General features: G+C 43.5%; 6 protein-coding genes and 1 long non-coding RNA gene across 18 annotated transcripts; 2 read left to right on the forward strand and 5 right to left on the reverse strand.

Annotated features, from left to right (window-relative positions):
* Positions 1-873: 873 nt before the first annotated feature.
* REPS2 (RALBP1 associated Eps domain containing 2) lies at positions 874-143,409 on the reverse strand. 7 transcript variants are annotated; one of them, XM_006113357.5, is made up of 19 exons: positions 142,703-143,409; positions 95,833-95,956; positions 91,744-91,889; positions 84,911-85,034; positions 82,412-82,509; positions 78,056-78,191; positions 71,695-71,758; positions 69,785-69,927; positions 62,022-62,116; positions 56,762-56,839; positions 55,062-55,131; positions 51,743-51,817; positions 47,640-47,682; positions 45,051-45,187; positions 29,468-29,529; positions 14,122-14,205; positions 8,605-8,750; positions 5,359-5,464; positions 874-3,406 (listed from the first exon to the last, which is right to left on the reverse strand). In XM_006113357.5, the coding sequence occupies exons 1-19, from the start codon at positions 142,901-142,903 to the stop codon at positions 3,338-3,340; spliced, it is 2,001 nt and encodes a 666-aa protein (XP_006113419.3). In that variant the 5' UTR covers positions 142,904-143,409; the 3' UTR covers positions 874-3,337. The 7 variants fall into 7 exon arrangements, with proteins under 7 accessions (XP_006113419.3, XP_006113418.3, XP_006113417.3 ...); XM_006113356.5 differs by having other exon boundaries at positions 5,359-5,467; positions 55,062-55,128; positions 142,703-143,405; XM_006113355.5 differs by having other exon boundaries at positions 5,359-5,467; positions 142,703-143,405.
* Positions 143,410-203,969: 60,560 nt separating this feature from the next.
* RBBP7 (RB binding protein 7, chromatin remodeling factor) lies at positions 203,970-220,309 on the forward strand. The gene is made up of 12 exons (XM_075914130.2): positions 203,970-204,148; positions 204,347-204,491; positions 205,414-205,559; positions 209,255-209,428; positions 210,322-210,437; positions 211,266-211,426; positions 214,082-214,208; positions 214,405-214,482; positions 215,682-215,758; positions 216,561-216,618; positions 218,323-218,433; positions 219,797-220,309. The coding sequence occupies exons 1-12, from the start codon at positions 204,133-204,135 to the stop codon at positions 219,863-219,865; spliced, it is 1,278 nt and encodes a 425-aa protein (XP_075770245.1). The 5' UTR covers positions 203,970-204,132; the 3' UTR covers positions 219,866-220,309.
* Positions 220,310-226,570: 6,261 nt separating this feature from the next.
* Positions 226,571-255,534, reverse strand: TXLNG (taxilin gamma). 2 transcript variants are annotated; one of them, XM_006122840.5, is made up of 10 exons: positions 255,337-255,534; positions 249,274-249,583; positions 247,457-247,548; positions 240,867-241,037; positions 239,630-239,824; positions 236,468-236,587; positions 233,668-233,742; positions 229,851-229,943; positions 229,174-229,269; positions 226,571-228,548 (listed from the first exon to the last, which is right to left on the reverse strand). In XM_006122840.5, the coding sequence occupies exons 1-10, from the start codon at positions 255,466-255,468 to the stop codon at positions 228,231-228,233; spliced, it is 1,602 nt and encodes a 533-aa protein (XP_006122902.3). In that variant the 5' UTR covers positions 255,469-255,534; the 3' UTR covers positions 226,571-228,230. The 2 variants fall into 2 exon arrangements, with proteins under 2 accessions (XP_006122902.3, XP_006122903.3); XM_006122841.5 differs by lacking the exon at positions 255,337-255,534 and adding an exon at positions 255,130-255,299.
* Positions 255,535-269,334: 13,800 nt separating this feature from the next.
* SYAP1 (synapse associated protein 1) lies at positions 269,335-300,960 on the reverse strand. Its single transcript, XM_075914210.2, has 9 exons — positions 300,613-300,960; positions 295,831-295,949; positions 287,360-287,426; positions 285,231-285,304; positions 284,736-284,875; positions 279,541-279,686; positions 273,289-273,347; positions 272,064-272,211; positions 269,335-270,362 (listed from the first exon to the last, which is right to left on the reverse strand). Exons 1-9 carry the CDS (start codon positions 300,809-300,811, stop codon positions 270,235-270,237), a joined length of 1,080 nt encoding a protein of 359 aa, XP_075770325.1. The 5' UTR covers positions 300,812-300,960; the 3' UTR covers positions 269,335-270,234.
* A 1,421-nt stretch (positions 300,961-302,381) lies between these two features.
* Positions 302,382-467,744, forward strand: CTPS2 (CTP synthase 2). Of its 5 annotated transcripts, XM_075914146.2 has the most exons (21): positions 302,382-302,730; positions 306,462-306,646; positions 309,065-309,103; positions 313,197-313,259; positions 314,513-314,718; positions 323,658-323,828; positions 325,518-325,618; positions 336,068-336,184; positions 337,329-337,412; positions 344,328-344,408; positions 349,314-349,465; positions 349,727-349,859; positions 369,962-370,050; positions 372,175-372,269; positions 372,955-373,017; positions 374,163-374,206; positions 437,740-437,836; positions 444,370-444,425; positions 447,409-447,505; positions 453,719-453,863; positions 467,633-467,744. In XM_075914146.2, the coding sequence occupies exons 4-21, from the start codon at positions 313,216-313,218 to the stop codon at positions 467,700-467,702; spliced, it is 1,845 nt and encodes a 614-aa protein (XP_075770261.2). In that variant the 5' UTR covers positions 302,382-302,730; positions 306,462-306,646; positions 309,065-309,103; positions 313,197-313,215; the 3' UTR covers positions 467,703-467,744. The 5 variants fall into 5 exon arrangements, with proteins under 5 accessions (XP_075770261.2, XP_075770269.2, XP_075770301.2 ...); XM_075914154.2 differs by lacking the exon at positions 309,065-309,103; XM_075914186.2 differs by lacking the exon at positions 313,197-313,259 and having other exon boundaries at positions 302,385-302,730.
* On the reverse strand, positions 388,682-392,468 carry S100G (S100 calcium binding protein G). The gene is made up of 3 exons (XM_089775034.1): positions 392,312-392,468; positions 391,753-391,907; positions 388,682-388,828 (listed from the first exon to the last, which is right to left on the reverse strand). Exons 2-3 carry the CDS (start codon positions 391,882-391,884, stop codon positions 388,715-388,717), a joined length of 246 nt encoding a protein of 81 aa, XP_089631160.1. The 5' UTR covers positions 391,885-391,907; positions 392,312-392,468; the 3' UTR covers positions 388,682-388,714.
* Positions 421,317-429,357, reverse strand: LOC112545742 (uncharacterized). The gene is made up of 3 exons (XR_003089288.3): positions 429,275-429,357; positions 424,300-424,534; positions 421,317-421,592 (listed from the first exon to the last, which is right to left on the reverse strand). It is a non-coding gene; the product is annotated as an uncharacterized LOC112545742 (long non-coding RNA).
* Positions 467,745-576,716: the final 108,972 nt, after the last annotated feature.

The following is a 576,716-nucleotide window of genomic DNA, read 5'->3' on the forward strand; positions in this document are numbered from 1 at the left end:
CTGTGTCATGATCTGGGAATTAAACTTGTCAGAAGCACCTTCTACAACAGGGAGAGATAATTTCCATATTAAGGTTATCCAGAAGCTACTTGTGAAGAGTTCCAAATCAGAACCACCTAATAGGATTAGTTTTGTAATTGCAAACAATTGTTATCCAGTGTTGTTAGGGCTGAAGTAGGGTTTGAGATATTGCTAATTTTAGGCTAGGTACCACCTCAATAAAATTGTCAACCATGCTTGTATGGACAAGTGCAATATATGAAATGACAAGATATGCTTTGAGACTCTTGAGTACAATAGAAAGCTTGAAATATTTAGAAGAAAGCTGAAAAAGTTCCTCTTACTGAAGTGACTGAAGTGTTCACTGCATTAAAACCATCTCCCATCCTGTACAACTGTGCTTGGAAATAATGTTTCAAGTGAAAACTGACATTTCTGAACTCAACAGGGCTGAACTTGCTAATGATTGATGTTTTTAATCCAACAATATGGGAGCCACATGAAAAGATGATATATACATTTTCATGGTATCCTAAAACAGGAGAATGTTAATCTTTAATATTTCAACAATGGTCTGTGTTTGTATAGTTTGTCTTTAAACATATCCCCATAACTTGTTCATTGTGTCTGATGTTCTGTATTTAGAATGGAAATAAACTGGCCTGATTTCCAAACAATTCCTAGCATTTAACTCCCATTGACTTCAACAGGATTTGTAGATGTTGAGCACGTTTGAAAATCAGACCATTACAAGTGCTTAATTTTACACACCCATGATTGCCAAGTTTAGCTTAAGGCTAAAACTTAGAAATTGCCTGTGTGATATAGGAACCAAAGTCACATTTTCAAGAGTAGGAAGCTCAGGAGTCTAGATCTTTTGACATTTTTCCCTTGTGTCTCACTGAAAGTTAATGGGGACTTAGGCTTTGAAAGAACTAGGTCACTTTTGAAAATAGGACTTAGCACACTTTTGAAAATGTTAGCCCTGATTTTTGAAGGGGCTGAGCAGTAGTAACTCTCATTACAATTCCTCCTCCCCTCCTCCCGCCCCAAAATAACAGAAGGAGGTTTGACATCTTCAAAAACAAAACAAAACAAAAAAAAACCCTAGAAAGATGTTTCAGGCTAATATGGATAGTGCTGCCCAACTCTGTCCTTTAAAATTGTCATTTTGTTAAGTAAAAACCAACAAAACAAGAATTAATAAAAATTAACTCATAAAAATCAAACCATTCAATTTTGTAAATGAAAAGAATGATTTGCATATGCAGTGCTGGTCGCAGGATATGAGAGAGACATGGGGGATGAGGAAATACCTTTTATTGGAACAACTTCTGCTGGCGAGAGAGATCAGCTTTTGGGCTACAAAACTTGTTCTCTCCCCACAGAAGGAGGTCCAATTTATTTTATTTCGCATGGGCATAGTTGTCTAGATAAGCGATGGTTTGTCCAGTGGCATGATGCAATTCTAAAAGATATTACCACACCCTTCACTTAGTTACAATCCATAGTCACCACTCTGATTCTAACTGCAGAGCATTAACACAGAAGTCAGAAATTCAAAAATTCATGAACAGTGGTTAGCTAGCTAAGGAATAACATTAACCAACTTTCAGTTAGCACAGTTTTACAAATGTGAAGATTTCCCTCCCCCCATTGGAATAATGTTTTATAAATTTCGAATCCATATAAACTTCAGTCAAGGGAGTCTGTTCCGTCACCAAGTCAACTTTAAACATTTACATTGATGTCATTCTTGTTTGACATGTTGATGAAACTTCTGGCTGCCCTGCTATTCCACTACAGCTTTTTCACATTTATTCATTTCACACCATATCCTGACAGGAGACTGGGTAGTTATTTCTAACCCACCCTTAGGGAACATTCCAAAACTGGATGGATAAAGCATCACAAATAATAGAGGAAAATATGTATGCAGAACGTTTGCAAACTTAATGCAGATGGTTAGTTTACATCACTGAGAAAAGACTATAATGCATCACTTGTGGGGTTGTGAGAGGGGAAGGAAAGAAAGAGGACAGTATGCATGCTATGTTTTTATCAATGAGGCATATGTCAAAGGGAAGAGGCTGATTTCATTTCTTCTAAAACTATGCATTATAAGAGTTTTGGCCCCAAAACTAAAAGGTTCATTAGAAAGCTTTCATTTTCAGAAAGTCTCAGAGGACTTAATCCAATGTTCACTGAAGTCAATGGAAAGATGTCCATCAATTTCAATTGGCCCCAGATCAGACCCAGACAGAGGACTATTAACTTTGACTTTCCCTTTCGCAAAAGGAAAGATCCTAGGTGTCTCTCCTGTAAGGAGCATCTCCTGCACAGTATTAAGGCCACTCAATGGACAGCCGCTTGTAGGATCCATGTCTTTGCATCATAGCCAGTTAGAAATGCTACCTAGAGCATATACATACATTTATTTTATTTGGAAATCAAACATCTAGTTCAGATTCTTTACAAATGCAATAGCTAGTGAAACAGGAATATAGACCAATGCAAACAAATATGAAAAAAAACCTGATGTCTCCAAAGACAAGCAGAACATACGCTTAACAAGTACACATTAATTACATACAGAAAAGTGTGTCCATTTCTAATTTTCCCTGCAGATATAGCTTAAAAACAAGTTTTAAAAATGTCTAAAATCAGCAAGCTTAAATGGTTTTTAGTTCTCAACACTCCATTTTCACGTGATTTTTAACTTATAACACACAAACCCTGTAATATTTGACATAAATGATGAATAATCATAAATGGTGCTAAAGAGACAATTAAGTGACATGATTGTGAATATAGACCATCCGTACAATTATTTTTATTCTTTTGTGTCTTAAAACTACAGTCACTATCTCCTGGTATAAACCTATGTGAAATCGGAAACATCCAAGAAACAGCGTTAGAATAGGGATTTTACATATAAAGAAGAATTCCGAATGCCTGTAACTTATAATAATTGATTTTCAAGAAAGTACACATATCAGGAATTCTTTAAATAAATAGACTTTTAAAACTATTAACAATTTCAGATTTAGACTACAATTAATTTTGGTAGTTAACTGCATTTTGTAATATCCTGAAGAACAAGTAGGAAATAGCTTTCATTTCTTAGATATAACCTATGGTTTGACATTTATCTCCTCTACCTCTTCATCTGCAAGGGAAAATGTGCAAGGTGGTGTGCAAAGAAACCCAATGTAGATTCCACTTTTTCCAGTGCCTCTGCCTCAGTGAAAACTATACACAGATTTGCTGTGCTAATACAGTCAAAAAATTGTTGGCACGTGTGTCCATTTATCGCCATTAAATAATGTACTGAAGGTCACAAGACAGTTACAGGACGAAGCTGTTCCAACTGCATCTCCAATGCAATTCGTTCTTTGTGAACTTCCTGGATTACAGAAAAAAAAAGGAATGCTTTAACTTTTTGTTGCACGCACACATACAATGCTGCATTATTAAAGAGTAGTTCAGTAACAGCTGGCATCTACAACAGATCTCAAGCTCGTACAACTTATACTCTGCTTTATTTGTACGGTGCTTTGAAAGTATATTGGACAATCCGCCCTCACAACAACCTACTGAGATTAATAGAATCATTCTTTTTTTATAGATGGGGAAACTGGAGCACAGAGTGATTAGTGAGTTCACCATAAAGAGATTTCATTGTAGTACTTGTATGAGGTGAACTGGAAAATACTATTTATTTTGTTTATAATTTTTACACGGCAATTATTTTTAATAATATAAAGTGAGCGAGCACTGTACACTTAGCATCCTGTTGTAACTGAAATCAATATATTTTGAAATGTAGAAAAACATCCAAAATATTTAATAATTTTCAATTGGTATTCTATTGCCTAACAGTGTTATGAAAACTGTGATGAATTATTTGAATTATGATTTTTTTTGAGTTAATCATGCGACTTAATTGTGATTAATCAAAAGTACTGGCCGGGAGAGTCTGCCTTGCACTACTTCTGAGAAATCCTTCTGGACAATTTGGGAATAATGGTAATGGTAAATTCTTACATGGAACCGTACTTCAGTTCTGCTCTAAGGAAAGTGGTTGAGTGACTGGAATGGGATGTGATTGCTACAGAATGGGGATTTTTCATGCAGACTCTGACAGATGCAGAGGAACACTAAAGGAAGGAAAGAAAGTCAAGGCAGGCAAACGCAGTGGCAATCCACTGTGCTATTAGGTAAGACATCATGTTTCAGTTTCTGGTCATATAGTCTCACCTTTAGAGATGGAAATGCTGCAGAAAGTAGCATTTTCAACCTCTTAGGGAAAAGCAACAGCAGATTACGCTGACAGACTAGCAAGCAACATTGATGGTCTCTGAAAGGATCTCAGGCTACACTACAAGAGCATCCACACTACAAGCGAGTTTTTGCACAAGTAAAAGTACAGCAGTTTGTCAAAAGACTGGGCTTTTTGCACAAGAGTTATTACTCTTTCTATAAGGAATAAGCCTTTTTGCGCAAGAGCTCTTGCGCAAAAAGGCGTGTGTGGACGGACACCAGGGGTTTCTTGGGCAAGAAACCCCTATCGCAAAAAGCACACGTACTCTGATGACCATTCTGTGAATGGCCATCAGAGATTACTTGCGTAAGAGTGTCCATGGCAGTGTGGACACTCTCTTGTACAAAAACACATTTCTTACACAAACGCACATGGCAGTGTGGATGTGCTCTTGTGCAAGAACTTTTTGGGGACGATCTCTTCCCCAAAAAGTTCTTGCACAAGAAGCCTGAAGAATAGACATAGCCTCGGTTCAGACCTTCTTACGTAAAAGTACGATAATCTATATAAGTGACATGAAGCGCCAGTAGAAGGAGTTTATTGACTTTGTTTGGAAAATTAAAAAGAATAGAATTTATTTTTATCAGGAAGTTACCAATTTAAAAGCTCTCAAATAAAGCTCTCAAATACCTTGCAAGGGACAGTGTCATGAAGTCACTCTTAGAGGCTCATCTAAGGCAAGTAGACTTTGTATAATGAAGGACCGAATGTAAGAAGCTAAATAACAACCGATCAGACAAAGAAAGCTATGTCTGAGCTCCTCTCATGCATGAAGAGACAGCATTAAATGCTCTACCAGCATTCAAAATACAAGAATTATCTTTTAAACTCAATTCAATCAACAACATTGCACTTAGGTTACACGTTTTCTTAAATAGACTACTCAGCCCTAAAGTTACAGCATAGCTTCAAAAAAAGAGTCTGGAAACAAAGCAGTAGATTTCATCTATATAGAGGCACTAGATCCTTAGCCAATGGCAAAAATATCTGATAGCATCAAGCCTTGTAGTTGTGATAGTCTGTGTGTCCCTTACCTTCAGTTGCTGCTGGAGTTCGCTGTTCAACCTGGCTAGCACTGCATTGGCTTCTTTATTTTTACGAATTGCAGTCTGAATAGCCCTCTTCTGCTTGGAAGACTGTCTGCTGGAGAGTTAAATACAAAACATTTCAATGAAAAGAGCCTCAACAGTGACTGTCCCCAGGAGGCCAGACATCCACTTTATGTACATGTGTACAAAACCTTGATCAAAAGAAAAAGATACACTTTCCCCAGAAAATGTTGCGTACATGTAAGTGAGAGGACTCAATCAGATGGCTATTCAAAAGCAAAATGGTATCATTTGTTAATCTGAACCATAGTCTTATTTTAGGCCCTTTTCAACTATTTTATTGTCAATGTACTTGTATGTGCTGCAATATTCTTGCTATTATTTTTTTCAAACACTTCATAGGTTTTAAAATGTCAACTAATGTCTAATGGAAATCATACAGAACATTCTATTCAGAAACAATTTTACTTAGCTTCAGTATCTTTTTATTATTAAGGACAGCCGCATGAAAATAAAATCTTTGTTTTTTCTAGAATGTAACTGCTTCTGCTCCTTTTCTATACTTGAAATACTAAGCTTCCACTTTCAAACCAGTCATTTCCACCACAACTGATTGTGATGTCACACACAATGAGACTGCAGATTGATGAATTATGAACCTTATTTGTCTGTCCATGACTCTTAAAGAAACTAAGATTTGTTTAAATACAAATCTTGTTAGTGATAAAAAAAACACAGAAAGGGACATATGATAAATATAGGTTAGAGAAGCATAACTGTTGCACATGAGGTGTCAGCAGCTTTTAAATGACATCATAAGCTAAGACAGATGCATATCTAAACAGAACACATAGAAGCAAGTCTTTAGGAAAAGCCCAAGTTAACTCTTTCACTAAACAGAGTGAACAACAGTGATCTTTGAAAAAGAATCTCTGCATTTTTCTTAAAATTGTTTGGCCCTTTTGCTATTATTTTTCACCTTTCCATCAATTTGTTTATCTACAGTTTGTCCCCTAACCATTTTTATAATAAAATAAAATAAATCAAAGGGTACATGTATCTCTACATGGCCACAAACCTTTTAGAGACAGTTTAAGTATGTGCATCATAGAGAGAGGATTAGAGATGTTAGTAGGTGTTGCAGTTTTCCTTGGGCCTCCTACAAAGCTGGGTCTCCAAAAGCAGAAGAGCCCTATTTTTTATTTTAATCTTCCAAGTCAAGTAGCACAGATTCAGACTCTCGGTGAAGAGCTTCATTGTAAAGTATTGTGAAGCACCGACTGGATGACTCAGCTGACCTGATTTTGGCTCAGATTGCCTGGTCCCAAAACATAGAATCAGAGGGTTAGAAAGGACCTCAAGAGTCATTTAGTCTAACCCCCTGCCAAGATGCAGGATTTGTTGTGTCTAACCATTCAGTACAGGTGGCTATCCAACCTCTTTCTGAAAACCTCCAGTAAAGGAACTTCCACAACCTCCCTAGCCAGTCTGTTGATGAGATACAGAGGATTAGGGCTAAGCTCAGCCCTGTTTTTTGCATACAACTTCATCTGAAAGAGATGTGCAAACCCCAAGAAAGAGTCAACTGCACTCACCTCGAATAGGAATCCTGGGATAAAATAAATTTGACTCAACACCACTCTTTTCACACCCCATCACTTGTGCCTGTTTTACTGTTGGACTTATTGAAATCATAAAACTCTTTAGTCTTGGTGACTTCAATATCTATGCTTTCAATATGCATGCTGGCAACAGCTGCAACATAGTGACTCTAGATCTCATAGATATCATGGCAATCGTAAGATTATCCCAGGTGGTTTATAGCTCAACTCTTATGGGCATTATACTCTTCTCTTTGGGATGGATCCAGAAATGAGTATTAAACATGTAGGCTGTGTCTAGACTGCATCCCTTTTCCGTAAAAGGGATGCAAATTAGACACATCGCAATTGCAAATGAAGCGGGGATTTAAATCCCCCCCACTTCATTTGCATAAACATGGCTGCCGCTTTTTTCCGGCTCGGGGCTTTGCCGGAACAAAGCGCCAGTCTAGACGGGGATCTTTCGGAAAATAAAGCCTTTTCTGAAAGATCCCTTATTCCTTTTTTTAAGAGGAATAAGGGATCTTTCGGAAAAGGCTTTATTTTCTGAAAGATCCACGTCTAGACTGGCACTTTTTGCCGACAAAGCTCCGAGCCGGAAAAAAGCAGCAGCCATGTTTATGCAAATTAAGTCGGGGGGATTTAAATCCCCGCTTCATTTGCAATTGCGATGTGTCTAATTTGCATCCCTTTTACGGAAAAGGGATGCAGTCTAGACACAAGCGTATTGTAATCATGCTCTGATCCACATCTCCCCTAGGCCAAGGGCAAAGCCCTTCTCAAGACTCCTGTCAACTTGGTAGATCTGTTTCTATAGTTCATTATCTTGAAACTGTTGGCTCCTATGGGGCTCCAGAATAAATTTGGGAAATATTGCTTTTCAGTGTTTGGGCCTCTCTTTGCTGGATTGGAAGATGACAACTATCTATTGCTCAACATCAGCGAAGACACACAGCAAGAGTAACATTGTCGTATGCTTGGAACTGAACAGAAGTGCTTAGTATAATCAGTTGTACCAGAGAATTTTTTGCACTTCTACACTATGGCTGAAGTGATAGTTAAATACTGTTGTTGGCCTCAGCTACAGCATTTGCAAACACCTGACCAGTGGGGGCTGGTCAGTGTTCTGAAAGCCTGTGTAACTGAGATTGTGTTTGAAGTTTAGTTCCTTGCTGTGGAGAACTGCCCATCTTATTTCAATGACAAAACTGAAGGGATTTGGAGTCATCTCCCCCATCCTCATCTCCTGATTGGTTAACAAGCTACAACTGTCAAAATACGTGAGCACAACTTAAGCAACAGCAGGCAGGCTTCAAACACCTGCTATTACGGTTATCACAAGATCCCTGCCACCTTATTACATGGGCTAGTTGAGTGGTAGGTTTTATGATGTGGGCACATATTTGCCGACTCAATTAATCAAATGCATTTCAAATAGGCCACTGTTCAGCTATCAGATGTTAACAATTTTTGATCACTACTGCTGGCCTGCATTTGAACTGAACAATTCAAATCTGTATATCATTACCAATGCCCTATGTCAATCAATCATTAAATATGGGAATGAGGAAAAAAACAACCCAATCAATTTTGATGCAACGTGGTGTAGTTTTTTAGGTGTGTGTTTTACTTTTGAGCTGGAAGATGGGGTTTGATGGCAGACAAGGAAGAGGTCACGCTGATCGTGGGAGTGAGCTCCTGGGTTTCCAACATCTGATTTTCGGAGCGGAATTTCCTACGGATTGGTTTGGAGGGTGGCTGAGTAAGCAGTATCTCCTTTGGAGAAAAAAAACCAACCAAAGATTAAGTTAGTCCTTACATAAGTCAGAATCCAAAGACATGCTAAAATGATGACTTAAGGAAAGAAAAGGCTATGATGAGGGAATGTTTTTGGACAAAAATTGCTGAAGTATGGCCTCAGCTTTGTGCTGTCTCAGTTTTAACTAAATTCAGTAATATTAGATTAGTATTAAAACAACATAATGTGGTTTTTAAAAAGCAGACTATCTAGTTGAGAGAGTTTGTCTTTTTGTTTGTCTGTTTTCCCAAGAACTCCTCCTAAACGGTAAGAGCTAGGACCACCACATTTGATGTGCAGCTTCCTCTTATCGTAAGTTAAACCAAGGTCAGGGTTTGGTTGTACCAGGAAAATGGGAAGTGCCCAGAATGGGATTGCTTTCCAGAAAACCATACAGAAGAGAGACAGAATCACCAGGAAGGTGAAAGGGGCTGGCTGGGGGTATTGTCCCCCCATCCAGGACTGCCCCACACCTGAGCCTCCCAACCCCCAAGTATCTTGTAGAGAAGGCAGGAGGGCTGAAGCAACACTCCCCTCCTCCCCCGATTCATATGAGAACATTGCTGGCTGTTCCCCTTTGCCAGGGATGAGGGGAAAGTGCACTGTTTGCTCCATTCCTCACTCTAGCTGGGGAGCACAGGGAGCAGATGAACCTGGACCTGCCACCACCAGGGGATGTGCGCCTGTCCCTCAGCTATGTCTGCTCCAGCAGCCATGGAAAGGCACTTCTCACCTTGCCCCATAGTACAGCTGAGATGCAGGGTGTGAGAGGGACCGACTTGCACAAGGTCACACAAGAATTGAACCCAGATCTCCTGTGTTTGAGGCATTTGCCTGGGACACAAGTCAGGCTTCCTGCAGCCTATGATGTTTGTCCCAGAAATACCTTCTCTTTGGGTATGTCTACACTACCCCGCTATTTCGAACTAGCGGGGTAATGTAGGCATACCGCACTTGCAAATGAAGCCCGGGATTTGAATTTCCCGGGCTTCATTTGCATAAGCCGGGCGCCACCATTTTTAAATCCCGGCTGGTTTGAACCCCGTGCCGCGCGGCTACACGCGGCACGAACTAGGTCGTTCGAACTAGGCTTCCTAGTTCGAACTACCGTTACTCCTCATTCCACGAGGAGTAAAGGTAGTTCGAACTAGGAAGCCTAGTTCGAACTACCTAGTTCGTGCCGCGTGTAGCCGCGCGGCACGGGGTTCGAACCAGCTGAGATTTAAAAATGGCGGCGCCTGGCTTATGCAAATGAAGCCCGGGAAATTCAAATCCCGGGCTTCATTTGCAAGTGCGGTATGCCTACATTACCCCGCTATTTCGAAATAGGAGGGTAGTGTAGACATACCCTTTTAGAGGCAGCTCAGGAACTGGGTTACAGAGACATATATGTAAACTATAACTGCAGAATGAGTGCATATAAGGGTAGTGATTTGTCATGGATAAGTACATGAAAAAACATGGTCTGGCTCTAGTAAAAAAGACAAAGGCATTAGCATTTAATGAACAATGCCAGAAATGTTTTCATTAGTTTAATCAAAATAGTCCTTATTTCCCTTAACCCCAGGAAAGAAACAAAACAAAACAAAGCTTGAAAACAACTGCAGTATCAGGCTGTCATAATAATAAATTATTATTATAAAATGTAGCTCTCTTAGCACATTTCATTGGTAAATCTCCAAGTGCTTTAACAAAGAGAGCAAATAGTGTTATCACCCTCATTTCATAAAGCACGAAGCTGAGGCACCAAATGTTAAAGTGAGTTGCCAAAGGTTGCATAGTAAGACATTGGCAGAGCCAGGACTAGACCCCAGCTTTCATTATACAAACTAGTGGCATATTCACTGGACAAGGCTACCTTCCTTTTTATGCATAGGAACCAATTAATACCAATTAATATATTGTATTACAAATACAAATAAATTAAACAAAGTAATACACCTTTAAATGAACCACTGAAATGCCCACAAGGCTGCAATATGTAGTCAGGAGAGGGCTATTGCAGGTGTTTTGCATTAAAAGTTAAATTTAAGGCCATGAACAGAGTTAACATTATGAGAAGGTAGAGTCTCTAACAGTGCAAAATTCTACAGAGTTCAATGGCCACTTAAAAAATCTAAAAACAAACAAATCAAACTTAAAACAGGATCTGTTGTACACAAACCAGCATGGCAAACCACTTGCCTTAAACATGTGAAATACCACACAAAAGAATCACATGACATTGTATAAGTAATGCATTTGCTTACTGCTTTTAAAAAAATACATACCCGGGGTGAGAGCGATTACATCTACATACCAGATTTTCACAATATTTGTTGCTAAAAATAGCAGACATTTTCAGCCTATATACTGTTCTGCATTTTTTCAAAATGGAGATGGGTCCCTTAGTGTTCATTAATTAAAGTGAGTGAATGTGGTCCTTGTGTAAGTCATTGGTTTAACAGCATTAGTGTCTGAGTTCCCCACTGACATAGCAAATGGCTGCAGCATGAGTCATTGCAATGTAAACTCTCCCACCCTGTCTCACGCTCAAATCTATAAAGGGTAACCCCACCACTAGGGCCAGAAAGTAGTTCAGGCTCTATGCTCATTCAGCCCTTGGCCTCCTATGAAGCTGCCACAGAGGTGATGTGGGGTTCGCCAATGTGGATGCCGGGCTGCTAGAATTTGAAATAAGACCAAGAACTCATTCCCAAAACCTCACTGAATAGCCATGAAATAGTAATAGATGTCAGTCTCTATTGATGAGCTTGATTTCAACTATTAATCTTTAGGAGAAAGACTCGGAATCTCGTTTCCAAAACTCTGTCCTCTGGTTCGCCTTCCCTCCACCCCCCCCCCCCAAATTTTAATAGTACCTATGTTTACCATTTAATTGAACAGGGAAGCAGATGAGTGTAACTATTGTATGATCTTTCACAAATCACACTGTGGCTTCACACTTGGCAGGGTTGACTATCTCTCTCTGCAAATGTCATGTGAGATGACTAGGGAACCTGTGTGTGATTTCTATATGTCCAAAAGGGTGAAAGCTGGGGAAATACAAAATACACAATCTCTGTTTTCGTTAGTATGGCAAAAAGAGCCATAACCGTCTGTCAAAAAGCCCCATTTTCAAGAGTGCTCTATGTGAAGGGATGGTCCACTATAAAGCCATTAGAAGTGAAAACACAAGAGAACATTACTTAGGAAGATGGTGGGGAAGTCAGTTTGAGGCTACGTCTACACTGCAGGCTTCTTGCGCAAGAAACTTTTTGCAGAAGAGATCTTCCGCAAAAACTTTTTGCGCAAGAGCACACCCACACTGCTGTGGACTGCATAGACACTCTCTCAAAAGAAAGCTCTGATTGCTATTCATAGAATAGCCACCAGAGCACCTGTGCTTTTTTGGATTGGCTCTTTTTGCACAAAAATCCCCTATTGCCTGTCCACATACACCTTTTTGCGCAAGAACTCTTGCACAAAAAAGAGTTATTCCTCACAGAAAGAGGAATACCTACACAGCAAAAAACCCCTCTGTTCTTTTGATTTTCTGTAAATTTACCTGCGCAAAAACGCACTTGAGATGTGGATGCTCCATGGATTTTTGTGCAAAAACACCTATTTTTGTGCAAAAACCCTGTAGTGTAGACGTAGCCTGAGAGGAAAAGAAATCTGACTTTCACAAAGCAACCTTAAACCAGTTCTTCTACCCTGTAGTTTGTTTTGGGCTGAGACAATACCACTATTTCTAATTGAGCTTGGAAACTAGCCTGTAAGAAGTTTGTTACTTAACAAAAGACAGACAACACACTAAGCTTGCCAGAAGATGCCAGGCAGATAAATGGTGAGCATCTGGTTAGAAACACACCTGGGTAAGACACCGATGCCAAAACTAGCATTTTAAGATACAAGTTAGATGGACTTTTCAGCTATGTCCTAGACAACATCCTATAACTGTAATGAAGTGGCTCACTTTCCTAGTGGCTAGGAGAAGTCTCAGGGGCCTCTCTAACTGTTGATTTTTCTATTATGTTTTTCTTGGAAGTATGCTTTCACTTGAAAATTGACATCAGAAGGCCATTTTACCACCTGTGGGCGTGTTTCAACAGCTCCCTCATCCACCAGACATCAATCAAACTCTCTCTACAGGCCACCTGTGTAGACTCTTGCCCCCAGCCACGTATCATCACAGCCATTTCTCAGGTCAGAGCAGCTCCTTCCCTATCAAGAACACCCCTCCATGGCACCTCCTGGTACCACACTGTGTCATACACCAGTCCTACATAGATACTATGTAATGTCTGTGTGCACTAGTACCTGGTGAAGTATTATTGGAGATCTTAGGCCTCTAACTCCTAAAAAAAACCAACGGCCCACACTACTGATCTTGGAAAGGACTGAGGCTTAGAATGCTGGCTCAAAAACAAAGGTGTGATTCCAAAAGGTAGTAGTCGGAAAGTGAAATAAGACGGTCCTGTGGAGTCACTCTCTCTCGGTCTGCAATAGCCAGAATGTGTTGATCTTCCTGGCATGCTGCAAAGCCCATCTTTTCAGGAAGATAATCAAAGAAGCAACTGTTGTTAGGGGAAGATACTCAGGGGAGAAGAAAGTTGAGGGCTGGTTTATTTGTATGTGCTGCCTAATTATTTAGTACACATTGGGGGGTATTTTCTATTCCCAGCATTTGTCAGAAGCACCTACAGTAAGAAGAGAGATGCCTCTTGTTGTTTCACAAGTCTAAAGACGGGAAACCTGAAAGGGAAACCTAAAAGAGGATGGGTGAAATCATAGACCAGTTGAAGTCAAATTCCCAAAGATGTCAATGGGACCAGGTTGTTTCAATCCTAGAAAATGCAAAGTTGTAGTTACACTGTATCTATTTTATATGCCTGCAAGCATATAAAACCTTTAATTCATGTTTTAAACTAAGTCCTACAATTCTATGCATATTATACAAGAAATTCTGAGCACTAATAAAGTAGTGAAAGATGCTGGACCCTTAATATCAGATTTTTAAAATGTTTCATGTTAGAAGGTCTGGAAGGAAATGAGGACCAGACTTCATTGATCACTTCTCCCCATTTCTTTAAGGGCCCATGTGTTTATATTGTAAACAAATGGCAAGTTGTTTTTTTTCTTAATGCACATGCACTGATGTGTGGATTGAAAGCTTTCTTAAAGATTTAGCTGAGCTGATAGTGAATGTCCCCAGTGTCCTGACCTCCACAAAAAATAAACATGTAAAAATGTAACCCTATGCCTCCATTTAATTGCTTTAAAACTTAAAACAACTAAGGTTAGTTGATGAAGGCAAAAAGATAAAGGCAGAGCATTTGACAACAGCATTAGACATATTGGCCTTACCTTTTTCGTTGGACTACTTTCTTCTGTCTGCAATGGGGCTCTATTCATCTGAGGATGTAATTCAATCTCAGATACTTGTTCTGTCTGTAACAACAAATCAGTCACTGCTACACCCAGAAAATGACTAGCAGTCATGTACAATAAAGACAATGAAAGCAAATACTACACACAAAAGGAGAGTTACTTCAGCAATTTAACTCTGAGGGGGAAAGTTAGGGTGACAGCTAAGTGAATGACATGCATCTTTTCTATATTTTTAATTAAATCATTGAAAAATCTTACTATGATAAGAAAACGAGAAATTTTTTTGCAAAACACTAGAAATGTCACTAGGAAACGCGACCACTGAGAGCTGTGGGAATCCATGCCTGAGGACAGTTAATGTAAACAAAATGTCCCAAAGGCCACCAGCGGATTACCCTGATGGGCCATGCGCCAAGGATTGCCGACCTCTGGACTAGACTGAAAATTAAAACGAGGCTAATTATTTTTCTGTTCCCTCTGTAGAAGCTGTAACACCTCCATCCTCCAAAAACTCCTGGATTAAATGGCTCATTTAAATGCTGCAATCATCATCCTAGGAGTTCCCTTCAATAGGACAAAGATTCAGCTTCATACCACCATACAAGAGGACTATGGTTTGGAAGCAACGTTGGAGCTCACTGAATGAGAGTATAGAACATATTCTATGGTTCTATGGAGAGAGTGCCACCTTTTCAAATGGAGCTGAGGATACTCTGCACCTCACAGTTTAGCTCCCCTGAATTCTCTTCCATCCCAATTGCTGCCAGCTGAGCATACAGCAAAATGGACAAAGGCCTCAAAGGAAAAGAGGCATGCTGCCATCTTGGTTAAAGAATTACAGGTCGGACCTCCCTTGTTCAGGACCAATCAGGTCCCCTAGGTCTCCTAACCCAGGGTATGTCTAAACTAGTTATTCCTCCTGCAAGGCGGTTTAACAGTAGTTCGAATTAGAAGCTTTAATTTGAACTACCTAGTCCATGCCGCGTGTAGCCGCGGGCAGGTAGTTCGAACTACGGGCATTTAAAAATGGCACCTTCCTGGGAACATTCAAATGAAGCCCGGGATATTTAAATCCCGGGCTTCATTTGCAAGTTTGAATGCCTACATTAGCCACCGTAGTTCGTACTAGGGCGGCAGTGTAGACATACCCTAAGAAAGGATGGAGGGAACATAGAAAGGAACAGTGGAATGGACTGGAAAGAAAAAGGGGAGTCATTATTTGGCACACACACGCAGGTTCCTATATTCCCCCACTCTTTTGCCACAGAAAAACCGTCATGGTTTCTGGGTGTAAGAGAGACCCTTTCTGGGAATATTTTGAAGAAATTTGTTCCCTCAGTAAAAAAAGAAAATGTTTCAAGTGTAAGCAGTGCAAGAAGATGATGCAGGGATTCATTGCAAGACTGAAACATCTTAAGGAAAACTGCTTATTGGAAGAAAATGATGTGAAGGAAGATGCGGATATGTATGAAGTACGATGTGGATCAACTTTGCAATGCATCGTTCTTCAAGACTCTCTCTGTGCCTTTTAGTATTAATGTCATTTAACAAGTAAATTTCTAAGCTATTTGTTATGATGGATGTTGCTAGAAAAAAAAGTTTAGCTTAGCTAATCCTTAAGGTTTGTTTAATTAGTTAACTAGGTTTAGAATCTATCACCCAAGTATACAATACAGAAAGCTGCAGTAAGTTGCAGAAAGCTGCTACAGAAAGCTGCTCGAGTTGCCAGTAGTCATTTTCTTATTTTATTTTACATAGTACATGCTCCTTATTTTGGAACATCTTTGTCTCAGGCCATAATGATGATGCCATAAGTCTATTCCCTATTTTATTTCAGCATAACTCAGCTTTCCCAAAGGAACCCCATTCTATACTTGTTTTCAATGAGGCTTACTCCAAAATTAAGAGCACTCTAAGCACAGTCTTTGCTTTTTTGGTAACTTGGAATCAGATCTTCATCAAAATGACAGCAGGAGAAGGGAAGATGAGAACTACTTGTGGAAGTTTTGAAGACACTGAACATTTAACGTTCCGAGGAGTTGTCTGTTAGAGTTAATTAAATTTGAACTTTTGTTAAAAAAAGAGTTTAAGGACAGCCATCAGCTGGCAACTCAGGAGACTGCTGCAAATGCAAGTGTGAAACATTTCTGTAACATTCAAGATTTAGTTTAATAAATATGAGTGCTAATGTATTTGTGTGTATGTTTTAGTTCTTACCATTCCTAGTGTACTGCTGCTGCATCTGCAGCTTGATACAAGTAATGAGTATTATGTACTTTCCCATAAATTAATAAAAATCAAGTTATCTAAAAAAAAATTACACAATATATACCATCTTAGGGTATGTCTACACTACCACCCTACTTCGAACTAGGGTGGTTAATGTAGTCATACGAACTTGCAAATGAAGCCCGGGATTTGAATTTCCCGGGCTTCATTTGCATGTTGCTGGGCGCCGCCATTTTTAAATGTCCGCTAGTGCGGACTCCGTGCCCGCGGCTACACGCGGCACGAACTAGATAGTTCGGACTAGGCTTCCTATTCCGAACTATCTAGTTCATGCCGCGTGTAGCCGCGGGCACGGAGTCCGCACTAGCGGACATTTAAAAATGGCGGCGCCCGGCAACATGCAAATGAAGCCCGGGAAATTCAAATCCCGGGCTTCATTTGCAAGTTCGTATGACTACATTAACCACCCTAGTTCGAACTAAGGTGGTAGTGTAGACATACCCTTAGATATTATAACATGCTGCCCTTAGGTGTAAATTAACATGTTTTAGTGATCAGATTTGTACCATTGTCTGAAGAAATATGTGAAAAAATACCAGAGGGAAACTTAATTGAAATCATTGATTTAAACTTCAATGTCTCTGGTTAAGCACAAACCATAAATCACACAATGTCAGAATTAGATATAGATTATAATGTTTTTAGAAAGGGACTTGATCATACCACTTCTACCCCCCTTACGAAAGGAGCACTATGGAAGCTTGTGAGGAGAGGAACCTCTGTCAGGTTTGCTCTACAAATGTAAGGGGGTAAAACTAATTCTAGGCGAGAGATTTATGATCTTCCTTTAAATGCATATGTAATTCCCCTCTGTCTCAAGGAACATAAAATTCCATGGCTGACAACACTTCCCTTTTCCTCCTTCAAGTATGGTATATTTGTACTGCAAACCAATGCTAAAAAGACAACTATTCTAATTTGCCAAGGGGCTAATATGTGGTATTAACATTTTGATTTAGAAAACTTTCCAGGGATTACTAGGCTGAGATGATAACTGAAGGCTCCTGAAAGGGAGAGGAATGAAAGGGGAAGGGACACTCTTTGCTGAATCCCTGAAATCAAGGATTTAATTTTTATAATACAAACCTGTCTCTGATATCCAGTGATACAAACAATAGACTTCTTATTTTCCAGAACCATTTATGTAACCGAAAGAAAGTCAGAAGCAAAATACAGGCGTCAGTGGATTGGCAGAGCATACTGGGCAGGCACTCCAAGAATATGCATGATAATGAAGGCTCTTAGGACAGCAGAGCTCAAAAAGCATCATGGAGGCAATGAATTTGGACATGAGGGATGTGTGAAGAAAATCTCCACTCTCACCCACCTTCCTTTGGTAAAGGGTTGATTCATAGAGAAAAATGATGATCTCTCCCCATTCCCCCCCCCAGGAGGAGTCATTTGGTATATCTGCCTGCTCTAAAGAAATGTACAGAAGAGGACCACATGTAACTGAGAGAAAAAGGAAGAAACAAAATTAAAAAGTAAATCATTCTAGAAGGGTAGCTTGGGATGGAAGGAAGAGATAACCAGAGAAGCTCTATCTGTCTCTGTCTACTGATTAGATTTTGGCAAGTGCAAAAAAGGATCACACTTCAGTTGCAAAGCTACCATGCTTCACTCCCCTAATTTCCCTGCCACTGACAGCCTTCAGCCAATAGAAAGGCCTCACAGTTATTTATAATAAAGTGCATAAAAGGAAAGAAAAAAAGCACAAGTTTTGGACACTATCGGATGCAAATATTGAGCCAAGTGTTGTTGCCAGTGCTGAAAGATAAGATTTCAGAATTTCTTGCAGTATCTGATGATACAGAATTTTTTATGTTTATAGGCTATTTGAGTGACTTGGACATGAGGCAGTCATTAGAACAACAGCTTCAGGGATTGCAGGGCTACATTTCTATTCTACCATTCGCTACTGTCAAAAGCCATTGGTGATGGTACTGCTCTGCCTATTCATTTGTGATCATGAGGATCATACCCAAGTGTGCAATGCAAATCTCACAATACAATTGTGCATGGCTAACTAGAGAGGACAGATGGTTAAATGCATATACAGATTTTATAAAAGAAAGGAATCAGTTCTGGTATAGGAGCTCATGTAAAATGAATACAGCAACTGGTTGTCATGTCCTTAAAGTGCCACCTAGTGGCAATCAGAACAGGTCATTATGGAAAAGTCTCAGACAGGGTAGCCATGTTAGTAGTCTGTAACTTTAAAAACATTGAGTAGTCCTATGGCACCTTAGAGACTAAGAAATATGTATATCATCATGAGCTTTGGTGGGCAATATCCACTTCTTCAGAGGAGATTGTTTCTCAGAACACAGTGAACACAAGAGATACATGCATATTCATTGCCTAGAGACTGATTCGGTGGTTCTGAATTCATTCACACACCAGGCAGACAACAGGCTACACTGGAGACCATGTGTATGAACTCTACTGACCTTTCCACTTCCTCTTGTAAAAAAGGAGCTCTATTTTGTATCTTTCTAAAGCCTGGTTTATACCTAAAAGTTTTTCTTCAATAGCTACGTTAGATGCATAAAAAATGGGCCCCTAACCAACATAGTTATGCCTAGTGTAGAAACAATTATACCTTTAATAAAGTCCTTTCACAAGTAACACTTATCTTGTTACTAACAAATGCATTTCCCATCACTGGTCCCACTCAGATTTTAAAGTAATAGTCATGCAGCCAAAAGGTATGTTACTTTTTCATGAGCTGCCTCTGCTGCAGAGGATACGCCACAAAAAACAGCTACAAGTATTCCCACATGGGAATGATCTGGCCTAAAGTTATTTAGGAAACAGTATGGCATTTATAATGCCAGCTTTTTTCTTTTGGCAGGGAATTTTTTCTTGGATTTTTCTCCCCATTCATTTCACTTACCTACTTTGGGGCCATGCATACCAGCACCTGTCTCTCTCGCTGTGGGCTGAATGCAAGTTTCTCCAGAGTATGTAACAATGCCACTCAGAGCAGCTCCATGGAGCATGGGAAGTAGGTACTATTCCATTTTAGCTCTTTCTTCGACCATGCTCATCAGTGAATGCTCATCCCACCTTCTTAATCTGGGAGCTGATCAACATGTTGCTTGCTTTCCATGCAATTTTACATGGTGTGAGGAACTCTTCTTTGATGCTAAAGACTCCAGTTTTCTACTGGGGAGACTAAGTCTCCAGCATGTAAGCACTATTTTACAACTTGAAAAGGAATGCAAGGTCCTGTCTACACAGGATAGTAGCACCCCTTCAACGACACTGGTATAAGGAAAGCACTGAAACCTACTGAATGCAAATGCAGTAAGATGTATATATAAACTCAATTTATATAAGGCATCTTTATACTTACATAACTGTGTCCAAACAAGGAGTGGTACCACTATAACTATTTTTTTAAAAAATCATACCTATAACTGAAAAAGCCATGAGGAATCCTGTGGCAACTTAAAGACTAACAGATGTATCTGGGCATAAGCTTTCATGGGTAAAAATCACTTCATCAGATGCATGGGTTCCCTCTGAAACTGGACTCCTAACTGACGCAGAACTAAACAAAAAACTAACAGCACCATATTCTTCTATTGCAAAAGTCTTCAAAAGCCTCACTGCTTCCCAGGCCAACTTATAGCAATTCATATTCGAAAGAGATGTTCTTCTTATGTTCCTCAGCTGCACCTCATATTTCTATTTTCTAGGCACCTATTTATCCCCCAAGCAGGAGTTTAAATCTAACTCTTCCATTCCAGAGGAACGTGATAGCAAGACTGAGATCTTCAATCTCCTGTTGAGCAATCAAACTTGTAGCTCAGCCGCCAATATTAAGACTGAGAAGAGGATAGTGTCAGTGACCCTGGTTTTTATTTAGACACTTACTACCTCTTTGTGTGACCCTGAGCCATAACAGTTCTATTGTTACCAGTAACAATATCTATCGGATGGGGGAATGCAAGTCTTGCTTACTTATGTAGTACTTTGAAGCCCTCAGATGACAGAGTTAGATAAATGCAAAAAGTAAATTATTTTACATTTAATTTTTGTTTTTAGATTCCAGTCCTCCCTGCTCAAGCAAAGCAAGATTATACACAGATTCTATCCCCACTTTGCTAGAAAGAAGTTCGTAATTGACCTTCCAAAGTAAAATAGAAACACTTCATATTTCATTTATACTGAAACATTGCTGCTGGAGTCAAATACATACGGAGGATCTGCTCTCAACAGTACTTAAAGGAGTGCTGAGACAATGTGTATACTGGCAGGTTGCTGAGAGCCACTGAACCAAACTGTAAACCCTCGTAACTGTGTTATGATGGAAATCACTTCAAGCAAGGGGGTGTGGCAGCATAGCATCTATGAATACTTCTGCACTGGAATAACGTTGCCCATAGTAGCCCATCTGATGTCAACAGAACTGTTCAAGTGAAAAGTTACCTATATATGCAAAAACGTTCACAGGATCCTTGATGCTGATTACGTGTAGTGACACTTCATTAACTTACAAAGAGGGGAGTGCCAAAGAGCTTATCTGTAAGGTGAGGTGGACTATTAAACATGCCTTACACTTTACAGGATACTATTACATCCTTCTGTTACCTATGAGTAGGTTAATTTTGAGGGACAGGTGTTTCTCCTTTCTAAATGTTCACATCCTCATGTTTCAACCCATTTTTTTCTGCTTAGAGGCTAGTTCCAAGAAAACCAAGCCATCCCCCTTCTGTTTCTGTGAGCCTGATATATATCACATTTAACTGTCAATTTTTCTACAGCTTGTTACAAAAACTGTAAGTGATAAGGCAGAAAGAAAACCTATAGGGATGCAAATGCAACAAGCTGCCAAGACCTTAGAGTGCTGATGGTTTTCTCAGCACTGTGCAATCATGAAATTTTGATAAGCACTTTTTTAAAAAGCTGTCTGAGGACTGGTGATAAGGCTTTGGGAAAAGGCCGTAAATACACACACAGTTACTCACAATGTTCAGCCCAACTACAAGTAATGAATAGGACCCAGATGGAAACATTAGCAATCTGCTTTAATACTCCACTTTCACAGAACCAGATTAATTTAAGCTGGAAGGCGGCATGTACACTGTTAGAGAGACTGCCATACGATTCTCATTTTTAAAAATATTTCCAGGAAAATACTTCAAAAAGTTTTCATTGCACCTATCACAGAGCCCCAAAATAAATGATTAAATGTGCTGGTCTCTATGATTTGTAAACCCTTGTTGTTGGGGGTAGGGAGTGGTGGTAGGGAAAACAGGGGGCGGGAATCTGGCTATTCTGGATGTAAGATATTATTTTCCCTGATAGAGGAGAATAATCCACTTGTCTTGTATGCAAAGTGACAGATGGCAAAATACTTCATACTACAGATGATTTATAGTTTTATTACAGTCACAGTCTTCTTTAGCATCTAACACTTTGATTATACACCATATGTTAATCTGCAGCACATGGGATGGACTATATCAATCCTATAAAAACAATTACTTTTTTTCATACAATGTTTGTGTATACCAGCTTTAAAAAGGTTCACCGTGACTTAACAATGTAAGAAAAGGCTGGCTTTATTTGTCCCACTCTGTATGAAAGGGCTAGGTTGCCATAACCTCAATACATTATTTCCTTTTGATTTCTAAAACAAAAAGGTGCCCATTTAGAGCTCTAGATGTCCTGCCAGCACTTAAAATCACATGCACAAATGTCAGCAAGATTCAATGCAAGAAAGCACTCCAGTTAGCCTAATGTTTTATCAAAAACATAGCCACAACAGAATAACAGAAACAAATCAATATACTTTGTTCCCTTCACTCTATGCCTTTACCTTCCCTGAATGCCTGCACAAATAGATGGGTCATGCCAGGTGCCCTAAAGGTCAAAAAACTTGGGCTATTTAGAACCAAAGGGGTTGTAGGATGAGAGGAAATTCCACACTCAAGGGACCTTCACAGAGCTTATCCATTTGGCAGCTCTGTTTTTAATTCTGGTCTAGTATTAAAATGGAATGAATTTTCTTATTTATCACACATGAAGGGCTTGGTTCCAGAGACTAACACATTTAGCAGATAGACTCTTCTTGATTTCAATGGTATTTGGATAGTTGATTAATAAATAAATATTAAGATTCAAGGCAGTACTGAAATCTGTGTATAAGGATGCTTTTTCAAACGGAAAGGTGTGAAAAGTTTAAGAAATCATCCAGTACCAGATTAGCACGTTTAGATCTAAAAATGTACAAGTTGCAAAAATAATAATATCTCTGTTTTCAAATGCAATATCTGAAAAAAGCAGTATATTCTTCTCTGGCTCTTCCTGACAAGCCTTATGTTCAGGGTTCCACATTTACACTACAACAGCACCGAGAAAACAGCAACGCTGCTCCCCCCCCCCCGAAGGAGCACTACTCAGACAGTCCCTAGGGTCAGCTGCCCAGGGATGCTAGAGCAGAGGCCAGTGTGGCAGGCCTGGAGCTAGGACCAGAACCGCTCTGTGACTTCTGCAACCTCTGTGACTTCTGCAGTGGCCAGTGTAGCTGTCCCTGGGGCCACCTGAGCACCTAGCCCTGGAACCAACTACTTGGCCAGTTCTGGGGTCAGCCACACTGGCCACTGCAGAAGTCACAGAGGTTGCAGGAAGTCCCAGAATCCACGACCTCTGTGACAGACATGGAGCCCCGGTTATGAGCAGATCCAAGGGATACATGGCCCACGGAACTCAGCCGTAAAATCAGAAAGGGGTTTTTTTGTTTTTGTTTTTAACAGATCACAAATACAAGACTGTGAGCGCTCTTGGTCTATGTTGTACAGTCCCTGCTGCAATGGGGCCCCAAACCTGATGGTGGTCTTCACAGTCTGATTCAATATCCACTGAAAGTAACAGAAAGACACACAATGATTCCCACCTGCTTGGATCAGGCCTTTAGAAAACAACAACAATTTATACTTTCAAGGCTAGATTGTGTTACCTTACTCACACTGGTAAGAAGGTAGTGATATAATAATCAAATTAACCTAATTGAGTAAATGCTTCCCAAGGTGACGATGGCTAACAAACATTTATGTCCTCCAGAGCCATCCCATCATAGGATGATTCAAGGCAGCTGCTTAGGTCCTGTGCCCTGGGGGGCTCCGCAGTGGCCCCATCAACTGTCCTATGGACGGGATTGTACCCCAGACTAAGCTTAGCCTGCAGGGCCCAGGGGATTACCTGGGGGGCCTAGCACAGGGCAGCAGCAGAGGTCACCCTCCCCGCCCCCACATTCACTGCAGTGGCAGGAGCAATGGAAAGCGGAGTAGCCAACCAGCCTTCACCACTCCACCGTCCTCTCCCAGCTGGGTCTCTCGCAGCGGTGAGAAAGGAAGCGCTCTGGTTCTGACCCACTCGACTCCCCTGAGCAACTCAGGCTTAGGGGGAGCAGAGTGGAATGACATCAGCTGGCACCATGATTCTCCAATTCCACTGCCACCATGAAATGGAATGACCTGGAGACGGGAGGGGTGGAGCAAGATGCTGGGCTGCTCAGTTTTACGCGGTACCCATTGCTGCAGTGTATGTGTGTGTGTGGAGGGGAGGTAATTCCCAGCTTACATCTCTCAGGGAAGCGGGCTTTGGGAAAGAGGTGCAGTGGGGACGGAACGGGATGTAGCAGGGGCAAGGCTTGGGGGAAGGGACAGATTGGGGGCGGGGTGGAGCAGGAAAAGGTGGGATTTGTGGAAAGGGGAGTGTCCCCAGCCCCATGTCTCCCTAGGGTCAGGACCATGGTGCACAATCTAACCTTCAGTTTATAGAATATCCTATTAAAGGCTTAAGATTTAACCTTTTAAGACTCTCCAGTTCACCAGTTCTTAATGATTTCTTAACTATCCCATTTATTTTAAAGAATTTGCCAGATGTTGAGAACAAGTGACAGGGGATGAATCACTTGATGGTTACCTGTTCTGTTCCATCCATCAGAAGCACCTGGCATTGGCCACTGTCAGAAGACAGGATACTGGCCTAGGTGGATCTTTGGTCTGACCTAGTATGACCATGCTATGCTTCTTATTTGCTTGTGTGAGTGTATAATTTTTAATCAATGTGAGCCAAAATTTCCAGTATAGACATAAAAATAGTAATCAAGTTTTCAAAAAACAGTGACAGAAGAATTAGCATTAATTTACAAAACCAACAATCTAGTACACTGAAGAGAAAATAGGTATTCTGGGTTTTATCAGCTAAATATATTCAGCATATATCACACTTAAATTAGCACTTCTTACTTAAATTACACTATTTGGGTATCTTCCACTGTTTAAATCATTATACTTCTCAAGGTCAGCTTATACTACATGAAGGGAAACTTGAAATGTATTTCAGCCAAATATTTTGGCTGAAAAACAGATTATTCCTAGCCTGCTCTCATATATTCTGATTACAGTGAGAATTCCTATTACAATTATTGTACTAATAATCCCACATTCTATGCAGCTGTTGGAGCCAGCTCTTATAGACCCGAAAGCCAAATATAATAAGATATTATTTGTTTTTACATAAAAGTATATGAGCCTTAGCTAAGCTTTAGATGCATGTGCTCAGTTAATTTCAATTAGAATTTCATTCATATGTATTCAAAGTCAATTCTAGTTGTAAATATAACTTTGTGTGATTGATTAATAATTTTAGTCCTGGCTCTCCACCATTACTGATCAGCCTGGATCCCTGCTGTCACTAGATAAAATGTATTTTGTTTGTATACACTGGCCTGAGTGTCTCTCCAATCTTCTATTATTAACTGTTTGTATCACTGTAGCACTCACGAATCCCAGTGATGGACCAGAACACTAATGTATGTCACATTGTATAAACAAAGAACAAACAAAACAGTCCCAGATTTAGACAGTAGGTACTGGAAAGTCCAGTCAGACCAATTCCATCCCTCCTTAATTACCGATCCTTCAAGTTATCAGTTGTAGGCACAAGAAGCAGGAAAATTTGCAAAGCATGTTTATTCCTACAATCAAGAAAATGCTACAGGCTGAGCATGTGCAAAAATCACCACTGGATATCAGATAAGAAAGCAGTGGAACTACATATCCCCAATAAGAGAAAGAAACACACTTGATCTATAAATGGAAAATACTTCCAAATAACGTATTAGCCAAAACAGAAGACCAGCCTTTGTGTAAATCTATTTCTCTTAAAAAGTCTTTTTAGCAGCTTTTCAGTGTGACTTGGGCAAACTTGGATTGCCTTTTTCAGAAGTACAGAAACACAGTATTAGTGGATGAAGGAAATGCAGCTGATGTGATATATTTTGATTTTGGTGAAGAATTTTATACAGTGTTTCACAAACTCTTATAGGAAAAATTAATTCAAATGGCTTACACAGGAACTTCGAGGTGTGGACTGTAAACTGGATAAAGAGAGAGAATTAAACAGCAGCTTATTACCTAGATATCTGTCTGCTCTACATTATCTAAGCACTGATGAAAGCCACATTTATGTATTGCAGTTATCACAGGAACACAGATTAACTTCATAGCATTAGGAAGAATTCTGGGAAAATTATATTGAAATGGCTTCACTTTGTGAATTGGTACAGATGAGATTTGGACTCAGTGCAGATTGTGACAACAGATAAGATCACAGAGGACATAGGCTACAACAATTCCTCAGGGAAAGCCAAAAAGTAAATGCATTATCAACTAACCAAATCCTAAAGTCCTATTGATAGTTGACAAGGATGCATGCACACCCACGTTTTATCTGTGGAGTCTGGAGAAGCCATTTCCCTAAGAACTGTCTCACTTGAAGACAATATTGCCACTTCGTTAAGTCCCAAAAGAGGGGCTGGGGAACAGGGCCAGCTTACGGCAATCCAGTGCCCTAAACAATAGCTCTGGCAAAAATCTCCAGAGCTCTCCCCTAATTGCTCTGTGCCCAACCACATCCCTTGCCATTTGAAGTGGCAGTAACAGAACCCTTCTTCCTCTCCCACGCAGGGACAATGGTATGAAGTTCCTGTCTATCCTGTCTATTCCACAACAGAAGCAAGATGGGCCCACTCTTCCTTCACAGAGGCAGGAGTCCCCCTCCCCCCCCACCTCTGGTATTTAAACCCAATAACCAGGATGCAACTGCTTTGGCTGGTGGGAAAGGCCTGTGGCATTCTTCTACTACATGCAGAGTCCTCTGCTGGGCTGGGTTCATCAGGAGCACCCAGAGCAGCAAATCTTAGAGTCAATAGCCCATTCTGAGGCATGGGAAAATTCTCATCACTATTGCTTCAAACTGTCTGTAGACTCAGGCAAACATCTCTGCATTAATTACATTTGGGAGGCACAACCCATACAATTTCAAAACTTTCTTTACAACTGTAGCCCACGATCTAGTGTGCTTCAACAGCAGCCCTGGGAACTACAAGTTGTGGACTACAAACTGCGGCATGTTGGGAGAACTTCCTGGTTCTAGCCAGGATGTACCCTCTGCCCCCAACAGGGTCTCAGCAAGGACTGAGATGGAAGCAGTATGCAGGCTGCATGCAGAGAGCAGCGGCTGCTGGACTGTGATCCTGCTCTATGTTTTTTTACAGAATAAAGCCTGTTCCTGGTGGTTTGTCTGAGTGGGTCTGGTCTGAGATGCACACATACTAATACACAATGCAGAGCACACCAAGAAGCCTCAGGCCTAGCCTCCCACAGTTGTGTAAGAAGTCACAAGGCTTCCCCATGCTGAATAACTTCACACTGGGCTAGTGAATAGGAGGGGTTACACAACTATGAAATCTAACAACTTATCTTTAAAAACATGAGACCTGACATTGAGATGTAATCACAAGACACCAAGAGTCAGAGGCGTAGGCCTATGGGTGCCTATGCCTTAATCTAACTATACTGAGTTTTATTTAATAGAAAACTGGGTAACTTGTCTGGAAAGCTGGACCAGAGTTGAAAATACCCATGTCACACATTTTATTAAGTATGCTATAGCCATCCAATGGCCCAATCCTTCTTATTCCCTATACATCAATTAATGTGATGGGTAGGATGCAGGCACAGTGCAATGAATTTGTGATACAACTAGAAGAGTTTGATGCTATGAATAACTGTGTTGTTTCAATAACATAATGAGGTTAACTGTCTATGAAGTACTGGCAGGAAGAATGAAGTCTAATAAAAACGCTGAAATGATTTCTGAAAATTACAAAAGTACAGGACCAAAATTAAAGTACAGGACCATTTCTACATTGTTACTGACTAGACTTATATTGGGGATTCTGGCTAATTAAAATATAATTGCTAAACTTCTATCCCACTATAACTTGCTGACACACAACCCCTTAATTTCATTCTATGAATAAGTCTTAACTGCCCAGTTAATCTGGGCTCTGACTAAATTTTGGCCCTCATTCCCCCACCATTTACATAGGAAAAACTACAACCCAGTCTGAGGTATCTTTAGGTCCAGGCTAGGTTACACAGCTCTCAGGCAGATTAAAACCTAAACTCCACTTTCACTTGGGTTGGAATCCATTCCCTTTGCAGTGAGGATGTACTGATAATCCTCCAACCCTTCCCATGATGCCTCCTAAAAGTCAAAACTCTCCCAAAATTGACATGTGACTGGGAAAGAATCCTAGAAAGTCTCAGAACAAAGAACCATGTGCTACACCTTCAGACACACATGGGTGGAGAAAATAAACAATTAGCAAAAGCATTACCCACAGCACTTGTTTGCTCCTCAAGAAAAGACTTTTGTTTTGCTTTTTTATTTATTTTCCAGGCAGGAGTGACTGTAAGACTTGTAAGTGTCAAAGGGTACAGTGGAGGTGGAGTGGTTGACAATGGCTATGATGTAACGGAGGCAGAAGCAATAAATTAGAGTAGAAGGAGGGAGCGGTGATGACTCTGCTTACAGGAGATAAAGGTAAAGCAAGGCTTTGATGGATGCACTAAAGGTGCACAACTAAGGTTGTATCTGGATCAAAGAAGGTTAAGTCAGCAGTCTACACAATCCTCCAAATGAAACATTTAGTAAACTCCAAAGATAATTTAAGGGAAAAGGGGATTGGAAGAGATTTATTGTTTGTGACACAGCAGATGGCAGAACAAATGCTCCTGCATACCATTAGGGGCCACTATGCTGCTAGAGATTCTGACTCTTATATGAGACCTAGAACTGAAGTCCTGACTGCTGGTGATCTCAAATATGCCAATGCACTTTTTATGGGGGAGTAGGAATGTTAGCTCCACAGTGATCAGGGACTTAATTCTACTTCTCATCCAAAAGACTGACATATAAAACTGCCATGTAAGGCCTATTGGAACCAATAGTACAAATGAGTAAAACATCTGGATAGACATTTTTATAGAAGAGGATTAAGAGAGACAGCAAACAGGGCGGTAAAGATGCAATCACTATGACAGGTCTTGTTGAGCTAAATGGCCTTTACTTTTCCATCATTCCTTAGGAACTGAAGAACCTACACACAGTACATTCCTAGGGATGACTGTTCATGATTAGATCCATTTGCTTTACACAATGGCTGTGTGACACTGATTAAATAAATATGTCAGTAAATCACAGCATACCACGCAATAATGTAGCTAATGTGGGACTTATTTCCTTTTAGCTTGACTTTTCGCACTGATATGTTAAGGTAGCATGTACTGTGATATAAATATGCTTCCTGCATTGCCACCTTGACAGCACTTACAGCTTAAGAAGCAAGAAATAGGCTGGGAATCAAACCTGTGCCTTCCAGACATCATGCTGGCCTTATGACACAGCCTATAAATTACAATATTTTCTCTTAGGCATACCCAGCTCTATAACAACGAGCTGGAAGGAGTCAATAATATGACATCATGGACTGAATAAACATAATCCATACACAATAAGCATGACATTATAAAGCATTCTGTAGGTGAGTATTAGTTTTATAATGAGAATGGTTAGAGAGCCTCCCTGTATTTATTGCTACAGTATAAAACCAACCAACCCACACAAATGTATACCAATTATCCCCATACTGAAATTCTGTACATACTTGTGATACAAAAGGCCTTGGGGGCAGGGCAGGTGGTGGTGGTAACCAGCCTGATTTCATAGCTGAAATGAGAGAGAAATAAAATTAACCAATAAAACTGAAAACTAGACCAGTGGCTTGCAAACTTGTTGAGTTGAGCTGCCCACTTGGTTACAATTTTTGGAAGGCCCCGCCTTCTCTCCCCCCCAACCACAACCCAAACAAAAGTAGATACATGCAAAAGTGTGCTTGACAGCCTACTCCGAACCCTAACAGAGACCCTGACACTACTTTAATTAACTTATCTACACTGGTCCATTTCAGTACACAGACACCAATGGCACAGACATCGCTTCCTCAGCAGCGGGCTGCTTCTACCTTGCTGACAGGCTGCACTACTGGGGAGGGTCAATACCTGTCACTCTTTCCTTCCCCCCTCAGGTTTGCAGAGTTGGGGAAGGTGTGTGTCACATATATGGGGGTAAAGCCAACACTAGGTGTGGAGGCATAGCTATAGCAGATGTTTACACTGACCCGTAGACTAAGTGGCCCACAGAGGTGACTCAGGGGGTTGAGATGGCACACTGGCTCAGGTCCCGCCACAAGGCACCTGGCATCACCGCTCCCCTCCCACTCCAAACATTTCTCCTACCCCTCAAGGAGGCGTGCCCTCCAGTTTGTTGGAATTAGACTATTTTCTCTGATGACTGGCTGTGAGGAGATTGATTTTCATTATTAAAAACATTGAAAACTAACTGGGTCCTTACTAAAAACAATTCTGAGCAAACACGGTTTGAAAGCTCTTTCTGTTACAGTATGACCTCTAAAAAAGACCAGAGATTTAAATGATATAAAAAGCTTCATGTTGAAGTAAAAGGTAAAAATATAGTCAAGCAGCTACAAGGATATATAATCAGCTGAATACAGCTAGAACAATTTGACTGTAGTTAAATTGCAGAGATAGGGTGAACATCTACTTTTTCTCAGAACTCTGTTCTTTGTCATTAACATTATTGCCTTTTTAAAAAATAATCCAATGTAATAATGTAGACATTTGGGTTTGCTCAAGATAAAGTACGCTGACAAGTGACAAAACCCAGTCAGAGAAGAAAACATCCCCATTGGAACTAGAATAATGGTTGCTTAAATGAAGCATAAAGAGATCAGTTTTAACTTTGATTTGTTTTTGTTTTTTGATGGGGAAAAAGATATGAACAGTCAATTTTGGTCCCCTTTGGTAATGTAACAAAGCTACACAATGCAATCTTTCCTTCTGAGCCAGTGAACTGAGATGGTAACAACCATGTGGGTCATGCATTATAATTCTCAATCTGGCTCTTGTTAAATCCATGAAACCCATCTGAGGGCAGAACAGCAGGGAAGATGAAGCTTTGTAAAGGCAGCTGTGATGAGGAGGACTAGATCAACACACAGATATCAAGTGAGTTTGATGAGAGTCTTGAGTGATTTTCCCTTCTAGAGGCCCCTGAGCCGCACAGCCTCCCCACCACTTGCCTTTGAAAAAATACAAGTCCGCTTATCTCAGATTTGTGTTTATTTGCAAAGACTAAAATGAAGCACTAAACCAATTGTTAAAATAAAATAGCCCTTTTACTTTAGCAGTGCTAAACAAGGGGGTTTATATACACATTTATTTTAGTTGTATCCATTTTCTAAAAGACTATGTAGATCATTACAAGTTTTGTTACAGCATAGCCATTTATTAAAATGTATTCCATCTACATTTTTCCATGTGTTTTCCCTAATGCAAACCTGTTAATTTCCTTTAACCCTCCCCCCCCCCAACTAAAGTACTAAGGACCAGATTTTTAAAGCTATTTAGAAATTGTTACATTCAGTGCTGCAGTGGATCTACTTTAAGTGGCTAAACCCCTTCTGAAAAACTAGACTGAAGTTCCTACATCAGTTAGGCATTTCAGTGCTGAGTGCAACGACACCTAGATTACTTTAAAATCTGGAGCCAAGTACACAGAGATGTTAGCGTAACAATGTATGAATAAAATATTGAACACAACTGTATTAGCCAATGATATCTCCAAAGAGGTATGTCAGACACAAGATGGAAAAAAACAAAGAAGTGCCAAACAGGGATGCAGAAACCTAGTGTAGGTTACCGATGGAAGCTACTTATAGGCTGCAGATGTAAAAGACAAACCATATCCAAACAGACACAGATTAAATTACTATTACTCTTCACCATGTTTAGTTAGATTTTTAAAAGGACACTATACAACTCTGATGTTTCCAGCTGTCATCACCCATCTCATCCAACTAATCTCTGGGTGGTAAGGGAGGGCTGAGAAATTTTCCTGACTCCAGATTCCTTTAGGGCTGATGGTGTGACTGGTAATTACAGACTAATAGCTCATACTGAAAGCAGAACCTAGTTCATGCAGAAAAGCTCCCTTGGACAATCAAATAAATTCTATGTGCATGATGATTGCATAGGCTCAATGTAATGAGCTTATCTGGGGTGAATCTTGTAAGATTCATTTTTTGGAATTAAGCTGAAAAATGTGAATATATTTTACATGGCCTGATGTAGGAGAATTATAAGAATACTATAATTTATAGTTTTCCATGGACTTCAAAACGTTAAGCAAAGGAAAGGAAGTATAATTATAACCATTTCACATATGGAAAAAAATTGAGATTGGGCTGCCCAAGGTCACCCAGCAAGTCAGTGGCAGGGCCAGCTAAAGAACTCAGGTTATCTGATTCCCAGGGAATCTCTCAGTTAGACTAATATCATGATATGCACCATTCAATGACAAGGTAGTAAAATCACTGTAGGTCAGTCCCTTCCAGTTGCTATTGTTTCTTACAATTATGCTGTGGGAGCCAGAACCCAAAGCCATGGAAGATATTACAGTAATGAATGGCAGGACTGGAAAGGTATGAGTAAAATATTGTATGAGTAAAATATTGTATGAGTAAAACAATGTATGAGTAAAATGCAAACACATGCAAAACAGACAGTGATGGAGTACGGTACTCATAGCCAGCAGTCACTGGGTACTGCCTACTGTATTAGGTTGTTCCTTTGACTTTCTGATTAATTTGGCCCACTTTTACTGCATGCTAATGTTCTGTTTAACTCTGATATGCCCCATAGTCATTTGTACAAAAGTCACTGCTCGCCTCCAAGCCAGAGCTGTCTTTCATGGGAGCCAACTCTGTGGGTACTCCAGGACTAGAGCACCCATCTAAAAAAAATTAGTGGCTGCTTAGTGCTCACCGGCAACCAGCTCCTTCACCTCCCGCCTCCATCTGTTTGTGGCCCCACTGATCAACTCCTCCCCCAACCTCCCACTGCCTCCCGCCTGCTGCGATCAGTTGTTCCACAGGGTGCAGGAGGCACTAAGGAAAAGGTAGAAATGGGGATGGGGCACAGGGGGTGGGGGGCGCAACTAAGTAGGGAAGAGGTGGGGCCCTGGGGGAAAGGGTGGAGTGGGAGTAGGGTCTGGGGCTGAGCACCACTAGGTAAAGGAGCAAGCTGGCACTTGTGCAGTCTTTAGTCTAAAAAATGCTCCAGAAGGTACAACAGCTGGTGTACATTCTGTGTCCCTAACACCCACCATGCTATCCCAGTGACCCACAGAGAAACTATGAGATTCTAGAGCGAAGAAATGAGTTTGCATGTTCTGAAGTTTCTCCCAAACCCAGAACTCATACTTGCCCCATTGTTCCCCACAACTGCCCCATTGTTCCCCACAACTGTTCTTATTAAAATTATTTTATTCTTAAGTAGTCAAGTAGAACACAGCACAGCTTATTTCAGTTTTTAAAATATGCCACATCTGAGAGTTTGGTCATTTAAGCTAGTGAGATACTTAGCCATGTGAATTTGACCCAGTTTCCTCTTTTTTTTAATCCTACAAATTCTAACTTAAGCTAGTCATGAAATATTCATAAAATCCCTGCTGTTTCAGAACATCCATGGCCTGTTGTTAGAAGGAAATCATGCTTATGTTAGCACAGTTGCCAAAGAAGATTTGGAGTCAGCTGACTTTTGCGAAGTAATAAATTATAAAAATCCATGCCCTGTTTTTTCTTCCAAAAGGGGAATGAAAAGTATAAACTAGCACAGCAAACAGTTCTTTCCAAGGTGAACACAAATATCATGATAAACTTAAAAAACAACCAATGGTCTGCTAGCACTTTAAAGACTAACAAAATATGTAGATGGTATCATGCACTTTCATGGGCACAGCCCTCTTCTTCAGGCTTCTTTAATAGGAAACAGCGGCAAATAACTGGAAAAAATGAGGTTACTTACCTGCAACTAAATGTTCTTTGAGATATGTGGTCCCTATCTGTATTCCACTGCGGTTATGCACATGCATCATACACCCAGAGCTGGAGAATTTGAAAGTAGCATCCACTGGTCCATGAGTGCACCCTGACTCACCTTGTGCTTCCGGCCGAGGAGCCAAAGGGTGAGGCAAAGTAACATCTCCAGTTTCATTTCCACTGTGAATCTAACAGATCCAAAATAGGGGGAAAAGAAAGAAGTGGAATACGGAGATGGACCACACATCTCGAAGAACTTCTACTTACAGGTGCATAATCTCCTCCTTGTCGTTGAGTGATAATCCATATTACAATCTATTGTGGATGACTGTCAACCAGTATTTAAATTGGAGGAGGGTGCAAGAGGGAAAATGGAAGGGTACTGCAGAGAACTGACATGCCCAAGGAGGCGTGCACTGTTGAATCCTGTACCAAGCTATATGTGTTGCAAACATGGGGATAGAACTCGATGTGCCTATGAGAGGCACACAATGTGGTCAATGCTTCCGCTCTAGTGGAGTGAAGCTGTATCCTTGTGATGGATGGTAAATTCAACAGCTGGTAGCAGAGTTTAATGCAGCCAGAAATCCATTTGCGGATTCTCTGGATGGCTACAGCCTGCCTCAATTCTCTCTGCTACTATAATAAAAGTGATTGTTTTTGTTCTCTGCAGGTGAAAGGCCCAGCCTTGTTGGACATAGGAGGAATGGAGTCTACATTCTTTTGAAGAAGTATGCAATTTCTAGAAGAACCCAAGTAAGTGAATGGATTGGTTAATATGAAACTGAAAATCACCTCTGGTAAAAATTTTAGGTGTGAGTGTAAGGAGACCTTATCCTTGTGAAATACTGCAAACAGTGTAGCCACTCTCACAGGCTGGAGTTCCCCACTCCTTTTTATTGAAGTGATAGGGAAAAAAAGCAAGTTTCATGGAGAGAAGGGACATGAATCAAGACACCCTTGGTTCAAAGGGGGTGGTTGTTAATTCTAGGAGTACCAGATTTCGGTCCCATTGAGGTGCAATCATCTAGAGGGGTGGAAAGATTCTTAGGAGGCCTTTCCAACACCTTGTGGTTGACAGCTGTGTAAAAACAAAGCAACCCTCCAAAAGAAGATGGAATGTGCTGATTGCCAGTCAGAGGACTCTCAAAATGCTGAGGGCAAGCCCTGATGTCTTTAAAGATAGAATGTAAACCAGGATTAAGGGAATCTCCACTGGTTCTGGTAAAACCCCTTTGTGTTGTGTTCAAGATGAAAGGTGTCTTCACTTAGCCCACAAACAAGCTCTAGTGGAATCCTTGCTGTTGTTAGAGAGAATGTCTTGTATTTTCTAGGAACATTTGATACCCGTCCAAATACTATACTTTGAGGGGGAGCAAATCTGGTTTGGGATGCTTGATCTTGCCATTGTACTGGGTCAGAAGATTGGGAGAGTAATCAGTGGATGTGGGAACATGCACAAGAGATTGGAGAACCAGAACTGTCTGTGCCAGAAGTGAGAAAATCAGAACGACTGCTGACTTGTCTCATCAGATTTTGTGTAGCACTTGAGCTAAGACTGATAGTGGGAAGGAGTAGTTGAACTGGTTTGACCAACAGAGAAGTAGAGCATCACTCTAAGGGTATGTCTACACTACAAAGTTAGTTCGAACTAATGGACGTTAGTTCGAACTAACTTTCATAGGCGCTACACTAGCGCTCCGTTAGTTCGAATTTAATTCGAACTAACGGAGCGCTTAATTCGAACTAGGTAATCCTCATTCCACGAGGATTAAGCCTAGTTCGAACTTACTAGTTTGAATTAAGGGCTGTGTAGACCCTTAATTCGAACTACTGGGAGGCTAGCCCTCCCCAGGTTTCCCTGGTGGCCACTCTGGCCAACACCAGGGAAACTCGTCTGCCCCCCTCCCGGCCCCGGCCCCCTTAAAGGGGCACGGGCTGGCTACAGTGCCCGTGCCAGGTGCAAGCCTGCCAGCACCCAGCCAGCAGACCCTGCACCTGGCACGGATCGAGCCATCCACCCGATGCCCCCCAGCCCTTCCCCTCTTCCCGGGACCAGGCTGGCGGCTCCCGCGAGTTTGCCCGGGACCGCAAGAGGCGGGCACCCTCCTGGGCTAGTGTGGACATCGTGGACCTTGTCCACGACCTCCGCACTAGGCACAGGAAAGTGGCCATCTAGGGCAGGAGAGCTGCCAGCCTGGCCACCCAGGAGCAGGTGTGCATGAAAATCAAGGTGGTCCACTGAGACCCCCGACCCTGAGTCCTGAGCTTCCAATGGCCGTCCTGGGTCAGACCAAAGGTCCATCTAGCCCAGTATCCTGTCTGCCAACAGCGGCCAACCCTAGGAACCCTGGAGGGGATGGACCGAAGACAGTGACCAAGCCATTTGTCTCGTGCCATCCCTCTCCAGCCTTCCACAAACCTTGGGCAGGGACACCACTCCTACCCGCTGGCTAATAGCACTCCATGGACCCAACCTCCATGACTTGATCTCACTTCTCTTTAAACTCTGTTCTAGTTCTAGCCTTCACAGCCTCCTGCAGCAAGGAGTTCCACAGGTTGACTCTTTGCTTTGTGAAGAACAACTTTCTGTTACTAGTTTGAAGCCTGCTACCCATTCCTTTCCTTTGGTGTCTTCTAGTCCTTCTTTATGGGAACTAATGAAGAACTTTTCTGTATGCACCCTCTCCACCCAACTCCTGCTTTTAGAGACCTCTATCCTGTCCCCCTCAGTCTCCTCTTTTCTAAGCTGAAAAGTCCCAGTCTCTTTAGCCTCTCTTCATATGGGACCTGTTCCCAACCCCTGATCATTTTAGTTGCCCTCCCCTCTCCCAGCCTCTCTCTTCCCCTCTCCCACCTCCTTTTCCCAGTCTCCCCGAGTTTTGTTTAATAAAGGCAGATTCCATTTTGGAAGACACATTATCTTTATTTTGTACATCAAGAAGAGGGGCTAGGCAAGGGTAAGTGGAAGGAGGTGAGGGAGGAATGGGGCACGAGCCCCCGATTGGGAGGACTGGGCTGGCTCTGCGGGCTTCTGGGGGTGGAAGCTCTCCTGCAGCCCCCCAATTGCCCTCTCTCCCCAGATGGCAGCCTGCGGCAAGTGCAGCCGGGCTGATGGCCAAGTGCTGTGATGTGCCCAGTGTGGGTAGTCCGGGCAATCCAAGCCAGGACTGCTTTGCAAGCGGGGCACCCCTGAGAACTGTCTGTCCGGGGTGGGGGTCGGGACCCTTTAAGCACAGCCCTCGGCTAGCCTGAGACAGCATCTCCACGCTCTAAGTCCTCCTCTGATGCCCTGCCGGCACTGCTTCCGGCCATCCTTAAGCCTGGTTCAGGGTCCACTTAATGTGGACATGCTAGTTCGAATTAGCAAAACGCTAATTCGAACTAGTTTTTCAGTCTGGATCCATTAGTTCGAATTAGCTTAGTTCGAATTAACTAATTCGAACTAAGTTAGTTCGAATTAACGTTGTAGTGTAGACGTACCCTAAGAGTGGTAACTGAGGTTTCCCTGGAGTAATATGTGGCACATTTGCTGTTTGTCTGAGACAGGTGTGTGGTCGACTACCCAATAAGCAAATGCCCATCAGGTAGTCAAGTAGGAACTCAACTAGTCGCTGCCCTTCCCACTTGCTGCCTTTATAAGAAAGAGGCCAACAAGGGGGGAGCAGGAGCTGGTGTTGGGGGAAGCCGGCTTAAAAACCGGTTTCCCCTTGCACCGTCTCTGCAGAGGGCAGGGAAGGCAGAGGGCAGCGTGGAAATGGCACGAGTGGGAACTGAAACAGTTCCACTCGCAAAGGTCCCAACTTCTGCTCCTCTCCCTTTGAAATGTGCAAGAGCTGTACATTTCAAAGGAAGATGCAGAGGAGAACTCGTGCCAGTTGGGACTGCTTCGGTCCCTGCTGGTGCGGGTTCCCGCTGCCTCTCTCCCTTTGAAATGTACAGGAGCTGCAAGCAGGATAGTGAGTGCCCCCCTTATCGACTAATTGAATAGTTGATGGAAATTCCGCCAACTACTCAATTAGCTGATTAATTGAAATTTAATATCCCTAGTCTGAGAAACAAATAGGTCTCTGTCTGGGGTCCCCCACTGTGCAAAGATGTAGTGTGACTCATTACTGTGTAGTTCCCACACATGATTGACTGCAAAACATTTGCTGAAGGAGGGTATGTCTACACTGCAGTTTTTCCTGAAAAATGTCCGTTTTTCCAGAAAAACTACACTTACGTCCATGTTGCAATTGCATTCATTCGAAAGAATGAAGGGAGTTTTCCGACAGCGGTAAACCTCTTTCTACGAGGAAGAAGCCTTTTTCCGAAAGAGCTCTTTCAGAAAAAGGCATGTGTGGATGGGAAATGGATTTTTTTCGAAAGAAGAGGCCTCCAGGGAAAAGCACAGGTGTCCTGGTGACCACTCCATCCATAGTAATCACACCTAAATGTGAAATAGTGTCCAATGTGGATGCTATCTTTTGAAAAAGCATATTGCTTTTTCAATGCACTTTTGCTGTGTGGACGCTCTCTTTCGAAAAAAGTTTTTCCAGAATTTCTCTTCTGGAAAAGCTTCTACCAAAAGAAGCCTACTGTCTAGACATAGCCTGAGTCTGAGAGCACATTCTGCATTCCTGGAGGACAGGGAAATCTGACTGTTAATACACCAGTTCCAGAGACTGACTGAGTCTGTGGCAGATTTAGTTATCCCTTGTTCGTTGACATAGAAAATAGTGGTAGTATTGTCTGACATGATCAGACTATGAGGACAGCGAATGAGTGGAAGAATTCACACACCTTCCTTACTACTTGAAACTCCAGGATACTGCTGTGCATCCTGTATTCTCGTGATGTCTGTCCTTTGTGTTGCGCAGTTGTCCATATTGGCTCCCCAGCCAAACAGAGATGTATTGGTGATGACAATTTTGTTCAAGGAAAAGGGATGGAAGGGGACTTCCATGTGTATGTGATGTGGGTCTGTCCACCATAGGTGGGATGATGATATCTTGGCCAGGACTATCAGCATGAAGTTCACAGAATGACAGCTCTGTAAGTATATGGACTGAAGCCAAGTCTTAAGGCAACAAAGCTGAAGTCTTGTGAAAGAGATCACATAAGCACACAAGGCCATGCAGCCAAGTAAAAACAGGCTAATCTGCCTAGTACACAAGGGTTGTTCAGAATGTGAGTTATGATTACATTCATTATCTGAAATTTGTCTATGTGCAGCCATGCTGTGAGAGAGTTTAGGGTAGCCCTGATATAGTCCAATGATTGCAGGGAGTTGTGGATTGACTTTTTCATGTTGACACTGACTCCCAGTGAAAAAAGGAGGCTGGAGTAACAGAGGTTCACATGTGGACTACCTGGAAGCCAGGAGCCAGTAATCAAGGTATGGAAAAAACAAGCAAACTATAATGCCTGATGCTAGTGGCTACCATGGAAAATACTTTGGTAGAGACTCTTGGAGTGGTAGATATCTGAGGGGTAGTACTCTGTATCGGAAACAGTCAGAGCCCACCATAAATCTGAGAAAATTTCTGAATATTGACATGGAAGGAAGCATCCTTCATATGAAGAACTGTGAACCATGTGTCTTTTTCTAAGTATGGAATTCTCACTGCCAGCATGACCATGTGAGTTTGTGGATGAAGTGACTGAGATGGCAGAGCTAGAGGATCGGTTTCCAACTGCCTTTTTTCTTGGATATCACTAAGTAAATTGAGTAGAATCCTGTTCCTTGATATTGTAGAGTAATACATTTTATTGTGCCTTACTGTAAGAAGGTGTTCAGCTCTTGGGTGAGAATACAGTCATGAGAGTGGTCCCCAAAGGGGAATGAGGCATGGCATTTTGGAGGAAGTAGTATTACAAACTCAATCGTGTATCCATGGTGGATGATATTCAGGACTCAATGTCCCTTGTTACTGCACTTCAAATGTGGAAAAACAGCGCTGAATAACTGCAAAAAGAGGGCCATGATCTTAGGCTCAGTGGTTGGCAGCTCTTGAGCTTGCATCAAAAATGCTGGCTAGGCTGGGTTGGGTTTGGTTTGAGACACTGAAGCCTGAGGGGTGGGGGCAGGGAAAGGAGATCTTTGGAGCTACTGTCACTTGCATGGAGGTTCATAGGTCTGTGTTGGTAAAACTGTAGAGACTTGTGCTTCTATGTGGATGACAGGCAGTAGAACTTTCATTTCCAGACAGAAATGTAAATATCCAATGAGCGAAGGGTAGAGTCTTTTAGAGTATACAAAAACTCATCTGTCTTCTGGGTGAATAGAGGGTATTCATCAAAAAGGGGGTCCTCGTCTGTGTTCTGGACCTGCCTAGAAAAACCAGAAGAATGGAACCAAGACTCTACACAATTCAATGGTGGGGAAACTGGAGGGAGGCGGCCTCTCCCACGGCCACACAGGACCCCAGGGTCTGACCAGCCCCGGCAGGACACACACGGCCTGCTGACTCCAGTGGGATTCACTTGCCTCTTGCAGGGGGAGGACTGGTCGCTGGGCAGCCTCCTTGCCAACCCTCTTCGCTAGCTTCCTGACTGTAGCATGGCCCTGGAGAAAGCATCAGCATCATCCACTGTGGATTTGTAGGGCAATTCTGGCTATGAGTTTCCATCCCTTGCCAAGTGCCTGAAAGCAGGTAATGTCTTCCTGTAGAGACTATTACAAAAGCCTTTGTATTTAGCAACATTCAGAAAGTCATATTTAGCTTACAATGCTTGACAATCGGCATTAAAAGTGCAGCAGCCCACATGATTGCTGCACTCTCCTCTCCCAGTCCCACGAGTTGTGGTGGGCTAATATGGAACACAATTGTGAGGGATGAGACAGATGCAGAGAGATCCTGGAATTATGCCTGAGGAGCAGAGGCACCCAAGTTTTGCTTCATGCAGATCTGCTGGAGTCCACAGATCTTCCTCCCAGAGGACATAGGAGTAAATTCCGGAATACAGGGTCCTTGGTATCCTAAGCTCTTTCTACCACAGTTTGCACTGAATTTGCCTCACAATTTTCAGTGACTTTGCAACACTGATATTAGAATTGTAAGCAGCATACTTCAAATCTTAAATATTGTGAACAAAGTAGCTCATGGTTATCAATGAAAGAAGAGTAAGTGCATCACGTTTCCATGTGTGTATTTTAGCATCCATATACAATACTACATTCAGGGCGAAAGCATTTTCTTGCATTGGTTTGCTCCCACAAAGAGAGCAATAGTGCTTCCACTACAAAAATCATTACTCTTCACTTAGCACGTACGTTCTTCATGGTGAAATACCATCCTGGCACCCTTCCAAGGCCATTTCTCAGCCTTATTCCGGCAATCAGAAAAGCCTATTAATGCTGACAGGACCCTAAGTGAGATAAAAACAGGTGCACCAACCTGAAGACTAGATTAAGGCTTAAAAATAAACTTCAGAATTTAATTCTACATCCTGAGACTTGGCTATTACATAAGTCCTGTATGGTCTCTTATCTCTTTTCCTAGGGAAAACAAACACTACACTACATAATAAAGGGAATTCAAAATTGTGCAACCACAGCACTTTCATTATTTGCAGCCAAAAGCAACACACACACACACACACACTAATCCCATCCCTGTTTTATTTTCCATTTGTCAACAAGAGATCAGGTCACTCATTCTGACATTTCCTAAACAGAGATTGTTTTCTATGTTATCAGTTCTGTGTTCACAACTATGACAGTGATCCACCAGGCTCACTAGAGGCATTCTCCCCCATCTGGATGGACATAGTCATTCAGTAGGATGACAGGGGATAAGATGCAAAGGTTGAGACCAATCACAACGGACAGCCCAAGACCCAGATCTCTTACTTGATGTATTTGATCTAAGAAGAGTGACAGTCCAGAGGAGGAGGTGACCTCACCTAACCCAGGAAAATTGGGGCCTTTAGTTCTTCACCAGCTACAGCAGAAGCTGTAGTGCAGATGGGGCTGGATTTACCAGATTCTTTGAGACTTGAGGAAAACAGAGATCATAGACCAGGTTTATTTTTTAGGTATTATAACAATTCTTATCCCTACCAGTATCTCATACAAGAATTATACCCAAAAACTTCATATTGCAAAGCTAACTGTTAAAGACAAAGCGGCGTGACACTAACCATGCTATTTTCAAACTGGGAGGAAAAACAACCTGTAATTGTGAAGCTTCCATTAAACTCAGTGGGAGCTGTATGCTAAACCCTACTTTTTTTTTTTTTAAATTTAGGGCTCATCCTTCTAAACTACTACAGGTTGTATCTCCAAACACTGGCACTCTCTCATCTGGCAATATCCCTTGTCCGGCAGGACCAGAGATGCTCCTGAACCAGAGAGCCCGGGAGCCTAAGGGCTGGAGGGACAGCCGGGCCAGGGCAACAGGGTCAGCAGCCCAGCTGGGGGCAGCACAGGACCAAGGCCAGAAACCTGGGGCAGCCTTCAGCCAGGCTGGAGTCTCCCAGCAGCATGGGTCGGTTCAGGGCTGAAGTTTCCTGCCAGCCCCCCCCCCCCCCCCCCAAGAGTGCAGGGCCAGGGAAACAAGGCAGTCCCTGGGAGTGCAGGGCTGAGGCTGGAGCCCCACGGTAGGAGCTGGAGCCTGTGCTGCCCAGGGAGCCAGCAGCAACTGGACAAGAAGCCCAGTCATGTGGAGGAGGGGGGAAGGGACAAGGCAGAGTGCTTGCTGGGGCTGCCTGCCAGTGGCAGACGATGGGGTTGGGGCTGGTGGCAGGAGACCATTCCTGGTCCAGCAAACTCTCTCCCATCCAGGTCCTGATGGTGCTGGGCCAGAGAAGTCCAACCTTTATAAGAAAAATCACGTGTCATCTTGCTTGACCCCACGCCTATCCCCCAAAATGTACGCACACACGCAAGCATACATGCACACACCCCTCTCAAAACATTTTGTAATACTCCACAAGGTCAACCAGAGAATACATCTTCATTCCCAGATACATGGGGATATAACAAATTTAGACAGAAGACATAAGGAAATAACTAATTTGCAATAAACCATTTAAAAGATTTCATCAATAGCAGTTCCTTTTTCAAATTTAAATAAAATTACTAAAGACAAAATCAAAAGGAAACTGGGAGCAGGAGAAAAAGGGGAATATAACCATTATCCCAAATTATTTTTACAATAAAGACTGCTTTAATTTTATTTGTACTGTATCAAGAAATCAAGCTTGCATAAACTTTACATTCACGAGCATGGAGTAGAATGAGACAATATCTTAGATATTATTCATGGTGAAGAGCTGAAATGCCTAAATAGTGGGATGGGGGAAGGAGTCTTCTTTTTTAAAATCACTGTGCTATTTAACATCAGAATGATGTAAAGGATCTGGGGGCACAGATGGTGTTCTCTATGATCCTTCTTGTCAAGAGTAAGGGCCCTAACAGACAGATACATCCTGGAGGTGAATGCTTGGCTGCCAGGATGGTTTCATCTTCCTTGACTATGGGATGGTGTTCTGAGAAGGACTGCTAAGGCAGAGATGAGGTCGACCCTTGAACATTTACATAGAATAAGGGCTTTTTTTTTTTTTTTTTTTTGCAAAAACATTGACGAAAAAAATTCCCAGCATTTGACCAGCAACAATAAAATAAATTGTAGGTTGTGATCTGGCCCTCAAACCTACGTAAGTTGAAATAAAATAAAAATAAAAGCTCAAAAATACCTTCACCAGAGGTCAGAAAGCAGGAAAATACCTCATTCACTGCCCCTTACCCCAATTGGTCAGATGAAGACCACTACTAAAGACTCCAAAAATATCCCAAAGATAAGCATATCTCTTCCAGGATGTTCCTCTCTCTCCTGTGGATATGTGAAGCAAAGACTCCATGGGACAGAGCAACAGGTCACCTCTGAAATACCCTCTCTCCAGGCCCATATTATGTATAACCTTGGGGAAAAAATGGGCATATCTTATCTAAGTAAGGGTATAAAGAAGAGAAAGAAGTTGCTAATTAATTTATGTATTTAAGTGTCATTTTGTCAAACATGCCATTATGTTTCCAGGAATGAATAAAACTCAACTATACATATAAATGGGAACATGCACACCAAGACTCTGTGTACCAAGGGTTATATATTCAGCAAAAATAATACATGGTGATCCTAGCAGTGAGGATTAATTTTGTCAACCAAGACTCTGTGTACCAAGGGTTATATATTCAGCAAAAATAATACACGGTGATCCTAGCAGTGAGGATTAATTTTGTCAACTGCTAAATCAAAGACAATGTGGTAAGTAAGGTGCTAGTAATCTCGTTTAGCCCCCGCCCCCCCCCCCGCCCCAGGAAGTCTTACATTGGTACTATTGAACCAAAGCAAGATCCTATGGTATACAAACTATAAAAACTATGCAGGAATGTATATATTTTCTCCTGAGTAAATACACTAATGGCATATACAAATTATACTGACCAGAAAACTACCAAGGGATATCTTGCTCAATCAGTTTTGGAAAACCCCTGCTTCATGACACTAAAACTGTTTCTGCAGCTCTCTTTCATTGCAAAAACTGCTTGCACTATGTTTGAAAAATGAGTTATAGGAGCTTAGTCATAAGTGAACAGTTACATAAGAAGAAACGATTGTATGCACAGTATTGTATACATTTACTACACGCTGACACTAATACTGAACTTTTCATTTTTAATAACATGAAATAATGCTCTACTACCATAAATGTTTGACGACAACAACATTTTAGCTATGAAGCTGTTTTTAAGGCCACACTTCAGGAAAACACTTACATACATGCTTAACCACCTCCCTAGTTAGGGAAAACACTTAGGTTATGTCTACACTACCAGATTATTTTGAAATACGTTATTATTTCAAAATAAGCTTATTCCTCTTCACAAGCTGGAGCTATTATTTCGAAATAACAAGCCCATTATTTCAAAACAACAGGCTTGGTAGTGTGGACGCTTGTCTTGTTATTTCAAAATAAGGGGAGTTATTTCGAAATAACTCCCCAGTGTAGACATGCTCTTAAGGGTGTGCTTAAATACCTTTGACTTCCATGGGACTTAAGCATATGATTACCTGCTTTCCTGAATAGGAATCCTTTCCTGAATCATGGGTTCAGTGAACAAAGTATATATTATATATAGCTATACAGATCATCTTCTCAACATCTTCTGCAGAAACAGGCTGATAACATTAACAGTTGTACATGTAAATATCAATTTGGGATAGCTAGCTATTTAGAACAGTTGTATTTCTGAAGCACCCATCACAGTAGCATCTGAGTGACAAGCAGTAACAATGATTACCTTGTGTGTTTTGCTGGAAAATTTTATTTAGGTCCAAAGAGGAGGCTCTGGAATGTGATTTCTGCGGCCTTGGTGGGGGTGTAGGGGGCTCTTCCCCCTTTTTCATTGCATCTTCAATAGATGTGCTAGAATAGGACCTAGAGGAAAATAAAAGAGTCTCAAAGGAAAATAAAATCAACTAGTATTTTTAGACCACTCACTTATACTAATGTAGTAAATACTGACTGGAATTGAGCTTTACATTGGAAAATTATTGTCACAGATTGAAAGAGCGGCTGAGGGTGGCATGTAATATTAGATGGCACAGAGAGAGGTTGTTATTGCTCTAGAGAGTGAAAGGGTAAGTTTTCCACCTCCTACACAGCTGTACTCATATTTTCTGTGGATCGGGCACAGAGGGGACCATGTAAACACATAGGCTATGTCCAGACTAGCCAGTTTTTCCGGAAAATCAGCCGCTTTTCTGGAAAAACTTGCCAGCTGTCTACACTGGCCGCTTGAATTTCCGCAAAAGCACTGACGATCTCATGTAAGATTGTCAGTGTTCTTGCGGAAATACTATGCTGTTCCCGTTCGGGCAAAAAGGCCAGTGTAGACAGCTCAGATTTGTTTTCCACAAAAAAGCCCCGATCGCGAAAATAGCGATCGGGGCTTTTTTGCGGAAAAGCGCGTCTAGATTGGCACAGACGCTTTTCTGCAAAAATTGCTTTTGCGGAAAAGCACCCATGCCAATCTAGATGCTCTGTTCCGAAAATGCTTTTAACGGAAAACTTTTCTGTTAAAAGCATTTCCGGAAAAGCATGCCAGTCTAGACGTAGCCAGGCTATGTCTACAAAGCAGCATTATTTCGAAATAACTGATGTTATGCTGAAATAGCAGTCTGCATCTACACAGCAAGCAGTTATTTTGACATCGTGTTGAAATAATGCCGAGCTGGAAGACTTCTTACTCCGACTCCTGTAACCCTCACGAGGAGTAAAGGAAGTTGGAGGAAGAGTACTCTTAACTTGGACTTCCTGCTGTGTAGACAGAGCCAAAAGCTGAAATGAGCTATTTTGACTTAAGTTATGCAATTGACGTAGCTCGAGTTGCATAACCTATTTCGGCTTCAACTCTGCTGTTTGGACGTGCCCATATAGTCCAGTGACTTATGCAGTACATGGTAGGTAAGGGTTCTGAAGTTAAAAAAAAAAAAAGAACTTAGTCCATACTTTTCAAAGTAATTTAAGACACTCCCACTCACGATTTTGTGATTTTTAAAACACAGCTAAGTTGTGGCTTGAGTTAGGCACAAAGCATGCAAATTTTGTCTAGTTATATAGTAATAATGTCATGTGGCTAACAGCTGGGATTGAGAACACCAACAAATCATATTTTCTTATGCAAAATAAACTCAGCTCTCCAAAAGTAAATATTTCCTTACCACATTATATCAACCTTGAATTAGTCAGAGATAAGGAATGCATTTCTAGTTTTAATATACCTGTCCCAAGTGTATTCCTTGTTTTATTTTCTACTACTGACTTTACTATCCTATTAGATACTGTTCATATTCTTCCCCACAATACTTTTTTTCCAACCTTGAAGTACCTCAAACCTCCATCCTGCAAATACTGTATACCTGTAGCACCAAGTGTACTCCTTTGCTGAAGTAGGCCAGTTAAACGCTTTTTCCTCCCTCACCTCAATTTACTGCCGCTTTGGGAGCAAAACTACATCTGTGGCATAGAAGTCTGCTTAGTATTTTTACAACTCCTGGTTTTAGAGGATGCATCTATAACCCTTGAAACATACTCTAAATAGGCAAGAATATAATTTTGTTCTATATGTAGTTTAATTTCAGAGTGTTTATTTCTTTTCGTTTCTCCCATTTTTTTGGTTTATCCTCCTTTGCCAGGGTCTTTTTTTCCTCTGTCACCTTTTTTTCCCCATTCAATTAATTATAAACCTTATAAGGAAGAGACTTATGATTATATATTCATTACAGTAGGTGGTTCATTTCTTTCTCTAAGTAGTTAATCTGATTGGCTGAAATTGACAACCTAAAGTAAAATACAAGATGTGGGCATGCCAGAATGCTGATCAGGCAAAAACAATGCTGAACTCGGTTACTGTAGTTTTGTTTACACAGTATTTTCGCATATGAGTTGCTTTTTTCATTCCCTGCAAGAATCCAACTTCAGCAACTTTAATTTTTAATCCATGTTCCTGTATGAACCATACACCATGTTCCTTCACACACACACACACACACACACCAAGTGATTACTGTTAGATGTGATAGTACACATATTCCAATGACAGGACACACTCAGCCACATCAGATGCTGCTCTTTGTTGGTGTTCTCTAGGTTGTCCAATGCAACTATCTATATGTAGCATGCAACCTTCCATTAGATGAAGTCTTAAGACTGTTCCTGAAATGAGATGACGACAGATTGCCCTACATGGCATTGGGCTGGCCTCTTATGTCCACCACAGTTAATAAAATGCAACACTAACATCTTCATTCCTAAGGAATTTGAGGTTAACGCAGCTGAAGATCTTATCAGGTGGGAATATTTCTTTGACAGAAATAGAAACACATACCTGGATCTTGGTCTTGCCTTGAGTGTGTTTGATTCCTGAACAACTGAAACCCACAGATTATTTGTTAAAAACATTCTTTACAAAATATAAGAGGTTTCTTTATCTGCAGAATCATAGCTAATCAGAATTAATCATTGCAAACAAATGGAGGATAGTAGAGTGATACTTATCCCTGCATAATTATGAGGATTTTAATTGTTTTCATTCCTTACTCCCCATCTGTAACAGTGGATGTTCTCTTTATTCACATAAATATCTAGGCCTTTTTTTACTCCCATTGAGACTGACTATCCCAACACTTGGCTTCAGTTATATATTGCACCAATAAGCTCCACAGATTCAGAGTTGTTTAAAAAGTATTTCCTTTATTTATTTTAAAGTTTTGGCTTTATTCAGTTTAACTTTTCTTGTTTTGTTATGCAAGAAAAACAGCAGTGCATGGTTTTCCTTCCCAGAGCCATATCCCTTTCTAATAGCGTCCTCCCTAAACAAAGAATAATCTTGAGAAATACAACTTTATGATTTCTCCAAGTTATGTTTTTGGGGTAGGACACCAGTGTAATTAATTTTAAAGGCCTAAGATAGAAGAGTTCCTTCTTTAATTGTTAGCCTAGATACAATGCTAAAGAGAATCCAGAGGAATGGTACTGGAGAGAGATTTTCAGTGTTATATGTTACCTTCAGAAAAATTAGCATTTTGCCAATAATTACAACACTCCAATATCTATCTTATCTTACCATAGATTTTCCTACACAGGAGCTATCTGTGTTAGCAGTTGGCAAATGTTGACTTTGTAATGGCTTGTATTATTCCCTTGTGTGCACAAACCAATTAGGGAATTTACAGATGTGTAAAACAAATGAAATAGCAGGCAACACAATGTAGACGCACAAATACACACTTTTTCCTCATAAGAAAAGTTGTTTGCATGAGCTGTGCACTATTGCCTGAGGTTCTGCATGAAGGATATACAGATGCAACTGACAGTGATTAATGCTCAGTTAGAAAATCACTTATAAATGAATCTCTCAGTAGATTACAAACTGACTCTGTCATTCTAGATAACACTGTAACCAACTTTTACTAGCAACTAAAAGAAGAAAGGAGAGGGAATTACCCTCAACAAGTAATAATGATAATCTTTTTTAGGTTTGAAATACTCACAGAATACAATTTTAGCAACATATTCCTACAGTAATATGACCCAATTTTGACCATACTGAAATAATATTAAATTATTTGTATAATTTTTGAAAGATTTGCCTTCTCATTGTATATCCTTCTAGGTGAACCATATTTTTAGAATATTTATGTTTTCTTTACACTACTCTCAAAACAACAGAGTCCTGCAATGACACCTCTGTGATCAGCCTCTCACTTATAACTGCCTCATTTGAACCTGGGACCCCTGGAGCTTAGTGTAGGAGCCTCTACAGCTTAAGCTATACAGCCAACTAGCTCCCAGCTTAGGCCGTAGAGCTCACTCATTTTCATCTCTCGCTGTAAGTGGTCTAAGTGCCACTTCATAGGACAGTGAACCACACTCACTAGGTGTGCGGGTTACACTTTGGTTGAGGTGAACACAGGGACATAGAGGGAAAAATGTATGGGAGGGGCTAGAATTGGCCATGGCTTAGGGACAAGTATGAGCAATGACAGTTTTTCTGAGCTGTACTGCTAGGCATGCTGCTAAACTGCGATACAGAAATCCCATGGGAGTTCAAAGAGAGAAAAATAAAGATTCTGCCACTAACGCTCCCTCCTAGTGGAAAGTACACATGTGAGAGACCGAGCAATCAGTCAAGAACATGAGCTGAAGATAGGGAATCTGGCAGTTACCAAGTGTTTGGGAGGGAGCCAGGAAAAAAAGAGTTGGAAATGAGGCACTCAGCTGTTGAGAGGCCATTAATAAACTTGAATTTTAAGGCACAACTTGCTAGGACAGGCCCTTGGGGTCAGTTTGCTTAATCAAGGATATCTTCATGATTAAAAGGACCAGAAACTTCATTCTTTTTAAAGGGCAAACCCAGATTGCACTAATACCTGAGTGGTTAGCCACTAAGGTTTATAAACTGTACCAGACTCAATGGAGTTTTCAAATATTCAGAGCTTTGCAAAGACTATTTTTAGGAATGCTGGGTGGTTAATTTTTAAGGCACCACTTCTCACTGCGGTTAAATGAACAGAATAAGTATGAAGCAAGCAATTTTTTACACATGCCGTTCCAGAAATAAAACTTCTAAGATGACAGAGGTGGGGAAGGGAATCAATAGCTGAAGGAAAGAAAAACTAGTTACAGCCTGAACTATGGAGTGTAGCCAGACAGACTAACCCCCCATCTCATCCATCTTATTTGCCTCTCTGAAGCATACAGGGCAGAGAAGGAGCAGTAAAATCAGCATAGTCTATGCTAGCTCATCTGATCCTGAGAAGCTGAAAACATAGATATGAGGAGAGAGTGATTAAGACAATAAGCTGGCTTCGAGGCTGCGAGAACTGCCCCGACTGGCACCCATGTTGATTCGAACACACACACAGTCCCTGGGAGAGGAATTTCCCACTGAGAAAAGAATCCCCCAGTAATTCCAATTTAGTTATCTCTCTTACAAGTGTAAATTAAGTTCACAACTCCCTTGTAAGAACTGGTCTCACAAAAGACAGACCAGCATCATTTGGCATTACAGATAAGAAAGAGAAAATACGTGACCCAATGGGTATATAAGATAGGTCCAGCACACACTCACTTTGAGTGTCATTCTACCCTCTACCTGCTGGTCGGGTTCGGTATTTGACCTCCCGAGGTTCTATGGGGACGCCCACCTCGTATTTTCGTCTTTCCTAGGAATTGAGGGACCGGCCCTGGCCTGACATGCTGGAGTTGAGAGGCACAGAAGGGGGTAAAAATTGTACCTGGATGTGGTCCTCTGTCTTAAGTGTACACATAGAAAGAGTAAGCTGTTACTTGGTACCATTATTTCTATTTTTCTATCTTTATCTTCTTTGTAACCATTTTTAAGATCTATATTTTGCTAGTAGTTAAGAAATAGAGCAATAGCCATTGCAACCATATGATTTATAAGCTTCCTCAATAAACCTGTAACTGTTTAAGCTTTAACCTGACTCCTTCAGTTGCTGTAACAGAACCAAGCACAATTTAAAAGAACTTCAGCCGGTCATTAGGGACAGATATAGGGAGAGCTTGGGCGTTTGGATTTGTGTCACACCCAGGTGGCACAATCCACTGGGGCACTTTTCAGTCTTTCCCCAAGGCTGCACGCTGCGAAGGAATTACGAATTCTAGCAGCTGAAATCTAAGGTGTAATAAGCTCTTCCTATAAACTCGGGGCGTCTGAGAGCCTGTTGGCTGCCCTCTGCGACGGGACCCTGGTCCTAGCAGTAAAGTCACAGACGTTAAACTATTTTTCGGGGCACCCTCCAGCCTCCTAGGCTGCCCACTGCAACGAGACTTTGTGTCTCAGCAGTTGAAGACTTGGGTGTAACACACACGCACACACTGCCCTGACCGTCGGCTGACATGGAGTCAGTGCGATAGCACCGTAATTTTTCAAAATTGTTAAGCACCCACAATCCACATTGACTTCTACAAGAATTATGGATACTCAGCTCTTGTGAAAATCAGAACTATTCAGAAACATTACTGGCAAGACATAATATTTACTCTGTGTCTGCGAAGAGTTTCCATCAATAGTTATATCATTAATGCTTTTCTATCAATCTACTGTATAGAAAATACTGAACTTTACAATATGCCAAATCACAAAATGTCCTTTGTGCTTAAGAAATTAATACAAAAAAATGAATTCGCTTAAAAAATAAAACAAGAAGAAAGGCAGTAAACCTTTTTTTGACAAGTTCAAATCCTGATTAGAATAAACGTTACAAATAATGGTCATTAACCCATGGATTATTTTTTAAAGTAATTTTATTATTAAAAATTATCATTAGAGCAAAAGGGACATTTCCAGTGAAATGAAATAATAAAACAAATGTAGGCTCATTTTGATAAGAATATTGTTTGGCTGACACATTCTTTAAAAAAGTCTGTTTTTAATAAAAAGAAGTGAAATTTTTCTCCTCTTACCTGTTTTGGCAGATAAGTGTTGAGATGGTTTAAAATCCTTTGGTATTGTTTTTGCAGTAGTGCTTGTGTTCACAGCTTAATTAAAAATAAACAAAGTTATTTTAAATTAATTATGCACTTGAACAAAGCAATCTATAGCTCTCAACTTTGATTAATGCCCTATTAATACTACTACTAACATGCTGAAAAGGAATGTACACACATTAGGTAAATTATTCCTCAACACCAGTGTGAAGTCAATATTATATTTATTTAATAAAAATATGAGGTACAGAGCATTCTCAGCCCAAGTTGTCAAATCCACATATTTTGAGTGCCTTAGTTTTCAGGTGTTCAACATGAGAGACCAAGCATATAACTTTCATGGGTGCTGAATACTTGCAACTCCAGTTAATGGAAATTGGGCACATTCAACAGTCAATAACTCTGAAAGTTGGGTTCTAACTGTCTCATGTTAGAAACTTAAACACGAAGGCCGTGTCCAGACTCAGGGTTTTTTTCGGGAAAAGTAGCCTTTTCCCGAAAAAACTTCCCCTGTGTCCAGACTCAAGCCACGTTCTTTCGAAATTATTTCAAAAGAACGCGGCTTTTCTTTCGATGGCGGTAAACCTCAATTTACGAGGAAGAACGCCTTCCTTCGAAAGTTCCTCTTTCGAAGGAAGGCGTTCTTCAATGTAAAGAGGCCGTCTTCGAAAGAGAGCATCCAGACTCGCTGGGTGCTCTCTTTCGAAAAAGTGGATTTCTCTTTCGAAAGATCCGCCTGCAGTCTAGACGCGATCTTTCGAAAGAGGCTCTTTCGAAAGATGCTTTCGAAAGAGCCTCTTTCGAAAGAAGCCTGCAGTCTAGACATAGCCGAAGACATTCAAAATCCTTTGATAACTTGAGTCTATGTGACTTGCCCAAAGACACACAGTGAGTCAGCAACTGAGCCAAGATCAGAACCCAGAAGCTTCCAATGCTCTGTGGTTACTCCTCTATCAAAGGTTTACATCACAATATCCCTTTTCCACCAACACCTAAAACATGCCACATCAGCAAAACCAACCAACCAACCAAAAAAGCTGTACTCATTTTGCCAAGAACTGTATTCTATGGGATCACTATGAATGAAACTCACTTCACTGAAATATATCCTGAGTAAATGGACTTTATGTGGATGAAATCTGCTTCCTCAGTCACATCTCCTTTTCCACTATTATATACGTTTAAATATATAATTAACTGACAGCACATATTATTAATTTACCTGTGAGATTATGGAATTGCATGAGAATTTTTTTTTCATCTTGAGCTGCGGAATCCACACTGCAGAATCCACACTCCTCAAGAGTAAAGTTAAGCAAATAATTAATTTTTTCAGTTCACGGGCTGAACCAAAAAAATTCTGGGGAAAAAAATCTATTTCAATTTTAACAAAGCATTGTGTTTAACCTCAAAAAAATGAAAAACAACACCCTTACACACACTTTTTTCAGTTTTTAGTTTAGTTTGACCCACAAATAATTTTTTTCCTGTTCATTGTGGGGTGTTTTGCAGTACCCAAGTCTCAAAATGATACGTCATTTCAAAATAAAAAAAAAATTAAAACCAAGAAGCAGAAACAAAACATTTTAATTCCCCCCCTAAAACTATTAAGTAAATCCATAAACAGTTTCAGTGCCTCAAAGATGCATTTTTGGTGACTTCACTATTCAACAAAAAGGTCACTTGATTCTATCTAAGCAGGGGTGGGCAATTTTTCATAGGAGGCCACTCCAATAGGCTGGTAAGGTGGTCAAGGGCCACACTTCTGTGGAGGAGGCATGGGGTCTAGAACGGCAGGCAGGGTGTAGAAGGGAACACGGGCTAAAGGACTAGATTGCAGGAGTGGGTGTGGGGTCTGAGAGGGAGTTTGGATAATGGAGGGGGTTCTGATACGGGGCAGGGCCTTGGGGTGTAGGGTCAAGGAGGTGAAATGGGTGCAAGAGAGGATTCTGCCCTGAGAGTGGGGTATGGGAAAGGGTGCAGGGTCTGGGAGGGAGTTGTGACCTGAGAGAAGGAGGAAAAAGGTGTAGTACCTGGGGTAGGAGAATGAGGTGCAGGGTATGGGTGCAGGAGGTGATTCTGGGGGATGGGTGTAGGAGGAGGTGCAGGGTCTGTGAAGGAGTTGTGACCTAGAGGAAGTGGGGAGAGGGGAAATAGAGGGTTTGGGAAGTGACTTGGGGCAGGAAGAGATGGTGGCTGGGGGTAGAAAGTTAGGGGGGGGAGAGGAGGTGGGGTGCCAGAGGCAGGCACTGGCTGGGAAGCGCTTATCCCAGCCAGCAGCCCTGCAGGAACCTGAGACAGGCTCCAGACATGTCTGATGGACTAGCTGCTCCACGTGGCTCTGCTCCCGCACAGCGGGGAGGGAGTGAGGGAGAGAAGAGGCTTTGCTTATGGCCCAGCTCCAGCAAAATTTCTCAGTTCCTATTGGCTGGAAACTGGCCAATGGGAACTCAGGAATTTTGCTAGGGGTTAAGGACAGTGTGCAAAGTTTCCCCATCCCTCCCTAATGTCCAGAGCAATTAGCAGCCAGTGGCATGAACTCCTGTGTAGTAAGGGTGTTGAAGAAGTGGCCACAGGCATGATCCATCCCGGTTGCCGCCTCTTGCCCACCCCAGTATTTGAGAGTTCTTCAGGGCAGCACTCTGAGGGAGTATTTTTTCCTTCTTTTCTGACATCCCATATAGATTAATAACTTGAAGAATAAGACCAAGTATACCTTCCAGGCCCACAACTATGCTTTGGCTAAAAAAATAAGATATCTTTCCATAACCATATAAAAAACTATTCATAAATATGCATAAAGCAAAACTTCATCCTTATGGGACCATTACACACCAAAAGACTTTCTGTGTTGCCTAAGTATGTCAGCTATAGAGAATGAAGCAGATCTGAGGCAGACTTAAAAGAATTCATAACTGGTCATTTTATTACCTTTAAGGTCCAGATCCTGCATTCTTTACTCAAGCAAAATTATTGTTGAAGTCGCAGGCAAAAAGTATGGTGTTTTGCCCTATTTGGGCCAACATACATTTAGAAGTTTGGGTTTTAAAGGTTATGAAAATATGAAGGATTCCTTTTAAAATAACTATCCACATATTTGTTTTTCTTCAGTTCTGTTGCTGCCAGGAAGTCCTTTCATCGGTTACTATTACAAGTCTTTATCTCAGATTTGCATTAATGCATAACTGATTCAGCAGCTAGATTTGCATAGATTCGGTTAGCAAAAATAATTGTATAAAACACCTATTTACATCTGATAAATGAAGCAAAAAGACAAGACACTTTACTTTCATACCTTGATTGTCATCACTATTTGCATCTTGGGTCAGGGCAGATTTATCAGGAACCTCCTCAACCGACGTCTTCTTACAGAAGAGAAAAGGTTGGCTTATTATACATAATGTTACAGCAAATAGGCACAAGTACTTCCATAGGTCAATGTTTCAGCACAGGGACTAACAGAATTACAGACCCATATTCCCTCCTGCACCAGATACACTTGAAGAAGTGAAGAAGGCCATTATGAGGACAATTATAGCCTCCGGCTTCTCAAGCTACCTCAGTTGCAGTGCTGATGTTAGAAAGAGCAGCCAGGGGGCAGCTGTAACTTGCAACAGCTGGCGACAGTGCCTAAGGGACTGTATGCCAGATGAGAATTTTCATAGCGGAGTAGAGTTCTGCTCAGTCGCTTTCTTTCTGCTAATCATAGAATCATAGAATCATAGAATAATAGGACTGAAAGGGACCTCAAGAGGTCATTGAATCCAGCCCCCCGCCCTCAAGGCAGGACCAAGCTCCGTCTACACCATCCCTGACAGATGTCTATCCAACCTGTTCTTAAATATCTCCAGAGAGGGAGATTCCACCACCTCCCTTGGCAATTTATTCCAGTATTTGACCACCCTGACAGTTAGGAATTTTTTCTTAATGTCCAATCTAAACCTCCCCTGCTGCACTTTAAGCCCATTACTCCTTGTCCTGTCCTCAGAAACCAAGAGGAACACATTTTCTCCTTCCTCCTTGTGACACCCTTTTAGATATTTGAAAACCGCTATCATGTCCCCCCTTAATCTTCTTTTTTCCAAACTAAACAAGCCCAGTTCATGAAGCCTGGCTTCATAGGTCATGTTCTCTAAACCTTTAATCATTCTTGTCGCTCTTCTCTGTACCCTTTCCAATTTCTCCACATCTTTCATGTACCCCCTGAGCTAGATGTGGGGAGCAGGACTGAAAATTGCCCTCCACCAGAAACAGTGCACCACCCAGAATCACTTTTTTTACTCAAAGTTGAGGCCTGAATGCTTCTTGTGCTTGAGGACGTCTTCTAGGTGAATTAATTGACCTTTGGCCTACCCTTTCCTCTTACTGAATTCATTTGAAGTGGGGAAGCCTGAGGTCTATAGGGCACAATTTCCATAATCCCAATTCAGGCCTCTGTGGCAGAGACCAAGACTCTCAACCCAGTTCTGACACATGAGGTCAACTTTGATTACATTAGTAACCCATAATGTGGGCATTTGCTGCTCCTAGACTATCTGCTGATTACCTGACTAAAAAGGGAGCTGTTCTGCTACTTGTCTCAGTAAGAGCAGTGCCTGGGATGCAGTGGGCAGAGCAATACCAGAAATGGGTCGAGGTTGGTACACTTTGTACTTTACAGTTTACTGATGCTGTTATTAATAGACAGGCCCATGCAAACAGGTTTCAATCCATTAGGCCCAGAATGGTGAGTTCACAAATGTCAACTGAATTCACGGTTAGGAATTAGAGAGCTATTTTACGAAGTAGCATGTGGGGGTTTTAGCAGCATAGTCCCTGTTGATTTCAATAAAGTAACATTCAAACCCACTGCCTCAGTGTTTTGAAAAAAAAAACAAAAAAACAAACAAACAAAAAAAACCAAACGTCAGTCTCTATATTAACCATGACTGTCTACCTGCACTAGAAAGTATTAGAGTTGCAATAATATGGTAGAATAAAAAAAGGGTCACCGACTGGCTCAACAACTGAAGTCACTGCACCAAAGAGAATCAACGGCTCTGAGTTGATTGGATCTTCATGGACAGTTTCAAGCTGATTTTTTTAAAGCAAAAGCAATGGAGAGGAAAAGAGAAAAATCTATTTTATTAACAGTGTTATAGCTTCAGTTTTCACCATCACCAAAATCTAGAATGAATTTCAGATTAATGTTGAGATACTAGAGACAAATCCAATATCCATTGGCTACAGGCAATGCAGTAGACACACCCAGACTCCAGACTGGCTTTTCTCTCACCTCCTGAATCAAGGACTCAAAGGACAGAGGAAGAGGGTAAAGCCCTTTGAAGCGAATGGAAACTCTTTAATTGATTTCAGTAGATTTCAGGTCAAGTGCTGCTTCAAGGAGGAACTTAAAGCAACTGCTGGCAGCTTCATGGATCTTCTGAGCAATCTTCTGTCTTGTCTCCAAACAATTTGCTGCAAGAAAGTATGCACTGGTGTGTAGAGGAGAGGGAGCAGACAGGGACAAAGTCTGTCAGAGGAAAAAAAGAATAAAAGAGCCGAAGGTCTCCGAATACCAGCTAAAGAGGAAAATATGGACAGATATTACTCCTTGATGTTAAAAACGAAAATGAACTGCTCCTTTACAAAACATACCAAAGTTGTTAATTGATATTTCAAGGTTATTAAAAACCTGCTTTCCAAAAAGCCTATTTTCCACATGGCCCATCTCCTACCATAATCCTCTACATACATAAATCCATTTCGGCAATTACAAATAAAGATGCTTCTTAAACTACCTGAATCTACAATAGATGGAAAGGGAAGAAGACAGGAAGAAAATATAATAATTGATGGCTTTGGTAATAAAATATTTTCAGTCTATTATGTTCACATGTACAAACTCCATTTCCCAAATAGCCAAGCCACAAATTAAATTAGACAAGTGAATCACAGCACTCGCCAGAGACAAAGATGAATTACTCTCTTTCTGAATCCTATTTTCAAAGCAAGTTACTTTTTAAAAATAAAAACATCAGTTATGGAAAAAGCCCTAACACTTCAACCAAAATCATTTCAGGTCGGTTTTGAGGCAACTGTCTATAATTATCCATAATCATGGATAATTGGGCATATCTAAACTCAGCAGCCACTGGCTGCATAGCTCAGTGTAAATACTGTAAGTGGAATATTGGGATGGGAAGATAGAGACAAGAAGAAAAGGTCTGAGCCTGCTGTCAGATGGTCCAATCAACTGCAATATGTCAGAAAATACTATCCTCTCTCACCCAATGGCTAGGCCTCCATACATTCATTTTTTCCCCAAATGAACCAATTAGTAGAGAAAAAGTGTTTCTTGGCACATTTCCACAGGGGCACTGGACTTTGTGACCCCAGATACCAGAGGAGTGAGGAAGAGAAGCAGAATTCCCAGCTTTTTGTGAGTGTGTGACCTAATACCAAATAAACAGCTCACAAGGTTAGAATGGAGCTATTTGGTGGTTGTGGGGAGCAGTATGTTTGACAGGGTGGGAGGAGCAAACCCTAGTAAATTACAGGCAGAGGTGCTCAAAAATTTAACTTAAAAATTAAATTACAATATGGCCTTTTGAAAGTCTTCTGCTGTATCCCCCACTGCTAACAATTGCCCAGTGGGGGATTTCTGTTCTGACAAAAAACAGATATATTTTATTACTACTATTCTACTTCTAGTATTAGTGTTATGATGGTGGCAAATGCTGTGTGTTATGGAAACAGTAGTGTCCTCAGATTATAGACACAGAGACTGAGGTAGCAAGAATAATTAAGAGGCAGGGCCAGGAAAAGAGCTCAGAAGCTCCCGACTCCCAGCTGCTGTGCTTACTCCTTTTAGGCCACACTGTTTCATCGCCCAACGGAGCAGAACCAGAAATGGTGGCAGCAAAGAACAGTCATGCACAAACAATTGATCACAAAAATTATAATTTATTAGATAAATTTATAAAGATCAGTGTGGAAAAATCAGACATCATACTTTAGTAAATAAAAGAAAAGACAAAAATAACTATGTAAAATATTTTTAAATGTTGTGTTGGGCTGATATAATACTGATACGCAATTAATATTGTATTAAACTCTTGTAGTGGAACTGCATGTAATATACATGCTGATATGATAAGTATGCGTTTTCAGCACAACTTCTGCTTAAGTTGCAAATTAATAAATATATATGCTAATAAAGTCAAACTGTCAAGGGAATGATTAGTTTTCTAACACTACCACAGTGAAAAAGTTCTAGTGAAGCATTGGCCTTGGCAGAATGTGGCATCCAACTGTTAATCAACTCACAGCATATGAACACAGTAATAGGGCCAGACAAGCGTGCTTCAGTAGAAGACCTGCCTGCACTTCGAAAATAAAAGAACCATTTTCAAAAATCAATAATAGTGCTATTCTGAATCAAACTCATGTAGCCAGAGCATTGCCCTATGAGCAGAAAGGGCACTGATAAGATCATATATAAGTAGTCCCACTAGATAAACATGATGATCATACCATACTAAGTTACAATAAAACTCACAATTTTATGAAATCCTATCTATCCCTATTGCATGGTGGTGATATCACACAGTTGCATTTGACAAGATAAGAGCTGTGTTTTGACTATGGGGTTTTCCATATAAAGGGGGGGAGGATAAAGTAATTGGGGAACACACCTACATGAGCTCCGGGCCTGAGCTTGTATAAAGTACCATTATATTTTAATTTGGATGCAGAGTTTGAAGGGCCTTCTACAAGCAATGAATGCCAATTTTCTGAGGCCTAATAATTCTCAGACATGAATTGTCATTTGATTCACTATCCTAACAAGCTAAGCCCTGCAAATGCCACAGCTTACAAACTCTGAATTGATACAGGCACAATGGAGCGGCAATAACCATGAGGCAGGTAAAACTATTCCAGGTTTTAGGCTTGCACTGCTATAAAAGAGAACAGCTCTGTTCAGTTGGGGCTGGCAGCCAGAGGGAGAGGACGTGCCTGGCCAGCTCCCTGCAAGCCCCAGCCACGGCCCAAACGCCAAGACGTCACCACGCAGGTCAGAGACCCGACGCATCTAGAGACCAGGCTGGATTCAGAAGCAGATGGACGTAGCCAGACCCCAGAGGAAGGAGAGAAGATGGAGATCCATCAATGCACGGAGACACTGGAAGCAGGAAGCAGCTCAGGGACTTTGACAGACTTCAGATTGAGTGAGCTGCTGTCAGAGTCAACATGCGGGAATTACCCCCCTGACTCAGTGGCTAGAGTGAGCCACTAACAAGGCCCTGGGCTGGGGTCTAGTGGAGTGGGAAGATCTGGACCCTCTTGCTGGGGATGTAAAACTTTCCCCTATTTATTACACCTTAAAACAGACTTTGACCATTGGGTCATATTAGAACTATGGACTTGTGCTGCCCTGCTAATAGAGGTGAGTTATATACCTTGGCCATTGAGTCACATTGAGACTATTGAACTGTGCTGCTCTGCTGATCGGGGCAATTTACAGCCTTTGACCATTGGGTCGTATTAGGACTATGGACTTGTGCTGCCCTGCTAATAAGGATGAGATATAGGGTATGTCTACACTACATCCCTTTTTTGATAAAGGGATGTAATTTACACATACTGAAAGTGCAAATGAAGCCGGGACTTGAATTTCCTGCACTTCATTTGCATAATAGCAGCCGCCGCTTTTTTCCGCAACAGGGCTTTTCGAAAAAAATGGCAGTTTAGACAGGGCATTTTCAACAGAAATGCCCCATTTCAAAAGATCCTGTACTCCTTGGAAAAGCCCCATTTCAAAAAAAAGCAGTGGCCGCCATTATGCAAATGAAGAGTGGGAAATTCAAATCCCAGCTTCATTTGCACTTTTGATATATCTATTTTACATCTCTTTATCGAAAAAGGGATGTAGTTAAGACATCCCCATAGATTGGGACCCGGAAGCTAGAGGAGAGGAGTAATCTGACTTGGACGTGTGAGATTGGAGGCACCAGCTGGGGAAAAAAGGGGCCAATACAGTATGACAGGATGAGGCGGATACCCCCACTTCACCCTCTCCAAGGTCCTCACCTCAGCCGTGTGACAGGGTCCATCAGGCCTGGTTTAGTCTAGGGCTGGGTCCTAAACATAGGGAGGTGCCCAGATCTTTCAAAAGTTAGATGTGCTGATCCACTACTAGTACCTCAGTAGAAAGTAGCATCAGGACCAGCAGTGGGGGCAGGTAGCACAGGTAACATTGCTGCTGATGACATTAGCAGGACCCTCATTGAAATCTATTTCCACAGTGAAACCAGAAGGAACTAGGGGAAAAGACTTTTGGAAGTATTCAGTATCCAAGCAGCTCTCATTGTTCTTTGGTTTTCCGTGGAAGCTACTAGGTGCTGAGAACTTTTGAATACCTGCCTGCTTCATTTAGAATGGAGGCTAAGCATTTTTAAAAATCTGTCCACCGGAGTAGAAAAGCGGAGAGCAGTAACTCCCTCCATTACAGGTCATGCCACAGACTAAAGATAATCAGGGGAAAGAGGATGCCGCAGGCAGCATATGCTTACTTAGGCCTGTAGACCCAAACTGTTAAATATTGCACCAAATCTGGCATAGCAAACAGGCACCAGAGATGCAGGGGGAAAAGACCAGAACAGCTGATAAGGGTACGTTTTTATTCCCTTTCAGTTTGATTTGTGGGAATAAGGTCAGAACTTAGGGCTCTGAAAAAGGAAGAAAGTGTATGAGGAGGAGTGTGCTGCCTAAGGGACAGGACAGAAGAATCTGTAAGGAGACGCTAACTTGAATGAAGTTTGTGCCTGGCAACACCCAACATTTTGGTCAATTCAATCCCATCCCCAATAGCATTATATGCCCCTGACTATCTGGAATCCTCTGATCAATTGCCTTCCATAGCAGCATATACTTTTCCCATTGTTTGCTCTAACCTCAGCAAGAAAAGAGCTTGACGGGAAAAGAATGTTCAACTTTCTCCTTTCAACTTGTCTCAGATTTCCCACTTTTGACAGCCTAGCATTTTTAGGAGGAGGATGTAGACTTGGTTACTCATGCACACCTGTTGAAAAGAGGCCAATCTAACTTCTCTGGTCACTGAATGAATTGCTAAGAAAGGAACAGCAAGATGGGCAAAAGACAAGCTTAAAAAGAGATGGTCCACTTGGAAATTCCATATATATGTATGACGTGTTATACATAAATTACTAGGTAGTCTACTATGTAAATCCTCCTAATGTAACGATAGTCTTACCTCCGTTCGATTAAAGTCTCTGGTCTGTTGACTGACTGGTAATGACTCAGAATAAGAATCCAATAAAGCAGAGTCATGTTTAGGCTTAAGGGAAGCTGGAGGGAAAGAAAAGATACATGTCTTTGATAATATGCATATTTTACATGTACTAGGTTGTTACTTCTTCCTCCCATAGGGTATGTCTACACTTGCCCCATACCGAAGTTGCTAATGAAGTGCGGGATTTAAATATCCTGCGCTTGATTAGCATATTTGAGGCCGGTCGCCATTTTAAAAAGCCGGTTGCCCAAATTAACTCACCACATGTAGACACGGTAGTCCGATCCAAAACCCTTCCCTCGAAAACTGTTACTCTTCATTAGCAACTCCTCATTGCACGAAGAGTAACAGTTAATTCGAGGTAAGGGTTTTGGATCGAACTACCGCATCTACACGTGGTGAGTTAATTAGGGCTACCGGCTTTTTAAAATGGCAACCGGCCGCAAATATGTTAATCAAGCGCAAGAAATTTAAATCCCGCACTTCATTAGCAACTTTGGTATGCTTCATTTGCCTCCCTAGTTCAAACTAGGAGGCAAGTGTAGACATACCCATACTGCAATTGACCTGGTTAACAAAGTGATAAGTACTATAGAGACAATAACTTTTTTCTTGCATTAATTGTAAGTAATAAAAGTAACAGCATGTAGAGATGTACAAATGTAATACACTGCAGAAACAATTTGGGTGGAATTGAGGACAGACTTTGATTCTATTATGAATGGAGTTTATTTGTGCTTTTATTCTATGTGATCTAGAGTCAATATAGTAGGCTTTACAAATTATAGACTGGAGTGCTAGAACTATAAAACATATTTGACAGCAGTGTTCCCTCTAAGCAGCATGGCAGCACAGTTTCATTGGGTGATTAATCAGCCCCGCCCAGTCAGCAGCATGGAGCTGACTGATTGGGCAGGGTGATTAATCACCTGTGAAGCTGTGCTGCCATGCTGCATAGAGGGAACACTATTTGACAGGCCTGAAACTCCGTTTTTTTGTTTTGTTTTGTTTTTTTAATCTAGAAAAGGGAATTGTATTAGAACTCACACTATGCAAAAAACCTAAATGCTAGTGAAAACCATGAAGACTAATCATGACACTTGATCCAGTCTGTGTCATCTTTACTATATTTCAACCAGAAGAAATGAACCCTGCAATTTGTTACAGTAATACAGGTTGAATCTCTCAAGTCTGGCACTCTCTGGTCCAGCAACATCTGTGGACCGGCATGATTTTAGTTAGCCAGATGTCCACATTTCCTGTGGTGCCATAAAGTTTGTTTATAGCCACCAGTCCTGACTCTCAGTGTTCTGTGCTGTTATTTAACTCTAATTTACTCCTAAATGTCATCTAAGAGCCTAGTGAACAGTGAAAGTATTAGTAATGCTGCTAGACAATATTGACCTTCGTGTTTTGGCAAATTCTCTGGTTCAGCATCAGTCAGGTCCCAAGAGTGCTGGACTAGAGAGATTATTTACAACACTCATGTTTCTGTTCTACATACATAGAGCCTTCTGCTAACACTCTACAGGATTAGTCCCTTTAAATAATTAAGCATTTTGGTAGCTAGAAAACCTACTATTCTTAAGATTAATTTGTTGAGAAGCAGAATAACCAACTCACAAGGCCAATTTCTAGCTTCTGGTTAGCATCTGGCCCCTCCAAATAAACTAAGCTTTTACTAATCTGTATTAATGTTAAATACAGTTAGGTTACTAAACAGGGCAATCAGCTTTAGGGTTTTTTTAATTTTAATTCAAGAAAAACTTTCAAAGCAAAATACAGTGGGTCAAATTCTTAATGGAATTACCTCAGCACAGGATTTAGACCTGAACTTGTAGTTTATAAAACAAGCCATAAAAAGTAGCAAAATTAATTCATTCTTAAATTCTTGTTTTTAAGCTGCAATCACTTTTTTATTTTAAACTTCAACATTTTAATCAAATGTAAAAGAACTCTGCATGAGCCATATGACTAAAGGACCCAACATAACACATACTGGACTTAATACAACAGACTAATGAGAAATGCTATTAAATAGACTTACATTCCCTAAGGGTGTGTCTAGACTACTGAGTTTTGTCGACAAAAGTGGACTTTTGTCGATAAAACTATACCTGCGTCTACACTACCGCTGAGTTCTGTCGACATAACGTTGGCAGAACTCAGCAGTTTTGTCGACACTGGTAAACCTAATTTTACGAGGCATAACACCTTCTGTCGACAGAGTTCTGTCGACAGAAGGTGTTATTGCCTGTAGGGTTGCGTCTAGACTACAGGGTTTTGTCGACAAAGCAGCTTGCTTTGTCGACAGAACTGAATGTGTCTAGACGCTCTATGTCGACAGAAGTTTTGTCGACAGTATCTGTCGACAAAACTTCCGTCGACAAAACCCTGTAGTCTAGACGTACCCCCTATGACCAAGTAAAACCTTAATTTCATAGATATCAAAATATGTTACAGGACTTCTCCCATAAAAAAGTTCCACCCCAAAGTGCCAAATTCTAGTGTTGTACTTGAAAGTAGGAGTAAAAATGTCTAAATATATAAGGAAGTATACCATACTGCTTTTTTATTAATTTATTTTTATTTATATTCCAAAAGTTGTTGGTTCAGAAGCCTGTACTATATGTGATTCACTGTGCAAGTTTTTTTTCTGTATACATTTCTTCTTTCATAAACTCCATCTTTATTTAAGAAGAGTGGTAAGTATTAGCTAAATGGTAAAACCATCAACTACTCTGCCAGTTCCACTGGTTCAAGATCACCAATGTCAACGCCAAAATTAATGGTTAGCCTTGAAAACCTTAAAAGAAACAAAACAGCTTATTTAGGAAAATAACAGAAGGCTACAATGCAAATAGGAGAGATCAGAACCAGATGCAAATAAGAGGAAAAAAAGTAATCGGAAAAAGCCTCCTAAGTAACTGTCTGCCCTACTTTTAAAATGTTAATGTTTGGAGTTATGTGAGTGGGACTACATGACAGATGGCTACAGGGGCATTCTGATTTCAGTTATTAATAATTATATATTGTAGCATTGCCGGAAGGCCAGCACCACGTTGGTCTAAGCACTGTACAAATATGTAATAATGGGAGAGTCCCTGCCACAATGAGCTTACAATCTAACATAAAACTATAGCCAACAGCTGGATAAAACAAACAGATAAGGAAGCAGAAGGTGAGATGATACCAGTCAGGACGATAGGCAACTGTTATCTGCCGTTGTTTCTCCTTATGTGTCTTTTTTCATTACAATTAAATAGCTATTAAAAGTGATAAACTGCCCTCATGAAAACTACAGTCCTCTAACAACAGATTAGATATTAGACAGACAGCAATAATTCAAGCCTCCCCCCATCATCCTGTCAACCTGCTTCAACCCTAACCTGGAAGAAACACCTCAAAGGCTGGAAAAAAAGCAGATGCTCACGATCCACGCTCATTCAGTCCTTCCTCTATTTTCAAACTGCCAGTAACAGGTGCTATTCAGTCCAAACTGTGGTGATGACTTTTCTTTTGTAACATTGATATCTGTTTCCTAGGCAGGAATTATACACACCAATAAATTTATTTCATGTAGCTCACCAGACTCTCAGGCCAGTTTTACACTACAGACCTATAGTGTGTAATCATGTTGCCGACGGGTGTGAAAAATCCATACCTTTGAGTGATGTAGTTACACAGACCTAAACCACCACATGGACTGTGCTAGGTCAGCAGGAAAGCTGCCATGATCCATCTCCCTGAGAGGTGGCAGCAAACTATGCCAACAGGAGAAGCTCTCCTGTCAGCACAGGAGCATCTTTACTGAAGTGCTACAGTGGAAAGTTGCAACTATGCCATTGTTAGCACTGAATGTGAAGAAAAACCCTCAGTCACTGGCTGCACAAACTAGACCAGGACTACTCCACTTTGGAAGCCCCAGGGGCCACAATGATACACACAGCACATGCCGAGGGCCGCAACTTAAGTGTGGTTGCATATAAATGCAATATATATGCAAGTAACTTTTCACACTGATGGGCATGAATACAAAGCACTTCCCATAATGCCCTGGCACTCCCGGCACTTCCTCCGTCTGTACACCCAGCCAGCCCATCCGCTTGCGTCTTTCAATGCTCACCCCGCCTGGGAGATGTCTTGCCATTGTGGAGCATGCTTCCAGTGGAGGCCATGTTCAAAGGATCCCACCTGTGTTGAGCCCCACGTAAGCCCAAACGGCAACGCAGTTCACAAACAAACAGGCCATGGGCTGCATGTGGCTCCACGTGTTGAGTAGCCCTGAACTAGATGCTAGCTAAAAAAAAATAAAAAACGAGTGGTCCTGTGGCACCTTAAAGGCTAACAAAAAACTGTATATAGTATCATGAGCTTCAGCTGAGTGGAGAAGTGGGTTGTGCCCATAAAGTTCATGATATTATATAAAAAAATTTTGTTAGTCTCTAAGGTGCTACAGGACCATTCATTGTTTTGTAAGTGTTTTTTAAGTTATAGAATAACATGGCTACCCTTTGAGACTTTTAGACTCTCGCTAGTGACCTAAAAGTGTCAGACATTGTATTTCAGCCATCCATTCCCAGGTGACCTTCTAGAAAAGTCCCAAACAATTTAATAGGGATGAAATCATTAGTTTTCACTGAAATTTTCTTCTGAAGTGATTCTAAAATCCTACAGTTTTACAAATGATACTAATTCTAGAGGTTTCGTTTGTTTTAAATTATCCTACGAAGTTCTGTTGTAAGGATATGTAACTAACTATTAAATTCTATGAAATGGCTTCCGAGTGTTAAGAAAGGTCCTTATTATCTATTAAATACTATAGTACTTGTTGATAAGTTTTTTTAATATTAATTATTAGTAGGATGACTAGCAGCACGATGCAATAGCAAGAAAGAAACCTGTTTACAATTTAGCCTTTAGTTCTCAAATTTGCAGAGGAAATGCCTTTAATTAGTAAAAGCCTGGTTGATATTTATGAACAGCTGGATGCAGTTCAAGTAGTTGGTTTTAATTCAAGACAAGAGCAGGCTCAGAGAAAAACTCAAGACATGGAGATGAGGAAGGATAGCGTAGAAAACACACAACTTGATTAATGCCAGGTGAAAGGTTCATAGTATGGACAGAGAAACACCTTATTATTAGTACTAATTATTTCTACTACAGTAGCACACAGAGGCCCTAATCATGACCTGCTCAAGGTTCTGTATTACAAAACACAGTACCACTAACATCGAAAGACAAGATCCCTGCCTTGAACAGCTTACAGTCCAATTTAAAATGAGACTAGAAGTAAGCCTAAGAAACCAGGAGGACCTGAGGGATGGAAGTGAAAGTGATAAGGACAATTATGCAGACTAATACTGTGACCATCTTGAAGGCTGATGTTTCATAAATAGTTTATACCCTTAGATATGAAGATGTGGACTACTAAGAACAGGAATCTGACAGAAATTACTTAAGTGAATTGACACATGGGAGGACATTCAATTTTCTAACTGCAACTTGGCTTGCTCTTTTCCTCTCCTTCTTACTCTCAAGCCAGCAAAATTAATGGAGGTTGTATTAGCTCATATATTATCCATTACCACTGTAACTATTATCAGTGATTAATCCTCCTCACCTTAGAAAGCTATGCACATCATTTAATTGAAGTGTATGTACCTCAGTGTTAAAGTAGAATGAAAATTGACAAGATATTTCTCAACTGTACCTCAGTAATGAGATACATTGTACATTGTAGACTCATTTATCCCCATTCCACACACACTGGTGCAATCTTTCTGTTAAGTAAAATATTAAAAACAGTAGGAATGGCAGATCAGGAAAATGAGTTATAAACAAATTTGAGCTTTGCTAAAATCAGTAATCACACACTACATTCAAATAATCTGTAAAGCAGGTCAATAATATTCCATCATCTTGAATACGCTCCAAGGCTACGTCTACACTCCAGGCTTCTAGCACAAGACTGTTTTGCGCAAGAGTTCTTGCACAAAAGGTCTTGTGCAAGAGCACGTCCACACTGCCATGTACTTTTGCACAAGAGATGTGCTTTTGTGCAAGAGTGTCCATGGCAGTGTGGATGCTCTTTTGCACAAGAAAGCTCTGATGGCCATTTTAGCCATAGGGGTTTCTTGCGTAAGAAACCCGTTGCCTGTCCACACTGCCTTCTTGCATAAGATTTCTTGCGTAAAAGGGCCTATTCCTTGTGGGGAGAGCAATTACTCTTGCGCAAGAAGCCCTCTGTTCCGACGCTTTACTATGAATTTACTTACGCAAGAACGCGCGTGCAGTGTAGACACTTTGCAAGTTTTTGTGCAAAAACAGGTGTTCTTGCGCAAAAAACCTGCAGTGTAAATGTAGCCCAAGAGTTATCAGAGCAACACAGCACGTAGAATCAGAGGGCTGGAAGAGAACTCAGGAGGACAAGTCCAAATGCCTGCCCAAAGCAGGACCAATCCCAACTACATCATCCCAGCCAGGGCTTTGTCAAGCCGAGACTAAAAAACCTCTAGGTATGGAGATTCCATCACCTTCCTAGGTAACCCATTCCAGTACTTCACCACCCTCCTAGTGAAATAGTTTTTCCTAATATCCAACCTAGACCTCCCACACCGCAACCTGAGACCATTGCTCCTCATTATGTCATTTGTCACCACTGAAATAGCCTCTCTCCATGCTCTTTGGAACCCCTCTTCAGGTAGTTGAAGGCCGTTATCAAATCTCTCACTCTTCTCTTGTTTTGTGTACAGAAGCCCAAATCCCTCAGCCTCTCTTATGTAAGCCAAAATCATCTACTTCATATGTAAAGTCTTGTGACATCCAGATCTGCGACATATAACCATCTGCCAATGCCAGCTCTGCCTCATGTTAGTAGAATCGAGACAGTAGATTCTATTAGACTCTAAAATTCTATTAGACTCTAGTATATCAATAGAGCATGGAAACCCCCCCAAAAGAGTAGACAGTATGGGAGGTGAAGGGTGCCCTTCAGTTCCTTTCAAACCCCACTTCAGATCCCTGTTCTGTCTTTTTATCCTGCTGACAGATGCCCAAGGGATTCAGAGAGCAAACAATAAAAAAAAAAAGTCCTTTCCTCTCTTTCTTCCCTTATTGGAGAGAGGAGTCCATGGAAAATTGAAAAGCAGTATGGGTGACTCAGAACTTAGGCAGTCCTGGGTCAGTCCTTAGAGCTTAATTTACATGGGGTCCATCTCCAACCCTACCTCATGGGATGTGCTGCTCTAAGACTAGATCGTGCAGCTTACTGCGGTCTCCCTCTCTGCAGACCTGTCTCAGCCACCTGAGACAGGGTAACCCTTCCACCTGGTTTTTGTTCTGTCTCTTCCCACCCCCTCACATGCACACACACCTGTTTGTTTTCATGTGGCAGGTTTTCCCTTTTGAACCTCCCTGCTCCAGATAGAACCAGCCTTGCAAGCATGCCTTGCTGGTGTTGAACAGGCCCAGAGGAATTTGTTATTCCCCTTTTGGTCAGTGTGAGGGAACTCCCTTCACAGAGACCTGCTGCTGTTGCTTTATTTAAAAAAAATGATTCTCCTTTAGTATTTTCCTTTTAAGCATAACTAAAAATAATGTTTTATCAAGATACTTTGAGAAGTACTACTCGGCTTCTAGCTAAATCTCTGTCTCTTGTGGAAAAAAAGGCTGTTGGATGAATGACCAGCTTCTGAAACGGTACAGGAAGATCATAACCCCACCTGGTTGAAGGAAATCTGGTAGCAAGGTCTCCGGCAGCATATCTGGCAACAGATAACCATTCTTCCTAGCAACAATGAGGTGAAATGCGGCACAGAATTCCGGCAGCGTCAGTGCTCCATCACAGTCTACATCGCTTAGCTCCCTGTGAACATGGTATTCACACATTTCCTGAGGCAGTGCAGGAATGAAACATATACCCACAAACATACACACAGCATATGGGAATGTCACTTTGGGTAATGAATAGTCATACTTAATTTTAATAGGCATTTTTTTAAAAATCCCATATTTTATCATTTATCCTTTATGTAAATGTAATAATTCTCAGGTAAATGGGATTTTTTGCATACTGTTTATTTTGAGAAAGTGGAACAACTTGCCATTCCAATACTGAGGAAAATGTTATATGGAAAAAAGTGCTCCCTTTGTAGACCATATATAATATTTTATATCTAGTACTGAAAAACTAAAATTTGTCAAGAATTTGGTGTACACAAATTCAATTTCTCTTTACAAAATGGTGTGAACAATTGTTTGGTTGGTCTATTCTAGTGCTTGAGCCCTTTTCAGTATCCTCTTAAGCAGACCCATTCCATATGAATAGTTTTCAGAAAGCACTCAATTACCAAGTGTGTACTGGTGTATATTGGCCATAAGACCCGCACAGCTGGATTAACTAATGCTGGTGGCAGTTTGGAATGTTAGCATTGTATTGCCGTTAGCACTGTTGTCCATTTAATTTTAATGTTAGCATGAAACAATGGCAGAGGATTTCAGAAGCACACAAACACAGTTTCATAAACTACACCCTATGGAAATAAATTAGAATTAATTTAGTATTAATATAATGGCTAAAATTGAGTGATAGTTACTTCATTATTGTTTGAAAGTGAAGGGGTAATGTTTCAAGCAATCAAGATTACAGTGAGTAGGATTGTTTTCAGCATAGCAGCGTGGCCTGATGCATTATATCATGCAACATTTCAAATTGCTCCTAGAAAGGAACATTATCTTTAATACTGGTAACAAATAACATGTTTTTGGTTATCATGGTGGATTAGCCAGTTTTTTCTTAAATAACCTTTAAATTAAATTCCAGTGCTCATTCCCCCCTAGAGAATGCTGCTTTAACCTTCCTCCCCTTCTGCCCCTCCATAATTCACAATTAGATTTGAAACTATTCCAGGCAAATTCTCTGAACCCAGCAGATGTTTGGGCTTTTGCAAGCTTTTATTAAAATCTATCTTCATAAAAGTAGATAGAAATAGTGACATAAAAGTTCTCATTATCAGCATTTTTGGTGAATGTTTAGAACAGTTTGTTCCTCATACTAATATAGGACGATCATACTGAACCACAAGCACCAGCATGGTTATGGAAATATAAGACCCTTATACATTTTATTGTATACAGTGCTATCTGCAATGCTCTCTAAACAAACTCATTAAAAGCAAGAGTGCTGTCTCATTAATGAAGCACTGATGAATTATGCAGATATACTTATTAAAATTGGGTATTAATTAGGCCTCATCTGACAAATCATAGCCAAAAACATAAAGCTAACTAAATGCATCTAAAATATTCCAAATATATTTTTCTTCTAAACCATTTCATGAAATATGTCTGTTCATTGAGTTAATGATGCTTCTTATAATATTCTTAAGACCGGCTGTCATTTCTATTGCTATTCAAATATCTCTAAGTCCCGCTGAGTAGAAGAGAAGCACTAAAAAGATAACAAGCATGCCAGGAAGATCAACATGCACCCTGCTGCTTGGACCTGAAAGTGATTTTGATAAGTGCAATAATTATAATTACTCTGAAGACACTTTTTTAATATAACAAGAATTCTTCAACTAAAATATTTTAAAAACAGAATCCATATTCTGGGTTACACTACGGTACTTACCATATGTGAGAAAGCTCTGGGATGGGAAGCTTGGATTTTGTGAAGAAATTCTTAGCAACGGAACCTGTCAAGAACCACAACGTCTCAAATAATGAAACAGGAATTTGAAATTCATCTTCAAATCTGATTTTGCTTATGTTTTGTGTAACAGCAGCTAGTTATTTCACATTTAACAGATACTCTGATTGTTGGGTACTACAGGTTGAACCTCTCTAGTCCGGCATCCTTGGGACCTGACCAGTGCCAAACTACAGAATTGATGAACCATGATAGGTAGCAAGTGGGTGTCTCTTTAGCTTTATTTCAACAAGGCAAATAAACAGAACAACATACCAATGCACCCATTTCCATCTTCTGCAACAGTTCCAACTTTTTCTGTATCGATACTGTAATGACGAGCTTATGCCTAGCCGCATTACCAACACTTCCTCTGGTTGCTGGTCTCTTAGAAAACATACTTAGGGCTAAATAATAGTACAGAACATGAGAGCCAGAACTGGTGGCTATAACAAACATTGCCAGACCATGGGAAATTCAGCCCCACCCATGATAAGCAGACATTCTGCTAATTAAAAACATGCTGGACCATTGACATTGCTGGATCAGTGAGTATCAGACTAGAGAGACTCACCCTATAATACTCTTGCTTGGCCATTTGTCTCATGGTGAGTAACTGACAGGCCAGATAGAGTGGCTGACCTCATTTTTCCTCTCCATGTGGAAAACATATTAATGGATGAAAACATGCCTCAGTATTATTACTGTTATCCTCAGCAGCATGCCCTTATGAATATAGCAAAAGGAAAACAGAAATAAATGTCTTCCTTTCCAGAAATATTTCTGAGACATGAGCCAAGTATGTGGCAGCAAAAGGCTCTGCACCGTCTATGCTACACCTTCAGTGGCTTTCTTTTCTTGCAGGCCGGCTGCAGCCCCACCATCGTGAAAGAAAAACTAAAGGAACCAACTAATCAGCCTGCTACAGGCTTCACTATCAGTTGGGAACATGCTCCTTAGCCCTCCCACAGCAAGCAATCTGATTCCCCTCCCCACCAAAAAACCCCTGCTGAGCCCTCTGCAGTAATAAACATCTCACCACACATCCAGCTACCAATCACTGAATCATGCAAATAGGCTAGGAGTGGGAGTGGCAAACTTTGTCTTAGATCCTTGCACATTGTATTTCACATAGACCTGCAAAACATAAGGCCAACCCTGTTCAGAGGCAGGGGCGGATATAGGGCAGGGCGAGCGGGGCGGCTGCCCCGGGCCCCTCGCTTCAAAAAGCCCCGCGCATGCACCATGGCGCCACCGCGCATGTACCATGGCGCCACTGCGCATGCGCGTGGTGTCACCGCGCATGCGCCGTGGCAAAGGGGGGCCCCGCGAAATTATGCTGCCCTGGGTCCCGCAAAACGGTCATCTGCCCCTGTTCAGAGGTATTATATACAGATCTATACTCTGACTCCCATTACAGTTATCTTAATAGTAGCTCTGGGCGTGCTGGAATGTCAAGTGTGACCCAATGAGACTCTCAAAACAGAGCAAACAACATGCATACTCCAAAGAGTGCATTCTGCTATAAACAAAGTTTATTATATGCAGCTTTCTGGGAAATCCACCATGTGCTGAACTTCGATTTTCTTTTCCCTCCTACTTGGAAGGTCAGTTGAAGAAGATTTAACCAAGGGAAGGGGACAGATTAAGGGATCATTTTTTAATTGACTGAGCAATTAAAAAAAATTTTTTGTTTGCAGTTAGAATTTCTGAATCCTAACATACTGGATTGCAATAATATAGTCTCACAGGACACAATCAAATGCCTTAATTAAAATCTGGTTTTTCCTTGCCAGACTTTAAAGTACCTAGAATCATTCCTCTCACAAAGCAGTCTGGTCAGAGTGAAAATCTAATTTTGAAGATCAGTTACATTACTGCTACCATGTGTGTGCTATGCAGAGTTTACACTGAAATGCCTAAAGGCCAACAACTTTCCCTTACAGAGTGCTGAGCACCCTAATATGATCCTGTAGAACAGGGGTTGGGAACCACAGGCCTGAGGCCCAGCTGCAACCCCCGGCTTGCCTGGATCCAGCCCCCAAGGCTCATGGTCCCAGCCCTGCTCCCCCAGCACTGGGGAGCCTGCACTGGTGCTCCAGCCTCCCCCGGCCCTACAACAGGGCTAGAGCACCCAACTCTACTAAGCTGGCCTCACCTAGGCTATAGTGTGCAATGGGAATATGGGGAATGACTTTCTCCTTCTCAGTCAGGGGCCACGTCATGAGGGAGTGGCTTTTCCCCCCTTCTCACTTGTGTATGGCCCCCAACTGATTTTTCTTCTCACTTTTGTGTAGCCCCTGACCCAAAAAGGTTCTCTGCTCTTGCTGTAGAACAGGAGTGGCCAACCCCCGGCTCTCGAGCCACATGCGGCTCTTTGATTAAAGAAATGCGGCTCCTGCTGGTTCTGAGCCGCACGCCCGGATTCCTCACAGCCGGCTGTTCTGCGCATGCGCCCCAGAGCTTGCTCACAGCCAGCTGCTCTGCGTATGCGCCACCACACCTGCTCACGGCCAGCCGCTCTGAACATGTGCCCCAGCTCCTGAAGAGAGAAGCATGTGGCGGCAGCTCCGGGTCCCAGGCATTAGGTTAAGAGTGTGGGGAGAGGTGCCTGGCTCTGGGGGAGATGAGGAGGATTGGGTTAGAGCAAGGGACCGAGGGTGCCTGGCTCTGGGGGAGGAGTGGCTGAGGGTACCTGGCTCTGGGTTAGAGCAAGGGGACTGAAGCAACTTAAACTCAAAGTCTTCATGGATGCAGAATAAAGCAGCCAACACACAGATGTCATATTTAAATTCCCGGGCAAAAAAAAAGAATCAGTATGTACCTGATTCAAAGGATATTGTTTGCCAGGCTGAAGCAATTATTCCGAGATATAGGTCTCTCTCTTATTGTTTTTGAACCTCTCATATTTGCAGTCAGGGACAGACTTAAATTTTAAGAACTATAAAAAAGCCATAATCTTCATAAGTTTAAAAAAAAAAAAAAGGAAACCATACCAGAGATCAACAAGCTGGAGTGAAACAGGCACTTCAAATTGTGCTAATTTACTTTTCAGTTGAGTTTAATTTTAAAAAACTCACCGGACATAATAGGTTAGTAGTGTTACATTTAAAATACATGGTGGGGATGCTTTTTTTTTTTTAAGTGTATTTTTAAAGGTTTTTTTTGTAAATTTGATGTTTGTTCCTTGTCAAGTTCTCTGAAGATCTATGGACTGGCCGTGAATTCTTTACATGACTAGAGACTTTTTTATTGATTTTTGTCCAAAATGTCCAGTAATGTTATTTTTATCGCTACATTTTGTGCACTATATCTATCTTTCTATATATAGATATATAAATATAAATATATAATACTTGGCTCTTTTCACTCTCTCCACCACTATTTTGGCTCTTCCTCTCTAAGGGTATGTCTAGACTACATAGCTTCGTCGACGGAGCCATATAGATTAGGTTTCCAGACATAAGGAAATGAAACAGCGATTTAAATAATCGCCACTCCATTTACATAAAAATGGCTGCCGTACTGTGCCGATCAGCTGTTGGCAGCACAGCGCAGTACTCTAGACGCTCTGTGGTCATCAAGGGAAGCCCTTGTCGACCGCCCCATTATGCCTTGTGGAATGAGGTTTACTGGGGCAGTCGACAAGGGCTCCCCTGTCGACCGCAGAGCGTCCAAACTACCGCACTGTGCTACCAAACAGCTGATCGGCACAGCACAGCAACCATTTCGATGTAAATGAAGCGGCGATTATTTAAATTGCTGCTTCATTTCCCTATGTCTAGAAACCTAATCTACATGGCTCCATTGACGGAGCCATGTAGTCTTGATGTACAGGCAGTCCCCGAGTTACGTGGATCCGACTTATGTCGGATCCGCAGTTACGAACGGGGCACTTCCTCTCCCTGGTCTCGAGCAGACCAGGGAGAGGAAGCAAAGCGGCGGCGGAACGTCTGGGCTGTCAGCTGGCCGCGCGTTCTGCCACTCTGCTCTGCTCCGCTCTGCTCCCCCTCCCCCTGGTCTGCAGACCAGGGGGAGGGGGAGCAGAGCGGAGCACGCGGCCAGCTGACAGCCCAGACGCGTCTGGGCTGTCAGCTGGCCGCGCGTTCCACCGCTCTGCTGTGCTCCGCTCTGCTCCCCCTCCCCCTGATCTGCAGGGTGGGGGGGGAGCAGAGCGGAGCACGAGGCCAGCTGACAGCCCAGATGCGTCTGGGCTGTCAGCTGGCCGCGCGTTCTGCCGCTCTGCTCTGCTCCGCTCTGCTCCCCCTCCCCCTGGTCTGCAAACCATGGCGGGGGGGGGGAAGCAGAGCGGAGCACGCGACCAGCTGACAGCCCAGACGCGTCTGGGCTGTCAGCTGGCCGCGGGTTCCTCCGCTCTGCTCTACTCTGCTCCCCCTCCCCCTGGTCTGCAGACCTGGGGGACGGGGAGCAGAGCAGAGCAAAGCCGCGGAGCCCGAGGGCAGCAGGATAGCCACGGCGCGTCTGGGCTGTCCCGCTGCCCGTGTGTTCCGCCGCTTTGCTCCCCGTCCCCCTGGTCTGTAGACCAGGGGGATGGGGAGCAAAGCAGAGCAAAGCCACGGAGCCCGAGGGCAGCAGGATAGCCACGGCGCATCTGGGCTGTCCCGCTGCCCCCGTGCTCCGCGGCTTTGCTCCGGACGCCTGTGGTACAGCAGCTGGGGCGCTGCCAGTTGGTCCCGTAGCGCCGCTCTGGGTGCCACTGGACCAACCCAGCAGCACCCCAGCTGCTCTGCCCCAGGTGTCCCCTAGTCAGCAGCTGCTGAAAATGACCAGTGGCTGACTACAGGAAGCCCCTGCCCCGGACTTCCTGGAATCAGCCGCTGATCAGTTTCAGCAGCAGCTGACTTGGGGATGCCTGGGGTTCTTAAGTTGAATCTGTATGTAAGTCGGAACTGGCGTCCAGATTCAGCCACTGTTGAAACTGATCAGTTTCAGCAGCGGCTGAATCTGGACGCCAGTTCCGACTTACATACAGATTCAACTTAAGAACAAACCTACAGTCCCTATCTTGTACGTAACCCGGGGACTGCCTGTACTTGAACTGGTTGGCCACCCCTGCTGTAGAACAATTGAACAGATAGTTAACTTTAAGAACCTAAACAGTCCCACTGACTTTCATAAGAAAGTAGTGAAGTACATACTTGTGTTTTTATGGATCAGGACAGAGCTTGGCACTTTGCAAGGACTGACTCCCAAATGCTGTCTTCAGATTCAAACAATTTATTTTAACTTTTTGTCCTATAACTGCATATACTTTCCCGAAGTCTCCACTGAATTTTTAAAGTGTTTCTACTCTGAAAATCAGTATGCAAAACTCACACATTCTCCCTCCCAGTGAGTGCTTGGAAACATATCTACACATTTTAGGGACAAATATATATTTCTTCAATTTTTTTATTCCTCTTAGTCCTGCAGCCATCACAGCTGAGAGAAAGTTATCTAAATTCTAGTTCTTCTTGTGCATCATGAATAGGGATTTTTTTTGGCTAAATTCCAATATATAAGCCCTCTGAAGACAGTGGGGTTGCAGAGTTGTAAGTGGGGATAGCATTTGACCTGTATAATGTTTATTTCTGATGATGACATACAAGAAACTCAGATCCCAGGGTGTGTGTGCAGAGCTGGCAATTAGGAAAAAATATTTTACTTGTAAACAGAGAGCATTTGATATTAAAATACACAAGTAACCTATACCCCATTTTAGAATCATCTTTAAGAATAGAACCACTCGTTAAAGAATTTTTAAAAAGTCTTTAAAGAACCTTTGTTACCCACTATATTTAATGCTTTAATTCCACGGGTCACAGGAAGCAAATAAGTGCACCGCAGGCCTAGTGCAGAGTGGAGGCCCTAGGAAAGAGAAAGATCTGGAGAGCAAGGCATTTGAGTATGTTGTGTTGTGACCTGGTGTGATAGGGTCAGGGTTTCAGTGTTGGGTGAGGGCACCAATGAAGCTGGTTGCTCCCCCCTCGATGGGGCAAGGAGACAGCAAAGGAGACAAACACTGGCCTACATTTTGGAGGCACCCCCATGAATCTAAACCCTGGATGGGTTGCAAAACAGAGACAAAAGGCAGAGGGCGGGCTGTGTTACTAAAAAGGTTGGGAACCACTGCTTTAGCAGTTACATTGTTTAAAGAGTAAAGTAAATCAACCCTGTCTAGGGCACAACCCTGATCTAAAGATAATTAAATAAGCTTTCACTTTATTTACAGTATTTGCTTTAATTTTTAAACCTTTCCATCTGGCTGTTCTGCTGCACATACATATTATTTAGTAAATGTTACCTGAAATGAAAGAGTTCAGGTCAGGCTGTAGGGATTTGAACTGGTTGATGTAATATTCTCGCTGTTCCTCCGTTATTCTCCAGGGGTCATCTGGGTAATTACTGCTTTCCTGTGGCTCCCTTTCTACTGAAAGAGACTTCAAAAACAGGGCCAAAAAGTCACTAGGAGAAGTGCAGGGGAAAGCAGCACAGAGACATTTTAAGAAGTCAGTATCAGTCTGCACTTCCAGCAGGTCCATTTTTTAAAGAAATGAGAGCAGAAAGTCTCAAGCTGATTAATATCTGTTCTAGTTAAGTCTTGAGTGCAGGAATTTCAAGTCAAGTAATGCAGTATGGGTTCCTATGTACGTGTACAACACTGTAGAAGCATATGAAAAGCCCATTTGGCTCAGAACTACAAGACGTTTCCAACGAATGAAGCTAAAATAAAAAAACAAACCCAGCTACTGTTGAAGGTAGAAAGATCACTCCAACTAGTTATGCATGTAAATCTATCTCCCCACCAACCCATCTGAATGCCTTCCATATAAAATGGATAGCAATAGTGAGTTAGTCACGAGTGAACTCAATAGAGGAATGGCTCTGTTTTGGGGGTAAAAACTGCTTTGATTAGCTTTTTGTTTTTAACTGTATTTATTTTATGTAAAACGGATTTGTTTGAGGTTGTTTGCATACAAGGGAGTGTCATTGTTGTGAAAGTCACATTTATGGTGGAAAGAACCAAACATTTAAAATGGTTTGACCAGAATGACAAAATATTTTAGCGATGGAATATAAGAAAGAATAAGCTACATACTCCAGCAAAGTTTAAGATCACTCCTCTGGCCTGGCTATCAACATACTCAAATTCAAATATATGATTTTGTTTTTAAAAATGTGTTAAAAGATCCCTAAAACTGGAAACATCAAAAACAGTACTTTGCACTAATTTGAAATGATGTGAGATCTATTGGTATAAACTACATGGTATTTTAGATACATTCTTCCCCAAGATTCAACTGATATTTTGCCATGGCCAAAAGAAAAAAAAAAGCAAGTTAAACATTGATTAAAAAAAGAAATTGAGGTTATATTATTTCAAGAAGAAATCTACAGTTCAATAAATATTTTAAAAACTATTTAGTACTAATGAAACCATTGTTTAGAACAGCTTAAACCTTGGTCATTCTTTCACAGAGCAAAGTTCTAAGTTTGTAAAAATTCATGGAGTAATTTTGCTCAGTAGTAGAAAGACCAGGGGAACAAAAAACATGATTTATTCTTTTTAATCCAACTTTAACAGTCATGGGGCTTTATTTTTATTTGCCCTAAGGCCCTTTTACGAAGTGCTGACACGTAAATGTTTAATTCATACCCACTTTCAGACACCTTTACACTCCACACCCATGTAACAGGGCCTTTTTGTAAATAAGAATCAGGCTCATAGTCTTTATCAAACTTACTGCCTCGTTAACTCACAATGGCTTTGTCTACACTAGGCTTTATTTTTTTCCTAAAATTATTATCCACAATTGCTTCCTCCAGTGATGTGCAAATATGGACAGGCCACTTGGCACTTTAACCATCATATCATCTAGATTTGCTCTTAGTATGATTAGAAAACTTAAAAATGTAAGTGGTCAATCTGGTCTATACAGATTCCCCTACTGCTGGTTCTAATGGTGAAGCTGCACCATTGGTGGCCACAGTGAGAAATCTGAATTGATTTATCTAATGTATATCTTACACAGCCAACAAGTTAAACAGGGTGAGCAAAAGCCAACTCAAAAATGCTCAGAAGAACCAGGAGTCAAAAATGACTATTTTATCAGAGTCATTATGCACTGAAGAGGAGTTTAAATAAAAAATATTTGACTAAATTTAGCCATTAATCTTGCTAACACTATTTAAGATCCAACATAGAAAGGTTTTAGATAAACAGATGATCATTATCCAGGCCAACAACAGGCCACAAAGGTATTTTATTTCTCTCCTACATGTTTAATCTGAATTCTCCAAACACACCAGGCAGGATTTCCTTATGAATGCTGCTTCCTTTTGTATTTTCTGCAGCAGCTGAACTGCAGAAAAAGAGTAATTGCCTTAAACTGAGGCAGAGCAACTGCTAAAGGAAAGAGGCAGAAGAGGAAAAGAAGCTGATAGGTCAAAGGTCAGCCCTGTCTATCTTCATTGGTGTCTTTGATTCCCCTCAATATCTCATGAGTACTACTTTAGATGAATAGCTACATTATTTTGTGTAATTTCTACATAATCCTAGAAAATATGGTGTCAGTACTGAAACAATCAAAACTATTGGCTTTATTCAAACCATCTGAAAGCATAGTCCCAATTCTTCAAGGAGGTTTAAAACAATGTAAGTAGCCGAACAAAGCCGAAAGGGACTACTACAGTCAACCTACTCTGCTTCAGTTTGGAATGCACTGTATTCATAACTTCTGTCTATAAAATATAGCTATATTTGACAAGCTTTAAACAAAAAGAAGCATTTAGAATTATCCCCTAGCTATTATGTGATGGACTTCAGGATAGTTATGTAGAATTCCTTTGGTGCAGAATTATTGAAATGCATAAATGGAACATTAACAAACAACACAGGGGTAGCTGCGGTAGTCTGTATCTGCAAAAACAATTAATAGTCCACTTCAGATGAATCAGATCAAGTGGTTTTTGCCTACGAAAGCTTATACCCAAATAATTCTGTTAGTCTTTTAAGGTGCGACAGGACTCCTCGTGTTAACAAATAAGCTTTACACAGTGCACCATATTTGCCTGTACAAGTAAAAATACTAACACAATTTAATCAATATAGCAAGATATAAAAGATTAATAATTCTCATGAGAGCTGCAGTCCATGGAGTATTAAATAGATATGGGCCATAGGAAGGGGAAAACTAACCCTGCTTGAAAAACCCATTTGATCCCATATCCCATGTTGTTCTTATGTTATGGGGTAGAGAGAGTGAGAGAACATAATAAAAAAAACCCAGTCACTTTCATTTAAATAAAAGCAGTTCTGCTGGTAAACGTGGCAAGATTTTACTTTACACCAGAAATCAGTTGCCATAATAGGAAATTTACAATTGACAAACTGTGAAGATTTCAGAGTTATGGTTTGAAGCCAACAGGGAAACAATGGACCAGTTTAAGTAAGGCCAAAAAAAAAATTCCATCTAACATTTATTGGAATTGGGATGATTGAAACAGTAAACTGAGTTTACAAATTTGAATGATTTCCTAGACTGAAGCTGGACATGAGGTCATGGCAGTGTGTCTGTGTGTATCAGGGATAAAACACATACGTTAAAAGAAACCTGTTTTTCTTGTTTCTTTAATACCTTAAAATTCTTTACTTCTAATCATCTAAGAACTTCAGTCTAATTTTTCAATATTTATGTTTGCTTACATTGGAATTTAATTCAGATTAAACAATGAAAATAAACTACTCATTTTCAACTTGCTTTCCACTCAGTTTTGCTTTATATTCCTCATACACTAACAGATGCACAAATCAATGAGCTGCAAATACCAGAATGGGAGTGTTCTTACTGAAGCAACAAAAATCAATGGAAGGACTTTTATATTTAAATTTCTGAAAAACATTTCTGTTCATGTTAAGTTCTGTAAAATGCAGTTTATACAAAATCTACATTTAGGCTTAACTGAACCTCATAGTCTTCCTTTCTGTTCTTGTATTTGCCTGGCAGTAGTGATGAAGAGAAATAAAATGATAATATAGTCTTCATTATTTTTGCTTCATACTTTACTTAACTAAAACTGCCGGGAGATTTCATTCCTGATTTATTCAAAATGGAACTTGTTTAGGTTATTGGGACTAATGTCCTGTTTATTTAAAAAACCACCACTAGAATATCAGAACCTAAGTTTTGTGGGTCAGTGAGAAGCAGTGTCCAAAATAGGGATGTAAATGACTAGTTGACTATCCAATGACTATCCAACACGAGCTTATCGGATAGTCAACCAGTCCCTCAACTAGCTGCTTCCCTGCCCTCCGCTTGCTGACTCTATCAGAGAGAGGCAGCAGGGGGGAGGGGAGCAGGAGCTGGTGCTGGGGGGAGCTGGCTTGAAAGCCGGTTCTCCCAAGCACCATCTCTGTAGGGGGCAAGGGAGTCGGGGTAGCAGGGACCGGGCGCAAGCCAGAAATCAGCTAATTCCTGGCTCGCGCCCAGTGCCAGAATGGGCTTTTAAAATGTTTTAAGAGCCTGCCTAAAACACTAGTCAATTAGTTGATTAAATTAAATTTAATATCCCTTCCTAAGCGAAGTCACTTTGACAAGAACTAGAACTTCATGCATTTCTTTTTACGATTTATTTATTTAAGCCCCACGCAATTCATTACCCGACTAAGAGAGGAATGTACAAGTGCAGATTTGGATCCATAATTTCCCACTGCTGATCCATCTTGTTGGTGTGTAGAATGTCTTGCTTCATAAGTCGCTATGAAATTTAAAAAAATATAATCCTAGAATCAATAAGGTTCCATAAGCATGAAGTGAAAATTAAACATTACAACACAAAGATTTGTGAAGCTTAATAATATTGTATGACAGTTTATTCTGTCCCCTACCCAAATGCCTAACTTTGTGCTCGCTTCCTATATCATAGTTTATCTTCTTTAATATTTAGGCATTAACAACAGAAGTTGTTATTTCATCTTATCAAATTGGCATTAATTGCTTTAATAGCTGTTAAAATACATATGTACATGACAACTTGCAGCAGCCATAAAATAATCTCTTAAATTAATTAGCTGAATAATTAATGTGAATTCTTAACTATCATTTTCAAGAGATTAGGTTTTTTCCTTTTTTATTTTTAAATCTAATTGTATTTAAAGAGGACATTGTCAAGGAAGAGCATTAGACATGGACTTTGATCTGTTACAAAACTGTTGAAATTTTGACCATGGAAAATTCTCTGGATACTAAATACCTGAGGTTTTTCATTGTTAATCATTCACTTGAAAATAAAAACAAAAAGCTTCCTGTTTTTAGAGCCTTTGAAAATCCAAAGTTTTTGTTTCCTACTATCTATACAGCAATTACACTCTTTTCTCAGAGATATGCTGACATCAAGAATGATTTTCTCATTCAAAACCAAATGCTTTGCAGAGAAAAGTTACTTCAGGTCAAAATTACTTTTAAACAAAATTATCCCATAAATTCCAGATCAACTCGGCATATGCTGAATGGAAACAGAAATGGGCTCTAATGGGAAACATTTACAGTGTCCTAAGTATGTACTGCAAAATACAGATAAGAAAATGATAAACAGAGCTATACAAAATATGCATTTGGCAATGTCTAAATGTTCCACCCTTTAACTTTATCTTATGTCACTGTTTCTCAAAGTGGTCTGCAGAACCACTCTGAGGCTACATCTAAGCTACAAAGATTTTTCGAAAGAGGATATGCAAATTCCTGTGGAATTCCATGGGAATTTGCATATCATCTTGCATATGATCGCATTTTCAAAAGAGGATCTTTTGAAAATGAAATTAGTCTGGATGCAGTTTTTTCAGAAAAAAATCCTTTTTCAAAAAAAACTGCTCTTACTAAAAAAAGGAGATTTACGCTGTAAGTAAACAAACCAGAGTGGCCCAGTAGCAGTTTTCTCAGAGTGGGTCCATGGACCATTTTGAGAAACACTGTCTTATGTACATTAAGAGGCAGAAGAGTTATTAGTACACCAAATACAGCAGCAGAATAATATGACAACCAATTGAAATGGCGGGTACTAGAACTGTTAATTTCCTCATACACACACACAATCAATCATCACTTATTGATCTGAGACATATTTGATTGACAAATTCCAAACATGAGGTTTTATTTGCAGGCCAGCAACAGGCTACTAACCTTGAATATTTGTTTTAATTTTTAAAACCCAAATTTGCATTTCAAAACAGAGAAGGGCTCATCCTGATGGTATTGCAAGTATTCAGCACCTCTCAGGATTTGAAATAGAGTTAGCAAAAAAAGCAACAATATGTTCAATTTTACTAAGTGAAAATATTTCCATTTCACCTGCATAACTTAAGAACAATCCTGTTTTAATAAAGATAGTGTTATTGTTGTAATGCTATTCAGCATCACTTATACAAAACGTTAGTGTCTCCTGAAAAAGAAAAATCAAGGAAACTCAAGATGTTAGTAAGGTTACAAAGCAGCTTGCTTTTTGAAATTATGTTTCTACTGTTATCTATTCTTATCCTCTGCTGGCATCTAGTTTTATCCCTTACAAATGTGTTTCCGTGTCAGAAAGATGACAGGAAGGAAATTGTGAAATACACTACAGTACTTGTAGGCTGAACATGGAGCTCTGTTACTATGTGGTTACTAGCAACAGAACTTCCAAAACTAACAAGAAAATAAAACACATTAATTTGGGGAAGAGGGGAAATTTTTCTTTCTTGCAAACAAAGCCTCACTATAAATCTGAAACTAGTACAGCAATTACTGAAAACAGAAGTAGGTTTTTTTCTCAATATTAAAAAACCATGCTTAGACCTTAAAATATCATAGTGCTCAATCATTAACCTATATTGCAAAAAGGCTTGCCAAAATGTGGTATTAGCATTAATCTGTGAACAGTTGCACACAAATCTACGCATGATAATTAATTTACTGGGAAGCAAACAGGAATAGAGGATTAAATAATCAGGAAACAGAGCTTTTGCATAAAATAAAATAAAAAGGTTGGCTCATTTACTACAAGACAGATGTAATTAAATCCAGACATAATTAGGATTATTCTTTAATTGCATTTGAGATTTGGAGGCACTGGAAAAGAAAAAAACAACCGCGTATGACCCTGTGAATCCCAGATTTTATCCTACCTCCATGTGGCTGTTCAAATCCACTCCTTGACTTCCCATAGCCATAACTCAAGGGTATTCTCTGGTAACTAGATGGAGAAGCAGGAGGTGAACATATAGGTGACTTGGGGGGAGACTTGGTTTCCTGGTTTAGAAACAACAAAATGCAATTCTGAGGTGACTACAGAAGTAGGTGGAGTAATTCTGCATTCCAGTTCAATCATATATATATAGCCTGATGTTCAAGGCATAATAATAACTGAAAAATCCCCATGCCCTTATTTCCAAAAAAAACCATGATTATAAATGGAAGATGGCAAAGTGATTCTTTGGTGTTGAGCCTTATTCTGGGGGTAGAATATAACTGTTCATCACAAAGGGGTTAGAATGAACTCAAAGACATTTTACTCAAATATGTGTCTGCAGTAATATTTTTGTTAAATCTTATTATTACAGTACTGAGTATCTTTGGTTTTACATATTACATTTAGGTGTTTGAATGCATACTTCATTTAAGAAAATACTTTTTATTTCAGAAGGCGGCAAAAAATGAAACACAATTAAAAGCACCAATTCAAAGATTTATTTGAAATATTCTGAGAACTGCCTTTATGGGAAAAACATTTGTAGATGTTGTCAGATCTAACTTGGAGTTTGTTCCCTTTTTGTTTAAGAACTGAGCTTTGGTAGAACTCTACTCAATGGATAGTGATCAATGGCTTGATGTCTGGTTGGCGGTCGGTATCAAGCAGAGTGCTCCATGGGTCAGTTATGTTCAACGTCTTTATTAATGACCTGGATGAGGGGATAAATTGCACCCCCAGCAAGTTCACAGATGACATGAAGCTAGGGGGAGAGGCAGAGCCGCTAAAGGTTAGATATAGGGTCCAGAGTGACCTAAACAAATTGGAGGACTAGGCCAAAAGAAATCTGATGTGGTTTAACAAGGACAAGTGCAGAGTCCTGCACTTCAGACGGAAGAATCTCAAACACTGTTACAGGGACCAACTGGCTAAGCAGCAGTTCAGTAGAAAAGACCTGCGGATTGTAGTGGATGAGAAGCTGGATTTGAGACAACAGTGTGCCCTTGTAGCCAAGGACTAACCAAGAAGGCCAACTGTATATTAGGTTGCATTAGGACAAGCATTGCCGGCAGATCTAGAGAAGTGATTATTACCCTTTATTCTGTACTAGTGAGGCCACATCTGGCGTACTGCATCCAATTCTGGGGCCCCCATTACAGAAAGGATGTGGATGCATTGGAGAAAGACCAGTGGAGGGTAAAAAAAATGATTAGGGTCTGGAACACATGACTTACAAGGAAAGGCTGAGGAATTTTGGCTTGTTTAGTCCACAGAAGAGTGAGGGGGGATTTGATGCAGTCTTTAACTACGTGAAAGGAGGTTCCAAAGAGGATGGAGAGAGGCTGCTCTCAGTAGTGACAGACGGCAGAATAAGGAGCAATGGTCTCAAGATGCAGTGGGAGAGGTCTAGGTTGGATATTAGGAAAAATTATTCGGTGAAGCACTGGAATGGGTTACCTAGGGAGGTGGCAGAATCTCCATCCCTAGAGGTTTTTAAGTCCCAACTTGACAAAGGCCGGGCTGGGATGATTTAGTTGGGGTTGGTCCTGCTTTGGGCAGGGGGATGGACTCAATGACCTCCTGAGGTCTCTTCCAATCCTCTGATTCTATGATTCTGGAGGACACAATCCTGAAATAATTTACTATATAAGCAGAAACAAATATTACTTCACAATGCAATGCTAAGATAATAAAAGTCACCAAGAAAGTTATAGATTTGGCAGCAATGCTCTATTACAGTGAAATGATTCACAGAAAAGAGATATTTGCAACCTTATTTCCAATTTCATGTGTGTCTGGCACATTAACTCAGTAATAATTGTTAGTCTTAGGCCAAGTTTGTCATAACTAACACTGGTAATTCCATACGTGTGCAGGGGCTCCACAGATATATACAAAGACTGCCCCAAGCAGCTTGCAGCACAAAACACGCTACATATTGGACCTCAATAATCCAGATTTCCTTTGTCTGTGAACATTCATGGTCCAGCATCCATAAGTGCTCTGGGTCGGCGCACTTACTGGAGAGGGGGGAGAAGCCAGGGGCTCCATTCACAGCAACTTCTCCCTATCTCCTCAGAGCTTTCGGGGAACTGCATATAACTGATTTGCAGCGTTCAAACTCAAGGAAAAGGAGATGAAGGGAAGGAGGGGAAGGAGTGGGGATGGGGGTTGCAGCAGGAATCATTATCAGAAGGATATTTTCCTGATGGTAAATTTTTAGAACATTAACTTAGTATAACACCTCATAGGAGATTAGAGGGGGAAAAACACGGTACGCAAAAACAACCCAAAAACAAAGAGTTGTGATGATAGCAGACCAGTTGCCAACTCATGCCCGGTTCTAAGCCTCAACTGGAGACTGACAAATACATAATTGGAAGCTGTCTAACTCACCTGTGTGTTAGTATTGTTAAAATAGGTATTAGAGTTAAGTATGTGGTTAGTGATTAGACATTGTGGAATGCTTGTAAACTGCTGCATGCATTAATCTCCCTTGTTATATCTGTATCCAATTGTCATAGGGTATTATTTAAGTGTTTGCTCTGTAACTGTAAATGACCAGTTAAGAGAGAAGCATTGCCCAGTACTACAGTGGGTATAAACATCAAACACACCATAGGGAAAAGATTTTGTTGATTGTTCCTCTCCCACCATGAATAAGAGATATAGAACTGAATTTCTCCCAGAAGCTGAACTTGCAACTAGAAAGGACAAGGAATAAAAGGATCAAACAAGGAGATCTATGTTATTAGGACTTGCAGAGAGCAAGATTTCTAAGCAAAGGAACCAAGCTGCTTGGTCTAGGTTAATCCTAAAGGACATACAGAATCTGCACATAACAGCATCTTCTATCAGCTTTCAGAATCTAAAACTGTAACTCATTTGTGTACAGGCAGTCCCCGGGTTACATGGATCCGACTTACATCAGACCCCTACTTACAAACGGGGTGAGGCAACCCCGCACTAGCTGCTTCCCCCCAGCAGATCAGGGAGACGCAAAGCTAGCGCCCACTCCCCCCCCCAGCAGACCAGGGAGACGTGGAGCGGCTTTTCTCAGCAGACACCTCAGCTTGAGAATAAAGGACTGAGGAAGTGAGGTGTGGGAGAATAAAACTGAGCTCTGGAGAAATGTTTGGCTAGAGTTTCCCCTACAATATGTACCAGTTCCGACTTACATACAAATTCAACTTAAGAACAAACCTACAGTCCCTATCTTGTACGTAACCCGGGGACTGCCTGTATATATGTTTATGTGCTTTAAACCTTGTAAATAACTCTCTTATGTCCTTTTCCTAGTGTGACAGATGCAGACTAGCTGTCTGCCACTCACTCGTGGAGGAGATACATGCTGGAGTTTAGGTGAACAGCTTTCTCTTTCCTGAGTACATGAAAGGCCAGGCCTAAGTCCAGCATAATCAGGCAGGCATCAACTGGAACTTGCTAGAAGCTACAGGCTGACTAAAGACCTGCAGCCAATTAAGGTCTATGGTGCTGCTTTAAAAGGGCTTCCCCCAGGCAAGGAAGGAGGAATTGCTGTGTACAGGAGCTGTGTGGGTGTGCGCTTAGGACTGACAAGCAGGTACTAAAGGAAAGGTGCAGGGGGGATTGTTTTGGGAAAAGCTACCAGAGTGAGAGTGGCAGTAACCCTGCCTGTTGCCACTGTCTTAGGGTGCCTGGGCCAGACCCTGGAGTAATGGGAGGGCCCGGGTTCCCTCCAACCTCCCCAGGACATCACAAAGATCTGCCTCGAGAAGGGAGATCAGGATTCAAGAGGGGATTTTCCCCAAATTTCTGAAGTAGCCTGTGATGAGTATGGCTCAGTAGGCTGTGGACCCTGCCTCTAGTAGAGAGAAAGAGGACATGTGGAGGGCCACAGCGAGCCTCTGAGGCTAACACTATCCACCAATAGTGCAAGACCCATGGGGACTAGCTGGAGCTTTGCCACACTAGTTAATGATTCTTTAGATTGTTTATTATAGAACTGATTACAGGTATTGTCATTTGTGTAAGATCTAAAGTTCAATGACCTAAGGTAAGCAACTGGACCTTTGAAAAGAGAACTAATCTGAATACTGCTGTGATCTTTGATGGTCTAACTCGATCTATTCGTGGGACCGTCTATCATGATCTTGATATCAAGACAGGTGGGAATCCCTTTGGATAACTCCACGATAAAGCTGTTATAGAGCCCGAGGAGTTCATGCTTGATAACTAGTTGGTGAAATCTAAGTACAGAACTCACAACTGGTTGCGGGGCATAGATCAGCATTAACATCAAGCTCCCTGGCAATACCCGCCCTGGGCTCAGAAATAGTGTTTCCTGTAAGCTGAGCACTGAGGCAGCCACCCAGGAGAGATTCAGATGCTTCCCCACTGATTAGCAGAGCACCCACAGCTGGCAGCATGTATTCTACTGGTGGGCATACATTAAAAAATGCCTCCATGCACATAAACTTGATTCTGCACATGGATTGAAAAAACTAGAGGAACATTGCTGGAGAAGTTAATGATTCAACCAGTGGACTACATTTGGTGATGAATCCTGGTCACACACTGTCTGAGGCTCATGCATAAAAACACAACCAATCTGGGCTTTATGCCCGGCTTCTTAACAGTCTGCTCTGAGGTTAGTACTCACAATATTGAGCCACTCCAGACAGCTTGACAGGAGTCAGGAAGGGCTGTCTGCTCCCTTAGCCTTCCAGCATCTTCCTTAATTATGTAGTCACTAGGGACTGTACTTATGATAGAGATTCATTAGTTCTGCTGCTTTTTACACCAAAGTTGTCTATTCTTCCCCTCTGCATCATTCTCTTCCTCCTTCCAAAACAACAACTTTGAACTACATAAACAAAGTATAACATTTGAGCATGAACATGTACAAAGTAGGGATGTTAGATATCAGTTATTTGAGTAATCGTGTAGCTGCAACAAGTTTTAGCAGTTATACAGTTACTAAAATGCTCCCTCCCCGCTCCTGGCCCTACTCCCAGGGGAACCCTCTGCCACCCTTATTGCAGCCCTTGCTCCGGGGAGGCCCAACCTCCCCACGGACAGAGGCTGCTCTGGCATCCTGCCTGCCCCCCTGCACTAGTATCTCTGATACAGAGGCAGCAGCGGGCAGGGGTGGGGAGACAGGCAACTCCACAGAGCTGGTTTTGGAATCTGTCTAATGGGGAGCCAGCTTTTAAGCACAGGAAGCTCCACGGAGCCAGCATGTGCTGAGAGCAGGCTTAAAAGCCGGCTCCCCACACATATCGGCTCCCGACTGCTGCCCCCGTGCTGCTGCCTCTGAGAGAGGCAGCAGTGCAGGGGGGCAGGTGGCTCCCCGGGAGCTGATAAGCCAGTTTCCCCACATGTACCAGCTCCCTCCACGTTGCTGCGCCTCTATCAGAGGCAGCAGTGCTGGGCTGGAGGGAGGTGGGGGACAGGCGGCTCCCCCTGAGCTGCTGTCTCTGTAGGAGGTAGCAGGAGGGCAGAGGGTTCCGTGGGGGAAGGGGCTGAGTGTAGTTGTATGGCTTAACCAATAAGCCCAGGCTTACTGGTTAACTGTTTAAATGACTATACACTAATGTCGCTAATACAAAGGACATTATACCTCTAACAAGCGATAACCCACAGTGATGACTTTACAGCAAATATGGGTAGACGGAGAAAGAATGTGTGTATTTTTGCTGGGCAAGTTGTATTGATTTGTGTGTGAAACAAATTCACACACAAGCCATGCAGTCTCTCTCACATAATCAATGTAACCGTTGCGTGCAAATTTGCTATAAAGAAACGGTGATGACAGGACTACTCAACTTTAGAAACCTCGGGGGCCACAATGATACTCACAGCACATGCCAAGGGCTGCAACTTAAGTGGGGTTGCATATAAATGCAAATATATATGCAAATAGCTTATTTCACACTGACGGGCATGAATACAAAGATTAAGGCAAGACTACACAACACACAGGCCCCATTTAAGTCAATTCTGCTGATATTAATAAAATGCAGGTTACCCGATTTCCACCCATATTACAGCATTTTTAATGAGCAATGACAGTCCAGGTATTTAACTACTAAAATGTACTTCAACAGAAGACCATTATATTGACTACTTTTTTGTTTTGGTTCCACCTGCGGGCCCCATGTTGAGCCCCGTGTAAATCCAAACTGCACCGTGAGCAGCAAAAAAAGGGGCCGCGTGCCGCAAACAAACAGGCCGCAAGCCGCATGTTGAGTAGCCCTGGATTAAGTTACCTCTGATATCACAATGGCATAGAATTCTTAGTATGACACAGGTTTTCAGCTATACTAAGGAATGTGTCTATGTCACAATGTAAATAAATGGCTGAGAACTTAAGAATTGGATGGTAATAGATCAAGAATCCCACGGATGATGGAACCTGGTCATACTCTAAACAAAAATAGCTTTCAAATATCCTTGTAGCAATTTCCATCACATCACACTGATGTAACAGACATTCTAGACTTCAGATTGGCAGAGTTACGGTCCTGCAATTTTATAGATAGATAATATGCAAAAAACACAATTTTATAGAAGTTCTTATAAATAAAATCCTCTGGCATTCAATTGGTACAAAAGAATATCAAATTAAAAGCAAAATCCTGCCAACAATTATTCACATGAATAGAATTAACCTTGCATGAGTCCCATTGAACTAATGGAATAAGAATGTATGAGTATTACTGTTCGCTGAACTGGACCCTAAAGTTACACTACAGACTAATATATTTGCCTTAAACAGAGCCTCGTTACCTGTTTATCCCCTTCATCTGCTCTTTTGAAGGAGTTTTTTTCCAAGGTAGCATGTGGCACCTGAAATTTAATTCCGTGTATTTCTGCTGCATTTCCATATCTCATTTCATCATTCTTCAGTGCCATAAAACGAGGAAGAGGCAATTCTTTATTTACAGAAAGAAAGAGAAGTTCAAATGAAACTAAAGTATATTAAAATTCTGTAAAGCAGTATCACAGTACAAAACCATTGAAAAATTAAACTATAAAATAAGAAATAGCACAAAGAATTACCCCAAAAAAGCACTTGTGGAATTCTTGGAATTATTTGTGTGTTTTATAGCAAATATTATGGCAATTAAAATGTACGTCTCTAACTTTGCACATACTTTATTACTGTAAAGACAAAGAGGTGCTTCATTTGCAGTATGAATTCAACTCTCAAACTCATTTCTTATTTTACCCCTAGCCAGCACTGTTGTGTGTTGTTCTTTGATATCTACAAATATTTTCCAGGAGAAACTATGGGAGCAATCAATTTATGATTGCAAGATCATTGTATCCTCTATGCTGTTATTAGAAAAGAAAAAATGCCAAGTCAGACTGATTCAAAGCCCTGTAGCACTGTTGTGTCAGAAATACTACCATTTGCCATAGCTCAAACTAAAGAGCAACATTTAAAACTTCATGCATCATCCAAAAATTCAACAAGTTCTAAGGAATTTTATCATCTGATTGTTGGAAATTTCCACTTCTCCACATAGTAAGTTGTAAGATCTATACAACAAAATAAACAGAATAAAGGTTCCTGGAATCAAACAAAACACTAAAGCATCTTTATAACCACTTAGATGTACAGCTGTTGCTATGAAATCAGTCTACTTTTACTGTACATTAACCATTCATTCCAACAGCTTTACTGTGTTTCTGAGGATAGTATAATTAGTGTTATTGATGCCTGGAAACATTTCAACAAGTGGGACATCAATCCAAAGACAGAAAATACCCTTGTTCAAGCAAATCTGTGTAGTAATTCCAGCTGCTGTACTTGTGAAACATACATATTGAATCTTACTTGATTCAGATTGCTGAAGTAATCAATTTCTCCACTAACTTTAATGCTCTAAAAATATCCTTAGGATAGACATAGCAGGAATCTGACCCAAAATCCCTATTTAATAATGTCCTCTTGACAGATTTATGGTTTATTGTTGGTTTAGAGTTTTTTTTTTTTTTGTGGTGTTTTGTTTTTAAATGCAATCCTTCAAAACAAAGTCAGAAACTATATGAAAATCCCAGCACTTAGGCTTGATGATCAAACAATGTATTAAGGAGCCTAGTCTTTTAGAAGTGCTTTAGACAAGATTCTTGACAATTTAATTTTCACTTCCCTGCTAGCTCATAATGATGAAACAACAAAGATAACAGGGAGAACAGGGTCCAAAATACATACACACATCAGCAGTCTCAACAAATGAAGTGCTCTGGATATACAGAGGGATGATCAAAGTCTAGGAACTGGGATCTCTTTCAAAACAGTGGTGAAAGTATAAATGCAAATTAAAACATAAACCCACACATGTGCACAGTCACGGGGATAATTTTAAAAAATTAGTTTAATTTGGAAGTAAAAAGGGCAAACTGAGGGCCCTAGCAGTGATTCTGTTACAAAACATATTTACAGTACGATTTTCAAATGGGGCACTACCATGTTGCATTCTTCCCAGGCTAGAGATGTAACCGGTTAGCATCACCCTTACCTGGTAATGCTTACCTGTAATGAGCTGCCCCATTGGATGGACCTGGCTCTAGCAAAAAGAAGGCAGGATAAGGGACGTCCTAAAGGTAGGGAGGTGGGGTGAGTTCTGCTGTGGCCTAGGGGATAGGCAACAGCCTGGGGAGCCCTATGCAGGTGGGGTGGAGGGACAGTTCCAGCCCAGTAAGGCTGGTTGTGCCATGGACCAGAGCAGGTCTCTGCCCAGCCCAAACAGTCCATGGTTCATCGGGCCCAGGTGGACTGGAGCAGCCCCCCACCCACGGGATCATGGTTAAGAGGTTAATTGATTAAATGAGATTGTACATCCCTATCTCAGGTTCAGGCTTACTTCTGCAATCAGTCAGTCAGTCAGTATATATACTAGCCAATTAGCCCGTCATAAGACGGGATTTTCAGGTCTCTCCTCCATGTCAGTCTTCTCTCCTGAGCCTCCAGTCTCTCTCTCTCTCTCTCTTCTCCTCCTACTGCCTCCCCCTCTCCTCTCTCTCTCAGCTCTCCTACGCCTCCTGCCTCTCTCTCTCTGTCTCTCTTTCTCTTCTCCTCCTCCTCCTGCCTCTCACTCAGGGGACCACGGTGCCCAAATGGCCTTTTGGGCTCTGCGCTCCTCGTGCTGCATGGGGAGCGTGGAGCCCAAACGGTCGCTTGCACCACTTGCTCCCACGCGGCGGCCTGGCTGAGCAGCGCAGAAGTCAGCCGAGTACCATGGCGGGAGGCAAAGGAGGCGGTGACATTCACGGCCAGGGGGCGAGGCCTGGAGCCGCTGTCACGCCGCACATCACCGCCCCGCCCCCCTTCCCCTCCCGCTGTGGCACTCGGCTGACTTCTGCACCGCTTAGCCAGGGCCATCACGGAGGAGCAAGTGGCCGTTTGGGCCCCACCCTCCCCATGCAACACGGGCCACCCAGAGGGAACAGCTAGCATTTCAGGCAACAGCGCCCCCCAGAGGGAACAGCCAGCATTTTAGCGTTACAGACTCTCAGACATTGGGCTACTATATATATGATAATATATAATATACACACACACGCACACTTTGATACCTGTATTTCAACTGAAAACCTACCCTAATTAATAATGCCTTAATTCTGATTGACACCCAAGTGAGTACTTTTCAAAGATTTCAATAATCAGGTATCAGTCAATAGAAGAATCAAGAATGACAAAATGGGACAAGAGAGCTGTGGAAGTGAGAGCTTAGACTTCTTCTTTTACCTGAAGCAGTTTACATTAAGAGATAGGATAGCTCAGTGGCTTGAGCATTGGCCTGCTAAACCCAGGGCTGAGAATTCAATCCTTGCAGAGGCCATTTGGGGCAAAAATTTGTCAGGGATAATACTTGGTCCTGCTGTGAAGGCAGGCAACTGAACTCAATGACCTTTCCCTTCCAGATCTAGGAGACAGACAATTTACATTTTAGCACTAAAACAAATGCCTTTGAATGGATTCCTGGTTAGTAGGAGTGTAGCAGAAGTTGTTCTAATCCGGATTGTCACTGCACAGATTTTGTGTCAAAATGATACAACAGACCCAGGAAAGGATCAGAATTTTAGCTGCCCACTTTGAAGTTTAAATCCTTTGCTCAGGGGCTGGTGGTGCAGGTGGCGCCAGGGAAGCAACATCTAATTACTTCCAGTTATTAGCCAGTAAAAATGTTCTTCCATCCCATCCACTTGGGATTTTTTTTTAAATCTCGTTTAAAAAATATTTTTTTCTGCAGAGAAGCTGTACTTAATAATTTAAACAAGAAATGTGTTTGAAATCATCTTTAAAGCACCCTCTAACATTTACTGACACAGTACATTTTACAACCTGTAGCCATTTTTTTCAACAGGTCAGTTTGCAAAGGAAGTCCCCACTCTGGCAGGATGGTCTGCACAAGCGGAACTCTGACCTCCCATGGAGCCACAACTTCAATAAAAGCTCTATGTAGTTGCAGGAATCAGCCTGAGCAGACCTTTTAAGCCTAAGGTACCACACAGCATGAATGAGGATGGCAAAAATGGACTGACAATGATGACTGTTAAGGGTCTGGCTATTTCTATAAAGCTTTTATAGATGCAGAAGCAGTATGAACTTATCTCTCTATATAATAAAACTTTGCATATAGAACCCAAGAATTTCATTAGTAGTGGTACCCATAAATTATGTATTATAAAACTACCTTTACCTCTTCCCCTATATATATATATATATATATATATATATATATAAAAGTACGGTTTTGCTTTACAAACAGGTTGGAAGAAAAACTAAATGAAGCCAATAACACGCAATGAATGTTAAAGAAATGAAAGAACAAGCTCACAGCACACTAAGCCATGTGGGCTACTTACCACACTTAAGGCTCTCTATCCGTACTGGAAAGCCAGACTGTGCTGCAGCAATTAGTTTCAAAGCAACATAAAATTGAGCTGGACCAAAGTAACCCACACGTTTTGCCCCACAAAGTTCTGTGATCTAGAAGAGGAAAAAAAAACACATACTTTGTAAAGTAACTTCTCCTTCTCTCTCTTACGAAGCTTGCATTGAATCTTGAAGTAGAGAAGTCTTCTAGAACTAAAAATTCACAAGTTTATATGCAGTGCTTTATTAAAAATGAGCAATCTAGTCACTCTGTATACCAAATACCCCTGCATTTAAAATAAATAAGTAGTTATTTATTACTCCCTCCAGAAATGCTGCAGTGTAACATTGCTGCTATAAAATAGTTAACATGTTTCTACCTCAGGTGACTCTTTCAGTGGTAGGTGAAATGATTACAGTGAGTATACAATACAGGCAGTCCCCAGGTTATGTACAAGATAGGGACTGTAGGTTTGTTCTTAAGTTGAATTTGTATGTAAGTCGGAACTGGTACATATTGAAGGGGAAACTCTAGCCAAACATTTCTCCAGAGCTCAGTTTTATTCTCCCACACCTCACTTCCCTCAGTCCTTTATTCTCAAGCTGAGGTGTCTGCTGAGAAAAGCCGCTCCGCGTCTCCCTGATCTGCTGGGGGGAAGGGGGGCGCTAGCTTCGCGTCTCCCTGGTCTGCTGGGGGGAAGCAGCTAGTGCGGGGTTGCCTCACCCCGTTTGTAAGTAGGGATCTGATGTAAGTCAGATCCATGTAACCCGGGGACTGCCTGTATATGAAAACCCTTTGGGCTAAAAGCTGCACTGTAAATAGGAGATATTAATTATCATCATCTTGGTCCACCAATCATTCAGTTAATTACTTTTGACTATAAAATAAAAATCATAAATACCTTAAAATTATTTCATCAAAATAGTTTTGTGAAAAGTTAACGAGGCTTACAATTAAACTCATCTCTCAACCACACACACAAGTTAGTGTCTACTAGTGCAAATTCACCTGCTCTGTTTATTAGACCTCAACAGTTTTGTCTGTGGAGAAGACAAACTTAGTTTTTCCCCATTCCATTCACCTGGTCTTCAGCTGAATAAACATTCGCTACTGGTGAACTGGAAATGCAGACCAAAACTGAGGAGGCTACATCTACCCAACAAAACAAAACAAAACCACCCATAGGCCACAAGCCCCAGAGCCTGGGTCAACTGACTCGGGCTCCTGATGTGGGGCTAAACAGCTGTGTAGGCGTTCGGGCTGGAGACCCTACCCCTTGCAGAGTTAGAGAGCCCAAGCTACAGCATAAGCATCTACTCTGCTATGTTTAGCAAGGAAGCACAAGTCCAAGCAAGCTGACCCAGGCTCTGAGACTCACTACCATAGAGGGGGTTTTTTGCTGTGTAGATGTAACCTGAAATTCAGAAAAGCTCCCACAGCAGGCTTCAGGAAGATCTTCAGGTTAGAGTGAAGCCACGTTCCCTATGGGTGAAGAGGGAAGCCTCAACTTATTTGACTGATGATTCACATCTCCCAATCCTGTAGAGGTTGTACCGTCTAAGTGCAAAAATGAGATGGAACCTGACCTGTCACTCAATGGGTAAGCCTAACCTCCTGGGGAAACCACCAGAGTGCAGTATTCCCAAAGCAACAGCAACAAGGGAGAATTTGTTGTTCGATTTCACTAGTTCTAACAAACAGCACAAACGAGTAATTAGTTTTCTGAATGTATTTCAATTATTAGAGGATATAAGGAGAAGCGGTTATTAAAGAGTAAATACCTGCTCCCCTATAGACCTGAATCATCAAGAAAAATCATCAGTCAACTAACATTTTCCTTCCTAAAGGCTTCTCTACATGGTGGGGTTTTTACAGATTAGGTTTGTGTACACTAATTATTGTGAGAAACTAATCCAAACTAGTTTCATCCATAAAGCTGGCTTTTTATACTTCTGAATTAATGATAATTCAGTTAGCAATAACAATGAACAAAAGACAGAAGTGTTCCATAAATATTTCTATTTGGTATTTGGGGAAAAGATGTCTTAACATCACAACAATGACAATAACACTTTCTATTCCGTTAGTATTCAGGAGGATGTTAAACAGCAGCTACTGAAGTCAGAAATATTTAATCAGCAGGTTCAGATAATTTACATGCAAGAGTTTTGAAAGAGCTGACTGAGGAGCTATAGGTCTTAGAACACTTTCAAAAGTCTGGAAGAAATCTAATGTGCCAGTATCTAAAAAGGAATGGCCAGATTAATTTTAGCCCTGCCATCTGATATCAATCCTGGCTAAGATAATGGAGCTGGTTTCGGTAGGTCACTAGGACGTAAAAGTTGTTGTTTCTAAAAAAAGCCGATTTAAAGTATTGTTCTCAATTTCTTAAAAAAACCCACAACCATTGAGACATTGGAATAAAAAGGTAATTCTTTTTTTATTTATTATTCATACTTTGTTCTGCTCTACCAGCTGACGGCAAATGTTACTTTTGTAATTTGTCCTTGAAGGCAATGCACATGAAGCAGTTTTTCCCAGCACAAATCTAAAAATTGTTCTTGCTCTTCCTCATTCCCTCCAAACAAGCTTGTACTGTAATCTCAAACATCTCTCATGATCTAGCTTCCAGTGCAAGAATTTTGAACAAAGCCTAGAGACTGAGGTTTGTTTTCTAGAAGGAGAGCAGCAGGTGGAATCAAAGATATTGACAGAATGGCACTGGGTTGACTGGCTAAGTGGAGCCACCTGAGGAGAGACTCAGCATCTAGACTTTCACTGGTTCAGAAATTAGAAAGCTGTAACTTCTCCTATTTTTCCTCTATTCTGTTCATTTTGTTATTTCATACACTCATGCCCAGCTTATCTGCTTTGCCCACCTGCTACATCCTGTCTGCCACCATCCTCACACTTACTGGCTACGTCTAGACTAGCATGATTTTCCACAAATGCTTTTAATGGAAAAGTTTTCCGTTAAAAGCATTTGCGGAAAAGAGCGTCTAGATTGGCACTGACGCTTTTCCGCAAAAGCACTTTTTGTGGAAAAGCGTCCGTGCCAATCTAGACGCGCTTTTGCGCAAAAAAGCCCCGATCGCCATTTGTGCAAAACAAATCTGAGCTGTCTATACTGGCCCTTTTGCGCAAAAGCTTTGCGCAAAAGGACTTTTGCCCGAATGGGAGCAGCATAGTATTTCCACAAAAAGCACTGATTCCAGACAGTAGGAAGTCAGTGTTCTTGCGGAAATTCAAGCGGCCAGTGTAGACAGCTGGCAAGTTTTTCTGCAAAAGCAGCTTCTTTTGCGGAAAAACTTGCCAGTCTAGACACAGCCACTGAAATAGGATTTTTCTTCTTTACTTTTCCTACTACAATGGGGCCCAGATTGGTATTCCTAGACACTATTTTAATACACATAATTAATAAGTTCCAACAGCTATTTTTCTTCATGCTAGAAAGTGGTCTCCTAACCCATTTAGAAAAGCTTAGGCCTGGTCTACATTGATATTTTACATTGAACTTAGCCACATTAGGTTGAAAACAATAAATCCATTCTGTTGACTTTAAGAGCCACAATGTGAGTCCCACATAAGGATGTTAAATTGCAGTTAATTGACTAGTTGACGGAATTTCCACTGACTGCTCGACTAGTCGATAGGAACTTCCACATTACTCCTTTGAAATGTGTAAGAATCGCCAGCAGGAGCTCTTGTGCATTTCAAAGCCATGGAGCCCAGGGTCAGCGGGGGACTCGGAGTCTCCTGCTAACCCCGAGCTCCATGCTGCGCTACATGCTGCATGGAGCCCGGGGTCAGCTGGGGACTCCCCAGCTAACCCCGGGTTCCGCGCAGCAATTCCACAGAGCTCAGGGTCAGCTGGGGACTCCCCAGGTGATCCCATGTTCTGCTGAAATGCCACGCAGAGTCCAGGATCAGCTGGGCACTCCCCAGCTGACCCCGGGGTCCACGGTGCCATGGGGCATTTCAAAGGGGCAGCACCACACAGCTGAGCCTGGGATCAGCTCTATGGTTGCCCCCTTGAAATGCCAAAGTGGCGTTTATAGGGGCAGCACCCGTGGAGCCTGGGGTTAGCAGGAGACTCCCCAGCGGAGTCCAGGGGGAGCTAGGGACTCTCCAGCTGACCCCGGGTTCTGCACGGCATTTCTCCAGGCTCCATGGCACTTCAGCATTTAAAAGGGGCAGCACAGCATAGCTGAGCCGTGAATCAGCTTTGTGGCGGCTGCCCCTTTGAAATGCTGCCTGGGGGTTCAGCTGTGTGGTGCTGCCGCTTTGAAGTACCCCTTCTTCCCCCCCTACTTTGCTGCCTCTGTCTGATAGAGGCAGCAAGGGGGTGGGAGGGGGGAAACAACCAGTCGACTGACTGATAAGCATTTGCTTATCGGATAGTTGACTAGTCCTTAACATCCTTAGTCCCATACTTAGCTTTTGATGTTTGAGGTGTGATGTGTGTTGATAGAAAGAATTTGCTTCAGAAGCCACCAAGAACTTACCCCTGCAATAAACCCTGTTGCCAACTTTGTCCACAAATCTATAAAGGTAACAGCATCACAGAACCTAACCACATAAGCCACAACATCAGAGGCTCATACAACTGCACATCCACTAATGTGATATATACCATGAAGTGCCAGCAGTGCCCCTCTGCCATGTATATTGGCAGAACTGAACAGCCTCTACCGTAAAGGTTAAATTGGACATAAGTTGGATATCAGAAATGGTAATACACAAAAACTTGTAGGTGCACATTGTAACCTACTTGGGCAATTCATTAATGGATTGAAAAGTAGACTTTCTTCTACAAAGGAATTTCAGAAACCAACTACAGAGAGAAACTGTGGAACTGGCCTTCATATGCAAATTTGACACTCATGGCTTAAACGAAGACAAACTGAATGGGCCATTATATTCAACAACCAAATCACATCAAAAGCTAAGCATGGGAAACTTACAGCCCAATCAGTCTCATTAGCACCAGCACTACAATTGACAGGTATCCCCCCCCCTTCTTTTTTTGTTATTAGTTGGGAGGTTCCTCTTTTTCTCCACTTGCATCTGAGGAAGTGAGTTTCTCCCACAAAAAGCTCATGATAATATATGTATTTGTTAGTCTCTAAGGTGCTACACATTCTCCCAGTCCCAAAAAACAGACACAGTCCCAGGTCAATTTATGCCTCAGATCTTACTCAAAAGAGCACGCAACACCAATCCTTTAAAATCTAAAGGTTTATTAATAAAAGAAAGAAAAGGGTTGAGAGTGAGATTGCCAAGAGCCTGCATCAAGAACTTGGTGATTGATGTACGTAATGTGTTCTCTCTAACAAAGATGTTACAAACTGCCAGCTTAAAAGTCTCTGGTGTACACATCCTGTGTCAGGATGGGTCTGCAAATCCTCCCCAGCTCTCTGTCCCTATCAAGGATGCATCTGGAATCAGGAGCAAGATTCAAGACAAAATGTAGACAGCCTCATGGTACTTCCATATTCTGGCTGTGTCCCAAACTGGAGCTGGTCACATGATCAAGTGATCTGTCTATGTTTTGTGTGGAAGTAGCCATGATGTTTGCAGACTTCCAGACACATTCCTCAGGTGTGTATTGGCAACTCTGAGAGCCATTGTCCATGAAGCATCACTAATTAGCACAGCCATTCACTGAATTCCTCAAAAATAGGGGTTGAGACCCATTGCTCTCTCCCAGAGTATATTTAAAATACAAGAACAAAACCCATAGTCATAACTTCACATACAAAAATCATACAAGTATATGAGTAGAATACATAGAATCAGCCGAGCATAAGTTTTCATTTGACACCTCACATGGCCCACTTTGTACAGAATTTGGAGCAAACACCACCCATGGGTGCAACAGTGATCTGTCTGCTCACATTAAAATCCAATAATGTGACAACACCAAAGAGAGGGAGTTCTCCCATCAGCATAATAAATCAACTTCCACAAGAGGCAATCAATATGTCTGTGGGAACAGCTCTCCCATATACTTACTGCTGTCCACCAGGTGCTTAGGCTGCTGTAACTTAAGTTGCTGGGGGGGCAGGGAGTGAAGGTGGCTTTTTCACACACCTGAATGAGCTTAGTTATACAGGCGTAAATAGTGTTCTGTTGCTACAGTCAAGCAAATGAGAAAACATATCAACTTCACATAAAATGAGGGGGATCTGTAGCACCCAAGGGCACTCCTGTCTGTCTGCACGTGTCAGTCTTACCACACAAGTGTGAGACAGCCTCACAGAGTGAGTCTGTTTTCTGTTTGGTACACATCAGTGTCTCAGTAATAATGTCAATTTAGTGATCAGCATTCATTTTTAAATATATTCCTCTTTAAAACATTATGTTTCTTTAAAATGATTGACTCTAAAACAGTATCTTCGTAATTTGTCCATTATCTTCTACTTTCAACATATATTTATGAAAATGTATAGAAAATGTCTGGGACATAGCTGTCAATAGATCCCAGATGCCCTGACTCACAGTTTTACTCCTGAGCCATTACTTTATCCTTCATTTTCAATACCCAATTAAAAGAGGAGTTCTATACAGGCTGAACATAATTATCCAAGTTGGAATTTGGCCAGGACTCCAAAGTCAGAAACTCAAATATTCATCCATTTGTAAAAATCTAATTTTCTAGAGGGTAAACTGAAAACAGGATATAATTTTTTCTAGTACTGACACAGTGGAAACTTCTGCTTTAGCTCACGTGCAAAAGCTGTGTGTTCTGCAGCAGAGGAGAGGTTGGTGTGTTCTCACTGACCTTTTTGTATGCAGCCATGTATTGTTACATTAGTTCAGTAGGTTACAATATTGGTCTCACAGAGACCAAAAACTGCAAATTGGTAGGCAGCAGAACCGGTCAAAAAGTGTGGCCAAAAATGTATTAACTCTCATTAAATCTCAGTGAAACAGCAAGGCACACAAGATCAAATGCCCCCAAATAACATATTCTCTCTCTGGTGGTACACAACAGCTGCTAAGTTTTCAGTAACAAAATGTACTGAGTCTTTTTCTGACAGAATCAACACATTCCTTGAAAATCAAAACTGAAGGTGGAGCATATCAACTATAATTTATTGTGTTATCAATAAAGTTAATATTATTAGCCAAAATATTTAAAACATTTTTTTAATCTCTCAACATAAATAAGTACTCTAAGACAGTACAGTAATGCATTTGCATTTACTTCCAGTAACCCTTTCTTCCTACCATTTACACAGTAAGGAAGTATAAAACAGGTAGTAAAATTTTGTGGATACCACTTACAATAAAATGGTTTTGCTGCTTCATGAGAAACAATATATTTACATCAGGGGTCGGCAACTTATGGCTCACGAGCCAAATATGGCTCACTAGGGAGCCAGATATGGCTCTTCTGGAGCCCCAACTCATCCTAGGGATGTTAAATATCGGTTAACTGAATAGCCGATTAACCTTGTGAATTTTTATTGGTTACTCGACTATTCTATAGTCGCTGGGGGTGGGGCTGGGAGCCAGTGCGCTCTGGCCCCACTCCTGAGGAGCTCCCTGCCACCTCGTGCTGCTGACTCTGTATCCAAGTCAACAGGGCGGGGTTCCAGGCAGCAGCTGGTCGGAAAGGGGGGGCAGTTTAAAAACCAGCTCCCCTTGCGCTGCTGCCTCTAATACAAGCCCCCAATTAGGGCCCATAACACCCTTGAACACACCCCACACACCAACCCTGAGCCCATCATACACCTGAACCCCCAGCCCTGAACTCCTCATACCCCCACATTCCCAGCCTCCTGCCATAAGGCTGACAGAAGACAGCCTGAATGTGTGCATGAAGCTGGATTTGACCAGTTATGATGTAAACTTCAAAGAAATGTCCAAATAGATGCAGCAGCAGAAGTCCCATTAAATAAAGTCTGTGGGAACAATGTTTCAATTTAGGGATGTAAAGGACTACAGTCGGTCCCCGATTTACGAATGGTCGATTTACAACCATTCACATTTATGACCAAACCTCCCATTAAGCGATCATAAAGGTGGTCCCTGAGTTACAAACGCGACCCACGCTTATGAACAGCGTGGTCGCAATGTAAATCAATGGGGTACAACTTACGAACATTTTGAGTTACGGCCAAATGTTTGGTCCGTAACTCGTTCGTAACTCGGGGACTGGCTGTAGTTGACTAGTTGCTTCCCCCGCCTGCTGCCTCTATCTGATAGAGACAGAGAGTGGGGGGAGAGAAAAGACTGGTACTCCAAAGTGGCAGCACACAAGGACTCCCCAGCTGACCCTTGTGTGACGCTGCAGCTTTGAAAGGCTGCGTGGAGCCCAGGATGACCCCACACTCCACATGACATTTTCACAGAACCTGGGATCAGCTGGGGACTCCCCATCTGATCCCGGGCTCTGTGTGGCATTTCCGTGGAACTCCCCAGCTGACCCTGGGTTCTGCAGAAATGCCACGCAGAGCCCGGGATCAGATGGGGAGTCCCCTGCTGACCCCAGCTTTGCACGGCATTTCAAAGCAATAGCACCATATGGAGCCTGGTGTCAGCAGGGGACTCTGAGTCCCCCATTCACCCCAGGCTCCATGCGGGTGCTTCCGTTTTGAAATGCACAAGAGCCCGTGCTTGGGACTCTTGTACATTTCAAAGCTGGCACGCCGAGTGTAGCCCGGGGCCAGCGGGAAGTCCTGCTGACTCTGGGCTCCACGTGGGCGCTTCCGCTTTGAAATGCACAAAAGCCCCCACTGGGGCTCTCATACATTTCAAAGGAGGAATGCAGAAGTGCCTATTGACTAGTCGATAGAAATCCATCGACTAGTCAACTAGTAAATGAATTAATATTTAACATCCTTAGTCAATACTGTGCTACTGTGACTCTACGGACAGTTTGAATTGAGTGAATGGGGCTAAAGTGCATAATGGAAACAAAGAACTCTCTAATGCTGAGGGTACAGTTTCAGCTCTGTCACAGACTGTCCCTTCTTCCGAACTTACAACATATCATTTGGCCTCTCTTGTTCAGCTTCCCTGTCTTTAAAATGAGGGTGGTAAGAGCTATCCACCTTAAAGGTTAAATTTATATTGGGAAAATGCTTCAAGATTCTTGGATTGAAATCATAGCAGTACAACATTTATTAGATAACATCTCTAGCTAGACTGTGGAGTCTTTGAGCCTTGTAAGGAGGCCTTATGAGATGGAAAAGACACTATTGTGATTCTAGTAATTACATGAAGGGTGGGTAAAGTTCATGGCTGTAATTTTCAAAGTTGAGTAGGGCAGGTTACTTCACACCTCCCATTCAAATTAGAAAGGTATGTATTCTCATTAGTTTTGCAAAATTTTGACTGATGTTCTCTGATTCAAAAGTGGAACAGTAGCTAGAGAAGGAAAATGAACCAGAATTTGGAGAGAGACTACTGTATTTCACTGTGAAACAAAGGAGGATCCCCTGACTAACGTGACATGAGTGGTTTTTAGATCTGTTTGTGCACTATGGGAGAGAAAAATAGAAGGAAATGTAGGTGAGTTGTGTTATTTGATAGCAAGGAGGCGGAAAAGGTCACAATAAGATCTGGTCAACATTTTCCTATTTTTGAACAATGACACTGATTTCTTTTTTCAATGGAAAAATTTCAAATGTTTTCACAAATTTTTTTCGAAATACCCAGCTGTAGTCACAAGGGAGGTGCTTTTTCCTATAAAGATCAATAAATGCAGAAGCACCTTGCACTTTTATCTTGGTCAAACAATAGCAATTCTGTTCCCATTTTAGGCTTCCATAAGCAAAACAACTTAAGAATATTACAGTAAGTTTCTATGATTCACGTTCCATTTCACAGCAAAATACACCTAAGCAAATTCTTAACTTTCAGCCCATGTGTAGTCCTATTGAAATAAATGGAACTCTCATAGGTCTGAAGTTATACAAGCTCAGGTACTTGGCTGAATCAGGACCATAAAGTTGTATTTGTCTTAAGAGGACTAGGTCTAGTTCTCTTTATGAAGTTTGTCATCACATACATAATATTTATTATCTTTAGTAGCCACATAAAAACAAATGTTCCACACTGTTCTATCACCGAGGAAAAGAGCTCAGCAAGGTTACAAGGGAAGAGAGATTAGGCAAAGCCTCCACTCATTGCTCCCTCTTACAGGTAATAGGCAAAAACAAGCATCCATATAAAATGTGTTAGTGCTGAAACTTGTAAACCTCTCCTCTACATGGCTGTGCATGTGCAGGCGGCACTCAGGAAACATATTCTAAGTTATGCAGTGTTGATTGCTCTGTTGATCTTCAGGGCCCTGATGTTAATAATGACTATATTACTGTATTGCCTTAACTGGAACAAAATGTAAAAGTAGTTAGGGTATTTTAAAACTGTATTTCACATTTGTTTGTCTTTTTAATAATGCCAACTTTCAGGAATAAAACAGATGGGCTGAAAACTCAATCATAGAATCCTAGAGCTATGGAAGAGACTTTAGGAGGTCATCAATCCAGCTCCTCACCCAAAACAGGACCAACCCCAACTAAATCATCCCAGTCACGCCTTTGTCAAGCAGGGACTTAAAAATCTTTCAGGATGGAGATTGCACCACCTCCTTAGGTAACCCATTCCAGTGCTCCAACCACCCTCTTAGTGAAATAGTTTTTCCTAATATCCAACCTAGACCTCCCCACTGTAATTTAAGACCATTGCTCCTCATTCTGCCATCTGTCACCGCTAAGAACAGCTTCTCTCTATCGTCTTTGAAACTTCCCTTAAGGTAGTGAAAGGCTACTATCAAATCCCCCTCACTTTTCTGAAGATTAAACAAGCCCAGAACCCTCAGACTCTGCTCATAAGTCATGTGCTCTAGCCCCCTAATCGTTTTTTTTGTCCTCTGATGGACGTTCTCCAATGCGTCCACATCCATTCTGTAATGGAGGACCCAGAATCGGACGCAGTATTCCAGATGTGGCCTCGCCCATGCCAAATAAAGGGAAATAATCACTTCTCTAGATCTGCTGGCAATGCTCCTCCTAATGCACGCTAATATGCCATTGGCTTTCTTGGCTACAAGGGTGCACTGTTGACTCATATCCAGCTTTTCATCCACTGTAAGCCCCAGGTCTTTTCTACTGAACTGCTGCTTAGCCAGTCGGTCCCCAGCCTATAGCGGAGCTTGGAATTCTTCCATCTGAACTGCAGGACTCTGCACTTGTCCTTGTTGAACTTCATCAGATTTCTTCTGGCCCAATCCTCCAATTTGTCTAGGTCACTCTAGACCCTATCCCTGCCCTCCAACATATCTACCTCTCCCCCTAGCTTAGTGTCATTCGCAAACTTGCTGAGGGTGCAATTCATCCCCTCATCCAGGTTATTAATAAAGATGTTGAACAAAACCGGCCCTAGAACTGACCGTTAGGGTACCCCGCTTGAAACCAACTTCCAACCAGATATCGAGCTGTTGATCACTACCCATTGAGCCCAACAATCTAGCCAGTTTTCTATCTACTTCACAGTCCATTTATCCAATCCATAATTCCTTAACTTGCTGGCAAGAATATTGTGGGAGACTATATCAAAAGCTTTGCTAAAGTTAAGGTATATCCCAAGAAACATGTTGTTAGAAATAATATGAATAAAAAGGTACACGGAGACTAGCAGCTTTTCCAATTCTCTAACAAATGTTACATTGACACATAAAGAGTTTGATTTTAACAACATTACACTCCCACACTTGGAGAGATGTTGCTAAGTAGTTCATTAGCCATTTTTCCTTTCCCTTTTTCTTATTCTTTAACTTAATTGAAACTTGATTTTTAGGCAGAAATCATTAAGACACTTGGATGACGGGTCACTAAGAATCTCGAGCCAATGGATGCTGACAATGGAAAGGTCATTAGTCAGTACATTTTCTAAATGAAACAAAGATCAGTGTTCCTATTGATATATTTTATAAAAACAATAATTTTTTTCTAATTTTGCTTCAGTGTGAAAACTCGGTTCAGCGTCTAAATGTTTAAGAATGACCTATCCTGACTGCATAAATTGTTCAACATTCCCACAAATACTTAGTAAAAATACCATTCAAGTAATATAATACTTTAGGACAGTCAAAATCATGCTTGAAGTGAATGTTCCATAATAATTACTAGAATGGGAAGAAGAGAATTCACATGTCTTCCCCCCCTTAGAGCTGCAGCAGATTTTTTATTAAGCAGTAACAAGCTGTAATGGTAACAACAGTAAATTTACCATTTATATTGATTTATCATATGAAGGCTAATGTTGCAATCAAAAGGGCTAAATTTTGTTCTTAAAAACATAACTTAAAAGTTGAGATTTTGTTGTACTCTTTAGAATATGTGATCAGCCGCTATATCTGTTGAATGTTTGCAGTGGCATATAGGTCTGATGTAAAACCAATGAAACTGGCAAATGTCAGAATTAAGGTGGCTTGTACAACCTTCATTCTAACCCCTTTGAAAAATTATGATGATAGTTTTTCCATCCTCATGTAGGAAGCCTGGAGCAGAGTTAGGAATAGGACCTAGTTCTCTTGGGTCCCAATCCAGTGTCTTAAACAGCAGAACATCTTTTTTCTTCTTAAAACCCTCTGCCTCATTCATTGTCCTACCTGTGCAGTGAATGATGCCAAATTCCGGTTTCACAAATAATATTAAACACTGTACAGTTATTATTTATTTACATTTATTTTCTCTCTCAAGTAAATCAATTTGAGTATTTTACAAGAGCAAGTGCAAAACTACTAATTTCTTGAAGAGTTAGTGGACACAATAAGAGATGTTTTAACATGTGAGAAAAAAATGAGTCGTTATTGTTGTATAGTGATGTTTAACAGTAGCATAAAGAGTACACACCAGTTCTTACATGTTTCTAGTATAATCTCTCCTTGATACACATATGCAGATATACAAAGAGAAGAGACTTATTAAAACCTTCTAAAATCTACACATGTGGTTAGGGTTATCATGTGAAGCTAGATAATTTCATGGAGGTTGAGTCCATAAAAAACTATTAGCCAGGGGATAGAAATGGTGTCTCTGGCCTCTGTTTGTCAGAGGCTGGAGAAGGATGGCAGGAGACAAATCGCTTGATCATTGTCTTCGGTCCACCCTTTCTGGGGCACCTTGTACTGGCCACTGTCGGCAAACAGGCTACTGGGCTAGATGGACCTTTGGTTTGACCCAGTACGGCCATTCTTATGGTCTTATGTTCATTACCTGTTTGCAGCCTATCATATTTTGTTTAACTCTCTATAGTGTAACTATTTTATTAACATGTAGATAGTTATGTGACATCCTTGATTAAGGCATAATTATAACAAATATATACACATACACAAAGATGTGTATACAAAACCAAGATTATTTTAGTTCTACCAAACCAAAGTAAAATTTGTTCACATTTTCTGTTCAAGGCCCACTGAGGAAGATGGAAATTATTATTTGCTTGTAGCTTCTTAGGAAAACAGGCATGGGAAAAGTTGTGACAATTATAAACATTCCACTGAGGAGCAAAGCATGCAAAATAATGACACAATGCAGAAGAGCTTGATACCCAAAAGGACTTGTCAGGAAATGCTTCATGAATCCCAAAATAACTTTATAAAAAAATTATGTATTGTCTCATTGTCTCTCATTTGAGTAATGGCAGAAACACATTAGCTCTAAAATGAACAATGGAAGTTATCCAAAATAAATAAATACAGTTTTGAATGTCAGATATTGTAAAATGTCATAACAATCTCTCTAATATTTGGGCATTGTACTAGAGCTCCTAATTTTTTTTTTAAATCACTTATGCTTGCTTTCATAACAATACCTGTTGTTTTCTTTTTCCACCTGGAGAAGGGCAAAAACACATTGACAGAGCCAAAAAAGTACCCAGACATGAACTACTTCAAGACAAAAGCTCCCAAATCAGAGGCTCATTTAACTGCACATCCAGTAGTGTGATCTATGCAGGGCCGACTTATCCATTAGGCACAGTAAGCACAGTGCCTAGGGCCCACGATACTTTTAGGGGCCCACGAAAATGTTTTAATTTCTTTTAAATTCAGAAGGAAAAAAATGAACTTTTAGGGTCGAAGAAAATGTTTTAATTTTTTTCTCACATCAGAAACTTTTAGGGCCCACGAAGGCAAAAGTGCCTAGGGCCCACGAAAGTCATAATGCGGCCCTGGATCTATGCCATCAAATGCCAGCAATGCCCCACTTCAATATATATTGGACAAACTGGACAGTCCCTACGAGACAGAATCAAAGGATACAAATCAGATATCAGTAAAGGGAACATACAGAAACCTGTTGGTCAACACTTTAATCTGACTGATCACTAGTTAAGAGATCTTCAAGTTGCTGTTTTGTTACAGACCAATTCCACAAGCCAAATACACAGGGAAGGGTTGGAACTACAATTCATTCACAAGTTTAATTCTCACACCAATGGTTTGAATTGAGATACTGGATGGCTAGGACATAATCAAGCAAACAAACAATGAAGGTGTCAATGATTCTTTGTCTGTGTAGATTCTGGTGTTTGTACTCTTCCTCTCTAAATGCTAACTAGTGATCCTTATCTGCTTCCTTTACTATCCAGTCTTTAGGTGTTTATAGACTATCAGTTTTGCCTGTTACATACCCACTCGGTTTTCCCTTTGATATTTATATACCCACTGCCTCTTTTTGCCAGTTTCTCCCCCGCTCCCCCATTTAATCTTGGTTCTGGACATCCAACACTCTGGTCATCTGAAGAAGTGGGCTGTGCGCCCATGAAAGCTCATGATGCCATCTACATGTTTTGTTAGTCTTTAAAGTGCTACCAGACCATTTGTTGTTTTTTAAGTTTATCCTGTTCAGATTAACTCGGTTACCCCTCTGAAGCTTTTAAACAGTTAACGAGTTATCCAGACTTACCAGCATGTTTATTAGGTATTCGGTTAACCAGAGGGCCTGGCTGGCTGGACCAGCTTCCCCACCCATAGAAGCCCAGCAGGTAGGAGGACCCCGACCACCGCAGGCTGAAGCAGACCCCAGCCCGGGGGGCTGTGTTGAGCTGGAATAACCCCCTCTGCCTGCTATCAGTGGTTAACCATTTAAACAAATCGTTTAACCAGTTAACAATTTTAGGGGAGGGTTACATCTCTATTTGCAACTCAAAATCCTTGTCTCCATCACATAGTGTTACAAAGCCAAGAGAAGGTAATTAAATTAAAAGAATCCATACATTTCCACCTTCACATTTTTAGAGAAAATAGAATAGAAATGAGGTACCACACTCATGATAATTATTAGTCAGTAGTACAAGAACAATTAATAATTTATATTGCATAACAATACAAGACTTTTTAACCAGTTAAAATTTTGGGAGTATTTTCAGAGAATACTGACCTCAGAAATCTTGACACTGTGCAGACGAAGTTCATTTTCTACAAAAGCTATCAAAAGGATTAGACTCAGATTTAGGCCAGAAAGAGATTTACATTCCATATGGATGCAAATCTATAACCTGACAGACAGATGGGAGCACAGTGTATACAAAAGCATTTTCAACAAACTGGAGGATAAGAGTAAAATCAAGTTTTCAAAGGTACAGACCAGGAGTTAACAAAACAAAATATTTAAGACTATAAAGGATCTGTTTTTAAAAAAGAATTTATATTAAACAATGTATAACAACATCATTTTCACAGTAATTGTTTGTCTTCCATAGTACTGTATAAATCTTGACAGGCATGAAAAACAATAATCATCTAACTTACACCCCCCCCCCCCCCCCGGTCAATATTTTTAAGCATATAGCTCATTTTTCAAAAAGAGCCCAAGAAATGAATGCAGTTCATTTATGGATGAACATTTATTATTATTCATGTCATGAAAGAAGAGCTAACTTTGCAAAGCAGCATTAATGTTTTCAGCCATAATACTCTGAAATTTGGCCTATGATAACAAAAAAGACTAGCATATTTGTCCTGGACTGCAACCAAGGTTGGCTTTGGGGCAAACAGCATATGTGACTACATGAGAGAAACTGTTGGAAACTATCATAATCCTTTCTTTTTAAATTGGAATAAAAAATACAATCTGGCAAAACTTACCAGATGTTCTATTATTTTACTAGCTTTCTGTGACCTACAAGTTAAAATCTATATATGTGGAAATTAAACCGCTTTCATGAATACAAGATCAGTCCTTTTTGATCAAAAACACTGGTTCAATTCTACAGAGATTTATGCTTATCTTTATACATTCTGGGCAAAACCCTGGCTCAGCTGACATCATTGGCAAAACTCCCACTGATTTCTCTGGTGCCAGAATTTTACTCATCATCTTTAAATGTAAGCATGTGCAGAAGCTTTTGCAGGATCTTGGTCACAGTTTGTAGGATTTGCATGTGGTGTTTCATAAACTGAGACTAGGATCATTTTTACCTACAAGTGCAGTTTCATGTTTCTTGTAATCAAGTTTCACTTTTAAATTACTTTAGTAAGATTCATTGCCAAAATAACCAAAAGCATAGGACATGAAGTTACAAGTTCCAATATTATCATCACTGAAAATCAGATAGCGTGCTTCAAATGTTCCATAAATATGAGACTAAATTTAAGGCCTGTCTTGAAAGACACTCCATGTTGCATTGAGTAGATTATTTTAAATAATTATTTTTCTTCAAAATAATTTTAGCTGTAGCACTGAAACATTCATGCACACACACCACAAAATCCTTGCCCACCTTACTAGCTTTGTTGTAAATAGGTAATGTGATGGCACAAATGCACCAGTTTATTCACTACATCTTTCATCAAGTTGGAGGGAGAAGTTTGGGATGGAAGGGCTTAGTCATCTCCACTCAATTTTCTGATCTAATTATGGCATAATTCAGAAAACAAGGCCAAAAAAAAAAGCCATTCAAGATTCCAGTGCTACCTGAACATCTTCCAAAAGACTACATATTGTATACACAATAGCTTAACTTTCACTGTTCACAAAGCAGATCTGGTCACACCAAATAAATTGACAATTTTATCTGTTATTAAAAATATGAATATTCAGGGATCTAGCATATCAAACACTGATGGAGTATGGAGCAGAGCAGGAAGAAGATTACAAAAAGAGCTAGTCAATTGCTTTTGTTGCTAAGGACATGTATTCACTGCAGAGTTAAGGTGAGTGTAGCCTCTAACTTAAGTCCCATTGACACACAAAATCCCTTAACTCCAGTGTGGTGTTGCTTTGCACTCAAGTTGACTTGTGTGTCAAGAAACACAGGCCACAGCTCAAACTAGCTAAAGGCAACCAGCCTGTGCAGGAGGAGTGTTACTTCAAATGTGGCTGCTCTCGCCCCAGCAGAGACTAACCTGAGTTAACGCTACAGGAAAAACACTCTTTAAAATAAATGGGAAATTTCAAAATAAAAATATTTGTTCTGTTATGTATGAAATTTTCATTTCAGATATCCACAACCAAAATATTTAGCAATTTTATTTTTGTCTCCCACCCTTTCCTCCGACTGCTCAAGAATGAATGATGTCGACATGTATTTTTTGCTTTTTCTGTTTTCATCTGCAACTTTCAAAACTGGAAATGTACAAGCTGCAAAATGTACAAGCTGCAAAAGGGAAAATGACACTTGAACTTTGCCACACTGTAGTAAAAAGAAAGATAGGCAATAGTAGTTGCAGTGGAAGAGGAGCAGGACACATTATTTATATAAATTATTTTATTTATTTGTTCAGTGGAAAGAAGACAGGAAAAAGGAGGAGCAAAACAAAAATCCAAGAACCAATATTTTAATTTTCAAAATCTGAAACAAATCAAAATTTGTATTCAAAATCTGAAATAAAAATGTCTGTTGGCTTTACATTTTTCTGTCCAGCTCCCCCCCCCAAAAAATCAGAACTAAAACATCTGGAATAATAATTTTTCATTCAAGATTTTTTTTTAAACACACCAATTAATTTGTTGACTAGCTTCAGCAACAAAATACTACTTGAAGCTTTTAGGCTGTACTGTAATGGATAAAGAATAGCTTGCTGAAGCTATGCTTAAGACCGAAGTATGCTGTGGGCAGAGAATAGCACTTCAAAGAGTTTGTAGCCATGAGGCAATCTCTTTTAATTAAAGGTACATAGCTACAACCGGTCAAGTCAGTCTACAGTTCAGGAGTGTTCTGGAATTTCTTGCTATACTAAGCTGTCATGGAGTAATGTGATAGGCTATATCTACACTGCAGAGTTATTTCGGAATAAAAAAGAGCATGTATACACAGAAGCCATTATTTCAAAGAAAGATAAGGTCAGAAGTGAACAATGTGATCATCTTGTCTGAGTCTGACCTATAAAACATACTCCTGGGGGGAATCCTGCATCAAAAAATGCAAAATTCGGCACACAAAAAAATCAAAGTTCTGCACCCAAAATGCATATTTTATTTGTCAAAATAATACAATATAATCACACCAGTTTTACTCATTTTTGTAATTTATTTAAACTCACATACAGAAAAAAAACCCAACTGTTCAGCATTTCCTAAACACATGTAAGTTAAGTTACAAATACTTGATAATCAAGACCCTGAATTCCAATTATAATCGTGGATTTTTATTTAAATTACATTATATTTTGGTATTGGTGTCTGTAAAGTAAAATGTCACTTAAAATTGCCCAGACTTTCACACGTAGGTGCTTAAAACTGTGATCAAGTGTGATCAAGTTGCCCCCCAATTTTCTTAGTTAAAATAAACAGAGCGAGCTCTTTGGGTTTCTCTTTATAAGATATGTTTTCTAATCCTTTAATCATTCCGGTGGCTCTTCTCCAAACCCTCTCCAATTTGTCAACATTCTTCTTGAATTGTGGACACCAACATTGGTAAAATGGCTTCTCTACTCCTACTTGGGACTCCTCTATTTATGCATCCCAGGACTGACTGCATTAGCCCTTTTGGCCACAGCAACATACTTTAGAGCTCATATTTGGCTGATTATCCACCATGACACCCAAATCTTTTTCAGAGTCACTGCTTCCCAAGACAGTGTGACCCATGCTATAAGTATGGCAATGCATGGGTGCAGCTCCCCAGCAAATTCCTGTTAAAGGCAGGGACAGCAGTAAAGCTGATCTGAATTAAGTAGCTGCCAGAACTGCCAAGCAGCTGGCTAAAAAGCAGGAGCAGATGCAGACTGGGACAGAGGATGGCACGCTTGAAGACAGCCGTGGATTAAAGCAGCAATGGGCAACCTAGTCTAGTGAATGGGAGGCATAAATGGACCCCTCCCCCCCATCTCAGTAGGTCACAAAATTGTCCTAACCAAGAAAATCTCCCAGGATTAGGAATGTAAAATCTTTAATGGAGATTGCCTACCTCCCAGAACTGGAAGGGACCTTGAAAGGTCATCGAGTCCAGTCCCCTACTTTCACAGCAGGACCAAGGACCATTCCTGACAAATTTTTGCCCCAAATGGCCTCTGCAAGGATTGAGCTCACTACCTTGGGTTTAGCAGGCCAATGATCAAACCACTCAGCTATCCCTCTTGTTTTACTAGTTAACCGATTACATGGGGATAGACGGGGGGCTGCTCCAGCCCCCACTGGTTAACCGTAACTAGTAAGCACCACCTGGTAAGGGTGATGCTTACCAGTTAACCATTCACATCCCTACCCAGGATAGGTGGTTTTGCTAACTGGTCATGTGTACCTGATATGCAACCCTGGTGTGTCGATTGATCTGTAGCAGCACTTTGATTGGATGCAGGAGGAGTGCACAGCTCTCTCAGTCAGTGTTGTGTGCAATCAGCACGCACCTCGCTAATGATGCTTTTGCTTTACATATGTGTCACTTTAGTAATACCGGTAGGGAAAAAAATACATGGATGAACACCAAAGGAATCTGGCAACCCTGCACATGGGTAATGGCGAAGTGTCTCACAGGCCACACACAGATCCCTGATAAGGATGTTAAATATCAGTTAACTGAATAGTTGATTAACCCCATGAATTCTTATCAGTTACTTGATTATTCTATAACCCTGGAGGGTGGGGCCAGCAGCCAATGTGCTCTGGCCCCATTCCCAAGGAGCCCCCTGCTCCCCTGCCTCTGTATCAGAGGCAGCAGCATGGGGTGCCAGACGGAAGCTGGTTCACGAGGGGAGCCAGTTTAAAAACCAGCTCCCCTTGCAAACCAGTTGCCTGTCACCCAGCACTGCTGCCTCTGAAAGAGGCAGCAGTGCAGGGTGGCAGCAACCCCTATACAGGGGCAGATCTGAGCTCCCAGATCTGGCGCGAGCCAGAACTGAGCTGGGCTATTTGTCTGTCTGGCTCCCAATACACTCTAAATGCAGAGCCGCAGCAGAGGTAGGTCCTGGACCCAGCGCAAGCTGGGACTAATCTGTGCTGCCGGCCAACCTGCTAAAAAATTCACTGGTGGAGACGAGGTTGGGGGAGGGAGGGAGAGGAAATGTGTGTAGTCTTTAGCATTAATCTATTAACTTTTGCTTATCAGTTATCACCATTACATCCCTAATACCTGATGGGCCACAAGCAGCCCACACATTGCCCATTCCTGGATTAAAACCATCTGGAATACTAACAAGAGCCAGCAGAAGAACTATCTGTTGAAATTATGGACAATGAGATTGTTCCTGGCCAGGCAGTGACATTGAGCAGACTGGAGAGACTGCTTCCCTTAGGAGTCTATACCCCTGCTTTGGGATCACACAGGTGAGTCTTCACCTATGGACTGGCTGAAACCTGGTTGAAGGGCATGAGGCATATCACAAGACCTGCAGGAAACTGCCTCTGATGATTGATCAAACACTCTGGCTTGGGGATGACTCACCAGTAGAGCCCTGCGCGGATAGAAATGGCTACCCACGGATGCGGATATCCACAGACATCAGGATCTGCAGAATTCCATTCTCAAAAGCCACTGTGACCAACAGAGAGGAGGATGGTCCCATCGTGCCCAGGACCCAGCATCCCATGCCAATAGCTCCTCCTGGCAACGCAGCTGCCCCATCTCCACCAGCTGGGTCTCCACGGTGGGATTGCACAGCCTCGCTGGCAGTGGGGTTGAGGGTGTTACAGCTGCACTGCCTGGAGGAGCTGCCAGTGCAGGGTGCTGGTTCCCAGGCACAATGGGACCACACATTTCTCTATTGGTTGCAGTGACTTTTGAGAGTAGAGCCCTGAGGGTCTGCAGATCCCAATATCTAGCTGTGGATAACCTCATCCACCTCAGCCCCCTCCACCCAAGGCCAAAGCCTGAGAGTTTCAGTGCTGGGTGGCAGGTCTCAGGTTACAGATCCGCCCCACACCCCAGGGGCTGAAGCCTTTGGCTTTGACTTTGGCTCTCTGCCCAGACTGGTGAGGCGCAGGCTTTGGCACTCCAGCCCAGTGTGGAAGGGCTCAGGCAGGCTCAGACTTTGATCCCCCCCTCCTGGGGTCATGTAATAATTTTTGTTGTCAGAAGGAGGTCAGAAAGCAATGAAGTTTGAGAACCCCTATGCTAACAGAAAGTCTTTGCAAAGTAGGGAGTCTAAACAGATTCTCATCGGCTTCCAATAAGAGGATCTGGTGAGCTAGAGAGACCTGCCAGGTGCTCACACAGCGGATGGGGGAAAAGTTGCCCATATAAGCCAGAGAGTACGGTCTACATGGAAATACCCACCTGTGGGCAGGAACAAAAAAAGCTTTCAACTGATTTAGGAGACCACAATGGGCATGAAGGACTGGTGGGGCTTGTAGAAGGAGCTGGGAGAGTCTGGTCTTAAGAAAAACTATTATTTTATTAATAAACCAACTCCCGAAATGGGAATGTAATTTCCATGCAGCAATATTTGCAGTTTATCTGGTGGCAGAAAAGTGAGGAAACTAACATAGAACCCAACTTTGGGCATGGGAAAATCCTGCTACAATAATAAAAAAAAAGTCAATACAAAAGCCATCTGCCTAAAGCTGGCAAATCACAGAATGCATCCCTTGCGTTTCTCTACTGGCTATTAGTTTGTTTCCTAGCAGATGCAGAGAACTGCTGAATCAGCTCCTTCCTTGGCTTGCTGATGTTACCAGCTGGAATCAAATGCAACTATGAGCCCAGAAGGCCTGTTGGAAATACTCTCAAAGTTGAGAAGCAGGCGGACTAGCATAGGAAAGGTGACGAGGTGATGCTGAAAAATAGTTCCACAGGGGAGATGGTGAGAGTCTCTCCTTATGTATTCCTTCCCATTGTTGATCTGCTTATATTATTCCTTAGTATTATCCTGACTGTATCACTTGCACAATGATATTCTCAATTAAAATTACAAGACAAACCCTACATACTGAATTAAGTCATCTCTTCTTTAGTTTTTGCCCCTTCTGGTGCCCGGACTGACCCAGCGGCTGTGCCAGGGCCATGTTTATAAGATCTGTTCTCTGACCTTAGTCCCAATGCAGCAAAGTCCATAAGTGTAAGAGTTTTAAATCCACCAGTCCCATTGACATCTAACACCTTACAGAACTGGGTCCTGACTTCCTATCACATACAGGCATCTCTGCCCATTATGTTCTTCTAGAACTGAAGACAGGTACTGTAAATAACAGAGTCTTCAAGAGCAGTACTGTAACACTGTATCTCCTAAGCAGTCTTGATTTGCTTTAATTTAAATTAGTTCAAACAAAAGCTATATTTATTTTATGACACAGCCAAAAAGAGAGAAACTAAAAAAATATTTGAACCCACTAGGTATTAATGCAGAAATCAAAACACTGCTCCCTCTCTCAACAGTGGTCCAGGGCAGTGACTACTAGACCTGAAACTATTTTCACTGGTCCACTAAACTAAGCCCTGTCATACTGTGAGGTGGGACTCTACAGATCATGCCATTCTGATCCCATACTGGTCCTTCCTCCCTTCCTCACTTCACAAGAAACACAACTGTATAGTAGCCAATATCTTACAGACACCCTACAGCTCCAGGGCAGTGATTTGTATCAGTTTAAAGCAGCACATGGGCAAACAGTGGCTAGTATTAGGTTGAAATAGAAGGAGGAAAAGCAAGCAAGTGGGCAATATGACTGTCACTGAGCTGATCCCTTTCATGGCTTAGGGTCCCACTGCAGGAAGTTTGCCTCAATTTCTTGTCTTGGGACTGTTCAAATAAAACTTCACCCTTGCTTTCTTCAGATGAAAATGCCCCTCCTTGTCAAGTGGTTTATTAATATATAATAAAAAGAATCCCAAAATCCCCAAACAAAGTCCCATCCAAAAGTCCATACAGAACAAAGATTTTTGTCTCCCTTTTCCCATGCCATCTTGCCTAGAGCCCTTTCAGTTTTGGAAGCCACTCCCAGGCCCTACCTGATTGGAGTCTTATCCCTGAGCCTTCCCTTTTGTCTAAGTATTCCTGCACTCAATAGGGAAATCATCAAATTCCGCTCAAGTATGGCTACTTCATTCATCAAGGTTGGCAAGGACCAGGTCTTCCAGCTTTTAGGAACAAAGCACCACATAGGAGAGAGCAGCAGGGTGGAAATTAGAAAGCTGTGATTCCTGTTAATTTCTAACTTTATCAACTCATGAGAAACTAGACTTTAAACACTGATTTTGGTTAGGGAGTGGAGGGAGTATCACATACTTTTCATAACACTACTCACGGCAGTGTAGGCAGCTTCACACCAGTATAATGTTTAATCTGTTTGGGTTATCCCAGTTCAAAGTTTGCAATGAGCAAGTCTGTTTCCACATTCTATTTACAGTAGACATGTATATTTATAATGTAACCATCACTGTGATCTGAGACAGCACCTTACTGAAAAACAGATACAAGAAGTTTGCTTGTTCCCTTTTTCTCAGTTTAGAACAGAAAGATGTTTGGCAACAGATACTAGGGTTTTGTGTTTGTTTTATTAGTCCTATGCCAAATAAGATACTTGCCTTGCTGTGTTCCACAAAGCCTGGCTCAGTTTTTAAGCTTCTTCCCAGGCTGTTTCACTGTCATAGTTACTGGCATGCAGAGGGAGCTGTTTATATATCAGGGGTGGGCAATCATTTTTGATGGAGAGGCCACTCCAAGATTTTGGAAGTGGTCAAGCGCAGCACTCTTCCACATTAATGGAGGAGGCACAGAGTCTGGGATGGAAGATGGGTGCAGAAGGGAGCTTGCGGTAAGGTACTGGGATGCAAGAGGGTGTGTGGGGTCTGGGAAGGAGTTTGGGTGAAAGAGGCTGTTGTGACCTGGGCAGGGGGCAGCTGCTCAGGCCTGAGGTACTGTGTGTAGGGTTGCCAGATGGTTTCAACAAAAATACCGGACACACTTGACATTACATCACAATCTACATTACATCTTATTTAGAAAATACCAGACATTTATATTTTCTCAGTTATATTTCCTCAATTTGTTTCCCAAACAGAAAGCTCAAATACTGGACTGTCCGGTTCAAACCGGACACCTGGCAACCCTAACTGTGTGGAGCGCAGTGGCGCCAGCACCGGTGACTGGGGCCTGGGCCCAGGAGCAGCCCAAGGAACCATGTGGTGAGTGGCAGCGGCTGCTCTGGGGCTGGGGCCTGGGCCTGAGCCGCCGCATACGGAACAGCTGCAGCTATTGCTCTGGCAGCCAGGGTCTGGGTGCAAGCCACCACATGCTGAGGGGCAGCAACTGCATAGAGAGCGTCTGGGGCTGCTCCAGCAGCCAGGGCCTGAGTCACCACATGGGGAGCGATGGCAACTGCTCCAGGGCACAGGCCACAGCGGCCATGGCCAGAGCTGCCACATGAAGTTAAGATCCCACTGCAATTAAAGGGGAGTTCATGTCTCTCAGGGTCTTTGTTACACAGTCCTCTGCAGGCTTAGAAAGAAAGCACTTCCTCAGTTTGCAATTGGATCACATTTGGATATTTTTTATTTGCAAAACACAAGCAATAAATGTTTGGGTTTTTTAAAGGAAAGCTTAGATTCTCCAAAATCTGGGTATACAATGGAGACCAAATAAATATATCAAATGGGCTAGATCTGGCCTGAAAATTGTGTGGGAGAGACATTCTAGTCTAATAGATATTACCATGAAAACATTTTCCTGATATTTTATCGTTACTAAAATTTAAATTTGATTTTATAAAAAAGATAATCAGATGAGCTGCAAATTAATTTAAATTAACTTTGAATGAATGGATAAAACAGTGCAGTGAGTAATCACACAATAACAGTTCTAATTTCAACTTTGTTTGGATACTAAAATAGTGGGTTTAGACCAGCATAGTTTCATGTCTATTTTATTTAAGCAGGAACCATTTACTAAAGAAAATAGCTACACTTATAGACACAAAACGGCTTGTACACAGCTTGAGAGTCAACTCTGTCACCTTTGTTTGCCAGGGAATATACCCTGCCCAGAACTCTGCAAGGTTAACAGAGACATCTAGTAACAGAATAATATACCAAGCTGGGTGGTTTTCAGAGTGGAATATGCAGGCTCATACACCTTGTTAATTAACCCTTGTTTTAGTATTTTCTTAATTTATATATACATATATATATATATATATATATATATATATATATATATATATATATCAGTTTTGTTTGTAACAGGTGGGTGTACTAGTGGCACACATCTGAACAAGCACACAGGATATCAATATTGGTGCACAAGACAAAACTCACTCCACTCATGGATGGAAAATCTTAGAGAAAACATTGATTGTGAACTGGGCCAGAGGATTGGGGTGCAGGACAGAGTATAAGGCAGGGGTGACCAACCCGTTAGAGACAAAGAGCCAAAATAGCACTAGATAAGAGTGTGAAGAGACACATACCGGGGGTTGTTGAGAGAAAGAAAAAAAAAGCTGCGCCGGGGGGAAATAGGTGCCAGTATACCATCACAGGCTCTGGGAGGGAATTTGGGTGCAGGAAGAAGTAGAGAAGAGGCTGCTGGATCAGAGAGGGACTCCAGACTGGAGAGTGTTGGGGTCAGGTGGAAGGTTGGGGTGCTGAACACGCCGCAGGCTTGTGACTGTGAGGGTGCAGGAGTTTGGGCTGAGGTACATGAGCGGCTAAGGGCAGGCAGGCTGGGAGTATGATGGGCTCAGGACACAGATTTACAGTGTGTGGATGGTGCAGGAGTGTTGTGGCAGAAGACTGGGATGTGGGGTGCAGGAGTTTGGGGATGTGAGAGGCTCAGGACAGGGGGTTCCAGTGTATGATAGGCTCAGGTTTGGAGTGGGGAGAGGGGTGCAGGAATGTTATGATGCTGCGGCCAGATGGGGGTTTGGCCCCAATTGGCCAGGCTTCATTTTTAAATAAAATATTATGTCAAACACAAATACTATGTCTACACTTGCAGGCTTTTTTCTTGCGCAAAAACTTGCCCGCTGTCTACACTTCACACGCGTTCTTGCGCAAGTAAATCTACAGCATAGCATCAGAAAACAGGGTTTCTTGCGTGAGAGCTCTGACGCTCCCTATCAGGAAGAAGCCTTTTTGCGCAAGTGTTCTTGAACAAGAGGCCAGTGTAGACAGGCAACATGAATTACTTGTGCAAGAAACCCCTCTGGCTAAAATGTCCATCAGAGCTTTCTTGCGCAAGAGAGCATCCACACTGCTATGGATGCTTTTGAGCAAAAGTGCATGGCAGTGTGGACGTGTTCTTGTGGAATACCTTTTGCACAGGAACTCTTGCACAAAACAGTTCTTGCACAAGAAGCCTGCAGTGTAGACGTAGCCAAAATGTATCAGCGTTGTCTTTATTTCAGAGAGGGGCAGGGAACCTGTTTTGAGTCAGGAGTCACTGACCTACAGAAAAGTCAGTTGGGGCCATACAAATGAGATGCAAAAAAACAAGCCCTCCAAAACCCCCAAGCCTCACTAATGTGTCCCCAACTATGATGGTGGGGGCAGGGGACAGGGTGCTTGTGGGTTCTGGGGCAGGGTCCTGGGGCAGAGGACAGGTTGTCACGTTACTGAATTTGAGGGAAGCAGCCAGATCACTGCTGCACCTATAGGTGGGGGTGTTGGCCCCAAAAATGGTATAAAAGGGGGCCATGTGGGGTGTTGAATAGAAGCTCACTGTCTGCTAATCCTATGTACGCTAGTCATGTGATTGTATAATGTCTGTGTGTGTGTGTAGTTAGGAATCTGTGTGGATACTGAATATTTCCCTGCATGTGGTTGAGCATTGGGCAGAGCCCAGCCTATGGACATGCTAATTAGCGAGGCCCTGTGGGACAATGGCACTCAATGGGCCAAGGACACACCTAAAGAATGAGTGGTGACTCATACCTAAGGGCTACCAGCAGGGAACACAGGGATAGGCCGTGGGCCAGGTGACCTGCTGTAGCCAAGAAGAGACCAGGAAGGAGGGATAAATAGGCCATGTGGTCAACTCCATCTTGGTACTCAGCTCAGCACTTCATCCCAGAGACAGCAATGCAGGGATCAAAGAGCCAGAAAGAACTGTGGACCCATCCTGATCCTAGGATGCGCAACAAGGACTCTTAAGCCAGCAGCTGTAACATCTCTGCTAGAGCCTGCATCAACAACTGGGAGAGTCGATGCATGTAATGTACTATCCTTTAACAACCTTACTCTCATGCTTTTCTTTATTGTAGTAATAAACCTTTAGATGTTAGATGCTAAAGGATTGGCTCAGTGTGATTTGTGGGTAAGGTCCAGAGGGTAAATTGACCAGGGATCTGTGGCTGGTTTCTTAGAACTAGACAGAACTTGTTCGGGATAGGTGAGATTGGGTTCTAAGACCCCACACCTGTGTATGAGGCCCGGGGCCATCTGGGGCACGGATATTGCTGGGGTGTCGGAGGGGTTTAGCTGAAGCACTCTGTGGGACTGGTTTGTGGCCTGTTTGGGACGGTCACCAGTCTGGGGGCTGTAAGGAGTCCCGAAGTTGAGCAATTCGCCCTGAGTGGACGCCCTCAGCTGTGCCCAGACACGGCCCGGTCCGTCACACAGGGTGCCAGTGGGTGCTGGGGCAGGGTACTTGTGAGGGTCTGGGTGGGGGTTGAGGGGACAGGGACCGGTACCTGGGGATCCTGCAGCTGTGCACCAAGGCCCAGGAAATGCGCAGGTTGCTTCCCCCATCCCACAAACAGCAGTGTGGTACTTGAAATGCTGGTCCATCGCGTGCCTGGACCATGCCAGCTCCAACTGCTCGGGCAGTGCACACTGGCTTGGGGGGCAGAGGAGCAAGGCACACACTGTCCAAGCTGGAGCTGGCACGATCCAGGATTTCCCCTACCCACTGCACGGGAAGGCAGAGGGAGGAATAAAGTCCCCAGCATGCTGCCTCCAGCTGCTTGGGCAGCACAGGCCTTCCTCCTCCGCTCCCCACGGCAGCACACGCCATGGGAGTAGCTGGAACTGGCACGGTCCCAGACCTCCACCACCCACACCCGCACAGCAAGGCAGAAGGGGAACAAAGTCCGCAGTGCGTGACGGACCGGCGTTTTAGGTACCGCGCCGGCTGTTGGGGTAGTGGGGGAGAGCAGCCTGCGCACTTCTGGGACCTGGCACACAGTTGCAGAACTCCCACCTACCCTGCAGGAAGCCTTCACTACCTCTGTGTCCCTGGAGGTAGCATCAACATAGCATTCATCTTGGGGGCAGCGCCGGTGAGCACAGGGGAGCCAGCAACCATTTTAGAGGGGCACAGGGGCGGCTTCGCAAACCGCACTTTTGGGAGGGAAGATACGCATGCAACTTGCAAGCTGTGGGTTGGCTACCCCTGGTATAGGGGCTTGGGTTGTGACCTACGGCAGGAGAAGGTTGTGACCTGGGGCAGGGGACTGGGGTGCTGTAGGGAATCAGGAGTTTCGGTTGTGACCTAGGGCAGGAGATTGGGGTGCAGGATCTGGGAGGGAATATGGGTGCAGGAGGGGAACAGAGGGTTTGGGTTATGTGGGGTAGTGGGGCACAAGTGGGGGGCAGAGGGGTTGGGGTGTGTAGCCAGCCAGAACTCCCCCGTCACATCCATCTTGCTTGCCCCTCCAAGATGCCTGGAGCACACAGGACACAGAGAGCAATAAAATCAGCATAGTCTTTGAAGCCTTGACAGAAGGCCCAGATATGCTGGCTCATCTGACCCTGGACAACTGTAAACATAGATACAAGATGGTGGTCAAGCTAATCGCTGACCAAGAGGCTGTGAGAACTGCCCTTGGCTGGCACCTATGTTGATCCGATCACACGCAACTGTCCTGGGGAGGAATCTCCTGCTGAGCAAAGAATATCCAGTGCTCCCAATTTAGTTCTCTCTCTCTTACAAGTGTAAATTACGTTGAAACTCCCTTGTAAGAACTGGCGTCACAAAGACGAACCAGCACCATTTGGCACCATAGATAAGAAAGAGAATACGTGACCCCACGGGTATAAAGATGGGCCCAGCAGCACACTCACTCTGAGCATCAATCTACCATCTACCTGTTGGTCAGGTTAGGTGATTGCCTCTCGAGGACCCCATGGAGACACCCACCTCGTATTCATCTTCCCGGGGAATTGAGTGAGCGGTCCTGGCCTGACATGTTGGAATCGAGAGATGCAGAAGGGGATAAAAATTGTACCCGTAAGTGTCCTTTTGCTTTAGTGCATGCATAGAATAGAGCTCTTTAAAGATTAAGCTGTCACTTAGTACTGTTATTTCTATCTTCCTTTTTCCTTTGTAACCATTTTTAAGACCTGTATTTACTAGCAGTTAAGAAGAACAATAGCCATTGTAACCATATGCTTTATAAGTCTCTTTAATAAACCTGTAACTGTTTAAGCTTTTAACCTGACTCCTCCTGTTGCTGTAACAGAAGCAAACACAATTAAAAGAACTCCAGCTGGTCGTAGGGGCAGACGCAGGCAGAGCTGGGTGTTTGGGTCCTGTTGCCTCCACGGAACAGACCCCTGGGGCACCCGTCAGCCTACCCTATGCTGCCCGCTGCGAAGGGACCCCGTCCTAGCAGCTGAAGACTTGGATGTAATAAGCTCTCCCTGCAGACTCATGGGGCACCCGTCAGCCTTCTTCAGGCTGCCCGCTGTGAAGGAACCCCGTCCTAACAGCTAAAGACTCGGGTGTAAAACTTTGGGGTGCCCGTCAGCCTTTTCGGCTGCCCGCTGCAAAGGGACCCTGTCCTAGCAGTTGAAGACTTGTGTATATAACACACACACAGACCATGCACTACCCTGACCATCGGCTGACAGGGTGCCAGAGGTAGATTCTGACCAGGATACTTCCCTAGGTGACTCCCTGCCAACAGCCTAGCACATTTCTCAGGCAGACTCCCTGCCTGCCCCACCCCCTGCACAGGCTGCAGCAGCCATGTGCATCTGTGAATAAGATCCTGAGGGGAGGGGAGTAGTGCTTTGCACACTGCCCGTTCTTCAAAGGGGGACAACAACACATGAAGTCTCCCCCATCCCAGCTGTGAAACACAAAAGGCCCAGCAGCTGCTTTTCTGAGTGGCATGCAGGGGTGGGGTAGGCAGGGAGTCTCTGAGGTTCCCTGCTGCATCTGTGGGCTGGATCCAGTGGCTTGGTAGGCCACATCCAGCCCATCCCACCTATTTTGCCCAGGCCTGTTATATACAGTCTGGCTACATCTACATTGTGCATTCTTGTGCAAGAAGATATGCAAATGAGGCACGGCGATGAATAATGAGCCGCCATTTTTGCACAAGAGCCATTCTGCCTGCAAATAAGTGGCAGAACGGCTCTTGCGCAAAAGGTCCTTGTGCAAAATGGCGGCTCATTAGGTATGCAAATGATGTGCATTTGATATTCATCACCGTGCCTCTTTTGCATATCTTCTTGCACAAGAATGCGCGATGTAGACATAGCCTCTCACTTCAAAGCATACTTGGAGACAAATTCTACAGTTCCCCCACTCCTGACAAGCCCTCCTCAGGTAGATGACAGCCACTAGAGCTGGTCTGGAACTTTCCACTGAAATGATATTCCAAGAGTAAATGCAATTTCTGCAAAAATTTACATATTTCATGGAAAAAATTCTATTTTGCTGATTTTTTAAAAATTTCCTTCAGGAAAATTAACTGAAAGTTTTCGTTTCAGGACAGTTTGAGATTAAATTAAGGTGCTGCAGAATCTCATGTGAGTGCGTAGTATTTCATGTCCCCATTCTTTCCTGTGCACCAGGCTCCTCAGCTGGACTAGTCCCACTGTGATGCACCAAGGTCTCTCTGTAACCAAGTTGCATCAAGGGGTCACATGGACAATGGCTGAAGCATCATACCTACCTGCTACCACAAGTTAAAAAAATAAAAACATCAATGTATTTCCCATTCCATTAAAGTAATTTTTCTTAGCAAAAATTGTTTCTTTTGTCACTATTTACGCTCTTGGCATTTCCAAGTAGTCATCTCTAAATCTTAAAACATTTCATATATCCATCTGATTTAACATATTTGGCTCATTTCCTACAAGTAATTCCCAAATAGTCTCCTTGTATGGCTGCCCCTGTTCAACAAAGTATTTATGAAAGTAATCCAGCAATGCCTCTAATACATTTGTCTCCTTCAATTTTGCAAGGTTATCTTAATCAATATCCCAGTAATTAAAATCTCCTTTGTTGAGAGCTCTGGCTTTCTTTCAGGACTGAAGCAGCAGTCAAAATGTTTTCTAAATGAAAATAAGCAATTCCAATTCAATAACTTCACTTAATACAGATTAGAAACGAAGATATTTAGCTTTTTCCCTTCCTTAACCTTTTACAGTATTAGATATGGTTTTAACAAGGGACGTGAAATGTTAACCATTTAACTGGTAAGCAAGCATTACTCTAAATGTACAGTAATTCCTCATTTAACACTATAGATATGTTTCAGAAAATGATCGTGTTAAGTGAAAACGTGTTATGCGGGATCAATTTTCCCATTGAAAATAATGGAAAAGGTTGGGGTTGCGTTTCAAGCGGTGGTGTCTGTTGGGACCGGGACATAAGGTTGGGGGAGAAAGGGGACTGGGTTACAGCAGAGAGGGGAGGTGTTTGGCTCTGGGGAAAGGAACGGGAGGGGGACTGGGTTGGGAGTATGCCCCTGTGACAGTTCTGCACTGCGTTCGTCGAGGGGGGGGGTCGCCGGGGAATGGCACGACGAGCAGCGAACCCTCCGCCGTATGCAGGGAGGCAGGGGAAGCCCTGCGTAGCCGCCAGCAATGGGCCGGCTGGGGAAATCATGTTATTCCGGGGACAGTAGTGTAATGCAAAAAACGTTCCCTAAAAAAAAAGCGTGCTATCACAAAAACATGTTAAGCGGGGACATGTTAAATGAGGAATTACTGTATAATACAGTTAACCAGTAGGGGGCTGGAGCAGCTCCCCACCTGCCCCATGCCCCCTCCCCACCACAAATTACATGCTGTCTCCTCAGGAGCAGCAAATCCTCCTCCTCAGGAGCCACTCCTGCAGGTTCTGCAGTATAAAGCTCAGTAATAATCTAAAGTCTAGCCAGGTTATTTCCATATCAGCCAATCTATTTATCTTGTTACAATGAAACGTATCCTCTGATGTCGAAACATAGGTTGCATTGACTAAAATCATTTATTCACCTTAAACCCCTCGTATGAAATTATGAATTAAGGAAACAACCTAAGAAAGATTATGTGGACTATTATACATGGACTCAATTTCTATTCAAGGAATATAATTCTTTTATAATCTAAGAGCCCATCTAGAATGTGTCTTCCTCTGTCTATATAAGTGATTGGAATAGATAAAGGGAACTGAATATTGTGCTTTGACAGCAATATCAACTATGAGGCTCATGACAAATAAAGGCATGAGATAATGTACAGGTTAAACCTCTAAAATCCAGGACTCTCTGGTCCAGCAACATGTGTGGCCCAGTAGGACCCCAGATATTGCTGAATCAAAGAGCCCCAGCAGGCCAGGTTCAGGGGCTGGACTGGAAGTGGGGAGCGCAGCTCTGGCCAGGCTGGAGGCAATGGGGCATGACACCCCCAGCACACTGGGGAGCACAGCCCCATCCCCAGGTGGGAGTGCAACCCTAGCAGGGCTGGAGCAGTAGGGCAAGAGGGGAAGCAGGGCTGACAGCTGGGACAGGAGTCTTGACCTGCCTTTGGTCGCTTGGGTCCAGGACCAGGGAAGTCCCACCTGTATTTCGAGTTGGTCAAAAAGGGAAAAAATTCTGTTAAAAGTTTTTCCTCCGTTTATTTATCATGTTTCAAAATTCTAAACATTTCTAACCATTCTAAACACATTATTCTAAATTGGGGGTGAACTAGTTATTGCTTTTGTTAACTAATGTCATACTTTATATCTACATTCCTGTCTTAGGTTTTGTAATAAACTTGATTTTACGGAACCTACATCATGAACATAATTTCCTTCTGCAAAAAAGCCAAAGATTCAATTAAATCTATACTAATATCTCCAACAGTGATCACCCTATATCAGCTTTCAAGCAAATTACAGGGTTGTATGTAAATAATGTATTGCCATTTCCCATATGGAACATTTCTTGAGGGACTGATATGTTATTTCAATCTCAAAGGTTGTCAATTCAGCACCTTTCAAAAAAGTCAGGTAATATGCTTACAAATAAGTCAGCCATGCATTAGAAGTGAAACATTACCAATAGCTGTGGCTCATTGAGAAAAATGCTATTTTACTTTGGTAAATGTTTTCTGTGGTACAATGAGATTAGATAAATAAATTTCTGTAGAAAAACTAACTGAATCTGAAGGGTTTATTGAGGACACAAGTGATTTTAGACTCATCATTTACATCCATTTACATGCAAGCTTAGAATCTAATAATAAGCCCTACATATGGTAATGTTTGCCATACTGGGTCCTTACGATTACCTGAAGGATAACCACCTGAGTCACACAGCATGATATAAATAGTCAAGAGTTACTGGAAACAGTAATAGTAAGGAAAGGATATTTTCAGTGAGTAAGTTTGTCCCTGTGGCTTATTCAGAAAAGGAGATTGCTCAAGGAAGTGAGGAAGCTATGGAGATAGTGCAAAAAGAGATTTAAGTGAGTGACTGACTAATGTGCGAGGATAGCCACATAATTACGATGACAAAGCAGTAATTCTGAATTACTGCACACAGCAGTTAGGGTATTATTTTAAATTGGGATTGAACTTCTTGCAGTTGCTTCTATGAAATAGGAACAGTAATGAATACATCAACTTATAACATACTGTCTACTTAAACGCCATGAAATACGCATTTAACACTAACCTGGGCTCAAGCTTTCTGTTCGGGAAACAGAATGACATCATGCTCTGCATACTCTCTGGCCACAAAGGCCGCCAGAGAAAGGGAAGTTGGCAAATGTAGTGAGCATAGGGTGTAGCCTGCTAGTAATATTTAAAAATCAGAATGACTTCAATTAGGTCTATCCATACATTAAATGGGTAGCAGAGCTCTACTTCCTACTTCCTGTGCGCAAAATATCTCACTTGTTCTATGAGAGACACAAAGTGGATAAGATAATATATTTTATTGGACCAATTTCTGTAAATGAAAGAGACAAGCTTTTGAGCTTACACAGAACTTCTCTCTTTCACCAACAAAGCTGGTCCAATAAAAGATATTACCTCGTCCACCCTATCTCTCTTAAATCCTTGGACCAACCCGGCTCTAACAACACTGAAAGCAATAATTTGTTTTATGTCAAGCAGGATATTTAGTTTAGACAGACACATAAAATCAATAGATTTCTCCCGAAAATTATCCGTCATCCAAATTATAGGCAGCTGCTTCCTGCAGAGACAGACAGGTCCTCAAATCACAAGACATGCAGTGTTAGAATCAAACACCAACTACAGATTATAGAATCTTAGAATACTATAACTGGAAGGAACCTCAAGAAATCTTGAAGTCTAGTCCCCTGCACTCATGGCAGGACTAAACACAATCTAGACCTGGGGTGAGTAAACTTTTTTTGGGTTGGGGGCCGCTGACGCTTAGAAAAATCAGTTGGGGGCCGCACACAAGTGAGAAGTCTCGGCTTGACAAAGCCCTGGCCGGGTTGATTTAGTTGGAATTGGTCCTGCTTAGAGCAGGGGGCTGGACTTGATGACCTTCTGAGGTCTCTTCCAGTTCTATGATTCTATGAGAAGCAAGAAAGAAAAACCAAACCCCAGTGATGTGGCCCCCAACTGAGAATGAGAAAGGCACTCCCCACATTCCCTTTGTACACCACAACCTGGGTGGGGGTGGAGGCCAGGCTAGTAGATTTTGTTTGCTCCAACCCCACTATGGGACGGAGAGCAGGGCTGGAGCTCCAACACAGGTTCCCCAATGCTGGGGGGAGGGAGGGAGTTCTGAGCCTCGGGGGTTGGATCCAGGCAAGCTGGGGGCTGCATCCAACCTTTGGGCCTTAGATTCCCCACCTTTAATCTAGACCATCTCTGACAAGCATTTATCTAACCTTCTCTACAACCTCCCTAGGCAACTTATTCCAGTGCTTAACCACCCTGACAGTTAAGAAATTTTATCTAATGTCCAGCATAAACCTCTCTTGTTGCAATTTAAGCCCATTGCTTCTTGTCCTATCAGTTAACTAAGTTATATTTTCAAGACCAAGAAAATCTGAGACACAAATTCTGCTCACGGATGCACACACACAGCTTCTGCTTAAGTAAATGGGCAAAACTTGACCCTCAGGGAGCGACCCATTTATCTGTTTAAAAGAAATGGTAAGCTGTGACTTTCCCCAGTTTGAAATCTCAGAATCCTTAAATTTTTGCTGCTGCATCTCTCATTCTTCTCTATCTTGGGAAACTGCCTTAAGGCTGACATTCATTCCACTCTTCCCACCTAACAGTTGTTCAATGGAGCTCAAACACTTGTTTCTTTCACAAACAGAAGTTGGTCTAATAAACAAAATGACCTCATCCACCTTGTCTCTCTATATAACAATTCTGCAGTTTAAACTTAAGAGCCAACAAAATTACTGGCATTTTTCACCTGGAATGACAGATTTGGAGGTTTTTTTAAACCTATTCATACTTCTGCTTTTAATATAACACTCTGGTCCAACAATTCACAGTAACCATATTAACATGTCTCCATAAAGCTAAATTAACCTACTAGGCATGTAGAAGAAAAGCAATGTAATTTGTCCAAATTCTTTATTTACACAAATACAAGTACAGTTGCAATTCAAAAATTAAGTATTTGTGCAGCTACAGTACCATCATGCAACTAATGCTTGCAATCTATGCAGTTCAAAATAATGCACAAGATTGTTGATTCAGAAGTTGAAAGAATGCATTTTTCTTTACAATTAGTGAGGTGCTTGTAAACTAAAATCTCACATGTATTTACAAAGCTATTAATTCATTTATAAATAAGATGTCTTGTACATAATGACTTAGCAGAAATCTCTCTCTATAAAAAAACTATCTGCGGGAGAACAGAGTAACATCAGTATGTCACTCATCTCACCCGGCCCCCAGCTCCAAGCCCAGAATAGCCACTCACCACGCTACCAGCCCTACTGGCTGCAGCCCCTCCACGTACCATCCCCAACCCTTCACTCACACCCCCTAACCTGCAACTCCCAGCCTCCTCACTCAAACTCCTGTTAAGTGTGTCTCAGAGGAGACCCAAGCCCAGCCCATCTCCCAAGCCCAGACTGGCTGCCTGGTACCTCTGGGCGCTATAACTTGCTCCAGGGCAATGCTGCTGTCATTCTTGGCACTCACGGGCTGCTGGACCAGCAGACTCAGGAGCAGCGCCAGGTGCAGAGCAAGGCCCTGCGCGTCCCAAGCCACCCACCATTCCATCCTTTGCTGTGTCCTGAGCCCAGTGCTGAGCCACCCCGGTGGAATCCACCACCACAACCCCGCAACCAGCGGCCCAGCTAGTGGGGGGAAGGGAGATGAGGACAGCTGGGGTGGCCTCTGCCCCAGGCCCTCCCTAGTGGTTGGGGGGGCAAGAAAGAGCCAGAAAGGGCCGGGGTGGGAGGAGGGGCATAAAAGAACTGGGGCGCTGGTGGCCAGGAGTAGGGGGGAGAACCAGAGCAGGGCCGGGGTGGCCTTGGGGCCGAGCGCTCCCCAGCCAAGGAGGGGTGGGGGAGGGTGGCAAGTGTAGCGAGCAGGGAGCGCAGCCCACTAGTAAAATATAAAGTGACAATTATAGTACAATGGAAGACTAAATCATGCCATGTGGCTAGTATGTCTGTATTGTAACTCTTACGGTCTATTCTGAATAACTATATCCATGCCAGTCCCCTCTCTTTATTCTGTCATACCTTACAGAAATTACAGTTCTTACAAACGTTTGTTTCCTATCTTCCTGTCCACCAGATTCTTCAATTGAACAGATTAATAGTGATTATTAAAGCTAGCCAAAACATACATTCCCATTGTGAAACACAGAGTAATACTATCTAAAATATATTAACATGGAATATATTTTAGAACACCATGAAAATATAAATTCTGTTTGTATTTTATTTGTCTTAATGAATTTCTGCATTATGTAATGGTACAGCAGATGCTGTACTTGCTTAATTGCTTTTTAAATCAGGTCACACTTGACTGTCTAGAAAGAAACGTTGCAGAACAATCACAATAACCACCTGTTGTGCAGCAATTAGTATGTGTAGTTTCAATATTTCAATATATCCAGGGGTCATAAAACCGGATGAAATATTAACAACACTTTGGCAGACTCATTGCTTATGTCTACACCTTCAAAAAATATATCATTCAACTTTTTGGACAGGGTAACTGTCCTACCAAATCAAAACAGCTGCCTATCTAATCTAGTCTCCTATTTCCAATGGTGCCCAGAACCAGGTACTTCAGAGGAAAGTGCAATAAACCCAGTAGTGGACAATGATGGGAATATTCCAAACATAAAGGAACTATCTTCCTAACTATCATCAATTAGTGAATGGCTTGTATCTGAAACTGGATTAATGATCTACACAACTAGGATTAAATTCAATGAGGACAAATGCAAAAGTACTCCGCTTAGGAAGGAACAAAATGGGAAATAACTCCCTGGGAACAAGTACTGTGGAAAAGGATCTGGGGGGGCACAGTGTACTACAAGCTAAATATGAGTCAGAGTAACACTGCTGCAAAAAAAGCAAACATCAATTTTGATGTATCAGCAGGAATATTGTATGCAAGACACAAGAATAAATTCTTCCACTCCACTCTGCGATGATTAGACCTCAACCAGAGTAGTGTGTCCAACTCTGGGCACCACATTTCATGAAAAATATGGACAAACTGGAGAAAGTTCAGAGAAGAACAACAACAATCATTAAAGGCAACATGACCTAAGAGGGAAGACTGAAAAAAATTGGTATGTTTAATCTGTAGAAGAGATGACTGACAGGGGACTTGATAACTATTTTCAAGTACATAAAAGTTTGTTACAACAAGGAGGGAGAAAAAAGGTTGTCCCTAATCTCTGAGGTTAAGACAAGAAGCAATGGGCTGAAACTTCAATAAGAGCAGTTCAGGTTGGACATTAGGAAAAACTTCCTATTATAATGGTTAAGCACTGGAATAAATTTCCTAGAGAGATAGTAGGGATGTCAACGTGTAGACAACTACACAATTAACTGATAAGTCTTGGCTTATCAGTTAAATCTGTGGAGTACACACATTCCCTCCCCTTGATGCCTCAGAGGCAGCAAAAGGGGGGGGGGATCTGGAGCCAGTGCCTGCTAGGAGCTGGCTTAAAAGCCAACTCTCCATGAGCACTGGATCTGCCCATCTCCCCTACCCCTGCGCTGCTGCCTCTGATGAAGGGACAGCACAGTGGAAGGTGAGGGGGACAAGCAGGAGCCGATACATGCAGTGAGCTGGCTTTCAAGCAGGCTCCTCGTGCATGCCAGCTCCGTGGAACCCCCCTGACAGCACCTCTATTGTAGGTAACAGTGCTGAGGAAGAGGGAGCAGGGGAGACTGTTCTGTGGCAGCAGCCCATGTCCATGGGTGGTGGGGGGAGGATCTGAGCTCCCCATGGACAGGAGCTGCTGCTGAAGAGTTCTTAAACCAGCTCTCCCTGCAGACCAGCTCCCGCCTGCCACCTCGCACTGCTTCCTCTGATAGAGAGGCAGCAGCGCAGAGTGGCAGGGGGCTCCCTGGGAGTGGCGCCGGAGCCCACTGGCTACTGGCCCCACTCCCAAGTCTACTGAATAGCCATGTAATCGCTAAAATTTCATGTGGCTACACAAGTATTCAATTACACGTTAACATCCCTAGGAGGTAGTGGAATCTCCATCATTCGAGATTTTTAAGAGCAGGTTAGACAAACTCCTGTCAGGGATGGTTAAGGTAATAGTCCTGTCCTGAGTGCAGGGGACTGGACTAGACACCTCTTGATATCCCTTCCAGTCCTAAATTTCTATGATTCAGTGAAGCATGATGATTTATATCTCAATCCCTTCCCATTTCAAAATATTTTCCTAATCATACATGTTCTCAATATCCATACAAATGGCAATGACTTCCACAATTACCTGTTGCATAACAATTTCCTTTAATCAGGTTTAAATATAATGCCTTTCAGTTTCATGTATGTCCTCTGGATCTTGTACTATGAGAAATGACAAATAGGAGTGGCTAGATAGCTTATCATTATTTTGTACAACCATTTCTCTTCTCTATGTTAAGCAGTTCCAGTTTTTTCAATCTCTCATCATACAAGAGTCTCTACCCACCTCTTATCATTTTTCACCAGTTGCTAGAGACTGTGTTTATTTCTATTTAAAAAAAAAACGATGACCAGAAAGGAACATAGCACTCAATGCTAGCATCCTATTTGCTTTTTTGGACCTATACATGGATGGAATGTTTTCAGGTTGCTGCACACAATTTTCCCCAAATGGCTACAATTAAATTAGTGCTCAGTAATGTGCATATGTAGCACAAACTATTCCTTCCAATGTACATTACTTTGTACTTGTAAACACGGATTATTTTTCCATTTGCCCATTCACTTAACTTTGTTAGATCTGACGTCGGATGCTCTTCAGTTTTCTTTATTCCTTATTAACCTAAATAAATTCTTTCACTTCAACATTCTCTTCCTTTTCCAGATAACTAAGACAGACAACTGATCTTAGTACAAATCTTAGGGACACCAGACTGCTTACAACGTTTCTAAAAATCTCCTGTGAGGTATTTTATCTAAAGCTTTTTGAAATTATAAATAAATAATGTCAAGAGTCTTCTTTATGCAAATATTGTGGACATATTCAAGGATTTTTAGTAAAGGGGAGAGGCTTAATACATTGTTTACAGAAACCAGCATGGCTTCCTCCCTTTTATATCCTGGTCATCTAGGTGCTTTATCATTCTATTTTTATCGTCATTTCAACCACTTTCATTTCAATCACTAAACTGAGGCTTACCGGTATAATTCCCAAGACTGCCTTTACCACCATTAAAAAAAGCATGCAACAATTTCCCTAGCATAGCAGCTGTCTTTAATGAGGCTGCAGGTTTGTGAACAATTCATTTTTCCAGCATTTCCTCTTTTAGCATTTCACTCTCCAATAATATCAATCTCCCCAGTGTTCTCTGTGACAAAGACTGGTGCAAATAAACCATTTAGCTTCTCTGCAATGTGCTTAAACTCCTTAGTTCCTCTCTTTTTGCCTAGTATACCAACAACCCCTCCAATTTGTGGCAAGGCTTCAGATATACTTTGCTCTTCAAATCCCCACTTAGCTCGCCCAATTTTCATGTTTCATTAGCTTCACTATGGTTGAATTCTCATTTTTCTAAAGACACTTGTTTTGTCTAAATAGCCTCTTGAGTCTTACCACTGTACCATATCTATTTGTTTCTCTTCCTGTTGCTTAGGAGCATGCTTGTCATTTTATTCATACAGATTTTGCCCAATGGATTCCTGTGACCAACATTGCTCTTATTATACAAGTCACAGAACTACAAGCAAGGAAAGAGGGAAGAGACTTCCCTTCAAGCTCATAATGTGATCAACTAACACTGTAATGGCTGTATAATGGCTTTCTTCCCCCTCACAGGATTATCAAACATTTTTCACAACTACAAACCCCAGAAGTCCAGCAGTGAAAGATAAGAGATTAGGGCACAGGTTCTAGCCCCTGCTGTGACCCCCATATGTCACCTCTAGGCAAAAGAGGACACAAAATCATTTTAAACCAAATCCCATGGAACATACCTCTAACTTCAGGAAGATTTCTAAATGACACAGAAGTGTGAAAATGGCCCTAATGCTCTCCACAATCCACACAGCATAATGGCCTCTTGAGAAAAGGGAGAAGGAAGCAGGCCAGGACATACTGTCTTTCTAGCTATTATGAGCTACCCAATGCTTCCTGAGGTTACTATTAAGGTTGCCAGGTGTCTGGTTTTGAATTGGATGTCCAATATTTGAGCTTTCTGTTCGGGAAACAAATTGAGAAAATATAAATGAAAATATATAAATGTCCGGTATTTTCTAAATAAGATGTAATGTCGATTCTGATGTAATGTCAAGTGTGTCCGGATTTTTGTTGAAACCATCTGGCAACCCTAGTTACCATAGCAATACAATACAAATAAGAGCAACAGCTAGAACTATTCTAGTTCAAGCTGGAGACTTCTCTATTCCCTATCCATAGAGTTGTGAGAAGTTATTTTATCTTTATATCTTTTTTGATCATTTTTATTGTAGGTGGCCCAGGGGAGGGTTAGGTTCTGCCATGGGGAGAGGGGAGAGGGAGCAGGGAGCGGCTGCAGAGTGAGCCCATCCTATGGTAACGCTGCAGCAGTAGCTCCTGTCCCACAGGCCTTGGCCCAGCTCCATGCTTCAGGTGATGCAACATGATGTAAGATACCAGGGTCATCAAATTTGAGAGAGTGGTGCTGCAAACCTATGCTTCAGGTTGCAACGCCACTCCTCAGATTTGGCCTGGCTGCCCCGTACACTCATGACAACAAGTTGGATGGGCCAAACCAGACCAGGGAGCCAGGACCAGCCCCACAAGAGCTGCTACTGCAAAGTAAGTCCTCTCCAGCCCCATTTTATTTAATTGTGTTATTTCACATTTGTGAAGAATGCAGAGCTCTACCCGCCTGTCTACAGAATCTGATAACACAAAATTAAGAAAGCACCTTTCCCCTTCTGGCCTGTGCAGAGCTCAGTTCAGTTGCAATCCAGAACTGGCACACAGGTTTCCCATGTATGTCTCTGACATGGCAACACCCAGCACTACTACTAGCTCCATGAGGCAGCATAAAAACAAATAAATTCCTTTAAATAAAAGTCTTGTTTTCAAACAACTATTTCAAAACAAACAAGTCATCTATTAATCCAAGCTAGACTCCTCTTTCTAAAATGGATGCAACCTTTATCAGTGACAACTAGATATTATACATGATTGTTATTTTATGTTTCCAGCATTGTATTCTTTGTGGATAAGAACTGATATTGTTTTATTGTTTTTGGAGCATGCAAAGTGAAAAATTCAGAAAAACAACTATCATTGTTTTCTTGAGACAACTTTCCCAAGTGTTTCTTTGTTAGATTAGTATGACCATCAGAGAAATTCAGAGTAAAATTAGAGGACTGAAGTAGTGTTCTGTGTACATAAGTTTAAGAATCTGAACTTGAGAATTTCTTTATTTTCATTAACTGTAAAAAACCCTGAGAAACTATATTTTAAACATGATAAATTAAAGCTAACCCAATATAGTTATTGACAATTAAGAAATTCAGTGTTGTGAAAAGTCTTACAAAACTATAGTTTGGGGTTGGATCATATTTTGATTTTGTGAATTAATGAAGATGGCTTTATTACTACAGATGATCTAGAAAGACAAAATATTTGACTTAAGTAATTATTTTTATCTGAATGGGACACTGAAAGCAATTTTACTTTTTCCATTCTCTTTTTTATTAATTTCTTGGTTAGAAAGTCCATCTCTATAGAAAATTTTGGGACAAAGTTTTGGGATAAAGACTACCTCAATTTTGTTATAATTATGGTTACATGAACAACCTTTACAAAGCCTATATTTATAACAGTCTGCTAATTTGGGGCCTCACCCTGCAAGCACAGACGGGCCAGATCCTGTTACTGGTCCCATTCAGGCACAAGGGTTCACTTATATGGATGCCTCACTGAAGTCACCGGGGCAGGGCAAGTGTGCAGGGGTTCACTTGTATGGATCCAGTTGTGCAATGCAAGTTTACTCACAGTAGTATTACTAAAGTAAATTATAAACCAGTTTATGAATAAACCTCCGTGTACTTTTTATAAGGACATGGAAGGAATTCTAAAATAAACAAATAAAAATCATAGAATGCTGCCAGCTGAAGTCTCATCCCAGAGTAAGAACATGAATGCAATACTATAATGATACAGTGCCAAAACAAGAACTGTGGAATAAAACTGTATTAAGAATAATCACTAAAAGATCTGATTTATATTAGTAATTACAAGATTATCAATCAATTTTTTTCCTTTTAAAAATAAGTTCCTTAAGCAGTCTTTCTTGTTTAATTTACTTTCTTTTTCTGCTTTCCAAAATGTATTTCAAAGGCCTGAACCCTGCAATTAAAACCAGGTGGGTGAATTTCTGCAAGCACTCATAAGGAGCCCTACTGAATCATAACAGATGCAAACACACTTTGGCCTTGTCTACACTGGCAGTGGGTAGAGCATAGTATACTTGCAGCAATACGCTGCAGCTAAATGCAGTCTGCATCCATACTGTGATTTGTAGCTACACATGACAATAAAAGGCTCTAGCAGTGGGGAATATTACAGCAGTGGGGAGGCAGCAGAAGGAAATGCTGCTACAAAATACCAGTGTGGATGGAGGAGTCACTTCTTTGATGCATAGAAAGCCATATAGGGAATACAGCCTAAGGTTCTGGCATGTCTGTACTCTACTTGCCAAAACAGCGTCAAATCATCTACACTTTATACTCATGCCAGAGGGGGTGGGGGAGACATGCAGTGTATGCACTTTATACACCACCATGCGGTGCAGTGTAGACATACCCTTTGAGTCCCAAAAGTGGTACTACAATAACTGAAAATATTTTTATCTGGATATTATTAGATAAGCACCATCTGGAACAGGGGAGGGCATCTGGTCATGGAAATAATTTCCCCTATTGTACTTCAGATTCATCTACCTGCACATGATGTAAATTCAAATTACATGCTCATTAAGAGAAGGCCTGTCTGTTTCCAGGGAAATGAACCAGAAGTTCAGTCGCTGCAGGCCATGGCCAGATATACCCGTTTGTCAACTTAGTCTTAGCGTTATTTTTCTCTTTGATATATAACAAGGATTTCTGAATAACAGCATTTCTAAAATTCCTGACAACAAAATACAAGTTCAGTGTTTTTCTTCCTAAGTGTAGTTTATTACTAACAGGAACATACTACTAAATTGAGTTAATCAAATTACTATCCTACAGGTGAAAAAGAATCAAGACCTGCTTAATATACATAATGTAATTTTATCGTTTGTAAGCACTGTATACTGTTTGTATTTACATACATTTTTGGTGTCAATCCCAGAACAAAATATACAGTACGATTCATAAACCTGGAAATATACATTTTATTATATGTATTTAGGTAATCAAAGCTGATCTAGGAATATGTCTAATGAAATGTATAATAATACTTTTTTGTTTAAAATCTCAGTCTATGTAAAAATAAAGAACAATATTGCATATATTCCCCAAATAATCTTGCATTCATCCAAGGGATCCAAATGACTGTTTATGTACATGATAAACTTCAAAAACAACAAAATGGACTGGTAGCACTTTATAGACTAACAAAATATGTAGATGGTATCATGGGCTTTCGTGGGCATAGCCCACTTCTTCAGAAGACCAGAGGATGTGCAGACCCAAAATAAATAGGGAAGGGGGGAGGAAGGAAAAAAAGGAGGGAGGGCAGGAAACAAGGAGCAGAGGGTATGGAAATATCAAAGGAAATATCAAATAGCAATGTACAATATACACTCTTGCATAAATAATACTAAAAGCTCATATTAATTAATGAATATGTCAACACCTGGAGCATGAAACAGCAGCTACTGTTCTATAGCAATATAAAACATCTTAATGCAGATTAAAAAATGTTAAGATTACATATTTGTCTGCCAAAGATATTTCAAATACACAGCTGCCTCAGCAAATGCTATGTACAACTGTGACAGTGCAAAGTTTACCGCTACAATATTTTTAGAGCTGATAGCAGAGAATTATAGCAAACAGTAAATAGTCTGCTGAACATATACTATGAACAGTTAGTGGAATACAGGCCATCCTCATTATAAATCCAAGATATGTTCCAAAACACTTGGACTTATAGAGAAAACTTAAAGCGGGGATTTTTCTTCCAGCAGCTAACTTCTATTTGTGTAAATTGGGGTGTGTTTTTGTGCTATTTAAGAATGAGGAATGGGAGGACTTATAACACATCAGTTCCTACAAGCGTCAACGATTTTAGAGCAGAACGGATGCATAATGGGTGACTTATAGCATGACCTGTACTCCTGTACTCCTGTGTATCAAACTGTCTAGACTACTGAAAGAGTAAAGGAAGAAGGGCTAAACTAGCAAAAGCTACCAAATTTTCCATTCCAGTTAAAAATCTCTTAATACCAATAATAATAAATATTCAACAAATGGTCTGGTAGCACTTTATAGACTAAGAAAACATGTAGATGGTATAATGACCTTGTATGGGCACAGCCCACTTCTTCAGATGACCAGAGTTATGAGTCGGGGATATGAAAAAAAAAATATTCAGAACACTTGGTACTTATAATGCATTAAACATGAGCTGGTTAAACATAATATATAGATTTAATGACATACATTAGTACTCTAGGGGTGCGTCTAGAATGGCAAGATTTTGCACAAAAGCATTCGCTTTTGCACAAAAACTTGCCAGCTGTCTACACTGGCCGCTTGAATTTGCGCAAGAGCACTGACTTTGTAATGTACAAAATCAGTGCTTCTTGTGCAAATACTCCGACGCTCCCGCTCGGGAAAAAGCCCTCTTGCGCAAAAATGCTTGCGCAAGAGGGCCAGTGTAGACAGGGAAGAACTGTTTTGCGCAAAAAAAGCCCCAATGGCTAAAATGGCGATTGGGGCTTTCTTGCGCAAAATCGCGTCTCGACTGGCCATGGATGCTTTTGTGCAAAAGCACTTTTTGCACAAAAGCATCCTTGCCAATCTAGACACTCTTTTGCGGAAATACTTTTAACGGAAAAACTTTTCCGTTAAAAGTATTTCCGCAAAAGCATGCCAGTCTAGATGCAGTCCTTAGTAGTATGTAACTTTTCTGGATAGCTAAATTCAGAACATTCTAAACATTTTTAAAGATGGTAAGAGCAACAGTTTTACGAACAACATTCATCAAAGTCATAAACCATCTTTTCTTTCTTAAAGGCATTGGATCACGACAAAAAAGTGTTTTTACAATCACATCAAAAAAATCCCAAATCCAGCACTCGATCCAGATATTTTCACCCTGTGCTAGGATTTTAATGACTAGCACAGGGAAGTTCCACACAGATTTTTCCAACTTTCTCGAGAGGTGTCACTTGTCTGCTTAAACCCACGGGCTTATCTGCTTCCTATTGAAACATACTATAACTACAGAAGCGTGTGGATGGCACAAACAAGAACAAAAGGCAAAGGAAACTTTCTTAAACAGCTGATACACCCCCAATTCCTTCCACCCCAACAGCCTGAGCCAGAGCAGGACAATCAGCTGAGAGGCCAATGGGTCCCCTCCCCTTTCCCGACAACCCTTCCACTGGAGTGGGGCGCAAGGGCTGGGAAGTGCCCCCCGGGGACAGCAAGGATGCAAACCGGCCGATGGCCTCTCGCCCTCTGGCTCACCCACCTGGTGCAGCGTGTCCGCAGGGAGCTGCGATGCCCGGAACAAGTCGCCCACTTTGCTGCCCCCGGCGGCGGGAGCTGGCGCCGAGCCGCCCTCGGGCGCCGGCGGGCAGCAGCAGAGCGAGAAGAGCTCGGAGTAGCGCTGCTGCTCGGTGTCGCTGAGGGGCACAAGCAGCCCCGCTCCCCCCGCGGCTCCCTGCTCCATGGGGCGGGGGCTGCGGTGCCGCGCTGCAGCCGGTGTGCGGCCGCTGCGGGGAGCGAGGGGGCGGCGCTGCAAAGGGGGAAGGTGCCGTCCCCCTACCCCCGCCTCCCCGGCGGTGCTGCGCAGCCAGCAGCACCTTCCCCCTCCCCGCCTGCCTGCTGCTGCCACCCGCCCGCAGCCCCCGCACGAGCAGAGCGGGACGTGCCCGGAGCCCGCACTGTGGCCCGGTCCGCGGGAGCACAAGGCTAGGGGGCGCCGGAATGCAGCAGCCGAGCGGGGCAGGGCTGAGGAGAGGGGGCAGGGCTGCTGCCGCCGCCGCCGGGAGGGAGGCACAGAGAGGCGAGCCCGGAGGCAAAAGCTCTGCCGGCCTGGACAGGTTTGGGGCGCTCTGCACAAGCCCTTCCGGTCCCTCGGGCAAGCCTGGGGCCAGGGAAGGGATCCCGGCTCAGAGCTGCAGGGGCTGCCCCCTTGCGTGTGTGATGCAGGCAGTAAACCTAGGCCAGTTCCCAAACCCTTACACTCTAACCCCTATGTCCTGAGAGACTCCGCTTGCGTTGTCTTCGTGACTGAGAGCTCGACTGGCTACCTGTGGGGGCTGACATGGCTCCCCTGCATGCAGTGGCTGTAGGTCTGGTGGGCTTCGATGTGTTTTTCCCCTCAAACCCCTGTGGGGAAGACAAGGGCTGTTGTCAGGCACAAAGGAGCCCAGGTAACAGAGGAAGTTCGTGGCAAAGCAGGGAAGTGAACACAGGTCTCCCACAGTATCACCTTAACCACAAGATTATCCTTCCTTCTTTTCTGAGGAACTGAAAAGCTACACGTCCTGTCGGCTTCACGGAAAGGTGGGGATGTACAGCATTGTAGCAAACTGGACTAAGTTTTATTTGGGGATTAGAGAGGTATTGTTTTCTTAAAGGCAGAGGTGGCATTGTGAATTGAGTTCTGTTGTAGTTATAGTTCTGCAGCAAACCATTTTGAATTCCATTCAAAGCGTTAATCTACTGAATACTTTTCCCCACTGGCCTTCCCTCCACCAAAATAAACCCCAAGGACACAAAAAAATTACTTAATTTACTGATAGTACTTTCCACTGATTTTAACCTGTTTCTGTTGTGGTAATAAATACCAATATATTCCAGCAAACAAATAAATAAAAACTGGAAATGAAAGGCCCTAATTATGCAGAATAATGTGAATTGATCAGTAATGGCGGCTCATGTAAACAAATGTTTTAACACAGCCAAATGCCAGGTCAGAAATTCAGGAACAAAGAATGTAAGTCATACTTCTAAGGAAAGGAATTGTGTTGTGAGGCAGCAGAAGGGTTGGTGTATATTCCTGGCAGTACCACTCTGAACTGTTTCTCTGGTGGCGGGAGGCTGCCTCTGTGTTCTAACCCCAGACCCAATTAAACAATAATTCAAAATGTAGCAATGTCTCTGGTTTGCTTGTGAGTTCTTCCCGAAATCCTCTTGGAGGACTTTCCTTTTTCAGTCAGGGTTTATCATTAGTAATAGAGATGTAGCCGTGTTAGTCTGGTCTTGCTGAAACAAAAGACAGGACTATCATTTCTCAGACAGGGTTTATCATTGTTATCCTCTGCAGTTAAAGGGCCTGCAACAGCTTAGCAACGTGGCCTGATTCCAGCCACTTGTGGATTCAGCGGCGGTAACATATTACACAAATTGCCAGTGTCGTATTGTGTCTCAGAGAATGTGAATGAATTCCTTAGGTGCAAATACAAGCAACTATGAAGTAGAAGTAGGAAGGCAATATTCTCTCTTTATATAGCATTATGCAGGACAATGTAGCACTTTAAAGACTAACAAGATGGTTTATTAGATGATGAGCTTTCGTGGGCCAGACCCACTTCCTCAGATCAAATAGTGGAAGAAAATAAGGATCTGAGGAAGTGGGTCTGGCCCACGAAAGCTCATCATCTAATAAACCATCTTGTTAGTCTTTAAAGTGCTACATTGTCCTGCATTTTGCTTCAGCTACCCCAGACTAACACGGCTACATTTCTATCACTATTCTATATAGCATTAGTGAGCCCATTTGGCTCCTTTCTGTGCCTACATTTCAAAACATGTTGAAAAATTGGAAAGGGTTCAGAAAAGAACTAAGAGAATGATTAGAAGTCTGGAAAGTGTGCTGTATAGTCACACTAAATGTGTTCAATCTATTTTATTGAAGAGAAAGTAAAGTGGTGACTTGATAAAGATCTACCAACAATGTTTCTCAAAGTAGTCTGCAAAATCATTTTGAGAAACCTGTTAACTGGCTGCTCTGGTGTGTTTACTTACCAACACTGCAGCCAAAAGCCTTGCAGCTCCTATTGGCTCCGTTTGGTCATTTGCAGCAAGGGGAACTGTGGGAAGCGATGTGGGCTGGGCCGCTGCTTCCGGCAGCTCCCATTGGCTGACAATAAGAGCTGCCAGGCTCCTTGGCCACAGCATCGCTAAGGAAACAGGTTAACAGTAGCCAGTTAACAGGTTTCCCAAAGTGGTTTCACAGACCACTTTAAGAAACACCGATCTACAAGTATCTACTTGGGAAGAAATTTCTTAGGGTACGTCTAGACTACATGCCTCTGATGACAGAGGCATGTAGATTAGACTACCCGGCATAGGAAAATGAAGCGGCGATTTAAATAATCACTGCTTCATTTTAATTTACATGGCTGCTGCGCTGAGCCGATCAGCTGTTTGTCGACTCAGCATGGTAGTCTGGACGCGCGGGGGTCGACATCAAAGGCATTTGTCGACGACCCAGGTATGCCTCATCCCAGGAGGCATACCTGGGTGGTTGACAAATGCCTTTGATGTCGACCCCCGAGCGTCCAGACTACCGCGGTGAGCCGACAAACAGCTGATTGGCTCAGCGCGGCAGCCATGTAAATTTAAATGAAGCAGCGATTATTTAAATCGCTGCTTCATTTTCCTATGCCGGGTAGTCTAATCTACATGCCTCTGTCGCTAGAGGCATGTAGTCTAGACGTACCCTTATAGTACGTGGCTCTTAAATCTATTTGAGAAAGCCTGGATGTGGTTGCCTATGTCTGCACTGGTGGGTTATTGCACAAGAAAGCCTGGATGTGGTTGCCTATGTCTACACTGCCCACCCTCTCTCGCACAAGTAAATGTACAGTATGGAGTGATAAGAGAGCTCCTTGCGCGAGAGCTATGCTGTTTTCTATCAGGTGTAAGTTCTCTTGCGCAGGTGCTCTTGCAGAAGAGGGCAGTGTGGACGCGCGGCAGGGGTTTCTCGCGCAAGAATTGGCCTCTGGGAAAAAAAACACAGGTGGCCTCTCCGATGCTCCGTATGCCCAATCACCACTCGCTGGTTCCCTGTAGCCAGCCTCCCCTTAAAGTGGAGGCTGTGTGCCATGTGCAGCCCTTGGAGCTGCCAGAGGGAGCAATGGCCGCTGTTGAGCAACAGCCAGGTCCCTCAGGCCCCACCCAGGAGCCACCTCAGAGCACCCAGGGGGCCCACAGGGGCACAAAGCGGCGGGCTCCATGTTGGGGCAATGCCAAGGTCATATTTGCCCACATGGCCCAGGCGCTGGCCATACAGGGACACCCGGCCCGGCCCTAGAACAGGTCCGGGCCAAGGTGAAAGACCTGCGGCTCAGCTACATGTAGGCCAGCGAGAGTGGGGGTGGTGGAGCCACTGCTTGCCCCCACTACCACCATCTGCACAGTATCCTGGATGACAAGGGGGCCGAGACCCTGGAGGCCATGGTGGACTCAGCCCTGGCCACTCCAGTGGTCCGGCCAACAGACGCGGAAGAGGAGGAGGAGGAGGGCAACTGGTCCACCGAGGAGGAGGAGGACGGCAGCCAGAGCCCACCACCCCAGCACAGCAGCCACCATGTTTCACGGGCCTCCTCGGAGATTGGCGAGGGATCATCTGGTGAGTGTCACAGCTGCCACTCACAAGTGTGCAGGGGGCAGGGGGGCCATGGGGTGGGAGAGAGGGCGCAGCACATGGCACAGCCTGGCCGGATGCTGCACAGAAGCACGCAGCATGTGCAACCTTGTGCAACCAGACCAAGTGGCACATGAACACAACTGCCACCCCCAGCACATGAATGGGACCCCAGGGGTCATGCACACCCAGCCTGGCGGTGGGAGGAAGGTCCAGCCGGGAGCAGCCCAGCTGCAAGGGCACAAGGTGGACAGCACGCAGCCCAAGGGTACTGCACACAGCACTAATCCATGGCCACTTATGGGACATAGTAGCTGCCCCAAGGCCCCCCACCACCACATGTGGCCCTCCCAGGATCCCCCGGCCCACCTCAGGCCCCCCTGCTGCCCCTAAGGGAATCCCCCCATGCCAGTCTTACGTGTCCCCAGGCATTGTGGCATGTGCGGTGGCATGAGGAGGGCACGGGGCGCCCAGAATACCACGGGGCAGGGGTCACTGATGATCTCGCTATCATCTGCTTCCTCTGCAGTGGGACCCCCTACCAGTGAGGGACCTTCCAGCCCCATCCTGTCGGCACTGAGGAGCCCATCGCAGCGCACCTGAGACTGACACTACCTTCTCCACCACCACGTCTGTGCCATCGAGCACATGGAGCGCTCACTCAGGAACAAAATCCGTGCTGACGAGGTGTGGCGGGAGCGGGTAGGGGGCCAGTACATTGAGCACTGTGACTGCATGTACGCCCTCCTGGGAACCATTGCGGAGCGCATGGGCCCTGCGCCGCAGCACAGCGTGGCCAGGCCCCCTCCAGTTGCCCCCCCTCCCTTGCCCAGCCCACACCCCGCTTTCCCCCCCAACATGCCCAGTCCTCCCCCCACTTCGCCTCCTGACATGCCTGTGCCCCATCCTGCAGCCTTCCAACATCGGCACCTCCTGGTGCAGCCTGCCCCGACCCGGCACGAGGGGCAGAGGTGCCCCCACATCCGTGGGGTGGGAGAGGCCTCCCTTCACACCCATGAGGCCCTCCCAGTTCAGGGCCCCCTCGTGCCCCCCTCTCCACAGTGCACCTCCTTCCCCATGTAAATAAAAGTGCCTTATATAAAGCAAGTGCATTTTATTTGTTGGGAGGTGAGGGAAGGGTTGGACACAGGGGCATCCCTGAAGTCAGAGGGGTAGGGGCGGCCTATTGTGGGGCCCGGTCCAGCATCACCTGGAGGGCTTCCCGGACCTGCAACCCGTGGCGGTTGGTCTGCCGGGTGGCGGCCGTTTGGGGCTGCTGGTAGGCCTGGCCTTCACCTGCCATCCACCCCGGGAGGAAGGCCTCCCTTTTCCCCTCAATAATATTATGCAGTACGCCAAGCTGACCTCCGGGATGTGCTACACCCCCACGTCCAGGCGGGTCAGGAGGCACCTGAACCGTGCCTTCAGATGCCCAAAGGTGCACTCCACGGGATTGCAGGCCCGGACCAGGTGGGCTTTGAAGGTGGCCTGGCTGTGGTCCAGTTGGCCGGTGTATGGCCGCATCAGCCAGGCCATTAGGGGGTAGGCCACATCCCCCAAGATGCAGACCAGCATCCTGACATCCCCAATGGTGAATTCCTGCTGGGGGAAGTAGGTGCCTGCCTCCAGCCTGTGGCACAGGCCTGAGTGCCTGAAGATGCAAGCATCGTGGGCCCAGCCGGACCATCCCACATAAGTGTCCTGGAACCAGCTCTGGTGGTCCATGAGCACCTGGAGCACCATTGAGCATTAGCCCTTCCAGTTTATGAACTGGGCTGTTCGGTGCTCTGGTGCCCGGACAGGGATGTGGGTCCCGTCTACGGCTCCCCGACAGTTCAGGAACCCGAGGCTGACGAAGCCAGCAATGGAGATGTCCACGTCACGGGGGCGGATCACCCTATGCAACAGTACGTCATTGATGGCGTGGACGACCTGCAGAGGGGCACATGGGAGCACAGGGGATGCATGGAATGAGACACAGTGCATACATGGGCCCCTGGGGTGTGCTCACCCTCCCTTTGATAGCCCCTCCCCCCACACAGGTCAGGGCCCTCTGCCCCCCGGGATTACCCCCCCCCCAGGGGCTTTGTGCAGGAGGGACACCATGACCCCCTGGGTGCGGGGCTTCCCCCTGCCTCTACAGCCTCCCCTCGCCCGGTCTGGCACCTTCCCAGGACAAGCCCGTGGTCCATGGAAGGCCTTACCTGCCGGACGACTGCACTGACGGTGGACCTGCCCACCCCGAATTAGTTTGCCACGGAGCAGTAGCTGTCCAGGGTGGCCAGTTTCCACAGGGCAATTGCAACCCTCTACTCCACGGGAATGGCGGGGTGCAGGCGGGTGTCCTGCCTCCGGAGCACAGGGGCGAGCCAGGTGCAGAGCTCATGAAATGTCCCCCTGTGCATCCTAAAGTTCTGTACCCAGTGCTGGTTGCCCCATTGTCCCAGCACCAGGCGCTCCCACCAGGGTGACGTGGCTCCACAGGTGCCTGTCGGTGGTGAGGTGGAGGTGCCCGAGTGCAGCTGTTGCATGCATCTGATCGAGCATGTGTTGCCCGATGGTCCATGGTCTCCAGTTCCTCCATCCTCAGTTATGGATATGATGGGACATTGCTGGGTGGGGTCCTCCTCCAGCTCCCTGTCTGTGAGCAAGGCAGCAATAGTGCCCAGGGGCACTTGCTCAGAGACTGAGTTTGAGGACTCAGTCGGCTGTGTGTCTGGATGCCTCAATGAGGTGCCTCTGCATGCAGCCGCAGGAAAAGGGCTGTCCAGGGGTCCCTTTAAGCGCGTTACCCAGCAGGGGTCCAGCGCGTGCCCACAGGCAGCGCTGGTGACCTTTTGACATGGCTGAAGTGGTTCCAGGGCCAAGTTATTGCGTAATGGCGTCCCACCAGTGTGCACAGTTTCTTGCTCAAGAGCTCAGCATTCTTGAGCTGTGTTCTGTCCCGTGTGGACGCTCTCTTGTGCAAGTATACTTGCGCAATAACCCGCCAGTGTAGACATAGCCCCAGAGTTTGGAAGCTGAAGCTAAATTATGTCAGACTAGCTATAATGTATACAGATTTGATGGTGACGGTAATTAACCATTGGAACAACTAATTTAGAGGTGCGTGGCTTCTACATCACTTCCACTTGCCCAGTGAAGACTGCTTATCTTTTTTTTTTTTTTTAAATAAACACATGGTGCTATAGGTGAGACAGAAGTTGTGAGTGTGATGGCAAGTCAGGGTTGCCCCGATCCTGCAGCAGCAAGAACACAGTCTGCCAGCCAGTAGACTAGAGAGGGTTTATTGCTGCTCCGGAATACAGCACAGCATAGACGTGATGTGATTTTAGGAGTCAGGGCCAGGATGCCTCAAACCCCTTGGATTAGGGGGGCCATTGCCTCCCCTAGACTCTCAGCCCCTAGTTTAGGCTGTTTCTTTCATGTTTCCCAGCCAGCAACTGACCCTTTCTCCCAAAACCTGGTGTTTATCTCCATAGGCGTGCACAGCACATTTCATTAGGGTGTGCACCCAAAGAATTTTTTTAAATGCACTTTGACCCCCTCCATTAGCCACACCCCTCACCCCTGTTAACCACGCCCCTGGTCCCCATTAGCCATGCCCCTGGAGGTAACCCTCTCCGGGCAAGATGGGCACATGACCAAAAGTAAAAAGTGTTATGTGACCCCCAACCCAAGGACTTTTCCCACCATCCTCCTACCAATAGGGATTAGTTTGGTCCCCACCATTAGTTTGCCCCCCCCCCCCATGCAACTATCCTGCAATTGCATTAATCCAATGTGTGTGACGTTAATGTGGGGGTGGAGAGGCTGGGGGTGGGGGGTTAGGAGTTCCTCTAAGAGTTCCCTCTAAGAGTTTCCTCCCATGAGCAGAATGAATTTTGTGTTGTGCACCAGTACTGAATACATGCGGCTTGTTTGGATGTGCCATTGTGGCACCCAAGTTATTAATAAATATCTACCTTTCCCCTCTGCTGCCATGTCTCCTCCCCTTGCTCTATCAATTCTCCTGGTGCCTGCTGCCCCCCAACCCACACCCTCCTCTGCTGTCCTGATTCCTGCCCTTCTGTCCCCCCTGTGCCCACTCCTCCAGTAGCCCCACTCTGATCATGTGAGCTACCCCTCCTCATCCCCTCTCTTAACACCTCCCTCTACACACCTGCCCTGCCTCTCTCCTCTGGTGCTTGTCCTTCCCCTTCTGGTGTCTGCCCTTCTGCTTCACCCCCAGAATCCCCTGGCACCTGCACCTTCCCTTACCCCTGTACCCTCCTAGTGCCTCCCCCTTCCCTCACTGCCACTGCCCCCTTTGCCCTTTTTTCCCTGATGCCCATCCCCTCACCACCCTCTGCCCCCATTCTCCTCATGCCCTGTGCCCTCACACATGACTTGCTCCAACCCCACCTTCCTCATGCCTACCCCTTCTGTCAAGCTATCTCCAAGACCCTTAACCTCTCCTCTTCCAACATCACCCTGTCCCCCCTCCCACTGACACCTCCCCTCCTGCCCTTTTCCTCATTGTCTGCACTTCCCCCCTAACATTTGTGTCTCCTCTACCCTATCCCTTTGGTGCCTTCCCCTTTCTTCCCCCTCTCCCCTCCCACTCCGTACAAGCCCCTTCCACCCCTTCCCCTTTTCTCCTCCTCCACCCTCCCCTACCGCAAAAGCCCCTTCCTCTCCCACCCCTTCTTCTTATTCCTCCTCCCCCCTTACCTTCAGCTTCTGCCTTACAGCTTGCAGGGCTGGAGTCAGAACCAGCGCAAGCTGCAGGGCCAGGGAGGGGCACCCCCAGGGTGCCGTATGGTGCTGCAGGGCCAGGCGGGGGCACTCCCGGGGCACCACGCAGTGCTGCCGGGACAGGCAGGGGTGCCACCGGGGTGCCGCAGGGGCGCTCCTGGGTGCCTCAAGGGCGCCGTACCGTGCTGCCATGCTGCCATGCTGGGCGGGGTCATTCCCGGGCACCTCAGGGGCACTGCGCCATGCTGCTGGGCTGCGCGGTGCTGCCAAGCCGGGTGGTGCCCAGGGCGCAAAAATGGCTCGGGCTAGCCGGCCCAAAACATTAGGGTGTGCCTGGGCACACCCGGCACATGCCGTGCACACGCCTATGTTCATCTCCACCTCCCTCCCTTTGTCTCTCCCCCGCGAAGTGCCTTCTTATCTGGTCAGGCTGGACCTAGGTGTCTGGGCTAATACACGTGTGGGTGAGTCAGGGGGAAATCACACCGCAAGGGGACACCACGTTACAGAGCAGACTGCCCCCCCGCCCCACTATGTCACAGTGGGCTTAAGGCAGAAATTACTGAGTGAAGGTTTTTTGGTCTGTGATGTACAGGAAGTCAGACTAGATGATCATAATGGTCTCTTCTGGCCTTAGAAAACTTTTGCGACAGTAGAAAAATGGGGGAGGGGGCGGAACTTTGTGGGGGCTGTTGGGAATACATTGAGAAGTGGATTTTAAACTGAGGGGGGCTAAAGTGAAGTGGAAGAAAAAGATGGTCTGTTCTACTGACCTGTGTGACTGGCTCATCAGCATAGAATGCCCACCTATAGAAGTGTCCTGAGATGAAGTACAGTCCTGTGGGTGGATGGCTATACTGAGCCTTTGGAGACCTGAGTTCAACTTCCTGCTCTGCCACACTCTCATGACCTTGGTCAAGTCACTTGTGAAACATCTAGGCTGTGTCTACACTGGTGCAATCTTGCGCAAAGGTGGCCGCTCTTGCGCAAAAACTTGCTGCCTGTCTACACTGGCCATGTGTTCTTGTGCAAGTAAACTGACGTTCTAATGTATGAAATTAGGGCTTCTTGCGCCAGAACTCTGATGCTCCAGCTCAGGAATAAGCCTTTTTGCGCAACTGTTCTTGCGCAAGAGGCCAGGGTGGACAGGCAACATGATTTTCTTGCGCAAGAAAGCCGTATGGTTAAAATGACCATCAGAGCTTTCTTGCGCAAGAGAGCGTCTGCACTGGCATGGATGCTCTTGCGCAAAAGCACATGCCAGTGTAGACACTCTCTTCTGGAAGAGTCTTTGCAGAAGAACTCTTCTGCAAAAGAATTTTTGCGTGGGAACGTGCCAGTGTAGACGTAGCCCTTCAGTCTTGCACTTCAGACAGCAGGATATGAATTGCAAAAACAGGACCATGTGGGTGCAATGTATAATATACCCTCTTTACAAGCATAGCATGTCAGTGCATGCTACAGTTCCAGCTTTGTAATCCTAACTATGGAGCTATGTACCCAAATCATTTCTCCTTGCCTTTATTCCCCACATCATAGAGGTGTTGTAAGGATAACTAGATTACATTCTGATTGAGAAGCCCTCAGATACTCTGGTAATAGATGCCATATAATACCATCGGTAACTTCTGTTTTGGCAGGAAGATTTGAGACAGTTACATTTTGCTTTCCATACAATTAAAAACTAGACATTTCAGTCAAAATGGTGTTTTCATCACCATTGTGATTAAAATAATAAAGATGCAAATTAACCTAAAATATAACTCAAACTCCTCTTATGTGCTGCCTCCTTCCGAAAAAAACAAAATTCAATACTTTCTAAAAAAAGAAAAAGTGTTTAATAGATGCCCTACAACTCCATGGTGGTTAGGGAGGAAAGTGTTAATAAAAAAAGATTGTTTCCAAGGATTTGTTAACAGGAACAATGACAACATGCTTGGATTATAATTTTTTTTTTAAACACAACCACAAGAGTTGATATAGAAACAATTCACTTTGCAACAGAGCCTAAAGAGTTCTAAAGATTAAACAATATATCTGTGTTTTTATATCAACCTTGTTGTTTGGTTCTAACACAAATGTATAGGACCAACATAGCTTAAAAACAGGGAAGACTATGGCAGGGGTACTGAAAACAGTTTCCTCATGAGAGAAAGACCCAAGTGAAGGTGGCCATGGAAACACCACCTTCCCTACTCCTGGATATATCCTCTGATGTAATTTACATCTTGCACCAGTTTGAGTGAATCTGGCCTATTGTGCCTAATGATAACTCTTATGTTCTTTCTTATGATAAAGACAAGACAGTCATGGCAGAATTAAGCAGATGAACAGGTTTCATATCTATTATCAGGCATCCTTGGAATGTAATTGACAAGCTTGCTGCTTTACATAGTAATGTAGTGAGTCAACACTTCATACAGGGTGCAACAGATCTTTTTATTCTTTTCATTGTTTTGTATTTTGACATGAAAACATGCAAAATGTTGAATTAACTGTAAAATTAGATTCCCAACTTGTTCGGTCGTTAAATAAAACCATTCCACGAGGAGTTCGTGCCCCGTGTAGCCGCACTGCACGGGGTTCGAACCAGCGGGGTTTTAAAAATGGCAGCTCCCCGCTTATGCAAATGAAGCCCGGGAAATTCAAATCCCGGGCTTCATTTGCAAGTGCGGTATGCCTACATTACCCTCCTAGTTCGAACTAGGAGGGTAGTGTAGACATACCCACAGAGAAAATGAGAGTGAAAATACCAAGTGTTCTTCACTTTGCTATTTTGTCATGAAATCTTTAGATTACAATTGCAGCACTGGTGTGGTTGGGATATAATCAAGGTGCTGCAAGCTGCTCCATGTGGGTGGACCCTTGAACTTTATTGAAATCAATGGGGTTCCAGGTGAACACAGGAGTCTGCTTCATGAAGCAGGATGCAGGGTTGGGACCTTAGTTAAAACTGTATTTATGGGCTACCTGGTTGTGAGGAGTTTGTTGAATCTGTTTTAACAAAGTACCTGCTTATCTACAGCAGCAGCCTAACTGATTATCAAAAGCGATTCTTGATTAGATACCTCAATTTTAGATTGTCCAATTCAAAAGGGAGGTCAGGTTTCTTAGCACTTTCTAAAAATCACAGGTATGAGAGGTTGGGTATTCAAAACTTGAGGCACTCAAAATCACTTGTCATTAGATAATGTTGACTTGTATGTTTAAACTATTTCTCAATACAACTGAAAATGTAGCATAAAGTCTAAGGGTGCGTCTAGACTGCACCCTTCTGTCGGAATAAGCTACGCAATTTTCACTATGCAAATTGCATAGCTTATTCTGAGTCTAAATCAAAAGAGCTTATTTTGAAATTTGACGTTGTCTACATAGCACCAAATTTCAAAAAAAGGCACTATTCCAACAAATCCCTTAACCCTTGTGGAATAAAAAACAGGACTTCTCCCGGTCTCCCTGGTCTGCTGGGGGGGTCCAGCAAAGCCGCTGGACCCCCCCAGCAGACCAGGGGGACAGGAGCAAAGCCGCCCAGGTGGCGGGGGTCCCGCTGCCTGGGCGGCTTTGCTCCCGGGCAAACAAGCAAAGCCGCCCAGGCGGCGGCTTTGCTCGGGTGTCCCTGGTCTGCTGGGGGGGTCCAGTGGCTTTGCTGGACTCCCCCAGCAGACAAGGGAGACCGGGAGAAGCTTTTCTCGCCCCAGAGGACATGGGCGGCGACCCGCCGCCCGTGAGCTCCGGGGTGAGAAAAGCCCCGTTCGTAAGTGCGGATCCGACGTAAGTCGGGGACTGCCTGTATAAGGGCTTAAGCTTGTGGGCCACCAGACCTGGGTTTAAAGGGCCAGAACATGATTCTATATTACTAGCTCTGGTTGAGCAGCTGGTTAACCTCTGGGGTAGAGGTCAGGCTACAGTCCAGTGGGAGCATGTGGGGCAGGCTGTAGACCCAGGAGGGGGGAAGGAGCAGGTGCCCCATGACACTCCTATAAAACAGTTTTTTGTAAAGAACTACAGTCCTGGGGAAAATAATGACGGTACACAGATGAGGGCATACTTCCTTGCTGGTGTAACCCACAGAAACTTATCAAAATCATGATACTATAAAGAAGTATGCCTATGCTTAACTATATGCCAGGGCTGGGCAAGATGCAGCCGAGGAATGGAATCTGGCCTGCCTAACACTTTAATATGGACCATGGACTGCATCTGGTGGCTTTCTATTTATATTTATTTATTTATTTGTTTGTTTGTTTATTTATTTTTTGCTGCCCGTGCCACTGTATTTCCAGGCAGTGGCTCAGGCAGCAGGATCCTATTTAAATGGCTCATGGTTCACGTTGAGCCATTCCACGAGGAGTAACGGTAGTTCGAACTAGGAAGCCTAGTTCGAACTACCTAGTTCGTGCCCCGTGTAGCTGCGCTGCACGGGGTTCGAACCAGCGGGGTTTTAAAAATAGCGGCTCCCCGCTTATGCAAATGAAGCCCGGGAAATTCAAATCCCGGGCTTCATTTGCAAGTGCGGTATGCCTACATTACCCCGCTAGTTCGAACTAGTGGGGTAGTGTAGACATACCCTGTCTCTTCATCTGTACAATACTTAACTGTTGTGATGATAAATTAGCCATTGTTTGCAACAGAAAGAAAAAATAGTTATGTAAGTGCAATGAAGGGCGGGGCAAATAGTGAGAAAAATTATTCAAGTATCTTTCATCAAGTTCAAAATAAATACATTTTTACATTCATTCATTTGAGCCAAGTTTTGTTTGTATGCATATTTAATTAAAGTGATTTTCCAGCATCTACAGTTGTAGGAAAACTTGTGTAACCTGCACATCTCCTAGATGTGGTGCTCTGTTTAATCTAGTGACCACTAAGAGAGAGATTAATGAGTCTGCTGTACAGCTTTAAGTAGGAGGCACATGGCTTTTATCCTATGCACTAAAGCAGTGGTTCTCAAAGTGGTCCACAACCATCTTTCCAGTGGGCAGTGGGCTCAGAGCTAACCCAGCCCAGCAGGGAATCCACATTAGTGCTCCAGCCCTGTGCCACTTCCCTCCCACTCTCCACCCTCACTAATTGGTTAGAGCACCAGCACTGGTTTCCCACTGAGGGGGGAGCCCCAAGCCTCATGGGTCGGATCCAGCTCATGGTGGAAAGAAGCAGCTACCCCTCCCCCTTGCTGGGGGAACAGCAGCACAAGAAACTGCTCACTTGGGGGCTTTCCCTGATGCTCCCATTGACCAGAATCACAGGCAATAGGCGCAGCAGCGGAAAGTGCCCAGAAGCAGCAGAATGCACAGAGCAATGTAAGTGCCCCCCCCCCCCCGCATTTCCTCATGCCCAGACCCTGCACCCTCATCACCCTCCCACTGAGATCCCACATCTCCAACTTGCTCCTGCACCTTCCCTCCTGCCCAGATTTCGCACCTCCACCTGTACCCCACCTCCTGCCCAGATCCCCCACCATCAGTCCACTCTGCACCCAATCTCTCATCCAGACCCCCACCCCAGAGCCCACTCTTGCATCTCTCCCCCTGGCCAGACCTCCACATCCAGCCCTCTTCTGCACCCTACCTCCCATCCAGACCTCACATCCTCGATCCCTCCTGTACCCTACTTCCTGCCCAGACCTTGCATCTCCATCCTGCCCCCTGGCAACCCTTCATTTTTGGTCCCACCCCAGAGCCCAGGGGACTAGCCTTGGAACACTAGAAGAGTTAATCTAGTCTGAGGGAAGTCCTAACCCTCCATCCTGGTCCTGCCATGAGGGCAGGGGACAGGACTCGATGACCTCTCGAGGTCCCTTCCAGTCCTAGTATTCTATGATTCTATGATCCTCCCTTCCTTCTCTCCCCTTCTTTTGTGGAGACAGAGAATGAGGGGAGTGAGATATCTCAGTTAGGGACCACATCAATGAAAGTTGGGGTTGTTGCTGTTTTGCTTCTAACTTTTGTCAGCCCCTCACTGATTTTAATGTGGGTCAGTGGCCCTCAACCCAAAAAAAGGTTCCGCACCCCTGCCATAAATAAAGACAATGTTGAAACCTTTTGGTTTGGACATCAATTAATATTTTACTTTGTTTAAAATTAAGTTTGGTAAACTAACATGAGAAAGTTAAATGTTTAATCTGTTTAAGGGTTTTTATTTTGATTAATAATATTTCCTTTCTTACTGATTACATACACCTCCCTATGTTGTAGCTGTGCATTTATGTTTTTATGCTCCAGTACCCCAATATGAATAATTTATTATTTAAGATATTTAGCGATAAGCAAAGGCATTTTGTCATCATGGGTGATTGGCTGGTGGTCTGCAGAAAGGTTTGCATTGTGCAGGGTGGGCTGCCCGAAAAGTTTGAAAACCATTGCAGTAGAGGCACATGCATTTAGTTCCAGAAGGCCCAGTTTGAAACTGCCTGACAATGACTAGGGCCTGTAAGTGTTAATCATATATGATGATGTAATAAATACATCCATAGAAGTGGATAGTTAAGGTTGTGTTTGTGATGTTAGATTTCATATTTGCAGACTCTTGAGTAGTTTTGTAACCTTAACATCCCTTAAACATAGTTTTATGTTTGCAATGGTGATTTGCAGTAACATCTAAGCTTAGCTACTGAGTTATGTTATGAACATTCATTAGCACTGTATAATGTATAATAAGTACAGCTTCTGCTATGCCAGCTTATTCTTTTATAGTAATGAATAATAAAACAAATAAGCATACATCTACTCAAGCTGAAAATTAATAATTCCAAATACTTCTTTACAAGTATATCAGGCATAGGGGAGCATGTGCAGAAAATAGAATTCGCCCATTACCTCCCCCCCACGTAAAACACATATTAGTAATTGAGATTTTCTTATCTGTGTTGAAGGAAATGTGAGATTACTTATGATTCAACTGATAGTGCTTCACAAACATTTTATCAATCATTTTAAATTCATCTGCTACTGTGAAATCAGATGCCAAATTTACATACTACATGATGAACAATGGCCTTGTGTAATTATTTTTGTTACAAAATCTGGGACGTATATTTAACTTGTAGTCATAGATATAGCCACACTGATGAACTATAAATAGTTACACTGTTACACTGTAGTATGCTGAGCATTCCTAGTAACTATACAGTTCAAAAATGAGATGTCCTTGCCCTGGCAATCCTGATACAATATCATGAAACTAATTAACAGTGGAGTTCCTTTGGATTTACACTAGCGTATTTAAATGTATTTTGACAGCAGAATTAGGCTGTGCAAGTGAATACAAGTATAACTGGTCAGAAGGGAGGAGAATGGAACTACATGGCTATCACTCCTGGGGTAATTTGATCCGTAATTATAACAAAGGGCAGAATTTGGTCTGCAAAAGTGTTCTTACTAATAATGATGCTTGAGCCAGTAATAACCCAGCTTAACTCTGAAGCAGAGTTTGCAAGACTAGCAGTTAGAATGAAAAATCCAACTTCTAATTTGGAAATTAAGCAAGCTTTATAAGGGCATCACTGCGAGACAATAAACAGAGAATCTCATAATGCCAGTTTTAGCCATTTTTCAGAAGTAAACTGCACTTTAATTATCACATCTCAGATAAGCTATTTGGAAAAAAATCTACTCCTACATACAGTAAAATGTTACATCCAGTTCTTCTCACACCACATCCTGCCCACATACACCACTGTTCACATATCACTTGATTCTGCAAAAGGCCTTTAAATTGACCTTAATGGTAGCTGAAGGAGCTCACAAGTCTTGTGGCTCATGCTCAGCACTTTGTACGATGAGGTCTATATTCGGAACTGCAGGCATCTTCACAACTAATAAATGCTGCAGTTGCAAAATAGAGGTGGATAATTTATCACATGCAATCAAGGCTCCATGCGTGTTGTAGCAAGCTTTACTTACATTTTGTGAGAAGGGCCCTGCATTTAGTGCACTCCAGAGTGCCAGATTAGATATTATGCAGCTTCTGAAAAATTAAAAATGGAAGGCTTTATTGAATTAAACATGACATGCATAATTCTGGTTTTTAAGTTTTGCAGAGTTAGTGGAGGATAAAAATACTTATTAGCACCTTCACCATAACAATTTTATTTTTCAACTCTACAGCTAATATTGCAATGTGCACTAATGTTTCCTTTCTCAGAAACTGGCTGTTTTCTGAGAAACTCTTCTATCTTGTCTCTCTCCTTGGCAGGGCTGGATTAATCTTTTGTGGGCCCTGAGCCAAACATATTGGTGAGCCCCATGAGAAACAATTGTAAAAGATGGGGAGATCAGTCCCTGATGTGAGGCAGGGTCAAGGGCAAGCATGGGATAGGGTTACCAGGTAGACCCCCCCCCCCCAAAATACCAGACACACTTGATCGTGGGCGGAGGGCTGGGAGGGACCGGCTGGGAGGGACCAGCTGGGAGGGGGGCGGGGCTAGCCAGGAGGAAGGGGGGCGGGAGGTAGATCTGGGGAGGGAGCTCGGGGGGCGCGGGGCTGGCCGGGAGGAAGGGGGGGCAGGAAGCAGAGCTGGGGGGATCAGGGGCCAGGGGGGCTGGACAGGAGGAGGGGGGCCAGAGAAGGGGGGCGGGAAGCAGAGCTGATGGGGGGGTGCAGCCACTGGCCGCAGCTGGAGTCCAACAGGCCGTGCCCCCCGCAGTCACTTCCTCTACTTGCTAGTAGAAACAGGAGCAGGGGGAGAGGCTAGGAACCGCTCCCCCCGCCCAGCTTCTGCACGCAACCAGAGGCTCCCAGCTTGGAGACGGGGCCACGATTGGCGCTGGGAGCCTCTGGTTGTGTGCAGAAGTCCGGCAGGGGGAGTGGCTGGGAGTCCCCTGCCTGGCTTTTGCACTGCAGGGCTCCCATTGCCAATCGCAGCCCTGCCTCCCAGTTGCTCCCCTGCCCCTGCCAGGCTTCCGTCCAGCGCCCAGCCGGAAATTCAGAAAATACCGGACATTACCCATGTCCGGTATTTTCTCATTTTTTTTCTACCAGACAGAGGGCGCAAATACCAGACTGTCCGGTAGAAAACTAGACACCTGGCAACCCTATGCCATGGGATAAGGGACAGAATAGTCACTCCCTTACTCCCTCGGGGTACTGCACAGCTAGTACCTACCTCTCTCTGCCATATCTGGGTCCTTGGGTGCAGTTCTCTCTCTCTCTCCAGCTGAGCTGCAATTTCACCAGGCAGCAACAACTGCTGTTCCCACCCACCTGGCAGAGAGACTGATTGCAGCTAATCCTGTAACTGGACTTTTAGTATCTGATAAGCAATGATCCACTTTTTAACTAGACCCTCCAGTGGAAAACTGGACACCTGGCAACAAGGGCACAACAAAAGGTGGGCCATGGTCCCATCACTTATTTCCTATCTTAAGAATGAATGATGGGGGAGGGAAGAGGCTGGAGAGGAGCAAGCATAGGTGGGGCCTCAGAGGAAGAAGCAAAGCAGAGGCGAGAAGGAATGGAGCGAGGACAGAGTCTCAGAGGAAGAGGCTAAGCAATCATGGGGCCTCCAAGTGGGAAGGGAGATAGGGCCATGGTCTAGGTGCCAGTGGGGATCCTCCCCCACCACACACACATTTCTACTGAGCTTCCAGGGTTCCTGCCTGGCAGCCATAATTAGTTCCTTTTGAGTACAGGCCCAGCACTACTGTCGGCCTGGTACTACTTCTTGGTTCTCCTACTATAACTATTGGTGCTTTCTAGTTATTCTGAGCTTTCTCCCTCCCCACTGCTCACCCTTTATCTCGCTCTGTGTGGGCTCCAGTGTGTTGAGCCAAAGAAAATGCACTACATAGAGAATCTAGTCCCAGAGCAACAACACAAGTTCTGATTTTCAGAGAATTTGGCTGCACGTTCCCCTCTCCCAACTGAGGGAGTTGGTAAATGTTATTGCTGAGCCTTTGGCTATTATCTTTGAAAACTCATGGAGACTAGGAATTTTCCGGATGATTGGAAAAAGGCAAATGTAGTGCCCATGTTTAAAAAAGGGAAGAAGGACAATCCAGGGAACTACAGACCAGTCAGCTTTACCTCAGTCCCTGGAAAAATCATGGAGGGGATCCTCAATGAATCCATTCTGAAGCACTTGAAAGAGGGGAATGTGATCAGAAATAGTCAACATGGATTCACCAAGGGCAAGTCATGCCTGACCAATATGATTAGCTTCTATGAGGAGGTAACTGGCTCTGTGGACATGGGGAAGTTAGTGGATGTGATATACCTTGACTTTAGCAAAGCTTTTGATACAGTCTCCCACAGTATTCTTGCCAGCAAGTTAAGGAAGTAAGGATTGGATAAATGGACTGTAAGGTGGATAAAAAGCTGGCTAGATTGTCGGGCCCAACGGGTAATGATCAATGGCTTGAAGTATGCTTGGCAGTCAGTTTCTAGTGGATCAGTTCTAGGGCTGGTTTTATTCAACATAGAATCATAGAATAATAGGACTGGAAGGGACCTCGAGAGGTCATCGAGTTCAGCCCCCCGCCCTCAAGGCAGGACCAAGCTCCATCTACACCATCCCTGACAGATGTCTATCTAACTTGTTCTTAAATATCTCCAGAGAGGGAGATTCCACCACCTCCCTTGGCAATTTATTCCAATATTTGACCACCCTGACAGTTAGGAATTTTTTCCTAATGTCCAATCTAAACCTCCCCTGCTGCACTTTAAGCCCATTACTCCTTGTCCTGTCCTCAGTAACCAAGAGGAACAAATTTTCTCCTTCCTCCTTGTGACATCCTTTTAGATATTTGAAAACCGCTATCATTTCCCCCCTTACTCTTCTTTTTTCCAAACTAAACAAGCCCAGTTCATGAAGCCTGGCTTCATAGGTCATGTTCTCTAAACCTTTAATCATTCTTGTCGCTCTTCTCTGTACCCTTTCCAATTTCTCCACATCTTTCTTGAAATGTGGCGCCCAGAACTGGACACAGTACTCCAGCTGAGGCCTAACTAGTGCAGAGTAGAGCGGCAGAATGACTTCACAAGTTTTCTTTCTTAAACATCTTCTTTAATGACCTGGATGAGGGGTTAGATTGCACCCTCAGCAAGTTTGTGGATGACACTAAGCTAGAGGGAGAGGTGGATATGTTGGAGGGCAGGGATAGAGTCCAGAGTGACCTAGACAGATTAGAGGATTGGGCCAAAATAAATCTGATGAGGTTCAACAAGGACTAGTGCAGAGTCCTGCACAAGGGATGGAAGAATCCAAAGCATTGTTACAGGCTGGGGACCAACTGGCTAGGTAACAGTTCAGCAGAAAAGGACCTGGGGATTACAGTGGATGAGAAGCTGCATATGAGTCAACAGTGCACCCTTGTATCCAATAAGGTTAATGGCATATTAGGATGCATTAGGAGGAGCATTACCAGCAAATCTAGAGAAGTGATTATTCCCCTTTATTCAGCACTAGTGAGGCAAAATCTGGAATATTGCATCCAATTCTAGGTTCCCCCACTACAGAAAGGAAGTGAACGCATTGGAGAGGGGTCAGTGGAGGGCAACCAAAATTATTAGGGGACTGGATCACATGACCTATGAGGAGAGGCTGAGGGATCTGGACTTATTTAGTCTATAGAAGAGAAGAGTGAGGGGGGATTTGATAGCAGCCTTCAACTTCCTGGAGGGAGGTTCCAAAGGGGATGGAGAGAGGCTGTTCTCAGTAGTGACGGATGGCAGAATAAGGAGCAATGGTCTCAAGTTACTGTTGGGGAGGTCTAGGTTGGATATTAGGAAAAGCTATTTCACTAGGAGGATGGTGAAGCACTGGAATGGGTTACCTAGAGAGATGGTGCAATCTCCATCCCTAGAGGTTTTTAAATCTCAGTTTGACAAAGTCCTGGCTGGGATGATTTAGTTGGGGTTAGTCCTGCTTTGTGCAGGGGGCTGGACTCCATGATCTCCAGAGGTCTCTTCCAGCCTTCTGCACCTTCGCTATCCACGCCAGCTATAAGTTGGCAGCCGCCATTTTGGCCACTGCCACCATTTTGGACTGTAAAACAACAACTGGAATCCATCTTGGTGTCTCTTCTTCCCCCTCCTTTTCCTGCCCTTTCCACATGGCAGTGGGAAACCCTGGCAGTCACATGGGTATAATCTGCCCAGTGACTTAAATCACATGGGCAGGGGCTACACTGGTTACATCAAAATCTGCCCAACAACTGCAGATTTTATAGGGCCACCTCTGGCGCAGCCTGGGGCTGCCCCCCTGAGTGGCAGTGTTGCTGCTGTCTCTTAGAGTGGGTGCGCCAGTCTCACGCCCAGGGTAGCTGGGTGGGAATAGGCTCACTTGCAAGCAAGGAGTGGGTGGCTATCCACTGCTCCTTATCATCATCCACACACTTACAGCCACGAGACACAGGGGAGGGGAGGATAAATCAAGGCTTGTCATTGCCTGCGGTGGTTAGACACCACCACCATTCCAGCTGCTGCTGTTCATGGTTGCTGGTTCTGACCCCTCCTGTCAATCCGGAGCTGTGTCGCAAGATCAAGGGAGGAAGCTGCAAAACATGGTACAGTGTTGGTGGCTTTCTATCTAGCCACCTTCCTGTCCTTTGGGTCCAATTTCTGTCACAGTTCAGCATATTTCTGTTCAGTTCAGTGTATTCTGTTTCCTATATTCCTTTGTAACAGTGGAGTCCTTATAGATCTGTATGTATATTAGTTGTATAGTTAATACTTACCTGTCATACCTTGTTCCTCTCCCTTTACTTGTTAATAAAATCCCTTTAGTTTACCACTCTGGGTCTGTCTTCTTATCTTTGAAGTGAGCTATTAACAACCTGATGATAGATGCGGGTGTGGGGACGGGCCTGACCATTGAGATTCCTTGCAGCCAAGGTTTCTTGGTAAACACAACCTTGTTCTATCTCCAAAAGGACTAAGCAACATCACTACAGAATTAGAGCAGGTCTACACATAAAAGGCGTAGCAGCACAGTTGCAGCAGTGCTGCTGTAGTGCATCAGTGAAGACTGCCTAGGCTGACAGGAGGGTTCTTCCACTGATATAGATACTACTTTACCACCATGAGAGACAGAAACTGTTGACAAGAGAAGCCTTCTCATCAGTATAATACTGTCCACACTGGATTTTTCATATCCCTGACAGATATGGTAATATCAATTAAAATTTATAATGCTAACCTGGTCTTAATTTAGCATCACATAAAGCTCCTATGAGGCTCCAGACTGATGAATCATAACAAGTTAGTGATTCTTACTGCCCAAACTTAGCCATTTCAGCGAGGCACCAAAGCAAGAACTGTTCTAAGAAAATTATTATCATGTGATCAGAAAACTGATGGAAATTCAGAGGCTGCTGTGTGACTACCAGCTGAATTTGTTGTTGTTGTTGTTCGTCCATCGTATTCGAAGAGGACCTTGACATCTAACAGGTTATGGACTGTTCATGGTGTGTCCGCAAATGGCTGATAAGGCCGATACGGGCACGGAATGTTCTACCACAGGTCGGGCAGACATGTGTGGGCACCACTGTTGCAGCTTTTGCAACTCTGGCTTTACGGAGTGCTCGCTTCTCTTGTGCTATGGTTGTCCTTCTGGCTTCAGATGTTTGACAGCCTTGGTAGATCAACGTGTGCCATGTTGATCGGTCTTGTGCCAGGGTCTCCCAGGAGGTGGTGTCAATATCCAGGGACTTGAGAGAGGCTTTAAGCGTATCTTTGTATCGCTTCTTTTGTCCCCCGTGCGATCGCTTCCCTTGAAACAGCTCACCATAGAAGAGCTGTTTAGGGATGCGATGATCTGGCATCCTTGCAACATGGCCTGCCCAGCGTGTCTGAGCTTTCATCAGCAGGGTGTAAACTGACGGCAGACCTGCTCTAGAAAGGACTTCTGTGTCTGGCACCTTATCCTGCCACCGGATCCTCAGAAGTCTGCGGAGGCAAATCGTGTGGAAGTGGTTCAGTTGCCTAGCGTGCCTCCTGTATACAGTCCAAGTCTCACTGGCGTACATCAGGGTAGTTAACACTACTGCTCGATAGACTTTAAGCTTTGTAGCAAGGCTTATTCCACGGCGGTCCCACACTTTGGTCAACAGTCTGCCGAACGCAGAGCTTGCCTTGGCGACTCTGCAGTTGACCTCGATGTCAATTGTCACTGAGCGGGAGAGGGTGCTGCCAAGATATGTAAATTGGTCCACTGCTTGCAGCTTTTGTCCCTTCACTGTGATGGTGGGCACTTGATGCTGAGCTTTTGGAGCTGGCTGGTGCATCACTTCGGTTTTCTTTGTGTTGATGAGAAGGCCGAAGTTGTCGCATGCTGCTGCAAATTTGTCCATGCTGGCTTGCATTTCCTGCTCTGATCCAGCATTCAGGGCGCAGTCATCAGCAAAAAGGAGATCTCGTAACACAGTCTCTTTTATCTTGGTGACAGCCTGGAGTCTTCGCAGGTTAAACAATTTCCCATCGGTCCTGTATCTCAGTCTGATTCCCAAGGAACTGTTCTGAAAGGCGTCTGACAGCATGGCTGAAAACATTATGCTGAACAGGGTCGGTGCCAGCACACACCCTTGCTTGACGCCGTTTGTGACGGGAAAGGCCTCTGAAGCTTCTCCATCATCCAAAACACGAACCGTCATGCCGTCGTGGAACTGACGTACCATCAAGATGAATCTGTCAGGGCACCCAAACTTCGACATGATGCGCCACAGACCTTCGCGACTGACAGTGTCAAAAGCCTTGGTGAGATCCACGAAGGTGGTGTACAGTTCACGATTCTGCTCTTGACACTTCTCTTGAAGCTGTCGGGCTGCGAAGATCATATCCACCGTGCCACGCTCTTTGCGGAAGCCGCACTGTGTCTCGGGTAATAAACCCTGTTCCAGGTGGTTAATCAGACGATTCAGCAACACTCGTGCAAGGATCTTACCTGCGATGGAAAGCAGTGATATTCCTCTATGATTATCGCAAACTTGTCGATTTCCTTTCCTCTTGTAGAGGTGTAGGATAGACGCGTCTTTCAGTTCCTGAGGAATAGATCCTTGATTCCAGAAGGACTGGAACAGCTGAGTGAGTTTGTTGACAAGCACTGCACCACCACCCTTATAGACTTCCGCTGGAATCGCATCAGATCCTGGGGCCTTGCCACTGGACAGCTGGCTGATGGCCTGTAAGGTTTCAGTCTCTGATGGTGAGACATCCAGGCTGTGGTTGATATCCGCCTGGGGCATTCTATCAATCGCCTCATTATTGATGGAAGATGGGCGGTTCAGTACGGATTGGAAGTGCTCAGCCCAACGCTGTAAAATCAGAGCCTTCTCAGTAATGAGAGTTGCACCATCTGAGTCCAGTAGAGGGGAACTCCCTGAGGGCTGAGGTCCATACAAGGATCTAAGGGCTTCGTAGAACCGTTTGGCATCGTTTCTATCAGAAAACTTCTGGATTTCATCTGCTTTGGCACTCAACCAGGAGTCCTGCATCTTACGAAGCTTGTTCTGTACGATCCTGCGAATGTTGTTGAAGGCATTTTTCTTAGCTGTTGACGATGGGTCATTCTGGTGAGCACGGTGAAGGCAATGCTTTTCAGCAAGTATGGCCTTGATCTCTTCATCGTTTTCATCAAACCAGTCCTGCTGTTTCCTGTGTGAGGGTCCAAGAACCTTTAGTGCAGAAGAGTGCACAATATCCCGGAAGCGTTCCCAGTCCTTCTCAGCATTTTCCTCTAATTGCAGCTCTAAAAGTTGGTTGCCAAGATCTTCTGCTAGTAAAGTTGCTGTGTTGGGGTTCCTCAGTCTACTGACATTGATCTTTTTCATCACAGCTTTGTTTCCCTGCGGACGTCTCTTTGGCTTGATGCGAAAGCTTAATTTGGAGATGATAAGTCTGTGGTCAGTCCAACAGTCAGCACTCGGCATGGCCTTGGTCACCCTTACATCCTGTCTGTCTTTCCTCCGCACAATGACATAATCAATGAGATGCCAGTGCTTAGAGCGTGGGTGCATCCAGGACGTCTTTTTGCGAGTGGGCAGGCGGAAGATGGTATTGGTGATGATCAAATCATGAGCCGCACATGTCTTCAGTAATAGTAGGCCATTGCTGTTACATTTACCGATTCCATTTTTTCCAATGACGCCATCCCAGGCAGTGTGATCAGATCCTACTCTCGCGTTGAAATCGCCAAGTAGAATCAGCCTGTCAGTGCGCTTCACGGATGAGAGTAGGGCATCGAGATCTTCATAAAACTTGTCCTTTACTTCATCCGGATTCGTCATTGTGGGCGCGTAAGCGCTGATCAGTGTGGCTTGCTTTCCTCTCGGTAGTGGAAGATGCAGTGTCATGAGTCGGTCATTCACGCCCTTGGGAAGACTGGCAAGTTTGCGGACAAGATGATTCTTAACCGCAAAGCCAACTCCAGATTCACGACGTTCGTCACTGCTGCGTCCACGCCAGAAGAATGTGTAACCACCTCCTGTTTCCATGAGCTGACCTTCATTTGCTAGACGAGTTTCACACAGTGCCGCAATATCGATGTTAAATCTTGTGAGCTCTCTGGCGACCAGGGCTGTTCTTCTTTCTGGGCGGTCTGCTGAAGGGTTGTCCTGAAGCGTGCGTACGTTCCATGTGCCAATAGTGAGTGGTGTCACCTTGCATTTTGTTCGAAATTTTATTGTTCGACCGCATGAGATGGGATCCCCTCCAGCCGCGGTAAGCTGGCCAGGGTTCTGTGAAGCAAACAATGTTTAGGGCACCTTTTCTAGCCCCTTCCTCTTACTACGGAGGTGAGCAGTGCAATCCTAAAGAGGGCTGCTCAGTCACTCAGGTAGACACCGAATCCAGCTGTTGCTTCCACCAGCAAGAAGACGACCATTAGACCTGAGCCGCCTGTGTGCAGGTCCGCGGCTACAGCTCCCAGTGTATCCACACCTGCTGCTTCGTCGCTCGCCCGTCGCCACAGGACTTAGGAGATGTCGAGATGTCAAGACTTGCGCGTGAATTGGATTAAAGTGAGGGAGAGGTGCGCATAGTCAGCCTCACTCTCTCTTCCCAGATTCCATCTTACTCCAATGGCAAGACTAAAGTCGAGACGGTTGGAGATGGGCTGGGCGCAGTGGTTGACCAGGGCATCTTTCATGTCTTGCCGTGCTCTTAGCGTACCACATCGCTTGCAGAAACCACCTTCATGACCGTTGGTCCTATTCTAGTAGGTCTCATCCGCTCGATCCGCCGGAGTCTGTCTTCACATGCTCGGGATAGACAAGTCCCTATCTCACCGAAGGTCGATGACCCGACGGCTACTCTCAACCTGGTTTAGCCAGCCTGTCGAAGCTGTTGCCCGGGGTGTGGCCGCTGCACATGCTACAGCTACTAGGAGCCACAGGTGAGAGTTGAGTGACAAGTGGGGACCAAAGGTGGACGAGCTGCCCTAAAAGGACACGACATGCCCGTACATCAGAGGTGCTACCCCTCCCTGAACACCCCATACACCCCACCAGCTGAATAGGCTGAGCAAGAAGTGCACAGCCCCTCGCAGCCTACTGCCTGCCCCTACATGTAGATAGGGAAAGTTATAGAACTCACCTGAAGTGCCTTCCCCAGGTTCAGCTGACACCTGGGAGCTATCCTGGGATGGGGGGGACCAGCTCCGGCTCCTCGATGACAATGGGGTGAGGTGACTGGCCCCCCTCCCAAGATGGCATCCAGCTATTTGTAGTACCATGAGTGCGGTGCTGCCCCAGAGCTCCTTTATTTTCATGAGGACCTGGCTGAGGCTGGCGGCCATCCAGCTGTACACATCTGCATACAGAGGCATACAGGTGGCTCCTTCCTGCCCTCCCATTCTGCTTCCTCTGTGGCTTAAAAGCTGGCTCCCCGTGTGCACCAGCTCCTGCCTCCCCACAATGCTGCCTCTAATACAGAAGCGGCAAGGTGTGGGTGGTTGCATGTAACCATGAGGGTTAACTGATGAGCTCAAATTTACTGGTTAACTGTCTACACAGATATACGTTACCACCCCTAGTTTCATTATGTGGGAGCTCAGTATACATCAGCACTGGGTATAGTGGGATGAGAATGAGACAAGTTAATTCCCTCCATACTGTGCACCTTTCTCAAGCAATGAGAATAGAATTTTTCCTTTCTTCTTTGAGCCTCTTCTGCACTGCATCAGGCTGTCTGGTCAGTGCCACAGTGATGCCACCTAAAGGTCAGAGTCCTAAATTGCATATGATTCCAGTCCTTCCCTCTATATCCTCCCCTTAATCTCTTCCCCTCCTTTTTGCCAATTCTGCTACATTCTCTCACTTCAATTAACTCAGGTTATTAGCATGCTGTAAGTGTTACTCTCCATTTCTCATTCTCTCAGGGTATGTCTACACTACAGCGCTAGTTTGAACTAACTTAGTTCGAATTAGTTAATTCGAACTAAGCTAATTCGAACTAGCGCATCTAGAACTAAAAACTAGTTCGAATTAGCGTTTTGCTAATTCGAACAAGCGCGTCCACACTGATTGGATGCAGGGGGGCATTTAAGGGCAGCTGAAACCGGTTCTGGCAGGGCATCAGGTCAGTAGTTGCTTTGTGTGGCTGCTGTCTGAGGCTATCTGAGGCTCAAGCTTAAAGGGACCCCCCCTGGACAGCCGGTTCTCAGCTTTTCCTCCTTGCTTGCCAACCTCACCGAGGGACAGCAAAGCGTTGGTCTCTGTGCCCGTCTGTGTCGGTGTTTCCCTTCGGGGGGGCCGCCGCAGGTGGCAACATGGAGCCAGAGCTCGCCCTGCACCTTCTGGTGCACTTTCTGGACTTGCTGCTGCAAGCCTGCCAGCAATGGCTCGAGGCTGCCTGGCACCACCTGGTGCACGTCAGCCCCCTGCCTCTCCGCCTGGCCGCCCTGGGGGCCGTGGAGGAGCCGCGGCGGTGCCCCGGCACCGGCATGCCCCGCCGCGTCTGGCGTCTGGACACCAGCACCGACTGGTGGGACCGCATCGTCCTGGAGCGCTGGGAGGACCAACAGTGGACCCAAAACTTCAGGATGAGGAGGGACACCTTCCTGGAGCTCTGCGAGTGGCTCGCCCCTGCTCTGCGCAGAAGGGACACTCGCATGAGGCCCGCCATCCCCCTCCAGAAGCGGGTGGCCATCGCCCTCTGGAAGCTCTCCACGCCGGACAGCTACCGATCCGTTGGGAACCAGTTCAGCGTGGGGAGATCCACCATTGGAGCGGTGCTCATGCAGGTATGGCACTCGTCGGCCACCGAGCTGGAGGGGAGGGGGGCTGCGAGGAGGGGATGGGCCGCCCCAGGGACAAAGGGGGGGCGGGAGGAGGCGAAAGCACCCCGCACCGGAGGGGTCGGTCTGTCCCGGCCGTACTACACGCCGCCAGGGGGGTTGCTACCGGGAGTGGGGCGCGGGGCACTGCCAGGGCACGAACGCTCCCAGCCACCCGGGCGCCCCACTGATTGGCGCTTTGCTGTGTCTCTCTCCGCAAGTGGTCAAGGCCATCAACCGGGTGCTGCTCCGCAGGGTGGTCCGCCTCGCTGACCCGGACGCCATCATCCGGGGGTTCGGCGCCCTCGGCTTCCCCAACTGCGGGGGGGCCATCGACGGGATGCACATCCCTATCCGTGCCCCGGAACACCAGACCTCCCGGTACGTCAACCGCAAGGGGTAGTTCTCCGTGATCCTGCAGGCCGTGTGTGACCACCGGGGCCAGTTCACGGACATTAATGTGGGCTGATCCGGCAAAGCAGACAACGCCCAGGTGTACCGCAACTCCTCCGTGTGTCAGCGGCTGCAGGCCGGGACCTTCTTCCCCGACCGCCACATCAGGGTCAGGGACATGGACATGCCCTTCTGCCTGGAGGGGGATGCCACCTACCCACTGCAGCCGTGGCTCATGAAGCCCTACATGGGGCACCTCAATCCCTCCCGCCAGGCCTTCAATGCCAGGCTGACCAGGGCCCGCATCGTGGTGGAGGGGGCCTTCGGGCGACTGAAAGCCCGCTTTCAATGCCTCCTCACCCGTCTGGACCTGGCCGAGCACAACATCCCTCCCGTGGTGGCTGCATGTTGTGTGCTCCACAATTTGTGTTAGTGAAAGGGGGAGGCTTTCTTGCCAGCCTGGATGGCTGAGGCTGACCGCATGGCTGGACACTACGGTCAGCCCCGCACCGCCGCCATCCGGGAAGCCCTGCGGGAGAGCTTCCAGGTGGAGGAGGAGGACTGACCTCTCCCTTGCATGCCCCACTGAGGCCTTCTTTCACCCTACCCCCCTTCCCCTTTCCCCTCCCTACCTACTGTAAAATAAAGACACCTGTTTTTCAAACAAAAAAGTATATTTATTTCACATAACTGGGGTGGGGGAAGGGAGGAATGAGGGTGGGAGAGGGGAGGGGGAAACCTGGGATGAGGGAGCTGGAAGGGGAGGGAAGGGAGGAAGGGAAAGGAAAGCTCAGGGGTGGGAGTCCGGCTGCCTCTCCCGTCTCGCCACACTGCGGGTCCGGGGGCGTCGGTGGGAAATGGTTGTGAAGGGGGGGGGCAGGAGGGACGGGGGGTGTGGAGGAAGCAGGAGCGGGAGCAGGAGGGGGAGCAGGAGGAGCAGGGGGAGCAGCAGGAGGAGCAGGGGGAGCAGCAGGAGGAGGAAATGGGAAGCGGTCGAGCAGGCTCTGGAGGTGGCCTTGCAGGGCACGGCCCTGCTCCTCCAGGGCCTCCAGACTCCTCCGGCGCAGCCTCAGGTCCTCCTGGACCCAGTGGTCCTGGGTGCGGAGCTGGTGCTCCAGGAACCGGAGGTGCCGCCTCTGGTACTCCTCCTGGTTCCTGGCTCTCCTGCTTGCCCGGGCATGGGCAGCTGCTGCAGGCGGGGTGGTGCACCCTGCAGGCCCAGGTGCTGCAGCTGTGGTGCAACAAGACCAGCGGTCAATTACCCCAGGGGCCCAGGTGTGTGAAACCCAGCTCCCCTCTGCAAGGCCAGGGCCCCTGCAGGATCCCCAGCTGCTGCTCCTTGGTGGGCAAGGCCCAGGCGCACGGTCCCGGGGCTCCCTCTCGCCCCAGCCCCCCGTACACATAAGGGGAACACGATGGTACTCACATGTGGACGCCTCCCCGGCCTCTGACGACACAGGCGAGCGGCTCTGTGGGGTGCCTCGGGGGTCCTGGGTCCCGGGCAGGCTGGCAGCAGACTCCTGGCTCTAGGTGTCCTCCTCCTCCTCCTCCGTCTCCTGGAGCGGGCCCTCTGCTCCGGGGTCTATCATGTCCTGGGGGGCAGGGACGGCATGAGCCCCCAGGAGGCGGTCCAGGGCGTGGAAGTGGGGGCAGGCCTCCGGGTCAGCCCCTGGCTGGCAGGCCCGGGAGTAGGACTGCCGCAGGTCCTTGATTTTGCAGCGCACCTGCTCCCGGCTGCGCTGGTGGCCCCTGGCGGCCAGGCTGGCAGCCATGCAGTTGTAGACGGCCGCGTTCCTGTGGCTAGTGCGGAAATCGTGGACATTGGAGGCTTCCCCCCAAACCTCGATGAGGTTCACGATCTCCGCACTTGACCAAGTGGGCGCCCGCCTTTTGCGCCCCCGGGCAGGCTCCTGGGAGCCGCCAGGCTGGTCCTGGGGAGCAGTGGAGGACTGGGTGTCCTCGGGAGGCTGGCTCATGTTGTGGCAGGTGCAGGGTGTGCTGGCACGGGTGCTGGCAGCCTTGCAACTGGCACAAACTGTGTAGCCAGCCCGTGGCCCTTTAAGGTCTCCGGGGCCGGGAGGGGGGCAATAGAGTTTCCCTGGTGTTGGCCAGAGTGGCCACCAGGGAAACCTGGGAAGGATTAGCCTCCCACTAGTTCGAATTAAGGGTCTACACAGCCCTTAATTCGAACTAGCTAGTTCGAACTAGGCTTAATCCTCGTAAAATGAGGTTTACCTAGTTCGAACTAAGCGCTCCGTTAGTTCGAAATAAGTTCGAACTAACGGAGCGCTAGTGTAGCGCCTAGGAAAGTTAGTTCGAACTAACGTCCATTAGTTTGAACTAACTTTGTAGTGTAGACATACCCCCAGAGATTACTAAACTGTACAATGTTCTATCTGCCACCTTTTCTCTCTCTAAGGTTTTCCTCATGACTATTTAATGGGAAATCTAGTATAATTTCTGATAATTGGATTGAATATCTTTCTTGCATTTCCTCATTCTTTGGACATTTCTGTAAGAAGTATCCTTTCGTTTTAATTTAACTTAACCTGTCATTGATTATGTAGTTCCTCCTTTTTGTGTTTGCGTGAGATCTACCGCTGAAAAGTGTTATATAAAAGTTAGGTATAATTATATTCTATTTTCCCTCCACTTCGAGTATATGGTTGCTGATGCTGTATTTGGTAACTCTGCCTTAAGTCTGTGCATTTACTAGTGTGATAATTCTGCTCAAGGATCTATAACACTGTATTTTGTTGTTTTCCCATCTGTTATTCTAAGTGATGTGTATATTGGATTTTATTTAGTAACGTGAATAGTTTTTGTGGTGGTAATTTATTCCAGTGCTATGGAGGTCTGAAATACTAGGAGCACTATCCAGAAGGGGTGGGACTGTCACCCTCACCGTGCAACTTTGGGTGCTTACAATGCCTTGCTGTATTAGCTCCCACCCTGGGCCAACCACAAAAACCTTCCAGTTTACTAGCCACACCCTGAGTGCCTGCACATAACCAGCCTTCGTAATACGGCGGGGTGACCCCAACACACATCTCCATCCCAGATCTTCCCCCGGAAATGTATGTATTGTGCTGCCCAGCCTTTCCCCGAGGCAAAACAAGTATGTTAAGTCTATTATTCCTTTAATTGAATAATATGCCAGTTATGCACTTAAATAGTTACTCAAAAACTCAAGTTTGAGCACTCTAGATTAGATAAAACAGTAAAACAAATGTATTAACTACAAACAAGTAATTTTAAGTGAGTATAAATAATAAGGCATAAAAATCAGATATGGGTGCAAGAAATATAAAAACGAAACACTAGCATTTATTTAAGAACCTGTCTTAGTTGCAAAAAAAAACTTTTTCTCCCCATGCCCCAGCAGATTACTGACCAAACTCTCAGGTGAAGGCCCTCCCCTAGAGTCCACTGGCTGTTTCCTTTTATCTTTTTAGGTGTGTTACCAAGTTTAACAGATTCAGAGAAGCTATGGAAACTAGCTCTCCGGACAGTTACATAGTAACTGGGCTCATCCGCTACGGGATGGTATCTCAGGTGCGAGGTGTCCACCAGTATCTATTCACCTGGAGATTGTTTATCTCAGAGGGCATCGCACCAATAAAAACTTAACACGATAATTAAATTTAAACCACAAGACTATATTATTTACAACAAATTTAACAGTATATACCTTGATTAAACTCATAGGGGGCAGTCCCCTTTTATACTACATGGACCTTGATGGGCAGTCCCTCCAAGGTCCCTATACCTACTTACAGAGTCTATCGGCGCTAGGACGATGGTGGTGGTACTAGCGACCTCGAGCCGTTGGTCCCTTAGGGCCTCGGGTGAGGAACAGCTAGGCGTCCCTCGGCGGATGATCCTGACACTTGGTGACCTTCTAGCCTTTGGCTGTTTTAGAGCCTCGGGCGAGGAACTACCAAGGAGATCCCTCGAAGTGTAGATTGAGTGCGGCGGCGGTTGGTTCGTCTTCCACGAAGCCTCTGGCCTTCAGCTCCTCTTCTCCGCACTTCGGAGCGGCAGGATCGGTGGTGGTGGACCCTGTTCCTATTCTAAGCTATTCTATAAAACCTAAATTAATCACTACGCAGCCGCTGAACAGACTCGAAGACGGCCGAAATGCTTCGAACCGACGCAGCCTACTGGACAGACACGATGACGATATCTAAATCTAATCTAAAACCTATGCTAACTAACTAATCTAAGCCTAAATGGTAGGATAGCATGAGCCTTCCGCCCAGCTATGCCTAAAAGACTAATTAGACCTCTCTCATTCCAAAACCTAGGACAAAGACTTGGACCTCATTCACTCCCTAGCCTAGCCTAAGACCTAAGACCCGACGAACCTGGAGCAGCCCGATGCAACCACAACTGCTGCATGGCAGAGGCTTAAATAGCCTGGGTTCATGAGTTCCGTGGTTTAAAACGATTGGTTGCAGGATGATGCTTCTTTAAACTGATTGGATAACCGCTCAGAAAACAAGTACCGATGATTGGTTATCAAAGGATGCTATATTAGCATACTTTAAATTGATTGGTTGACATCAGACCACACATTCCATTGTATTCAAATCTTAACAGGTAACTTGCATACCTGTCGGACATGTGGGACGTGACCCAAACCAGACCAGTGATGGATGCCAAATAATAGAATTCACCCAAAATGGAGTTTTGGCAGCCATTTTGAGAGATCACCTTTACAGATATAAGACAGTTGATTGACATATATCAAATATACTGGGCATACAGACTTTTCTTGATCTTTACACAGTTCCCTTTTCCCAAGGATGCACAAGTTACATTACACTCTTTCTTATACAGTGGTTACAGTTATATCCAATCATATGGTTACATAACTTGTTGCTACATAATCATTTGCAACATTGATAACACATGGGCATTGAGGTTAGTTACATAATTCTGCGTTACAGGTGCAAAGTTTGAGGTGACAATGGAAAAGAGAGAATCCTGTGAGGTGTTTGCCCTTCCCACTTATAGTTTCAGTCCTTCTCTTGAAAAACATGTCCAGCTACCTGACACCCAAAAGACAAAAAATTAATGTAGAAGGATATTCCTTGCAGTTATTTTTTGTATCTGTTTGAACTTCTGCTGTTTTCTTCCTGCTTGATAATGCTGGATAATGTTTAAATATAAATTAATGCACACACACAAATTCTTTCCTTGGTTAGAATAGATGTGATTTCTGCCTTGGCAGGGCTGGGGGATTTGGGGTGTGTGTTAACAACATCACACAAAAGAACCTTGTAGTTCACATGCAGTTTTATTTTATACCTCACTGCATCCCATGCTTTTCAGCACATTGGGCTACCTACATTTTCCATTCTTGCTTATGAGCTACTATGTGATCTAAGTCCGCTCTTTTCAAATTAATTTTTTCTATGTCATTGAAGCAGTGTTACCGCACACATTTTATCAGGACGATGTTGATGAGCAAGTTATGAATTTTCAAATGATACATTTGAGGTACACATTGTACCAAGATTATTACAATTGTGTGTTGTGAATATAGAGGCATAGTCCCTCACAGAAAGTATATTTAATATCTAGGAATAATGTTATAGGTGAGTGAATTTGTTTTGTTATTGTCCCTGGAACTTATAGACATTGTAGTGTTTGACAGCTATTTGTTGGTGCTTTGTCTAGTTGAAGTAACTGACTGTTAAAATGGGCTCTAGATATTGCTCTTACATTGCAGAATGTTTTGAACTATACTTAAAATTCCTGATAAACATATGAGGAAACTAATGTGTAGACATTTTAGAGCCGTGGTGTCCAACATGCCAGCCACTAGACACGTGTCTATTTGGCTGGTTGAGTCTCACTAGTTGCTTCAGAATTGGTTGGATACCACTGTTTTAGAGCATGCTGTTTGTGTCTCCATAACTTGAAACAAAGGCTACGTCTCCACTGCAGGATTCTTGCGCAAGAACTTGTTACCTGTCTATCGAACAGAATAAGGAAGGTCAAAGGTATTTAAAGACACTTCCCAAAGAGTTAGTTTAATAACCCGACCAATCCGCAAGGGAATGGTATTTCAGGTTGGGACCCCCTTTCCGTATCTAATCACCGGCAGAGTGTCAGCGCTTAGATTAATAAGGCGCGTAAATAAAAATTGGAGACTTGAATGATACTGACAACCACAAGACTATATTATTAAAAAAAGGAGGATAAATTTATCAAACAATACCTCAAATCAACATACAAGGGGGAAGTCCCCTTTACACTACATGGACCAAGAGGGGAAGTCCCTCAAGGTCCCTATATCTACTACAGAGTCTGCGGTGATGGAGATGATTGATGAGTTGCCGGTGACCTTCAACCCTCGGGCTAATTGGAAAGCCTTTGGGGAGGAACAACCAGGTGTCCCTCGCTGGTAGATCCCGAGGCTTGGCGACCTATAACCTTCAGGCTAATTAGAAGCCGTCAGGGAGGAGCAGCCAAGGTGATCCTTCGAAGCGTGAGTAGAGAGCGATGACGGTAGATTCGTCTTCCACAAAGTCTCCTGGTCCTCGCGATCCCTTCTCCACGCTTCGGTGTGGCAGGATCAGGTGATGGATGCTAGACTCTTTACCTTAGCTACCCTAATCCTAATCTAAAATGGAAACCTTATCTAAACCCGACGTGCCCGACGTACAGACTCGATGACGGCCGACATACGTTGACCGACGCGACCTGACGTACAGACTCGACGAAAACTAATCTATCTAGATACTATACTACCTCAGCTACCTAATGTAGAGAAGGTCTGACCTTCCGTCAGCCTATCTCAGTAAAAGACTAAAACAGAATAAATTGAGAATGCATGACCTTCTGTCAGCTTCTCTAAAAGAATACTTTACAAGACCTCACTCATACTAGACCTAGGACAAGAGTATCTAGAACCTTGCTCTCTCTCTCTCTCTCTTAGCCTAAGACCTATCCCTAAGCCCGACGCCCCGACACAACAGGTAACTGCTGCGTAGCAGAAGCTTTTGTACTCAGGGCTCATGCATACGTATGACCATTCTGATTTTAAAATGATTGGTCAATAGAAATGCTATCATAGCATGGTTCAAATTGATTGGTCGATGGAAGATGCTAATGAATATTCATAAGTTATTCTAATTCTAACAGGCAGGTGTGTTTCTGGTTTTAAACTCTAACTGCTCCCTGTGGACGTGACAGCAGGCATTACTCAAATGGATGCTACCAGAAAAGTTCTAAACTCAAAATGGAGTTTCAGACTCCATTTTGGGGCATTGCAAACCTTTAAATATTTTCAAGGTTACAAACCTTACAAATGAGTGGATTGGTCTATATATATATCTATCAATAACATCAGTCCTATAACACTGTACAAGGTGATACATTGGATGTTGCACCTGCTTCCATTGGGTTACAATATTTAGCAGCTGGATGGTTACATATTTGTTACATAACTGTGGAGATGTTACATTATTTCGCTATTCTGCTCTACATTTCCCCTCCTTGATGGACAGCTGAGGAGAAACAGAAGATGTTCATCACCTTTTACTCAGCAGAATTAAATGCAAAAATGGGTACAGATCTCCGGTATGGACAACAGATGTATATAGTGAGTACCAGTACATATAAAATCACCAACGTCATAACGATATATATATAATGCCCAAAGGGTTAGTTAACATACTGATTTTCGAAATGTCACCAAAGATGTTACTAAATAGTGCTTGCCACCATGTGGTTTTGGACTGCATTCGTTTGCCAATGTTAACAATTTTATTGGCAGCGTGTTGGACCACTACATGTACCTTTTCGCTGACATTATGTATGGTGTTAATGATATCTTTTCAATTTGAGTGGATCATCATTGATTTTACCGCTTCCAAATTGGACCCAAAGAGATTGGAGCCACCGTCTTAATGATGCCATATTTAGCCGTAATCTCTTGGAAGGGGTCTCTGTCATTTTCAAATTAATATCACACCCCTTGATCTCAAATACCTTACACAGGCAGAGATTTGTTCTTTGAGGCATTTTTACCATATAAAATCGGTTGACAGTGAATTCGCGGCATAGGCTGCGAATACAAAAGCATGATTGATCCACTTGAATTACTACTGAGATATTATTCTCTAGTGGTACCGGGCGAAGTTCGTAAGTGCACTCTCCCTCATACGAATTAGACACAAGTTACCCTGATCCCATAAACCGGTCGTGCAGGTATAGCCCATTTTCAGATGTCCAAAACAGGCTTGCATATTAACTGCAGCAAATGTTCCCTCACCAGTTTCATATGCCCATGCTCGGTCCAATGTTGGCATGAGTACCGAGCCGTTAACAAACATACCCAGAGTGGCTATTGGGAATATGACTTCTTTACGGGCATCTATAACCGTTAACATCATCAGATGTAAGGTATTCAACACAGGATCAAATTGAGAACGTAACATGGTCCACAAATCCGGATTCTCCTGTTCAAATGGAGAAAACATGTTCTTGACCAATGTGGCAATTTCAAGAGGAAGACGGCCTGTGAGTGCTTCCTGTATTATATTTCGCACTAGTTCTAACAACATGCTTTGGATTTGAACACAAGCCAAGGCCAATGCAGTTTCGTTTTGGATATCCTGCATGGCTTGGATCAATTTTAAATGATCCTCTTCCTGGGATTTTATCCACATTGGGAGCAATTCTGCTACATCAAGTTGAACTTTGTCTAATCCCCGGATTGATTCCTCTATCGGGTGGACGATGTCTTGTGTCCCTAAGGCAACTTTGGCGATATTTTTGGCCAATCTTGCGTTGTCTATGGTAGATACTACGCCTAGGCCGGTACCAAGACCGCCCAGCATTTTACCTGCCAGATCACGCCTGCCTCGAATACGAGATGTTTTGGAAGAGGCAATCTGCAACAACCACCTTTCCCATCCATCCATCAGAGGTTTTACAAATTTTTGACAGGATGGTTTTATGCTCATAGTAGTAATCTGTAAAGGTACATGTATCCATTTTATTTGATATTTTGGCTCAATCAACACCTGCCTGGCAATGTTAGTTTTTACCACGTATGGCCCCATTTCATACTCCTGTGGAGGTTCTGCTACCAGTATTTTGACATAATATTGTGCGCCAAAAATACTTGATATCACCCAGGTACCAGATTCGGTGATATTTTCCACGAAATGTCCCACACACACAAACATTGCAGGCTGTGGGTTTTCCTCACAACTAGATGATTGCACATATTGGAGTCGTAACTTAGGCTTTGAATTTCCTCTACAACTTAAAAAGATGTTTGTGACTGCTCCAGTAGGGAATATCACCATTGCTGGGAAATTATTTGTGACATTCTGGTTGTGATATACTTTTATAACCCATGTCACTTGATTTTGCCCCTTTCTAATTATTGGATTATACAACACGTCCATGTATATACATGGAGGCCCTGACCAACCGGATAATATTTTTCTGCAACCAATCAAACACCTTGTTGTGCTGTTGTTGACACACAGATTTTCACTTGTAAAAGCCCACCTACATTTTCCTCTCATGGTGTAAACAATGGTGTCTAACCAACCCGGAACATTGATTTTAAGTCGTTTGGTGGTGTCGTAGTGCTTAACGAAATATGCAACTACGTTTCCCACCCTCTCATAAGATAACGAGCCTTGTGGATAAGGGAGAAGCGGTGGATGTCATATACCTAGACTTTAGTAAGGCATTTGATACGGTCTCGCATGATATTCTTATTGATAAACTAGACAAATATAACTTAGATAGGGCCACGATAAGGTGGGTGCATAATTGGCTGGATAACCGTAGACAGAGAGTTGTTGTTAACGGTTCTAAATCCTGCTGGAAAGGGATAACAAGTGGAGTTCCTCAAGGGTCTGTTTTGGGACCTGTACTGTTCAATATCTTCATCAATGATGTAGATATTGGGATAGAGAGTACGCTTATTAAGTTTGCAGATGATACCAAGCTGGGTGGGGTTGCAACTTCTTTGGAGGATAGGGACATAATTTAAAATGACCTTAGCAAGTTAGAGAAATGGTCAGAGGTAAACAGGATGAGGTTTAATAAAGAGAAATGCAAAGTGCTCCACTTAGGAAGGAACAATCAGTTCCATACATACAAGATGGGAAGCGACTGTCTAATGTAAGGCAGGAATGCTGAATAGAGAAAGAACTGTGTAAATTTTGAGGCCTACTACTTGTAATGAATCTAAATGATATAATCTAGCACTGTGTACTCTTGTCAATGCTGGGAGGAATTGCAAATTATAAGAAATGTTTGTAAAGACCACTAATGATGGAGAAACTGTCTAAATTGTGGTTTTCCAAAATGGAGTCCAAAACTCCATTTTGTATTTAGAACTTTGCAGAGTTGCTTTTACAGTTGAGTATGGCATCAAATGTGCAGGTAGAATGTTTGAGTTTAAACCTTAAGCTACCTGACAGTTAACTTTGCATAAGTATGAATATGCATGAGCATTCATATCAGCCAATTAAATCATACCACGCTGCAAGAGCATCTTTGTTATATCCAATTAATTTAAACCATCTGGTTAATGAATATGTATGAACCTCCCTTATATAAGTTGTGACCGAACGTCAGTTCGTGCTGGTTCCCGGACCTAGCTGGGGCCTGCAGCGTCGTGGGTTCGTCGGGTTAGAGCATCCTAGCCTGGGCTCTTTTCTAGAAAGAATACCTTAATGGTATTTGTCCTGTACAACATCTCTTAGTATCTTAATGGTACTAGGTATCCTTGTGATACCGGACATCTTTATGGTGTTCTAGTTCTCCTCATCGGGTTATATGACGGAAGGTCATGATTCCCACTTTTAAACTAATTTAGTCCCTTTTAGAGGTAGGCTAACGGAAGGTCAGACCTCCTCTTTCTTAGATTAGGTTTAGTTAGATTAGTACCTTAGATAGACTAGATACCATCATTGTGTTTGTCCGGCAGGCTGCGTCGGTGGATGCATATCCGCCGTCATCGAGTTTGTCCGGCGGGCGCGTCGGGATCTAGATAGGGTTTTATTTTAGGTTTAGGATTAGGATAGGTTAAGTATAGGGTCTACCATCGCCGGTTCGAGACGCTACCGAAGAGCGTGAAAAGGGCTGACGAGAGAACGATTCGTGGAAGATGAATCGCCGGTCGTCGTTCCCAATTCCTGCCTTCGTGGGACTATCCGGTCTCGAATCGCCCGACGAGGGATCGCCTGGTCGTTCCTCGCCCGAGGCTCCAAATCAGCCAAAGGCTTGAGGTCACCAGCTTCCACAGCTCCACCATCGTCGTAGACTCTGGTAGTATTCAAGGGTTTGAGGGGACTTCCCCTTCTTATCCTTTAGGTTTTTGTATAAAGGGGACTGCCCCCTTGTGTGTGTTCATTTGAGGTATTGTTTTGTTAAGTTTATTTGTAACAATATAGTCCTGTGGTTTTCAGTTTTAAAACAGACTTACGTTTTATTTTGCGCGCCTTATAAGCTAAGATTTGACATTCTCCGGTGATTAGATACGGAGTAGAGGGTCGTTACCTTAAGTACCATCCCTTGAGGATTGGTCAGGTTATTAAATCAACCTTCGGAAGGTCGTCCTTAAGGCATCCTTCCTAACTCTGTCGATATACAGGTAACAGAATTGTGGCGACCGCGGCAGGACCCTCTCAGAGTGTCATTTCATAGTTTTATTTTTACAATTTATATACCTCAAATGAACACCAAGAGTGTGGCTTGTGGGTTGGTTCTGTTTTGTAGCTGGGGTTTTAGGTAGATAGAGGGTAACAAGGAGGGGATAGGTATCCTTGGGCTGTGGACTGGCCACCCATAGTTTTGGGGCCCCAGGAACCTCCGAAACTGCCCAACCTCTTCCTTATTCTCCACTTGAAAAACGGGCCCACCATCAGTTTAGGTCACTGCCCCTTTAAGAGGCCTAGTAACTTTAGAGTATGGAGTTAAGTGGGTTCTCTTAGTTCGAACTAAGAGAAGTTAAGTTAAGTTAAGTTAAGTAAAGATAAGTCAGTGTCTCGAGATAAGCCTTAGTTCGGACTGGACGCAGTTCGAAGTAAGCAATTCGAGCCTGACATTTGGATTTCAGCCTAAGCCAAAGGCTTAGTGATTTGGGTAGTTCGGCTCGGAGTGGTCCGGACTGGGGATCCGGAACTCTCTGTAGGTATACAGAGAGCCCGGCTTGGTTAAATTACATACCAAGAGCCCGTGGTTCGAAGTAACATCGAACTAAGAGGTTGGTCTCGGTTGCAGCCAGAAACCTCATTTTAAATCCCTCATAAAAGTTTTCCTGTGAGGGTTCCAAACGTTCGCTGTTCCGCCATTTTGGGTTGGCGTGGAACGTTCAGGGTAATTTAAATAGGTGAACATTTGCATAGGGTAATTTGCATACTGGAACGTTGCCTAGCACGGAACGTTTGTCGGCGTTGCTTGGCAACCGCCGCTTACTGCGTGGAGCACCCCAAAGGTGCTGCGCAGCTTATTGTGCAGGGTTCCAAGGTGGACCAAACCCAAACTGCACAATTATTATTTTCTTTTTGATAGTTTTAAGGTAAATTCTGTGGGACAGTGAGGCTTGATCAACCTACTGTACCCAATAACCCCAGACTTTATCAGGTTTTATCTAGTTTTGTGAGTTGGTGAGTAGCTCACAGGACTTAGGTATGGCCTCTAAGAAAGTACCCAGAATTTTCGGCATACATGGATGCAAGCCGGCGGAGCAGTTAAATAAAAGTGTACTAGAGGATGATGTTAATGTTTTTGTTAAAAATGTTAATGTATGGGATGAGAATGATCTTAAAGGGGAGAATTGTCTAGAAAATTTTAAGTTAATGTGGGAAAAGTTTGTCCAGACAAGACCCAAGCCCAATAGAAAGACTAAAAAGGCAGCTATCATACAAGGACTGGCCATGGTGGCTGGAGCATTGGATACCGAGGTGAAGGCTATTAGTAAACAGTTAAATGATGCCAATGAGATCAGAATGGCACAAGATGCAACCATTAGTAAATTAAAAGGGGATTTAACGCTGAGAGAGACTAAATATAGCACCTTATGCTCTCAACGGGATGCTTTAACACACCAAATGGAGGATGTCATTAAGAGGTGTCAGCAATTGGAAAGCGAACTGACCGACAAGGTAGCAAAGTTTAATGATTCCAAGGCTACCGTGCGACACCTGTTAAATGAAAAAAGCCAAGTTAAAACCGCCGTGGTAGATCATACCGAGTGCAATAGGAAGGTACAGGAACTAGAACATAAATTAGGACTGGCTAGAGGTTTTGTGTCTGCCATTAACGAAGGTATTGAGAAGGATATTTACGAAAATACCATCTTAACCAATGAATTAGTAGAGGGCATGGTGGAACCCATTATCACCACTGAGGTGTTCCACCCTAATGACCCGAATCCCATTGTAAAATATGAGCGGAGAGTGTTGACACCTGAGCAGGCTAGAGCTGTGGGACAAAATCTGGGCCCCTGTAGGAAAGCCAATGCAATAGATTGGATGGCAAAATTAGCCAGGACCAATCTTACAAGTGATGATCTGCTAATAGTCATTAAAGAATGTTTACTTCCGGAAGATTTTATCGCCTTCCCAGCTGACCTTGCCACTTCAATTCACCCAGATTTTAACAGAATTTATAAGGCCTTATATGATATATTTTATCCAAATGATGATATTCGGGGACGATTTTATTCCAGTAAACAACAAGAAGGTGAAAGACCCGAACTTTATTTTATACGGAAAGAATTGCTTCATGGCCTGGCAGGATTGAATCCAGGGGGAAGTGGAGATACCACCCATGATACCCCAGAGTTTAAGAGATCTTTGTTTTTAGGGTTACTCCCTTCAGTAAAAGCAGCTTTAAGCAGCTTAGATATTGAGAGAGTACCTTTAGCGATAATGAAAAATAAGATCAGAGAGATCTTTGAGTGGCAGTCGCAAGCTGGATTAATAAAAGTGGCAGGCCCATCAAGAAAGATTTCGGAAGTAAAAGAAGTGAGGTCTCAGACAAAAGGAAGGAGACGACCACCACCTCCTCCTCCTGGGGCAGCTTCTTATCGTCCTTATCAGAATCAGGACAGACAAAATGAGCAGGATAATGTGGCTAAGTTACCTTTTCAGCCTACTAAAATGTTTAAAGGAGGAAGGGAGCAATTAGCTGCAACTAGGCAGGTACTGGCCAACAGGTTGGCTAGATATCTCCCTTGGCCGAAAGTGCGGGATATGGATATCGATCAGATCTTCGAAGCACTTGCAAAATTTGAAAACAATAGTGCGGCCGCTATATCCAGGGAGAGTCATCCTGCTCAGATCTCCGCTATAGATGGTACCCTCTACTGAGGAAGCCGAAATCTGCCTCGGCCCCTGAAAATCGTGGCACCGATTGAGTTTGACTTTTTCGGGAGACCCACCATTATGGTAGAATTAAGAGGCAGATTCGGGATAATTATGCAAAGAATGCTTGTGGATACAGGGGCGTCCACGAGTATTGTCTGTACAACATCTGCTCATACTGTAAGACAAGTAGAAGTAAGTCATACTAAGAATCTACAGTCGTATAATGGCAAGACGTCAAAGGTTCCTTTTACCAACTCCATTCAATGTCGAGTTGGGGGCGCTACAGCTCAGATACCAATCGGACTACAAGCTTTAGATGGTGTTGGCATTATGGGGATAGACTTGTTGAAGGAGTTTGGATTTGTTATCGACTTGCCAAACCGATTCCTGATACAAGTGCCTAGAGGAGATGCTGCAAGTGCTACAGTAATACCTAGTGTTCATCGACTGGGAGCTTTAAAGGCACATGAAGAACTTCAGCTCCAGGCACATGAAGATGATGTGCAAGGTGTTATAGATCGTCATGTAGCAGTCTTTGCAAGACACAAGCTTAGTTGTGGAAAGACCAAAGAAGTTGTGGAAGTAGCTGGTCCAGACCCGAAACCTATGAGACAGTATCGGTTTCCTGTGGAGGCGCAACAAGGCATTAAAGAAACAATCGATGCTTTGATCTCTCAGGGAGTTCTAATTAAAACTCAGAGTCCCTGCAACTCTCCAATATGGCCGGTTATTAAGGCAGATGGGAAGACCTGGAGGTTGACGGTAGACTATCGAGGGGTGAATAAAGTTACTCCCCGTATGGCTCCAGTTGTCGCCAAATATCCAGAGATCGTGGCTCAAATTGCCAATGGTGCTCGTTGGTTCTCAGTGCTGGACATATCCAATGCGTTCTTTTCCATACCGATTGCCGAGACATCATGGCACAAGTTCGCATTTACATTCAATGATCAGCAATATACCTTTACCCGACTTCCACAAGGATTCCACAACTCTCCAACTATTTGTCATCGTATGGTGTCAAAGGCACTGAAAGATATTCCCCATAAGGTCAATGTAATCTCATATGTGGACGACATCTTGATCGCCACCAAAGATCGTGCCACTCATCTAGTAGTCCTGGATGAAGTTCTATCTGCGTTGGAACAAGCAGGATTTCTAATTAACCCTCAGAAGGCTCAATTGATCAAACAAGAGGTCACATACCTGGGTGTGAATCTAGGTGTGGAAGGTCGAAAACCTGACAAGGACAGGGTGGAACTGATATCTAAATTACCAGCTCCAACTGATGTCCATGGCCTCCGTATGTTCCTTGGTCTTATTGGATTCTGTAGGGATTTCATTGAAGAATTCGGGAAGACCGCCCGACCCTTATACAAACTCCTGAATAAACGACAGGAATGGCAGTGGGGTTCGGAGCAGGAACAAGCCTTTTTCGAGTTAAAAACTGCTTTGATGAAAGCACCAGCACTAGCGTACCCCGATCCGACTAAGGAATATCATCTATCACTGACCACCGGTAGAGAAGCAATTGGAGCAGTGCTAATGCAGCATCATGGCACCACCCTAAAACCAGTTGCTTACGGCTCAAGGACTTTGTCTGGTGTGGAACAACAATTCACACCATGTGAAAAGGAAGTTTTGGCCTTGACATGGGCTCTCATAGATTGGGAGTACCTAATTGGACAATCACCAATCGTCCTGAAATCGAGTCATACTCCCGTTCGGTACATCATTTCTGGAAAAGCGAATAACGGAAGAGTGAGTCATCCACGTTTGGTGCAGTGGACCCTCACTCTAATGAACCACGACATCGTGGTGGAGCCAACGAAAACGCAATCACTGGTTCCTGCCATTTTGTGTCAACCACTTAGGCCGGAAGATTTACATGTGTGTCCAATACCGGAAGAAGCCACGTCCACTATTAAGTCACCCTTCGTACTGATGTCAAAATACGAAGAAGTCCGGAAGACGACTCCTCAAAATATCTGGGTCGTGGATGGAAGTTGCTATCAAAATAATGGACAAGTCATCACAGGTGCTGCTGCACTGCATGTGGCATCTGGAAGGAAGATTCTAAGACGAGTGAGCCTTCCTTCCGCACAGGCTGCTGAAGTAGTTGCTATTATTTTAGCTTTAGAAAATGCCAATGATCAGGACCTCACCATATGTACAGACTCTGATTGGGTATTAAGATCTTTCATCGATTGGATGACTGTGTGGAAGCAACGTAACATGTGCACCACGGATAATCGTCCCGTCATCTATGCCCAATTACTAAATTACGCATGGAGTCTTGCAGAAAATCGGAAAGGAAAAACTTTCCTTTTTAAGGTGAGAGCCCACCGAAAAGATCACCAAGAAATCTCAGTGTTAAATAATGCAGTAGATCAATTGGCAAAACAAGCAGCCACACTACCATCGAATATGACTTGGCAACTCCCAGCGGCGTATGAAGAAAAGATCGATGCCGTAACAAACCAGACGACATTAAAGGATTCTGTGGACATAGTTAAACTGCAAGAGAAAGACCGAGAAGTGATGCAGTTGTTAGAACAGAGCCGGTATAAAGATTATGTAATAACGAAGCATGTAAATGGGCCGATTATGGCACAAGAGATGGTGTCCGACCAACAAGCAGGGAATCCATTACTGATAATGCCTGCCATCCTGCGCCAAGAACTAATTGAACTAGCACATGCACAAGGTCACTTTGGAGTAGAGAAGACTGTCAGTAGGATTAAGAGTGTTGCTTGGTGGCCTCGACTACGGGCAGATGTGGAACATTGTATTAATAACTGTTTGCAGTGTGCCCAAAATAACCCGAAGGCACATAACAACAGAATTCCACTGAAACATCAAGTAATCACTGGACCATGGCAAAGATTACAGATTGATTTTATTGGCCCTTTGCCAAGGACAAGCCGTGGTAATGAATACTGCCTGGTCATCGTACATTCTTTCACCAAGTGGATAGAGGCTATTCCAACACGAAATTGTACCGCAAAGACCACTGCTCGCGTGCTCTTAAATGAGGTCTTTTCGAGATATGGGTTGCCTTCTATCATTGATAGTGACCAAGGATCTCATTTCACTGCAGAGATCACTAAACAACTCTGTGTTGCTTTAGGAATTAAACAGCTGTTCCATATTGCAGGCCACCCACAGTCATCTGGGCTGGTTGAACGAACAAATCGTACGTTGAAAACTGCATTAAGAAAAGTTGTCGAAAAATCCGGCAAACAGTGGGATACTCATCTCCCACTTATACTCATGGCTACTCGATCCACTATGGGATCCGCTGGGTACTCTCCTCATGAAGTACTCTTTGGAAGACCTATGAAGACGCCCGAGCTCTGGTGGATCGAAGGAGGGGTACCTCCTGATGACTTTCAACCAAAAATCAAAGTAGCTGAATATTTGCAGCAATTGTTGAATAATTTGTCCGATATACAGCACACAGTAGCGCAGACGCTAAAGGGCAATATCCAGAAAATGGATAAAAGACTCACAGGAGATTTTAAGATTCAAAACTGGGAGGTCGGAAGCAAGATCATGTACCGACATTTCAGTGAAAAGAGCCATCCTTTGAGTCCGCGATGGTTGGGTCCGTGTTATATCGTCAACAAAGCTGGACCCACCGTCTATCAGGTGGAAATAGTCAGTAGGAAAAGGAAGATCCTTAAATGGTTTCACGTGAGCCAATTGAAAGAGTGGAAAGGAAATTAGAGAAGAAACTTAAATGGAAGAGAGCTAGGAAGGAAGAGTATGGAAGCATCTAAGAAAGGATCTAGTGAGGAGGTTTTAATCAAAATCTTTATTGTTTGTATTTAACAGGAGCATTCCACCATGAAGACATCATTTATTTTGCCAATTTTGCTATGTGTTATTATGATAAGCATTCTAAATCCTGTAACGACTAAAGTAATAATTCCAACCAGACAGAGTACAGTAAAAAAGGTTACGGTAGAAAAGGGCGCTATTCAAAAATTAGTGCAAGGCGCTCATGGTCTTGAATGGGTGGACTTAGGTGGACATGTTTTTAAACAAAAAGATGGGTCGACGATTGGTGCATACTTAAAGGGTCTGACATTCCATCAAGATGAACTATGGAGATGTCAAGCAATAGATCGCCCTCTAAGGGAATGGGACATTAAACCTTTGAAACAACATCAATATGATTTCATGACACCAAAAAGATATGTCTGGACTCATCGTGAATCCCGAGATCTAGTTTATAACCGCCAGGTGATCAATTCCAAAACATATAAGCCTTTGAGAGGTAATACTAATCGTTGGGAGGTTAGGCTTCCCATTTTTAAGAGTCAAATGGTCACAATTCGAGTAGAGCAAGATCATCGGGTTTGCCATCTATTTGTTCGAGATGAAATAGAAGGCAATATATTATTATATTTTACGATGAGTAAAGATGAGACTAAAGCTAATGGTTTTACCGTCCCTGGTTGGTTAAATATGCTAGTAGAAACGTCTCCGTCCAAGAGATGCCTATGGACATTTGTTAACCCCCATCTCTGCATAAATGAAACCATGGCACATGCATCGTCAGATATACATAATAGACGATGTCTGACCAATTGCAAAATAATAGCTCCTAGATGGACTGGTTCAACATGTGTATATCTGGACGTTCTGTATCATCCTATAGTGAAGCCAGGACAAGTCGTATGGGTGATAAAATTTTATCACGATCATTTTACTACGACTACAATAGATGCTACTGTTATATCACCAGCAAGAGTAATACGTGCCACAGTGCCATTGACCTGTGCAGCAAATAGATCACCACACAGAACTAGTCAGTTTGCTGCATCACCAAGCTGTATAGTAGATCCACAGCCAGCTAGTTATGAGTGTACTGGAGTATTTATAGAAAACATCACCGAATCCAACACCTGGACGGTGTTAGGATTATTCGGGGTTAAATTTCCAGTGAAAATATTAGTAGCTGAAGAGCCTGACCGTCATGAAATTGGCCCTTATGTAGTTAAGACCAATATGGCTCGGCAAGTGCTTATAGAACCCAAATACCACGTCAGATGGGTACACGTGCCGATATCTTCCTACGCCACTGACATAAATGAAAGGTGTGAGCCTTTTGTGGAGCCGCTCTTACAGGGCTGGTACAAATGGCTACAATCTATCACCTTCTCTGAAAAACAAACCAGAGCCAAAAGAGACATTGTGGCTAAGGTCCTAGGCGGAGTAGGTGCTGGCATGGGTGTTGCTAATGCCATCGATAATGCACACCTGTCTAAAAACTTGGCCAAACTAACCGCGGGTACCGAAGATTTAATACACCCTCTCGAAGAGTCTTTATTAGGGTTGGACAAAGTACAATGAAAGTTAACCGACTTGTTACCAAAGTGGGCTGACTCCCAGGAAAAAGATCATGTGAAAATGTTAGAAGGCATGCAAGAGATTATTAATGATACTGCCCTAGCATTAGCCTGCACCCAAGTGCAGAATATGTTATTTGTCTTATCACGCAGTATAATCCGTGATTCATTAGCAGGCCATCTTCCTGTGGAAATTGCCACCCTAATTAAGAGAATATCTACAGCTTTCGAAAGGGAGAATTCGGACCTATGGAATGTGCTACATGCTGAATATGACCCTAAGTATGATGTACTGCATGTTGTGCTTTTAACAGTTCTAAGCGCACAGAAAGAATTGATATATCCAATAGCTACGCTTGGACTGAATCTTAATGGTTCAGTAATGATGCCTATTACAACTAGAGCCTGGGTGCGTCAAAACTCAGAGGGTGTTTTTGAATTAGTAAATATGCAAGCGTGTATGTCCCAAGAGCATTTGGGATATGTATGTACATCTAACTTATGGACTCAGGGTCATCTCTGCCTAAATAATGAATTACACTCTACTCTTTTGGGAAATAAGTCAGTGGTTGTGCAAATACATCAGCACTGGGTGTGCATAAGAAGCCTATGTCCCTCATTTACCGTAAATAAGTTCTATACGGTAGTCATGCCAAAATTAACGAATTTATGTCTATGTAGGGTCTTTGAAATTAAAGGCTGTGACATCAGCGTTACTGTGATCAATGCTGAGTTTGAGGATATTACGGTACGATATGCCATAATAGATACCATAACACCGGTGTCATTAGGGCCAAACATTAACGCTATTAAAAACATGATGGAGCACCCTGATCTAAAACAAATTATTTCAGACATCAAGAATGCTAGCGAAAGAATACATGTTGTGGTCCAGCATTCTGTGAATCAGATAGTCCAAATTGGTAAGAAAATCCATATAAGAGAAACGATATGGACCAAGTTATTTGGAAACATCGTTGGAGACGTAGGTTCTATTAGTATTACGTCTATACTAACCAATCCCTTAGGTTTAATTATCATTTATATCACCATGTTGACCATCTATGTAATAGCGTTGTCCTGTTATCTCTGTTGTCCACCAAGAAAATTGCCTGAGAGAGTCTTTGCATTTAAGTCTGCCTAAATTAATGTGATAAAAATCTCATTTCCCTTTTCGATCTTTATCAAGGAGGGGAAATGTAAGGCAGGAATGCTGAATAGAGAAAGAACTGTGTAAATTTTGAGGCCTACTACTTGTAATGAATCTAAATGATATAATCTAGCACTGTGTACTCTTGTCAATGCTGGGAGGAATTGCAAATTATAAGAAATGTTTGTAAAGACCACTAATGATGGAGAAACTGTTTAAATTGTGGTTTTCCAAAATGGAGTCCAAAACTCCATTTTGTATTTAGAACTTTGCAGAGTTGCTTTTACAGTTGAGTATGGCATCAAATGTGCAGGTAGAATGTTTGAGTTTAAACCTTAAGCTACCTGACAGTTAACTTTGCATAAGTATGAATATGCATGAGCATTCATATCAGCCAATTAAATCATACCACGCTGCAAGAGCATCTTTGTTATATCCAATTAATTTAAACCATCTGGTTAATGAATATGTATGAACCTCCCTTATATAAGTTGTGACCGAACGTCAGTTCGTGCTGGTTCCCGGACCTAGCTGGGGCCTGCAGCGTCGTGGGTTCATCGGGTTAGAGCATCCTAGCCTGGGCTCTTTTCTAGAAAGAATACCTTAATGGTATTTGTCCTGTACAGCATCTCTTAGTATCTTAATGGTACTAGGTATCCTTGTGATACCGGACATCTTTATGGTGTTCTAGTTCTCCTCATCGGGTTATATGACGGAAGGTCATGATTCCCACTTTTAAACTAATTTAGTCCCTTTTAGAGGTAGGCTAACGGAAGGTCAGACCTCCTCTTTCTTAGATTAGGTTTAGTTAGATTAGTACCTTAGATAGACTAGATACCATCATTGTGTTTGTCCGGCAGGCTGCGTCGGTGGATGCATATCCGCCGTCATCGAGTTTGTCCGGCGGGCGCGTCGGGATCTAGATAGGGTTTTATTTTAGGTTTAGGATTAGGATAGGTTAAGTATAGGGTCTACCATCGCCGGTTCGAGACGCTACCGAAGAGCGTGAAAAGGGCTGACGAGAGAACGATTCGTGGAAGACGAATCGCCGGTCGTCGTTCCCAATTCCTGCCTTCGTGGGACTATCCGGTCTCGAATCGCCCGACGAGGGATCGCCTGGTCATTCCTCGTCCGAGGCTCCAAATCAGCCAAAGGCTTGAGGTCACCAGCTTCCGCAGCTCCACCATCGTCGTAGACTCTGGTAGTATTCAAGGGTTTGAGGGGACTTTCCCTTCTTATCCTTTAGGTTTTTGTATAAAGGGGACTGCCCCCTTGTGTGTGTTCATTTGAGGTATTGTTTTGTTAAGTTTATTTGTAACAATATAGTCCTGTGGTTTTCAGTTTTAAAACAGACTTACGTTTTATTTTGCGCGCCTTATAAGCTAAGATTTTACATTCTCCGGTGATTAGATACGGAGTAGAGGGTCGTTACCTTAAGTACCATCCCTTGAGGATTGGTTAGGTTCTTAAATCAACCTTCGGAAGGTCGTCCTTAAGGCATCCTTCCTAACTCTGTCGATATACAGGTAACACTAGGAAGGAGCATGGCGGAAAGGGATCTAGGGGTCATAGTGGACCACAAGTTGAATATGAGTCAACAGTGTGATGCTGTTGCAAAAAAAGCAAATATGATTCTAGGTTGTATCAACAGGTGTGTTGTAAGCAAAACTCGTGAAGTCATTCTGCCGCTCTACTCTGCACAAGTTAGGCCTCAGCTGGAGTACTGTGTCCAGTTCTGGGCACCACATTTCAAGAAAGATGTGGAGAAATTGGAAAGGGTACAGAGAAGAGCGACAAGAATGATTAAAGGTTTAGAGAACATGACCTATGAAGCCAGGCTTCATGAACTGGGCTTGTTTAGTTTGGAAAAAAGAAGATTAAGGGGGGACATGATAGCGATTTTCAAATATCTAAAAGGGTGTCACAAGGAGGAAGGAGAAAATTTGTTCCTCTTGGTTTCTGAGGACAGGACAAGAAGTAATGGGCTTAAAGTGCAGCAGGGGAGGTTTAGATTGGACATTAGGAAAAAATTCCTAACTGTCAGGGTGGTCAAATATTGGAATAAATTGCCAAGGGAGGTGGTGGAATCTCCCTCTCTGGAGATATTTAAGAACAGGTTAGATAGACATCTGTCAGGGATGGTGTAGACGGAGCTTGATCCTGCCTTGAGGGCAGGGGGCTGGACTCGATGACCTCTCGAGGTCCCTTCCAGTCCTATTATTCTATGATTCTATGATTCTATGATTCATCACGGATCTCCAGATGACAGTGCTTATTATCCTGGAGGACCCTGAGAGTAATACGTTGGGGAGCATATATCGGTATCACTGGTACTCTGTTTTGCCATCTTTCGTCATTTGGTTGAACTTTAAAGGTCTCAACGTATTTGGTATTAAAGATGGGATTTACAGATGTCGCTTCTGTCCATACATAGTGATCTGTTGGAGACTCATCACTCGCAGTGGTTCTAATAATATTCCAATATTTTAATGGAATATCTCCTGCGCGACACCTCCATACCTCATCTTGCCCGATCACCAATGGTGCAAAATAAGATACTTCATCACTTGATGTAACTACCCAGACACTAGCTAAAATCAGTACTATATACCCCAGACATTGATGTATAACTTTCATTCTATATATCTATATATATATGAGTGGTTTGTAGTTAAGCCTTCTTGATGACTCTCCTACGTAACGACAAAACATACAGGGCATTAGTCATGACCTTTATTAATGATGTTTACTCTCTTCCTACCCCTCCTAACTAACTATCTATCTCCAATTCTAAATCACTTCCTCGTTTCCTTTCCATTCTTTTAGTTGGCTCACATGAAACCACTTAAGGATTTTTCTTTTTTTGCTGAGTATTTCCACCTGGTATACGGTGGGTCCAGCTTTGTTGACTATATAGCAAGGGCCCAACCATCGCGGACTCAAGGGATGGCTCTTCTCACTGAAATGTCGGTACATGATCTTACTTCCGACTTCCCAGTCTTGGAACTTGAGATCTCCTGCAAGTCTTTTATCCATTTTCTGAATATTGCCCTTTAGCGTTTGCGCTACTGTGTGCTGTATGTCGGACAGATTACTTAACAACTGCAGCAAGTACTCAGCTACTTTGATCTTTGGCTGGAAATCATCAGGAGGCACCCCTCCTTCGATCCACCAGAGCTCGGGTGTCTTCATGGGTCTTCCGAAAAGTACTTCGTGTGGAGAATACCCAGCTGATCCCATAGTGGATCTGGTAGCCATGAATATAAGTGGAAGGATGTGTGTCCCACTGTTTGCCGGATTTTTCGACAACTTTTCTTAGCGCAGTCTTCAACGTCCGATTAGTTTGTTCAACCAACCCAGATGCTTGTGGGTTGCCTGCAATATGGAACAGCTGTTTAATTCCTAAAGCAACACAGAGTTGTTTGATGATCTCTGCAGTAAAATGAGATCCTTGATCACTATCAATGATGGAGGGCAAACCATATCTTGAAAAGACCTCATTTAAGAGTACACGAGCTGTAGTCTTCGCGGTGCAATTTCGCGTTGGAATAGCCTCTATCCACTTTGTGAAAGAGTCTACGATAACTAGGCAGTACTCATTACCACGGCTTGTTCTTGGCAAGGGGCCAATAAAATCAATTTGTAATCTTTGCCATGGTCCATTAATTACTTGATGTTTTAGTGGAATCCTATTGTTATGTGCCTTAGGGTTATTTTGGGCACACTGCAAACAGTTATTAATGCAATGTTCCACGTCTGCCCGTAGTCGAGGCCACCAAGTGACACTCTTGATTCTACTGATGGTCTTATCCACTCCAAAGTGACCTTGCGCATGTGCTAGTTCAATTCATTCTTGGCGCAGAATGGCGGGCATCATCAGCAATGGATTCCCTACTATTTGGTCTGACACCATCTCTTGTGCCATGATTGGCCCGTTTACATGCTTTGTTATTACATAGTCCTTATACCGGCCTTGTTCTAACAACTGCATCACTTCTCGATCTTTCTCTTGCAATTTAACGATGTCCACAGAATCCTTTAATGTTGTTTGGTCTGCTACGGCATTGATCTTTTCTTCATATGCCGCGGGGAGTTGCCAAGTCATGTGTGAGGGTAGTGTGGCTGCTTGCTTCGCCAATTGATCTACTGTATTATTTAACACCGAGATTTCTTGAAGATCTTTTCGGTGGGCTCTCACCTTAAATAGGAAAGTTTTCCCTTTCCGATTCTCTGCAAGACTCCATGCGTAATTTAGTAATTGGGCGTAGATGACAGGACGATTGTCAGTGGTACACATGTTACGCTGTTTCCACACTGTCATCCAATCGATGAAAGATCTTAATACCCAATCAGAGTCTGTACAGATGGTGAGGTCCTGATCATTAGCATTTTCTAAAGCTAAAATAATAGCGACTACTTCAGCAGCCTGCGCGGAAGGAAGGCTTACTCGTCTTAAAATCCTTCTTCCAATTGCCACATGTAATGCAGCTGCACCTGTAATGACTTGTCCGTTGTTTCGATAGCAACTTCCATCCACGACCCAGATATTTTGAGGAGTCGTCTTCCGTACTTCTTCATATTTTGACATCAATACGAATGGTGACTTAGTAGTTGACATAGTTTCTTCCAGTATTGGACACACATGTAGATCTTCTGGCCTAATTGGTTGACACAGAATAGCGGGGACTAGGGATTGCGTTTTAGTTGATTCTACCACGATGTCATGGTTCATTAGAGTGAGGGTCCATTGCGCCAAACGTGGATGACTCACTCTTCCATTATTCACTTTCCCGGAAATATATATCATACAGGAGTATGACTCGACTTCAAGATAATCTGTGATTGTCCAATTAAGTACTCCCAATGTATGAGAGCCCATGTTAAAGCCAACACTTCCTTTTCATAGGGTGTAAATTGTTGTTCCACACCAGATAGGGTCCTTGAGCCATAAGCAACGGGTTTTAGTGTAGTGCCATGATGTTGCATTAGAACTGCTCCAATTGCTTCTTTACCGGTGGTCAGCGATAGATGGTATTCTTTAGTCGGATCGGGGTATGCTAGCGCTGGTGCTTTCATTAATGCAGTTTTTAACTTGGAAAAGGCTTGTTCCTGCTCCGAACCCCACTGCCACTCCTGTCGTTTATTCAAGAGCTTGTACAGGGGTCGGGCGGTCTTCCCGAATTCTTCTATGAAATCCCTACAGAACCCGATCAGACCGAGGAACATACGGAGGCCATGGACATCAGTTGGAGCTGGTAATTTAGATATCAGTTCCACCCTGTCCTTGTCAGGTTTTCGACCTTCCACACCTAGACTCACGCCCAGGTAGGTGACCTCTTGTTTGACTAATTGAGCCTTTTGAGGATTAATTAGGAATCCTGCTCGTTCCAGCGCAGATAGAACTTCATCAAGGACTACCAAATGAGCGGCTCGATCTTTGGTGGCGATCAGGATGTCGTCCACATATGATATTACATTGACTTTATGGGAAATGTCTTTCAATGCCTTCGACACCATACGATGACAAATGGTCGAGGAGTTGTGGAATCCTTGTGGAAGTCGGGTGAAAGTATATTGTTGATCGTTGAACGTAAATGCGAACTTGTGCCATGATGTCTTGGCAATCGGGATGGAAAAGAACGCATTTGATATGTCCAACACTGAGAATCAACGAGCTCCATTGGCGATCTGAGCCACGATCTCCGGATATTTGGCGACAACTGGAGCCATGCGGGGAGTAACTTTATTCACCCCTCAATAGTCTACTGTCAACCTCCAGGTCTTCCCGTCTGCCTTGATAACTGGCCATATTGGAGAATTGCAGGGACTCTGGGTTTTAACTAAGACTCCTTGAGAGATCAAAGCTTCAATTGTCTCTCTGATACCTTGTTGCGTCTCCACAGGAAACCGATATTGTCTCATGCTTTTCGGGTCTGGACCAGCAACTTCCACAATGTCTTTGGTCTTTCCACAACTAAGTTTGTGTTTTGCAAAAATTGCTACATGGCGATTTACAACATCTTTTACATCGTCTTCATACACTGGAAGCTGAAGTCCTTCATTCGCTTTCAAAGCTCCTAGCCGATGGACACTACGTATTGTCGTAGCAATTTCAGCATCTCCTCTAGGCACTTGTATTAGGAATCGGTTTGGCAGATCAATAAGAAATCTGAACTCCTTCAACAAATCTATTCCCATAATGCCAACACCATCTAGAGCTTGTAGTCCGATTGGTAATTGTACAAAAGCATCCCCAATTCGACATTGAATAGAATTGGTAAAAGGAACCTGTGAAGTTTTGCCATTATAAGACTGTAAATTCTTAGTATGACTGATTTTCACTTGACTCATTATAGGAGAAGACGTGGTACATGCAATACTTGTGGACGCCCCCGTATCCACTAGCATCCTTTGCATGATTATTCCGAATCTGCCTCTTAATTCAACCGTGATGGTAGGTCTTCCGAAAAGGTCAAACTCAATTGGAGCAATGATCCTTAGGGACCGAGGCAGATTTCGGCTTCCTCACTAGAGGGTGCTATTTATAGCTGACACCTGGACAGTCTGATTCTCCCCGGATGTTATAGCTGCACTGCTGCTCTCAAACTTCGTTAGTGCTTCGAAGATCTGGTCTATGTCCATGTCCCACACTTTCGGCCAAGGGAGATATCTGGCCAATCTATTAGCAAGTACCTGCTTTGTTGCAGCTAATTGCTCCCTTCCTCCTTTAAACATTTTCGTGGGTTGGAAGGGTAGTCTTGACGGACCCTCTTGTGATTCATTTTGTCTTGTTTGAAATTGACGAGAACGAGTTAGAGCTATACCATTGTTTTCTCTTCGTGCTGGAGGAGGAGGAGGTCGTCTTCTCCCAATTGCTGGAGGTCTTACTTCCTTAACTTCTGCGATTCTTCTTGATGGACCTGCTATTTTTATGAGCCCGGCTTGCCATTGCCAATCAAAAACTTCTCTTATTCTGTTCTTCATTAGCTCTAGAGGCATCCTTTCCACATCCAGGCTACTCAATGCTGCTTTTATTGAAGGGAGGAGTCGTAAAAACAAAGATTTCCGGAATTCGGGGGTATCGTGTATCACATTTCCATCCATTCCAGTGCTCAATCCTGCCAGTCTTTGGAGAAATTTTTTCCTGATGAAATAAAGCTCTGGCCTTTCTCCTTCCCTCTGTTTATCCGAATAATATCTACCTCGAATGTCATCATTGGGGTAGAATAGATCATAAAGAGCCTTATACATCCTATTAAAATCAGGATTAATCGAATTGGCAAGATCAGCTGGGAAAGCAATAAGGTCCTCAGGAAGTAAGCACTCTTGCAAAACCACCAGCATATCGTCACTGGTTAGGTTGGTTCTGGCTAGTTTAGCCATCCAGTCCAGTGCATTGTTCTTTCTGCAAGGGCCTAGATTTTGCCCTACAGCTCTGGCTTGCTCTGGTGACAACACTCGTCTTTCATATTTCACAATAGGGTTTGGATCATTAGGGTGGAACACCTCAGTGGTGACAATGGGTTCCACCATACCCTCTACCAGCTCATTAGTTAATATAGTGTTCTCATAAATGTCCTTTTCAATGCCCTCGTTGATAGCAGAAACGAAACCTCTTGCAAGGCCTAGTTTCTGCTCTAGTTCTTTCAACTTTCTCTGGCATTCTGTGTGATCCATTGAGATGGGTTTAACTTGTCTTTTCTCATTTAATAGATGTCTCGCTGTAGCTTTAGAATCATTAAATCTAGCTACTTTATCAGTTATTTCACTCTCTAATTGTTGACATCTATTAATAACATCCTCCATTTGATGCGATAGCGCATCCCTCTGTGAACATAAGGTATTGTATTTGGTTTCTCTCAGAGCCAAATCAGCTTTTAATTTATTAATGGTAGAGTCCTGTGCCATTCGGATTTCTAGCGAATCATTTAATTGCTTACTAAGAGCCTCTACCTCTACATCTAATGATCTAGCCACCATGGCTAATCCTTGTATAATGGCTGCCTTTTTAGTCTTTTTATTAGGCTTGGGTTTGGTCTGAACAAAGATTTCCCACATTACTTTAAAATTCTTTAAACAATCTTTCCCTTTTAAATCACTTGCATCCCACACATTCACACTTTTAATAAAGACATTAATATCTTCTTCAAGAAGGATTTTATTTGACTGCTCTGCTGTCTTGCTGCCTTGCAGTCCAAAGATTCGGGGTGCCTTCTTGGACGCCATACCTTAAACTTGTAAGGGTCCTACCTTACCTTTATAAGTCTGGAAGAAACCTGGGGACTTCTGTGTTATCAGAGACAGTAGGCTGATCAGGCCTCTGCTCTGCAGAAATTCTCCTTAAGCTATTAAATAAATAAACTGTACGCAGCAGACTGCGCAGCACCTTTGGGGCGCTCCACGCAGTAAAGCAGCAGTTGCTAAGCAACCCGCCGGTAAACATTCCACACTAGGCAACGCTCTGAACCCCGTGAACATTCCAAAATGCAAATTGACTTTATGCAAATGTACTTGGACCGGTCAAAATGCAAATTAATTTTATGCAAATTAATCTTATGCAAATTAATCTTATGCAAATGGTGGAACACCTGAATGGAGGAACGTTCCAACCCAAAATGGCTACCCCAAACTTAAAATGGCAGATCGCCAGCACACCTGAACATTCTAAGAAAAACCTCTAAAGGGGTTTAAAATCTTAAAGTGGTGGAACGTTTATTCCATTGATGAAACGTCCTGAACCCAGAGGATTACCGCCTCTAAAGGGGTTTTAAAATAACCCAGAGGATTACCGCCTCTAAAGGGGTTTTAAAATAACCCAGAGGATTACCGCCTCTAAAGGGGTTTTAAAATGAGGTGAGTAACTTTGTCTTAGCAGCAGCAAGCCACCTCAAGGAGACCCAAAACAAGGGACCCTCAGTTTTAAACCTTTTAAATTCAGGTTAAACTGCCCAAAAGACTACTCCTTGAATTGCTTAGCTTGGCTCAGAAGTAGGCCAAGCTAAGCCTTATCTCAAGGTAACACAGCTTAAGGATACCTATCCCCTCCTTGTTACCCTCTATCTGCCTAAATCCTAACAAACCAAAACCCACAAGCCACACACTTGATGTTCATTTGAGGTATGTACACTTAAATAAAAAAACTAAGAACTGACACTCTGAGAGGGTCCTGCCGCGGTTGCCACAATTCTGTTACCTGTCTATCGAACAGAATAAGGAAGGTCAAAAGTGTTTAAAGACACTTCCCAAAGAGTTAGTTTAATAACCCGACCAATCCGCAAGGTAAGTTTCTAATTCATTACATTTCTTTAATACCTCCTCAATTTGAATATTTAATGCATCTCGCTGTGTGCGTAATTTGTCAATTTTGGCATCCTTTATTTTAATTTCATTAACCAACTCCCTATTCATAAGTTTTCAAATTCAAACAGTCAGGTATTACTACATGCCAGGTGACTAGACGCTAATGGTTTCTTAATATGATTGACAGTTTAGGTTACAAGAATGATACACATTACAAGACATGGGTCGCAGAGGAGCATCCTCACCCTGCTTAGCCACACGATCACCTTGGAAGAGTAAACCGGGAGAACGGATAGGGTCTCTGGGAAATGTACCCGCAAAGTGGTAAAACGGGAGTAGGCCCCGGCCTGCCCCGATTCCCTCCCCGAGTCACTGGACCGTATACAGCTATCTGTTGTTGATGCGTGCATCTATGCTCCACCCCTATAAGTGGGGGTGGGCCCAGAGGACTAAACCAGCCCACACCAGGTTCTGCCGCGGTTGCCAAACTGTTACTCGGAAGGCTGAGGTAAACAATGGCTGTGGGCAATTAATTAAAGCCTAATGCCTCCCCCACAGAAGCCAGATTCAACCTGGAACACGTATTTATCACCCTTGGGAAGATAGTCAGAAATCAGGTCAGACCCGAATTTAGGGCCAAACCCTATATTTTAGAAAGATAGCAACACGCATCAACAACAAGAACCACAGTAAGTGACCCACCCTAACCTGGAAGAAAAGAGAATAGAAAAGATCCCGTATACAAAAGGAATATACTTTACAACAAGAATTGAAGGCGGCAATGGACGTCTGCGACCTCGTGGCTAATTTAAAGGAAGGACAGCAGGCAGATCCCTTGAAGTGGGGTATCCTCACCTCCACATGGCTGACACACTCCGGATTCCTTGGCACCAGTCCCTCGGCTTGGTGAGGCTCCGCGGGTACATAAACAATGGATAGTAAAGTCCCATAATCCAATGATACCAGTCCCAAAGTCCTTAGAAAGGAGACTTCTCTCACACCTCAGGAGGGCACAGTTAGTGTTAGACCTGGGCGGCCTTGACCAGACCACGTGCGGATGGCGCTTCTTAGGGGTGACGGCAGTAAGGCGGGAAACTGGGTTAGCGAGTGGGGTGCAGTAGAATAGGGCGGTGTGCATAGGAAAAAAGGTGCAAGGTGCATAACCTGGCTGCGCACACATCGCATTAGAGGGGGGTGCATAGGTTAGCATTCCTCCGTGTGATTTTGGCGGGAAGAAACTGCTGAGGTGATAATGATCAGTAGACTCCATTTTGAATCACTAGCCTGGGTAACATGTGCAAGAACGCACTTGCAGTGTAGACACCCAGCAAGTTTTTGCGCAAGAACAGCTGTTCATGCACAAAAAGTCTGCAGTGTAGACGTAGTTATGTCCACTCTGCACGCTTATTTCAAAATAGCAGAGTGCACGTCTAAACAGCAAGGCTATGTCTACACTGGCGTGTCCTTACGCAAAAACTCTTTTGTGGAAGAGTTCTTCTGCAAAAACTCTTCCAGAAGAGAGTGTCTATACTGGCATGTACTTTTGCGCAAGAGATGTGCTTTTGCGCAAGAGCATCCATGCTAGTGTAGATGCTCTCTTGCGCAAGAAAGCTCTGATGGCCATTTTAACCATAGGGCTTTCTTGCGCAAGAAATTCATGTTGCCTGTCTATACTGGCCTTTTCTGGAAGAGGTCTTGCGCAAGAGGGCTTATTCCTGAGCAGGAGCGTCAGAGTTCTCATGCAAGAAGCCCTGATTTTAGACATTAGGACGTCATTTTACTTGCGCAAGAACACGAGGCTAATGTAGACAGGCAGCAAGTTTTTGCGCAAGAGTGGCCGTTTTTGCGCAAGATCGCGCCACTGTAGACACAGCCCAAGGCTGTTATTTCAAAATAATTTCAAAATAACAGGCTTCTCCGACTTCTCCCTTTGACTTCCTGCAGTGTAAACAACATCAAAAGCAGAGTTAAGCTACTTTGACATCAACTATATTCCAGTTTTAGCTCCAGTGTAGACGTGCTCTGAGTGTTGGTCTGGGCAGACTGGGTTACGGCACTACCATCTTTGTCAGCTCTTGATCAGGAAGCTGCACGCCCTAGTCAGAACCCCACCTGCCAGCAAGGGAGGCTCCCTAGAAGACGTTCTCTCCCTGGGGGCTGGGAAGAACATCTTTAAGAGCCAGCCCTGCCGCTTCAGAAACCAGCCAATCAACACAGCCCCCCATTGACTCTTTTCAATGCATCTGAGGAGTCTGAGACAATCGTGCTGGGGGCGGGAACCGCATGGGCGTCACAGCGGCAGGCTCTAGGGCAGCGTTGACGTCACTGCTGATGGGGCGGGGCCAAAATTCTCTACGCTGTTCGTTTGGCAGCATCAAACCGGAGAGGGGCTTGCCAGGCCCTCCTTTGCCCCGCCCTCAGGTTGTTGGGCACTCTCCTGCTACGCATGCGCTTCTCCGCCTCGCTGCCTGAGTGAGCCCCGGAAGAGGCGGTGGCCGGTGGGCGGGAACGTTGAACTCTGGCTTCCTTGTTGCACGCGCATGTGGCGCGCGCGCTTTGGCGTCAGCGCCGCCTCTCATTGGCCACTGCCTCGGGGCCGTCGCGGGGCTGACCCGGAGGAAGAGCAGCCGGGGCGCTGCGCACGCGCATGGGCGGTTGGGAGTCTGGGACTCCAAGCCAACGAGGCCGCCTAGAGCCCTGCAGGCCGGCGCGCGAGCGGCCGCTTTTGAACCGCGGCGGAGACGGCGGCGCCAACTCCGCCCGGGGCAGGGGCGCGCAGCGCGGGAGGGAGCCCCAGTCACAAAATGGCGAATAAAGAGAGTAAGAGCCGCGAGGGGGGACGCGGGAGAGGGGGGGGGGACGCGCGCGCGCGCACCTCAACCGGCTCTCTTAGGCCCAGACGGTTGTCGGTGCGGGGGGGGGGGGGGCGGTCCATTGGGGTGGGTATTTCTCCCCCCCCCCCATCACACACTTCGGCTCCCAGGAGCCCCCGCCTAGCGCGCCTCTCTGCCCGCGCAGTGTTCGAGGACACGGTGGAGGAGCGCGTCATCAACGAGGAGTACAAAATCTGGAAGAAGAACACCCCGTTCCTGTATGACCTGGTGATGACCCACGCGCTCGAGTGGCCCAGCCTCACGGTGCAGTGGCTGCCTGATGTCACCAGGTGGGTGGGACTCCTCCTTCCAACCCTCCCTCCAGGGCCCCGCTTCAAGCCGCCTGCCCCGCAGGGTTGGCAGCGCCCACTGAGACGTCCTGGGAAGGATAATCCTAGCAGTAAAGGGTTGCAACCAGTCAGTGATACCTATATTTCACCAGGACTATGTAGCACTTTAAAGACTAACAAGATGGTTTAAACCATCTTGTTAGTCTTTAAAGTGCTACATAGTCCTGTATTTTGTTTCAGCTACATCAGACTAACACGGCTACATCTCTATCACTATATTTCACCAGAATAGTAATAGAAATGTAGCCGTGTTAGTCTGGTGTAGCTGAGGTAAAATGCAGGACTATGTAGCACTTTAAAGACTAACAAGATGGTTTATTAGATGAAGTGGGTCTGGCCCACGAAAGCTCATTATTTAATAAACCATCTTGTTAGTCTTTAAAGTGCTACATTGTCCTGTATTTTACTTCAGCTATATTTCACCAGTCAGTGATACCTTCGGTATCTGGACTACTCTTGCTGCACTCTGTAGAGAGAAAAGCTGTCTGTTAGATTATCCAGGTTTGATATGCCTATTTAATGTTAAATGCCTTAACTTCATTAATATGGATTTTTAAGTCGGTGCTGATGTCAAAATGCCTCTACTTAATGTGTACACACTGTTGTATTTACACTGTTCAAGCATAAACAAAGTTTTGTTAAAAACTTACTTGTCCAATTTACTGATGTCAAGAATACCTGGGGTTCAGCTGGTAAACATGTATGTGGCTGTGCCTAATGTGTCTGGGAAAAGTGTTTTTCCCAGTTCATCTGTAATCTCCCATAGAAATTGGGATGTTACAGAAGAACTTTATCTCTAAAAATATTTACTAATATGGAATAACTGTTCTACTTTTGTAAGACCGTTTGTTTTATTGAACAGGCCTGAAGGAAAGGATTATGCCCTTCATTGGCTAGTATTGGGAACACATACCTCTGATGAGCAGAATCATTTGGTTGTTGCAAGAGTCCAGATTCCTAATGATGATGCTCAGTTTGATGCTTCTCACTATGATAGTGAGAAGGGAGGTGAGTATTGCAGGAATTGTTGATTGTGTTCTTTTAGCAGTAGTGTAAAACAGTGCCTATTCTGTTTAATGGTGTTCTAACTTGTAACCTTAAAAACATTTTTTCTTAAGAGTCTATTTGTATACTAAAGTTGTTTTTAGTATATTGCAGTGCCTCTCAAGCTTTCCAGACTACTACAGGCAGTCCCCGACTTACGCGGATTCGACTTATGTCGGATCCGCACTTACGAACGGGGCTTTTCTCGCCCCAGAGCCCACGGGCGGCGGGTCGCCACCCGTGTCCTCTGGGGCGAGAAAAGCTTCTCCCGGTCTCCCTGGTCTGCTGGGGGGGTCCAGCAAAGATGCTGGACCCCCTCCAGCAGACCAGGGACACCCGAGCAAAGCTGCCGCCTGTGCGGCTTTGCTTGTTTGCCCGGGAGCAAAGCTGCCCAGGCAGCGGGGGTCCCGCTGCCTGGGCGGCTTTGCTCCCGGGCAAACGAGCAAAGCCGCCCAGACGGCGGCTTTGCTCGGGTGTTCCTGGTCTGCTGGGGGAGTCCAGCGGCTTTGCTGGACCCCCCCAGCAGATCAGGGGGACAGATGCAAAGCCGCCCAGGCGGCGAGGGTCCCGCTGCCTGGGCGGCTTTGCTCGCGTCTACCTGGTCTGCTGGGGGAGGAGGGGGTGTAGCTAGTGCGCCCCCCTCCCCCCCCCCCCCCCCCCCCCCCCTCCCAGCAGACCAGGCTTTTGTTGCGGGATGCCTCAGGTAGAGCAGCTGGGGTGCTGCCGGGTTGGTCCTGTGGGAACCTACCGGGCAGCGCCCCAGCTGTTCTGTCCCAGGCTCCAGATTCAGCAGCTGTTGAAACTGATCAGGCTGATTCCAGGAAGCTGGGGGCAGAGCAACTCTGCCTCCGGCTTCCTGTAGTCAGCCCCGGTCAGTTTGTGGCAGCAGCTGAATCTGGAGCCAGTTCCAACTTACATACAAATTCAACTTAAGAACAAACCTATAGTCCCTATCTTGTACGTAACCCGGGAACTGCCTGTATACTCATTTCAGGAGTCTAATTTGTCTTCCACACCCCAAATTTCACTTCACTTAGACCTACTTGCTTCAAAAATAGATTTAAAAATTACAGAAGTGTCAGAGTATATGTAACTAGGCAAGTATCTGGATGAGTTGATGTATACCCTGGAAAACCTCTAATATCCCTATGGGTACATGTACCCCTGGTTGAGACTCAGTGGTTTAAAAGTGTAGTTCTAGAGCCTTAATATATTTTAGTCTAGAATGACCCTTTTAAAAAAAATATCTGAAACCCGATAACGTGCATTAAGTCAAGTCAGTATTGGAGAACTTCCTGCAAGAAGTTTCCTGTTTCGTATAGGTATTGACTTGACTAAGTTTTTCAGTTGTGACTAAAGCTGTGATCACCAACCTGTCGATCGCGATCGACTAGTCAATCGCAAGGCCTCGACCAGACGATCATGAGGTGTTTGGGCTCCTCCAGGCCTCATTTTCCCCCCACCTCCGAGAAGCCCCACTACCTACCTCCAGCGTAGTGCCGGCTTCTCACGGGGTGGACGGAAGTCCAGTCTGCAGCTTCACGCCACTTACAGGGGTTCTGGAAGTGCGCTGGCTGCTCCCCTCCCATAGCTCTGTGGTGTACTGGGCGTGCTGCGGAAGGGGGCGTCGGCCTCGGAGGAGGAGTACGGCGGCTTCCCTGTGCCGCAGGAGGGGTGAGTTGAGCGCAGTGGTTTCCCTGTGCCACGGGAGTGGAGTTTGGCCCCGGGGTAGGCACCCGTGGGGGTTTGGCTGCTCTGCGGGAAGGGGGTTTGGCCCTGGAGCAGGTGCCCGCGGGGGTTTGGCTGTGCTGCGGGAGGTACGCGCCGGCCCTGGAGGAGGCACGCGCTGGCTTCCCGAGGGGGAGGGAGGAGAATCCTGGGAGGAGGTGGGTGCAGGGGATTCTCTGCTCCCACTGTTCCCTCTCCCCCAATCTCCAGCCTCAGAAACCTGTCCCCACTGGCACTCTGTCCCCTTTCCGGTCCCCAGCCGCAGAACTCTGTCCCCTACCAAAGCACCCACTGGCACCCTTCCCCAGTATTATGTCCCCTGCTCCCACCAACACAGTTGGGGCCACATTAGTGAAGCTGGGGGGGGGGGGTGGAGGAGGGTTTTTTGGCATCTCACTTTTGTGGCCCCAACTGACTTTTCTATGGGTCAGTGACCCCTGACTCAAAACAGGTTCCCTGCCCTTCTCAGAAATAAAGACAATGCAGAAACTTTTTGTGTTTGATGTCGTATTTTATTTGAAAATGAAGCCTGGCCAACAAACCCCCAATTGGGGCCAAGCCCCCATCTGGCCACAGCATCACGACACTCCTGCACTCCCCTTTCCCCCAGACCCTACATCTGAGCCTATCATACACTGGAACCCCCTGCCCTGAGCCCCTCACATATCCCAACCCAAATTTCTGAACCCTCACATCCAGAAGTCTGTGGCTTACTTAGAACCCTAACCCTACATCTGACCCCAACACTGTCCGGCCTGGAGTCCCCTCCCCGAGCCAGCGTTCCCTTATCCATTTTCTCCCAGAGCTTGCACCTCTCACCCCTTTCCAAATCCCTCATTTCCAAATCCCTCATTTCCACCCCGGAGCCTACACATCCTGTCTCAGCCCAGCGAGGGTACGGCTAGACTGCAGGAGTTTTTCAGGATTCAGGAGATATCCCAGAAAAACTCTTCTGCATCCTGGGATGCATTTGTTCTTCCTCTTCTTTTAGTGGAAGAACAAATATGATCTTTCAGTCACCCCTATATTCATTCCTCTTTCCACAAGGTCTTCCAAAAGAAGGGGTTTTTCTGACATTTGATCAAGTCTAGACAGTCCAAATGTTGGAAAATTCTTCTGTAGGAAGAAGTTTGGGGGGGAAAAAGCAGCAGTGTAAGGGTTGGGGATAGCAAGTGATGGAGAGGAGGAGAATAGAGGGGGTGGGGCTTCAAGGTAGGGGTGGGTTGGTAGATCTTGGCTTGTTCTGTCATTTCAAAAGTTATCTTGGTGTAAAAAGGTTGGAGACCATTGCACTAAAGCAATCTGATAGACTAATTTGATCAGGAGATTTATCCTTTTAAGGTGTCAGCCACTACTTACTGTGATGATCTGTTCAGTTTAATACTTCTCTTTTTTTCAAGATAAGATGATAACTTTTAAGATTGTATTTAAAGGAATGTAAAGTAATTAATCATCCTGGTGACTTGTGTGTCTGTATAAAAAATATTTTCCTGTGGGATGACAGAGTGATGTCATCACATCAGTGTCCGCTGGGGTGGGGGGGGTAGGCATAGGTGGGTAAAGCCCAGCCCCGCTCCTTCTGCCTGAAGCCAAGCTCCACCCACTGCTAGCTCGTACCTCTGAGGTGGCCACATGGAGAGCCGGGGCTGGTGCACTGCAGCCTCAGCTTTCCCTGGCTGTGGTGGGGTGGAGTGGGGGGAGGAGCAAGGAATGGGGCTGGTGTGCAGGAGAGGGTCGGGGGTGAGAGTCAGGGGTTGCCTATCCCCCGAGAGAGGGAGGTTGGCGAGCGTGGTGAGCAGGGGGCACCGCCCCCATTGTTACTACATTAAACAACTTGCCATTATGAAAAGCCAGAGAATGCTGGCTTATCACACATGAAATAGATGATATAATTTTAACCAAAAACATTTTTATATGTAAAACAAATCTAGAATTTGGCGGCTTTGGCTCTGTAACCGGTAAAATTGAAACTGAAATTAAAATTAACCATGAAGGTGAAGTAAATCGTGCTCGCTACATGCCCCAGAACCCCTGCATCATAGCTACAAAAACTCCTTCCTCTGATGTGCTAGTGTTTGATTACACCAAACATCCATCTAAACCAGGTGAGTCAAACTACTTGAACTTGTATATTTTATTTGAGAGAGTTTGTGTGTCTGAGCACACGAGTCTGTCTTATTGTCCATCTGTTTTGTTCAAGAACTCTTCCTATACTGTAAGAGCTAGGGCCACCAAATTTCGTATGTAGGCCATCCTGATATAAGTCCAAGATACATTCCAAAAAAACTTGGACTTATAGCTGAACAACTTAAAGCAGGGAATTTTTTTGCCGTGGCTGACTTCCATTTGAGCAAATTGGGGTTGGGTTTTTTTGTGCGACTTAAGATCGGGGAATGGGAGTACTTAAAACGCATCAGTTCCTACAAGTGTCAATGGTTTAACTTGGAAAAGATGTATACCGGGGTGACTTATAGCAGGGATGCCCTGTATTGTTACCTCTTATCATAATTTAAAGCAAGGTAAAGGTTTTGGTTGTGCAGAGGCTGTGTGTGAAGCCCCTATTTCCTGAGTCGTATGGGAACATTGCTGGCTGTTTCCCTTCATCAGGGAGTGAGGGGAAACTGCACAGTTTTTTCCATTCTTCACTCTGAATAAGAAGCGTAGGGGGCAGACAAATTTGGACCTGTTCCAGCCAGGGGACATGCATCTCTTCCCCTGGCTGTGCCTGCTGGAGCTGCAGCAACCATGGAGAGATGCTTCTCACCTGGCCCCGGGCTGCTGCAATGAGACAGGGATGGGGCAATGCTCGCTCCCTGGGACAACCTGTATTCTAAACCCCTCATTCCCTACCTCACTGCAAAGCAATGATTTAAAATTAAGAAAAATAAAAATTAATTGTTAGGAACCTGAGCAAATGCTGGGTAAATCTTGTAGTCCATGATATTCCCCTTGTTTAAAGGAACTCTAAGAGCTAAACTATGGTTTGGTTCTTTTTCAGACCCAAGTGGAGAATGTAATCCTGACCTTAGGCTAAGAGGACACCAAAAAGAAGGCTATGGTTTATCATGGAATTCCAACTTGAGTGGACATCTTCTCAGTGCATCTGATGATCATGTAAGAAACTAACTTCCTCCTTTTAATAAAAATAAAAGGAAGAGTTGCTGAGTCATGTTGCTTAATAGTGTTTTCCCCCATAAAATCTCTGCTGCTGACTTTCTGTCCAGTGTACATCAAAATGCTGTCATATTTTAAATACTAGATGTTTATGTTTCTATCCTTTATACCCTGAAAGCCCACCTACTGTGACACATTTTCTTTAACAAGGAGGGGTTGGGATACCTGTATAGCTAGCTAATGCCCATCCCACAATAGTTCAGGGTTTTTTATTGAATGGCACAATATGGTCTCTCTCTTTTTCCCCTTAAAGAAATTGATGAATCATTGTTACATTTGTACTATAGACACACACACCTTTGAGATGAGATTAAAGGTCTTAAGTTCCAGCATCACTGGTGGAATTTTGTTTTCTTCTAGGTTCACTTTCTTCCCTTGCCCTTCTTTCCTCCACTAACCCCAGATTTGGTGTTAAGTGTATTATTTGTAGTATACCAATGTCTGAGCTTTATTCAAGTCGTAATATCATAGACTCCCTTTGGTTTCAGTAAGCTTTCTTTTTGCAGGTAGTTATGATGGTGTAAGTGCATAACATTATTAATTGGGGCTTTTAAAAAGACCACAATGTTAGTGTCATCTTACAGAAAGCACACACATGCCAATTGTGTGGCATAACTGTTAACAGTTCTAAAGTCTCTGAATATTGAACATTTGGCCTGACATCAAAGTACGTAATTGGAATATAGCTAGACTACTGTCCAAGTAAATCTTTCAGTACAAGTCGGAACAATAAATTACATTGTACTAAAATGTGACTTTTGTCTGCAGACTGTTTGTCTGTGGGATATAAGTGCAGGACCAAAAGAAGGCAAAGTTGTTGATGCTAAAGCAATCTTCACTGGACATTCAGCAGTAGTAGAAGATGTGGCATGGCATCTGCTTCATGAGTCTTTATTTGGATCTGTTGCTGATGATCAGAAGCTGATGATGTAAGTTTGGGAGGGGAGTTGGGGATGAGGAGAAACTGAGCAGTTCTCTGGAATTTATTATTGCCTATTATAGTTTTTTGTCTGTGTATTATCTTGTCAATGAAATAGACTAGATAAGCACTGCACACTGCCTAGTTAAAAAAAAATATATTAATGCAGGCTACGAGGTGGTCTGCAGTCCTAAAATAGTCCATCCTTCTGTTGCATTAACATGAAACTAAATCACAGGCAATTCTGTAAAATCTAGGAATCTAATAATAATCCTAATGATCGTTCATGTGTATTTCCTTATTAATGTGTATTTTCTTATAAGACTACATTATAAACCTAGATCTGTTATTAAACAAATAGCGAAACTGTAGAAACGGGATTCCCATTCACTGATGACGTACATATTTTGAGTACCCCAACACTGCAGTGCCTGAGGCCCGGAGCCCTGTTGCTGTGATACGCAGAAACCCTGTTCACCTGCTACCTAATTTTGTGTGGGTGTCTAAAATCATTAGATGCCTGCACTTCTGCTTTACAAAGTTACCTTGGCACTTAAGTTTCTACTTCTAAATATGTGCTTTGCTGCCTCAGGCATCTGGACACCTAAGCCCCAGTACAGTTCTCAAACCAGTTGAAGATAGGAGTTGTCCTCCCTGTCTTTCCTGTGGGTTGAACCTGTCAGGTGTGTAATCCGAGTACAAAACAATCTTTTGACTATGGCATATCCTGAGTGGTAGTGGGGAGAGTTACTCTCCTGTTGAAGCTATTACACCTTAGCCCACTGATTGTTTTTAATATAGAGATGGTGAGGCTGAGTCTGTAGTCCAGTGATAGGACTCTTACTTGAGAAATCCTGCTCGAATCCATTCTCTAAAACCATCTTGCGGGGGAATTTAACTTGGTTCTCCCATATATTAGGTGAGTACCCTAACTAGAGATGTATACATGATTAACTGATAAGCCTGGGCTTATCAGTTAATCCTATCAACTATATGCACTCTTCCCCTCCCCCCTGCCGTTGCTCTCCCCCCCCCCCCCCCCACCGCTTTTGCACTGGTGTCTCTTCTAGAGAGGCAATAGTGGTGAGGGTGGGCAGGAGGGAGCCGGTATATGTGGGAAGCTGGCTTTTTAGCCAGCTGTCTATGCATATCCGCTCACGTAGAGCCACTCCCTTCCCTCCTGTGCTTCTGCGTGTCCATCAGAGACACCAGCACAGTTGGAGAAGGAGGCGCTGGAGTAAGAGGAGGCAGGCAGGAGCTGATAAACATGGGGAGCACACTGGCTACCGGCCCCACTCCTGGGGACTATTCAATAATCATGTAACCACTAAAATTTGATGCAGTTACACAATTATTCTCTTACATGGTATCTAACATCCCTAAACCTTACCAGTGGGGCTAAAAGTTATTAGGGAGTTGGTCACTGCTGTTCCCTCCTGAAGTCATTAGGAGTGCCTCAGTCTTAATGCAGGGATGTAAGTGATTAGTCGACTGTCTGATAAGCAAAAGCTTATTGGATAGTTGCTTCCCCTCTGAGGCGGCAAGGGGGAAGAGCAGGAGCTGCTGCTGGGGAGAGTTGGCTTAAAAGCTGGTTTCCAATCCAACACCATCTCCATGAGGGACAAGGGAAGTAAGGGGGAGTGGGGACTGGGCTCGAGCTGGGAATCACCTGGGCTTAAGAGCCTGCTGTCTAAGTTTAAAAATCAGAAGTGCAGGGGGGAGGAGCAGCAGCAGCGTGAGCCAGGACAGCTGATTCCTGACTTTCCCCGGGTTCCCTGCTGTGATCCAGCCTTTTTAATGCATTTAACCCCACTGAGACTCTGCCTTTTATCTCCCATGGTTGGGAGCTAACCCCGCTGTGTCTCCCCTGATTACCGGTATTAACTAATCTGTTAGTGGAAAATCCATAGACTAGTTGATTAAATTTAACATCCCCAGTATTCTCAGAACACCCAGGAATTGCAATAGACGGGGCACAGAGCATGACCTGATTAAGATCACTCATGGAAGTCTGCTGTGGAGCAGAAAATTGAACTGGACTGACTAGTAATCTAGCGCTTTGAACTTTTAGACACATGAGGAATCCAATCATATCTATTTTTTTTCAAACAAATTACTTGATAGACTAATCATTCCTCTTGATAAGAGGAGGAAAACTCTTGAGGTTGTACAGTATGCACTTTCCGTTTCACAAAAGGTGAAATTCCTGGCTGCTATAAATCTAACTAGTGTATCCTAAAACAGATGGGATTATGCCAATATAGCATAATGACTCTTAACTGCCCCGTGCTGTGGCTTTTTTTTAAGATTGAAACTTGTATGCCAAGCTTTTCATCCAGTAAGGAATGTTATAGTCCCAAAGAAATGTTTGTTAGTTTTGTGCAGATATTTAATGCATACGGTTCTTATGTAGAATAAAATGAGTACTAAATTTGTGACTAATGTTCATTCCACTTATGGCCTGTTTAGATGAAAATTTAGCTTACTGGAAGCTAACTGTTCATTTAGACAAGTCTTCAGACTGGGCTGTTTAAGAACAGAACTCTTGCTGCAAAAATTAGTGCTACCTAGGTTTAGTGTTTGAGAATTGGTTCTCCCTTTTACCACGTTTGACAGGCATTTTTTTTGTGTTCTTCCTTTTTCCCCACCCCTTCATCCAAAAAAGTTGGGACACGAGGTCCAATACTACGTCCAAGCCAAGTCATTCTGTAGATGCCCATACAGCCGAGGTCAACTGCCTGTCCTTCAATCCCTACAGCGAGTTCATTCTAGCAACGGGTTCTGCTGACAAGGTGTTTTACTTATGTATATTTTCAATATACCATAGAAATTCAATGTATGTACTCCTAAAAGTGTGCATAGACACTAGTCACAAAAGTCAATAAAACAAGCGCAAAGGGTAGCTAAAATTCATTAATTTAAAATTGAGTATCTTCAGAGACTATTGGAGTAAAACTGCCTCTTTTTTCCCCTCCCTTTCTTTCACAGACTGTGGCTTTGTGGGATCTACGAAACCTTAAATTAAAACTTCATTCTTTTGAGTCTCATAAGGATGAAATCTTTCAGGTGGGCAGAAGAAAAATGAATAATTTTAAGGTTTTTAAAATAAGGTTGTATATATTGCTGAGTGCTTCAGATCAGGTGGGAATTTAATTTAAAATTCTAATATTATGATCAGTTGAAATGTATGTGATCAATGAGATCTGTTGCAAGAATTAATAACTCAACTAATGCTTCCATTAAGCCTTAGTTTAAGCAGCATAGATAATGCTTAGTAGGCTTTTTTCTCTTCACTTCCAAGTCTGCCAGTTTACTAACTGCTTTAACAGCAGCATAGAAATGGGCATTTTATGGGAAATTCTTAGATGCTCTCACTGGTAAAATTAATAGGGCTATTATAATAGTCCAGCAGCTTTTCCCAAAATAATATAAGACCACTCTTGTCTGTGTATCTGAGAGTCTCCAAAGCTGAAAGACTGACTTTGCAGTGTGCTCTGAAGATTAATAGATTTGGGCTATTTCAGATAGGTAAAGAATAGATTTTTGAAGTTGAGGACCTCTCCCAGAGAACTCCTGGACTCCTGTTTCCTCTCAGAGGATTCTCTAGCTTTAAGCATTCTGCACCAGCGCAGCATAGCATGGGAGGAAAAACAATCCTTAATATTAGCAGATCACAGGCCATTGATGGCTTTCTAGATGAAAATCTGCATTCCAAAATCAAATTGAATAGGCCAGTGTAGATCCAGCAGATTGCTTTCATGTGTATCTGAGAAGATATGCACAGGGAAGCTGCCTTTTTTGTTGTGAGTCAGAAAATCTCCTAAAATATGTCTGATCAATGTTGGGGATGTAAAATTGATTAATAGACTATTCATTTTGTGTAGGAGTAAACACGTTTAAAAATGACATGCTGACAACTTGACCGTTGTAGAAAATGGAACCTAAATAATACTCATGTTTTGGTAGTTTAGCAGTTTTAATGTTATGTTTCTTATGATTGGATTTCTTCCGCTAGGAAACTTAAGATCCAGAAACTTGCCTTTGAATTGGAGGAAACCCTTCATGTTGGGGTACATAAAGTAGTGTCTCTATTTTTTTAGTGTAATTGTCTCTAAACTATCCTTTTTATTAAAATGTAGATCAGTTATGGCTGTAGCAGTTCAAGAAAAACTGGCAGTGTTGGACATATCTAAAGTTACTAGTTCAGAATACAGACAGTCAGTAACATTGTACTCCTATTTTTGAGAGAGATTCTCTTCCTACAGGTTCACTGGTCTCCTCATAATGAAACAATTCTTGCTTCAAGTGGTACTGATCGTCGGCTAAATGTATGGGATCTAAGGTAAAGAGTGATTCTGTTCCTTTATTTAAAATGGGTGAGGAACCTTTTTTGTGTCGGGGGCCACACACACAAACCCTCTCTGGGTGAGAAGCAGAAACACTTCTCACGTTCCCCTCACACACCAGAGCCTTGGGGGGCGGACAGCCTAGATTTTGTGTGTTCTAGCCCCATGATGGGACAGCAGGGGGCTGGGGCACCAGCAGAACTTCCCAATGCAGGGGAGGTCGCGAGCCTCAGAGCCGGATCCAGGCAAACTGGGGGCTGCATCTAGCCTCTGGGCCTGAGGCTTCTCACCCCTGATTTAAAACCTATATTAGCAGCCAGGTATTCAATATATGTGGTAGGCTTTGCAATTGTACTTAAAAATAATTAAGCTTATAATATAGGCATAAGCTTTTTTCTGTTTAAAAGTTAGCATACTCTTTACTGAGCTTCTGCCAGTTAAGCCTTAAAAAAAACCCATGAATGGGCAGGTATGTTCCCTACCTCAGTGGTCCTTGATTCAGCTATCTACAGAATCTGATCTTTTTTTTTTTATTTTTTTTTCCTCCCGGTAACCAGTTATGATGACCCATGCTTGAGGATTAGAGTTTCTGGTGAAGAATAAGCAAGAGTGGGAACTGAAAAGAAAAATATTTTCCCAGCACGAGTATTCCTGATAGGGGAAGGGCATAATCATCCATTAGCTATTTTTTTTAACCTTAATTCAGAAGTTGACTTCCTACCACTTAAAATGGGATATAATTACAAGGTCTCAAGAGTTTAAATATACTTTCTTTAAACAGTATTGTTTTCTTCACAGTAAAATTGGAGAAGAGCAATCTGCAGAGGATGCAGAAGATGGGCCTCCTGAACTTCTGGTACGTATTTGCTGCCTCTTGCTTGGAGACCTGCCTCATAAGAACATGTATCTTTGTTTTTAGAACTGCAGTAGCAGACCTGAACCAATAAGCTATCTAATTCATGAATTTTCTTTGGGCAAGTTCTTCAGCTCCCCATTATCTCTATTTGATTGAGACTCTCTGTTGCTAAACCAGTCTTAAGACAGTAGTTCTTAGTCTTCTTTTCTGCAGGTTCTGTGCAGAGTGCCATTGTTGCAGTAGGTCTACATATTTGTCTCTATCTAAGCTCAGGTAAAGTGTAGAAAATACAGCTGTAGATTATACTTAACAGTTTATAAACCAAAACTGAACTATTATCTCAAGTTATAATTGAAACAAAGTATAGTGTTTAATGTGCCCTCGGTAGATTGTCGTTGAGGGTTTTTAGCAGCTTAATGCTGCTAAAATGGGTGTATTGCCACTAGAAACCTTAGATGAGGAAAGAAAATCAATCTGAAATGACTTCTTTAGTTCATGTTAGGCTCTCTGTCAAATAGTTTTCAAATAACTATGATATTTTGTGTGCAGCATGTGGGAAAACAGTGGCTAGTGGTTGACTTCCGCATCCAGTAATATCTCTTGATCTTTCTTCTGGGTAAAATAACCTAATAGATATTTGTGGAAAAAGGAGGACATTACTATGTCAATTCACAATTTCAGTTGTATCTGTAAATCTTGAAGAGACACTGGTAGCAAGAATGCTACTTTTAAAAGTGTTTCCTGCCTTCTCCTCAACCATCCTAATATGAAATGTTTGTGTGAGGGTGGCAGTTACATGTTGTTTGTGGAGTGTGTGTTAAGAAAGCTTCTTTAAAACGGCATCTCAAATCTCCACTTACAGTAGAACCTGTTACAAATTGACCAGTCAACTATACACCTCATTTAGAACAAGAGTCCACAATCAGGCAGTAGTGAATTGAGAGCAAATACAGGATCGTACTCTGTGAAAAATAATCTACATGTTGACCTCTCTGGTCTGCCATCAGCAGGACCTGACCAGTCCCGAACAGGAGAATTTGCTGAACCAGGGGAGGTCTCCAAGCCCAACATCTGCTGCTGGAAGGCTGCCCCAGCAGGCAACCCTGCCTTACTCTCCCCCTCTCAACCTGGCTGTGCTGCTTGCCCAGCTACTGCTGGCTCCCTGGGTGGTACAGGCTCCTGCTGTGGGGCTCTGTTCCTGTGCAGCTGGGAGCAGCCCTGGGGCTGAGGCTCTGACACCATGCAACCCTAGCCCCACACAGCCAGAGTAAGCCGTAGGGCTCCAATCCTGACCTCACACTCCTGGGGGCTTCTGACTGGGCTGGCTCTCCTGCCCTTAGGCTCCTAGACTCTCTGTTCCAGGAGCATCCGAGCTCCTACTGGACCACAGATGTTGCCAGACCAGAGAGTCCTAGATTTTGGAGGTACAAGCTGTACTAAAAAATAAAGGGAAAGCAGCATTTTTCTTTTGCATAGTAAAGTTTCAAAGCTCTATTAAGTAAATGGCCAGGTGTAAATTTTTGAAAGTACAACCTTAATGCTTTGTTCAGAATTGTGAGTAACCTCCATTCGTAGGTGTTCATAGCACTATGGTTCTCCTGTACATATTGTACCTTCATTTTACTTTATTTGCTAATGAAAATACTCAGTTACTTCATAACTTTGACAGTTGTCTTGGGTCATTAAAATTGATCTTATTAACAGTTCATTCATGGAGGACACACTGCAAAGATTTCAGATTTTAGTTGGAACCCTAATGAACCCTGGGTAATTTGCTCTGTATCTGAGGACAACATAATGCAAATATGGCAAATGGTGAGTATCAGAATTTAATTTCTGTATTGCTTTTATCTTACATAAAAAGCTGGTTATATTTTTTTATGTTTAAGTCTTTACTTATATGAGACATAAATCATAGAACACTAGAATTAGAAGGGACCCTGAGAGGTCAATTGAGTCCAGTTCCTGGCCCTCATGGCAAGACCCAGTACTGTCTAGACCAGGGTTACTCAACATGCGGCCTGCGGACTGTGTGCGGTCATGGTCTCTTTTAAATCTTTATTCCTCTAACTTAAAGGATTTAATTTATGACCTGAACATGAAGACTAATACTCATACAAAAATGTGATATGATTTGCATATTTTGAATTTTATTTAGGATAAAATTGAACAAAAATGACTAATTTCTAAAATATACCAAAATATCCATTTTAATAGATATTTGGAGCTAAGTTAATATTTTAGTATCTTCAAAAGAAGGAAAACTAGATCTTGAGGTTTATGTGTATTATCTAGAATCTAGAAGCCATTTATAAAACAAAAGTTAGAACGCCTAACTGCAAAATTAATGGCATTTTTAAGACTTCTGAGAGTCATGCTGGCAGTCATTAATCATAACTAGTGTAGGATGTTAGTAGTAAAAGAGGGAGCCCTACTTTATCAGAATCCTGGGAAAGGCGGGACTATTGCTGGACAGCGTGCATTTGATATAAATTGACACCGCATGAATTTAGCCAGAAGACCACAGCTACTTAAATAACATCAATTAAATGTATACAAGTGTACTTGCCCTTCTGTCTCCTTGGAATTTTTCCTTGTAAATTGAAGGATGTGTATTTTGGAAGTAGTTACTGGGATAAAAGACTGAAATTGGATGTGAGGCAGGGACAAAACACTTTTGGGTATGTGTATACTACAGGGAAGATTGACAGCTTCAGTCTTCCAGGGTTTGAATTAGTGGGTCAAACTGAGGGGTTTGATCAGTTGATGCCAGTAGTACTGCTTCCACAAGAAGTAAGGGAAGTTGAAGGGGGAGTGTTCTTCCTTTGACTTCCTGCAGTGTGAACAGAGCCAAAAGTCAAATTAAGGTACTTTGACTTCAGCTATGCAATTTCAGCTACGTAAATTGCATATCTTATTTTCTGAGTAAAGAGGATTACTATAACCTGCACCGTTTTAAAACACTGAATACATACTTTTAATATCAGTGTTGATCATTTTACATAAAATGGCTAATCTTAAAGCTGACTTCTGGAAAGGGATACCTCTGAGAACAGGATTATCTCTGTATCTAGTCCTCACTACAATTGTATGATCTCTGTTGTTAGAAAAAAAATACTGTTAATTAAATGGGCCTACAATTTCTTGATACTTACAATGCAATAACTTGTCTCTCTAGGCTGAAAACATTTACAATGATGAAGAACCAGAAATAGCAGCATCAGAACTGGAGGGTCAAGGAATATAACTTTCTCCTTAGGAAAAAAGACAAGAATGTTGGGTATTTGAAGTGGCTGACATTCATATAAATTATGTTATTGGTTTTTTTGACTACTATATACATTCAAAATATTCTCAGTTGAATGTAATGCTTATATAAATACTTGATTTTTATCAAGCACAATGCTTGTATAGTTGAATTTAATGGGATATCCCTGATTATTTTGGCACCTTGAAGTGAGCTATAGCATATTGTACAGCACTTATGTATTAAGGAAAATAAGTGACTGAATATCAATATCTATTTTTTAAAAACAGCTTGCAGATTCCTGTAGTTGATTAGACAACTCAAAATCCTCACTTTTCCTAGACTAAGTGCATACATGTTTTTATCATATGTAAAATGGGCTTTTCACTTTTACACAACACTTTCTGGTTGGCTTCGCATAAATAAACTTTTTTTGAAGAAAAATGTCTGGAGTATAATTGAAAAAAAATCTGTTACCTGTGTTGACACGCTGTCCTCTCATGTGATCTGCCATCACCACGAACTGCTGTGAGGACTTAGGCCGGTTGATGTAGAATGTAAGTGCATGTTTCACATGAAGGGAGTCTTTCCTCCCACAAACTCTGGTGCAGGATTAGGATAGAACAAGGGAAGAAAAATGTTCTGCCCAGTGTGAAAGCTTGAGATTATTTTTGGAAGGAAAACCAAATGAGGGCGAAGCTGGATCTTGTCTTGTGGAACACAGTGTATGGGAATTCCAACATCTGTGCGCAAAATTCCCAACACTGGCCGAGCAGAGCTGATAACACCTAGAAAAGCCATCTTCCACAGTAGCTAAAGCAGGGAGCCAAGTAACCAGAGGCTCAAATGATGTGGGAGGAGGAACCCATGAGAGGACAAGGTTGAAGGAAGGTCCTCACTTCTGAAAAATGGTGTGGAGCATGTTCTGCTGGATTGACCTCTTGTAAGCAAAAAAGTGGTGGCTGAAACAGCCAGTTGCTTCTGGATCACTGGTAGATGTCTTGCCTCCAGGCAAAAAGAGTTGGCTATGCACAATTTCCACAGGTAAAGGCTTCCAGGCAGAGTAGGGATGACCTAGTATGGTCTTGTTTTTTGATATAGTACATGGCATTCATTATCTATACTGACCACCATGCATCTCCCCTGAAGGTGAGGTAGAAAAGCTCTCGAATTTTGTGGTGACACAACTCCTCTACTTTCTACATAGTTGAGTGGCGAGGTCCCTGAGGCAGTCCCCTGTAGGCTAAAGCAGGTGTGTCTGTAACTAGAGACCCCTTAGGTTGTGGAGGGTGGAATGGTATGCTGACCAACACACTTGGGAATCATCCACTACCTGAGGCTGTGAATGACAAGGAACTGTGACCACCATACTGATGCTGTTGTGCCCTGGGTGATACATTGATGCAAGCCAAGGCTGGAGGGGCAGCAGATGGAACCTTACAAATGGGACTATATACATGGCGCCATGTGCCCCATAAGCACGAGGCATGTCCTGGCCGTAGTGACCAGAAAGTTGGCAAGTAACTGTGACAGCTGAGTTGTTGCTGTGGTGGAAAGGTCCTGTGCCCTGGTGGGGTCAAGCACTGCCCTGATGAACTCTAGCTTGTCCATGGGCATAAAGATTTACTTCCTGGGGTTGAGCCTAGCAGTTAGTGGCTCAAATGAAGGCAGTAGGAATGGCCCTGCCAGAGCCAGTGTCATCAGGTAGGTGAAGACTTGGATTCCATGGTGCTGGAGGAAAGCTGCTACCAACTGCCATGCATTTGGTAAACAGTTGGGGTGCCATAGAGAGCCAAAAGGGGAGGGTAGTGAGCTTAAAATGGGTACTTCCCCCCCAGAAAGCAGATGTACTGTCTATGTGAAAGTTAGATTGCAATATGAAAGTAGGCATCCTTCAAATTGAGGGTGGCATACTAATCCTCTGGATTGGATCTGTTTCTCTCCACTTCCACCCAAACTGGCTCCAGTTTCCCCCACCTCTTATGGTTTTATGCTTCCAAGTGCCTCATCTCTAGAAAACTCCCATCTTGTCATTAGAAATGTGCCCGTCACAGACATCCTCCCACCTTGATGCCTGTGAAATTGGAGGAACATGACTGCCACTATTGACTCCTGCCCCTTCATGGACATCCTTTGCACCCTTGATGTTTGGGTGTTCCCATTTCACCATGATCTGGGGCTGTTTTTGTCTTGGTATGCTGCTATGGGAAGGTGGTTGCTCCAGGGCTACTCTGCCTGACCTAGCTATCAGTTGCTCTGAAAGCTGGGGGGAGGAGAACTGTCTAGGACTCTAGCTTTGAAGGTTGAACCTTTTGTGTACCTTTCCCCCTCAGGCAGCAAAAGAAAAAAATTTCCAAACTTCCAAAGAGTCAAAAGGAGAAAAGTGTCCTCTTAAAATCCTGAGGTCTGTTTCTGGTTCAGAATTATTCCACCACGGCTAGTTTATTCCCAACTCTGAGACTTCCAAGAGCAGAATGGTAAGGCTCTACCAGAGACTTTAAAAATACCCTGCCATTAAGGGCTTGTGCTTAAACTCTCCAATGTCACAGACTCCCTGTGCATAGGTGAGATGCTGCTACCACTCAAATGCAACTCCCCCTTTTTTGAACCTAGGAAAAAACACTTGGGAATTTTGTCCAGTAGGGTTACCCTCACCTCTTTAAATCTCTCAGGGAGTAGCTTAGGTTGTGTTTAATTTATTAATAAACTTTTAAAAGAAGAGTCTCGCAGTACCATAAAGATGAAGAAAAATATTGATGGGGATATGAGCTTGTAAGCACACCTTACTTCAGATGAATGGAACAAGGGGTTGAAGTAGTTAAACGAGAGTTGAATTTTCAAACTATATTTATTCATTAAGTTTTGCATCCTGGGGAAAGAGGTATTTACTTGATTCACATTTTATGAGTGCACTTAAGTGGTCCTGCTTATCTGAGCAAACAAATACAGGATTTAATCAAATGGTTTCAGCTCTTCACTAATACTTCTGAATTGCTATTAGTGTACATTTTACAAGTTTAAACCAAATGTAGACTTCTGAAAATTGCCTATTTCCTTTGCAAGCCTTCCCAGAGAGATCCTAGTAACTTAGCATGGAGACTTCCTGATTCTACAGAAGTACAAATTCCTTGGCTCTTCAAAAGTTAGCTGTCATTCACACAAAGTGTGTCCAAACAGCCTCCTGCCCCAGAAAAAAAAAAAGAGTGAGCAAGACTTTACATTTTACGCTACTCAGTCAGATACTGCCTACTATGGTGTCTGGAAAGCTGTGTGGAAATTTGGAGTGCTACAGCAAGGCAATTGTCAGGCAAGAACATTCTTTCATATAGTGGTTAAGTTTGTATAGTAGCCTGTTCTGAAAACAAACTAAAGACATGACCCAATCTGAGGGAACCTTTGTACAAGCTGGCACATGATGACAAGACAAGCAATGAGGCCAACCCCACACCTAAAGCAAAAAAAAAAGGTTGTGGAAGAAGTAAGGAAAAGTTATTTACTTGATCTCAATAAAAGAACTAGGGGTCATCAAAATACATTAATAGGTAGCAGATTTAAAAACAAAAGGAAGTTTTTCACACAGTCAACCTCCTTGCCAGAGGATGTTGCAAAGACTAGGACTTTAACAGGGTTCAAAAAAATGAGATAGATTAAACTCATGGGCTACATCTAGACTGGCATGATTTTCCGCAAATGCTTTTAATGGAAAAGTTTTGCGTTAAAAGCATTTGCGGAAAAGAGCATCTAGATTGACACAGACGCTTTTCCTCAAAAGCACTTTTTGCGGAAAAGCATCCGTGCCAATCTAGACGCGGTTTTGCGCAAGAAAGCCCCGATCGCCATTTTCGCCATCGAGGCTTTTTTGTGCAAAACAATACCACGTCTACACTGGCCCTCTTGCGCAAAAGCATTTGTGCAAGAAGGCTTTTGCCCACATGGGAGCAGCATAGCATTTCCGCAAGAAGCACTGATTTCAGACAGTAGGAAGTCAATGTTCTTGCGGAAATTCAAGCGGCCAGTCTAGACGCAGCCATGGAGGTTAGGTCCATCAGTAGCTATTAGCCAAGATGGGTAGGAATGGTGTCCTTAGTCTCTGTCTAGAAATTGATGACAGGAAAGGGATCATGTGAGGATTACCTGCTCTGTTCCCTTCCTCTAGGGCAGTGGTCCCCAACCTTTAGAGGCTGCTGGGCGCCAGAGGCCGGGGACACATGCACGCCCGGGGGCGCCCCCCCCAGCCACGTGCTCGGGGGCGGGGCCCCCCGCAAGCGCCCCGCTTCCGAGGCCAGCGCTCCTCCCAAGCGCCGCACGCCCAGGGCAGGGCCCCCCCTCTGCAAACGCCGCGCTCCCGGGGCAGGCGCTCCTCCCAAGTGCCGCGCGTCCGGGGCCGGCGTCGCGCCCCCGCCCCCCGCCCCCAAGCACCGCACACCCGGGGCCAGGCCAGCTTACCATGCACCCGGGCCGGCTCTGGCCCCAATGAATGCACCACATGCCCAGGGCCAGGCCAGCCCTGAGCACTTGGCGGGCGCATACAAATGGCACCGTGTTGGGGACCACTGCTCTAGGGCATCTGGCATTGGCCACTATGAGAAAACAGAATGCTGGGCTAGATGGACCTTTGGTCTGACCCAGTATGGCCGTTCTTATAAGTAGCACATGACTATTGCTATTAATTTTGAAGTTTACTTAAGTAATGGATGTTTGTAACAAAGGGATTCAAAATCCCCTAAATGGTCTACTTCACATTCCAATTACTGGATGTCCTAGAAAGCATTCAATTAGCCTCTCATTTATTAGAAATCCAGCCTATTTATGATCAGTGCTGAACACAACTAAGATTTCCATCAGAGACAGCAATTCTCTGCTTTAAAACACAAACTTCAAGAGGCTGTTTTAAATTAAAGTTAAAGGGCTCCTGTTAATACATTTAGGGCTGGTCTACACCACCTAAAATTTAGGTTTATCTAGGTACATTGCTCAGGGCCATGAAAAATTTATCACCCTGTTGGACATAGATAGGTCAATCTAATCTCTAACTGTAGAAGCAGCTACTGCCCTTCAGAGACATGGATTATTTATATCCAATGTAGGAAGTATTTACTCTACAGCAGCACAGCTACAGTATTGTACCCTGAGTCACTATAGCACAGACATACCTTTAGTAATTTCAAACTGAGCTAACATCCTTAAATTCTCTCCTGAAGCTCCTAACAAGTGTAGTAAGAATGACATATAGCCCAAGTTAAGATCAATATAGTCCAAGAATAAAAGAAAAACAGAGTCGGATATATTAAGCATACATATTTACTTAATCTATACAGAATTGAGTAGATAAAATTTCAGATTCACATTAGTGAAAAATCCCTACAAAATGTTTTTGAAAAGCAAAACAAGACTGCCTGTTCATTTATCAATTTTTTTCTCATGAAAGCAGACATGGTTGTAAAAATAAAGCAGTGTGTTTAGCACAAACTATATTTCTGCATCACTTTTTTCACAGTTATTTCCATCTACAGTCTGAAGAGGTAGATTTTCTGCAACACCTGAGAATTAAACTGTAACATAACCAGGTGTAAGTGTAATAGAGGAAGGATAAAACAGATTGGAGAAATACAGCATTAACGTAGCTGTGTATACTACTACACGTATATGGGTCAGCCTTTTTTTGCAGCATAATCATGGTAAAAATAATGGGCCTGACTAACAATTAGATGTACACCTCAGAGGCTACATAAATTTACAACCCAGATTAAACAGTTGTGGTAGTGAAAGATTCACAATATAAGTTTCCATTAAAAACCCCTACTGGAGCCAAATTGGCTGTACAATGGCAGTGCAACAGCCTGCTGCATGGCAGATCACTGAATGCTAGGCTTATCTTTTGTATTTTGTATAGCAACACCTGTTTGACCACTGCATGGAATAACATTAACTGTTTCCAGGAAGCCAAGTACAGCCTATCATCAATATAGTGAAGGATGGTGTGATATGGTGTGACCTTTTCACGGTCATAAATAGGAAGAAAATCCCAGATTCCTTAAACTCTTCACTGGTGGCATTCTGCTTCTTTTACAAATGTAAGGCAGCAGTAACTACATATCTGTACTGATCTTCCATTCATCTCACATATCTTTACAGACCTTGCAGCAGAGTCCAAAGTTCACTCGAGTACATAGAAAATAAGCATTACACAAAAAATGTGGTTATCGATACTGGTGACCAAATAATAAGTTTTAAAAATAGAAAACTGCACTTTCCACTTTACTTGCAAAATCTGTACCTTTTGTTAAGGGTATGTTGTGCTGTAATTGATATATTAAGATCTTCACTTGCCCTCAGGAAAATGATTTCTCACTCAATTAGTGGAGGACCAGTTTTCACAGAAAGTTAAAAACTTGTTACAGTTTTTTTTGATTCTATGACAACACACAAAGTTAGACAAATGATGATGATTCAACTTTGGAAGGATGCTTCTTTCCAGTATTTTTGTTGCCATGTGGTTAACGTGATTCGTGTTTCAAAGCTGAATCCAACCTCCCTGACTACTCACCTCTTCCTTCTCATTACTTCACCATGCATGGACCATGAATACAAAACAGACTGTACAATCTGAAGAGAAAAAACTGGCCAGTTCCCAATTTGTCACGCATTTGCTACACAATTTAAGAAATGTCAGTCTGATACAGTTTTGTTCAGTGGTATGAGCAAAAAAAAAAAAAAAAAAAAAAAAAAAAACACATTTCAGGCTTTATACAACCTTATTCTCTTTATAAGACATCTACATTATTTTAATGTACATCATTTAATCAGGAAAGGGATCAAGAGCTCAGTGCAGCCTGAACATTCAAGTAATGTAGCCACTAAACTGCCAAAAAGAACAAAGGGGGCAAGGGAGGGAAGCTCATTGAAAGTTGCGGTTGGTTCAGAAAGCCCCCCCACTGAAGTTAAGTGCAAAGATCATTAAGTACCAGAAAAAGCTACACATTTGTGTCTCTTAAAAGTGACAGCAACTGAAACTAGAAAGCGAACATAGATGGGCTAAAGTTAACAGTAGTTGGTTACTTAGCCCATGCCCTACCTTATGAAAAATAAATGTTGGTCCCAGCCTGTCCCAGAGAATAGCTCCCTTAAAAATGTGATACCCAAAGTGAAACACTGTAAGGCTCACAACTACAGTCCACTGAATTTTTTAAATGTAAAAACATTTTCACTTATCACATATTAGTTGAATATGCAACCTCCGAATTACCAATTTTATCAGATAAGCAGTAGGTACCAAGGTACTCGGTCTGCTGATCAGTATCTTTTCAGGTTGAGAGAGAGACATTGAATGCTTTATTCTGGGAATATATTTGAATCCACATGATCAAATATTAACAGTTTCTTTACAGATCCTTAAATATATTGCATACAGTGCTAAGTAAGGAACATCCAAACTAAAGACTGGTGTCTTAAGCACTGCATGTGGTAAGCACCCACAGTAGCAACAAATCTAAAATAACTCCGTTTACAAATATCCAGATTCTAATCAGAAATCACTATAAATTCTCTGCAATGCTGAGGTTTCATTTTATGGGACATAACATGACCAACACTTCTGCAGTTGTGTATATTCCACTACCGTCAACTTCACTACATAGACTTATTTCTGTATGCTCTCTTTGCAAGTTTAATTTAACACATTCACAGGGAGGGCAAATATAGTCTCTTTCTGTGAATTAACTTTAGAGCACAACCCTGAGAAATTTGCAAGAAAGTTGTTCACCCTGTTTGACCAGCTGCAAATTAAAGTATGTATAATATTTGAAAGCTGTTTTTGTCATACCACAATTATACTAAAACCCTGTAAAATATTCTTGATCATATTCTGGACCCTTATTTTCATATATAATCAAAGGAAATAGTTGAAGTTCCTACTGGCCTTTAGATGAAGGGATGTAGACTTTACTGAAGAGTTTGGTAATTACATAAGTATACCAAACCTTACTTCATTGTTTTGAAAACAACATTTTGCTTTTGTTGACTGAAGTGACACTCCTGTCACTTTTTCTCATGAAATGTTAAATCAGTTTACAAGTCTTAACTGACATGGTGAGATTTGAGTTTGAGAGAAAAAATGCACATGCATTCTTTATGGAAAATATATTTAAAAAATGAGGCAGATGTGCAACACAGTTGTGGAAAATGTATAGATTACGCTATTCAAAGCCGCTATGCAGCTTCCTGTACCACATAAGTCCAGTAGTTCTAAGAAAATACATATATGGTAGAAAAAGTAAGAAAATTTTCACCACAAAACCAATAGTTACCACCAACAGAGAAATTTATACACAAAATATATCTCTCAATACAGTGTTTACACTCCATTCTAGTCAACAGGAACAGAACTCGCAGAGACAGTCTTTTCAGAACCATTTCCTTCATTTGCTGCACCTGATTCAGCATCTGGTTGGATTCCTAGTTCTGTATCCATGCAAGTTCCCAACTCCTCATGGGAATTGAGTGTGCATGTCTGCAACACCTGCACTGCTAAATCCGCATCTGCTTCTTTTACAGAAACCTGTTCCTTAAGGACTTCCACCTTCTCATTCAGCTCATTTCTCTCTGTCTGAAGAGCCCTGCACAGCTTCTCCAAACGCTCCAGTTTTATTTGAAAGCCTTTGTATTCTTTATCTCTAACTGTTTTCTGTAAGAGTAAAAATAAACAGACTTTAGCCCAATAAAGTTCTTTTTTTGGGGGGGTAAGTGGGAGGAGAGGGAGGGAGCTAACGGAACTAGTTTGACAGGCTTGGAGATTAAAGTATCATATACTTCTGATTTTAAAGCAGTCTGCACACAAGCATATACAGCAGATTTCATGGCAGAAATGTAACAAGTGAAAGAGTATTAACAGACACGGCAGAACCACACTGACCCCTAGCTGTAGCTAAGTATGTTTTACACCTCCAAGGATTCTTCTGGGTTGTCAATCTAGCACCGGTCCCAGTATTTAATAGACTCAAATAATTTGTACAATTTTGCCAAAAGATGTCACCCAATAAACAATAGATTAGAGATGGCAATTCCTATGCTATGCTTTTTTAACTGACTAGACATATGAAGATCAAATGAAGATAGTAATAACAAAACCAGAAACAGACACAAAAACAAATACAAACCATTCGTTTTTTAAAATAATGTAGCTATATAGTTTCGGTAATTACACAGCATTTCTAGACAGAGATTTTCAAGTGAAAAGCCATGCAGAATAAAGGCCCACTTGAATGTGACTACACAGTTCCTTTAACTATGAAGATCATTATTACACTCACCTCTTCAGCCATTTGCAGAAGAGCTTTATTGTTGTTTTCCCATTTTGTACGCCACACTATTGTCTCTTTTTCCAGTTTTTTAATCTTCTTCGTCATCTAAAAATATAGTAAAGCTAGTTTTATGACTAGTATCAAAACAGAGGTAACCGCATATTAAAATGTTTTAGTAGGCTGCTCAAACTGTAGCTTTCAAAGTAATTTTATAAAATTCATTTACAGCAGTGGTCTCTAACCTTTTTATGCCCAAAAACTTTTTCTGAATTTAAGGACAACACAAGATATACCCCGCCCCTTCCCCAAAGCTTCATGGATCAAATTCTCCATTCACAAACAAAAACAGTTTGTAAGTAAGAGTAATTAAATGACTTTAAAAAGTTATATTCTACTTCTCATATTAGCTTTTGGAATCAGGACTTGGCATGCAGTTTCACAAGTGTTTCAGGAGAATGGACTACTGATGTTCTTCCTCGATTATGCTGAGATTTTCTCTCTCAGTAATTACACTAGAATTAGTTACATACCTCTGATTCCAATGTGCCATTTCATAATTTTTCCAGCTACGGCTGTTTTAAAATAGCATTCACCTAAATATCCTTTTCAGGGATTTTAAGGCCAATAAGGAGCCAGATTTTTTTCCTAATATTTTTCATTAAATTCTAACAATTATATAGAAGTACCTTTTCCATTTCTTGTCTGAAGGTTGTAAAAAGTTCATTGCTTTTTGCCATAGTGGTCTGGAATTCTTCAAACTTATCCATGTAAAGAGAAAGCTTTGGGGGAAAAAAACTTGGAAATATTTAATCTTGAAACTATATAGCAATATTACCACACAAGCAATGTTTATTAAAGTACAACAGAACTTTCAGCTAATAATAATGTAACAAAAGAAGAGAATAATGTTTCGTGTTTCCTCTTTAAGCTATCAGGTAAATTTTTACCTAAAGCAGATGGAGAGGATTGTCTAAAAATAAATGGTCACTCAAATTGTGCATGGATGCAAAGTCAGGGCTATCTTTATAAAGCAACAGAATATATTCTAACAAAAATTAGGCATTAAGACATGGGTTGTTATCCAAGTTAAATGAAAATGTGAAAGAGGTGCAATTTCTAATGATGCACAAATACAGTTAACAGCTAAAATTTCAAAAAGCAAGCACACATTTAGGCATATGACAATATTTTAAAAACTAATTAAAATACAAAATATGAAACCAAGGCAAGGATTAAAATATCAAGCAAGTTAGGCTCAGATGAATAATAAAAATTGAAGTACAGTAGTGTCAGTTGTGGGATTTGGTAACAAAGTGTAAATTCTACATGCATTAAAATGAGATTAGATTTGAAGTGAAATGTGTCTCCAAGGCTCTCAACTACATGGTCTTGCTACCATTCTGAAGTCATGGCTAACAACTTAGGCCCTGATCCTACAAACATGAACCAAAGCAGGGACGCATTTGGGGCCTAAGTTATCCTAACATTTTCACAGCAAGTAGGATCTCCAAGGAAGCAGAAACCTGATAAGGAATAATCAAGCCTTTTAAATGTCCTTTGATATTCTTGTTTACACATCTCAAAAAGATAGAATGGGCAAGGGAATGGACAATTATTTGTTAAAGACAATAAAGTACCTTCATTCATAGAATTTCTAATAAATACAACATTCTATGCAGAGGACAGATTTTTTAAACTGATGTTATAGAACTAGGCAAATCAGGAGTACCACAGAACTATTAGCAACTTCCCATGTTACCTGAAAAAACATCAAAACAGCGAAGAGAACTTCCTCTCAATTCTCTTACTAATCTTATCACAGTTGGGCAATATTTTGCAAGTTAGGTTTATAAAGGCATGATCATATAATTACAAGTGTAGGGGCTCAATACAAAACACATTCCCTCTCTAATTTGGCAGAAGGACCAATCAGGAATTCATCCAAATTAGAATTTCTTTACTAGGGGGTGATCACGCGCGGTGGGCAGTCACAAAAGGTAACCTCCAAAGGATAGCAATAAGGTGTCTCTCTCCCATTATCGTGTTTCCCCCAGTCTCTACAAACCCTTATCCTTCAAGGGCAAGTGTTCTTTGTCAACTCCTTGAAACACACAGAGAAATATATATAGAAATGTAGCCGTGTTAGTCTGGTGTAGCTGAAGCAAAATGCAGGACAATGTAGCACTTTAAAGACTAACAAGATGGTTTATTAGATGATGAGCTTTCGTGGGCCAGACCCACTTCCTCAGATCAAATAGTGGAAGAAAATAGTCACAACCATATATACCAAATGATACAATTAAAAAAAATGAACACATATGAAAAGGACAAATCACATTTCAGAACAGAAGGGGGATGCGGGGGGGGGGGGGGGAAGGAAGGAAGGTAAGTGTCTGTGAGTTAACGATATTAGAGGTGGGGAAAGTTAGATGTCTGTGAGCTAATGGTATTACAGGTGATAATTGGGGAAGCTATCTTGGTAATGTAGTTGGGGTCTTTGTTCAATCCCCCCCAGAGAGTGTCAGACACAGACACTTCGCCAAAGGATTAATGCCCACAAAACAGATATCAGACAAGATTACAAAGAAAAAACTATTTCTTGCCATTTCAATCAGAAAGGACACTGTCTCAACGACTTAACCACCTGCATTCTGCTACAAAGACCTTTTACATCTGCACTTGAAAGGGAATCCTCTGAACTGTCATTCATGTTAAAATTCGACACTCTCCGGGGGGATTGAACAAAGACCCCAGCTACCTTACCCATTACCAAGACAGCTTCCCCAATTATCACCTCTAATACCATTAGCTCACAGACATCTAACTTTCCCCACCTCTAATATCATTAACTCACAGACACTTACCTTCCTTCCTTCCCCCCCCCGCCCCCCGCATCCCCCTTCTGTTCTGAAATGTGATTTGTCCTTTTCATATGTGTTCATTTTTTTAAATTGTATCCTTTGGTATATATGGTTGTGACTATTTTCTTCCACTATTTGATCTGAGGAAGTGGGTCTGGCCCATGAAAGCTCATCACCTAATAAACCATCTTGTTAGTCTTTAAAGTGCTACATAGTCCTGCATTTTGCTTCAGAGAAATATATAATATGTATTTAACACAGATACAGTAAAGCAAGAATAAAAAAGTGTCTATAAAGATGTTACGCCTCCGCTCTGCTCTGCGCTGGTTAGGCCTCACTTGGAGTATTGTGTCCAGTTCTGGGCACCACATTTCAGGAGAAACTGGAGAGGGTCCAGAGAAGATCAACAAGAATGATTAAAGGTCTAGAGAACATGACCTATGAAGGAAGGCTGAAAGAACTGGGTTTGTTTAGTTTAGAAAAGAGAAGATTGAGGGGGGACATGATAGTAATTTTCAGGTATTTAAAAGGGTATGTCTACACTGCCACCCTAGTTCGACCTAGGGTGGCTAATGTAGGCATTCGAACTTGCAGATGAAGCTGAGGATTTAAATATCCCAGGCTTTATTTGCATGTTCCTGGGCGCCGCCATTTTTAAATGCCCCGTAGTTCGAACTCCCTGCCCGCAGCTACACGCGGCACTGACTAGGTAGTTCAAATTAAAGCTCCTAATTCGAACTACCGTTACTCCTCATTGGAATTGGAATTACTCGCAGGAGGAGTAATGGTAGTTTGAATTAGGAGTTTTAATTCGAACTACCTAGTCCGTGCCGCGTGTAGCCGCGGGCAGGGAGTTCGAACTACGGGGCATTTAAAAATGGCGGCGCCTGGGAACATGCAAATAAAGCCCGGGATATTTAAATCCCAGGCTTCAATTGCAAGTTCGAATGCCTACATTAGCCACTCTAGTTCGAACTAGGGTGGCAGTGTAGACATACCCAAAGGGTGTCATGAGGAGGAGATAGAAAACTAGTTCATCTTGGCCTCTGAGGATAGAACAAGAAGCAATGGGCTTAAACTGCAGCAAGGGAGGTTTAGGTAGGACATTAGGAAAAAGTTCCTAACTGTCAGGGTGGTCAAACACTGGAATTAATTGCCCAGGGAGGTTGTGAATCTCCATCTCTGGAGATATTAAAGAATAGGTTAGATAAATGTCTATCAGGGATTGTCTAGTCAGTACTTGGTCCTGCCATGAGAGCTGGGGACTGGACTCCATGACCTCTCGAGGTCCCTTCCAGTCCTAGTATTCTATGATTCTATGTTGCAAAATTTTTTTTACTTTGATCAAAGGGTGGCCAACTTGAGAAATGTTAAAACACACTCGTCTGCTCAAGAGCTAAACAAATCCAGTTTGAAAGAATTGAGGATTCTGTAGGGAAAACCTGAGACAGATCCCAGTGAATGAAAGGTAGGGATAGGTAAAAGGTAGGGACAGAGAATTTTTCAGAAAAATTCAATGATTCTGTTCACAGAAGTTTAATTTGCAATTTTTTGTATTTCCTCAAAACCATAAGCATCTCTTGATATTTTCATGGAGGGGCATCTGTATCAAACAGCACATTTACAATTTTTATTAAGTTACCTGCTGTTTAAGTTGGGCTTCCTGCTGCTTCATTTGCTCACATTTGTGTCTGGACTCCGTAGCTTCTTTTAATAGCTAAAAAGTGGACAGAATGATACTGCATTAATTGTACATTATATTGAAGGGCAAAATGTAAGTGATAATGTAAATGGGAATAGATGGTTACTTGCCTTCTTGTAACTGCTGTCCTTTGAAATTGGTGCATGTGTGTTAATTATAGATGCATGTGCTTATGCACCAGTACTGGAAAGTTTTGCCTAATGCACCCACAGAGATGGGCATGTCTGTGCTTATGCATCTCTTGAACTCCAAGTGCAAAGTATACTAAGGGCAGAACTGCACCACCCAGCTTTCAGTTTCTTTGTACCAGAATCTTAGATGACAAACTGATATGTTGGAGAAGGAGGGTGGGCTGCATAAAGGACATATGCAGCACATCTCGAAGAACAAGTTACGAGAAGGTAACTGTTTCAAGTGATTGCATATGTCCATTACACTAGATGACTCCCAAGGTATTTTCAACAGAGGTGGGGCTAGGCGTCTCAGTAGAAGACGGAATGCAGGACTCTTCCCCCCCACCCCCTCCAATCCAATTACATATTTCTTTGATGCATTAGTAAGTGAGTAATATTTAGCAAATGTAGGGATTCAAGACTACTTTGTTCCTATTGTGGATGTCTGCAAAGCAGCCATTTCACAGAAATGTAGTGAAGGCTTAGCATGCTCTGACAGAATGCACAGACAGCTTTTCTGGTGGCATCCCAGGCAATATAGCTATTGATTCACTTAGAAAGCCTTTGCACTTTTACAGGATGCTCTCTCATTTGTTCTTGATAGAAAACAGTTGGTAATGAGCTTCCTAGAAATTGGTACTGTGCTCTGAGATGGAGCCATTACCAGGGGTCTTGGAGCAGACACAGAAATGCAATACAGAACCTGAAGCCACAGGCACCATAACATACCCCAAAGCATGCACCACATGCAACAGCTCTGGAAGGACGCTGTCAGTTTGGATGATCAGCTAGAGTAGTACTGAGAAATTCTGCACACCTTTTGCAGCTTCATATGCTTCTGAAGTGGTCTGGATTCCACTATCTGTGCTAGTTATGGTGGTCTTGGACGGTGCTACTTACAAGAGCCACTGAAATGTGGTAGTAGGGACTGGTGGGCTGAAAGGCACACTCTACCTAAGCCTAGGAATAGCTAAGCTCTGCAGTCAAGGAGGACTTTGATGAAGATGAAACAGTCCCCTTAGAATTAGGGATGTTAAATTTTGATTAACTAACTAACTAAATAGTCGATGGGATTTCCACTGACTATTCGATTAGTCGATAAGAACTACCATGTTCCACCTTTGAAATGTTGCATGGAGACCGGGGCCAGCGGGGAGTCCTCTGCTGGCCCCAGGCTCCAAGTGGTGCTTCCTCTTTGAAATGCACAAGAGCCCCTGCTTTTAAGCTGGTTCCCTCCAGCATTCCCTCCACTTCTACCCCTTGCTGCCATGTTCTCAAGAGGAATGAGCTGCCAGTGTGCTTCAACCACAGACAGTACGCAGGAACCAAAGAATGGGCAGAACATCTTCACCCTTTATACCCTGGACTCAGAACTTAAAGGACACCAGGGCACTGGCGTGACTGCCCTTATGGGTACTGGCAGGGAAAATTCTCCACTATCGATGCACAAGGCATGAATGCACACTAGCCTAATAACCATGTTATAATTTGAAGAAGAATGGCTTGATAAAATGTAACACAGCCTTACTGTTTTATGTACAGCAGTTGCCAAGGGAAGAAAGTTTAGTGATGCCAAAATGGGAGAGTTTTTTGTGAAGACTTGGCTAAAATTTAAACTTTCTAAAACTCTACTTTTAGTGTAAATTCAGGAGATTACCAGTATGTCTTAGTTTTCAGAAAACAGAAGCTTCTAATACTTACAACCTATAAATCTAAGAAAAATTCTTAAAGCACCAAAACTAGATATCGTTTAACTTTAAATCTCAGTCTTCAAAGATTAGGGAATGTGGTGCAAAGTTACTTAATTTTTGACCCCTCCATCCCAAATCACACATTAATACCAGTTCTCAATGAAGACTACATTAATGCCAATTTTGAAACATCAGTTTTTTTCTATATCCTTTCTATAAATATATAGAAACAAATAAAAGACGTATCCCTTTCCCCAATACCTCATAAAATTTTATTCAAACTCTGGAAACAAAGCCACCACTTTGCATGGAGGGTTGTGTGTAGATTTAGGGCTTGCTCCAAAGACTCCAACTAACTTAAGTAGGCACTGTATCAGGCCCATAATTTCTGAAGCCACTTCATCAGCAGAGGGAACATTTTCAATTGAGACTTCAACTGAAATGTTGGTTTTACACTCACCATGTGCTCAGAAAACATTAGGCACACACTTCCTGGTAACAGCAAGTGTTCTTTAAGATGATTATTTCTACTTCCATCCTCTTTCTGCCTTAAAGTTATTATAGTACAGCTAACCAAATTTTGGAACACATTCTCTTGTTCTTCTGCTGCCTAAAGTTGTACTACATGGAATAATTTCCAAGCTTAACAGAATGCATAAAAGATATTATACATTCAGGTGCAAACAGATAATGGTTTATATACCATGCACATTAACTGTATAGATGCACACTGCAGGTAAAATTCAGGCTCCTTTTAATTAAAAAAAAATGTTTGGATCTTAGTATTTTATAGAAAAGGTATTTTAGCCCTAAATATGCTACCCCTTCATTTACTCTGTTTTTTGTTGTTTAAAAGCAAGCTTAGAAGCAACTTACAAACTCCCTCTCTCGCTGATGTTTTTCCTCAGCTTCTTTTATAAGTTGTGTGGTTTGCTGAAGTTTGGCATCCACCAGTTGTTGCTGCAATTCTTTATGCTTGAACACTTTGTCAATATGCTAAGGAAAAAGTAAAACCTGACTGTAATATGAGCAGTACTGAGTTAGACCAAAACAGATTTTTTTTTTAAATGGGAAAAAATTGGTTTATATATTGTTAGTATTTGGGCCTTGTGGCCCAATGATTTAGTTGCCAACTCTTGCAATATTGTGAGTATCACAATATATGTGGTATTATTTTTTAAAGCCCCATCCTAGAGTCAAGTGATTACATGAGAATCTGAACTTTCATTTTAAAACGTTTTTACCCTTAACAGTTGATGAGTGAAGCATGAAAACATGACCCAAGTGTGTCTTAAAAACCAGAAAGCAAAACACTTCCACATTTTTTTTAATCTTACGATTTTCCAATACTTGCAGATGGCAGTAATGCATGTTTGCGAACTGTGGCCTACAAACAGCTAAGTGCCAAATCTCATTTCCAGCTGTTTAACAGCACTAAATTACATTAACTTCCTAGTATTACTTTTCCAGATAAACAGTTGCTATAGTTACCACAGGACATTGTGATCAAGAATGGGAGGGGACGGAAGTGATGCATAACAGCCCCAGTATTAGAACAATCCACACTATGAAAAAAAACGGGTAACACTTATTCTAGAACTGTGTATCTTAGCTGCTGGCTGGGAACCAAAGAAAACTGTAGCACACACCATAAAAGGGAACGGATTATAATCATTATCACTTAACTTTCATTTATAACACAAATGCAAAAATAGTTCAATAAATAACCTTCATTTTATTTTCCTACATGCCACATATATAACTGTGTACTTTAGTGAATCTGATTTTCTCAGTATCTAATCTAGACCTCAAATAAAGTATTTACCTTGAATTGATATTTATACTCTATACCAGGGGTCGGCAACCTTTCCGAAGTGACGTGCCAAGATTTAACTCTCCTGCCCAGGGCTGTTCCACTCTCCCATGTGGAAAGGAGGGGCTCTCTCTACTTCGCTCCCCTGGCTCAATGCAAACCTTTCCACAGATCCCCAGTTGCTAATGGAAACTCACCGTTAATTACATAATTACATTTTGCTAGTGCTGCAGCTAGGGAGAATGGTTTAATTAGTTTATCAAACTTCATTTTAGGGCTATCATTTGATGTGGGTTAACGCCTGCGATTAATGCAGGGAAGGATTAACATGTTCGTTTTTTTAATGCGTTAATTGCAGGCATTAATGCTGGGCTGCCCCTTTGCAGAGTCCCCAGCTGACCCCGGGCTTCTGGCAGAGCTGCTCCTTTGGGAGCCAGGGATCAGACGGAGTGCCCAGTGGATCCCCGGCTCCTACTGTGCTGCCCCTTTGAGGCGCCGGGTAGTGATACAAAGGGGCAGCGCTGCACAGAGCCTGGGGTCAGGTAGGGACTCCAGCTGATGCCAGGATCCTGCGGTGCTGCCCCTTTGAAACACTGCAATGTTTTCTTTATTTATGGAAAGGGTGGGGGAACTTTTTTGGGTTGGGGACCACAGAAAAATCAGTTGGAGACCACATAAGTGAGAAGCAAAAAAACTCCTCAAAAAAAAACAAACCCCAGCCCTCACTGATGTGGCTGAGAAACCTCTCTTCTGGTGCTCCAGCCCCATGGAGCAAGGGGAAGGTTAGGGAGGACCAAGGTTCAGGGCCTTCCTATAGGCCACATTTACATTTCTAGGGTTCCAGGGTTAGTGGATTTTGGGGACTCCCTTAGGCTCTGGGGTGGGAACAAAAAAAAGGAGTTTAGTGCGTGGGCCAGGGCTGCCAGTGAGAGGGATAGGGATGGAGTGCACGATCTCGGTGGGAGGAGGGGTTCAGTAGAGGGTGAGGAGGGCAGGGTCTGGAAAGGAGTTTGGCGGCAGGAGAGGGTATGGGGTGGGGGGTACAACAGGCATGATCCATGGAGCAGGCCAAGCTCCATCCCCTCCAGGAGCAGGAGGCAGAGCCTGTAGTGTGGGGGATGTTAACATCTTAGTTTCTGGAAGCTGAACACCCAAGCTGGGCAGGGGCAGCCCCAGAAACATGCACACGCTTCTCTTCCTTTCCCTCCTCCTCAGCAGAAAGATGGAGCTGGTGCTCCTGTCTGCAGCTGCACAGCTGAGGCTCGAGCCACTGTGCGTGGGGGCTGAGCTCCTGTCCTGCATGCCACAGAACATCGGGCATGCGTGCCATAAGCGGCACACGAGCTGTAAGTTGCTGACCCCTGCTCTATACATTATTTCCTCAACTACTGAAATGTGAGGAAACCTGAACTTTAAACTGTAGCACCACCAAAAAAAGTGAAGAAGTTTTTATAACAAACATTTCCAAATTAAACATTACTGCCAATATATAAAAAAACTGAACATTTTTTTTGTCAGCTGTCAAAATCCTAGAAATAGGGTGCTATTTCAGTGGCCCTATGCCAATAGGAGTTATGTGGCCAAACCAGATAATGGAAAGGAGACAGCACACACTTGAGAAACAAAACAGGCTCCCTGAAAGTTCAAGAGCACAGCAACACAGTATTTCATTTTTCTGAAACGTTTTTTTCTTAAGCTAATTTAGAAGTCATTTAAATATCTTAAACGTATGTTTGCATAAGAGACAGAGCCAATTCAAAATAAATATACAAAAGAACTTCCTAAATATTTTCCACTGTTTTTACTCGTTTTGAGCTATTCAAATTGAGCCATTAGCTCATAGTATAATGAAAAAAAAACCATGTAATCACTAATGACTTCATGTACCATATACTTTTTTTAACTGTAATAAATCCATTATTGTCAGTGGAAATGTCTAGGAAAATGGATTCTTTGATGTCTGTGAATGATCCAGAGAATTCAATGGAAATGGGATGGGGAATGAAAGAAAGAGATGTGTGTCCAAACATCCACTTAGCTTTTGTTAGAAGGCCAGAAATTTAAAAAAAAAAGGCTTTTACACCTTTTGTTTAAGCAGAATTAGATGTATAACTATGCAATTTTACCATTTAGATTACCAAAGAATGTTTTAAAGAAAGGCACTAGTTAAATGAAGAAAAGTATGTAGTAATTTGAGTGCCCAAGGAAGCATAAATTTAAATTACCTCTTCCCGCAAAGCATACTGTTCAATTAGTTTCTTCAGCTTCTCTCCCAATTCAATATTTTCTTGGCGGAGCTTGGCATTGTGTACATCATGCTGTTCCAGCTGGGCCTGAATTTCATTCAATGTAATCTGGAAATGTGCAGTTGCTTCTTTACGTCTCTCCTCTTCTTCACGCGCTTGCTGCATGTTTTCTTCCTTTTATCCAAAAGTATTTGTTAATGGTGTGCAAGTTTACAATGACATAATATGCCCATACAAACAGACAGAGATGAGTCAGAATGAATACTTCATGTCTGTATACTTTGACAACTTTGGTGTGTTCGAAAAGCAAAATCAAAGTTTTGCCCAAGCTGATAAAATTAAATCTTTACCAAGTTAGCATATTTGATATCTTATCAGGATGCTTCTTTAGAGCAGTTGGTTCTTGGTCTTGCAACCACTCTGGATATATTTGGGTATTTTAATGTAGGTATTTTAATATACATTCAGCAATCTATTACTATGCTCTACATATTTTGGGTTAGGCACGTTAAGCTCCAGCAGTTAATTGTTTTTGTCTGTTTTTACTTTTCAACTGATCTAAATGGATATGTGTACTGTACAGATTGAAGGGCACTCATCTTTATGAAGTGAGAAAGGGTTTAACTGAAGATGTAAGTATGTTTTGGTAAGGAAAGCAACAATTATCCAGGAAGCAAGCAAGCTAGCTAGCTAAATAAATAAATATCCCTGCATCAATGCATTTCCAAGAAAAACCTGAATGGTTGAGTTGACCTCCTCTTCAGTGTTTTTGTACTACTATTTAAAAGCTACCTTAAAATTAAAACAAAATTAATTGGTGAAGCAATTCCCTAAAATAACCATGCAGGGAATGAAGAGCATCTCAACCCCCTTTCCATGTTACTCCTGCAAATTATACCCTAGAAAAATACAAGCTTTGATTATCTCTCATCATTTTACACTATTTTGATTTCGTTTACATTCTTTTACTGGTAGCCAATAATGCAGCTCTCAATCACTACTGTGACAAGACTAGACATGGCAGCAGTCTAAACTACTATGATCCATGAACCATTTTAAGGAAACTACTAACTGGAGAAAGAACACCAATTTTCACAATCTCTACAGTCAAACAGGATTGATGTACTCTATTGATCTGGGTACTGGACACGAAGCATAGCAAATACCCGACAGATAGCAACAGGTATGAATTTTAAATACCAATCAGTAAACTGACCTTTAAAGTCTTGTTATGACGCTGAAGCTCCCGGCACAGAGATTCCAATTTGCTGCGTGCTAGAATGGCCTTGCTATGCTCACTCTGCAAGTGGACTTTCTCTTTCACAACCTGCGCTTGTTTCTTCTGCAGTATCTTCATCTGTTTTTGAACATTGCGGCTTTCCTCCAACTAAAGATAGAGAATATATTTAAGTAAATGTAGATGAGTGTGTCATATTTCACCTAGTCAAAAGAACTTGAACCAAGAATGAATTAACTTGATTAGCTTCAGAAGAGAATAGTGAAATCTACAGACCTTCACCAAGACCAATGTAGACTACCACAGCAATTTGAGGCCTTTTTTTGGGTCCTGTGGACAAGTTAAACCCAAATGGGTGTATGGACAGTACTGGAATAGACGATTATGAAACCTATTTTGACTAGGGATGCAAAATCCTATTTAATTATTTAACCAGTAAACATATTGTTTAACCAGTTAAAAGATTAAAGGTGTATAAGTGGAGGGGACTGGGGGAAGGACACTCCCCCGACCCCTGCAGTAACACACAATTCTCTCTGGCCAGAAGCAGGGGCTACTCCAGCCTGGCCAGAGCAGCCCCTGCCTGTACCCCTTCCACTCCCTGAAGGCAGGAGCTGCTTTAATAGTCAGCACGCCAGAGCAGTCCCTGCCCATGATGGCCCCCTGAGGGGCTGGAGCAGACCCCTGCCCACACTGAGGCTTTAAGGGTGAGGCTTACCAGTTAACTGGTTAAATCTTCACATCCCTAATTCTGACTTATCAAAAACTTCCTCTGAGTAACAAGGTCCACAGAACCATTATAGTCTCTCAGCCTGCATGCAGCTACATAAGCAGCAACAGGCCTATCTATCACTGATATGTGAAGATATGGTCAGGAATTCTGAAAAACTTGCCAGTTTAAACTGCTTTCTCAAGTAAGTATAACACCTTAGTTGACTGAAACTTGTCAGTAAAATTTATATGTGCTATAGTAATACACTGTGAATTCCTTCTACAGAATGGCTAAGCACCAACTTGAATGAATCAAATATGTCTTTTTAGCCAAAGAAATTATCCAGAGATGGGAGTGATGGATCTGTATATCTTTTAACTCAGAAAACTGAAGTTTTGGGTAATTCAGAATGGGCTCGTCTACATTGGCCCCTTTTCCGGAAGGGGCATGGTAATTTTTGAAATCGCAATAGGGAGATGCGCGGGGGATTTAAATATCCCCCGGGCATTTAAATAAAAATGTCCGCCGCTTTTTTCCGGCTTTTAGAAAAGCCGGAAAAGAGCGTCTACACTGGCCCCGATCCTCTGGAAAAAAAGCCCTTTTCCGGAGGATCTTATTCCTACTTTGAAGTAGGGCTTTTTTTCCGGAGGATCGGGGCCAGTGTAGACGCTCTTTTCCGGCTTTTCTAAAAGTCGGAAAAAAGCGGCGGACATTTTTATTTAAATGCCGCGGGGGATATTTAAATCCCCCGCGCATCTCCCTATTGCGATTTCAAAAATTACCATGCCCCTTCCGGAAAAGGGGCCAATGTAGACGTAGCCAATAAGTTTCCCATTCTTTCATTTACCTGGTCCTAAAATGGATTAACCAACAGGATTAGAATTGCAATGTTAGGTTTAACAAGATGGTCTAGTGACTAGTCAATTGACAGCCAACTATTTCATCACGGTAAAATATGGTCTGATATTCCAGCAAAAATGTGTGATGTAAGTGGTGGCCTAGCATTTTTATTGCATCATGGAGACAAGTTAGCAAACTTAATGAAGTGTCTTGGATTATTCACTTTAGTACCATCTGCTGGGCCACAAGTTATACTAAAATGAAATGTGATCATCTTAATTGGCTGGAATCTTCTAGAACAAACACACATATATCTAATTGTATGGATATTAATGTGTGTGTAATTAAATAATCATGTAACTGCTGAAGATTTCAGCAGCTACTTGGTTATATATTGGACAGCAGGCAGCTCCCAGGGAAATAATGCATGCCAAAAAACGGCTTTTAAAATGGCTCCCCTGCATATCAGCTCCTGCCTACTGCCCTGTGCTGCTGCCACTGTATCAGAAGCAGCAGTGTGGGGCAGCAGGCGGCTCTCCAGAAGCCGGTGCATGCCGGGAGCCAGCTTTTAAGCAGACTCCCTGCGCATACCAGGAGCCTGTATTTAACTGTGAAAATTCACTGATGAGTGCAGGGTCATTGGTTAACCATGTACATGGATACACTTTCACAGTCCTATTGTATACCAGGCCATTATTGCCTACCGTGGTAACAAAGTGCATTAAATGAGTTCAAACCTACAGAAAAATTCTCAATGGCAGGAAATGAGGGTTCAGTCATTAAACCTCTTCCCTTAACATAAAGACAGAAAATGCAGTTATTGAACTCCCCCTTACACTCAATATAAACCCATATTATATGTGTATATAAATAACCTTCTACTTCTGTGCATCACCCTTCCCTCCCCCAAACTGTTTCCCGATATCATACACCTATTCACTATTAAGCCTTGCTGATAAATATGGAAAGATCTATGTTACTGGATGGTTGTGACATCAAACTCTATAGAAGACCCTCCCTTTCTGCTCAGCTCCTCCTTCTACCACTGCTGCTTATGAGTCTGTTGTATTTACTGCAGCCTCTCCCTCCGTGTGATCTGGGAGTCTTTTAAGGATCCTGGGAGTGACGGGACAATATCCCCAAAAATACTTTGTTTGGATGGAATCTTCCAAACAGTAGCACTTAGGAAAACTGAACAGCTACTGGTTATTTAAAGTTCAAGAGAAACTTCATAAATGAGAAAGCAGTACAGAAATAGAGAGAAATTATCAGTAACAAATAATATGTAAATTTTTTTAAAGCTAGACACAAACATGGGAACAGTGTTAAAGCTAATTGAAAGTGATGCACTCCTGCATATGAAACAAATGTAGATACTATGGAGAACCCCCACGTGAGGAATTATTGTGATGTATCCAAAGATTATTACAGGCAAACAGAAAGGGCAGCAGGATAGCCACGGCACGTCTGGGCTGTCTCGCTGCCCCCGTGCTCCGCGGCTTTGCTCCGGACGCCTGTGGTACAGCAGCTGGGGCACTGCCGGTTGGTCCTGTAGCGCCGCTCTGGGTGCCACTGGACCAACCCAGCAGCACCCCAGCTGCTCTGCCCCAGGTGTCCCCAAGTCAACAGCTGCTGAAAATGACCAGTGGCTGACTACAGGAAGCCCCTGCCCCGGGCTTCCTGGAATCAGCTGCTGATCAGTTTCAGCAGCAGCTGACTTGGGGATGCCTGGGGTTCTTAAGTTGAATCTGTATGTAAGTCAGAACTGGCGTCCAGATTCAGCCACTGTTGAAACTGATCAGTTTCAGCAGCGGCTGAATCTGGACGCCAGTTCCGACTTACATACAGATTCAACTTAAGAACAAACCTACAGTCCCTATCTTGTACATAACCCGGGGACTGCCTGTATTACAGAAGAGTCTCGATTTTCCGACCTTTGCTTATCCGACATTCCGTTTTATCCGCTCTGCCGACCGTCATGTCACAGCAAGGGGCTCCAGGGACACTTCACACCACAATGGCTTTGCTTTCCCTTTTCTTTGGCTGGGCAGGAGCTCTGCTGGGCAGGTCTGCAGCACCCTCTTGTGGCTGAAGAATTCGCTGTTGGCAAAGTCGCTTTTTTCCCTGTTTCTGGGGAAAGCAGCAGGGCTCATGCAATCCACATACATCTCTGGAAAACTGTTGCTGGGGGATGTGGAATGGTGCAGGGTGAGGGCTGCACTCCCACCGCAAGGCAGAACTCCCGTTTAGGGAGAAATACACAGGCTGGTCAAGGCAGCAGAAGCAGGAGGTTTAGAACTGGATCCCGCAAGGTATTACAAAGGGCAAATTTATAAAATTAAAAGAATTAACCATATTATCTGACATTTCAGCTATCCATCCTCTGGTCCCATTTAGGTTGGATAATCGAGACTCCATTGTAACTTGTTTTCTCCCTCCTGATCTTCACAGTAGTTCTGGTTAACATGGAAAAAGGTATACAGGGTCCTACTCACCACCTCTGGGAGAGAGTATCTTTTCCTACTGCTACTGTATATCCCTTTTCAGAGAAAGGAGACTTCACAGTTTGTCCATGATGCAATTAGACTTATCTGTGGTACTCTACATCTCCTCATTAGAAATTGAAAGATTTCTGGATGCAGAAGCTATTTGGCATGATCCAGTTGTTCCTTAACTTTGCTACTTGACTGTGATGCATTTCTTTCCTTGAATATGTAGAAATCTACTGGATTGGAGGTTTGCTTCACTTAGGAAACATCAGAATGTGGGCTTTCCTTTGCAGAGACTATGATTGCTTCCCACCCTGCTGATTGACTGAGGAAACTGAACTACTGTATTCTGTCATGATTACAGGGAGTTGCTCATTTACAAGAGAAGTTCAAGTCCAAAGAAAACTGCACAAAGTTATAATCAATTTTTACCATTTCCTATCCTGCAGTATTCAAGTTCCCTGTATTTAACCCAACTCTATGTGAATTCTCCATCCCTAACTCCTGGCACCTACACAGTGGTTTACAAACTATTCGAAAATCCCTTCTTTAAACAATGAGAGCTGAGTCACCATTTTAGAGAGACTATTAGTCTGATAAAATGGACCTTCCAGAAGGGGCGAATTAAGATGTGAAGGAGATACACCAGACCAATAATTTCTGCAGTATTTAGAAAAGCATTTTTTCTTTTATCTGCTCATTTTCCAGCTTCAGCTAACAAGCCACATCCAGAGCTGTGCTGTCAGTCATGGTGTAGGAAGAAAGTTGCCACAGAATGTTACGATTAGGATTGGACAGATTAAATTTTGAAATGATAAATGTCAGTAAATGTTGATTTCAACATGAACAAAATGAAAATATGCCCCCTGATACCTGAAATTTACCAATAGGTAAAGTGAGGGGGAGAAATGCTAAATGAGAGCTTAAGAGCTAAATATATAGAGATTAAGACTTTTAAATATGACTTGTTACAAATAGACTAGCAAATCAGTAATTAAAATAAGTATGACTTGTTGATTTAAGGGTATCTTTTTATATATTTTGACAATGACAATTTGTGTTTGTATGGTTTAAAGATTTATATCTTTTTTAATCTCAATTTCTGTCATTAAATAACTGTTTCCCCCATCATTTCCCACAACTGTGAAATTTGTAATTGATAAAAATTATGTTTAAAGTCATAATTCTCCTCAACTGTGAAAATATAGACTGATAAAAGTAAAAATCCATATTATTAAACCAAGTATTTAAAAACAAAAAAATGAATTCTGCCAAGCCTAGGTATGATACAATCACAATGCTGTTTTCACCTCCATTCATAGCACAAACAAATAAATAATGGAGGGAAGACTGACTTTACATGGGTTTTTATGCCATTCACCCCTCTTTCCATTACAGTCTAGTATCTTGATTCTTCCAGTATTTGGAAATCTCAAATCTAGTCTCTATTGCTGTCCTGTTTCAAGGTGAATCAATTTCTAATTGAAATTCATCCAAATAGAACTTTGCTAGACAAGTTTTGTTGGTGGTACCATTCCTTCTTTTAGTATTAAATGATGTCAGAATACATTGTACTATAATAAACATCTGTTACCAGTGTAGTATCCTCCCTAAATAAAAAGCTTTGAGTGTGTACTGGCAAAGTTTTCCTTTTTGGGGGTGGTTCTGAAAAAAGATCATCTGCTCCCACTGCTGTTTACAATTATTAGAAAAAACAAACATTCCCTTGCTGCAAAGTCCTAAAATGAAGGAAGAAACTAAATCTTCAGAAGACATACTGTGGCGGAACAGAAGGTCCACCTAAATTTTTCCAATTTTCAAAAATATTACAAGGTCATTACAGTTCTATTAATGATTACTGAACTACATTCTACTCTCTTGGAAATGAATAGTATGTTTAGCACATTAAGAACAGCTGCCTTGCTTCACACCCCTCCAGGTGCTATTTTTGAGAGATTACTTTTGTGAAAAAGAAATTAATCATACTCACAACAACTAGCTGATGTGTTCAACAATGGAAAATTATAAACTTTCAGCATGGGAAAGTAGATATTGACAACCTTATCAAAAACAAACTAGAAATAATGCAGAACAGGGACACAGCCGTATCTTATTCCACTAGAAAAATATTAATTATTGCTGGACTACAGTTGCAGATTTTGTTGCTAGTAAGTACTGGAATCTGTTTTATTATTGTATGTTGCAGCACTCAATTATCAGAATAATATTATAATGAAATTCCTCTGTTTATAGAAAAGTTTAAAGAAACATAGGTAAAAGTGAAAGTGACGACAAGTATTTGAAATTATTGTAGTCAAAATAAAAACTAATCAGAAACCAATTTATTCTGAAATGCAATAAAACAGCTAAATCAGTTAAAAGGTCTTTGAATTTGAAAAAAAATCTATTTTCCATGTTAACGTATGTATACACTCTTAGATGAGCGAAACTTTCTGCAAAACCATTTCACAAGAAATAAAAATTTAGATGTACTCTTAGATGTACTCTGTTAGCTATACATAACTTACAAGATCAGCATATTTCTTGCAGAGCGCTGCCAACTTTTCTTCTGGAGTAGAAAGCGTGTTCAAGGCTTGCATCAACAACAGCACTTCTTTTCCTATGAATGAAAAAAATGAAACCCTGAAAAATCCTACAAGAGCTTTTCCTCTTAAAATAATACTATATTAATGACAAGCTAGAATGTTTTTAATGACATGTTAGTTTAATAGCTGTATGTTGTTTTACTAGACAACAGCAACACAAATCCCTACAAAACAAGGAATTCATATAATTTATCTTGCTGTTTGTACAAAATATATGGTGGTAGTAGTATATTTAACTCAACTCTAATATGCTCCGAGCCTTAGACTACAAGAATTCTTTGCCTTTCATAACTGCTCTTTCACAACCAATCAAAAATATCAGATTGTTATAAAATACAGAAATATTCATGAGCTAAAAGTAAAAAGTGGTCTGATAAAGACAGTCATTTTCATTAAATACAGGCAGTCCCCAACTTACGCGGATCCGACTTTCTCGCCCCGGAGCTCGCAGGCAGTGGTCGCCACCTTGACCTCCGGGGCGAGAAAAGCTGCTCCCGGTGCCCCTGGTCTGCTGGGGACCGTCTCCAGCAGACCGGGGCACCGAGAGCAAAGCCACAGCCGCAGCAGGTTTGCTCGCGGTGTCCCTGGTCTGCTGGAGACGGTCCCCAGCAGACCAGGGGCACCGCGAGCAAAGCCGCAGCCGCGGCGGGTTCCAGCGCTTCTGAGGCTTTGCTCTGGTGGTGCCCCTGGTCTGCTGGGGACCGTCTCCAGCAGACCAAAAGCCGCAGCAGCGGCAGTCCCGCGCCAGAGCAAAGCCTCAGAGGCGAGGCACCCCGCCACTGCGGCTTTGCTCCCTGTGTCCCTGGTCTGCGGGGCGGGGGGGGTCAGCTAGTGTGCCCCTCCCCCCCAGTAGACCAGGCTTTTGTTGTGGACCCTGGGGCAGAGCAGCTGGGGCGCTGCCGGTTGGTCCCACAGCGCCGCTCTGGGCACTACTGGACCAACCCGGCAGCACCCCAGCTGCTCTGCCCCAGGCGTCCTGATTCTGCTGCTGCTTGTCAGTTTCAGCAGCGGCTGAATCAGGATGCCTGGGGCAGAGCAGCTGGGGTGCTGCTGGGTTGGTCCAGTAGCGCTGAGGAGCGGCCCCAAGTCAGCCGCTGCTGAAACTGACCAGCGCTGACTACAGGAAGCCCGAGGCACAGTTGCTCTGCTCCGGGGTTCCTGGAATCAGCCGCTGATCAGTTTCAGCAGCAGCTGACTTGGGGACCTGGGGTTCTTAAGTTGAATCTGTATGTAAGTCAGAACTGGCGGTCAGTTTCAGCAGCGGCTGAATCTGGATGCCAGTTCCGACTTACATACAGATTCAACTTAAGAACAAACCTACAGTCCCTATCTTGTACGTAACCCGGGGACTGCCTGTATAACCAAAATAAAGCAGCATCATAGCCTAAACCAGAAGTTAAACCAATTAACGTATTTTCATTGTTCAAACCAAGTGAAATGCAAGCAATAAAACAATGTCTGACAAGTGGATTAGATATTTAAAACATTAACATATTAACAGATGAGGGATTTTTCTATACTAATTCTAATCAGTGACCTTTTAAAACATGTTTTTCCTACCTCCATCAACACATCATGATAAAGAGGACAAAAACCCTTTTGACAACAAAACTAAAGCTAATTGAGAGTAATTCAGATTATAAGGATGTGAAGCCTTTTTTAAGGAAACATTAAAATCACCTTTTTCAAAACACAGACCTTGTTATAATGTAGAAGCCAAACCTTAAAACGGAGCATACCTAAGGTTTTCTCTTTGTTTTTTTCAGTCTCTGGATCCTGTTGGCCATCAGGTGGCTCAGTACGGGCTTCTTCTCTCCCAGGAGTCTCCTCACGTGATTCTTGAGTACAGTACGATGAACCCACTGGCTTTCTATTTTTTGTGATATAATCTTCGTCTTCCAGTGCACCCGTACTTTCCATGTCATTGCAATTGGACTGCATATGTTGCAAAGTTGTGTCAGGTTCAATGCACTTGCTGTTCACCAACTGATTGTGGGTATTCATTCCAATCTCACAAATTCCAGCATCACCTGTTGTACTAATCATAAACTAGAGAAAGGGAAGAAGTAATCAGATTCATTACCAAGAAAAAATAATTCCCAGTAAGAACATCTATTCTATTTTTAGTTTATATAACAAAAATCTAAAAAGCTACCATATCATCAAGCTGAACTGCAAACTATAGTCAATACTTTTTTTTGAAGTCTAATATTGCATGTACATTTCATTGATAACAGTATGTAAAGATGACCAATTTCCCCACAAATATTTAAGGTGTAATGGAAGTGCTATACTTGACAATAATTCTCTCATAAGAAAGTAATCAGACAATTTACATATACATGATGCTAGCCTTTTGTTTTAAACCCATGGAACAGGTACAGCAGTTTCTACAACATGATCTCACTTGAAACATCACTTTGTTAAGGATGAATCCAGGTAAGAATTATAGTCAATGGCTTGTTATTCCAGGAAGCATGATATTGAAAGAGTTACACACTAAAACTAGATTTCCAACCTAACTACCATGTTTTAGAATTTTGACTTGAGTATTAAAATAAGGACACTGTTCCACTGATAAACGTATATGAAATCAAATGAAAAATCCTGTCAGGAAGCAGGAGTATTAAGAATTTGAACTGTTTAAATGCCCTGTGGAACATCCATGGTAGACCATTAGTAGTTAGTAAGACACACTATTAAGATGATGTAATTTAAAATAAACTGATATTAAACCTCAGACCACACAAAATAGAATTAAAAATACTGGGAAGGAACAGGAGTATGTGCAATTTTACATTCAAAGTCACATTTCACCTTTCTGAAAATATTACAGTAGCAAACAAAAAAAAAACCCACTGATATCAGTTAGCTCTGGGTTTAGAATATTAGGATATATTATCTGTAATTCTGGGAGTAGATAATATGAAGTTCAGAAGAATGTTAGCCCTAACTGAAAGGGAAGCTGTAGTTCTATCTGATGAATGGCCTATGCTTAAATCCACAGTCATACGACATAGTTTTCTTGGTGTCATACTAAAACCCACTGTGGAACCTCTGAATTTGAACAGATGATGGCCACATCTTTAACAATTGTAAGTCCAAATGCAATTACCAGTGAATATTCTCCTCCATGAAAAAAAAGACATAATCAGTCATTATAATAATTTCTGGATAAGACAATATCATAGCCTAAATATTCTAACTTGTATGCTCTAACCAAGAGCCTGGCCAATATCTTGGTAAATCAACAGCAAAGACAAAAATCTCCTGCTTTTTATGATCATGCCATTAGAACATGTACACCATGCTGGCTATTCAAAGGAATCGTGCTTGTAAAAATAAATGCTTTCCCAAAATCCTTTAAACGAGTTTGTGATGAAAAGCAAGTTTGACAATAAAGAAATCTATTCTTCATAGCAGAGGTACATCATGGGTAACAGCAATAGAAGTTTCCCCAAACCATGTCTCAGTCCTAACTCAACTAGCAATTTTAGGGGTGAAAAATAAGGCATGAGGTACAACGGATATGGACTAACCAGCATAACATTTGCAAAGGCAAATATCTTTTCAAGTTATTATAGGACTTGTCTACATGCAGGGTTGCACTGGCATAAACCTAAAGTAGGATTTAAAGGTTTGGAAGCTGAAAAATGTGACTGGGTCCCCACCCCCGTTTTTTTTTTTAAAGTCATGGGATTTCAGAAATATCATTATAACTTTTTTGCATACCCCTGAGGATCAACTATGGCTTGGATCTTCCCCAAAATACATCACCACTTATTCAGGCTTAATATCAGCTTGTGCCTGTCACCCACCATCTTTTTCAGCAAGAAGTATTTTAAAACTGTTCATGATAAGATTCACATCAGTGGACGGACATCGTGGGCTACTGAACAAGGCCGCATGAGTGGCCCTCCATCTCGGTGGACCACAATATTGCTGTAACTAAGATGTTCTCCCGCAATAGGGTAGTTTTGCTAACTGTGCTTATGTACCTAGAACTTACAGGGCATGCAGATTGAATCATAGTGGCACTTTCACTAGATGCAGGAGGAGCGCACGGATCTGAGTCAATGTAGTGTGCAATCAGCATGCACTTCACGTGCCCTTGCTTTATATGCGTGTCACTTTAGTAAAATCGGTACGAAAAATACCACGGGGATTGAAACCAGCAGAATCTGGCAATCCTGCACATGGTAAAGTTAAAAAAAAAAAAAAGTCTTGTAGGTCACACACACAACTTTGATGGGCTGCAGGTTGCCCACCGCTGGTTTATAGCCTGTCTCTAAGACAAGACAAAAAAAAAGACATACATATGCGCAACAGGACTGGGATTCTATTGCAAGCCAGATGTCTGAGAAAGGTAATTCAAGGTGAAATGTTGTGACCACTGACCTGACCAGTACCCATATCTTAGAACTCTTAAGTCCTTAGCTCAGCAACTCCTTCTCTGTGTACACACACACACACACACACACACTAGGGATGTTAAATATCGATTAATTGAATAGTTGAGTAACCTCATGAACTCTTATCAGTTAGCCGACTATTCTATAGCCCCTGGGGGGGTGCGGCCAACAGCCAATGGGCCTCACTCCCAAGGAGCCCCCTGCCACTCCGTGCTGCTGCCTCTATCAGGGCTGCTGCCACCTCCCCATGCTGCTTCCTCTTTATCAGAGGCAGCAGCACAGGATGCTAGGCAGGAGCTTGTCTGCGAAGGAAGCCAGTTTAAAAAGCAGCTTGAGGACCGGCTGCCTGTCACCTGATAAAGAGAAAGCAGCTCAGGGTGGCAGCAGCCCTTGTCTGGGGTGGGGGACCTGAGCTCCCGGACCTGGTGAGAGTCAGAACAGAGCTGGGCTGTCTGCCTGGCTAGCTGGCTCCTAATACACTTTAAATGCAGAGCCACACCAAGGGTAGGTCCTGGACTCAGCTGGGCTGCTGGCCAAGCTGCTAAAAAATTTACTGGCAGGGGAGGGTGGAAATGCGTGTAGTGTATAGCATTCACCTATAAACTTTTGCTCACTGGTTAATCGACTACCCTATTACATCCCATGTGTGTTAGGTATGTATTAGTGTAGTCGATTAACCAACAAGCTTATAGGTTAATGCTACAGACTACACGCATTTCCCCCTACAGTAATTTTTAGAAGGCTGGCTTGGCTAGCAGCCCAGCACAGTCCTGTCTTGTGATGGGTCCAGGACTTACTCCTGCTTTGGCTCTGCACTTAAAGTGTATTAGAAGCTGGCCAGGCAGGCAGCCTGGCTCAATACTGTCTCATGCCAGGCCTGGGAGCTCAGACCTCCCCAAGGTGAGCAATATAATTCAAATAGTCTTTCAAAGGTGTGGCTGAACTAGTAAGCTACACTTGTCTTTTGACTTGTGTATCAGCATAAATGTGTCCAGAAATGATTCACAAAGGTAACCACAAATTAACAACTTTAGCTTACACTTGCCATTTTCCTTTTTTATCCAGGGAATGAATTTCTTCAAAATATTCCCAGATAGAGTCTTTCATACCCATAAGCCATGGCAGTTTTTCTGTGACAACAGTGTGAGGGAATACAGGCAGCTGTGTATGCGCACTGAATAATGTCTTTCCTTTTTCTTTCCAGTCCACTTTGCTGTTCCTTTCTATGCTGCCTCTGTCCATTCCTATATATAGTCTCTCTATCTTTAAGATAATGTCTTAACTCCTTTGCCAAGATCCATAACCACAAGCACACAACAAAAACAATGTTATTCAAATTGTGTTTTTCTTTGTACCTGCTACTTTTTAGTCTGCTGGAAAACAGAAATTGAAAGCCCAGAACTTTCAAGAAGAAAGAGCTAGTAGAGTTAGGCTAGACGAACTAGATCCATTAATTCACTTTTTATGAGACTGTAAGTATAGGTGTAGCATCTTTATGATGAGATTTAATTGTAACTCATTTTTACAAGAGAAATTTAGAGTTTTATTGATTATTAAAAATGTTTTATTTAAATTGTATTTTTTTTTATATTTATCCACCCTGGTTCAGTGGTATGAAACTCAGCTGAAATCCATCTAATTTTTATTCACTCTCTTAAAAGACACTTAACAGTGACTTGGAAAAAAATGGAGAGACTGTGATAACTTTCTTTTATGTTGCATTAAAAAAAGACCTTAAAGGGGTCAGTCTCTCTTTCCCTCCCGCCTCCCTGTTGTTCTCAAGGTTTTACATTACAAATATCAACAACATCAAGTGCAAACAGAAGTGTTCTTTGGAGGACCCAGACTGCTTCAGACCTAAAACATTCTACTTTGCCTTTAATTCAGTTAAACCAATTTTCTGTTTAACTCAAATGCCTGTGACAGGTGTTAAAAAAGCTGAAATAGTTTTAAACTGTGACTCATTTCCCCTCAGTCAAGTTTCACTTCTTCAGCACCATAATCCTTCTCTGATCATCCACAGAATCTCTCGCAAAGACAGGGTAGACCGAGTTTCATGACAGCCTATGAAAAAACCTATGAAAAAACCATTCAAGGCCCCTTTTTTTTAAATACACACACAAAAAAGTCATATCAAGCTTTTTCCCATTTACTTGTCATTTTTGGAATTTTGCTTTCTAAACACGTTACTCTACCTTGGAAACTTACATTTTCTAACACTAGTAACATGGCATAACAGGCACCAGAAAACCTATATGAGTGTATGTGCGAATATACCTAGCTCAACCATTGTATTAAAACTATACAAACTGCATCAACGTCACATTTTAAGACAGCACTCAATCTTCAAAGTACTGTCCTTAAACAAGAGTGTTTTTACATGTCCATACAAAAGAAGCATTACACTTTGCTTGCAAGAAGCTGAACCAAGGACTAGCATGAATTAACTGAGCTGCAGTATCACTCCTAGTAAGATTTTATTACTGAGTTCCTTTTGGCAGGGTTTTGAAGATACAGAAAATTAAGCTAATAGAATTTGCTTTGATTCATATTACATAAAAGCCTACTTTCCCAGGACAAACAGGCTCAAGCAACACGACCTCTATTGAAGCACTTCAATGGGACAACTCACACAAGCAAAAGTGACGGGGTTAGGAACACTATACAGGTCGATCCTACATTAAGACACAATTAAAACAAATGGTACAAAAACGAGAATCGAGTACAGGCCAATCTAACATCCACAAGCCCACGACAACTACATACAGGTGCGCGCTTGTTGCGTGTGCGCACCACTCCAGCAACTGGTCTTTGAAGTGGAACCCTCCGGCTGAACCGACCCCTCAAATGACAAACGCTGGCTGGCTCCGATTAAAGCCGGCCCAGCTGTTCCCCAGTCCAATGCGGGGCTCGGGGGGCTCCCCATCCTGCAGGGGAGTGACCAGCCTCAGCCCACAGGCTCCTGCCCGGTTCGCGGGGCGCGGGCTCCGGGAGGGCAGTACCGCATGCGGAGCGCGCACTGGGCCGCGCCCCAGACCCCCGGGAGCTGCTGCGGAGCCCGGTGCAGCCGATCGCCCGCCCGGCCACCATCACCCGCGCCCGATACTTCCGTCCCTCCCCAGGCTGAGCGCCGAGCCGGCGCCGCTACGCCTGTAGCAGGCCGGGATCCCTCGGGGCCCTTACTCGTTGCTGCGCCACGGGCCCCGCTCGGACGGGCCGGGCTCGCGCTGGGGACGGTTGCCGCCTCCCCTCCCAGGAGCAGAGTCCATCGCGAGACCGGGGGCGGGGGAAGCTGAGGCGCTGCCTCGCATCACCCCGCTTTCACGGCGCGTGGGGCCGGGCGCGCGGGCTGGTGGGGAGAGCCCGACCCCGCGCGCGAGGGGCCGTTACCTCAGGGCTGCCCCGCGCTGCCACCGCCGCCTCGCGCTGCGCGAGGCTGTGACGCTGACTTCGCCCGGACGCTACAGCACTGCTGCTGCTGCTGCCTCCTCCGCGCGCTGCCTCGGCTCCGCGCGTCGCCATGATGTGACGGCAGCATCCAAATTCCAAACAAGCAGCCTGCTGTCGCCTCCCGAACCCAGAGACACCGGAAGCGCTCGCGCCGGCCCCGCCCTCAGCCAATCATCGCGCGGATCCCCGAACCACGTGACATGCACGGCTGTGCGGAGGGCGCAGACCGCGGGGCCCATCAGGGGCGCTCGCTTCGGGCCACGCACCAGCAGAGCATGCTGGGAACTGCCGTTGTTCTACCACTCGGGGCTGCCGTCGCGTGCGGCGCGGGCCTGGCAGGGCGGGTCGAGGGCCGAGGTGGCGGCTCCGCGGGGCGTGAAGGTTCCGCCCCGTGTCCTGCTGCAGGCGCGCGAACCTGCGCGGATGCGCTAGGGAGTGGACGCGGGTCGGTCACCTGCTGCGGTGCTGGGAAATCGTGACGCCTGCTGCGATTTTGACTCTAGCCCCGATCCAACGCTCGCAGCACTGGGAGCCACTCCCCTAGTGCCTGTGTAAACTCTCTTAGGCGTCTCAACACTTCCCGAGTGCGTGCCTCGTGCAGCAATCGGACCGGTGCACCCCTGTGATTCACCTTAAAGACTGCTTACAAAAGCAGACATAAAAAAATACAGAAGTGTCCCAGCCCACTGTAACTGAAAAAATGTTCTGTATACTTACCTAATCCTGGTTGGGAACCATTGTTCCAAAATGATAGGGGTGAACTCACTTCTTACAGTGTAATTTATAAAAGTGATGAGGAGTCCTGTGCCACCTTATAAAGTAACATGTATTGCCGCATAAGCTCCTGTAGGCAAAGACCCACTTCGTCAGATGCATGTGGTGGAAGTTCCAGAGGCAGGTATAAATGTACTGAATTGACCTCATTATCTCTAGCCTTATAATGAGGTCAATTCAGTACATTTATACCTGCCTCTGGAACTTCCACTACATACATCTGACGAAGTGGGTCTTTGCCCACAAAAGCTTATGTGCCAATAAATCTGTTACTTTATAAGGTGCCACAGGACTCCTTGTCGCTTTTGCAGATTCCGACTAACACGGCTACCCCTGTGATAAAGTGTAATTTATGTCATTCGGGCCAATGGGCTTATTTATATACCTGAGCAACACCAGTAGTATGCAAGATGCACTATAGACATAACCCAAGTCTGGAAATTTACATCCATTTAAAACCAGTTGTACACAGTTTAGCTTGTCCTTATGGCTGCTTTGCTGTAAACCCAAATGTAAAGCTAAGTGCCCACTTACAATTTCAGCACTTTAATTCTGTGCAACATCACACCTTAAGACAAACAGCTTCACACAAAGACAAATGTGGGGCTTCAGCTAAGAATGAATGTGCAAGTTAACTTCCAGACATTACTACTTTACTTGTTTAGGTGAACTGTAGCAAATAAAGGAAGAAACAATGCTTGCTCAGGTGACTGGTATTTCTGGTTCTAATAGAGTACATTGGCCTGATAGATGCAGAAGTTTCAAAATAGAAAAGACTTAACTAAAAACCTCTCAAGCTCCAGGTCTATATAAATATGTTATTAGTGGAAAATTATTTCTCATTTACCCCCCTTTTTGCGTGTGTGTCTCGTTTAAGTATTTTATTTGCTCTTGCTGTAGTGCAGGGGTGGGGAACCTCAAGCCTGGAGAGTATTTCTCCTGCTCAGTTGTGTGCCACGTCAGTGAGGTTTTTTGTGTATGGCCTTCAACTGATTTTTCTGTGGGTCAGAGTAGGAATGTGAATGACTAGTCAACTATCCGATAAGCAAATACTTATCAGATAGTTGACATGCTAGTCAACTATCATTCATCCCCCTTGCTGCCTTTATCAGAAAGAGACAGCAATGGGGGTGGGGAGAGCAGAGGGAGTGCTTCAAAGCGACAGCACCACATGGAGCTCAGGGTCAGCTGGGGACTCCCCCACTGATTCTGGACTCCATGTGGCACTGCCACTTTGAAATATTGTGTGGAGCTTGACATCTGTATGACATGTATCACAATGATGAGGCTATGCAAGGGAATTTTCTGTGAATGACAGTTTAGTGTACAGGCAGTCCCCGGGTTACGTACAAGATAGGGACTGTAGGTTTGTTCTTAAGTTGAATCTGTATGTAAGTCGGAACTGGCGTCAGCCGCTGCTGAAACTGATCAGTTTCAACCGCGGCTGAATCTGGATGCCAGTTCTGACTTACATACAGATTCAACTTAAGAAACCCAGGCATCCCCAAGTCAGCTGCTGCTGAAATTGATCAGCAGCTGATTCCAGGAAGCCTGGGGCAGAGCAACTCTGCCTCAGGCTTCCTGTAGTCAGCCGCTGGTCAGTTTCAGCAGCGGCTGAGTTGGGGATGCCTGGGGCAGAGCAGCTGGGGTGCTGCTGGGTTGCTCCAGTAGCGCGGCTCCTCGGCGCTACTGGAGCAACCCAGCAGCACCCCAGCTGCTCTGCCCCAGGTGTCCTGATTCAGCCGCTGCTGAAACTGACCAGCAGCGGCTGAATCAGGACGCCTGGGGCAGAGCAGCTGGGGTGCTGCCGGGTTGGTCTGGAGCGGCGCTGCAGGACCAACCCGGCAGCCCCCAGCTGCTCTACCCCAGGAGTAGGCAAGAAAAGCCTAGCTGCACCCCACCCAGCAGACCAGGGAGACGGGGGTGGTGGGACCGCCCAAGTCCTCCACGGCTTTGCTCCGTCTCCCTGGTCTGCTGACCTGGGAGACCCGGAGCAAAGCTGCAGAGCACGCGGGCAGCGGGACAGTCCAGGCGCGCCGTGGCTGTCCCACTGCTAGCGTGCTCCGAGGCTTTGCTCCCCATCTCCCTGGTCTGCTGGTCGGACCAGGGAGACGGGGAGCAAAGCCTTGGAGCACGCCCGCAGCGGGACAGCCCGGGCGCGCTTGAGCTGTCCCCTGCGGGCGTGCTCCGTGGCTTTGCTCCCCGTCTCTCTGGTCTGTAGGGAGATGGGGAGCAAAGCCTTGGAGCACGCCTGCAGCGGGACAGCTCAGGCACGCCCGGGTTGTCCCGCTGCGGGCATGCTCCGCGGCTTTGCTCCTGTCCCCCTGGTCTGCTGGGGGGCGGAGGGTCCAGCGGCTTTGCTGGACCCCCCCAGCAGACCAGGGAGACGGGGAGAAGTTTTTCTCGCCCTGGAGGACACGGGTGGTGACCCGCCGCCCGTGAGCTCCGGGGCGAGAAAAGCCCCGTTCATAAGTGCGGATCCGACATAAGTCGGATCCGCGTAAGTCGGGGACTGCCTGTATATGACATCCTAAAAGGCTGCTTTCTTCTCAGTGAGACAACCCCTTTTCTCTACTGCTCTGTTCCTTGATGATTCAGCTCTACTTACAAGAGGGCTGGATGAAGGATTACTGGGAAAGATGATACATATTGGGTGAGGGAGGCAAACATGCATGTTTTGAAACAGTCATCAATTTTATCGCATCTGGTAGCTGATCTGGAAGGGATTACAAACTTTTTTTTTAAACTGACAAATAACTCCATAGGCCTTAAATATACAAGCATTGCTGTTTGGAAGGTAAATATGCTTTCACAATTCATACTACAAAATCATATTATATTACTAATTAAAGGATGTAACCTCTAATACAAAGTGACTGGTTATCTTTGAAGAAGTAATGTATATGGTGTAGCAACTACTTAGAAGCACTGGATAAAAATCTAAGGGATCTGAACATATTACAAGCCATGCACAGCAGAGAAGAGAAAAAAATATGATCAGATCTGAGACAGTGAAGGAACAGAGACTTCTTCTCTGGTGTGATGGCAGCAGAGATAAAGCGCAAAACAAGTTCTCACTTGTGGCTAGGTAAGAAGGCTTATGGAAGGCAGAAAGGTTTCAAAAGATCCTGGCCCTATACTGAAGAAGAGAAAACAGGCAACAGTTTGCCTCCTCCAAGAATAGAACACAGTCTGTATGCTAATTTCTACTGATGTTTATATTACTACTATGCCCCTCTATTAAAATCTCGGTGCTTACAGTAATATATTGAACAGCACTCATTATGCATGGAATAGGAAAGTATCCTTATTTAACATGAGGAGACTCAGATACAGAGAGGGTAAGTAACTTCTAACAGAGCGAGGAAGAGAAAGCCCATATCTAACATCCATTTAGGTGCTTTGGCCACCAGATTTTCCCTCCCCAGATATTTTACACTTGTAATGATAATCTACACTGACAGTAGGTCACTATGCTTTGAACTGCTTTTAGTAACGTTAACGCATGGATAACAGGAAAGGGAATGACTAATTTAAAGGCTTTTAAAGAGTGTTCTAGATCTTCATAAAAATCATGTTTGTGACTTAATATCAATTTTCTTTCAACAAAGGAGTCTAATTCTTTTAATAGTTGTACATTGATGAAAAAATAGGCCTTTTCTGCAGCTGGTTCTGAATTTTGATGCTCTACATGGGCTCATGTTGCTGACCCTTCCTGTTTGGAACAGTAAGTCCTTACATTTTCCACTGCCACTTCAAGTGTGCGACCAAACGATGGGGAGCTCTCATTTTGTGGTGTGCTAGGGCTTATATTCCATTAACCTGGCTCTGGCCCTGTGCAACAATTAAGAATTTATCTTGCATTTTCTCCCCCTTCCAGAATAAAAATGAGCAGGTTCTTTGTGTTGTGAAGGGAAGGAATAATCAACTCTAAGCTACAGAGTGGTGGGGGAAGGAGGGTAGGAATGGAAGCCCTCTCCCCTACAGTTGGTGCAGGCTAGCCTGCCTTTTTAAAATTAAAGTAAAAGCTCAACCATAAGATCAACTCTGTTGTGTTAGGTGCCAAAAACAGATTAGTACTTACCAGTGCAGTAGGAATCTGAGGCCATTCCAGAAACAGAATTTTTCCTCAGACAAGAACAGATTTAAAAATATATTTTCAACCATAATAAAATTTTGTACACTTCTCCTGGCACTCTACTTTTTGCTAATGACAGTGGTAAGGACCAGCATAATTACTATATGAAAAAATATTTATTGGTAACAATTCAACTTATGCAACAGATTAGTGCTTGTGAGGAAAGTTGAGGCAGGCATAAAAAGAACAGGTACAGTCGGTTTTTACAGTCAATCAGAGGCTATTTGTCATGCCTCATTTCATAGTTCTCTGAAATGTACACATACGGACAAGAATGAGAAACTACCATAAATATTTCATTTGAAATATCTCCAACAGGAAAAGCTATTATCTTACCTCCCATCTCTTTTTGTAAGCTATTTTCCTTTAAAAATGAGCATGCCCGCAAAGAGCCTTATTGACAATATTAGAAACTGAAAAACCTAAGATAGCTATTGGATGATGGGTTATGTACCAATAGACCAGGGAACAGTCAACTAGACAAACCACTATTTCACTTATTTTGGGTCCAAAAGGTATTCTTGGGAAGGGAAGATGGATGTAAGAACTTTCAGTCACTATTCAATGACTATAGCTGATTTAAAGGTGGGAAGTCTCCATAACCTCTGATGCATTTCTTAAGTTTTGAGGCATGCCTTATATATTTTTTTCTCCATCTATACCAGTCTCTCAGACACTTTTGCTTTCCTTTGGTAAGAAGCATCATGGAAAAGAGCAAAGTTAGCAACACATTAACAAAAATACTGAACTGTCCAAGTCAGTTAAAGTTTAATGATTTTCAAAGGTTACTGTTTCAGCGAAGATTAAAAAAATGAACTCAAATCTAAAACTATATGTTCAGGCTACAATGCTAGGTAGAGGTTTTCTGTGAAAACGTATCTACCCCTGAACTGTGTAGATAAGCCAAATTCTGCAATGCAACACATAGCAACTGGAATAGATTAAATTTGAAAACTGGAAAGATGACAGTGGGGTGATTACAGATGGAAAAGAAATATATGGATTCTTGCTTCAAAATAAAAAAAAAACATGCTCTCTTGTGTTTGTTTTCAATTGCACTTTATAATGTGCACTCTCTCATTCCCCATGCACATTTTAAGTCTGCTAAAGTGTCTAGTGTGAGGTTTTAATTAGTAGAAACAATAACCAATTTTTTAAAAAGTGTTTAAAAATTGATTATCTAATTCCATATTTAGGCACCTACACTAATGTTATGATTTTCAAAGCACAAGATAACTGATTTGCATGGGATTTTATTGGCTAATTGCTACAAGAAAATCAGCCCTGCAAATCCTCTAAGTGCCACAAAGCAGAAAGAGCATTGGGGCTGGTATTCCTGCACAACTTGATGTAGATAGAATTGCTTCAGTAAGTTTTCACACATTCAGAGTGCAATGGCTGAACTAGAACAAGACGTTAAATATAAGCAACCAACCATATGGAAGCTAGATAATATTTCTTTTACATATAATCTAATTTCAAGGCAATCTGGAAATATTGGTTACCGCTTAACACCAGTTTTAGTTTTGTCCTCTTGTAATCATTATCACAGACTTCATTTTCATTTAAAAGTCACAGATATCCTTCATTACAAAGAAAATGGCCTGTGTACCCTGCTCTCCCTGAAGATCAGACCTTATATGGTTCAAACCAGAGATAACTTCTAATATGTTACCTTCCACATATTGACGACTCAAGTACAGGCAGTCCCTGGGTTACATGGATCCGACTTATGTCGGATCCCTACTTACGAATGGGGTTCACCCCGCACTAGCTGCGCCCCCCCCCAGCAGACCAGAGAGAGGCGGGTGGCGGGACCGCCGAGACACGCCGCGGTCCCGCTGCCTGCGTCTTCCGCGGCGAGAAAAGCTGCTCAGTGTCTGCCTAGTCTGCTGGGGGGCCCCCCCAGCAGACCAGGGAGACGCGGAACAAATCCGGTCCTGCCACCCGCGACTCCCTGGTCTGCTGGGGGGGGGGGGGCGCAGCTAGTGCGCCTCCCTCCCAGCAGACCAGGCTTTTCTCGCCACTGGTCAGTTTCAGCAGCGGCTGAATCAGGACGCCGGGCGTAGAGCAGCAGGGGGGCTGCCGGGTTGGTCCCACAGCACCGAGGTACGGCGCTATTGGACCAACCCAGCAGCACCCCAGCTGCTCTGCCCCAGGCGTCCCCAAGTCAGCCGCTGCTGAAACTGACCAGCGGCTGACTACAGCAAGCCCGAGGCAGAGCTGCTCTGCCCCGGGCTTCCTGGAATCAGCCGCTGGTCAGTTTCAGCAGCAGCTGACTTGGGGACACCTGGGGTAGAGCAGCTGGGGTGCTGCTGGGTTGGTCCCGCCGCGCCAAGGGTCGGCGCTACCAGACCAACCCAGCAGCACTCCAGCTGCTCTGCCCCAGGCGTGTCCGATTCAGCCGCTGCTGGTCAGTTTGAACAGTGGCTGAATCTGGCCGCCTGGGACAGAGCAGCTGGGGCGCTGCAGGGACCAACCTGGCAGCACCCCAGCTGCTCTACCCCAGGTGTCCCCAAGTCAGCTGCTGCTGAAACTGATCAGCGGCTGATTCCAGGAAGCCCGGGGCAAAGCAGCTCTGCCTCAGGCTTCCTGTAGTCAGCCGCAGGTCAGTTTCAACAGCAGCTGAATCGGGGACACCTGGGGTACAATATGTACCAGTTCCGACTTACATACAAATTCAACTTAAGAACAAACCTACAGTCCCTATCTTGTACATAACCCGGGGACTGCCTGTATATGCAAAGTAAGATAAATTGAAGGGGAAAATGTATATTACTCAAGACACTTCAGAGGATTTTAATTAACTGTATCAACTCAAGGAAGTGATCTGATGTCTCTGTGGGACAGTTCAATGAAGACACTGGCTTACCAGGCAGCTGCAATCAGAAAAGCAAACAAGATGTTAGAATACACAAGGAATTTGATGGAAAGTACGGCAGAATACACTATGAATATCTAAGCAATTGTGGTTCCAAGTACTGGCAGCAATCCCTCCATATAAAAAAAAAAAAAGATATTGCAGAATTAAATGAAGTTTAGAGTAGGATTATGAAAATGATTAGGGGCATGGGAAAACTCATAAAAATGGTGGACACATATACCTGAGAAAGCCAACAAAAGAAACATGATACACGTGTTAAAAAGGATACAGGAAAGGCAGATTCAGTGCTTCAATTTCTTGTGTTTCATAAGAAAAAGAGGGTATTCATATACATTTTTAAAAAGATAGTAAGTGTAAAACTTAAAGGAAAATTTTGTTACAAAATGCATAATGAAACTATGACATTTGTCACAGGATGTCCTTGAGGTCACAAACAAGATTGAAAGAGGGACTGGGGGACACTTTTATGGACAAGAATATCCAGAGTTAATGCTAACAAATTTTGGAAGAATCATTAAACCTTATGCTTCAGTATTTAAACCAATTTCTAACTATTTGTGATTAAGGAGACACCAAATCTGGGACGATTCTCTCACATCTGCCTAATACAAGACTTTTACTGCCTCTCAAGGGGGCAACTGAATTGCCAGGCCCCTAGCCAGTGTGTGTGTTGGGGAGTGGCTCTATACTCCCAGAAGTGGCAAGGCCTCAGACAGAAGGGACAGGCTATGGGCTAGCCTCCCCCAGACAGCCCTTCAGTACCTCTTAGAGCCCACAGCCCAGTCCATTAAAGCAGCCAGAAGCCCTGGGCTTTTGAATAGCCAAATCCCAGGGCAGTTGCCCCTTTTCCCCCTCCAACTCCCATCAGCAGGCCGGACTGCATCTTTTTCTGAAGAGCAGGACACTGTTGGGACAGTATATTGGACTAGATGGACTGGGAATCTGGTACTGTTCCAATGTTAAGATCTTGAACCAGTCCTTCACCCAACTACATAACCGATACCTAACTCTCTCTCCTTCACTTTTCTTAGTATTACTTAGACTCCACATTCCAGGTACAGAGATTAAATAATTCCCCTTCCCCCCACGTCCACTGCAAATGTGTGTATAAAAATAACATATCTCTCCCACTCCTAATAATAAATAATGCTTAACATTGACACCTAGATTTGATGGACCTGAAGGTCTTGTTATACCTGATATAGATTAGATGCTGGTTATGATTTTACAACAGAAGGCAAAACTGCTTCTTGATATTTAAATGATAGGCATGTCAGTTATGATTTGACATACAGCCAGCATAAGAAAACTCTTGATATACCCATAGGCAATGTTTGAAAACTTGGCAGAAGGTAAAGAAGTGTGGGTGGATAGGAATCAGTTCAGTTGAGGGCTAACATTTGTACTAAAAGAAAGGAAAGTCTCATGTTTATCTAATAGATTGAACCTTAAGTAAATTAGGCTCAGTTGCCCTTTTCAGGGAGTGAATAATAGTCAAGATGGGAAACTTATCCAACTGTAAAGCTGAGTTTGGGAGTGATTGAACCCCAATTTAAGAGTACAGCTAGGGGCAATGTATGACTACAGAGTTTTGGTTTGGGGCATGCACCTACATGTTCACACACAAGTCTGATTCTTAAAGTAATTTAAGCTTGTATCAAGGTATTTTCCTCTAATTCTGTACAGTATATAACTCATTGATTAACTGTATTCTTTTTTTTTTGCTTCCCCCTACTTTGTGAGCAATACTTTATTTAAAACAGAAATGATACTACAGAGGGGAAAGTTAAACATGACCCTTCCAAAAAAAGTGTGAAGGCTCATTATGGAGATACTCCATGGACCTGTGAAACCCCTAATTAGTAAATGTAAATGTCTAAAATGAGCTATTTTTATGACAAATAAAATAAGTTGTTTTCCCCTCTACTGAAAGATCTACCAAGTTGCATCATGCAGCCCCAGCTGTTCACCACAAGGAAGACATTATTTCACATGGCTACTAATACATTTCTCCTATCACTAAAGACAACATAGAGGGGACACAGGTAATAGTGTAACCATAATTATTTACAAACATTTTTGTGCTTAGTAGTTGAAGGAAACCTGATTTTCCAGTATTTATTTTAAATTTTAATTAAATGTCCTCACATCTACAATTTATCTTGTGTGCTAATTTCCTGTTAAATTAATATATTTATTTACACAACCCATTCTTTAACTGTTTGAAAGTTTACTTTTGTCAGTGCCGATCAATACATGTACAGAAAGGAGCTCACCTATTTCTAATTTTCCTTTACCAACCTCAGTGTTGTCAGAATCTCTTCAATAACAGTAAACTATAACTTTATGAAACAAAGCAGGAGATTAATTTTTCACGAGAGTTTCTACACAATCTCTCCGAATTAAAAATGAATATATTTAAAGAGGATTTTTTTAGTGGCTCCTCCATTTACAACTGTGTTCAGTTAAAGCTAACAATAAGCATGATTTCTGAATTTATATGAAAAGCAAAGAAAAAAATCTTGGTATTGAAAAGGTGAAAAGCAGTTACGGAGCATAAGTTTTAATTTTCATTATTTTACAAAAATTGCATTAGTCTTACCTTCTGTGTTATTTTAAAGTAGTTGCATATATCTCAACTTGATAACATGCCAAGAAAATTTAGCAAAAATTAGCTCATCATATAGTTAATTCAAAACGGTTTTATATATTTATCAGATAGTTTTAAAAATTTGAATAGCGTTTAAGATCTAAAATAGAAAAGTTATTTGTGTTCAAAATTAAATGTTCCATGAATAAGGTATCATCCACTACTGGGTAATCATAATTACTGTTCACTTATGGGGAGTACAGCTATTGGGTTACTATGAGATAGCCACTCCACGTGCTATATATTGTAAATATCAGGTCATATAGTATACCTCTCCTTTTATGTTCCTGTGAAAGTTAACCACTGGTCCAATTTTTGAAGCTCCTATATCTTATCATAGTGTTTACCCAGGTTATAATTCTACATCTGGAATCTAGATACTTGCATGAATGCTGGGTTTGCAATTTTTGTATGCTCAGACATCTACTGAAGTCCATTCACTTGTGTACAACATTCATGAGGGAGAAATCAGTAACAGCTGAGGATACAACAGGTCAAGGATCCAGCTAGACTATAGATGCTGATAGAATTTATGCAGTGTTATTCTGAGAGGGCATGGGGCTAGCGTTGTTGTACAGTGGTATTTTCTCTCTCTATATATATAGATAAAGTTTGTCCTGCCAGGTAACAGAATGATGTCAACACATTCTCTGGACAGTTGGCAAGTGTAGCAAGCATGGGGTGCAGCCCGCTAGCATTACAAAAAAGCAGCTTTGTGATCTTATGCAAATGAAAAAGCAAAGAAAGAAAAAAGAAGTAGCCTAGCTTCCAGTCTGAGTTGTCGTTCAAATCACTCTCTTACAGCTAAATTGTACATGTTTAGATCTCCTGAACCTCTATAGATAAAGCGAGGGGAATATTTTGTTTAGAAAATTATTTTATATTTATAGCATTCTTCCCCTCCCCCAAATTTAACATTAAATCAGTAACACATAAGAGTTTTAATAGTTAAATATAGCATATGGATGCCGAAAATGCATAGGGAAGTTGAAATTTTATCAGAAAAAAACAAAACAAAAAAAAAAAAAAAAACTTAGCTTCACTAGACATAGCATGATAAAATATGTTCTATGTAGGTAACTAGATCCAAACATTTCTCAAAGGTTAATGACTATAATGTCTATTGTATTTATATTGTTCATTTCCAAATTTGGGTTCTCATTTTCTTACAAATATTTGAATCTAGTAGTCCAAAACCCCGAAGAAAGTGTAGGCAATGTAAGAATTATTGCCTACACTCTTTTTTGTGTGTATATAAGATATAGCCTAGTACACTTTACAGTCACGAGTTAATGCTCAATGGCGGTAGTAATTTTTGAAGTTTAATATCCAAGGCCTCAGTCCTGCAAAGTGTTTCATGGAGGTAGACCAGGAGTGAGCAATAATTTTTGATAGAAGGACACACCAAGCATTTGATAAGTGGTCAGAGGCTTCTCTTTTTTACAATATTAATGAAGGGGGTGCAAGGTCTTTGGGTACAGAAGGGAGCTCTGGGTAGGGGATTGGGGTGTGTTGAGAGGCAGGCCCTCCTTGTGCAGACTCCCACAGTCAAAATCCCTCCACAGGTTTGCTCATCAGGATCTGCATGGCCCAATGGCCAGAGTCTGAGTCTCAGATTCCCCCTTATGGGGTTAGTGCAGCTCAGCAGCCTAAGTCCCTATAGTGCTCCCCTCCCCCCTTATCAGGGTCACTATGGTTTAGAGGCCCAGTCTTAGTAACACTCCCGTCTACTGGGGTAAATATGGCCCAGAGGCCTAGTGCTTATGATGCCCCTCTATCGGGGTCAATATGGCCTTGCAGCCCAATTTCTGAAGTTGCCTCCCCCCGCTTGGAGTAAATACAGCCCTGGAACCTAGTCCTTGCAACGCTCTCTTCTATGGGGTAAATATGGCCCTGAGGCCTAGTGCACAGGCTTCAGGAACTACCTCTGCTTCGGAGAACTGCAGAGGGGGAGGATAGGGGGACCCAGGCCCTCCCACTCCACCAGGTCCCAGCCCAGGGCCCTATGGCCAGGAGCTCAGTTCACTGCTTGCTCAGCAGGGGTTCCCTCCCTGCAACACACTGAGCTCTTGGGGTTGCAATTCCCTGCCCTGGGCCACTCCCTACTACCCCACACATCTCCCCGTTGCCATACCCCCAGACTGTTTCCAGGGCTGAGCTGTCATTGCGGCTGCTGTTGCTGGGTCTGTAGTGGCGGCTGCTCTTCCAGCTCTGGAGCTGGCTCAGTAGGTCCTTCCCTTTTGGTGGTCAGCCCTGAGTGAGCTGTCTCAGGGCCTTTTATAATCCAGCTCACCTGTAAGCATGCTGGGCAAGGCCATGGGGGAAGAATGCTTTCAGCGAGCTGGGCCCAGCCCTGGCCCTGCACTGTAGAACAGACTGGGCACCCCGTCACAGGGTGCATGAGTAGGTGAGAGTTCTGGGAGTTTGCATTCAGGAGGGGGCTGAAGGCATGCAGGAAGGAGTGAGTCAGAGAGTGAGTTTGGTTGAAAGAGAGAATGAGTTTGGATGAACAGCATTAAACCTAGTCTCTCAAGTATACTCATTGAAACATACCTTAAGTATTTAAAAGCTCTAAGGGAACTTAAAACTATCAGCTGTAAATTGCTAAACAACAGAGTTCCCTGCTTCTCACTGTGCAAATCTATATTTCCACGGTCAACTTACCTCCCATTAGCAGAAATATCTTCAGAGGGAGCTGCCAAGTGGTCCATATAAGAGTCAGATCTTCACAATGGTAAGAAAAGGAAAACATGGGACATCTGGCCTCTTTTACAATCTGCAGGATCACTTGAGAAGTGATCTTATCAACCAAAAAATAATATCAATCTGAGCCCAGCATTCTGACATCAACAGCAGAATCTTAACCAAATAAACCCAACCTAGGTCCCCATTACTAGTGGTTTGATATTCCAAACTCAGTCTTCAGTTTAGGAAAGGTGCCAGGAATCAAATCCCACACTCCCCCTTGAGGAAACTTTTGCTGCTATTCATGAATGTGCACATTTTGTAATGTATCTACAATCATTGGGGGAAAAAACTGTTGTGTTAAATAAGAGACCTCTGTATTATGCTTTGCATTAAAATGAGATGTTAACATTTTTCAACTTAATGACAAAATGTAAGCTATCAGGGAGAATTTTTGAGTTAGTCATGGCATGAATGTTTCAGAAAAGGCAACATTATAGTAAATTTCAAAAGACAAAACACCTTATACAACAGTTACTTTCAAGGCAGGAATCAATCTAAATATTAAATTCTTATTTATGTAAACAGAATATTGGGTTTAAGATAAAAATCATAATTGACACACAAGTGCCTAGCAATGGGAACAAATCTGGAACCTCCGTTTTTAAAAATAATCTATTTTCTTTTTGATTGCATTTAATGATTAGGACCCCCTGAAAGAAAAGTATATTTTTGAAACCTGTAAAAGGTTTGAGCTATAGAACCATGGTCAATCATATTCCAATACTCAAGCCATAAAACAGTAAATGTTAATAAATATCTACAATATTTAATAAAGATGCTTAAACCAAGACAACACATGTCCTCTAAGTTCAGCACTTAAAATAAAGTGAATAAGTATACATTATTTAATTTGCTCTCATCCAGAGAACAGAATCAACTTCTTCCTCTTAAATTCTTTGCAATTCTGTCAGTGACATGAAATTTAGTTATCTATTGAAGACAAAAGACTTAAATGCACCATTAAACCATTTCTGCATGTGGGGAAAGGAGATACCTTACATGAAACCACATGGATCAAAGGAAAGTAAGAACTATCTTCATATTTAACCATTTAATATTAAGTCATGTATACTCTATTAGTACAAATCAATGCTTCTTTTGGAGTCTGGATTAGTAAATATATATTTTTAAAAAACAAACTAGTATCAAGAAGTTATTCTCATAATATTTCCCATGAATTCTTTGGTGCCATATGGTCTTAAGAAGTAAAGTATAAAAGGAAAGCAAATAGTTACAAGTAACTTAATAAATGGTACACCGATAAATATACAGAAATTAAAAAGCAAACATGATGAAATAATTACTTCCACTTTTACCTTAGCACAGAAGACTGTAAACTAGATTTACAAATATCTTAACATTTCTCGGCTCTCTAACGAAAAACTGAAACTAAAACATATTAAAATACCAGTAATTTCATATGACAATGTTATCACTTTTGATTATTATGTATCGTCTGCAGTCATATTTTAAGAAGAGTGATCATGTTCATAAATTGCTCATACAAAGAAGAGCAATACTAGCTGTATCCCTATATGAAATTATTTTAAGTTTGTGTCTCTTGAAGATATTTTTGAAGTGAGTATGAAAGCAGAAACTCATGTCAGTTTTCAGAAAATGTTTATAGGGCGTAGTGGAAAATGGTTAATTTTCTTCTTGCAGCATTTCCTCTATTTCTTTGTCCCAGTTATCATCCCGTTTTTCTGATTCTGTCACCACTTCATACTCTTGAAGTTCTTGCTGTAATTCCTTTTCCCAATCAGCAACTTCTTCTGCAAGGAAGACAAATGATATATAACATTTGGCAGTACTGTACAGAATGTTGCTTATGTATAACTAGATAATTTTCATTGAGTATCTCTCTTGCATTCCAGAGTTTGGAAGCTCAGAAGTTTAATCTCTGGAACAACCGTGGATGAAAAACTAATATACAAAAAGGGGTGCCCCCAGAGTTGATGATGATAAACTATTGATATAACAACAATACACAAATATATTTGTTATATTTGATGTTTTCTGCATCTCAGTGTAACCCCAAAATGTCTACCTGTAACCAAAGACAAGCTGATTTTTTAAACAATCCATAAACTGTGCATTCAAATCTTCTTCTCTATTATCAGCTCCTTCCAACTTTTTCTTTCCTGTGCTATCTGGAAAATGCTACACACCTTATAATTAAGGTTGACCAATTATCAAGTATTATCAGCTTATGGAATTCACTGGCTTCGAAGATCAAAATCCAATACTAGGGGTAATTGAAGATGGGATGGACAATTTTCTTCCATTAAGATATACAGCTAAGTATGTATAATATTATAAGAGATAAAAATAATTAATGCTTATACTTCAGGGCAAGAGTGCAGACAGAAGTCATTCCTGTGCTGCTACCCTCTCTTCAAATTAATGAGGTCAGTAAAGTCAAGGAGGCTGGAGTAGAGGGTGGCATTTGAAATATCAGGTACTGGCCGGTGCTGGAGTCCAGATATCACAGCAGGTAATTCCACAGTCTCATCCGGTATTGTGGGTTAGCATTTCTACTAAATACACTACATACTGATAGCTCCATTAAAACTTCTGAGCAAGAATTTCAGTCAATTCAGGAAAATGTATAGGAGTGGAATTTTAAGGTTAAAGCTACAAACTATTATTGAAGATAAGTCAGATTTGGGGTAGCATAATCTTGCAAATGACAGTGATTTCAGATTTATATTCACAGCCTATGAACACTTGGACTACAGTTCTACTCTGAAAAGAAATTCTATAAAAATGGTTGATTATTTTATTGTGGTATATTCAAAGTCTTATTTATTAAGACTGAACTTTTCTGCTTTTTACTTCCATTAACTTAACAGAGCTATGCTAAGACAAACAAACTCTATTTCTTCCTATTATTCATTATCAAATTATTTAGCAAGTTCTGATTAGTTAAATTTCCATAATGCTATTTAGTGAACAGGTATTACTGAAGCCATAATCTGGATCGTAAAATCTTTACTTTTGAAAGTGATTCACAATAAGGAAAATGCAGCTTGACTTTCAGATTCCACACTCGGGTTTTCCAGAACTGCAGTACACCATAAACTTTTACTTACAATTAAGTATGTGAAATGGGAATTTAAAAAAAATGAGAATCCCCTGTCATTTTCAGTCATTTTTTCGTAACAGAACTTCTCAAAGTTGTTTGTTTCTTCAGAATATTTTTGTAACTGGGCCTTCCAGAAATGAATAACCATGAAAAACTATGTACTTATCAACTGTGTATTATGGTCCCACTATGATTTTTTGACTTGCCTGTCAAAAGTTACTCAGAGTAGAATTTCACAAATCAAATTATTCTGTTACTCCAAGTCTAGCAAATCCTTATAATCACCTTTTGAAGTTCAGTAAACGTCTACATATTTTTAAATACCCACAAGGAATGTAGTCAAATATATAAACAGATATTTACTTTATTAATTTTCATTTTGTTTTACCTTCTACTTTGGAAGTCTCCTTTTCCTTTTTGTCAAGCACTAATTGTTCCATTTCCTTCCTTAGGTCTTCCTGGTTCAGGTTACATGCATCAAAAGCATCACTAACAAATTCTGATACACCTGGACTAGTGGAAATCTCTTCTTCATCCTTGAAAAAAAAAAAAAAAAAAAGATTTTGGTAATTCAGAAAGGAAATTACACTTGATAATAATTACTCTATGTGAACTTCTCTTTTGTAGCTAAATATTGTCCAATACCAGTGGGGGAAAAAAATCTATTTGGTCAATTACCATATCTTTCCAAACAGAAAAGAATACAGTATACATTTTGAAGTGACTATTTTACATGTGATATTTCTTTATTTTTCTGTTAAGAGTAGCAATTCAGTTTAGTAATATCCAAAAACAGTGAACAAACTTAAGGTAATTTAGTAGTAAGAAGAATATTTATATTAATTGTAGGGGCAGTTAAAAAAATTAAAGACTAGCCATCAGAGGATGAGAGTTACAGTAGGACTGATCACTTGAAATCTCTCCCCTGGTTTAGTTAACAGAATGGAATTTATTGGTCTCATTTCTTTGATGTTCCATACCACAATAAAGAAAAAGCTATAGCTGCACTGCCGAATTTGATGTTAAAAATTGAATGTTTTGGTTATTCATCTGTACAGTAAGCTAGTCTACAGTATGAAGATATATGACAATATCTACAAAACTACCAACCTATATTTAAAATAAATGTTACTAGTGGTATATTAAATGCTATTACTGCTTAGCAAATTTATGGGTCCAACTCTGTGTGAAAGAGTTCTCTGGCACCAATATTACAATTCAAGATTAAGAATAATTTCTTTAAATATCCAAGTTTATGATTTCAGCAGTGACAAGCAAAATAATCACAAAACGGTGTCATAATGATAATGCAATTTAGACTGGCTATACCAGTGTTTCTTAAACTTTTGAAGACTGAAGAATACCAAACAAATTTTTTTTTAAATGAGGAACACCAAGGATTTTTTGTTGAGCCAAAAAAAAAAAAAAAAGGTTGAAAGGTTGCCTTGTGGCACACTGGTGTGCCGCGGAAAACAGTTTAAGCAACACTGGCCTACATCCTCAATCTTCAGAAATATAAATGTACAAATATTTTATGAAGCAAACCTACTATCTCTAAACATAAAAAAACCTTCAGACACTGAACTTCAGATGTAGTATATAACCACTGTTACCTCTTGAGGTTTTAGCTGAGATTTGATTGCAACAGGTGGTGTTTTAGGCCGTACTGTTTCTAGGAAGAGAGAAAAAAAGAGAAAATTGCTGTCCGTCTTTATCTATAAAAAATTTTTTTTCCCTGCAGCATGACAGAATGAAGTCATCTGCATCCTCATGCTGCCGCCGCCTGCCTCTGTCCTAAACCACTTGCTGTGGCCAGCCTCGGCACCGTCCACTCTGGGCATAAGCTGCTCCACCTCTGGCTTCATGCCTCAGGAGGCTGTGCCAGCAGGGAGGAGCTGCTGCTGCTGGGGCTGGGTCCCTTCCGCCATCTGAGCCCAACCCCCTTGTGTCCCCTGGGGGAGCCACCACCGTAGCCACACACAGGTGAGAGGGTCCTCGCCTGGTGCAATCACCCGATGGCACTGTGGGCTTGGCCTGGGCAGGGCAAGGGTGCCAGAGTGGGCTGTATGGGCCCAGAAGCAGCAGAGTCCATCCTGTAAAGGCTGCTCTACCAAACTACTCAGGCACTCTGGAAACACCTTGGCTATCTCCGGAAACACCAGATAGGGAGCCAAGGCAGCATGACCCCGCTCAGTAAGCTTTGGGAATGGGGAGGGGCAGAGCCTTGTCAACCTCAGAAATGAGGGAGGGCAGAGCCACATATGAGGCAGAGGGTAGATGGAGCCTGACTGCCCAGAAAAGGTGAAGGTCTGGGTGGGGTTGCTACAACCCCAGCACAGGCATGCATGCCCCTGCTGTGTATGGTGCTTCCTTCACCCTGACCCTGCTCACCCAAGCCCTGGGGCAGCAGTGAATCCGTTCCTGCCTTGGGTGCCCCGGGGGGGGGGGAGGAGGGGGGTTAAAACGTGTCTGCAGCAGGATGTGGTCAAGGTATGGGAAACAGGCAACCCAATGTGTGCCTGCTTATTCATTGGTGTGTGTAGTTGGAATGCCCAGGGGGCTGTCTGCTGGCAGCATGACGTAGTCCTAATCTGTTCAGTCTCTCTTTTCACATAACCTTTCTGGGTGGCTAATAATTTTCACTGCCTGGCTTGCAAATCTTTCCATGTCTGCTACATCTTTTTGGAGGTACGGTGACCAAAAGTGAACACAGCTAGCACTGCAGATGACAGCAAACTCACAACTTATAGAATAGCATGAAAACTGAGGTTCTCAATTAATCGTAGTTAGCTCAAGTGATTAATGCATAACAAATTAGCTAGATTTTAATAAACAGCAGTAGGCGGTGCATCAACTATGGTGCTGAGAGCCGCACAAAAGCAAGCATGTGACTCCCACCCCACCAGCTGAAACCCTGCATTCCCAGTTTGCTTACTTATACCCCCCACAAGCTAAGACCCCACACCTCTAGTCCCATCACATTCCGCCCTGCCGAGATCCTGCACCCCCAGCTGCCTCACTCACTGCCCTGCCAAGACCCCGCACCCTTTGTCCCCTCATACTTCACCCTGCTGAGACGCCAAAGCCCAGCCCCCTCACACACCGCTCTGCTAAGATCTTGCACCCCCAACCCTCTTAGTCACCCTCTCCATTGAGACCCCGCACCACCAGCCCTCTCACTCCTAACCCCCCCAGCTGAGACCCCACATTCCCACCCCACTCACTCACCACCCTGCTGAGATACCACACCCTCCGCTCCCTCACACGCTACCCTGCCAAAACCCCACATCCTTATCCCCTTCACTCATACTCGGCCAGCCAAGACCCTTCGCCCCCAGCCCCCTCACTCATCCCTTCCACCGAGACCCCACACCCCCCAGCCCACTCCTGCCCCTTCTCCCCTGGCCAGACACCTATCCCGAGGGGGGTTGGTGTTGGCGAGCACATCAAGCAGGGAGTGCAGTCCTCTAGTATTTTATTATACTTAAATATCCTCAGAACTAATTTAAATTATGCAAGTATTAACTATGCAAAGATATTTTGTATTTAAGGGGATACATTATACAGTATTTGAATCTTTAAGGTCAGTTACGGGTGAAATGTTTGCAAAGTAAGAACTAACCAGATAATGTAATGTTTTTGTCTACACTGATTCTATTTTAAAGAAAAATTGAAGATAAAATTGTTAGCAATTGTATCCTTAGAATTCCAGACTAAGGAAACACTGGTCAAGTCAAACTAAACAAATCCATATCAATAAATAAGTCAACTAAATCGATAAATATCTGGATGAAGCTTCAGGGTTGGTGCTTTTCATCACAAGGTCAGTCAGAAGGTAAGATCCAAAGTCTCCTTTTCTGAGAGGATCTTGAATTTGGGGGGCACCCTAAATATAATGTAATACCAAATGTAACAAATGAATGTAAAGAATAATGAGAAGGAAAAGGAAACACAGGACAAGAGAGACAGCAGTAACAATGAACATTTATGGAAGCCAGCAAGGTCTGTAGCTAGATGTTTTGAAACTTTTTAAAAATAAAACTGTGACCTGAAAAAAATATCATCAACATATTAGAAGTTTTTATGAGACTATCTTCCCAGCTGTTATCAGTTGTAGTTTCCAACAGGCATCATTATAGAAAGGAGATGTGAGGAAGATGAAAGAATACAGTAGTTTCACAGAGTAATTTAAGGGGATATTCCATACATTAGCACATAAGACACTGGGTCAGACCAAAGGTCCATCTAGCCCAATATCCGGTCTTCCGACAGTTGCCAACGCTAGATGACCCAAAGGGAATGAACAGAACAGGGAATCTTCAAGCAGTTCCTCTCCCATCACTGATTCCCTGCCTCTGTCAGAGGCGAGGGACACCATCCCTATCCATCTTGGCTAATAGCCATGAATGTATCTAGTTCTTTCTTGAACCCTGTTAAAGTCCTGGTCTTCACAACCTCTTCTGGCAAGGAGTTTCACAGGTTGACTGTGCACTGAGTGAAGAAAAAACTTCCTTTTGTTTGTTTTAAACTTGCTGCCTATTAATTTCATTTGGTGACCGCTATTCTCAAGAGAGAGATCTTTGAGTCATTGTGGATAGTTCTCTGAAAATATCCACTTTTCCTTATTCACTTTTTCCACATCAGTCATAATTTTATAAACTTCAATCATATCCCCCTTTTGTCTCCTCTTGTCCAAGTTGAAAAGTCCGAATCTTTTTAATCCCTCTTCATATGGAACCCATTCCAAACCCCTAATCATTTTTGTTGCCCTTTTCTGAACTTTCTCCAGTGCCAATATATCTTTTTTGCGATGAAGCAACCACATCTGTATGCAGTATTCAAGATATGGGCATACCATGTTTGTATATGGAGGCAATAAGATGTTCTCTGTCTTATTCTCTACCCCTTTTTTAATGATTCCTAACATTCTGTTTGCTTTTTTGACTGCCACTGCGCACTGAGTGGATGTTTTCAGAGAACTATCCACAATGACTCAAAGATCTCTCTCTTGAGAATAGTTATAGCTCAATTAGTCCCCATCATATTGTATGTATAGTTGGGATTATTTTTTCCAATGTGCATTACTTTGAAATTTAATGTTGGTAAATGTATTTGCCATTTTGTTGCCTAATCACTTAATTTTGTGAGATCTTTCTAAAGCTCTTCACAGTCTGCTTTGGTCTTAACCATCCTGAGCAGTTTAGCATCATATAAGGATGATACATTTAGATTAATCAATTAATCAAATAGTCAATAAGGGCAGCTCTGCTTGCCAGCTCCTGCTACATTTCAAAGGTGGATGCACTGTGGGGAGCACGGGGCCAACGAGGGACTGAAGCAGTCCCCCACTGCCCCCAAGCTTCCTGCTTTTGAAATGTACATGGAGTTCCCCTGCTGGCCCCTTGCTCCCTGCATGCACTTTACTTTTGAAATGTACAAGAGCCCCCCTCTGGGGCCCCTCTGGGGCTCTTGTACATTTCAAAAGCAGGAAGCACAGACCAGCGGGGACTGCTTGAGCGTCCCGCTTGCCTCCTGCTCCCACAGTGCTTCTGCTTTTGAAATGTAGCAATAGCTGTGCTCTTGCTACATTTAAAAGGTGGAAGCGCTGCCAGTTCTCTGCTGCACCCCTGCCCCTACTCATGGAAATGGTGCTGGGGGGAAACCGGCTTTTAAGTCAGCGTCCCCTAGCATTGTCTCCTGCTCTCCCCTTGCTGCCTCCCTCTGATGAAGGCAGTGGGGATTTCAAGTGATCAGTGGGAGTGGGGGGAAGTGATTAGTCGAGTCACTCTTACATCCCTACTATCATCTGCATATTTTGACACTCTGAGTTCACCCCTTTCTTAATCAAACAATTTGAAAACAAAAATAAAGTATTTCCTGAAAAAAAGCAAATGTCAGCAGAATCGGAAAACCATTAAAAATAGGAAAATATGTTGATAAACCACAAAGTTAACAGAACTGAATGGAATATGGAACATGGAACACTAGAACTGGAAGGGATCTTGAGAGATTATCAAGTCCAGTCCCCTGCCCTCATGGCAGGAGCAAGCATTGTCTAGATCGGGGTGACAAAGGGGCCTCAGTGGACCAGATCCGGCCCTCCAAGCTGGTGGATCCGGCCCGCAGCCACTCTGCCACTCCCTCAACTCCAGGCCAATCAAGACCTGGGGATGTGAGTATGCATGAAGTCTTCTCCCCTGCTAGGGGCGAGTGGCATCAGAAGGAACAGTCAGCAGCTCTCTCTAGCCACTGCATGCCCCTGGCATGGCGGGAGCAGGCTGCAAGAGACTGATTGGACTGGGGGTGGTGGGAGCACACAAAGTCTCCTCCCTCCATCAGGGGTGCCCTGCATCAGGGGGAACAGCCAACTATTTTAAAACAGTTGGTGATTCTCTTTAGCTGCCAGGTGGGGGGGGGGAAGTGGGGCAAGACATCATGCACTCCCCCACCGTAAGGCTAATCAGGGTCTGTGGGTGGGGGAGCACTTGAAGTCTTCAGGTTCCGCCCCTTCCATCTGAGGCCATGCACCTTCAGAGGTGGCACAGGGCCTCTGCAGAAATTTGTGAAGTGGCCCCCCTTTTAAAAATTATTGCCTACCTGTGGTCTAGATCATCCCTGATAGATATCTATCCAACCAGCTCTTAAATATCTCCAGTGACGGAGATTCCACAACCTCCCTAGACAATTTATACCAGTGTTTAACCACCCTGACAGTTGGAAAATTTTTCCTAATGTCCAACCTAAAACTCCCTTGCTGCAATTTAAGCCCATTACTTTTTGTCCTATCATCAGAGGCCAAGGAGAACAATTTTTCTCCCTCCTCCTTGGAGCATCCTTTTATATACTTGAAAAGCGCTATCATGTCCCCTCTCAGTCTTCTCTCTTCTAAACTAAACAAGCCCAATTCTTTCAGTCTTCCCTCAGACGTCATGTTTTCTAGACCTTTAATCATTTTGTTGCTCCTCTCTGGACCTTCCACAATTTCTCCATATCTTTCTTGAAATGTAATGCCCAGAACTGGACACAATACTCCACTGAGGCCTAATCAGTGCAGAGTACAGCAGAAGAATTACTTCTTGTGTCTTGCTCACAACACTCCTGTTAATGGATCCCAGAATCATGCTTGCTTTTTTTTTTTTTGCAACTGTATCACACTGTTGACTTATATTTAGCTTGTGTCCACTATGATCTCTTTCTGCATTACTCCTTCTTAGACAGTCACTTCCCATTCTGTGTGTGTGAAATAGATTGTTACTTCCTTTGCATTTGTCCCTGTTAAACTTCTTCCTGTTTACCTCAGACCATTTTTCTAGTTTGTCCAGATCATTTTGAATTATGACCCTATCCTCTAAAACACTTGCAAGCCCTCCCAGCTACGTATCCTCTGCAAACATAATATGCATTCTCTCTATGCCATCATCTAAATCGTTGATGAAGATATTGAACAGAACTTGGTCCCAAAACAGACCCTGAAGAACCCCACTTATTATGCCCTTCCAGTATGAAGTTTAATACTTCAAGCTAACTTTTCAAACTGAGCACATGTTAATGATGTATCTATACTTGGATCAAATTCTACAACTGCACTCATTTGATGTAAACATTCACTGTAAGTATTGTCCTCATTTCTATATATAAGTAGAGAGAGAGTCAGTAGATTAGATAAACTTAGAGAGTTTTGCATTTTTTAAGAGGGACCTGTTTCTGAAACTCTTTTACAAGAAGCCTCCTCTATACAGTACATGTAAATTGTACACGTAAGAAACGTATAGGTCATCTGATGCATACAGATACTAAGAAGTATGACAGTAGTTCTATTTTTCATAGTAAGCTGCTTATTAAAAATATATATATACTTTCTGTACCTGTCAGCTGAATATCCTCTTTCCTGCTCGTGTTCTCCTCCTTTCCTACAACTTGTTGTTGAGCAGCCAAAGCAGTGAGCTGTGCCGACTGTTTAATTAGGGAGACCCGGTAGAAATAATTTCTCCAAAACACCTCCTCTTTTACACTGAAGGAACATACAAATATAAGTGTTCATGACTACATAACTCTAACAACTACATTTGATTAGTGAAAAGTTTACAGCTAATCACAAGCCAGGTAGAAAGAACACTGAGATAAAGTTAAACTTATAGCCACAGCTTACAGGAGTAAGGGCAGAGTTTTGTTTCCACCTTCTCATATGAGTATTCGGAAATCTAACTTTCACTTAAGAGTTCCCTGACTTATGGACACACAGTTTAAAAAACCCACCACAGTAGTCTCCCTGTCTCTTAAATTTACCACCTAACTCCAGTTTAACAGTAGATTTTCTTAGGGTACGTCTACACAGCAACATTATTTTGAAATAACTTGCATTTTTCAAAATAACAAGCACTTTTTATAATGTTAAATTTTTTTTACAACTGTTTCAATGAGAAGCTCTAGTGATCCCTACGCTTTGAAGCAGGAACTTGAATAGGGGGTGGCCATTATGTCATAGATGTGCCTTTTGCTGTTCCTATGAAAATCCACCCTAATTTGGACAAGATACAAGCCTTTGAAAAATTTTAATTTGCACAAAGTAGAGACTTGTTAGAGCTTCAGAGCTAAAACTTTCAAAGAATCCATCTGCAATGACTATGCTTAAGCTGTGTGTGACTGAATGTGCTCTCTCCCACAGAGTTACTTAGTATATTCCAGACCAAGGATCCAAGCATTCAGCAAGACTTCTCTTGAAATTGTAGCTCTGGCTGCTGCATTCTGTGCACCAGCATGGAGAGCAGGAAGACTCTCTCCTGTGTCTCAAGGACACCCCCATGCCTACTCACAGCATTGAAGAAGAAGGTGCCTGACTTGAATGCAGACAGGACAAGAGGCAGACAAAGTGGGCTGGGGTCAATGTTGGGACTTTTTAAGGAAGCAGATTGGGAATTGGAGCCACCAAGGAAAATGGGGTACTGAGTCTGGAAGAGCAGCTGGAGAGACTGGGACTGGTTGGAAAGCAATTTAGGTCTGGGAACCAGTACAGTGCAAGAGAATAGGAGATGGAGAGCAGATCTGATGAGATACTAGGAGTTCATGGACAAGCAGCTAAGGGATATACATGTTGGTAGGAGGAAGGGGGACTGGAATTGGATAAAGAGCTTGAAAGCTGGGTGGGAACTGGGATGGACGAGGCAATAACAGTAGGAACAGTGGAGAGACTGGGACTCAGAGGCAGAGTATCCAGTGGGAGGCTAGCTGGGCTAGATAACCAGAACTGTGATGAAAAGCTTAAGAAGCTAAAGAGCCAAGAGTGGGGGAAAGACCGGACTGGAACAAGCTGGAGGGGATGGTTCAAAAGGGGTTAAGCTTAGAAGAAACAGGCCAACGGATGAGTAACCAGTAGAGAGCATGCCTCCTGGAATGAAATGCAAGATTCTTGAGTCATGCTATTCATCTGCACTCACCAAATATTTGGCAAAGTGTCTCATACCGTCTAGAGCTGGCCCACAGAGGAGGATAGCCTACTACAGCTATCAGTTACTTTGTTAACTGAAGTGGCAAACATCAGCGTGGTAGATCTACAAGTTCCAACCCTGCTGATGATTCATTTGGATGTCAATATGATGCCATTTCTATTTCTTCAGTTAGCTTTTATAAAAGCTAGGAAATTACAGACAACCCCTCCACCCGATGTTAAAAGAACAATGGTTACTAAATCAAGCACTCAAAGTGTTTAAAAATGCCAGAATTAAAGTGTTTATGAAACTTTAATTCATACTAGGCCTGTCAAGCAATTAAAAAATGTAATTGTAATTAATAGTGTGACCTCCCCCTTTGAAATGCTGCTGCGGCGTTTCAACAGGGCAGTGCTACATGGAACCCAGGATCAGCTAGAGTCCCCAGCAGCCTCCAGGCTCCATGCAGCACTGCCCCTTTGAAGCGCCTCAGTGGTGCATCAAAGGGGCAGCGCAACATGGAGCCCAGGATCAGCTGGAATGCCCAGCTGATCCTGGACTCCGTATTGTGCTGCCCTTTGGAGAAACCGCCCCGGCGCCTCAAAGGGGCAGCACATTAGGAGCCCGGGATCAGCTAACCCCAGGCTCCATGGCTGCCCCTTTAAAACACTGCTTTTGGCGTTTCAAGGAGGCAGCTGCTGTGGAGCCCGGGATCAGCGGGGGACTGCCCAGCTGATCCTGGGCTCAGCATGGCAGAAGAATCTGAGGTCAGCTGGGGACTCCCCACCTGACCCCAGGTTCTGAGGAAATGAACTGGGCTGTGCTGCTGCCGCCACTTTAAAATGCCACCTCCACGCGCGTTTCAAAGGGGCAGCCCTGGAGTCTGGGGTCAGCTGGGGAGTCCCCAGCTGATCCTGAGCTCTGCGCGGCATTTCCCCAGAACCTGGGGTCAGCTGAGGAGTCCACAGCTGAACCCAGGTTTCATGCAGCACTTCCCCGGATCCCAGGGTCAGCTGGGGACTCCCCAGCTGATCCTAGGTTCTGGGGAAATGCAGCACTGAGCCCGGGATCAGCTGGGGAGTTCCCAGCTGACCCCAGGCTCCAGGGCTGCCCCGTTGAAACACGCGAAGGCGGCATTTCTAAGGGGCAGCCGCCGCACAGCTGATCCTCGGCTCAGCTGTGAGGTGGTTGCTCCTTTGAAATGCTGCCTCTGCGCATTTTGAAGGGGGAGAGGAATGTGGGGTCAACTGGGGAGTCCCCAGCAGAATCCAGGCTCTGCATTGCACTGCCCCTTTGAAGTGCTGCAGCGGCACTTCAAAAGGGCAGCGCAGCATTAACGCCTACAATTAATGATTAAAAAATTTATCGTGTTACTCCTGGATTGCCTTAACTGCAGGTGTTAATGCATGTCAATTGACAACCCTAATTCACACACATCCCTTGTGCATATAAAATACAATACATTTTTAAATTACACGATCACATACTATCCTCCCATACAGGAACCCTGTCTCACTCAGTAGACAGGATGGATGGCATTGTGTGGATAAATAAATCTGTGTAATCAAGAGCTCTGTTGTCTGTAAGAACCCAGCCTCATATGCACTCCAGAAGTTGGAAGACATGTAGTGAATGAGGCAGGGAACTGTAGGAAGAAAAAGGATGGTCTCACATGTAAAGAAGTTGAATGCAGACCTGAAGGACTGGATTCTATCCCTGCCTCCACCAAAGAGCTAAGCCAAGGCTACTCAACATGCGGCCTGTATGTTTGCGGCCCAAGGTGCGGTTTGGGTTTACCCAGGGCTCAACATGAAGCCCACAGGTGGATCCTTTGAACATCCTTCGTTGGGAACACGTTCCACAACGGCTAGTGAATATAATGGTCTTCTGTTGATATGCTTTTTAGTAGTTAAATTCCTGGACTGTCATTGCTCATTAGAAGTGCTGTCATATGGGTGGAAATATGGTAAATATTGAATTTTATTAATATCAGCAGAACGGATTTAAATGGGGCTGCGGGTTGTGTAGTCTTGCCTTAATCTTTGTATTCATGTCCGTCAGTGTTAAATAAGCTAGTTGCATATATATGCAACCGCACTTAAGTTGTGGCCTTCGGTATGTGCTGTGAGTATCATTGTGGCCCCCAGGGCTTCCAAAGTTGAATAGCCCTGAGCTAAGCACTCACAGCTGCAACCTAAGTAAATGGGAGCTGTGCTTTGAACGTAGTCAAGGCTAAGTAATAGTAAGTATTCTGAAAAATCAGACCCAAGATATATAAAATTAGGAACCCAGAATTAGTGGATACTTTTGATATTTATTTCTGTGCCTCTGCCCTATTTTACAGATGGACAGAATAGCCATTAACCTCATAAGGATGTTGTGAAAATTAATAAATTAATGTTTGTGATGTACTCTGATATCACAGTGAAGAACACCATAGAAAAGTCCATGAAGAAATCAATAATTCTGACATCAGAGCAGGATTTGAATAAAGCATAAGGCTACACCACTCAGGAGGGCAATGAGGAGAAAGCAAAATATTGCATAGGTAGCATTGTCCCATCCTGTCAATGAAGCAGGGATACTGTAGGGGATTATGCAATCATAAACTATTGTAATATATTTCTACAATGGGGCTAACTGCAGGTTGCACAGGCAGCTTCAATGCTGGCATTTCCTATCTTCTGAGTGTTTGACTTTACAATCTTAATAGTGTTATTTTATTATACTTTTGTGTGTTTGTAATTATAAACAATTCAAGCAAAACAAGCATGAGAACAATAAGAAAAATATCCACAATCTGTAACAACTAATCTTTCTATAAAATTAACTTTGGATTTTGCTATTTGTATCAACTCAATAGAAAAGTCAAAAGTCACTTTTCAAAGTAGTAAATGGAGTAATAAGAAGGTGCTGTAGAACATGAAACTGATGTGACCAGGAAAAATTGGTGCTGAAGTTGAGAGAAGTAAGAATTTCACATTCTGCATGGCTCTAAGCAAACCACATGTGCAAAACAAAGCTTGTGGTTAAAAACCAAGCACAAAAACAAAGACAAAACTAAAGACAACACATGGAATTAGAGAGATAATACCAAAAGCTATTTTGAAGCAATTGGGGAATCTTGATCACCTGTATCTTGAAAGGTCTATGCCAAACTACCACACCATTGTGGAAATAACTCAAAACATTAAGGAAAATCAAGAGTCTAACACACCTAATAAATTGGGAAAAGAATGACCAAAAAAAAGTCAAATGGTTTAAGATGATAAAATCCAGAGAGATGGAAACTTAAAGTGGAGAAGTCTATATTGAAGACATGGCTATAACTGCGAATACCTTGGCGTATAATAAGAATAGTATTGACTAGATATTTTCTTTTAAAAGTTTTAATACCAGTATTCCTTATTTATGGACCAACATATATTTATATTTCATTCACAAAATTTCATGTATTCAAGACAAGCTGTGTATAACTTGTATTTACTAAAAACAACATGTGTAATAGAAGGAATCAAAACAGAAAGCTGAGGGAGGTAGATATGGAAGATAACTAATTTCAGAAATTAAGATTCTAAATTAAAAAGACAAATTAAGAGTGTGACAATACACAAATATAATGAGAAAATGCTCACTGTTTAGGGACGAGATCAAATCTCATCCTGTTCAGAAGCACATCTTCCTGTAACATTACCATAGCGACAGGATACATCTGGTCAAAGTCAAAGTTAAACTGAACACCTGCTGGGGGGTCACGCAGAAAATTTCTCTTGTCCTTTGAAGAACATATTATAGTTATTATAACGGACATTAGAGGAATCATATCACATTTGACATACAAGATCAGTAACGCATCTTAATCCCTACATGTTTTTTTACCATCACAGCCATGTAATTTTCTATTAAAGACAAAAGTGTACATAAGAGGATACATTTTTGCATCTTTGTTTTGGTCCAGAAGCAATTGCTTCAGGCATGTGACTGGTAACCAGAAAAACACTATATATGTATCTAAATTTTGTATGCATATCCACAATGTAGTCTAATTTTTTGATAAGCGATTAAGTTATTGAAGATATATGTTTTAATCAAAATGAAGGACAGCTTTAAATAACAAACAAGAAACTTACTGCTGATAAGGCCAAGATTTGTTGTTGAATGGTTTCTTCTTCATTGCTATCTACCCAAGGAGGCACTGCTGCTTCTGTCATTAAAAAAGGGAAACGTAATTCAAGCTTTATTATATTTAAATACAAAAATATTTCTATTAAGACAGAGCAACACAGAAGTCCAGAAAGACAGCTGAGTCCCTGGGTATCCTATGTCTCTGTCATGCATTTGAAAAATTAAATGAAAGCAGACATCCTTAAAACAGGTTGTTTCAGAACTGTGCTCACTAGGGCTTAATTACATTTCTGTTTGCTTTACAACTGATCTGAAGGTACATGAGATGAGTTATGGGAATCAGCCTTTGTTTATTAGAGCTGGTCAAAAATAATAAAAACAAAGAATTTAGTCATTTTCAATTAACATTTTATTACTTTTTCCACTATGTTCTGAACAGGACTATTGCATATAGCTCACTCAGTGTAACAGTGTGGTGCATAACTGGCAGAACTGAACAAGTCTTTTGGATAAAATAAGTTTTTTTTCAGTTTCTCATTAGAGACTTATCCTTCAGAAACATATTGTACAACCTGTTCACTGTTGGAAAATAATTCAAGTAAAATTATATAACAATACTCATTGTAAAATATATGTTATAAGATTAATTTGACAAAACATTTTAGTAGGGAATAAAAAGACTACTGTCTAAATATAAATGGTTATGGATTAAAGTTCATAAATACAAAACATGCTGATGAACTTTAACAGTAACCCATATTTCTGGGGGAGGTGGAATAATGTATAAATTAATTTTCAAAAACCCAACCTTCACTTTTTTTTTTTAACAGTACGAGGATACAAAAAATTAGATTCACCATAATAAGAGGGTGTGTTTAATAACGCGTAATGCCAATTTACAGATTTACCATAAAATGTTCAGAGAAGTTCAAAGGGTAGTCCAAAAGTAAGTTTGGGGAGGATTCTCTTTATTACTGAGACAAAGCAAAAATTAAATTGCTAGGTGTGAATGTAAATGCATACGTAAATATGGAGTCACTGTGTGCCTTCATGGCATCTAAAAATACATATTAAAAACTGCAAATCATATGACAAAGTTCAGTATGATTCATTTGAATCCAGCACCATATTCAAGGTTAAAAAGAGATCAATGTCAAACTGCAATACACTTTTTTATCCTGCAATACTTCAAAAAGGTATAAACAACGTAGGCACAAATTCTGCCTGCTTCAAATAAGCACAACCATTGATCTCACTCTTTAATAGGCAGCAGGTTTAGAACAAACATAAGGAAGTCATTCACACAAGGCACAACCAATGTGTGGAATTCGTTGCCATGCGAGATTGTAAAGATCAAAAGTAATAACTATGCAAAAAAAGAATTCCATAAGCTCATAGAGGATTTAGCCAAGATGGATGCAATGTCTTGCTTTGGGTGTCCCTAAATTTTACAGAATTTCCGTGGGTCACTTTTTCCTGTCAGAAGGATTAGGTTTAATATCTACCGAGACCAAACTGAATTACCGTATTTTCCGGCGTATAAGACTACTTTTGATGGTAAAAAACATCCCCCAAAAATCGGGGGTCGTCTTATACGCCGGGTATACAGGCGGCGGGGCAGCCCAGGCGCGCCTGGGATGCCCCGCCGCCGGCTTCCCCCGAGGCTTTGCAAAGCCGCGGAAGGGCTCCGGCGGCGGGGCAGCCCAGGCGCGCCGAGCTGTCCCGCTGCCGGGGTGTCCTCAGAGGCTTTGCTCCCGGTGTCCCTGGTCTGCTGGAGATGGTCCCCAGCAGACCAGAGGCACCGGGAGCAAAGCCGAAGTGGCGGCGGGGTGCCGCGCTTCTGAGGCTTTTCTCTGGCAAAGCCTCAGAGACGCGGGACCCCGCCACTGCTGCAGCTTTGCTCCCGGTGCCTCTGGTTTGCTGGGGACCGTCTCCAGCAGACCAGCGACACCGGGAGCAAAGCCGGGGAGGCGGAGGGGCGCTGGAGTATAAGACGAAAACCTATCTTTTAACTAAAAAATTAGGGGGTCGTCTTATACGCCCAGTAGCCTTATACGCCGGAAAATACGGTATATAGCTTTCATCAAAATGTAGTGAAATATGTTAGCTATATTTAATAATAAATATTAAATACCTGACTTTTTTGTGTGCTTTTCTTGAACAAATTTATCTTGTTCCTTCTGAAAGTCTCCAATAATTGTCTAGAAGAAAAGGTAATTTCACTTAAAGAATGAAAGGAAATAGAATACATTGCATAGTTATCTAATAACATTCAGAGAGAAAATAATATGAAATACATTTCAAGTTGGTATGACAAGGTCTCTTATTTGAGACCTTACTATTTTGCCAGTTAGCTAAGCAAGAAAAGGTCACATTAATTGTACAGACCCTAGCTCCTTACATGAACTCAAAACTCAGTTTTCTCTCTAAGAACTGAAATTTGTGTATATTGTCTTCCAAAGTGATGTGCATACTTTACTAACTTTGAAAAAAATAATTTTAATCAAGTTCTTATTAGTGTATTGTGCACATGCAATATTTGGTTATCCACTTTAGTACATACAACGCATTTATTTCCTGAATATCCACACATTTAAATAAAGGTATCTGTTTAAAAAAGTATTACCCCTTCAAATACACCCTGACCATATTTTTTTTTTAAAAAGTGAGGAAATTAAATGCAGAGTATAAAATATTAAATACCATGTTGCAGTACTATTTTACAAGTCACCAAAGTAAAAATAGCTCCAATATTTGGCAGTGAAACCATGCTTACCTAATACAGAGTCAGACCTCCATGTATAATATTGAATAATGCCTTGATTATTGAAAAATTATTACATGTCCTCTGTTAAATCTGGATAATCAAGAATGTATTGTACTGTGAATTAAAGTTAAAATTGAAAAAGCATTGAGAAAGTGCAGAGAAGAGCTAGAAGCATGATTTTAGAATTTACAAAATGCACCTTGCTACAAAAGTCTTAAAAATTTCAATCTACAGGTATTTAGTTTATTGAAGAGAAAGTTAAGAGGCAATTTGATCATAGTCTTAAGTACCAACACACAGAGAAGATATCCAACCCTAGCAGGTTATTTAAGTCTACCAGACCAGGGCATCAAAGCTTCCAATGGCAAGAAGCTGAAGTCAGAAAAATATTACCTGTTGTAAGATGCAAATGTTAACATTGAGTTTATTAACCAATGGAACATATCACCAAGGGATGAGGACTCCACCATCATCTGAAGTCTTTAAATCATGCCTTTCTTAAAGATACGTTCTTGCTCATTGATGCAGATATCAATGGGAAGAATTCTATGGGTTGTGTTATACAGATGGATCAGAGTAGACCCTTCTGGCCTTAAAATCTATTGCTTCAGGACTCTATTAACATTTACACAGTAAATACATAGTACTTCCATGTGCTAAGTTGGCAAAGTTTCTGGATGCTGTTGAAACTATAACTGCATTTCCTGGTTTTTCTGTGTAAAATTTCAGCCATAATTGGGAATTAATGTAATTGTTTAATTTAATGTATCCTCACAAGAGAATGGCATAGTAGGCTTAAGAAACTAGCCACTAAAGTCATCTGTGGATAATTTTCTATGAATATTACTACTTTTGGGATATTAATAGACATCAGATAATCTCTCTGATTTTGTTTTCTATTTTTACAGCACTGACAATTGCAGATGTGTCAAAACTATATTAGTTCAGATTCCATATTCCTACTCTCATGTGTAGGTCAATGGTATCTACAGACAGAATTTGCCATATAAGTTATTATGGCAAGTTTCACTTTATCAGTAGATTCTGGAAGAAAAAAGCATAACCATCTCTAACTCCATATAAGATGAGACACAAGGAGCTTTGAATTAGGGACGTTAAAATGCAATTAATTATGTAGTCATGTAACAGCTGAAAATTTCAGCAGTTACACGGTGACACATGTGTGAAGAGTGGGGGAGGACTGGCTCTCACTAGTCCCCCCACTGCTACCTCTGATACAAAGGCAGAAGAACAGGGAAGGAAGAGCTGTGTGTAACTGTGCACGTTAATGATAAGCACAGGCTCATCAATTAACCGTGTAAACTGTTACACTTCCATATTCCTAGCTTGAATTAAAAAGAAGTCATGGTTTGTTATACAATGATCTATACAATCTACAAAATTCTGATTCTTGCTTCTCAGCAACATTTAAAAGGCAGGTTGGACACTTGTGTTCCCTATTCCCAGTTAATCAAGTTCAAGGTTAGAGTCAGATCCCCTGGCCAGCAACTCAGGTAATTTCCCCAAAAGGCCTCCATGTCTCAAAACACTCCAATCTTGACCCTAGAGCGAATCTCACTGATTGTTTAAATTAAAGAACCAAATACCTTTACTTATTTTTCCTTTAAATCTGAATGCAAAGAGGTATATGGAGTAGAAAAGGTTCTCAAACACAGAAGTATAATTTCACTTTTATTAGCAGAAAAGAGAACAGGGAATTTCACTCTTTAATCATAAAATTTTCAAGTGGGGCAAGAAAGAAATCTAAGATTTTAAAGTGGTAATATTGTTTCTTCAATGTTATTGTTACCAAAAAGCCCACCATTAATTACACTGCTTCTTGTCTCTGTCTCTCCCCCACCAATGAAGTAATTCACTGTTGTGTTTTTCAGGCTCTCCTCTCTTCATTTGTATTTTAAATGTTTTTTTCCTCCTCTTCCCCCACCATGCCTTTACATCTGCTAGAATCTATGCTTTTATTTAGAGGGTTACACAAGTTTTCTGTATCTCTTACTCTCCCTTATCTAGTCCCTGCACTATATCACTTCTGGGCTAGAGTTGGATGCTGCTCTGTTAGTGAATCCAACAGAGAAGTGAGACACCAGGCAACAAAACAACATTTTCTGCCAACCCAAAACATTACACAGACCAAAATATGCACTGCTTTGAATCATCCAGAGCAGAACTTTCTTTCTTTGGCTAGTCTCTCCATTTTCCAATTTGAATGCATCTTTCCCTTTTCTAACATCTCACTCCCCCATCCCATACATGTCTATGCCATTCTTACATCTAATGCCTTCCAGATGGTACTTCCAAATACAATACACGTTTTTATTTTTTATTTGACAAAGTTTTATGACTAAGCTCATGCACAGTAAATCATGTCCCAGAGAGTTCTCATGACATACTCAAGACCAAGCTTAACTGTTGCCTTTGCATGGATTCTACAGACAGTTACTGAAAATTCCTTCCACATGAAAGATTCAAACTATAGTATATTCACAAAATAAGTGAATCGGTATATCCTGAATCATAGCGACAACATACTTTTGTAAGGACAGACAAGCTCACAAAGAAGATACCAGCAGACTACAATTAAAATAAAAACATTATTTCCAAAAATAATTATGAATATTGTATAAGAACACAAACAAGTTTACCCAGAAAATGGTAGTATTCTCACTTATGCTAGAACAGTGGTTCTCAAACTGTGGGTTGGGACCCCAAAATGGCTCTCAACATCATTTCAATGGGGTTGCCAGGGCTGACTCAGGCTTGCTGGAGCCCTTGGTTGAAGTTCAAGCCCCACTGCCAGAGTTTCCAATGTTGACTGGATGCATTCCTGGACATTTCATCACATGAAAAATCTTTAATTAAAGATTAATCTTTAATTCCTAGAGATTCCAAGCCAATCCTGGATGATTAGCAACCCTACCCATCTGCCCGGGGCCACAGCAGAAGCCCTGGGTGGTTGGGCTCAGGCTACAGGGCCCCTGCCGGGGGGTTGAAACCCTTAGGCTGTGTCTACATTGGCATGATTTTACGCAAAAGCATGCTGCCTGTCTACACTGGCGGAGAGTTCTTGCGCTAGAACACTGACATTCTAATGTTGGAAATCAGTGCTTCTTGTGCAAGAACTATGATGCTCCTGCTCAGGAATAAGCCCTCTTGCGCAATCGTTTTTGCGCAAGATGCCAGTGTAGACAGACAACATGAATTTCTTGCACAAGAAAGTCCGATGGCTAAAATGGCCATCAGAGCTTTCTTGCGCAAGTAGCTTCTACACGGGCACGGATTCTTTTGCGCAAAAGCACATCTCTTGTGCAAAAGCACATTCCAGTGTAGATGCTCTCTTGTGCAGATACTTTAATGCAAAAACTCTTGTGTTAAAAGTATTTGCGCAAAATCTTAGCCTTAGGCTTTGGTCCCCCTCCACCTGGAGTGGAGGGGCTTAGGTGGGCTCGGATTTTGGTCACCCATCTTGGGCTCATGTTGTAATTTTTGTTGTCAGAGGTCGGAGTTCAGTGAAGTTTGAAAATCCTTGTGCTAGAACAATTTGTTACCCAAATGGAATGACAGAAGCATTGCAATAAGTAAGAGACATTTGAAGCCTGTAGTTATCATGACCTAAAGACAAGATATAAATATAAAAAACATGCTATATGCATAGCAAAATCATAAAAGGTAATATAAAGAAAAACTAATTTTAAATTACAGAATAACCCTTGCACCGAAAGACCAGAGGATAATTTAAAAGAAATTCCTACTGCATACAAATATCAGAAAACAGACACAGATATTCATGCCACCTGAGGTTTATGATCACAGACCAAACCAGATAACAGACAATGGTATATATTTTCATTGTTTCCTTGCATTGTTTTATGCACCCTTTTACATACCTGTCCCAGTATTACTGTTACTACAAAGACTTCATCTCATATCTCCCTATATGCAACCATTCACAAAACTCAATCTTACTTATCCTTTCCTCCCATAGCTTGAAAAGTTTACCAGATGAATATTATAGGCAGGCTGGTACCATAGCCCGTTGTTAAGACTGCCCAACAATGTTTTAAGTTGCTTATAATGTTGCCAAAATTTAATCTAGGATATAATTTCCATACTAGTGTCTATCCCAAATTCAATTATTTTTTTAAAATGTCAACCAATACGTTCCAGCCATTTTCAATAATGAGGCTAAGGAAAAATACATTGTTGTGCCCTTGTTAAAAACTCTGACAACCTTTTCTTTGAAAAGTTCTAGGGCAATGATCGGAAACATGTAGCTTGCGGCCCACACAGAGTTTGTCAGGGTAAAGTGCTGGCAGGCCATCAGAACCATTTTCCATGGTTCACTATTCCCAGCCAACAGAAGCTGCAGGAAATGGTGTGGGCTGCCAGGACTTGCTGACTACCACTTCCTGCAGCTCCCAATGACTGGACAGTGACTGTGGACAATGGGAATTGTTGGCAGCAGTTCCTAAGGATGCAAGATAAACAACTTGTCTGGTGGCCCATCAGCAGCTTACCCTGATGAACTGTGTATGGCCCACTGTTCTAAGGTCTGAATGCTTTGGAGCAGGAACTTCAAACGTGGGTGGGGGAGGAGGTGAACTTTGTGTCAAGGATGTGTCTTTTGCCATCCACATGAACATTTGTTTAGATATGGCCAAGTTATAAAACTTTGGAAAAAAAATCTTAGTTTGAATATGCTCAGAAGAGATTTAGATTTTAATTATCCAAAGATTCTATCTGCACTAAACTGGACAATGCCAAGTTCAAATACCTGAACCAAAACCAGGAAGTCTGTTTGCCCTGTGCTCTCAAAGTTGCTCACACACACATGACCCAGGCAGTGAAGAGGAAGCAGCCCGATTCAAATGCAGAGGGTACAAGAGCCAAGGATGCAGGGAAGGCAAAGAGGACAGATTGGGACAAGGAATCTGGGGAAAGAGGGAGAGGGGAGGAGGAGAGAGGGAGAGAAGAGATAGAAACTGAGACTGGGAGTTAAGGATGTGGTGGGGGGAGGGGGTAAGAGAGAGTAGGGCTGAGGGAAGAAAAGATGGGAGAAAACTGCTCTAATGCAAAGCTGGGATGCAAGTGGAGAACTGGAACTGGCTGGGTAAAGATAGGTACAAGAAACTGACACATAGACTGGATGAGAAACCCAGGGAAGGAGATTGGAATTGGGAGACAACAAGAGAGTGGGGAAGGGGAGAAATATTGGATGATGTGCTGGTAGGACTGTTTGGGCTAAGAATCTGAAGACAAGGATCCAGAAGAGTATGGGGGTAAGACTAGGACTTGTGGGACAAGAAGATTGGGATGAGAAGCCTGAGAACTAGAGACTGGGATTGGTTCTATGGGACAGGGATGAAAAGTAGGGATGTTAGATGTTGTGTAATTGAATGGCTGTGTAACCACATAAAATCTTAGCGGTTACACAACTATCCAATAGTCCCCGGTGGCAGGGCCGGCGGCTAGTGTGCTCCTGGCCCCACTTCTGAGGAGCCCCCTGCCACTCCATGCTGCTGCCTCTGTTTAAAGTCCAGCTCCCTGCCACTCTGGGCTGCTGCTTCTGATAAAGAGGCAGCAGCAGAGGGTAGCAGCAGCCCCTGTCTGTGTAGTGTTCCAAGCTCCCCGCAGACAGAGGCTGCTGCTGTGGAGCAGCTTCTGTCCGCAGGGAGCTGGGATCCCCCGACAGACAAGGGCTGCTGCCATGGAGCAGCCTTTGTCCATGGCAAGCCCAGGCTTGCCATGGATAGAGGCTGCTCTGTGGGATGTGGACTGGCCTCAGTCTGAGGGGAGCTTTGGGACCCTCCCTAGACAGAGGATGCTTTGCAGAAGTCTGCTCGGCTCACCCCCCATGCTGCCACCTCTGATAGAGGCAGCAGCAAGGTGGCATCACACAGCAGGTGCTGGGGGGAACTGGCTTTTAAGCTGGCTCCCCCCAACACTGACTCCTCCTTCCCCCACTCCCGCTGTCTCTGTAGGAGGCAACAAATGTGGGGCAGACGGGTCCTCGGAGCTGGCACATGTGAAGAGCTGGGTTGAAAGTCAGCTCCCAGTGTGTATTGGTTCCAGTCTATCTCCCTCATCCTCCACACTGCTGCCTCTCTATCAGAAACAGCACCGTGGGGGTAGCAAGAGAAGGTGGATCCAGTGCTTGTGGGGAGCCAGCTTTTAAGCCTGGGGGAATGCGTGTAGTTGACAAGATTAACTGACAAGTCTAGGCTTATTGGTTAATCATGTAGTCGTATACATGATGACATCTCTAAATGAAATGTCAATGGCTAGAAAAAGGTCAGGACTGGAACATGGGCTGGAAGCGATAGGACAGAGGTCAGGGCTGGCGGAATGGGAAAAAGATTCTATGCCTCCTGCACTTAGAACGCATCCCAAGATTTATTCTCACCATTCCCTCTGAAGTCAGCACATATCTGTAAAACCCACTAGAAAAGTCTCTTATTCCATCACACTGTAATGCACAGAGGACACCACTTACTATTGCTATCAGTTACTTTGTTAGCTCACACAGAAAAGGTTCACGTGGTGAATCTTGAGCAGGGATGGGTAAAGAGGCCTCCGTGGACCGTATCCAGTCCGCCAAGTGAGTTGATCTCACCTGTGACTGCTCTGTCGCACCCTCACCCTCAGGTCAATTAGGACTTGGGAACGAGGGAGTGTGCGAAGTCTCCTCCCCCCGCCAGCTCACACAGAAAAGGTTCAGTAACAAAGTAACAATCAGGGTCTGGGAGCAAGGGAGCATGCAAAGTCTCTCACTATCTACCCCAGCCTGCCAGGAGGGAACCGCGTGCCCCTGCCAGAGCGTGGTGGGACATAAGAGACTTTGTACGCTCTCCTGCCCTCAGGCCTGATTGGCATGGGGGCGGAGAAGCGTGTGAAGTTTCCTCCTCTGGGCAGGGGTGCATGGCACCAGAGGGAACTGCACGTTCCTGGCGGGGTTAGGAGGGAGTGCCAGAGATTATGTTTGCTCCTCCACCCCCAGGGCTTTCCCAGGGGCTGGGAAGGGCCTCCTAAATTAAGGGGCAAGCAAACTAGCTTCCTTTCTTTCCTAATCTTAACTGAAGGAAGGGGCAGGGCCAAGAGACTTCAAGTGCTCCCCTCCCACAGACCCTGATTGGCTTGGGGGTGGGGGAGTGCATGAAGTCTTTATCCTCCTTCTGCCCAATACCCCACCCATTCCAGGGCAGCATGCAACCACTTCAGAACTCGCAAAGTGGCCCCTTTTGAAAAATTATTGCCCACCCCTGATCTAGAGGTTCCAACTCTGCTGGTGACCAATATAGATGGCAATATGATGCCACAGGGTGGAATTTATTTTTCAGTTTGCTTTTTCAAAAATAATAATACATTAAAAAATTGTGCATCTAACAGCTTATTTTTAAAAGAATATTAAGGTTCAGAACTTAGGAGTTCAGAAATGCCAGAATAAAAGTGGCTTTTGTGCAGTAAATAAGGCTTAGTGCCACACACTGAATTCTGAGGAGAAAACAAGAGATTGAGTCGCTGCTTATTAAGTAAGCACTTTCCAATAATGTCTGTAACAGTTTTTTTTGTAATATGTATATAAAATAATTTTCCTTGAAATGCCCATTCTGCAGAAACACATCCGTCAAATATTGAAACAATATCTGATTTATGTATTCATTCAACCTAAAAATATGCAATTATAAAAACAGTTTTGGGGAGGGTTGTTTACGGCAGATCATTGTACAGGCCAGACTCTCTATACAAATGCTGATGAATAAAATTTGAAATAAAACAGATAATAGGAATACATAACAGATCAGTTTCACAGAATATAGAAATACCTTATCAATGATAGTATCAATTTTGCCTTCTTCTACAGACTTCTTTATAGTTTGTGCAGTTTCGGCAACCGATTCAGATATCTTTTTTGTAGCAGCAGTTGCAAAATTGAAGAGATAACCTTTCACAAATGAAAAGAGATTAGAGATTTAAATATTTCTTCATATCCAATTTTTCAGTTATGTTTTCTTTTCTCATTATACATTTTTAGACACCCTGTCTGAAAGTCTTACTTTTAACAAAAGCTCTAAAACAGAATTATGTAAACTGGCTTCTTACTACTCTAGAGGGCGTCTTCGTAGGTGAACCATCCATTTCTATCCTTTTTAAACATTTTTGTCACTATGGGGTAGAACTGTTTAGCTAAAACTTTTTTTTAAACAGATAAGCTATTATACTTTTAAAGCTCCTTTCCATTTATGATACATTGACTTATGAAGAAGCTTACCAAGATTCAGCTGAACTTTGACAAGAGAATTAAAAAACAGTACAATTCCACACTTTTTGAATCAGCAAAATAATTCACAGCATTTCATGAGATGGATACAATGAATACCTGATCAAATAATGAGTACAACATTAAATATCTTTTTAGAAGCTGAATAAAAGTCTGCCTTATTAATTTTTCTGTTTTCCACTTCGCAAACAGTATTTCTTGTGTTTCTAAAAGACTTTAAGCTAACATGACTCCAATCTTTACTTTTCTGAATAGATCAGAATAAGATATTACCTGAAGAGCACAACAGAGTGCTAATGAAACTATTGCTAAATCATATTTTTTACTTTAGGATGGTACTGGAAGGGACAAAGGAGACAAAAAGAGGACTATATGGCTAAACAGTGGCCCTATATTTTTTGCTTTTAAACTTGATAGTGAGGATACAGTGCTTGGAAGGCTAAGAATTAAATGTAAGCCACTAGCCTTAAAATGTGTGACTAACAGTATCTTATTATTGAGGTACTTTGAAATGGCATGGGATTGGTTTCTTCTTTCAGATGTTATGCTTATGGTGCCATGTGAATATCTAGAATGCATTCTAGACAATAATTTAGCAGGTGTAAAGTTTTCTCCAATCTTACTTGTGATTCAATAGATCTGATAACAATAAATTGGTACAATTTAACACTATAATCATATAATGATTGTAGGCAGAAGCAATTTTAGATCTAAATTAAATGGCACATATCAAAAGAGGAATAATTGAGAGTGTGATTTAGAATCCAAGTGACATCACAGGGTAGGAATGAAATATTTTAATCATTCTAGGAAGGTCAAGATAAAAATTCAAAAACTGCTGACTTTCAGAAACAACTGGCACTTCAGGTATTACTAACTCTTTCTGTCAAAAATAATACCAAAACTTTCTTTCCTTTCTAGAACTTCAGGTCCACAAGACCATCTAAATTTCAGGAATATCAACTTAATTCTTTAAAAAAAAACCACACACACACAAAACTGTTACCCTCATTATTATATGCAAAATAGTTGTCTGTTTTGTTTACCCTGACACAAAGAGTTAAGAACAGCAAACAACAACAACAACAACAAAAAAAGAGAGCTAGAATCTGAACCAGATAATATTGACTATTCCAGCTGACTACATTAACTCCACCACACAAAAAATGTTTGGCTCCAACACACACAAAATGCTTAAAGTTTTTAGGAATACTGTCAAACGGATCCCTGACCTTGTTGACGAAAATCACCAAAGAATAATGTCTGCTACTAATTGACATCATCATCTCCTGAGAAATGACACTTATGCTCATGAAAAATCAATAGTCCATCTAATCTTCAAAAAGCCCTACCTACCCCATGAAGATGATCTTTCCAATCATATTCCTATATCTAACCTCCATTCCTAAGAAAAGCTATTTAAAAAGCAATGACAATAAAACTTCAACATATGGTATCTGACAGCACCTTGCGTGCTTTATAATTAGGATTCAAACTGTGATGTGCATCAGAACTATGAGACTTTCCTTGTGACAATGCATGAAAAATAACCTAATGTGACAGTTTTTAATCATGTCATTTATGTACCCCAGGAAGGATGATTAGATATCATGGTATCAATGCAGTATAAGAACCTACTTATATAGCAATCATATTTGTCCTATTTAACATTCCTGAACTGCTATACAGGTTACAAAATAAGTCTATCAAAATGTACTACTGTTCCACTTTTATGAGTGGACATGTCTGGAGTAGACAGCATAGCATTACAAATACATGTATACCTCCCAAAGAACCCAGAAAAGGTTAATGTGCAAATATGTTTCCTGAAAACCTTCACTTGTTGAGTGGCTCTCTATTGTTTTCTTTAGTATCTACATTAGACAGCTCAGAGGGGTAATGAGACACTACAGAGTTCACTGGTAACAATGTACTGACAACACACAGCAGTACATCTCATATGAACAGAAGAATGGCCATATTGGGTCAGACCATTGGTCCATCTGGCCCAGAGATTCTCAACTTCATTTGAGAAGTTTGAGAAGCTGGATCACTATCCTCCCCTTTTCATCAAAGATTCTTGACCCTTCAATTGTTAAAATTGGATAAAGCCTCAGGCTTTTGATAATGGCTTAGAAAAAGACATAGAATCAATGGATGCATAGGAAATACACGGCTCTTACGATGTTGTGTGCAATCAGAACACACCTCACTCCTTGTGTCCTTGCTTTAAGCATGTGTCATTTCTGTAATACCATTAGGAAAAAAACTATGCAGACAAAAACCAGCAGAATCTGGCAACCCTGTGTATAAGCAATGGTAAACAAATGTCTCGTAGACCACACACAGAACTCCAATGGGCTGCATGTGGCCCTCAAGCCAGAGGTTGCCCACCATTGACAGACAACCTCTGTCTGAGGGAAACACCTTATTTATTATTTGTAACAAAACTCACTGTAACTGAAAAGATTACAGAAAATACTGTTAAAATATTTTCAGTTTGTTTTTACTGTGGAGAGCAAATTTATATAGTAAATCTTTCAGAACAACAGTGGAAATAGACACATTTGAAAAGTAGGGAAATGTGCCACTAGAATTTTGGGGTTAGGCTTGCATCCAAAACTACATTTAAAAAATTGTGTCAAAATTTCAAATTTGATGGTGCCCCTTGAACAGTGCACAGCAACATCACAGAACTGTTAAGAACACATGCTTCACATATATTCTATTCTCTAGTTTTTATAACTAAGTTATCAACATAAAAAAATACGGAAACTTGTAATTAAAACTATAGAAAGGAACTTCATGTTCAGCTTCCAACTTTATTTGCATGGGCATCTTTTGAAAGTTCCATGTAGGTTGAATGAAATAAAGGAGAGGCCCAAGTTTGTGAAATACCACATGTTAGCTGATACATATCATAAACTTATGCCAGAATTACACCACAGAATGTAATACATACATAATTTGCAAAGCCTAGGCAAGTGAAATAAATTATTGGAGTCTTGAAAGCTGAAGAGCCCTGGACCTTGTCTTCACTTGTGTAGGTGGGAGAGGGGAGGAGAGGTTTTAAATTAAGTCAGCTAACATTACTTGAAATACCAGTTGGCAGTTAGCATAGACTGTGCAGCACCTTTAATATTGTTTCCTGCTGATATTATAAACCACACTCCTGAACTAAGTGCAGATATTTTACTAATAACTGTTTCATTTAAGGCAGTGAGGTTTAACTTAATTATATTGGTAAAATCTGAAGCATCTGTACTAGTAAACAGGTGACTTTGCAGTATAGCTTATTCTGCTTTCTTAATGGTAAGTTACCCAAGTAAAAGGGAATTTTATATCTGTATTACTGTATCAACACTTCCAGGGGTTGTACCAGTTTACTTAAAGTGATATAATTTTTGTGTACAGATAAACTCAGAGACAGTGATCTGACCTTATTTCTTTATTAAGATATTTACTATTTTCACAACGCTGCTGGAAGTTCTCCCAGCCCCAGACTGAAAGAGCAGCTGTATTGCTCTCTCCAAACACCTTTAAAGCGTATGTCTACACTACAGAGAAGATCGAAGCTGCCACTGTCGATCTTCCAAGGTTTAAATTAGTGAGTCTCGTGAAGACATGCTAATTCGAATTTACAGGGGCTCTCCAGTCGATGTGGATAGTTCTGTTTCCACATAGAATAAGGGAAGTACAAGAGAGAGGGTTCTCCATTTGACTTCCTGAAGTGTGGACAGCACCACAAGTCGAGTTAAGATACTTCTACTTCAGCTACACAATTAATGTAGCTGAAGTTGTATATCTTAATTTGATATTATCCCATAATGAGGCATACCCCAAAAGCTTTAACTTGTGCTAGGAAGCTACTCTGGGTGACTCAGGGTGTAAAGGCAGCAGGGCAACTTCCACGGGATGAGTATTCAACAATGTGTCATGGTTGGCTGGGGGTGTGTCAGGGAGAGATGAGATCAATGCGGGCGAAATGGATCAGCATCTGAGGGGAAATTCGTTGTCCGAACTGAAGGAGCCGGTCGGTATCAGTATGTGCGTGTGTGTGTGATTATGGAGGAAAACAGCGGTGGAGCCTGTCAGTGCGGGGGGCCTCAACTCAGGGATGTCAGTGGGCGGGAAGGGGCGCAGCGCGTTCAGGGGATGAGGCTGGCATGTGCGCAGCGGGGTGGGGGCGAGCACCAGTTTAGGGGCAAGAGGGGACGAGAGGGCTGGGGGGGGTGGTGGCTGCCGCGCCGGGAAGTCCCTACAGAGCAGCGGCCCCGCAGCCGGGGAAGAGGCGGTTCCCGCTGCCGGCCTTGGGTAGGACACTCACTGCCGAATCCCTTGGCCTGGCTTAGGAGCGGGTCCTGATCCACCTGCAGCTCCACCTGTTCCTGGCTCCGCACGGCCGGGTCCTCGTCGGCGTCTCCGGCTTCGCTCCGCTCCTCGGGGCTGCTGCTCTCAACGGGCGGCGGCTTCTCCTCCTCGCCCGCCCGCTCCAGCCCGAACCAGGTGCCCAGTCCCCGCAGCATCCCGCAGGAGGTGGCCTTGGCCACTCGCGGTGCCGGTTACCGGCCTCCGCAGCCGTGCCCAACGGCTCTAACCGAAGCGGCCAGGAGTGACAACAACAGCGTATCCGGAAACCAGCGTCTTCCGTGTCGGGTTACGTCACTTCCGTGGGTCACCAGAAACAGAGAGAGAGAGAGAGACACTCTATACCCGCTCTCGCTTTCTTCCCCGGGGAGGAGACAGGAAGAGGCGGGGGCAGACCGAGTGAGTGAGGGCAGCTTCAGATGAGGGGGCGGCAAAAGAAGGGGGCGCAAGTGGGGGGATTTGGGATACAGGAGTTTCCTGCTCTCCCCAGAGTTTTTCCTTGTGGGATTGTTCATTAAAGCCTGGCAAGTGCATGTGCAAATATTGCAGCCTCGCTGTTTCTGGAAGGCAGGGATGGAAGGGGGGGGGGAATTCCACCATGACAGAGAACTGAGAAGTAAACATAAAGGGCAGAGGTAGTAACAGAATCATATCCCTACGTGATACAGGAGAATGTTTAAAATTCATAAAAAGCATCGATTGCGGGGGTGGGGAACCTTTTTTAGGTCTGGGCAACTGATCCACAGAAAAATCAGTTAGGCGCTGCACACAAGTGAGAAACAAAATCACCCACCCCTCCCCAGCATGGGCTCTCCAATGCTGGAGGGAGCCCCAAGCCTCAGGAGCAGGAGCCAGGCAAGAGAGCAGCTGCATCCAGCCCCCAGGGTCTTAAATTCCCCACTTCGCATCTATGATATATATAAAATAACATTAACAAAAATAAACTAATTCCTGAACAATCCACAGAACTGGAAAGAGTTTATTGTGCCCTGTCTTTTAGAGCTCAATTCTGCTTTGTGCTTGGAGTAGGGATGTAAATGGTTATTTCCTATTTTATTTCCTGTTTTCCAGTACCTCAAACCAGGAACAGTTGCATCATGTGTCTACTAATGCTTAAAGACTTTGCAACCTTATTAGATTTAAATTTCATTCCTTTTCAAAATGAGATTCTGATCAATGAAATCAATAGGACACTGCAAAGATGCAATGGTTCAACTACATGAATTTAGCTGTATGATCAGGGCTTACATACCAATGCAGGGAGTTGTGACTAACATCTGTGTGCTAACATCATCTACCTCCATTGTCTGTATCCTTCACATTCTTTAGCAGAAATTCCCAAGGGATTGGAAAATGGAGAAAACATAGGATTTATTAGTAATTTAAATATTATGGAAACTTTTGAAAACACTAGCAATGTTATGGTAAAAACAGTGGGCTTTTAGAGCTACAGATGGTGAGATTTTCAAAGTCAACATTTTTTAAAAGTATAGCTAGTGGCCTTGTCACAGAAAATGCTCATATTAAAATGCATCTATTATTATCATCAGCAGCAGTTTAATGTGAAAAAAGTGCCCCAGGTCCCAGGAACAATTTTTCTAGTGGGGGTGCTGAGAACCACTGAGCCAAACTGTAAATCCTGTATATAATGGAAACTACTTTAAGCCAGGGGGTGTTGCAACCGGCAAACCTCCCACCCCCTAACTCCTAGATCCAGCAACCTATGCCTAAACCTGTATGGGGCGATGGAGATAAATGTCTATGCACCAAGCGTCGCAGGTTGGTATCTGCAGATCAAGTAAAAATATCTGAGCAAAAATGCCTGCGAGGCAGAGCGGGTGCGTGTGTGCGAAGGGCACCGTTTGCAGCGAGTATTCACCAGCAACCGTCTGGCGGACAGACCCTTCTCCTTCCCCAGCGAGCCCTCCTCCCTCCTCCGACCTAGGGGCCTGCTTGGGGTAGGGTTCAGCTCTGGCTGCGTCGCGGGTTCCCTCTGGCGGCTGCCCGGAGACTCCCTCCCGCCTGCGGCTGGGGAAGAAGAACCTGCAACAGCCGCTGATACGCAGCCCGCGCTCAGGTAACTCTGCCTCCGCCTGCGCGGCCTCCGGGGACCGGCTGCGGCAAAGGCTCCCCGGGCCGGGCGGAGTCCCCCGGGGGCGGTGCTGCTTTCAGGCGCCCTGGTGCTAGAGCAGCAGCGGCGGCGGCGGGTTTGGGCTCCTTCCTCTCGCCGCTGGCGGGGGCGGGGGGTCTGTCACCGCGCTCGGGCTCGCCCAGGGGCGGGCTGAAGTCCCGAGGGCAGTGGGGTGACACGAGGGAGCCGGGGTGTTCGCTCCTGCCCCTTCAGCCGGGCAGCATCGGCCGTGTTGTTTGTCTGCACGTGAATCGCCGGGGCCGTCTACTGAGTGAGCCGTGCCAGCTCCTAGCCCCCTCCCCTGTAAACGCCCCGGCACCACGCCAGTCTTGCCAGGCACAGGAGTAAACACGGAACCCTCTGCTAGTCACCCCCCTGCCAGCCTATTGCCTGGTAGCACACTAGGGAAGTGACCCATGGCTGAAAGTTTAACTGGCAGTATGCCTAGAGGAGGAAGCTTATTCAACATCATCGTTAAACTTCTGATAGAGATCCTGTTCTGCTATTTGATAGGGTTGAAAGCCATTTGGGTCTACCTACATGAGCAAGGGAGCCCTTTTCAGCACTAACTGAAGCCAGGAAATGTGTTGTGGTTAGATACTGTCAGCAACATATATTTTCCTAGAGTAGATGAGGCCTTTAGCTCCCTTACTCCTCCTTGTGCTCTTCTTAATATTTGTTCATATTTAGACATCTTGAAGTTGTACATTAGATGCAGTGAAGCTTGAGAACTCCTAAATGAGTCTTAATTTGGTGAATATTTATTTGCTTTCACATTTCCTTTGGCATTGTTATTGAGTTGAAATCTGTAAATAGCCCTCAGCAGAATAGGTCATATACTATATAAGCCACGTCCCTGACCAGAAAGGTATTTGGACCTAGATCTGATCTGTGCCCTGAGTGTCAGGAGGTACTTATAAACCCTGCACACAGAAAACTACAAGCCTCCACTTTTTGTTGTTAATAAATTTGCTAAAACTAAGGTATGAGAATGAAGTCCCATTAACAGAAATAAAGTATTGAAATACACCCAGTCATTGGGCTGGAAGCGGCACTAGCCAACCACTTTAACCATTCATTTAAAAAAAGTTCCTGAAATCCTTTTGACACCAAACATTACTTCACAACCCCAGCAGCAGGGACTGAAGCCTGAGATTGCCCAAGCCTCACTGTAGGGTGGAGGGTGGGGGCGGAGAAGGAGGAGTGAGCCTGAGCCCACTGCTCAGGGCAAGGGGGCCAAAGCCTTTGAGCTTTGGGACTTCTGCTGTCCAAGGCTGAAGTCCTTAGGCTTTGGTTTCAGCCCTGGGCTCCAATGAGTTTAAGCCATCCCTGGTGACCCCATTCAAAGGGGGTCACAACTAGGGATGTAATAACCTATAACCAATAAACAAAAGTTTATAAGTTAATGCTATAGACTACATGCATTTCCCTCTTCCCCCTCTCCCTGCCAGTAAATTTTTTAGCAGTCTGGCTCAGTCCTGACTTGCGATCGGTCTGGGACCTACCCCTACTGCCGCTCTGCATTTAAAATGTATTAGGAGCTGGATGGGCAGGCAGACTAGATCATGCTGGGTCCGGGACCTATCCCAGTTTCAGCTCTGCATTTCAAGTGTATGAAGAGCCCGATGGGCAGGCAGCCCGGCTCAATTCCAACTCGTGTCGGGTCCAGGAGCTTAGAGCCACCCTAAACAGGGACTGCTGCCACCCTGTGCTGTTGCCTCTTTCTCAGAAGCAGCAGCACAAGGCAACAGGCATCCAGTCCGCAAGGGGAGCTGGTTTTTAAACTGGCTCCCACCTGGCACCCTGCACTGCTGCCTCTGATACAGTGGCTGCTGGTCCCACTCCTGGGGACTATAGAATAGTCAACTAACTGATAAAATTTCATTAGGTTACTCGACTATTCAATTAACCGATATTTAACATCCCTAGTCACAATCCACTTAGGGGACCTGACCTACTGTTGAGAACCGCTGTATTAATTCATTTTCAGTAAAAAGCTGCAGGTTTGAGATACAATCCTGCAAACTCTTACTCACAAAAATAACCTGTGTTAATAGAAGCAGTTAATCCTGAGTAAAGTTAGTCACAGGTATATTTACATAATGGCAACCTACTACCTTCAGTGTTTTTTGTTTTGTTTCACTTTCCTAGCTAATTTTTGTCAAATCTTTTCTCTGTTCACCTGAGAGTCATGAGATCTTTGGAAATAAATCTTTCATTTATACAAATGAAATCATGAACCACTAAATGCTTCTAATTTGGCTTTTAAAAATGAAAGTAAAAGACTACTGCCCAGAGAGAACTGCTTAGTCATGTCAAGCATGTGAGTCAAAAGAGAAAATGAAACTGCTTGAATAGCTCCTCATAGAAGCGTGGCTGCCACTTACAAAAGCATTTGTGGCCTGTCAGGTCCCTTTAAATTTTTTCATTCTATTGTAAGGCTGTTCATGTGAACTCGTGGGTAACATGAAGTCCTACTCAAATTAATTTGAGATTTTTAATTGACTTCACTGGGAGCAAGATGAGTGTTCATGCCCCTACAAACTGTTAGGGTATGTCTACACTACCCCGCTAGTTCGAACTAGCGGGGGTAATGTAGTCATCCGCAGTTGCAAATGAAGCCCGGGTTTTGAATTTCCCGGGCTTCATTTGCACGAAGCCGGCCGGCGCCATTTTTAAATGCCGGCTAGTTCAGTCCCCGTGCTGCGCGGCTACACGCGGCACGGGGTCCGAAGTAGCCGGCATTTAAAAATGGTGCCGGCCGGCTTCATGCAAATGAAGCCCGGGAAATTCAAATCCCGGGCTTCATTTGCAACTGCGGATGACTACATTACCCCCGCTAGTTCGAACTAGCGGGGTAGTGTAGACATACCCTTAGGGAGGTGAATAGTCCTGTTGAACTAAACAGGACTACTCACTTGCCTACAGTTGTTGACATTCATAAGTGTTTAACATTTCCAAAATAGTATTTTTTCTCCCAGAGAGAGCGATGAATATTGCAGCAGTTGGAGGAGGAATCAAAATGCAAATAGATGGGACCAAAATCTTAAAAATAAATAACAAATAAGAAACTCCCTCAAAGTGGTAGGAGTAGTAGGAAAATTAGTAATAATATGGATTATTTTCCCTTTTTTGTATGGGACAAAACTTGTAAATTCTGCAAGTCTTTGAACTGTAGAACCTATGAAGTTCTAAATGATTTTTCTGGATACTACTAGAGTTTGAAAAAACATACATGATTGCCAGTTGCAAGGAAGATATATTCAATAACTAGCATTAACCATTCATTTTAAATAGTTCCTAGATTCCAAAATCTTCCAAGTGAGAGCCAGTGTAATCTGTTTTCTTAAGTCGGTAGAAGGAGAACGCTAGTGCCTTTGCTCATAGCTTTCTCAAGGATCAACTGACTGATAAGACTGGGGTCTATTTTGTTGCTGCTGTCAGAAGGTGGAAAGAAGTGAAGATGAAAAGAATTTGTTTAGTTTCACCTTGTAGATGATTTGGAAAGTTATGATGAGCACAGACAATAGAGATGTTAATGGAAGGAGGAAGACCCCACACAACAAATGGATTCAAAGAAATGAGAAGGGTATTAGATATTCCTGCTCCCCCTGTGGCAGCAACCAGAAGACTGTGGAAGGTGTAGAATATCAGAGATCCTCCCCTCTTTTTTTTAGGAGCATCAGAGGCTATAGTAGAACATCAGAGTTACAAACACCAGAGTTATGAACTGACCAGTCAATCTGCATACCTCATTTGGAGTTGGAAGTATTCAGTCAGGCAGCAGCAAAGACAAAACAGAATAAATAAAAAATGAATCTACTAAAAAAAGAGGGAAAACTTAACTAAAAGACTTGACAAGGTAAGGACATTGCTTCTGTGCTTGTTTCATTTAAATTAATATGGTTAAAAACAGAATTTTTCTTCTGCATAGTAAAATTTCAAAGCTGTATTAAGTCATTGTTCATTTGTAAACTTTTGAAAGAACCAAACTAAGAGATTGGGCAAAAAATGGCAAATGAAATATAATGTTGGTAAATGTAAAGTACAGGCAGTCCCCAGGTTACATCAGTCTGACTTAAGTTGGACTCCTAGTTACGAACGGGGGGGGGGACCCCCGCTAGTGCGGGGTGCCTCCCCCACTGTCGCCGTCTCTGGCGGCGCGGGGGACGCTTCCCCCCAGCAGACCAGGGAGACGCGGAGCTAGCGCCCCCCCCAGCAGACTAGGGAGACGCGGAGGGGCTTTTGTCGCCATGGAGGACGCGGGCGGCGGGACTGCGGCACGTCTCGGCGGTCCCGCCACCCACGTCCTCCGCGGCGAGAAAAGCCGCTCCGCATCTCCCTGGTCCGCTGGGGGGAGGTGCAGCTAGTGCACCCCCCCCAGCAGACAAGGCTTTTCTTGCCGCAGAGAATGCAGGCGGTGGGACCGCCAAGACGCGCCGTGGTCCTGCCGCCCTCGTCCTCTGCAGCGAGAAAAGACGCTCCGTGTCTCCCTGGTCTGCTGGGGGGGGAGGGGCGCAGCTAGTGCGCTCCCTCCCCCAGCAGACCAGGCTTTTCTCGCCACAGAGGACGCGGGCGGCGGGACTGCGGCCCCTGTCCTCCGCGGCGAGAAAAGCCACTCCGCGTCTCCCTGGTCTGCTGGGGGGGGGGGACGCCCCCCCGAGCAGGTCAGGCTTTTCTCACCGACGCCTGAGGCAGAGCTGCTCTGCCCCGGGCTTCCTGGAATCAGCCGCTGATCAGTTTCAGCAGCGGCTGACTTGGGAACACCTGAAGCAGAGCAGCTGGGGTGCTGCCGGGTTGGTCCAGTAGCACCGAGGAGCGGCGCTGCGGGACCAACCCAGCAGCACCCCAGCTGCTCTGCCCCAGGCATGTCTGATTCAGCCGCTGCTGGTCAGTTTCAACAGTGGCTGAATCTGGACGCCAGTTCCGACTTACATACAAATTCATCTTAAGAACAAACCTACGGTCCCTATCTTGTACGTAACCCGGGGACTGCCTGTAATGCACATTGGAAAAAATAATCCCAACAATACATACAATATAATGGGGACTAATACAGCTACAATTACTTAAGAGAGAGATCTTGGAGTTGTTGTGGATAGTTCTCTGAAAACATCCACTCAATGTGCAGCGGCAGTCAAAAGAGCAAACAGAATGTTAGGAATCATTAAAAAAGGTATAGAGAGTAAGACAGAACATTTTATTGCCTCCACATAAAAACATGATACACCCACATCTTGAATATTACATACAGATGTGGTTGCCTCATCTCAAAAAAGATCTATTTTTTGCACTGGAAGAGGTTCAGAAAAGGGCAACAAAAATTATTAGGGGTTTGGAATAGCTCCCATATGACGAAAGAATAAAAATACTTGGACTTTTCATTTTAGAAAAGAGGAGACTAAGGGGGGAATATGATAGAGGTCTATAAAATCATGACTGGTGTGGAAAAAGTGAATTAGGAAAAGTTATTTACTTATTCCCACAATATAAGAACTGGGGGGTTACCAAATGAAATTAATAGGCAGCAGGTTTAAAACAAAAGGAAGTTTTTCTTCACTCAACGTGCAGCCAACCTGTGGAACTTCTTGCCAGAGAATGTTGTGGAGACTAGGGGTATGTCTACACTTGCACCCTAGTTCGAACTAGGGATGCAGATGTAGGCGACAGAAATTGCTAATGAAGCGGGGATTTAAATATCCCACGCTTCATTAGTATGATCTCGCCGGCAAGTTACTCTGCTCAACAGCTGTTTCGAAAGTGAAAGTGCGCACCGGGACGCGTTAGTTCGAACCAAACCCCTTGGTTTGAACTAACGCCTCCTCATTCGAACCAAGGCATTTGGTTTGAACTAACGTGCACTTTCACTTTCAAAACAGCTGTTGAGCGGAGTAATGCACTGGCGAGATCATGCTAATGAAGCACGGGATATTTAAATCCCTGCTTCATTAGCAATTTCGATCGCCTACATTTGCATTCCTAGTTCGAACTAGGGTGCAAGTGTAGATGTACCCTAAGACTTTATCAAAGTTCAAAAAAGAGCTAGATAGATTCATGAAGGTTAGGTCCATCAATGGCTATTAGCCAGGATGGGTAGGAATGATATCACTAGCCTCTGTTTGTCTGGAAATGGGTTACAGGGGAGGGATCACGTCATGATTACCTGTTGTATTCCCTCCCTCTGGGGCATCTGGTATTGGCCACTGTCGGCAGACAAAATACTGGGCTAGATGGACCTTTGGTCTGACCCAGTATATCCTTTCTTATGTTTTCCTTGCAGCTCACTGGTCAAGGGCGAATTTTGTGTCATCTTCTGGCAGTACGTATCAATTAATTTTTTCAAGCCCTTGTTTTAATATTGCTACAATAATGACATTTTATCTGATGGAGTGCCTTTGTAGTTTTGCGAATAAGCTCCATAACCAGGTATACATTCTACTGTATGTACTCTAAAGTATTCATAATGTTATTAGAAATCTGTATGCAAACATCCACGTAGGTTAAAGTATGTGACATTCTTTTAAAATATTTTGTGCATTTTAAAATTGCCACATACAAGGCAAATTTCAAAATTTACAAGTGTTTGTGGTCTACATAAAAGCCAGCTGTTATTATTGATATTTATTTATTTACATTGTTGCACTTTGTTGATTGGTCATCTCCAGAAGATTAGAAGAGACATTGCTTAGCAGTAAACCAACTCCCCTTATGGTGATCAGCAACAGGGGAATGATGTGTTTTGGCTAAGGGGGAACCCTGGCAGAAGTAGGAGGGATAAAGGAATGGGGGGACCTGAAAAGAGAAAATGTAATTGCAGTACATTTGTGTGTGTGTATAGTAAAATTGATTTAACTACTTTTTCAAATGAGTGCAGTTTTTGAAATTTCATACAAGTTGCTGTAATTGGATGGACTCAGAAGCCTGAACACCATTGATACCAGTGGGGCTCTGTAGGCAAGTAGGGGTCAGGCTTTGTTATTGGAACTGTTTTCAAGTTTTACACTGTTTCTTGTGAATGTAGTACTGTAGTTGTGTTCATAGCAAGTAGGGATGTTAACATGGATTTATGTGTGTAAACGTGTATCTGCTGAAATTTTCAGCCGTTACATGTTTACACACAGGGGAGGGGAGGAATGAAGGTGGGAGCTGGTGCTTGCTGAGAGCCAGCAGGCTCTCTCATAAGCACTGGCTCATGTTTCCCTCCCTCCTGCTGCCTCTGTATTATAGGCGGGGGGGGGGGGGGGGAGGCAGTCGGCTTGGCGGGAGCCCGTACGCACAGGGAGCCGGCTTCTAAGCTGGCTCTCCGTGTGTACTGGCTCCTGCCTGCTTGTCTGCCCGCCCTCCCCTGCACAGCTGCTTCTCTATGAGAGGCAGCAGTATGGAGATGTGTGTGGGGAGGCGGGGGGAGGGCGAGGTGGCTTCATGAGAACCAGTGCTCGGGGAGGAGCAGACTTTTAAACTGGCTCCCCATGAGCACTGGCTTCCCCCCCACTGCCTCTGTGGGAGTCACGGGGGAGGTAACCATCGGGTAACCATTTTCTCTTATGGCCCTGCTATAAGTCACCCCAGTATACATCCATTCCACACTAAAGTCATTGATGCTGGTAGGAACTGATGCGTTATAGGTCCTCCCATTCCCTGCTTTTAAGTCGTACAACCCCCTCTCCCAATTTGCACAAATGGAAGTCAGCCTTGGGAAAAAAATTCCCCACTTAAAGTTGTGCTATAAGTCCAAGTTTTTTGGAACGTATCTTGGACTTATAGCAAAGACAGCCTGTACATAGTCACATCCCCATTAGCAAGTGAGATTGCCACTAAAAATGGGGATTTTTAAAAATGCAAATTGTTCAGAACCAGAAAATTACTATCGCATCATGACTTCCCTTCAGGGTGGATTGATGTAAATCAAGGCAATTTATTAGGGACGTTGAATTTAGATTAATTAACTAATTGAATAGTCAATGGGATTTCTATTGACTATTCGATTAGTTTACAAGGGCACCCCTGCCTTTGAACTGTAGCAAGAGCTTTCCAGACTCCTGTTGCAGTTGAAAAGTGGAAGTCCTGCAGAGAGCAGGAGACCAGTGGGGGACTCTCCTGCTGGCCCTGAGCTCCCTGCAGTGCCTCAGCCTTTGAAATGTACAAGAGCCCTGGCTGGACTCTTGTACATTTCAAAAGGAAGCCCCACAGGGACCAGAGGGCTTCTGCTTTTGAAATATACAAGAGCCATGGTGGGGCTTTTGTACATTTCAAAAGCAGAGTCACAGCAGAAGTGGCACGAGCCGAGATTGCTTCAGTCCCTGCTTGTGCTGTTTCCCATTGTGCCTCTACCTTCCCTCTCTTGCTTTTAAATTGGCTTCCCCCAGCATGGGCTCCTACTTCCCCCTTTGCTGCCTCTCTCTGATAAAGGCAACGGCGGGGAAGCGACTAGTCACATCACTAGTCGACTGTCTGATAAGCTTCTGCTTATTGGATAGTTGATCAGTTGCTTACATCCCTAATTTAAATAATTGAGTTAAATCATGATTGAGAAAATAAGTACGTAATGGGGTTCCCTTGGAAAAACTGAGTTATCCTGCAGTAAAATAAAGAATAGACTTATGGCATCACCATTATGGTCTGTGACCATGTTGTTTCAAAATAAGAGGCATGTATTATCTAATATTTAATAAAATAATGACAGTGGCAGTTGTCAGCTCTAGATTTCTCTTACTGCAGCTTTCTGGACTGTATACATGGGTGTAGCTAAGCTGAACTTTTTTTTTCTATCAATATCCAATACAACAAACAACCTGGGAATGTACTTGTCAAATCATTCTTATCCTAAAAGGCACAGAGAGAGAGTCTTGAAGAATGAGACTAAAAGTGTAGGTGTAGCATGTTTGTGATGAGATTTAATTGTAACGTATTTTTAAAAGAGAACTTTAATATTTTGACAATTTAAAAAAATAAAAACATTTGATTTAAATAAAAATCCATTTTATATTTAAAAAAAAAACGATTGATTTGTATCCACCCTGCTTCCCTTCTATGGTTCATAACCATTTTATACAACTTTTGCAACTATTCTCAGTAGGGATGTTAGCATGTAGTTATTAGATTGTTCTTGAACCCAGGACTTCTCTACATTGCAGTGTTACCAGTTAGCTGTTGGCAAAATCATTCCTGAGACCTCTACATTAGGAAATTGGCACTGAAAACAATTTGACTGCAAGTTTAGAAAGGACCAAAGGGTTCCTGCACTTTTCATGTGCCTTGGTTGAGGTTCTTCATATTTAAGCTAGCAGAGGGAGATTGCAGCAGAATTTAAACTCCTTCCCCTCTAAATGCTCACTAATGTTCCTTATCTGCTTCTTTTAACTATCCAGTTTTTACGTGTTTATAGACTGTTAGTTTTGATTGTTACCTACTAGTTTTCCCTTTGATTGGTTTTCCGTTTGATATTTATATACCCACTGTCTCTTTGTCCCCCCCTCTCATTTTTTCTCTCTCCCCGCTTCCCTTTTCCCCTGTTTAAATTTGGTTCTGGACATCCAACACTCCAGTCATCTGAAGAAGTGGGCTGTGCCAACGAAAGCTCATGGTGCCATCTACATGTTTTGTTAGTCTTTAAAGTGCTACCAGACCATTTGTTGTTTTTTAAGTTTATCCTGTACAAACTAACTCGGCTACTCCTGTGAAGGTTTTAATCCCCTGATACAGTCAGACAGTATGGGAATTGTTTAGAATAGCAGACTCTCTCACAACAGGAAGGCCAGGGAATGAGGAGGCTTGACACTAACCACGTGAGAGTCTGGGTTGGTGAAGTGACAGCATGCTTTTCTTCCCATTCCTCAGCCAGAGGAGGATGCTGGGAGAGGGCTTTGAATTTATCAAAATCCACAATTAACAAATCTATGGAACATCACTTACCACCCTCGTTCTTTCCAGTAGTGAAGGTGGGGCTTAAAATGTGAGTTACATATCTTATCAAGGTAGTTCTAGTACAGAGTGGTAAACTTTGTCAGTGGACTTCCCACTTCATTTTTGTATCAGCCTGTGGTTAGAAGGTATCTGGTATTTTAAACCATGGTGTAATTATTAGATATTTTTATAGCGCAATTTGTTGTTAGTCTTTCTCTACTAGAGAATTTCTTTACTGCTTAGTATTTCCTTAATCTGCACAATGTGGGCAGACTGTATAGCTTTTTCTTGTGAATTAACTCACACCACACATTCTCTTCTCGTAGAGACGTCTCTTAAGTGGTAAGAACAGTGTATGAATAATTAGATGCAAAACTCTGAATTGTGTTAACAAGCACTGTACATCTCTGTCATTCATGGGAACCATTCTGAAAAGGCATCTCACTGTCTTTTAAACAGTTTGTATCTTGGATTTGGATAAACATTAGTGCCTACTGTCTGTTTTGCAGGCTTATTTGTGGCATTGTAATGTTGGGAAGGTCTGCACTGCTTACTGCTGTACATGGAAGAAGGTAGATTTCTGAAGCTATTTTAGCTTCTTGCATATTTTTGATCACTATCTCACATCCAAGGCTGCGTCTAGACTGGCATGATTTTGCGCAAATACTTTTAACGGAAAAGTTTTTCCATTAAAAGTATTTGCGCAAGAGCGCGTCTATACTGGCATGTGCCTTTGCGCAAAAGATTTGCTTTTGCACAAAAGCATCCGTGCCAGTATAGATGCTCTCTTGTGCAAGAAAGCTCCGATGGCCATTTTAGCCATCGGGCTTTCTTGCGCAAGAAATTAACTTGGCTGTCTACACTGGCCCTCTTGCGCAAGAATACTTGCGCAAGAGGGCTTATCCCTGAGCGGGAGCGTTGGAGTATTTGCGCAAGAACCACTGATTTTGTATAGTACAAAGTCAGTGTTCTTGCGCAAATACTCACGGCCAGTGTAGACAGGCGGCAAGATTTTGTGCAAAAGCTACTGCTTTTGCACAAAATCTTGCCAGTCTAGACGCACCCCAATGTCTTTGGACTTTTTGGTGTTTAATTTGTAAATATTACAAATACATTAGTCTTCAACTTTTCGCTGTAATAAGTTCTTGAAGCCTGTATTATTTTATAGCTTAGAACAGTGTTTCTCAAAGCGTTCCATGAGTCTTCTTTGGGAAAGCTGCTAGTGGGCCCAAGCCACTTTATTTAGTTACTGTATAGATTTTGTAGCCATGGAGCCTTGTGGCTCCCACTGACATTAGTTCACTGTTTCCAGCCAAGGGGACTGTGGGAAATGGTGGCCCATGCTACCCCACTTCCCACTGCTCCCCTGGGCTGGAAACAAAATAGTATTGCATTAAAAACAATAATAATAATAAATGTAATACATATAATTTGATATAATAGATATAACAGATTTTTAGTGTAATTTGTGAATATATTGTAATATGTGCATTTAAATATCAATCATATGCACTTTGGTTTAGTCAGTCCTGCAAAGGTTCAGTGTCTTCCTCTAAAGTTAGAACTGTCAGACAAAGGTAAAATTTATTGTGGTTAATGTTATTGAAATGAAAAATCCTTGCACTAAAGGTAGCAGAATATATATGAAGGGATTAAAACACTTTACATTTAATAATATTTAAAGTCCAAACTGGTGACTGACTATATTTAATTTTGATAAGTTGGTTTCTGGAGCTCATTTTGTCTTTCCTTTTCTGCATGCTGATTTAGTGTGGTTTCTATGGATAAATGTACATTTACCAAATGTGCTTTTTGTCACTGTTAGATTTCCAGCTAGAGACCTATGTGCTTCTACTCATTTCCCAATGAAGTACATCCTGGTCACCGGTGGTGTCATATCTGGCATTGGCAAAGGAATCATTGCAAGCAGCATTGGCACCATATTGAAATCATGTGGTCTACGAGTCACTGCAATCAAAATTGATCCTTATATTAACATAGATGCTGGAACCTTCTCACCATATGAGCATGGTAGGGTGATGCTGTTTCTTTCTGCATGCATAAATTAAATTAAGTTTTATTTTCATAAACAGGATTTAAATTTATAATGTTTTTAAAAAATTATAGATCTTTACTATAATGCCATCTTATTCATCTATGTGACAGTGCAGTATTGCTTCTTACTAATACTTTCAAGTGCATTGCCATTTATTTTATATAACTCAGGTGAAAGGGATTCTACCGCTTTTGCTGGTAAATTATTCCACAATCTAATAGACTGCACTGTTGGGAATTTTTCCTTGATATTCACTTTGCCCGATCTTTGTCTCAACTTGATAGGTAAGGCATTTGATAAAGTGCTCTCCAAAAATTTTGTTTGCAAAACTAATTCATATTCATTTTCTTATGAACGCTATCACCCAGAGTGAAAGCTAGATAACAAAATGAAATGACACACAAAATGGGGATACGTAGCTATGGACTGCTGGAAATATTACTGCTAAATGAGATTTTATTTATTGGCATCAGTAGTGAATGATACATGGTAAGGTTAAACAAAAATTAATTCAATTCAGATTTTACTTAATTTGAAAGGGGTGCAAACATCTGCAGAAACAGAGAAATAACATAAAAGGATCTAAAGAGTTTGGAAACAACAATATAAGAATCTGCTTGGAAATACAAACTATTGTACAATCCAAGAAACAAATCTGAACACATATTTAGAGGGAGAGAACCACCTGGAAAGCGGTGATGCCATAAACTCAGTTAGCTATGTTTTCATAATGCAGTATAGTGACAAAAAGTGGCCAATGGAATTTTAGGCTGCTCTGCCAGAGGCATCATATCACGGAGGTGATAAGGACTCTTTAACATAGGTGAGATAGTAGCTACAATGTGAAATCAAAATCAGTGGGATTACACATGTGTAACAGGTCAAAATTTGACCCCTGTGCCAAAGTACCTTCTCTGACTCACTGAGCTTAGCACTTCCTTCTTTGACAGTGGTGGGGCGTGGAGTAAATCAGCCCCATTCTGGATATAGTTTGTCTTCCCACTCTGTGTTTATAAATATTTTCAAGGTAGGTCTTGGGGCAGGTTTGAGACAAAAGAGACAAAATCATCAACACAAAATAGAGGAGAATACCTTTTCCTGCCACCCCACTCTTTGGAGATATTGGGGGGATTTTCCTTTTATTGGTCCTCCTGGGGTATTAATCCTTCCCCTATACTGTCCCTCAGATTTGGTAGTTTCCCTTGTAGGGAGTAGAACAGTCTCTCAACATGGAGAAACCTCTCTCCCTACTGACCCTAGCCTTGTCTCTCCTCCCCCTCTTTCACCAAAGGGGGAGCTTTTTAAAAGTCTTAGGCCTGAGGTAATACTTTTTCAGCTTTTAGGAAAAAGGGCCTTTACTATTTTAGGACTAACAGACTTGCCTTCCAACACTCTCCTGAACAGTCCAGCCTGACTTTGTGAGACCATTCATTTTGTTCTCAGCACCTCAGTACCAAGTGTCTGTCAACAAATTGGAGGCTATTTGAACAATCCTCCACCCAGTCCCCCAACACCCAGGAGCCAGCCAGGTGTCTTGGACTAGTGTGGAGATCATGGACCTCATTGAGGTTTTGGGGAAGGCCCCCAATGTCCATAATCTCTGCACTAGATGGAGGAACGCAGACGTCTACGGCCGCATAGCTGCCACCATGGCCAGAAAGGCCACAGGTGCACGCCTGAAAATGAAAGAGCTGCGGCAGGGGTATGCCAGGGCCACTCGGGGCAGTTCCTCAGCAGAGGCAGACACCTGCCCCTACTTCGAGGCACTGGACCGCATCCTGGGGGGCAGGACGGTCTGTGCCACCCTGGAGTGCAGCGAGCCGGGACTAGAGTGCCCTGATCAGGGTGCAGAGGAGGAGCCGCCACGGAGTGTGCCACACCGTCCGGACCCCCGAGCTGTCACACCACGTAAGTGCCATCACTGCAGGATTTTCCTCTTTTGCAGGCCAGTGCTCCTTTGCTTTGGGAGAATAAATAGAGCCCAGAAGTATAAAGTTGATCCTCAGTTGTTCCTCTTTGCTCCTAAAATGAAGGGCATTGAAGGGTGTGTGTACAAAGATTTTTGTGTCAGAAGAGATGGGCTCTATATTTGAGAAAGAGATCTGAGGCTGGAAAAGACACTTGAACTCCATTCCTGACCAGCACCTGGTAAAAGGGAAATCTATGATGAAAAGGGATAAAGTCCACCTTACTCCCAAAGTGAAGAAGGAGCAGTGCTCCAAATTACCCCACAACAAACCAAATGTAGCCCACCAAAGAGACCTCAGGCCTAAAAGGGGCATGGAGGGTGTCAGAGGAGAATGGTAGAACTCTCCATTAGAATCATGGTCAGCTGCACAAGCATCACTGGGTATGTTGACACTGCAGCGGGGAATTTGCCTCTCAGCCTGGTTATACAGACAAACATTAGCTCTGCTTGAGCTAACGGACTAAAACTAGCAGCATGAACATTGTGACATGGGCAGTGACAAGTACAAGGCATTTGAATAGAAGCCCACATGGTCCCCACTTTTGCATACTTGGGTGGCTAGCCTGTGCCATCAATTGAGTTGCAATAGTCACACTGCTACTTTTAGAATGCTAGCTTAAGTGGAGCAGACATGTTTCTGTCAACCCAGGCTGGGAGGCATGCCTCCAGCTGCAGGGCTTGTGCAGCTGACCATGGTCCTGATGGTCTCTGTGGCAGCAGAGGGGAAAAGAGATTCTACGAGGAGTCAGGTTCATCAGTGACTGCATCTGTCCCCTGAATCAGCCAATGCATAAAAGGAAAACATTTTCAAAGGGCAGTTAGATGCCCAACTCCCACTGATGACCAATAAGAATTGGGAACTTAACTCTCATTTGAGCCTTTGAAAAATCTTCCTCAAGAATTGCACTAGCTCCTACAAGACCTGTAACCTCTTCAGGGTCAGACTATGTAGGACTTTTGTAAAAATTGTAAAGTTTTCCAAGAGCTAATTGAGTTTTCAGACACATCAGCTTTTGAGGACTTCATTAGCTGTTGGAAATTATTAAAATATTTGCTACCGGTGTGCATGCTCTCACACAGAGAGGGCTGTCGCTCATGCATCCAGTGCAGTTTTGAGTATCTTGGTTGATCCGTATAAACTCTGGAATGAAATAACTAGACTTCCAGAAAATACTGAAAATCACACTATTTCATTGCCTGGAAAATGGGCTTGGTGATCTAACAGGCTTTTTTATCTATAACTTCTCTGATACTATGAATAAATGTAATGTTACTTGGCCAACCTATATTTGAATTACAACATTTTTAAAAAGATGATAGACCTTTCCAAGAGCTAATTTTCAAAGAGTTTGCTAAAATGTTCTCTGGCAGGAGGCCATATGTAATAAATTTCAGACAGAAAGGAGTCTTTCTGAGAAAGATAGAGGTGAAGGTCAAAATTGGGTTTATAATAGAAAACTCATTTATAGTCTTAACTATACAGACCCTTTCTCAGTTTCACGATAAGACAGACCTTTACCACTTCCATTCTTGTCAGACTGACAGCTTCAGAAGTTATAGCCTGTGGTGTGAATGTCTTTTGGGTGGTTAGTATAGTGGAGAACTGGAGAAAATCTAATTGATTGCTAAAATATTTCCAGCTGTTCTTAAAGTTAAAGGGTACTCTGGTATCTATTTAAAATAAGAAGGAGTTTATTCACCACAGGAATCAAATTCAGAACTGGATCCTGTCACTTTCAAAGTCTAGAATGCAGGTTCTTTGAAGAACTGAACTGTTGCTTTTTAAGCCAGAGGGAGATATGACTTATGGAGTACCAGAGCAATACTTGAAAAGGTACAGCTGAGACATTGATGCAAGAAGCAGCCTAGTCCAATAGATAGGAACAGGACTGGGACTTAAGGAGAACTGGATTATGTTCCTAGCTTTGCTATTGTCTTACTGAGTGACTTTAAGTATGTTGCCTGATCTAATGATTGTGTATTAATCATACTGATCTATTACAAATCCCAGTAATGTTCTCTGGGTTGGGAGGGCCCTGGCTCATGATCAGACCCAGAAGCATGAGAATTATCACAATGATGAGAACCCTGCTGAGCACAGCAAAGAAATGCACACTTCAGAAAGGCCTTCTACTTTTGTTGCATTTTTATTAGCACTATTAACAATATCACAAACACTTCAAACCCAACAAAGAGGATAAAAATAATATAAAATGAATGTCTGAGCATCCCGTATGCTTACACTGTCTCTTGACAAACAACCCAAAATCATCCTCATCATCCTCATTGTAATCTTTACCAGCAGTCATCATCTTGGCCTCTGGCAAGGAACACAGGCTGCAGTGCAGCTTTTGTGTGTTAAGCTGATTCCCACTGTGCCTAATGCATATTCAGTTGGAGTCTCAGCCCTTTTTTATCTGTATTTCTTTTCTTCCATAAGTTACTAGGCCTTTGAACATAGCAAATTCGTCAGTTAGTGACTATGGCATTCTTGTGGAAGGATATCTCCTGATGCTCCTTAAAATATCTAAAGCCCCAGTGCAAATGGACATCTTGTGATTACCTGCCAATGGTTTAATCATATTTGCTTATTACACCATTCTGTCTTGTGATACCTTATGATCTAGGGTTACTCCTGATTCACTTTTGCACCTTAGGCCTAGGGTGGTTTAGCTAAGCCAGGGAGGGTGGGTGTCTCACAGTATATTTTTGGTGGTCTCAGAGTATGGCCATCAATTCTTGCTGGTATTATGAAAATATTTAACTTTAGGAAAAACAAATAAATATGCACACGTCCATCTCCAAACCATTGTCATTTATTTATGTAGTAGGAAGGCAGTAGGAAGTAGAGCTCCCCCTTCAGTGCACCCAGCCTTCACTTCTGTTTTTGTGCTCAGAGTGTGTCATGGAATGGGAGCCCTTCACCCTGTCAGGAAGCTGCCAAGCCTAGAGGCAGCCCTGAGCTACTGCAATAACTATAGCACATGTAAACAGTCAGTTGTGGCCCCAGGCAGGGGAAGTGCTGACTAATCTCTCTGTTTCTGCCTGCCCTGGCTCTTCAGTGAGAACCTGATCTGGGGACTGTGAGTTGGGAACTCACTGGCCACTTATGGAGTCCTAGACTGCCCCTGCCTGGGCCAGGTAGGTTACAAAGGAGTGCTCCAGTGACCTAATACCGCAGCTGCCTCCACTGACAAGAGCCACCTCCAGCGCTGTGTACACCAGTCTCACATGTCTCCAGAGGTGCTGTTTGGCACCTATGAGGAGGCTGTGTGGTGCAGTGGGCTGAGCCCTGGTGGTGGCACTAGTGCAGACACCAAGGCAGTGCATCTCATTGCCCTCGGTAACAGCTATTCAGGAGCAGCATCTGAATGCTGCAAGGAGGGGACGCTGCTTTTTCTCTTCCAATCTCAACCCATGCTTTGGAGGTTGTCATGGCCACAAAAAAATCCACTTGTGGCTGCATATGGCCACCTTTCCCTTCTTTGAAAATTGCTGAGCTAAGCTATTGTCTTGCAGGCCTTGAGGCTTTAGGCACATTGCATTACTGCCTTAATTTATGCCTATGTCTTACCTACCAATACCTATAGGCTATAAGTAAATTGTTTTTGAATACGTTTCAAATATGAGTACCTCACGTTAATTTGGATCTAAGTCCCTATTTGTTCATCTCTGAAATTCAAATCACTTGTTTAGATGCACATTTTTGGCTAATTTTGAGAAATTGTGTCTCATTTGTAAATTGGTGATACTCTTAGCTATCTTCATGGGTGAAAAGCAAAAGACTCTAAGGCTATGTCTACATTGCAGGCTTTTGCCGGTAGAGAGTATGCTAATGAAGCGCTCATTAGCATTTGTCACACTGCCATTTGCATATTCTCTTGCTGTGGTTTTTGCACAAGAGGTTTTGCGCAAAAACAAGCAGCGTAGACGTGTCCATCTTGCACAAAAAAATCGGCAGAGAATATGCAAATTACAGCATGACAAATGCTAATGAGCACTTCATTAGCATACTCTCTACCGGCAAAAGCCTGTAGTGTAGACATATCCTAGGAGTTATTTGTTTTATGTTATATTTGACAAGATATTTTTCAGGTAATTCAGTAACAATATTGCTAGTCTATACTTTAGCTTTAAAGCAGTCTTAGTGAGCATTTCTAGTCTATAATTCTAGAAAACTTATACCTCATAAATATCAAGTTGTGCTATTTGTTACGTGACTAACTGGAAATTTTCACTAGCGATATTCATTTAAATAAAAAAGTAGCTAAGTAAGTAAACAAATGTTCATTCATTATAAAGAAAAAGAAAATCCTGTTTCAGATATAACAAGCTATAACTATAACAAGCAGTTCAGTAAAATTATTACAAAAGGTGATGATAAAAATTCCTTTGCTGTATGCGGATTAGTATATTTTAATAAAGATTTCATTGTGTGCCTAAATACCTAAATACATACCACTGTTTTAACAATAGATCATATAATGGCTCATATCAGATAAAAGTTGTCTATTTTTTTACTTGTTGCTGATAATAATAATATAATAGCACTCACAATCTTCAAAATGCTTTACAAACATTAATTAAGCCTGTTTGCATTACTGAAGCATATTACTGGAAGCTGTTGTAAATTTTCAGTACGTGAATTTTAAAATGAGAGGGCCAGATTTTGCACTAGATTATGTTCATGTAATTCTGTGTCCTGCACTGATGTTGTACAATTTAACTGAAGGTAGAATTTTGCCCTCATATTTATTAAGATAGAAATTATTATTAGATTTTTTATTCATTAGTAATTTTAAAAGAATATCAGCAATTATTTTATGGACTAATCTCTTGCCATATAGATTTTAAACCACATTAATATTTGAATTAAACAGGTGACAAAAAGCATCCACATAAAATGAACTCCTATGGTTTTAAAAACTTATGAAGTAAAAAAGTATATTTAAAAAGGAAAAATAAAAGAAATAAAAAGGAAAAATATCCTGATCCAGGGCTAAGATTTTGTAGGCTACATTTTAGCTTAGCCTATGCAGTGGAGCTGCCTAGCTGTACTTCTTGTATTATTCGCTTAAGCCTTGAGTCAGTATTCATCAGGTTTACTTCTCATAGCTTGCATTAGTGAAGAAAATGGGCCATTAATTCAAAACTGGATGTAAAAAACAATGTCTAAATATATTTATATGTAAATAGAATTAAAACAGTTATGTAGCTTCTTGTTTCCCATCTTATGTGTGTCCAGGTTAATTTATATATGGCATTGTGGTTCCAGTAAATGTTTAGACTTTTTCAGATGACTGAAATATATAAATTTGTCCTTTTTCCTTGTCTCAGTGTCATCTAACAAGAGACAGAAAGGCATATTTCAGTGCTTTAGATCATATGATAGACTACCTTATTCAATCCCCAAAACATTTGCTCTCTTTAAAAGGTCTGAACCAATGCTCATTGAGATCAATGGAAAAAAATCTCCCTGATTTGAATAGGTATTGAGTCAGCTTCTAAAAAAGTAGTCTGTGTAGTCTGGAAATATGCCAGTTTTTCCCCATTAGTACAGTATAACAGATTGCAAGTCTTCCTCAGAGTTTGCAGAGTAGCCTTTTGTATCAATTAAGTCTTACAAGTAACCTCCTGGCAGACATAGAAGGATAGGTCTCTGATCAAAACACTGTCAGCAATGTAATTGTAGCTAGCTGAACCTACAGGTCAGGGTTCCCAGATTACTCTTTTTATGGTTCCCAATTAGCCAAAGTTTCCTCATTCTTTATTTTCAAAGAGTCTGTTATTGACAGTGGTGAACATATTCAGTTCCCTATGACTCTTAAATGGCAAATTAATAGCTCACTGGAGGAATTTAATACCTCACAAGATCAGATTGTAAATCATCTATTCAGTGCATTTTCTTTCATTATTTGTTCCAAGAGGCTGTCGTATCCTGATGGGCACATTTTTACATTGCAACTGTGTATTTACACATTCTAAGGGTACGTCTAGACTACAGGGTTTTGTTGACGGAAGTTTTGTCGACAGATACTGTCGACAAAACTTCTGTCGACATAGAGCGTCTAGACACATTCAATTCTGTCGACAAAGCAAGCTGCTTTGTCGACAAAACCCTGTAGTCTAGACGCAACCCTACAGGCAATAACACCTTCTGTCGACAGAACTCTGTCGACAGAACTCTGTCGACAGAAGGTGTTATGCCTCGTAAAATGAGGTTTACCAGCGTCGACAAAACTGCTGAGTTCTGTCGACGTTATGTCGACAGAACTCAGTGGTAGTGTAGACGCAGGTATAGTTTTATCGACAAAAGTCCACTTTAAAAGTCTAGGCACACCCTAAGAGATTATGTTAAGAAGATTCTGTCTTCGTTTCTGCAAGATGAATCCATTAAATTATCCAGCCATTGATGTGTAAGAGTTAGGCTTTTCCTCAGGTACTTTTCAGTTCTGCCAAAGCACTTTCCTATCAGATTTCATATGGAGCCATATTGGAGGCAACAGGTGTGATTCCCTCACCGAATGATAAAAGTTACTGTTTAAAAGAGGCAATTTTAGAGGTAGAAAAATATCACTGGGCTTGATCCAAAGTTCTATGGCTTCAATGGAAACAGTCCACTGACTTCCGTGGCCTCTAGCTGTGAGTAGGATGAGCCAGGTATTTATGATGAAACAAATAAATCAAAACTAGGGTTAAAATGTTCAAAACTTATTAAGTAACTCATGCAAATTTTACCCCAGTGTGAGCCCAAGATAACTGAAACAGCATGCTGTAGTTCATGGTACTTATTTATACTGCACCTTTACTAAAATGTATTTATTATGTTTGCAAAATTTCCGTCATTTATTTAGTAATTTGTAATCATTACATTGCTTTCCTGTGTGTTAATGTAGGAGGAAACTGAGTGCAGTTTATATTTTATTTTTTCATTTTCTTTTTCAGGTGAAGTTTTTGTACTAAATGATGGTGGAGAAGTTGACTTAGATTTGGGAAATTATGAAAGATTCTTGGACATTAACCTATATAAAGATAACAACATCACTACTGGAAAGATTTATCAACATGTAATCAATAAAGAAAGACATGGAGATTACTTGGGAAAAACAGTTCAAGGTGCTTTTATATCATTTAAATTCATGCAAATATTTTGAGTGTCGAATAAAGACTATTTAGAACAATTACATAAGTAACTTTTATTCACTCGGAGGGATATTGATATATTTGCATTATTGGGTGCACACTTCACACACTTTTCTGTATTTATCACAATTTTGCAGATACATTGCCAACTGAAATTATAGCTTAATTTAGGTCAAGAACCGTTTGAATACAGTAGGAAAGTGTGCTGAAGCTGCCATGTCTTCTAGTTGAGCACATTATTCTGTCCTCTAGTTAGTCCATGCGGAGTTTGCTTCCCATTTGTATTCCAGTAATCAAATATTACTTGCATATGTGTTTGCTAGGGCTGTCAAGCAATTACAAAATTTAATCACGATTAATCATGTGTTCTTCCCCTTTGAAATGCCATGGCAGTGTTTCAGTGGGGTAGTACTGCATGGAGCCTGGGATCAGCTAGAGTCCCCAGCTGACCCCAGGCTCCATGCAGCACTGCCCCTTTGAAGTGTGGGGGTAGCGTTTCCATGGGGAAGTGCAAGGCAGAGCCTGGGGTCAGCTGGAGTCCCCAGCTGCCCCAGGGCTCTATGCAGCGCTGTCCCTTTGAAGCACCACAGTGGTGTATCAAAGGGGCGGCACAACACGGAGCCAATGATCAGCTGGAGTGCCCAGCTGATCCCGGGCTCCGCGTTGCACTGCCTCTTGGAAACGCCACCCTGGTGCCTCAAAGGAGCAGCACATTAGGAGTGCCCAGCTGATCCCCGGTAGGAAAAGACTAGTCGATTCACCCCCGTCTTTTGCTGACTTTAGATATATAATGGAAGCAGCAAAGGAGGAAGAGAGGGGTAATTGAAAGTGGCAGCACCTCACAGCTGTGTGGCGCTGCCGCTTTGAAACCCCAAGGCGGTGTTTCAAAGGGGCAGCCATGGAGCCTGGGGTCAGCTGGGGATTCCCCGCTGATGGAGGACTCCAGCGTGGCATTGCCCCAGAACCCAGGGTCAGCTGGGGTGTTCCCAGCTGACCCAAGGCTCCACTGCCCCTTTGAAACACGTGGAGACGGCATTTCTAAGAGGATGCCGCCACACAGCTGATCCCCAGCTCTGCTGTGAGGTGTCTGCCCCTTTGAAACTCCATCTCTGTGCATTTCAAAGGGGCAGTTGAGCCTGGGGTCAGCTGGGGAGTCCCCAGCTGAGCCTGGGCTCCGTGCTGTGCTGCCCCTTTGAAGTGCTACAATGTCACTTCAAAGGTGCAGCACAGGATTAATGCCTGAAATTAACACGTTAAAAAATTTAACGGTTAATCCTGGACTGCATTAATCGCAGGCGTTAACTCATGTCAATTGACAGCCCTAGTGTTTGCATCTATAAATATTCAGGAACATCCTTTGAAATTTGCGAAGTGGTGGCATGCTCATCCATTCAGATTTTGGAGGGGGCATACCACATTGAGCAGCAGCTCTTTGCTGCCTTAAGTCAACCCTTCTTTTTTGTCACCAAGATGTAGCCATACTTCAGTCTTCTGGAGGGACTTCTGCAGACTCAAAGAAAGGAGTAACTTGCTATGGGTCTGCTGTTGCCCTTTTTCATCTCCCCCAGCTCTATTATTGCACTGAGGTTTTTTTTCCTCTAAGTGGGAGCAATATGAGGTTCTACACTATGAAATGCTTTCTTTTCTCATTTTGCCTTGCAGTTGTTCCACATATTACTGATGCTGTTCAAGAATGGGTGATGAATCAGGCAAAGGTTCCTGTGGACGGTGACAAGAAAGAACCACAAATATGTGTCATTGAGGCAAGTAAAACATTTCTCATCTTGCAGGTGTAATCCATGGGATTGGTTATGTGTTATGAATAAATAGAGCTTCTTCTTCCAGTGATTGCTCATGTGCATTCCAATTAGGTGTGTGTGTGCAGTGTGCACGCGGTGTCGGAAGTTTTTCCCTCAGCAGTACCCTTAGGGCCAGCGGGGAGCCTCCTGGAGTGGCATTGGTATATCGGCCCATATATACCCCTGCTGGCCCCCTCACCCACTCAGTTCCTTCTTACCGCCGTGACGATCGTTGGAACAACCCTCAGCTCGTCTAGCGATAGTTGTCTTCTGTATTGTTCTCTGTTTCTTCAGTTAGCTTAAGTACTTGTAGTTAAGTTAAAAATGTTTTTGTTGTTCTTTGTTGTTTTTGTTGCTGTGTCCTGCTGTGGCGCGCCGTGTACCCATGGCAGAAAATGCCTGGCCCGCAAGGCTTTAAGTCCTGCAAAAAGTGCCACAAACGTATACCCCAGGGCGACCCTCATTCCTCGTGTTTAAAGTGCTTGGGAGAGACGCACCTCACTGAAGCCTGCAAAATTTGCAAAGCATTCAAGCCGTGAATGAAACACGAGAGAGAATTGCGTCTTAAGATCATCCTTATGGAGGCAGTGTCGGTGTGGGACTCCCCTCTGCACAGTGCCTCACTGGAACTGAAGAGACCTCGACACTGGTCTCAGTCTCTGGCACCGCAGAAGAGGAGGAGGCCTAACAGCGGATGGTCCCCTGCTAGGCACACGCCCTCCATGCGTCCTGCAATGGGGCACGTGGCGCCGGCCAGTCTGGAGCCCAGACCTTCCAGGTCAGGCAGACCTTCCTCCCAGCGTAGGGAGCCGAGCCCCTTGGAGGACTTTCTCGAACCCTCCACACCGGAGGCCTTAGAAGCGGCAAGGGTGCTCATAGTCTCTTCCCCCTCACTGCCCCCTACTCTAATGCCTTCCAGGCAACGTGGGACGTCCTGGCACCGGCTGTCAAACAGCCTGAGACCACGGCACTGGAGACGTGGGCCCACTGCCTTCCCCTCCTGGCTCCACTGGCACCGACCAGCGGTGCATCCCTACCTGCAGTGCCCCATCAGGACGTGGCACCGGATACACCGCGGTATTATACCCTGGCACCAGCTCACAGCATTCCAGCACCTACCTCTGCACCGGATGTCTGCACTGTCGTCTTGGCACCGTGGGAAGCCGGAATCTATGGTCAGGCATGTAACCGCTCCGCAGGTGTCTGCTTCAGCTTCTCCCTGGTCTGCCTTGGAGTACACGTCTAACTCTGAGGCGGAATCCACCTGCTCTTCTCGGGGCTCCTGGTCCCAGTTGCGACACCGCTCCCATTTGCAGCACCGCTCCTGGCACCATAGTTCCCCTCGTCAATACCAGCAGCAGTGGACACAACCAGTCCCGGTACCGGTGCTCCAGCAATCGTGGCCTCCTAAACTTCTGGCCCAGTGGCCATTTTGGACTCCTTGAGCGTATCACCAAGCCCAGGGAAATCCTCCTTCCAGGTTGGCTTCAGTCACATCAGGTCCTCGGGCCCCTCCCTTGGTGACCCCACTGGTCAGATCGCCAACCTCTGGCCAGTCACTGCCTCCCAGCCAGCAGTGTCCTGGTCCTTCGGGGAGTGTGGCTCCGGTGAGCCAACCTCCCCCACCCTTGTCCACTGGCACGCAGTAGGATCTGGCACTTTCAGGGGTATCTGTCGGAGAAGTTCAAAAGGGATCATCGTCCTCCTCCCCTGATGAGGCTCTGGGAGACCCTGGATCATCCATGGCCTCTATGGACACCAGGGCCCACCAAGACCTCCTCCAATGTCTGGCCCAAAGTTTGAGAGTCCAGACGGAAAGGGTGTCCTATGACTCCGATCCCACAGTGGATATCCTCTACAGGGATGCTCCCTCTAGAGTGGCCCTCCCAATTAACAAAACTGTGGCCAAGATCTCCATAGCCTTGTGGCAGACTCCCGCGTCCATCCGCCCTACGGATAAGTGGGCTGAACGGAGATACTTTGTTCCCCAGGAAGGTAATGAGCATCTTTTTTCCCACCCTCCACCGGGCTCTCTTGTGGTACAAGCTGTGAATCAGAGAGAGAGACAAGGTCAACCCGCCGTTGTCCCTAAGAACAGGGAGGCTAAGAAAACTGACCTGCTAGGCTGAAACGTCTACGCGCCCGGTGGTATCCAGTACCGCATTACAAACCAACAGATCCTCTTGTCCTGGCATGCTTTTAACACCTGGGCATCGATAGACAAATTCATGGACCTACTTCCCCGAGACTCCCGTGCAGAATTCAAAGCTCTCCACGAGGAGGGGAGAACGATTTCCAGGGCGGCTCTCCAGGCGGCTCTAGACGTGGCGGATGCTGCTGCCCAAGTAATGGCCTCCGGGGTGGTCTTACACCGCAGCTCCTGGCTACAGGGTTCTGAGGTTCCCCTAGAGCTCCAGAACACCATACAAGACCTCCTTTTTGAAGGCCCCTCGCTCTTTTCTGAGCAAACTGACCAGAGGCTCCATGGCCTGAAAGACACCCATGCTACCCTAAAATCATTGGGCATGCACACCCTGTCCACCCTGAGGCTCCCCTCCCTATTAGGAATGTTTCTAGAGCACCTCCCCAGGGTCCGTGTACCGACTTCTCCCGCTGTAGGAGTAGAAGTGGTAATGGCAGGAACAACAGGCGTCACCCTTGCCTGACCCCTGATCACAACCAGGGACCCCCCAACAAACCTTCCAGTCCCCATCAGGGCTTTTGATGGGACCTACAAGGGCAACCTTCCAGTCTCCCCATTTCTCTTCTGGGACCGTTTATCCCATTTTACCCCAGCCTGGCGGTCGGTCACTTCGGACCACTGGGTGCTTGAGATAGTGGAAAGGGGTTATGTAATCCCTTTCCACTCCCTTCCCAATTCCCTATCCTGTCCCTTTTCAGAGATCCGTCTCACGAGCCTCTGCTTCAAGAGGAAGTCCGACATCTCCTTATCATAGGGGCAGTAGAACGCGTTCCCCCTGAGTTTCGAGGGATGGGGTTCTATTCCCGCTACTTTCTGGTCCCGAAAGCCAAAGGGGGCCTGTGTTCCATCCTGGACCTAAGAGCCCTCAACTCCTTCATCGCCAAAGAAAGTTCAAAATGGTAACATTGGCGTCCATAATGCCCTCACTTGCCCTAGACTTAAAAGACGCTTACTTTCACATTTCCTTTGCCCCCCACCACCGCAAATTCCTCAGATTTTCTGTGGGCCTGGACCACTACCAATTCACGGCCCTACCATTTGGTACTTCCACGGCCCCTCGGGTCTTGACCAAGTGCATGGCCGGTACCGTCCGCCCGCCTTGTCACGGATGCCTCAGACACCAGTTGGGGAGCCCACCTGGGAGACCTCCACACACAAGGTATGTGGTCTACAGATGAGATCTCCCGGCATGTCAACATCAGGGAGCTCTGGGCAGTCTGACTGGCTTGTGCGGTTTTCCTTCCCCACCTCAGGGGTAAGTCTGTTGTCATCCTATCGGACAACACAACAGTGCTGGCATATATAAACAAGCGAGGTGGGGCTCATTCCCCTAGCCTGTGCTTGGAGGCAATTCACCATCGGGGCGGATATCCACCCAAAGGCCTTGTACCTCCCGGTCTCTCAAAACATCCTGGCGGACAAACTGAGCAGGTCCTTTGGAGGACACAAATGGTCTTTGAATGGGATGTAGCCCAATCTGTCTTCCATGCGTGGGGGTCTCCCCATCTGGACCTCTTCGCTACAGGGCAGAACAGGAAGTGCCACCGATTTTGCTCCCTCATGGGACAGGGATGGGGCTCACTGGGAGATGCTCTCCTTCTCCCCTGGCCGCAGGCAGGGCCGGCTTTAGGAAGTGCCGGGCCCAATTCGAACCGTTTTGGTGCCCCCCTCTCCCCCCCGGATTTTTTTTGTTGAGCAAAAAAAAAAAAACCACACACCCACAACCACACACAAACACACAAATATCACATCAAGTAGATCTGATCAAAATGTATATCTATATAACTGAACATTTAAAAAAAATGCAATCCTTTATTATGCAAAATTTTACACAAAATTAAATCAGTTGCCTTATATGTAGGTCAAATATTTTCAATTGCAAACTATCCGATTTTTTCAATAAAGTTTAAAGTTTGATTTTTAAAAAGTTACCAGAGAGCGTTGCAGTTTTCTGTTACATTGATTTACTTTTTAAATAGCAAAAGTGGTCAAATTATGGTCCTTAGTGATTTCAGCACCAATGATTTCACTAGGTAATATGGTACCTTACCACCATTGCCTCCTTTGCACTGCCCTTCAACACACTGCCTGCATGCTGAGTCCGAGGTCAGTCTACACAAGATTTTATCAATGATTTTTGCTCAAGCGATTACTGAGACAAGACAAGGACTCTATTGATTCTAGTCAGCTCTGCCTTTAAACACTGGATGGAAAGTGTCAGATATAATTGAGGACTTCCAAATAGACTCTACACCACCAGAAATAAAACCTGTTTCCATCTTCTGTGACTTTCAGTTAGATGTGACTCACTATCCTCTGCTTAGTGATCAAGTTATGGTAGACCCTAAGCCAGGTCATATTAAGTTCAGGTCTTTTAATCCTACAATATGGATAACATTTCATTCTCCCAGCTCCAAGTCTTAAGTGAATTTCAACCCAAAAGAGCCAAAATTGATCACCTTGAGACAGCAAGTGTGTCTACTGATCTCTGTGGCAAAGTAAGTTGTCTATATAAATAAGGCCTACTCCTGAAGCTTTTTCCTACAGTTGATTAACAGATGGCAGTAGATAGCTCATTCATACCACTGGCTGAAAATAGTTAGTCACCCTGACCAGTCATTAACCATAGTCATGGACTCACCCTACTCTCCATTGTCTCTGTGATTCTCTGATGACCTGTGACAAAAAAAGAGGGTGGAAAGGAAAACTGAAGGGAGAGACCTCTCTAAATTCACCAATCAAAGAGCAATATTGCCAACCCAAAAATCACAAGGAACACCTACACAAAGTTATGAGACTGGTCTACAAATCTTAAGATTTAAAAAAAAATAAAACGTTGGATTTTATCGGCCTTTTGTTTCTTGAGTATTTAGGGTTTATGTTTTAAAGCTTTCCTTCTTAGCTGTAAGGCCCAGAAGTAGAGAGAACTTTATTTTAAATGAAAGCTGAGATTCCTACATAATCAATTGACTCCGGGCCTTTAGAAAAACACCAAATGTTTTGAAACTCATGATAAAACAATGGAGGAATTCTTGTGAGCCCATGCTTTGCTCACAGTATAAATGAAAAAAACAAAACCATATCTTCTCCACTAAACATCATAATGAGATACTGCAAATGGTGAACTGAATTCAACAGCTCCTGATATGAACAGCTATCAACGTAGTTTTTCATATTTGAGATGGTTACCAGGAATCATACATGACAATAGGAAATCTTTCCACTCTCAAGTCAGCATATTCACAAAGCACCTATAATTTTGATCCATGCATTTATTGGATAGTGAAAGAGAAAGGAGGGGAATTAGTGTAGATAAATGTTCAAATTTAAAAAAAAAAAAAAGTCTGAAGGAATTAGGACTGGGCTCCTACATCTCACGTTCAGAACTGACTAAGACACTTATGACCAGATTTTCAAAGGTGTGTAAAGATCAGACAGATATCTTTGAAGATCCGAGTTGGCAACTGTCTCTTTAGGCGCTTAATTACCTTTGAAAATCCACTTAGATTTCCAAGTCCAATTTTCAAAAATGACTTTAGTCACTCAAGTGCTTTTGAAAATTTTAACTGGGGGCCTAAAGAGACAAAAATAGACAAAAGGCAGGAGATATGGTATTCCTTTTAAAAACATGTGACATCTATTTTTAACTAAATTTTATATTATTTTTCTCCCAAGTGCAACTGACCCCTCCGGCCCCCTACGCCACTGCCCTCCCCCGCATATCTGTCATCTTATGCATGTGCAAGATCTGTGAGAGCCATCCCATGAATCTGCAGTTAGTGTCTGTGGCGCCTGCTTTTGGGTGGTGTCTCAATACTGCCACATTCACCTCCAAAGAGGGGGCTTCCCAAAGCAGACCCTTTTTGCAGACCCCCAAGGCATCCACAGGTCCAGTCTTCTTTCAGTGGGCCCACTTCCCAGGGCTCATTGATCTTGGATCTGGCTTCCATCCCCTCTCCAACCCCCATCAGAACTACTATGCCCTCCTAACTGACGAAAAGAATAAATAGGAGGATTGGAAATTAGCCCACCCAGTCTCAGGTCCCCTAGACAGGGAATGAACCATCTACATTAGGCCCCAGCTGGAGTATCATGTCCAGTTCTGGGTATCACCTTTCAGGAAATGAGGAGAAACTGGAGAAAGTCCAGAGAAGATCAACACAAATGATGAAAGGTCTAGAGAACATGAGATATGAGGCAAGACTGAAGAAATTGGCCTTGTTTACCTTGGAAAAGAGAAGACCGAAAAGGGACATGAGAGCAGCTTTCAAGTATCTAAGGGTATGTCTACACTACCACCCTAGTTCGAACTAGGGTGGTAATGTAGGAAACGAGGAGTAATGGTAGTTTGGAATAGGAAGCCTAGTCCGAACTACCTAGTCCATGCCGCGTGGCACGGAGGCCGCACTAGCGGACATTTAAAAATGGCGGCGCCCGGCAAGATGCAAATGGAGCCCGGGAAATTCAAATCCCAGGCTTCATTTGCAACTCCGGTTGCCTACATTACCACCCTAGTTCGAACTAGGGTGGTAGTGTAGACTCCTCTAAAAGAGTATCATAAGAAGGAGAAAAAAAAATTGTTCTGCTTGGCCTCTGAGGTTAGGATGAGAAGCAGTGGGCTTAAATTGCAGATATTTAAGGCCAGGTTAGACAGACACCTGTCAGGGATGAGCTAGGGCAACCCTGCCCAGAAGAGGGTAAACCCAAGGCGAACTGTGATCCCCTTGATCCTGGATTACCTGTTAGACCACAGGCTTCAGGGCCTCTCTTCCTCCTCCATCAAGGTTCACTTGGAGGCCATTTCGGCCTTCCACCCGGGGGAAGGAGGGAAAACTCTGTTTGCTAACCCAATGGTCAACAGGTTTTTGAAAGGGTTGGACAGACTCTACCCACACGTCCTCCAGCCCGTCCCCCAATCTGTCGTATAAGGTGTCTCTCCTGGTTGCCCTCACATCTGCCAGGTGGGCATCGGAACTCAGGGCTCTCATCTTGGATCCCCCCACCCGGTGTTTTTTAAAGACAAGGTTAGGGTCTGCCCCCACCTGGGCTTTCTGCCTAAGGTGGTGTCTTCCTTTCACACCTCCCAGTACATTTTCCTGCTGGTTTTTTACCCCAAGCCGCACGCATCTGGGAAAGAACAGGCTTTACACACTGCTCGCAGGCTGTGTGCGCAGAGCGTTAGCTTTTTACTTAGAAAGGACAAAACCATTCAGCAAGTCACCGCAACTCTTTGTGGCAATCGCTGAATGGGCAAGGAGTCAACCCGTATTCTCGCAGCGGATCTCCTCCTGGATAACTGCTTGTATCAAGGAGTGCTATGCCCTAGCGGGGGTACTGGCTCCACCCATTAGAGCGCACTCCACAAGAGCCGTGGCAGCCTCCACCGCTTTCATGATGCAGATTCCCATCCTGGGCATCTGCAGAGCCGTGACATGGTCCTCTGTCCATACCTTCACCAATCCCTATGTGATAACGCATCAAGCCAGGGAAGACACTGCCCTGGGCAAGGGCAGTCCTCCACTTCTCTATAGCTTCAACATCCGGCCCTCCTCCATAGGTTCTGCTTTGGAGTCACTTAATTGGAATGCACATGAGCAATCACTCGAAGAAGAAAGAACAGTTACTTACCTCGTAACTGTTATTCTTTGAGATGTGTTGCTCATGTCTGTTCCAAATCCCCGCCCGCCGCTCTTTCTCCGGAATATTCCGATAAGAAGGAACTGAGTGGGTGAGGGGGCCATCAGTATATATGGGCCAATATACCGGTGCCACTCCAGGGGGGGCTCCCTGCTGGCCCTAAGGGTACTGCCGAGGGAAAAACTTCTGATGACGCGTGCACGCACACACCTAATTGGAATGGACATGAGCAACACATCTCGAAGAATCAGAGATACGAGGTAAGTAACCGTTCTTTTCTTTTCCTTTCTTGTCTGGTTATATGTCCAACTGAGTTGATATGGATAACAACAACAGAGACACACAAATACTGTATGGCCTTTGGCATTAATGCCCTTGACTTCCATTAGTGTGATTAAATCCTCATGTAGAGCATTCAAATGGGAACTGATTCTCTTATAAGATTAAAGCAACCAGTTGGTGTAAAAAAGTTCTGGTGTCTTTATTTCACCTTTTCTGGGTATTCATAAACCATACACAATGGATTCCAGCTACATACAATGGGTTAACAATATTAAGGAGCGGGACTTAATTTCCTTGATGATCTCAGAAATCATGGTATCATAGTCAGTGAGAATGTAAGAGGTTAACCGTTTTATCAATTAACCAGTAAGCAGTAGGCTTAATTGTCCTGTCTGAAGCAGTCCCCCACCTGTTTAACTATTTTGGTGAGTTTTTGCATCCCTAATAGTAAGTAGAAGAAATCTTCAGATCATAGCTTGCAATCTTCAAACCAAAGATCCTTTGGTGGTGTTTATGATCATGCTTTCAAGGATGTATGTAAGTACTTCTTGATCAAGATCATATGCTAATTATTTTAGTTTTAAGGTCTTGCACATCAGTACAGTACCTCCTGTATAAAAATACTTTGAGATGTATGGTTGAAAAACACTACATAAGTGCTTGGTGATACTATTTATTATCATTCCAGTTTCAATGAAGTTTTTGAAGAAGACATGTCTGGGAATTTGAAGAAAGACCTTTTAAATGGATTTTAAGGCCGGAAAGGACTATTATTATAATCTAGTCAGCATTTCAGCATAATGCAGGATATGGATGCTTATGTATTTCTGTATAAAGGTTATAACTTCTTTTTGAATTATAGCATATCTTTTAGAAGGATATCGATCCTTGATTTTAGCCTTGGGTTTTGGCTTGATCATAAAGATTCCACTATATTTATGAAGTGTACAATATGTATCCAGTATCTCCTTTAAGCTTACCAAGAGCAATAAACAAAAAAGTGCACAGGAATATCCTTACATAAGATGGGACGAGGCTGTTAGTGATTCTTAACCTTGGTATTAAAAAGCTTATTTTTTCTAATTCAAGAAACTTTCTGTAGAGACCAAGAAATACGCAAATACAATTTCAGAGCTTTCTGGTTATAAGTATAATTTATCAATTGTAAATTGTGTGTGTGTATATATGTCAAATATAGTAAGGTCTGTTTTTTTAATTTTACTTGAACAAAAATGTACAGTTATTCGAGAGACCACAAGAGGGCACGTCTGTCCACATTCTGAGATAATTTTTCTTTTAGTCTCTTGTTGGAAGACTGTTTATGTAGTTTCAACCTTTCTATCATAGCTATTACTGAGCACTTATTGAGTATTTTATTCCTTCTATCTTATTGTGGAATAACATGTTTTAATTATATCTGTTTTAGTAGGATGCTAACCTGTCCATGTGCAGTTTATTCCATTGTAGAGCTACGATAATGGTATTAGATGCCCTTCTCACATTTACTTCAGTTATTATTAATTTAGCAAACAGGAAACTAAAAACAGTTTTATTCTTGTTTACCAAAATGCATTGTACAGGCAGTCCCCGGGTTACATGGATCCGACTTACATCAGATCCCTACTTACAAACGGGGTGAGGCAACCCCGCACTAGCTGCTTCCCCCCAGCAGACCAGGGAGACGCGAAGCTAGCGCCCCTCCCCCAGCAGACCAGGGAGATGCGGAGCGGCTTTTCTCAGAAGACACCTCAGCTTGAGAATAAAGGACTGAGGGAAGTGAGGTGTGGGAGAATAAAACTGAGCTCTGGAGAAATGTTTGGCTATGGTTTCCTCTACAATATGTACCAGTTCCGACTTACATACAGATTCAACTTAAGAACAAACCTACAGTCCCTATCTTGTATGTAACCCGGGGACTGCCTGTATATATTGATAACTTCATCCTTGCTATTTCATTGAAGAATATAGTTGTCTCTAAGATATTGAAAACTGTATGTAAAACATATGCATTTTGGTGGTAACATACTTGTTCCAGTGGAAAACTGTGCCCTCGACATTAAAAAGTCAATAAAATTAGCTTTGAAAATGAGTAAAGTTTTCCGCAGAAAGTGGCTGATGTAATGATGCAAGGGCTACTTACAAGATGTGTCTTCAGAACCACATGCCATTCATTCTCCCTCTTACAACATGCACAACTGAGCTGAACATTTAAAATTTTCAAGGCTGACAGAGTAGAAATATATTTTTTTAAATTATCAGAACAGTTGTAAATTCTAGGCCTTCTTTTTCAGCTGGGTGGAACTATCGGAGACATTGAAGGAATGCCATTTGTTGAGGCATTCAGACAGTTCCAGTTCAAGGCAAAAAGAGAAAACTTCTGCAATATCCATGTTAGCCTTGTACCACAGGTAAATTAGCAACATAAAAAAATTTTTAATTTTCAGTTAAGTTTTGCTATGTACTGAATTCTATATTTTTTCAGGGGTTACAGTGCAGGGAGTCAGTGTGTTAAAACTTAAAGAGAGAATAGATGAAATCCTTACTCCACTGAAACCAATGGGAGTTTTGCCATTGATTTCACTGGAGCCCGGATTTCACCCAATATTCTTTCGTAGTCTCCCTTTTAGTATTCCAGGTAGTTGAGTGAAGACTAATAGGCTACGTCTACACTGGCCCCTTTTCCGAAAGGGGCATGTTAATTTTGAAGTAGGAATAAGATCCTCCGGAAAAGGGCGCTTTTTCCGGAGGATCGGGGCCAGTGTAGATGCTCTTTTCCGGCTTTTCTAAAAGCTGGAAAAAAGCGGCGGACATTTTTATTTAAATGCCGCGAGGATATTTAAATCCCCCGCGGATTTCCCTATTACGACCTGTGAAATTAACATGCCCCTTTCGGAAAAGGGGCCAGTGTAGACGAGCCCATAGTGTTCACAGAACCCATCTGTGAGGTAACATCTGCTTTACAGTGCTGAAAATGTTCTGTTCCATCTAACTGTAACTTTTATGCCAAAAATAGATTATTTTTAAAGTTGTGAATATTCATAAGCAAGTATTTGGAAGGAAGCTGACAATACCACTATTTTTTCCAGGATTTCTTTTGGATTATCTATAATGATAACTAGGAACATATTCTGTCCTGATTTACATAAACCCATTTACAATTAATTTCAGTGGCAGTTGAATGTGTATATTTGAGGACAGAATGATGTACTAAATTCCAAACAGTTCCACTTATGGAAGATCATTGAAGGCATGACACTGTTTGTAGCATTTCCAAACAATTTTAGAAGATCCAAGTTTGGACATTTCTCTTCCCAAGTTCTGAGCCCTATACTCTCTGTATACTGATCTAAAAGAGGCAGTTGGCTTGAATTAGTGCTGTTTAGCTAGAAGTTCCAGAGGGTTTTAATGCATGCAATAAGATATTGCTTTAATGTATGCTTTTATGTCCATGTCAGTATCCTTACTTTCATTGACATTTCTTTGTTTTTAACTATAATTGTCTTGATGCTAGAACTGAGTTACTGTTTCAGCCTTTATAATATATGTTTCCAGCCTAATGCTACTGGAGAACAGAAAACAAAACCTACACAGAACAGTGTTCGAGCGCTGAGAGGACTAGGATTGTCTCCAGATTTGGTGAGTTCACAGGGCTATGATAAAAATGTGTGTTTATAGGTCATCTAGATATATTGGTGCATGAAAATAATACAAAACATGTGGCTTCAATTCTTTCTACTCAGAAAAGGAACTTGTCTTAGGCATGGTCTGCAGAGGTATGAAAAACCCACACCCCTGAGCAAGCTATTTAAGCTGATTTAACCCCCAGTACGGACAGTATTATATCAATGGAAGAATTCTTCTGTTGACATAGCTACCATCTCTCAGGGAGGTGTATTTCTTATGCCAGTGAGACAATCCTTCCTGTTGTCATGTGTGGTATCTACATTGAAGTGCTGTAGTGGTGTAGCTGTGTTGCAATGGTTTTTCAAGTGTAGACAAACCTTTGTGAGGGAGGAGGAAGCAATTTGTTCCATATTACTGCATTAAAAACTAAAGAAATGAAATTACAAAAATGTACTGAATGTCAATATATTTTAATCCTTAAAATAGCACGGGGGGTTCTAGCTTCCATTAAAGAGTCGCACAGCAAAATGTACATATGACTCTAAACGTCTAGGGTTAATGATGTATCTATTCTGGGAGGAGTTCTTGGAATGTGAGGCTGTATCATCAGTTTTGGTAATGAAATGTGAAAAATAATCCATCATTTGCAAATGTGTAGCCAATTTTATGTTCAGATAGTTTAACTACAAAATGTGTGAATGAATATGCAAAGGTGTCACATTATTTCCTGGCCACCCATATCACAGGTGAAATGTGGGGTAGAAAGCAGGCGCCAAAGAACCACTGTATCCCTCCCCATGCAGGTAAGCAGGAGAGGCCAGCACACTACCTAGCAAAGCTATGTTTGTTCTCTGAATAAAATACACTGCACCAGGTATAAGTCTAGTGTAGAGCGCTTTTTTTTCAGAGCAGAAGAGAGACAGATTGCTATGGTCTGAACCAGAGTCATCTTTGTGGTCTGCTTTAGGAGCAGTCCTTTGGTTGGGGCTCCTGGCAAAACCAAAATAGTTCTAAGGATCAGTTTTGCAAGGTCCTGAGCATTCTTTTGATGTCCTGAATTCTCGCCCACTCCCACTACCTCTGATGGAAATTGAAGCTGCTTAGCACTCCATGAAGGGTCTACTATGTTGCAATATCAAGCCCCTAGCAAGATACACAACTCTGCTGTTTGGTATAATTATGTTCTTATACAATGACAATGTGCACAAGTAAACATTGTGTTCTCCCTTTTTTGTAAATTTTCTCTTTTCTGAACCTTACAGAAGATATGACTTTTTAGTCCATATGTTATTTCAGTTAAAATCTACTGTTTCAGTCATAAAATACATTCTCATGTTCAAAATACCAATTATGTGTTATTTGGCAGAACTAAGTTATTTACTTTTGTTCCTGTCATAGGTAAGTCAATAATTTCACTAATGAACTCTGCAGCATTAATCAATCTGCCATCATTTTAAAAGCCTGGCCCTTCATTCTTTTCCCAGACAGAACTCCCATGGGATGTTCTAACTATCAATAGTGTACTTGTGGCAAACTTGTTAAATGTGCCAATTTTCTTTTCTAAAATCCAATAAATAAAAACGGACATTGCAGTTATCTTAATTTCTGCAGATTGGAAGCCTCCTATCCAGCAGTGACTTCCTCATAAAAGAAATGAATATCTTTTTTTATAACTCGTTGAAGTAAATATGTTTTTGGTGGTTCATAATAAAAATGTTAACATATGTGTCTGTGTGTAGGATGTTTTATAATCAATTGTCCATAATAACTATACCATATTTTAAAGTGATCTCATAAATCATGTGAATAGTTTAAATGGTAGTAAGACTGAATACTGTGTGTTACAAATCCCATTCCTTTGTTTATTGAAACAAAGGAAGATATGTAAGATGGAAAAAATCAAAACCATGCAAATACAAACCAACATCAAAGAAAACATACACTGGCAAATTCCAAAATTTTGAAAGCATTCTTTAAAAACAACAGTGGGGATGATTCACAGTGAATGTACTTCTGTGTATAATAAACAAATACATTATTTTTATCAAGAACAAAGAAATAACCATTTCATTATCACCCAACAGCCTTAATGCTTATTCATAATAAATACCACACTGTCAGGAAACTTGAAAAATAAATGGTATTTGCAGTTTTGAAAAAGAAACAATTCTGTACATACACTTTAATGATCCATATCAATAAGCCTCTAAAGCAAGTCTACCTACTTAGTTTTATCATACATTAACAACATTACATTATTTTCCTGTACACATTACTATGAAGAAAATACAGTTATGGGCTCTGTACCGAATGTTTTACAATTCATTGATAAATATATTAACCAATATTTCTCATTTAAAATATTCAAAGAAAATATTTAGCTACAGAAATCAAGCTAATAAAATACATAAAGTCAAACAATTCATAGATTGGCATTAAAGTTGTTTCATTGTCTGTCACTTGATAATTGTAATGTGTGTAGCTACATGTAGGTTAGTTAAGATTTATTATCTGAACTACTAATTTCTTTGTTTTATTTCAGTTTTCACTATTTAAAATACAGTGCCTATATTTTCACTCTAAGTAGTCTTAACAGGAATTAGAATACAATTATTAAAATCCCTTCATCATAACTGCAACAACATTAGTTTTGTAAAGGATATGATAGGTGAGCACACTTTTGTGATTTAATTTAAAAAAAAACAAATAGTCTTGCAGCATCTTAGAGACTAACAAAAAATGTAGATGGTATCATGAGCTTCTGTGGGCATAGCCCACTTCTTCAAATGAATGGAGTTTAAGCAAACTTTTGTTTTTTAATTTTTTTCTGTTACAGACAAACTCAGTTGCATACAATTAATTTCAGACACAAAATAGGCACCTAATTTCTGAAGACAAGTAAAGTTAAGAACAAATCAATCTGACAAATCAATGTCAAATCAATCTGATAGCTTTCTTTGATAGAATAACGAGTCTTTTGGATAAGGGAGAAGCGGTGGACGTGGTTTACCTAGACTTTAGTAAGGATTTGATATGGTCTCTCATGATAGTCTTATCAATAAACTAGGGAAATACAACTTAGATGGGACTACTATGAGGTGGGTGCATAACTGGCTGAATAATCATTCTCAGAGAGTAGTAATTAACGGTTCACAATCCTGCTGGAAAGGTATAAGAAGTAGGGTTTCGCAGGGATCTGTTTTGGGATCGGTTCTGTTCAATATCTTCATCAACAATTTTGATATTGGCATAGAGAGTATACTTATTAAGTTTGCAGATGATACCAAGCTGGGAGGGGTTGCAACTGCTTTTGAGGATAGGGTCATAATTCAAAATGATCTGGACAACTTGGAGAAATGGTCTGCAGTAAACAGGATGAAGTTTAATAAGGACAAATGCATAGTACTCCACTTAGAAAGGAACAATCAGTTTCACACATACAGAATGGGAAGCGACTGTCTAGAAAGGAGTACAGGCAGTCCCTGAGTTACACGGATCCGACTTATGTCGGATCCGTAGTTACGAACGGGGATTCTCGCCCCGGAGAACTAGAGCAACGGGACGCCTGGTCCCGCCGCCCGCCTTCTCCGGGGTGAGAAAAGCTGCTCCCCGTCTCCCTGGTCTGCTGGCGGAGCCAGCAGACCAGGGAGACGTGAGCAAAGCGGCGGAGCACCGGGGGCCGGACCCGCGGCCGCTTCCAGATCAGCTGGAAGCGGCGCGGGTCCTGCCGGGTGCTCCGCCGCTCTGTGCAGCGTCTCCCTGGTCTGCAGACCAGGGAGACGCTGAACAAAGCGGCGGAGCACTGGGGGCCGGACCCGCGCCGCTTCCAGCTGATCTGGAAGTGGCGCAGGTCCAGCCGCTCTGTTCAGCGTCTCCCTGGTCTGCAGACCAGGCAGACGCTGAACAGAGCGGCGGAGCACCGGGGGCCGGACCCTCGCCGCTTCCAGCTGATCTGGAAGCGGCGCGGGTCCAGCCGGGTGCTCCGCCGCTCTGTTCAGCGTCTCCCTGGTCTGCAGACCAGGGAGACGCTGCGCAGAGCCCCGGAGGACCCAGGCCGGACCACGGCGCTGATCTGGAAGCGCCACGGTTTGGCCCGGGTCCTCCGCAGCTTTGCTCCACGTCTCCCTGGTGTGCTGGGGGGGACGCAGCTAGTGCCCCCCCCAGCAGACCAGGGAGACGTGGAGCAAAGCCGGGGGCTGAATCAGGATGCCTGGGGCAGAGCAGCTGGGGTGCTGCTGGGTTGGTCCAGTAGCTCCGAGGAGCAGCCGCGCTACTGGACCAAGCCAGCAGCACCCGAGCTGCTCTGCCCCAGGCGTCCCAAAGTCAGCCGCTGCTGAAACTGACCAGCAGCTGACTACAGGAAGCCCAAGGCAGAGTTGCTCTGCCCTGGGCTTCCTGGAATCAGCTGCTGGTCAGTTTCAGCAGCAGCTGACTTGGGGACGCCTGGTGTTCTTATCTTGAATCTGTATGTAAGTGGAACTGGTGTCCAGATTCAGCGGCTGTTGAAACTGATCAGTTTCAGCAGCGGCTGATGCCAGTTCCGACTTACATACAGATTCAACTTAAGAACAAACCTACAGTCCCTATCTTGTACGTAACCCGGGGACTGCCTGTACAGCAGAAAGGGATCTAGGGTTTATAGTGGAACACAAGCTAAATATGAGCCAACAGTGTGACACTGTGGCAAAAAAAGCAAACATGCTTCTAGGATACATTAACAGGTGTATTGTGAGTAAGACACGAGAAGTCATTCTTCCACTCTACTCTGTGCTGATTAGGCCTCAGTTGGAGTATTGTGTCCAGTTCTGGGCACCACATTTCAAGAAAGATGTGGAAAAATTGGAGAAGTTCCAGAGAAGAGCAACAAGAATGATTAAAGGTCTAGAGAACATGACCTATGAAGGAAGACTTAAAAGAATTGGGCTTGTTTAGTTTGGAAAAGAGAATATTGAGAGGGGACATGAAAGCGGTTTTCAGGTATCTAAAAGGGTGTCACAAGGAGGAGGGAGAAAAAATTGTTCTCCTTGGCCTCTGAGGATAGAACAAGAAACAATGGGCTCAAAATGCAGCAAGGAAGGTTTAGGTTGGACATTAGGAAAAACTTCCTAACTGTTAAGCACTGGAATAAGTTGCCTAGGGAGGTTGTGGAATCTCCATCTCTGGAGATATTTAAGAGCAGGTTAGATAAATGTCTGTCTGGGATGGTCTAGACAGTAGTGCGTCCTGCCATGAGGGACTCGATGACCTTTCAAGGACCCTTCCAGTCCTAGTATTCTAATTGTGCCATATTTTGAAAATTAGGCTTTTAAAAACTATTAATTTTTTAGTGTGGAATGAAAGGAAATCAGATTGATTGTAGTCACTTTCCCAAGTTCAGGCATAAGAACAGTATTTTTCTTACTATTTGCAGCCCTTGATTAGAGATGTAAAATCCCATTTCATCAGTTAACTGGTTAAATGTTATGTTTAATTTGTTAACTGCTTAAACGTGGGGGTGGCGGGGGGAGGGCACTTCAACCCAGGCGGATTACCAGTTAACCATAACTAGTAATCATTAACCGGTTAACCATTCACATTCCTTGATCAGTAAAACTGAGGGGAGTAGTCTTTTCTTCTAGGCTAAAGAACTTTGAAAAATATCTGTTTGCATGCACAATGTCTATACATGTAAGGGACTCTGCCATGATATCTTGAAAAATTGTATCTAGTCTTGTAGCCAATCTGCCTTCTTGAATTATATAATTTCTTCTGTGCACTTACATTTTATTACTTTGACAAATATAAATCAGCAGTTGTTACTATAATTTTCTATTTCCTGCTATTGCTGATGCATTTAATTTTTTATGACTCCATTAGCAATAATTTTACCACATCATGCAGACAACCCTCACATCTTGGAGTCACCCACTAAGAACTGCAGATTTCTCTGTAGTATTTTGAATACACATTGTCATGGTTGATAAAGCATTTCTCCAAGACAGTAGTTGATTTTTAAGCATAACTGGATATTCACACACATTAAAAAATTACTTGCATATTTCTCCTTTAATGAGTAGAACTTGCACTAGTTCTTTCTTCATGGTTTGCATTATATTTTCCATACTGGAGTGACTGTTTTGAGAGTAGGGGAAATAAAATTCAGTTGGCATGTATTTTTTTACTTAGCAAAAGTGATCAAGGAGTAAATCGAAGTGTTCTGAACAGAAAGACTTTTAAAATATGATCAGCACTTGCACACAAATCAAAAACAGGGGGGAAAGAAGTCCCATGTTTGTAAAGTGCCTAACAGCAGGGGGACAAGAGTTCCTATGTGCTACAGTAATATAAATGATAACTGAGATATTAATCACTTAGTATCTACTGGAAAAATTCTTTGTTGGTAAAAATTGCAAATATTTCCACAGATTCCCAAATGCCCCGCTTTCAGCAGAAAACATTCAGAGAAATAAATGCATTAAAAAAAAGGAATTGGAAAGTTAGATAAGAAAATATACTCTTCTTTGGTGATAATGTATTATACTTTTGACTCTCCTATTCTTTGCCATTTGGTGCGTTACTTAAATGGTATCTGAAGAGTAAATGAATAAAGAGCAAGAGAATAAAAAAGCGTGGTGTCAGGAAGAAGGGGAGAGAGGTAGCATTGCATAGCAGAGCAAGCAATAGAAATTCAGAAAGTAGAAAACAGCAAAGCAGGTGAATAAAGATACGGATATGTTGGTGAAGATCTGATGTATCTATCTCTTGTTAAGTGGCATTTATGTCAGTTAAGATATTTTCTAGAACTCCCAGGAAAAAATTATTTGTTCATGGTATTGTTTCTTGAGAAGTCAGTTTTTCCCGTGATTAATGTTGAGGAGCTTCCATTTACTTAGAAGCTTATCTTAGTTTTCCACCCTTCTTATTTACGATTTACATGTATTTTGACAGATAGTCTGCAGAAGTACAAAGCCTATAGAAATGGCTGTGAAGGAAAAGATTTCCATGTTTTGCCATGTGGAACCTGAACAGGTTTGTACTTTCAGACTTCATTGGTCATCATCTCACATTCTTTCAAACTATACATGATTTTTCTAGTTTAATATATCTTAAATGTGTGAATGTATTTCTTTTTTTAATCACCAAGAGATACTTGTTTCAGTAATCCACTGATTTTTAAATTGCAAGCAATTACACGATGAAATATAAAATAGAATACAAAATATAAACTACTCAAAAGTACTGGAAATTGTTTACATGTTAATTTTGGTATGTCAAATAGTCTTTGATAGTTGGTCACACTTACTATGAAGGATCCAATTATAAATTGTTTATAAAGGGTTAAGAAATAATAACTTTTGAGTAAATGTTTAATTGTTTGTTATAAACTGATAGACCAATACTTCAGAAGGTTGTTTGAAACCATGAGTTATAATAACGTATAACAGCTTTTACTGGTGCATCTATAATGGGTGTGCAATATGCCAGAGGTGGTTCACCAGGATTAGCTCCTGGCACTTTATTTACCTTCATATCTGCAGGTATAGCTGCTTGCAGCTCCTGTTAGCCATGGATCACCATTCATGGCCAATGAGAATTGTCAGGAAGCGGGCGGTGACCTAGTCCACACTGCTTCCCCTAGCACCAATGGCCAGGAATGGTGATCCGTGGCCATACCTGCGGACTTGCAGGTAAATAAAGCACCAGTGGCCCACCAGGGACTAACCCTCACAAACTGTGTCCAGCCAGTGGGCCACTTACTGCCCACTCCGATCTATAAGCATGTACAGAATCCTGATTATGTCTGTAATGGGTATATAACACATCCATTATCAATCCTTTGTAAACTTTTTATAATGGTACCCTTAACAGTGACTAAATTTGTCAGTGGCTCTTCAACTCACCAGAATGAACATGGAAATATTCTCCAACATTTCTGGAATATTAAACCTTTTACATCTCATCAGATGTAATAGATTCATGCTTGGCTTATGTCGACACCACAGTTCTTCTCTAAGCACATCTGTGTGGCTTCCACTGGAGGTGCTCCGGTACTGGATGCATACGAGACTGGAGTTAGTTTGAATAACAGTGTCCATTGGAGCCATGCATGTGCCCTGTGCTGCCTCATGCTCCTGAACAAGAGCATAAAGGCAAGGGTGGCCTCAACCTTCCTTCAGTTTGTTCTTACCACCCACGACCCAGACTTCTGCTCCAGAAGGGAAGGAATAGGCTGAGGCTCATTAAGTTAATGCCTTGATTCTTTGGTGGCTTTCAGGACCTCTATAGGCTGTCTGCTGATTCCTCTGATTCCAAGGGGAATATCCAAGTTTAGATGTGATAAGACTGTCATTAACCCAATGGCCTCTTACTGGATGAGACAGTTCTGGTGTTAGATCTATGATATATGGCCGACTCCTAATCTATCAACGTATATCATCTTAGAACCAAGATCAGAGATCGCATCCAGACTCACAGTCATTACACCTAACAGCTTGGTGGTTGGCTGGTGGAGCACTTCTTGCAGAGACTGCTCCTTAAGAAATGTTCATACTGAGCTGGAAACTTTCCACTAGGAAGATTTACATCCGGTAATGCAAACATTTTTTGTGTGTGTGGGAAGCCCACAACAATATAGACCCAACAGAGGACCTGGCACTGAAGATCTTCAACTATATTCAGGACAAGCATTTACACTCTCAGCTTTCACCTTGCAGTGATCTTGGTGTACTGTAATCAGGTACCATCATACTCTAATTTCTCTCATCTGATGCTATTAAATTCCTTCAAGGCTTCCTTGATACTTAAGCTTTGGTTAGACGCCAATGACTGTGTGAGACCTCAGCATTATCTGCCTAAAATCCCATGGAGCCTTCTTTTGCTTTTAAACCACCATTGGATTGCTCATTACACCACCTGTCACCAAGATGGTGTCTCTGATGACCATTCCTCAGCACAAGGGGTCAGCGAGCTCTAAATCCTCATAGATGGATTGCCTTTCACATCCCACCATAGTGATAAAGTGGTGTTAAGATTACACTCCAGGTTCATCCCTAAAGGAGTCTTAGAATTTCACCTGAACCAATCACTCTGTCTGTTTTCTTCTCAAAGCCATATTCAACTCTGGAATAAAAGAAGCTGTAGGATAGGATATATCCAGAGCTTTACTCAGTGTCCTTAACAGTATCGAATCTTTTGGGCTGAATCCAAACCATTGTGACTTTTTTTGGCCCATTAAAGGCCAAGCCACCTTATTACAGTGTGTACTGTTGGCATGCTTATTCTCCCCCTCTAGGTTCAAGGACCTCACTATGTAGTCAGGCTACTATCTAGTCTCAGGATAATTAGCATTAGGCATAGCATCCCGACTGGGCTAACAGCCTAAGCAGTCAGCTGCCTTTTAGCCCTTGGGCCCTCCATGCAGAGGCTGCACACACAGCTTAGTTTATGGTCTCTGTGCCCCTGTGGCAGGGATCAGAATCCCATAGACAACAAGTAGCCCCAGGCCTTTCAGCCATCTGGAGACAGATACAAAGTGAGATTTGCAATCTGAGCTTCAGTTGTAGGGCCTGAGCAACCCCAGGTGTCATTCATCCCTGGTCTTTCAGTACAGAGACAGAACAAGCCAGCAATCAATTAGCTCTGGTCGCTCAATGGAGACAGGGCACAGCAGTAGTCAGTTAGCACTAGTCTCTGGGTTCAGCGGCAGAGCAAACACCATAGTCAAAGAGCTCTGGTCGTTGATTGCAGAGTCAGAGTAAACACCAGTGGTCAGGTGTTCTAGATCCATAGGCGCAGACTCTGTGGGGTGCTTTGGGGCTAGAGCAGCCTGGGGGAAAATTAGTGGGTTCAGAGTACCTGTCCACACCAATCTCCCCATCTGCTCCTATGCCTCTGATGCACCAGCAGCCCCAGGCTTACCGATTCCTTCCTCTCCCTGCCAGCCCTTCTTGAGCACTGCAAACAGCTAATTTGCAGCATTCAAGCTCTAGGTGGAAGGGGGAACAGACTGGAAGGGGCAGGGCAGGGCAGGGGTGGGAAGAAGCAGGGCAGAGGTTTGAGGGAAGAGGTAGCGTGGGAGAAGAGCCTATAGCAGAGTGGGGCGGGGGAGGGTTGAGCACCTCCCAGCAAGAAGAGAAGTCTTGCTCCAGTGGGTGACTGACCAAAGCTGGCCACTGGACCTGGCAAGGAGAGGCTGCCATCCCAGAAGTGGGGTGGTAGGTGAGATCTGGTTCCACCCTACTCCACCAGAATCTGACCCAAGGCCCTCTTGGTGGTGGAGTGGTCTGCCACTGGATCAGCAGGGATCCCCGTCACAACATGCTGACCATGCCTCAGGAAAAGCTGAAGCCAGACTATGGTTGGTTGGGTCTGATCCACTTCCTCCTCTTCTCTCTGGGTGGACCTGGATTAGTGGAGCATCATCTGCCTCTGCTGGGAAGGTGGCCCATGGCAGTCCTGGCAGGTTCATGACAGCAGTAAGTTCCCTGGTGGGCAAGGCATCTCTGGACTCAGCAGCAGTGTCAGTGGCCAGGGGCTACTATTGCCCAGCATTTTAGATCTTTATCTGGGTGCACAAGAAAGCACAAGGTGCAGGCATAGCCCTGATGAACACAGCAAGTCACAAAACTCGCTATCTTATGCATGAGCCACATGCATCCTACACTGACTACAGTATCTTAAAGAACCACAATTATTGTAGGGTAGTTAGCCATTCCTTATGAACCAGTTCTCCATACATGATATCAAGAGAGGGTGGAACTTCAGATTTGACTGTTTCCTGCAGGCTAAATGTGGTGAGCTTAATTACAGGCAGTCCCCGGGTTACGTACAAGATAGGGACTGTAGGTTTGTTCTTAAGTTGAATTTGTATGTAAGTCGGAACTGGTACATATTGTAGGGGAAACTCTAGCCAAACATTTCTCCAGAGCTCAGTTTTATTCTCCCACACCTCACTTCCCTCAGTCCTTTATTCTCAAGCGGAGGTGTCTGCTGAGAAAAGCCACTCCGCGTCTCCCTGGTCTGCTGGGGGGGGGGGCTAGCTTCGAGTCTCCCTGGTCTGCTGGGGGGAAGCAGCTAGTGCGGGGTTGCCTCACCCCGTTTGTAAGTAGGGATCCGATGTAAGTCGGATCCATGTAACCCGGGGACTGCCTGTATTGACAATCTGGTCACACTTGATGATAAAGGTACATTTATAAATATATTTTTGAATTGGAATGTCTACCATTTGGTTGCAGGCTATATAGATTAGATAAGAAAACCATCCATTATTGGAAACACCATGAACTGTTTAGGCCCCCAGTAGAGAATTTTTCTTTGCAAATAGAAAGCAGGTTTCATTCATATTCTTTCTTCAGACAATAAATATACTCCGGTGTTGTTTTTTTAAAGGGAAAATCAGCTTGATCTCCATGAAATTTTGTGGGGTCTCACTATAAACAGATCTTTGAATTAATATTTTAAAACACAGTAGGAAGGTTTACATCTGGAATGCACAATGTGCATCCAGATTCTTCAGACATGTGAGCAGCAATATTTTCCTCAGTAACACTACTCACATGTGTTTGTAGGACTGAGGCCTGTACCACAGTGAACCATTTTCTTCAATACCTAACACAGCAGAATCCTTGTCCATGACTAGGCCTCCTAGGTGTTATAATAATACCAATAATAAATGATAATAATAACTTATCCATTACTCTGGTAGGCTAAAGAAGGAAAATAGAGAGGGAATCCTCTTCTTTATAATTTAAGTAGCTTTTCTTTACAGATAAGTGATTGAGAGGTGCATTAAACATTGATTGTGTTGCTTTATCTAATTTTAGAGTATATATTGAATTACATTTATTCTCTAGGTATGAATATCCTTAAATTTTACATTTCATAAGCAAGTTTTTAGAAGCTCATTTTTGTTCCTAATCACGATTTATTTATTAGGTGATATTTATCCATGATGTTTCTTCCACCTACCGAGTGCCAATCCTATTGGAAGAACAAGGCATTATTAAATATTTTAAACAGCGATTAAACCTACCTATTGATGACCAACCAAGTGATCTTCTTTTCAAATGGAAGAAAATGGCCGACAGGTACTGTAACGCCTATTAGGTTTTCTTAAAGTTTTAAAATCATTATAAGACTCCGGTCATCAATTACAATAACGTGATATAGTACCACTGTAATCAGTGTAGCAATGCTGACTTATGCCAGCTCAGGCTATGGCCTTCTGTGTTTAAAAAATATGTACGCTTTTTAAAAAACGGGATATTTAGTTATTTTATTTTTAGAAAAGACACATTTCATAGGAAACATATTATGAGCATAATAATTAGAAACCTTGCTTTTATTAGATATGAAAGGTTGCTGAAGATGTGCTCCATAGCCCTGGTTGGCAAGTATACGAAACTAAGTGACTGCTACGCATCTGTTTTCAAGGCCTTGGAACATTCAGCTTTGGCAATTAATCACAAACTGAATTTAACGGTGAGGATCAATCTCTTTCAGTTTCAGGAATGCTTCAAGATGTAAAGGTTAGCTTCAATCACCCAGGCAAATTTAATATTAATGTGTATCTTAATTAGGACTAACACACACGTGTGTACATAAAATGACTGAATACTTTTTTAAGAAGTTTGAGAAATTTCATTTTTATTTTATTTTAGACCAAATGTGTCTGAAAGGGACTCTGCAGTAATAGCCTCTAATTGGATTTGCTTTACAAAGAAAGGACATAAGTGCTCACTAACAAAGGAAATGCTTGTTGATTTTAATAAGACTACTTGCAGCACCAAACATTAGCCTTTGTAGTAAGCGTTTTCAGTATGATGTTCAAAAGCGGAAATATATGACACACAAAAAATTCAAAATGATCTTGGCAAATTGGAGAATTGCTCTGAAACGAACAAGATGAAATACAATAAAGACGAATGCAGAGTACAGGTTGGACATCCCTCATCCAACACCCTCGGGACCTGACCAGTCTCAAATAAGGGGATTTGCTGGACCAAGGGAGGTCCCTCCCATCATGGCCTGTGCTGCCCTGCTGCCCCTGGCTAGGGCTCCAGCCTGGCCCTGTTGCTGCCTGCCTGGCTGTGGCTCCCCAGGCTGGACCTAGAGCTCCCTTGCTGTTCCCACGGTCAGAGTTCCATGGTTGCCACTGTTAGGCCCAGAGCTCCACAGCCAGGGCTGGAGCTCTGTGGCTGCTACTGCCAACCCTCTGCTACCGCCTGGCTACAGGGGCCAGAACTCCTTGCTAAGACGCCAGCTCCCTCACCGCTCCAGCCCCGCAGCCCAACCTCCCTATACCTGGGCTCTGTGGTCCAGGAACATCCGAGATCCTGTTGGATCGTAGATGTTGCTGGACCAGAGAGTCCTGGTTAAGGGAGGTAGAACCTTTACAATGTTTTGGAAAGGAAAAATCAAATGCACAAATAAAAAATGGGGATAACTGCTTAGGTAGTAGTACTGCTGAAAAGCCTCTGGGGGGTTATAGTGGATCACAAACTGAATAAGCCAACAAGAAGTCTAGCTGCAAAAAAAGCCTAATATCAACAGGAATTTTATATGTAAGAAATGGGAGGTAATTGTCCTGTTCAATTGGTGGGGCCTCAGCTGGAGTAGTATGTCCATTTCTGGGCATCACACTTTAAGGAAGATGTAGACAAATGAGAAAGAGTCCAGAGGAGAGCAACAAAAATGATAAAAGGTTTTGAAAAACCCTACCTATTAAAAAAAGGCTAAAAACTTCAGTACATATAATCTTGAGAAAAGAAGACTGAGGTAGAATCTAATAACAGTCTTCAAATATATTAAGAGTTGTTAAAAAAAGGAGCAGGATTGATTGTTCTTGTTAAGGTGTTTGCTTATCTCCATTCCATGTTAAGTGTGTGCACACTTGGTGCACTGTTGCTAGAGATTTTTCCTTCAGTGATATGCATTAGGCTGGCTCTAGCACCCCCGGGAGCCATACACTTCTGTACCAGTACAAGGGGTGCTGCTGGCCCCACACTCTCCTAGTTCCTTCTTACCACCTGTGTTTGTTGCTGGAAAAACTCCTCGTGCTTAGGAAAGGTGTTCTCTCTGGTCCTTACTCTGTTGTATAGTTTGTTAGTCTTAAGTGTAGGTATAGTGTTTATATTATAAATATTGTTAGATAGATAGTTAAACCTCTCCTTGTTGTCAAGGGCTACAAGGGCTACAGGGGCTCTCTTCACCCACGGGGTGGATATCACTGAGGGAAAAATCTCTGACAACAGTGCACGTGGCATGTGCACACCTAATGTAGGATGGACATGAGCAATGAATCTTGAAGAACAACAATTATTTAGTAACATTTTTTCTTTATGTTCACTGAAGATAGGACAAGAAGCAATCTGCAGCAGGCAGATTTAGATTGGAAGTAGCAATGTTTGGCTTTCTGATTATAGGGACAGTTAAGCATTGGAATGGGCTTCCATGGGAGACTGTGGAATCCCCATCACTGGAGGTTTTTAAGAACAGACTAGAAAAACACAAGTGAGGGGTGATTTACATATACATGGCCCTGCCTGGACATGGGGGGCTGGAGTAGATGATTTCTTAAGGTTCCTCCCAGCCCAACATTTCTATGACTCTATGATAAGTAGTACTTGTATTTTTGTTTAATATTTAAAGCAAGATTATGATATGCTACTCACACTGAGTAATACTTTACTCCATGAGTAGCCCCATTTATATCAGTAGGGTTATACATGGAACCAGACCCTATTCAGTATGACTTTATCATAATTTGGCCCCCTTTTTACATACTTTAAAAGAAGTGGTTAATTTAAGGAACATTTCAGAAACTTGTTCTGACTTTTTAAACTGTGAAGTTGAACTAATCTTAAAAGTGTGGTGCCAACTGTTTTTATGGTGAAATGTTCTGCTTCTGTTGCCTGGTTTCACCTTTGGAGGTAGCAATGTTTGACTTGGAAAGGTGGTGTATAGGAGTCTGTTAATATTACTTTTGAGTACAGATGAAATTTGAACAGCCTTTGTTTTAGCAAAACACTAAGAATCTAAGTTTGTAGAGAAAATACAGTGTTGGAAATGCACACTCCACCTTAGTACATGACCTGTAAGTAACTTCAGATAAATTAGAACAGGCAGGCGCAGGATTGCACATTGCTCTTGTGTGGGTGGGAGGGTGCAAAGAGCATTGCTTTCCTTCTTGAATCACAGGAGTAAGGGCAGGTAGAATCACTGTCCTCGTGTTCTCTCTAGTGCTGTCAGGAGTATAAGCTCTTCCAGATGAAAGGGAGAGAGGATGAAGCACAGGCATGTCTCCATCTCTTCTCACTGGCTCTTGGAGCAAGCCAAAGAGTCTTAAAGTGAAGCGCATGCATAAGTACTGTCCTGAACAGAGCCATAGTCTAGCCTGGTGAAAGCAACAGTTTTGAGTTTGCTCAGCAACTACTGTAAATTAACTTGCTCCACAGTGAAATGATAACACTAAAATGTTTAACTTAAATGTATTGAACACTTGCTCATTTTTAAATCCATCGTTTATAGCTTGGTAAATATAAAATGTACAATCAGAGGCCTCCTTTTTACAATTGCTAGTCACTTACACCAGTTGTCACAAGTTAGTGGACAGGTGGGATGAAATTCTAGCTTCAGTGAAATCATTGGAAAAACTGCCATTGGCTTCAGTGGGGCTGGATTTCACCTGGTGTATCTCTGGCTCCACACTCTTTCTAATGATACTAGGAGCCATGTAGACTTAAGGCCTTTTGCAGGTGTTACAAAAGTGCTGGAGCCAGCAGGTTTCCCAGATCCATTGGTGATGCTGACACTGGACACTGTTTGTCATGGTTAGCAATCTCTGCAGAGAACAGGAATAGGAGTTTTATGAGTAAGAGTCAGGAGTTCCTCCTTAGAACTGGACCTAACTATTTGACAGATTATCTCTCCCTGCGCAACAGTGACCTACATTCCACGGGGACCTTGAAACTGTCAGCCAGTAGGTGGAGACTTGTGAACGCACTAGACAGAAATGTTATAGAAGCTGGACCTTATGTTACAGGAGAGAATGACCAAAGCTCTAGTCACATTCAGAACCAACTGCAAATTTCATGGCTTTGATTTGGCTTTCAGTTTGAACACATGGAGAGAGATAATCAAACTGTTTCTCCTAATTATCCTCAGTAGCACTGGCACTACAATTTACAGGTATTTTTTTTCTTTCCTCTCCCTCCTTTTTTGTGATGTATTACGAGGGTTCCCTTTTTTTTTCCTCCACTCAAGCTCATCTGAGGATTGGAAAGGAAGAGAGACACTGTCTTTGTAGTTAGTTTGCCTGTTGGAGTCAGCAACAACAAGGACTGGGTTCAGTATTTAGAGGTTCCTCTTAACAGTACAATACAGAAGTGTCCTGAACTTCCACCCAGTAATCTGGGAGAAAAAGACGCCCACTCATTGCCACTCCGAAGAGGCAATACTTGCCCCCTCACAAGCACTTAGGCTATGGCTACATTAGAGATTTACCTGCACTGCTGTAAGCTCTCTAATGCAGTGTTTCCCAAACTATGGGCTGCGGCCCGGTACCGGTTCATGGGGAAAAAATACCGGGCCTCAGCATGGCTGTCGGGGTGTTCTGGGCTCTGGAGTGTCCCTGTGGCGCCAGGTCCCCCAAGCCCTGGGCCGGGCTGGGCTGAGGATACAGCCAGATGTTCTGGGCGCCTGGCAGAGGCATAGTGAGGAGAGGAAGCGGGGGTGGGGCAGTAGCCCCCGGGCGCCATGCTAGGGGCCGCCAGGCTGGGTTGGGGGGGAGGTGCGGGGCACTGGGCTCATCTGGGCTGCAGGAGAAGGGAGGTGCCGGGAACCCGGTGCTGGACTCAAGGGGAGGGAGGGGGAGGGAGAGGGGCAGGGAATCAGCACTGGGCTTAGCATGTCTCTGCAGTTTGGGGGGGAGGCGCAGGGAAACACAGCTCAGTTGGACTGCGAGAGTGAAGAGGTGCGGGATGCTGAGCTGGGCTGCGGGGTAAGGGGAGGAGGTGTGGAGCTCAGAGCTCAGTTTGACTGCAGGAGGAGGGAAGTGCCAGGAACCTGGGGCTAGACTCAAGGGGCGGGAGGGACAGGAAATCAGAGCTGGGATCAGCAGTTCTGTGGGGCTTGGGGGGAGGTGCAAGGAAATGGGGCTCAGCTGTGCTGTGGGGGAGGCATGCAGGGAACCAGTGCAGGGCTCAATTGAGCTGAGGTGGATGGGGGAAGGCACAGGGAACAGAAGGGCAGCAGCTCAGCTGGGCTGTGAGGGGCTGTAGAGAACTGGTGCTGCACTCCCTTGGATTGTGGGGGATGGTTTTGGGGGAGGTGCAGGGAACCAGCAGGGGTGGGCAGCTCAGTTGGGTTGCAGGGGAGGGAGGTGCAAAGAACCCTAGTGGGGAGGGGGGACCCAGGAGCCCTGAAATGACCTCCCGCAGTCCAAAAATCCCTCATCTGGGACCAGTCAGGTCCAGAGGGTGCCAGGCCAGGGAGGTCCATCTCCTACCTATGTCCCCTCCTTGCACCCTCCCTCCTAGCCAGATACCCTACCCCGAATCTGCTCCTGCTCCCGCCTCCCAGAGTGCCAGTGCGGCGCTGGGTCCCCCAAGCCCTGGCCCGTTTGGAGTGGAGGATGCAGCCGGGTGAAACATTGAAAATTTGTTCATTTTTCATTCTTTTTTTATATGCATTTATATTTTTGTACTAAAAAAACCAGGATCCAACTATAGTAAAAAATTTGGGAAACCCTGGTCTAGCCAGCTTTCTGTCTATCTTACAGTCCATTTATCCAATCCATATTCCCTTAACTTGCTGGCAAGAATATTGTGGGTGACGGTATCAAAAGCTTTGCTAAAGCTAGTACTGGGGGTTTTGGGAGGACTGGAAATAACTTATTTGCATATTCATGATGTGTTTAATGAATATGCAAATGAATGTTACCAGTCCTCCAGAAGCTCGTGAATAGATTTACTGGTCCCCATGTCAAAAAGTTTGGGAACCCCTGCTCTAATGTAACCAGGCAGCCTATGAGGGGAGTTCTCCCACTGACTTGACTACTCCAGCCCGATGGGCTGTGTCCACATGAGAAGCTCTCAAATCAGAATAGAGCTTTCTATACTGGTGTTTAGGTCAGCGTACATCACTTAGGGGTGAGCAACATAGGTTATACCGCAGTAGGTGCAAGTGTCGACATAATCATAGTCAGTCGATAACAAAAGAGACTTTTATTAAAAGGGAAAGGGAACCAGGCATTAATCTGTGAAAACATCACAACCGCATTGTCAGGGGTGCAAGCCCCCCCACTGTGCCTCAGTGCCCCCTGACTGTCCTCATATAGCCCCTCTCAGGGCAAGTTACAGTCTGTATGGGTTGCTCATAATTGGCATTTGTCTCCACGGCTCTGCTTACCTAGTCGGCCTCATGATCAGCCCGCAAACCAGAGGCTTTGTCTCCCGCCCCTAACCAAGGGGAGTCTTGGCTGGCCCGCTTCCAGCCTTTGCTGGCTACCCCCAGCTTGTCTCCCTCCAAGGAGCTCCTGCTTCCTCCGTAGTCAGCCCTCCACTGGCCTCCTCCTAAGCAAACTGTGCTTCTCTATATACCTGCCAGCTGGGCTTTCACTCGCCCTAATGGTTTCAGCTGGCTTCTACAAGCCACTTGTGCTGCCCTAGATAATTGCCAGCTGGGCTCTCCCTAGCCCAAACAGCTTCAGCTGGCCTCTGTTTCCAGCCCCGGCTCAGGGCCTGAGTCCTGGTCTTAAAGGGCCAGTGCAGGGCAGACGCCCTGTCACACACCTTCCCCTTCGGATCGAGCTTCCCTTCTTCGGCCGGCCCCCAGCCAGGCCTCTCCTATGCCTTCCCTCGGGATCTGGTTTCTCCCCCTGGCCTTAGCTTCCATCAGGTCTGCCCTGGCTGCCTCTGAGCATGCCCCACAATGTCGGCGGGTTGGCAGGCATGCTCCCCAGAGGGTCACCCCACCGATGTCAGTGTGGGGCAACCCTGCCCCCTCACTCAACCCCCTTTCCAGGACTCCATCCCCTTCCGCCATTTCGTTGTTAGCTATGGACCTAGAAAAAAAATCTGCATTGTTATGGGCTCTCCCCGGCCTGTGGCAGACCTCAAATTTGTAAGGCTGTAAGGCCAAATACCATCTCATAATCCTAGGGTTGGTCTCCTTCATTGTCTGAAGCCATCATAATGGCGCGTGGTCCGTTATCAGTGTGAATGTTCCCCCTAGCAGGTAATAGCATAGTGCCTCTATTGCCCACTTAGCTGCCAGGGCCTCCTTCTCGATCGTGGCATACTGTTGCTCCCGCGGTAGTAATTGCCTGCTTAAATACAGGATTGGGTGTTCCTCCCCTTCCTGCTCTTGCGAGAGGACGGCTCCTAGACCTCTGTCTGACGCATCTGTCTTTACTATAAACGGTTTTGTAAAATCGGGTTGATGGAGAACCGGTGTCTGCGTCAGTTGGTGCTTTAATGCTCTGAACGCATTTTCGCACTGCGGGGTACACTGGACCCTTTGGGGTCTTGTATTTTGGGTCAGATCTGTCAAGGGTGCTGCAATCGTGGCGAAATTAGGTATGAATCGCCGGTAGTAACCGGCTAGACCCAGGAACTGGCGGACTTGCCTTTTTGTGGTGGGAGCTTTATAATTTCGCAGGGCTTCCACCTTGTCCACCTGGGGTTTTATCCTTCCCCATCCCACCCGGTAGCCTAAATAGGACACCTCTCTTTGTCCAAAATGGCACTTACTTGGGTTAGCCGTGAGCTTGGCAGCGGCCAGCGCCCCGAGGACCGCCTTCAAATGCTGCAGATGTTCCGTCCAGGTTTCACTAAAAATGACAATGTCGTCAATATATGCAGCTGCATACTCACGATGTTCCTGTAGTACCTTGTCCATTAGCCTCTGGAATGTCGCTGCCGCCCCATTCAATCCAAAAGGCATGGTGATGAATTGGAACAGGCCAAGTGGTGTGGCAAACGCGGTCTTGCTCTCCGAGGCTGGTGTCAGGGGAATCTGCCAATAGCCTTTGGTGAGGTCGAGCGTAGATATGTAGTGGGCCTTGCCCAACCGCTCCAGCAGTTCGTTTACTCGTGGTATAGGATACGCATCAAATCGCGAGATTGCGTTGATCTTTCAAAAGTCTATGCAAAATCGTATCGTGCCGTCGGGTTTAGGCACCAACACAATGGGGCTATGCCACTCACTTTTAGATTCTCTGATCACCCCCATTTGCAGCATCCACTGCAGCTCCTCCTGAACTGGCCCCCACATTTTCCGTGGGAGGGGTCGTATGTGATCACGGATCTTCTTACCTGGGGTTGTCGAGATATGGTGACTCATAAGGGAGGTCTTACCCGGTTGTGTCGTTAGGACCTGTTCGAAATCCTGAAGGAGGGAGTTCAGCTCTTATAGCTGTTCCTCTGTCAACTCTGCCCTGATGTGCGCTGTCCCTTCTGCCTTCAAATCGCCTCCCCAGGGTCCCAGTTCTGGTTCTGGTGGCTGTAAGGTGATAAACATACCCTCTCGGGCGTTCCACTTCTTTAGTAAATTGACATGATAAATTTGTTTGTCCTTCCGTTTTCCTGACAATTTGATTTCATAATCAACTGGTCCTACCTGCCGTATGACCTCAAAGGGCCCTTGCCACTTGGCCAATAATTTAGAGTCTGGTGCTGGTAACAGCAGGAGTACCCTGTCGCCTGGTTGAAACGTTCTGGATTTGGCCCCTCGATTATAATATTGGGCCTGCCTATTTTGGGCCTGGAGAAGGTTCTCTTTAGCCAGTTCGCCTACGGTCCGGAGTCGTTCTTGTAAGTCCAAAATATACAGTACTGTACCCTTCACCCTTGAGTCCTGTTCCTCCCATGTCTCCTGCACCAAGTCCAATATCCCCCTGGGTTGTCGGCCATAAAGCAATTCAAATGGGGCAAATCCCGTTGAGGCCTGGGGCACCTCCCACACTGCGAATAATAAGGCCGGTAGTAACCGGTCCCAGTCCTTTGGGTCTAGCTCAACAAAACGCCGCAGCATGCCTTTTAGTGTCTTATTGAAGCGTTCAACAAGTCCATCTGTTTGCAGGTGGTAAACTGAGGTACGCAATGTCTTAATGTTTAATAGGCGGCAAAGTTCTGCCATCAGTTTGGAAGTCACATTGGTCCCTTGGTCCGTGAGTATCTCCCTCGGGATTCCCACCCGGGAGAATACTTGCACCAACTCCTGTGCCAGCGTTGACGCTGTCGTATTCTTAAGTGGGACGGCCTCGGGGTATCGGGTGGCATAGTCAATTATGACCAGTATATACTGGTGTCCTCTTCGGGATCTCTCCAGGGGTCCCACTAGGTCTAAAGCCACCCGGTCGAATGGCACTTCTACCACGGGGAGAGGAACTAAGGGGGCTTTTGGAACCCCTCCCTGCCCTGTCCTTTGGCACTCAGGGCAGGACTCACAGAAGTCTCTGACCTCCTTATAAATCCCTGGCCAAAAGAATCTTTGCGTTAGGCGTTGTAGGGTCTTCTCCCGCCCCAAATGTCCTGCCCAGGGATTCGCGTGAGCAAGATCTAATACCTGCCTCCGGTACCTTGCGGGGACCAACAACTGGCTAACCTCCGTCTGTCCATCGGCCGACCAGGCAATCCGATATAATTGGTCACTTCTTACCTCGAATTGCGGGGTTGGTCGAGCCTCTGCTCTCACCTCGGGGTCCCCAGTCTCTCCTGCCACCTGTTCCCAGGCATGGGTTAAGGCGGGGTCTCCTCGCTGTTCTCTTGGTAAGTCCTCATCCCCTCCTACTTCCTCCGAAGCGAGGGTTCTCTCTGGATCGGGCTCCTCTTCTGGGCCTCGAGATGTTCCACCTTTCCAGCCCTCCGTTCCTGCTGTTGGCGGTTGCCCTTGCTCATCCCAGTTCCGCAGGATGCGTCTGAAACCCGGCCAGTCCCGGCCCAGTAATACTGGGTATACTAGTTTCGGGGCCAGCAGATCACCTCGTCTCCCCCGTCTGACAGGTGAACCCACCCCGTGGGGTAGGTCTTGACATCTCCATGTATGCATTGCATGGCGATGTTTCCCCCGGCTGCCTCCCACTGTGGGACCAGCTCTGTCCGTACCATTTTCTGGCTGCACCCCGAGTCCACCAGGGCGGTTACTGGCTTTCCCTCTAGCCTTACCTGTAGGGTAATCTTTGTCCTATCCTGTGGTCTCGCCCGGAGGTCCGCGGCCATCACCTGGCCATACACACCCTTGGTATGGGCGTCGCCGGCTTGCCGGGGTCCTGTTGGTTCCGGCCCGTACGTCCTCTGGGAGGGATTCCAGCCTGAGCTCCCTTGCTTATTGGTTCCACCTGGGTCCAAACCACCTTCTCCCTTCTCCCTTCGGTTCCCCTTAACGTCAAGGGCTGGTGGTCCCCCGGCTTCTTCCAGGGGCTTTGTCTCTTCACCCTTCCCCCCGTGCTTGCCGCCCTGTCACACGCATTCAAAAGCATGTGACCATAAGGGACCCCAACCCCATAGCACTCTTTGTTTCAGCTTCCCACCCTATGCTGAGACAATCAGATGAACAATTATCCCTTTGGGTACGTCTACACTACAACGAACTAAGCTAATTCGAACTAACGGATCCAGACTAAAAAACTAGTTTGAATTAGGATTTTGCTAATTCGAACTAGCATGTCCACATTAAGTAGACCCTGAACCGGGTTTAAGGATGGCTGGAAGCAGTGCCGGCAGGGCATCAGAGGAGGACTTAGAGCGTGGAGATGCTGTCTCAGGCTAGCCGAGGGCTGTGCTTAAAGGGACCCGACTCCCACCCCGGACAGACAGTTCTCAGGGGTTCCCCGCTTGCAAAGCAGTCCTGGCTTGGAGTGCCCTGAGTGCCCACACTCGGCACATCACAGCACTCAGACATCAGCCCGCTGCACTTGCCACAGGCTGCCATTTGGGGAGAGGAGGCAATCGGGGGGCTGCAGGAGAGCTTCCACTCCGAGGAGCCTGCAGAGCCAGCCCAGTCCTCCCCATCGGGGGCTCGTACCCCATTCCACCCTCACCTCCTTCCACTTACCCTTCCCTAGCCCCCCTTCCTCATGTACAAAATAAAGGACACGTGTGGTCAAAAATAGAAACTCTCTTTACTGAACAAAACTGGGGGAAACTGGGAAAAGGAGGTGGGAGAGGGGAAGAGAGAGACTGGGAGAGGGGAGGGGGAAAACTGGGAGGAGGGAGCTGGAAGGGGGAAGCAAGGGAAAGGAGGGGGTGGGGAAACTCAAGGATCAGGGGTGGAGGTCTCGCCGGGCCAACCGCCTCCCAGCACGGCGAGGGAGGGGGCCTCGGCGTCCCCGGGGGGATGGGGTGGAGGGTGCGGAGGTTGAGGTGGGGGGAGTGGACATTGAGGAAGAAGGTGTGGGGGTTGAGGAGGAAGAGGTGGGAGGGGGGCCAGGAGTGGGAGGAGGGACAGCAGTTGGGGAGGCAGCAGGCGCAGGACCAGCACGAGGCACCATGCTCTGCAGCAGAAGCTGCAGGTTTGTGCTCAGCCCTTGGACCTCAGCCAGCAGCTCGTGGCGGAGCTGCAGGTCTTCCTGCATCCAGGCCTGCAGTGTGCGGTGCACGGCTCGCAGGGCCCCCAGGTGCTGGTCCCAATACTTCTGCTCCATGGTGGCGATCCGGAGCAGGCCATGGGTGCGGGAGCATGTCCCGGGCGGGGTGGTGCGCCCTGCATGAGCAGCTGGTGCAGCTGTAGAGAAAGAAGAGAAGTGGTCAGTTCTCCCTGGGGACACAGAGGATGATGCCCAGCCCCCTCCCCCACCCCGCAACGTGAGGGTGACCATGTCCTGCACCGTCACAGCCGCTGTGCTTGTACAGAGGCCATGGTCAGGATGTCTGGCTCTCCCCGGGACTGGGAGCTGCCCCAAGACCATACCCATGTCCCTGTGCCATGTATAGTGTGGCCGGGGCGGCGGGCGGGAGGGGGACATCTCCCCGCCTCCGTGTAGAGGGGGCATGTGAAGGGAAAGCATCCTGCTGGGTCCTGCCCCGGGGTTGGGAGCATGTCAGGTCTTTTTGCACAAGCATGTGCCTATTGGGCAATGGCCCCTGGGTGTCACGCAGCTGGAGCCACCTGCCCAAGGGTGGCATGGCACGTGCTCGCACGTGCACAGGTGTCTGCGTGATCCGTGGAAGGCATGGCCCATGCGTGTGGTCTCTGGTCTCCCTCCCGCCTCCCCCCCGAACTACTTAATTCGAACTACTTACCTGGTACGGTCTCCCTGGACGCTGGGACATCCTGCAGTGGCCCCTCCGGTGTGCCCGGGTCAGGGCCCTCTGGTCCCGGCTCGCTGCCTCCTGGGCTGGTGCGGACCGCCCTGCCCCCCAAGAGTTGGTGGAGGGCGGGGAAGTAGGGGCAGGTGTCATCCCCTGCAGCGGCGCCGCCCCTGGTGGCCCTGGCGTACCCCTGCAGCAGCTGCTTCACTTTAATGCGCACCTGCTCCCGGGAGCGCCTGTGTCCCTTGCGGGCCATGGCAGTCGCTATGCGGCCGTAGACGGCCGCGTTCCTCCTCCTAGTGCGGAGATCTTGGAGATTGGGGGCCTGCCCCCAAATCTCAATGAGGTCCATGACCTCCGCACTAGTCCAGGGGGCTGCGCGCTGTCTACGGCCCCTGGCTGGCCCCTGGGTGCTCGGGGACTGGGCAGGGGACGGCTCGCTGCCACTGGCTGCCTGGCTCATGGTGGGGCCACTCGGTCAGGGGCAGACACTGCTGGCAGGGCTGTCTGTCTCCAGTGCCGTCTGGCCAGAGTCTACCCCTTTAAGGGCCCGGGGCTGGGGGAGAGGAGAAGAGTTTTCCTGGTTGTGCCCAGAGAGGCCACAGGGGGAACCTGGGAAGGGCTAGCCTCCCACTAGTTCGAATTAAGGGTCTACAAAGCCCTTAATTCGAACTAGTAAATTCGAACTAGGCTTAATTCTCGTGGAATGAGGTTTACCTAGTTCGAACTAAGCGCTCCGCTAGTTCGAATTAAATTCGAACTAACGGAGCGCTAGTGTAGCACCTATGAAAGTTAGTTCGAACTAACGTTCGTTAGTTCGAAGTAACTTTGTAGTGTAGACATACCCTTTAATACAGGGCTACTCAACACGCGGCTCATAGCCCTTTTGTTTGCGGCCCGCAGTGCAGTTTGGGTTTACGCAGGACTCAACATGTGACCCATGAGTGTGATCCTTTGAACATGGCCTCCACTGGGAACATGCTCCACAGCAGCGAGGCATCGTCCAGGTGGGGTGAACACTGAAAGACGCAAGTGGACAGGCTGGCTGGAACAGACGGGTATAGGGTGTCAGTGTTTCTGGCTGGAACAGACGGGTGTAGGGTGTCAGCATTTCTAGCTGCCAGGGAGGAGGTGCCGAGAATGCCAGGGCATTGTGTGAAAGAAGCTATTTGCATGTACATGCAACCACACTTAAGTTGTGGGCCTTGGCATATGCTGTGAGTCTGAGAATCATTGTGGCCCCTGGGGCTTCCAAAGTTGAGTATCCTTACTTTAATATATCATCTCCCCCTCTCCTGCATCCCATTCACAGTTGGCTGTCCTGGATTAGCAAAGACCCAGGCTGTGTCTACATTGGCGCGATCTTGTGCAAAAGCAGCCACTTTTGCGCAAGATCGTGACAATTTAGACAAAGCCTGGGTCTTTGCTAATGCCCAAACCACTGAGCTATCCCTCCCCCCCAATGAATCTGCGATGGTGATCACTGAACCAAATAACTGACTCTCAGTGGAATCTAATTCTGTCCTTAAACAGTGGGAAAAGGAAAGTTAAAGCATTTTTAGAACTCTTTAGGCAGAGCCCAAATATCTTCTCTTCTTCACGATTTCAGAAGGACTGTTTTTGTCAAAGTAATTAGAAGTATTTGGGAATAAATTAATGTTATTGATATTTATACATAGGAGGAACGCTACAAATATTTTGTTTGAATCTAAAAACGATTGGAAAAGAAATATTTGTAGAATACTGTCAAAGATTTAATCCTACTCCAGTTAAAGAGAGATGTCAAAATTTCCACTAACTTCAGTGGGAACAGGATTGGGCATCATACTCTTATATTCAAATACTTTCTGTGTTCTCACATCACCCCATCCAGTCTTCTGGGTTGCGAGTCAAGTCATGTAAGATAGCAGTGGCAGCCTGTGATAGTGGAAGATTTTTTGGCATATCTTCTCTTGCCGCTGGCTTTTGATATCATCCTGAATTTCTCCCAGTTTCAATCTGCTGCAGGCAGACCAGGTCAAGTAGCAGCAAGCCTTTCTTTTTGCTTTCTGTCATACTTTTCTTCCTGAAGCCTTTTGAAAAGTATCCACTTTTAATTCCCTCCCAAACCGACCCAAATTATGTTTACTGCAAGACTTCTTTACAGCTAGTAAGAGGGAGGGTGGGATCAGAGATGAACAACAAGAATGATAAAACTCATCTATATAAAGAGATGTTGAAAAGATTGGAGCTGTTAGTTATTTTATAAAGGAGACAAATAAGCAGCTGTGGAGAAGATCAAGATAAACATACACATACAAAATAACATAGAGATAGTGAATCAAGAGTTTCTGTCGTCCCTGTGTCATTTTTCAAGAAGGTGACTTACACAGAAATTGAAATATGACACATTCAGAGCTAAAGAGATTCTTTTTCACATAATGCTGACTTAACCTTTGGAACTCACTGCCACAAGATATCTATGTGAGAACTTAGCAGGATGCAGGAAAGAATTAGACATATAATAGACTCAGAGGGCTGGAAAGGATCTTCAGAAGTCATGAAGTCCCAGCTCCTTATGCTGCACTAGAACCAAGTAAACCTAGACTATCTCTATAAGTTTTACAAGAATATCTATTATTATAATGATAAAAATATTAGTGTTTCAAAAGAAATAAATTCTTCATACTTCAGAGCTTAAGCTTACCCTTAGCTATTGGAGGTTAGGAGGAAATTTTCCTTGTGGAGGCCGGGTACAAGCTACTATTGGTGATGGGATACTAGACTAGATGGACCACTGGTTGAATCAAGCGTGGCATGTTCTACCTATAACTGTATTACTCTTTCTTGGATATAATAATAATAATAATGATAATAGCACTTGGCTCGGACCTAACACTTTCATCTGAGGATCTCACATTACTTTACAAATAATAAATTAAGACCCACAACATACCTGTGAATTACAGAAGATAACTGCTGTTAACCTCCATTCACAAAGAAGGAAACTGAGGCACAGTACTGGTACTGGAGCCTGGATCTAGAGTCAGTGTTAGAGCCAAGAACTAACCCTGAACTCCTGACTTTAACTGTGCTGGCTCCCACATAGTATTTTTGATAGAGACTAGTAATAAGCCAGCTGTTTTAGTACAAAATGTCAGTAACTACTCTCAGTCAGAATTTTCGGTAGGGCACTCTACTTTCCCTAAATGTATATCTGTTTGTCACTTGCCTGTTAGTGCCATTCCTTGGCTGCCACTCTAAACCTTCCTTTTGCTTTGGAGCCTCTGCTGAAATATGCGTATGTGAATTATGCAGACTGGGGCAACTGATCATTTGCACCAGATAGACCCTTCATTTGGAAAGAGCTGTACATTGACAAGGAATGGCACATGACATTAGGGATAGGGGTATGTTAATGGATGAGGTCTGTCTTTATTTTCTCATTTTTTTGAGTGGAGCATCACCCCAAGAAACTCTAATGAATTGGTTTTAATTGACAACAATTGCCTTAAGACACATCCACTATTCTGTTCTTCAATTAATTTGGGAGAGACCGAGCAAGCAGCCTTAGCGAGAGACAATGTTCTGACAGACACGATAGAGATCAGAAATCCTATGGCACAGCATGCTCTCCTTTGGTTCCAAAGTTTTGCTGGAACAGTGTAGGATTTATTTAAGTATTGTCATTGTCATGCCAGATACAGCTTTGCTGCTTAAGTTGTTTTTCTTCCTGGAAGATTCTTCAGTCTGTGTGCACTTGCTGTTTGCACCGTCCCTTCTGGCAAATGACACTGAAAACTGGAGGGATGCAGGGGGAGAGGGCAAATAATGTTAGAGCCCTCTATTAATGAGGGGGTGCATCTACACAGCACCCTATACTCTAAATAAGATACACAATTTGCGCTATGCAAATTGCATATCTTATCTCAAATCTATTTTGAAATTTGGCACATCTACACAGCACCAAATTTTGAAATAATGTGCTATTTCGAGCCATCCCTTAACCCTTGTGCAACATGCACAAGGAGACTGAGATTCAGTGGATCTGCTTGCGTGCCTACATTTAAGCATGTATGTAGGCAGTTACATGGTGTAAGCCAAGACCAGTGACAAATCTTCCCTAGAGCTAATTCCACTTTAAAAGCTCTTGCAAAACACCTGTGATCCAGCCTGTGGGCTGAAGCAGTCTTTTAATAGAACATTGTGATACCTAACTCATCATGCAACATTTGCATATTTGAGTGATAACCTATAACGTTCAGATAGTTATAAATGTGCTGATTGTGTATTTGATAGTGTAAGCAGAATTAATTTTAAATGTTCAATTATCTAGCTTCTCTTTTCAAAAATACGAAAAAATACAGCATGCTATTTGTGCATAATAACAATATGCATAAATATTTTCTATTGCATCTTTTGGAACAGAAGAAAATGTTAGTAGATGGTAATTCTCACACCTCAAAACTCCCAGTCAAACAAACCTCAAACAATCCTGTCATTCACCATTGGTATGTTTAAAAGTAAACTTCTAAAGTGGATGATTTTATTTTAGATGAAAGAAAATGGCAAACAAATATTATGGACCAGATATTCAGATGGTGTAAATTGCAGTATTATTAATTATTATGTGTATCAGTAATTAAAATTGAGACCTCCATTGTGTTAGGCACAATCTATGCCAGAGGTGAGCAATAATTTTTAATGGGGGGCCACTCCAAGATTTTGGCAAGTGATCAAGGGCCGCACTTCTGTGGACGGGGGTGTGGGGTCTGGAACAGAAGTTAGGTGCAGAAGGGAGCTTGGGGTAGGAGACTGCGGCAAGGGAGGGGGTGAGGGGTCTGAGAGGGAGTTTGGGTGAAGGAGGGGGCCGAGATCTGGGGAAGGGGCTTGGGATGCATGGTCCAGGATGGAGGTAAAGGTGAAGGAGAAGATTCTGACCTGGGAGAGAGGCTCTAGGAGGGGGTGCATGGTCTGGGAGGGAGTTGTGACCTGGGTGAAGGAGAAGCAGAGGGTTTGGGTGGTGACCTGGGGCAGGGGAATGGGGTGCAGGAGAGGATTCTGGACTGGGGGAGGGGCGTAGGAGGGGGTGGAAGGTCTGGGAAGGAGTTGTGACCTGGGAGAAGGGGAAAAAAAGGGCACAGAGGTGGGGTAGAGCATGTAGTCAGAGGAGAGAGAGGGAGAGTGGGGTGCCAGAGGCAGGCTTTCACTGGGAGGCGCTTACCTAGGCTGCTCCCAGCCAGCAGCCCTGCATAAACCTGAGGCAGAATGCTGCAGTCAGAGGCTGCTGGCTGCTCCTCATGCTCTGTTCCTGGCATGGGGGGCAGAGGGCTTCCCACCCTGCTCCTGCCCCCCAGCAAAATTTCTCAGCTCTTATTGGCTGGAAACTGACCAATGGGAGCTGAGAGATTTTGCTGAAGGGGCGTGGGGGCAGCATACGTAGATTCCCTCCTCCCTTCCCAGCCATCCAGAGCAGATGGCTGTTTAAAGTGTGAGCTGTTCTCTGCCTAAGAGTTCCAGCAAGGTGGCCACGAGCTGGATCCGGTAGCTTGATGGGCTGGATCTGGCCCACTGATAGCCTCTTGGCCACCCCAGTCTATGGATACAGTAATGGACAGTCTTTTCCCTGAGTAACTGAAAATAGAAATGGAAAATTTTAACCTATTTTTATAGAGGAAGAATTGAGACAGAGATTAGGTGATTTGCCCAATATCACAGAAGTTAGTCTGTGGCAGAGCCATGAACTTTTGAGCCAAGATCTTTTGGGTCCCAGTCCAATGCCACAATTATCCTTCTTTTCCCTGTTGACTTCATTGGATCCTCATTTACATCATTTGAGGATCTGGTCCAGAATCTCAGTGTGTCTGACTCAATCTGGAACTGTTGCTGTCTTGAACCAATTTAGAGGGAGGAAAGTACATATAAATGAGACACTGAGAAGGCTACACAATCCATGATAGACACAACCCTACAAAGAATTCCTTACAGACAAACCTCTGCATCTGGACTTAGGACTAGGGGTGCTGGAATAATTTTTGTAATGGGATTGCTGACGATGGAAACCTACCTTGTATTTGATTATTGTTGTTATTATTTCAAGCCAGTGGTGCTTGCAGGATTGGATATTTAGCCAGTATTTTTCACATGCATATTTATTATGAGGATCATTGACAACGCCTGCAGGCTGGTTTTATGCTATAAATGTTTGTTCAACTTCAAGTAATTGCTCATGCCCATGTAGGTGTATGCGTGCAGTGTGCATGTGTCGTCAGAAATTTTTTCCTTTAGTAGTACCTGTTGGACCAGCAGGGGAGCCCCCTTGAGAGGCCCCACTATACTGGTCAATATATACCCAGCTGGCCCTCTACCCCCTCAGTTCCTTCTTACTGCTTGTGATGGTCATTGGAACATGTTCTTGCTCTCCCTAGCAAGCGCCCTTTAGCAGTCACTCATTTCTAAAGTTCTTTGTTCTAGTTTCAACACTGTTCTTATCAATTCTCTGAGTAGTTGTTAAGTACTGTTTTCTAGTGTTAAGGACCCACCATGGGTCGAAGTCTCCGGGAAGTCCCTGTGACAGACCGGGCTCAGGGTGAATTGCTCAAATTCAGGGCTCCTTACTGCACCTGACTGGAGGCCCTTCTTTTATTAGTTTTAAACCTGCTACCCATTAATTTCATTCCCGCTGATCCACCCGGTACTCCTGTGGGTGCAGGAATTCAGGGCATCTCTGATCATCCTCGCGCCCGCATGGCCCAAGCAAAACTGGTTTTCCACCCTTCTGAGTCTATCATGTGACAGGCCGGTTGTGCTTCTGCTAATCCCAGACCTGATCACACAGGACTCTGGCAGGCTTCACCATCCAGACCTGAGGTCTCTGCACCTGATGACGTGGAAGCTCCCTGGCTGACAGCAGCGGAGCTTCAGAGTTTGGCCCATATGCAGGGGATGTTGCTGAGGAGCAAGAAATCTTCCACCAGGGCTACTTATCTGGCCAAGCTGAAGTTGTTTTATATCTGGTCTAGTCAGAGGGGGGTGCCCTCTATGGTCACCCTGGTCCCCATGGTCCTAGACTACCTTCTGGATCGTAGGCTGCAGGGGTTCTCCTGCTCCTCGACTAAGGTCCACCTAGTGGCTATCTCCGCCTTTCACCTGGGTGCTGGGCATAAGACCCTCTTTGCAGACCTGATGGTGAACAGGTTTTTGAAGGGCCTGGACAGGCTTTATCCGCATGTTTGGCAGCCTGTTCCCCAATGGAATTTTAACTTGGTGATTTATGGGACCTCCATTTGAACCCCTGGTGATGGGTTCACTGCTATACCCGTCCTACAAGGTATCCCCGCTGGTTGCCATCACATCAGCCAGGGGCGTGTCCGGGCTGAGGGCTCTCACTTCGGACCCCCCTTACACAGTTTTCTTTAAGAAATAGGTCAGGTTACGCCCCCACCCCGCCTTCCTACCTAAGGTGGTGTCGAATTTCCATGTGTCTTGGGACATTTTCTTGCCAGTCTTTTACCCCAAACCCCACGCATTGGGTAAAGAACAGGCGCTACACACTTTGGATGTTAGGAGGATTTTAGCCTTTTATTTAGAAAGAACAAAGCCTTTCCACAAGTCACCTCAGCTCCTTGTTGCCATTGCAGAAAGGCTGAAGGGTCAGCCAGTCTCCGCGCAGAGGATCTCCTGGATCACGGCATGTATTAGGGAATGCTATGGGCTGGCAGGGCATCCCAGCTCCTCCCCTATTGGCCCACTCGATTAGAGCGCAGGCCTCCTCCACAGCCTTTGTGGCTCAGGTCCCGATCCTGGACATCTACAAGTCCTCCACGTGGTCCTCCGTCCACACCTAGGCTAACCATTACACACTGAAACATCAGGCAAGGGAGGATGCTGCCCTGAGAAGGGCTGTCCTCTACTCCGATCCCGCCTCCTGGGGTTTCTGCTTTGGAGTGATCTACATGGAATGGACATGAGCAATCACTCCAAGAAGAAAGAACGGTTACTCACCTCGTAACTGTTCTTCGAGATGTGTTGCTCATGTCCATTCCAAATTCCGCCTGCCTCCTCTTCCTTGGAGTAGTTCAGTAAGAAGGAACTGAGGAGGTGGAGGGCCAGCAGGGGTATATATTGGCCAGTATAGCGTGTCACCCCTGCTGGCCCAATGGGTACTGCTAAGGAAAAAATTTATGGCAATGTGTGCTTGCTGTGTGCACACACCTTCATGGAGTGGACATGAGCAACACATCTCGTAGAACAACAGTTACAAGGTAAGTAACCGTTCTTTCTACTGTTTAACATTTTGTTGCTTTTTCTGTAGAATGAAGTAATGTTTTCTCATAAATTATTCTTTCTTAGTATATAGATTCAATAGATCTTGAGCATTCTACAGAGGTTGAGAACCCAGTGAAATACCACCAAGCATGGCAAAAATTATGCAAAGCAGAGTAAGTGCCATCAAATATTTTGTATACAAAGTGGAAGAGTTTGGTGATTTGTTGTTTTGTTTAATGTAAATTTTTCCCTGATTTTTCCAGGCTGTTGTATAATTTCAATATCCTATACCATCTTATCTTTCTTTTTCAACTCAACACTTTGCCTTGTAAAAAACATGATGGAAAAGATATTTCATTTTATGTAAAAATATTACACTAATTCTGAAGTGCATTTCAAATGACAGCTAGGGTATACGAGCTAGACTTTTTTTAGGAATTTAGGTTGGTTCCTGACAAAAAGAAATAGCTGCATGTTGGTTTGTGACCAGAAGGAGCTATACTAAAGGAGATACAGGCAGTCCCCGACTTACGTGGATCCGACTTACGTCGGATCCCTAGATACGAACGGGGTGAGGCAACTCCCGCACATGCGCAGCAGCATTCCCGGGGCTCGCTCACCTGGGTCCTAGGATCCTCCTCCTCCTCCGGCCGGCTCCGACTGGGGTCCCACAGAGCTGCCGGGCAGAAGAAAAGTGCCTCCCCACGCCCGCTGCCCCCCCCCACCCCCCTGCCAGCAACAGGCTGCCCCCTCCCCTGAGCAACAGGCTGCCGAACAGACAAAAGCAGCCTCTCTGCCTCTCCTCCCCTCTATACATGCCGGGCTCCCGGAGCGCAGCAGCGTCCCCGGGGCTCGCTCACCTGGGTCCTAGAATCCACTTTCTCCTCCTCTTCGGCCGGCTCCAACTGGCCTCTGCCTGCAGCAGCTGGCCACAGGGACAGGGATCCCGCAGAGCTGCCGGGCAGAGGAAAAGTGCCTCCCCACGCACGCTGCCCCCCCCCCCCGCGGCCTCGCATCCTGCACGCCTCCCCCCTCCCCCCCTGCCAGCAACAGGCTGCCCCCTCCCCTGAGCAACAGGCTGCTGAACAGCAGACAAAAGCAGCCTCTCTGCCCCTCCTCCCCCTATACATGCTGGGCTCCCTGGGCAAACAAAGACTCCACCAAAACAAACAAAGTGCTGGCCTCATTGTGTTAGCAAAAAAAGGACCCTCCTCCTAGAACCCTGGGTGGTGTGTGGAAATAAAGCTATTAGCTCAAAGCATGGTGCAGAGCTGTTTGGTATTTGATGAGTTACTCCTTTAGTCCTGAGTTTGTCACAGGGACAGAAATAGATGTGAAATCTTCTGAACAGGGGAACAGACAGCAAAACAAACATTAGAGGGGAGTTAACCTTTCCCTATGCTATCCAAAACTAAAAAAAATGTTTGACTAGAGTTTCCCCTACAATATGTACCAGTTCCGACTTACATACAAATTCAACTTAAGAACAAACCTACAGTCCCTATCTTGTACGTAACCCGGGGACTGCCTGTAGTAAGGAAAAAAACATTGCGCCAGAACTTCAACCCGTTCTCTGACCTGTTGGGTGGGATTTAACGGGCCCTAGTGCTTAGATATATTTGAAGAGTTAGGCATTTTCAGAAATGCTGTCTTTTCTCATGTGACTAAAAGATCAATAGTTTATTTTTGCTATTAAACATCATAATAAAAAATGAATACGTAAATGTTGCACACAGGCTTCTAAATGTTCATGATTTTTTTTGTAATTCTGTTTTTATATCTATCAACTCAGTTTGCTAAATTATTAAACTGTAAGCGACCACATGGAAATCAATAGACATTTTGCGATTGATGTCATTAGGACAAGTAGTTCACCCTGTTTAATGAGAGAGAACATTTTACTTTATCTGCTCATCCACAACCATGAGGTATCTGTTTAGTTTTACTCATCAGTTATTGTAAAGGCATCAGCAATACCACCCAACAGTTTAGGGTCAAGAAGCGAAGAAGAATTTTTTAACTTATTAAATCAATAGGAATTTAAGTAGAAAAGATGTAATTACTTGCTTTAGAATTTGGCTAGAACACTAATACATAGTTTCAAAATTTGAAATAAGTCCAATGTTGATGAGGTGTATTTCTCATTAAAGATCACTGATTATGTAAAATATGGTGCTTCTGATCACCATGTTTATTTAATTTTAACCTAACATGTCTATCCTTTAGCTGACACTCAGAGACTTTTTTTTGGTCTTTATTCTGCATCCCAATCATTTTATTTATGTATTTTATTACAGTGGCATTTTGGTCCCAGGAGGGTTTGGATTTAGGGGAACAGAAGGCAAACTTCGAGCAATATCTTGGGCAAGAAAAAAGAAAAAACCTTTTCTTGGTAAGATCTTTCAACTAAGGAAATATGAATGAATGCTGAAGATATGTAGAGGAAGGTGGTTAATTATCATAATTAACTTTAATTAATTCATAGATTTTACATTTTGATTTTTTAAGAGTAATAAATGAGCAACATTATAATTTTATCTCAAGGTATAGGAAGAACATATACGATTCAACATATTTGTTATATCTGATCATCTCTGTATTGCTTATTTCTTTTAACTGCACATTTCTATTAGAGTAGTGTCCAATTAAGAGCTCAGCCAGGTATGCAGACACATCGAAAGGTGACCTTGTGATACTTACAATCTAAGCCGCATGGTGATTTCTTTGACTAGATCCTAGGGATGAGCCCAGCCAAAATCTTGGAAGTGAACCTACCCAAACTTTCAGCTGTAGATTATCCCTAGTAGGCACATAATATTTAAAATGAAATAAAAGTTATTGAGTAGGACTCTGAGGACATTATTATTCTGAATAATCTAAAGTCACCTTTAAATTTATTGTCCATAATTTTAGTCAATCAGTCTTTAGGATTACCATAATGGAAATTGTCCATGGGTTTGTATTTAGAAATGGGGCAGCCAGAAATCAAAACAGGGGGTATTCCAAAGGCTGAATCGAGACTACTTTGTAAATTCTGCTTTCTATTCTGTGATACTGTTCTCTTCTCTTTTTTGCAGGAGTTTGCTTGGGGATGCAGCTGGCAGTGGTGGAGTTTGCAAGAAACTGTTTAAAGTGGAAAGGTGATTTTACAATCCTAGTATAGATTTGGCTCACTTTGAAGAAAGCTTATTCTTTATATGAACTTTATATTATTCAGATCATAGTATTAAGCATTTAGTTCAATTTGAACAAATTCTAAGAGCTAGACAGCTAGACTGTGAATTGGACTGCATGCCTATGAGTAAGAACTCCCTTTCCATTCCTGTGCAGACTACTCCGATCTTGGTTTCAGGAGCATAGGAATAAACTGGGTAGCTCATCGCTATACTCTCTCCCTCGAGCAGGTGGGTAGGTAGTGGTGGGGAATTGGAGAAGTGTTGACTGCACCCCCTACTCAGTGATCAAAGTAGCCAAATAAGTGCAAGGAGGGTAGTAATTTAGTGCTTTAGTTCTTGGTTTAGGCCAGCAGTAAATTGTTACTCTCAGAAACAAGTAGGTAACAGGGGAGAAAGTGAGACCGGTGAGTGTTTACTAAAATGTCTACATTTCTAGCTGGGGTTATAATTCCCAGTTCACCAAGACATACCACACTAGCTCTGATATGGCTGGCATGCTAAATATAGAGTGTGGTTGCAGCACGAATGCAAGAAGAGAGGCTAGCCACATTGAATACATAGCTGATGGAGATCTTAGGTATGTGCTTGGGTTGGGGCAACTACCCTGTCTCGCTACTCAGTGGTAGGACAGATATGTTTTCCTAAGCTGGGAATCACATCCCTTTTCAACATATAGTCTTGCCCAGCAAGTGCTCCAAGGGCGCTGCACTTTACACACATTCCTTTTGAAGACTGTGCATAGGGGTTCAAGCCAACAAAACTGATGCGTAAGATACCAAAATGGGGGTCACTACCCTAGTTTAATGGGGTTGCCAGGCCTGGCATTAGACTTGCTGGGGCCAGGACTCAAGCCCAAGATCCACCATACAGGGCCAAAGCCTAAGAGCTTCAATCTTAGGGGGCAGGATTTGAGTTACAGGACCTGCGCCCCACCTAGGGCTGAAGCCTTTGGTTTTTGCTCCAGAGCATCAAGGCTTAGGTGGGCTCAGGCTTTAATCAGCCCCTCCCCCCCGGATCGTGTAGTGATTTTTATTGTGACAACGGGGTGACAGTGCAGATTTAAGATGATGAAAGTGTATGATGGTTATTCTAAATTTTTTATGTTCCAGATGCAAATTCTACAGAATTCGACCCAAACACAAAATTCCCTGTGGTAAGTACTGATTTGTCTCTGCTGTGTGTTTTCTTAATATCTCTTGTTTGCCTTGGCTAGATGAAAGGTGGTGTATCATTTTCATGTGTTGTAACATGAAGAGATGCCTGTTGTCCATATTCAGAATATTTATTGCTTGAATAGAAACTCAGCACTATAATGAAAATACGGTGCTGATTTTTATATCAGAGCCATTTCCATGGATAAGGTTTGTTTCAGAATAAAACATAAGAAGTTACAAAAGACAAATTTTTGCAATAAAATTGCAGGAAGAATAAAGAAAAGTACCAGTATAACGTTTTTATGTGATGTTTTTTTTAATTGGTTCTAGTGTCACAAAGAAAAAGTCCTTTGGGACAGTTTTCTATGCTGTCTTTGATAGGATCATCCCAAAGCAGAGAAAAATTGGCCAAGGATTTAAAAATATCATGGTGGATTTAATAAAAGTGAAAGTACAAATGGTTCCAGTAGTATTGATTTGGGGTGTTCAAGACAGAGAGTTCTCTAGACTTGATAACATAAAGTTGCACTCACACCATCCAAGTATGCTCTGGCAAAATCTTGGAATGGAGTCCCCTATAATATCTCACCTCTGAGGAGGGCATGTGATATTCTTATAACAGAAAAGGTCACTGATGACTTGAAATATGGGGATTTTTAGAATATGAAAAAGATAATACAAGATAAATGTTTTAGACATATATATTGAATTAATAGATTGCTAGATGTTAAACTGCTGCTCCAGTGTCCATCTTACTCCAGATGTGTTGGATTTTGTCTGGAATTGGGTGACAGGAAAGGGATCATGTGATAATTACCTGTTGTGTTTCCTCCCTCTGGAACATCTGGCGTTGGCCATGGTTGGCAGACAGGATACTGGGCTAGTTGGACCTTTGGTCTGACCCAATATGGATGTTCTTATGATTATAGCCTGAAATGTTAAAATGCACATCTGCAAAATGTGATTTTTTGTTTTTTGTTTTTTTCTTAATTGATCCTGAAATATGAATATTGACAGGGGTAAGGTAAATTGTCAGAGTGCTGTCCAGAATTTGTCTGCATGCCTTTGGTTGAAATCAGTGTGAGCTTTGAAAATTTACTCAGATGTAAACAAGTGGAAAATCAAACATTGCATCAAATATAGTTTAAAAAGTCACATTTTACTTACACACTTCTTTTGAATCTAAGAAAAATGGATCCTGATGAACTCCACAAGTCAATATACTCTTGAAACTGAGAATATTATCAAAATTATATTAAGTCTGTTTGGTGGGTGTTTAGCTGCAGAAAGGCTAGCCTAAAGGGAAGATTGTGATCTTAGGACACATTGAATGCTTGTCCCTGGAAATTGGCACCCACAGAATTTCTTCCTATCTTTCCATTACTGTTCCTTTCTTTTCTGTATTTCACTTACTAAACCTTGTTGGAGGTGACATTCATCCCGTTCCAAATATTCTTGTCAATAATTTCATTTTAATTATCCAGATGTTGCTGTGTTTCTTTGCTTGTTAAGTGATCTTTGTAACATGCCATTGAAGCACTATGGATTATTTGTATCCTTTTAACATCCCTTAGTTCTCACTAAAGATGGACCTGAACTCATACTTCAGATGTGAATGCCCCATACTTTCAGTTAGTTTTGATCCAGGTCAGAATCAGGATTTAAACATGCCAGCTTGGCTCATTGTTATTTTTTACTTTATGTGCCGTATTCTTTTATCAATGATCAGAGAGGGAGCTGCTGATTATTATAGTGTTATAGTAACCAGTTTCTGTTTGTGTTGTTGCCTTTTGTGAGGCATTATTGCTGCATTCTAACTAAGATGTTTTTAGCCTGTTCATATCCGTACTTCAACTCTAACAGCAGTATTATGTGATAGTGCAATAGCAGTCCTGAATGTTAGAACAATAGCAAGTGGGCATTTGCGTTGAAGACCCCAGTTTGAAGATAAATAGAAAGAGACCTGAAGTTTGCAGGTGGAAAGGGTGGGAAAAGAGCTGTTGATTGACACTTCAGGAGAGAAGAAAGAATCTGTGTATTTGGGAAGTACACTGCAGGTACATCTGCACTGCAATTAAAAACATGCAGCTGGTCTGGGCCACTGGCTCCTGTCCCTTCATCGAAGGGGCAGTTTAATTGTGGTGTAGATGAACCTGAGGCCAAGCTCTAGGATATTCTGTGAGGGGCTAGGAGCCCAGAGCTCATGCTGCGATCTGAACTGCAATGCCTAACCCACAATTAAACAGCCCCTTAGCCCGAGTCAGCTGGCGTGGGCCAGCTGCAGGTGGCTAACTAGAGTGTAGACAGACTTTAGTGCTATCAGAGAGAGATCTGGAGAGTTGAAAAGAAGAGCCCAGAGTAAAAGGCAACAGTGAAAAAGATAGAAAGAGAACTGTAGGAGCTCAGTTACGTAACAAACTAAAAGAAGAAATATATGCTGCATGTGTTCTCCCTGACTGCTCTGTGGTTTGGAAATGCCAGGGTCTTACACCTATGGAAGAAAAGATTTTCTATGATTCTACAATACAGGGAGTAACAAGTAATAAATATATTGAGGAGAATGACAGGGAAATGGAGGGCAGAGTATGCACGGAAGAAATTAAGGGGAGGGTGAACTTGGGACTCTCAGTAATAAATAGGCTGGAGATGTACATTTCAAGTGGGAGGACAAGTGATAAGAATGGGAGAAAAATGACTTGCAAAGTAAGAATGGGAAGAAGAGGACCAGCAAGAAAGAATGTGTAAGAGAATATGTGATGGAAAAACTATCAAGAGAAAATCAAAGAGAAAAGGACTTGGAACTCCAAGACCTCGGAACTTGTGCCATAGACCAGACGGCATGGTAAAGGCTTGTGAGTGCCTTTGACACCGTACAAATGGGAAAAGGCATTTAGAAGTGAATTGAAGCTCATACTTACAACAACATGTGGCTGGTGTACAGACATACCACGAATCGCTGGGTGATCTGCAGCATTTTGACTGTACTGAAGGAGAAGCAAGACATGCATTCAAGTATAGTTTATATGAAAAAATAAAGAAAATAATGGGATAAATGTAAAATCTGAATGTCATAAAAAATAATGTAATTAATGCAGTCTCAACAGTTTGTGTATGATGTGCATCACAGCTACTCTGCAACACATATTTGACTCTTAATCTGTATAGCAGGAATACTGTTATCTGACAGCTGAACTCTGAGTGAGGCAAAGAGAAACTTAAATTGTTTCAACTGGGCATCTTACCATATTAACACTTATAAAGGTAAAGTCTTAGTTTAGCAGAGCCTGTACTGCGTTAAAAATATTTTGATATAGTTTATAGTAATGGACAGAAGTAATTGAAGGAGGAGCAGATTAGTGAGGTTTGTGGATTATTGAGGCAATACAGTAGATTTCTTGCTCTATAAGGGCTATGTCTAGACTAGAATGGGAAGCGATTGTCTGGGAAGGAGTACAGCAGAAAGGGATCTAGGGGTTATAGTGGACCACAAGTTGAATATGAGTTAGCAGTGTGATGCTGTTGCAAAGAAAGCAAACATGATTCTGGGATGCATAAACAGGTGTGTTGTGAGTAAGACACGAGAAGTCATTCTTCCGCTCTACTTTGCGCTGGTTAGGTCTCAATTGGAGTATTGTATCCAGTTCTGGGCACCGCATTTCAAGAAAGATGTGGAGAAATTGGAAGGGTTCAGAGAAGAGCAACGAGAATGATTAAAGGACTAGAGAACATGACCTATAAGGGAAGGCTGATGGAATTAGGTTTGTTTAGTTTAGAAAAGAGAAGATTGAGGGGGGACATGATAGCAGTTTTCAGATATCTAAAAGGGTGTCATAAGGAGGAGGGAGAGAACTTGTTCATCTTGGCCTCTGGGGATAGAACAAGAAGCAATGGGCTTAAACTGCAGTAAGGGAGGTTTAGGTTGGACATTAGGAAAAAGTTCCTAACTATCAGGGTAGTCAAACACTAGAATAAATTGCCCAGGGAGGTTGTGGAATCTCCATCTGTGGAGATATTTAAGAGTAGGTTAGATAAATGTCTATCAGGGATGGTCTAGACAGTATTTGGTCCTGCCATGAGGGCAGGGGACTGGACTCGATGACCTCTCGAGGTCCCTTCCAGTCCTCGAATTCTATGATTCTATACAGAATTTTTTCAAAAAAAAGTGACCTTTTTTCAAAAAAACTTCACCTGCGTCTAGACTGCAGTCACGTTCTTTCTAAATTAAATTGAAAGAATGCGGTGGTTTTTTCAGCAGCAGTAAACCTAATTTTACAAGGAAGATCGCCTTGTAAAGAACTCTTTCAAAAAAAGGAGGTCCTGAATGCAAACAGGGCTTTTTCGAAAGAGAGCGTCCAGCTTTTTCGAAAGTGTTATGGCTGTCTAGACGATCTCTTTCAAAAGAGGTTTGTAGTCTAGACATACCCTAAGAGCTGATGAGGGAACACCATGTGACTCCCATGGTAGCACCCGCAGTAACTCAGTAAGGGTTGAAACAGAAGTAGAAAATTTAGGGTATGTTTACACTATGGAGAAGATCGACCATCAGGAGGTCGATCTTCTAGAATTCAATTTAGCAGGTCGAGTGCAGACCCCCAAATCAAACATTGAGAGCAGCCCCCACCAACGTCCTGTACTCATTCTGGAAGGAGTAAGGGAAGCCGACAGGAGCACGTGCCCCTGTTGGCCTCCTGCAGGGTAGGCTCAGCTTAAGTTAAGTGGATTCCAGCTACACATTTTGCATGGCTGATGGTGTATCATAAGCCAACCTGCCTGGTCTAGTGCAGACCTAGGCTTATTGTGCTCCTCTTCCTTGTGTTGGCTACTGCTTCTCCAAAAGTTGCTCCTGAGGAATAGTGGTGGTGAAACACTGATAATCAAGTAACAGTTGTGTTTTGCTTGTTTTTCTTTTTTTAGTAAAAAATAGGACCATGCCAATAGGCAAAGGCTCTCGGGGCAGGTGTGGAATCTGAAATTTCTTGTAACTCTTTTTATTGTACTACACAATAGTATTGACAACTTCAGGTGTTCAGAAATCATGGGTTGAACCCCAGAAATTGTGAGATAGGCTTAATACTAATGACATTTTTAAAAATAATTAATGCATTTTGGATATTTTTTATTTGGCATTTGAGATTTGAGCTTATAAGAGTGTGTTTTTCAGCTTTTCTCTCCAACCAAGAAGGCTAGAAACTTACTGCAATAAAAAGAAAAACTGAAAGGCAAGATTTGTACACAATCCCCTGACTAAAGGAACTTTGGCTAAGAAAAGAACAAAATATCACAAAAATCATAAAAAAATCAGAATAATTGACATCACTATTAATTAACTGTGTCCTTTCAATTATAATGGCCCAAGTGATATTGCTTTAATAGAATGTACAGAGCCTGTTTTATCAAAGGTTTTTAACACTGTGAAGATTTTCTTTTGAGATTTTGGCTTTTAATTCTAAAGTTGAAGAGAGAAATGTTATGACTTGACTTGTTTGAAGAGTAACGAATGCATATTTAAACAGTAAGGGAGTTTCTTACCGAGTTGTTGATCTATATCAGTTCAACTATTATTCATATGTTTCATCTTGTTGCATAGTTCAGTGTGATTACAAAGCATTACTTGGCATTGATCCTACTGACACACCCAGGAACTTTATGCACGTAAGCACTCCTGCTGAGCTCCGTGGGTAAGGAGATAAGTTAGTCTGTAAGTGATGCAGGACTGGAGCCATAGTGCACAGTTGATATTTCAGTGCTGAGGAGCCATTTGATAGTTTCTGAATAGAAAACAGTGGTTTATGAGTTTCTGTCATGAGTTGCAAATGTGTAATGCTGTTTAATTGTGTGTGATTACTTGCATGCATAAAGTTGCTCATGTACATAAATATTTCCGGGGTTGGGCCCATGGTCAGAATTGAAATAAAAACAAGTTGCATGAAAATGCTTTATATTTGGCCGAAAATAGATTACCCAAAAATACAAATTTTTCTCCAAGAAACACTAGCTACACATTAATTTAAGTGTACACACTAATCTATTTTAGGTACTTTATTTTACCTCACAATCTTTAATTTAGCCTCTCCAATACCTCTTTGAAGTAGTAAAGTGCTCTTATCCCTGTTTTACCGGTGGGGAATTGAGGTACAGAGAGGTTAAGTGAATTGCCCAAGGTTACAGAAGACATCTGTGGTAGAGTAGGGACTTGAACACAAATTTCCCCAGTCCTAGGCGAGTGCCCAAACCAATGGCCTGTCCTTCTTCTTACAGAGCTACCTTATTTTTAATTTCATTTCCTTATGTTTCATTACTTTCTTCTCCATAAGATAAGTAATAATACAAATTATAACAACGATGATGCTAGAATTGTCTGATGTAGGTCATGTGCTGAAAAGATTAAAAGGAGTATCTAAAATTATGGCAGATGTTTTAATGTGTAAAAGTAACTTCCTCTGATGTGGATCTGATCATACTCCTCCCAAAGATAGCTATAAATCTGTATGGGGCAATAGAGAGGACTGATGCTGCGAGGCTAATTGGGCTTGTGTTGAAAAGAGGAATGAATATGCCTAAATATTTATTAAAAAACAAATTCTACACTTCCTTGAAGTCAGCGTCTTAGCTCCTAATAATTTATTGAAAGAGGATGTTATTATTATGCATACATTGTAATTTAATTATCTATATAATTAAAAAAAACCTCAGAATTTGTACATGTACAACCAAATCAGAAAATGTTTTATCATTTTTGTGAAAGAGTGAAATCTCCATTTGAGTACGCTCTTTTAGAATATTTTCAGGGCATCCTCAAGTGCATTCTTTTTAAATGTATATAAAATGCCCCTTCTGTAAGGCTGACAGGAATTAGGATCTGAACCAACAGAGATATGTCTCCTCTGCCCTTTGCAGCTATGTTGTCACATAAATTGATCCCAATGTGGTGTGAAATATGGTGTGTAGCACTTTCAACATCCATTTTCTTTAGTGGGAGTCAAAGACACTTAGCACATTTCAGGATTGGACCATAAAAGGGATCGGATCTGCCTTTAAGAAAAGGTATTTGCAAGTTTCATTTTATCAAAACAAAAACAAAAACAAAACCTCCTCTAAAATGGGAACTGGTGTTATAGCTGGCTTTACAGGTAAAATGATTTTCACGGAAATAGATACATCGTTCCACCGACTGCTATCCAAGCCTATCTCTCATAACTGTGGACAATGTTGCTTGCTAAAAGGCTCCTGAAAAGAGCAAAGTGTTATCGTTAAAAAATGTAAACAGTGAAGTAAATTTTTGGAACATTTTTTTCTTTGAGCAGTCTGTCATAAGGCAGAATGTGATGTCAGTAAAGAGAATGGTGGATGCTCTGCTTGTAGTTATTTACTTTAGTGTAACAATCATCCATCTAATTCATCATCAGTTGATTTTTTCAGGGTCCTCTGAAAAATAAATAGAATGTAATCATGGAATTAAATGCTCTACCAGAATGGATATGTACAAGCAGGACAAATTAAGGTTAAGTAAACAACCTTAATTCTGACATTTTCAAACATCGAGTGCTTGATTTTCTAATCTGAATAATGTTCTTTTCAAATTAGTTATTAAATGTACCTTAAAGTTGTTATAGTCAATGGATATAAAAGGCATTTTCGATGTCAATAGCAAGAATATGCAAAAGCTGATTTATAATGAAGGTATCTAAACCTTATTTTCTTCTTCAAGTGATTGCTCATGTGCATTCCAATATAGGTGTGCGCGTGCAGCGTGCACGCACTGTCGGAGACTTTTCCCCTCAGCAGTACCCTTAGGGCCAGCAGGGAGCCCCCTGGAGTGGCACCGATATATCGGCCCATATATACCCCTGCTGGCCCCCTCACCCACTCAGTTCCTTCTTACCGCCGTGACAGTCGTTGGAAGAACCCTCAACTCGTCTTCGAGTTGTTCTCTTCACTGTTCTTCTCCTTCGTTAGCAATCATCTGTTAAGTACCTGTTAATTTAGTTAAAGATGTTCATTTGTAGTTTTCTTTTCACTCCACCGCAGTGCACCATGCACCTGTGGCATGGCATGCCCGGCCCGCAAGGCTTTAAGCCCTGCAAGAAGTGCTACAAGTCTATGCCATGTGGTAACCCACACTCATCGTGTTTGAAGTTCCTGGGAGAATTGCACATTACAGACGCATGCAAGATTTGTAAGGCATTTAAGTCCAGGACCAAACGAGAGAGCAAGTTGCAGCTCAAGGCACTCCTGATGGAGGCAGCACTCTGGCACCGGCACCGGCTCTGGCTCCGGCACTGGCACAGGACTCGGCATCAAACTCCAACAGCACACCAGCCTCGGTGTGTGACAGCTCCGCACACCATGCCTCCCTGGTACCGCACAGGGCTAGACGTCTCTCCCAGTCGCCGGTACCGATATGGAAGAGGAGGCCTAATAGGGGTTGGTCCCCGCCCAGGCACATGCCCTCTGTGCGCTCTACAGTGGGGCACATGGCACCAGCCAGTCCAGAGCCTGGGCCTTCTAGGTCAGGTGACTGCTCTTCCCACCGGAGGGATGTGAGTCCTTCAGAGGATTTCCCGGACCCGTCCACCCCGGAGGCTTTGGAGGTAGCAAGGGTCCTTATAGACTCTTTTCCCTCCCCTCTGCCAACTCCGGCACCCTCAAGATGGCACGGGGATGCCCGGTACTGCTCCCCTCCTAGGGTGCCTGGCGAAACGGTCCTCGTAGATTGGCTTCTGTCACACCAGGTCCATGAGTCCCTCCATCAGCGATTCCTTTGGTCCGGTCCCCCACGTCGGCCCACTTGCTACCTCCAGGCAAGTCGTTCCCAGGCCCAGGGGAGAGCGTAGCTCTGGTGAGCCAACCTCTTCCCCCTCCCTCCGTGGCCACTTCGGATGAACCAGGCCATACAGATGCCCCTGTAGGCGATATGGCAAAGGGGTCATTGTCCTCCTCCGCAGACGAGGCTCTGGCCAACTCTGCGCCCTCCATGCCCTCCATGGATGCCAGGGCCCACCAAGACCTCCTCCACCGTCTGACCCAAAGTCTGGGAGTCCAGGCAGACAAGGTCTCTGAGGACTCAGACCCAACCGTCGACATTTTGTACACAGACACTCCCGCGTGGCGTTGCTGATCAACAAGACGGTAGTCCAGATCTCAGCAGCCTTGTGGCAAACCCCAGCGTCCATCCCACCCACTGATAAGCGTGCAGAACAGAGGTACTTTGTCCCTCTGGAGGGTAATGAACACTTCTTCTCCCACCCTCCCCCAGGTTCTTTACTATTCAGGCAGTCAACCAGAGAGAGAGGCATGGACAGCCCACGGCCACTCCTAAGAACAGGGAGGCTAAAAAGACCTCCTTACTGGGTAGAAAACTCTACGCAACTGGGGGCATCCAATACCGAATTGCCAACCAACAAGTCTTTCTGTCCACGTATGCCTACAACATCTGGGCGTCAATGGACAAGTTTACAGACTTGCTCCCCAGACACTCCCGTGCGGAGTATAACGCCCTTCAGGAGGAGGGGAGAGTAATTTCCCGAACTGTGCTACAAGCAGCACTCAATGTGGCTGATGCAGCTTCTCGAGTCATGGCCACCGGAGTGATCCTGCATCGCAGTTTGTGGCTTCAGGGCTGCGGAGTGCCGCCGGAAGTCTAAAACACATTGCAGGGCCTCCCTTTCGAAGGCATGTTGCTCTTTTCCGAGCAAACTGACCAGCAGCTCCATGGCCTGAAGGACACGAGAGCCACATTAACGTCCTTAGGCCTTCACACACTGCCTCCCAGAGGCGTTCATATACTAATAGGAACACCCCTACAATGCCTCCACAGGGCCCACACCCTGATTTTACCCGTTGTAGGGTCAGGGGTAATAATAGCAGGAACAATAGTCATTGCCCTTGCCCATCCCCGGATTCTAACCAGGGGCCCCCCAACATGCCCCCCCGACCCTGACAGGGCTTTTGATGGGACCCCAGAGGGCTTCTTACCAGTTTCCCTGTTACCCTTCTGGGACAGTTTATCTCGTTTCCTCCAGGCCTGGCGGTCTATTACTTCTGACCGATGGGTTCTGGAGATAGTGGAAATGGGTTATGTAATCCCCTTCCACTCGCCCCCTCCTTCCCAACCCCCTACCCCATCCCTTTTCAGGGACCCCTCTCATGAGCCTCTGTTACAGGAGGAGGCTCGCCACCTTCTCACATTGGGGGCGGTAGAACGAGTTCCCCTCGATTTTCTAAACAGAGGATTTTATTCCTGCTATTTTCTGGTTCCAAAAGCAAAAGGGGGCCTTCACCCAAACCTGGACCTCAGAGCTCTAAACCTCTTCATCGTCAAGACAGAATTCAAAATGGTGACTCTTGTGTCCATCATTCCCTAACCCCTGGAGACTGGTACGCTGCCCTCGACTTAAAAGACTCTTATTTTCATGTTTCAATTGCACCCTTCCACCAAAGGTTCCTGCGATTCACTGTGGGCCAGGACCACTGCCAATTCACTGACCTTTCCTTTGGTATTTCTACGGCCCCCCGGGTCTTCACCAAATGTATGGCGATGGTGGCTGCCAAACTCAGAAAAAGGGGAGTCCAAGTGTTCCCTTATTTGGATGACTGGCTCCTCCGAGGTAACCCAGGTGAGAGATCGCATCGCCATAGTCCGTGAACTTTTTCAAGATCTGGGTCTTCTTTTAAACCTGGACAAATCCACCTTAACTCCTACTCAGACAATAGAATTTGTGGGTGCGACTCTGGATTCCCGGTCTCAGAGAGCCTCTCTACCCAGCTCCCGCTTTCTTATGCTACACTCAGTGGACAGGTCACTCCCGAACTTTCCAGTGACCACCGCCCGGGTTTGCATGCGTCTATTGGGCCCCATGGCTGCCTGCACTTATGTAATGCAACACACCAGACTGCACATGCGCCCGCTTCAGATGTGCCTATCGCGAGTCCATAACCCAGCTGTCCACTCCTGGGACAGAGTGTTAACCATCTCCACCCCTGTCCTCCTCACACTAGAGTGGTGGACTCATCAAGCGGAAGTCTGTGCAGGGCTCCCGGCCAGTCCCGTCCATCCGACTGATCTCAGACGCGTCAGACACGGGTTGGGGAGCCCACCTGGGAGAGCTGCACACTCAAGGTATGTGGTCCTCCAGCGAAACCTCCCTGCATCTCAACGTCAGGGAACTCAGGGCAGTCCGACTGGCTTGTGCGATTTTCCTTCCCCACTTGAGGGGCAAGACTGTCCTCATCCTGTCAGACAACATAACAGTGATGGCCTATATAATTAATCAGGGCGGGGCTCGTTCACCTCACCTGTGCTCAGAGGTGATCAGCTTATGGGAACTCTGCCTCAGGGTGGATATCCTCCCGATGGCCTCATATCTCCCTCACAGAACATCCTAGCGGACAGATTGAGCAAATTGTTTGCGAGCCACGAGTGGTCCCTGCGTTGGGACGTTGCCCGATCCATCTTCTGCATGTGGGGGTTTCCCCATCTGGATCTGTTTGCCACAGGGCAGAACATGAAGTGCCCCCACTACTGCTCCCTCATGAGACAGGGATGGGGGTTCCAAGGGGACGGTCTCCTCCTCCACTGGCTGCAAAGCCTGCAGTACGCCTTCCTGCCCTTCCCACTAGTTCACAGAGTCCTGTTGAAAGTGCGGGAGTTATGGGCATCATTAATTCTAATTTCCCCAGCGTGGCCCAGACAGCATTGGTTTTCGACCCTCTTCGACCTCTCATGCAAGAGGCCTGTAACCCTCCCATTAGTCCCGGGCCTGATATCCCAGGACTTGGGCAGGCTTCACCACCCAGACCTACAGTCCCTCCACTTGACAGCATGGAAGCTCCATGGTTAACTGCAGAGAAGCTCCAGTGCTCTCAACGAGTCCAAGAAGTGCTTCTGGGTAGCAGAAAACCTTCCACTAGAACTACGTACCTCGCTAAGTGGAAGTGGTTCTTCTGTTGGAATTCTCAGAAGGGGGTACACCCGAGGTAGGCACCAGTCCCCTTGATCCTGGATTACCTGTTGGACTTTAGGCTCCAGCATCTCTCTTCCTCTTCCTATAAGGACTGGACAGACTCTATCCGCATGTCCGGCAACCCATTCCCCAGTGGGACCTAAACCTGGTACTATCCAAACTTATGGGGCCCCCATTCGAACCGCTAGCCACATGCAGCCTCCTTCGCCTCATACGTGGTGTCCCTCCTACTGGCAATCAAATCTGCGAGGCGGGTGTTTGAGCTCAGGGCTTTGCCATCAGAGCCCCCCTACACAGAATTTTTTAAAGACAAGGTCCGGCTCCGCCCTCACCCATCTTTTTTGCCGAAGGTAGTTTCTGTATTCCACATTTCCCAGGATATTTTCTACTAGTGTTTTACCCAAAACCGCATGCATCTGGGAAAGAACAAGCTTTACACATGTTAGATGTCTGTAGGGCGTTAGCCTTTTATTTGGATAGGACCAAACTGTTCTGAAAATCACCACAACTTTTCGTAGCCATCGCAGAATGCATGAGAGGCCAACCTGTATCCACTCAGTGGATCGCCTCATGGATAACCACCTGTATCAGGGAGTGCTACTCTCTAGCGGGCATTTCAGCCCTGACACTTAGAGCTCACTCAACGAGAGCTGTGGTAGCTTCCACCGCTTTTGCAGTGCAGGTTCCCATCCTGGACATCTGTAGGGCTGCCACATGGTCCTTGGTCCACATGTTTGCTAACCATTATGCACTGTCCCATCAGGCCAGAGAGGATGCTGCCCTAGGTAGGGCGGTCCTTAACTCCTCCTTGGTCTCGACATCCAGCCGTCCACCTAGTTAGGTTCTGCTTTGAAGTCACCTATATTGGAATGCACATGAGCAATCACTCAAAGAAGAAAGAACGGTTACTTACCTTGTGTGACAGGGTTAGGCCAGGGAGCTGCTGCAGAGAAGGGAAAAGGCAGCCCAAAAGGGGAAAAAACCCTGTGAGAAGAAGCAGAGAACTGTAGCCCAATTAGATGCAGCTGGGAGGGAGCTGGCTCAGGCAAATTGGGGCCAGCTGACTCCTCTGCTGTCTGAAGGCCTTTAAAAGCCTCAGCAGTTAGAGGCTGGGGAGGGAGAGTAAGAGGACGAAAGGAAGGTGGTGGAGAGGCAGAGAGGAAGAAATCGGAGAGAACAATTTTGACGAAGCACTAGGTAAAGGCAGCTAGGGAGGGAGCCTGAGGGCACCTGGCTGGGCTCCCTACCATTGAGACCTGATGAAAAACCCCAAACTCGGGGGCTAAGAGGAGGAGACCTACCCAGTGGTGGCTTGGGGAAGAGGGGCCCTTGCCACACTTGTAACTGTAATTCGTCAAGATGTGTTGCTCATGTCCATTCCAAATCCCCGCCCACCGCCCTTTATCTGGAATATGCCGGTAAGAAGGAACAGAGTGGGTGAGGTGGCCAACAGGGGTAAATATGGGCCAATATTTCGGCGCCACTCCAGGGAGCTCCCTGCTGGCCCTAAGGGTACTGCTGAGAGAAAAGTCTCCACCGGTGCGTGCACGCTGTGCACACACACCTATATTGGAATAGACATGAGCAACACATTTCGAAGAATCACAGTTACGAGATTCTTCTGTTCTTTCATAATGGTTTAATGAAAATACCCTGTTAGAACCTATGACATCAGTTGAGAGGTCACAGAGACATATGTGATACAGTAGAACTGCAAAGTTATGAATATCAGAGTTATGGAGTCACCAGTAAACCAAATACCTCATTTGGAATGAGAGGGTACACAATCAGGTAGCAAAGAGAAAAAATGCTGTATAGTTCTGTGTTAAATGGAAACTACTATCAAAAATAAAGGGGAAGTTTTAAAAAAAGATTTGACAAAGTAAAGAAACTATTTCCGTGATCCTTTCATTTAAATTAAGATGTTTAAAAGTAGCATTTTTCTTCTGCGTAGTAAAGTTTCAAACCTGTATTAAGTCCATATTCAGTTGTAAACTTTTGAAAGAACATCCATGACGCTTTGTTCAGAGCTATAAACATTTCAGAGTTACAAACAGCCTACATTCCAGAAGTGTTCATAAATCGGAGGTTCTACTGTAATACAGGGAATCAGATGTTTCTCCTGACTTAAATTGAATTGATTATTGTACTTTAGGAGTGTCCTTAATGTGTATGGCCATTCCTTCCAAAAACATAAATTTAAATTGTCCAGTGTGTCAAAGTACAATCCCCACTTAAAGCAGGAGCTATGTAAAGGTTGTTTCCTTACATCATGTTTTTGGAGCATGAAATAAAAATAATTTATTCTAAATTAACTGGAAAGTGGACCTGCTTAGAATGTACTGATTAACAGTGTATTGGAGACCATTGCTAGGAGACCAAGTACAAGGAGACCAGTCCTTTTATACTAAAGAAAATCTTTATTATCTGCTGATAATGTTATCACAATAGTAAATCTATAGAAATATATATATATATATACTTTTTATAAATGTTAAGATTTTTCTCTCTTCCTTTGCCGGTGGTGATCCGCCTCCTTTTGTCTTACTGGTTTGTCTTCATGACACTCTTCATAACGGATAAAAAGTCATCAAGGTTGACTCTTCCATCATTATTTTTATCCATCATTTTAGTTACATTCTCAATAGAGAATTCTTTCTGTTTTTAATAGGGAAATAATATAAAAGATATAAAAAAAAAGTAAAAAAATTAATGATCACAGACACTTCCTGAGAAGAAACATAGCCCATAATATAGGCTAACAACTAATGTTACGAGGGAAGTGTTGCTGCTAATATGAGATGTACTAATAAGTACAGGGATTGGGGAGGGGAAGATTGTTACATTTGCTATCCTAGAAAAGCAGTGCCCAGAGTCTGCTAACATTTGTTGTCAATGACATATCAGTCCTTTGAACAATGTGAGTAATCGTTTGCCTTTCATCTGTCACTGTAGAAGAGCATTCCTAAGAAATAGTTGACATCTCACAGTCAGAGACAATCAAGAAAAGAAAATATCTCCAAGTGCAAGAGCCAATGGACCCAAGTGCAACCAAATACAACAAAGGTTCTTGAACCATGTTACTACAGCAGGGTTTCATTTTGACTAGGCTTTCATTCTGATGTAGGTAAATTGAGTTTGGACTACATCACAAAGATGGGGAGAGAAAGACAGGTGAGAAAGCAGTAGCATAGACTCACTGAAGCACAGTGATCGCCATTAAAAGTCAATATTTACACATAGTGCTGACCCAGAGCCCACTTACATCAGTTAAAGTATCCCTTTCACATCAGTTGACTTTGGATCATGATACCCTGAGACAGGACTATTTCCCCCAGTATTTAGAATACTCTGTATTGTGTTAGCAAAACATGGTAAATCTAGCTAAGAACTCCTTTCATTAACTCCTTTCAGTTCAGGGTGTATTAAGAAAGTGTATATGGCAGAAAGTGCAGTTAATTTTCTGAAAACATTCTTGGTAATTAGTCAAGTTTGTAAAGTGGGGCAATGTTTTGATTCAGAGAGGTAGGTGTGTTAATCTGTATCTGTAAAAACAACGAGGAGTCCTGTGACCCCTTAAAGACTAACAGATTTCTTTGGCCATAAGGTTTTGTGAGTAAAAGCCTGTTCAGTGCATGGCTGCATGCATCTGACAAAATGTTTTTTATCCATGAAAGCTTATGTGTTAGTGTTTAACCCCTGCTCTACACTAGGGACTTAGCTCAAAACAATTCCCCTTATTTTTCTAAATAACAAGTAGAGAGTCCACACTACCAAGCCCATTATTTCAAAATGACAGGCTGGTTATTTTAAAATAATAACTGCTGTTTCCCACAAGGAATAACGCTAATTTCAAAATAGTTTTTTCGAAATAGTGGTAGTGTGGATGCCCTGCTGCTGTTATTTTGAAATAACTACTCCCCAGAGTAATTCAAACAAATTACTCCCCAGTGCTTTCTAAAGTTCTAAGTTGAGATTGCACAACCACATTAATGGAGCCTCCCTTGGACTAATTTCAAGGCTTCCCCATTGTGTGGACATGTTATTTTGAAATTATTATTTCAGAAGTAATTATTTCAAAATAAGTCATTTTGAAATAATTTCTTAGTGTAGACATTCCCTAAGACGCCAGAGAACTTCTCCTAGTTTTGATTATGATTTAAAGACTTCAAGCTGCTCTTCTTATGTTTTATTATACTTTGAGTGCGTCTAGACTGGCAAGATTTTGTGCAAAAGTGGCTGCTTTTGTGCAAAAACTTGCCAGCTGTCTACACTGGCCGCTTGAATTTGCGCAAGAGCACTAACGTTCTAATGTACAAAATCAGTACTTCTTGCGCAAATACTTTGATGCTCCCGCTCAGGGATAAGCCCTCTTGCTCAAGAATACTTGCGCAAGAGGGCCAGTGTAGACAGGCACCTTGATTTTTTGCGCAAGAAAGCCCGATGGCTAAAATGGCCATTAGAGCTTTCTTGCGCAAAAGCGCGTCTATACTGAGTACAGATGCTTTTGCACAAAAACACTTTTTGCGCAAAAGCATCCATGCCAATCTAGATGCTCATTTGTGGAAATACTTTTAACAGAAAAACGTTTCCGTTAAAAGTATTTCCGCAAAATCATGTAGTCTAGACGCAGCCTAAAGCTTTACAAACAGAGCAAATACTAGAAAAATCTACTATCCAAATTGTAAACAGAGTCATCGATTAGACAGATAAAATGGAATGTTCACTCAAATCTGAAAAATTATTTTCCTCCCAAGCTGAATTAGCTATTTTTCCACAGACCTAACTGTATACACTAGACAATGTAAAAGATATTTCTTCAATCAACAAATTGTAGCAAAAAGAGTAAAGTGATTCTTGTTGTTCACAAAATACTGACATTTCTACTGAGTTCAGGTCTTTAATAAAATGTACCAACATTGATTCAATACACTAACATTTAACATCTAAGTGTTCATTCCAGCCAAGGAAACTATTTGGAGTCCTACTAAAGTCAGAATCCAACTCTGTTTAATCTTTCAAAATTCTGATCATTCTTCGTGTCATATGGACTTTATTAAAGATCAGATGTTGCTGGTGACTTTTTGCCTTTGCACTTTTATTGAAATCATGGAGAATTACTATGTGCATTTCCATTACAGCAGGCACTTCAACTGTTTACCAGAAGCTTCAGACTTCTCACCTCAGTTCTGATACTACTGTTTTCAGAATTAAATAATTACCACACACCTCATTTACCTAGTAGTCAAAGTCTAAATGGCCTCTGAAATTAATCAACATAAGGTATGTAGACTGGGGAGTGTGTGTGTGGGGGGGGGGGGGGCTTTTATGTGATCTAGTTGGTGGAACTTTGACTTCAGAACACTTTATAAAATACATAAAAATATTTCTTTCATAGTGCCAAGTTGTGAACTCCTCTTTACATAAGTGTCCATTGTGACTAACTGCTCACAAAGGTGAGTGGTGGGTTCAATTATCAAAGTCAATGGGAGCAAATGGCTCTGTCCTGCAGGCTCAGGAATGATATTAATATTTTTGCACTCCCTCTACAGAGAGTAAATTGATGCTTGGACTACACTTACCTTAATCATGTTTAAAAATTGAGCTTGAATCAGGCTTTTCACTCCAGCAATGCTCAGCGAGCCTGGACTACCCTCCATCAAAGCATGTTGAGTGAATTGTTTTATAAGATCAGAGTTGAGTAGATTCTCCATGTTTTGATTATATTCTTGAATAACTGTGAAAACAAAACAAAACCCTACATTTGAATGTTTAAAGAGAAAAAAATCAGTGATGGATTTCATTCCAGGCTGCAGGAGTCTGTTTTGGGTGAAGAGGGGAAACAGTTGGTATAAAAATGAGTGCTTGTTATAATGCAGTTTTTGAATTAGAAATTATTAGGTTAACCAAACAGTTAATAGGTGAAAATGTTAATCTACCAGAGTTTCATATTTGTGGCTATTGAGATTACAATTCTGTTCCCACTAATGTCTCAGCAGTGAATAAGTTATACTTAATTGTTAACCCACAGGTACAGCAGACTGTTTCTTCAATATATTGGGTTCAACCCACTTCCAAAATAAAATGCCAAATTAATTTAAGAGATTTTAAACATGTGTAATAAATTCAAATTGTACTTACCTGCTTCACGAAACACAGAACAACTAACAGAATCTTGCAGGAGTGAGAATTGTGGGGTTGTCACAACTTTTATAGTATGCACATTCCCACTCCGCCCTGATTATGAAATTTTTCTTTTGTCATTAAAAACAGTGCACTAATTTAACCTTGTAGCTCCAATTATCAGTGATTTTACATACGTTAGCAAAAAGACTTAAGGAAAATAGCTTTACAACTGAAGGGGCACCATAAAGTCCTACCCACCCATTTAGGTGAGGTTTCGCTTTTCTGTGGGTATTTTCCCCCTGCAAATTTTGTGTTTTAGTTTTAACACCTGCCATATCCACTGGGGGAGAAAGGTAACTGTTTTTTATTTTAAATTAAAATCTGTACTAGAGACAGAAAAGCTCCAAACCACATACACAGATAGGAATAACACAGTATTGGGGAAATATATATATCATTCCTTCCATATGGTCTTAGATTTATATACTTCTGTATCCTTCCTTGAGGATTTGGTGATAAAAGGACAGGTGTTTGTCTAACCTGCTCTTAAAAACCTTCAGTGATGAAGATTCCAGAGACTCAGTAGGCATTTTTTCTTAATGTCCAATGTCTCCCTTGCTGCAATTTAAGCTCATTGCTTCTTGTGCTATCATCAGACATTAAAGAGAATCATTTTCCTCTCTCTTCCTTAAAATTCCTTTTAGGTATTTTAAAACTGTTACATGTGCCTTCTTGGTCTTCTCTTTTCCACACTAAACAAATCTAGTTTTTTTTAAATATACTTTAATAAGTCATGTTTTCTAGACCTTTAGTCACTTTTGTTCCTCTCTCTTGTACTTTTTTGCCCCAATTTATCCACAGTTAGGCCTAAGTAGCGCAAAGAAGAGAGGAAGAATTACTTCTTGTTTGTTGCTTACAATAATCTTGCTAATACAGCCCAGAATGACTTTTGCTTTTTTTGCAACAGTGTCACACTGTTGACTCATATTTAGTTTGCGTTCCGCTATGATTGCTAGATCTCTTTCTGTTATACTCCTTCGTAGGGAGTTATTTCCAATTTTGTATGTGTGCAACTGATTATTCCTTCTTAAATAGAGTACTTTGCATTTGTCCTCGTTGAATTTCATCTGATTTACCTCAGGCCATTTTTCCAGTTTGTCCAGATCATTTTGGCTTATAATCCTGTTCTCCAAAATACTTGCAACCCCTCCCACCTTGGTATCATAAGAAAATTTTGCAAATATACTCTGCAAAATTTATATCACCCTTATTTAAATCACCAATAAAAATATTGAACAGAATCAGATCCAGAAATGTTTCCTGTGAAACCCCTGTTGTAGTGCCCTTCCAGCTTAACTGTAAACCATTGATAACTACTCTCTGGCTATCCAATCAGTTATGCACTCACATTATAGTGGCCATATCTAGTTATATGCCCCTAGTTTATAATGGATATGTTTTGTGTCTGTAATTTATAATGCAATTCACCATGGGTCTGTCATGACTTCTCTGTGGCAGAGAAACCATGTCATCCATAAGCATTTAGTCTAAATATCTTCTCTGGCAGTGGCATTTTTTGATTGCGTAGCGAGGGCACGCTTGAGCTGGACAGGTAATGTGTTTTCAATCTGTTTGTCTACAAGCTCACGCATAAGTGCCACAAGGACAGTGTTGCTTTCCATGGCCACGTTTACAAAGTCACAATTCCCTTAAAACTGGCTGTTTCTGTGAATATTCTCCTCTGTAAACTTGTTTCTTAAAATATTTGCAAACATAAAAGGTGTGGGGAACAATCAAAATGAATTGGATTATAAATGTGAATAAGTGTGAACAAACTTTTTTGGGGGGTAAACTTAAAAATCAACTAATAGTCTTGCAGCACCTTAAAGACTAACAAAAATGTAGATGGTATCGTGAACTTTCGTGGGCACAACCCACTTCTTATTTTTATTTGTATACAACGTGTGTTTAATCATTAGTTTCCAGAGCATTAGGGATCTAGTCATCTAGTAAAATCTCTCTTTAATTCTGCATGTTCTGGCACAGAGGGAGAAATTATAGAGTAGACCAGGTGTCTCAGAATAGATGGTATAAATGATGATCCTCCGTTTCTGACACATACAGGTCACAGAACACACACATTGCAAATACCTCAAATGAGCTGCTGTTTTAATGAATAAGCACAGTGGAGGGAAACGTAAATTCTTACTCTGAACTGGAAATGTCTACAGACTATGAAATCTTTGCTATGTGGCGTGCAGAACATGTCTAATGCAACATCTGGGATAAAATAAAGGGACACATATAAATACAGGTCATCAAGAAGGTTGTACTGCTTTGAATCAGATTGTGCCACTGAATATAGTAACCAGCAAATGAAATAAATGCTGATTGTGGGTACACAAGATGGCAAAAGTTAGGATGAAAGCTGGGCTGGAGTGTCTCTCCTCTGACTGTCAGCATCCATCACAGCTCATGAAGTACAGCAGTGCTTATATCCTGTTGGTTGATATAAGCACTAATCATTCCCTCATGAGCATGTCACTAGCAACAACTACAGGCTACCGCCACTGTGCTGTGGGACAGCACTCAATCTTGACTAATGAAACTACCATATTGATCCTCTGGTCAGAGGGAGAGATGTGTCTGATAGGCAAATCAGTTTGGTTGCAGGCCAACAAACTTGAAGTGTGTGTGTGTGTGTGTGTGTGTGTGTGTGTGTGTGTGTGTGTGTGTGTGTGTGTAAAATCCTAAGTATGCTGATATTTTTGGAGTGGAACAAATTTTGCTTGCTGTGTGTTACACACAATCTGCAGTATGCTGTACAGATGAAAGGGATGCACAGATGGCATGTGATGTCTCTGACTCCAACATCCCTTAGGATGTGGTGCTCTGCAAAATGAAAAAAAGAATTAAAGGTGAGTGCACACTGATATTCAGCCTGGTGCTACACAGCCTTTTTCCAGACATAGGTTGATGAATATGAGAAATTAACTCTCACCCACAAATGGAAGATGTGGGGCAAAATAATTACCTGTCAACTTCTTGAATAATTTATGAGATCAGTACACAAGTATAAATGGGATGATAGGAAGCATCCAGAGAGGAGCAGATTGCCCAAACATCATCAGATAACCCTGACTATGGGTGGGGACCTCACTCGGAGAATTGTATGTAAAGACAGTGAAGAGAAGGTGGAGCACTCCTAGATGTGGAACTGTTGTGGTGACAATGTTGGGCGGGAGGGAAAGGAGATGACAGCAGCTTGCTGCATTTAGTCCATAAGCAGAACAGGTGATGTGCTTCTGTTGTTACACTCTCTGGTGTCTGTAAAATCTATCCTTATGTGTGAGGGTTCTTTATGGCTCATCCTGTAGAATAGACATTTCTGAATAATGTCCTGGTTGGCTATCCTAATCTACAGATGCAGTTTCTTCTAGGTGCTCCCTTATTATGTTGTGATGCTCATGTAATGGTATGTACAAGGTGTCTCCTTCATAGAATCAGGTGTGGTTGCTACTGTGATGAACAATTCAGTAGAAGCTTAGTTAGTTGATGACTTTATTCCATGATATGCTACCTAGAGTGCTGCATGTAAGTCAGTTGCCTATGAGTGTACACCCGTGCCAGATTTTACTACAACAAAGTTCTCTAAATTGAGCATGGACCCATACTCCATGAGACACAATCCTGGAGAAGAGAATGTATCAAAAAGTATCATAGCACTTCCTGAGACCATGATCTTGCTGCAATACAATAAATTTGCTACCCCACTGCTGCTACAATTGGCTAAAAAGTAAACCCCTTTGTTCTCAAACCTGTTTTATAGAATCCTTTAAAAGAATCACCTCTCTAAAGAACTGCAGACTTCATTAATCTGCATTTTGGTAAGACACAGACTCATAAGAACATAAGAACGACCATATTGGCTCAGATCAAAGGTCCATCTAGGCCAGTATCCTGTCTTCAGACAGTGGCCAATGGGAATTAACAGAATAAGTAATCATCAAATGATCCATCCCATCACCCATTCCCAATCTTGAGGCTTGAGACACCATCCCTGCCCATCCTGACTAATAGCCATTGAAACACCTATCCTGCATGACTCTATCTCTAGTTCTTTTTAAAGTCCTGTTAAAGTTTTGGCCTTCATAACATCCTCTCGCAGGAAGTTCCACAGATTGACTTTGAGTTGTGCAAATAAATATTTCCTTTTATTTCCAGTGAGGTTTTGCTGCTGACCTGGAATCATGCCAGTAAACTTCATATGGGATGTGAGGGTGTTGCCACCATATTTCCCCCTTTCAAATGCTGGCACTTGTGAGAGTGGGATTCCTGGAGGGAGACTGAGTAAGGTGCTGCAACCCATTGATTTTAAATGAAAATTAGGTTCCTAAGTGTCTAAATCACTTTTGAACATGGGGCTTACCCATCTAAGTTACTTAAGCCTTGTGACACTAAGCGAGCAGTGATTTAATACCATTCGTAATCTGGGTCCCAATGCTTCCTGAGCAGCTGTACTGTATTTGCTGCAGGGGTAAGTAGAGATCCAGGAGATGATGTTGCCCCTGGTGAGCTGCCGCCGCTATATTTACCTGCTTCTCCGATCGCAGCTCCCATTGGCCGGGAATGGTGATTCATGGCCAAGGGGAGCTGTGTTCCCCTGTAAATGCAGAGGTGCAGGTAAATACGGGAGTTTGGGGGCCTGCCAGGGGCTAACTCTCGCAGACCAGATCTAGTCTGCAGAGCAGTATTTGCACACCCCTGTTCTGAACCCACCTGCTCAGCTCCTTTTCCATCTCCATGGCAGCTTCGTTGGAGCTGCCAGGAGACCAACCAAAGCCTAGCCTAACCTCCCTGATATTGTCAGACTCAGGAGCAGAAAAGCTCTGTCGCTGAGAAGGAAAAGCAGCAGCAGAAGTAAATTGCCCTGCCTTGGAGATTAGAGGGTGCCAAGAACTAGGCAGGGATAACCTGGGCTCACTGTTGGCTCATAGGAAGCATGGCATCATTCTCAGTGGCCACATTCAGGCACTAATTTTTAGTCCTCATTAGTTCATGCCTGGGCTGGCCCACATTAATGCAGATTGTTAAGGTTCTGATGGAACGCTTCTGGGTATTTCCGTTACTCGTGTGAAATGAAGAATAATGGAAATTATAAGCACAGAAGTCATGGCCTCACCTTTCACACCCAGAACTCTGTCTGTTAGCAGCTATGTATTGTTGTTTATATATGATCTATATCTATAGCAGTATCTCCAAAGTATGGGGCCTGCCCCCCAGGGGGCATAGAGTGGGCACAAGAGGGTTCAGGTCAGTCCCCATGGCAGATGGGGAGGAAGTATAACTCAGCTCTGCTCTGCCCCCCTGGCTTTGGCTCCTGTCCTTGACCATGGCTTAGCTCCCAGTCCTGGCTATGGCTCCTACTCCCAGCTTTCTGGATGTTCCTGCTGCAGCCTTTGCTCCTGGCTGAAGCTCTGCCCCTAATTGCAGCCCCCATCCACAGCATCAGCTTCAGGCCCAGGCTCCCTGGGGGAACAGATTATATTATAGGTAAAGGGAGGCCTGACATAAAAAGTTTTGGAACCACTGATCTATAGATATTCATTGATCTGTCTCCAGAGACAGTAAACAGTAATTAGTAATTCAGTAAATAATTTGATATTAGTCATTTTAATCATTACAGTCTGAATGACTATAGGTTGAACCTCTTGAATCTGGTAGTCTCTGGTCCAGTGACATCCGTGGTCCGTCATGATTTTAGCGAGCCAGATGTTGTTATGGTTGTGGCCAAGTTTCCCGTGATCCCATAAAGTTTGTTTACAGCTGCCAGTCCTGGCGCTCAGTGTTCTGTGCTGTTATTTAGCTCTAATTTACCCCTAAATGTCTTCTAAGAGCCCCGTAAGCAGTTGGTGTCGGTTATGCTGCTAGACAATACTGACTTTCTGTGGTTCAGCAAATTCCCTGGTTCGGTACTGGTCAGGTCTTGGGGGTTCCAGATAAGAGAGGTTCAACCTATAGAAGTAGCAAGAGATGGTAGTTGCTGTGTTACCAGCCAAACCAATTAGTCTCCTAAATGGATGAGCTGGGGCCCCGGGTGCTGACTTACCCAGATCCCAGAGGGTGCTCAACCTCTGCTCTGTTCCATGCCCTATCCCTTCTTTCCCTTCTAAGTCCCTGCCCCATCTCTTCCCTGACTTGCCTCTTTCCACCCCTCCTCCACCTTTACATGTCCCCACTCTTTTCCCTCCCCCAGCACCTACTGAATACCATGGAACAGCTGATCTGTAGGGGGAGGCTCTGAGGGGGAGGGGAAATACTGACCTGTGCAGCTGCCAGTGGGTGCAGCACCCACTATTTTTTCCATGGGTACTCTACCCCCAGAGCACCCACAGATTCAGCACCTTTGGCTAGTACCCACCTAGATTCTAAATGGTTCTGGCCCACATTACTCATTGAAAGAAATATGGCTCTGTATACTTCTATTAATTGTATTCAAGTTAATAAGTCAACAAACGAAATCAAGCAGGCAGATGGCTAAAAGGAAACTATTTTTAACACAACTAAACGAAGAATTGAGCAACATAGAATCTAATCAAAATCAAGTTAGGTCAGATCAACAGAGTCCCACCTGGCAGTTCAAGGATAAATGGGAACTTCTGATGCTCCCCAGGGATATCTCAGGTTGAGGCACCTCACCACCACCTGCCCTTCACGTGGGAGAGCCTTGCCTTTGCTGGCTGTGGATCAGCTCCCTGACTCCACCAGCCTCTGGCAGAAGAAACTCTACCTTCCAGACCTCCCACAGTCCTCACTCTCTCTAGACATGCAGAGACAAGCACACAGCAACTCCCAAATCCTTGGAACATTCCTTGCAGGGCCCATCCCCTCATCCATTGAACACTCACAGAATTACCAGGCTCACTGTTCCCAAAGGAAAAGGGCATGCCAGCCAGTAACATTTCACTCAGGATCACCATTTTGCTTAGCACACAGCAGTTAGGGTATGTCTGCACTACAAAGTTAATTCGAACTAACAGCTGTTAGTTCGAATTAACTTTCATAGGCGCTACACATACAAACCGCTAGTTCGAACTTAATTCGAACTAGTGGAGCACTTAATTCAAGCTAGGTAAACCTCATTCTATGAGGACTAATGCCTAGTTCGAATTAAGTAGTTCGAATTAAGGGCTGTGTAGCCACTTAATTCGAACTAGTGGGAGGCTAGCCCTCCCCAGCTTTCCCTGGTGGCCACTCTGGGCCAAACCAGGGAAACTCATCTGCCCCCATCCCGGTCCCGGAGCCCTTAAAGGGGCACGGTCTGGCTACGGTGCCCGTGCCAGGTGCAAGCCTGCCAGCACCCAGCCAGCAGACCCTGCACCTGACACGGCACGAGCCAGCCACCCGCTGCCACCCAGTCCTCCGCCTCTTCCCGGGTCCAGGCTGGCGGCTCCTAGGAGCCTGCCCGGGGCCGCAAGAGGTGGGTGCCCACCTGGTCTAGTGCGGAGATCGTTGACTTCATCCAGGTTTGGGGGGAGGCCTCCAACATCCACGACCTCTGCACTAGGCACAGGAAAGTAGTCGTCTAGGGCAGGATAGCTGCCAGCCTGGCCACCAAAGGCCACATGAAAACCCAGGAGCAGGTTTGCATGAAAATCAAGGTGGTCCAGTGAGACCCCCGATCCTGAGCCCTGAGTTTAGAACATAAGAACATAAGAATGGCCGTACTGGGTCAGACCAAAGGTCCATCTAGCCCAGTAGCCTGTCTGCCGACAGCGGCCCACACTAGGTACCCTGGAGGGGATGGACCGAAGATAATGACCAAGCCATTTGTCTCGTGCCATCCATCTCCAGCCTTCCACAAACAGAAGCCAGGGACACCATTTCTATTCCCTGGCTAATACCACTCCATGGACCCAACCTCCATGACTTTATCTAACTTCTCTTTAAACTCTGTTATAGTTCTAGCCGTCACAGCCTCCTGCGGCAAGGAGTTCCACAGGTTGACTCTTTGCTTTGTGAAGAACAACTTTCTGTTGTTAGTTTGAAGCCTGCTACCAATTCATTTCATTTGGTGTCCTCTAGTCCTTATATTATGGGAACCAATGAAGAACTTTTCTTTATGCTGCCTCTCCACCCCACTTGTGCTTTTATAGACCTCTATCATATCCCCCCTCAGTCTCCTCTTTTCTAAGCTGAAAAGTCCCAGTCTCTTTAGCCTCTCTTCATATGAGACCTGTTCCAAACCCCTGATCATTTTAGTTGCCCGTTTCTGAACCCTTTCCAAGGCCAAAACATCTTTTCTGGGGTGAGGAGTTCACATCTGTACACAGTACTGAAGATATGGTGTACCATAGTTTGATACTTCCCCTCCTCCTTCTTCCCCTGGCTTCCCCCTTCTAGCTCCCTCCCCCCAGGTTTCCCCCTCCCCTCTCCCACCCTCTGTCTTCCCCTCTCCCACCTCTTTTTCCCAGTCTCCCCAGAGGTTAATCCCTCCCCCCCCCCAGTTTTGTTAAATAAAGAGAGTTTCTATTTTTGAACACACGTGTTCTTTATTTTGTACATCAGGAAGCGGGGCTAGGGAGGGGTAAGTGGAAGGAGGTGAGGGAGGAATGGGGTACGAGCCCCTGATGGGGAGGACTGGGGTGGCTCTGTGGGCTCCTCGGGGTGTAAGCTCTCCTGCAGCCCTCCGATTGACACCCCCCCCCCGGATGGCAGCCTGCGGCAAGTGCAGCCGGGCTGATGGCCGAGTGCTGTGATGGGCATTCAGGGCACTACAAGCCAGGACTGCTTTGCTGTCCCTCATCGAGTTAGACAGGCAAGCGGGGAATCCCTGAGAACTGTCTGTCCGGGGTGGGAGTTGGGTCCCTTTAAGCACAGCCCTCAGCTAGCCTGAGACAGCAGCTCCACGCTCTAAGTCCTAACCTGATGCCCTGCTGGCACTGCTTCCAGCCAGCCTTAATTTTGGTTCAGGGTCCACTCAATGTGAACATGCTAGTTCGAATTCGCAAAATGCTAATTCAAACTAGTTTTTAGGTCTAGATGCACTAGTTCGAATTAGCTTAGTTCGAATTAACTAATTCGAATTAAGTTAGTTCGAATTAGTGCTGTAGTGTAGACATACCTTTAGATATTTATTATAAAAACAAGAATAAACTGGTTCTGAAACAACAGGTATTCTAGTAATCTTGAGTAAGAATATTGAAAACAAATGGTTACAGGTAAAACAAAACCCTTGTGTTTTCTAGAGACTTAACTAAAAGGTTATTGTCCTGCCTAAAGAAGTTTATTTCCCCCAAGTTCTTTTAGGTTACGTCTATATTGCACGCTTATTTTGAAATAAGCAATTTTGGAAGAAACATTCCAAAACAGCTTATTTTCGAATAGAACATCTACATGTAAAAAGATCATTGAAATAGCGCTTAGCTATTTTGGAATGCGTGTCCACACTGATTGGCTGCTGAATCGCATTTAAGGCCACCCGGAACCACTTCAGGCAGGGCATCAGGACACAGTTACTTCCAGAGCTACTGCCTAAGGCTGAGACTTGTGCTTAAAGGGAGCCCACTGTACAGCCATTTCTCAGTTTCTTCTCCTTTACCTACCTCCTTGAGCGACAGCTCAGTTTTTGCTTTGACTCTGTGGTTGCTCTTGTGGACACCTCAGCTTGCCAGCCATGGAGCCGGAGCTGCTTCTGGGCACATGACAGCTCCCATCTGTCAGGTTGAAGTTTCTGCAGGCTGCCCTCCTGGCCCTGCAGGAATGCAACCCACAACTGATTGAGGAGACCCTCACCATCTGTGTGGGAAGCACAGCTCTTCCAGCTGCTCCCCACTGTGCACCGCCGCTTCTGGCAATTGGACACCAGCTCTGAGTGGTAGAACAGGCTAGTCATGGAGTGATGGAACAACCAGCAGGATCTCCAGAATTTCCACATGCAGAAGGAGACCTTTCTGAAGCTGTGTGGCTTGTTCACCCCTACCCTCGTGCAACAGGGCACACACATGCAACCTACCGTCCCCCTGGAGAAGCGGGTCACCATTGCTGTGTGGAAGCTCATCACGCTAGACAGCTACCGATCCATCTGCAACCAGTTTGTCGTGGGGAAGTCAACCCTCGGGGCCCTTGTCATGCAGGTATGATGCTCTCAGGCTAGAGTCCTAGGAGAATGTACATGAAGTACTGGAATGGGGAACCCTAGAGAAAGGGAAAGTTGGGGGTGGGAGAGCCACCTTCCCCAGGCGGTTTTTCAGTCCCACCTTCTCACAGCCCTGTCGAGGAATGGGCTATGTAGGGGGTGGCTCTTGGTGTATGTGTGGAAGGAAAGAGGGGGTGGGAATGGGGATTTCCTGAGGGTCTGGCACCCCAGTGATTCTCTGTTTGTCTCCTTCTGCAGATGGTGCTGGCCATCAACGCTGTCTTGCTGCTCGGGGTCATCCATCTTGTCAATGTGGACCCCATCATTGCTAGCTTTGCTGCCGTAGCCTTCCCCAACTGCAGGGGGGATATTGGCCGCACCCACATCTCCATGTAGGCCCCCGACCACCGGGCATCTGTGTATATAAACCTCAAGGGGTACTTCTTCATGGTCCTGCAGGCCCTTGTCGACATCTTCGTTGGCTGGTCAAGGAAGGCTCACAACCCCCGCATGTTCTGCAACTCCAACGTCTTTCAGAAGCTGGAGGCCAGCACTTTGTTCCTTGAGCGCACCCTTAGGGATCGGGATGTAGACATGCCACTATGCATCGTGGGGGATGTGGTCTACCCTCTCTTACCCTGGTTCATGAAGCCTTATACTGGACACCTTGACCCCAGCAAGGAATGCTTCAATGCCATGGGCCCGCATGGGTGTCTCAAGGTGAGGTTCAGATGCCTCCTCACCCGTCTGGACGTTGGGGAGTGGAACATCCCCCGAGTGGTGTCCGCGTGTTGTGTGCTCCATAATATTTGTGAGCAGAAAGGGGAGACGTTCCTTCCTGGGTGGGGGGCAACGGCAGGCCAGGTTGGCAGGGCCTTTGAACAGCCACGCACAGCTGCCATCCAGCAGGCTCATCAGGATGGTGTGCGCATCTGGGAGGCCCCGAGGGAGAGTTTCTCATAAGGACCTCAGCGACACTCTCCCTGGGGCTTCCCCACTAGGGGCCTGTGCCTTGCCTCTCTTTGCCTTTCCTCCCTCACCCCACCCTTGCCTCCCTTCCCTCCTTCCCTTGCAGAGACAATAAAATTCACATTTTTTTGAAACAATAACTGGGGGTGGTTTTTATTTGGGATCCAAGTAACTGAGGAGGGACTGGGGAAAGAACCTGGGAGAGGAGAGTGGTGGGGGGGAGCAGGGGGATGAGAACCTTCGAGGGGTGAGGAGAGGCTCAGGGCTGGAAGTGGCGCCTGGCTTGGTTGGTTCCACTGCCTCATGTGTAGGGACCTCGGCAGCCATGGAGGTAGGGGGTGAGGCTAGGGGGAGAAGCAGGAGGTGGAGCTGAAACAGGGTCACACATAGAAGGTGGGATGGGACTGGTATGGGAGGGGGGGTAGGGGCTGGGGCAGGAGCAGGAGCTGGCTCTGTGCCCATGAGGAGAGACTGGGCAGCTGCGCACATGGTGCAGCCCTGCTGCAGCAACTCCCTCAAGGTCTCTTTCTGCAATTGCATGTCCTCCCGGAGCCTCTGCTCCAGCAGCTCATGCAGGGCCAGGAGCACAGAGATGTGCTTCCGCAGCAGTTCCTCCTGCAGTTCCTGGTGCCTGCAAGTCCCTTGGTGTTGGGCGGCTGCCCCAGGTGGCGTTGCCTGTCCCCCCTCTTGCAGCTGGTCTGGCTAAGGAGAAAAGATGGTCATTCATCCCTGGAGACACTGTACCTGAAGCCTTGCTCTCATCTGTGGGCCGGGACTGACCGTTCTTGGGTCAGCTGAAGGTGATGTACTGGGAGCAAGGTGATCTGTGGTCTGGACAGTGGGCCTTTTTCTACAGAGGCCCAGATGTACCCGTGGGTGGAGAGCCTCCCCATCCCCACGTCCCAGGGACAAGCAGGCATGGGAAGTTGCTGGCTACACTGGGATCCTATGGGCAGAACGGGGGCCTCGAGCCAGCTGGGCTTGCCTCGGTGCCATGTATACACCGGGTCTGGCAGTGGTGGTGTCCGCAGGGAAGAGGACTTGTGTCCCTGGCCACTGGAGGAGATGAGGTCAGGGTGTGGGGAGGGAAGTGTGTGTGTGAGCAGCAGATGCTCCTGCTCCTGGCAGCACTGTCCCAAGGAGCGGGTGCTGCCTCGAGCGTGCAGGCATGCCTGTGTGCCGTGTGCGGCACTCCTGAGAGAAAGAGAGAGAGAGAGAGAGAGAGAGAATGTGTGTGTGTGCGGCCATGTCCCCATCCTCCTCCTTGTTGTGGCTTGTGGTGAGAAGGTGTGCCACACAGGTGTCAGAAGTGTGGCCAGCCTCCCCAGACCGTTTGAGCCCAGGGGTGCTCTGGTGCAGCCTCCTGGGGCTGTGTGGCCCAGACTGGCACTGTACGGGCATCCACATGCATGGACTGCAGCGCGATCCCCAGGCTGGGAAGGCCGACTGAGGAGCATGCCCCAGCCCCTCGCCACCCACCACCTCCATCCTGTCTGTGTCAGGTAACTAAGGTCACTCAGCTGATGTTCCTTCCCCAGGCACATCCCACTTTTCTGGCACAACCAAACCCTTGTGTTAGTTTAAGTCATGATAAGAAGAAAATTTGGTGATCCTCGCTCTTACTGTTCAGGAGGAGTTACTGAACAAGCAGAAAAACAAACAGACAGAGTCTCTATATAGTAGAAGTTCTAATCAGCTACATCTTGCAAAGCCATTGAAGTCCCTGGAGTAGGTTTCACAGGTATCACTCAAGATTTAATTTAGATGGTAGAACATTTATTATGGGCGAGTGTAGCAGGGGAGGGGACCGCCCCGTCCTCCTGCGCCCCCACTTGCTCAGTCCCTCACTATCCGTTCACGGCTCACGCTAGCCTTCCTCCGCTCGCCGGTCGCTCCGCCGGCCTCTCCTGGGGCTTCCGGGCTCCGCTGCAACCTGCTTCGGGCTCGTCCGGGTCGGGCGCCGGTTGCCGCACGGCTCCGTCAGTTGCTTCTGCTCTGTCCGCTGCTGGCCGCGGTTTCGCTTTGGGAGGCTGGAGGCTGCCAAGCCGTCCCTCCTCCAAGCGTCTCGCCGCCGCCTGTGGGGTTCGAGAGCACAGGCAGTCCCCGCTCTCTCCCCCCTCCCTGGCTCCCGCGCTTGCCCTTTTGGGCGTCCTGGGCGGCGTCCCGCCCTCCTCCGCCCCTTCCGTCCGAGCCTGCCTGCTGAGTCGTAGTGCCCGCCCGCCTTGCCTCCCGGCCATCTATGGCTGCACAGGCGGTTGGCGCGGGGCTGTCCGCGGTGCCCGTGGCGCCCTCGCTCTGAGCGGCCCCAGGAGGGCGGCCAGGTATGGTCGAGACCCGGCTCTCCCCCGCGGCCCCCTGGGCGCTCATTCTGGCCGTTTCCGGCCCTTCCTCCCTGCCGGCGCCTGCCCGCCGGCCGGACTGCCTGCGGGGATCGGCTTCCCCGTCACACCCGCCGACACCCGCCAGCCCGCCGGGTTGAGTGCGGGGATCGGCTTCCCCGTCACAGCGATGTTGAGTTAGAAAAAAAGAACCCAGCTTGTCTCTGAGCACACGATGAGCTTTCAGGATTGGTAGTTTAAAAAACAGTTTCTAGTAAACGGAGTACACTTACTATAGCATGGTGTAACTCTGGAACATGTTACAGTGTCACTTCAAAGAGTAGAACTGCACTTTAAACCTTCAGCCAGCCATTGATCCTTGCTGGTAGGGTAAATTTCTAAATTACGACCACACAATGTGTGTAGATAGTTGTAAACTGAATAGTGGCAGTTGACTCATATTCAGTGCTTGTGACAGTTTACTGAACAAGTGGGGCTGTTAATTATTGACCTAATAAATAAGTTCTGGTAGGTGTATTTGGCAGCTAAATTGCTGGTGTTTCTTTTGAGTATGAAGAACACACTTGCTTTCCAAAGGGGGGCTAAATATAGTGCTGACAAAGCATTGGTGCAGTTGAGTCTCTTGTAAGGCATTTGCAAGCGGACCTGTTTGCTAGAGCAGAACATAGTCACACTTATCATGGCCTGGGTATTGAATTTAATACACAAGGTAGGGTGGGGCCAAATTTAAACTGAAGCTAGCCAAAGTGGATGCTCTGAGATTGGTACACACCCATTAGAAAGGGCTTTCTTGGAGACTGTATGTGTTGACATAAACAGTTACAACTCTGCCTGCCTGAACTAAGAGGAAATTATGACAGACTGACAAGGCCAGACCTGAAGAAGAGCTCTGCGTAAATTCCAGAACTAGTCTCTCTCTGCAAATGAGAGATCTTACCTCACTCATCTTGTGAAGCTGATGTGGAGAGACAAAGGGGGTTGGGAGAGGACTGCTTTTAAAACTTGTAAGAAAAAGCCCTGCAGGTTATCAGTATTCGTACAAAAAACTCCACTCAAAAGTGTGTGGGGCATAAGGCACTGAATTGTAGGTTAGAGCAGGCATTTAGACAGGTGTATGACAGGGGGAAGAACTTCAGTGACAAAATATAAAACAGGAAGTTATTTCCTCAAAAGATAAACTAAGTGCTGTGGCTTCTAGTCATGCCAATATGGTTGAGACTTTAGAATGTTAACTGACCATTGTTCCCTACCTGGTTGCACAGAGACAATGCAAAATGTCGATGGTGGGTCATAGCTGGACACAGCAGCCATATTTCCAAATAGAAAAATGAATGATACAAAAGAAATAGGCATTTGGCATAACGTTATGGTTGTGCCCTATGAAATAGAAAACAATGCTAAAAACAAGTAGGGAGGAGTGATAGAAGTTGGAGTTTTAGCTGTGTGCTGAGTAATGTATGGGGAAAACCTCATAAATTCACATTGGAAATGAGGAATTTCAGTTCCATGTTTTCCCTACAATTGGAAGTTTGACATCAGTCATAGGTGATCTAACTCAGGGGCATGTATTCAAGGCAGCTAAAGCTATGTCTTCACACCGCAGGTATTCCGGAAAACCCCCGCCGTGTCCAGGGAACACGTTTGCTCTTCCACTTTTTTTGCGGAAGAGCAATGTGCTCTTTCGGGGAGCCCTGTATTCCTCATTTCACGAGGAATAAGGGCTCCTCTGAAAGAGGAGGCTTTTCCGCCATTTGGCCTTATCTAGATGAGGCCAAATGGTGGAAAAGCCTCTTCCGAAAAAAAAGTGGAAAAAGCTACACAAAATGCGGAGCCCATTTTGCATAGCTTTTTCTTCAAGAATGTTGCAGTCTAGACCTACCCTAATTGAGGATATGTAATGGAAGCATCCTGGCTTCTATTCCCAACTGTGTCACTGACTCTCATAAAACCTTGGCAAATTACTTACCCTGTTTGGGACTTAATTTTCTCAGCTCTAGATAGGAAATAATTACAACAAATGGTTATCTTCCAAAGGCTTTGATGTCTGCAGAGGAGAGGCTCTGTCTGTTCATTGAGTCTGATCATCATTTTATTATAACAGCCTTGTAAGCTTCAAGTAAAAGAGAATAAGAATTGTGGGCAGTTCCTACTGGCATAAAAGAGAGAAAGGATGAGCAGTAGGAAGTCCAGATCATCTTTGTAATTCCACCGGGGGGATAATTTAGTGTGAGCTAAGTGATTTGAGATATGTCCCCCTTTATACAATGGAGTTTTAAATGACAACCAATAAGCATTTATCTATAATGCTATTTTTCATAAGTTTTTCTTTATGTTACAAGTATTTTACTTCCCTATGGTTCCCCTGTACTTCACAATACATTATAGTCTTAGTTATCTGTTAGTCATGACCTTTGTAAAGTACTTAAAGAGCCTCATATACAAAATTTCATGGAGGTATAAGTGATTATTATTGTCTGTTTCTCTGTTTCCCTTCCAAGAGATGTGTGTCATAGCGTATCCCACGCTGTCCAGGAATGTACCTGCCCATGGATTTGCATCTACAACCAACCTGACAGTGAATTCCTGGGCCTATGATTGTTACATGAACTAGTACACTGCTCTATAGCCAAAATGCTTCTGAAATAAATGTAGTCAAACTAATTCTGGGTCATTGAGAACGAAAATGATGCTTAAAATTGTTGATTGGCTCTAGTTTTCAAGATATGCTATTGGGTCAGTATATACGACCCTTGACTTGCGAATGGCGGAGGATAAGTGAGTTATAAAGGGAAGGGATCTCAATTTAAACCAGAAATGACTAAAATACATCTTTGATTGGATCTATGAATAAATCTATGACTGGGTTTGGACAGTATTTGCTTTTTAGGCAAAACAGTGAATGATGCAATCTGAAGCTGGTATTGCGTCATACATGATATGAATTGCATCGTGTTATTCCTAGAAGTCATGGATGATGCAGTCATAACGAAGCTTACATCACTCTGCTGAACAAATTGCCCTATATCAGCTCCAGAAATCATACAGTGTCGTGCTCTCTTATTTGTCAGTGTTTGATTTTGAAAAGGGACACATTTCTGTTTAGCCAAAGTGAGCAGAGATGCCTCGTACTTGTGTGAACAGTGCAGATAACTTCTGCTATGTTTGTGGTGAAGTGACTTTTGCATCACAAAAGCGCAGTGTCACATTACCGAATTGGAGGGAAGCAGCCAGATCGCTGCTGCACCCCTAGGTGGGGGTGTTGGCCCCAGAAATTGGCATAAAAGGGAGCCATGTGGGGTATTGAATGGGAGCTTATTGTTTGTTGATCTTATGTACGCTATTTATGTGAGTATATAATGTCTATGTGTGTAGATAGGAATCTGTAATCTGTGTGGAAGCTGAATATTTCTCTGAATGTGGTTAAGCATTGCTATGGACAGGCTGAGTAGCGAAGCCCTGTGGAACAATGGCTCTCAATGGGCTATGGACACACCCAAAGAATGGGGGCTGTCACCTGAGAGCAGCCAGCAGGGAACATAGAGATTGGCCTCTGACCAGGTGACTTGCTGCATACAAGAAGAGGCCAGGAAGGAGGTATAAAGAGGCCATGTGGTCGATGCCATTTTGTTCTCAGCTCAGCACTTCATCCCAGAGGCAGCATTGCAGGGATCGAAGAGCCCGGAAGACCTGTGAACCCATCCTGATCTTAGGATGTGCAATAAGAACTTTTAAACCAGCAGCTGCAACATCTCTGCTAGAGCCTGCATCGAGAACTGGGAGATTCGGTGCATGTAACGTACTGTACTTTAATAACCTTTCTCTCATGCTTTTCTTTATTGTAATAATAAACCTTTAGATATAGATTCTAAAGGATTGGCCCAGCGTGATTTGTGGGTAAGGTCCAGAGGGTAAATTGACCAGGGATCTGTGGCTGGTTTCTTGGAACCGGACAGAACTTGTTCGGGGTAGGTGGGATTGGGTGCTAGGACCCCCCCACCTGTGTATGAGGCCCGGGGCCATCTGGGGCATGGATATTGCTGGGGTGTTGGAGGGGTTTTGCTCGTGAGGCTTCAGGCAGGCAGCTGAAGCGCTCTGTGAGACTGGTTTGTGGCCAATTTGGAGAGGTCTAGTCTGGGGGCTGTAAGGAGCCCTGGATTTGAGCAATTTGCCCTGAGCGGACACCCTCAGCTGTGCCCAGACACAGCCCAGTCCGTCACATGCAGTATAACCACTATGGTTAAGAAAGCCTATCACCTTTATTTTGGCTGCAAAATTGGAGATCAGGACAAGAGGTGGGCCCCACACATATGCTGCAACACTTGTGCAACAAATCTTCGCCAGTGGTTGAACAGGAAAAGGAAATCTATGCCTTTTGCAGTGCCAATGATGTGGAGAGAGCCAACAGATCATACCAGCAATTGTTACTTCTGCATGGTGCCTCCAGTTGGGAAAGGCGTGTGAAAGAAGAAAAAGCGGACTGTGCATTATCCAAACATTCCATCAGCTATAGGCCCAGTATCCCACGGAGAAGGACTGCCGGTTCCTGATGCACCAGAATCATTCTCACTTGAGTCAGACGAGGAAGAGGAAGAGGATGAAACTTCTGGTCCTGAACCATCAATGTCACAGGACCCACATTTTCTCCCATCTTCCTCCTCTGAACCACACCTCATAACACAAGGTGAACTGAATGACCTTGTCAGGGATTTGGAACTTCCCAAGAGTAAGGCAGAGCTGTTGGGCTCCAGACTATAGCAGTGGAATCTCCTGGCAGGTGATGTTAGGGTTTCCATGTTCTGTGACCATCACAAGGATCTTATCCCATTCTTCTTCATGGAAGGTGATCTTGTAGCCTGCAACAACATCGATGGTGTGATGGCAGCCCTCAACATCATTCACGATCCAGATGAGTGGAGACTGTTCATTGATTCATCGAAGACGACTCTTAAAGCTGTTTTGCTGCATAATGGCAATGTTTTGCCATCAATTCCAGTGGGTCATGCAGTCCATATGAAGGAAACCTATGACAACATGAAACAACTTTTGAGGTGCATAAACTATGACCAACATCAGTGGCAGCTTTGTGGCGATTTGAAGGTTGTTGCTCTCTTGCTTGGTCTGCAGCCTGGATATACAAAGTACTGCTGTTTTCTCTGCGAATGGGATAGTCGTGCAAGAGATTCCCTCTACATCAAGATAGATTGGCCACTCCGACAGTCATTGGAGCCTGGGAGGAAAAGTGTTCAGCATCCACCACTTGTTGAATCAAGGAAGATTTTGTTACCACCCTTACACATCAAGCTGGGTCTGATGAAGAACTTTGTCAAGGCCATGGACAAAACACAAGCAGCTTTCAAGTACCTCCGTGGAAAATTTCCAAGGTTAAGTGAAGCTAAGATAAAGGGAGGTATCTTTGTTGGTCCTCAGATTTGTGAACTTCTTTGAGATGATGCATTTGACCATGCACTACGTGGCAAGGAAAAGACGGCATGGAAAGCATTCCAGTTAGTGGCAATAAATTTTCTCAGAAACAACAAGGCAGAGAACTACAGGTTGTTGGTGGAAAACCTCCTCAAGGCATACAAAACCCTTGGTTGCAACATGTCACTAAAGATATATTTTTTGCACTCTCATCTAGATTTTTTTCCACCGAACTGCGGAGCAGTGAGCGACGAGCACGGCGAGCGATTTCACCAGGACATTGCAACAATGGAGAAACGCTATCAGGGCAAATGGATCCCATCAATGCTTGCAAACTATTGCTGGACAGTGACAAGAGATGCTCCATTTAATGAATACAAGAGACAAGCCAAGAAGCGCCGAGTAGACACTGAATAGGACTAAACTATGTACATAATAGTTTTTTGCCTTTTGTTTCATAATAAATTTTATTTATATAACCCTTTTGCTGATTTTTAAAGTGTTACATAAACTGGACAGGTGAAATATTATCATGTAAAGCAACCATAAACACATGAAAAGACCTAGGTTTACAATTTATGATTAAAACTCTACTATCTACACAATATACATAGACGTAAAATGTAAAAACTTAAATATCTTGGAAACAATAGCCAATCAGTTGTTTTAATTGACATATTTGAATTCAGCACATCAAAATACATAAATAGCACATTTTATCTCTGAAGCAGACAACTTCTAAAAAATTGTAGACCAGTGTTATTTATGACTTTTTCTTACATTTGGCCAGCAGCAACAGTTCTTAATCTAGTGTTTTAATATCTGTCACTGTGGTAGAAAGAACACTAATGATGCATATTTTTGACCTGCTCTCCGCTGGAGACTGTCAAATAGTATATAACAGAGTAGGAACATTAGGTTTACATGCCATGAATGATATATCCAGTTGTATATGTTGAGAAATTGATGTTGATTGCAGAAACTGACTCAGATGTTTCACTTTCCTCACTTATGCCCTGTTACCACTGTCAGCCCCTCTACTAGTGGTGGCTCAGTTATTGTGACATGGATATACTCACAGCATGTATTTTATATAGACTGCATTTTTCTACAAAGCATGCTAATCTGCTGGTTATGTTAAATCATCGTAGCTCCACTTTACATGATGAACTGTACACTTTTCCATGATGCAAGCACCTTTGCACATATGACAACATGTGCATGGCTTTCTCTGTGTGTGTGTGATGTACAGCAATATGGTAGTCCTGATAAGTGCATACTTTTATAAAGGATTTAAACTTGGAAAACATGGTTTCAACCTTGTCACACTTTTGTCTTCATGTCACCTAAAGCAACTTGAGCTTGTTCTGTTGATGTTGATAGAAATATGACTTACTGCATCATTCCCAATCTTCTCAGGTTTGTGATACTTACCACAGATATAGTCACTGTGTGAGCCATTGATAAGTCAATGTATATTTCAACACATCCAGTGTAATGTGTATATATACAGAATAGTATAACTTCTTGTAGCCACATTACAATAGAATAATTAAATAATGTTTAGCATGCAGTCAGGTTCCCGTTAAAGTAATGTGAGTTTTGCCAATGAGGTAAACAGTCCCTGAATGTGAAATCTTAAGCTGTTAATATGACTAAATTGATTACATTAGAACAGTCATATTTGCCATTACCAAATTATATGTAGGACACATAATTTATTCTGTATGCAACAGAATCCCCAAGCATTTCCCACAAATGTCAGTATCAAAAAAAGCTCAGGTCAGATGATCAACACTATCGGTCCTGGGGCTTTCCCTGCATGTCTCTCCTCCTTGTGTTCTCTACCCTTTCCCCATAGCTTACCACCAATTCTCTATCCTTTCATTGGGGTGGCTTAGGCAGGCCAGGCTATCACAAGCTAAATGTTAACTGTGTTTTCAGTTCTTATGGCAATTTAATATCCAGGTTCACACTATGGTGCTGAGGGCCTACTTCAGGAGAGAATTAAAGAGACAAGCAATAGCCAAAAGGGATTTTTTATGGAAACAATAAGATTAGGATATTTTGCCTTTGCCAACCCATAAAATCTCTGCTTTGCTGAACTCAAGGGAAGAACCAACTGTTGTCTTGGTTACCGGGTATTGATGGCATTGTTAAATGCTGACACTTAACCAGTGTTTATTTGTATTGTGAAAATTGTCTGTCTTTGTTGTTGGTTGCCTAGCATTCACTTCTTCATATACTGATGAGTGCATCATCACCCTATCCACTTAGCTTATCTTCTGCATCTAATTACCCACGTTTCACAGAGAGAGTGTAGATTATGCTTGGTGTGTGCATTTGAGGTGAGTATCACTAATTAATTAGTATTTGTCAGGTGATTGACAGGTGGTTTGATTCTGAAACTTTTATAGCTTTGAAGGAATATGGGGGGGTGATAGATTCCCCCTCCCCCATTTCTTGTGGATTCCTCCAGTTTAATGATAAGTGAGATACAATATGAAGATATTTTCTTTTCTGCTCTAGCCTGTTGGTCAACATTGCCCATGCATGCTCACACGTACTCTTTCTTCTCTGCAACTTGGAAATATATTTTTCCAAATAGGATATTATATACATGATAGGACATGATATATTTTATATTATATTCATTAATATTGTTTAGATACTGTTTGCAGATGGGGAGAGCTTTAGCTTTTTGAATATTTGCCTTTCCCAGAAAGCAAGAACATAGAGACACAAGCATCTCATGGTTTTTTTTAGTTGTATAGATGTTGAAGTGAGATGTACTGTATCTGTTGTTTTCCTCTTGTGCTGTGAAAACTTAACATCTTGAACAGATCTGCAAATGCTTTATTATTTAAGTAACACACATTATAAAACTAAGGAAAGTATTAAACAAAAAACTTTGATAAACGTTAGGTAAGGTTGTTCTCATCAGTAAAACTGAACCATAAAAAATTAGGAAATATAAAGTTAACTGTTTAAAAAAGATCAAAATCAAACACTGTTAATTTAGGAAATTCCAGAATAGAATGTTGTCTTTAATTAATTCCTCTTGTGTATATGCATTATTTATAATACAGCTTTTAATTCCATGAGCCAATATTACTTTTAATATAGGACATCTGGCTCATTCAGTGCACTGGATGGATCTGATCCGGGGATAAAGAAGGATTGTGTAATGAAGGATGCTATTATATGTAGGAAGCTGGAAGGTGAATGAAGCAGAGGACTGCAGGAAGAGATAGATAAGACAGGATGGCCTAATGGTTAGACCAGATGAATGCCTTTCTGGAGATTTGGGATTCTATTCCACCTTTGTCACCAAGTTTCTGTGTGACACTGGCTAAGTTATAAAGTCTCAGAGGGGTAGCCATGTTAGTCTGTAGTTTTACAAACTATGAGTACTCCTTTGGCACCTTAGAAACTACCAAATATGTCTTAATAGTATCATGAGCTTTCGTGGGCAAAACCCACTTCATCAGATGAGCTGGAGTGGAAATAATAAAAACCCAGAATTTACAACAGAAGAGTAGGGGGCGGGGAATACCTGTCAATTGTAGGACCAGTGCTAATGAGGCTAACTGAGTGGGCTGGAAGCGTTCCATTATCTTTTTATGTAAAAGAGGTATTAAATGCAGGGAAGGCTGGCTTTATAATGTGATATCCAGTTAATGGCTTGTTCAAGCACAGGAAAACAGTGTCAAATTTGCAAATGTATGTCAATTCCACATTCTCTCTCTGTAATTGGCTGGTGACACTTCTTTGTAGAATGGCTGCTTTTAAATCCAATAATGAGTGCCCAGGCAACTTAAAATGTTCCTCTAAGATTTATGTATGTTGTTATTTCTGATATCTGACTTGTGTCCATTTTATCCTTCGTTGTAAAGACTGTCCAGTTTGGCCAATATACATGGCAAAGGGGCATTGCTGGCACTTGATGGTATATATCACATGAGTGGATGTGCAGTTGTATGAGCCTCTGATGTTGTGGCTTATATGGTTAGGTTGTATGATTGTGTTGCTTGTATAGATATGTGGACAGAGTTGGCAATGAAGTTTATTACAAGGGTAGGCTCTTGGATGAGTGTGTCTGAGGTGTGACGTGTGGCTGCTGGAAAGAATTAGCTTCAGATTGTGGGGTTGTCCGTAGGCGAAGATTGGCCTGTCTCCCAAGGCCTGTGAGAGTGAGGGATCATTTTCCAGGATAGGTTGTAGATTGTGAATGATGCACTGGAGGCTCATGATACCATCTACATGTTTTGTTAGTCTTTAAGGTGCTGCAAGTTGGGGGCTGTAGGTGGTGACTAGTAGTGTTCTGTTATTTTCCTTGTTGGGCCTGTCTTGAAGAAGCAGATTCCTGGGTCCTCTTCTGGCTCTGTCAGTCTGTTTCTTCACCTCATCAGGTGGGCATTTAAGTTTTAAGAATACCCGATAAAGATAAAAAACAACCAATAGTCCTGCAGCACCTTAGAGACTAACAAAACATGTAGATGGCGTCATAAGCTTTCATGGGCACAAGCCACTTCTTCAGATGAAGCTCAGGATACCATCTACATGTTTTGTTAGTCTTTAAGGTGCTGCAAGACTCTTCATAGTTTTTTAGTTACAAACTAACTTGGCTACCCCTCTGAAGCTGATAATGATAAGTTATATATACCAAATATTTCACAGTCACTTCTGGATATAACTAAAGAGTGTATCATCTGTATATATTTTAGAGTCTGTCTGTCTGCGAGTCCATTTGTTCAAAAACTCCTCCTAAACGGTAAGAGGTAGGGCCACCAAATTTGCTACACAGCTTCCTCTTACCCTAATTTAAAGCAAGGTCAGGGTTTGGTTGTGCCAGAACAACGAGAAGCCATGGGAAAAGGCGAGAGCTACCCTGCTGTGTCTACTGGGGGCAGCTGTACTACAAATGGAGTGGCTAGCAGAGCTGGGGTTCTGCCATCTTGCTTGGCAGTACACCAGTAAGTAGCCCCCCTGCTCCAAACCCTTTCCCCACTCCCAGCTCTTGGTCACTGCACCAAGGAGGGGGAGAAGAAGGTCCTTAATGCCTTGTGGGGTTCTGTGGGGAGAGAACAGGCCCCTGGTAGCTGGGGAGGTCTGGGGGCAGGAGGGTGGGAAGACAACAAACTCCTGGTGATGTGGGACACTCTGGCAGCTAGGCATCAAGTTCCCAGTGCACAATTTTCTCCATTCCAGAATGCCATCCTTATTCCATAATTTTTGCATCTTTCTTCAAGGTCCCAGAAACCCATGTAGCATTGTTTGGTGTCTACCCTCCAAACAAGAAGCATAGATTCAGCACAGCTCTGTACACTTGTCATGGATGTTACAAATATAGGTTGCATATTTTTCAGATATGATCAGAACCACAGATTGCTTAGAGACATAATGAAAAACAGTTCCCGGTTGCTGGCATTCATGGAGAAGGGTGCCATTTTGGGAGAGCAGTGGAGGCAGCAGCCATGCTCTCCAGGATGTGGCTTGCTTTTGTTCCTGTTCCTCAGAGTATCAGGGAGCACGGGGAAAACACTTGCATTCACTGCATGTCTCTCACTCCTGGCTGGTGACGGGAGGGGGCAAAGGAGTAATTTTCAGAATCCAATACTTTCCACTTGCTCCCTGATAGTCAGGGGAACAGGAAGAAAAGCAAGCTGCGTCTTGGTACATGCGGCTGCTGCCCCTCCCCCCACTCTCCCAAAATGGTGCCTTTGTTCCTGGAGCACCTTTGAATATTGGAGTGCCACTTCTGGCCCTGAGAAACAAGCACTGATTGAACTTATCATAATGCAGGTTGGGGAAGTCAAGCAAGGACTATAGAACTTTTAGATGGGAAAGGTCATATTCTTGAATGTGTATGCCAAGCTTGTCCTAACCCTCCAGCATATTGACATTAGAATGAGAGATGCACTGAGAGAAATGCGTGGAGAAATGAGTGGAGACTGCACTGTGAAAACTTGCAATGCCGCATTGCTATCTGTCGGAAGGAAATCATTTTGGATTTGGAAAATCCACAGAGGAGACCATTGTCATATAAGAGTATAGGGCCATTAATCATCTCCTACTACACAGGACTGTGACTCTCAGAAATGTGTAGGACATAGGGGATGGATTTGCAGTGTTGTTTCCAAACTATGGTGGGGCAATAGACTGTGTATATATCCCTATTTTGGCACCAGCCCACCTTGCTACATAGTACAGCAACAGAAAGGGCTGATTTTTCTATGGTTATGCAATCCTTGGCGGATCACCAGGGACGCTCTACCTTCCAGTGTGGCTGGTCAGGGAAGATGCATAACACTTGCTTATTTAAAAACACAGGAATGTTCATAAAGCTGCAGGCAGGGGCATTCTTTCCCAACTAGTGGATTACTGCTGGTGGTGATGAAATGCTAATTATGATCCTGGGGAACACAGCTTATCCTTTGCTTCTCTGGCTTTTGAAACTATCCACTGGGCACTTTGACAGCACTACAGAAAGATTCACCTTCTAGCTCAGCAGGTGCAGAAGGACAGTTGAATGTGCTTTTGGTAGATTTGATAGGACACTGATAGTGTTTACTTGCTAGTTTGGATTCCAGTGAGAAAAAATTCCCAATAAGTGTAGTCAAATGTTGTGTCCTACATAATATATGAGAGACAAGGGAGGGAAAGCTGCCGTCAGAGTGGAGCAGCTGTCTGTGCCTTGGACATGTAATTTTTCAGGTTGTTAGAAATTGTGCCATGTTTGATGAATATGTATACATATAACATATCTTATAATGAAGCTATGAATTACCATGTTATCCTGTGCAGTTATAATTTACATGGTTTTTCACTGAAACTATGACATATGCACTGCTTGCTATACCTATACTGATACGAGTTGTTGTGGTCTTGAACATACAAATTCTGCAGCTCTGTACACTTACAAGTGCAGGCTGCTTTGAGTCCTACCATGCATTCTGCTCTGTGGTTGGAGAACAAATAAAGATGAATTTATTTTCAAAAAATGGAATTGTATTGTCTGACAAAAGTAGCAGGGGAAAAATGTGCAAATGAAAAAAGGATAGTACAATACAAACTTCAAACATGAATTATCTAGAATGGTAGCACACAGATTGGTCCATTCAATGCAGAAATGCAGTCCATTTTGGCTACCCTGACACCAGCTCTGCCTCTCCTAGGTCAGTGTATGTGAAACTGTCTCTGTGGAGTAATAGGGATTTGACCTGTGGTGTTAAGTAGACTGTTGCAGGGTGTAAGGTGCTGCCACCGTGGAGTTCTCCAGAAATTGCTAAGAGCGGTGAGTCTGTGATTGTTAGGCCTTTCAGTCAACTAGAGCAGTGTTTATCAACCAGTGGTACAAGTATCCTTAGGCGTACTTGAGAGAAGTCTGGGGGTACGTCAACACAACTGAAATTTGGAGAAAACTGAATTTTTGTTTTAAGTTTTATAGCGCTTTATTATTTTTGTACTTTTTACACCCAAAAATTTCATCACCCGCCCTGCTACGATTAAGTTATTTAAACAAATGTGTTGCAATGGTAGAAAAAAATGTTGTGTGTCTGAAAACTATAGGTACTGGGGGTACTTATATTTTTTTTTTTGAAAAAGGGGTACTTTATAAAAAAAGATTGAGAAACACTGAACTAGAGGATGCAGCATTTATGATTGCTGCCTGAAGATTCCCATTATAGCCTGGGGAACTGCACTCTCCCTCTCCTTTTCTGGTGCAATTCTCAGGTCATTCTCCATTTTCTCCTATCCTCTCTGTGCCTCTTATTGACATGTCATGTTGGCTAGCCAGGCCCTTTGCTTGCAGTCTGATGCAGCCCTGGCTTGCAGGAACTCACTGGGCATCAGTGTCAGGCATGCTGTGTGTGTGGAGGAGCCACCCCTACAGGCCACAATAGCAGCACACATAGATAAAAAAGACAGCTGTATCATTGCATTTACAGTCACAACAAAAAGTGAAAGATAAGTTTCAAAACTCCCTTTCTGTTTTGTGCTCAGTGCCACTTGACAGTTTGTCTTGCCAGCAGAAATTGGTCCAATAAAAAATATTACTTCATCTGCCTTCTCTCTTTTAAACTCCCTTTCCTCAGTTCCATCATTATTTGTAGTAAGGTGTTTACTGACACTTCAGCTGTGGAGTGTCTCTGCCTAGCACAGGGGTGCCCAAACTTTTTTCAAAGAGGGCCAGATTTGATGAAGTGAACATGCGTGAGGGCCGACCATTTTGCCTGACATTCTTTGAACCATTAAAATTAAATGCAAATTAACTATTTTATGCAAAGTTTATTGCAAACGGCACACTTTTCATTTCATCACATGGATGACAAATCTAAAAAGGTGTTAAATCACTCTGCCTTTCATATCTGAAGGCCAGATGAAAAAAAAATCCAGGAAGCTGAAATATACGTCAGGAACATTGTAAAGTACATTACATATTATTGGTAATAAAGGTTGTCTGTCAACTTTTAAGTTCAAAAAATATGAACAGGAACATAACACCAAGTATACATGTTGTGTCCAAATATATTTATAACTGATTTAGACCAACTGACATTAACTGAGATTTTACAATGTATTCATCTCAATACATATGGATTCGTTGGGGGCCATAAAAGATAGATATTGCCAAATTACCTGTGGGGCCGTATTAAACCGGAACACGGGCCGCAATTGGCCCGCGGGCCGGACTTTGGACATGCCTGGCCTAGCACTACTCTCCTGCTCCCGCCATGGAGAATATCATCCATGAGAGGCCGGGAGGGAAGGGAGCGAGGGCTGATAGCGAAGGGGGGGACATTAACACTTCTGGTTGCATGAAACAATTTGGTCTCTATTTTGGAGGGGGGGGAGAATGCATGTCAGGTAATGGCACTAAGCAGTGGCATTATTTTCCATAGGCAGCAGTGATTCTAGTTGATATCTCACACCTGGGAGTCACCACAGAGACACAGCTGCTGCCTGCACTGTGCCATTGCTGCTGGGCCTATATGTTGCTAGCCTGTTCACTGCAGTGGAATCAGCAGACCTCATTGCTGAGCGTTGTGGGAAAATGCCCTGCCACAGCAAAAGAAATAAGGCAGCCCTTCCTAGAACCCTTAGAAAAAGGACTGCAGAATACTCCATGAAAGGTTCGTCAAGATCTTTCAGGAGCGTACAAGGGACGTCCTAATATAAATCAACATGGTTTGCCACATGCCCTCTGTCCCCCACCTAATCCTGCAGGGGAATGAAAAGCAGAGAACAATTCTACCTCTGGGTTTGTACTGCTTCCTCTTCCTGTAAGAGAAAGACAGTTAAAAGTTGATACTTGTGTCTTGGGTAACTTGGGATGGGCTAAGTGCCATATTTGTTTCTAAACACTGTGAGGGAAAATGCACTTACCTGAGGTGCCTTCCCCTGGATTGGGCTTACCCATGTTTCATAGAATCCTAGGGCTGGAAGAGACCTCAGGAGTCATCAAGTCCAGCCCCCTGCCCAAAGCAGGACCAATCCCAAATAATTCAACCCAGCCAGGGCTTTGTCAAGCCAGGACTTAAAAGCCCCTAAGGATGGAGTTTCCATCACCTCCCTAGGTAACCCATTCCAGTGCATCACCACTCTCCTAGTGAAATGTTTTTTCCTAATACCCAATCCAGACCTTCCCACTGCAACTTGAGACCATTGAGCCATGTTCTGTCATCTGCCACCATTGAGAACAGCTTGACTCCATCCTCTTTGGGACCCTCCTTCAGTTAGTTGAAGGCTGCTATCAAATCTCACGCCTCACTCTTCTCTTCTGCAGCATGGGTGGTTGGTGAAGATAGGGCTGGGGGAGGCAAGCCTCCATCCCACTCCCAGCCCCGCCCCTTCTGCTGAGGTCCCACCCCTCACCATGGGGAGAGGAGGAGGGTGAGCGCATGCCTTAGTTTCCCTGGCTCTGGGGCACTGGGAAAGTAGAGGGCATGTGGCTCCAGCCTCCCTGGCCAGGAGCACCAGGGTAGGGCAGGTGCTCGGGGGTAGCAAGGGGGGAGGAGTGTAGGCAGGGCCAGGCTGGTGGTCTGGAAAGGCAATGCCTCCCCCTGCCTAGGATACCAAAAGCCCCTGTTCTGCAGACTAAATAAGCCCAGTTCCCTCAGCTTCTGCTCATAAGTCATGTGCTCCAACCCCCTAATAATGTTTGTTTTTTTCCTTTGCTGGACTCACCAATTTGTCCACATCCTTTCTGTAGTGTGTGTGTGGGAGGGGGGAGGCGGGGAGGGGACAGCACCCCAGATGTGGCCTTACCAGTGCCGAATAGAGAGAAATAATTACTTCCTTCAATCTGATGGCAATGCTCCTAATAATGCAGCTCAATATACCATTAGCCTTCTTGGCAAACATACTATTTCAGGCGAGACGCTTTCAGCAACTTGTGTATCTCTTCTTGAGCTGGAGACTGTCCCTGAAAGAGAGTAATAGTAACTACAGGCTCTTGTGACTATACTACAAACAGATTATGTGTAGATTCTTATAATTCTTTGCAACCGACCCTGATGGGGATTCTTAAGGGAATCCTTGTTAGATCTGTTTCTGCGGCTAATTTGCTAAGTAATATTGCCATCCTGTGGTGGAACTGGTAAGTTGCAATTGTACAGTTTTAGTTCAGTTTTGTGTACTTTTAATTGAAGGGTGAGGTACAGATTGGTCCTCCCTGATCCAGTACCCTTGGGACCTGACCAGTCCCAAATGAATTAATTTGTTGGATCAGGGAGGTCCTTTGCTACCAGCCCCCCAGCCTGTTGCCAGCTCTGCTTCTAGCCCCTGCCGGTCACTGCCACTGGCCCCAGCTTGTCTGGCTGCTGGGCTGCCGCGGCTCCGGTCCCCCTGCTGGGCTGCCATGGTCTCGGCCCTTGCTCCACTGCTGGGCTTCTGCCAGCTCTGCCAGGCTCCCCCCTCAGCAGGGCTCCCAGCCGCTGGCCTTCCTGCTGGACCATGGATGTTGCCAGACCAGAGAGTCCTGGTTTAGGGAGATACAACCTGTACTGGCAAATGGAGGTAGAGGTATGTAATAGGCAAGAAACTAAACCAGACTATACCAAAATAGGGAGGAGGGAGGAAAGGAAGAAAACAAATACAATAACAAAGCAATACCCTAAAAATACCTGATCATGGATATTTAAAAAGCACTTTAAGAAGTCAATGAGGTGGTCCCTTTGTCCTCCGAAAACATTCCAGTGGTCTTTTGGGAGTCAAAAAACTAACCAAATGAAGGAATGTGATGCATGGTGACTAGGGATGAAAATTATCTGAGCTTTGCTGAGACTTTGGGTTATCCAGGAATGGATGAGTGAGGTTCTGTGGCAAGAAATGTGCAGGAGGTCACAATAGATCAGGGTGGGAAAACTTTTTTTCTATTGGAGCCATTGACACACCAAAAAAATCAGTTGCTGGCCACACACAACCCCATGGGGGACATGGAAGCTCAGGGCTTCCCCATGGCTCTGGGGTTGGGTCAGAAACAAAGGGTTCAGGGTGTGGGCAGGAGCTCAGGGCTGGGGCAGGGAATTCGAGTGCTGGAGGAGGTTCAAGGGTATAGGCTCTGCAAAGGAGATCGGGTGTGGGTGTCGGGTCTCTAAGGGAGTTAGGGTGTGGAAATTGTTCTGAGCTAGGGCAGGGGGTTAGAATGCAGGAGAGGGTTTGGAGCACAGGGAATGGTGGGATTTGCCTTGCAGTGATGCAACAGGGCCAAGGCAAGCTCCCTGCCTGCTCTGGCCCCGTGCAGCTCCCTGAAGCAACTGGCATGTCGGGTCCTTAGGCGGCGGGGCCAGGCAGCTCTGCATGGTGTGTATTGACTACATCTGTAGGCATAGACCCTTGCAGTTCCCATTGGCTACAGTTCTCAGCCACTGAGGGTGGGGGCAGTGCATGGAGCTTCCCTGATAGCACCTTAGGTCCACAGGGTTAGCTTGGGACTTCTGGCCCATGGCATGAAGACTGGCCACAGACCAGATGAAATGAAGCAGCAGGCTGGATCCGGCCCACAGGCCCTAGGTCCCCCACACCCAGACTAGATAATCACGATGGTCCCTTTTGACGTGAAAGTCTGTGAGTCTATTTTTTGAAAGTCAGACTGTGCTGTATTTTAACAGCAAGTATTAAATATTAAAGAAGAATGGGTGGGAAGTAGGGTCATTCATTAGAATAGTTTACATTGGTCAGCATTCTAACTATTACAGGTAGTTTGACTTGTTTACTCTGTAGTTCTGACAGCGTGGACTCACAGCTGAACAGCTTGTGAAACATATAGGATTGGGTGTAGCATGGTAGGGCAACAGGACTGAGTTTGCTGTTTATCTTTACAATGACCTGTGTGATCCTCCGTATTCTGAGCCTCTGAGGTTTTTGTGAGATATGATAATACATAGCCTTAACGCAGGGGTGGGGAACCTTTTTTGAGTTGGGGGCCACTGACCCACAGAAAAATCAATTGGGGGCGGCACACAACTGAGAAACAAAACAAAAACAATCCTCACTGATGTGGGCCCCGACAGAAGGAAAAAGACACGCCCCACCTTCAACATGCAAGGTGCTAGGGGGACCCAGCCTAGTAGATTTTGTGTGTTCCAGCCCCACGGGCTCCACAATGCAGGGCAGGGGGAAAAGGGGCAGATCCAGGCAAGCTGGGGGCTACATTCAGCCTCCAGGTGTTAGGTTCCCCACGCCTGCCTTAAAGTGTCAGCTCAACACAAATTACATCACAATTTTAACTTATGTGTTCATTTTGAAGTGTCTTTGCATTACTTTGTGTTATGTTTACCTGCTTTTCCTTTTCCATCCCATCTTCAGAATATGTGTGCCACATATCTCATAGTATGCTGACTCACAGTGACAACTGAGTTTGTTTTGTATGTAGTATAATGGCTTTTTTGTCTGCTATAATGGCTGAAGTGCATAACAGATTAAGATTCTACCAAAGCATCTAGCTAATGAAGATAGTCTCTTAACTCAAGTACTTGTGGGCATATCTGAAGGTCTAGGGTCTTCACAACTACAAGAAAGGAAACAACATGAACTGCCTCAAAAATAAGTTTCTAAAGTTATTATTGTGAGAAAAGTCACCACAAGCTAATAAGAGGGGTTATTTTTATGCACTGCCACACATTGCTTACCCTTTGTAAACTTGTGCATCTTGTGCAGGTCACTGAGACTGGCCTTGTTAGGAGAGTGGGTAGGTTGATAATGAGGATGTGCACCAAAGAAAGTTTCCTGGACACTTGGCTCAGCTTGTGCAATAGAATGTCTTCTTCCATCTTTGTTGGTTTATTTGCTCCAAATTGTAAGTCATGGGATCATCTTACCCAGTAAAGTGATAGATTTTCTCTTCAGTTTGAAATCTCAAGTTAGCTGGGTATAAAATAGAAGCAATAACATACAGTATACCAATAATCAGAAAATTCACCTTCAAATTGATAAATCTACCCATCTCAGCTGAACAGTCTTTGTTACAATAAGTTAAAATGCATTCTTTGACCCTGAATCACTGACAGAATATTGTGGAATATTTTACTGGCGAGACCAGGGGTGAGCAATAATTTCTAATGAGGGGCACTAAGATTTTGTAAAGTGGATATAATTTATATCCATGATATTAATGGAGGAGATGCAGGTCTGGGATGGAGATTGGGTGCAGAAAGGAGCTTAGGGTAAGGGATTGGGGTGCAGGAGGGAGAATGGAGTCTGGGAGGGTAAAGCAGGCGGTTGTGACCGAGGGCAGGGGACTGGAGTGTATGGGTTCAAGATGTGACCTAAGGCAGGAGGGGATTGTGATCTGGGGCAGGAGTTCGGGATGCCAGATCTGGGAGGCGGGATGGGTGTAAGATAGGGGCAGAGGGTTTGGGTATGTTGAGTGGGGGACAGAGGGTTGGGAAAGGGAGGGACTGGGATGCCAGAGGCAGGCTCTGGCCAGGAGAGTTACCAGCCAGCAGCCAAACCAGCCTGCCTGCCTGCAGGGCTAAAAGTTTGTAGAGCTTAAAACCTTTCCCAGCCAGCCAGCCTGCCAACCTGGCCATGTGCTTGTGTGAATAACTGAGCTGAGGGGAGGAGGCATGGTTCTTCTTGGCTGACTGTTATTCAAACAGGCAGCTCCCATTGGCCAGTTTCTGGCCAGAAACCGGCCAATAGGATTGTGCTGGGGGGTGGAAGACAGCTCCCGAAGCTTTTCTCCCTCCCCTCTGGAATTAGTTTTGAAACAGAAACAGGGCACGGAGCCACGTTTCTGAGTGGCATGCAGGGAAGCCTGCCTGCAGCTCCCCACTGCCTCTGTGGGCCAGATCTGGTGGTTTGGTGGGCTGGATCAAGCCCACGGGCCGTATTTTGCCAAGGCCTGGGCCAGACCCTTTCAGCTTGTTTAACATAGCAGATTCCTCCGAACTGACTTCTCCATTACTACTTTTATCTATCTCTTTAAATATGATAGACTAGCAAGCGAGGCCCATCATTGACTGGGCAAAGTCATTTTGCATAGATGACACATAGGGAAGTTCAAGAAATGAAATATATGTAATAGAATTTTTTATTAAAGTGCTTGCAAAAGGCAAATAAAAGAACAGTTTAAAATTTGTAGGATTTCAACTTCAAACTTTATTCATTTTATTGAATAATTACCATACGTAATACATTTGAATCAGGAATTTGTAAAGCTTCCATTACTTTTTCTGTAACTAATTTGAATTATTTTGTGGTTTGTAACAGTAAAAATTTTCTTTGCACTAAAATGAAAGTTGAATAGGTGACTTGATTTTAATTTTGTTAGCACAAATTTTTTATGAACTCTAACCATAATAGTCATGACTTTTTTCTGATGAAAAACAAAAATAATTTTTTAAATCTTTCACCCAGCATACTCCAGTATATAAAGTTGTGCATTCAGCTAATTTAAGTGGCAGGATTGTTTATGCAAAATGTGGTATCTGTAGGTAATCCTGAAGTATGACTTTATTTTGCACAAACAAATCCACAAACAAACAAATTCTTCAAAATATATAATAGATAAATCCTGTGGGGATTAATAAACAAAAAGTTTAAAATGTGTAATATTAATTTTTATAATTAATTTCCCCTGGTAAGAGGACTGCCAATGATATATCTAGTTTCCAACCTGCTGTTACTATGAAGTAGTCCTGCTACTAACATTGTTTGTGTATCAGTTTTTGTCAATTTACTCTGGGAATGGCTAACTTTTCTCAACTAGGAGCCTGTTGAAGTTATTGGAGGGATTCCATTTACTCCTGTGAGTTCTGGAACAGGCCCTGTAGATGCAGTTTGCCTAAATTGCTAAATCTTCAATCCAGGAGTGTGATCCAGATTAGGATTATGCAACTAGTTGGTTCAGAGCACTCAAACCAACACTTTTCTTCTGTTGATTTCACGTGACAAATATGTTTATTATATTTGCTGTCCTGATTTGGATTCATCTGTTTCAGTGGCAAGCCAGGTACCTGTTTTATAAACATGGCAAATGATAAAAATATCATGAAATATGTAAAGCACTGATTAAATTAAAAATAAAAAAAGATTTACTGGGATTTTTGGGGTAGTACAAAGACAAATTTGTGTTTTTCTTCCATGAGGCTAAATCAGCATATGACCTGACATGTTATTAAGAAAGTATCTGGTGGACTGTCCAAGATAAAAATTTCCATTGATTTTTCCATTAAGTAAGTTAAGGTATAATTGCATGTAAAATGAATACCCTTCTTATCTATTTTGCAAAATGTATACCTCACAGATCTTTATAAAGATTTCCCCCATCTTTATTCTAGAGTTTGGGAAAAGAAATAATGAAATACTGAAAAAAGAATAAACAGAGATGAGGTTGGAGACAGGAGCACCCAAGGGTTTGAAGGTCAAATCCTTTCCCCCTTTAAAATGTGCAGTTAAATGTCAGATAGTGGCAAGAGTTATGGTGCATTCCTGAGACTGCAGCAGCACAGATGGAGGAGGATTCTGTAGAATCTTCTTAGAGAACTCCAACCTATAGAAAGCTCCCCACTGGTGAGAGTTTTGGTCAGGGGAGCTACATAATCACATTTATCCTCCACAAGTTTAGCTAGTCCTATGACATCCTTTTTCTTTTTGATCCCCGGATTAGCCTCCCAATCCTGATATAATTTAGCTGCATTTAAGTCACTTCAGAAGGAGCAGAAGTTTATCCTAACAAAGATATAAAAGCGAGAAACACCCTAACAGCCTGAGTTGGAGAAGTCTCCCAGGGGACCATGACGAGGTTAAGAGAATGAATAGATGTGGTGTGAGTGATGGATGTGAAATGATGATGGCTGGATTCTTGTAAGTCAGGAATAGTTCAATACTGTGTTACTGAGTGTAATGGGAACTGGATCAGGCCCAAAATGCTGGAAGCTTGTTCCATTCACTTCTAGTTAAATTTAAGCGCTTAGCAAATATTACCACATCAACGCCACATCCCAGTTTAACTATACTTATCCGTATGCATTCCATGCACAGTACTGACTGTATTCAGCTCCCTTGCTTGTGTAACACTTCTGCCAGGCCGAGTTAATAGCAGCAAGGGCCGAGTTCAGTATCTAAGGGTCTCCTCCCAACAAGGTAATACAACACTGGCTCGAGCCCCCACCCAGTGATCTGGGAAATCTTACATATACCCCTGGGAGCCTCAAAGAGGCAATTCTTCCCCTCTCGCGAGCACAGAGCCTTGGTATAGCAGCAAATCTTTAATAACATGAGGTAACTGACCTCAGCATTAAACTGGGAAAACACCACAACTCGGATTCATAGACCACACATGAGCAAAGACCCACCCCCAGCCGCGAATCACCCAAAGTACCCAAAAGTCCAACACCCCAAGAGTCTCTTGAGTCCAGCAACCCAAAAATCACCCAAAGTCCCAAAGTCCGACACCACAAAAGTGTCTCCCCCAGGTCAGTACTGCCTCAGGGTTCAAAAGTTCACCTGGCAGGGTTTTACCATCCCAACTTGGAGGAGGGTGGAGGTTGATACACCTTACGTGGTCCGCCAATGGCTCCGCCTCTCCGTAGGGTTCTGTGGCTGCTGTCAACGCGAGTCACTCAGCCACACTCCACCTGCTGTCCCATGAGCCGCCTCAGCCGTCCCACGAACTGCTCTGCTCCTCCAGCTGTCCTGGTCCACGCCCCTGGCCACCAGCTGGTTGCTCCTGCAGCTGCTCCACTGGCTGCCTGCTGCTGCTACTACCGGCTGCCCACAGGTCATCCTCGCCAGCTGCTCTGCTGGCCACCTGCACCCGCCGGTCATCCCCACAAACTGCTCTGCTGTTAGATCAGCAGTATAGCGTCAGGCTCCCCACAGCAAGGCTGTGTCTACATTGGCATGGTTTTGCACAAAAGAAGCCGCTTTTGCGCAAAAACATGCGACCTGTCTACACTGGCGTTCTAATCAGTGCTTCTTGCGCAAGAACTATGATGCTCCTACTCAGGAATAAGCCCTCTTGCGCAACTGTTCTTGCGGAAGAGGCCAGTGTAAACAGGCAATGTGAATTTCTTGCGCAAGAAAGCCCGATGGTTAAAATGGCCATCGGAGCTTTCTTGTGCAAGAGAGTGTCTACACTGGCACAGATGCTCTTGCTCAAAAACACATCTCTTGCGCTAAGGCACATGCCAGTGTAGACGCTCCCTTGCACAAATACTTTAACGCAAGATCTCTTGCGTTAAAGAGTATTTGCGCAAGATCATGCCAATGTAGACGTAGCCCAACAGTGATTTCAGCTCTTCCACAGTATAGCACCAGACTCCCCTCAGCACACAGTAATTTCAGCTCTTCAGCAAGTTCAACTCGTAACAGAGGAGCCTCAGTGCTAGTACTCCATCGGCCCACAGTGAAGTCAGCTCAGCAGCTCGCAACTAGACTCCTAATGGAATCCAAATTAGCTCTGATATTCCACAGTGGAGAGAGGAGGGGGTGCAATCGGTGTCGTTTAGGCCCTCAGGCAGGGCCCCACCACCAGGTACAAAGACCTGTCCCCAGCCTCTCTCAACTTGACTGGGTTTGGAACCCATACCCCTTGTCTAGGCGGGGTAGGTGTGCCTATGCACATGAGATCAGCCCCTGAAGTCTTTTTGCACCACTCACCACAATTCACCACCAGATGTCAGGGTAGAGCTTATCTTGACCCAGCTTACACTTGCATTTTGCTTCAATAAGTCTGGTGTTTCAGTTCACTTTGGAACAGCTGGCCAGGATTGCTCATTTTTGCATCATAAAGATTTAGAATTTTTTAAAGTTCTGTTTGGAATTTGCTTGAAATATTTCTGTGATTCCAGTAAAGCCTGAAGGGAAATGTTCTTATGATATATATTGGAAAAAAATTAAAGTAATCAGTTTGACACATTCTGTTTTAAAATATTTATTTATGGATTTCATTTTATGTGCCATAATTGTGTATTTGGAAAAAATATATAGCTGGCATTAGTAGAGATTGTGCATACAGATACAGTTACAAATGATTTTATTCATAAAGCAGTAATACCCTTACAGAGCAAAATTGATGGAAGCAGTTTATCATGAAAACATGTCTTCAATTTTTCATTAGTATATTTACTTGGAATTTTGGACTCCAAAAAATGTTGTGTTTTCAGGAGACAAGAAGATCTGCAGCGAGGCAGGTGAAAACCCACATAGCTTTTTTTACTTGACATTTTGCAAAGGCACCATGCAAAAATGTATGGCAGCAGTTTTCCCTAGCAGTCATTAGGGTCAACTGGATTAAAGACAAGATTTGGAACCTGAAGGGATTGAGTTTATCTCTGATCACTGGTCTTGACAATCTATTGCATTTTATTTCATAAACTAAAAAAATTCCTATAAGTATACTTCCGACAAATGGAAGTGCTATGAGGTTCAGTGACTTTCCCAAGGTCTCAGCAAGTTATTGTCTGAACCAAGATTAGAAAGGCTTCCTGACTTCTAGGCAGCCAAATCACTTAACTTCTTATACACTAAGTTTCCCCACCAATAAGATGGGGACAATACATTCAGTTTTCAAAGCTCTGTGAGTAGAAAGTGTTGTTAAGGACAGTGAGGGTTCATCTACACAGCACCTTAAACGTGAAATAAGACATTCAATTTGCATTATTCAAATTGCATAGCTAATTTTGAAATAATGTGCTATTTTGAGCCATCCCTTAACCCTCGTGCAGGCACATTTCTAAGACATGGGGTAGCTACCTTGGTATCCTGAAATATCTCCACTGTGTAGACGTAGCGTGAGGTAACTCAGCGTGTCCTGGCTTCTAGACCTCCACTTCTTTCGCTGAATCCAAGTTGGGAGGGACTGGTCAGAACTCATCAGAGAAGGGTTTTTGAACCCCTCTGAAGTCCAGGGGTATTAAGATGCAGAGTTTTGATTAAGACCCTTTGTGTAACTCCACATGGAAACTGTATCCAGTTTTTATTACAAATTGCAAATGGCTGCCAATTCATGCTACATGTTGTTGATAGGAGTTTGTTAACTGTAGTTTTAGGAAACATTTGGGCTTTCAAGTGCCTAATCTCATTTCTACTAGTGATTTTTTTCTGCTTTTTTTGATAGTTTTATTTGCTGTATGTTCTTTTGTTTTTATAATCTATTTAAATGGCGAGTAGCCATGCTTAAAATATTATGATCTTTATTTATCTTTATTTCAATGCCAGAAATACCATATGTATGAAATACTAGAAATATTCTGAAATCAAATTCTAGTAATGCTAAATATCCAAACAAAAACATAAAGAAGATTTTGGTATAGTATGAATATTGAGGAAAATTTGAATGTATTTAAGCTAGCACTAAAATGTAGTAAATAATGCCTTTGTGGGCTTTTGATATATGTGTTCCCATTAGCTTTAAAATTACAGTGGGTTATGAATGATAAATCATTGTTTGAAAAAGGAACTCTTTTTATGCACTATGTAAGATTATTTCAGGTAGAATTATATACTACAATTTCTGCTTTGCCAAGTGGAGTCATTCTCAGAGGATTTGTAGACTTGATTAAATAAATGCATAAGGGCAATGAATTAATTTTAAAAAAAAGGAAGTGACAAAACTCAGGAGGAGTGTTGAGAATGGAAAATGACTGAAGTTATTTTACCTCCTGAGTGTAGATAAGAATTTGCAAGGATTTAAAAAATGCCAAAAACCTCAGAAAGAACCCAATATTTTTAGGCCTGAAATCATGTGGGTCAGTTTGCTAGACTGGTCTATGGAGGGATTTTGGGGCACTGCACTACAATCTAGTGAAGAAAAATAATGAGCCTTATCTTTCAAAACAATTATTCATGTGAGTAAGGGATGCATGATTGGCCAATGATAATTTTCATTTCTAAGCTTACAGGTGGCAATAATTGCTTTGTAGAAAATTGATGTACTGTAATATGAGAAAAAATAGAAGAATTTAGCATCTGAGTGACAGCTCTGTGTTTTAGAATATTTTAGATGTGGGTAACAAGTTAATAAAAAATTTGTTTTCTTGGAATTCAGTGTTCTTTGTGGCAAAACTATAAATATATTTTGTTGTGTTTAATGTTTTCATATGCTTAGTATTGGCCATAGAATTTTCATAGTCTGCATCCTCCGCCAATAACTACCATTTGAAAAGTCCTCTTTTCAAAAAAATAGGGATGAAGTTTTCTATATTCATGTTTACACTTGGAAGTGTTCAGTGCCAGTTTTCCAACTATAGCTGATTACCGCTCACTTAAAATGGGCCTTCTTCATTTGTAATTTTTAAAATTTCCAGTGTATCAGTTTAACATTACTGCTTTCCAATTGGTTGGGTCTGCTGAACAATATATATATATATATATATATCTTCACTGAAACAGACCAATCTGAATCTAGAAAACACTGTTATCCCTGCACAGCAGTAAAGGAAAGGATGCCCGGGGTATTTTAAGGGGAGTTGTTGGTTTACATTGCTGGGCTGTTCTTAATCATAACCTGTAGATATTAGTATTCATGAGCACCTGCTGCTTCATTTCATGCTTCCATCTGCTTTCCTCTCTGCACATGTAGGTTACTGTATCCTTTAAGTGCCTTTCAGTGTTTAGCTAATCTCTATAGTCATTCTTTCTCCTGGCATTTTGATCAGCACTTATATTAATGTTGAATGCTTTCCACAATGACAAAACATTTGTTCCTTAAACAGGAGAGGATTAAAATGGTAGACAAAACTGAAGTTTTAACTGATTTTCCGAAGAGTCTTTCAAATCAAATTATATCAATTCAAGGGTATGACATAGCATTTTGCAGATGTGGAGTTATCTGTACAAATAAAGTTGCATAGTTAATTTATTTGCTTTGCTTTGTGAGGACTTCTGCTTTCTCTGTATTGTAGAGTATAACACAGTATTCTGGATGTAAATGGAACATTGTGATTTGTTGTTAAATGAGATTCTCTGCACACCAGTTGTCTGCAGTTACAGAGCTCTTAAGAAGCCACATTTACAGATGGCAGCCTGAAACAAAAATGAAAGATTTTGGAGTTTAAAAAATTGTATCCTCTGTAAATCAGGGGTGGGCAGGCTGCAGGCTGGATTTGGTTCACCAGCATTAGCCCCTGGTGGGCTGCCGATGCTATATTTACCTTCCTATCCAGGAGTCCAGTAACCCTGTCAAAGAAGGAAATAAGGTTGAGATTTGTCATGGCTTGTTCATGGCAAATATGTGCTGGCTATTTCTTATAATCCTATTATCCTCTGGAGACCTACAAATAGGTTGTTTAATAATTTGTTCCAGTATTTTTCCAGTATCAGAGTTAGGCTGATTTGTCTGTAATTCCTTGTGTCCTCTTTGTTTCTCTGCGTAAAGATAGATTCTAAGTTTGGCCTTCTCAAGTTCTTAAAGACAGTTTTAAGGGTTCTGAGATTGCGTCAGCTAGTTCCTTAAATACACTAGGACAGATTTCACCAGGTCATGATGACATATCTGATCGGGCAGTCGAGTCAACTACTTGCATTTTTCCTCCTTGCTGCCTCTATATCAGAGGCAACAAGGGAGGGGGGAGCAGGAGCTGGTGCTGAAGCACCATCTTCGTGGTGCAGGGGAGGAGAGGGGACACAGTGCAGCTCTGTAGTTTAAATGTCTTAGGAACTGAGCTGCCTGCATGCCCGGCTCCTACTATATTTAAACTAAGAGCACGGTGGTCCTGGTTCCAGTCCCAGCACACGGGGCAGCATGCTCTGTGTGCCAGGACGCGAGCTGGAGCTGCAGTGCTATTTTTAGTACTGTGGTCCTACCACCATGCAGCTGCGACCCCAGCTGCTCCCAGGGGCTGGATCACATGGCAGGTGGCTTCCCTATTTGCTGGGATTGAAGCTGAGCCATGATGCTATTTTTAGTACCACAGCTCAGGCTCCAGCTCTGGCAGCTGCCATGCAAGCTGCGTGGTGACTGCCCAGCTGCTCCTGGGGTGGCCCCAGCCCTGGGAACAGCTGGGGTTACAGCTGTACGGCTCTGCTCTGGAGGTGGGTGGGAATGAAATTCTTGGTGTGTGCCCATGCTGGCATGCACCTTACAGGGAACCCTGGCTCACAGTCCTATATTGGGTAACCATTAGAGAGGATGAATGATTGCGTATTACTGTTAGAGTTGCCAGATGGTTGAATCAAAAATACTGAAACCCCTCTCCCCCCCCAAAAAAAACCCACCGGGTAAAAAATTCTGTTGAAGAAAAAAAACAGGGGGGGTGGGCGGGGAGACCAAAGTTGTTGAGCAATAAACAAAAAGGACTCCCAAGACTTATTAAGAAAAAAAAATTAAATATTAAAGCAGCATGGCCCCTTTCAGAGTGAGTGCAGCCAGAATAGGGATAGGAACAGGGGAGTGGTTGAGCACTAAGACCCAGGGGAGGCATTGCTTCCCCTTGGTCTTTTTGTCAGCAGCCATTTTGTGTTCTTAGAACTTAGCTTCCCTGCGGAACCAGGTAAGCATGGGGTCGGGGGGCTGGGGGTGTTGGGGGCTGCAGTGGGAGGCTGGATGCTGAGTGTTAGTAGGGTTGCCAGGTGTCTGGTATTTTGGCCTCCTGGCCAGGAAAAAAAATCAGAAAATACCAGACATTGTAGGTGTCCGGTATTTTCTGAAGTTTTTTACTGGACAGGAGCTGAAAATACCGGACTGTCTGGGTCAATACCGGACACCTGGCAACCCTACCCACCCAGTCATCTACAAGAACCATTGTACCCATGGGAAAGGCCACCCTTCCACTGTTATAGAGGCAAGCAAACCACTTCCCATTAAAGTTTTGCCATTGACTTCAAGCATAATTTCATCCTGTGTATTTTGTACACTCTGTTTCTGATGTTATATGTTTTGATTATGTAATTGCCCAGCATGTCAAGTGTGTACTGCAAATAAAATGGTAAATAGAATTCAGAAGAGTATAATTGATTTAAAAATATGTGGAGTAGGGAGGTGCTTTGGCTGAAGAAACTGCATAACCCCCACATTCATGTTGCTTGGGAAGTAATTAGAGGGCTTGTAATCTTCAACCAGTTTGATTACAGCTTTTATTCATGATACTTTGCAACAAGTGTATAGACCATAAATAACATTTGAAAGATATGAGGTTATGCAGAGATAATTACACATCTGAATTACATTGGCACAGAGCCAAAGGCCAAGAACCTTCCACCATCCCTTCTGAATTGTATAGTGTCACTTTATGAAATGCATTATGGCTCTCATGGAATGTTTTTATTGCTCCAGAAGGGCAAATTAAAGGTAATAAAATACTGCTTCTGATAACCACTCACCACAACTATTTTTTATTTTCTGAAGCCTTCTTGAGTAGTCTCACTCCTTGGTGTGTGCATCTATATCTATATCTATATATATGAGAGAGAGAGAGATGGATACTTACATTTGGTGTTTCTACGATTTTGAAAGATTTTACCCTGTGAGAGGGATTTTCTTTAGATATAATGGCTTGTTCCAGAAGAACCAGGCAAGCAGGGCAAAACTTTAAGTATAATCTCTGTTTCATTCCTTGCAGCTAATCTCACTCATTGCAAAAAAAAAAAAAAAAAAAAAAAAAAAAAAAAATCAGTTGAATAGCATGTTCAGGTGACAGAAAATGCCAGAAATAAAGGTATATTTTGTTCAGCAGCATAAGAATCCTGCTGTGGGCAGAATGCAGTTTCAGCTGCTTCTTGTTCTTCATGTGACAGTCAGCAAAATTCATTATGTGAATAGGAAACAAAGAGTTATCTTAAAGTACTTCATTCAGGGGTCACGCTGTGTTGGGGAAAGTGATGATATTGTCTCAAGTTCTGCCCACAAACCAAGCCACTCTACTTATGATAGCAGTAAGAGATGCTACTCACAGGAGATTATGCAGAACTTCATACCCCTTCTTTGTAATGTTTTTTTCTGTTATCTGTAGTAAAACTGTTAACAATGTTGATATTAATAGAATTCAGAATCTATATCCCATTAACATGACAAGAGCAGCTCACACCTTTTTCAGCCAATGTGCCAGGATGTCTAAAGACTCAAGAAGTCAGGGATAACTTAGGGTATGTCTATTTTACATTTCAAATTTCATTCTTGAAATCAAGAGCATGTCTGCTTTCAAAATCTTATTGTAGTCAAACATGTTTGTGAAGAGTTGAGTTAACTTAAATCACAATGAATATGACCGATGGTCAGTATAGACCAGGACCAATCATGTTCAGCACCATGTGAGCTAGTTGTGATCAGACTATGGTTCCAAAGAATTAACATAAGAACGTAAGAATGGCCATAGGTCCATCAACCCACTATCCTGTCTTCCAACAGTGGCCTGTGCAAGATGCCCCAGAGGGAATGAACAGAACAGTCAATCATCATGTGATCCCTCTTCTGTCATCCATTTCCAGCCTCTGACAAAGAGAGGCTAGGAACACCATTCCTGTGCATCCTGGCTAATAGCCATTGATGGACCTAACCTCCATGAATTTAACTAGTTCTTTTTTGAACCCTGTTTAAGTCCTGGTCTCCACAACATCATCTGGCAAGGAGTTCCACAGCTTGACTGTGCACTGTTAGAAGAAAAACTTCCTTTTGTTTGTTTTAAACCTGCTACCTATTAATTTCATTTGGTGTTTCCTATTTCTTATGTTATGAGAACAAGTAAATAATTTTTCCTTATTCACTTTTTCCACATCAGTCATGATTTTATAGACATCTATCATATCCCCCTTAGTTTCCTCTTTTCTAAGATGAAAAGTCCCAGTCTTTTTAATCTCTCTTCATATGTGACCCGTTCCATTTTTGTTGCCCTTTTCTAAACCTTTTCCAATGCTAATATACATTTTTTGAGATAAGGTGACCACATCTATACACAGTATTTAAGATGTGAGTGCACCATGGTTTTATATAGAGGCAATAAGATGTTCTCTGTCTTATTCTCTATCCCCTTTTAAACGACACCTAACATTCTGTTTGCTTTTTTTGACTGCCGCTGCGCACTGAGTGGATGTTTTCAGAGAACTATCCACAATGACTCCAAGATCTCTCTCCTGAGCAGTTGTAGCTAAATTAGTCCCCATCATATTACACACTGAATGTGTGGTACATAAAATCAAAGAGTTGAAGTGATAGCATGACACCTTTTGGGCCCAAAAAATTTCTTGCTGTAGGATGGTATCCTAATGTGGGTTGCATGTCTCATCATCACGGGGATTCTCATGAGGATGTAGACTCCTTGCAGATGAGTGCCCCATGAATCAGTCTGTGTTTAGATTGGGGTGGCCAAACTGTGGCTCTCAAGCCATATATGGCTCTTTTAATCATTAAAGTGTGACATGAAGAGTCTCTCCAATGAATCTCCCATTTTCCACCTACCAAACTAGGAGTGAGGAGGAGCTGGTGAACTCTTCCTTGCAGCATAGTGGCGTGGTAGGCGCCTATGCCCAGCAAGGAGGGGGGCGGTCCTCAGAGCTTCAGCCCCAGGGGGTATACCTGCTGGGGTTTGGGGCTTAAGCAGGAGCTGAAACCCAATGCCTCATCTGGCACCTCCCATGGGGCTGAAGTCCTGAGACCCAGCAGGTGTGCTCTGGCTTTTGAGCATCTGACAACTGTGATTTGTAGCTCGGAGGGTCAGTAAGTCTGACACCCCGATCAAGGTCCATAATGTAGTCTGGCTGTATATGTAGTTTGTGTCCGTCGTTGCAGTCTTATTACACTACCAAAACTTCTGTGACTGCCAGCTGTGTAGCAATGTTCTTTGGTAAACATGCTTTGAAACCTGTGGGTCTTACATAAGAACGGCTATACTGGGTCAGACCAAAGGTCCAGCTTGACCAGTATCCTGTCTGCTAACAGTGGCCAATACCAGATGCCCCAAAGGGAGTGACCAGAACAGGGAATCAAGTGATCTTTTTGTCACCCATTTCCAGCCTCTGACAAACAGAGGCTAGGGACACCATTCTTACCTATCCTGGCTAATACCCATTGATGGACCTAACCTCCATGATTAGGTCTTCCATCCTAATAATATGTTGGACTGTATGAAATACTGTAAATACAATCATTAATATTTTATTTTTCTCACCACTTACATATTTTCTCTTGTAAGGTCATTGACATGCCTGAACACAATCCTGGAGATATGGGAGGAACAATGAGACTGGGGAAAAGGAGGACTATTTTCAAAACAGAAGACTCTGTCTTAAGTAAGTTTCTTCTTTACTGTTTGATTTTCTCTGAGGATAAAAAATGCCATCTGTCTCATATTTAAAGGCCTAAATAGAATTGTGCCAAACATGTTCTTGCCTCTCCTTACACACCATGCAGTCCACATTTAAAATGTTTCCTACCCTGAAAAGCAACTGTCACAAATGGCATTTTTTATTCATCTGATTAGTTCCCGGGGTGCATCTTTTTAATATCTATAAACAGCATCTACTAAAAACAGATTAATGGCCCTTTCTGCCCTCTCTGCCTGTTTGAAGGGCATGCTTGATGAACCACCCACTAACAGAGAGCATCTGTGGGGCAGATACACATCTTCTCACTCTCTCCCCACTTTCTTTTCTCTCCTCTAAGCACCAAATTAAATGGTCACAGTGAGAGGAGCTGGCACAGACTGGCGGCTCTGCAGGCAGCAGTGGAAGGATAGAAAGCTCAGTGCTCTTGGCTGCCTTCAGCATGTTTGCTGTCCAAGTGTGCTTCTCTCTCCAGAAGGATGGGCTACCCTAGATACCCTCCCCCTGCCAGATTCTTTGCAAGGACACAAGCGTTCCTCACTGTACAGCACAGGCAGCTGCTACTGCCTGTCTTATGTGATGATACACCCATGGAACTCTGTCCGCAAGCTGGGACTTCCAGCATAAAAAATGGATTGGTCACTAAGAAAGACATAAAACCTCCTCGTTTTTGCAATTTTATTTTTTTTAATTAAGTTTGGTTAATTATGCAACATGAACTTCAGGTTTTCAGAATGTGGCATCGGTGTTTCCAGCCACTTCTTAAACTGTGGACTGATGATCGTCCTTGCCTCTTACAGTGGTAGCCAACATGCTCCACATCCATTTCCAATGCTCTGAGCGTGGATTTAATCAAGTCCTGTTCATTCTAGCCTGAGTTCTAGGGCAAACAAACACAGCTTACCTTCTCTCTTCCGATTTGTTCCTTGTGATTGACTTAAAGGATGTGTGTCTGTGTGAATTTCCATTGTCCACTTCTGGAGGAAACAACCAAAGCATAGTGCAAATTCTTCTCTCTTACTTTTACATAGCAGGTGAAAAAATAGAGAAAAGGAATAAATGCCCAAAACACATAGGGAATTTGAATTCTTGCCTAAATGCTTCATTCCATTTAATAGACAAGAAGTTCAACTACCTCTTAATGTTATCTCACACAGAGAAATTACCCATTAAGTAAACTAATGGACCCTTTTTCAGAATGATAAATATTCTATGCTGTGAGAGACATTCCTTCCAGATAATACAGAAGAATACTTCATTCTTTTCCCCCAACTGATTTTGTACCTGGATATGTTATAAAGTCCCCAACAATATACATGAGATTACTTGTTGATAAAGTGGGATTGGTCAGGAACAAAAGAATACTACAAAATAGACATCTTTATTTCTAATGAATAGTTCAGATGCCCATTATTTCTGGAGGTGCAATTTTTGCTCAGGCAGCTTACAGGGAACACTGCTGTTTGTCCCATTTTAAAGTTGGAGCCAGCAGCACATGCCAGGCAAGAGTTAGGGTGGAGGCTGGCATGCATCCTTGGACTTGTGTTAGTCCGTGCTGGCATGGGATCCTGGGCAAGAGCTAGGTTTTGTGTCAGCAAGTAGCCCACTGTAAGGGTTAAGTCTGGGTCCAAAAGGGATTTGGGCTGTCAACGGTGCCCTAATCGTAGTCCTGAGACTCCTGCCAGCCCCAATTGGTAAGCAAAAAAAAAAAAAAATACTACATCAGGGATTCAGTTTCAGCCACTTATTTCAAAAGTTGCAGTAATACTTAATGTAGGTCACCTATTAGCAGGTCGTAATTACAAAGGAAAAGTAAGTGATGATAAAACATTGACACAATGCAATTGTTTGTCCATCAGCAGATTCAGTCACACTTGCTACATTATCATCCTATACATCTTTTCTCTCTGTGGCATTGATCTGGGATATGAAACCATGTTTAACTGTCTCAGATTTGTAGAAAGTACCCCTTTGAGTTTTTAAGATCGTGTGTAATTTGGCAGGAAATGAAAGTGCTGCATATGTAGTCATTTAAAAGAAAACCTGCTTTTCTAGATAATGGCTTTTTGACAATGAGCAGCATGGCCTACATAACACCTTACACACTTCATCATGTATAATATTTTCCTGATGCTATACTGCAGTTATTATGTGGTCCTTATTATCTGCTGATAGAAAGGTTAATGCTAAGGTGCAGCAATCTGTTGTAAATGTGTGCCATCATCCTGAGTAGCTCTGATGGTCATATGTGTCAAAGGAATGCATAAAGCTTTGATAATCTGTACTGGAAAAGGAAATCTTGTTTCCACTCCTTATAAATCACAACTAGAAGAGAAATATGGGGGTTTTAAAGGTTCTCTTACGATTAACTCTTGTAACCCCTTGTCATGGCTGATTCCCCACTCTGGCATGCTGAATGCAGAAGTAAGGGCCCACAAAAGTACCCCAAAACCTTATCTCGCCAGGCATTGGTAAAAAACTTCCCCCCAAAATCCTAAAAACCTAGATTTTGGGGATAAAAATCCTCTGCCACCACCCAAGTAATGGTAAGAAAACCAGGGAAGAGATCACTTGGGAAATCTCAGCCCTAAGGTAAAACCAGGACACAAAAATTAACCAATACTAGGTTAATAAAAAAGAAAGAACCTTTATTATCACAATACTCCAGTTACAAGCATAGTTGGATTGGCTAGATGGTAAAATCCACCAATTAATAAACTTATGGGGAATTTTCCCATGGGAACAAAACTTAGTTACAAAAGAGAGGAAAACCCATTTCTAAATGCAGAGACATCAGATTCCCATTCCCAAACCATAAAACAATAAAACCTAATGGATTTATCTAGGCTTTGCCCTACTTACAGATGGTGAAGTGTCTTTTCTTGGAGAGGGACATGTTGTCTGTCCCCCTCAGTATCTGGAGAGCAACTGACTCAGGGTATGTCTACACTACAGCACTAATTCGAACTAACTTAATTCGAATTAGTTAATTCGAACTAAGCTAATTCGAACTAGTGCATCTAGACCTAAAAACTAGTTCGAATTAGTGTTTTGCTAATTCGAACTAGCATGTCCGCATTGAGTGGACCCTGACAGTTCTCAGGGGTTCCCCGCTCGCTTGTCTAACTCGATGAGGGACAGCAAAGCAGTCCTGGCTTGGAGTGCCCTGAATGCCCAAACTTGGCACATCACAGCACTCGGCCATCAGACCGGCTGCACTTGCCGCAGGCTGCCATCCGGGGGGGGAGGGGTGTCAATCGGGGGACTGCAGGAGAGCTTCCACTCTGAGGAGCCCGCAGAGCTACCCCAGTCCTCCCCATCGGGGGCTCGTACCCCATTCCTTCCTCACCTCCTTCCACTTACCCCTCCCTAGCCCCCCTTCCTGATGTACAAAATAAAGGACACGTGTGTTTAAAAATAGAAACTCTATTTATTGAACAAAACTCGGGGAGACTGGGAAAAGGAGGTGGGAGAGGGAAAGAGAGAGGGTGGGAGAGGGGAGGGCAACTAAAATGATCAGGGGTTTGGAACGGGTCCCATATGAAGAGAGGCTAAAGAGACTGGACTTCTCAGCTTAGAAAAGAGGAGACTGAGGGGGGATATGATAGAGGTCTGTAAAAGCATGAGTGGTGTGGAGAGGGTGCATCAAGAAAAGTTCTTCATTAGTCCCCATAATAGAAGGACTAGAGGACACCAAATGAAATGAATGGGTAGCAGGCTTGAAACTAGTAAGAGAAAGTTGTTGTTGCCAAAGCAAATAGTTAACCTGTGGAACTCCTTGCTGCAGGAGGCTGTGAAGGCTAGAATTATAACAGAGTTTAAAGAGAAGTTACATAAATTAATGGAGGCTGGGTCCATGGAATGGTATTAGCCAGGGGATAGAAATGGTGTCCCTGGCCTCTGTTTTGGAAGGCTGGAGATGGATGGCACGAGACAAATGGCTTGGTCATTGTCTTCGGTCCATCCCCTCCGGGATAGCTGGTGTTGGCTGCTGTCGGCAAACAGGCTACTGGGCTAGATGGACCTTTGGTCTGACCCAGTACGGCCATTCTAAGCTCAGGGCTCTGGGTCGGGGGTCTCACTGGGCCACCTTGATTTTCATGCAAACCTGCTCCTGGGTGGCCAGGCTGGCAGCTATCCTGCCCTAGATGGCCACTTTCCTGTGCCTAGTGCGGAGGTCGTGGATGAGGTCCACGATCTCCGCACTAGACCAGGCGGGCGCCCACCTCTTATGGCCCTGGGCAGGCTCCTGGGATCCGCCAGCCTGGTCCCGGGAAGAGGCAGAGGGCTGGGTGGCAGCAGGTGGCTGGTTCGTGCCATGCCAGGTGCAGGGTCTGCTGGCTGGGTGCTGGCAGGCTTGCACCTGGCACGGGCACCGTAGCCAGACCATGCCCCTTTAAGGGCTCCGGGGCCGGGAGGGGGGCAGAAGAGTTTCCCTGGTGGTGCCCAGAGTGGCCACCAGGGAAAGCTGGGGAGGGCTAGCCTCCCACTAGTTCAAATTATGTGGCTACACAGCCCTTAATTTGAACTACTTAATTCGAACTAGGCGTTAGTCCTCATAGAATGAGGTTTACCTAGTTCGAATTAAGCACTCAGCTAGTTCGAATTAAGTTCGAACAAGCGGTTTGTATGTGTAGCGCCTATCAAAGTTAACTCGAACTAATGTCACCCTATCAAAAAAAGATATATTGGAATCAGAAAAGATACAAAATAGGACAACAAAAAATATTAGGGGTGTAGAATAGCTTCTGTATTAGGAGAGATTAATATGACAGGGACTTTTCAGCTTGGAAATGAGGTGACTAAGGAGGGATATGATAGAGGTCTATAAAATCATGACTGGGGTGGAGAAGGTAAATAAGAAAGTGCTACTTACCCCTCATAACAGAAGAACCAAATGAAATTAATAGGCAGCTGATTTAAAACAAACAAAAGGAAGTGTTTCTTCACACAGTGTACAGTCAGCCTGTGAAACTCTTTGCCATAGGATGTTGTGAAAATCAAAAGTATAATAGTTCAAAAAAGAATTGTATAACAAAATAACAATTCAAAAAATGACCAGAAATGCAGCCCCCTGAACTGAGTGTCCCTAAACCTCTGTCTGCCAAAAGCTAGGACTAGATAATAAGCGGGGAGAGGGAATGTTTGTGGCATTGGCCACTGTCAGAAGACAGGATACTGGGCTAGATAGGCCATTGGTCTGACCCAGCATGGCCGTTCCTATTTTCTTAGTTTAGTCAATGTGTCTGAAACCTCATCAGTTTTACATTATCATGCTGATTTTTCCACTTAAGCCTGATGGGCTTTAGAAGTTATTAGATGGAAGAGGAGAAGGTGGCAGGATGGAAGCACAAAAAGAAGAAAAAAAGAATAGAGTATGAATTTCTATTTTTGTTGTTGCACGTATTATGTAAACTGGGCTTGGTCCTTTAAAATTGACCTAATAAAAGGTTTGGGTGGCAAACTCCGCTTCCTTTTGTCCAGGGCTGGGCAGTAAAAAAACTGCAGCCCTTCATGGTTAATCTCTGGCAGTCTACTGCCACTATGTTTACCTGCACCTTAGTAGGTATCAGAGCTCTGGTTGGCTGCGAATCGCTGTTTGCGGCCAGTGCGAATGGCAGGAAGTACCACAGAGCTGGGCACTGCTTCCCACTGCTCGCATTGGCCACAAATGCAATTCATGGCCAACCACAGCTGAGATCCCCCGATACCTGTGGAGGCGCAGGTAAACATGGAGGTGGGAGCCTGCCAGGGATTAACCCTGTGGACCAGATCCGGCCCGCAGACTGGAATTTTCCCACCTCTGCTTTAGTCTGAAATCTCTTTCAGAGGCCTATTATCAGTGCATAAGGGGCACTGAATATCCCTATAAAGCTTTCATATAGTTTGGATCACTAGCCCATTTTCTGTGAATGGGCTTTATAATCACTGGAGAGTCATTTAAGTTTGGCGTGAAAGCTCCATATTCTATACAAGTTGTTCATAATCTAATCTGGGGAAATTGACAGTCACTGGCAATTAGAGAGACAAGGTGGGTAAGATAGCATCTTTTGTTGGGCCAACTACATCTGAAGAGCTCTTTATAAACTTGAAAATTTGTCCTTTCACCATTAAAATTTGGTCCAATAAATATGATACTTCACCCCTCCCCCCCGTTTCTCTAATAGCCTGGAATGGACAGGGCTACAACAACACGGAAACAACTGTATAAGTTAACATTATGTGTGTCATGTATTTAAAAATTAAGAGGAACAGAAAAGTAGTGAGACAGAAAAACAAAAGAAGAGATTGTGTTAGGGACATAGTGAATAGCATTAGTTGTTGATGTGTAAGACATTTCTTGGAATTTAGATTTCATAGAGCATGTGGGGTACATCATGAACTAAAAAAATAACATTAGAAACACTGTGCACATTGTAAGAGCGCTATCTTCTGCTTTCTGGAAATGTTTGACAGAATCAACCCTTTCCTGTTAATCATTTCCCTTGTGTTCTTTTCAGGGAAACTTTATGGTGATGAAGATTTTGTAGAGGAACGACACAGGCATCGGTATGAGGTAAGGCATTGCTAATATACTTTCTAATATTGAGAATGTATAGCAAACCACAAAAAAATTTGAAGGCAGTGGAAGTTTTCCTAAATAAGGGTTAAGTAGGACTGTAGGAGTTTGAGCTAAAGTAGGTACTATTTATTTAGTGTATCCAAGTCCAGGCCCTTGCCGCTGTCAGAGCAGCAGAGGTATCTTTTCCAGACCTTAAGCTGAGGATCTTTGGTTTTCCACCCATGACAAAGTGTGAGGTCTTAGGAAACATGGTAGGGGGACCTGTGGGAAAGTGACATCAGCAGAGTCTTCTCTAAGGGTACGTCTAAACTACATGCCTCTGTCGGCAGAGGCATGTAGATTTGTTTGTTCAGCAAAGGCAAATGAAGCCGCGATTTAAATGATCGCGGCTTCATTTACATTTACATGGCTGCCGCGCTGAGCCAACAAACAGCTGATCAGCTGTTTGTCGGCTCGCGCACTAGTCTGGACGTTCCCCCTGTCGACATCAAAGCCCTTTGTTGGCAGCCCCGGTAAACCTCATTCCACGAGGAATAACGGGCCTGCCGACAAAGGGCTTTGATGTCGACAGGGGGAACGTCCAGACTAGCGTGCGAGCCGACAAACAGCTGATCGGCTGTTTGTCAGCTCAGCGCGTCAGCCATGTAAATGTAAATGAAGCCGCGATCATTTAAATCGCGGCTTCATTTGCCTTTGCTGATCTGTCTAATCTACATGCCTCTGCCGACAGAGGCATGTAGTCTAGACACAGCCTAAGTGGCTGCTCTGCATGTAGATCCTTCAATTTGAGGCATGCCCCTATAGTCCAATTCCTGAGTCACATAGAGCAGGCCTTCTTTGGACCTCCTGGTTTTCAAAGGGGGTGGTGGCTGGCTTAGACTCCATTCCAACCCCCACCATCCTCCCTGACCCCCTTCCTCACCCCCCTTTCCATCCCTACCCCTACCTCCGTTCCTATACCTACCCATCCTCCATAAACCCTCTGCCTCCCCACCCCACACTGCCGATCCCTACTCCCACCTCCTTCCTCCATATTCCTACACCCCCATCCTTCCCTAACTCCTCCCCCTCCACCGTCCCACACTGCCCATCCCCCTTTCTCCATTCCTATATCCCCCTTACCTCCACCATCCCCTCTTACCACACCACCTAGCCTCACATACACTCTTAACCCCTTTCCTCCCTTCCTACGCACACCCTGCCCCCTCCCATGAACAGGCAACCTAACCAGCAAAGAAAAGGCACGAGGCCCATATGCAGGAATTTCTGTGGGGGGCTGCTCCAGGTGGTGTGACAGCAGGATCTGGGCAGCTGCCTGGAGAGAAGGGGCAGGAAAGGTGGCATTGCTGGGGTGCTGTGAAGTGGGAAAGGGGGATGTCTGTGAGCAGAGGAAATGCAAAGGAGGCAGAGAAAGAGGCTGAAGGGAGGGGCAGAGAGCAGGGGGTCCTTTGGGATGCCAGTTTGAGAAGGGGGGATGGGAGTCAGTGAGGGGGCATGAGAGAGTCTGAGAACACACGTGGAGGATGGAAAGAGGACTGGGGAGCCATGCAGTGAGGGGGTGGTCTCCAGGCACCACTATGCAGAGGCAGGCGCTTCTCCCCTCAGGCTAGCCCGCCCCCACTCGGCCGTGTTGGCAGCCAATCCGAACGCTGCTGGGCCACCCCTCTGTGATGCCTCAGGGGCTGTCAGACTGCAACAGTGGTTTCCAGTGGGGCGGCTCAGCACTGGTGCGGCAGCTTGGACTGCAGCGGAGGATGGGGAAGTGTCTGGGGATGCAGGACATGGAGTCTGCCTCCATTCCTGGCGTCAGTGGGCCACCCTCTGGGCCTTGCACCAGTTGAAGCAGCCCCCTGGGCCAGGGGAGGGGAGGAGGGGACTGAGAGCCTTGCCTGGGAGGAGCACAGTTTTGCAGCCCCTGTCTGCGGGCAGTGAGCCAAAGCTCAGGCCGCCCCACGCACGTGGTCACGCACCACAGGCAGCTGCCAGAAGGGAACATGGCACAGTGGTTGCTTCCCCCAAGCAGGGGGCCACCAGGGCCGGCCCAGCACACAGCCAGTGCCTCCCCTTAGCCATGAGGCCCTGCACCGTTTTCTCTGTGGGCCTGTTGCTGCACGGCTCCTTAGGCCCTCTAGCTGCTGGGAAGGCCCCAACATCTCCAAGTCTAGCCACCCCGGAGCTTCTATCTGGGATTTCCCCTCTGAACAAATGCAGCGATACTGCCACAGCTCCATTGCCTGCAGCAGGCTGATCCAGAGAGGCGCCCACATCCTGGACGGAATTGCTTCCTGCCCCAGACACAGTTTGGGAACAGCAAAGCTGCCTGGCAGCCCAGCCTGGGCAGATTCCACCTCCCAAGGGTCCTGCCTGCTTAGCTCTGGCTGCGGACTTTCAGGAGGTGGAATCTGCCCAGGCCAGGCTGCCAGGCAGCTTTCGTGTCCCCAGTCAGTGTCTGGAGCAGGGTGGCCATGGGAAAGAGGAGCCTGTGGGATGCAGAGTGATGTGATGACATCACACTGTCATCCCGCAGGAAAAATCTAAAAAATATTTGCTAACAAAATTAAAATTGAGTCGCTTAGTCAATTGTCATTTTAGTGCAAAGAAAATTCGTCCTGTTACAAATCACAAAATAATTCAATTCATTACAGAAAAAGTAATAGAATCTTTGGGTTTGTGATTCAAATTTACTACGTATGATAATTACTTAGTAAAATGAATAATGTTTGAAGTTGAAATCCTACACGTTTAAAACTGATCTTTTACTTCCCTTTTGCAAGCACATGAATAAAAAATTCTATTACATGTATTTCATTTCTTGAACTTTTTTATACATGTAATCTATGCAAAATGACTTTGCCTGGTCACCGATGGGCCTCACCTGCTTTTGTGTGTGTGTGTGTTTAAAGTTAAAACTCACCTATCTTTGTTAAGTTTGTGTAAATACTACAGTAATTACTACCTGTATTTTTCAATGTTCCAGGTAAATCCAGAACTGACTGTCTGCTTTGAAGAGAAAGGTTTGAAATTTGTTGGCCAAGACACAGAAGGGAATAGAATGGAGATCATTGAGCTAGAAAGTAAGTATCTCTGTTTTTTTGTAACACATTCTGTATAATCAGAATGAACTATATATAAAAACATTATTGATTAAATCCAAAATGACTCTCGTATCCTATGAGGTCCCATGGGCTGACTGCTCTAGTACAAAGAGATGAGGTGCCAAACAGAATATGTTAGGAACCACTGTAACAAGAGATGCTGTCAGGGAACACTACTGAGAGTACCAATTCAAAGCAAACTGTTCAGAAATCAGGCTGCTTTCAGCCCAAAACTAGGGTTCCTCCACCACAAAGCACACCAAATCACTCAAAAAGAGAATTTCTGTTTCACCACATGGGCTAACAGGAAGTCATACTCCAATTTTCCTGTATCACCACCAGTAGCACTCCTTATACAGATGAGAGGTTATGAAAACCAATCTCATTAAAAAAAAAAGATTCTTCTAACCCCAAAGGACCAGCTACTTGCCCAGGTCAATAGATAACTTAAAATCTCATCCCAAACCCACACCGTCTCAGTCCTTTAGTATCTAAAATCTAAAGGTTTATTCATAAAAGAAAGGGTGAGATTTAAATTTGTTAAAGGAATCAAGTATACAGCTTGCAAAATAAACAATTGCAAAATTTTTGGTTCAAGCTTGTAGCAGAGATGAAATAAACTGCTCGCTTAAATCAAGTCTCTGGAGTACATCTGCAGGTTGGATAAGTCATTTAGTCCTTTCTTTAAAGCTTTAGTTGGTAGCAAAGTTTTCCAGAGGTAAGAAGCAGGATTCAAGATCAAATGAAGAGGTTTCCCAGAACCTTTTATATCTTCTGCCATGTAGAGAGAATCCCGTTGTTCTTGCTATGTAAAAGTACAACCACAAGACGGATCACCTGCCTATGCAAGATTCAACAACTCATGAAAACATCGGAATACTCAGGTGTTTGCCAAACTAGTAGCTAAGGTAGTGCCAGAAAGGCTAAAGAACTTCCCCTCAAACAGGTAAGTCTAGAAGGGATTATTGCCATTACTGAAGACCTTTTTATGGCTATTAATTGTTCATATAACTCTGAAGATAAAATATCTCCACAAGAGGAAGATGGAATAGAATCCATAAAAGGAGTGCCAGATGGGATTCTTGGTACCATTCTACTTTTAACCCTCAACAAAACACATGTATCTTTTAGTGTCCCTTCCCTGAATTGAAGGAGAACCACCATCTATAAGGCAAGCTCAATTTCTTCACATTGAAGTAAAAAGATTTCATTTCTAATAAATGGGATTTAGAAATTTGAATACCAAGTAGATTTGGATTTGTTACACCAAATACAATTTACCTTCTCCCTATGGCTAAGGAGCTCCACAAAACATAAAGGAGAACATATTCTGCAGATTGACTTTATTTAATTTTTAGATAGAATTGCCAGCAGTTCTTTTCTTCTGAGCCCCTTGCTGATTCATCCCTCTTTTAAAATCACAATGGCTAATAAATGTTAACTATTAGCTAAATTTCAGCCATAATATACAGAATCAAAGTTAAAGGTAACTTGTTTCTAAAAGGATTCTCTGGAGACAATAAATTTTACACACCCTAATGTGTTAATTAGACTTCCAATATATCTTGTATGTGGGATATTTTATACTGCTAAAACACAAAGTTATCTTTCTGTTATAATTTCTGTCAAAGAACAAAGCTTTAATTCTGAACCAGAGTTTGGATGAAGATGCATTTCTGTCATGTAAACATCTGCAGTATAGATTGCCACTAAGGAGTACATCAGAATTCAAAAACAAATAACTCTCATGGTGGTTTTTGTTTAGTTTGTTCCCACTACAACTGCTGACAATTGTTATTAGAAGGCTATTTCATTTGCCTTTTATAAAAAATTATGTAGGGAGCATAATTAGTACAGGGTTTTTAAATGGTATGCTGCCAGAGAGGAATAAGAATGGCAATAAAACAATGGTTTGCAAGAGGATCATTGAAGGGGAAAACAAGCTTCTCAAGGGAGTTAGAGACTGGAAACAAAAATATATTCTACCAAATAATGTTGGCAAAACATATCATAAGAATATCCCCCTAAGTAGTATTTTGATGTTGTGCCATCATCTTGTTTTGAAGTTTTAGAGAACCATGATAAAAGAAGTAAATAATGGAATTAGATTCCTTTAAAAACATAAAAATACCAGATTTTCTTTGTTATAGGAAAACATGCTTTTCCTGTAACTGCCTTGTCAACTGGTGCCTAGTGTGGGTCTTAGCTGAGAATGCCAAATTCAGGACAGATTGACAATAATAGGACAGACACACCCCAAACTAGTGGCTATTGTAACATTAGATTCACCAAACCAGTAACATACTGAGGTTCTGTAGCATCACACTGGTTAACAAGAAACTTACAACACAGGCCCCTTAGACAACCAGTCCTTATCACCACCCAGATATCTATCTGGTCATTATGATGAGAGGTTACTGAAAACCATGTTCATTGTACAGTATATAACGTTTTTCCAATTTCAAAGGATAAGCCACCTTCCCTTTGTCAGTATATAACTCAGATCTTACCCAAACATCAGGCTGATGCCATTAGTGGCTAAAAATTAAAGGTTTAATAACATAAAAAGAAAAGAGGGTTCTTAAATGCTTAAGAGAATCAAATACAGTACCAGTGATTTTCAGAGACTATAGATCAGGATGATAACAGCGATATTAAATCTTGTAAAAAATCTCTCTGGTTCACCCAGGTTAGGGGTCATTCAGCTTCCTTAGAAAATCACAGTCCAGATACAAGAAGCAGGAATGAAGACAAAATAGTGATGTCACAGCTTGCTATTTATAGCTCAGCTCATGTGCACGGAAAGTTGCTGACCAATATGAAGCACAGGATCACAAGAGTATGGAAAGTTATTGGTAAAAGATGGAGCCTTAGTTCACATGTCCTCATCATATGTTCTTACATATTTGCTGAATCATAGAGGCAGCCATTGGCTCCACACTATCTGAGGCATCTTCATGAAGAGCTGATTCCTATCAATGGCCTATCACCACATGAATGGTCCATCAACCTGAATGTAAATTTGTCGGCAGAGCGTCAGCCAGGAACACTACACATGTTTGAGATGCAAATACTTAGCACATATTCATAACTTCATATACAAAGATGATAGACACATGTAAGCATTCAGCTGTCTTACCCAGGAGACCAATGACTCAGGAGCCTTATAAACAACAACCTCTTTCACTATACAACCATGATTCACTCCCAGAGCAGGTCCATCCCTGACTGTGAAAAAGCAATATGCAATCATATAATTAAAGACTTTATCGTACTGCATACACATGGGATGGATGAATTAAGATTGTGCAATTTCCATTCACCAGTCAGAATTCCCCATCAGGAAAAAACAGAATTCTCTTAGAGGGGCAAAAAGCCTTCTGCTTCCTTAGTAGTGACCCTACACATTGCTATTATTTCTTGTATTGTGTTCCATGATAGTTTATACCAAAGATTACAATACAGTTGTACACACAGCTGGGATCATCTCCTTTGTCCTTCTTGAAAAGATTGAGCAAATATATTCTCTGGAGTGAGTCACGAAAATTCTAACAAAACATTGGTTGGTGAAATCAAAACATTTCACAGAGATGATTTCCTGCTCGATTGTCTACCTGACTCCACAGCAGGCTGATGGGCAGCCAAGAGCTAAGGAACTCTGTGGGCCAAATCCTCAGTAGACCAGGTGTTTCCAGGGCTCCAGGGTCTCCCCAGCTTTTGGGACAGCTGATCACATAGGGTATGTCTACACTACAAAGTTAGTTCGAACTAACGGACGTTAGTTCGAACTAACTTTAATAGGTGCTACACCAGCGCTCCGCTAGTTCGAATTTGAATCGAACTAGCGGAGCGCTTAGTTCGAACTAGGAAAACCTCATTTTACGAGGACTAACGCCTAGTTCGAACTAGCTAGTTCGAACTAAGGGCTGTGTAGCCCTTTAGTTCGAACTAGTGGGAGGCTAGCCCTCCCCAGGTTTCCCTGGTGGCCACTCTGGCCAACACCAGGGAAACTCTATGCCCCCCTCCCGGCCCCGGACCCCTTAAAGGGGCACGGGCTGGCTACGGTGCCCGTGCCAGGTGCAAGCCTGCCAGCACCCAGCTAGCAGACCCTGCACCTGGCACGGCACAGAGCCACCCACCCGATGCCCCCCAGCCCACCCCCTCTTCCCGGGACCAGGCTGGCGGCTCCCGGGAGCTTGCCCTGGACTGCAAGAGGCGGGCACCTTCCTGGGCTAGTGCGGACATCGTGGACCTCGTCCACGATCTCCGCACTAGGCACAGGAAAGTGGCCGTCTAGGGCAGGAGAGCTGCCAGCCTGGCCACCCAGGACCAGGTGTGCATGAAAATCAAGGGGGTCCACTGAGACCCCCGACACTGAGCCCTGAGCTTACAATGGCCGTCCTGGGTCAGACCAAAGGTCCATCTAGCCCAGTAGCCTGTCTGCCAACAGCGGCCAACCCTAGGGACCCTGGAGGGGATGGACCGAAGACAGTGACCAAGCCATTTGTCTCGTGCCATCCCTCTCCAGCCTTCCACAAACTTTGGGCAGGGACACCACTCCTACCCTCTGGCTAATAGGACTCCATGGACCCAACCTCCATGACTTGATCTCACTTCCCTTTAAACTCTGTTCTAGTTGTAGCCTTCACAGCCTCCTGCAGCAAGGAGTTCCACAGGTTAACTATTTGCTTTGTCAAGAACAACAACTTTCTCTTACTAGTTTCAAGCCTGCTACCCATTCCTTTCCTTTGGTGTCCTCTAGTCCTTCTTTATGGGAACTCAGGAAGAACTTTTCTGAATGCACCCTCTCCACCCAACCCCTGCTTTTAGAGACCTCTATCCTGTCCCCCCTCCGTCTCCTCTTTTCTAAGCTGAACAGTCCCAGTCTCTGTAGCCTCTCTTCATCTGGGACCTGTTCCCAACCCCTGATCATGTTAGTTGCCCTCCCCTCTCCCAGCCTTTCTCTTCCCCTCTCCCACCTCCTTTTCCCAGTCTCCCCCAGTTTTGTTCAATAAAGACAGAGTCAATGTTGGAAGAAACGTTATCTTTATTTTGTACATCAATAAGAAGGGGGGCTAGGGAAGGGTAAGTGGAAGGAGGTGAGGGAGGAATGGGGTACGAGCCCCCGATGGGGAGGACTGGGCTGGCTCTGCAGGCTTCTGGGGGTGGAAGCTCTCCTGCAGCCCCCCAATTGCCCCCTCTCCCCAGATGGCAGCCTGCGGCAAGTGCAGCCGGGCTGATGGCCGAGTGGTGTGATGTGCCCAGTGTGGGCACTCAGGGCACTCCAAGCCAGAACTTCTTTGCAAGCGGGGCACCCCTTAGAACTGTGTGTCCGGGGTGGGGGTCGGGACCCTTTAAGCGCAGCCCTCGGCTAGCCTGAGACAGCATCTCCATGCTCTAAGTCCTCCTTTTATGCCCTGCCGGCACTGCTTCCGGCCATCCTTAAGCCCTGTTCAGAGTCCACTCAATGTGGACTTACTAGTTCGAACTAGCAAAACGCTAGTTCGAACTAGTTTTTAGTTCTAGATGCGTTAGTTCGAACTAGCTTAGTTCGAATTAACTAATTCGAACTAAGTTAGTTCGAACTAGCGCTGTAGTGTAGACGTACCCATAGTCTGTTTTGGAGTTAGGGACACCAGGGCTTCCACCCTGCAGCCTACAATACAGACTACACCAGAGCCAGGTTCCATTCCCTCGTGTGCATAATTTCAGTATTTTGTGTTCCAAGTCAAAATAAAACCAAACGAACTTTTTCTCCCTCCTCTAATGGTATCTCTTTACAGGGAAAGGCCCACCAGAAGGAAAGTGATCTTGATGCTTACTTATTTCAGTGAGAGTTGAAGACAGTCAGCAGCTTGCAGGATCTGTATATGCACACAAATGTTCTGTATATGCACACAAAATGTGCGGAAACTACAGTGTAAATACGAAAGATAAACCTAAACACACTTTTTATATTTAATAGAAGAATATTAAGATCTTTTTCTCTATTAAATTCATATGAAATTATAAGATTTGGAGAGTTATTCATGAAACTTTAATGCCCCATGTTAAATCTTTTTACTTACACAGTAGCTTTCAAGGTCCCTTCCAGTTCTAGGAGATAGGCAATCTCCATTAAATTTAGCTTCATTAAGAACTCTTTTCTATTTCCTAGCTTCTAGCATTTTCTTTATTCCCTTTGGATTTTAGATCACCCATATTTTGTTGGTGTCCAGTTCCACCCAGAGTTTTCCTCGAGACCTATGAAGCCTTCACCTCCATATCTTGGTCTCTTGCTTGCAGCAACTGGGACACTCAGTGCACACTTGCAACGTGGATGTAAACTGTCTCCAAGGTAACCTTATTATTTGCTTGTTTGCCTACAGTTTTAGCAGGACTATCCTTTATCGATACAGTAAATTGGGCAGGGAAGGGGGCTTTTATATTGATTTTTATTATGTTCAAAAGAAAAATCTTGGCTCATGATTGGCAGAAAACAGTTATTTGAAGAGCCACATGTGGTATTTTTCCTCTTTCCTCACAGACTGACAATAGAAGGATCAGAAACAATAAGTACTACAGTAATGAAATGTAAATAAGTATCCCAGCTCCCTGCAGTCAGTTCTAGGAAAATTATTTCTCAACTCACGGGAGGTGTCTGGCCCTCAACTTAAGCTGAGTTAGTGGTTATTTTACCAGGAAAAAGGTCTGCTGGGTGTTCATGCAGTTAAGTGAAGTTCATATCCTATCTGAAGGTGACTGACCATAGCAATGAAACAGTAAATGTCAAGGTTATTAAGTTGCAGTGAGGTAATTATATTGAACAAGTAGACGAGGACTTAGCACAAAACCCAGCCTGAGTATCTGTCAAATCTGGGGAGGGTTTGAACCCAAGTCAGAATTTTGTGGCTGAGCCAAACCAAGTGTTTTGATTGCAAAGAGACCCAGCTCTATCTCTATAACCAAGGTAAAGTTCCTGGGACATTACTTTTTTATAGCATTGTTTTTCAGCCTGTGTTAATTAATTCATATTTATAAAACACTTTAATGATCAAATATGCCCTGTTAATAGTAATAATTATAAGAGCACTGGAGGAAGGGGGAACTAAGGTTGAAATGGCAAAGCTACTGAGAAGCCAGAACAACCTAAAAGAATTTTCTTAGCTCCAACTTTGAAGTGCTCTGCCATCCTGAAAGTAAAATGCAAAACTTACCAGTTTTGTTTTTTTCCCCAGGCATTGCTTTTAAATAATTCTGAAATGTATTCTTATATTGAAGAGCAATGGGAAGGAATTTTTCTGACGACTCAATAGGAACATGAAAGTTACCAAGTCAAATTAAACTGCTAATATTGTGGTTCTTAGAGTTTACAGTAGCTTTTTCAGATGCAAATGAACCTCAACTCTAAAGGTCCTGGCCATTTTATGATGATGTACATACTTAACAAACACCTTCCTGACTTCTAAAGGTCATCTCTTATAAATCATAACATTCAAATATTATCCATAACCAGTGCTACAAAAGTTGTTAGAGGTGTGGGTCATAACATTATCTATCCCATTTTCAAATTTAGAGTTGATGGCCCCCTGTAGTAGTGGATTACATGGGTAAACTATAAACGGCAAAAGGAAGAACGATTTCATTGGTTCTGAATGAAATTTCTTTTAGAAATTTCTTTAAGTGCTTCTTTGTTCTCAATGAATATGTATGCAGAGTATGTTTCTGGCATGGTAAAAGATCATTTAAAATTCAAAATCGTTCCAAATCGTTCAAATGGTTATCCTAGGGTGTATTAAGTATATTTGTAAGTAAAGTATATTTGTTAGGGAGAAAAACAGTCAATTCTGAAAATAGAAAACAAATGTGATTTTTGACAATTACAATCCTAGACATATATTTTCTCTCCTTAGTAAAGTAATATAGCAATGATTAAGTAAAAGAAATCACTAAACATCTAGGGCTAGATCCTCAGCTGGTGCAAATTGGTGTATATCCATTGGCCTCAGTGCAACTATGCCGGTTTATAGCAACTCTGGCCTCTAAATCAAAAAGAGTATGTCTACACAGTCTCACTATTTCAGGGTAACATCCATTATCTCAAAATAGCGTTCTACATGTCTTAACAGAGATGCTCTGTGTTCTAGGCAGGAGGAGAGGATGGAAGTATGGGTCAGATCAGATGAGACACAATCAAATGAAAAAGAGTCTAACACATCAAGAAATGGCAGACAGATAAATAGTGACAAATTATTGAAGTGCTTATAAACAAATGCTAGAAGTCTAAATAATAAAATGGATGAACTAGAGTGCCTAGTTTTAAAGGAAGATATTGATATAATAGGCACCGCAGAAACTTGGTGGAACGAGGACAATCAATGGGATGCAACCATACCAGGGTACAAAATATATCAGAAGGACAGAACAGGTCATGCTGGCGGGGGAGTGGCACTATGCGTGAAAGAAAATGTAGAATCAAATCAAGTCAAAATCTTAAATGAGCCAAAATTTTCCATAGAATCTCTATGGATAGTAATTCCATGCTCCAATAATAAGAATATAGCAGAAGGGATATATTATCGATCACCTGATCAGGACAGTGATAGTTACTATGAAATGCTAAGGGAGATTAGAGAGGCTGTCAAATTAAAAAAACTCGATAATTGTGGGGGATTTCAACTATCCCTATATTGATTGGATACACGTCATCTCAGGACAGGATGCAGAGATAAAATTTCTTGATAACTTTAGAGCAAGGGGTAAACAGTGAGGTGGCAAAATTTGCAGATGATGCCAAACTGCTCAAGATAGTTAAGACCAAAGCAGACTGTGAAGTGCTTCAAAAAGATCTCACTAAACTAAGTAATTGGGCAACAAAATGGCAAATGAAATGTAATGTTGATAAATGTCAAGTAATGCAATTGGAAAAATAATCCCAACTATGTATACAACATGATGAGGACTTATTTGTCTGCAGCTACTCACGAGAAAGATCTTGGAGTCATTGTGGATAGTTCTCTAAAAACATCCACTCGGTGCACAGCGGCAGTCAAAAAAAAAAAAAAAAAAAAAAAAGGCAAACAGAATGTTAGGAGTCATTAAAAAAGGGATAGAGAATAAGACAGAAAATATCTTATTGCCCCTATATAAAACCATAGTACGCCCACATCTTGAAATCTGCATACAGATGTGGTTGCCTCACCTCAGAAAAGATATATTGGCATTGGAAAAGGTACAGAAAGGGGCAACAAAAATGATTAGGGGTTTGGTATGGGTTCCATATGAAGAGAAATTTAAAAGACTTGGTCTTTTCATCTTAGAAAAGAGGAGACTAAGGCGGGATATGATAGAGGTCAATAAAATCATGACTGGTGTGGAAAAAGTGAATAAGGACAAGTTATTTACTTGTTCCCAAAATAAAAGAACTAGGGTCAACAAATAAAATTAATAGGCAACAGGTTTAACACAAACAGAATGAAGTTTTTCTTCTTGCAGCGCACAGTCAACCTGTGAAACTCCTTGCCAGAAGATGCGGTGAAGGCTAGAACTTTAACAGGGTTCAAAAAAGTGCTAGATAGATTCATGGAGGTTAGGTCCATCAATGGCTATTAGCCAGGATGGGTAGGAATGGTGTCCCTAGCCTCTGTTTCTCTGGAGGTGGGTGATAAGGGAGGGATCATGTGAGGATTATCTGTGGTGGTCCTTCCCTCTGGGGCATCTGACATTGTCCACTGTTAGCAGACAAGATACTGGGCTCAATGGACCTTTGGTCTGACACAGTATGGTTGTTCTTATGTTCTTGTGTTATGTTCTTATTAAATACATTTGAAATAATAGATTTCTTATTCTGGCTCCCTGTAAACCTCGTTGCATGACAATTAAGGAACGTACTGGAATAGTGATTTATTTTGAAATTAGCAGTGTGGACCGCACCAAATTTTGAAATAAGCTATTTTGAAATAAGCTAAGCAATTGTCATTACTTTGTATACATACCCGAAAGGGGCAATAAGCACTATGGGTTTATAAAAAATAAATATTTCCAGAGAAAAGATTTGATTCTATAGCTTGTGGATAAAGAGGGAACTTCAGATATAATATATTTGAATTTTAGTAAAGAATTTGGTACTGGGTCTTTTGAAATTTTGCTTGAAAAATGAATAGAAATTAGCTTAGATAAGAACACTGTCATGGTGATTGTAAAGCTGCTGAAGTACAGTAAACAACTTTTTTTAAAAGCAGCACCATGTAAAGATGAGAGGTGTCCTATGGGAAATCAGAGACCTAGTCTTCCCCAACTTCTGGAAGAAGGGCGTTACAATATATGAATGACATTTGCAAACAATACTAATTTAGGAAGATTTGGAAACACCAGTTAGGGCACAAGAATGATACAAAAGGATTTGGAGAATTTAAAAACAGGAGTCAAAAAGAATGAAATGAGATTCCACTTGAGAAAATGCAGAACAGGGAAGTAAGGGTATGTCTAGACTACGCTAGACTTTCAAAAGAGGATATGCAAATTCTGCGGGAATTTGCATATCTTTTTTGAGCTCACTTTCAAAAGTGAAAGTAATCTAGATGTGGTTTTGTCAGTGAACCCTTCCGTTTGTCAACAAGCCTCTTTTCCTTAAAAAATGAGATTTACGCAGCTTGTCGATAAACGAAAGTGAGCTTGAAAGACGTACCACTTTTGAAAGTGAGATTCCCCAGGAATTTGCATATCCTTTTTCAAAAGTCTAGCATAGTCTAGACCTAGCCTAACTGTCCTCTACCAAGTTCTGAAGTATTCCATTACATTTTGGGCACTGCATTAACAAGAAGAAAATTGGCAAGTTAGAGGGATTGAGAGAAGAGAAAAGAGTTTATCTATATGATACATAAGGAAGGGATACAATAGCTGAATATGTGAGGAGTGCAAATATGAATGGGACAGAGATCTTTTCACCCTTCTAAAAATGACCCCTGAGGGGAAGCCTGCTTTTTTTTTTTTTTTTTTTTTTTGGAGAGTGTCTGTCCCACAGAAGGAGTGCCTGTCTCTTGGGGCTAGGTACAGCTCCCCACTCCAGGTGTTGTGAGTTCACATGTGGGGTCATAGTACTATTCAGTTTTGGGCCCTCTCAAGCAGAGCCCAGACAAACTGCCAATTTTGCCTCCCTCCTTTCTTGGGCAGCCATGTGAATGGGAAGGAATTACTTAGGGTATGTCTACACTACCCTCCTAATTCGAAATAGGAGGGTAATGTAGGCATACCGCAATTGCAAATGAAGCCCGGGATTTGAATTTCCCGGGCTTCATTTGCATAAGCGGGGCTCCGCCATTTTTAAATCCCCGCTCGTTTGAACCCCGTGCCGTGCGGCTACACGGGGCACGAACTAGGTAGTTCGAACTAGGAAGCCTAGTTCGAACTACCTAGTTCGAGCCCCGTGTAGCCGCGCTACACGGGGTTCGAATCAGTGGGGTTTTAAAAATGGCAGCTCCCCGCTTATGCAAATGAAGCCCGGGAAATTCAAATCCCGGGCTTCATTTGCAAGTGCGGTATGCCTACATTACCCCCCTAGTTCGAACTAGTGGGGTAGTGTAGACATACCCTCAGAGCCTTGTCCCTGGAGCCTTGCTAATTAGCATCGTCACTGACTGAACATTCCTGGCCCATTGCTCTGTCTCAGAGAATCTTCCAGCATCAACACAGAGTACATATTTTTAACTCCACATACAGATATCACACAAGTACATGAATAGCATACATAGAATCAGTAGAACATAAGCTTTCATTTGACATCTCACATGGCCCCCTTTGTACAGACTTTGGGGCAAACATGCCTCCCCCCCTTGAGTGCAGCAGTGACCTATCTGATCCTCTTAAAATCCAGTGACAGAGAGTGCTATATGAAAGGCCGTGGGGTCAGGTCTTTAAGAAGCAGGGAGGTTGCTGGGAGAAACTGCCAGAGTCCCTGCAGAGAAGAAGTAGTGGGAAATCTGCTAAGAGGAAAAAAGCCACCAGGGAGAAAGCTGTGGAGGACAATGCTTAGTTTAAGACGTAAAGAAGAACTCTGCAGAGCCTGGGTATAGGGATGAAGTGCAGAGAATGCCACAGTAACCTGAAGAGGCATCCATTTGTTTGGGTGTTTATTGGAATTTTCAGCTGAAATTTTATAACACCAGAAGGGGACTGAACTGGCTGAGCCGAGGAAGCCGCAGACACTAGGGAGTGCCAGAGGGAGTGCCCTTGCAGTGACAAGTCCTGACTTTAGTGATGCTCTGGTGGTGAATACTCCCCTCCCCCTCCCACCCGCCAATTATAAACTGCTGTATCAGTTCAGATCAATGGTCAGTCTAGTCTAGTACCCTACCTCTACCAGTGGCCAGCACCAGATGCTTCAAAGGAAGATGCAAGAGACCCTGAAAGTGGACAATTATGGGAAAACCGATAGGAGAAGTTCCTTCCTAATCCTTGTGAGTTGGGATAGATTGACAAAGGGGACATAAGTGTTGCAACACTTACTCCTAAGTGCCCTTCAGTCTGCTAGAATTCTCAACCCTGACTTAGGCACCCAGGCTCCCTGTGTGTTAGATGTCCAAGAAAGGGATTCTCGGAAGCCTGCAAGATGAGGTCAGGGGAGCTTAAGCTAGCTAGGAGATGTAGAGGAAATATTCTCCTGGAGCAAGGTGCCTACGCCCTTCATTACAAGAACCAGAGACCCCATCCCATTGTAGCCAGTAGTTAGCACACCCACCCAGCATTTGGGAGAGCCAGGTTCCAGTCCCTGCTCCAAAGAACATTTACATACTTATGCAAAGGAGAACAGCTTCAACTGAAGCATCTAAAAGAGTCCAGACTAGCCCATAGCCTAGTCATTAGGACACTCACCTGGGATCTTGGGGACCTGGATTCATGTCTTTACTCCAGATCAGGCAGAGTTGGAATTCAGATTAGGGTCTTCTGTATTCCAGGTAAGCACCCTTGCTATTGGGTATGCTAGACATACTGTTGCACAGCACAGCCAGTTTGAAAAATTCCTTGCCTACTTGCCTTCCCTAGGGATTGACTTAGCAGTGGGCTTAGTTAGTTGGTGGTTGAGTGAAGTCTGAGGGTTTTATCCTTTCGAAATGTGTTTAACCAGCTAATGTAACTGGATGTTTTCATTACCCATTGGAGAATTTAATGCTTTTCTGAGTCCTACTAGTTTCAGTAGTAGGCTATGTCTACACTACAAAGAAAAGTTGGAAAAAGATACTCAACTTGCATACTGCAATTTGCATATTTTTTAAGCTTTTCTTCCGAAAGAGGCTTTTCCGACATTTGGCCCATCTACGCTGGGCCAAATGTCAGAAAAAAATTCTCTTTCGGAACATCCCTTCTTTGTCATAGAAAGAGGTTTACAGGGATACCAAGAAAAACGCGTCTGCTTTCTGGATTTTTTTTTCAGAAAAGCAGACATGTTCCTTGGACGCAGCAGAGGTATCCCGGAAAAGCTCTGCAGTGTAGACATAGGTGTAGTCTCTGAGTCACAGTACTTCTCAGTGGTCTTTGCTTAGGGCTGTGTTCAAAGACAGTGTCTAGCCTTGTGGAAACAATGCCTTTGATTCTTAGGGTCTGAGGAGTTCTGGGCAAAATAAGATACAAAAGGATAGATTTTTCTGCTGTGTAATGGAGAGAGGGGAAACAGCCCATGGTTCCCTTATTTTCAGCTGCCCAGTCCTGGTGTAAGTTAAAGGAGGCAGCTTTAATTTCTGTCACTGACATAAGATCCTTCAGAGAATTTTCACCATTGGAGAGCAGGGCACAGTAAAACCTTGGTTTTCCATGTCCCCCCTTCCCACACACACACCTACCTTAAGAATGGAAATGTAAGAGGTACATCCTCCACAAGCTTTTCTGCCAGTGGAGACTCCTAATACTCAGGAGCTACATCTAGATTGCATCCCTTTTTCATAAAAGGGATGCAAATTAGACGTATTGCAATTGCTAATGAAGCGGGGATTTAAATCTCCCCTGCTTCATTAGCATGAAAATGGCTGCCGCTTTTTTTCGGCACGGAGCTTTGCCAGAAGAAAGCGCCAGTCTAGACACGGATCTTTCGGAAAATAAAGCCTTTTCTGAAAGATCCCTTATCCCTCTTAAAATAAGGGATAAGGGATCTTTCGGAAAAGGCTTTATTTTCCAAAAGATCCGCGTCTAGACTGGAGCTTTTTTCCGGCAAAGCTCCGTGCCGAAAAAAAGCAGCAGCCATTTTTATGCTAATGAAGCAGGGGAGATTTAAATCCCCGCTTCATTAGCAATTGCAATACGTCTAATTTGCATCCCTTTTACGAAAAAGGGATGCAATCTAGACATAACCAGGGGGAATTCAGCAGGAGAATCTCCAGCTGACTTAAATTTGATCTGCACCATTAGGTATTGATTAGGTATTGTTGGGTGTTAAAAGAAAAAAAGTGGTAGTACTGAGCTGTATCATTACTTTGTTTTTAGAAGTCATGGTTTGCATTAAATCTAAGTGCATCCTGTCTAACTTGCATAGGAAAGGCTCATCTAGTAAATGGGGACAGTTCCTTCTCCATGGCAGTGTATATTACGTACTACCTGAGGCTGAAAGGACATTTTTGGCTTGTATCCTCCCAATCCATTCTGAGATTTATGCCTGTTACTATGGCATCATGTCCTGCTCCCATTTTATTCACTGCTTATAAAATATATCCTTCTCTCGCCAAGCCTTTTATTCAACAACTTCTTAATATTATCACTTAGATTTAATTACATCTCACGAACAAAGCTGCAGTGAAATAAGTGTTTCACTTTGTGCTGAATATTTAGTAAAGATCATGCATTTCTAATTTAATATTTACATCTCTTAGTCCACGGATTTCCAAAAATTGAATCATTTCCTTAAAAATAAATGTTTAAATCAGCATGGGAAGTTTTAGTATTAAACTTACTGTACCTGCTTAGCACTCAGTTATTGGTGAATGTGCATCTACCATTGCTTCATCAAATTAGCTTACCTCTTCCTCCTACAGGAAATAAAATTGCCATAGCAATTGAATTCAGCTTATTCACCTCTCCAGAGATGGACTTTTTCTCAATTATATATTAAAAAGATATAAAGCTCTGAAGCTGTCTGTCAAAAAAATTACTTTTTCTGTACATAAGGCGCACTGCCCGTTTGAATGCTAATCAGAATTTTCCAACCCATACTAATGGGGCATATTTCTACTACTACCTATTGTTTTTATTTCTTAATAGAAACATTAAGAAACAACAAATGGTCTGGCTTGGTTGCTCCCTAAAGCTTAAAAAATTAAGAACGGACAGCTCAGTGATAGTGGGTGGCCAGCAAGAAACATAGGTTTAGGCATGATTTTAACTTCCTGTCCCTGTAGGAGCTGAGATACATTAGTAGTAGAATCACACTGCAACTCACGTTCATGCCCCATCACCACATCAGATGATTTCCATAGTAACACAGACAGGAAATCCTCTCCTCTTAGCTGCGCCTAGGTACTACATTGATATATGATGGTGTACAAAAAGAAAAGAGAGGTACAGTAACTAGTGACTAAACAGATGGGGACACCCCGAGTGCTAAATGTAGATTAATTTGATACTAATGGAACTCTTGTTTGAGTGCTGGGAGAGGAGTATGAGGCTGAATGCAGCTGTATAAACGTCTCTGTAAAAAACTGCTCCTACATAAGAATGTTTCTGCTTGCTACAGTTTGGGACTATCTGTTCTTGCCCCAAGTGATATTTCATTTTATTACAATTCACTCATGATTTTATTAAAAGTCAAAGGCTACATCTAAACTGCAATGTTATTTCAGGATACTGGAGGTATCCCGAAATAGCTTTTCTGCATCTTTTGAGTGTGCCCGTTATTTCAAAATATAACGGGTTTGCTATTCCAACATCCCTGTAAACCTCATTTCACAAGGCATAAAGGACATTCTGGAATACTTGGTAATTTTGAAATTTGGCACCTTGTAGACAGTGCCAAAATATGAAATAAGCTATTTCAAAATAAGATACACAGTTTGCATAGCTCAAATTGCGTATCTTATTTCAAACTACAGTGCAGTGTAGAAGCAGCCAAATTTTGCCGTAAATTACTCCTGCTCAGTCAATCCCAAAAGATCATTTGAGTCTTAACATTCATATCCAGCAGGCAGGATAAGACGGAGTAGATAAATATAACACGGATGTGTTAGTGTCAGAAGGGCTCTGAGGAATCGTTCTTTTGCAAAGCTAATAGCATCATTTCATTCCAAGAAATCTGTACTTTTTAAACAATTACTTAAAGCCATAAAAGGCCTGATCCAACTCTCTTAAATCCATTAAATTGTTTTCTTTAACTCCTGTGGGAGTTAAATTGGGGCCAAAGTGTCTGAGAGAGTCTTCACCATTATTATTTCCAAGGCTCAATGGGTCTGCTCTGAGAGCTGGAGTTTGACTAGGTAGAGAGACACCATATGCTCTTCCATTTTTTCTTGACCTTGCCTTCTCGCTATGGATGCGCAAAGGAGGGTTGCACAGAAGCCACTATAGCGGCCCTTTACCACCTGTCTATTCCACTCGGTTGTAGGAATCTGGTGATGCCAAACCAACACAAATCAACTGAACAGTGGTTCAGGACACACAAGCTGAAAGAAAACCCACAGAAAGAAATGAAGACAGTTTTGGGTTTTTTCCAGTGAGGGATCACTCTCAGAGGACAAAAGTTTATTAACAGAAAAACCAAGAAAGAAATAAGATACTTTTCCACCATTTTCTTAGCCAGCACACTTCAATGAGTTTTATATAATGTATTTAGTACTAGCCACCTCCTAGCACAAAATAACTATTTAATCTTTATGTGTAATATCTGTGCAGCATTTCAATGCAATTTGAAGGAAATACATGTTTGTTCCAAAGAGAAAAGAGAATTCTCTTTGTTGGATAATACAACTCTGAGGCTTCTCAGATTTTTTCCAGTATAATACATTTCATATTATAATAAATCTTATAAACTTGACATAGATATTGGTTTGCAATGGTAGCAGAAGCGGCCTGGAAATTTTTAACTCTTTTATGAAACAAGACAAAAAATTTTCAGCTTTTTTAAAATTAAAGGTATATATTCTGGATGGAAAAACACAAAGATGGGGCAAGTTTCTTCAAACTAGTAAAAATTTCAATTTTGTAAGTACTGATAGAAAACTTAAAGGCTATTTGTTTAATTAGTGTTAACACAACGTAGAAAAACACTGCAATTAACTACTGTACTTGAAATATTTCTGTGTTTAACACATAACTGTTTTAATAATACAAAGTTTTTATTCCATGCTTCCTTGGGCACATTCAGAAAGAAGTAAGTATAGTGGCAATGATGCTCTGATGAAACTGTGTGTGTCTGTGTGTATTTGGCATGCTTGATCATGTTGTTAGCAATATTTTCCTTCACAATAGCTGGTGCATGTTGGTAATAGTTTCCCACATATTAAAATCCTCACATTGTTCGTGTAGTTAGTCCTATGTGACCCACTGTTTTAACATGGTTAATCAGCCACATATACATAACTCAAAATAAATACAGAAAGCTGTACATTAAGACTTAGTAAATGTGAAAGCAACCATGGGTCGGTCTACGCTTAAAACATACCAGCATAGCTATAGCTCTCAAGAATATGAAAAAATAAAACCTCTAGTGATGGAGCAATTCTGACAAAGCCCCCACTGTAGCTGCAGCTATCCTGAAAAAAGAAGGCTTCCGTCAGCATATCTAATGTCCTTCAGTGTTTCTGCCTCAGCAGAGGAACTCATTCTGACCACATTCTCTGTCTTCCAGGAACATAATTAATTACATTGTTGCAGATTTCCCCTAGCAGTGAAAGGCTGAAATTAAATCAGACAATTTTGCTATCATAGACCCCTATCCTATATGTCTACAATTTTTGTGTTTTAATTAGGCTATGAGTATAACACAAACAAGATGATATTAAGGTTAAATCCAGCATCCTGCAAATTTGCCAGCTGGCAAATGGAGTTTACCTCCATTGAGCCCTCAGCAAAATTTATAGCAGTTTAATGGCTTTTCTCAGTTACCTGAACTGCAGTCCAATGAGGTTGTCAGTCAGCTCACCAGCTCACTACCTGTCAGAGGAGACCACTGATTCTTTGCTCTTTCACCACACCACAGTGATCACAGGGTGCTAAAGCAGCTGGGGGAGGAGGGGAAGGGAGGGAGCACACCAAAGCAGAGGGCCAAGGATCCACCCGGAGCATGATCGTGGGCATACAGAAAGCTGTGATTGAGACTATGAGCTTGCCAGTCCAGGTACCCATCCTCTACAATAGGCTGGGCAAGGAGCTGCCCATCTGAGCTCTTCTGAAGAGAATTCAGTCAGTTTAATCATGACTGCTGTGGCCTGTTTGATGTTCCTTCAGCTGATCACTGCTGCTATGAATTCTTCACCATCACCACTTCCTTGTTCTGTTCACTGATAAAATGATCACTAGCCCACTAGCTTGTATCTGATAGTAAACAAATGTATCTTTATAGGAAACAGGAGATGAAAGGGAAAGCTGTTAACAGTGTTTGGGTGCGTTGGTAATGATCTTGTTTTGAGGATGTGATTGTGAAATAGCAGAATTTTAATTTAAATCTAAATTAAGATTTTGGTCAAGACAAATACATACAAATGGGCCTAGTTAGAAAATGAAAATCCTTTCCCATGAAAAAATGTCCACATGGCAATAAAAGATCCCCAGCATGGCTGTGGCTGGACTGGACTTGCGCTCACAAGACTTCGGCTGCAAGGCTATAAAATGGCAGTGCTTTGAGACCCCACAAAAGGGAAGGATCTGAGAGCATGGGCTCTACCCTAAGCAGTCTGCTCTGCTATGTTTAGCTCCATAGAATGAGCCCTGCAAGGCTGAGGCACTTGACCTGGGCTCTCTCACTCACTGATGTGCCTTTTTTTTTCTTAGCTTCCCCTCATCAATGAGGCTAGAGAAGCACAAAGCCTGGCGTACTCTGTCTCTTCAGCCCCAGAGCTAGGAGGAGGCAGGAAGGCTGAGTGCTTGGACCCTCTTCCTCTCTGTTGCTTGAGGGGAAGGCAGGCAGGTGGTAGATCCAAGAAGGAAGATTCTGGATGCTCAGCCATGTCAGTCCTTGGGAAGGCTTTAGTCAGTTTGACCTTCTAGAAGGCAACTGAGAAGCCATCATTTTGATATGCCTGACAGAAAATCAAATTTTTTTTTTTGCTATACAGGCAGTCCCCGGGTTACGTACAAGATAGGGACTGTAGGTTTGTTCTTAAGTTGAATTTGTATGTAAGTCGGAACTGGTACATAGTGTAGGGGAAACTCTAGCCAAACATATCTCCAGAGCTCAGTTTTATTCTCCCACACCTCACTTCCCTCAGTCCTTTATTCTCAAGCTGAGGTGTCTGCTGAGAAAAGCCGCTCCGCGTCTTCCTGGTCTGCTCGGGGAGGGGGTGGGGAGGCACTTGCTTCGTATCTCCCTGGTCTGCTGGGGGGAAGCAGCTAGTGCGGGGTTGCCTCACCCCGTTTGTAAGTAGGGATCCGATGTAAGTTGGATCCATGTAACCCGGGGACTGCCTGTATTGAAATTTCTCGTGGATAATTTTGATTTTGTGAAAAGGGCACTTTTGTTGGAAAATCATTCAATGAAAAATTCTCATTCCACTCTACTCTAAATGTTTCTCAGTGTGAAAACAAATGTAACATGCTTTGAACCATTTCTTCGTGCTTTCTGCTGTAAATTAGAACATTTCTTTTCTAGTTTTGTGCTGAGAACTTGGTACTCTCAGTGACATCAGTGGTGGCTGCAGTCACTCGGCCCTCTGTTATGTGTTAAGACATGGTACCAAATAAAAGAATATTATGTCATCTTTATGGCGTACTGGGTCTCATTAGTTAGTTAGGCCTCAGTTTAGAAAAGCACTTATGTATGTGCTTAAATCCCATTGAGGAAGATACACTACAATGGCATTAAAGACGAGCCTGTGCATATGTGTTTTCCTGGTTAGGAAGGCTTAGTGCCTTAGTGTGGGTCATTGTGGTTGTGGGGCTTTAGACAAAGAAATTGTTTCTTCTGCACCACTCTCACCATCTGTCCCTTCTTGCTAGTGATAGCTACAGTGACCTCAGTGATGACAGTTCTCCAGAAAAACAACCTTCTGATTCAGAAACAAGCTGAGCCCCTTGCACGAAGAGCAGAGAATTGGAGAATGCAACTGAGGTAAATAGGGTTGTTTTAATACTTCTTTACAACCTTTATTTCTTTCTGACTTACTGCAAGAAACAGATTTATCTTGGTTCTCCCTCGTGTCCAAGTCTCCTCCGAGAGCTTATCTTTTTTCCCTCACCCACAGCATTTTTTCCCCGTCTGTTGCTTAGCTTTGTAATTGTATTACTAAGGGCTGCAGTGTGTTTTGGGCGCAGTTTGTGTGAAAGATACCATACAAAATCAAATTCTGTTAGTGTTTGAAAGGCTATTTTATAATTGTACTTTTATAATCTTTGCAGAAATTGTTTTCTTTAATCGCTTGTTACTTTAGTATGCAACTCTAAATGAGTTTGATTTTACCATGTCAGCTTGATTTTAGTTTTGCTCCTTTGAACCATTTCTTTGTGCTTTATTTTCTGTTGTCATATTTCTACCAAAGATGGACAGTTGGCTTTAGGACAGTGCAGAGACTTCATGACAGATCTTAGGAATGGGGATTCAGAAAGCTAATATTTTAAAATTGGTCCTTTGGTGGCTAATATACTTTGCTAAAGTCCTGTTACTTCTAGTTGTTTGCTTTTTAAACTATAACAGTGAGACTCTCCACATTTACCTGAATTTGTATTTCCTCTGAGGTATTTGACCTGCAAATTTACTTTAACCATTGTGACTTAAGCTATGCAAAGCCTTCAAGATCGTGACCATTGTGAGAGTCTTTTTCATCCCTTCATTCTGAACCATTATGTGGTATTCTTGAATATTGTTATATGCAGTTCTTAAGTTTTCATTTTCCCAGTTTAATGCTCTCCTTCACATGACATAACTAGTTAGCACCTGACTGCTAGGCCAGATTGGTGATGAAGGCTGCATATAAATATGATAGACTGAGGCTTGGGAGATGTGAGTTCTGCTCTTAGCTCAACCACATATTCCTTCTGTGACCTTGAGGAAGTCACTTTGAGTGATACTCAAAAGGTAGAATTAGGTGCCCAAGCCCAAAGTTTAGATACAGGTGCAAACCACAAAGCTGCTACCTAACCTTGCAGGTACCTGAAGACCCTCAAGCCCATGTTTCCACCACTAAAGTCCCCAACTGCCTAAATTTCATCAGCTGAGCATCTTCATAATTGTGTAAGTCCTGGTATCACTTGGGGCCTTACTCACACTTACGCCTCAGAAGGATTAATGAACTTCTGTCTTGCCTGCAGAGTGAGTGCAAATGAACACACACAAAACAGGAGGGGGTAGTAGTGTGTCCCCTTTAGAACTTTTAATCCAGTAGTTAAACAACCTACACAGGTTCAGTTCCTACTTCTGAAACAGGGATTTGAACTTGGGTTGTTGACCTCCCAGAGAGGTGTCCTAGCCAGTGGACTAAGGCTTATGCCTGGATAGCTGTTTCTCCATCTCTCCTGTTGAAACTCTTCCACTGTGCCTAATTAAATAGGTGTAGGCAGACTGAAATCTGGGTCCCCCACATCCCACGTGAGTGGCCTAAATATTCATCAGGTTATAGTTATTACTCTGTCTTTGGCCTAATGCATATTTAAGTATTAATATACAGTGGAACAGCTTCACCAGGAGAGACTGAGAGCACCCTGCCCCAAAATGTCCTAACAGTCAGTTCCTCTGGGCCCCTCCTGGAAGGCAGGCTCATGTTCAAATCCTTTTGCCACATCAGGCAGAGGGCGGAATTGCACCTGGGTTTCCCCAGGCTGGGCATGTTCGCTAACCAGTTGGATAAAAGTTGTAAAATGGGTGGTGCCTGCGGGTGTCCTCATTTTTCTTGAAAACAGCTGATGGAGCTTAGGCAACTAACTATAGCAAAGCTTTCACAACTGTGACTCCTGAGTCAAGATGGACATTACCTAACTCCTGAAAGGTGCATGGCTTAAACCTGTTCCTTTGTTGGCTAGCTTAAACAGCAACCTGCTCAGCATGATGGCTTTTGTGAATTCCATTCTTAGGTGCCAACACCCACAACATGCATAGCATAGAGAGCCTGGGCACCTAATTCAGGGCTGTGAATTCCACTCCATAACAGGTGCTTATGCCCCACTTGTGAATCCCACCTTTTATCTGCCTCAGTTCCCCATCTGTAAAATGGAGATAATGACACTTTCCTACATCAGATGGCTGTTGAGACTTAATGTATAGGAGGTTCTCATATGTGATGTGGATGAGCATCTTAAAAAAGTCAGTAAAGAAATAAAACACTTCTTACCCTGCCTTCTGATCAGCCTGCAAGAGCAAGACTATATGTGTTGTATAGTCTATAACTGACACCACATTTATGAGATCCACTTTAGCTTTGACTATGGGTTTCACAACAGAGCGCATGAGGGCAAATCCTAACATGCCATTAATTTAGTTTCAGTTGCTGCACAGAGCTGTGACTGTTCAGATGCAAACTGGTTGCATAAATGTATTTCTGTGATGCTTTAAGCTATTTTACCAGCAGGGTTTCCAACTGATGAATCTACATTTTTATTTTGATGTTTCACAAGCAGGTGCTAATTACATTCTGTAGAATTACATTACATGAGCAAATAGCACACAGTTTATTACAATATTAAGATTTTTAAAAGAGGCATGATTTTTATTAATCAAAGATGGATACACATGTAGACTACATTTGCTTTGGTTCACTAATACTCTGTTGAATCTAGATAAACTTTACCCACTTGGAGTATCTACTGTAAAATTATGTTTAAGTTGATCATCATATACACTGAGTTAAAGGATTGCTAACTATAAAAATGCTAAATGGATCTGCAGTGCAGGCTTGTACATACACTAATTCTTCTTCTTTTTTTTATTTTTTTAGAAAGACAAAACAAAATCGAATGGAAGGAAATACACATGTTAATTGGTTGCATCATTTTTGTACAGTTTTGCTTTTCCATACATGATATAAATAGCTTACAATATAGACTTTAAAGCAATTACAGAGTTTTAACTTCCTAACAGAGGCATTTCTCTCCCTGCTATGGCTGCAAGTGATATTTCAGTTATCATTTTCCAGATGATGCCCTGTACAGAAGTAGTTCTCAAGCTAAATACTGGACAAAGGACCATCAAATTTTTGCTGTCTGTCACAGTAATTTTTCTTGGCCTATGATTTTTGAATGATCATAGATGAATCTGCCTTAGTTCTTTATCTGTAGCAATCTTGATGTGCAGGAAGATTTGGTATTATTTTTAAAATAAAATAAAATGCTGGAAAAATGCTGTAGCATTAGACAGCAAAACGTATTTTGTGTGTGCGGGCAGTGTGTGTGTTCAAAGGTGGGAATGAATTAAAAACAGTTGACCTTATATGCGAGCAGTGGAGAATAGTTTCAGTGTTAAGCCTGTTGAACAAATGTTTATTCCTTTGCTATAAACATGCAAACAAGGAATTATGTTCATCTGTTGTTTTCACAGTTTTGATGTTGAATATGCATGTCTTTTCATTTTGTTTCTACACGTTCAGTGTCACCATGCATCTTCTACAATTTGTCTGCTTCTTGCTTTCATCTAAACAGTAGTATTTTTGAAAAGCTGATAATACTGAACATAATGTTAATCTACTGAATTCTAAATGGGATTGTAGAAGTTTTGAATTTATTAGATGCCTAAGAGTATTGAAACAAATGGATTCACAATAAAATGTAATCTAGTCAGCTGTAAGCTAAACAGAATTTAAGAGGGGCAGAGCATAAAATATGAATTGCACATAGCATATGTCTGGAAATGGGTACAAAGATGGATTAAAACTCATCGTCATAGTCTTATGATTTGAGGGCCCCTCTACACAGAGCTTGTCTCCCTGCACCCCTTTAGAATAGCCTCTGTGCTATTCTAATTTATGGCAGATTTGAACACTGCAGAGCTACTGAAACTGCAGCCAGTAATCACTCCCTAATGGGGGTGGGTCTTGGCCATACTCTACCTTCTACCTACTATCTGAGCAGCTCAAGGGCAACAGATGAGTCCACGGTTATTTAAGATGTCTCTAGGATCAGATTCCACCAGCTGTGTGACCATCCAAGGATCTGGCCCAGAAAGTGGATTAGCACCCTAAAACTAGCATAACCCCAATGGCTAAAATAACCTTTTTTTAAAAAGTTCTGAAATGAAGTCCTCAAGCTTTGCATTTTAATTTTATGAATTAATAGATTAGTTTTTACCCTGGTACACTGGCAAGTGACATCCTGTGCCTGGAAAGTAATCTACAAAAAGTGATTTGCCTCTTAAATAACTTTGTAATATTTAATTTTTAAGTACGAGGGGTTTTTAATTTTCATTTTCTTAAAATTGCTTTAGAAAAACCCAGTTTCTGCAACCAACATATTTGTTCAGTAAGACAAACTGGGATGATAAAATAAGATCCAAATATGTGATTGTTTTGGGGTGGTTTGTAGATGTATGCCTTGGAAATAACAGGTATTGTTGGAATTGATATTGCTACATGTGTCTGTGATCTAGAACATGTTGTATTTTTAAGACTGTCTGTAACTTTTAAATGTATGATCAATTGCATTAAATTATATTAGAGAAAATGTTTATAGTCTTTTGTATTATGTCCAGAATATAGCTCACACTGTTGTTTCCTGTGACAGCACTGAGATAGGCAATATGCAAAGTCTTCTTCAATGCAGTATGGGCTACCAATGCAGCCGTATCCTGACAATCTATCCTAATTCATTAAACAAAATTAATCGTGACAATACCTCAGTAGCTAGTTCCCCCACTCAGAAAAGTGGGAGAATATCTAAGGCACAGAGACATTGTGATTTGTTTTAAAAAAAAGTTGAAGCTGAGAATAGCATCTGGATTGCCCAGCTCCCTCAACCTGTCTCCTCCCTCTCCAGACTGTACTGGGGAGCTGGCTCCAGGAATCTACATCCTGGAGGCTTACCCCACCACCTCCAGGAGGAGTCTCTCCCTTGCCAGAAGCAGCAGCAGAACATGTCCAAGGGTGTCTTTTAAAGGACCCTACTTTTTAGAAAGGGCCAGAGAACAGGGAAATGGGCTTCATGATGTACAGCAGCAGCCTCCTCCAATTTAACTGGCCTGCTGGTATTCTGTCACAGAGAATCATCCTGAAGTCAGGGTCCCATGTTCTGTATATATTCCTCAGGAACTTCTCCAGCACTGACAAGCCTCCTGACCCCATACAGGAAAGACCCCATCCTGTCTTTCCCTTGATACTCACCTACGTTCACATTCTCTGCCTTCTTCCAGCTCATCTCTTTCACTCAATCCACAGAGACTTGTGTTATCATCCACTGGGCGTATACTGCATTTGGAAATAATCTAATTTCACAGATGGTCTCATGAAGTTGAAACAAGATAGATAATACACACCACTTGTAAATGAAATGGAACCCTTTAAACTAAGAAGATGTGCTCATAACCTACGTACTATACCCCTGTCCTTCCTTCCTCCCTAACCACATAGATTCTAAGGCCAGAAGGGACCATTGTGATCATCTAGTCTGTCATCCTGTATAACACAAGTCACGGAGCTTCACCAGAATAATTGTGAAAGCCTATCTTTTGGAAACATATTTCATCTTGATTTAAAATTTGTCCAAAAAGGGGACTCCATCATGTCTCATGTTTCATAAGCACTTGTACATCCATATCTGAAAGTAGATGGTAAAATTTTCAGGTAGGGACCATTTCTTGTATATATTCAGGAAGACGTATCACATTTTTGAGCATCTTAAAAATAATCAACTCACTGACATGCAAGTGCATATTGCAAACAGAGGAATTAAGTATTCCCTACTAAATTATATTTAACTTTCTTTCACCTATTTTCTTCTACCCAGTGTGATATCTGTAAAGATTAATATATTACAGCATAGACTAATACTAATGTTTAAATCCACTGGATCAAATTCACATCATGGTATATCCACAAGACATATTCTTTAACACTTACTGTCTCTGAAAATATGTACTATTTTTAAAACCATCCAATTTCTGAATGCATCCAGTATTTGAAATTGATGTACGTTACCTATATCTCATCCATCTCTTTTGGGCCAGATGACAGGCATATCCTCAAGGAAAGAGAAGGGAAACATACATTTGAGAATCCAAATTGTACACTAGATTGATCCATAAATTGCCACAAATGAAGAGACTTTGAGTCAGATGAAATTGACTCTTTTGTGCTTCTTCAGCCTTTATATATGGCTGGGCCTAATTTGTTAGTCTATCCCTTTGAGAAGAAAGGTGAGTGATTATTAACGAAACATTCTATTGCTGTATTTTCAGACTGACCATCCCATTCCAAGAGGGAGAAGGAAAGTTTATTTAATTTCCATTTGTATGTTCATATTCAATTCAACATTTTCTTTCAGTGAAACATTGATCTCTGTGGCAAGATGGAGAAATCAGAAAGACATATGCAACAAAGCTTATAGGAGGGTTGCTTATCTGATTTGCATTTTAGTAAAAGATAATTTCAGATCTTGCAGGGGGTTACCGTGAAACAAAGCAATTTGTTTAAAGTATCTGTTATAGATACAGAAGGGGTTTTGTGACTGATTGAACTCTGAAGTCCTCCTCCTTCCAGGTTGTGCTCTTTGGGTTCATATATACTGGAGCGCTGAACTGGAGAGCAGGCTAGCTAATGAGCTAAGTTGTGTCTTGTTTAACTTATCCATTTAAGCATTTATCAGCAATTTGCCACTTGGTTGCATCACTATTGCGTCTTTATAGAACAGGTCTAAACTATTTCCTGTCCAGCTTTATTGTCTAAAACACTTCACATGAAAAAGACGCAGCATAATAACTTGAAAGCAAACAACTTTCAGGCCTGTTTTGTGTGTTGCCAAGTGCCTCCTGAGAGCTGCTGAGCTCCTCAGCGCCTACTGAAGTCAGCTGAAGCTTGAGGATGGTGAGCATCTTGTGTTTTCATCCATGGGGTGTATACTTCTTTGGGAAATAATCTGATTTCACAGATGGCTTCATAAAGTTGAAGCAAGCTAAACAGTGTGATTTAGCATCCAGTACATCTGGCATAATAAACAATACACTGTGTAGGGCTGTAAAATAAGCTTTTGGGTAAGGAAGGTGATGCTGACATAATCTGAACAATACGAGGCACCCATTTTTCTCCATAATTATTTTGAATTACAGTGAAACCGGGCTCCAATGCTAGTTCATCAATCTGACAGGTAAAGCAAATATAAATTGAACATAGGCAGTAAACTTGTGGCCAACACTGAATGGCTGTAAACGTATAAAGAAGAATTAGAAAGTTTTTGATAGATAAAAGAAAACCTTCAGTGAACTCCTGTCTCCACTGAAGTAAATAAGAGTTGCCCTGTTAACTTCAGTGAAGCCACGATTTTACTCCTTGTTTACATACCACACTTAGGAGATGTCTACGTGGCAATTGGGATGTGATGGTGGCACACACAGGCATACCCAACCTAGCTCAGGCACCAATAACAGTGAAGCAGCACAGACTATCCTAGCATTCTAGGGCCCTAAGTATATACTCAGGTAACCATCCCACATAGAAGCCCATGCCTCTGTGGCATCACAGCCATCAGTGCTGGCACCAGCTAGAATGAAGCTATCACACCTCTGCTTTCAGTGCAGACAATGCCTTATTTCAGTTACCAGAGTGGTAATAATCTGGGAACAGACTGAGCTTCGTAACTAATGGAGTGGCAAAAAGGCGAATTTGCTTGGAGACTGAGGGGTTGTGCCAAGCCAGCTGCCGTTCATGGAAAGCCTCCCGTTGAAGTCAAAGGGATTTGGATCAGGCCCTAAGAGAACACAAGAATGGTCATACTGGGTCAGACCAAAGGTTCATCTATCCTAGTATCCTGTCTGCTGACAGTGGCCAATGCCAGGTGCCCCAGAGGGAGTGAACAGAACAGGGAATCATCAAGTGATCTTTCCCCCATCACCCATTCGTAGCTTCTTGCAAACAAAGGCTAGGGACTCCATTCCACCCATCCTGGCTAATAGCCATTGAGAGCTCATAGACTTTAAGGTCAGAAGGGGCCATTATGATCATCTAGTCTGACCCCCTGCACAATGAAGGCCACAGAATCTCACCCACCCCTCCTAGAATAATCCTCTCACCTATATCTCAGATATTAAAGTCCTCAAACGATGGTTTAAAGACCCCAAGATACAGAGAATCCTCCCACAAGTGACCCGTGCCCCATGCTACAAAGGAAAGCAAAAAGCCTCCAGGGCCTCTGCCAATCTACCCTGGAGGAAAATTCCTTCCCGACCCCAAGTATGGGGATCAGCTGAACCCTGAGCATGTGGGCAAGATTCACCAACCAGACACCAGATGGACCTAACCTCCATGAATCTATCTAGCTCTATTTTTAACTAGGTAATTTGAACTAGGTAAGGGCTCCTTTCTAGATTTACAGTTCATTGCTAGAGATCTCTGTGTAGACAAAGTGGGTCAAATCCTGCACTGACTTGCATCTTGTGCCACTTGACTGAAGCCCATGGGGCTTGCATTAAGTCAAAACAGAATTTGCTCTATGAAGAGAGCAACACTGAATAGGGATGACTTGTGGATATACTTAGTACAGTGGTTCCCAAAACCGTATCTGTGCTCACATGCTACTGAATCTCCTCCTGGGCTCTCCTCCATGTGCCCATGATTTTAACTGCAAGAAAGAAACCTGAGGTTTTGAAAAGCAGCATGGAATGCACAGGAGAATCCAGGATGAAATGCACTGGATGAAAGGAGAGGAAACAAAAGGTCAGGAGAGAAAGGAGTGAGGCAGTACTTCCAGAGCAACAGGAAAATAGGGGGTACCTGTGGAGTCAGGGTGAGGAGAGTCAAGCAGCAGGGAAGCGTGTGCTAGGGCAGAAAGTGGAAGAACATATATCTTCCTAACTTAACTATTGTGTGGAAACAATGTTGTTGCCACAGGGATATTATCAGATCACAAATGGGAGAGGAGGCATGTGCAAAACACTTTCTCCACTACGATGTGGCCAGTGCTCTGACAAAAATTAGGGGAACCCTGGTGTAACTGGACCTATCCAATCTGGGTGTGGGCTCACCCGCTGCCTCAGTTTCTCACCATCTCTGAGGAGTCTGTTGCCATTAGTGCAGCTCAGTTGCAGATAGGACTAAGTTACATAAAAGCCCCCGGCTTCCAGAATAGCAGCCCAGTTCAAACAAATGTAACAGTTCTTCACTCCTAATCTCAAAGGCCACAGCCCTTCCTCCATCTTCTCTTCCAATGTGAATCCTTCCCCTAGGCTCTCTAGTCATTCAGACCTCCCCTAAGTAGCAGGGTGGCTGCAGCTTCCTGCACAGAGTGGCAGCATAGGCAAAACACTTGCCCAGCATCTTCTGAGACATGACTGGGGACTCTTAATGAAAGATTCATCTAAAATAAGGAAAAAAGACTCTACACAAGGGACTGGGGTAATTTCTTTGTATTTATTCAGAGTCTTTCTTCACAAACATCTAGCACTTATCTGAAGTCAGCTCGACTATTCCCTCCATTTGAAGTTAATTCTCAGGAGTAGTTCTAAAGGTACTGAATTTTCAGTCTCTTTACTGAGTCTATAATAGTTTTAAATCCATTTTTTAATGCCAATTCATGTTTATGGAGCTCATCCAACACAAAAACTCTCCCACTGATGGAAGAATTAATTCAACACAGCTGTTCCTTATGTTCCTGCACAAGTGGATCATCTCTTATATAAACACTGTCTGGTTTCTTTAGATTAAAGCATTGCACGCCTACTAAGTAGTGAACCACACACTGCACTATTGATTGTTTAAACAGCTCTGTTAAAATGGCTCAAACACTGCAGAAGCAAACGGAAAAACTCTGCCCAGCCAGACGGAACTTTCTGATGGAATAAAGTTTGTTGAGCAAAACTCAAGTTGCCTTGCCACATACCTTTATACTTATGCTTTTCAGTATTGTTTGTGCATGTGGTGCTTTATCTTGGAATACATTCTCAGTGCAGTGCAGGAGACTGATTGCCTTGTCAACCCCTGCTTACATCCTTTCACACCTTTGGAATCAGGTCCTAGAAAAATATTTCTCCCAGCACCGTAAACAACATTCTGTGCTGCAGGAGTTCATTTGTGAGGTTAGATTTCTGCCATTTGTACCTGAACAGGCTGCACTGGAAGGGCAATTACAGGAAAAGTGTTTGGACAACATAAGAACTGACTCAAATATTGGCCCCAAACTTGATTCAAACCCACACCAAACCTTTTCATACATGTTAAGGTGATTGTCTAGTCTGACCAGCTGTATACCACAAGCCAAAGAACCTCACCCGATAACTCCTGCAGGACTTCTAGGAGTAACTTAGAAGTTAAAACTGTCCAGTCGCTCTTCAGTTTGAGTGATAGTGAGGTAGTTCTGCTGCTCATTTGAACATGGTGGGTTCTACACTGAGAACTAAAGTAAATGTTTAAGGGGGTTGAGTTCCAATGTTTTCAAGGGATGGACAGCTGGCCTCATTTCCCCTGTTTTGTCTTAACCACCCAGATTTCTCTTTTAATTATATGTGGGCGGCTGGCAGGTTTGTCTTCAAACCCATCATTTACCTTCAGGTAAGCAGATAAGCTACTGTCAAGCAGCAGAAACCAGAAACCTGGGATATGAAGTGAAGTTTTTAGAGGGGTATTTCTCTTTAGTAGCTGGAGCTTGCAGCACCACTTCTGTCCTGGCATTGTCCCTGCTGCTTCATTATAAGGTGTGCCAAATTGTGTATTTGTGGAGTAAGGCATTCGTTCTTGCATGCCATAAAAAAGATGGAAAAAAGTTCTCTCTTGCCTCAGAAGGCTGGACAAAAGGGAATGGGTTCAAATGACAACAGAATAGATTTAGATTAAATCTTAGGAAAAACAGTGAGCAATGGAACAGATTGCCTTGGAGGTACCTGGAAGATCCTTCACCTGAAGTTTTTTACAAGGAGACGGTCTTAGATGGTTTAGACACAACAAATCCTGCATATCTCTTCTAAGCCTATGATTAGCTGATAAATGATTAATTTCTGGCTTGCATAAGCATATGTGCATTTATCTGTGGTTATTATCAAGTCTGAGATGGCCAGCATTTGGCATAGCCACAGAAAGTGATTCTTGTGCTAAGGTACAAATCTGACTGAGTCAGTTTCCCTGGCAATGAAACAGGTGTATTTTTGTTTGTCTATTCACAGGCTGGATTTTGGGGATCTGTGAAGGGGAGGTGTCTCCTTCCTCCTGCATGAAATGTAAAGCCCAACTTAGAGCATTTCCTGTGCAGTGGAGGCAGAGTAGGGCCATGAGGAACTGCCCCCATGTGGCTTGTCCAGTTCCCCCGTCTCCCCCCAGCCAGGATGCACTGGTGTGGTACATCACTACTTCTGCTGTCAGGCTGAAACAAACTCCGCAGCATGGCTTGGCAGCAGCTCCAGCCAATGAGGAGGTAGCAGTTTGTTTCTGTCATGTCATCCAGCCCGTTGCTGATGTGTTTTAGATAAATTGAAATGCAGAGACTGGGGATGCTGACACATGTCTCCGCTTCAGTGGCATCCTGTTAAGTTTTGGTTCTTCATCTTGCAGCTCACAATACTGGACAGGAGAGGAGCGGGTGCTTGCAGACACCGGAGGCAGGCATGCCAATTCAATTACTCCCTGCAGGGATGATGGGAGGAGGGTGATAGACGTTACTGTTACTCAGAATAACATTCATTCTTGAACAGCTTTCACCCTGCGAAATCTCTGGCTTGGTCAGGGCAGCACAACCTGGAGAGCAGCAGCCTCTAACTCGACCTGGAAAACCTTGCTCACCTCGACCTTGTAGAATTTGCATGGAAAAACTTCTGGAGACTCTTGGGGAGGAACCAAGTAGCAGACTCTACTACTTAGCTGGTGCTCTCCCCCAGAGTTGTCTGAGCATTTCTTCTTCATACTTTGCACCTCCCAGACAGCACTGGGTTGGGCTAAAGCTGACAAATTTAGTTGTTTGGTATTTTCAGTGCAGAGATCCTAGTTAGTAGTGTGGGGAGTGCTTCTCTGAGTGCTTGTCCATAGACATTCTACTCTTGGCCAGCAAGTGTGTATTGGGGTCACATGGGTGCCCTGAGTGTAAGGCTGTGTCTAGATTACAAGCCTTTTTTGAAAGAATCTTTCAGAAAAGCCTCTTTCAAAAGAGAGCGTCTAGACTACACGCAGATTTTTCGAAAGAGAGTCTAGATGCTCTCTTTCAAAAAAGCAGTTTGTATTCAATAAGGCCTTTTTTCAAAAGAGAACTTTCGAAAAAAGGCATTATTACTCGTAAAATGAGGTTTACCGCGATCAAAAAAACTGCTGGGTTCTTTCGATTTACTTTCAAAAGAACACGGCTGAAGTCTAGATGCAGGTGAAGTTTTTTCAAAAAAAGGCTACTTTTTTGGAAAAAAACATGTTGGCTAGACATAGCCTAAGAGGAAAGTATTATTATTCTCTTCTTTAAGGAAGTTCGTTGATGGAGCTAATCTACATTTCAGATAACAGATTCAGATATTATTGAAATATGGCATTTTTTGATAAGAATATGTACCTTCTAATATCAAATAAAGTTTATTCTTTTAGTTCTGTAACTTGCATTAATGTGTCCAGAGGGCAAAATGAAGCCCTTTATTTTTAGTTAAGCAAAAAAGGTTAAGGGAAATTTGTTACTGTGGCATTAAAGGCGTATTTGTCTTACAGTCAGTTATCACAAATGAACTCCAATTCAAGATTAGTATGCTATGGCGAAATTAAAAGCAAAACTCTAATATAAAAGAGCATAGGCTAAGCTTTCTTTGAAATACTGCATGACTCTGAACTGAAATGAATGCTTTTTTCTGTCATACTTAAAAAAATATTTTAGAATGACATTGCATCAGTTCACTTAAAAGCCCACATTCTGTACCCTACATATATTTCTGGGAAAAATCCCTACATATATTTTCACTGAATTCTTACATAAGTACGCATTTCACTATTTTCTCAGCAGTCTTAATTATTTATTCTATTTAATATACTAATTGAGTTCACCTCTGGGACCAAGCTCTTTTAATATTATGTATGATAGTCCTATTACTTCTGGGAAAAATCCAAGATAGGCTAGACCTCAAACCGAGCACATCCTTGCCTCCATCCAGTTAACCACATTTGCAAGCAGCTGTTATTTAGTCTCTTTGCTCTCACAGTGATGTGATTTATCTGAAATACATGTATGTTTGTAAGGGCAAGACATCCCACAGCACCTCTTCTGGTTTCATCCCACTTTTTAGAATATTCTAGAGAGAGGTGACACAAGATCCTCACATCCAAAGCCTTCTGTATTTCTAGAGTAGGTCCATCCTGAGAAATCAGACCCAAACCCATTCCTACAATTTTGATTCCATCTTACTGTGCAAGACAAAGAGAACTCATTTCCAGTGTTGATTCAGGTAAAGTGGAAATCTCCTGGAAAACCCCGATCTTGCAAAAATTCTGCCACTGAACTCAATCTAAAGCCCTGATTTGACGTTGAAGCTGAACCCCTGCTTAAACCTAGTCAACATAGCCCTCCTCTGCTGTAGTCAATGTTAAGTAAAACTGAAAAAATCCCCCAAAATTCCATCAATATGAATTCTATTCTTATGAGTGGGATTCCCCATTTTAAAGACAGGGTCTAGCAAGCCATCCTTCTCAGAACAGAAAGATCATTTCTCAGGCTAGCCTGTGCTGATTTAGAGAACTTTCTACTTTCTCCTCACATACACACACTTATTCTTGATAAAAACGAATGACAACCAAAGATCCTGATGGCAAGGATCTTTGTGGCCTATTAGCACAACCAGATACATCATTGATAGAAATGTAGCTGTGTTAGTCTGGGATAGCTGAAGCAAAATGCAGGACTATGTAGCACTTTAAAGACTAACAAGATGGTTTATTAGATGATGAGCTTGTGGGCCAGACCCACTTCCTAGGAAGTGGGTCTGGCCCACGAAAGCTCATTAAACCATCTTGTTAGTCTTTAAAGTGCTACATAGTCCTGCATTTTGCTTCAGATACATCATTCTGATACTTAAGGAAAAGAATAAGTTTATTTCATTGTGTGAAAATAAAGTAAGAATAGAGAAAGTGAAGATCTGGTGAAACTATATTAACACACACTCTTCTTTTTAATTGGCAAACACGTCTAATGAACAACATTTATGTCCCATTGTTTTATTACTTTTTTAGTCCCAAGCGATATGTCCTGGATGAATATAAAATGGGCGGGCTTTCAAGGGAGCAGAATGATGTAGATATAAAAATCTATATTAGAATGCATGTTCCTTACTTTACTTTGAAGGTGGTGGGTGTGGAAGGCCAGAGTTCATTCCATGCATCTAGCTTTATACTAACATAAAATTTAATCTTCCTGTCTTGTACATTACACTGTTAAATAAGGAATAAATAATAATACTGCAAACTCGCAACTTCCAGCAGCATGAGAACATCTTGTGATCGATTTATTTTGCTCACAGCATAGCTGGATGAAGAAGCAACTCAAGGGAACATAAGTAATTATCTCTTTCACCAGTATCTTTAAATTAATAGGGACTTGTTGTTCAGACCTACAAAAGTGAATAATGGGTACTTCAGATGATGATTGCTTTTATCCTCTCTTGCAATGTACTTAAAAGAATGGATGTGAGTAATACAACCTCGCTACCTGTGAGCAATGGTATCAACAGCCAGTAGCATATCAGCATGTTCTATATTAAACCTTGAACAAAGAACTTTTCCCAGAAATCTGATAATTTTCAGCTAAATTTAGTGGATTTTAGACTTTAAAACAAAACGTCGTCTGGTTTTGGATGCATTGGGTCCGAAGCATGATGACATATGGAAATGTGAAATTCATGAAGTTTGAAACTAAATGTGATCAGATGTGACAATGCTGGTTGTTTTTTTATTATTATTTTGTAGCACCAAGAAACCCACTCAGAATCAGGGCCCCATGTTTTAGGGGGAATCCTAGGTAGCAGTAGCATTCTATCAACCATCTACAGGCCATAGCTGAGATTGCATTATAGGAAGCAGCGAACAGGACAGCAGCCAACAGGAGAGTTTGCCTGGGAAATGTCTGAGAGGAGCTCAGATAAGTGTGGCTTTTGGGGGGCTGTGTTGCAAGCTGGTGGGGTGAGTATCAAAGTGTTTGTCTGTCTGTGAACCTTTGTTTGACTGTGTGTTTGGTGGTTTGAAAAGAGCGGCAGTTTGAAAAGTGAGAATCGGGAGTGCTTTGTTCCATGTGGGCTTTCAAGGACTAATTGGATTAGAGGCAAGGCTTTGAGACAGGCCTAGCCAGCAGCCTTGTAAAAAAGCAGCCAGAGAGAATGCAGTGAGCAGCCAACAGGGGAGTTTGGCTGGGGGGAGCCCCATAGATTTTTTTTTTAATTTTGTTTCTGTCCTGCCCTTCAAGGGGGCATTTAAAAACATCCGAGGAATCTCTCTGAAGGAAGGCAGGTATGGATAGTGATAGGTCTGCTGTAGTTACCTGCACTGCATGTGCCATGTTTGTCTTCCTCCCAGAAGATAGAAGGGATTTCATCTGCACTAAGTGCAAGCTGGTTGCATTTTGGAAGAAAAAATTAGAGGACTTGAGGCCCAAGTATGAACCCTACGTTCCATCAGAGAAGGTGAAGACTTCCTTGATAGAAGGCAGCATTTAATACTGCAGGCACAGCAGGCTGAAGAGCCAGTGAGGGCAGTACAGAACAAGGAAGAAAACTGGCAGCATGTAACCTCCAGGAGAAGAAAGCCAATTCAGGTATCCCCAACTCCACTAGAGGTAAGTAACCGCTTTCAGGCTCTCTGCAAAGGCACTAATGTGGAGAATACTTTGGCAGGGACCTCTCAGGGAAGAGATCAGAAGGAGACCCCATCTACCGTAAGGCATAGGATGCGTAGTTCTAGGGATGGGGATTCCATGACCACCACCCCCAAGAGAAGAAGACAGGTGGTGGTGGTCAGGGACTTCCTCCTAAGAGGGACAGAATCATCTGTCTGCCCTCCAGACTTGGAATCTCGAGAAGTATGCTGCTTACCAGAAGCTAGAATTCAGGATTGACCTAGAGTCTTCCAAAACTGATCAAACCTTCAGACCCCTTCCCACTTCTCCATGTAGGAACTAACAATATGGCCAAGAATGACCTTGAGAGGGTCACTGCAGGTTATGTAGTGTTGGGAACAAGGATCAAGAAATTTGAAGATCAAGTGGTGTTCTCGTTCTTCCTCCCTATTGAAGGAAAAGATCCAGGTAGGGATAGTCAAATCATGGAAGTAAATGCGTGGTTGCGCAGGTGATGTTGGAGAGAGGGCTTTGGTTTCTTCAACCATGGGACTCTGTTCTGGTCACAAGGATTGCTAGGAAGAGATGGGATCCACCTAACCAAGAGAGGAAAGAGCATCTTTGTGGGCAGGCTTGCAAATCTAGTGAGGAGGGCTTTAAACTAGGTTTGTTGCAGGACGGTGACCTAAGCCCTGAGGTAAGTGGGGAAGTGGGATATCGGGAAGAAACACAAGAAGGAAGGCGCAACATAGGATGACCCCTGATTTGAACGGAGAAGGTAGGGCAATCAACTAGTTATCTAAGGTGTTTGTACAAGAAGCCAGGGAAAGAAACAGGAAGAATTAGAAGCCCTGGCCCAGTCAAAGAACTATGATTGGAATAATGGAGACTTGGTGGGGTATACAAAAATGTTTGTACTCACCTGGTGGTGAGCGGCGTGCTCCCCCGCCCCTTCTCCCGCTGCACAGCTGCCAGCCTCCGGGTGGGGGAGCTCTCATCTCCCAGTTCCTGTGCAGGAGCGCTCCCCCTGCCCTTTCCTGCGGCTGTGCAGGAACCAGGAGATGAGCGATCCCCCGCTCGGAGGCTGGAGGCTGCGCAGCCACAGGAAGGGGTGGGGGAGCACTCTCATTTCCCCGCTTGGAGGTTGTGCGGCCGTGCGGGAACCAGGCGGGGTGAGTGCTCCTCTGCCCAGAAGGTGGCTAATTCCTCCCTCGCCTCCCACCTGTAGAAGCCCCCTTCTCCCGCACAGTTTGAAAAAAAGTCTTGTATACCCTGTGGGTTATACTCGTGCACGGGGTATACAAGATTTTTTTTACTCAAACTGCAAAAACTGCGGGGTATATTCGGGTGCGGGTTATTCTCGGGTGCGGGGTATATTCGCTAAACAACGATACTAGAGGTAGGGGCAGTGTGTGGAGCTTCCCTGATTGTCCCTCCACCTAGGAGCCACTGGGATGTGTCTCTGTTTCTGGGAGCCATACAGAGCCACGACAGGCAGGGAGCCTACTGTAGCCCTGCTGGACCAATGCCCAGACTTTTAACAGCTCTGTGAGAGATGCTGACTAGAGTCACCAGGATCCGTTTTCATTGGGGTGTTCTGGTCAAAAACCTGACATCTGGCAACCCTACCAGCCCACAGAGTCTCCTGCAACATATAGATCAATTAAGCGGCGTCCAAAATAGGGAAACCCAGTGCCCAGAGTACAGTGACACACCTTTTCCATTTTAGCCTCCTCGGAGGAAATTAAAGCCTTAAATGTGAAAGGAGTATCTACATGTCCCAGAACTCCTTTTACCCCAGCATGAAAAGAGAAGCTCAAAAGGGGTATTGTATATGTATGACTAACAAGTGTCTCTTAACAAGTGTGCTGATAGAGAACTACTAACCAACCCGCTTGGGAGAGGTGAGGTGTCCGGCTGGATTGCTATCTGCTTTCCAACTTCGAACTAGTCACACCTGGAGATACAATGCTGCATAATGGAATGCATTTATTAATAAATTTGTGGGCAAGTTCTTCCAGGGTGGAACTGAAAGAGAGGTGTCTCTTAATCATTTTCTATTGGCCTAAATAACTCTGAGCACTTACCCCGATCATTCTGTTTTCTTATTTAGCTTTCAGACTCACATTAGGAGAGACACAGGAACCTGAATTGATTCCATACTCTCAAGTAGTCTGGGCCCAGATACATGGCCCCCATTAGTGCCAATGTCTGAGGGAATCCTGTGGGTAAGAGTTGCAGAATCAGGCCCTGAATTACTCTACTCATCCACTGCTCTCGCAATGATTACCATCTTGACAACTCAGTGCTCTGTAAGATTATTGCAGAATTCAGCCCCTGGATGATCCTGCTCTTCCCTTCTACAGTTGCCTGCTCTGAAGTGTGGTGATCTGTAGGTAGTAGCTTAGGGGTATGAAGCTTGGACTAAATCAGTGCTCAGCAGAAACTCTGATTTCACTCATCTGAGGTACACCATGTAGCATGGGGTTGGGAAATAATTTTTAATGGGGTGGGGTGTACTCCAGGATTTTGTAAAATGGTCAAGGGCCGCACTCAGGATGGGGTGTGGAATTTGGGATGGAGGTTGGGTACAGAAGGGAGCTTGGGCTCAGGGACTGGGGTTGAGGAGACGGTGGGGTCTGAGAGGGAGTTTGGGTGAAGGAGGGGGTTGTGCCCTGGGGCAGGGGATGAGGGTGCTGGGTCCAGGAGGGAGTAGGTGTGTAGGAGTGAATTTTGCCCCGGGGGAGGGATGTAGCAGGGAGTGCAGGGTCTGGGAGGGAATTGTGACCTGAGGCAGAATGTGTGTGCAGAGGTTTTGGGTGGTGACCTAGGGCAGGAGGGAGTGGCGACCTGGGGCAAGGAGTTAGGAAGTGGGAAGAGTTGGGGTCCAGAAGCAGGCGCTGGCTGGAAGGCACTTCCCTTTCGGTGGCTCTCGGCCAGCAGCCCAATAGGGTCCCTGAGGCAAGTCCCTCCTGCAGCAGCCCCAGCCACCCTCCATATGTTGCTCAGGGCCATGCATCTCTGGGGGGCGAGAGGCTTGTTTGTGCTCCCCCACTCCCAGGCCAATCATTGCAGCTGGGAACAGGGCTGGGGTGGGGGGGGGGCAAAGGAGTATGTGAACTCTCTTGCCCCTCACCAGGGTCACTCAGCACCTAAATGGAACGGCAGCTCCCTCTATCCACTGCACACCCCTGACAACGGGGTGGGGGAGTGGGTAGGAGATGAGACTTTGAACGCTCCCCACCCCCAGGTCAATTGGGGCCAATTGGGGCCTGGAGGTGGGGGAGCACACAAAGTCTCTCACTCCTGTCCCCTCTTCCAGGGTGGGCTGTGGACCAGATCAAATGGCTTGGTGGGATGGATCTGGCCCAGGGGCTGTATTGGGCCCACCCCGGTGTAGCAGCAATTGGGCTAAATTAGGCCAGATCCAAAGCCTGTTGATGATGAAGGACGGAATGGGTATTTAGGGTGCTAACATTCTTAGATGAAAAATAAAATTTGGAGCGAACTGAATGCACTCAAGCTCATCTGAGGAAGTGTTTTTGTCCACAAAAGCTCATCATACTCTCTCTCTCTCTATTTGTTAGTCTCTAGGGTGCCACAGCACTACTCATTGTTTTTTGAATGCAGCAAGTTCTACTTGTTCTTTGAGTTCTTGCACATGTCTATCATGATTTAGGTGTGCAATCGCCCTGCGCACAGCTGTCAGAGATTTTTCCCCTAGTGGTATCTGTTGGCTCTGGCACCCCCCCAGGGTCATATGCTCAGAGCGCTGGCCTCTTCTCTCTGCCAAGCCCGCGTTTCCTTCTTACTGCCCATGAGTTGCCCTTCTTTGCCCTGAGCAAAGTATTTTATTGACAAAATAAGGACATTACCCATTTGCAGCCCCACTGTTTGGTCTGTTGGTGTCCCCCAGAGTCTACACTCAATGCATGCCAATGATAGCAATGTCTCTCAGGAGGAAAGGCATTCGTGTATTCCCATATTTCAACAATGGGATCATGAAGGGCAGGTCTTGAGCACAAGTGCAGTTGGATGTCAACCTCATCCAGTCAACCTTCTGGGCTTTGAGACTTCTCATCAATATTCAGAAATCGCCCTGACGTCCATGGAGAGAGTAGAGTTCATTGGGGCTGTTCATGACTTTCAATGGGTGAAGGCCATTCTTCCAGAAGATCATTTCCAGGTGGTCCCACAGACCTGATACGTCACATGCAGCCACAAACAACCACCTTTTTGGTCACATGGCTTTGTGCATATGCGTCATTCATCATGTGAGGCTGAGATTCAGACCTCTCCAAACCTGGCTGGCTACGGAATATCCTTGGATCCCGGTCATTGTGGTTGGCTCACTGGGAAGCCTGTGAAAAGTTTCCCTTCACAAAATCTCGGCTTACCTAGTTTCCGATGCCTCAGAACTGGGCTGGGGAGCCCACCTAGGGGCGCTCCCCTAGGATTCCTGGTCCATGGAGCACCTATTGCTCCATATCAACATCAGGGAGCTCAAGGTTGTGCAATTGACATGCTAGGTGTTATTACCGTACCTTGCAAACAAAATGGTCTCAATCCTCACAGCCATGTATGACATCAACACAGTGATGGGTTAAGGTTTCCTGGGGACCTGAGCCAGAAGAAGTAGGGGGGCCTCTCTGCACTCTTTCCACCTGTGGCCCCATCCCAGTTCTGCCTGCAGCCCTTCTCACAGCACTATCCTTTTCTGCCCCTTCTCTGAGCCCCACCCCTGTTCTACCCCTGACCTCCCACTGCAGCCCTGCAACCCATTTGCTACTTTCTGCTTCACCACACTGTGGCCCCAAGACCAGAGAAGCTCTATCCCCCTGCCATAGCCCTGGGCTATAGCAGGTACTGAGAGCTTTCCCAGACCTGAAGCTATGGCAGCTAGAAAGATCCCCTCCAATCCTGGGGCTGAAGCATGGGTCCCAGTTTTGGGTCTTCTCATGCCCCATCCAGCACTTCTGCTGGGGATGGGTTTGAAAGGTGCTGGGGGCTTCCTCTGCTGCACCAGCTTCTGCTGGGGATGGGATCAGAGGCCTCCAGGGCTTCCCCAGGGATGGGGTTAGAGGCACTCAGTGCTACCCCTGTCACCTCTGGATTCTCCTAGGCACAAGATTAAGGGACACTGGGGACAGTTATGGATGGACTGCTTCTTGACGTAGGGATGGAGGAGAACAAGCCCTCTCTGCCTGTTGATGCAGAAGCAGCTTAGCCACTGAATCATATCCCGCCTACACATGTGCTGTGACCTTGCAGGTGATTCTCCTCCTTTGAACTTAATGGCTCATTCCAAGAGGTCCCAAGCCTCCTTGGCAGCCTTCCTTGTGCAGGTTCCCAATCCAGGATATGTGAAGAGCAACGACCTAGTTTTCAGTGCATACTTGTTCGATGCACTCTGCTATCACTCAGCAGGTAAGAGTTGACACCTACTTCAGACGAGCGGTTCTACGGTTGGCTTGTTTTTAATCTCCAAGCCCACCACCATAACTGCTATTTCCTAGCCATCTAAATCGGAATGGCCATGTACAAGCACTCAAAGAAGAAAAAACAGTTACCTATGCATGTTGCACATGCCTATTCCAAGACCTGTTCACTGCCCCTTCTCTTGGAGAGCTTGGTTAAAAACTCTGATGAGTGCGGGCTTGGTGGTGGGAAAATCTCTGACAGCTGTGCACAGGGCACTCACACAGCTAAATCAGAGTGGATCTGTGCGAACACTCAAAGAACAACAGTTATGAAACAATAGGTGACCATTTTTTTCCCCAACTGGACCATTCTGGATGAAAGGAATGAAAGCACACACAGCTGTCTGGGCTCCAACATGTTTCTCCAAATTCATTGGGGAATTATGCTGTTCAGTAAAGAATTCTTTCCAGCGTTCACCGAGGGAGTGAGTAATGAATCTATTCAGCAATAGAATAACGGCCACATGCTATTATATCATGCCTGGGAGACCAGGGTAACCAGCAAATGTATTGCAAGGGCAATAAGATTAATAAAGATTAGCCACAGCAATTTTCTCATGATGACCTAATATGTTTCTCAAGGCACTTTGGCACATTTGTTTTGTTCTCAGGAATATTCCATCATTATCATGTAAGAGGACTGATTTTGTCTTAGTCGATTTACAACAACATTTGGAATTAGATTTGAGAACACCCGCAAGAGCCGAAATAATGGTGATGTATTGTTAGAAATGTGATTGGAAAGTTTCTGTGATTAATTCCAGTAGATGCTTTTGTTTGTTCTATTTTTCACTTTTATTGAACTCTCGCAAGAGCATGAAAGTCATGACTCTTGCTGTTATTACAGATAGCTGCCATATAGTTATCAGGGCCCTAGTTTCAGTTCCAGGGAAGTAAGTGTGTGTGTCTGGATGTAAAACATTACCTATACACAATGGTACATTCAACTAACAATGTTATGGTTGCAATGTCAAGCGCTCAGGGGTTATTAGAGTTGCCTGTGCAATCTTCGTGTCTCCCCCTTGTGGAGATGCATTATGATATAGTCCCTACTTACATGGTCACATAGTATTCCTTCAGCAGAACTTCTCAATCCGTGCACAGGATGGACAGGGCACACTTAGGGTGTGTCTAAACTACATGCCTCCGTCGACGGAGGCATGTAGATTAGACAGATCGGCAGAGGGAAATGAAGCCGCGATTAAAATAACCGCGGCTTCATTTAAATTTAAATGGCTGCCCCGCTCTGCCGATCAGCTGTTTGTCAGCAGATCGGGGCAGTCTGGATGCGCCGCGCCGACAAAGAAACCTTTCTTGATCGGCACAGGTATGCCTCGTGAAACCAGGTTTACCTGTGCCGATCGAGAAAGGCTTCTTTGTTGACGCGGCGCGTCCAGACTGCCCTGATCTGCCGACAAACAGCTGATCGGCAGAGCGGGGCAGCCATTTAAATTTAAATGAAGCCGCGATTATTTTAATCGCGGCTTCATTTCCCTCTGCTGATCTGTCTAATCTACATGCCTCCGTCGACGGAGGCATATAGTTTAGACACACCCTTAATGAGCTGCTATGCAATACTTTGTTATCTCAGAGTTCAAAGTACAGCCCCATGTCTTATATACCCCATCATTGAAACTCTGCTCTGAAGACAAGTTTGTGAATTTACTCACTGTCCTTTCTACAGTGCTCAGTATTGTAGCCCCTGAGTAACTGTTAGCAGTAGTAAGGAATAATCCTTTATGTAGACCAGCCCTAAAGAGGGAGGAGACACACACTCTCTGCCAGTGGGTTTCAGAGGCACTTGATGGCCGCTGTGGAATGATGAGGCTCAAGAATGTTGGGTTCTGGAGGGGAATGTGCTTTAGTCTAGTTGGCACCGACTCTTCCAGTTCCCCGCCAAGCTAGAACCTTTCTGCCCCACCCCCTCTAGCCTGTCTGGGTTCTGCTTTTCCCATAACCCTGGGTCCTTGTCCCATTCTCCTTGCTTACTCGGCCCCACTTTCTACTCCTCAGGCATCTTATCTCGCCCCGAGTCACTGTGCACAGCCTGTCCTAGTCTCCCCTGTTAGTCTCCACATTCAATCTGTCTCTGTCTCACCTCCCCTCTGCATTGGCTCCCCATCCTAAATTCCTCGCTTTGGCTCCTCATCCACTCTGTTATCTTCCTCCTCTCTTCAAAGCTCCTTGTCCCAGTGTCTCCTCTACCTGACTCTTCATATCCACCTCTTTAGCTAGCCAGGCCCAGTCATCCCCCGTAACCTGGATCCTGGTCAGAACTCCCTTCTCCCTTTCCCACAGTTCTCCCTTCCTGCTGGTTCCAAATCCAAGTTTTCTCACATTCTTCCAGGTCCTTGTCAGAAATTAATGTATATTCCACCCCACCCTTCCACCCCAGCCATCTGGCTTCCCGTACTCCTCACCAGCTCAGTCACCTTGCCCAACGATTTTCAGCTTCCCCGCCCCACCACCTCACAACCCCATTCTCCTTATTCTGAAAAATCCCATTTTCTCACCTCCCCCAGTCTACCAGCACTCCCTTAAATCCACTATACCTTAGAGAGAGTTTGTCTGTCTGTGAGTGTCTGTCTGTCCATCAATCTGTCTGTTTGTTCAAGAACTCCTAAACGGTAAGAGCAAGAACCACCCAATTTGGTATGATAACTTTTCTCTGATAAGAGGTTTGATTGTGTCCAGGACTGCCCCAATGCTGAGCCTCCCATGCTCCAGGAAGGGCGGAAGGGCCTCTCTTCATCAGGGAGTGAGGGAAAAGTGCACAGTTTCCTGCGTCCCTTGCTCTCGGTGGGGAGCTCAGGTGGCAGATGAACCCAGACCTACTCCAGCTGGCAGACATGCCCTGGCTGTGCCCGCTGGAGCTGCAGTGGCCATGGAGAGGCACTTCTCACCTGGCCCCAAGCTGCTGTGATAAGATAGGGTTGGGGTAGCCTTCTCTCCCTGGGGCAGCCTGAATACTGAATCCCTCATCCCCAGCCCCAACCCAGAGCAATGGTTTAAAGGATGCATGTACATTTTTGTTTTATTTTCCAAAAACCAAAAATTAATTGAAATAAGAACCTGAGCAACACTGGGAAAAGTATAAATTATTTGTTGTGACTTAATTAAGTTAATCAATGTTATAGATTATCTTGTTTGGTTGTAGAAAGACAATTTGGCTGCCTACTGGAACTGAACGTTAACTCACTCTTAGTCAAGGTGACTATGCCATATGTTAGGAATCCTGCATACATGTCTATGATAGTACTTCCATGATAATCCATGTCTATGTTCAGGGCTCGACAAACTGCTGAATCTACTCGCCCGTGGCGAGTGGATTTCAGCTGGTCGTTCCATACACCCCATTCACCGGCACTTCATGCATGCTCTGTGTCAGTCTGGTGCATGTGCGGTGCGGGACTGGTGAGTAGCTCTCACCGGGGTATGTCAAGCCCTGTCTATGATAGTATTTCCATGGTAGTGCATGTCTATGATAGTACTTCCTATGATAGTGCAGCCTTGTGCATCTCCAGATGCCATTTAACTATGAAATTAAAGTTCTCACAAACTGGCCTGTCTTTTTATAGCTTGATGGTATTTTAGTTCTGTACCTAAGCCAATGTCTAAGTAGTGTACTGTACTATTTCCAAGATTGGTGCTGGGAATTACTTGCAAAGATATATTTATTCTTTTGCAGGCACTCACCAACAAGATCATATTATGATATTTTGCATATTGTATTAAGAGTGCGTAGGGGTCATACAATACCCAGGCACTCATTCTAACAAGCCAAGAGACTACAAAGGATGTTTATACAAGACAAAGGATACAAAGATAAATTCTAGAACAATCCGGATGGATGGGGTTTAAGTTTTATAACACATTCACATTGCATAGACATTTAACATTTGAACATACTTCAGCTCTAATACAATAATTCAGACTTTTAAAAACAATGAGTAGACTTGTGGCAACTTAGGGTATGTCTACACTAGAAAGTTAGTTCGAACTAACGGACGTTAGTTCGAACTAACTTTCCTATGCGCTACACTAGCGCTCCGCTAGTTCGAATTTGAATCGAACTAGCGGAGCGCTTAGTTCGAACTAGGTAAACCTCATTTTACGAGGACTAACGCCTAGTTCGAACTAGCTAGTTCGAACTAAGGGCTGTGTAGCCCTTTAGTTCGAACTAGTGGGAGGCTAGCCCTCCCCAGGTTTCCCTGGTGGCCACTCTGGCCAACACCAGGGAAACTCTATGCCCCCCTCCCGGCCCCGGACCCCTTAAAGGGGCACGGGCTGGCTACGGTGCCCGTGCCAGGTGCAAGCCTGCCAGCACCCAGCTAGCAGACCCTGCACCTGGCCCGGCACAGAGCCACCCACCCGATGCCCCCCAGCCCACCCCCTCTTGCCGGGACCAGGCTGGCGGCTCCCAGGAGCTTGCCCTGGACCGCAAGAGACGGGCACCTTCCTGGGCTAGTGCGGACATCGTGGACCTCGTCCACGATCTCCGCACTAGGCACAGGAAAGTGGCCGTCTAGGGCAGGAGAGCTGCCAGCCTGGCCACCCAGGACCAGGTGTGCATGAAAATCAAGGGGGTCCACTGAGACCCCCGACACTGAGCCCTGAGCTTACAATGGCCGTACTGGGTCAGACCAAAGGTCCATCTAGCCCAGTAGCCTGTCTGCCAACAGCGGCCAACCCTAGGGACCCTGGAGGGGATGGACCGAAGACAATGACCAAGCCATTTGTCTCGTGCCATCCCTCTCCAGCCTTCCACAAACTTTGGGCAGGGATACCACTCCTACCCTCTGGCTAATAGGACTCCATGGACCCAACCTCCATCACTTTATCTCACTTCCCTTTCAACTCTGTTCTAGTTCTAGCCTTCACAGCCTCCTGCAGCAAGGAGTTCCACAGGTTAACTATTTGCTTTGTCAAGAACAACAACTTTCTCTTACTAGTTTCAAGCCTGCTACCCATTCCTTTCCTTTGGTGTCCTCTAGTCCTTCTTTATGGGAACTCAGGAAGAACTTTTCTGAATGCACCCTCTCCACCCAACCCCTGCTTTTAGAGACCTCTATCCTGTCCCCCCTCCGTCTCCTCTTTTCTAAGCTGAACAGTCCCAGTCTCTGTAGCCTCTCTTCATCTGGGACCTGTTCCCAACCCCTGATCATGTTAGTTGCCCTCCCCTCTCCCAGCCTTTCTCTTCCCCTCTCCCACCTCCTTTTCCCAGTCTCCCCCAGTTTTGTTCAATAAAGACAGAGTCAATGTTGGAAGAAACGTTATCTTTATTTTGTACATCAATAAGAAGGGGGGCTAGGGAAGGGCAAGTGGAAGGAGGTGAGGGAGGAATGGGGTACGAGCCCCCGATGGGGAGGACTGGGCTGGCTCTGCGGGCTTCTGGGGGTGGAAGCTCTCCTGCAGCCCCCCAATTACTCCCTCTCCCCAGATGGCAGCCTGCGGCAAGTGCAGCCGGGCTGATGGCCGAGTGGTGTGATGTGCCCAGTGTGGGCACTCAGGGCACTCCAAGCCAGAACTTCTTTGCAAGCGGGGCACCCCTTAGAACTGTGTGTCCGGGGTGGGGGTCGGGACCCTTTAAGCGCAGCCCTCGGCTAGCCTGAGACAGCATCTCCATGCTCTAAGTCCTCCTTTTATGCCCTGCCGGCACTGCTTCCGGCCATCATTAAGCCCTGTTCAGAGTCCACTCAATGTGGACTTACTAGTTCGAACTAGCAAAACGCTAGTTCGAACTAGTTTTTAGTTCTAGATGCGTTAGTTCGAACTAGCTTAGTTCGAATTAACTAATTCGAACTAAGTTAGTTCGAACTAGCGCTGTAGTGTAGACGTACCCTTAGAGACTAACTAAAATATATATATTATCATGAGCTTTTTGTGGGCAAAACCTACTTCTTCAAATGAGATGATCTTGAGTGGACAATTCAGACTGACAGTCCATAAACCATCATTTTAATGCAATTATTGAACTCATGACTGCTGTATTTTTGTGTGTTGGCAGCACTGAATTAGATTCATTCCTTTGTATAGTGTACAATGTTGCACTCACACATATGTAGGCAGGAAAATGTTTTGACTGAGGGGCTCTTTAGGATAAAGATAAAATGAGATGCAAGAGGAAGTTGTGTATGGCTGTCCACCTTTCTTCTCCTGAAACACAATCAGAAATATATTGCCTGGACTTGGAATCAGGGCTACATTGCCTGAGGGGAGAGGGGAAGCCCCGGCAGCTTCAGGCACTGAAGCTTTCAAACTGAGACAATGGGTTCTGGGGACAACCAGAATTTGGGACAACCTATGAACATCATGGGAAATGAAGGAAACTGGGAGGTATGCAGAAATACAGAGAACCATAGAAGGAAAGTCTGTGTAGGTAGGCCTGATAAGATATGTCAAAGAAAAGCTTCTGTCCTGTGAATCCCAAATTTGAATATGTAATGATATGTAATAATCTCTTAGGGTACGTCTAGACTACAGGCTTCTGTTGACAGAAGTTTTGTCAACAGATACTGTCGACAAAACTTCTGTCGACAAAGAGCGTCTAGACTACATTGAGTTCTGTCGACAAAGCAAAATGCTTTGTCGACATGGTAGTGTAGACGCAAAGGACAGTTTACATGCAATAACACCTTCTGTCGACAGAAACTTTGTCGACAGAAGGCGTTATGCCTCGTAAAATGAGGTTTACCAGCGTCGACAAAACTGCTGAGTTCTGTCGACGTTATGTCGACAGAACTCAGCGGTAGTGTGGACGCAGGTATGGTTTTGTCGACAAAACTCTGTAGTCTAGACACACCCTTAGTGGTTTGTTATTCTGAACTTCTTATGTATCTTTACAAAGGTAAGGCAAAGTTTGGGATGTGATATAAATCAGGTGGATTATAATAAGGCATTGGGGAACTGAGTGGATCCCACAAAAGTTCAAGTTTGGGTTTATTAAAGATACAATTTTTATAAAGAGTGTTTTTAGACAGGAGGGATATTAACTGGACTCTGTCCAAACCCATTCATCCATATCTCTTTTTTTAAGAAAACTTCTGTTTAAAAATATATAACTTTACAAAGAGAGGGCTCGTAATCTTAGGAAAACAAGAGACTCAATGGTTTGCCCAAGTGGTACAAGGAATCTTTGGAAAAGCCTGCAAAGGAACATATTTTTCTGCCTGCCATCGCTATGCCTTATCTGCTGGGCCACAAAACTAACTTTTGTCCCTCTGTGCCTGTAGGGTGGGAGCTTTATGGGTTTTAGACAACTAGTTGGGTTTACCAAGACAGGACAGAAGTCAATCCAGAATCCATGATGTATAACAGTAGGGGATCTTAAAAGAGAAAGTCCTGCAAAAGTTTGTTAAATCCTTTTTCCAAAAGTTTAGGTAACACCTGTTTAGGCAATGGCTACTCCCTACCCATTTTTTTGTGTGGAATCATAGTCAGGGTCTGGCTTAAACTTTCTTGCGTAGGTCTCAGAGCACAACATTTCATACCTTTGGCACCACCTTTTTTGTTTTTATTAAAACAGCATGTCCTCCTTTTCATGCTGTTCTTCAAATCTTTTGCTTTAATAGCTAAAAGTAACCTTTCCTGTGAGGTACACAGCCATACAGGCTACAGTCTAGCACACCAGCCACCCATGATGAGACAAAATGACAGATCATGAGACTATTCTAATAGCAAATTAGTAGTTCACTGTTTTCTCACTGGACTTTATCCTATATTTCTGACACCATGTGCCTTTTGTGGGAAGCTTTAAATTATCAGCATTCAAAGGCATTTGTCAGCAAATATTGTTGGCTTTTCCTTGGTCCTGCAGAAACCTAGAACATTCAAGAAATGTGTACTCCGTGGCAACTAGTTCTATAGCTGTCCAGTAGAGAATTCCCTTTGCAGAGAGGAACTCTCCACTAGCACATAAAGCTTATTCCTGCATCAGTGATTGACATTACCCGGCACAGGGGGTGAGCTGAAGGAGAGGACATATCAGGGGTGGGGGAGGGTTGGGACCAAGGTGTGCTGGGTTACAGTGATCCACAACTTTGACTGTTCTAACTCATGCCAGAGCTGACACAGACTGACCCTCATAATGGAGGAGCAGTTACTGGCTCTCTGATGCCTTCTACTTTCTCCTGCATGAGCAGAGTTTGGCCATAAGACAGAATCCAGTCAGCTATAACCTCCTTCCCTTAGGTTTAGGATTAATTTTCAATGAAAATTTTAATATGACTAGGATATCCTTGTGAGTCAACTATTTATCTGCTTTCCCCCGAGAGTCACATCTTTTATAGTATATTGCTCCATCATGCTCTGAATTTTTTCCTTCTTTTTTCCTGTTTCTCTTTCTTTGTCAGTGAAAGATGTTGCCCCTTCAGAGTATAGTTCAGAATATTTGGAGCTGGGATAAAAAGGGTTTTGCAAATCCTGCTTTACACAGTTCAAAGCGTGACACTGAAAGCTATTTTCTCCTGAGCAGTTTTCCTGTGTACGTTGCTCTAAGTATCTGTATTGATCTCGTTGAAACTGAGTAGTAAATCTGATCATTATAAAGTTAAAAGATCTCGTGGAAAAGTAGCCAAACTCTATTCTGTGCCTTATGAAATATTAAGGCTCAGACATCACTTTTTCGGTCTGACTTGAAAGATGGCAGGAGAGCAGTACTGTACCATCTATGCAGTTTAACTTATTAAAGACAAGTTCCCCTCCTTCCATTGATTGAAATAGTGTAATTGCTTTTAGACTTAAAGCTCTCTTTGTAAGACAGACAATGAGTTGAAAGCCAGATAAAATGTTTAGCTTTTTTATTACTCATAGTATATGAGCTGCATATTTAAGAGATGAAGTGTCATTAGAATTCCATATTCTATGTTTATGACTGAAGTGAGTTCCAGTGCTTATGCAAGGGAGACAGCACTGGAATGATCCAAGCATGGTGCAGATAAATATAGTATAAACTTCTTCCCAGAACTCTGAAAATGACCTGTCCTCAACGACCTCCACTATCCCCCTCTTTGTCAGTATTTGGTCTCTCTAAGGCTATGTCTAGACTGCAAGCCTCTTTCGAAAGAGGCTCTTTCGAAAGATACTTTCGAAAGAACCTCTTTCGAAAGAGAGCGTCTAGACTGCACGCGGAACTTTCGAAAGAGCAAGCAGCTTTTTTGAAAGAAAGCACCCAGTGAGTCTGGATGCTCTCTTTCGAAGAAGCCCTATTTACATTCAAGAACGCCTTCTTTCAAAAGAAGCACTTTCGAAAGAAGGCGTTCTTCCTCGTGAAATGAGGTTTACCGCCGTCGAAAGAAAAGCCGCGTTCTTTCGATTTAATTTCGAAAGAACGTGGCTGCAGTCTAGACGCAGGTGAAGTTTTTTCGAAAAAAGGCTACTTTTTTCGAAAAAAACCCTGAGTCTGGACACAGCCCAGATGTACCAATCTATTTATATGAGTTGTCTTGCCATACCAGAAAACACCAGTAAATCCCACAAGGTTGAAATGATCATGAAAATATTGGTAAGAAAGAGTAAACTTCTATAGCAAAAATGACCTTGTACTTAGTTGCTATACAAAAGCAAATATGCAATAATGCAGTGCAGATTTACCCCAAAATTATTTGCAGGCAGGCTTTGGGATAAGTGTTTCCCATTGCTTGCATAGCTTGAGTACATTTTAAATGTGTTAACACTCAAAAATCTGAGAAAAAAATCCAGTTTACAAACTAGCAAGCTAGGTAAAGTACTGAATTCAATATTTCATAGGCTTAAAGGCTAGATAGGACCATTCAGATAATGAAATCTGATACTTGCAGGCTACAGAACCTCACCAGTAATGTCTCTTCAAGCATAACTTTTGTTCAACCCGTAGCACTTTTAGAAAGATATCGAGTGCATCTAGACTGGCAAGATTTTGCGCAAAAGCAGTTGCCACTGTCTACATTGGCCGCTTGAATTTGCTCAAGAGCACTGACTTAGTAATGTTCAAAATCAGTGCTTCTTGCGCAATACTTTCATGCTCCCACTCCGGAAAAAGCCCTCTTGCGCAAGAATACTTGCTCAAGAGGGCCAGTGTAGACAGGGAAGAACTGTTTTGCGCAAAAAAGCCCCGATGGCTAAAATGGTGATCGGGGCTTTCTTGCACAAAATCGCATCTAGACTGGTCACGGATGCTTTTGTGCAAAAGCACTTTTTGTGCAAAAGTATCCATGCCAATCTAGATGTGCTTTTGTGGAAATACTTTTAACGGAAAAACTTTTCCTTTAAAAGTATTTCTGCAAAATCATGCCAGTCTAGATTCAGTCATCCAGTCTTGCTGAGAGATTTCAAGTAATGGAGAATCAGTTCTCTCTCATATTATCTTCCACAAGAAAAGGAAAAATATTGCTAATGTTAGAGGCATAAAAATCTTACATCCAAGCATGGTCATTTATTCTTAAATATTTTCAAACTAGAATGAAATCAGAATATATTTGATGTGAAATGCATAGAGAATATTCAGTCATTTCAATAAACAAAGTATGTCTGAATTGATGCATTTCAATCAACAAAGTATGTTTAAATTTACAGTAAAACCAGTGTTATCTGGCATGCTCAGGGATTAGGGCGTTCTGGTTATCTAAAAATTCCAGTTATCTGAGGGTCCCATCAACCTACCAAAACCCAATGGACAATAATAGTAAAACTCAAGTTTTTAATATTCGTAGATTTGTAGTGTGAGGCAGTTGGTCTCACATTTCTATTTTGAGTTAAAGATGATTAGTACTTCTTAAATAAAAAATTGTTAAGCCAATTGTGGTAAACCAAGCAAGAGCTGTGTACCTGAAGATGTGACAGTATTGTGGCTGGGGGCAATGCTGGTTAAGAAAGTTTTCTGGTTAATAGAGTGCTGTATAACAAAGGTTTCACAGTATAATGTTTTGTTCTTTATTACTGTACAAAGAAAGGAGCATAATAGACTTTAAATTTAGCAAACCTATACATTATCTGTACCAGAGCTGGAGTTGTATGACTATCCAGCATACATTCTAGGAAATCCTGACTGTGTATGTTGGCCAATGGGATGAAGAGTCAACACCGGTTTTTGTAATGCCTTTTTTTTTTTTTGGTTGGGACGCATTTTTGCAACAGCAATGATTGTAAAGGGATTAAGCTCTGTAATAGGAAGTACATCTTCAAAATTCAGTGGGAGAATATGAATGAGCCAATGGGGCCACTTCATAAGCAAAATGTTTGTGAGTATACAAAAGGTTTGCTTAATTGCCAAAAAGAATTATAGTCGCTTTTCTAAACAGCAGCAGGATGCAAATACAATGACGCTATTATTACTCAGTGCTTGACAAAAGCTCTGTTAAAAACAGCTCGTTTATGAACCTGCCACTTGTTCTTGAAAGGTTGCTTGTGAACAGTTGTATAGTTTACAAAATGAAATACTGGCACAATGAAAGGAAAGGAAAGGACTTTTCATTTATTAAGCATTATTGATGGCAATGGCTCTTACGAGGTACATGGTGCTGTTGCAGTCCTTAAGCACTCAACAAGAGGTTTTGTGTCATTTCTGCCATGGGCTTGGAATCACAACAAAAGCTGCATTATGAAAACCTTACTTAATAGAGTGACAGGAAATAAACACAAAAAGACAAACAGCCATTACTTAAAGTAGACAATTATTGCTAAATTGCATTCCTCTAGATTTATATATTATACCCACATGAATATCAAGAAGACATTATGATTAGCGATTAGTCTACATTGAACAACAAAAGAATTAATTATACTTCAGGGAGCCATATTTAATAGAGCTGTCATAGAACTGTTCCATGTGAATGATCATCTGTATCAGTAATTACTCTTCTTGTAGTATTTGGGGGGAAAAAATCCTGAATCAGATTTTTGCTTTGATAATGAATATGTTCCTTTTCTTAACCTCCAAGTTAAGTGTTCCCCAGGAAACTAGATAGCGTGTGAAATTATAGTGAATAATATATGGATTAAGAAAGCCTAACCATTTAAAAACCAAGTATTAAATTGTGAAAACATTTCTAACGTTCTTTTTAACCATGCAGGTGTATCTGAATCAGAAAACTTGAAAAAGACTGTACCTGATAATTCAAAATCTGACTCTTAGCATGAGTTCCAAAGACTCAGTATATGGATTCAAAAGAACTATGACTCTAACATGTCTTTGTGCAAAAAGAAATGATCACACTGAACAATGCTCTTACAAAATATCACAATATTTTTAAATTCAAGAAAAATAAAAAATATCCAATGTTTGTAGCACCTTATACGAGAATATCTGATTTCATTTCATAACATGAAAGGCAACAGTTTCTTCCCATTTGAATATGCACTTTTTTACATTCACTGCAAGACATGAGTTAATCTAAATAGTCTTTCTTCTGTAAGAAAGAGTACATTGATTTTATGAATGCAAATGACTATTGTGATCATCTGTTCCGAGCTCTTGTATAACACAGGCCATAGACGTCACTGAGTCAATTCCTATTTGAACCAGAGTACAGCAGAACTGAGAGTTGTGCACACCAGAGTTACAAACTGCAAGCAGGCAGCAGCAGAGACAACAACCAAACCAAGCCAAACCAAACAAAAAGCAGCACTGTGAAGGACAATACTGTCTTAAATGTAAACTACTATTTTTTTTTTTAAATTCAAAGGTGTAGTAAGTCGATGTCCAGTCGCAAACTTTTCAGAGAACAACCTTAGGGTACATCAACACTGCACGGCTACTTTGGGATACTGGAGGTATCCTGAAATAGCTATCCTGCATCCACACAAGCCACCAATTATTTTGAAATATTTTTCGAAGTAATGGGCATGCTATTTCGACATCCTGGTGAACCTTGTTGCACGAGGGATAAGGGATGGCTCAAAATAAGTACATAAGAACGGCCGTACTGGGTCAGACCAAAGGTCCATCTAGCCCAGTAGCCTGTCTGCCGACAGTGGCCAGCACCAGGTACCCCAGAGAGGGTGGACCGAAGACAATGATCTGCAATTTGTCTCCTGCCATCCTTCTCCAGCCTCTGATGAACAGAGGCCAGGGACACAACTTCTATCCCCTGGCTAATAGCCTTTTATGGACCTAACCTCCATGAAATTATCTAGCTTCTCTGTAAACTCTGTTATAGACCTAGCCTTCACAGCCTCCTCTGGCAAGGAGTTCCACAGGTTGACTACACGCTATGTGAAGAAGAACTTTCTTTTATTAGTTCTAAACCTGCTACCCATTAATTTCATTTGGTGTCCTCTAGTTCTTCTATTATGGGAACTAATGAATAACTTTTCTTTATCTGCCCTCTCCACACCACTCATGATTTTATAGACCTTTATCATATCCCCCCTCAGTCTCCTCTTTTCTAAACTAAAAAGTCCCAGTCTCTTTAACCTCTCTTCATATAGGACCCGTTCCAAACCCCTAATCATTTTAATTGCCCTTTTCTGAACCCTTTCCAAGGCCAAAATATCTTTTTTGAGGTGAGGAGACCACATCTGTACACAGTAACATAGTTTTATACAAGGGCAGTAAGATATTATGGGTCTTATTTTCTATCCCTTTCTTAATAATTCCTAACATCCTATTTGCCTTTTTGACTGCCGCTGCACACTGTGTGGAAGTTTTCACAGAACTATCCACGATACTCCAATATCTCTTTCCTGATTTGTCATAGCCAAATTAGCCCCCATCATACCGTACGTATAGTTGGGGTTATTTTTCCCGATGTGCATTACTTTACACTTATCCACATTAAATTTCATTTGCCATTTTGTTGCCCAGTCACTCAGTTTGGTGAGATCTTTTTGGAGTCCCTCACAGTCTGATTCTGTCTTGACTATCCTAAACAGTTTGGTATCATCCGCAAACTTTACCACCTCACTGCTTACCCCTTTCTCTAGATCGTTTATGAATAAGTTGAAAAGGATTGGTCCCAGGACTGACCCTTGGGGGACATCACTAGTAACCCCTCTATATTCTGAAAATTTACCATTTATTCCTACCCTTTGTTTCCTGTCTTTTAACCAGTTCTCAGTCCAAGAAAGGACCTTCCCTCTTATCCCATGGCAATGTAATTTACACAAGAGTCTTTGGTGAGGGACCTTGTCAAAGGCTTTCTGAAAATCTAAGTATACTATATCTACTGGATCCCCCTTGTCCACATGTTTGTTAACCCCTTCAAAGAACTCTAAGGGTATGTCTACACTACCCTCCTAGTTCGAACTAGGAGGGTAATGTAGGCATACCGCACTTGCTAATGAAGCCCGGGAAATTCAAATCCCGGGCTTCATTAGCAAGTGCGGTATGCCTACATTACCCCGCTAGTTCGAACTAGCGGGGTAGTGTAGACATACCCTAATAGATTAGTAAGACAGGATTTCCCTTTACAGAAACCATGCTAACTTTTGTCCAACAAATTATGTTCTTCTACATGCCTCACAATTTAATTCTTTACTATTGTTTCGACTAATTTGAAGTTAGAGTTACTGGTCTGTAATTGCCAGGATTGCCCTTTTAAAATATTGGTGTCCCGTTGGCTACCTTCCAGTCATTAGGTACGGAAGCCGGTTTAAAGGATAGGTTACAAACCACAGATAATAGTTCAGCAATTTCCCATTTGAGTTCTTTTAGCACCCTTGGATGAATGCCATCTGGTCCCGGAGATCTGTTAACATTAAGTTTTTCTATTTGTTCCAAAACCTCCTCTAATGACACTTCAAAGCGCGTTATTTCAAAATTTGTCTCCGTGAAGACGCACCAAATTTCAAAATAAGCTGTTTCAAAAAAGATTCGCGTATTTTATTTCAAGTTTAGGGTACTGTGTAGATGCACCCTTAATGTTTTGTTCAAAGTTATGGACATTTCAGAGTTATAAAAAGAAACAAACAAATCGTCCTATAACTCTGATGTTCTACTATATATCTTTTTAAAAAGTATCCAATTTGGTTTAAAAATTGCTAGAGAGGGAGAATTGATTAGCACTATTAAAAATGCATGAACCAACAAAAATGTTAATACAAAACAGAGTGCCTGTTGCTTCAAAAATATTCTGTAGCGCACTGATTTTTTCGGTCAGTTGATCCAAACTCCCATGTGAAAAGAATGTAAATGTCCATGTATTCTACGTAGCGGAGTTGCGTACCTTAAGCCAAGCTTTCGGGTCTAGTGTAGACCTAATCTTAGTGTTAACTTAAACTCAGGGGAGGTTGGGAGAGTGCAGCTTCCATGATACAATATGGAATATTATTGGAAAGATAAACCTTTGTGTTGGCAAGGTCAGGCTTGGTGTCTGGGACAATAATGAAGCCACAAGCTCTGGGATCCCCTTGATATTAACTGTATTCCTGTTGGAAGGTAGACTTTCCAGGACTTTCCTTCCTGCTAGTGTTATACATTGAGACACAAACATACACAGTTTCTCCCTCTTGAATAATCTTCAGGGTGTGGTGGGTGTTATTTCTTCTTTCAAGTTTTTCGGTTTGCCTAGGGATTGCAGAGCAATGAGTATGCGCCATTGTTCATTCAATCTCTGAAGATTTTCTGGAGGGCAGGATGTTGTTTAATGGCTGCATAATTCAACAAGGGTGAGGAAGAGTTTCCATTGATCCAGGGGAACAAATACTGAAATAGCTGTTTGCCTTTTTCTCCCTCTCACTGAAGACAGCAAATGTAATGTAGTATCCCAGGCAGGAGCTAAAGCCTTCAGGAACTGGGCCGCTGCCAAGCCTCTAAGATTCATACTTATAGGCTACATCTACATTGGCAAGATTTTGCACAAATACTTTTAACGCAAGAGTTTTTGCGTCAACGTATTTGTGCAAGAGAGTGTCTACACTGGCATGTGCTTTTGCGCATAGATGTGCTTTTGCGCAAAAGCATCGTGCCAGTGTAGATGCTCTCTTGCGCAAGAAAGCTCCAATGGCCATTTTAGCCATCAGGCTTTCTTGCGCAAGAAATTCATGTTTCCTGTCTACACTGGCCTCTTGTGCAAGAACAGTTGCACAAGAGGGCTTATTCCTGAGCGGGAGCATCATAGTTCTTGTGCAAGAAGCTCTGATTTCACACATTAGAATGTCAGTGTCCTTGTGCAAGTACTCCCCGCTAGTGTAGACAGGCAGCATGTTTTTGTGCAAAAGCGGCCTCCTTTGTGCAAAATCATGCCAATGTAGACACAGCTATAGTGTTCTAACAGAAATGCTTCCTACAGAAGAAATCGGTATAAGATGGGAATGGTATGCAGATACAACGCACAGAAAGAGAGCTGAAAATTAATCATTTTTATAGTCAGAAAATTACCTTGACAGTAGCTATCCAGGAACATGTCTGAACAGCATTAAATGCAATAATCAAACTTGTCCAGCAAACTAAAGAGGGAGATGCTACTTATCTCTTGCCATGGAGAATGCAAACTGGACACAAGACTTAGGTTAAATTCAATTGTCATGATCTAAAATAGCTCAAATTTGGGAACATGTGGGAATGCCATGATGGCCATCTATTTGAAGTTTCTCAGAGAGCATCCTAAAAGAAGGTGTGAAAGAAGCTTTTTTGTAGGTGATTAGCTTTTTTTCTATGTATTCTTTTTACTAGCATTATCTGTCCTGTTGTGACAGGAGACAGACACATGGCCTCCTCCCTCCTGCTGTCCTGATACACTGCTCCTCCTCTTCCCCTCCCCATGGTGGGGGCAAGGCCTCAGTGGAGAGGGTGGGGGTGTAAGTAGGGCTGGGGGCCTGCCTCCCCCTAGAAACTTCTCAGGTCTTCTCAAATGTTCTCTGTGACAGACAGCGTGACAGATGCCTTTACTTTTATAGTAGAAAGTATAGATTATTGTAGTGCCTCTCATCCCCAGTCACAAACCAGGTCCGAGTTGTGGTAGGCACCATAGAAACATAAAGCAAAAAGACAGTTCTTGACCCAAAGATGTTGCAGTCTATGCATTAGCCAAGAGACAACAGATGGATATGACAGACAGACCCATAAGCACAATGGAACAATAAGACAAGACACTGTTGTGTCTTGAGGTTCACTGTTCCTAGCAATCAGCTGCCCAACCATTGTCAGATTTTTGCAGGCAAAACAAGAGTTTGAAGGAAGACAATGAAGGAGCCAATGGGGTTTCATTATAGTATTAATTATGTACCAGGGCACCTAATGTACAGCTGGGAAGAAATACCAATAAAATAGATTTTTTTTGTTGGAATTTACAAATGTTGAAATTGAAAAGTTCCACGCAGATGGTTCAATTTTAGCTCAAGTTCCTCAAGAAGTAGGAAGGGTTCTAATAAAAACTGCCAGCCACTCAGGCTGTCATGGGGCTGGGGTCCTCAGTGCTTCCCGGGTCCATGGCTCAAGGGCAGCGAGCCAGTTTGAGAGGCTGTCCAGGTGTCATGAACCTTCTTTCTCAGATAAATGTTTGGGTATTGTTCATAATTGGAAAAAAGCCCCTAATTGTAAAATATTTAAATCCTTCATGGAACGGGTTTAGTTTTCTCTACAGAGCTCCAGTCTAAAGCTTTATATAGGCATGCATTTTCTTAGTTAGCTGAATATAAATAGCCAGGAGTCCACTGACCAGCAGTTCCATTAAAAATGGTCTGTCAGAGAACATATTCATCTTGCAAGCCATTTCCCTGAACTGCCTCATGCATGAGATAAACAGCTAGCAATATTTTTTAACTTTTGTCAATGGAAAAAATTATACCTGTTTGTTCTCTGTTAGTTAAATTGCATTCTGCATCAATTTTTTTTCAGAAAGAGAAGGAAATACAAATTAAAAACCAGCCCCTGTCTGGTTCATTTTTTGGGTGGCTAGGGGGAAATGCAAGGGCGTGATGGTAGGCAAAAAGTAATCACAGCAAACAAGAAAATATGGAGGAGGGAATGAAGGAAGAAAAATGGAAATGAAAAGGTAATAGCTGGTAAGATTGCATTAGTAAATAAATTGAAAATGTTCCATAGGAGCTAGCTCCTGTCTCATCTATTGTGGTGACAGTCTTCTCATTATTCCATATCTTTTATTTTGTTCCTTTTTTCTATACATCAGCACAATGAGGTGTCTTTTCAATGTAATGCATAAGGAGATAGATAAGCAACTTTCTGAGAGTAGCTGTGTCTAATTCCAAGATGAAAGGCATGAGTCACCTCTTGTTCACACCAATTATACACTACTCTCACTCTTCTGAGCTAGATGTAGCCATTTCTGAGTCTCTCAGGTGTGAGAGAGGAATCTGACCCAGTGTATCTTTATTTGAATCTTATTGCAATGGTCTGGGGTGGTTGGAGGACTTGATAACTTTGCAGTGCATATGTAATCCATACACCTAGCCTACGTCTACACTGCAGGCTTCTTGCGCAAGAACTTTTTGCTCGAGTTCTTGTGCAAAAAGTTCTTATGCAAGAGCGCATCCACACTGCCATCTGCTTTTGTGCAAGAGATGTGCTTTTGCGCAAGAGCGTCCATGGCAGTGTGAACACTCTGGGTATGTCTACACTACCCTCCTAGTTCGAACTAGGAGGGTAATGTATGCATACCGCACTTGCTAATGAAGCCCGGGATTTGAATTTCCCGGGCTTCATTAGCATAAGCGGGGAGCCGCCATTTTTAAATCCCCGCTGCTTCGAACCCCGTGTAGCGCGGCTACACGGGGCTCGAACTAGGTAGTTCGGACTAGGGTGCCTATTCCGAACTACCGGTACACCTCGTTTCACGAGGAGTACCGGTAGTTCGGAATAGGACCCTAGTCCGAACTACCTAGTTCGAGCCCCGTGTAGCCGCGCTACACGGGGTTCGAAGCAGCGGGGATTTAAAAATGGCGGCTCCCCGCTTATGCTAATGAAGCCCGGGAAATTCAAATCCCGGGCTTCATTAGCAAGTGCGGTATGCATACATTACCCCGCTAGTTCGAACTAGCGGGGTAGTGTAGACATACCCTCCCTTCCACAAGAAAGCTCTGATGGCCATTTTAGCCATAGGAGTTTCTTGCACAAGAAACCCCTGTTGCCTGTCCACACATGCCTTTTTGCACAAGAGCTCTTGTGCAAAAAGGCTTATTCCTCGTAGAAAGAGGAATAACTCTTGCACAAAAAGCCCTGTGTTCTTACGATTAACTATACTTTTTCTTGCCCAAGAACGTGCTTGCAGTGTGGACGCTCTGCGAGTTTTTGTGCAAAAACTCTGCAGTGTAGATGTAGTCCTAGTGTGGTTCACTGTCCCATGCAGTGGCACCTAGACCTCAGCGACAGATAAGAACAAGAGACCTCTACAGCATGGACTGAGAGCCAGCTGGCTTTTAGCTCAAAGGGTAGAGGCTCCTTAAAACGGGTCCACCCGCTGGTGAGTGCCCCGCTGCGGTCAAGTGGCTCCATGCAAGGTCCTTGCCTGGTCATCCAGTTACCTTCAAAGTCCTGAAACAAGGATCTGACTAGCCTTGTCCACAGTGCTAATGAGTCTCTGTAGTGTGCTTGTGGCCAGTCTTCAGCCACTGGATTTGGGCCTTACCCAGATCTAGGTTCAGCTCACACTGGGAGCTGGCCATAGTGCTGATCTCCCAGTAAGGGTATAGACCTGGCTGGGTCAAGCTCCTGAAAGGAACTACGGGTATGTCTACACTACAAAGTTAATTCGAACTAACAGATGTTAGTTCGAATTAACTTTGATAGGCGCTACACATACAAACTGCTAGTTCGAACTTAATTCGAACTAGCAGAGCGCTTAATTCGAACTAGGTAAACCTCATTCTACGAGGTCTAACGCCTAGTTCGAATTAAGTAGTTCGAATTAAGGGCCAATTCGAACTAGTGGGAGGCTAGCCCTTCCCAGCTTTCCCTGGTGGCCACTCTGGGCAGCACCAGGGAAACTCTTCTGCCCCCCTCCCGGCCCTGGAGACCTTAAAGGGGCACGGTCTGGCTACGGTGCCCGTGCCAGGTGCAAGCCTGCCAGCACCCAGCCAGCAGACCCTGCACCTGGCATGGCACGAACCAGCCACCTGCTGCCACCCAGCCCTCTGCCTCTTCCCGGGACCAGGCTGGCGGCTCCCAGGAGCCTGCCCGGGGCCGCAAGAGGTGGGCGCCCGCCTGGTCTAGTGCGGACATCGTGGACCTCATCCACGACCTCCGCACTAGGCACAGGAAAGTGGCCGTCTAGGGCAGGAGAGCTGCCAGCCTGGCCACCTGGGAGCAGGTTTGCATGAAAATCAAGGTGGTCCAGTGAGACCCCCGACCCTGAGCCCTGAGCTTAGAACGGCCGTCCTGGGTCAGACCAAAGGTCCATCTAGCCCAGTAGCCTGTCTGCCGACAGCGGCCAACACAAGGTACCCTGGAGGGGATGGACCGAAGACAATGACCAAGCCATTTGTCTCGTGCCATCCATCGCTAGCCTTCCAAAACAGAGGCCAGGGACACCGTTTCTATCCCCTGGCTAATACCACTCTATGGACCCAGCCTCCATGAATGTATCTAACTTCTCTTTAAACTCTGTTCTAGTTCTAGCCGTCACAGCCTCCTGCAGCAAGGAGTTCCACAGGTTGACTATTTGCTTCGTGAAGAAGAACAATCTGTTATTAGTTTGAAGCCGGCTACCAATTCATTTCATTTGGTGTCCTCTAGTCCTTCTATTATGAGAACTAATGAAGAACTTTTCTTTATGCACCCTCTCCACACCACTCATGCTTTTATAGACCTCTATCATATCCCCCCTCGGTCTCCTCTTTTCTAAGCTGAAAAGTCCCAGTCTCTTTAGCCTCTCTTCATATGGGACCTGTTCCAAACCCCTGATCATTTTAGTTGCCCTCCCCTCTCCCAGCCTCTCTCTTCCCCTCTCCCACCTCCTTTTCCCAGTCTCCCTGAGTTTTGTTCAATAAAGAGAGTTTCTATTTTTGAACACGTGTCCTTTATTTTGTACATCAGGAAGGGGGATTAGGAAGGGGTAAGTGGAAGGAGATGAGTGAGGAATGGGGTACGAGCCCCTGATGGGGAGGATTGGGGTGGCTCTGCGGGCTACTCGGGGTGGAAGCTCTCCTGCAGCCCTCCGATTGACCCTCTCCCCAGATGGCAGCCTGCGGCAAGTGCAGCCGGGCTGATGGCTGAGTGCTGTGATGTGCCGAGTCTGGGCATTCAGGGCACTCCAAGCCAGGACTGCTTTGCAAGCGGGGAACCCCTGAGAACTGTCTGTCCGGGGTGGGGGTTGGGTCCCTTTAAGCACAGCCCTCGGCTAGCCTGAGATAGCAGCTCCATGCTCTAAGTCCTAATCTGATGCCCTGCCGGCACTGCTTCCGGCCATCCTTAACCCTGGTTCAGGGTCCTCTCAATGTGGACATGCTAGTTTGAATTAGCAAAACGCTAATTCAAACTAGTTTTTAGGTCTAGATGCACTAGCTCGAATTAGCTTAGTTTGAATTAACTAATTCAAATTAAGTTAGTTCGAATTAGTGCTGTAGTGTAGACATACCCTACCAGGCTCTAGCCTTGCAGCCTCTTTTATACCCCTCTGTTGGGTCTTGATTGGCTACTGCAGAGACAGCCACTCTATAGTGTCTGGAGGACCTCTTCTTCTCTCCTCTTGCTGGGATAGGGTGCAGCAAGACTGCTAACCACTTGTAGGGGATGCTGGGGCCTAGTCCAGCCCATTACACTCCTCTACTAAGGTCCAGAGGTCCCAGGTTCAAATCCACCTGGTGGTGGTGGTTACACATATACTTTACTAAAAAAATAGTCAAATAAACCATTTTAGATCTAGTTGTCTAACTTCTAAAAGGCTTCATGCTAGAAAGTGTCATGTTCATGCTAGAAAGCGTCCCTTATTCCCTTGTGTGGTCATGCTAGGGTAGGTGATAGTTCTCCCCTCAAAGAAGATGTCTGTGATCTTCAAGATTTAGATGTCTCCCAAATACAAGTCTATTGACTGACCTGACTATACTGTAATGTCATCCATCAGGAATACGCTCTCCTAGAAGGGACACTTCTGGCCCCATACTTAAGTATTTGCTGAGTAGGACATTAAAGTTAGAGCAGAAGTTTTTCATCAGGAATGGAATGGTTAGTGTAGATTCTACAGTATTCAAGAGAAGGTGGAAACCAGAATCCAGATCATGAGCTGGTATAAAATCATGAAGTTCCATTGCCTTCAATAACTGATTTACACCAGCTGATAATCTAACACAAGCTATCTGACTTCAGTGAAGCTAGATATTCGCTGGGGAACACTTAAAAATCTTACCAATCATAGGGATATAATTCTTCTATCGTATCTATTGTTACTTCCTGCCATTGTTCATTATCACATGTTTCTAGTTAGGGACACTGCATTTGATCATTATCTTAGTCAGTGGATCTCAAATTGTGGGTCAGGATCCTTTTGAATGGGGCTGCCAGGACTGGCTTAGATTTGGTGGGACCTGCAGTCTGAAGCCCAAGTCCCACTGCCCATGACTGAACCCAAAGCGTGAACCCTGAGTGGTAGGAATCAGGTTGCAGGCCCCCTACCTGGGGCTGAAACCCTTGAGCTCCAGTTTTAGACCCCCTGCTCACACCAGTGAGGCTCAGGCTTTGCCTCCCACCCGGGGGCAGTGGGACTTGGGCAGGGTCAGGCGTTAGTCCCGCCCTCCTTGGGTCCGAATGGGGTTGTGGTGCAATGAAGTTTGAGACTCTCATCTTAGATTATTTAATGAATGCCCCTCCTTAGACTCCTCCCCTGCTCTGCTCAGTCTCACATCTGCAACCCTTTCCCCACATCTCATCCGGGATTCCCATACATAGGTCTCAAGCACCGCATGGCAAAGCCTGTACTCCTCATCTAATCTAATGCTTTTAATTCCTATGCTGATACAGCTCATCTCTCATCACGCCCCAACCTGCCTCTGCCCTTTACCCCTTTCTTGTACTTATTCCCCAAAGGCCTCTGCACTTGCTCCTACACTATGTACTGAGCCTACAGTGAATGCTCTGATCCTGTGGGTGATGCAACCTCCTGCTCTCCAAAACTCAAGGGGAGGCTGGCTTTAATAAAGTGGACCACAGATTAGTACTTTACACTTTCACATAATTCGTGACCTTTATACTGTTCTCATTTCCCCCACATCACATTCTCTTTGCTGTATATTACTTCAGTTGTAAGCACTTAAAGGGCAAGGTTATTGTCAGATTTGTCTCAAGCTCCGTGCATGGCACTGTACAAATTACATTTGCTGCAATAAAAAAAAATCATAATGCTATGTTTCACATCTCAGTCATTCCCATAGCAACAAACAATAGCAGAACAAGCAAAGGTGTATAACCTCTGCAGGAGAAAGTAGAAGCTGGTTTATGAAGGAGACCTTAAAACAATAGAAATGGGAATTCAGCAAATATGTGGCAAAGGAAATTACTTTTTAATAAAGAGTCTTTTTTCATAGTTGCTTCAGTGTAAAAGTTCCTCTTCAAGATCCATCCAGGACTCAAAGTTTGTCATTTACAGTAGCAAAATGTTCTATGCTAAAAATTATCTGGAAAAATTACCAACCTAACGTTCTGGGTGCTTAGCACCTCTGAATAGTAGACCACCCACATTTGAAAATTGTCCTAAGCAAGCATGTACATTGTTTCAGGGCAGTTTATTAGCCAGGATTTTGCAAATGAAATTATTATAACTTCATCTCTCGCTGAACTTTGGCTATGATCTTCTAAGAATGTGGATGAAAGATCATGTCAGTTAGAGCTATGTATTGACAGGTGACAGGAGTTTATGTTCATGATAGCTGCATAGCAACAGCTGTTCACCTCAGCTAGTAGACTAAAGGGGAAGTGAAAATATTGAGCTCCTGTGACCTTCAGCTTGCTATGAATGAGCACAATAACTAGTCATATAGGGTATGTCTAGACTACAGAGTTTTGTCAACAGAAGTTTTGTCGACAGATACTGTCGACAAAGCTTCTGTCGACAAAGAGCGTCTAGACTACATCCAGGTCTGTTGACAAAGCAAGCCACTTTGTCAACATAACAGTGTGGACGCAAAGGACAGTGTAGATGCAATAATGCCTTCTATCGACAGAACTCTGTCGACAAAAGGCGTTATTCCTCGTAGAATGAGGTTTACATACGTCGACAAAACTGCTGAGTTTTACAAGGAATAACGCCTATTTTGAAATAGCTTATTTTGAAATAGGCAGGCAGTGTAGACATAGCCTTAGAGACAAACAATATATATTAGTTTGTTAAATATATATTTGGTAGTCTCTAAGGGCATGTCTATACAGCAGGGCAAAAGCTGAATTAAGCTACACAACTTGAGTTATGTCAATTGCGTTGCTGAAGTCAAAATAGCTGAATTCAGCTTTTGGTGCTGTCTATGCAGCAGGAAATTGAAGGAAGAGTGTACTTTCTTCGACTTCCCTTACTCCTCATCAAATGACGGTTACAGGAGTAGGAGTAAGAAGTTCTTCAGCTCGCCATTATTTTGAAATAATGGCTTGCTGTGTAGATGTGCTCTTTTGTTATTTTGAAATAACATCAGTTATTCTGAAATAACACTGCTGTGTAGATGTACCTTAAGTTGCCACAGGACTACTCATTGTTTCTGAAGTTGCAGATTAACACATCTATCCCTATGAGACTTTTTATTCTTTGTGATAGTTCTGAATGTATCTTCCAAAAGTTGCTTGTACAGTGGAAACATAAGGCAGAAGCTGTTTCAAAAAATGTAAAACATTATTCTATATCTGATGAAACCTGTGAGGTGCTATAAGTCAGATACGTCAGAACTCCAGAAATTTCCTTCCATGATGTTTGTTTAAAAGATGAGTATTAACATGCTAGGGTCTTAGGATGGCAAAGACAACCACACTGAAAAACAAGGGGGAAGAGTGTAATGAAATTATTTAAACCTTTGATTTGAGCCAATTAATGCTAAGAGATGATGAGAGGCAGGAAGCTTATGATATTGTAAATGTGGAGGATTGGGATTGTTTTTGAATGGCAATTCTTCTCATAGCAGCTGTAGCAAATCCAACTGCTGTGTAATCTGTCAGTCACGGTACTTCTGCTGTACCCATCTCCTTTGCATATGAACACTTTAGAGGTTCCAAAAAGGCAACAGGGCATCTATCTTCTTATTTTTTATTAATATTTGTTCATAAAAGAAAAAATGACAGCAGCATTCTTTGCTATAATTTAGGGAGAGGATTTGGCCAAATTAATGAGATGCCATCACCAAGGGAACATGGGTTGTTTTCTGAGTAATTATTACTTGTCTATATAATCCGCACATTCAATTTATTATTCTCACATGCTAGAAGCAACAAAAGGGATGCTTTGTGTTAGTATGCATGAATAATATATTTCAAGGGTCAGACACCCTGCTGGATGTGAATGGAGACTAGTTTAAAGTCACAGAACAGATATGTACTGGTGTTCCCAGGAGTGCGGCACGGAAGTAAACAGGATGCAATTTAGCAGGTTCAGTTTATTATTTTGTGTTAATCAACCGCAGCTGTTGTATGGAGTTATGAGACACTCATTTCTAGAATAAAACTGCTTATAGTGGTTTGCACATCCAGTACCATAGCAGGTGCGTATGGGGAAAATGTACCATCTAGGAGAAAAATCTCATGGTACTCACTTAGCGAAGAATATATATATATATATATATATATATAAAATGTTAGGATTTATATTACATCTGAATGTACTCATCTAACATGTAAACCTTTATATTACGCTGTATACTGATGCAATCAAAGCAGAATTGCTTACTGCCTTGAAGGGAAAGTGACTGTGTTAATTTCAGCTATACTTCTACCAGTGACAGAGAGAAACAATGACATCAGCCAAAGGACAAGTAGCAACAATGGCTATATTGCCATCTTCTTCTGTCTGAGTTCACAATGGGGAGCGTGCCAGAGTACTGCATCCCTTTGAAAGGGGTCGGACCCAGCTGACACCAATAGATGTGAGCTGAGCTTAAGGAATATACACCTGACAGCCCAGTGGAATAAAAACACCCATTGATTTCAATAGGTTTTGGACAGGGTCTATGGCTATGTCTACACTGGCAGCTTCTTGCACAAGAACTCTTTTGTGGAAGAGTTCTTGTGCAAAAACTCTTCCAGAAGAGAGCGTCTACACTGGCATGTGCTTTTGCGCAAGAGCATCCATGGCAGTGTAGACTCTTTCTTGCGCAAGAAAGCTCCGATGGCCATTTTAACCATAGGGTTTTCTTGCACAAGAAATTCATGTTGCCTGTCTACACTGGCCTCTTGTGCAAGAACAGTTGCACAAGAAGGCTTATTCCTGAGCGGGAGCATCATAGTTCTTGCGCAAGAAGCACTGATTTTATACAGTAGAACGTCAATTTACTTGTGCAAGAACACACGGCCAGTGTAGACAGGCAGCAAGTTTTTTCGCAAGAGCGGCCGCTTTGGCGCAAGATTGCACCAGTGTAGACACAGCCTATGTGTGGTTAGTGCTGTGTGACACTAGCCACCACCAACCAGGTAGGTCTGGGATTAGGGGGAGCCATAGTTCAATATTTTGTCTGCACTGTCCCTAACAGAACTGAGCAGCTGTGGAGAGAGCCACTTGCAGTACCTTCCTAAAAAGGTAGTTATATCTCTGGTCTTGCAGATCTGGGAGCTCTAGAACACACCGTGAACAGTTTGGCACTACTGCCAATCAGGGCTTTCCCTACAAGGCATGATGTTACCCAAAGGTAGTGAAATATACATCCCTGATGAACAAACGTATGCGCAGATTTGCCACCTAAAGGTGGAAATCCGGACTAACTCCACTGACTTTACTTTGGCTGGTTTTTAAAGGATGTAGACACATTGTTTTATTCTCCAGTCTCCATTCAAACTTGCAAATGAAGCCCAGGATTTAAATATCCTGGGCTTCATTTGCATGTTCCTGGGCGCCGCCATTTTTAAATGCCCTGTAGTTCGAACTACCTGCCCGCAGTTACACGCGGCATGGACTAGGTAGCTCAAATTAAAGCGCCTAATTCGAACTACCATTATTTCTCCTGGGCTTCATTTGCAAGTTCGAATGCCTACACGTCTACACTACAGAGTTATTTTGAAATAACTCACATTACTTCGAAATAACAGGGCAAGCATCCACACAGCAAGCACATTATTTTGAAATAATGGGCTTCTTATTCTGAAATAATAAACCCTCATTTCATGAGGAATAATACCTATTTTGAAATATGGGCGGCGCAGCCGTGCTTATTTTGAAATAATTGGCCTTCAGGGCATCTCACAGCTGCTCTGGTGGCCACTCTGTCCATACCCCTCAAAACTCTATAGTTTCCCTTCCCCTGCAGCCTTGAAAGGCTTGGAAGTCCCAGCACCAGAAGATGATATGCGTTTCATATACTAACACTATCAAGTGCCTGGCAGCCACCATTGAGTGGTTCAGCAGCCACCTCCAAGTCCCTCCAGCCCGCACTCCTCTCCAAGACCCTCCAACACCCACACGTGCCCTTGCCCCAGCCCCCCATGGCTTCTCCTCCTAGCCCCTTCTGGAACCTCTGAGGGCCGCGCACACAAGATGGTGGGACCTCTCGGGCAGCAGAAGCATCCTCACACCTCTGAGGCAGGCACCAGTCCCAGCCCCATCCTTGAGCCCCTCCGCTCCCTCTTCCTCCCCTCACAGGTTCTTTCTCCAGTCCCACCCCACTTATATATTCCCCAAATAAATATAACAGAGTTTATTGTTTCAAACAAAAGTCTTTTTTTATTTGATCTGCAGGGAAGGAGAGTGGGGGAGGTAGGAAGGGAGGGCAGGGGAAGGAAGGGGTGGTGGAGGAAAGGCACACAGGGGCTATGCAGAGGCTCCTTGTGGGGAGGCCTAGGGAAGAGTGTCACAGGTGGCCTTGGCTGAAAATCTCCCTCAAGACCTCTTGGCTGCACACAGCCCCCGGTGGGCTTACCAGATGGCAGTGGTGCGTGGCTGCTCAGAAGCCCTTGTGAGCTGCTCGGCCTCTGCCCCCCACCCTAGCAAGGGGTCTTCACATTGTTCTCACAAAGGTTGTGGAGATCCAGCAGGACACCACCATCCGGGCAATGTTCCAGTGCTGAGGGCCAGGCAGGTGAGGAGACACCGGAACCTCCTCTCTGAGGTGGCCAAAGGAGCACTCCACCAGCTCCTGCTGAGCCTGGCATTGAACCATTCCTTGATGGTGTCCAGGTATCCTGTGTAGGGCTTCATAAGCCAGTGGAACAAGGGGTAGACTGCACCACCCATGATGCACATGGGCATGTCTATGTCCCTGACCCTGATGGTGCAGTCTGGGGAAAAAGTGCTGGTGTGTGTTTTCTGGAACAGGCTGGATTGTGAGTATTGTGCACCTTCCCCAACCACCCAATGTTAATGTTGGTGAAGTGGTCTCGGTGGTTCACATGGGCTTGTAGGACCAAGAAAAAGTACCCCTTCTAATTGAGGGCCTAGATGGGGATGTGGGTGCCATCAAGAGTCCCCCCACAGTTAGGAAAGCCCATGCTGGCAAAGCTGGCGATGATGGAGTCCACATCTCCCAGGATGATGACCCTCTGCAGTAGGATGGCATTGATGACCCTCACCACCTATAGAATGATAGAATCATGGAATCACAGGGTTGACAGAGCCCTCAAGAGTTCCCCAAGTCCAAACCCCTTCCCACAGCAGGAGCAACCCCAACTATCCCATCCCAGACAGGGCTTTGTGAAGCCGGGAACGAAAAACCTCCAAGGAGGGTGATTCCACTCCTCCTTCCTTAGTGATTCTCCACCAGCCTCCACAAAAGCTAGAGAGTTATACCTGCATGAGCATGGTCCTGGCAGTCAATATCCTCATGCCAAACTGGTTCCTGACAGAACGGTTGCTCTCTGGTGCAGCGAGCTTCTGGAGGGGGATGGCAGGTCGTATGCAGGTGTCCTATCACTGGAAGGCAGGGGCGAGCCACTCGCACAGATGCAGGAAGGTGTCCTTCCACATGTGAAAGTTCTGGAGCCACTGCTGGTCAGCCCACAGTTCCATGACGATCCAGTCCCTCCAGTTGGAACTGGTGTCCCGGCGCCAGAAGTGGCGGTTCAGTGTCCGTGGGGTGGGATGGGAGGGAATTTGGTGTTTTAGGAGCACACAGGCCTGGGTGAGGGGTCCCTTGGTCCAGGCTGGTCATCATCCTCAAGCAGTGCCATGAGGCAGCCTGCATAAACTGCACCAGGAGTTGCAGCAGTAGGCCTAAGAGCCGGACAGTGTTTTGCAGCAGGTCCAGCTCAATGGTGGCAGTGCTGTGGCATCTGCTAGGGCAACCAGAGCATGCGGTGTGGTATTTGCTGTCTCTCAAGGAGGGAGGCAAAGGTAAACAGTCTGAGACGTGGCTGTAGAAGTGAGCCCCTTTAAGCTCAAGCCTCAGATAGCCTTAGGCAGCAGCTACAGGAAGTGACTGCTGCCCAGATGCCCTGCCCGGAGTGCTTTAAATGTGAATCAGGCTCCAATGAGTGTGGACACACTATTTCGGTATAGCTCTGTGCTATTTTGATGGGGAATTGTTATTTCGAAATAGTTATTTCAGGAGTTATTATTTCAAAATAACCTTGTCGTGTAGACATAGCCTAAGTGACAGCCAACAAAAATCAGCACATCCTCAGATGCTGCAGATGAGTTACAGGATGGCCAAACAAATAAGGGGAAAGGAAGGTAAAGTTAAAGGAAACATTGAAAGAACTCTCTAAAATGTGACTGTGCAGCTAACTCAACCCATATAATAAATATCAACCTGTTTTCAATAACACAAGAGAATCTTTTTTTTTTGGTTCTCTTTCTTGGTGTGTAAGCTTCAAAGCTGGAACAACCTAAATAATATCTTAACCAATTGAAAATCAGTGCCTCCAAAAATTACCGTAAAGTCACGATTATAGTGCGCACCTTTTTCCCGTTTTTTTAAAGTCAAAGTTGAGGTGTGCATTATCCATAGGAGGTTTTTTAAAAAAGTTTTAAACTCACCCTCGGCAGGCACGAGCTGGGCGGGGGCGGGCCAGGTATGGGCTGGGCTGGGCTGGGGCAGCAGGGGCCGGCAGGCGCAAGCTTGGCACACCAGCAGCTGGGCGGGGGAGGCTCCCCCAACAGGCACGAGCTCAGCTGGGCAGGGGGCTTGGCGGCAGGCGCGAGCCCCTTCCTTCCTATGCATACCTTAAAATCTCATGTATAATGGGGATGCGTATTATAGATAAGAGTTTAGTTTATTCAAGAATTTTGACCTTTAAAAGGCAGATGCGCATTATACGTAGGTGTGCATTATACTCGAGATTTTACAGTACTGACCATAAAACAGTAATTCAGGAATATAAATAGTTCATTATTCCGTAGAGAAATATAAATCATAGATAATACTTATTTGGCCACTAAGTGAGTTGGTTCACAAAGTCAATATGCAATATGAAATAATCCATCCCAAACTTTTGTGACACTTCATTAAAAATTCATCAGTCCAGCACAGAGATATGTGGTCCAGGGGCTTGAGCCAAGAAAATTAACAGTCCTGTGCTTGCCAGTTACAAAGCAACATTTGTAGCTAAATCCATTTCCCTTGGTTCTTTGTAAATTAATGTGTTTGTGTTAACAAACTTTGGTGATTAAAATACAGAGAATAATTCAAATTCTGTATTTCCCTGGAATTAGTTATATATATTGACAGTACATTAATTCCTTTTACCTGAAGGGAAGACAAAAATTTGGTTGAAAAAAATAATTGGTTGGTTCTCTTGCCAAATTGTTTTGGGAATCCAGCATAGCATTAGTTTTGAATATTAATACATGGCTATAAAGCACAGAGATCTTTACTATTGACATATTTGAAATTTCAATGTTCATGAATTCCCTTTGGAAAATCCTAGACAATTGAATAGAAAGCTATAACCATTAGACAGCAACATCATAGAGAATTATCTCTCTGCTATACAATTCTGTACAATGATTTTAAGAAGTTAGAGGAAGGATAAAGTTCTATAGTAAGATCTATGTATTTCTAAACAACACAGCTGCATGTCTATTGAATTCTTTTGGTTTCATTCTTTTCTAAAATCCCATTTTAAAATATTTTTCTGTAAAGGTGGCTGTTTCATTAAGGGTATATCTACAATGCATTTTTCCTTTGAGAGAGGAATGCAAATGCAGACAAACAAAATTGCAAATGAAGCGCAAATTTGAATTTCCCACGCTTCATCTGCAATTTCATTTGTCTGCATTTGTATTCCTCTCTCAAAGGAGAAATGCAATGTAGACACACCTTATGACTATAAAGCAGGTGGTTCTCATTCTTTTGTAGTTTGGACCACATGTTAATAAAGAGATTATCTTCCTTACAATTTGTGGTAACTTAGATCTCTTTTCCTACCTGTGGTTCATGTAACATTAAAGTGAACAGCTACTGCCATTGTTTTACATAGAAAATTATTAGCTAAGCATGTCTAAAGCACTTTTCTACCTCTTAACACAATTTGGCAGCTAGAGACAAAGAGAACCAGCATGTGGTGATCAGCCAGGTTTGTTTAGATTATCAGCAAGTATTCCTTCTAATAGTTCCCTTGTCATGCTGCTTAAATGTACAGTACTATAGTAAATTAAGCAATTAATTCACATTACTGTGTCTCTTTTGGGTAACGGTAACAGGGCCCCTGAGCCACTGAGATCTTATTACTCTGCTAAAACAAGTTGCATAAGGCAGTGGAATCAGAGCAGGACAACCTTTGTGCCCAAACTGGAAGATTTTAAACAGCTGTATTTGCCTCAGTGCAACCCTCTATACCAGGGGTGTCCAAACTTTTTTCAAAGAGGGCCAGATTTTATGAAGTGAACATGCGTGAGGGCCGACCATTTTGCCTGACATTCTTTGAACCATTAAAATTAAACGCAAATTAACTATTTTATGCAAAGTTTATTGCAAACGGCATACTTTTCATTTCGTCACATGGATGACAAATCTAAACAGGTGTTAAATCACTCTGCCTTTCATATCTGAAGGCCAGATGAAAAAAAATCCAGGAAGCTGAAATATATGTCAGGAACATTGTAAAGTACATTACATATTATTGGTAATAAAGGTTGTCTGTCAACTTTTAAGTTCAAAAAATATGAACAGGAACTTAACACCAAGTATACATGTTGTGTCCAAATATATTTATAACTGATTTAGACCAACTGACATTAACTGAGATTTTACAATGTATTCATCTCAATACATATGGATTCGTTGGGGGCCATAAAAGATAGATATTGCCAAATTACCTGTGGGGCCGTATTAAACCGGAACACGGGCCGCAATTGGCCTGCGGGCCGGACTTTGGACATGCCTGCTCTATACAGTTACACTGCACCAATGCAGTTTACCCTGGTTTGAAGCTGCTACAACAGGGGTGTGCAATAAGCAGATGTAGTTTTCCTGGGTTAGCCCCTGGTGGGCTGCTGGACACTTTATTTACCTACGTTTCTGAAGGTACAGCTCCTCACAGCTCTCATTGGCTAAGGTTCACTGTTGCCAGTCACTGGGAGCTGCAGAAGCAGTGTGGGCTGGGTTACCACTTCCGGTAGCTGCCACTGGCTGAGAACGGGGAACCATGGGAGCTAAGAGAGGCCATTCCTGTGGATGCACAGGTAAATAGAGCATCCAGTGACCCACCAGAGGGTAACCTTGGCAAACTGTGTCTGGCCTGTTGACCACTTATTGCCCACCCCGTGCTACTCATTACATTTTACACAGCTGGAAAACATATACATTAGGAGTTTACAGCTGTGCAGCTACATCAGTGAAGACCCAGTGATGCAAATCAGTGCTTAAAATGCTCTGAAATTAAGTGAGTGGGGGATGTCTCACTTTCTACAGAAGTGGACGTGACGTCACTTCTGCCCCATATCTGTTCTTCCAGGCACTCTCCATAAGCTCTCCCCCAACAGCTGTTCTGCAGTTCTAGGGGTTCTTCATCTCACCCCTGCCAGGCTTAGAGGGGCTGCAGTGGCATTTCAAGCTGGATACTGCAGGAAGAGGGAAGACAGTGGGGGAGGAGCAGAGGAGCCAACCCATTACTCATAGGAAAGATGGAGGAAATGGAGCCACCCTTAGATGCTGGTCCATTTTCTTCTTGCCCTTCTGAGAGAATGGTATAATCCCCTGAGGGATGGGATAGAGCCCTGATTGGCTACTTTTCCCTGGTGGTGGAGACTGCAGGCAGTCATAGGAGGGTTCCTCAGACAGCGCTTAAATACACACTCCATAGCCACTCTTATCCAGTTATGGACATTTCATTTGTCTGGAGGGGACTCTGACCTCTTTAAACTAGGCACACTTCAAGCACCGGTGCCAGGAACCTAGTGTAGATGAGGCCTTACCCATTGCGTAATCTGAAGTGAACTGTAACAAAGAATCTTTATACACAAAAGAGGGGAGACAGCTTTGATTTTTCCTGCGCCTGGACCTGAAGGGCTGCTCACATGAAAGTTCTAACCAGGTTAGAAAGAGAGGGCCAAAGGGGCAGCTGCCTTAGGGCCCAGGGATCCCGGCCGCCACCACAAATACTGCAAGAGAGCAATAGCTGGAGCCCCAGGCTCTTTAAATTGCTGCTGAAGCCCTGGGCAGCACGGTCCATATGACACTGAGGGCTGGGTGGGGGAGGCTAGCCCATAGCCCTGCCCCTTCTGCCTACGCCTCTCCCACCAACACATAGTCCAGAGCCCTGGTAAGTCTGCTGCCAGTCCTGGCTGATTCCAATCTTTCCTAGGGGTCAGGTGTGCATGCTCCCCCCCCCCTCTCCCTCTCTGTCTCTTTCTCTCTCTTTCTCGCTGGGTGTGTCTAGACTACAGGATTTTTTGGAAAAAACTTCCCCTGCGTCTAGACTGCTGCTGCGTTTTTTCAAAAGTAAATCGAAAGAACGCGGCAGTTTTTTCAACCATGGAAAATCTCATTTTACAAGGAAGAATGCTTTTTTTCGAAAGTGCTCTTTCGAAAAAAGGTGCTATGTAATGCAAGCTGTGCTTTTTCGAAAGAGAGCATCCAGACTGCTGGGGTGCTCTCTCTTAAAATAGCGGCATGCTTTTTGGAAGGTACTGATTGTAGTCTAGATGTTCTTTTTCGAAAGTATCGAAAAAGCCTCTTTTGAAAAAGGTTTGCTGTCTAGATGTAGCCTCTCTCTCTTTCTGATCTATAGCATCATTGCCCCAAGTGTTTCTGTTTGGGGATTAAAGAATTATATCAAATGCACGGAATGTCTTGGATGGTAAATGATGCAGCCCAACTTGCTGCTATGCACGTGAGGACACCTACAAACCACTTACATCTCTGAGAATGAGACCATTCTAAAAGCTGTCCTCCAAAGCAGGCGTTAAAGCAGTGTTAATCTCATTAATATGAAAGATGCAGGGACAGGGGCTGCTGCAGTTCCTTTAGATATCTGTAAGAAAAATGCCCACTGACCTATAGAGTAGGAATATAGAAGTCTGAAATATAAAGTCAGAGACCCTTCAGTTAGGGTGTGTGGGGTTGGGAAGGGGTATGCATTGAGAGACTATTGAAGAAATCAGGGCCGGACCAAGCCATTTTGGCGCCCCGGGCCCTGACACGCGGCACCACCCGCCGGGCGCATGGTGTATGGCGCATGCGTGGGCCCACCCGTGATATGCAGGCCCGCCCCCCCTAGAGTGCATGGGCCTGCCCCCGGAGCTCATGGCACATGCGCTGCCCAGCCCAGTCCGGCCATTGCTAATGGTGCGCGTGCCGGGCCGTGCAGGGCCCTGCGGCCATGGGTGAAGGGCACTGCTGGCCAGTGCCACGGGGCCGGCGCTGCGGGATCAGGGCACACAGCACCTGATGGCAGCTCTAAGGGACGCCGCATGCCCCTTACAGCTGCCATCAGGTGCCTCCCATCGGTTGGTGCCCTGGGCAGCTGCCCGACTTGCCCACCCCTTAGTCCGGCCCTGTAAGAAATCTTAGCTCTTGGGTGCTTAAAGCTCAACAGAGAAGGCACTTAATGGCCTTCCAGAGGGAAGTTGTGAGGTGAAACACATTTGTGACAAATGAGCTTTTTGTGCTACTGCCATATTCCTCATGTCAGCTGTTAGGTTGTTTGTTCCTCAAACACGAGCAAGTGTGCTTTTCCTCCCCAGACCTGTGTAGAAAGGATAGCAGAAGGGAAGTATGGTCTGGTTCAGGTGGGGCATGATGTCTTTGGGGGGAGGAAAGCCTGTTAGATGCCTTAGCTTTTCATTTCTTTGCTTTTAGGGTTTTGTGGAACGAGGGTTACAGGGATGCCAGAATAGCATAGAAATAACAGGAGCACTCAAAATATGTGGAATAGCTATTTCAGGATACTTCCAGGATCCCGAAATAGCGCCGCAGTATAGACGCAGCCTTAATGTCTCTGGGGAGCCTCAGGAACTAGGGCTCACTGACTGTTACTTGAAAGATAGAGTTGAAGTTGGCAGAGTCTTGAAGGGTTTGCTGAGAAGACAAACAGGGTGGTGAGTTAGGAAGCTGATCTACAGCTGAGCAGCAACAAAACTTGAGCTTGCTGAGGAAGAAGAGGAACTCATTGCCGTGCTGGATTAAGGTATGCTGAGACCCTAAGCAACGCCAAGTTTAAGAGGCCCCATATCATTACCCAAAAAATGAAAATTTAGATTTTTTTTGTATTTAGAGGCCCCTCATAATCTGAGGCCCTAACTTGTAATTTACTTAGCTTGTGGCTCATGATGCTGATTGTCCTCAACAGACCATCACAAATACAAACAAGCACGCTGATGTATTTTTACTCAAAGTTTACAGTGCAGATGTCTTACTAGACATGGACTATTTATCTCCAGTGAAATACAGGCTGAAAGAGATATCAACAGCCCATTCATTTTTTTCTGGTGTCAAAATATCTTTAATAGGAAGCCTTTTAGAGTACCCAAGTTTGCCCTCTAGCTCCAGGACCAATGGAAGTTTATTCTTAATGGATGAGTCCAGCAGAGTATTGAGGTTGTACCATCCTTCAGGAAAAAAACCAATACATTACAGTTGTACAAGAGAAAAGCCCACATTAACTGGCTCTACTTTCTGGTATTTTTAAAGCTTAATATTTATGAATAATTGGTTGGGTTTTGTTTTGTTTTGGATTTCACATGCTGACTGTGTCCACCCACACATCTCCAATTCAGGATGTCAGGGTAATTATCAATTATAGGAATCTCTGCAAGATGCAGCAATCTGAGCCTCTGTGCCTCTTACCATGGTTTCTAGCACAGGAAATAGGTCTATAAACACCCACCTCACATTTTACCAGTTCTATTCTCAATGGGTCTCTACGTCATTTTTATACCCCTGCCACTCAGTTCATTTTATTAATATTTATTCTGCCTACTGCCACAGCCACTAAAACAATAGATCTCTGTTAGGCTCTTTAATTAGAAAAATATAAAAACAAATACAAACATGCAACAGAAGTTGGCATGAAAATTAGAACTGTTACTGCTAGAAGAACTTAGCAGACCAAATGCTACAGAGCTAATGGAGTGATGCAAGGTTGATTCTGCACTGCACTACATGTTTGCACTGGTGAAAATGACTGCACAAACAAGTGCAAAATTATTTTTAATGCAAATATTATTAATATCTGAAAAGATCAGGCAATACCACCACTTTAACATTCTGAGTGGTGGCTGTTTGCCACTTTCCAGACTAGAGCTACAATTTCAGTGTTGGCTTAAAGACCCAAGAATTCTCTTTTCACGATCACATGGGCTAGAAGCTTGGGTTTAAAGACTCTTAAATCCTGTATAAACGGATGAAATGTCTGACTATGGGTCACTGAGCTCTGATGCCAAACTTGTGTGCTGTAAATAATAATGAAGGGGAAGAAAAAATTCTCAGCTTCTGCTGTTAAGCATGGGCAGTGTGCGCTGCACTGAACCATCAAACCTTGTGGCAACACTAAGAGGATTCAGTTCGCACATCTTCTAGTCTAGTCCCACTTTTCATGTTTGTGTGTTTAGGTGACTTAAATCTAGGGAAAACTCATAAGTACACAGAAAAAGATTATGGTAGCCTTACAAAATGCCCATTTTACACTAAGTTTCAAAGCTGTGCTATTTTTGGTTTGAATAACTCCCAAACTTGTAATTAGACTCAGCAGTAGCGAAATGTTGTGGACTGGAACCGCAGAAAATGTTCATTGGAACTCAACTGCCGTTTGTGGAACAAGCCCTAGATACTGTTGTGCAGATCAGCATATTGTGTTCAGGTACATTCATTTTTATTTCTTAAAGAAACAGCTGTGCCTCACTGCTTTCAATCTTCAGGCAAAATATATCTATACAAGGTTAATTTCCTGATTATTTATTAAGGCCCAGGCAAAGTGATGTATGTGTGTGTATGTGCGTGTGTGTATCAAAATTTTAAATGTATAAACAGTAGCTTACCACTGGCTTCCTGAACTACTAAGCCATAATCTACCTTTCAGAAAAAAAACCCAAACCTTTTCATCAGTGCCAGTTTTAATTAAAAGCTGAAATTTTACATATCACAGTTTCTGCATGCTGACAAGTGCTAATCATCACACAGAGTGCCAAAAACATTTGGGATGATCTGCTAAATAAAATGCTTCAGTTTTTCTTTAAAAGCATAGCATGGCATGTTAGCTGACATGGGTGGTTTTACAGGTTGGACTTCCAAAAACCATGACTCCCTCGTCTGGCAACATCCGTGGTCCAGTAGGACCACAGATGTTCCTGGACCAGGGAGTCCTGCCTGGGAGCCCAGTGGCAAGAGAGCTGGTGGCCCAGGTAGCACAGCTGGGGCTGCGGCAGCCCTGGTAGCAAGGCTGGGGATGCAGCAGTCCAGGCTTCCAGGGCCTCAGAAGCACGGCAGCTGGGTGCGGGGTGGTGGCTAGGGCTGGCAGAGGGAAAGGGAGGTGGGCTGGAGGGCAAGTAGCCGGGGACCTCCCCATATCTGGCAAATTCCTTCATTTGGGACAGGACAGATCCTGAGGGTGCTGGACCAGAGAGGTTCAACCTGCAAGGTTTGTCCCCACCAGCACCCACTCAAGCACTCTGAAGAGACCTTCAGTTAGGCACCAGCTTTTCTGGTTGAGAATCACTGTGCACACTTTCCTCACCTGCTCCTCAGCCTTATGTTCTCTGGGAGGGTGTGTTTGTGTGGAGAGAAAATAGCAAGTGAGCTGGATTCTTGGGTCGGACTGAGCTGCATTTAGCACGGAATCCAAGGGGAAGGTGATTTCACTTTTGTGGCTCCACAACTCTGGGGCAAGCTGAGGCTCAATTTGATTCATAGTGTAAATCAGTTCAGCTTCAGAACTCCAGTACCTCATGCCCTATTGGCACAATGCCGTGTGGCCATTCTAGCACCAGAGGTATTTAGAGCATAAATACACTCTGACCATGTGCCTTTCCTGCCCTCTCTTCCATAGGGGATGTGATTGGCAGATGTTACAGCCTGATTGAAATCTGTTGGATTATACCTGGAGGCACAGCTGATAGTTCTACTTAGATCCAAGGGCTGCATCCTGATGCCCTTACTCAGTTTTTACACAGTCCTCAAGCAGGTAAAATCTGAGATTTTGCATTTAGTTTTCAATGTGATAAACTGCATTTCAAATTTCATCAGATGAATTAACCGTTAAAAAGATATCTGGATCAGAAAGATGTTCAGAGATGTGTATATGGTACACAGGACAGCAGCTACTACAGCTATTGCTCAAACAGTAATGTCACTTTTGTGCTGGTGTATCAAACCCCAACACTTCCTTATATGGATCTTCAGCGGGTGTAAATCCTCCAGATTCCATAGCTCCAAGGATCTGGCCTGCAGTGGCTTAGGGTAATCCAAGCATCATTTGTTTCTATTCCCTTATGCTTTCCCCTTTTCTAGATGAGTGACTGCCAAATTACATTGAAGCAAATTTCAATTTCCTACGTATGGCCTATATGTTGCCATTAATAATGCGTGGAAAGCTAAATGACAAGATAGGTACGTGTGTGTGTGTGTGTGTGTGTGTGTGTGTGTGTGTGTGTGTGTGTGTGTGTGACACAAAAAATCCATGACACCATGGCCTTCATTATAGTGTTTTGATTCTGAAGCTCAGGGGTTTATTGGAAGATGGTGGAAATCAATATCATTCTGTATAGAGGCTATTTTTTGTACAAGGGAAGTTATTAAGCAATTTTAATCTTCAAAACATTGAGCTTTCCCAAATGACAGGTGAGACACTTGTATAGAAATAATTCTGTAAGAGCTGCAGTTTCCAAAGGATTAGAGGAATTTCATGCAGCAGCATATCATGTAGCAATCTAAGCAGCTTAGCTTGGCAATGTGTCTTCTCCGAGTTCTAACTTTTTACATAGATTCTCAATGTTTTATTGAAATATTGTGTACGATTCTGTATAAGGCTGGCTTGCTGAGCAATTTCTAACCAACTTGGAAGTGATAAAAGAGCTTTTTAATCTATTTCTGCAATCCTTAAAAGCTGAGTTCTATAACTTGGAAGAAAGTTTTTGAAGTATATAGCAGAGCAGGTTTATCAGAACTCAAAGAATTAATAAAATACCATACTTGTGCAAAAACTGACTTCCAGGATGTGTTGGGTGATGTGTATGGAATGGAGATACCACACATGCAAAGCAAATTTACTTTTTAATCACTATATTGAACACTGAATATTTGAATGCACAATGTGTACTTCTCACAACTTTTTTCCACCGAATCAGTCTGCTGCTGTGATTAATGCATAGAATCACTAGTGAAAAGGAAAAGCAGCATCTACTCTACATGAGTTAAAATTCTTGTTGCGGCCACTTTTGATGCCTGAATTTATGTTTGGCTTCTGTACTCTCAGGACAGCTGACACAGTATGGAACTGTACATGCCAGGATGAAAGTAACCGAATTTCCCCAACTCCTGCAAAAATTAACTACTCATGCAGAAGAGCAGCAAACTTTGCCAACTGCTTGGAAACAGCAAAAGCTTAAAGGGAGATTGTGAAACAAATCCCTAAATTTCACCATAAGCCTGTAAATAAAGAAAAGAGGGTATGTCTACACTACAAAGTGAATTCGAACTAACATCCGTTAGTTCGAATTAACTTTGATAGGCGCTACACTAGCGCTTCGCTAGTTCAAACTTAATTCGAACTAGCGGAGCGCTTAGTTCGAACTAGGTAAATCTCATTGTACGAGGACTAAGCCTAGTTTGAACTTACTAGTTCGAATTAAGGGCTGTGTAGCCCCTTAATTCGAACAAGTGGGAGGCTAGCCCTCCCTAGCTTTCCCTGGTGGCCACTCTGGCCAACACCAGGGAAACTCTATTGCCCCCCTCCCGGCCCCAGACTCCTTAAAGGGGCACGGGCTGGCTACGGTGCCCGTGCCAGGTGCAAGCCTGCCAGCACCCAGCCAGCAGACTCTTCACCTGGCATGGCTCGAGACAGCCACCCGATGCCCCCCAGCCCTCCCCCTCTTCCCGGGACCAGGCTGGCGGTTTCCGGGAGCTTGCCCAGGACTGCAAGAGGTGGGCACCCGCCTGGTCCAGTGCAGACATCGTGGACCTCATCCACGACCTCCGCACTAGGCACAGGAAAGCGGCCATCTAGGGCAGGAGAGCTGCCAGCCTGGCCACCCGGAGCAGGTTTGCATGAAAATCAAGGTGGTCCAGTGAGACCCCCGACCCTGAGCCCTGAGCTTACAATGGCCGTACTGGGTCAGACCAAAGGTCCATCTAGCCCAGTAGCCTGTCTGCTGACAGCGGCCAACCCTAGGGACCCTGGAGGGGATGGACCAAAGACAGTGACCAAGCCATTTGTCTTGTGCCATCCCTCTCCAGCCTTCCACAAACTTCGGGCAGGGACACCACTCCTACCCCCTGGCTAATACCACTCCATGGACCCAACCTCCATTAATTGATCTCACTTCTCTTTAAACTCTGTTCTAGTTCTAGCCTTCACAGCCTTCTGCAGCAAGGAGTTCCACAGGTTGACTATTTGCTTTGCGAAGAAGAATTTTCTGTTATTAGTTTGAAGCCTGCTACCCATTCCTTTCCTTTAGTGTCCTCTAGTCCTTCTATTATGGGAACTAATGAAGAACTTTTCTGTATGCACCCTCTCCACCCAACTCCTGCTTTTATAGACCTCTATCATACCCCCCCTCCATCTCCTCTTTTCTAAGCTGAGAAGTCCAGTCTCTTTAGCCTCTCTTCATGTGGGACCTGTTCCAAACCCCTCATCATTGTAGTTGCCCTCCCCTCTCCCACCTCCTTTTCCCAGTCTCCCCCAGTTTTGTTCAATAAAGAGAGATTCTATTTTTGAACACAATTGTCCTTTATTTTGTACATCACGAAGGGGAGCTAGGGAGGGGTAAGTGGAAGGAGGTGAGGGAGGAATGGGGTACGAGCCCCTGATGGGGAGGACTGGGCTGGCTCTGTGGTCTTCTGGGGGTGGAACCTCTCCTGCAGCCCCCCGATTGCCCCCTCTCCCCAGATGGCAGCCTGCGGCAAGTGCAGCCGGTCTGATGGCCGAGTGCTGTGATGTGCCCAGTGTGGGTACTCCGGGCACTCCAAGCCAGGACTGCTTTGCAAGTGGGGCACCCCTGAGAACTGTCTGTCCGGGGTGGGGGTCGGGTCCCTTTAAGCACAGCCCTCGGCTAGCCTGAGACAGCAGCTCCACGCTCTAAGTCCTCATCTGATGCTCTGCCGGCACTGCTTCCGGCCATCCTTAAGCCCGGTTCAGGGTCCACTCTGTGTGGACATGCTAGTTCGAATTAGCAAAATGCTAATTCAAACTAGTTTTTTAGTCTGGATGCGTTAGTTCGAATTAGCTCAGTTCAAATTAACTAATTCGTATTAAGTTAGTTTCAATTAGCGCTGTAGTGTAGACATACCCAGGGGGACTGAAGCTTAAAATTCCTAGAATGAAAGCAAAGACATGGCACTCTGACGTTTGAACTATGTCTGTGCTTGTTGGGGAAAAAAAACCACCCAAGGACAATTTGTCTGTGTGTGAAAACTGCAACTATGCAAAACTGCGAAGGTCAGTGACAACTTTATGAAAACCTGAGGTACACTAATAAAACATCTGAGATACAATGGGAATAACCAGGGACAGAAAGTGCCTTTAATATCCTTTGTAATCAGAGCTGTGTTCCCAAGTTATGAGGCAACACAAGGTTGAATGAATAATGGTGCCATCATTACGAAGCACCTTTTGTTCCTTCAGTTCTTACATATCTTACTTTATTTAGCAAGATACTCTCTTCTTATAAGAAAAATCTACTGGGATACAATTCCATTATTTACCTAAGCTGTTATTTCTTTAGTCTCCAACTGCTCATGGGCTGGTTAGCTAATGCTTCTTCCCAGGCAAAGTTTAGATAGTAGTGTGACTTAATTAAAGCTCAGAGTACTTAAAGCTGAAGTTTCTCTTATTTCCCACCAATTTCTATGTCAATCATATTGTAAACCATAAAGCACCTAATTTTTCTACTGTAAATTACAGTTTGAATCAACACAAGCTGTACCATACATGAGGAAGTCATACGCTCTCATTATTTCACAATTCACTTATAGTAGGATAAAATATACATTCATATCACATAAGTAGCTTTAGATTTTAGTTCAAGTTAAATGCCCCGTGCTTTGAACTTTGCCTCCTTTGAACATCAGTGTCAGCCGACGGTCAGGGCAGTGAGTGGTGTGTGTGTGTGTGTGCTATACACCCGAGACTTCAACTGCTGAGACCGGGGTCCCTTGCAGCGGGCAACCTGGAGGAGGTTGACGAGCGCCCCAATAAGTTTGCAGGGAGAGCTTATTACACTTCAGATTTTAGCTGCTAAAATCTGTGATTCCTTCGCAGCAGGCAGCCTGGGGGAGGCTGAGAAGTGCCCCAACGGATCTGCCACCTGGGAGTGACACAAATCCAAACGCCCAAGCTCTCCCTATATCTGTCCCTTAAGACCGGCTGAAGTTCTTTTAAATTGTGCCTGGTTCTGTTACAGCAACTGAAGGAGTCAGGTTAAAGCTTAAACAGTTACAGGTTTATTGAGGAAGCTTATAAATCATATGGTTGCAATGGCTCTTGTTCTATTTCTTAACTGCTAGCAAAATATAGATCTTAAAAATGGTTACAAAGAAGATAAGGATAGGAAAAACAGAAATAATAGTACCAAGTAACAGCTTAATCTTTAAAGAGCTGTAAGTCTGTGTACACTTAAGACAGAGGACCACATCCAGGTACAATTTTTCCCCCTTCTGTGCCTCTCGACTCCAGCGTGTCAGGTCAGGGCCGGTCCCTCAATTCCTAGGAAAGACGAAAATACGAGGTGGGCGTCCCCATAGATCCTCGGGAGGTCAAACACCTAACCTGAGCAGCAGGTAGAGGCAGGTAGACCAAATGTTATGGTTCATGCCGTTTTTGTAACAGCCATGACTTTGGTAGGGCCTTATTCATGAGTCTCCCCACTGCTGGGTTATGGTGACAAATCAGGAGTGAAGGGGGTCCGGCCATTATCCTTTCTGGATGGCATAACAGCAGCGCCAACAGAAAAAAGCCTTGCCAGCTAGCAGTCAGAGCCTGGAGCTCACAAGCTGGGAAAGTGGGTTCCGGGGCCAAACAGAATCCAGGACAGTTGAAAGGATGTGATTGCTTCAGAAAAGTTATTTTGAAAAAAGGGCTTGCATATAAAATAGTTACAAACACTTGAAGTATCTTTAAAATGTACATAGATATAGAATATATTAAAGACTTAGAGGTAAGTAGGGTACTTCAAAATCCATATATATATGTGCCAATGTCCTTAAGTACACGAGGCCGCATCTCTTCAAGGAATGTTTTTACAGAATTTAGAGATGGCATAGACTTCTTCAGAGACAGGGGAATAGCTCCAAAGCCCTGATGAAGGGTTTTTAACTAGAGTCTCATGTGAGCCTCCAAGAGCCCAGCCCCCTTCATCACGGCACTGGTTGGAATATGCGTGTGTAGTGTCAGTACTATGAAGGCTGTCAAAGTGTTCTGCAGTCTTGGGCTTCATGTTGTACTTTTCTTACAGCAATGAAGCCAGGCCTGATTTCTTGCACAGCTAGCACTGCTGTCATAATAATGACAACACAGTAAATCAAATACCTAATTAAGGTATTCTGGACAGGAGGTACCACATGGCATACTAATTCACACAGCATAAAAAAATCTCAGGCTCTAGTGTCTTAGAGAACGCCTCCCGCCCCCCCCAAAAAACTTAGCAAAAAAAAAAAAAAAAAGGTGAAGTTTTCTCTTAAATTACAGATTGGTCTGAGCTTATACAGCTGAAGACTCAATTTCCCCCAAAGTTCAGTGCTATTAAGCATCAGAATTTATGTCTACTAGTTGTTCTAAAGGACTACTAATACTGAACACTGAGGTCTTTTATTTATGTGCTGTCAAGAGCAATGTGCATGGGACATACATCACACTGGACCAAATTATAGATGCAAGCTTGAGTGTTGCCCCAGAATTATCTCTAAGTGCCAGGTAATTGACCTAGTTTCTTACACAGAGCTATGGTTCTTGCTTCTCTATTTGGCAAAGACAAGGAGCATCTTGAATCTGGCACACAGTCAGGAAGATAATGTGTTTTGTATTGCTCTGTAGTGGCTGATAAAATGCAGAGCTTCCTGAACGGAAGAGCTACAGAGGAAAAATGAAGTAGCTAATCCTGGCAAGTTATCAGCAAAGGAAGGTGAAAAACACTCCAGTGTCACTGCCAGTATAACCAAGGGAAAATTCTTTCCTTCCTGACACCACATATAGTGACACTGAGCATGTGAGCAAGAACCAGTCAGCCAAGCACCTAAGAGGGAAACCCTGCTTAGCACTAACTCAGAGCCCTAGTCGTCACCGTCCATTGCCCTATCTCCAGCCATAGCCATCCCTGATTCTCCAGAGAAAAGCTCTGATAAAACCAACCAACCAACCAATCAACTAAACAAACAAAACCAACCAACCAAACAAAAACAAGAAACTAGAATACATCGTTTCCCTTCCTGACCTCTGGCCAGCTGAAATCCAGCTGAAATCCGGAAGCATGTAGTTTTAGGAAAAGAAGACAAACTGGAAGTGAGCTTTTGTGTTGTTGAGCCCTGCCTCTTAATATTAAAAGAAACCCTGTCATACAATTGCACTTGTAAATGTATCCAGATCTCTCTGAAAACTAATTAAGGTGTTTGCTTAGCAACTCCTAAACAGGATGTTCCAAAACCTCACCCCGCTGATGGTTAGAAATGTTTTCTTATTTCCATCCTGAGTTTGTTCTTTACCCGTTTATATCCTTTTGTTCTTGTGCCAGCATTGTTTTAGCAGGTGAAGCTCTTTATCCTCCCTGGTATTTACCCTCTAAGGGTATGTCTACACTACAAAGTTAATTCGAACTAACAGCCGTTAGTTCGAATTATCTTTAATAGAGGCTATACATGCAAACCGCTATATCAAATTTAATTCGATATAGTGGAGCGCTTAATTTGAAGTAGGTAAACCTCATTCTACAAGGTAAATCTCATTCGACGCCTAGTTCGAATTAAGTAGTTTGAATTAAGGTCTGCGTAGCCACTTAATTCGAACTAGCTGGAGGCTAGTCCTTCCCAGGTTGCCCTGATGGCCACTCTGGGCCAAACCAGGGAAACTCTTTTGCCCCCCTCCCAACACTGGAGCCCTTAAAGGGGCATGGTCTGGCAATAGTGCCTGTGCCAGTTGCAAGCCTACCAGCGTCCAGCCAGCAGACCCTGCACCTGGCACAGAATGAGCCAGCCACCCGCTGCCACCCAGCTCTCCGTCTCTTCCCAGGACCAGGCTGGCTGCTCCCAGGAGCCTGCCCGGGGCCGCAAGAGGCGGGTGCCCACCTGGTCTAGTGTGGAGATTGTGGACCTCATCGAGGTTTGGGGGGAGGCCTCCAACATCCACAAACTCCTCACTAGCCACAGGAATGCAGCTGTCTACAGCCGCATGGCTGCCAGCCTGGCCACCAGAGGCCACATGCGGACCCAGTGGCAGGTCCGCTACAAAATTAAGGACCTGTGGCAGGCCTACTCCAGGGCCTCCCAGACAGGGGCCGACCCAGAGGCCGGCCCCCACTTTGAGGCCCTGGACCGCATCCTGGAGGCTCACGCAGTCCATGCCCGCCGGGTGGTGATCGACCCCGGGGCAGAAACAGAGGAAGAGGAGGACGCCGAGAGCCAGGAGCCGCAGAAGGCTGCAGGGAGCCTGCCCAGGATCCAGGACCCCCAAGTCATCCCACAGAGCAAATCTTCTGTGCCGTCCAAGGCCAGGGAGGGCTCCACATGTGAGTGCCATCATGCTCCCCTTATGTGTATGGCGGGGGAGAAGGGGTGGAGAGGGAGCCCAGGAACCATGCGCCTGGGCATTGCCCACCATGGATAAGCAGCTGGGTGTCATGCAGGGGCCTTGGCCCATTCACCGCACGCCGACCTCGCCTTGCAGAGGGGGGCTGGGTTTCACCCACTGTGTCCCCAGGGAGAACTGGCCACTGTTCTTGTTTCACCACAGCCACAGCACCTGGGCCTGCAGGGCTCATCACCCTGCCTGCCACAGCTACCTGCATCCGGGCCAGCAGGCGCATCCACAACCTGGAGGACTACCAGCAGCGGCACTGGCTGCTACTGGGGCAGCAGCTCTGCACCCAGGAGCACTGGGTCCAGAAGGACCTGCGGCTGCAGGAGTGGAGCTTGGAGGCATTGGAGGAGCAGGGCCGTGCCCTCCGAGGTCCCCTCCAGACCCTGGTGGACAGGTTCCTGCCTCCTCCTGCTCCAGCCCCTGCGGCCGCCCCAGCTCTCGCTCCTCCTCCCACCCCTGCTCCCCCTCCTGCTTCCTCCACACCCCCCATCCCTCCTGCCCCGCCCTCCACACCCACTCCCCCGTGACGCCCCCAAGACGGGAGAGGCAGCAAGAACCCGAACCCTGAGCTTTCCCTTCTCTTCCCTTCCTCCCCTTTCCAGCTCCTTCCTCCCAGGTTTCCCTCTCCCCTCTCCCACCTTCATTCCTCCCTTTCCCCACCCCAGTTATGTAAAATAAAAAGAGATTTTTTTTTGCCAAAACAGGTGTCTTTATTTGACATTAGGAAGGGGGGTTAGGCAGGGGAAAGGAGAAGGAAGGGAGGGTGGAAGAAGGCCCCAGTGGGGCATTCAGGGAGAGTTCAGTCCTCCTCCACCAGGAAGCTCTCCGCTGGGTCTCCCGGATGGCAATGGTGTGGGGCTGCGCGTACTGGCCAGCTATACGGTCAACCTCCACCATCCAGGCTGGCAGGAAAGCTTCCCCCTTCTGCTCACATACATTGTGCAGCACACAACATGCTGCCACCATGGGAGGGATATTGTGCTCGGCGAGGTTGCAGAGTCACCTAAGCCGTGCTTTCAGGTGTCTGAAGGCCCCCTCCACCACGATGCAGGCCCTGGTGAGCCTGGCATTGAAGGCCTGGTGGGAGGGGTTGAGGTGTCCCGTGTAGGGCTTCATTAGCCAGGGCTGTAGAGGGTAGGCCACAACCCCCACCAGGCAGACGGGCATGTCCACGTCCCCAACTCTGATGTGGCAGTCAGGGAAGAAGGTCCCGGCCTGCAGCCTCTGGCACACGGAGGAGTTGCGGAACACCCTAGCATCATGTGCCTTGCTGGACCAGCCCACATTAATGTCTGGGAATTGGCCCCGGTGGTCAGGCACGGCCTGCAGGAGGACGGAGAAGTACCCTTTGTGGTTGATATACTGGGAGGCCTGGTGTTCTGGGGCACGGATGGGGATGTGCGTCCCATCGATGGCTCCACCACAGTTGGGGAAGCCGAGGGTGCCGAACCCCTGGATGACTGCGTCTGGGTTGGTGAGGTGGACCACCTTGCGGAGAAGCACCCTGATGATGGCCTTTACCACCTGCAGAGAGACACACCAAACCACGAATCACTGGGGTGGCTGGGAGTGTTCATTCCCTGGCACTGCCCCACGCCCCACTCCCAGAAGCCATCCCCGCTGCGATCCTGGCCGCCGCGGGCAGCATGTAAAATGGACGGAACAGACCGAACCCTCCCGTGCGGGGCACTTTCGCCTCCTCCCCCTCTGTTTTCCCTGGGGCAGCCCATCCCCTCATTGCAGCCCCCCTCCCCTCTCCGGCTCAGTGGCTGGTGAATGCTGTACCTGCATGAGCACTGCTCCGACAGTGGATCTCCCTACGCTGAACTGGTTCCTGACGGATCGGTAGCTGTCCGGTGTGGGGATGACGGGCCTCGTCAGTGTCTTGTCGCCGCAGAGCAGGGGCGAGCCACTTGCAGAGCTCCAGGAAAGTGTCCTTCTTCATCCTGAAGTTCTGGGTCCACTGTCTGTCTCCCCAGCGCTCCAGGATGATGCGGTCCCACGAGTTGCTGCTGGTGTCCAGATGCCAGATGTAGTAGGACACACTGGTGTCCGGGCACTGCTGCAGCTTCTCCACGGCCCCCGGGGAGGCCAGGGGGAGAGGTAGGGGGCTGACATACACCAGGTGGTGCAAGGCAACCTCCACCCATTGCTGGCAGGCTTGCAGCAGCAAGTCCAAAAACTGGAGCAGGATGCCCAGAGCGATCTCTGGCTCCATGTTGCCAACTGCGGCGGTGTCCCCAATGGGAACCATCAACACAGGCAGGCAGGGAGGAAAACGCTTTGCTGTCCCTCGGCGAGGTAGGCAAGCAAGCGAAAAAGCTGAGAACCGGCTGTCCGGGGGGTCCTTTTAAGCACGAGCCTCAGATAGCCTCAGACAGCAGCCACACAAAGCAACTACTGACCCGATGCCCTGCTGGAACCGGTTTCAGCCGCCCTTAAATGCGACCCTGCATCCAATCAGTGTGGACGCGCTAGTTCGAATTAGCAAAACGCTAATTCGAATTAGTTTTTGGGTTTAGATGCGTTATTTCGAATTAGCTTATTTCGAATGAACTAATTTGAAATAAGTTAGTTCAAATTAGCACTGTAGTGTAGACATACCCTAATATATTTATAGGGAGCATTCATAGTCCTTCTCAGTCCTCTTTTTTTTGGTGAGACTAAACAAGTCAGGACCCTCCAGGCTCCTTTCCTAAGATAAGTTATCTATTCTTTTGATCACCTCAGTAGCTCTTCTTTGAATAGATTGCAATTTTTAAATCCGTCTTTATTGGACACAGGCTAATGAGAGTTTATCAGTAGCAGCAGCCCGGAGCCTCAGGCCCTTTTGAAATGCTGGGCCCTGGGGCAATTGCCCCCTTTTCCTCTCTGTCGGTAGGCCTGGGTGCATGATTTTGCACTTGGTACTATTGAATTTCTGTCACTCCATTCTTCAAGACCACTCATATCTTCCTGTGTAATATTCCCCTCCTTTGCACTGATGCCTCCCAACTTTGTATGATCAGCAAATTTCATCAGCACACTCCTGCTGTGCTAAAGTCATGCATGAAACTATTGAATAAGATTGGTTCCAAAACTGATCCTTGAGGAACTTCACTAAAAAGTCTCTTCAGTCCATGATTCCCCTTTAGCCAATTCCTGCACCCTAAAATATAACAGTTCACTTTGCTTGCTCTTGTCAGGGAGGTCCTGGTATGTGAGGTGTTGTACCAAAGAGTTTTCAGCCTGCAAAGATGACTTTGTCTTTCTTTCTTTTCACATAACACATTTGGTTTGCCTTCCATTGTAGAGTTTGTGACCGTGACACTTTTCCTCTGGGTAGAAGACTTAACTGAGTATAGGTTGGACCTCCCTTGTCCAGCAAACTCGTGACCTGAGCTGTCCTGAACCAGGGATTATGCCATTTAGGGGAGGGCAGTGCTCTCCTGCTGGCTGCCCACTCCCAAGCTCCTCTCCTTGGGTCTCCCTCTCCTGCCCTGACCCCTCTAATGCCGGCCCGGGAGGGGTTCCTTACACTGCTGCCCGGTATCTCAGTATTGCCTGGGGTTCCCAGCTGGAATTGCCTGGCTGCTGTGGCCCTGCTGCTGCAGGGTGTTCCCGGGGTTCCCTGCAAGGGGCCGCAGATCACTCCACCCCTCTGCTAGGGCTGATCCCGCTGTGGCCGGCGATTCCCTGGGGTTCCCCAGCGGGGGCGTTCTCTACCAGTGCTGCCCAGTCACCCCGGCTTCGCTGCCACTGGGGTTTCCCAGGACTCTGGCAGGGGCTGCCTGGCTGCCGCTGGCCATGGTGCTGCCGGAGGTTCTCTGGCTGGGCCTCCCACCACCAGCAGCCCCTCTGCAGCTAGGGGCTCCTCGGTTGGGCCGGGACTCCCCAGCCACCTGGCCCATAGGATGCCGAGGATTCCCTTGCCAGGGTGGGAGCACCCCAGTCATGCCTGATCCTGTTGATGTCAGGGATTCTCTGGCCAGGTCAGGGCTCCCTAGCTGCTGTCTGGTGCAGCCACTGCTGGTCCAGCCTGACCTCCCCAGCCAGTGCTCTTTGGTCAAACAACATCTATGGCCCTGCTGGACCAAAGAGTCCTGGATTTGGGAGTTTTCAACCTGTACCATCTTTCTGGGCAGCTGTCACTACTGTGTGCATAGCCCCCTGAGTCCAATGTAGAATCATACTATGCCTACATGGTCCAGTTTTATAAACAGCACAATAAGGCATACTTATAACATCAGCTACTTCAGTATTCAAATACAGAGATATAAAATATGTCCTGAACCTAACTATACCCCAGGAATCTACGGGTGCAGTACCTATTTATAACTGTACTTAAATGCAGCCTCCTCAAAGCTTCTGTCGCAGCCAGCCTGGAGAATGTGGGGGAGATTTTCTAAGGCATGCTGAAAGGCAATAGGAATTAGGTGTCTAACTGCCTTTTAATGTCTTTTGAAATTTCTCCTTAAACTCACTGAGGCCCCCGTCCTATCACAGGCTCTGCATAGGTGACAATTGCCAAAGCACAAAGTTTGCATCTCATCCACACAGCTCAAGTGGGCCTGCCTGCTGGTTTGCAGCTCTACCTGTGCCATCTCTTTGGAGAATAGAGACACCCCACTGTCGAGAAGAATGATCCTTTCCTGCTCCGTTAGTTACTAGTCTGACTTTCTATTTCAAGAGACAAAAAATTTCTGAGGAATATTTAAACACAAAACTTAAAGGGAAGGATAAACTTTAATTCTGAGACTCAGAGGATCTCAATAAAAACAGTGCTGATTTCTCCCTTTGTGCAACTTTTTGTGTCTTCATCATGTTTGCTCAATTTTATTTCTCACACGTCAGATTAACTGTCCATTGTCGCTGAAATACGATGATGCTTTGATCTTGAATTTGGTAGTATAGTGGAACACTGGACTGAAATTTTAAGGACTCTTATGTTTATATTTTTCTGTAGGACAAAAGATAATGTGCTATATTTAATACTATTCTTCTCTCACTAATCTGAGGGAAAAAATTAAAAAACAACAAATAGACTAGTAGCACCTTAAAGTCTAACAAAACATTTAGATGGTATCATGAGCTTTTGTTGGCACAACCCACTTCTGTGCCCATGAAAGCTCATGATACCAGCTACATGTTTTGTTAGTCTTCAAGGTGCTACTGGTCTATTTGTTTTTAAGTTTTTACTGTTACAGACTAACTTGGCTACCTCTCTGAAACTTTTAATTTGAGATTTTTCAGCTCCAAACAAAAACACCACAGAGGTTAAATAACATCAGAGGCAAAAGGCTATATATTGATAGGGCCACTCTAAAGCAAGCTTGTTTTCATATCACAGTATTTTAGAACGTGCTATCAGACAAAAGATGATTCTCTTTAAAACAGATTTTGGGGGGGTTATTTATAGTTGAATGAATTCCCCTTTAAATCTGCTTACATGATGGTTCCGCTTCCTATAATATACATTAGCATTAGAGAGAGAAGCTCTGAAGCATAGTAGAAGGTGCAGAAAAGATAAAAGATCAATTTGGTACTTTGCCAAGTGGCGTCCCAAGAAATAATTCCATATAGTAGAGATATCTGTGGTTTAATAGAATGTTTTTTATCTTACATTTATTTATTACTAGGTAGCTTCCAAAATTGATGGAAGCAGGGATGTAGCTGACTGACTGCAGAATAAAAAAAAATAGCTGTGCATAAAGCTAAATAAAGTTTTTTCATCTCCATTGAAGTATCACCAAAATCAGAAAAAATTCCCTGTGGGATGAACAACTTTGTTAATCAATGTTTGCATCTGGTGCAAGTCAAATGTTTCTCCCTATGAGGAACATTGCTATCACTTGGTAAATAAAGTTGCTTGGATCTAGACCAAGCAGGACCTGGAAATCCGCCCTCATTTCTTTAGACTTCAATTGTCGCTGCAAAAGCCAGACATGCAAACTGAGAATGGAGCAATTATGTCCAGACTATTTTGTCCTACCAGGAATAACTTAGCGTAACCCTTCTATCTGACCCCCAACATTCATAACAATGTAAATACATTTTTTCATGCCAAACCTGTGCACCCTCATACATTGTGTTCTCTGACGAGGATGAGGTCAATCTTTGTGCAGTAGCTTTACCATTCTACTTGTTGTGAGTTTTGTGTAGAAAAAAGGCACTAAAGAGGTAATGGGCCCAGAAGATGCCTCAGTGTTAGTCAGTGGGGAAAAAGAAAGCACAGTTCCAAGGTCTTTGGGGGGTGTCTCTTGTACCCAAATATATATAAAAATGTAAATCACACATTATCAACAAACCATTTGTTGCTGCTTTCTTTAAATGTTCTCAAACTATGATGAGAACAACCTGTTAGCATTGGTTTTGTCTGTATACTTGTTGTAGTTTTGGTATAATGAAAAATGTTAGTCAAAAGATACTAGGGTCAGTTGGAGTCCAGATGAATGATACTGGTATTCCAGCATCAGATTGTTTTTATTTCAAGGCAATGGTTGATACGATTATATGAATCTTTCAGCATTGTTTTTACCATCATAGTTTCTGTACCAGAGGGGTAGCCATGTTAGTCTGAATCTGCAAGAACGAGAAGTCATGTGGCAACTTATAGACTAACAGATTTATCGAAGCATAAGCTTTCGTGGGCAAAGACCCACATCTGATGAAGTGGGTCTTATGCTCCAATAAATCTGTAAGGGTATGTCTACACTACAGCACTATTTTGAAAGAACATGTCTATACACAAAATGCATTTCAAAATAGCGTTTTGCTATTTTGAAATAGCACGTCCACACTGAGTGGACACTCAATAGCATTTAAGGCCGGCTGGAACCAGGTCCGGCAGGGTATCAGGCCAGGAGTTACTTTGTGTGGCTGCTGCCTGAGGCTATCTGATACCTGTGCTTAAAGGAACCCACCCGGATACCCAGTTGTCAGCTTTCCCTGCTTGCTTGCCTACCTCGATGAGGGACAGCAAAGCATTTTGTTTCTGTATGCTCTGGTTGCCCACACTAGGGACACCACAGCACTCTGCAACATGGAGCCAGAGCTGCCTCTGGGCACTCTGGTGCTTCTTGTGGATGCGTTGCTGTGAGCCTGGCTTCACATTCTGCAGACTGCCATCAAGGAGGTCCATCGGGGGGCTGTCAGTATCCAGAAGGCCCTGCAGGAGAGCTTCCACCCTGAGGAGCACTAAGAGCCTCCCTGGTCCGCCCCACTGGGGGCTTGTGCCTCATTTCTCCCTCACATCCTTTCACTTACCCCTCCCTAACCCCCCTTCCTGATGTCAAATAAAATACACGTATTTTCATAAACTCAAACTCTCTTTATTTAACAAAACTGTGGGTGGTGGGGGGGAGAATGAAACTCTAGTGACACTGGGGAAAGGAGGTGGGAAAGGGGAGAAAAGAAGGTGGGAGAGGGGAGAGGGGAGCCTGGGAGGAAGGAGCTGGAAGGGGGAAGCAAGGGAAAGAAGGGGGAGGAGCAGCTCAGGGCTCAGGGTTAGAGGTCTCGCCAGACCAACTTGATTGTCATGCAAACCTGCTCCTGGGTTCGCATGTGGTCTTTGGTGGCCAGGCTGGCAGCTATCCTGCCATAGACAGCTGCGTTCCTCCGTCTAGTGCAGAGATCATGGATGTTGGGGGCATCTCTCCCAAACCTGAATAAGGTCCATGATCTCCACCCTGGACCAGGAAGGCGCCCACTTTATCTGAGCCCTGGCAGGCTCCTGGGAGCTGGCAGACTGCTCCTGGGGAGTGCTGGGGGGCTGGGTGTCAGTGGCTTGCTGGCTCATGTTTTGGGGCCACTGGGTCAGGGGCAGTGACTGCTGGCTCTGGGCTGGCAGGCCTGGAGCTGGCACAGGCACTATGACCAAAGTCAATCCCTTTAAGGGCTCCAGGGAGGGGGGAAGAAGAGAAGTGTTCTTGGTTGAGGCTGGAGTGGCCACCAGGGCACCCTGGGAAGGCTGTAGGCCCCCTATTTCGATATAAGTGTCTACACAGCACTTATTTTGAAATAGCTATTTTGAATTTGGCATTATTCCTCGTGGAATGAGGTTTACAAATTCAAAATAAGCGCTCCGCTATTTCGAATTAACTTTGAAATAGCGGTTTGGCTGTGTAGACTCTAGGAAAGTTATTTCAAAATAACGGCTGTTATTTCAAAATAACTTTGCTGTGTAGACATCCCCTTAGTCTGTAAGGTGCCACAGGACTTCTCATAGTTTCTGTAATGGTTTTTATTCTCCAAAAAATGCACCAGAAGTGTTTTGGAGATTAGAGTTGCCCCACATATCATCACAATTGTGCAGCAGATTGACCTTCTTTGAAGATAACACTGTCAACTGATTTTTTCTATGATGTCTACACCTGCTTGGAAAGTTACAATTGTCAGATACATGACAAGATTTCTGTCAAGCTACATTGGACAGATTCTATTGGTGTGTGAAAGACTTACTATTGCATTGCACATGCACATTGCATGTGTGAATACATAGATTATTTGGATTTAGGTTAATCATATGTCACAAAATAAATATTTAAGTAAGAGACAAGCAGTGTCTAATGTGCTGGGTACTGATATATAACCTAAGAAAGGGGGAAAATGTTGCTTCTGTTTCCAAGTACAAGACAGAAAACACATAAAAATGTGCAAAGTGTAAAAACTTTTTATGTTCAGAACATATATCACTTCATTTTATCACAGTAGTAGAGCATTTACTGCCATTTTTCTGTGTTTGTGCGTTTTACATTCTTGCTGTTGCTATCTATTTGCATTGTCTAAACATCAGGTCATTCAGATCCTGACACTTGTATAGTATATAGTTTTTTTAAAAAAATGCTTTTGATCATGGGGTCAGTTAGACCCAAATCAAGTACTATGTATTGTGCTTCTGAATCTAGGAATATTTTAACTTGTTCATAGTTTTTTTAATTCACTTGTTAAAATAATACCAGTTTGAAATGCATACCATTTACTTTTTCCCAATTTTGACATGCTAGGAATCTCCAAAAAATAGTTGGGTAATATGAGGGTGAGTTCACACTTATGTCATTGAGCAAATTTTGCAAATAAAGTTCAATATATCTTTACAAATATATTTTCTTTCCTTACGTTTCTAATGATCTAAGCAAGATTTTTGACTTTTACTAGAGTATATTGGCATGCAATAACAGAAGGTCATGTGGACTGAAAGGGCATTCTTGCACACAAGTTTAGAGTTTCATCAATGTTTTTATCACCTGTACAGAAATGAGTTGCCAGAGTTTTTGCTTTGGTTAACATTCTGGCTCCAGTGAATGTGGAAATGTTGTGGATGTAAAAATTCAGGGCACATCTGAATAAATTCAGATTATTAATTAGAAAGTCCTATTTCACCAGGTTACATAATGTAGCCATAAAAATTCTAGCAGAAAAGTAGTATACAAGGTCAGCATTTTAAAAAGATCGGGAAACTATGTGTTAAATTAGGCAAGTGAAAAAGAGAGATGATTACTAGTTTTAGATGCTTTTGTTTTTTTGTACTTTGAGAATTCAAGAGTGCATACACATGTGTATGTGTGTTTGTGTGTGTGCTTGTGTGTGTGAGAGAGAAGTCCGTGGCTGAGGTTTTCAAACCACCTATTTCATATGGATACTCTGTTCCCAGGAATTTGAATGGGAATGAGACACTCAATTCCTTTATGTGTATTTAAAAATGTCAACCTCTTTGGTGATAGCTACACAATAAATTGCAGTGCAATGTGATAAATGATGCTATCATGCATCTTTGATCATCTCATTTGTACCTCACGCAAGACATATTTTAACAGACCAACTCGGTTGCGTAAATGACTAGTCTTAAGGATCTGGGAAAATCAACCTTCTACAAAAATCACATTTGTTCAAAAGAGTAATTTTGAACAAATGAGGGGTTGATATTACCAATGGTATCTTAAACCATAATGACCTGGGTCAAAGATTGGTGCTCACTAAAGGCTGCAGTACTAGTACTATCCAAGGGTATGTCTACACTACCCCCCTAGTTTGAACTAGGGGGGTAATGTATGCATACCGAACTTGCTAATGAAGCCCGGGATTTGAATTTCCCGGGCTTCATTAGCATAAAGCCGGCTCCGCCATTTTTAAAAGCCGGCTTGTTCGAACCCCGTGCCGCGCGGCTACCTCGTTCCACGAGGCGTACAGATAGTTTGGAATAACTACATAGTTCGAACTATCTAGCCCGTGCCGCGTGTAGCCGCGCGGCACGGGGTTCGAACAAGCCGGCTTTTAAAAATGGCGGAGCCGGCTGTATGCTAATGAAGCCCGGGAAATTCAAATCCCGGGCTTCATTAGCAAGTTCGGTATGCATACATTACCCCCCTAGTTCGAACTAGGGGGGTAGTGTAGACATACCCCAAGTGAGAATCCACATTAGAAATATAATTTGGTCTGGAAACTCTAGGTGCACATGCAGAATGATAGCAGAGACCACAACATTCACAAGTTATCAAGCTCCCCTTTAATAAAATACGGGGTAACCGATACCACAATTATAGATATATTAATGAAGAAGGAATAAGAACATAAGAACAGCCATATTGGATCAGACTAAAGGACCATCTAGCCCGGTATCCTTTCTTCTGACAGTGGGCAATGCCAGGTACTTCAGAGGGAATGAACAGAGTAGGAAATCAGCAAGTGATCCATCCCCTGTTGCTCATTCCCAGCTTCTGGTTAACAGAGTCTAGGGATACCATCCCTACCTGTCCCAGCAAATAGCCATTGATGAATTTATACTCCATGGAGTTATCTAGTTATTTTTTTAACCCTGTTATAATCTTGGCCTTCACAGAATCCCCTGGCAAGGTGTTTCACAGGTGGACCGTGTGATGTTTGAAGAAATGGGACATTGGTTGGGATTGGGATTGGTCCTGCTTTGGGCAGGGGGCTGGACTTGATGACCTTCTGAGGTCTCTTCCAGCGCTATGGTTCTATGATTCTATGAAATGCTACCTTTCATTGTTTTAAATCTGCTGCCAGTTAATTTAATTTGATGACCCCATGTTCTTCAGTTATAAACAGTAAATAATACTTTCTTATTCTCAACATCAGTTATGATTTTATAGACCTTTATCATTTCCCTCCTTAGTCATTTATTTTGCAAAGCTGAAAACTCCCAGTCGTATTAATTTTCCTCATGCAGAAGCTATTCCACACCCCTGGTAATTTTTGTTGCTTTTCCAATTCCAATATATCTTTTTTTGAGATGGGGAAACCACATCTGCACACAATATTCAACATGTGGGCCTACTATGGATTTATATAGAGGCAATATGATATTTTCTGTCTTATTATCTATCCCTTTCTTACTGATTCCCAACATTCTATTTGGTTTTTGACTGCCATTGCACATTCAGTAGATGTTGTCAGAGATCTATCCATAGTGACTCCAAGGTCTCTTTCTTGAGCGGTATCAGCTAATTTAGACCCCATCATTTATAGTTGGGATTTTGTTTTCTGCTATGTATTACTTTGCAGTTATGAATATTAAATTTCATCTGCCATTCTGTTACTCAGTCACCCAGTTTTGAGAGATCCTTTTCTAGCCCTTCACAGTCTTCCTGGGACTTAACTATCATGAGTAGTTTTGTATCATCTGCAAATTTTGCCACTTCACTGTTTACCCTTTTTCCCAGACCATTTATGAATATGTTGAATAGGACTGGTCCCAGTACAGACCCTTGGGGGACACCACTAACTCCCTCTCTCCATTCTGAAAACTGGCCAATTATTCCTACCCTTTGTTTCCTATCTTTTAACCAGTTACCAATCCATGAGGTTCCCTTTTATTCTATGACAGCTAACTTTGTTTAAGAGCCTTTGGTGAGGGACCTTTCTGAAAATCTAAGTACAATATATCTAAAGAATCCTCTTATTCCACTTAACTGTTTACCCCCTCAGAGAATTTTAGTAGATTGGTGAGGCATGATTTCCTTTCACAAAAAACATGTTGACTCTTCCCCAACAAATTTTGCTCATCTATATGTTTGACAGTTTTGTGCCTGGTACTGCAATCAGGCTTATCAGACTGTAATTATTGGGATCAGTGCTGGAGCCCTTTTTAAACACTGGTGTCACATTAGTTATCTTATTGTCATTTGGTACAGAAGCTAATTTAAAGGATAGGTTACAGAAGACAATTAGTAGTTCCGCAATTCCACAGATGAGTTCCTTCAGGACTCTTGGGTGAATGCCATCTGGTTCTAGTGACTTATTACTATTTAAATTATCATTTTGTTCCAAAATCTTTTCTGCTGACTCTTCAATCTAGGACAGTTTCTCAGATATGGCACCTAAAAGAATGGCTCTAGTTTAGAAATCTCCCTTACATCCTTAGCTATAAAGACTGATGCAAAGAATTCATTTAGTTTCTTCTCAATGGCCTTATTGTCCTTGAATGCTCCATTAGCATCTCAATCATCTAGTAGCCCACTTGTTGTTCAACAGTCTTCCTGCTTCTGATGTACTTAAATTTTTTTTTGCTATTACTTTTTGAGTCTTTGGTTTGCTGTTCTTCAAATTCTATTTTGATCTTCCCCATTATAATTTTATAGTTCATTTGTCAGAGTTTATGCTCCTTTTTATTTTCCTCACTAGGGTTTAACTTCCACTTTGAAAAGGATGCTTTTTAACCTCTCACTGCTTCCTTTATTTTGTTACTTAACCACTGTGGCACTCTTTTGTTTTTCTCATCTTTTTAATTCAGAGTATATTTTTTAGGTTGAGTCTTTATTATGATGTCTTTAAAAAAGTTTTCATGCAGCTTGCAGTGATATTTCACTTTTGGCACTGTACCTTTTTATTTCTGTTTAACTAAACTCTTCATTTTTGTGTAGCTCCCCTTTCTGAAGTTAAATGCTATAGTGTTGTGCTGCTGTGGCATTTTTCCTGGCATAGGTATGTTAAATGTAGTTATGTTATGGTTACTATTACCAAGTAGTCCAGCTATATTCATGTCTTGGACTAGACCTTTTGTTCTACTTAGGACTAAATCAGGAATTGCCTCTCTTCTTGTGGGTTCCAGGACTAGCTGCTCTAAGAAGCCGTCATTTAAAGTGTCAAGAAACTTTATCTCTGCATCCTGTCCTAAGGTGATGTTCCCAGTCAATATGGGGTTCGTTGAAATTCCCCATTATTACTGAGTTTATTTGAATAGCCCCTTTAATCTCCCTGAGCATTTCACAGTCATTATCACCATCCTGGTCAGATGGTCTATATATATGCCTACTGCTATAGTCTTATTATTAGAGCATGGAATTCATGTCCATAGTGATTCTATGCTACAGTTTGATTCATTTAAATTCCTTTTATTTTCTACATTTTCACATGAAGTGCTACTTCCTACAATAATAATAAGTTCTGGCTTTCCAATATAGTTCATATTCTGTATTACCATGTCCCAATTATTATCTTCATTCCACTATGTGTCTGCGATGCCTATTATATCAATATCCTCATTTAATAAGAGGCATACCAGTTCGCCCATATTATTATTCAGACTTGTAGCATTGGTATATAAACACTTTAAAAGCATCATTTGTTAGCTCTCTACCATTATATGATATGATTGAATTGAACTCTTTTTCATTTGACTGTTTCTGTATTTTATCATATTCCATACACTCCTCCTTACTAGGACATAGAGAGTCTCCCTTAATAGATCCTTCCATAGCCTTGTGTTTCTATCTAAGTCACATGCTCCTTCGCACCTGTCTGCTTTCCTCTACCCCTTAGTTTAAAAAAATGCTCTCCAACCCTTTTAATTTTTAGTGCCAGTAATGTGGTTCCATTTTTATTTAGGTGGAGCCCATCCTTTATCTATAGGCTATCCCTTTGCCCTTCCCCAGTTCCTAATAAAACGAAACCCCTCTTCCCAACATCATCATCTCATTGATACATTGAGACCTTGCAGATCTGCCTGTCTAACTGGCCCTGCACATGGAACGGGAAGCATTTCAGAGACTATTATTGTGGAGGTCCTGGACTTTAATCTCTTACCTAGCAGCTGAAATTTGGCCTCCAGGACCTCTCTCCTATCCCTCTCTATGTTATTGGCACCTACATGTACCCACAATCTCGCCTCCTCCTCAGCACTATACTTACATCTATCTAGATGTTTCCATACTGCAAGCTGTCCATCATCAGTGTTCTCATACCCACCTCCCCATAGGTACCAGCAAAGTGGGCGGCTCACTCAATAGGTGGAGGGTCTCCTGATGGATTTGTCCTCTCTATTCATGCTGGCAAACTCCTTTATGTTGTATCACTCCCACACATAATCTACATGTATTTGACTGAGTATTCCACTCCTTTTCCCTTATTGGGTCTTCTACATAAAATATAGGGTGCCCCTCATGACTCGGTGCCTGGGATAGATCACACTGAGAATGCGACACTCAGGGCAGACTGCAAGAAACAGGGCAGGCTCCCCCCCAATGAATACTTTATTATATAATTAGATTAACCAAACCTGTAGCAAAAGAGGTTTTGCAGTACCACACTGGTTAATCAGAAGCCAAAAACAGCCCCCCTCCGCCCATTCCAGCCCTTGGCTCCCATCCAGACAAACAGACCTAATATAGTGAACATTATTGAAATCACAATTCATCAACTGTCCTGCTCCCTGCTGGCCGATTCTCTCCCCCTCCATCCCATCCTGGGCCAGTCCTGCTGTCCCCGCCAGCCGATTCTCTCCCGATCACTCCTGGCAAGCCCTGCTGCCCCCACCAGCCCTGCTTCCACGGGCCGGTTCCCCAGCCAACCCCGTGATCTTCCCCAGCCAGCCTCACTGCCCCCGCCAGGCATTTTCCCCTTTGCCCCCCGCGATCTCCCCTGGCCAGCCCCACTGCTCCCAGGGTTGCCTCCCCTCCCCCGTTCAGCCCTGCTTCTGCTGGCCAGTTCCCCTGCCGATCTCCCCTGGGAAGCTCCACTGCCCCGACCCTGCTTCCCTGAGGCCCATATCCAGCCCTCCTCCCCCCTCCACAGCCAGCAATAAGAGCTCACCTGGTAACCTTCACTATGCCTCTGCCAGGAGCCTGAAACATACGGCTGCATCTGCCCAGCCCGGCTGAGGGCTTGGGGAACCCAGCGCTGCACGGACAGTCCGGAAGCCCGGAACACCCTGGCAGCCATGCTGAGGCCCAGTATTTTTTTCCCACAGCCCGGTACCGGGCCGCAGCCCATAGTTTGGGAAACACTGGTGTACAGTAATAAATAGTAAGAGTAGTTGTTAGCTGATATATGGATAATGAAACTATCCACATCTACATTCCATAGAATAAAAACAGCTTCCAACCTGAAGTTTGAAAGAGTTATATTTCATTGCAGTCAGCCAACCACTACCTGAGAGAGTTAGAAGAAACTTTCCCTTTGAACAATTTTTTCCATCATTGCCCACTTCAAGATTTCTTGTACTTTCCTCTGAAGTATCATTTCTCAACTGTAACACAAAAGGAACTATAATTTCTAAGCATTTCTATCTAGTGAATCTAATGTAGCACTTCTATGAATTTCTAGCACACTGAAAATCATGGTATGTAAGAATGAACAATGTTACTTGATGCGAAAATTTGTCTAGTTTAATCTTTCTTACATTATCTTCCTTCTTTGAAACACCTTGAATTGAAGCTTGTGCAAGCCTTCTGCCAATAAGAGGTAGTAGCAGAAAAAGTCAGGTTCAGTATGTAGGACAGTGGTGGGCAACCTGTGGCCCATCGGGATTCTATTTGTGGCCCATGAGACTTTTCATTACCCATGTGCAGAGTTGCCAGATTCAACCTGTATTTCCCCCCATACAGATATTACTAAAATGACACAAGGGCACATGAAGTGATTGCACGGAACATCAACTGCACCCAATCAAAGCACTGCTACAGTTAAATCAAAACACTCCACAAATTGTAGTTATGGGGAAGGGAGCAACCGTGAAGCACCACTTCCCCCTGCTCCCTGATCATACACATTTGTGGAACACAAATAGCCCTGTAGCCACTTTTCTGAGCGGCGTGCGGGGGTGGGCCAAGCAGGGGAGTCTGCCTGGGGGCTCCCTGCTGTGTCCACGGGCTGGATTGTTTTGCCAGGGCCTGCTGTAATGCCAGCGTGGGCTCCCTGATGTGGGGGGAAAAAGTGGCGGCTGGGCTCGAGCTTCAAAAGAACCATATCTGGCTCCCTAGTGATCTATTGCCAACCCCTGCCTTAGAGTATTAACTGCAATAAACAAGCAATGAGTGGTGCTATAGCACCTTAAAGATAGATAAACAGGGAGAGAGGTCCAATGTGAAAGTCCTTTGGGTCATGAAATGACTTATCTCTTACTCTAATCTTTGTTTCATTACCCATGGAAAACAGGCACTTATTAGTTACTTTTAATATACAACTCCTCCCAGGCTTACTCCTTTCTAAATATCATAACAAGTATACTCTCGGTTAAACTTGCTATTTAGAAATGAGCTGAGGACTGTCTGATTTGTGATGCTGTCAATACTATATTCATATTACCATTCTCAGAATGATTTGTTCTTGTGACCATGTTCTTAATCTGCATAGGATATTTTCTGCCTCTGCACAGAAAGCACGTCTAATGAGGTACTTCTTTGCTATTAGACAAAAAAAAAAAAATCTGGACATGTGTGAATGAAGGCTGAAGGCTGAAATTCAACTAATTAGAACACCTATCGGAGTTTGAACACTACAAAATTAATCTCTGGGGCAACTGCTGTGAAACTAATGGAGTTACTACAAAGATTAAATTCATCCCATCTATCTGCTCGTTGGCCATGCTACTCAGGACAGATTTAAGTAATTTGCATCCAGTGACCTGCTTGTAGTTAGTTGTCTTAACTGATGAAAATATTCTCCCATGTTGGGACATAGCCATAAATCAGATCCAAGTTTGTAAGACGTGGGTGATCCAGTTACATATAAGGAGTTCCATGATCAGCCTATGAATTCTTTGTAATGAGAAGAATTTGTAAATTGCGTCCACTGTCCAAACAGTATGACATATTGGAAAAGGGAACATTAACCTGGTGAAATAACTGTATAAATGCAGAGCTATTTATGACCCATCATTACTGTTTTTTAATAAACACACTCTTTATGCTAGCTATTTGGTAGCAGTTGAGTGGTCAATGAAGCGCTACATATTTTATTAGCATGTAATAAAACCCCTCAACACTCCGCTATGATCAAATAGGGATGTAAAAGTTACAGCTTATTTGGGGAGTTTCCGACTTTCACGGGGAGTTCAGCTACACATCTATCTTCTGCTTTGGTTTTCTGTGCTGTGCTACTTTTTAGTGCTGTGCTACTATTTCAGAAAAAAAAATCTATATCTCTATATATCCTACAGCCTTCATGTTTATGCAAAATACCATTCACAATTAAGCAGCAGATTGTCAAAGTTAAAAGCTCTTTCTTTCACAGTTCATTTTCTTTCTGCATCCGGAGTTCTATTTCTAGCTGACATTTTTATATTTCCTTACGGATAAAAGCCAATTCCCTGAAACTTAATATGATCAAGACAGAAGTTTCCATCTCATCACCTCTTTCATTCCCATTGTTTTTACCCGCAAGGGTATTTCCTTTAAGCTGCTTGTCAGAAACCTTGGCATGTTCTTCAATCTGCAGCTTTCTTCATATATTTCTCATGTTGCTAAACCGTACATCTCCTCTAAACTCATGTATCTCCATGTACTCATTCACAACACAGAAAAATAGAACTGGGTCTGTGACTTTTTGATCATATACCTTGATTAGTTGAACACTGCTAGTTTCTGCAATATTGTCTATGCCTGTCTTTTAAAAATTTTCTATTCCATCAGTTGGCTTGGCTGAAAACTAAGCCACATTGGTTCAAAACCTTAGCTTTACTGTTCACATCTCTCTGTTCTCTTCATTGACTTCTCATCCATCTAGGCTGTCATTTTAAAATTCTAACATGTAAACCATTATCCAACTTGGCCCTTCTAACCTTTCTCCTCTTATTATCGCCTACCAGCCCATTAACCTGAGCTTTTTCATTTAACTTCTCATTATCTTACTGCAATTCATTCTTCCGTTATCAATTAAAAAAAAATACTTTTCCTCTGCTAGCCTCAGCTCTTTGGAACTATCTTCATCTGCCTATTGTTGATCTCCTCTCAATATGCCATTTTAGGGCACATTTACACCGCAGCGTTATATCAGAAAACTGGCATTATTCTGAAATAGCATAGTGTGCGTCTACACTGCAAGCCTTTATTTCAAAATAATGCTGAGCTGGAGGGTTTCTTTCTCCAATTCATAGTAATCCTCATTTCATGAGGAGTAAGGATAGTCGAAGGAAGAGTGTTCTGTGTAGACAGTGCCAAAAGCCAAGTTATGCTATTTTGACTTCAGCTATGCAAATGTTGTAGCTGAAGTTGCATTGCTTAATTCAACTTTAGCCCTGCTGTGCAGACCTACCTTTAAAGCCCATCTCATCACTTACACTCGATTCTGAATTTCTCTCATCTCTTTTTTGTCTTCTAAGTACATTGTTTTCTCTTCTGACCACCAGTTGTTCACTATTACTGTATTTAATGTGATTGCCATCCTTCTGTTACCTCTATCTAGTGTTTTGAATCAGAGGTGTTATGCCGAAGCCCAGTCCCATTGAAGTCAAGCCCTGTCCCACTGAAGTCAATGGCAAAACTCTCACTGATTTCAACATGGTCTGGATTTCACCTATAACATATAAAAAATATTTTAAACCTCTCCCTTGTAGCACTGAGCACAGGAATACCTAGCACTCTCTGGGGGTGAGGACTGTTTTCCATGTCATGTTGGTACCTCACATAGCACAGTGGGATCCCGAAGTATGACTGGCTCCTTGATGCCACCATCATACAAATATACACTACTACACATGTGTCTTCCAATTGCTCATTCACAACACAGTGAATGCTCAACTCTCAGTTCAGCATGCACATTTCTTGCTTTATACTTTGAAATTTGATGCTTAATTAAAAGCCAACTAGGAGGCAATTTTCCCTTGCGCTCAAATATGAAGCAACTACCTCCTCAATTTTCATGCTGTGTGTTCTCCAACATATGCAACCCTAACACCGCAAGAACAACAAACCCACACTGTGTCCCTTCATAGTAATAACAGTTTAATGGTGCATTCTCCCCATTTAGTGGCCCAAAGTTATCACAAAGGCTGTGTACTGATTTATTCATTTTCTGCTACTGCTTCAACCGGAGCACTCCTGTCGATAGCTATCAGGGTAGCTATCCGAAAGAATATCTGCTTTGCTGGTAATGTAATATACCCTTACGTTCTATATCAAGAATGAAAAGGAATGCAGTCTGGATTTAAGATATTCCAAATATTTTAAGGCGATTTACTTTAATTATGTCCAAGTGAAATTAAAACAAATCAAACCCCTAAATGATATTTGTTTGTGAAGGGTGCTGGGATATGTTTCTGGTCAATAGAGTCCTTTAATTATCCACAGAATGGACAGTGATACTTGGATCTCTCTCAGATGACAGGCAGAAAATGTAGGAACAAGGAGTAAAGGTGAAAATATGGTTATAACAGATCTAAGAACTGTATTGGTAATAACTTGGAATGATAGCAATAGTCAGCACTTCTTCTGGCTGCAATTAAGACCTGCTATATTAACTTTTTAAGTGCCTTCTATACCCATATTTCCCAGCAATGCCCTAGGATGATCAACACTGGCTGAGTTTCAACAAACATTTGGACAAGGGTAATCCAGTGGCTATAGATAGAAAACAAAAGGATAAGTTTTCACAATGGAGGGAGGTAAATATTGTCTGTTATTTGACAGTGTTAGCCACTCAATGGCTGAAATAGCACTTAGTCACACAACAGAGCAGAAGGGGCTCATATCGAGGAAGCGCAGTCTATCGTGCTTTCTCCTGCATGACTGTGTATAGGAGCCATAAAATACTTAAATATAAAAATAATTGCATTATTGTTGCTGCTCCACCTACAATGTGCACACACATGGAGATCATGTAGAATGCACCAACAACTTCACTAGCTAAATCTACTTAACTGTTTCCATGTTATAGGGTGTTCATGACTTTCCAAAATATTCACTATCTATTGCACTGAATATCTCCAGGCCAAATCTTCCTGAAGGTAATTTTTTTTAAATGTTTGAATTAAAATTGTTTACCCTCTTTTGAATCACAGGAAATTGCAAAAAAATAGCTCTTTGCTATTAAAGCTCCTTTTGACATGCCTGAGAGAGCCTGCATAATCAGGTTTTTAAGTTTGCAAAGTGCATTCACTTTACAGGATAACAATGAAATGTAAACTACTAACCATGAAATCCAAGCAAATTAGATTTTATACATAACTATAGATGTGTCTGATTTTGAGTATTAAATTGGGATATACTGAATGTGTCAGAGAAGGCTAATATCAGCTAGCTATGTATTTAATTTTCCAATGGAAATATTTCCGTAGAGGAGCAAAAAGGAGCTTAAAATGAAACACTATCAAATCTATTGTAGGGCAAGGTGTATTAAAAAAATGTCAGTGTAATTCAGGAGCAAGGCAGTCTAACAGACCTTGCTCATTATTAGTCCACCTTTGTTACATTTGTTTAATAGCATATTGCCCTTTTTCTTTGCCCTTTTAAAATAAATATTAATTCTATTTGCAGCATAATGAAATAACTTGAATTTTCCCCATCACCTGCTCTCTCGTTTATTTTTTGTTAAATGATGAATTCATGTTTTTACTCCATACATTTCACTCCCATGCCTGTCTTTAATTGAATTTTTTTATCATGCCCTAGATTTGGCTTTTTAAAAAGTTGACAGTTTTGAATATCTTAAAAATGATTTTTTCCATAAATAGGGTCACTAGTGATATATTATTGGATCAGTTACACAGGCAGAATTGTGCCTCTAAGGCACCATGGGTTGGAGTTGCCTCATTCTAAGGAGAGTACAGAGACACATGTGGTTGCTGAGGGCAAGCCTTTTTGATTCCCCCCAGGGGAGTATGCCCTTTACTGTCCCCTTCAATTGGGTGCAGAATGCACCCCTCTGTGTAAGGGTTTTGCTCAGTTTGCTAGTGCAATTGAGCAGGACCCTTACACATGGAAGAGTATAATCGTGAGTATAATAGAGGGTCAGGCTATGATCTTGCCTCTGCTCAATTAGAAATGAGACCATTAGAAACCTTGACTGTTCTGAAGTCACTGAGATATTTTATTGAAAACAATATTCTGACCCCATGTAAGAGGCAGCTGAAGAGAAAATTGCATCTATTCTGGGACATGATAGAGGCCACCCTTTGAACATACTACCCAGCCATTGGCTGTGGCCCTAGGGGCAGAGAGAAATATCACTGACCATGAAGTCTGACTGGAATAGGGAACCAATGACTGTGGCACCTCCCCAAAGAACGATCAGACTGTCTAATGAGGTTTGATTGTTATATGGCCATTTAGCCCTGGTCTACACTAGGACATTACAGGCAGTCCCCGGGTTACATGGATCCGACTTACATCGGATACCTACTTACAAACGGGGTGAGGCAACCCCACACTAGCTGCTTCCCCCTGGCAGACCAGGGAGACGCGAAGCTAGTGCCCTCCCCCCCCAGCAGACTAGGGAGATGTGGAGCGGCTTTTCTCAGCAGACACCTCAGCTTGAGAATAAAGGACTGAGAGAAGTGAGGTGTGGGAGAATAAAACTGAGCTCTGGAGAAATGTTTGGCTAGAGTTTCCCCTATAATATGTGCCAGTTCCGACTTACATACAAATTCAACTTAAGAACAAACCTACAGTCCCTATCTTGTACGTAACCCGGAGACTGCCTGTATTTCAAAATAATTCCCCTTAGGTCAAAATAATAAGCGGAGTGTCCACACTACCAAGCCTGCCATTTCAAAATAAAGGGCTGGTTACTTTGAAATCTGTCCTCCTGCTTTCCTTGGGGAATAACTCTTAATTTCAAAATAGTTATTTCGAAATAGTGTTAGTGTGGACATTCCGCTGCTGCTAATTCAAAATAATTGGCCTCCAGAGGCCTCTCACAGATGCAGTTTTGACCACTCTGGCCTCACCAGGCATCTCCACTGCTCCTTTTCTCCCATGGAGCTTCAAACTCCAGGCAGCAGGAGAAGGAATTCTCACACACTGGAGAAGAGTGAGAGCCACGTGAAAGACAGCAGCCAGCGAGGGAGTCATGACTGACACCGAAACTCCCTCAGAGCCTCTCATGGCTGCCAGCACTCCTGCTGCTCCCTTGGCTGCCACAGGCCAGGGATATAGAAGAGCTCTGTCCTGGACTGGTGCAGAGATCCTGGATCTCATTCTGGGGAGAGGAGGCCAACCTCCAGTATCTCCACATCAGAAAGAGGAATGTGGATGTCTATGGCTGAATTGCTGCCAGTCTGGCCAACAAAGGCCACAACTGGACCCTGAACGAGGCCCAGATGAAGATTAACGAGCTCCATCAGCCTTTCACAAGGCCAGGGAGCAGAGAGGATGTTCTGGGGAGGCACTACACACCTGCCACTACTTCTATCAGGTAGATGCAATCCTGGGACGGGGGGCTGGTCTCCTCCCCCCCATCACCATGGAGTTCGGCCAGGACACACCTGGCATCAGCCTCCAGGAGGGCAGGGTTGCAGATGAGAAGGAGGAGGAGGAAGAGAAAGAGGAGAAGGAGGAGGCCAGCCAGGTGACCATACCTGCCATCCAGGAGTTGCTTCTCACCTTGGAGAAGGAGCTACAGACGAATCCAGGGGAAAGCACTTCAGGTGAGTCCTATAACTTTCCCTATCTACATGCGAGAGCAGGTGGCAGGCTGCACACTCCTCCTTGGGCCTACTTGGCCTGGGGGTTGCCCAACAGTCTGTGCACATTTGTTCACATGGAGCACCAGTCTGTAGCACTCAGCCCCATGATGTAGCACTCAGCCCTCTCTATAGGATGCTGCCAGTGCCAGACCCTGCATGTGTGGGACACAGAAGGAAGCTGAGCTACCCCATTCCCCCCTCCCACCCACAGGCTCCTGGCCTGGCTGGCACCTTCCCATGGCTGCTTGTCCATGGGCCATGGGCATTGTGATTCTCCCCTGGGACATGTGACCCTGCTGGAAAGTGTTCACTTCCTAGGCAACATATGGCCTTGCCTGAAGAATATCGCCATCATCTGAACTGAGATCTTCAGTGCTGGCTCAGAGATTAGGGCTCGGCTTCATGCAGTGTCTCCTGGGAAGACTGCCCTTGTCACTTTTCTTCACAGCTGGTCTAGCTGCTAGCTTGGCACATCCTCCTACCTTCTGTACCTGACTCCACAGGATCTGCAGGAGGAAAAGAACCTGTGAATACCTGATGTGGAATCAGATGGCCTGCAATCCCTTGTCCAGGAGGAGTGCCAGGAGCAGGCCACTGACCGGGAGGAGTGCCAGGCTGACTGGGAGCAGTGGAAGGCCACCTGGGATAAGCTGGAGTGCCAGCACAATGCCACCTCAGTGATGGAGCATCTGGCATTGTGCATGGAGCAGGTCACCAGCCACCTCCCTGCCCCCCATGGCTTCCACTCCTATTAGAAACCTGAGGCCACTGAGGCCCCAGAACATGGGGCAGTGGGACCTCTCAGGAAGCCAAAGCCTTCTGAGCTTTCCAAGGCAGGTGGCAGTCCTAGCCTCATCCCTGAGACTCCCCCTCCTCTCCTCCCTCTTCTCTCCTCCCTGGTTCTTTTCCCAGTTCCTCTCCTGTTGTATATCCCTCCCCCCCTCCAATAAATAGTCCCGTTTTTTCACAAAAGAAGGCTTTCTTGTTTGCTCTGCAGGGAAAGGGAGAAGGTGGGAAGGGAGGGCGGGAAAGAGAGGGGTGCAGGAGGAAAGGAACACAGAGGGAATGCAGGGGCCCCTAATGGAGCAGCATGGGAGAGAGTCTCAGAGCTGGCCTTAAACTCTCCCTCAAGGCCTCCCTTATGTGCTCTCCATATGGCACTGGTGTCCGGTTGCTTGTATTCCCCAGCCAGTCATTCAGCCTCTCCCCCCCACCCTGGCAGAAAAGTCTCCTCCTTGTGGAGCACATAGCAGGCTTCCACCACAATGAGCTGTTGTGCTCATTGAGGACCAGCCAGGGAGGAGACTCCTGAATCTCCCCTCTAAATGGCCAAACACTCACTCCACCACCAAGTGGCACCTGCTCAAGCTGGCACTGAAGTAGTCTTTGGAGGGGTCCAGGCTGCCTATTTATGGCTTCATGAGCCAGAGTAGCAAGGGGTAGGCTGAGTCAGCCAGGACAATGATGGGTATGTCCACCTCCCCAACTCCGTGGTTGGGGAAAAAAATGCTGGCATGCTTCTTTTGGAAGAGGCAGGAGTTCCAAAAGATGCAGGTATTGTGAACCTTTCCTGACTATCTCACACTGATGTTGGTGAAGCATTCTGTGTGATCCATGAGGGTCTGCAGCACCATGAAGAAGTGCCCCTTGCTATTTATGTAGTCCAAGGCCTGGTGGTCAGGGGTCAGGATGGGGATGTGTGTGTTCCATGTATGCCACCACCCTCAACTGGGGAAGTCCATGGCAGCAAAGCCGTCCATGATGCTGTCCACATTTCCCAGAGTAACGACCCTCCATAGCAGCATCTGGTTGATGGTCTTGGCTACTTGCAGGAGCATGGCCCTGACTATGGATTTCGCCATGCCAAACTGGTTCCTGATGGAGCGGTCGCTGTCCAGCGTGGCAAGCTTCCACAGGGTGATGGTGACGCTCTTCTGCAGGGGCATGGCAGGTCTCAGTCGGGTGTCCTGTTGCCTGAGGGCAGCGGCGAGCCACTTGCAGAGCTCGAGGAAGGTGGCTTTCCGCATGTGGAAGTTCTGCAGCCACTCCTGGTCATCTCATAACTGCAAGATGATGCGATCTCACCAGTCCAAACTCGTCTTCTGCTGCCAGAAGAAGTGTTCCACAGTGTCCAGGGTGTGGAGGGGCTTGCACAGCAGCAAGAGCGCCAGGTTCAGGGTGAGCAGGGCCTACAGTCTGGGCTGGTCATCATCCTGCTGGAGCAGCACATGGCCGATCTGGATGAACTGTGCCACGAGGCACAGCACGAGGCCCGTGAGCCTAGTACTACTTTGCAGCAGCTCTGGCTCCATGGTGTGAGTGCTGTGGCATCCGCAAGAGCAACCAGAGCACACTGCATCCCTTTTGTCAACTGTGAGGAGGGAGGCAGTGGAGGAGTGGCATGTGAGACGCAGCTGTAGAGAGGAGTCCCTGAAAGCCCTGGACCAGGCAGCCACAGTAAGTCTTCTCCCTCCTAGTGCCCTCCCCAGAATGCTTCCAGGGGCTCTAAGTCTGAGGCTGACTCCAATCAGTGTGGATGCGCTATTTCAAAATAATTCTAACTGATTTCAATGCTTCCCCATATTTGGGACATGCTATTTGGATTTTGTTAAAACGGGAATTGTTATGTCGAATTTAGTTATTTTGAAATAATTTGCTAGTATAGACCTGCCCTTAGATTAGTGCTCTTCTCTACTTGCATTTATTTCTGACTAGGAGATTTTTGGAGTGTTAGTCAGGTCCTTAACTCGATTTTTATAAATAAAAGGAAAATGAACGCGCTTTATTGAAATGATTGCAGTTTTCATAAATACACTGTTATTTTTATGAAGTTAATTTTAGTAATTTTTTAAAATGGGAATTCCATCAAGTGTTTTTTCATCCCTACAGACTCTTATAATTTGCAATGTTTTAACAAAAAAGGGCTATATTCAATTTGGTTTCCAATTACATTGCCTTCTAGTTTTAAAACATTAAGCATTGATTTAGCTGTGCCAAAACAGAGTGCAACTCCAAATTTCTCTGTTTTCTCTCGTCTGTAAGGTTTATTGAAAAGCAATCCTATTCCAGGTACATCCTATTTTTCTGGCCCACTGTGGTTCAGTCTCTTTCAAAATTCATTCAATTATGTCAGATTTGATGACTGTACTTGATTTGTTGATTCTGACTCTTTTCTGTGTGGTTTTATGAGAAGCAATCCCATTCCAGGAACATCCCGTTTTCCTTGTGCAACCTAACCCTTATGCTGCTTTAAGTTATGATAAGAAGGAGCTGCATACCACATTTGGCTCTTACCTTTTAGGAGAAGTTCTTGATCAAACAGACAGACAAACAGACAAACTATCTAAAATACATAGTATCTCTCTTACCTCTTTAAAACCCCAGCTATCACCAGACTGACAAGATCATGAACCCCATCAGAAGTAATGAATACAATGTAGCCTTCAGTGGAGTTATTGGGATTCACGTTAATGTAACTGAGCATAAATTTTGCCTTAAACTGTAGATATATTTTGTCTTGAAGCATTTATGATTTAGCAACAGAAATTCATTAGTAGAGTTGAAATCTGAGCACTAATTGAAAAGACCTCTAAAGGTGCACAGGGACCGGAAAGTCTCCCATGAGAGAGATTATATTTTCAATTTTATTTTAGACATTTGTAGTGACAAACATTGCAATTCTCTTGGTATCTCCTGCTGGGGAAAGTTACTGATGTGGAAAAGCTGAAAAACAAATCAGTCCAATTCCATGTGTGCTCAGGTGTTCATGTCACTAAAGCAATCACCACATTCAGTACAAATTCACACCCCCATTCAAAGTCTGATCAGGGAGCTATAAGGTGGAACGGACCTGAAGATGAGAGTAGGTGAGAAAATTGTGATTTTTTTAAAAAAAATGCATGTTGATAAACTCTAATGGCATTTGACCTGTGACCTTAAGGGGGCTTCTAATTAGGTCAGGGCTCTGGCATGCTGGTAGGGCTGCACAAGATAGTTTGCACTAATAGGGTGTGTCTAGTCTACCGGGTTTTGTCGACAAAAGTGGACTTTTGTCAACAAAACTATACCTACAAAACTACACTGCCACTGAGTTCTGTCAATATAACGTCGAAAGAACTCAGCAGTTTTGTTGATGGCTGTAAACCTCATTCTACGAGGAATAAAGCCTTTTGTCGACAGACATCTACACTGTCCTTTGCATCTACATTGTCATGTCGACAAAGCGGCTTGCTTTGTCGACAGAACTGGATGTAGTCTAGACACTCTTTGTCGACAGAAGCTTTGTCCACTGTATCTGTCGACAAAACTTCTATCGACAAAAGCCTGTAGTCTAGACATACCCTTAGTTTCCAGGCTGTGCCTATCTGGACACTTCTGTGGCCTACACTAGCATAGCCAGAGCATCTCACAAATGGTGCTGACTGTAGCATCACAACCTCCCTGTGGGAAGTAGGCAGGGACAGTTTATCTCCATTATAGAGGCAGGGATCAGAAGCAGGAGTAGATGGGAGTTTTGGTCATACAAGTAGAGGTAAGAACTAAACCCACTTCTGAGACCCATTCTATTGCTTTACCCACATGCAGACCAGAGAACTGGCAAACTTCCCAAGACATAAATCCACACACAAAATGGAAAAGAATGAAAAACAACGTCATGTTAACAAATTAGCCTCTGTAACCAGCTTGCACCTTTCATGGTACATTCTGCATGTGAATTTTTCCACTCACAACAGCAGGTGTTCCATGGACAAAAAGAGAGAGCAGAGTAGGCAAGAGAGATTTGCAGAATAATGTGTGATTGTAAATTACAGTCGTATGTCATTAACATACCATTTAACACTCATTAGCAAATTGCATGTCCTGCTAATGCTACACTAGAAATGATTCATTTCCTTTTTATTGCCATTACTGTCATTCATTATCCATTTATTGTAAAAACGATGTTGCTTGCTCCATATTAATATTCATATTTCATTAAGATTCTAAAGACAGGAATTAGCTTTAAGCTCGTGGTCCTCATCCGTCCCTGTGACGAGAGAGAGAGAGACAAGCATGTGCGGTAGAGAAGACACCTGGCACTCTGTGAATGCCTTAACATAGCCCTAACAGAAGCAAAAGGGCCCCATCTCTCCTCCTGGTTGACAGGGACGGGAACAAGAGAAAAAGCAGTAGGAGCTGCACTATATGCTTAGGGGAGGTACCAGCCTTCCATCCAGTCAACATTCTGCTTCTCCGTGACATCAGGCACTATGTGGCAGGCTGGTGGGTTTTTTCCTCCTCTATACAATGCCTGATTTGACTCTGTTGGAGGATGGAGGAGACACTTGAAGGCAGCTGTGGCAGAAGAACTGACTGGCATCGGGAAAGATTGAAATGATGGGGATGGTGGATGATGAGTTGGGGAAATTAAAATCTCCCAATGCCTAAACTGATAAGAGATGCACCTTCGACATTGTATTATACATTTCCTTTCTCTTGCTGTTTGTCTTCCCCAGCAAGCAGATCCTAGTAGTAGCAGATCTATGTGCCCACATACAGCCCCACTGCTAGCTAGTAAGACCAGGCCCTTAGACTATAAGCCTTCCTAGATGTATTCCTGAGTGTGCCGTGCTGTGCACAATGGGGCTTTGTTCCTAATTGGAGCCTTGGGGTGCTACTGCAGTGTCAAAGTTAAAAAATCACAAGTGTCACAGGTTCACTCCCAGACTGGCGCCTCCGCCTGGTTGTCTCAGGAATGACCTCAAGCGAGTGTGCTCTCCTGTGATTACAGCTCTCTCGTCCTCATCTTCTCCTTCAGACCCACTGCAGTTCCAGTGTCACTGCCTCTGCTTCAGGGCACAGCCTTTCGGGAGTGTCAAAATCTGGGTGCCACTCTTCCAGGGCCTCCTTCTGCAACTGTCTAGTCGTGCCTCACAGCAGCTTGGCAGGCCATAGCCTGGCTACTTCTTACTTCAGTAGAGAGTGGAGGGACCCAGACCTATCCATTGCTCTGGGTCCCACTCCAGGGACTCTGTAAACAACAGCGTCACGGTGCCCCTCCATTCTCTGCCAGTCTGTATCAATTCCCTGGGCCACTTCCCTCTAGCCCCAGCATCTTTGGCTCCAACCTCTGGCTCCTTCACCTTCCCAGGGCCTCAGACCTGCAATTCCTAGCAGCCCTGTTCACTGTGACAGCTTCTGCAGCACTCTGGGAAGCCAGTCCCCTCCCTTGGGCTTTCTATGCCACCCTCTTGCTCTGGTCTACAGCTTCCTGTTGTTTGAACCAGCTGGGTTTGTTTGGCTGGTCCAGTTGCCACCCTATTGGCTGCAGACACCGCCCTAATTGGATCTTTGTAGCCCTTCAGGCTGGGTTTTAACCCTCTCATGGCCAGTGTGGGGCAAACACCCTGTCACAAGAAGTCATACTAACGCACCGTAACATTTTAATATTCTGCTACCTCTGTGGCATGTTTAAGCTGATTGTTCTATAGTAAAGCTTCATAAAATTATTGACATTAAGTTCATATTCTGTCACTTCAGTGTATGAACCAATTAAACATCTGAGAAGCCAAACACATTTGTATATTTTACTGCTTGCTTTTTACTGTCCTTCTACAAAGTATTGTTCTACAGATAGTCCATTCTTGTGGCAAAGATGGGTGAAATCAGAAATGGGCAATTGCAGTGGCAAATGTCTAATGTTAACTGTCTGATGCCCTTGTGGTTAGCTTATTATGCCCATGCGTGTTTATTAAGAGTTAGTTTTTTTTAACTCTCACATTCTTGGTATATGTCTAATCTTTGTTACTTACAATAAGAATCGTATTGTGCAGATCTCTCTGATGAGGTCTGTGTGGAAACTTGAAAAAAAGGGGCAGCATGATAGGGCTGCTTAACTATAAGTTAATAGCATTTTTTTCTTGGAGTTAATATCAGGTAAAACATTGATTAGATTCTTGTAAAAAAAAGTCTTAGCCTCAGACAGAAGCACCTTGGGACATTCCAAAAATCATTAAGAACCATAAGAACCCTGAAACACTGTGTTTTCAATCATTCTATTCACCCAGGGGGACTGTCAAGGGGAAGATAGGTTGCATAAAACCAGTACTAAGGTGGTAATTAATAATGTGCAGACTCTGAAAAGCATTCAAAGGTTCAGTGCTTTTTCAGACTTATTTGAACACTTTGGCTGAAAGTAGGTCTTAAGGTACTTTTACGGTTGTTACTTAATATGAAGTTACAGTAGTGTACTCATTTCTCCTTGCCTCAGATAGGTTTTATTCATATTTTATCCTTTTTTTCCCTACACAGATGGTAGATCATAGAATCATAGAATCATAGAATCATAGGACTGGAAGGGACCTCGAGAGGTCATCGAGTCCAGCCCCCCGCCCTCAAGGCAGGACCAAGCTCCGTCTACATCATCCCTGACAGATGTCTATCTAACCTGTTCTTAAATATCTCCAGAGAGGGAGATTCCACCACCTCCCTTGGCAATTTATTCCAATATTTGACCACCATGACAGTTAGGAATTTTTTCCTAATGTCCAATCTAAACCTCCCCTGCTGCACTTTAAGCCCATTACTCCTTGTCCTGTCCTCAGTAACCAAGAAGAACACATGTTCTCCTTCCTCCTTGTGACACCCTTTTAGATATTTGAAAACCGCTATCATGTCCCCCCTTAATCTTCTTTTTTCCAAACTAAACAAGCCCAGTTCATGAAGCCTGGCTTCATAGGTCATGTTCTCTAAACCTTTAATCATTCTTGTCGCTCTTCTCTATACCCTTTCCAATTTCTCCACATCTTTCTTGAAATGTGGCGCCCAGAACTGGACACAGTACTCCAGCTGAGGCCTAACTAGTGCAGAGTAGAGCGGCAGAATGACTTCACGAGTTTTGCTTACAACACACCTGTTGATACAACCTAGAATCATATTTGCTTTTTTTGCAACAGCATCACACTGTTGACTCATATTCAACTTGTGGTCCACTATGACCCCTAGATCCCTTTCCGCCATGCTCCTTCCTAGACAGTCGCTTCCCATCTTGTATGTATGGAACTGATTGTTCCTTCCTAAGTGGAGCACTTTGCATTTCTCTTTATTAAACCTCATCCTGTTTACCTCTGACCAATTCTCTAACTTGCTAAGGTCATTTTGAATTATGTCCCTGTCCTCCAAAGAAGTTGCAACCCCACCCAGTTTGGTATCATCTGCAAACTTAATAAGCGTACTCTCTATCCCAATATCTACATCATTGATGAAGATATTGAACAGAACGGGTCCCAAAACAGACCCTTGCGGAACTCCACTTGTTATCCCTTTCCAGCAGGATTTAGCACCGTTAACAACAACTCTCTGACTACGGTTATCCAGCCAATTATGCACCCACCTTATCGTGGCCCTATCTAAGTTATATTTGCCTAGTTTATCAATAAGAATATCATGCGAGACCGTATCAAATGCCTTACTAAAGTCTAGGTATATGACATCCATCGCTTCTCCCTTATCCACAAGGCTCGTTATCCTATCAAAGAAAGCTATCAGATTAGTTTGGAATGACTTGTTCTTCACAAACCCATGCTGGCTATTCCCTATCACTTTATTACCTTCCAAGTGTTTGCATATGATTTCCTTAATTACCTGCTCCATTATCTTCCCTGGGACAGACGTTAAACTGACCGGTCTGTAGTTTCCTGGGTTGTTCTTATTCCCCTTTTTATAGATGGGCACAATATTTGCCCTTTTCCAGTCTTCTGGAATCTCCCCTGTCTGCCATGATTTTTCAAAAATCATAGCTAAAGGCTCAGATACCTCCTCTATCAGCTCCTTGAGTATCCTGGGACGCATTTCATCAGGACCTGGTGACTTGCTGACATCTAACTTTCCTAAGTGATTTTTAACTTGTTCTTTGTGTATCCTATCTTCTAAACTTACCCTCTCTCTGCTTGTATTCACTACGTTAGGCACACCTCCAGACTTCTCGGTGAAGACCGAAACAAAGAAGTCATTGAGCATCTCTGCCATTTCCAAGTTTCCTGTTACTGCTTCTCCCTCCTCACTAAGCAGTGGGCCTACCCTGTCCTTGGTCTTCCTCTTGCTTTTAATGTATTTATAAAAGGTCTTCTTGTTTCCCTTTATGCCTGTAGCTAGTTTGATCTCATTTTGTGCCTTTGCCTTTCTAATCTTGCCCCTGCATTCCCGTGTTGCTTGCCTATATTCATCCTTTGTTAGTTGTCCTAGTTTCCATTTTTTATATGACTCCTTTTTTATTTTGAGATCATGCAAGATCTCCTTGTTAAGCCAAGCTGGTCTTTTGCCATATTTTCTATCTTTCCTACACAGCGGAATTGTTTGCTTTTGGGCCCTTAACAACGTCCCTTTGAAATACTTCCAACTCCCCTCAGTTGTTTTTCCCTTCAGTCTTGCTTCCCATGGGACCTTACCTACAAGTTCTCTGAGCTTATCAAAATCTGCCTTCCTGATGAGTGAGATACATTGATTTAAGGATGCTTTCCCACACTGTCTGACCTTACATCATCACTATTACCACAGTAAGGGTATGTCTACACTACAAAGTTAATTCGAACTAACAGCCGTTAGTTCGAATTAACTTTCATAGTGTCTATACATGCAAACCGCTAGTTCAAACTTAATTCGAACTAGCGGAGTGCTTAATTAGAACTAGGTAAACCTCATTCTACGAAGACTAATGCCTAGTTTGAATTAAGTAGTTTGAATTAAGGGCTGTGCAGCCACTTAATTCAAACTAATTGGAGGCTAGACCTTCCCAGCTTGCCCTGGTGGCCACTCTGGGCACAACCAGGGAAACTCTTCTGCCCTCCTCCTGGCCCCAGAGCCCTTAAAGAGGCACGGTCTGGCTACAGTGCTTGTGCTGGTTGCAAGCCTGCCAGCACCCAGCCAGCAGACCCTGCACCTGGCACGGCATGAGCCAGCCACCCGCTGCCACCCAGACCTCCACCTCTCCCCAGGACCAGGAGCCTGCCTGGGGCTGCAAGAGACGAGCACTCGCCTGGTCTAGTGCGGAGATCGTGGACCTCATCGAGGTTTGGGGGGAAGCCTCCAACGTCCACGATCTCTGCACTAGCCAAAGGAACACGGCTGTCTACAGCTGCATGGCTGACAGCCTGGCCACCAGAGGCCACATGCGGATCCGGGAGGAGGTCCGCTGAAAATTAAGGACCTGCGGCAGGCCTACTCCAGGGCCTCCCATCCAGGGGCCGACCCGGAGGCATGCCCCCATTATGAGGCCCTGGACCGCATCCTGGGGGCTCAGGCAGTGCATGCCCCCTGGGTGGTGATTGACCCCGGGGCAGAAGGACCCATCATGGACATGGAGGAGGAGGACGCTGAGAACCAGGAGCCTGCAGGGAGCCTGCCCAGGACCCTGCTCCCCCTCCCGCTTCCTCTGCACCCCCATCCCTCCTGCCCCACCCTCCACACCCACTCCCCCCTGATGCCCCCGCACCCACAGTGCTGCAAGACGGGAGAGCCAGCAGGACCCCCAACCCTGAGCTTTCCCTTCCCTTCCTCCCCTTCCTCACCTTTCTGGCTCCCTCCTCCTAGGTTTCCCCCTCCCCTCTCCCACCCTCACTTCTCCCTCTCCCACCCCAGTTATGTACAATAAAGATAGATTTTTGTTGGCAAAACAGGTGTCTTTATTTGACATTAGGTAGGGGGGTTAGGGAGAGGAAAGGGGAAGGAGGGGAGGGTGGAAGAAGGCCCCAGTGGGGCATGCAGGGAGAGTTCAGTCCTCCTCCTCCACCAGGAAGCTCTCCCTCAGGGCTTCCTGGATCCGGGAGGCCCCCCACTGGGCCTCCCGGACGACGGCGGTGCGGGGCTGTGCGTACTGACCAGCCATGCGGTCAGCCTCAGCCATCCAGGCTGGCAGGAAAGCCTCCCCTTCAGTTTGCACAAGTTGTGCAGCATACAACATGCTGCCACCACGGGAGGGATATTGTGTTCGGCGAAGTCGAGGCAGGTGAAGAGGCACCTAAATCTGGCTTTCAGGAGTCCAAAGGCCCCCTCCACCACGATATGGGCCCTGGTGAGCCTGGCACTGAAGGCCTGGCGGGAGGGGTTGAGTTGCCCCGTGTACGGCTTCATCAACCAGGACTGTAGGGGGTAGGCCGCATCCCCCACGAGGCAGACAGGCATGTCCATGTCCCCGACCCTGATGTGGTGGTCGGGGAAGAAGGTCCCGGCATGCAGCCTCTGGCACATGGAGGAGTTGCGGAACACCTTGGTGTCGTGTGCCTTGCCGGACCAGCCCACATTAATGTCCGTGAACTGGCCCTGGTGGTCACACATGGCCAGCAGAATGATGGAGAAGTACCCCTTGTGGTTGATATACTGGGAGGCCTGGTGTTCTGGGGCATGGATGGGGATGTGCATCCCGTCGATGGCCCCTACGCAGTTGGGGAACCCGAGGGCGTTGAACCCCTGGATGACGGTGTCCGGGTCGGTGAGGTGGACCACCCTGTGGAGCAGCACCCGGTTGATGGCCTTGACCACCTGCAGAGAGACACAGCAAACCGCGAATAACTGGGGCACCCAGGTGGCTGGGAGTGTTTGTTCCTTGGCACTGCCCCGCGCCCCACTCCTGGAAGCAACCCTCCCCTGCGGGGCACTTTCGCCTCCTTCCCCCCCCCATTTTCCCTGGGGCGGGGATGGCGGGCCTCATGCGAGTGTCCCATTGCCGCCGAGCAGGGGTGAGCCACTCGCAGAGCTCGAGGAAGGTGTCCTTCTTATCTTGAAGTTCTGGGATCACTGTTGGTCTCCCCAGCACTCCAGGACGATGCGGTCCCACGAGTCGCTGCTGGTGTTCAAATGCCAGATGCTGCTGCCGCTCCTCCATGACCCCTGGGAAGGCCAGGGGGAGAGGCAGGGGGCTGATGTGCACCAGATGGTGCAAGGCAGCCTGCACCCACAGCTGGCAGGCTTGCAGCAGCAAGTCCAAAAACTGGACCAAAATGCCCAGGGTGAGCTCTGGCTCCATGTTGCCAACTGTGGCAGCGTCCCCAATGGGAAGCAGAGAGAAAAATGCTTTGCTGTCCCTCGGTGAGGTAGGCAAGCAAGCAGAAAAGCTGAGAACCGGCTGTCCAGGGGAGTCCCTTTAAGCACAAGCCTCAGATAGCCTCAAACAGCAGCCACACAAAGCAACTAGTGACCTGATGCCCTGCTGGAACTGGTTTCAGCTGCCTTTAAATGCGACTCAGCGTCCAATCAGTGTGGACGCGCTAGTTCGAATTAGCAAAACGCTAATTCAAATTAGTTTTTGGGTCTAGATGCGCCAATTCGAATTAGCGTAGTTCGAATTAACTAATTCGAATTAAGTTAGTTTGAATTAGTGCAGTAGTGTAGACATACCCAGAGAAACAAATACTTAACTGCTTTGCTGTATCAGTCTAAAGGAAGTGATACACATTCATTGGGCTGAATGAAAATCAATCCCTCCCTGTATTTTTATGTAAGTTTTCCCTAAGGGTGTGTCTAGACTACATGCCTCCTTCGACGGAGGCATGTAGATTAGCCAGATCGGAAGAGGGAAATGAAGCCGCGATTAAAATAATCGCGGCTTCATTTAAATTTAAATGGCTGCCCCGATCTGCCGATCAGCTGTTTGTCGGCAGATCGGGAGAGTCTGGACGCGATGCCCCGACAAAGAAGCCTTTCTTCATCGACACAGGTAAGCCTCGTGAAACCAGGTTTACCTGTGTCGATGAAGAAAGGCTTCTTTGTCGGGGCATCGCGTCCAGACTCTCCCGATCTGCCGACAAACAGCTGATCGGCAGATCGCGGCAGCCATTTAAATTTAAATGAAGCCGCGATTATTTTAATCGCGGCTTCATTTCCCTCTTCCGATCTGGCTAATCTACATGCCTCCGTCGAAGGAGGCATGTAGTCTAGACACACCCTCAATGTTTATTTACAGCATTGCATAGATAATGAATAATAGAGAAACATCTTGAAAATAACAGAAAATCTTAATTAACTCTCTTCCTATGCCTAGAGGTAACATCAGCAGCAAAAATGATACATTGAATGGGAAAATATAGAAATTCTATCCCTCAGTCGGGCCTTAAAGGAAACACCCCTCATGTTTTACTTACTCTCAAGCAAACATGTGAGTGAAAAGAGTGTAGTTCCCCCTTTGCCTAACTACAGTTAAATGGCAATCCAATAAATTTGCCCTCTTGCAAATTAACAACCTCCTAGTCCACAGCCAAACTGAGCTTGAATACTGGCTAATTATAGTCCAGTCTGGAGACCAGTTGAACATTATGCACAGAGGGTGTGTCTAGACTACAGTTTTTTTTTTAAAGTGGCCTTTTTTCGAACAAACTTTACCTGCATCTAGACTACCGCCACATTCTGTCGACAGTAAATCGAAAGAACGCAGCGGTTTTGTCAATGGCAGTAAACCTCTATGAGGAATAACACCTTTTTTCGAAAGTCATCTTTCGAAAAAAGGCGCTATTGCATGAAAATAGGGATTTTTCGAAAGAGAGTGTCTAGACTCTCTTTTGAAAAAGCCAGCTGCTTTTTTGAAAAATCTTCTTGTTGTCTAGATGCTCTTTTGAAAGAGGCTTGTAGTCTAGACGTACCCAGAGGATGCTCTATTGCTGGGTAATTTGTCTTGCACAGTCTCTGTTTTGGGGTTAAGTATCATAAAGAGCCCTGCATACGCCCACAACCACCAGCAGTCAATTTCCTCCTAAAAGCCTACGTCATCTAGCCTTTGATGTCATTGTACAGGGTAACGTTGAAGGATACATTCCTTGCAATAAAACCCTTAAGTGCACTTTCCTAACTGCCTTCTCCTCCAAAATGAATACATTGTGACTACTGAATGCTTTTCCAGTGCAGGGTATAAGCACTGATTGGGCAGTTCTAATTTGAAAGGGACTCTGTGCTGAAATAGTGAAGGGAATTCAATTGTCCCTAAACATAATGCAATTGATAAATGAGAATTAAATACTGGAGCTGATATAAACAGCTTGCATTTGCCTTCCAGATTTTAAAACAACTTTTTTACTTCTGTAGTTCTTCAGACAAGGTGAAATCATATAACATGGAGGATTATTTTTAAGGAGTCACGGCAGGTGGGGGACTGCTTGGCAAAAGGTTTTTGGAAGAGAGTTACCCAAATTACCTGGCATTCAGAGCATGTATTGTGTGTGTGGGAGAAAGGGTCTCAAATGCTGGAAGGAAAGAATCACTGAAGTTGTCCTAAACTTTGCAGTTTTATGTTTCAACCCTTTTCTCTTATTCTACAGATTTAAACTTTCTTCTCTCCCTGTGAGCAATACCAACTCCGCCAACAATACTCAGCCCCAGTGTGCCTTATATGGGTGTAGGGCAGGGCTGAACTGAGACTTTGTGCCCTCCCATTCAATAATTTGGGGAGTAAGTGCTAAAACCCCTGTATGTCCATCTCTGCCTGGCGGAGGGAGGAAGAGGCTTTGCACACTGCGGTTCCCCCTCATTCCTCACCCTAGCTGGGGGAACAGCAACGCAGGGAAGCATTCACCTGCAGGTTTTCCCCTGCTGCTCCCATTGGCCAGGTATTTGATGCCCCATATAGCCTGGTGCCCTAGGGAAGTGTTTAGTTTGCCTACAGTGCTGGCAGTGCTGTAGGGTACATTACTTACTCCCACTTGAAGACTGCTTTGCAATATCAGAGTGGTAGTAAAATGGGGTTTTGGTATGCATGAGAATCTGTTATGCTTAAAAGAAACACATGGGATCTTTTTCAAGGGGATAAAGCAACATGCCGCATTTATTGATAATATATCAAATTAGCATATGCATTTACACACACACACACACACACACACATGCCCTGCTGATGGAAGTTACCAGTCTGTTGCTCGGCCCAACCTATTGGCCAGGTAGGTTGAGTGCAAAGAAGAAGCCATGTTCTTGTCCGTCCAAACTGATGCTCCATAGTCTTAGCAGGATGGGAACCCAAAGAACCATACAAGCTACCCCATCCTTTATAGGATTCAAGACATCCTTGCTACTAACTTCAGGGTTCATCAATCTGCCCCGCTAGTCTGCGTCTTCAGTGTGCTTTCACTTAGTTGATAATTATTTGGTGCTTCTGAGTCTCTGGCCCCTTCTCTGACCATTTGAGCATGCAGTGTGGCCTTCACACTTACCTCTCCTAAAACATTCTCTCTCATATTCACACAAACAACGCATTTACAGAATTGCAGCATGGAATGAAGGGGTACTTCTAGTCACTTTAACAAAGTTACAAAGTGTTTCAACATTAAACATCTTTTTATCTGTTACAAAGCTTTGCCTAATATTAACATCTCAATGTATTACAATATTCCATTCCTTCACTACAATATGCTAACATCAAACAGAGCTGGAGCTAAGTTAACAAAGCTGCCTGGCCTGTCTAAGACCTACATCTTGTATTTAAGTTTAATCCAAACCTTTTGCTCTAATATACATTCATTATAACTAACTGACTTATGAGTTACAAAATTCCAGGGCTACAAATCAGGACCTAGAATATTGAAAAAAAATGATGGCATCAAAAGAAGAACATTATAGAGTTTATCTGGCAACCTGCTCAGACTAAGGAAAACACTTTGAAATTGAGCAAGTTATGACAAGATTTCTACATTCATTTGACTTGTTTGAATTACTTTTTATTATTTAAAGAGGGTTTGAATAGCTTATTTGGTTTGTAAGAGAGGCCAGGAAGCAACATAATACCAACAATAAAAGAAGTTTGTTCTCCTGAAATGAGGGAGCAGACTTTGCTGGTGTAATATAAATCCTTCTTTTGTGGTGTTAGTATTAATTAATTAAGTCCTGCATACTTTTTTTCCGTTCTGTATCAGTAATAATATACATGTCTAACTCTATACTTACACCAATCTAGCAAGCCTTCTTAACTGATCATTTGTCATATTTATAATTAAATAATCCCACTAACCACTTATGCAATCCTCAGCGTCAATTAAGAAACATTTTTGTTGATGAGTTTGGGCTCAATTGAGGAGTAAGTAGCTCCAGAGGGAGACACTGAAAGTTTAGATAACTTTTATATGATAGGCCTGACAACACCTAGATTTTAATATAATCTTCAAGAGCTGGTGGTCTAGGTTTATGGGTGTTGAAGAAAAAAATCTCGGAAGTGGCCCTGAAGACAGACTTGTCACAAAATCAGTGTGAGTATAGTTCATGAATTTTTCTTCCACACAAAACTATTTGGATAAGAGTATGAATATCAAAAGAACCATGTACATGAGGGACCAAATTTTGGATGTTCAGAAACAGTGGGATCAGAGTTGTGTGCCTATTATATCAGTGACCTCACCATCCATTTGCCTGTTATTACTCCCCTGAATTCAACAGCAAAAATCCTGTTTCCTGCTCTGATTGTAGACAACAGTAAAGCTTCCATTGATATTACTGTCTTCAAGGAAAGATGAAAAGAGTTCCCAGAAAATAGCTAAGACCAATTTTTTTAAAAAATTAGCCTCTATAGTTAAACTTCTAAATAAGGGGCCTTATCTAGTGATTTCTGTGGGAGCTGCTTTGTGCTGATTTCTGAAAATCAAGATGTTTAGTGAAGATGCTAAATAAGGATTAATGTTAATCTCCTATTCTTGAAAATCTTGGCCTAAATGTCAAGTCATCTACTCAGTAAGATAATTAACTGTAAAATTAATGTTTATTATTTACTTTGAATATTCTAGTTGTACTTAGAGTCTCCAATAATGTGTGAACATATAACAAGATGTGCCTAGTCCCTAACCCAAATAGCTTAATCCCTCAAGATGGATGAAGAGTTGAAAAATGTGTAGCCAGTCCTATTTTCAATGCCTTTTAAATTTACATTGCATTATTGGAAAGATCTCAGTAGACAAGAAGTTAATATTTGCCTCAGCACTGTTTGTCTAGAAGTCAGATAAAGAGGTTTTGATGGATTGACAAGTTTCTCAAAAATGATATTTGTTCTCTGGCTATTTTAAATGAATTGAAGATTTTATTAGGTTTCAGCTGATTTTGTGTTTCTATTAACTTCTTTTATATACAGTATTTGTTCCCGCAAACCATCCACTTTTAGAGTTTTGCACCCAGATTGTACAAAGACTTACAAATCTTCACAGAATAAAGATCCTGATTATTGCCTTTATAGTAATTTGTTTCACATCATTGTTACCTACTAAAGTATTCTTGTTTCCGTACACTGTCTTAAAATAGGGGGAAGAAAGTGTCAAATGTATAATGTTTTTAAAATCATTGTACAATAGTCCTTAAATTATTGTTCAGTATCCTTAAATTATCATTAGTTATCATTATTTCTGGAACAACACAGTTATCATAAACATTGCTGAGCCAAATAACAATTGTATCTTTTCACCCAGTCAAATGCAGTAGAAGAAATCTGAAAAATTACATCTTTGAATAGAACATTAATCTAAAAGATTGATAACAGATCAGTTATTCTATGGTACCAACTAGGCACTGGATTTTATGTGCCTTATTTATCTCTTGAATGATTGGCCTCTAATACATTCTGGCTGTGTCTACACTGGCATCCCTTCCAAAAAAGAGATGCTAATGTAGCATGTTGGAATAGGCAAATCCGCGGGGGATTTAAATATCCCCCGCGGTATTTGCATTAACATGGCTGCCGCTTTTTTCCGGCTTGGAGATAAGCCAGAGAAAAGCGCCAGTCTAGACGTGATTCTCCGGAAAATAAAGCCTTTTCCGGAGGATCTCTTGAAAGTGGCGGGGGGGGGGGGGGGGGAGGAGTGTCACACATTGCAACCCTTCCTGAGGGAAAACTCCCTCTAATTGGCTGCTTTCCCCACTTCCCCACTTCCCCACCTTCTAGGGAAGAGCAGCTAATTCGAGTGGTGGCAGGAAGCATGCAGAACTCTACCTATCTTCCCTCGGGAGTCAACAGAACCCGGGGGGGGGGGGGGGGGAGAGGGACAGCATTGATTTGAGGCTGGGGGGCAGATTGAAGTGCTGAGCCAGTGGGTGAGCAGCTGCGGGGTGATGACAAACCCCAACCACTGTAAACACTAGGGACAGCTGCTGCAATGCCACTGACGTGATACTAAATACATAAATCAGCCAGTAGGTCACTGTGACTCTACACTTCTTTGGCAAGCCTCAATCCAGAACAGGCAGCCAGCACTTCTTGCTGTGGTATAGTGCATTTGCATACATCCTCAGCCAGAGAACTACATTTGAGTGTCTCAGTGTAGTAAGTGACTGTTACCAGCAGTGTTTTACAGATTTTGTGATGGCACAAAAAGTCCTCCGGCTCGACATGATTTCAAAATAAAGGCTTGAAGTGTAGACACAGAATAACATCAGTTATTCCGAATTAATGCTGCTGTGTAGACGTACCCTAAGTGAGCTGCAATATGAGGCGGCATAATGGGCCTGGAAATGGAAAGCCAGGTTTTGGGGACACACAGAAACTTGGTGGGGAGAAAAGACAAGCTTGTGATGCAGGGTGCAGAAATA

The sequence above is a fragment of the Pelodiscus sinensis genome, chromosome 1, assembly GCF_052426305.1.
Source record: "Pelodiscus sinensis isolate ZL-2025 chromosome 1, ASM5242630v1, whole genome shotgun sequence".
Classification (NCBI taxonomy): domain Eukaryota; kingdom Metazoa; phylum Chordata; order Testudines; family Trionychidae; genus Pelodiscus; species Pelodiscus sinensis.

Bases quoted from the DNA above. Each gene is read 5' to 3' on its own strand.
- CTPS2 (XM_075914146.2), top strand. From the start codon at position 313,216: ATGTTGGGAAGGTCTGCACTGCTTACTGCTGTACATGGAAGAAG. The intron at 349,466-349,726 runs GTACTGTAACGC...TGCTTTTATTAG, and splicing joins TGGAAGAAAATGGCCGACAG to ATATGAAAGGTTGCTGAAGA. The intron at 370,051-372,174 runs GTAAGTGCCATC...ATTTTATTACAG, and splicing joins CAAAAATTATGCAAAGCAGA to TGGCATTTTGGTCCCAGGAG.
- S100G (XM_089775034.1), bottom strand. From the start codon at position 391,884: ATGGAGAATCTACTCAACTCTGATCTTATAAAACAATTCACTCAACAT. The intron at 388,829-391,752 runs GTAAGTGTAGTC...TATTAAAAACAG, and splicing joins AATTTTTAAACATGATTAAG to AAAGAATTCTCTATTGAGAA.
- SYAP1 (XM_075914210.2), bottom strand. From the start codon at position 300,811: ATGCTGCGGGGACTGGGCACCTGGTTCGGGCTGGAGCGGGCGGGCGAG. The intron at 285,305-287,359 runs GTATTTAATATT...TTTTAATGACAG, and splicing joins AAAGCACACAAAAAAGTCAG to AAGCAGCAGTGCCTCCTTGG. The intron at 273,348-279,540 runs GTACAGAAAGTA...CTCTCTTCCTAG, and splicing joins AGAGGATATTCAGCTGACAG to AAACAGTACGGCCTAAAACA.
- RBBP7 (XM_075914130.2), top strand. The intron at 209,429-210,321 runs GTGAGTCAAACT...GTTCTTTTTCAG, and splicing joins CAAACATCCATCTAAACCAG to ACCCAAGTGGAGAATGTAAT. The intron at 215,759-216,560 runs GTAAAGAGTGAT...TTTTCTTCACAG, and splicing joins CTAAATGTATGGGATCTAAG to TAAAATTGGAGAAGAGCAAT.
- REPS2 (XM_006113355.5), bottom strand. From the start codon at position 142,903: ATGGAGCAGGGAGCCGCGGGGGGAGCGGGGCTGCTTGTGCCCCTCAGC. The intron at 8,751-14,121 runs GTAAGGCCAATA...TTTTCTCCAAAG, and splicing joins AAAGTAGTCCAACGAAAAAG to GAGATACTGCTTACTCAGCC. The intron at 5,468-8,604 runs GTAAAACACACA...TTAACTCTCCAG, and splicing joins CCCCATCTTCCAGCTCAAAA to CAGACAGTCTTCCAAGCAGA.
- TXLNG (XM_006122840.5), bottom strand. From the start codon at position 255,468: ATGGCGACGCGCGGAGCCGAGGCAGCGCGCGGAGGAGGCAGCAGCAGC. The intron at 249,584-255,336 runs GTAACGGCCCCT...CCCTTTCTCTAG, and splicing joins CAGCGCGGGGCAGCCCTGAG to TTTATGATTAGTACAACAGG. The intron at 247,549-249,273 runs GTATGCTCCGTT...TTTCATTCATAG, and splicing joins AAACAAAGAGAAAACCTTAG to GAAAAGAAGTGCTGTTGTTG.